At 45.2% G+C, this 523,310-nt stretch overlaps 6 protein-coding genes and 2 long non-coding RNA genes across 25 annotated transcripts in view; 6 read left to right on the forward strand and 2 right to left on the reverse strand.

Annotated features, from left to right (window-relative positions):
* LOC135981329 (myb/SANT-like DNA-binding domain-containing protein 2) overlaps nt 1–817 on the forward strand; it is a 2,494-nt gene extending 1,677 nt beyond the window's left edge. Inside the window, exon 2 of the mRNA XM_065583325.1 lies at nt 265–817. Within this exon, the coding sequence (XP_065439397.1) occupies nt 265–386 (122 nt within the window). The 3' untranslated portion in view covers nt 387–817. The remainder of the gene's footprint in view (nt 1–264) is intronic.
* Nucleotides 818–68,701: 67,884 nt separating this feature from the next.
* On the forward strand, nt 68,702–150,613 carry LOC112061488 (ATP-dependent translocase ABCB1-like). 10 transcript variants are annotated; one of them, XM_065583313.1, is made up of 29 exons: nt 68,702–68,836; nt 78,091–78,304; nt 79,797–79,884; nt 79,975–80,023; nt 80,898–81,051; nt 82,158–82,236; nt 82,431–82,622; nt 83,707–83,878; nt 84,600–84,724; nt 98,769–98,946; nt 100,825–100,938; nt 103,112–103,222; nt 105,611–105,736; nt 107,296–107,499; nt 107,976–108,146; nt 112,041–112,202; nt 113,089–113,310; nt 116,349–116,495; nt 117,445–117,549; nt 118,568–118,645; nt 120,020–120,103; nt 123,016–123,219; nt 134,155–134,255; nt 136,800–136,940; nt 142,153–142,309; nt 144,490–144,687; nt 145,564–145,770; nt 146,714–146,860; nt 148,281–150,613. In XM_065583313.1, exons 2-29 carry the CDS (start codon nt 78,256–78,258, stop codon nt 148,476–148,478), a joined length of 3,963 nt encoding a protein of 1,320 aa, XP_065439385.1. In that variant the 5' UTR covers nt 68,702–68,836; nt 78,091–78,255; the 3' UTR covers nt 148,479–150,613. The 10 variants fall into 10 exon arrangements, 8 of the variants coding, with proteins under 8 accessions (XP_065439385.1, XP_065439390.1, XP_065439391.1 ...); XM_065583315.1 differs by having other exon boundaries at nt 68,704–68,836; nt 78,198–78,304; XM_065583314.1 differs by lacking the exon at nt 68,702–68,836 and adding an exon at nt 68,963–69,295.
* On the forward strand, nt 68,721–301,192 carry LOC101949395 (ATP-dependent translocase ABCB1-like). 3 transcript variants are annotated; one of them, XM_065583292.1, is made up of 29 exons: nt 68,721–68,836; nt 243,968–244,074; nt 245,685–245,772; nt 245,863–245,911; nt 246,798–246,951; nt 247,898–247,976; nt 248,171–248,362; nt 249,450–249,621; nt 250,349–250,473; nt 256,546–256,723; nt 258,652–258,765; nt 261,091–261,201; nt 262,977–263,102; nt 263,596–263,799; nt 264,678–264,848; nt 266,189–266,347; nt 267,245–267,484; nt 269,614–269,760; nt 270,713–270,817; nt 272,028–272,105; nt 273,224–273,307; nt 276,250–276,453; nt 282,976–283,076; nt 285,049–285,189; nt 285,693–285,849; nt 289,123–289,320; nt 294,085–294,291; nt 295,273–295,419; nt 296,836–301,192. In XM_065583292.1, the coding sequence occupies exons 2-29, from the start codon at nt 244,026–244,028 to the stop codon at nt 297,031–297,033; spliced, it is 3,978 nt and encodes a 1,325-aa protein (XP_065439364.1). In that variant the 5' UTR covers nt 68,721–68,836; nt 243,968–244,025; the 3' UTR covers nt 297,034–301,192. The 3 variants fall into 3 exon arrangements, with proteins under 3 accessions (XP_065439364.1, XP_065439363.1, XP_065439367.1); XM_065583291.1 differs by lacking the exon at nt 68,721–68,836 and adding an exon at nt 229,927–230,063; XM_065583295.1 differs by lacking the exons at nt 68,721–68,836; nt 295,273–295,419; nt 296,836–301,192 and adding an exon at nt 229,927–230,063 and having other exon boundaries at nt 294,180–294,287.
* Nucleotides 218,194–229,975, reverse strand: LOC135981332 (uncharacterized). The gene is made up of 3 exons (XR_010598293.1): nt 229,841–229,975; nt 224,109–224,211; nt 218,194–218,923 (listed from the first exon to the last, which is right to left on the reverse strand). It is a non-coding gene; the product is annotated as an uncharacterized LOC135981332 (long non-coding RNA).
* A 3,789-nt stretch (nt 301,193–304,981) lies between the features above and the next one.
* On the forward strand, nt 304,982–323,244 carry LOC135981193 (ATP-binding cassette sub-family B member 5-like). The gene is made up of 9 exons (XM_065582444.1): nt 304,982–305,029; nt 315,750–315,863; nt 316,286–316,396; nt 317,037–317,158; nt 318,193–318,196; nt 319,010–319,213; nt 320,415–320,585; nt 322,970–323,054; nt 323,228–323,244. The coding sequence occupies exons 1-9, from the start codon at nt 304,982–304,984 to the stop codon at nt 323,242–323,244; spliced, it is 876 nt and encodes a 291-aa protein (XP_065438516.1).
* A 48,135-nt stretch (nt 323,245–371,379) lies between these two features.
* On the forward strand, nt 371,380–373,396 carry LOC135981333 (uncharacterized). Its single transcript, XR_010598294.1, has 2 exons — nt 371,380–372,018; nt 372,886–373,396. It is a non-coding gene; the product is annotated as an uncharacterized LOC135981333 (long non-coding RNA).
* Nucleotides 373,397–378,717: 5,321 nt separating this feature from the next.
* On the forward strand, nt 378,718–463,908 carry LOC135981324 (ATP-dependent translocase ABCB1-like). Of its 7 annotated transcripts, XM_065583296.1 has the most exons (29): nt 378,721–378,912; nt 391,128–391,234; nt 392,986–393,073; nt 393,164–393,212; nt 394,086–394,239; nt 395,177–395,255; nt 395,451–395,642; nt 396,728–396,899; nt 397,614–397,738; nt 401,226–401,403; nt 403,327–403,440; nt 405,628–405,738; nt 408,128–408,253; nt 410,124–410,327; nt 410,820–410,990; nt 416,515–416,676; nt 423,363–423,584; nt 426,683–426,829; nt 429,537–429,641; nt 430,290–430,367; nt 431,742–431,825; nt 440,648–440,851; nt 447,441–447,541; nt 450,105–450,245; nt 455,498–455,654; nt 457,848–458,045; nt 458,919–459,125; nt 460,078–460,224; nt 461,648–463,906. In XM_065583296.1, exons 2-29 carry the CDS (start codon nt 391,186–391,188, stop codon nt 461,843–461,845), a joined length of 3,963 nt encoding a protein of 1,320 aa, XP_065439368.1. In that variant the 5' UTR covers nt 378,721–378,912; nt 391,128–391,185; the 3' UTR covers nt 461,846–463,906. The 7 variants fall into 7 exon arrangements, with proteins under 7 accessions (XP_065439369.1, XP_065439368.1, XP_065439370.1 ...); XM_065583297.1 differs by lacking the exon at nt 403,327–403,440 and having other exon boundaries at nt 378,718–378,912; nt 461,648–463,908; XM_065583298.1 differs by lacking the exon at nt 450,105–450,245 and having other exon boundaries at nt 378,722–378,912.
* Nucleotides 463,909–480,780: 16,872 nt separating this feature from the next.
* LOC135981328 (uncharacterized) lies at nt 480,781–483,325 on the reverse strand. Its single transcript, XM_065583324.1, has 2 exons — nt 482,345–483,325; nt 480,781–481,350 (listed from the first exon to the last, which is right to left on the reverse strand). Exons 1-2 carry the CDS (start codon nt 482,919–482,921, stop codon nt 480,875–480,877), a joined length of 1,053 nt encoding a protein of 350 aa, XP_065439396.1. The 5' UTR covers nt 482,922–483,325; the 3' UTR covers nt 480,781–480,874.
* Nucleotides 483,326–523,310: the final 39,985 nt, after the last annotated feature.

The raw sequence follows: 523,310 nt of genomic DNA on the forward strand, positions 1-523,310 counted from the left end.
GCTACTATTAAAGTTTTAAGCTGCCACAAGTCTACGGCTTACCATGTCTGCCTGCTACAGAAATTCCGGTGTCCTGCCCCGCTTCTCAGATCTGCAGTGCAAGACCCCAGGCACTGAATGCGAAGGCCGAGAATTCGACCTTGTGCTGAGTGCGCATGTGATAGGTGCTGTGCATGGTCTTGTTCACAGAGAAAGACTATGTTCTTTGTTCACAACTACATTTATCTTTCTGAAGAATTCACTCCCTTTTTCCCATTCCCACAGCCACATCTGCGACTGTCTCACAACCTAGCCTGGCATCACACTCCCAGAGGCTAGCGCAGATTAGGCGTAGGAAGAAGAGGACACGGGAGGACATGTTCTCGGAACTTATGGGCTGCTCCTGAGCCCAGGCAGCACAGCAGACCCAGTGGCGGGAGAACTTGTCCCAAATGCACCAAGCACACATGGAACGGGAGGAGAGGTGGCGGCAGGAAGACCAGCAGGCGACTCAAACGCTTCTTGGACTAATGAGGGAGCAAACGGACACGCTCCGGCGCCTTGTGGATGTTCTGCAGGAACGGAGGCAGGAGGACAGAGCCCCGCTGCAGTCTATCTGTAACCGCCCTCCCCCGCCACCAAGTCCCATACCCCCCTCACCCAAAGTGCAAAGAAGGAGGGGCGGCAGAGTCCATGCAAACTCTCACTCCACCCCTGCAGACAGCTCTAGTAGTAGAAGGCTCTCATTCCCCAAAATTTGACAAGTTCTTTCCTTCCCGCCTCACACAAGCCCCCGTCCAAGTTTCACCTCCCAGTTTCATGTGTAGTTGCTAATAAAAAATACTTTTCTGTTAATTACTGTTTCCATCATGTTCTTTTGGAGGAGGGCGGGAAGGGGGTTGGTAATTGGACAGGACAGTCACCTTTAGCAGGGTACATAGGCGGGGGCAGGTCCAGCAGCAGGGCACATACACAGTGCAGTCACTAGTTACCCTGGTCAGTCTGGGAGGTGGTTTTCATGTTATGTGGTGGGGGGTGGGTTGCTCTGTGACTTTGTGGCGGGGGAGGGCAGTTACAGATCTTATGCGGCGGTCCTTATCCTGGATCTCAGAGCCACGCAGCAGGGGATCTGTAACCGTCCTCCCCCTGCCACAAAGTCACATAGCCCCCCCATACACACAGTCCCGATCAGGAGGGGTGACAGGCTCCGTTGAAACAACCAGTCCACCACAGCGGAGCCTGTCAATCCTGGAGTTTAGAAGCGTCATTTGCGTCACTACACTACACCCGCTCCCCACCACAGTCTGCGTCCCAGGTTTAAAACATTCCCGCGAAAACAGTAATAAAGAAAACGGTGTTCTTTAACAAAGTAGAAGTGATTTTATTTCTAAACGTGTGTTGGAAGGGGATGAAGGGGGTATGTAACTGGAGAGGATAGTCAACATTAACTGGGTAAAGAAACGGGGGCAGGTTCAGCTTCTCTGTACACAAACTTAAAAGTCACAGGTTACCCTGCTCACTCAGGAACCTAGCTTTCAAAGCCTCCCGGATGCACAGCGCGTCCCGCTGGGCTCTTCTAATCACCCGGCTGTCTGGCTGGGCGTAATCAGAAGCCAGGCTATTTGCCTCAACCTCCCACCCCGCCATAAAGGTCTCCCCCTTGCTCTCACAGAGATTGTGGAGCACACAGCAAGCTGCTATAACAATGGGGATATTGGTTTCGCTGAGATCACAGCGAGTCAAGCTTCTCCATCTCCCCTTGAGACGGCCAAAAGCACACTCCACCACCATTCTGCACTTGCTTAGCCAGTAGTTGAAGAGTTCTTTTTCACTGTCCAGGGCGCCAGTATAGGGCTTCATGAGCTGGGGCATTAGCGGGTAGGCTGGGTCCCCGAGGATGACTATAGGCATCTCCACATCCCCAACATTTATTTTGTGGTCCGGGAAGTAAGTACCTTCCTGCAGCCGTCTAAACAGACCAGAGTTCCTGAAAACACGAGCGTCATGAACCTTGCCCGGCCATCCGACGTAGATGTTCGTAAAACGTCCCCTGTGGTCCACCAGTGCTTGCAGCACCATGGAAAAGTAGCCCTTTCTGTTAATGTACTGGCTGGCCTGGTGGTCCGGTGCCAGGATAGGGATGTGAGTTCCATCTATGGCCCCACCGCAGTTTGGGAATCCCATCGCTGCGAAGCCATCTATGATCACCTCCACGTTTCCCAGGGTCACTACCTTTGACAGCAGTACATCAACGATTGCCTTGGCTACTTGCATCACAACAACCCCCACGGTAGATTTGCCCACGCCAAAGTGGTTCGTGACTGACCGGTAGCTGTCTGGCGTTGCAAGCTTCCAGAGGGCTATGGCCACTCGCTTCTGGACAGTCAGGGCTGCTCGCATCCGGGTGTCATTGCGCTTCAGGGCAGGGGACAGCAACTCACAAAGTTCAAGGAAAGTTCCCTTCCGCATGCGAAAGTTTCGCAGCCACTGGGATTCATCCCAGACCTGCAGCACTATGCGGTCCCACCAGTCAGTGCTTGTTTCCCGGGCCCAGAATCGCCGTTCCACAACATCCACATGACCCATTGCCACCGTGATGTCCTCGGCGCTGGGTCCCGTGCTTTCTGACAGGTCTGTGCTACTCTCAGACTTCAGGCCCTCACCGCAGTGCCGTAGCCTCCTCGCCTGACTTATCTGCATCTGCCTCTGGGAAAGGTGGATGATAAGCTGCGAGGCGTTGAGAACGGTCACAACTGCAGCGATGGTCGCAGCGGGCTCCATGCTCGCAGTGCTGTGGCGTCCGCGCTGTCACTGACTAGAAAAGTGCGCAAACTGATTTCCCGCCGGCGCTTTCAGGGAGGGAGGGCGCGAGTGATGGACGGATGACGACAGTTACCCAAAAGCACCCTCGACACATTTTTTTACCCAGAAGGCATTGGCGGCTCCACCCAGAATTCCAATGGGCAGCAGGGAGTGCGGGAACTGTGGGATAGCTGCCCACAGTGCACCGCTTCCAATGTCGACGCTTTCCCCGTTAGTGTGGACTCACAAAGTCGAATTACTGTCCTTAGTGTGAACACATACGTTCGAATTTGCAATATCGATTCCAAAAATTCGATTTAAGTAAAATCGAACTACTCTCGTAGTGTAGACATACCCTAATACTTTGCCATTTCTTTTACTGCTACGGAGTTCAGCTAGCACTGATTCATCTCCCCGTATGGCGAGCAGATCCGGTACCTCCCGTTCGGTCCATGCTGGAGCTCTTTTGCGATCCTGGGACTCCATCACAGTTACCTGTGCTGATGAGCTCTGCATGGTCACCTGTGCTCTCCACGCTGGGCAAACAGGAAATGAAATTCAAACGTTCGCGGGGCTTTTCCTGTCTACCTGGTCAGTGTATCTGAGTTGAGAGTGCTGTCCAGAGCGGTCACAATGAAGCACTGTGGGATACCTCCCAGAGGCCAATAACGTCGAATTCCGTCCACACTACCCTAATTCCGACCCGCAAAGGCCGATTTTATCGCTAATCCCCTGGACGGAGGTAGTGTAAAGAAACCGGTTTAAAGGGCCCTTTAAGTCGAAAGAAAGGGCTTCGTCGTGTGAACGTGTCCAGGCTTAATTCAATTTAATGCTGCTAAAGTCGACCTAAACTCATAGTGTAGACCAGGCCTAAGAAATTTATGGGTACCCTTCTCCTATAGGTTAGTGAATTATGACACTTACTTTTTAAATATATTAATGAGAATTATCTCATTCCAAACTGCCAACCTAGCTCTGTTGATGACCTCCAGTTGTGGTGTACCTGGCGGTTACCAACCAGTTGTAGAAGCCGGATAAACCTGTGATGTGATGTGGATAGTTCCTCCCTTTGGTTCCCTAAAATTTCAGGGACCATTTTTATCTGTGCCAAAGGTTGTCAGGTTTTATGCTGACATATTTATAACTAATTCTACTTTTTGCTATATATCTCACAGGCCAGAAGCTTCTTGCATTTTAGCATTTCAGCAAAACTTCTAATTAGGAAACACATACCTTAACATATCCTAAATTTCAAGAAATTAATACTAATAACATATGGAATAAAGTGGATTAATTTCAGAAAAAGAATCATATTAATTCATACTGCTGGCTGAATTAGCTAGCAGAATAATCCTATAGGCTACAGTTGCCTATGGAAATAAAGGCTTCTGCTCTACTTTATTCAGGTTGATGGTGCTCAGTAACTTAATGTTTATAATCATGGGGCTGGAACCTCTCTCCCCACTTCATTTGTGCAGGTAGAGGACAGTGAAAAAGGGCAGAGCTGGGATGGGGAGCATGGAAGCAGGGGGGAGGGGCATTTACTTCCCTCAGTGGATTCTATCACCCTCAAAGAGAAGGGCAGAGCTCATAGCCCATGGCAACAAGACTTCTAAGAGCTCTTTGCTACCAGGAAATCCAGACAAAGTGGGGAAAAGCCATCCCCGGAGAAGCTAGTGATCCGCTGGTTTGTGCTTTGTAAACTCAGTTAATTCTAGTAATAAACAATAGCCTCTTATTTTTATGGTACTCAAAACCAGAAGATCACCAGTGACATACAACAGCTTGAAAGGGAGTTTTCCCCTTCTTGTGCTCTCCTTTTAAAAAAAAAAAAGATGCAATTTTTTTCCTGTTTGCTGTGTTACTTTAGAAATTTGGGTTGTGTTTACCCCCGTAGCCTGGGGAGACTCTATGACGCCTAGAGAATTAGTGGGATTATTAAATTGGGAAGACCTGAGTAACTAAGGGGGGAGGAATTTTAATCCGATATAAACAAAAACACCTGTGTAACTCAAAGGTCTGAGAAACAGCTGGGAAAAGAAAAGGTCTCTCCATAGGAGATTCAACATGGGTGCCTCTTCACTTGAGGACTGAGAAATCCCCAACTTCAGCCCTCTGGCTATCTAATGTATGATCCAGTAGGACAGAGAAGACACGACTTGACATTTCTGATGTTTTGAAGATGTTTTTAGAGCTTAAGTTTTACCTTATAAACAACCACCATCTTAGTTTATGTAGGCAAAAGTGGATGTAAACTGGGGTAAATCTGGGCTAAAAAGTATTACCCTGCCTAGCATAAGTGTTTTTTAATGAATATCTTTGTGTGATTATTTTCAGCTGTTCAGTGTTGCTTGTGAGCATGGGGGGGAGCGGTCGGGCGGCAAAATCCACATGCAAGTGAAACACAGGCATATAATTCTAATGGTTATATGATAACGTAACAATTACTGAGTTTAACCTTTTTGCTGCTGATTAACACACCAGGCCTGTATGTCAGGCACAAAATAAATTAAATTGGCATAGCAGGTATGTTACAACTTTCAATTTCAGTGGAATGTTGTAATAAATGGAATGATACTGCATGTTGTCACAACACATACATGTTGTCACATTGTGTGGAGAGCCAGCAATGAAGAGTTAAAGGCGGATGGTGCAAATAATTAACAACTTACATTGTTGTATGTGGTGGTGGTGTAGCCGTGTTGGCAGTGCTTAATTTGTGCCAGGGCTGAGCCCTGGCATCTCTAGAGTTGGCATTTCATAGCCTCAGCACCTCTGGGTTTGCCACGTCAGTTGAATGTAAAAAAAAAATTGCTAGAGCCCCAGCACCTCTTTCATTACAAATTAAACAGTATGTGTTGGTATCAAGATATTAGAGACAAGGTGGGTGAGGTACTATCATGTGTCTCTCACCAAACTTGTCCAATACAAGCTTTTGAGCTTACCCAGAACTCTTCTTCAGGCCTGCTCTGCGTAAGCTTGAAAGCTTGTCGGTATCACCAATAGAAACTGGTCCAATAAAAACATTACCTCACCCACCTTGTCTCTCTAACAACTTACATAACTTTTAAACATCTTTTTTTTTTTCAGCAAGTTCATTGAGCTGCAGTCAGTCACAAGTGACCTTTGAAGAACAAATGACAGAGTAAGTTCAAAGTAATTATTAACTTTGGGTTGACTAGCAGCTGTGAAGTGTACAGCAGATACAGGCTCTAAGTAAACTGTCAGTGGAGATAGTTAATAGCATTAGATAGAAGTTCTTGTTCATCACCTTCGCCCTAGCTGAGAACCAGACTTATCTGCTGTATTGAATTGTATCCCCATGACTACTTTCCCTTCTGTCCCAACCATTTTACCTCATGAATAAAAGAAAATGAATGAACCTGATTCTCTGCTCACGTATGTTGCGGTAAATCAGGGATAACTCCAGCCGCATTGATTGGCGTGACTCTGGTATAAAGCTGAGGGAAGTGACAGAATGGGAAGAAATAGCTGGGTGCTGTGGAGAGCAAATGATGGGATTCCAGGAGCTTCATGTATAATTGTGAAGTAATGAATAGCCATTTAAACTCATTAGCCTCCAGAGATGTAGCATTTTATTGGCCTTTTTCATAATGATGATGAAAAGGTTTTAATCTTGAGTGCAGATAAGGAAAGGAACTCTGACCAAACAGTAATAGGCTCTTAGGGTATGTCTACACTACGAAATTAAATCGATTTTATAGAAGTTGATTTTTAAGAAATCAATTTTATACAGTCATTTGTGTATGTCCCCACTAAGTGCATTAAGTCAGCGGCGTGCGTCCTTACTACCGTGGCTAGCATCAACTTACGGAGTGGTGCACATTGGATAGCTATCCCACAGTTCCTGCAGTCTCCACCGCTCATTGGAATTCTGGGTTAAGCTCCCAATGCCTGATGGGGCAAAAACATTGTCGCAGGTGGTTTTGGAGACATGTCGTCAGTCGCTCCTCTCCCTGTGAAAGCAACGGCTGTCAATCATTTTGTGCCTTTTTTCCTGGGTTACCCATGCAGACGTCATACCACGGCAAGCATGGAGCCCACTCAGCTCACCGTCACGCACTTTAAAAGCTCACTGGCACTGTTTGCTGACTAGGTCAGACCTCAACGCAACCAACATTCCCATTGTTATTGCTGCTTGCTGTGTGCTCCGTAATATCTGTGAAAGTAAGGGGGAGACGTTTATGGCAGGGTGAGAGGTTGAGGCAAATCACTTGGCATCCAATTTTGAGCAGCCAGATTACAAGATTAGACGAGCACAGCAAGGTGCACTGCGCATCAGAGAGGCTTTGAAAACCAGTTTCATGACTGGCCAGGCTACGGTGTGACAGTTGTGTGTGTTTCTCCTTGATGCAAACCCACCCCCTTTGTTGATTTTAATTCCCTGTAAGCCAGCCACCCTCCCCTCTTCAAAATAAAGTAAGTATTGTTTTGAAACCAAGTATTGTTTATTAATTAAAAAAAATGAGATAATGGACAAGGTAGCCCGGTTGAGGTGGGGGAGGAGGGAAGGACATGGCCACATTGCTTATTGTAGCCACACTAAAAATCAAACTGTTTGAATGACAGCCTTTTGTTGCTTGGGCCATCCTCTGGAGTGCAGTGGCTGGGTGCCCTGAGCCTCCCCCGCACGTTCTTGGGCGTCTGGGTGAGGAGGCTATGGAATATGGGGAAAGGGTAGGCAGTTATACAGTGGATGCAGCGGGGTCTGTGCTCTTGCTGGCTTTCCTCAGCATCGTGTCCTGCCTCTGCTCTTTGCGCTGACTTAATTCTTTCCTGGCCTCTGCCACTGAATGCTTCCATGCATTAAGCTGTGCCCTATCAGTGAGGGAGGACTGCATGAGCTCGGAAAACATGTCATCGTGAGTGCGGTTTTTTTCGCCTTCTAATCTGCGATAACCTTAGGGACAGAGATGATAGGGGGAGTGTAGAAACATTCTACACTCTATGATTCTGGGGGGACTGCATGGTCCCCTGTGCTGCTGAGTGCTGCTGAGTTCGCCATGATGACCAAACAGAAAATTAAATTCAAAAGTTCCCAGAACTTTTCCTGTATACCTGGCTAGTGCATCGGAGTTCAAAGTGCTGTCCAGAGCGGTCACATTGGAGCACTCTGGGATAGCTCCCAGAGGCCAGTACCGTCGATTTGCGTCCACACTACCCCAAATTCGACCCAGCAAGGTCGATTTTAGCGCTAATCCCCTCGTCAGTGGAGGAGTACAGAAGTCGATTTTAAGAGCCCTTTAAGTCGACGAACGGGGTTGGTTGTGTGGACGCATTCATTTTAAAATCGACCTAACCCAGCTAACCCCGTTGTGTAGACCAGGCTTTAGAGTCACAATGTGTATTGTGCAGAATTAGCTGAGCAGTGAGAGGTTAGCAGAGGACAGAGTGGTGAATCTGATGAGGGTGAATCTACTGCTGCCCTTCTGGCTCCTGACTGGAGGGTGATATAGGACAGCCAAGAAAGGAAGGCGCCGTTTAACTGTGGGGGGCTGGTGAGGGAGGACCTGTAGGAACAGCAAAGGAAGCTGTTGTTTTTAGTGCAGGAGTCGGCAACCAGTGGCATGCGTGCCAAATGAGGCATGCAAACCGATTTGTACTGGCATTCTGCTGCCAGCCGGGGTCCCGGTTGCCGGCCCCGCTCAGCCCACTGTCAGCCTGGGTGAACAGAACCCCCGACTGGCAGCGGCAGAGCGGGGCTGGCGGCCAGGACCCCAGCTAGCAGGAGCTGGCGGACGGAACCCCAGACTGGCAGCGGGCTGAGCCACTCAGCCTGCCACTGGTCTAGGGTTCTGTCTGCCAGCCCCGCTCAGTCTGCTGATGAGCTGGAGTTCCGGCCACCGGCCTATTGCAAGCTGGGGTCTTGGCCACCGGACCTGCTCAGCCTGCTGCCGGCCTGGGATACCAGCCATCGACCCCACTCCCCTCGCTCCTGCCAGCCTGGGGTACCGGCAGCCAGCCCAGGGCTCTGCTCCTGGCCTGGTCCCAGCGCTCTGCAGCCCTTATCAAAAATTACACTACAATTAGCTTAAAAACTTGAAAACTTAAAAAACTTTGTATATTACAGTAATCACTAAAACATGTATAATGTTAATAAATACATAGGTTTGATGAAACAAAGTAGTTGTACTTATGTGCCTGTGTTTAACTTGTGTTTTCAATGATTTACCTTCTAAAAAAAATCTTGCAAGTCTCGCACCCCCAGAAAGGGCATCTCGCACCCCCAGGGGATGCGTGCACCCCAGCTTAAGAACCACTGCACTAAACTAATAAGATCTGCATTTTAATTTAATGTTAAATGAAGCTTCTTAAATATTTTAAAATCCTTTTTTTACTTTACATACAATAATAGTTTAGTTATATAATATAGACTTACAGAGAGAGACCTTCTAAAAACGTTAAAATGTATTACTGTTGCGCGAAACCTAGTGGCTAGGAGTGGATGTGGTGACTGAGCTGGGGTTTCCAGAGCTGGTTGTGACAGGTTGGGTCTGCCTCTGTATAAGAACCACAAATCTCACCTACGCATGTAGATAGCATCATGTTCATAGCGTAAATCAACAAATTACATCAGACCTGACTCCCAGACATCAACTTCTCTCCAACTACAGAAAGTGACCTGCTGCAAAGCCCTGAAATCAACCACCACGCAGCCAGGGGACAGCAATATTATCCACATGTCATCGGCCTGATTCTGCGCTCACTTGCACAGAGTTGAGTGGAGTTATACCACTGTGAAGGAATCAGGCCTCAGCTTTTGCTAGATAAATGTCTGTGGTTAACATCGCCCCAGGAATTTGGGATTTTGCAGTGAAACTCTTAGGCCATGTTTACACATACAGTGATGCAGCTGTGCCGGTACAGTTGCGCCACTGCAGCGTGTGTGGTGAAGATGCTCTATACCAGGGGTCGGCAACCTTTCAGAAGTGGTATGCCAAGTCTTCATTTATTCACTCTAATTTAAGGTTTCGTGTGCCAGTAATACATTTTAATGTTTTTAGAAGGTCTCTTTCTATAAGTCTATAATATATAACTAAACTATTGTTGTATGTAAAGTAAATAAGGTTTTTTAAATGTTTAAGAAGCTTCATTTAAAATTACATTAAAATGCAGAGCCCCCCCGGACCAGTGACCAGGACCCGGGCAGTGTGAGTGCCACTGAAAATCAACTCACGTGCCGCCTTCGGCACACGTGCCATAGGTTGCCTACCCCTGCTCTATACCGACAGGAGAGCTCTCTCCCATCGGCATAAAAAACCCACTCCTGCGACTGCATTAACTATGTCAGTGGGAGAAGTGCTGTGCACACTGGCACTTATGTCAGGATAACTATGTCGCTCGGGAGTGGAATATTCACACCCTAGAGTGACATAAGTTTTGCTGACATAGGCAGTAGTATAGACATAACCTTAAAAACTAAATTAAATAACCTTTTTATCTATAATAATAACCAAGTTCCCTTTCTTCCAAGTTGCCACAACTTTTTTTTTTTTTTTTAAAGTTCGCTTTATGTCAGTATTGGAGTGATTGCCTTACTGTTTGGCTACCTACAGACTTCTTTTTGGGTCTTGTCAGCAGCAAGGCAGACAAAGAAAATAAGAAAAACTTTCTTCCATGCAGTTCTGGGATAGGAACTCAGCTGGTTTGATAGCAGTAATAGTGGAGAGCTTAACACATGTCTGACTGAATAAGGCCTGGTCTACACTATGAGTTTAATTCGAATTTAGCTGCGTTAAATCGAGTTAACCCTGCACCCGTCCACACAATGAAGCCATTTACTTCAACATAAAGGGCTCTTAAAATCGATTTCTGTACTCCTCCCTGATGAGGGGAGTAGCGCCAAAATCGATATTGCCATTTTGAATTGGGGTTAGTGTGGCCGCAATTCGACGGTATTGGCCTCTGGGAGCTATCCCACAGTGCACTATTGTGACTGCTGTGGACAGCAATCTGAACTCGGATGCACTGGCCAGGTAGACAGGAAAAGCCCCGCGAACTTTTGAATTTCATTTCCAGTTTGCCCAGCCTGGAGAGCACAGGTGACCATGCAGAGCTCATCAGCACAGGTAACCATGCAGTCCGAGAATCGAAAAAGAGCACCAGCATGGACCGTACAGGACATACTGGATCTGATCGCTGTATGGGGAGAGGATTCAGTGCTAGCAGAACTACGTTCCAAAAGACAAAATGCCAAAACTTTTGAAAAAATCTCCAAGGGCATGATGGAGAGAGGCCACAATAGGGACTCATATCATGCCGTGTGAAAGTTAAGGAGCTCAGATAAGCCTATCACAAAACAAAGGAGGCAAACGGTTGCTCCGGGTCAGAGCCTCAGACATGCCGCTTCTACGCTGAGCTGCATGCAATTCTAGGGGGGGCCACCACCACTACCCCACCTCTGACCGTGGATTCCGAGGCGGGGGTAATCTCAGCCATGCCTGAGGATTCTGCGGACAGAGAAGATGAGGAGGAGGAGGAGGATGACAAGCTTGCGGAGAGCACACAGCACACCATTCTCCCCAACAGTCAGGATCTTTTTCTCAGTCTGACTGAAGTACCCTCCCAACCCCCAGATAATGAGGCCATGGAAGGGACCTCCGGTGAGTGTACCTTTGTAAATATAAAACATGATTTAAAAGCAAGAGTTTTTTTAATGATTAATTTGCCCTGAAGACTTGGGATGCATTCGCGGCCAGTACAGCTACTGGAAAAGTCTGTTAACATGTCTGGGGATGGAGCAGAAATCCTCCAGGGACATCTCCATGAAGCTCTCCTGGAGGTACTCCAAAAGCCTTTCCAGAAGATTTCTGGGCAGTGCAGCCTTATTCCATCCTCCATGGTAGGACACTTGACCACGCCATGCTAGTAGCAAGTAATCTGGTATCATTGCATGACAAAGCCTGGCAGCGTATGGTCCCGGTGTTTGCTGGCATTCAAGCAACATCCGTTTTTTATCTCGCTGTGTTATCCTCAGGAGAGTGATATTGCTTACCAGTGGTAACCTGATTGAAATATGGAAATTTAATTAAGGGGAAAGAGGTGGCCGTTCCTACTGGGCTGTTTGCCTGTGGCTGAAAAGAAATCCTTCCCTGCAGTTAGCCGGGGCGGGGGCGGAAATTGGTGCTGAGCTTTTCATGTTTGGCTAGCAGGGATCTTCCCTGATACCAGCCACGTGGTGTGGGGAGGGGTAAAGCGATCATCCCAGAGAATTGAATGGGGCGGGGGTTAGTTTGGTTTCTGCTGCTGCACGTTAACAGGAAAACCGCAGCATTCAACGAGCTTTGCTTGGTATGTGGGAAAGGAGCCGAAAGACAATGGCTTACCATGGCCGCATGCAAGCCGTATTCTGTTGCCTGGACCTGCATCTGTGCTCTCTAACACCAAAGCCACAGGCACTCAATATTAAGATGCAAAATGCGACCTTGTACCGAAATCACATGTGCTATGTAATGAGAATAGTGTTGTTCACTGTGAAAGAGTATAAGCATTGTTCTGTAAAATGTATCTTTTAAAATACTTCTCTACCTTTTTTCCCTCCCTCCCACAGCTGCTAATTTTTCAAGCCTCCCTCCTCCATCCCACAGGCTATCTCAGATAAGGCGGCGAAAAAAAAGGACGTGAGACTAAATGTTCTCTGAAATCATGGAATCCAACCGCAATGAAAGAGCTCATCTGAATGAGTGGGAGGACATGGTATCAAAGTACAGGAAAGATGCCAGTGAATGTGAGGTCATAAGGGATGCTCGAGATGAGAGGTGGCAGGCTGCAACGCAACGCTGAGGCTGCTGCGTGATCAAACAGACAAGCTCCAGCGACTGGTGGAGCTTCAGGAACAGCAGCAGGGTCACAGAGTGCCGCTGCAGCTGCTGTATAACCTCCTTCCCCCCTCACCATGTTCCATAGCCTCCTCACCCAGGTGTGTAAGAACGTAGGGGGGAGGCTCTCTGAACCCTCCCACTCCACCCCAGTGGACAGCCCAACCAAAAGGCTGTCATTATATTGAACTTTTTTAGTGGCCTTTTCCTTCCCTCCTATCCTCCTCCCAAACCCCACCCAGGCTACCTTGTCAGTTATCTCCCTATGTTTATAATCAATTAATAAAGAATACATGATTTTTAAACAATAGTGACTTTATTTTCTTGAAAGCAAGCTGTGATCGAAGCGGGGAGGGTGGTTTGCTTATAGGGAATGAGTCAATCAAAGGGGCGGGTTTTCAACAAACAGAACTTTCACACCGTAGCCTGGCCAGTCATGAAACTGGTTTTCAAAGCGTCTCTGATGCGCAGCGCTTCCTGGTATGCTCTTCTAATCGCCCTGGTGTCTGGCTGCATGTAATCAGCGGCCAGGCGATTTGCCTCAGCTTCCCACCCCGCCATGCCATAAAGGTCTCCCCCTTATTCTCACAGAGATTATGGAACACACAGAAAGCAGCAATAACAATGGGAATATTGGTTTGGCTGAGGTCTGAGCGAGTCAGTAATGTGCGCCAGCGACCCTTTAAATGTCCAAATGCACATTCTACCACCATTCTGCACTTGCTCAGCCTGTAGTTGAACAGCTCCTGACTACTGTCCAGGCTGTTTGTGTATGGCTTCATGAGCCATGGCAATAAGGGGTAGGCTGGATCCCCAAGGATAACTGTAGGCATTTCAACATCCCCAATGGTTATTTTCTGGTCTGGGAAGTAAATCCCTTGCTGCAGCCGTTTAAACAGAGTAGTATTCCTGAAGACGCAAGCGTCATGAACCCTTCCTGGCCATCCCACATTGATGTTGGTGAAACATCCCTTGTGATCCACCAGTGCTTGCAGCACCATTGAAAAGTACCCCTTGCGGTTTATGTACTGGCTGCCCTGGTGCTAAAATAGGGATATGTGTTCCATCTATTGCCCCACCACAGTTAGGGAATCCCATTGCAGCAAAGCCATCTACTATGACCTGCACATTTCCCAGAGTCACTACCTTTGGTAGCAGCAGCTCAGCGATTGCTTTGGCTACTTGCATCACAGTAGATTTGCCCACTCCAAATTGATTCCCGACTGACTGGTAGCTGTGTGGTTTCAGAGTAGCAGCCGTGTTAGTCTGTAGCTGCAAAAAGAAGAACAGGAGTACTTGTGGCACCTTAGAGACTAACAAATTTATTAGAGCATAAGCTTTCGTGGACTACAGCCCACTTCTTCGGTCAGTGGCCATTATTGAAATGATTTCAATAATTTCCATCCCACCATCAACCTCAGCCTAGATCAATCCACACAAGCGGTCCATTTCCTGGACACTACTGTGCTAATAAGCGATGGTCACATAAATACCACCCTATACCGGAAACCTACTGACCGCTACACTTACCTACATGCCTCCAGCTTCCATCCAAGACACACCACACGATCCATTGTCTACAGCCAAGCTCTAAGATATAACCGCATTTGCTCCAATCCCTCAGATAGAGACAAGCACCTACAAGATCTCTATCAAGCATTCTTAAAACTACAATACCCACCTGCTGAAGTGAAAAAACAGATTGACAGAGCCAGACGAGTACCCAGAAGTCACCTCCTACAAGACAGGCCCAACAAAGAAAATAACAGAACACCACTAGCTGTCACCTTCAGCCCCCAACTAAAACCTCTCCAGCACATCATCAGAGATCTACAACCTATCCTGAAAGATGATCCTTTACTCTCACATATCTTGGGAGACAGACCTGTCCTCGCTTACAGACAACCCCCCAACCTAAAGCAAATACTCACCAGCAACCACACATCACTGAACAAAACCACTAACCCAGGAACCTATCCTTGTAACAAACCCCGATGCCAACTCTGTCCACATATCTCTTCAAGTGACATAATCATAGGACCTAATCACATCAGCCATACCATCAGGGGCTCGTTCACCTGCACATCTACCAATGTGATATATGCCATCATGTGCCAGCAATGCCCCTCTGCCATGTACATTGGCCAAACCGGACAGTCTCTATGCAAAAGAATTAATGGACACAAATCTGACATCAGGAATCAAAATACTCAAAAACCAGTGGGAGAACACTTTAACCTGTCTGGTCATTCAGTGACAGACCTGCGGGTGGCTATATTACAACAGAAAAACTTCAAAAACAGACTCCAACGAGAGACTGCTGAGCTAGAATTGATATGCAAACTAGACACAATCAACTCCGGTTTGAATAAGGACTGGGAATGGCTGAGCCATTACAAACATTGATTCTATCTCCCCTTGTAAGTATGCTCACACTTCTTATCAAACTGTCTGTACTGGGCTATCTTGATTATCACTTCAAAAGTTTTTTTTCTCTTAATTAATTGGCCTCTCAGAGTTGGTAAGACAACTCCCACCTGTTTATGCTCTCTGTATGTGTGTATATATATCTCCTCAATATATGTTCCATTCTATATGCATCCGAAGAAGTGGGCTGTAGTCCACGAAAGCTTATGCTCTAATAAATTTGTTAGTCTCTAAGGTGCCACAAGTACTCCTGTTCTTCTTTTTGGTAGCTGTCTGGCATTGCAAACTTCCACAGGGCTATCGCCCCTCGCTTCTCAACTGTGAGGGCTGCTCTCATCTTGTTATTCTGGTGCTTCAGGGCAGGGGAAAGCAAGTCACAAAGTTCCATGAAAGTGCCCTTACGCATGCGAAAGTTTCGCAGCCACTGGGGATAGTCCCACACCTGCAACACTATGCTGTCCCACCAATCTGTGCTTGTTTCCCGTGCCCAGAATCGGCGTTCCATGGCTAGAACCTGCCCCATTAACAGCATGATCTCCAAAGCACCGGGGCCCGCGGTTTGAGAGAATTCTGTGTCCATGTCCATGTCCTCATCACTCTCGTCACCGCGCTGCTGTCGCTGCGCTGCCGTCGCCACCTCCTCCTCACCTGGTTTTGCAGGTTCTGGTTCAGCATAAACTGCACGATAATGCGCGAGGTGTTTACAATATTCATGACTGCTGTCTTGAACTGAGCGTGCTCCGTGCTTGCCGTGGTGTGGCGTCTGCACAGTTCACCCAGGAAAAAAGGCGAGAAACGGTTGTTTGCTGTTGCTTTCACGGAAGGAGGGGGAGGATGTACCCAGAACCACCCGCGATAATGTTTTTTCCCCGTCAGGCATTGGGATCTCAACCCAGAATTCCAATGTGTGGGGGAGACTGCGGGGACTATGGGATAGCTACCCACAGTGCAACACTCCGGAAGTCAACGCTAGCCTCAGTACATGGAAGTGCACCGCCGAATTAATGTGCTTAGTGTGGCTGCATGCACTTTATACTATCTGTTGCTAAAAATCGAATTCTGTAAAATCGGAGTAATGCCGTAGTTTAGACATCCCCTTAGTACCACTTACAGTAGTGTTAAACAAAGAGGCACTCAGATACAATGACAATTAAGGTGGTATAATTCCCTCAACAGACAAACAGAACATGAAGTGATATTTTAGAAAATTAATATAGTTTGTTTTAAAGTGAGCCGCTGATGGACAATTTAAACTGAAACTGGACTAATTTTAATTCCGTAGTTTGAAAAAAGTAAAGAATTCAGTGAATGACATATGTCAATGCAGTACAGTGGAGGACTCCTCAGTTTACTGTTTATTTCATAATGTATAATACTAACACTGGGTATGGTGAGATGGGAAAAGATTTTTAATTGTATTTAATTTCTCGGTGACTGTGTTTTACTTAGGGATTTATTTGTTCATTTGTTCATAAATCCATTTGACAAATAGGGAGAGGAAATTTTATGACAAAGGAAGAAGCTAGGAGTCCAAAATTAGTGCACAAGCTGAACGTATCCTGGAAATGTGTATTATTAGCCCGATTTGTATATTAAGTTGAACCTTCCTCTTCGTATTTTAAAATGAATTGGACCAAATTTCCAAAATTGCTCTTGCATGTACTCCTGGGTAGCTAGAGTAGGTGTGTGATCCCATGGACTGCATGTACACATGTGGGATTTGGGCAGGTGCCAAGTGTATTTCCTTTTCATGGCCACATTTTAAAGGGTGAGGCCCACACTCCATCTTTGGACATTTGATTCACTACAATAAGCCATCAGACCATGGCATTTGCTTTATTGAATTGCTTGATATGGGGACATGATAGAATTCAAGATCGCAGGTGAAATTTCTGGTCTTGTGATGAAACTTCTCAGAAATAGACTCCTTTTCACAAACTGATTGCTGAAAAAAGTGTTTCTCCTTTTAAAGCCCCAATCCTGTAATTGGGTGCAGAGGTGTGCCCAGTCCGTGCCATCAGTTGTTGGATCCAGGCCTAATTTTTGTTTTTGGGAACGCAACATTCTTTGTATTGATGAGGTGCATGTCCTAAAGTCATCTAACACTTTGTATTATAACTAAAGCTGGAGAGTGTTATCCCAGCTCCCATTAAAGTCAATGGCATATCTCTCATTGACTTGCAATGAACTCAGGATTTCATCCAAGATTTATAATGGGCTTAATTCAGCACAGGAGCCTGAATGGTGTAGCCATATTAGGGGGAAGCTCATATAAGGGGTAACTGTGGACACTAAGTTCATTTGCTGGATAATGAGAATGTTCACTTGCTGTACTGGCACATTGAGAGAGATGATAAGCCCCAAATATATTGCTGAATATTTGTGTTTTGTAAAATATGCCAGTAAGTTTATTTCTTAGACAGCAGTAGGAAAGACAAAATCCACAATTCATTTTCCCTGGCAATGTAGAGAGTGGAGTCATTGAAAATCCTTAACTCTTTGAATAGTTAATAATTGTAAATGTTTTAAAAGATAAACACTTAAAGATTAAAGTTAAAGAGCAGAATCATAACAGCATTGCTCCAGTAATGAATTCCATTGATAAATAGGGGTCTACTTAAATTTCAGAGAAATCCCACATTTTTCATGAGTTGGGGTCACAGCATAAATAGCAAATTTTGTGGCTGTGTAACACGTCCATGAAATTTGTTATTTATGCCGTGACCAAGCCACGAAAATGTGTGATTTCTCAGCTGCATTTCTCAAACTGGGGGCCCCGACCCAAAAGGGGGTCACAGGTCTACTAGAGGGTAGTGGTACTGCCACCCTTACTTCTATGCTGCTGCTGGCAGCAGTGCTCCCTTCAGAGCTAGGTGCCTGCCCATCAGCCACTGATCTCCACTTTGCTTTCAGAGCTGGCATCCAGTCCAGATTTCATGGGGGAGACTAAATTTCACAGTCTGTGACATGATTTTCACAGCTGCAAATTTGGTTGACCCCTATTTATAAAGCTAGAGTAATGCCATGGTTGAATCAGGCCCAAAATTATATGCATTGTAAAGAGCTGGCTGTAAGTAACCATGCGCTTTAATTCACGCTAAGGAATCGGTTGCAGATTGTGGCATCAGCAAAGCCCTGGGACTAAATTAGTATATTGATTCTGTATCAACTATTATCTTCTCAATTGTTGTACAAGTACTGTAAATCAACACATTGATTTATACAGTGACCCAGTGACACTGCAAAGTTGCAACATCGTCCTCTACAATACATTGGATCTATGCCACCTGAGGAGCCTCCTACTTTAGAGTAATCATCCACTAGCCAGCACTGCCAGCTTCAGGTTCCATTTGTGCCAGTGGAGCAGAGAAATTGCAAGAAATTAATTTTTTTTTGAGAGAGAGAGAAATGATTTTTTTTTTAAATTGATTCTATTCATTTAAAGATAAGCATTGTTTTATGAACTGAATATAGAATCTGATTCTAAATTGTAAACTCACAGCAAAATCTATAATGAAGTATGGCCAATACGCCTTTTATAACAGCATCAACTAGTGCAGCAATTGTTGTATTCTAATAATATCAGTATTTCTATTAAAAAGGACTGTTTTCATGATGACAAGCTATTACTTAACAGTGATGTCTTGGATCTCTGAAGGAGTATTTGGTAGTATTTAACACGGGCTTTTTCAGTTCTATCCAGTGGTTTCAAATCTCAAGGGAACACTCCTTTCCTCGTCAAAGAATCCCTCCTCCACACTTGAATTGGTCAGATATTCATACAACTACTGTTTATTCATCTGTTTCTGAATTATGCCTATTCAAAATCTGCTTTGTTACAGCTTGGGAGACTCTGGGATTCTAAACTGGCCATGTGCCACTGTTTCCACATGTAAACTCTGATTTATTCTCAATCTCCATAGTTGCTTTGTGTTTTTACAACTTCATGGTTATATTTATTTCTGTTCGTTTTTACAGGGCCTGTCTGGGATTCTAGGTGCCTTACAAATTTTAAAACCAATCAATTTAAAGTCATAAACACTTAGACTCCACTTCTGTGCCTTGTTTTCTGTGAGCAGACACCTGTTCTCATGCACCTTACTGAAATCAGCAATACACACATTAGATACAACTTCCAACAGCAGGGCCTAACGGCAAAATTCACCCTTGTGCAGAGGTTCAACGTAAGGACTGTGCCCCTCTTTAATTTACAAATTTAAGATCTCAGGTTTAAGTGTAATTTGTGGTGCATAGGCGTTGTTCTACACAAGGATTAATTGTCACCCCTATAGAATTTTCCATTCCCAATAACACAATAGCCCACCAGATTGTTGTAGCCTATAATCTAAACCCTCCATACCACTGCACATGTAAAATTGATTTCACATCTTTCGTACTTTTTTTAAAAAAGGAATCACAGCAAGGTGGGGCGCTGGAACAATTTGTACAGTGGGGATGCTGAAAGCCACTGAACCAAACTGTAATCCCTGTGTCTGATAGAAACTACTTCAAGCCAGGAGGCTGTGGTAGCACCCCCAGCACTCCTTGTTCCAGCACCTATGCAGCTAGATCAAATAGTTTGTGTTGTGTATTGCATAATAAATAATGTCCTGGAAACATGAGGAGCCAAATCGTAGTCCCAGTAAACTCAACTGTGAAATTCCCATTGACGTCAATGAGAGCAGAATTAGGTCCTATGAATTTAATTTTTTTTTATAATAAACAGGCCAAATTTCATTCTGTTAAACTTCTATATTGCCACTGAAGACTTACCTGCCTTTGTTCACTCCCTTGAAGTTAATGAAGTTGCACGGGTGTAAATGAAAGCAGAGTTCTGCCATTTGTCTATTGCTCAAATAATTGATTTTTTTATTTGTTAAAATTAGTAGTTTTTGCAGAATGTTATACATTTATGGATTCAAACATTGTGCTTCTTCCTTGCAGTACCTTGTTGGATTTGCACTTACATTTATTGCATTGTTTTTAAGAGAAGTAGTTCAAATTGAGACTGTTCATGTTATTTGTTCAAATTATTTATTCAGTAAAAGAAAAACTGGTTTAGCATTATTTAAGTAAAGCAATTGTGCCATCCAGTGGCTGGCTAGATGAACTCATAAGAACTGTTTTAGTGTGATCATTCAGGTAGTTTCTTATTTAAGGATAGATTTAATTAACATGGATTTTTTAAGGTGACTGACTACAATGTGACGAGAGTAACAGACTGGATGTTGTGGATGTGCAAGAATCCACTCAATGCATTTTTCTAAAAATAGATATTTGAGAAAGAAAAATGTGAATAAGATGAATATTCCTATGGACTGTGCTGGTGCTGTCACATGCTTGAGAAATTCCAGGCTTGAGAAATTCAATGTAATAGCCACCTTCTTCTGTATATAGACATTAATGACACGGTACACAATAAGAGGCACCAGTTTTGGACAAAGAGGCACAATGTTAGGGTTACCATATTTCAGCAAGAAAAAAAGAGGACGGGAGGAGCCCCGCCCTAGCCCCGCCCCTGCCCCTCCCACTTCCCGCCCCCCCAGAACCCCCAACCCTCCCCCCGTTCCTTGTCCCCTGACTGCCCCCTCCTGGGACCCCTGCCCCTAACTGCCCCCCAGGACTCCACTCCCTATCTAAGCCTCCCTGCCTCTTGTCCCCTGACTGCCCCAACCTTATCCACACCCCCACCCCCAGACAGACCCCTGGGACTCCCACGCCCCATCCAACCACTCCCCACCCCCTGACAGCCCCCCCCAGAACTCCCAACCCATCTAAACCCCTCTGCTCCCTGTCCCCTGACTGCTCCGATCCATCTCCCCACCCCTGCCACCTGACAGCCCCCCCCCAGAACTCCCAAACACTCCCCCCCTGCTCCTTGTCCCCTGACTGCCCCCTCCTGGGACCCCTGCTCCTAACTGCCCTCCAGAACCCCACCCCCTACCTAAGACTCCCTGTTCCTTGTCCCCTAACTGCCCCCTCCTAAGACCCCCCCCAACTGCCCCCCAGGACCCTACCCCCTACCTGTACCCTGACTGCCCAAAACTTTCTCCACTCCCCCCAAAAAGCCCCCCCCGTTTCTTGACCTCCACCTCCAGAACCTTCCTGCCCCCTGACCTCCTTACCCTGCTGCTCAGAACAGAGTGTTGGGCTCTGTGCAGCCGAGCCGGACACGTGGCTGAGCTCCCCAGCACAACAAAACCTGGTCCCTGGCCCTGCACAACAAAACCCGGTCTGGTCCTGCACAGTGCTGCTGGACTGGGCTGCAAGGGAGCTGCTGGCTCAGAATGCAGGGCGGATCCGGCTCCTCTACAGCTGCTCCTGAGTCCAGCCCGGGACTTCCCTGCAGCCCTCCCAGCCACTCGCTCTGCTAATCCCGGACATTGTGAGTGCTTTACAAATTCCCCCCGGACGCTATTTTTAGCACACAAAAGGAGGACATGTCCGGGTAAATCCGGACGAATGGTAACCCTACACAATGTTTGGACAAAGAGTGCACCATTACAAGGATGTTAGATTGCTAAATTGTGGATCATGTATTACTCAACACCAAAAGTGCCCAAACCAGCCCCGTTTCATAGTGCAATACACTGTGTATGGTAAGATCAGAAATATGCAAAGTTACAATACAAGTAAAGGGCTATATTGTTGCTGCTCCTGCAAGAGAGTTTGCAGGGTAAAGAAGGATGCAAGGAGCCTTTTCCCATCCCTCGGCACTTCTGCTTGGGCTTGTCACAGGCCTTGTGCTCCCCAGGTTCAAGTACAAAGACTACCTAAAGGGACTGGAAAGGAGTGGAAGCAAGGGAGAGCAGAGCTCCCATCGTAAGGCATATGTTGCACCCTGTTTTGCAGCTCCCACTCTGATGTGTGCCCCCCCAGAGGAATTCTGACTGAATCAGCCATATCAACTCTTAGAACCACCACTATCAGGGAGTCACGGTTCTCTTTCTCCACACAGCCCTAACATGGACCATGGCTTAATGAATCATGATATTGTCCGTAAAGAATTAAATTTTTCCCTGGGAACTGGGTATGTATTTTCTGTATGACAAGAGATAATAACTGCACAGCAGCAGCTGAGAGTTTCTATGAAATCTCCTGGTAACATTGTAGTGTGATAATGCCCCTAAAAGACTTGACTTGCTGTGGGTTCTCACCGTATTTTGTAATTTGCAGTTTGATAGGAAAGAATAGTTGACCAGTTGTAACTTTCTTCTTATGGAAACAGTATGTGTCTCTTGAGGGGAAGTGCTTTGAGCTACTCAAAATTATATCTTGGCCTAATTTTTTTTTAAATGGCTAGTTAGTTGGGGTTTTGGGGATTTATGTGTCCAATTTAAGACACCATAAAATGGCTTTGTTTTCAGATGGTGGGAGCTCAGCCCTTTTTCAAAATCAGGCCCCTCCAAGACATGTCACTTTGGACAAACAGAAAGTAAGGCCTCCAAAATCACTAGCCATTTATTAGAATGTAGTCTGAGATGCCCGGGTCCCCCTAAAAACATCTGCATCTGTAAAACAGCTTTGGTATGTGTCATTATATTGTAGCACTGAGGCTGAAAAAGGCACTTTTATTATTAACGTTTATTTTCAGACACTGCCAACTTTCATGAAAAACAATCCATTGCCCTGAAATCTCATATTTGGTCTCAAACTGAGGGTGGAATTTTTGGTAAATTTAGTAATTTTATATTGGTTTATTTTTGAGTTCTTCTTTCAAGGAAAGCCCATTTTTTCATGCTTAAAAAATCAGATACTTATTTGTCCTTAGATAACTCAAAAATTGCACAATTGTTTTTTTGTTTGTATTTCATTCAATTCAATTTTTTCTCAGTTCTTATTAGTTTCCTTATTGTTGAAGGCCAAGGCTTGTTAAAAACATGTATGCTTGGCGTGGACCTAGTTCCCACTGATAAAATGTAATGAGGAGAAGTTAAGGTTGACTGAAGCCACCTATTCTTGGTCCCCAAGGGAAATCAAGTCCTGGTTAGCTGACAAGAGCTTCTCAAACAAGGTTCCACTTAACTTTTCATTAATGCAATTCCATTTGGGAGAAGGGACGCTGACAACTTTAAGGTCAATGATAAAACTTTTTTTTGACTTCACAAGGAGTAGGACCCAGGGCCTCTGCGATATCGGGCAAGCTGTTTAGAACTGGATCTTGGATTAACCTTTGTGAGGTGCTTTGAAGAAGGAAAGTGCTAATAGGTATTCTTACACTGCACTCCAACCACATTATTATCTGCAGTGCAAGTCTCTGCTGGGTATCCTATAAGTGTACAACAGATAGAACCCACAAGTGAAATCAATGGGACTTCTGCAAGCAGATACAGATTCATACCAAAGATCTCATCTTTGCTATGTAAGGGCTATCTTTTCAAAGGCAGGCATCTAAGTTGTTCTAACACGTGTGTAAATGTGAAATATTGGGCCTGCCTCAATGCTTGCATAAATTTTGCATGGTGCAACTTACGTAATAATAAGCATACCTCACTCTTTCTTTATGTTGTGTACCCATATCTCCACCCACATATTTAATTTGTCATCCCATCATGAGTTTTTTGCCTTATTTAGACTGCATACTCCTCACAGAGCTTTGTACTTGGCAGCAAAACTTCACGTATAGCTATGGTATCTGTAACAGTGTGGACTCACCCCTGCGGCGCTTCCTGCTGGTGACTTCTGGGAATTAGCTAGTTCCAGCTCTGGAGCGCCCTCTGCAGGCCGGTGATCCACCTGTCCTCTGGCCCCTGTGTCCCTCCCAGGACTCCAGTGCCCTTGTACCTGGGGTGCTGCCCCCTAGCAGTAACTCCTCAGTCTTAGAGTCTCCCCCCAGAGGAACCCCCACCCACTACCCCCACTTCACCTCAGTCTTGGCTACTGCCTAGTCTCCATCTAGCCCCATTCACTAAGGCAGACTGCAGTATCAGCCACTCATCACAGGCAAAGGGGTTCGGACCTGCTGCCTCTGCCTACCCATGGGCTGCCCCCTGCAACCGTACACCTACTAGGCCTTGCCAGGCCTACAGCCTGGGGCTTTCTTAGGCCGGAGGTCCCAGCTCCTCTGGCTCTTCCACAGCCCTGCTCCCAATCTAGGTATCTGGTAAAACTCCCTGTAGCCAGGCCCTTCTCTCTCTGAACACAGAGCTCCTGGCTCAAGCCTTTATAGGGCCATCTGGGCCCTGATTGGGGCGTGGCCCCAGCAGAGCCTGCTTCCTCCCAATCAGCCCAGGCATCTTGCCCTTCCACAGCCCTCTTTGAGGGCTGTTTTAAATCCCTCAGGGCAGGAGTGGGTAACCACCCCACTACACACACCCCACGTCAAGATCCCCTCCAGCGGGTGGGGCGGGGGAAGGTGTGTTCTTATCTTCCCAGCTTCCCTCTCAGCTAGGCCCACAGGAAGTCCCTCTCCTGCCCGAGGGTTTCTATCAAGAGGAGCCACCTGCTTCCTACCTCTGCAGTCTGGGTCCCCACAGTAGCTGGTCGTGTTCCTACGTGGGTTCCCCTGACCGTCTGGGTCCCCACTATAGGTCATCCCATTCCCATGTGGGTTCCCCTTTTCATCTGGGGCCTTCCTGCCCCAGACAAATCCCCTTTCTCGGGCCCTGGTCTTTACCACCCCCTCCTTTGGAGCAGTCTCCTGGCCTAGTCCTCCGGCCTCCCCCTCCTTCTCTGGGGGCTAGGCTGCTTTCCCCAGCGCCCCTTGTGGCAGAGGAGGCACAGCCAGTGCCCACCCCTGACCACCTCAGGGCTAGTCTGGGCCCTGCAAGTTCCATGAGGGTACTCCCTCTTCCGGTGCCCCAGTTCCCCACAGGCCCAACAAGTTTGGAGCCCCCCTGTTAACTTCACAGGGGGCACTCTTGCAGTTCCATGGTGTCCCGGGTGGAGCCACCCCACTCCAGTCCGGTAGGGGCACTCTCTTTTCAAGTGTCCCTGTCGCCCACGGGTGAAACAGTCTTTAGGCCCCAGCACTGGCCTCCAGCCCAAGGTGCCTGGCCCCCGTTGAGGTCCATGTGCCCTCCCCTGCAGCAGCTGAAGCAGCCCTGCGTGCTGCTCGGCGAGCCGGGCCACACAGGCTCTCCAATAACACTGCTCTACAGCCAAAATGCTTCTGAAATAAATGTAGTCAAACTTTACTAATTCTGGGTCACTCAGAATGAAAATGATGCTTACATCACTCTGCTGAACAAATTTCCCTATATCAGCTCTAGAAATCATATAGTGTCATGCTCTCTTATTTGTCAGTGTTTGATTTTGCAAAGGGACACATTTCTGTTTAGCCAAAGTGAGCAGAGATGCCTCGTACTTGTGTGAACAGAAGCAGAAACTTCTGCTATGTTTGTGGTGAAGTGACTTTTGCATCACAAAAGCGCAGTATAACCACTATGGTTAAGAAAGCCTATCACCTTTATTTTGGCTGCAAAATTGGAGATCAGGACAAGAGGTGGGCCCCACACATATGCTGCAACACTTGTGCAACAAATCTTTGCCAGTGTTTGAACAGGAAAAGGAAAGGAAATCTATGCCTTTTGCAGTGCCAATGATTTGGAGAGAGCCAACAGATCATACCAGCAATTGTTACTTCTGCATGGTGCCTCCAGTTGGGAAAGGTGTGTCAAAGAAGAAAAAGTGTACTGTGTATTATCCAAACATTCCATCAGCTATAAGCCCAGTACCCCACGGAGAAGGACTGCCGGTTCCTGATGCACCAGAATCATTCTCACTTGAGTCAGATGAGGAAGAGGAAGAGGATGAAACTTCTGGTCCTGAACCATCAATGTCACAGGACCCACATTTTCTCCCATCCTCCTCCTCTGAACCACACCTCATAACACAAGGTGAACTGAATGACCTTGTCAGGGATTTGGAACTACCCAAGAGTAAGGCAGAACTGTTGGGCTCCAGACTACAGCAGTGGAATCTCCTGGCAGGTGATGTTAGGGTTTCCATGTTCCGTGACCGTCAAAAGGATCTTGTCCCATTCTTCTTCATGGAAGGTGATTTTGTAGACTGTAACAACATCGATGGAGTGATGGCAGCCCTCAACATCGTTCATGATCCAGATGAGTGGAGACTGTTCATTGATTCATCGAAGACGAGTCTTAAAGCTGTTTCACTGCATAATGGCAATGTTTTGCCATCAATTCCAGTTGGTCATGCAGTCCATATGAAGGAAACCTATGACAACATGAAACAACTTTTGAGGTGCATAAACTGTGACCAACATCAGTGGCAGCTTTGTGGCGATTTGAAGGTTGTTGCTCTCTTGCTTGGTCTGCAGACTGGATACACAAAGTACTGCTGTTTTCTCTGCGAATGGGATAGTCGTGCAAGAGATTCCCACTACATCAAGAAAGATTGGCTACTCCGACAGTCATTGGAGCCTGGGAGGAAAAGTGCTCAGCATCCACCACTTGTTGAATCAAGGAAGATTTTGTTACCACCCTTACACATCAAGCTGGGTCTGATGAAGAACTTTGTCAAGGCCATTGACAAAACACAAGCAGCTTTCAAGTACCTCCGTGGAAAATTTCCAAGGTTAAGTGAAGCTAAGATAAAGGAAGGTGTCTTTGTTGGTCCTCAGATTTGTGAACTTCTTCGAGATGATGCATTTGACCATGCACTGCGTGGCAAGGAAAAGACGGCATGGAAAGCCTTCCAGTTAGTGGCAATAAATTTTCTCGGAAACAACAAGGCAGACAACTACAGGTTGTTGGTGGAAAACCTCCTCAAGGCACACAAAAGCCTTGGTTGCAACATGTCACTAAAGATACATTTTTTGCACTCTCATCTAGATTTTTTTCCACCGAACTGCGGAGCAGTGAGCGACGAGCACAGCGAGTGATTTCACCAGGACATTGCAACAATGGAGAAACGCTATCAGGGCAAATGGAGCCCATCAATGCTTGCAGACTATTGCTGGACAGTGACAAGAGATGCTCCATTTAATGAATATAAGAGACAAGCCAAGAAGCGCCGAGTAGACACTGAATAGGACTAAACTATGTACAGAATAGTTTTTTGCCTTTTGTTTCATAATCAATTTTATTTATATAACCCTTTTGCTGATTTTTAAAGTGTTACATAAACAGGACAGGTGAAATATTATCATGTAAAGCAGTCATAAACACATGAAAAGACCTAGGTTTACAATTTATGATTAAAACTCTACTATCTACACAATATACATAGACATAAAATGTAAAAATTTAAATATCTTAGAAACAGTAGCCAATCAGTTGTTTTAATTGTCATATTTTAATTCAGCACATCAAAATACATAATAAATAGCACATTTTATCTCTGAAGCAGACAACTTTTCAAAAATTGTAGACCAGTGTAATAGTCCTTAATCAGGCTCTCAAGTCTCTGCTCCAGGCAATAGTCCACAGTCCTTGCCCTGGCCCTTGTATCAGGGGCAGGCCATATACCTGCATTCTCCACCATGTGTAGAGGAGCAGACTCACCCCTGCAGCGCCTCCTGCTGGTGACTTCCGGGAATTAGCTCCAGAGCGCCCTCTGTAGGCCGGTTATCTGCCTGTCCTCTGGCCACTGTGTCCCTCCCTGGACCCCAGTGCCCTTGTACCTGGGGTGCTACCCCCTGGCAGTAACCCCTCAGTCTTAGGGTCTCCCCTCCCAGGGGAACCCCCACCCACTACCCCCACTTCGCCTCAGTCTTGGCTACTGGCAAAGGGGTTCGGACCTGCTGCCTCTGCCTACCCAGGGACTGCCCCCTGCAACCGTACACCTACTAGGCCTTGCCAGGCCTGCAGCCTGGGGCTTTCCTAGACCAGAGCTCCCAGCTCCTCTGGCCCTTCCACAGCCCTGCCCCCAATCTAGGTATCTGGTAAAACTCCCTGCAGCCAGGCCCTTCTCTCTCTGAACACAGAGATAGACTGTCTGTTTGAGTTCCTGGCTCAAGCCTTTATAGGGTCATCTGGGCCCTGATTGGGGCGTGGCCCCAGCAGGGCCTGCTTCCTCCCAATCAGCCCAGGCATCTTGCTCTTCCACAGCCCTCTTGCAGGGCTGTTTTAAACCCCTCAGAGCAGGAGCGGGTAACTACCCCGTTACAGTGCCATATACATAATTTTAAAAATTAAGTTTGATCTTTTACACAAAATGGTGAAAATAAGGGACATTTAATCAAATCATTGAGCACCTTGTCGTTCATGGTATTTCCAGTTGAAACCTGGTTTTAGGCATAGGAAAACACACACAGGAAAAAAAGGTTGGTTGGCACCAGACACAGTTAGGATTCTCGGCAATGAGGGTGGCATCTGTTTTGTTTAGAGGGCTTTGAAATTATTAGCAAACTTTCTCCATTTGGTGCTGTATCTGACATAGGCTATGGGGCTGATTGGAACAGAAGTAGGAGATGTAGGTTGCATTCCAGGCTTCCTTCCAGAAGACATCCACATGAGGGATTGAAAAGTCTCTGCTCTAGTTCTGTAAATACATTTTTTACTTTTGCCTTATTTTAACATAGTGAAGATACCTGGGTTGGAGTGTAAAATCCAGGACTGCTGGCAGCTGTGCTCTTCTAATAATTCATTAGATTTTGACTAGAACTGGAAGGGGTGGGGGGAAGAGAGCATCACTTGGTCCTGTCATCTGCTCTTAAAAGGCTCTATGCGATCTCTAGAGCAAATACGCATCAATCCCCCACATTCCAAATTTCCTTCGGAGGATAAATTCATTAGCGTTTGGAAGGCAGTCAGGCCCAGATACTCAAAGGTATTTAGGTGCCTAATTCCCATTGAAATCAGCAGCAAAATATCTTTGAGAATCTGGGCTTCAGTAACAACACTAATGAGACCATATAAGTGCTAAACTAGCTAGCTGTCCCAGTAGCACTTTGTGAGATAGTAATAAAAATAAGATCCTTAAATAGTAAAGACTGAAAACCATGAACCAGGGTACATAGAAGTATACATGGCAGAGATGTGGTGTCACTCATTTTCAGGTAAGTAGAATATAATCGCCTTAGTATTTAGCTAAGAAAAGACATCACTCTTAGAAAAACCTATATGCTTGAAAGAAATATCGTGAATTTTAAAGGAAAGCAAGTTCTCCTTTATTTGGGTGAGTATAAAAAGTCCTAGTTTGTCTTAATTTCGTGCCCTGCCCAAGTACATTTTAATAAATATTTTGAGTATACTATAAAATATTAAACTTCACACTCTCACACCTGGGAAGTATTTGAAATAACTAATTGAATGTGAGGAACGTGTTGCTATTTAGACTAGTAAGCCTGGCTAATCCATATCCTACTTAAATGTCTCTAATTTATAATGTCCATTCTTACTTCTCCATAATTAATTTTCTTTGAACTGGTTTGCATGTAATTTGCACCCACATTCTCCCCATTTTTGTTTAATATTTAGTTAGCTATTTCTTTGTGCCACTGAAATTTGAAGACATGTTGTTAAACCTCGCAACAGAATTCTGTCACACCTACTGACAATACACCAGTTTTTCCTGAGATGTCATTTATTATGTTAGTGCCAATATACTATGTGCTGTACAACACAGAGAAAAATACATTGTCCCTTCTCTGAGGAGCATAAAATATAATATAAGAACAGACACCATGTATAGGATAACAAACAGTAGAAGGTGAAGGTGCAAGGAAAGATGAGGATTACGAAAGTAAGATCACACGGGTACTCCATTTAGTTATATGCACATCTTGGTGTTTGAATTCAAAGGTGGCTTTTAAAGACAATACTCAGTATTTGTTATAATTGACTCACGTATTGGGGGATCATTCTTTCATTGTTCACTTACAAAACCTTTTCAGTTCATGCTCAAAAGGCCCCGGGTGCTCCAACTGTGCTGACTGGGAAGGAAAGAGACATTGCCTAAAATTAAAATAAAATGCCTATGTTTGAAAAAGGGATGGTAGTGAAGTCATCACAATCTCATTCATCTCAAGTTGTCTAGAATCAACCCAAATCAAATGGGCAAAGTATGAGAAACTGTATTTAGTATTATGTGAAGCACGCTTTATCTTAGAGAAATAATGGTTTAGATTTTAAAATAATATATATTGTTCTATTAACACACATTGAATCCTATAGATTTAGTTAACAGTTAATTAAGGCCCCCGATTTAATTCCCCTTTAAGTCTGGACATCTTTCCATTGGTTTTGGTGGGAGTTGGATTGGGTCCCAAAAGAAGGTATGTTTTTAGAGTGAGCTTCAAATGAAGGAAACTGGATTGCTGATGCTATGACTTATGACTTTGTGCCTAATATGATCTGGAACAGTTTTAATTAGTTTTAAGGCCTAAAAGATTATTGGTTTATTATTCATTATTTTCCACTGTACATTTTTGTCCTTATATTTGGTATTAAATAATGAGGCAATATTAACATTTTTAATTTACAATATTTGGACATCTTAATACCATGTGCACATGACTAATAATGGCCCAAGGAAAGAGAGAGGACTTTGGAGGGAGGTTTTTTCCCCTCTTTCCCTGTCTAGTTGTTCAAGATGCTACTCCCCCAATTCCACCAGAGACAAGCCCACAGTTTCTCTGACTCATTGAGCTTCCCACAGCTTCATTGACTCAGTTCTGAGTAAAAAGGAGATAAGACAAAAATGTGTAAGTAGAAACAGCAAGCTCTTCTTTCTCCACTTACCATAATATTTCTCCAGTTAACACTCCTACTCAGTAAATACCATGAAATAGATTTTCACAAGCAGTTAAAGGATTTAGAAGCCCATGTGCTTTTTAATATCTCCTTCACAGTTTTTATTAACCAGGAGTAACTGTGTGGGACTTTGAATGGGACTTAGGCTCCTGCATTGCTTAGATGTGTTTGAAAATTTTACCAAGTCCCAGTGGAACTTGAGCTCCCAAATTTCCTAGTTTTTGAAAATCTCCCCATGTAGTTTAGTGAGCACCTGGGTGAGCAGGAACCCAGCAATCCTCTGGTTGCAGAGATGGGGCAAGGCTGGGACAACCAGAGAATACTCAGCATCAGGACATCTTCACTGCTACCTTGGACAGAGTCTGGGTGGCCTTCTAACATCATCCCCATGAGTAACAATGGCTCTGTTTCAGAGTAGCAGCCGTGTTAGTCTGTATCCGCAAAAAGAACAGGAGTACTTGTGGCACTTTAGAGACTAACAAATTTATTAGAGCATAAGCTTTCATGGGCTACTGCCCACTTCTTCGGATGATATAGAGTGGAACATATATTGAGGAGATATATATGCACACACACAGAGAGCATGAACAGGTGGGAGTTGTCTTACCAACTCTGAGAGGCCAATTAAGTAAGACAAAAAAAATTTTTTTTAAGTGATAATCAAGCTAGCCCAGTACAGACAGTTTGATAAGAAGTGTGAGAATACTTACAAGGGGAGATAGATTCAATGTTTGTAATGTCTCAGCCATTCCCAGTCCTTATTCAATCCTGAGTTGATTGTATCTAGTTTGCATATCAATTCCAGCTCAGCAGTCTCTCGAGGCTACCCAGGGAAGGGAATTAGCATCGAGAGTGGTGAAGCAGACCAGATCTAAGCTGGTAGTTAAGCTTAGAAGTTTTCATGCAGGCCCCACATCTGTACTCTAAAGTTCAGAGTGGGGAAGCAGCCTTGACATGGTGGCAAGGCTTACTAAACTTAGTTTCTAACCATTGCAGCCTGGCTGCCCCAGGAATAGAATGGGGCTTGGGGAAAAGATTAGACAGGTTGATGGAGTGATTTAGCTGAAAATCAGAGGCAAGTTTTATAGGGACTGAGGGTATGAAAGAAGGATGGAACACCAAATCATTAGAGTCAGCAATGACATCACAGATCTCACAGATTCTCTAAACTGATACGTTTATTAAGAATTATATATTCAGTGAGACATGGTGCAGGAAGTATGCTCTGTTCCCTGATAGGAAATATGGTCAAGCAGTTAGGGCATTAGCCTGGACCTCTACAGACAGGGATTCAATTCTCTGCTCCACCACAAACTTCCTGTCTCACCTTGGGCAAGTCACTTGGTCTCCCTGTGCTGCTGTTCCCCCTCTGTAAAATATAGATGACAGCACTTCCCTACCTCACAGGTGCATTGTGAGGATAAATGAATTAGACTCATAGACTTTAAGGCAAGAAGGACACATCATGATCATCTAGTATGACCTCCTGCACACTACAGGCCACAGAACCTCACCCACCCATTCCTGTAATAGACCCCGAACCTCTGCTCAGTTACTGAAATCATAATTTAAAGACTTTGAGTTACAAAGAATTCACCATTTACACTAGTTTAAACCTGCAAGTGACCCGTGCCCCAGGCTGCAGAGGAATGCAAAAAAACATAGGGTCTCTGCCAATCTGATTCAGGGGAAATTCCTTCCTGACCCCAAATATGGCCATCAGTTAGACCCTGAGCATGTGGGCAAGACCCAGCAGCCAGACACCTGGGAAAGAATTCTCCGTAGTAACTCAGAGCTCTCCCCATCTAGCGTCCCATCACTAGCCGTTGGAGATATTTGCTGCTAGCAGTCGCAAATCGGCTACATGCCATTGTAGGCAGTCTCATACTATCCCCATTAAAGACTATGAGTGATCAAATGTAATGGTACATTGTATGTACCTTAGATTGTGACAATGGCTCAGTAGTTCTGCGTATGAGTGAAACCAAAACAATGTTGCTGTCCCGCATTTCTAACTGGCTGTAGCCAAAAGCCTTTCAAAGCAAGTACAGGCTGGAGATGAAGAACAATAGCATTCATTGGAAACAGATTTTCAGTGCGGTCTATACACACCTCTCGAGCAAATCTCATTGGCTTTATGTAATGTACTGAGTCTACAGGTCTCACCCAATGAACTTTCTCCTTCTTTTTTTGCCTTTCTAGAGCCAGCTGTCCTTGCAGGCAAAACTCTCAGAGATGTAAATGCAAGAAAATTCCTATCAGATAGAGAGCTTGATTCACTCTTGTATTAGTCCAGTTTACACGGGTCTAACTCAGTAAAGCATATTGAGACCTCTGCTCCATGGTATTTTATGTGTATTTGCTATAAAACTGCACCGTGTGGAGGTAACCCCTACCCCCACACTCCCCACCCCTCACACACAGCGGAAGGCAGAACAGTTGAGTCTGACCCTTCAGGAGAATTATCTTTACCTGGCTGAAATGATTTAGCTTTTGGCCTGCCACACCAGAGTGCCTAGATAAAGTGCCATGTAAAACGTTGTCTATAGTGTTCTGTCTGTAGTGTCATGTTGCCAGTAGTGTTGTCTCTATTGTTTCCTGGCTCTGACTGCGATGCAGCATAGTGTTTGAAAAACACTATGAAACCAATTGCTCTTGGAAATGAATTGCTCTAACAGTCTGTGTGGTGAATGCCAATGGTACGATGCCTACCGTAGCTGTGTCTCCTTACGCACAAGTATTGACTGTGCACATGAATAGAGACCCTTAATCACAGAACTTTAAAAGCTGATGGTAAGGGCATGACTATTTGAAAATGACAGCACACTTACTCTTTGCTGGAGCTGGGCATATCTGATGTTACTTCATTTTTGTTCACAATTCGAGGGCACAGTAACATCATTTATCCTCCTTTGTTATTCCATTCCTCATTATGTTTTCCAAGTTAGTCGCTTAGGTCTAACAGTCCATTAGCTAATAGTCAGGATTTATAAGTCAGCTTTTTGAAACAAGGGGGTAGTTTAGCAAGTCTTCAGTATTATGTTTAATAAAAAATAATATGGTGGATGCAGCTAAAAGTCCCTTTCCAGTTCCAGTTAAGTTAAAGTGATTAGAAAAAAAAATTGGGAACTGGATTTTTTCCCCAAGTTCTTTTTAGTTTTTGTCTATCTAGAAATATTTCAGTCTCAATTACTGTACCTAATGCACTCCTCGTTTCTCATTACGATAACCAGGGAGGGAGGCAACGCTACTAGACAAACAAATTTACATTAAGGGTAGTCATGGAAAGTGTTTACATTATTCACAACTGACCTGACATAACTCAGCCATAATCTCATGCTCTATGACCTACTTCAGGAACTTTTATATAAGTATTTCTAAAACTGATTGATGGTCCTCCTCTTCCTGTGTTGATAGCATATAGTTTGACAGAAAAGAGGAAAGGCTAGGCAAACAAACTACAGAAAGTAAATAACCTTTCATACGCTATACTTTTGTTGGTTTGCTGGTATGATACAGAGACAATAAAAGTTCTTCTTCGAGTGATTGCTCATGTGTATTCCACAGTAGTTGTGCATGCTCGCCACGTGCACTGGTTCCGGAGGTTTTTCCCCTAGCATTACCTGTAATGGGGGAGTGCCCCCTGTGACCCCTGGAGTGGCACCTGCCTGGCGCGGTTTAAGGGGAGCTGCATGCTCCCCCCACCCTCAGTTCCTTCTTGCCGCCAGTGAAGGTGTGTCGGAACTGGTCATCTCCAGCCTTGCTACAGCTTGTCCCCAGAACTGTTAGTTCAGTAGTACCTGTAGTCAGTTTAGCTTTCAGTGAAGTTTAGTAAGTTAGTGAGCCCAACGTTTTACATGGCATGCCCCGTGCCCCAGGATTTAAGTCGTGCGGCTCCTCTAGACGTTCTACGTCAAGGAGTGACCCGCACACAGACTGTCTGAGCTGTTTGGGAGAAATGCATATCAGCGAAAGGTGTAAGATTTGCAAGTCGTTCAAGCCCCGGATTAAAAAAGAAAGGGACATTAGACTCCGGGCCATCCTGCTGAAGTCGGCACTGGACCCGACCCTGCACGCCACTCCGATCCGGTACCCAGCACCGCGGTGTCGGTGCACGGAGACCCTCCAGTACCTTCGACTAGTCAGCACCGCTCCCCTTCCACAGGGCATGCCAAGAGGACCAGAAAGACTCCCTCCTTGCAACGGCTCTGAGGGAAGTCTGGAACAGAGACTAGACCCATGTCGGGTAGTCCTCGGTCCCCATCGGGCCCTAGGCCTCCAACTCGCGCGGAGCGCGTAGCCCGGCCCCTTCAGAGCAGGCCTCTCCGGATGTCTGGATGCCATCTACGCCCGAAGCCCTCCAGGCGGCTAAGGACGTCATGTCCATGCCGGTGCCGGGAGTGCCACCGATGTCGGCACCACGCTCCAGAGGCAAGCCGCCACTGGGATCGCCGCAGTCACTGCCGACCCGGTGCCGGTCTCGGTTGAGGGAACGTTCCTGACACCGCTTGCTGCCCAGGGACCGTTCAGGCTCAGTCCTTGTGGATCGCCCTCGATGCCGGTCAGATTGTCTGGATGGGTGCCATCCGATCGGGACTCCCGGCACCACTCATCTTCATGGAGCGGGCACAGACAGGACCACGGCGGACATCACCAACGGTCCTCATCTCAAAGGCGGTACCACAGTCGGTCGCGGCATGACCATCGACGCCATTCCCACTTGGAATCCTGCTCAAAGTCTCCACCAAGGCACCGTAGTGCCGGACATCGATCGCTGGCTCCTTGCTGTCGTAGGTCCAGCCATTGAGATCACTCACAGAGCACTCACTACCGTCAGTCCCGTTCTCCTACCTCGAGGTCACCCCCACCACTCCTGGTCCAGAGGCAGCAGCGTGTCGTACGCCAGCCCGTCCTCCGCTCACAGTCGCCCGTCTACAGGCCAGGCTAGCCATCCTGATTGGCAGGCCCCGCCGGTGCCTCAGCAAGTGCAATGGCACCGTGCATCGTGGCCGGCCCAGTGGTACCAGTGGGTACCGTGGACTCCAGTGCAGCCCCCGGTGGGGGCTTGCTCGGTGGCCGGGGCGTCGAAAGTACCATCGGCCTCCATCCTTGGGCCGCCAAGAAAAGGGTCGATGGGCCCCGCTTCCTTGGTGCCATGCCCAGAGTCCAACGAGGTGGTGGACCCTCTGGTGCCGGCTGACACCCAAAGCACTGCACCAGGCTTTCTCGCCTTTTCCTGAGGAGCTGATTCCTGTCTCACTTGGTCTCCCTGTGCTGCTGTTCCCCCTCTGTAAAATATGGATGACAGCAGGCAAAATTCCCCTACCCCCACACTCCCCACCCCGCACACACAATTACTGTACCTAATGCACTCCTCATTTCTCATTATGATAATCAGGGAGGGAGGCAACGCTACTAGACAAACAAATTTACATTAAGGTAGTCATAGAAAGTGTTTACATCATTCACAACTGACCTGACATAACTCAGCCATAATGTCATGCTAGATCTATTTCAGGAATTTTATATAAGTATTTCTAAAACTGATTGATGATTCTCCTCCTCCTGTGTTGATAGCATATAGTTTGACAGAAAATAGGAAGGGCTAAGCAAACAAACTACAGAGCATTAAAAACATGTGTAATCTTATAGTAAATAACCTTTCATATGCTATACAAGGTGTAACCTTTTGTTGGTTTGCTGGTATGATAAAGAAACAGTAAAAGTTTTCAACAGGCATCCCTTCTCTGACAACAATATTAGACTCTTATGCTTTAGAAAGTGGATTGGAGGTCTGTTTTCATACAATGAAATATTGAGCGCACCAACTGTTCTGCCCTTGGTATTTCATGTTTGCTCTGCCCGGCACTGTTGGTATTTCATGTTAAGGATTTTATAATTAAAGGTATGCCCACCCTCAGTCGTTGCAGGGCTAAAAAACAAAAAGTGGTTTAGCATTCCTCTCTTCACCCTGGTCCACTCTGGGTGGTGGGGGACAGAGTTGCAGGTGGGTATACCCCCAGTTGTAAGAGGGTGGGGCAATTAAAAAAACAAAACATAAAAATCCCCGCTCCAAGCAAAAAAAATCCTTGGTGCATACGCTCTCAGCCGTAGCATAACTAAGCGTAAAAGAAGAACTTAAGGTTTCTCGCTCTGCCCGGGAAGGATTTTATATTTGGTGTACAAACCCTCGATGGTAGTAGGCTGAGTAATACAGGGGAAGGCTTAGCGTTTCTCCCTCTGGTGCAGGCTGGGTTAACATTGTAAGCCCCGGTGCCGGCATGGGCAGCGTAAAATCTCAAGTAACTAAAAAAACCTTAAAAGTTGCACTAACAAATTGTGACAACATGTTCACGAAACAGAAGGGTACAACTGCGGACTCAAAAGTCCTGCACTCGTGGGTGATGGCATCAACAATGGGTTCAAGGCTGGATTGATGGGCATTAGGAAGCTCGGATACGGGAGTCCCACTGCCAGTCCCACTGCCTGGCCCGCTGGTGTCACAGGAGGCTGGTGGACTTGATGCCCGTGCCATGGAAGGGGCAACAAGAAGGGATGTGACTCTGTTGCCTCTTTCAGAGGGGGGGGGGTAAGAACCTCACCAAGGTGGGATACAATCCCTGGGGTTCCGTGGCAAAGCTTCAAAAAAAGCGTCCATACTTGGCAAAATTAGTTAAACCTGTATACCAAGTATGAGAGACAGAAGGGTAAAAACTTAGGGGCAGCTATGGGATTGATGTAAATTGCAGTGGCTATGTGGTACCAAATATTGTCAAAATAAAATAAAAAGTTGGGGAAAAGGGCAGAAGTGTGTACCCGGCAACTAGTAAAAATTAAGCAACTAAAAGAGCAAATTACTAACCAGGCGGCAACCCAAGCCTGTGCTCATGAAAAGGGATGGTTCAACAACAACAACAACACAAACTTGGCCCCAAACAAGCAGGCAGGCAACAACAACAACAAAAAATTAAAAACAGGTTGAAAGCCCAGAGGGCATAGTGGCAGGAGTAAGGAAAGGAGTAAGTGCAGACATGGAAAATTCAAATCCCTAAAATAGTACTTAAAATGGTAAAATCTAAGTTAAGTAAGGTATCATTTTAAAAAATAAGCAAGTAATTATAAAAAAGGAATAAGTGAACTCTGCAAAGGCTAAAAAAAAAAGCAGTGAAACTTTGTAAAAATATTTTTAAAAAAGTGTTATAAAAAATTCTTGGTTTCTTTGCAGCCATTCTGAAGAAAAATGAGCCCTTTTTCCAAAAAAAAAAAAAGTCTGTAAATAATCCAGGCAAAAAAACTATCCAACTAAAATAATTTAACTATAAATAATTTAGTCAGATTTGCTAAAAAAATATAAGGGGGGTTCTATTAAAACTTAATTGCCCCAAATATATAAAAAAAATGTAATCTATATACAGATATATAAAAATAAAACAGTGTAAAAAAATTTGCATTTTCCCCAGAACCTGGGCCGTGTATATTGTAGAAGGGTTAAAAAAAATTGCAAACATGCCATGCTACATAATTAAAATCCTATTCGGGCTCCAAAGAAAGCCACAATAGCTTGTGTTTTCTTTTTCAAATTTTTGTAGGTTTTAAAAGCAAAAGTTAAAAGTAATCAAAACGCTGGTAAAAGTTAATGGTATCCCTTTTAAAACAAAGTCTCTAAGCTGCTAATGGCTTTGAATCCAAAAGCAAGCCAAAAAGCATCTGGGTTAATGCAAATTACCTAACTAATAAAGATAAAAACCATTAAAACCTGGCCTGCCTATAAAACAAACACAAAAAAATATGGGGGTAATTCCTCTGTTTTGCCTGCAATCAGCAAGGGTATTTATAAAAATATATATATTTTAAGCAATAATCTGCCACCCTCCAAGGGGTAAAAACATGTTCTTTTTGTCTTCAAAAAAGCGAATACCAGCAAAAAAGCAATCCAAAATACCATAAATCTACGGTCACAATAAAAATTGTGTTTTGTGTTCTATGTTTTGTCTTATGGTGTTAGTCTTGTTGCTAGCACTATTGTGTATTTAAAAAAAAAATACTGCAAAAAAACATCCTCAGGTAGTAAACACCATATTAGGGGAAATCGGTTTTAAAGGAAAAATTATAAATACTGTATACCTAAAGGTAATTAAAAATAAATTAAGCTCTCTGTCCCAGCTACAAAACAGCCTAATACAAAAACAAATCAAAATAAAAAAAAACATACTGCTATAGCTATAAAATGTACTAAAATGCAAATACTTGCTTTGTCCACCTTAAAACACAAAATGTTTTGGGTAATATCAAAAAATACTAAGGTTTTAATATACTTGCTGAAGCAAAAAAATAAATAAATAAATCACTGTCTAATACTTATCAATACAAATAAATGGAGTGTGTTTCTAGCATAGTAAGGCCAAACCTTTTAATTTAAAAAAAGTTATTAAAAATGCATAACCAACAAGCTCTAAAAGCAAAAATATTAAAAGTTAGCCCACTCCTTATATGGCACATAAAATCCTTCTGACTACCCCAGACCTCGAGCCAGTGGGCTGGGGAGGGAGGGAAGCTATTGAACACCAGAGGTTGTACCAAGTAAACTCCTCAAAAGTGGGTGTGCTTGTCCTTGCCTGTTGCTCTAAAGCCCTGTAGTAAAAACAATTTACTAAAATCCTGTATATAAAATAAATTAAATAATAAAACCAAATTACTGTATAATGGGCAATGTGTATGTGTTAATTCCTAAAAAAAAGTGTTAGTGTTAGCAACCCGCTAGTAAACAAATGTAAATACTGTGTTTACCAATAATCACATTTACTGTTTGCCACAACCAAAAAAGTCTCAGCTTTGCCCAGTTAAAAAAAAAAAAGCTATGTAAAACCCGCAAAGCCGTAAAGGCCGCTTTAAATTAAAAAAAGGCCAAGTGTAAAAAAATCGTCGTTAAAAACATCTAAAAATGGCATATTAAAAACAAAGTAATGTTGCAAAAGCTAGAAAAGGCAGCCCACACTCTGAACACTAAGAGAGTGGGTCCGTACTCCATTGTAAATCGCATCTCCCCAGTAGTGTACGAACTTCAGCTACCAGGTAAACTAAAATGGGCGCATGCCAATCAGCTCAAAACATATGCTTCTCCCTAGGTTTCCGGTCATGCCATCGTGGGCCTCGGTTGTGGACCTGCCATCTGCCTGGACTGTCCGGGTCTCCATCTGCTCATAGGATTATCTGGATAATTATAATTATGAGGAGGGAAAGTACCTCCAAAGCCTCTCCCTGGTTCAAGCAAGTGATGGGGCCCAAGCCACAGTGTGGCATAAGGCTGGAGGGGAGGAGCCATAAAAGCAATGCATAGTCCAAATAAACACAGCAGGGCCACAGCAAAATACCTGGTGGGTGGCCCTGTTCCTCATGTGGTGGTCTGAAGTGAAATAAAAGGCCCTTTGGCGGGCAATAGCAAGTATTAATCCCTAAATGCAATATCATTGTTGTAACCTCCCAAACCAGGCAAACAACATCCATAACGGAAGCCAGGGTGGGCTGTAACGGGACAACTAATGGCTTAAAAAGTTTTTGTATTTGTCTCAGTTTCCCCAATAGGTGCATTTACATTGTCCTTTTTCTTTCATTTGCTTTGTTAACAGAACAGGCAGTAATAGCGAAAGCCCAGGAACACCCCAAACAAAAGTGGTAAAACTGCTCCTGCTGCTTCAAGCCTTCAAAATCCTTCATTGTAATATAATGTATATATGGTGGCATATTTTTATAAAATTCCTTGGGTTTCCGATGTTTTTGTCCTCCTTTGTTAATTTTACCATTATCCAAAATTGTCCATGGTATAAAAGAAGGTCTATTGTCCATTGGCAAGGGGGCAATTGCAGCGCGTCATCCTGGAAGTGTGGCACCACATATTACCTGAGCAACACCTGGCAGCTATGGCCTATAAAGCCCCCTCAAATAATGTGTAAAAAAAAAAAAAAAGCAATGCCAGGCCGCTTTTATGAGGTGGGTCAACACATCTGCTGAAAAGGGGAGGCATCGGGATACGCCCCCACTAAGGCACATATGTTTACCAATACCTCTGCGTGTGTCTGAAGGACCACCTACCCCAGGGTGCCCCTTGATTTGCTGTTACACTCTCAGGTGCAACATTTTTCCATGAATTGGCCCACAATTATGCCAAGTAAGATTAATATTTCTAACTATATTGTGTTTAATTTTTCATGGATTACGCCCAATGTTTTTCTCCCATTGACGCACGTCTGGGAGCAACTCACCATATTCCAGATAAATGCTGCCTCCTTTACAGAGTTCCAGCACATCTTCAATGTGGAGAAAGCCGCCTTTGCCATCGCCATTCGGATGGGGCATCTATGTCAACAAGGGAATGTGTTATGCTATGTTACTAATAAAGCCAGAAGCCATTACTGGCTTGTGTATGCAATTGTTGCTGCCCTAATAATTTTGTTTGGGTTATATTGCTGCTTGTGTAGAAGGCCAACGGTAACACTGGCCATGGTTTCGAAGGGAGGGTGGAAACCTAAGTGGTGACCCCTCAAAACAGAATTGTTTGGTTGTGTGTGTGCGCGAGTATGAAAGTGGGTGAGGGGTTGGGCACTAATGCTTTCTTCCTTCCTTTCAGTGACTTGGGAAAAACCCAGCACTCACTGCTGTTATTTAATTAATAAAGCTTTAAAATTAGTCACTTGGTGTGCTCCTTCATCTCCTCCCCTAACAATCCTGCAGCCTCAGCCTAATCACTTGACGCCTCAGACAGATTGGTAACATAAATCTGTCACAATAAGGGGAACACTTTAGAGTTCTCTACAATTTACACTCCCATAGACCGGACTGTGGTGCCATGTAGACAAGCACTGAGATTTCTTCCCTCTCATTTTTATGTGTTGTGGATGCAGGGCGGTCCTTAGGATTTATGGAGCCCTATGCAGTATTATTAAACCAGTGCCCTTATGCCTGACGTCAGCCCGGGCTCATAGCCCGGTGCGGGGATGGACGAGGCATCAAAGGATAGCGAGACGCCCAGCCCACCTCAGGGTGTCAGGGAGTCACAATTCCGTGCAGAGACCTCCCGTACCCTCTCCCTCATGCAGAATGGACATGCAGAAGGTACCTAATTAAAAGCACTAAACTTGGGAATAAAAAATGTCAGTCACAGATTTTTTGATATGCCCTGAAATTTGTCAGACTTTGTAGTAAGGGCGAGTCATCTGTCTTCCTGAATACAACATTAAATATTATGACAGGTTTCAGAGTAGCAGCCGTGTTAGTCTGTATCCGCAAAAAGAACAGGAGTACTTGTGGCACCTTAGAGACTAACAAATTTATTAGAGCATAAGCTTTCCGAAGAAGTGGGCTGTAGTCCACGAAACATATGAATGTTCATTGCTTTTAGAAAAAGGGAACACTAATTTACTTTTTGTGATCTCCCTAACAATAGACATGTTTATGAAATTTCACCAACTTTAAAAAATAAGTTTCCAAAGATTTTAGCCATAACAAAGGATTTTATACCTTACTAATACTGATTTTGCTGGAGGGTTCTCTTAAAACTAGTTCATCAGATAGTCAGAAGGAAGGAAAGGGAAACTCTTTGTCCAGCTATCTGAAAGGAAAGGGGTGTTGTCCCTTTAAGGGCTCTCTTCAAGTGAAGGGGAAAAGGGATGGAAGGAGAGGAATTTGGAAGCAAGTTTTTTTTTACTATAGTAATTAAAATTAAAATGTGTATTTTAGATAAGGGTGGTTTTTGAAGGATTTATTTAAAAAACTATATGTCTGAAGATCCAAACATTTAAGGCTAAAGATGATTGTGCATCTAAAAATCTATGCAAGGATTTTTTAGAGATGTGATTTTATAATCTTCACCAACTCACTAATGAAATATTTTGAAAGCAAATTTTAAACTAAGGTCCTGTAGACTAACATGTACTGAGTAAATATTACAGTAATGCACAACTGTTTTTGTTAGTAAATTCAGAAACTGACAGTATATACCTGGGGGTTGGCAAATGCCTGTTAAATGGCTTCATTACCCCTTGAATGGCTCTTTAGCAGTTTCACTGTTGTGCTAATAGGTCTGGAGGGTTGGAGGCTTTTTCACTTTTAACTTACTAGATCCCCTCTGGAGTAAGAGTGACCAGGCTGCAGCAGCCAGCTGTGGGAGTCTGCAGGAAGGGTCAGAATAGGGATAGGAAAGCTGGAAGGGTGGACACTCAGACCCAGTGGTGCCCCAAATTTTCAGGTGCCCTACACAGCTACATATTTGGTGTATGCCTAAGGACGGCGCTGTGTGGATGCTTTGATGGTAGGTCTGAAGTGGGGCCTGTTCTGTATCTAAAATCAATTGGGAACATGAGTCTCTCTCTACCTGCATTTTTCTATTTTTTCCAGTCGTGTTCATAAACAGGGCTAGTGTTCATTCTGCATGTTCTTTTAACATCCCAGAAGCTCCCATTTTTTGATTAGTATAACACTGCAGTACTCAGTGATGCAGTAAGGTTTCCTTGAAGTCCTTGTGTTTAACATCAAGCAGACTCATTGTGCACCTCTGTATTAATTATTTTCACATTCCTGAGTCACCCAAAATTGAAAAGGAAATATTATACATTATTACATATTAGAAGCAAGAGGAAGAGCAAGGACCGGATAGGCCCATTACTCAATGAGGAGGGGAAAACAGTAACAAAAAATGTGGAAATGGCAGAAATGCTAAATGACTCTTTTTGTTTCTGTTTTCACCAAAAAGGTTAGTAATGATGGGACATCTAACATAGTGAATGCCAGTGAAAATGAGGTAGGATCAGAGGCTAAAATCGGGAGAGAACAAGTTAAAAATTACTGAGACAAGTTAGATGTCTCCAAGTCACAAGGGCCCTAGAATACTCAAGGAGCTGACTGAGGAGATATCAGAGATATTCGCGATTATCTTTGAAAAGTCATGGAAGACGGGAGAGATTCTAGAGGATGGGAAAAGGGCAAATATTGTGCAATCTATAAAAAAAAGAAATAAGGACAGCCTGGGGAATTACAGACCAGTCCACTTCAGTACCCAGAAAGATGATAGAGCAAATAATTAAGCAATCAATTTGCAAACACCTAGAAAATAAAGGGTGATATGTACCAATCAGCATGGAAATTGTGTCAAACCAACTAAAAAATTTCTTTGACAGGGTAACAAGTCGTGTGGCTAGGGGGTAAGAGGTAGATGTGGTATACCTTGACTTGAGTGTTTGATACTATCTTGCATGACCTAGATGGAGCTACTATAAGGTGGGTGCATAACTGGTTGCAAAATCATTCCCAGAGAGTAGTTATCAGTGGTTCACAGTGAAGCTGGAAGGGCATAACGAGTGGGGTCCTGCAGTGATCAGTTCTGAGTCCGGTTCTGTTCAATAGCTTCATCAGTGATTTAGATAATGGCATAGAGAGTACACTTATAAATTTTGCGGATGATACCAAGCTGGGAGGGGTTGCAAGTGCTTTGGAGGAGGGATTATAATTCAAAATGATCTGTACAAACTGGAGAAATGGTCTGAAATAAATAGGATGAAATTCAATAAGGACAAGTGCAAAGTACTCCACTTAGGAAGGAACAATTAGTTGCACACATACAAAATCGGAAATGACTGGCTTGGAAGGAGTACTGTGGAAAGAGATATGAGGGTCATAGTGAATTGCAAGCTAAATAGGAGCCAACATTGTAACACTTATGCAAAAAAAGCAAACATAATTCTGGGTTGTATTAGTAGGAGTGTTGTAAGCAAGACACGAGAAGTAACTCTTCCGCTCTACTCCATGCTGATTAGGAACTGGATTATTGTATCCAGGAAAGTATTCTTTTCAGGCAAGATGTGGACAAATTGGAGAAAGTCCAGAGAAGAGCAACAAAAATGATTAAAGGTCTAGAAAATATGACCTATGAGGGAAGATTGAAAAAACTGGGTTTGTTTAATCTGGAGAAGAAAAGAATGGTTGGGGGGGAGGGACATAACAGTTTTCAAGTAAATAAAAGGTTGTTACAAGAAGGGAGGAAAATTGTTCTCCTTAACCTCAGGATAGGACAAGAAGAAATGGGCTTAAATTGCACAAGGGCAATTTAGGTTGGACATTAGGAAAAACTTCCTGTCGGGTGGTTAAGCACTAGAATAAATTGTCTGGGGAGGTTGTGGAGTCTCCCTTGTGGAGATTTTTAAGAGCAGGTTAGACAAACACCTGTCAGGGATGGTCTAGATAATACTTAGTCCTGTCATGAGTGCAGGGGACTGGACTAAATGAGCTCTGGAGGTCCCTTCTATTCCTATGATTCTATGATTACTATGTACCAGGGGAATTGAGGTGTGTGTGGTGGCACTATGTTAGGGATGAAATTTATTGATAAGATATTGGATTGGATTGTAACTCCAGTGGATGAAGTGGAGTTCTTGAATTCAAGTCAGAAAACTTGTCGATTTTCTTTTTAGCCACGAAATATATACTTTTAAAAAAAATATTGAATCTTGGATGCCTGTGAAGAGAAAAATGTGTTGTCTGAAAAGGAACTGATGAAGTCTCTGTGCTTATCCAAAGTAATTTTTAAAAGGAAGGAAACTAAATGTATCAATCTTTGATCTTTCTGGTCTTGTTTAACTTAGCCAGCAGCACTTACTGTCTAGAAATCTCATCACTTCGGAGGTGTTTTGATAGTCAAGTGGTTAGACAGCTCTGCTAGAGTACACCCTGGAAACTACAAGAAACACAGACACAAGACACTTAGACATTTTGGGAAAGGAACTTAATGTCACTTGGAAAAGTCTCACTGAAATATCACATCAATGGGAAAAAATTCCAAGTGCTGTACTTCCAAAGCAGATGGAAACTTTGGCAGATAGATTGGAGTGACAATAGGAAACAGCAAATTAAAAGAGTGGGAGACAAAGGTTCAGTAGAGGTATCCTGGATCCAGCATTTCTGGGCATCAGTGCTTCAGGGAGAGGAGTAGAGACAGACTTTGATAAAGCAGATTTAAAAGTAATAAACCTTGTCCTTATAGCAACTAGATACTAAAGAAAGATATGAGGGTTCTTGTGTAAAATTTCATATTATTTTGTTCTAGGTCATTTTGTGAGACAGTAACTTAATTTTTTTCCACAAAAGAGAGATTTTCACAGGGAAATCTGAGAGGTTAGAAATGTTCCAATTTCCATGCCAACTGATTTTACAGTCTGAAATAAATTTTGAATGTCCAGAAATGTTCATGTTTAGCTTAGAAAATAGATTCTGGTTTTGATTAGGTGGAAAAGCCAGAATTCCAGTTATTTTGGAGGGTTTTTGTTTAAAAAATCAGACCATTTTCCAAAATTTGAAATAAAAAATCTTGGTTTCCCCACCCCACATTCCTCCACTGGAAATTGCCCAGATCAATTTCTCAGGCTAAATATCTAAAATGCCTAGCACATGGTGTTGGCCCTTATCATGAAATTATAGAAATTGTTTGGATGAAATTACATCAGTTAGTAAAAATGTTAGGATGCTGCCAGTGGGGAAGAGAAATATCCTGATTTGTAAACTAAGTAATAACAAGAAGTTCAAGATGGTGTAAGGAGGGCTCATGTTATATTTTCTATTAGTATATATCCACACACAAAAGATCTAATAGAATGTATAGATTCTGCAACTTTGTTACTTTACTCAGCAATGAGGATCAACCTCTACCTTATCCACCAGGTGTTAATGATCTTGTGCTCCTGGTTTGCTATATCACCTTCTGCATTATTATAAAGCTGTCCTCTTATCCATATGGCCAAACCTCTATTCTGTGGATGTTTATTCTGAGTACAGAGGCCAGCCACTTCCCCATGCAATCTCTGTTCTCCTGCGTTACCTCCAGGTATAGGTTCATCGAATCATAGAATATCCGGGTTGGAAGGGACCTCAGGAGATCATCTAGTCCAACCCCCTGCTCAAAGCAGGACCAATCCCCAGACAGATTTTTGCCCTAGATCCCTAAAGGGCCCCCTCAAGGATTGAGCCCACAATCCTGGGTTTAGCAGGCCAATGCTCAAACCACTGAGCTATCCCCCTTCCCATTGAACTTTGGAAGATATGAGCATACACAGAAACCATCTTTGGCATCCATCACTAGACACACAATGGAACTGAGCTCTTGCAAGCTAAGAAAGTGGGTCCTTCAACCCACCCATTCCCAGTGGATGGGTTTTTTATCTGCTGAAAATATTTAACATGAACCGATAAATACTCAAGGCAACATTTGGGAGAAATTCAGATAGTGCTTTTGATTTCTGGAATTCTGGAAGTGGTTGGTAAGATAAGATAGTTTTGATAAAGCCGAGGACAGTATATCTGAAAGGACTCTGAAAAACTGTGCTGCATGTCATATAAAGTCAATGTTAAGGAAACATTTAAAAAAATAAGCTGAGTGAAGGTGAGGAAGGGACTACTGCTATGTTGTGTAATGCTCACAAAATCCAAACGCTAAGAACAATAAGGAAGTTTCTCTTATCTTAGCATCTCCAATCGTCTCCATCTCAGTCTAGTAGGTCATTGAACTACTGGAGTCTATACATGGCATTTGATGGGGTGGAAAGCATGATGTGTCGCCTCCTTTCAGTTCCGTTCCACTGTGCCTGTGTTATGAACAGTTTCAACATCTGAATTTTAACGGTAGCTTTTTTTGGGAAGTGTAACACTGACCAGAGACCTTGTGAGATTTAATAGCAAAGCTCATATTATACAGTGGTCAAACTGTGCATCTTTATCATCCCAAATATGCATTCCCTGCATACCTCAAGTTGCCATTGACTTTAATAGGAACATGTACAGGGCAGGACCTTATAATGGGAGGAGCCTCACACCCCAATCTCTCACTGTCTATTCCAGGCATAATATATCAAATGCTTACTGATATGAATGGTAGGAAGGACAGATAGCATTGTGACTGCAGGACTGATAAACAGGAGATCTGCGTTCAATTTCATTTTCCGCCACTGACTTTCTTGGCAAGCCATTAATCTCTGTGCTTCAGTTTCCCCATTCAAAAAGTATTGCTACCTCACTGGAGAGCCGAGGCTAAATTAACCCCATTAAATGAGCCATGCATAGACTCCTGTAGTCCAATGACCTACTAGAAAAATTTTAATTGGCTCCTGTTATTATTTACTATTTCTATATGGTAAAGACTATGGACCTCCGAGAGAAATGAGGGCTCCATTGTACTAACAAATAACACAGAGTCCCTGCCCCAGAGAGCGCAGTCTGACAATATACACCAGAAGACTAAATAGACAAACAGGGAAGTACAAGGTAGCCGTAGAGGCAAGTTATTTTACATTATTAATCACAATAGTCTATCTAGTCTAAGATACTTACAGGACCCACATTACCACAGTACCTGATTGCTTCACAAACTTTAATGTATTTATCTTCACAACACCTCTGAGGTGGAATCTGGGGGTGCTATGCTGACCAGAGAGAGGTTGTCACCATGGGTCTACAACCCTGGGTACCTTACAATGCTTTGCTACTTAGATCCCATCTTGGGATGCTCACAATCAGCCTACAAGCGTGCAGGTCTGTGCGCTAGGCAATCCTAACTCTGCAGTTCTGACCCCAGCACCCTGTCTACTACACCACAGTCCCATTCAGACTCCCAGCAGCCTTGGTTACAACCAGAAAGATGACCGCAACACACTCCTGGTCCTGAATTTTCCCAAAACAGTGTGTTTTCTATTATCCAGACCTCTCCTGGAGAGTTCAGAGAAATAAAAAGGTCCATTTGTTCCTCTAAAGACCCAAAAGCATATCACAGCCTATTAACTTTAAAGGGAAGGGTGTACTTACTCCAGTTAACACACCATGGAGTTGGTTTATAATAAAAATAGAACACATTTTATTAACAATAGGACATAGGTTAAGTGATGCCAACTAAAAGGAATCAAGTTAGAAATGGTTACCAGCAAATCAAAGTGAAAACATGCTTTTAAAAGTCTAAACCTTAATCTAGCAAGTTACAGGCTTTGTTCAAGACGGTTTCTCATTCTTCTTCCCAGCCATGGCTGACATTCCTTCAGTCAGGACCTTCCACAAAAGTACAAGGTGCTGGCTTTCCTTGTCTTCTTAGGCTGAAAGATCTTTACCAAATCAGGTTTCACGTCTTTATTCAGTTCCAAAGACTTCACCCCCTCCCCACCCTTGGTTGAAGGACCCATCTTTCTTAGCTTGCAAGAGCTTGGTTCCCTTGTGTGTCTAGTGATGGATGCCAAAGAAGCCTTCTGTCTATGCTCATATCTTCCAAAGTTCAATGAATGTTATGTCAAGAGGCAGGATGACCTCATGTTGTTCTTTGCTTCCGATGGGCTTCCCAGCCCCCTGTATGTAACTGGAGTTTCCATTGTTTTGATTCCATCATGCTTAATTTACACAGGAGACAGGTAAATAGTTGCCTCCTCTCCTGTATGGGAGGGAACCTGTTTCTCCCTGTTTGCCTGCAGAATTTAAAATATAACATCATTAAGTATCCATATGTCCTCAGATAGTGGTAATACACACATTTCGTAATGATATTATCACTAGTGTGTCATTAGCTTTCAGAAAAGACCTTGGTCTATACACTCTTATAACACAGTGATATTTTTTACAATCCATTGATTCAATTGCTTATTACTTGAGGTTCAACTGCCTATGTTTATACACACGCAAACCTTTAAAATAGATTCTTCTGAAGGTTACCCCTCAAAGTGAAGTTTGTTCAAGTTGTGAGGAAGGCAACATGGAAGTACATGCTCTTTCTTCCCTCAATTGTGTTTGCTGAAATACAAATTGTTCTGTTTCCTGCCATCTCCTCCCTCTGCTGTCTTGTTGTAAACTCCCCTGACACACTTTAATAATAATTCCAGCATATATTCATAACTCTTAATACACATTGCATACATACATCACACAAGAATGTTAATGATCAGGATTAATTAGTTTTCAAATGATATCTCACAAGACATACTTTGTTCAAAGGTTATTACATCAGTGTGTAAATACTGCAGTGCTTAGCATCACAACCTCTGTGAGGTAGGGAAGTGTTATTTTATAAGTGAGGACCTGCAACACAGAGGCCAAGTGCCTTACCCAAGATCACACAGGAAGCCTGTAACAGAGCAGGGACTTGAACCCAGGTCTTCTAAGTTCCAGGTAGAGTTCCTAGTCACTAAACCATCCATAGTCTCTAGTAGTCACAGCCGATCATAGGCGCTGACTCCGTGGGTGCTCTGGGGCTGGAGCACCCATGGGGAAAAATTGGTGGTTGCTCTGCACCCACCGGCAGCTCCCAGGCCCGTCCCCCACACACCAGCTCACCTCCACCTCCTCCCTGAGCGCGCCGCCGCGTCCTGCTTCTCCCCCCCTCCCTCCCAGCACTTGCGCCGTGAAACAGCTGTTTCGCACGGCAAGCTTTGTGAGGGATGGGGGAGGAGGAGGAACACAGCACACTCAGGGAAGAGGTGGGGCCAGGGTGGATATTTGGGGAGTGGTCCATTAGGGTTAGGGAGGGGGCGGAGTCAGGGCGGGGCTGGGGGCGCAAGCACCCACCGGCGCCAAGGAAAGTTGGCGCCTGTGCAGCTGATCACCAACTGCTGCTTCCAGTTGTCACCTGAGATTTGAAACAGAGTAACAGGTCTATTGATATCTCCAAATCCCTGGAGCTATTGGTCCTCAATTGGAAATCAATAGAGACTAGTTGAAAGAGTCTTCTGGGGTATAGCATTATTTTTACTGAGGTGTAGAAATATACCTCTCTATAAGTGTACAATTTTAACCCTCTCTTCATTGCATTGTTTTGGAAATAATTAGTCTTTCAAATTAAAATAAATTCTGGTTGACTTCTAAGTTCCTGAAAGCCATACAGAGATCTTCCAATGGGCAAATGTGGACACAGCAAACACAAACAGACCATTTCTCTCTTTACCATTTAATCTCTCCAACAAATTATTTTTTGAAGGCAGACCAATATTACTTTAAAGATTCAGAGGCAAGCTCCAGTAGATGTAAATTCAAGCCTAGAGGCTACACAGATACAGTAGCAAATGACATACTTAAGGTTTCATATAGAGTTCCATTTTAACTTCCTGTTTACACTTTCCCATTGTGGGATTTGTGTCATATAGGATCATAAAATATAGGGCTGGAAAGGACCTTGAGAGGTCATCTAGGCTGATCTCCTGTGAAAAGACAGGACCAAGTATACCTAGACCAGGGGTCTCAAACTCAAATGACCATGAGGGCCACATGAGGACTAGTGCATTGAACCGAGGGCCGCATCACTGACACCCCCCTTCCCTGCCTCTGGCCCCGCCCTCACTCCACCCCTTCCATTAGGCCCTGTCCCTACCCCACCTCTTCCCACCCCTTCCCTGCCCCATTCCAACCCTTTCCCTGAAGTCCCCAACCCAACGCTGCGCCCAGGGGGTGCAGAAATGGTGCAGGGTGCAGCGGGGGCTCAGGGCAGGGAGTTGAGGTGCAGGTGGTGTGCAGGGAGCAGCAGGGGTCTCAGGGCAGGGTGTTGGTGGGTGGGATTCAAGAGGGTGAGGGGTGAGGCAAGTGGCTCAGGGCAGGGAGTGCAGGAGGGCTGTGGGATGTGGCTGGGGTGCAGGGCAGGGGGTTCGGGTGCAGGAGGGGTGTAGCATGTATCAGGGGGCTCAGGGCAGGGAGTTGGGGTGTGGGATGTGGCAGGTGGTTCAGGGCAGGGAGTTGGGGTGTGGGATGTGGCAGGGGGCTCAGGGCAGGGGTTGGGGTGCAGGAGGGTTGTGGGATGTGGCAGGGGGCTCAGGGCAGGGGTTGGGGTGCAGGAGGGGTGTGGATGTGGCAGGGGGCTCAGGGCAGGGAGTTGGGGTGCAGGAGGGGTGCAGGGTGCAAGCTCCAGCCCGGCGCTGCTTACCTAGAGCGGCTCCGGGGTGGCAGCGGCTCACACCAGGGCCAGGGCAGGTTCCCTGCCTGCCTGCCCTGGCCCCCGACCCCACGCCGCTCCATTCCAGGAAGCAGCTGGAACCATACCCCTGCAGCCCCTGTGGGAGGGTGGAGGCTCAGGGTTCCATGCGTGCACTGCTCTTGATCTAGGTACCTCCCAGAAAGCTCCCATTGGCTGCAGTTCCCTGTTCCCAGCCCATGGGAGCTGCGAGGGGCGGTGCCTGGACGGAAGCAATGCAGGAGCCCTCTGCCTCCTTCCCCCTCCTGCCTCAGCCCGAAGGGGCGTGCTGCCAGCTGCTTCAGAGAGCTGCGCGGGGCTCGCAGCGCCATAGGTGGCAATCCCATGGGTAGGCAGAGGGGCGGGTGGGGCACAGGGAGCTTGGTAGGCCACATGCAAGAGCCCCGCGGGCCGCGTGTTTGAGACCCCTGATCTAGACCATCCCTGACAGGTGTTAGTCCAACCTGTTCTTAAAAACCTCCAATGGCAGGGATTCGACAACCTCTTTTGGTAACCTATTCCAATATTTAACTATCCTTATAGTTAGAGAGTTTGTCCTAATATCTAACCTAAATCTCCCTTCCTGCAGATTAAGCCTGTTACTTCTTGTCCTACCTTCAGTGGACATGGAGAACAACTGATGACCGTCCTCTTTATAACAGTCTTTAATATATCTGAAAACTGTTACCAGGTCCCACCTCAGTCTTCTTTTCTCAAGAGTAAATAAACCTAATTTTTTAACATTTTCTCAGGGTCAGGTCTCCTAAACCTTTTATTATTTTTGTTGCCCTCCTCTGGCGACAAAACTCTCCAATTTGTGCACATATTTCGTACAGTGTAGCACTCATGCCTCGACACTATACTCCAGATGAGGCCTCACCAAAGCCACATAGAGTGGAAGTATGTCTTACATATGACACTCTTGTTAATACTCCCTAGAATGGGATTAGCCTTTTTCCTAACTGCAAGGCATTGTTGACTCATATTCAATTTGTGATCCACTATAACTCTCAGATCCTTTTCCGTAGTATGGCTGTCTTTACATTGTGGAGTTGTGTATTTGATTTTTCCTTCGTAAGTGACTTTCCACTTGTCTATTGAATTTCATCTTGTTGATTTCAGACCTGTTTTCCAATTTGTCAAGGTCGTTTTGAATTCTTATCTTGTCCTTCAAAGTGCTTGCAACCCTTCTCAGCTTGCTGTTATTCACAAGTGTTATAAGCATACTCTCCATTCCATTATCCATGTAATTATCTAAAATGTTATATTGTACTGACCACAGTACAGATAAATCCTCATGTGTTAGATAAATCCTCTCAGTTTGACTGTGAACCATTGATAATTACTTGTTGAGTTTGGTTTTTCAATCAATTCTGCACCTGCCTTATAGTAATGTCATATAGCCCACATTTCCCTAGTTTGCTTATGAAACTGTCATATGGGACAGTGTCAAAAGCCTTACTATAATAAAGATAAACTATATTTATTGCTTCATCCCCATTCAGTAGGCCAGTAATCTTGTCAAAAAAGAAAATTAGGTTGGCCTGATATAATTGTTCTCTTAGCAAATCCATGCAGACTATTACTTATCACCCTATTATCTTCCAGGTGCTTACAAAGTGATTGTTAAATACTTTGTTCCAGTATTTTTCTAGCTATCAAAGTTAGGGTCACTGATCTGTAATTCTCCAGGTCCTCTTTGTTCCCCTTTTAGAGATAGGCAAAGTATATCTTAGGGTGAATTTCATCAGGCCCTGCTGACTTGAATACATCTAACCTCTTTAAACATTCTTTAACCTTTTCTTTCACTATTCTGGCTTGCGTTCCTTCCCCAGGTTGTTAATATTAATTGTGCTAAGCCTCTGGTCACAGTTACCCTTTTTAGTGAAGACTGAAACAAAACAGGCATTAAACTCCTCAAGGCTTCTTGATGTCATCTCTTATTAACTCTCCTTCCCTGCTTAGCAGTGGACCTACACTTTCCTTTGTGTTCCTCTTACTCCTAATGTATTTATAGAATACTAAAGACATATTACATTAAACATTAACATTGTTCAAATTTGACTTGTCTCTCACATGAACAGTCCTGGTTTCTGTAGGGAGGACTCAGTTTAGTTTAGTTGAATGTATGGATACGTGTCTGGTTGATATTAATGTTATATCACCATGTAGTCTGTAAGACTGTGTTCTATTCAAATCTGTATTAAGGGGTTTAAATATTTCATGCTAGGAAGCTACTTTTATAACAAATATATTGCAATTTTTGGGGTAAATTTTGCAGTTAAAAAAAATAAGTTCTAATTATTATTGAATGAATTTGTGGATTATGCTGCATATTGGATTACACCTGGTTAAAATATTTTTGAAAATGTTATTGTACATTCGCTATGAAAAGGAGGTGTCATTTCAAATATAAAGAAACAATAATTTACCGACCAAAAAAACCCCACCACTATTAAATACATTTTGAAACTTCCCTGAAATCAATGTTCAAAGTAGAGTGATTTTCCCATTGAAATTAATGTTGAAGCAGAAAACAAGTTTGAACATTACTTTTTATATTTATGGCTTTCTTTATAAATATCTATATGGGATTTGATAGAAAAAAACTGGTGATTCCCTTTAATACTGTGATCCAAACCAAAAAAAAATCAGGGAAATTCAGAGTTAAGGCTCTCTCTTCTCCACCTATATCCTTTTGTGGTTAGTTATTACAGGACATCATAGGCACAATACATAAATACATGTGACGTTATTGACATAAACTGGGACCGTATAGATCATTGTTGCAACCAAGGTCCTGCAGTGGCACCCAAATCTTGTATAAAGGGGGTCAAATGGGGTGTCTAGGGCAAGGTTATGGTTTACTGGTTATGATTATGCTGTCTATATGTGTGTATCAGTTTTGTAGTTGAAGTTATGAATATTGGCTCTATACTGTCTGTATGGCAAACTTATGCTATGCTTCTGGGTGACATCCCAGACAAGCTAAGATTAGCTCTGCCTAGCCTGCTTGATGGCCCATTAAGGACCATCAGCTATACAATGGACCCATTGAGAGAAGGCAGATATGCCTTGTAACTCAGCAAAGTATGCAGGGACTGGCCCATGTGACTCCAGACTCCATTTTGCTGTAATTTTCCACAGTAAGAACAAAGAGGTGTTCTTACACCTGGAAAAGACTATATAAGGCTGATACCTCATCTCCATCTTGTCTTCAATCCTGCTTCTTACCTCTGGAGGAACTTTGCTACAAACTGAAGCTCTGAACAAAGGGACTGAATGACCCATCCCAGCTGGGGATGTATTCCAGAGACTTGATTTGAACCTGCAGTTTATTCCATCGCTGCTGCAAGCCTGAACCAAGAACTTTGCCATTACTGTATGTAATTGATTCCATTTAACCAATTCTAACTTTCATCTCTATCTTTTTCCTTTTATGAATAAACCTTTAGATTTTAGATTCTAAAGGATTGGCAGCAGCGTGATTTGTGGGTAAGATCTGACTTGTATATTGACCTGGGTCTGGGGCTTGGTCCTTTGGGATCAGGATAACTTTTTTCTTTTACTGGGGTATTGGTTTTCATAACCATTTGTCCCCATAACGTGTGGCACTGGTGGTAATACTGGGAAACTGGAGTGTCTAAGGAGATTTCTTCTGAGACTTGTGGTTAGCCAGTGGGGTGAGACCAAAGTCCTCCTAGTCTGGCTGGTTTGGTTTGCCTTAGAGGTGGAAAAACCCCAGCCTTGGGCTGTAACTGCCCTGTTTTAGCAATTTGTCCTGAGTTGGCACTCTCAGTTGGGTTCCGCCAGAACCGCATTGTCACAATACATCTGTTGTTTGTTGACTCCTGCAATAAATGGTCATAGCAGGGTAAGCTAAGCTTTACATAGGAAACTAAAGGCATGTCTACACTACAATCTTAAGCATATCTATGTTACGTTGACTTACAGCCACTGCAGTAATTACTGTGTTGGCTGATGTCCTCACTACCTTCCTTCTGTCAAAGGTGCATGTCCTCACCAAGAGTGCTTCCACCAACTGAAGAGGGGCATTGTGGAGGGCTGAGAGCCCGGGCTTCTCACCTCTGGCAGGGAGATCCACACCCAGAGTTTGCTTACCATGCTCCCAGCTGGGAACAAGCAGCCAGGACCTCATGGGGCAGCAGGGCTTCAGTGCGGAGCCTGGGCGGCAGCCCAATGCTGGGACCCTGGGTGGCAGCCTGACTTGGAGCAGAGACCAGCCACCCAGCTGGGGAGCCAGGAGCTGACTTTCTTGTTAATTTCATGGCTCCAGAGGAACTATGAAATTGACAAGACTGACAGCCAACAGTTGACATAAGGAGCAGTGTCTACACAGACACTGCCTTGCCCTAACTACAACAACATAAGCCCTATGTCTCTCCTGGAGGTGGAGTTATTATGTTGATGTAGTAAGGAACTTACATCAGCGGGAGCAAGGCTGTAGTGTAGACACTAACCTAGTTAGGTCGACATAAGTGGCTTTATAGACCAAGCCTAAAGGACTAATCTTTCAGCATCGGAGTTTGAACATAGATTTCAATGGGAGCTGAGTCAGGCCCCTTATAGTTAAATTCCTTGTTCTTAAAATTAAGTTTATAACAAACCAACAAAACAATAAAATTAACAAATGTTTAACAGGTTTGGGAATTTTTAATAATCTCTTTGAATGCATGGGAGCATTGACTGAATAAACCAAGTGACTTCTCCGAATGTCAATTCACCTTGCAAATTGTAGAGTGCAAATAGACAGTCACCACACTTTTAGAGCTGCTACTCTCTGCTGTACACCAGTGTCAGATTTTTAAAACATGTTTTGATATATGAAGAAAAATATCCAGATGCAAATAATAGGTTTTAAAAATATATTTTTAAAAACCTTCATCTTACCTTAGCATCTGCAAGGTGGATCCATTCTTTCGCAGCATTGGAAGTACAGGTATCTCTGATGTCTTTGAATGTTGAATTCTGGGGCACTGCAGTAGAAATGGGCCTGGATATGTAACAATAAAAGACATAAGTATTTTGTCCCAATTGTGCCTCCCTTATTGGGTGGAAGGTAGAATCCAAAAGAACTAAGAATAATACAGTCCTGAGCCATTTTTCAATGAGATTTTGTGAATGCTCCTCTTATTCTTTCTATTTTGGACTTTCATCATTATTTTGGGGCTGATTCATTCAAAGAAAAACCCAAACTTTCAAGAATGACTTCTAAGGTCTCTACCCACTTCTATTTTCTTTTTTAAATACCACAGTCAATGGTCTCATTCACCGTCATTTACAATAAAAATATTGATATTATATGAAACATACACCACAAAGGGAAGTGCAAGTGCATCATGTGTTACTATTTCAAGGATGATCATTAAGCACCTGGTTGTGCAACCCTTACTCAGTTTGCCTTAGGGCTTGTTTGTCAGTGTGGAGTAATTGATGGGAATAAGCTGTTCTGCGATCCGAAGAAGTGGGCTGTAGTCCACGAAAGCTTATGCTCTAATAAATTTGTTAGTCTCTAAGGTGCCACAAGTACTCCTGTTCTTTTTGCGGATACAGACTAACACGGCTGCTACTCTGAAACCTATTCCAGAACAGTTCCCTACGTGAACACTGCATTCCAGAATAAAAATCACCTTATTCTGGAATAGTTACTCCATTTTGGATGTGCAGTAATATTCTGGAATAAAAGTGATTTTATTCCAGAAAGATTACAAATTGAATTGACTGTAGTGGAAGTATAGTCTTTTTGTTCATATGTGGTTAACTGTTGTCAAATTAGTTCTTTTTCAGAACATGTATTTTATCAATATTCCGGATTTTAGACTAGAATACAGCTTTACAGACCGTGGCAGTGTCAGCATTATTAACTCCATTCTAAGCAATCTTTACTGAAGTGGCAATCTGCTGTAGGGGTGACATTTCAGATTTTGCGGGGGGTCGGGAGGGAGCCCAACTTTGAGCAAGGGCCCAGGAGCTACTTAGGCCCTTATAAACTCATGGATCTTTTTGAAGACTAAAATGTAAAAAAATCAGACAGCTAACTAGAGTTAGAGGTGAATCATCTGACAAGCTTAGCAAGAATTCATCCAGTACAGGATAGCAGAAACCGGTTTTTATATATTGTTGACTGCTCTTCAGAACATCATATGCAGACGACTGATCCTGTGTGCAAGAAACAAAGAGCTGTGCCAGCTTGGAGTATATTTTGTTTGTTCTTTGTGGCCTTGCTGGTTTGCAGTGCTGAGGTCAACTTTTGCTACTGCCTGAGGGGGAAAGGCAATTTCAGGTTCCTTGGCTATGTGTTCAGCTTCCTCACATAACTCCTTCCATTTGCTTTCAGATGATCTCATTTCTTCAGAAGCAGGAGTATTGCTTGCTACTAATTCCAAGGAACTAGATAAATTCCGGCTTTAATTTTGCAGTTCTTCTGAAGCACTGTTCAAAATGTGTAGATCTATTCCTTTTTGCTGAGGTTCTTAATTTTTCAAAAATTATTCAGTCTCTGCAGGAGGTCCTTGGCAGTGCAAATATAGCTGTTATTACATTTAAAAAGAATTTTCTGAAGTGGAAGTCTTGCACCTAAAACAAAAACAAAAACATATCACTTTCAACTGACCGACTGTAGTGAGGCGGATTGGCCGCCCACAGACCCGGAGGGGGAGGGGCCGCTCACTGAACCCTGGTGGGCAGAGCCACGCAACGCTCAACCCTCCAGCCAGAAGTCAGTGGGCGGGACAGGAAGTACAAAAGTCGGGCCGGAAAACTCAATTGGGGCCCACCTGCCGGAGGCGCCAGTGGCTTCCTGCAAGCTCCCGAGCTGGGAGGCTGCCACAGACCCTGAGGAATCTGAGGAGTGGCCAGGGCCATTTAGAGACTCAAACACGGAGGAGCTGCAAGCCCTGACAGAGGCCTTCTTCCCCGACAACATGGACAACCCTCTACAGAGCCAGGTACGCCCTGAGGGAGAGTTAAGAAGTGGCCCAGAGGTAGCCGACCCCTGTCTGGCTGCAACACTGTCAGCAAGTGAGTCAGTGTGGTGCGCTCAGGATCCCCGCTGACCCAGTGGCAGACCGCTCTGGCACTGCTAGGGCCCTGCTGGGACGCAGGGGAGTGGATGGGGCTTCGTCCCCCCTGCCACCCCAATCCGTGGTGGCAGTCTCCCGCTCTCTTAGGGAAGAAGCCTGCACTTGTTATCCCTCTGCTACAGTTAGGAGGCTCGACTGTTTTGCTGCACAGCCTGAGTGCAGGCCTGACCCAGAGACTCTTTGCTGCCCCGCCCTCACCAGGGACTGGGCTCTGTAACTTTGTTTGTCGTTCGGCCCTGATCACAGACCCGTGCTCTCATCTCCCGTCGCCCCGCAGATTCCCCACGCCAGGTGACTTCCCAGGCATTTGTCCTCCAAAGAGAATAACACAGCCAGTAAGTACCCATAAGGATTACCAAGATAGTGAACTTATTTTTACATTTCCTTTGGGTTTCTTAGGTATGTTTGAGTTAAATTTACCACTCCTGTATTTGAACAGTATGAGAGCTTCTGATGAAAGGTGTTCTGTAAATGCCAAGTACTATTATTTTTAGCCTCTTATTCTGCCATTCCACTATCTAGATTAAATATTAGACATTGACTGAAAGTCAATGCCCGTTTACATCGTCACAGAAAATAGAAATCCATTCCATTCTTGCCACTTTTAGCAAGGCAGCAATTTGATTCAGTGACATGATTGTGAGATTCATGATGCACATAAGGACATCTTAAACACGCTTGGATTTTATACTGGGATCCCCCTGGATGAAAGGGTCTTGAAGCTAGTGTAACCAGATAACAAGTGTGAAAAATTGGAACACTTTTTTCTCTGGGGTCGGGATATAGGTGCTGTGACGCACGGCTAGAAAGGGTTAAATATCCTGCAAAATAAATAACCCTCAAAAGACATGTGGGGAGATAATGTTTGTGGTTTTGTATGTTTACATATGTATGAGCAGGGTTGACAATGTAATCAACAGCCCCTGTCTATGCTGTATTCTGATAATTCAGAGGTCAAAAGAACATCCTATCATTTAAATGAATTGTAAACGTGGGATATCTTGGTATTCATCTCTCTTTGAAATGTACTGTGAATGGAGGAGGAAAAAGCAAATGGCCTTATGTTAATTCGTATAGCTAAGTACCAGTGATGGACCTCCTTCAAAGTCATCCTAATTACCTTTTGTTCCCTGAGGAACTCCAACTTGTCAAAAGACATGAAATTGTATAAAAGATCTTTGGGTCTTGATTCTGTCATTTCAGATCTACTTGGACTTCATCAGGAGAATTTTGAGTCACAAGACCAAGATCCCAGTTATGCTGGTACGCCCTGAATATGATATTTGGACATCGGACTATAACCTATGAACTATTTCTGAAAGAACTCTTTGAAACTACAAAGCTCACCATCTCTGCTATGAATCTGCACCTCAATTAATTGAATTCATGTCTGTATGTATATTGATCTTTTAACTATACTCTCTCTTTATTTTTTTAATAAATTTTAGTTTATTTAATAAGAATTGACTGTGTTGGGGCCTTGAGGTGCTACCTCCAGACTATAAATGTCATAATAAATGTTGTGTTTTATGTTTCACAATAATGCCCTAGAACTAGGGAAGGTGCGTGTGACAGTGGGGAATGTTGGGATTGTGGAGGTGACCTAGGAAACTTCAGAGTGTTGTGCCCTCAGTTTCCACCCCAGCTCCTGATTTTTAACAAATATTGGAGCAGAAGGATTTTTTGTTGGTTGTGGTGGTGATGGAGTACTAATTATGTCTCAATTTAAAATGTAGTAGTTTACACTATCAATTAGAATTAGTACAATGGGCTAAATTCTGCCCTCAGTTACACAACTCTAACCCCCAGGGCCGGCTCCAGGCACCAGCCGACCAAGCTTGTGCTTGGGGCTGCCCCTGGAGGTGGGCGGCGCAGTGCTCCGGCTCTGACCGCCGGGGAGAGAGGAGCCCTGGCCGGGACTCGCCGCCCTCCCCCGGGCGCTCTGGCCTCCGGGGAGAGCGGAGCCCCGACCGGGACTCGCCACTCTCCCCCCCGCGCTCTGGCCGCCGGGGACAGTGGAGCCGCGGCGGGCTCGCCGCCCTCTCCCCGGCGCTCTGGCCGCCGGGGAGAGAGGAGCCCCGACCGGGACTTGCCGCCCTTCCCCCGGGGCAGCCGGAGGCTTTTTTGCCTGGGTCGGAAAAAAAGCCAGAGCCGGCCCTGCTAACCCCACACGGGTTGCATGGTTGTAACTGAAGGAAGGATTTAGCCACCAAACTCTTAACTCTGTAACAGTTGTCCAACACCAACACAGGGTACTGCTGTGAGAGGCACCCAAGAAAGGAATTCTATCTTCCTGGTATTTGCCTACTATATCAGGGGTGGGGGTGTTAAGCTGAAAACGGTATCTATTATTTTACCATTGCCACATGCAGATATATTAATGTGAGAGTTGCCACACATTGGGGTATTTTCAGCTCAATCACTTCAGGAAAACAAAGTGTAGCTTGTTTGTTATGAATGCTATAGTGGGTATAGTCCAGCTGTAACCAGTATTTCCTTTAAGCAGATACCACTCTCCAGTCTAGCCAGTTAGGGCTGATGCTAGTAGTGATTAGGCTCTTCCCATTAGCAGCTGTCTCTCGGAAGGGCAATCAAATACAGTGAAGTTCTGGAACAGCCTCACAATAGGAGTTTCTGGGACAAGCAACTTAATTTTAAGAGAGAGCTGGACAAATTTATGAGTGGGATTGTATGATGTGGTTGGTTCGGGGAGCTGGCTTCACAGCCCTGAGCATCCCTTCTGGTTCATGTTTTATGTTCCTAAAATATCATGCTTAAGGGCTTCAGCTGGTCACCTGCAGGGATTTTCTCCAGCCCCGCATTGTATTCTGGTGTTTATCTCCTTCCTCTAAAGCATCAGAGATGGCCATGGCTGGAGATGGGACACTGGATCAGGTGGGCCCGGCTCTCAGGTGTTACTGAGAATTTTCTTATGTGCTTAGCCAGCTGGCTTCTTGCTCACGTGCTCAGGGTCTAACTGACCACCATATGTGGAGTTGGGAAGGCATCTTCCCCAGGTCAGATTGGCAGTGAGCTGGCGGCGGGAGGGGGTTGCCTTCCTCTGCAGCATGTGTTGCAGTTCTTGTGTTAGAATCATCAGGGTATATCTTATTAACTCAATTCCTTGCCATGCCTGGTGCACCTCCACGCCTCCTATTCTCTGCCTGTGACAGTTTAATCTCCTGAGGGATTTAATACTTTGGTCTAATTTCAGTTGTTGGGTTTAATGCCTGGGTGTTGGTGGCCTGTGATATACAGCAGGTCAGACTAGATGATCCGGTTGTCGCTTCTGGTCTCAAAGTCTGACATTTGGGCCTGAAGATTTTCTATTTCTAACCAAAGATGATTTTTAAAATTAATTGAGTGGTTTGATAAAATAGAACACCTACAAAGGGAAACGGCATTCTTCCTTCCAAAGCGCACACCTTCCTTAAATCATAAACAAAACAGTCTACGTATTCTACAGTAATGGCCCAAAATACTACAGAGACATGACTGTAAACTATAGTGTTAAGCAACAGAGGGTCCTGTGGCACCTTTGAGACTAACAGAAGTACTGGGAGCATAAGTCTTGCATCTGAAGAAGTAAGGTTCTGACCCACGAACGCTTATGCTCCTAGTACTTCTGTTAGTCTCAAAGGTGCCACAGGACACTCTGTTGCTTTTTACAGATTCAGACTAACACGGCTACCCCTCTGATACGGAACTATAGTGTTGTGGATCATGACAGTGTAAAAGCAAAAGAAAAAAAAAAAAAGTTTAAGTTGCCATTTAAGTATCAAAAACAAAGCATCTGTTACGCTAAGTCTTAGCCTAATATTGTGGATCCTGTAAAAGCAGGGCTCACATCAAAAGCAAATAAAAACAGCAAAATGGTCAGCGTGACCCAGCCTTAAAATAGCAATAATTAAAAACAAAAATTTAAAAAAAGCAAAACATAACATAAACAAACTGCAAATGTTTTAAATTAATACATGCCACTAAAATGTATAAATGCTTGTGTAATATTGCTTGTACTTTAAAAAAACTAAGGCAAAGATACTCTCTGTCAGCTGTGTTCTTCCCTTGCAATTGCATGTCCTAAATAAAGCTCTCTCTAATTTTATTGCTTCCAACCTAAAAGTAAAGTTTGTTTCTTCCACAATATTTGGTGCCGTGTGACTCAGATGGCTACGCCCGGCTGAGGCAGTGACCACTACTACAGACCGTTCTCCTTCGAACCCCAGGCGTCAAGAGACCTTTTGAAATCTCTGCTGGGGTGTCGGAGGAGGACTGACCTGTGGGGCCGTCTGTCCCTTTGGGCTCACGCCATGCGAACTTTTGCTTATGCAACAAGATCAGACGCAGAACAGTGTTGGGGAATTGGTTGCCCCATGTAAGGTCAATAATATGCGTATGCGGGACTGGGAAATGTGTTGTTGCCCCAGGGTAAGCCAATGTGTGGCTTAGGTCAGCCTATTGAGTTGAGGGGTTGTGGTAACGCCCTCAAAAAAGCACACAAGTGTGTTCAGTCCGGACTAAGGTGTTGTGATGATGCCCTCACGTTAAAAAAAAAAGGGGGGAGAGAACAAAACCCGATGTACTGTAGTAAAAATTTCCTATAAATTAAAAAAAGGCAACCCCCACAACAAACAAACAAACAGTTTCCCCCCCCAAAACCAACCAAACAAAAAAACAAAACAAAACCAAAAAGCCATAGCTAGCAAGCTTAGTCCAAAAATAAAATGCTGGCCCTATTCAAAGACGCTGCTCACAGCTAAAAATTGGCTAACAAAAAAAAAGGGGGGGACTTAAATATGCCCAAGCAGCTGTAAAATCTGCAAAACATTGCCAAGCATTAATAAAATGTGTTAGGTTTCTTTTCTCAAAAATAAAAAAAGCGCTACCCAAAAACCCTAGCAGCCCTGCCACTCCTTGAAACCAAAAAATTGAATCTATGTAAAGGTCCACCAACAAAAAACTGCTTTGGCTCCACGCTAAAAAGGCCCTTACCAAGTCCTGCTAACTACCAACACCACTGTAAAGTGCCAAAAACGAACTGCCTGGACCCATGTTTCTCACTGCAAAAAAAAACCCTCCGCCTCAAAATAATTCCACTCCTACTATTAATCAGCCTGTCTCTCCTCCTAGTATTTCTTTTCCTCCTAAACAGAAAAAGAGAAAAATAAGGTAATGTGCTAGTAACCTCTCCCTTGTCCACTGACAAAGCTAACCTGAATTCAGTATTTGCTACAAAAACCAAAGCACTATAGGGTAATGTGCTGGTGACCTCTCCCCTTTATAATGCTAAGCCACAACTGCTTTAAAAAAAAAAAAAAAAAACTCACTCCGCTAAAATTGCCAAAGTCCAAAAATTCCTAACTACAAAAAATATTATTAACTAACCCTAATAATAATAAAAAAAATTATACACTGGCAAAAAAAACCCTTGTAAAACCCGTGCTTAGGAATGTGGTATTAATTAAATTTTGGGGTTTATTCTATAGGCTGCGGCCTGTGTTTTTAAATAAGTACCTTCAGCATGTATTGCCCTCCCTAATTAAATTTTAAATAACAAATACCAAAGGCACCTTGTTGCCACTACTCCCGCCATCTCCTCCATTACACTATTACCCCTGTAATACATCCAAATACAAACAATGCCATATATCTAATAAAACCCAATGGCCAAAGCCTTCACACATTGATAATTTATTTAAATATTGTTTGTAAAAATTATTTTTAAAGTTCAAAATATCCCATATAAGCAAACAATTAAATAGAAAAAAACCTAATCAAAACAAATAAAAATATATAACATCACTACAAATAAACTTCAAAAGTTTAAAATTAAAGTTTTATAATGGGGTTAGTAGAATGGCCAAACAAATAGTGTATAGTATATATAAAAAAGTCCTTATTGTTTTGGTTACCCAAATAATAAATAATCAAACTCATACTCAAAGAGTATGTTCTGCTACTAAAAATTTTACATGTACTAAAATAATCCCAGTAACTAATAATTTAACCTGTACCATATTACAAAATACCCCTTCCTATGCTATTAATGTTAATGCCTCTCAAAAGTACCTAAAAATATTTAAACAATAAATATAATATAATGCTATCCCCCAAAAAATATACTAAAATATCAAATAACGATAATTAATGCCACATTAAAAACTGTCAAATTTACCCTGCCCCTACACAGCTTTCAAATGACTTTCATGTATCTAAATTGCTCAAAGGGGCTGCTATTTGGCTAGCACAGCAAAAAGCCAAGGTCTCCTCTAAAAAAAGAAAAAGGCTTAGCTAACCACGTATAAAATGGTGCAAATAGTGCAGCAGCAATTTGAAATATTCTTAAGGGCCGACAACATAATAAAAAATTAAAGCAACTAAAAAAAGCCACTGGTCTTATTACTAAAGGACAGCTAACCCAAGTGCAAGCTACAGTTGGTAAATTACATGTTATTTCTGCCCTTAGTTTAATAACCCAAAAGCTGCTAACAAAAATAATATTAAAAATCACTAAGGCAAAAAAAATTGCAATAAAATCTAGCATGTTCAAAAATTCAAAATTTCCTAAATGACCAACTAATGGCCATTCAAAATAATCTCAAGCAGCAAGCGTGGCCCACTGCCCTGACTAGTACTTCAAAAATGCCATCTAATTTGTGGCCATAAAAACATACTTAAAAATTTTCAAAATAAATATGCAAGTACTCGCAGTGCTCCTTCCAAGCATATGGGCCGATAGGAGAGGTGAAGGCTCCCACATACCAAATCCTGCCAAGCCCATAAAAAAAATGCATGTAAAATTAAATAATTCACCGTAATATCTAAAAAATTTCACCATAACCGCAAAAAATCACATTATTTATTGGCCTACAAACAAGTCCTAAAATCAAACCGTAGGTATCAAATTCTTTTAATTGAACTACTTTAATATCTAACCAATTACAAAATTTGCGCTTACTCTTACCAAAGGTTCAAAAAATTTCTAACTTGCAGGGTCAAATCCATGTGCTTCAAAATATATATTAAATAAAAAAACGCTTTTCATACAGCCTATAAAGTGTTTATTTTATGTACTAATTATAATGTAATGTGCTATATAACTAAGGCAGTAAAACAACCCCAGCATATTATTACAATAAAAACACTAATGGGTGTATTGCTTTTATTTAGTCTAAAAATATGTCATTGTTGTTGTAATAAATGTAATAACAAAAATGCCTTTCATGTTCATACTAATCATGCATTATTGTTATATCCAGTTAAAATTTATAAGGCTAATTCTAATCCTTCTAAGACAAAAAAAAAAAAACAAAGCTTAATGCAATTAAAATTTTAAAACTGTTAGTTATGCTAAAAAAAGCACAAAAGGGGGAATGTAAAAGCAAAAAAAAAAAAGGGGGGGGGGTTAAGTTACCATTTAAGTATCAAAAACAAAGCAAATATTAAGCTAAGTCTTAGCCTAATATCGCAGAACCTATAAAAGCAAAGCTCATGCCAAAAGAAAATAAAAACAGCAAAATAATCAATGTAACCCAGCCTTAAAATAGCAATATTTAAAAACAAAAATAAAAAATACAAAAATAAGCAAAACATAAGATTAGCAAACTACAAATGTTCTTAATTAATACATGCCACTAAAATATATAAATGCTTATGTAATATTGCTTGTACTTTAAAAAAACTAAAACAAAAATGCTCTCTGTCAGCTACGTTCTTCCTTTACAATTGCATGTCCTAAATAAAGCTGTCTCTAATTTTATTGCTTCCAACCTAAAAATAAAGTTTGTTTCTTCCACAACAGTTAAATACTGAAGCTGCATTTATAAGCTTATGTCCATTCTAGTTACCAATGCATTTATTTCAGTCCACTACTATCAGTTCTGTTCAACTTTTAAATAATTGTGGTCATCTTTTACTTATAAAGGAGGTTTAAAAAAATAATGCAATTTGCTTTGACTTTCCCTGGTCTTCTACCAAGTGATAAGTGTGGCCCTTATATCTCATCGGGTTACTGCAGGAATTATTTGCCAACTCTTCCCTTTCTCCTTCTCTCACTTTCCCTTTGCTTCCCTGTTCTTTATTTTTTAAAGTTGCTATTAACATAACAGCTGGTCAAAAATTTTCAGGTAGAACATTTTCCCATCATAAAATGCCATTTCATCAAAATCTAAACTTTCTGTGGGACTGTGTCAACCTTGACAACATTTTATTTTGGGGGGAAAAGCATTTTGATAATGCTGAACAACGTATATTTACAATGCTTAGCACAATGTGGCTCCAGTCCTGGCTGGGGCATCTACACACAAAAAGAGCAGAACCTCTGTTTGACAAACTAATTGGGGACTGAGGAGTTCATAACATTGAAAAGTTCATAAAATTGAATATCTCGAACTGACAGTAGGTACAGTGTGAGTTGCAGCATGGTGCACTGCATCACTTTCTTCTTGTCCTTCAAACCACAGCAAAACATTTTCCAACACACTGAAGAAGGCCTCAAAATGTGAAGGGATGTCAACTTGTTCTTCATCGGATCACATTCATGCTGTGATTTTCTACTTCCTCCCCTGAGTCGGGGGCGGGGGGGAGGAAATGATTCCTGTAACTGGTTGTTTGTCAGATTGGTGGTCATAAAATCAAGGTTCTACCATAATAGTAAAATGGCCTAATTTTCTGATGTCCTAAGCACCCAACAACTCCTCAAGATTTCAAATAAGAGTTGTGGGTGCTTAGCATCTTCAAACTTTTGGTCAAGACTTTCCTATTTAATTCTGCTTATATTATTATATGGCATTCATTGCTATGGTATCTGAGTTCAACCATGAGTACAACTAAACCTATGGCCAGGTCTACTCTTGAAAAATCTTTGCCAGTAAAGCTATACCAGTATACTACACCGGCAAAACGCTCCTAGTGTGGATGCAGGAGTTGTTCCTGTTCCCACTGAAATGACAAAAATTCCATTGACTCCATGGGATTAACACAGTTTGGGGCTTGGGACAATCATGTATTTGTGCTTCTCACCTTTCCCCCCTGCTAATCTACAGACACAGACATCTGAGCTATGCAAGCCAAGGAGTTAATAAACTCTTAGGAAGAATCAGTCCCTGTCACAATGTGTTTTGTACAATGCCAAGCTTAAAAAAATAATGTAATTGTAATGAGAGCGCAGGGCCCTAGAAATAAACAGACTTGAGGTGTAGGATTTTGAGCAATATTGAAGTCCAGCTGGAAAGTAAAAGGTAATGGTGGGGGGGGGGGGTGAAGAAAGCGATGGGAAAAGTTGCCTTTTCTTTCAAAGGGAATTGTACCATTTTATCCTGAACCTTGTGTGTGTGTGGGTGGGTGGTGGTGGGGGGGGGGGGGGGATGAAAAAAGGAATCATCACCCAGGGCCCATGGCTGAACACCTTAATCAGGCAAAACTACCACTGGTTTCCCTGACTTTCCAAAATCCTTGGGCACTCAGATTCCAGCATGATGAGGATGATATCAGCACCCAGATGGATGGGAAGATAATTATGGGATTTTGTTTTTGCACAGTGGAAAGGGGTGGGGAGCCATAGGGTACTGTAAGGTCTGCATAAGTTTTCCCCTAGTAACTGATAGACGTCCCTACAAGTGTGCTGAAGAATCTGAGCTTTGGGGTGTTTTTCTGAATCAACTCTCTGAACTTTTTAGGAGACATTTAAACTCATTTAAGCAGGAAAGAACCACAATTGGAAGTTTTAGTCCTTTTACTCATTTCTGGTTCCCACAGCGGCATGTCTTCACCAGAAATGGTTTTCTTCTTTTGGGCGGGGGGGTAACTGTGGGGAAGGAATCACTGATAGGAGATGTGGAAAGGGGACCCCAGATCATTACCTTGAAACCTGATCCTGCGGTACGTGGAGGAAGGGAAACAAGGTAGCTGAAAACTGGGCGGCGGGAAGCAGCCTGCTGTTTATAAGGGGCAGGGTAACGCGGGCACTGAGGTTTCGGAAGAGCAGCGTCTGGGACACACCACACCGGGGACTCTGCCTTGGTTAGGGAGTGAAGGCAGGTGTGGGCACTCCGCAGTCACAGCCGCTCTGGGAGCAGCGGGCAGGTGAGGCTCAGAATCGCTGGGACGGGGCCAGTCTCCTGCTGCGGAATCTCTCCCATCCCCCGAGACAGGCTTTACCGAGCTGCCTCCACAGTCACACCCCCCGCTCCGGGCAGGAGCCGCCTGGGGTCTGCCCAGGGCTGAGCGATGGGGAAGCTCCAGCCGCTCTGGCGCCAGCGGCGTGTCCGAGCAAACCCCTCGCCCAGCCCCTCCGCGCTCCTCGCTCTCCTCCCACGGGGGCTCAGCGGCGCTCCCCGGCCGCCGCACGCGGGCAGCGGGGCACCTTCCCCGGCAGGAGCGGGGCCGCGTCTCTGGGGGCTGCGCGCTCCATGGCCAATGGCAGCTCGGAGGGACACGCACCAAGGGAGCCCTGGCCGCTGGGACTGAAAGCAAAGGGATCGTGGCCACTGCGGGGGGCGGAGGTGAAAGTCACCGGGTCCGAGCCTATCCGGAACGAGACAGGTGTAGTGTATTAAACTGCTCTGGGTAGGACTGTGCTACTGGTAGCAGTTACCGATAGGTGATGGATAATAAGAAACTGCTATTGGCTTTTTGGCTGCCCCAAGCAAAAAAAAAAAAAAAACCTGCGGCGCGGCAGGAGCCAGGTGCAGGGAGACTCCCTGCGCTGCAGACGTGCCCGGCTAGCGGGGGAGGGGACGAGAGACGGGAGGGCGGCCAGGGCTTCAGCGGGGCGCTACCACGCGGCCCCGACCGGTGTGCTGCCTGCCGGGAGGCTCCGCGCCGCTCCGGTAGTCTGGGAGGGAAGGACGCGGACTGCCGGGCTTGCTGCAGGGCGCTCCCGTCCTCCCCGCCGCCGCCCCCTACAGGGCCACCAGAGGAGCACAACAAACATACAAACAAGAAGCGGCCGTGGTGCCCTAGGATTGGGCGGAATGCCGCCTCCAACAATCTGCCGCCCCAAGCACCAGCTTGCTCGGCTGGTGCCTGGAGCCGGACCTGGGTAATGGATTGTAAGAAACTGCTATTGTAGTAAACTGATACCTGATGTAGCAAATGCCTAGGGGTAGCAGTTTCTTGCACTAGAATGTATGTGAAATTGCTACATGTAGAAATGTGCTATCTGTAGCAGTTATTTATATGTATAGGTTGTAAGAAACAGCTTTTGTATAGGGTTACCATATTTCAGTAAGCAAAAAAGAGGACGGAGGAGCCCTGCCCCCATCCTGCCGTAGCCCCGCCTCTGCCCCTCCAACTTCCCCCCCTCAGAACCATTAACCCTCCCCCTGCTTCTTGTCCCCTGACTGCCCCCTCCTGAGACCCTCCCCCCATCCTAACTGGCCCCCTAGGACTCTACCCCCTACCTGTACCCTGACTGCCCCAACCCTTATTCACCCCCCCCACCCCCAGACAGACCCCTGGAACTTCCACGCCCCATCCAACCTCTCTCCACCCCCTGACAGCCCCCCCAGAACTCCCGACCCATCTAAACCCCTCTGCTCCCTGTCCCCTGACTGCTCCGATCCCTCTCCCCACTCCTGCCCCCTGACAGCCCCGCTCCCAGAACTCCCAACCCCCTCCCGCTCCTTGTCCCCTGACTGCCCCCTCCTAAGAGCCCCCCCCCCCCCAACTGCCCCAGGACCCTACCCCCTACCTGTACCCTGACTGCCCAAAACCTTATCCGAGCCCCCGGAACTCCCGACCCCGGTCTCTTGACTGCCCCATCCAAAACTTCCCTGCCCCTTCTCCGACCCCCTGGCCTCCTTATTGTTGGCCTTCGCCTAACGTCTCTGTGAGCTTGCTCAGGAAGGTCCTGGCAGGCTGGGCAGCAGTGGAGGAGGAGCGGGGGAGGCGTTCCAGACTGCCGGAGGCGATCTGTGAATGCAGGGAGGGAGGGAGTGCTCTCAGCTGCAGGGGAGAGGAGCGGGAAGTGGAGGAGGGGCTCTCTCTGGCTGTCGGAGCCCCATGTAAGTGGCACCATCCGGCGGCTGCCCTGTTAGCCCCGCGCGCTCTGCGGGGCGGGGGGCGGGGGGGGGGGGGGGAGTCCGGACATTTAGAGATTCCCCCTGGACACTATTTTTAGCTCAAAAAGCTGGACATGTCCGGGGGAATCCGGACGAATGGTAACCCTATTTTGTAAAAAGATGCTACTTCCCTCATTGGTCATGTTTTCTAGACCTTATTTTTTTCCCCCTTCTCTGGACTCTCTCCAATTTTTACTACAGTTGAGACCTAATCAGAGTAGAGTGGATATCCCAGAGTGATGTTCTGTTTTTTGGAATACATCCCTTTCCACAGTACTCCTAGCCAGCTTGTGGTCCACTATGACCCCCAGACCCCTTTCCGCAGTCGTCCTTCCTAGGAAGTCATTTCCCATTTAGTATGTGTGAGGCTTGTTATCATTCACGAACTTTATACTTGTACTCTCTATGCCATTATCTCAATCACTGATTCAGATTTTGAATAGAAACTTATCCAGAACTGATCCTTAGAGAGACCCATTTGTTATGCCCTTTCAGCCTGACTGAGCCCTTTCAGCCTGTGAATCACTGATAACTACTGTCGGAACTGTTTTCCAACTAGTTTTGCACCCATCTTATTTTAGCTCCATCTAGGTTGCATTTCCATCATTTGTTTATGAGACGGTCATGGGAGACCTGTAACACTGCAATCTGATGAAGCTAATTTCTACAGATAGCAGTTTCTCACACCGTAGTGACGTGAGACTGCTTTCTGTAGCAGTTAGCTACATCCGATGGCCTTTGTATAGCACTATCATTCAGAGGTTCCTATTGCACACAGTTCCTGGGGTAATCTTTATGTGTTTGTGCATTCCTTCAATAAGCCACTAACATTGTCTGGCCTCATCTAACAGAACATAAGAATGGCCATACTGGGTCAGACCAAAGGTCCATCCAGCCCAGTATCCTGTCTACTGACAGTGGCCAATGCCAGGTGCCCCAGAGGGAGTGAACCTAACAGGTAATGATCAAGTGATATCTCTCGTGACGTCCATCACCACCCTCTGACAAACAGAGGCTAGGGACACCATTCCTTACCCATCCTGGCTAATAGCCATTAATGGACTTAACCTCCATGAATTTATCCAGTTCTCTTTTAAACCCTGTTATAGTCGTAGCCTTCACAACCTCCTCAGGCAAGGAGTTCCACAAGTTGACTGTGCACTGTGTGAAGAAGAACTTCCTTTTATTTGTTTTAAACCTGCTGCCCATTAATTTCATTTGGTGGCCCCTAGTTCTTATATTATGGGAACAATTAAATTCCATTTGGAATAATTCCAAAAATTATTCACTTTCTCCACATCATTCATGATTTTATATACCTCTATCATATCCCCCCCCTTAGTCTCCTCTTTTCCAAGCTGAAAAGTCCTAGCCTCTTTAATCTCTCCTCATATGGGACCTGTTCCAAACCCCTAATCATTTTAGTTGCCCTTCTCTGAACCTTTTCTAATGCCAGTATATCTTTTTTGAGATGAGGAGACCACATCTGTACGCAGTATTCAAGATGTGGGCGTACCATGGATTTATACAAGGGCAATAAGATATTCTCCATCTTATTCTCTATCCCCTTTTGAATGATTCCTAACATCCTGTTTGCTTTTTTGACTGCTGCTGCACACTGCGTGGCCGTCTTCAGAGAACTATCCACAATGACTCCAAGACCTTTTCCTGATTAGTTGTAGCTAAATTAGCCCCCACCATATTGTATGTATAGTTGGGATTATTTTTGCCAGTGTGCATTACTTTACTTTTATCCACATTAAATTTCATTTGCCATTTTGTTGCCCAATCACTTAATTTTATGAGATCTTTTTGAAGTTCTTCAGTCTGTTTTGGTTTTAACTATCTTGAGCAGTTTAGTATCATCTGCAAACTTTGCCACCTCACTTTTTACCCCTTTCTCCAGATCATTTATGACTAAGTTTAATAGGATTGGTCCTAGGACTGAACCTTGGGGAACACCATTAGTTAACCCTCTCCATTCTGAAAATTTATCATTTATTCCTACCCTTTGTTCCCTGTCTTTTAACCAGTTCTCAATCCTTGAAAGGATCTTCCTTCTTATCCCATGACAACTTAATTTACGTAAGAGCCTTTGGTGAGGGACCTTGTCAAAGGCTTTCTGGAAATCTAAGTACACTATGTCCACTGGATCCCCCTTGTCCACATGTTTGCTGACCCTTTCAAAGAACTCTAATAGATTAGTAAGTCACAATTTCCCTTTACAGAAACCATGTTGACTTTTGCCCAACAATTTATGCTCTTCTATGTGTCTGATAATTTTATTCTTTACGATTGTTTCAACTAATTTGCCCGGTACTGATGTTAGACTTACCGGTCTGTAATTGCCAGGATCACCTCTTTTTAAATATTGGTGTTACATTAGCTATCTTCCAGTCATTGGGGACAGAAGCTGATTTCAAGGACAGGTTACAAACCATAGTTAGTAGTTCTGCAATTTCACATTTGAGTTCTTTCAGAACTCTTGGGTCAATGTCATCTGGTCCTAGTGACTTGTTATTGTTAAGTTTATCAATTAATTCCAAAACCTCCTCTAGTGACACGTCAATCTGTGACAATTCCTCAGATCTGTCACCTACAAAAGCCGGCTCAGGTTTGGGAATCTCTCTAACATCCTCAGCTGTGAAGACTGAAGCAAAGAATACGTTTAGTTTCTCTGCAATGACTTCATTGTCTTTAAGTGCTCCTTTTGTATCTCCATCGTCCAGGGGCCCCATTGATGGTTTAGCAGTCTTACTGCTTCTGATGTACTTAAAACATTTTATTACCTTTTTGAGTTTTTGGCTAGCTGTTCTTCAAACTCCTTTTTGGCTTTTCTTATTACATTTTTACACTTAATTTGGCAGTGTTTATGCTCCTTTCTATTTACCTCACTAGAACTGACTTCCACTTTTTAAAAGATGGTTTTTTATCTTACTGCTTCTTTTACATGGTTGTTAAGCCACGGTGGCTCTTTTTTAGTTCTTTTACCGTGTTTTTTAATTTGGGGTATACATTTCAGTTGGGCCTCTATTATGGTGTCTTTTGAAAAGTGTCCATGCAGCTTGCAGGGATTTCACTCTAGTCACTGTACCTTTTAATTTCTGTTTAACTAACCCCCTGATTTTTGCATAGTTCCCCTTTATGAAATTAAATGCCACAGTGGTGGGCTGTTGAGGTGTTCTTCCCACTACAGGAATGTTAAGTTATTATATTATGGTCACTATTTCCAAGCGGTCCTGTTATAGTTATGTCTTGGACCATATTCTACGCTCCACTCAGGACTAAATCGAGAATTGCCTCTTCCCTTGTGCGTTCCTGTACCACCTGCTCCAAGAAGCAGTCCTTTAAAGTATCGAGCAATGTTGTTTCTGCATTTCGTCCTGAGGTGACATGTTCCCAGTCAATATGGGAATAATTGAAACCCCCCCCCATTATTATTGAGTTCTTAATTTTGATCACCTCTCTAATCTCCCTCAGCATTTCATCGTCACTATCACTGTTCTGGTGAGGTGGTCGATAATAGATCCCTCATGTTATGTTCTTATTAGAGCATGAAATTACTATCCATAGAGATTCTATGGAACATGCTGATTCACTTAAGATTTTTACTTCATTTGAAATACAGAGACACATTTGAAATACAGAGGCATGGTCAATATTTCTAGCCTCAGATACAAATGTTACATGCATACAGGTTGGATAAACACAGTCAATAGGTCTTGAATTTTGCAATGATACCCTACATCAGCCATCTTGCATAAAGTATATATTAGCTATGTCATATCCATATCATAAGCATATTTTCATATAGAATGTAGAATATAATGTCACACCCCACATGTATGTTTGTTGATCTGCAAACAGTAAAGGAGCATGCACCTTTGGGTGCAAACGCTCATGACGATAGTGCAGAGCCATGCAAGTTCCATGATTCTCTGTGAGATGGCAGACAGTGAGGAGGGCCAGGCAGGTTGGTGGGTTTAGAAAAAAAGGTGTAAACATTATGTATACATTTATGTATGGGATACATATAAAACTAGTGGATGGTTAACAATGCATTATAAGAAATTGGATCCCCTGGCCACAACCACCCCGTCTCACCTGTTTGGTACCCAGCATACACTGCCAAAACAAAGCTTCCCAAAATACAGTGGGATATCTATTTCTGGTGCACCTCACTCTAACTTTATACAAGTGCTTCTGGTGAGTACCCTGACTGCTGAGACAAGGAGTCCAGGAGGCATGCACACAAGTGACGTAGTGACTCTATGCTGACATCAGTTGAGTTAACCCACACTTAAAGTGTAGATATGGCCTTAGGTATGTTAAATGTTTGGGAGAGGTAACAAGAACTGTATGAGGGTAGACTAAGATTCATTCAGGTGTTTAGGCTCAAGGCATTGGAACTGGCCTTACTGCACCCTACAGGCTCAAGAACAAAGAGGCACATAAAAAGATATCATTTATTTATTAAAATTTCTTGACTCGAGGGTGTATAACTCATGCTGGGCAGGAGCGCTGCCAGCTTTTCTGCCGCCCTAGGGGGCGGAAGGTCCCGCCCCGAAATGCCGCCCCCCACAGAGGTGGCGGAAGGTCCCGCTGCCAAAATACCGCCGCGGTCGCCGCCCCCCAAATTGTAGTGCCCTAGGCGACCGCCTAGGTCGCTTAATGGGTTGCTCTGGCCCTGATGCTGGGATGGACAATGGGATGGTTCAGTGAGTCATTGCCTGGACTGATCGTTCCCAAATTAGCACCTGGCATTGGCCACTGTCACAAGACAGGATACTTGATTAGATGGACTATTGGTCTGACCCATGATGGCAGTAATTACAATAGATTTTTTTCCAGGGAAAAGGACGTTATAGGAGATAATATACTGCCTTTATTGAATATTTGAGAATTAAGTTATACACAATGGCCTGCGGAAAAACACTAAGGGTTAGACTGAGAGGCAAAATAACAGTTGCAAAAATGCAATCCCCATTGGTGGATTGACTCAAAATAAAGTTTTGACACTAGGCCAGAAATTCAGTCAGCTCTAAAATGAGAAGAAAAAATTAAATTTAAAAATTCAGGGAATTCAGGGAATCCCAGCAACAGAGAAGACAACTGCTAGGAGACTCTATGCAATCAGATACTACGCAGGACGGGACAATCCGCCTGTTGCTGCCTGCCAGCAACCCGAGGAGACAGCCTGTCTCTCCTGCCATTCACTGCTTCCAGCCTGCCTGCCCTGCAGCCAGCCCACACCAGATCCGGGATTTTAGAACCCATGGGTTCCAAGCTTTAAAGACTGTCAGCACTGTCAGAAGGGAGTGGGCGGTTAATCCATATCCAGTGATCCCTAGGCAGGACCTGCTTTCCTGAATCAGTCTCCTCACCACTCAGCCAGAAATGGAACCGGAGGGGGTATCCTGTATTAGGTCATGGCTACACTTGCAAATGTAGAGCGCTTTGAGTTAAACCAGCCTTTGGAGAGCGCAGTAGGGAAAGCGCTGCAGTCTGTCCACACTGACCGCTTCAAGCACACTGGCGTGGCCACATTTGCAGCAGCATTGGGAGCGGTGCATTATGGGCAGCTATCCCAGCATTCAAGTGACTGCAATGTGCTTTTCAAATGGGGGCAGGGTGGAGTGTGACAGGAAGTATGTTGTATGGATGTGGGGGGAGAGAGAGTGGGTTTTTGGGGCATGCTGTCTTGTAAATTCAGACCGCAGCAGACACCATCCCTTCCCCCCGCCCCCAGCATTCCACAGTAATGGTTGCTTTGTCTCGGAACAGATAAGCATACCGGCTGTCAGAAACAGAGCTTTGAAAGGGCATATACGCATTTCTGTAGAGATTCCAAAACAATGAGAAGAGTGGCCACTTGACTTAAGGGGATTATGGGATGTTTCCGGAGGCCGATCAGAGCGCAGTAATGCAACATCCCATTCACACTGGCGCCGCAGCGCTCCAGTGGGGGTGCATCAAACTTTATTCCACTCACCGAGGTGGAGTACCAGGAGTGCTCTAACTGCGGAGTCAGAGCGCTCTACGTGCCTTGCCAGTGTGGACAGGTAGTGAGCGAGGGCACCCGTGGCTGCTTTCATGCGCTCTAATTTGCAAGTGTAGCCAACCCTTAGAGTTATATGGGCAGTTAGGTTGTAATTTTGCACCATGAAGGCACATTGCATCTGCGGAAGGATTTTCATCTACCTGGATCATCAAGACCTGCACTGCCAATTCCCAGTATAATAAGGTGTGTTTCTAACAGCATCTCCTTACCGGCCTGCAACATGTGTCCACATGCACCACCTGAGATGTAGGGGAGAGACAGAACTGGGTGTGGGAAGAGACACTTTTGTATAGGAACATTGAGAGAGTGTGTGGTCACATGTCCTACCATTCCTCTTGGCAGAGCCTATAGTCATTACAAAGCATTATTGATATCTAATCATTTTAATCATTCAATATTTTCACTGATTGTCTATTTCTATTTGGTCACGTCCTTACATAAAGTTTATAGTCATTGTTTTTAATGTGTTTGCTTGTGTGAGTTTGAATTATTTGTGAGTTCAAGTGCTGTAGCCACAGCGTTAGTGTGGTTATCCCTTGTCTCACTGGAAGCACTGCCAAGTAGCTAGATCCTTTAGCATATGAGTAGGGGGAGTCAGGAACCTACCAGCAGCACTGTAAAATGAGCCCAGGGTGACGGAAACTTTGGAACTGTCCAAAAACTGTGAGGTACCCAACTCCTGTTTGCACTGCATTCAGGTTCTAAACCAGCATTGAAAGGGGGAGTTACATCTCTACTTCGTTAAATAAACTTTTGCTCATTTTCACTATAAATGTATCTAAGTGTCGTGTGTTAAGCAAAGAGGTGATCTGAGCTGGAACTGGTAAGCTGGGGTGTTTTGTTCCTTTCCAAACAGCAAATCTGTAAATACTGTGAGTTTGCAGTGGAGCAGGGGCTTCACACTCCAGGGAGATAGTCGGAGAGCTCAGGGGTTGGAATGTGCCTATCGCTAACGTGTAAAGAGACAGCAGGGCCTGCCTAGGCCTAGAGGGGAGTGCTTGTATTGCCTGTGGCCACTGGAGTTGGGGAGCTGACCCCCATCAGGCACAGACAAGGCTTTCTGGTGCTAAGGGCAGGTGGCCACAGCCCTGAGTACCCCCAGGAAGCAGGCCGCATTGTTGTCCTAATTTTTAAAAATGAACATGGTTCTTTAGAAAAGTAATTTACCCTGATGTAAAAGTAGTATGTAATGATAAATATTTTTTCTTCCCTAGGAAAAGATGTTGAAAGGAAACAATAAAGAAACATAAACATATCTTAATGTGAACTCTTTGAATGGCTATTGTCTCAGAAAGGTTGTGCTGTTTCCTTGTGTATGCAGATTTTACCCAGAGTGATTTACTTCTGCAAGTCTAATAACCATACAACAGAATAACACAATGAAGGACGATTTCATAAATTACACAGAAAAGGAACCACTTGATCCTAGTAAGTTTTTCGGTTAGTTATTTCTTATTTTGAATGTTAGGCTAGTTGTTGGAAGGATGTACTCCATTGCCACGAAACTAAGCCACATTTTGAATCTTGTCTGGTAGCCATGAGGGATTTCTATGGAAAAATAGATCAGCCCTCCCATCGTTCTCCACAAATCATGCTACTCTGGCTATTAAGCTTTCTTCTGTGGTGTGTTTACCCAGCGAGTATGGATGCTTCTTGGGGAATCTATGTGGAGGAAACAGCATTCAGAAAATATTCTTAGCTAGCACTGAATACATGTATTCTGTTTTAACTTAGTCACAGAACAGACTGGGTGTAGCTCTGTGTGGCCTTTCTACCAACTTAAGTGACCTTGGTGTGCCTAGTGAGGCACTCTAACTTAAAAATAAGTAAGGCTCCCATCCTGCGAGCATTTATGCACATGAAAAGTCCCATTGAGTTTCAGTGTGGCTGCTCACATGCCTAAAGTTATTTACATGCATCAGAAATGGGGCCTAAGTATGCAAATACTCCACTATGTGAGTCAGGAACCAGTTAACTGCATTTGAATTGTTCTATAATCAAAACAAACATAATAGTGTCCTGTAAGTCTCTACAAAGGTGTTCTAAAAACTAGTGTTGGAAAACACAGTAGTTATAGTTCAGGTTGAGATAGGATAGACAGCTGGTGTGTTGTGACCATCTTTTATCCTATAGTTCACAGTCACCTCACTATTCTGTTCTGATTCCGCTGCCTGTTTCTTTCATCCACTTGTTATTTCTCATCTTATTCTTTGATTATAAACTCTTTTGGGCAAAGAGCCTCTTTTTTGCTTGTGTTTGTACAGTCATAGCACAGTAGGGTTGAGGGCTGTAGGTACTACTGAAATACCGACAAATAATAAGATGTCTATTCCACCATAAGTCCCCAATCCTGCAAAGACAAAGGCCTGGTCCACACCTAAAAGTTAGGTCCACCTAACTACGTTTCTCAGAGGTGTGAGAAGTTCATGCTCTTGCGAGACATAGATAAGCCGACCTAAGCCCCAGTGTAGACACCATTAGGTTGACAGAAGAACTCTTCCATCAATCTAGTAGGTGGATTCACTAATCCCTTCCATCATTGTAGTAAGTGTATGTGCTACAGAGAGCATAGCTGCAGCTGTGCCCCTGTAGCACTTCTAGTGTAAAGATACACTTAGGCATACCCTCAGTTTTTGCAAGACTGAGGCCCAAGTTAGTCTTTAATGACTTCCCTTAAAATTAGTTTTTTTGGGCTTAAAATGATGTTTGTTCTCAGCTTGGGTGTTATCTTTGGGGAGGAAAAAATTGAAAGTTACTGAGCTGTTTCAAGAGCATGAGAAAAAATGTAGTTTTCCTGCTTTTAAAAAATCAACTGTTTTGGTACTCCGATAATTCAGAAAGGGATTTAAGGTGCTTCATAAGAAGCTGATTTAAAAGACCTTACTATTTGTGAAAGCAAAACCTACTTTCCCCTCCACAGAATCTGCAAGGAATGGCTATGGCAATCCTACTTTCCAACATGATGAAAAACCTGAGCAAAATGACAAATTACAGAAGAACAAGAAAAAGTAGGGGTTCCTTGATCTTAATACGCTGTTAAATTTCTTGCCCTGCCTTTCAAGAAAGGGCCTGGATTAATTTTGCATTAATCTCTTTAGAAAGAAAAATGAGAAGTCAAAGGAAAAGATGGTTGGCATTTTGAAATTGGTTAGTGCATAGTTTATTGGTTTGATTTATATTTCTCATTGTTCCTTTTCTTTGCCTGTTGTACGTTATGGTGACAGACTAATGTGCAACCACAATACTGCATTTCGAAAGGGAGGAAAGAGGTCTGTGCAAAACTTAGTATTGCCGCACAGCCATTCTTGTGCGTTGATCTCAGGCTTCCCTCTTTAAAAATATGGCCTGTTGTGCAAAGTTCCCCCACAGCTAACTGCCAGTGCTTGACGATGTTTCAGCACTAGCACCATGACAGAGTGAAATTCACCCATGTTAAGGACTGAGGTGAAGCATATGCGGTAAGTAGGGCCTTGCCCTGGCCTCTCAACTGGAGATAATTTTATAATATCTCATGAATTATCCAGGGAAACAAGTGCTGTGTTTTCCTTAAATGTGATAACTGCTACATACCCATTTCTATTGGTAGGCAGCAGCCAAATGTTTGTCAACTACCTGTTCTTGTTTACATTTTAAATGCACTGAGTAAATATGTGATGTAGTAGAATGCACACAGAGAGGCAGTGAGTTGCACAGGTGATGTTATCACTTTGTGAAAAATATAAGATATATTCTTTTTTCTACAGATTAGGGGATTCATCCTGCCATTCTGCCAACATGTCCTAACTCCCTCAATAAAAACTGGCCTGAAACTGTGTGTAAGCTTTTTCAAAGTGCATCCGAAATGTTGTGTTTGCCTTCACATTATCTAATTCATTGCTTCATAATGTGTTTTGGGATACCCAAATCACGAATGGTGCTATGTAAAAACAAATCCTATTCTATGTGTCTTAGGAGGGTATTGTCACAATTATGTGAAATTTTTCAACCTTCAATTAATACCTTTTTCTTTATATTCGTGTAGTTTGGGTATGCCGATTGGCTGGATATCATTTTGATGATAATAGGTTTGATTGCAGCTGTTTCAAATGGAACAGCGCTGCCACTTTTATTCATTGTCTTTGGAGAGATGACAAACAGATTTGTGATGATTGGCCAAGCAGTAAATATGTCTTCAGGTAAACAAAGTTTGTTCAACTTCTGAAAATATTTGTTAGTCTCTTAATTACTGGATTGGCAGAGGTTCAGGATGGAGTGCTGCTGTGGTGTTAAAAGCCATGAAGAGCATAGTGAATTAAATAATATAATATATGGAGATATACCTATCTCATAGAACTGGAAGGGACCCTGAAAGGTTATAGAGTCCAGCCCCTGCCTTCACTAGCAGGACCAAGTACTGATTTTGCCCCAGATCCTTGTCCCCTCAAGGAGTGAATTTACCACCCTGGGTTTAACCACTGAGCTATCCCTCCCCCAAATTCTGAGCAGTCCTTCCTTTTTACCTTGCTGTATAGTACAGTAGCAATATAGACACTTGATAAATTATAGAGCAGTATATTTGGTAACTGTAAAACAATTTACTACTTTCTATAGCTTATAGTTAATCCATGGAATTCACTGTCCCAGGAGGTCACCAAATCAAGTTATGTGAAAATAAGACCATTAGTACTACTTTGCCTTTATAAGAGCTAAGCTTATGATAAGGGCAATCATAACTTACCCTAAAATATATGTGCTGACACCTGGAAGGGGTCTCCCATTTCTCTCTGGTCTGAACAGTTTTGCACCTTTGGTTAGGTATATTATTAGTGAAATTTACCTTTTTGCAGACAGCCAGCAAAAGGCTGAGCCACCACTTGGACCCAACTTGGGCACAGTTTTGAGTGGAACCTAAGTGGTGCATAAAAGTCAGACTTATGGTGTCTGTATGGATGAATTTTGCCTTGTGTCAGGTAGAAGGGGGAGTTATCAGCTTCTGAAAAATCAGATATTGGCCAGTGTTGGAATCAGACGGTCAGATCAGATGAAGCTATGATCTGAGCAGTGCCCTTTGACGTAGTGAGCTAAATCCGTGACATCACTCTACAGTGATCTGAGCTGACTCAGAAGTTTGCCCTGTTTGATCCTCCACTGGAAGGATGATGGCCACCATGAAAGTCATAAATCTATAGAGCGGTTGCAGGGAGTGTAGTGTCATGCAAAACACTGATAAGATTATGGCCTTAAACCACCATAATTTGTGTTATGCCTGTTCTAATAAAACTGAATATTTTTTTTGTTACAGTTAATCTTTCAGCTGTGATGAATTATAACTCTACTTGTTCAGCAATTCCAGGTTTGGATATAGAAGCTGAAATGACCAGGTAAGAACCTCTGCAATTATTTCCATAAGAATAGCACAGTGTAGTTTCTATATTTTTTTGTCCATTAGGCTGTAAGCCAAATTTGGCCCTCAATTACATCTCATTTACTTCAGCAGGGTTGAACGTGACCTGATGTGTCTAACTTGTCTTGCAAGATGCAATTGACCTTACGGACTTTTACTGTTTTACTACAGGTTTGCCTACTACTATGCGGGTATTGGCTTTGCTGTAATGATACTGAGCACCATCCAAGTCTGGACATTTTTGACCTCAGCTGCAAGACAGACCGCAAGAATCCGACAAAAGTTTTTTTTCGCAATACTTCACCAGGAGATGGCTTGGTTTGATACCAGCCAGATTGGAACGTTGAACACCCGACTGACGCAGTGAGAAGGCTCTATTTATCTATGCATCAGGAACATGAGCCAAAAAGAAGTCTGATGTTTACCTTTATAGAATTAGCTACAGGAATTTTCCAGGAAACCTTTTTAACTAAGACCCAAAATATTACTGCTGTCTGAGGGAGGAATTCATTATCATTTTTCACTTCATTTTCAGAGTTTCAGTGACATTTCCATTGCGAGGACTTATCCTGTGAAATGCAATATCTTACTCCTCTGACATTGGCTTTGTAGTATCTATGAGCTATTTTGCAAACTACTGTAGATAAACAGCTCTGCTGTCTCCAGCTAGTTTACAAACACTGAAACCCCTGACACTGTATGAAATGAAACTGCACTCATAGTTATGGGCACTATGTTATCATTTTGAACATGATCCAAAACCAATTAAAATCATTAGGAATCTTTGGATCAGGTCCCTTGTGCAGGGATTCAGAGGAAGGTCTGATCAGGGTATGAAGAGTTTCTCCAGATTTAATTTGTGCAGGGAGGGATATGCCCAGTTTTCGTAAGATGTGAATCCTGAAGGGAATGAGAGAGGCTTGAATTTCACCAATTCTAGCTCCCACATACGTAACTAGCAAGAGAAAATTAGTGTGACACACAATGGTTTTCCAAATAATAATTTACTAACACTGTGCTTGTCACTGTATAGAATGCAAAATGGAGATATTCCTTGCCTCAAAGGTCTTAAAATCTAATAACAAAATTGAAGAAGATAGGATACATAGGGGAACTTGGAGGAAAAAGTAATGTAAAGGTTTTGGGGGTGAATTTTTGTTTTTGTATGGATTATTCCTTTTGGATATTGCATAAATGAATTGGGTCACGTGTGAATGAGCAGGGGTAGCAATGGCAGAGTCTATCTAGAGGTTACATCACAGAAAATGAGTTGTGATCTGCTAGTTCCTAGCCCCACAAAGAGCTGTTCAGTACCCATGTCCAAAATTTCTACTGCCCAATGATTTGAACAGTTAAACTTCTGACAAGCTTTTCTCCAGCAAAACAGAAAAATTTGTGAGGAGGAGGCATTCATTAAAGTTAACAAATCTCTTTTTTTAATTAACAGTGACATTAACACCATCCATGAAGGCATCGGAGACAAGTTCTGTATATTTGTACAATTCTTTGCCACGTTTCTGACAGGGATTGTTATAGGATTCATCTACGGGTGGAAACTGACTTTGGTGATTTTGTCAGTTATCCCTCTCCTTGCTGCAGCAGCAGCAGTTGGATCAATCGTAAGTGCTGGGGGAAAACAAATAAGAATTCTACTTCTAAAATCAGATTGAGAGGGAGTGAACCCCAAAGCAACATGACCCCAAAGTTTGGAGAGCATGGAGAGCAGCCCTTCTCCTACTCCACTGGCTCCTGCCCCAAAATTTGCAGAGTTCTGTCTACACTGAGCATCAGCAGGCAGGCATTGGCATGCCATGGAGGCCTGGACGGCTTCCAGTCACCACCACTCACCACATGGGAAGAGGATGATCAGCATTCATCAACTGTGACCACATTAATAGATATTGCTTGTAATGCAAAGAAAAATTTACCAAGTGTTTCCATTTATAGGTTGTATTTTGTTTTCTTTCCTCCACCCAACCACTGAAAATGGTGGAGGAAGAAACAGGATTGTGACCTATAATTAAGATAGCTAAGTTATTTACATGGCCTCCATTACTATAGTTTCTGAGTGCCCCACAATCTTCATTGTATTTAGCCTCACAACACCATGCAAGATAGGGGATTCCCATGTTACACATGAAGAAGTGCAACACGGAAAGAAATTACTTATCCGAAGTTGCCCAGGAAAACTGTTGGAGTGGGGACTTGAATCCAGGTCTCCTACATTCTAGGCTCTTTCCCTAAGTGCTTGATCATCCTTTGTATCTGTACATAATTTACACCACTTAAATAGATTGCAATTAAATACTTTCCCCTCCCCCCATCCTCTGAATTTTCCAGTTCTTGGCATCCTTCACTACAAAAGAGCTGACTGCTTATGCTAGAGCAGGAGCTGTGGCGGAAGAAATTTTGACTGCTATCAGAACAGTTGTTCTTTTCAATGGACAGATGAAGGCATTAGCAAAGTGAGTTTTTTTTAACTAATTATTGATTGTACATAATATTTGGGAAAGTGATGTGGTTATTTTAAAAAAATCAAAGATGATCCATCAGTTTATCCCCCAGACAGCTGAGAAGTTCAGATGAAGATAAATATGAGCATATGGAAGGAGATGTTTTCTGTCACCCATGAATATTTGCAATCACTCAATTGACCTACATTATGGAGGGGCATTGTAAGGCCCAATTTCCCTCTGACACTAACCTGAAGTTGAATTTGGAGCTGAAGCTATAGAAAATAGAGTCTTCTCTAAGGCTCCAGTCCAACAAAGCACTTCTGCAAATACTTTAAGCACATGCACGCTCCCACTGAAATCTTTGATTAAAGTGTTTACAGTTAAGCTCATGCTTTACTGGATCATGACATTAGGTAAAATTGCCTATCACTTTCCTATGTCATCGACTTCAAGGCGGCTACCCACATGTTTAACGTTAAGTGCGTGCTTAGTGCTTTGCAAATAATCCTCTTCTTGATCTAATCTGAACAGCACCAATGATATCTGAGCGGTTTATGTGGAAGAAATTAATTGCACACTATTTTAGGATCCCTTCACTTCTGCGCAAACTGTGCCATTCATTTTGGGGCTTCCCACTTTTGGTCAGGGCATTTTTGTACATATGTGTCGAGAGGTTCCTACAAAGCTTCTGAGCATGCCATTGAACAATAAAATGATATGTACGTCCTCCTGAAATGTTCTGAGAACATTGCTGGGCTGAGCGGTGCTTTCTGTAATGCCCTTGAGAAGCTAAAGGGGATTAGATAGCTAATGAGTGAACAGAAGCTGTTATTGATTGATGGAAAACCATAAGCGTGTAAAGGAATGGCAAGGAAAAAGAGTGATTTTTTTCATTAACTAACTGTTAATCTTTGTCCTTGTCTCACAGGGCTTAACTAGCATAATATGGTGCTTAATTTGTATTTGATTGCTTGCTATTGTCATATATCTTGGTAACTTAGCTTATGAGAATAGTTCCTGGCTTCCAACAGTGTTCAGCAAGAGCGAACTACTGCCAGGTTGTGGAGTCAAAGGGGATTCTGGCTTCTGTTTACTTGTTTGGTTTTATCTAAAGCAGTTTTTCTTCAACAATTGAGTGAGCACTAATTCTTAAATTTGAGAGCTGATATTCATAGAATCCTAGAAATGTAGGGCTAGAAGGGACCTTGAGAGATCATCAGTTCCAGCCCCCTGCACTGAGGCAGGGTCAAGTATACCTAGGCCATCTCTGATAGGTGTTTGTCTAACCAGTTCTTAAAAACCGCCAATAATGGGAATTCCACAACCTTCCTTGGTAACACATTCCAGTACTTAACTATCCTAATATTTAGACAGCTTTTCCTAATATCTAACCTAAACCTCCCTTGCTGCAAATTACCCTGATTATTTCTTGTCCTGTCTTCTGTGGATATGGAGAACAACCGATCACCATCCTCTTTGTAACACTCCTTAGCATATTTGAAGACTGTTAGCCAGGTCCCCACTTAGTCTTCAATTTTCAAGACCAACATGCCCAGTTCTTTTAACCTTTCCTCAGGTTTTCTAAACTCTTTATCATTTTTGTTGCTCTCTTCTAGACTTTCTCTAGGTTGTTCACACCTTTCCTAAACCGATACACTCCTCTGGCAGAGGCCTCACCAGAGACAAGTAGAGTGGAACAGTTGCCTCTGTTAGGTCCAAGGAAAATGGAGTATAGAACAGGTTATTTGGCCAGCTTAGCCAAAGTTAGGCTAACTGTAGTTGCTGGGCCATTCCTGTCTCTCTGTGAAACATGAGGACATGCTTGCTTGGGCTTCAAAGAATGAAATAAAGGGAAGGCCGTATTCTTGTACCAAATGTACTAGGAACGGTTTGTTTGGACATATGGAGACTTGCAGTCTCCACTCCCTGTTTCTGTTCCTAACTCCCTCCTTTCTCCTAGTTTCTAGTGCATGATGAAAAAGCTAATAAGAAGCTGCTGAGGAATCATGAACTGTTTGTACTGTCAAAGAACATAGATATGCATGAATATTAGAAGCTTTTAACTAGTAAAAGAAGGGATTGGGTTGTTTTAACTATGACGCGACGAAACTGTCTATATAACCTGACTAGTTATTGTAATCGGGGCTGGTTCTCTCTGGAGACGGGCCGCTCTCTATTGTTGTGTGCACTCTTCAATAAAGAGCTTGTATTGGACCTTGCTGGTGTTGCCTGTCTCTCACTCTGCGGTCAGACAACGAACCTTGCCGTCTGGGTTAAAAAGTCCCCGACAAATTTGGTGACTCCGCCGGGACTCGTCTGACTCTCCGGTGCGGGATCAGAGTCCGAAGCAACGCAGCTCGCATCCTCTGGCTTCGAGGAGCCTTGCCCGGTAACCTGATCCCTGCATCGGCAATAAGGAGAGTTCTGTGAACCAGCTGAAGCCGGTGAAACCCAGCAACGTCCGCCTACCCGTTGAGTAGGATCCAGGTCTTCGGGGTTCGAGTCCCTGAATAAGGTAAGCGATCCCCTGAAGAGGGGTTAGAGTCTCCGGGATAGGGTTAGAGGCCCTACAGGCTAAATGGGACAAGTTGGCAGTAAATGCCCGGGGGACGCCCCGTTGTCTCTGGTATTTAAAGATTGGAAGGAAATCTCTTGAACAACCGGTTTGACTAAATCTAAATGAGAAACTTATGCCAAATTCAATGGCCTTCCTTTACTACTCATTTGTCCCCGACTAAAGACTGGCCAAGGTGTGGAACCTTTTCTGCTGACAGGATGGATTCCCTCAGGAATATCCTGGTTGATCTTAGACCGGGACAAATGGATTATTTATTTGTATGGTATAACTATAAAACAAAAAAAATTGCTTTCGGCCCCAGCTGGCTGTAAAAAATTATAGACCGAGGCAAACCAAAGGCAGTACAAGTTACAGTGCTGAGATTACATTTGCAAAGCTTAACTATCCAGTGAGATCCAACAGTCTGCCTTTGAGACCCTAGAGCTGCTGTGGTTTGGGGACGCTGAAAAAGCCCCAGGCAGCCGGCCTGAACTGGAATCTCTGAAAGAGACGCCGCAGGAGACCCCAGGGTGTAAAAGAACAGCCCTCCCAAAAGTAAGAAGTTAACTCTATAGTTGCTAGAGGGAATTAAGCAGTGAAACTTAGTAAGAATTTCTGTAAGTAATCCAAGCAAGAAGTTATTTAAGTGGAATTATTCGACTATGAATACGTTAGTCTAATTTGCTGAAGAACCTGCTGTGTACAATCTGTATTTTATAAGTTTAAGATAAATTGATATTGTTTAAAGTTGCAAAACCGAAAATACTTTTGCCAGGCACAGGAAACTAGTGTTGTTTAAGGTATTTAGCATTTAATCCTTAAAGTGACTTAATGCTACAAGATTTAAAATGTTTTAAATAAAGACCAAAGGTTGTGGCTGCAGCAGGGTAGTCAAAGCCAGAAGAATAAAAAATTTAAATTTTGTTTTTGAGTAACAAAATAGCAAATAAAAGATCTGGTAAAAAGAAAGAAGGACAGTGCCCCTGGCTCTGTGTGGTCGAGCTGTCACTTTGCTGTGAGTGCATGGAGATTTTGTAAGCATAAAAGAAACAGTTACACCTTGTGTAAAAATTAATGTGGCTAATGTTGTAAAAAATGAATTGTGGAGAGAATGTGCATTTTCCCCAGAACATGTGCAGTGTATATTGTAGTAAAAGTAAAAAAAATGCAAGCCTAGCAATATAGGTTGTGTTGTCTTTTTCAGATCACTGTGCATTTAAAAGCAAGAGTTAGAAGTAAAAGGCAATCAAAAGTCTGAGAAAGTTAATTGTGTCCTTTTTTTTAAAGTAAGAATCTTTAAGCTGTGGATAGCTTTGGATCTAAAAGCAAGCCAGAAAGCATCTGTATTAATGCAATTTTCTAACTAATAAGGTAGAAGCCACTGAAACCTGGGCTGCCTATAAAACAAATACAAAAAAATATGGGGTAATTCCTCTGTTTTGCCTAAAATCAACAAAAGTATGTGTATATAAAGAAAATATTTTAAGTAAATAATGTCTTTCAAATCATCAAAAAAAACCAGATGCCAGCTGAACAGCATTCAACGTACCATGCATTTACTGGCACAATAAGAATTATTTTTGTGTTCTATGTCCTGTCTTGTGGTGTTTGTCTTGTGGCCAGAATTGTTAAGTTTAATATTTTCATAAGACAGTCTAGTTCAAAATTAAATAAAAAAGTTAAATAAAAAAGCAAATACTTGTTTTATTCAACTTAGAATACAAAGTGTTTGGATAAATCAAAAAAAATGTAATATACTAAAGTCTAATACATTTGCTTAAGTAAAAAAAAACAAAAAACTTCATTGGTCAGATCTTTTAATTGGAAAAAAAAAATGTTGTTAAAATTTGCATATCAACAGTCTTTGAAAGCAAAGACATGGAAGGTTAACCCACTCCCCATATTGCCCATGGAATCCTTCTGGCTACTTCAGATTTCTAGCCAGAGAGCTAGGGAGAAAAGAAAGCTATTGGACACAAGAGGTTGTACCGAGTGGACTCCTCAAAGGTGGGTGTGCTTGTCCTAGTTTGTTGCTCCAAAGCTCTGTATAGAAGTTATTTTACTAAAAAGGTGTATATGGCATACATTAAATAATAAGACTAATGTACTGTATAATGGCAATATGTATGTGTTCATTGTTAAAAAAAAGTGTATAAGTAAAAAGTAAAAGTTTCCTTTGTAAGTTAAAAAAAGCCAAGAAAGAAAGGAAAAAAAAGGAACAAAACGAGTTAACTAAAAAAAAAAAATAGCTAGCAAGCTCAGTCCAAAGATAAGATGCTGGCCCATCCAAGGGCACTGCCCACAGCTAAGACTTGGCTGACAGCCAAAAAAAAGGGGGGCCTGAATGTGCCCAAGCAGCTGTAAAATCTGCAAAACACTGCCAGGCATTAATAAAATGTGTTAAGTTTTTTTCACAAGTAAAAAAGCACTACCTAAAGACCGTAGCAGTCCTGCCATTCATTGAAACCAAAAAACTGAGTCTACGTAAAGTCCATCAACGAAAGACTGCTTTGACTCCATGCTGGAAAGGCCCTTTCCAAGTCCTGTTAACCACCAATACTGCTGTGAAGTGCCAAGGACTGCCTACCTGGACTCATGCTTCTCACTGCAAAAAAAACCCTCCACCTCAAGAGGACTCTCCGACTGATAATCAGCCTATCGGGGGGGAGGGATAGCTCAGTGGTTTGAGCATTGGCCTGCTAAACCCAGGGTTGTGAGTTCAATCCTTGAGGGGGCCACTTGGGGATCTGGGGCAAAATCAGTACTTGGTCCTGCTAGTGAAGGCAGGGGGCTGGACTCGACTCGATGACCTTTCAAGGTCCCTTCCAGTTCTAGGAGATGGGATATCTCCATTATTCTAATTCTATTCTAATTCTAATTTCTATTCCTCCTTCTAACTCTGCTGTGCCTTCTGAACAGCAGGAAAAAAAAAAAGACAAGGTGAAGTGCTAGTAACCTCTCCCTTGTCCACTGACAGACCTACTGTGCCTCTGGATTTTTTTCTAAAAAAAGCAAAACCCATTACAGAGTGATGTGCTAGTAACCTCTCCCCTATATGATGCTGAACCACACTGTTTCAAAAAAAAAAAAAAAAAAAAAAAAAAGAAAGAACACTTGCTTCATTAGAACCACCAAAGTCCAAGAATTCCTGACTACAAAAAAACATTAAAAACTGACCCTAGTGAAAAAACAAAGAATTATACACTGGCAGGAAGAAACTTGTAGGACCCATGCTTGAGAATGTAGTTTTGATTGGATTTTGGGGTTTATTCTACAGGCTGCGCCCTGTGTTTTGGAGAAGTCCTTCAGCATGTATTGCCCTCCCTAATTAGATTTTAAATGCAAAAGGGGCTGTATTAAATTAGCACAACAGAGGGCTTAGGTTATTTCCTCTAGAAAGAAGAGAGACTTGACCGGATCCCTATGGGATAGGGCCAATAGTACAGCAGCAGTTTAAAATATTTTTAAGAACCAAAAACATAATAAAAAATTAGGGCAACTAAAGAAGGCCACAAGCCTTATTTGTGGAGCACAGCTAACCCAAGTACAGGCTAGAATTAGTGAGTTACATGTTATCTCCGCCCTGAGTTCTATGACCCAGAAGTTGCTGACAGAGATGGTATTGAATATCACTAAGGCCTTGTCTACACTACGAGAGTAGTTCGATTTTACTTGCATCGAATTTTTGGAATCGATATTGCAAAGTCGAATGTGTGTGTCCACACTAAGGACAGTAATTCGACTTTGTGCGTCCACACTAACGGTGAAAGCGTCGACATTCGAAGCGGTGCGCTGTGGTCAGCTATCCCACAGTTCCCGCAGTCCCCTCTGCCCATTGGAATTCTAGGTGTAGCCGGCAATGCCTTCTGGGTAACAAAATGAGTCGAGGGTGCTTTTGGGTAACTGTCGTCATCCGTCCATCACTCCCGCCCTCCCTCCCTGAAAGCGCCAGCGGGAAATCAGTTCGCGCACTTTTCCAGTCATTGACAGCGCGGACGCCACAGCACTGCGAGCATGGAGCACGCTGCGACCATCGCTGCAGTTGTGGCCGCTCTCAACGCCTCGCAGCTTATCATAAAGGTTTCCCTGAGGCAGATGCAGAAAAGTCAGGCGAGGAGGCTACGGCACCGCGGTGATGTCCTGAAGTCTGAGAGTAGCACAGACTTGTCAGAAAGCAGGGGACCCAGCGCCGAGGACATCACGGTGGCAATGGGTCATGTTGATGCCGTGGAACGGCGATTCTGGGCACGGGGAAAAAAGCACTGAGTGGTGGGACCGCATAGTGCTGCAGGTCTGGGATGAATCCCAGTGGCTGCGAAACTTTTGCATGCGGAAGGGAACTTTCCTGGAACTTTGTGAGTTGCTGTCCCCTGCCCTAAAGCGCAGTGACACCCGCTTGCGAGCTGCACTGAGTGTACAGAAGCGAGTGGCCATAGCCCTCTGGAAGCTTGCAACGCCAGACAGCTACCAGTCAGTCGCGAACCAGTTTGGGGTGGGCAAATCTACCGTGGGGGTTGTTATGATGCAAGTAGCGAAGGCAAACGTTGATGTACTGCTGCCAAAGGTAGTGACCCTGGGAAACGTGGAGGCGATCATAGATGGCTTCGCAGCGATGGGATTCCCAAACTGAGGTGGGGCCATAGATGGAACTCACATCCCTATCCTGGCACCGGACCACCAGGCCACCCAGTACATTAACCGAAAGGGATACTTTTCCATGGTGCTGCAAGCACTGGTGGACCACAGGGGACGTTTTACCAACATCTACGTGGGATGGCCGGGCAAGGTTCATGACGCTCGTGTTTTCAGGAACTCTGGTCTGTTTAGACGGCTGCAACAAGGTATTTACTTCCCGGACCACAAAATAACTGTTGGGGATGTGGAGATGCCTATAGTCATCCTCGGGGACCCAGCCTACCCGCTAATGCCCTGGCTCATGAAGCCCTATACTGGCGCCCTGGACACTGAAAAAGACCTCTTCAACTACCGGCTGAGCAAGTGCAGAATGGTGGTGGAGTGTGCTTTTGGCCGTCTCAAGGGGAGATGGAGAAGCTTACTGACTCGCTGTGATCTCAGCGAAACCAATATCCCCATTGTTATAGCAGCTTGCTGTGTGCTCCACAATCTCTGTGAGAGCAAGAGGGAGACCTTTATGGCGGGGTGGGAGGTTGAGGAAAATAGCCTGGCTGCTGATTACTCACAGCCAGACAGCCGGGCGATTAGAAGAGACCAGCGGGAAGCGCTGTGCATCCGGGAGGCTTTGAAAGCAAAGTTCCTGAGTGAGCAGGGTAACCTGTGACTTTAAAGTTTGTGTACTGAGAAGCTAAACCTGCCCCCGTTTCTTTACCCAGGTAATGTTGACTATCCTATCCAGTTACATACCCCCTTCACCCCCCTTCCAACACACGTTTCGAAATAAAAATAGTTCTACTTTGTTAAAGCACACCGTTTTCTTTAATACTGTTTTCGCGGGAATTTTTTAAAACTGGGACGCAGACTGTGGTGCGGAGCGGGTGTAGTGTAGTGACGCGAATGCAGCTTCTAAACTCAAGGATTGACAGGCTCCGCTGCGGTGGGATGGTTGTTTCAACGGAGCCTGTCACCCCTCCTGATCGGGACTGTGTGTATGGGGGGTCTATGTGACTTTGTGGCAGGGGGAGGACGGTTACAGATCCTGCTGTGTGGCTCTGTGATCCTGCCTAAGGACCGGCGCTTAAGATCTGTAACTGCCCTCCCCCGCCACAAAGTCACAGAGCAACCCACCCCCCCCCCAACATAACATGAAAACAACCTCCCAGACTAACCAGGGTAACTAGTCACTGCATCACTGCACTGTATATGTGCCCTGCTGCTGTGCCTGCCCCCGACTATGTACCCTGCCAAATGTGACTGTCCTGTCCAATTACCAACCCCCTTTCCCCTCCTCCTCCAAAAGAACATGATTGAAACAGTAGTTAACAGAAACGTATTTTTTATTATCAACTACACATGGCATTGGGAGGTGAAACTTGGACGGGGGCTTGTGTCAGGCGGGAAGGAAAGAACTTTTCAAATTTTGGGAAATGAGAGCCTTCTGCTACTAGAGCTCTCTGCAGGGGTGGAGTGAGAGTTAGCAGGGACTCTGCCGCCTCTCCTTCTTTGCACTTTGGGTGAGGTGGGTATGGGACTTGGTGGCGGGGGAGGGCGGTTAGAGATGGACTGCAGCAGGGCTCTGTCCTCCTGCCTCTGTTCCTGCAGAACATCCACAAGGCGCCGGAGCGTGTCCGTTTGCTCCCTCAGTAGTCCAAGCAGCGTTTGAGTCGCCTGCTGGTCTTCCTGCCGCCACCTCTCCTCCCGATCCATGTTGGCTTGGTGCATTTGGGTCAAGTTCTCCCGCCACTGGGTCTGCTGTGCTGCCTGGGCTTGGGAACAGCTCAGAGAACATGTCCTCCCGTGTCCTCTTCTTCCTACGCCTAATCCGCGCTAGCCTCTGGGAGTGTGATTCCAGGCTAGGTTGTGAGACAGTCACAGATGGGGCTGTGGAAATGGGAAAAAGGGAGTGAATTCCTCAGAAAGATAAACGTAGTTGTGAACAAAGAACATAGTCTTTCTCTGTGAACAAGACCATGCACAGCACCTATCACATGCGCACTCAGCACAAGGTCGAATTCTCGGCCTTCGCATTCAGTGCCTGGGGTCTTGCACAGCACATTTGAGAAGCGGGGCAGGACAACGGAATTTCTGTTGCAGGCAGACATGGTAAGCCGTACACTTGTGGCAGTTTAAAACTTTTATATTACCACTGGCCTCATTTCACATTTAAAGCTATGTCAGTTCCTGCAGCCAGCAATCCGGCAAGCAGGAACTCTGCCCCTGTCCCACCCCCTCGCGGCTGTCCCCGGGAACGATCCCTTTCGGCTGCCCCTCTCCCGCCTCCACCGCGTGGCTACAAACCAGAGGTTACAGTTCTGTAAAGGAACGGGAAAGCAGTCCCAACACTAACATTCCCCTACCTAATTCAAAGCAGGTCACCATGGGCGACATCACCCTGATGAGGATCTCTGAGAGCGACAGAGAGAGAATGCTCCGGGAAAGCCTCCAAAGACCAGGGCCGTATGCCGCCCTGCTGTGCAGAGCAATGATTCCCGAGTACTTGATAGTCTCGTGGCGCGGCAACGTGTCGTACTTCGGAGGACCCAATAAGGCCGCTCTCCCCAGGAACCTCATGCAACGGCTTTCAAATTACCTCCAGGAGAGCTTCATCGAGATGTCCCAGGAGGATTACTGCTCTATCCCCGGACATATAGACCGCATTTTACTGTAGCTGCAGTAGCAGGGAATAAACAGTAGAGCGGCTTGTGCAGGACAATCACTGAAAACCGGACATTGCTAGATTTTTTTTTCAAAACTTGCACTGCCCATGACTAAACCGTTAAGCGCCTAGGGCACACTAATCATGAACAACCCATTCTTTTAATTGTTAATATTCCTGTTTTGTTAAAAATAAATGTTTAGATGTTTACAACACTTACTGCCTGATCCTTCCCCAGATTCTGTGTCCGGGGTAACGGCTGGGGACGCTTCGTAGGGGATCTCTGTAAGGGTGATGAAGAGATCCTGGCTGTCGGGGAAATCAGCGTTGTGAGCGCTGCCGACTGCCTCGCCCTCCTCATCTCCTTCCTCATCTTCCCCGTCCCCTAACATGTCCGAGGAACCGGCCGTGGACACTATCCCATCCTCAGAGTCCACGGTCACTGGTGGGGTAGTGGTGGCGGCCGCACCGAGGATGGAATGCAGTGCCTCGTAGAAACGGGATGTCTGGGGATGGGATCCGGAGCGTCCGTTTGCCTCTTTGGTCTTCTGGTAGCCTTGTCTCAGCTCCTTGATTTTCACGCGGCACTGCGTTGCATCCCGGCTGTATCCTCTCTCTGCCATGGCTTTAGAGATCTTCTCGTAGATCTTTGCATTCCTTCTTTTGGATCGCAGCTCGGAAAGCACGGACTCATCGCCCCACACAGCGATGAGATCCAAGACTTCCCGATCAGTCCATGCTGGGGCCCTCTTTCTATTCACAGACTGCACGGCCATCACTGCTGGAGAGCTCTGCATCGTTGCCAGTGCTGCTGTGCTCGCCACGATGTCCAGACAGGAAATGAGATTCAAACTGGCCAGACAGGAAAAGGAATTCCAATTCAAATTTTCCCGGGGCTTTTCCTGTGTGGCTGGTCAGAGCATCTGAGCTCGCACTGCTGTCCAGAGCGTCAACAGAGTGGTGCACTGTGGGATAGCTCCCGGAGCTATTAGTGTCGATTTCCATCCACACCTAGCCTAATTCGACATGGCCATGTCGAATTTAGCGCTACTCCCCTCGTCGGGGAGGAGTACAGAAGTCGAATTAAAGAGACCTCTATGTCGAACTAAATAGCATCGCAGTGTGGACGGGTGCAGGGTTAATTCGATGTAACGGCGCTAACTTCGACATAAACGCCTAGTGTAGACCAGGCCTAAGGCTGGGAAGGCATTGCAGTGGGATCTAGCATGTTCAGGCTTGGCCCACTGCCCTTACAGACACATCAGAAGTACCATCTGATCTGTGGCCATAAAAAAATACTTGGAGACTTCCTAGTGGAAGTGCGGACATTCTCAATGCTCCTTCCAAGCATATGGACCGGTTAAGAAAGTGTGGGCTCCCACATACCGAATCCTGCCGAGTTCATGAGAAAAATGCATGTAGAATTGGGTAATTCACCAAGACATCTAGAAAATTAGACTATCGCCGATGCCCTGGTGGACTTGGCAACCGCACAGAGAAAACTAAGGCAGATGGTTCTCCAGAACCACTTGGCTCTAGATATTTTACTGGCCTCTCAAAAAGAAACATGTGCATTAATTAAACAAAAAAGCTAATTAAATCCTGTTAGAGTAACCTGTTCAATTGGATTCCAAACATAAGTGGTTGGCTCCATAATGTACTCCAAAGCGCCGTTGTAATTATATGTGGCCTGCTAGCTTTGTATGTTATAATAAAAGTTGGATGTTAGATGGGCACCAACGTGTGATCTGCTAAGTTTACCACTCACAGTAGTTAGTTGTCCCAGGAGTCCCTTCAAGGTACTCCAGGGACAAAGGGGGGACTGTTAGGTCCAAAGAAAATGGAGTATAGAACAGGTTATTTGGCCAGCTTAGCCAAAGTTAGGCTAACTGTAGTTGCTGGGCCATTCCTGTCTCCTCTGTGAAACATGAGGACATGCTTGCTTGGGCTTCAAAGAATGAAATAAAGGGAAGGCCGTATTCTTGTACCAAATGTACAAAGAACGGTTTGTTTGGACATATGGAGACTTGCAGTCTCCACTCCCTGTTTCTGTTCCTAACTCCCTCCTTTCTCCTAGTTTCTAGTGCATGATGGAAAAAGCTAATAAGCTGCTGAAGAATCATAAACTGTTTGTACTGTCAAAGAACATAAATATGCATGAATATTAGAAGCTTTTAACTAGTAAAAGAAAGGATTGAGTTGTTTTAACTATGACGTGACGAAACTGTCTATATAACCTGACTAGTTGTTGTAATCGGGGCTGGTTCTTTCTGGAGACGGGCCGCTCTCTATTGTTGTGTGCACTCTTCAATAAAGAGCTTGTATTGGACCTTGCTGGTGTTGCCTGTCTCTCACTCTGCGGTCAGACAACGAACCTTGCCGTCTGGGTTAAAAAGTCCCCGACACCTCCCATGTCTTAAATGGCACTCCCCTGAGTGCACCCCAGAATATTATCTTTTTTTCACAAATACATCACGTTGGTTCATATTCAATTTGTGATATACTTGAATTCCCAGATCTGCAGTACTACTACCTAGCCAGTTATTCTCCATTTTGTATTTGTGCATTTGACTTTTCCTTCCCAATTGTAGTACTTTGCACTTGTCTTTATTGAATTTCATGTTGTTGTTTTCGCGCCAATTTTTCCAATATTACATAAGAATGGCCACATTGGGTCAGACCAATGGTCCATCTAGTCCAGAATCCTGTCTTCTGACAGTGTCCAGTGCCAGATACTTCAGAATAAATGAACAGAACAGGACTATTTTTGAGTGATCCATCCTGTCATCCAGTCCCAGTTTCTGGCACTCAGACGTTTAGGGACATCCACAGCATAGGTTTCCACCCCTGACCATCTTGGCTAATAGCCATTGATGAACCTAGCCTCCATGACCTTATCTAATTCTTTTTTGAACCCAGTTATACTTTTGGCCTGGCAATGAGTTGTTGACTGCATTATGTCAAGAAGTACTTCATTTTGTAAGTTTTAAACTTACCACCTATTAATTTCATTGGGTGACCCCTGGTTCTTATGTTACATGAAGGGGTAAATAACAGTTTTCTATTCACTTTCTCTTCATTCATTTTCTAGACCTCTATCATATCCTCTCTTAGTCATCTCTTTTCCAAGATGAACAGTCCAATCTTTTTAATCTTTAATCTCTCCTCAGCTGGAAGTTGTTCCAAACCCCTAATAATTTTTGTTGCCCTTCTCTGTACCTTTTCTAATTCTAATATATCTGATTTGAGATGGGGCAACCAGAACTGAACACATTATATGAGGTATGGGCATACCATGGATTTACACAGTGGCATGATGATATTTTCTGTCTTATTAGCTATCCCTTTCTTAATGGTTCCTAACATTCGGTTAGCTTTTTTGACAGCTGCTGCACATTGAGCAAATGTTTTTGGAGAATTGTCCATGATGTCTACAAGATCTTTCTTAAGTGGTAGCAGTTAAATTAGACCCTGTCGTTTTTTATGTATAGTTGGGATTGTTTTCCAATGTGCATTACTTTGCATTTATCAACATGGAATTTCATCTACCATTTTGTTGCCCAGTCCCCCAGTTTTGTGAGATGCCTTTGTAGCTCTTTGCAGACAGCTCTGGACTTAACTATGTTGAATAATTTTGTATCATCTGCAATTTTTGCCACCTCATTGTTCACGCTCTTTTTCATATAATTTATGAATATATGAACAGCACAGGTCTCTGAGCAGGGTCCCCAAAGGATCTGTAATTTATCTCTCCCTGCTGCGAAAACTGACCATTTATTCCTACCCTTTTTTTTCGTATCACTCTTATCCCATGTCTTTGCTTAAGAGCCTTTGGTGTGGGACCTTGTCAAAGGTTTTCTGAAAGGCCAAGAGCACTATATCAACTGGATCACCCTTGTGCACACGCTTGCTGAAACTCGCAAAGAATTTTAATAGATCGGTGAGGCACAATTTCCATTTACAAAAACCGTGTTGACTGTTCCCCAACATATCATGTTTATCTGTGTGTCTGATAATTCACTCAGAACAGCCATGGGCCAGATCCTCTGTTGATGAAAATCAATGAAGCTGTGTTGATTCACATGATCTAAGAATCTAGATAATTTATTTTTATGGCAGAAAACCCTAGAAGCATGAAAGGAAGCTAGGGAAATGAATGTCATCTGGGTAAATACCAAATTTAACATTTTATCATCTGTTTTCAGATATGATGTTAACCTAGAGAATGCTAGGAAAGTTGGAGTCAAAAAATCCATTACCACCTACACATCTTTGGGTTTCACAGAGTTTATTTTATTTGGAGCCTATGCTCTTGCATTTTGGTACGGAACCAAACTCACAGTGGAGGAGAAAGAGAATTATGACCTCGGATGTGTGTTAATTGTAAGTACAGCACAGTATAGTCTGATTAGCTGAGGCAAACTTTTTAAAAATGGTCTATAAATTAGAGAAAATGCTTTGTTGTTTAAGTACCGCGTAAAAAGATCTATAATTTCTACTCAGGCACAAAGTACCCATCAGACTAAATGTTAAAATATGTTTAATATAAATATTTAAGACCTCAAAATTCCTAAACAAATATCTCATTTGGTCACTGTCATGCTGTCTGGAGTGGTTCACGACCATGAATGCCTATCTCAGGGCAGGCTGTCAGAAAACAGGGCAGACACCCCAAACTGGTGGTGTGTTCTATAATTAGATTTTACCAAGCCAGTAACAAATGTGAATTCCGGGATCACTATACCAGTCTTACCATGGAGTCACAGACAGACTCTCTAGTATATCTTGCCACCCAGACAAACTTGACTTCATGATAAAGGGTCATTTACACCAAAAATCACACCACATTCAGGTTGCTTCCAGTCCCAGAGTCTAATCACTTACCCCAGATCAATTAGTATCCTAGATTTTATACCAAAGACAACGCTGGTAGACAATTCTATAGTAAACTAACTAAAGGTTTATTAGCTAAGAAAAGGTAATGAGTTATTGAGAGATTAAAGAAGATAAAATATATGTACAGATGAGTCAGTCTATAATTCCAAATGGTAGCAGAGATGTAGTGATCTGCCGGTTTCCCAGGGTGACCCAGAATAACTCATGGAATCTCTATCTCCATGTTCATTTATTCTGCCCTGTTAGAATCCAAACAGTGTAGAGATGAAGGATTTTTCCCTGAATCCATACTCATAGTTTTCTTCCCACAGAAAACAAGCTGACAGGGTCAATACCCCTGTGGACTTTTCCTTTGATGGCAGAGAGTGAGGAATACATTTGGAGTCTTTGATCTTCGATCATCACACACAATGACCACTTGCTTTGAAATTAACACTTTTCTGTTAAAGTTCTTCATTTGCATTCCACAAGGCTTCTTTCTCATTTGATGGGTCATTTACTGACAGGGGCATACACTATGTGAATATTTGCTACAGCATTATAACGGGATCCAGATAAGTGAAAACAATGCATTAGTTAAAACAATGCATTAACATCCCATTAGTTTTCATGAAGTTTAAACAGCAAATACATTCTGATACATTTAACAATCACTTTGATCTATACTAATACACAAGTGAATTGGCCTGGCTTCCAGCTATGCATCTGTAAGCATTCAGTGAAGTCTGGGGCTTTGGCATGACCTGGCATCTGGTCTGCCAGTGTCACAGCCATGTGACCATCTTTCATTTTTTTAAAATCCCTGCAAGGGATTACCAATACTTTTAGATTATTTTTCCTTTGGAAAGGAATAAGGCCCTGATCCTGCAAAGACTTAGGTATGTGCTTTATGCACTGTGAGTAGCCCCATTGACTTCTGATCAGAACTTGACTTCAGTGGAAGTAGTCACAGTGCATAATATGCACTTTGAAGGATTGGGGCCTCAGGAAACTGGATTAACTCTCTTTGAGGACGCTGAGGTTTTTAATATTGCAAAGAGATGGAGAGATGTCTAATTTTACTATTTATTCTCTTAATGGGAGTTAGTGAAAGCAGCAGCAACAAAAAAAGCTAATCCAACTGTTAAAGGCCATGTGGCTTCACACAATAGCTACATTCACCACTTCCTGTGTCAAATCCAGTGAAAGAATAAAAACTGGGGGAGCTGGAAAAATGCAGCCTGAAATCTTAGTTTTGATTTTCTTTTTTTATATTTTTTCTGGAAAAGCTCTTACAGAACTACCAGGATTACCATGACATTTAGCACTAAGGAAACTGCAGGTCTGGAACTACTGTACTATAGCTCCTGTTTTTGTTCCCTGTAGGTATTATTCTCTTTGCTCCGTGGCACATTCTTTCTCGGCCAGGGCTACCCATACTTGGAAAGTGTTGCTAATGCTCGAGGTGCTGCCTATGAAGTGTACAAGGTTATCAATAAGGTACTTAAAGTCGCTTTTCTAGCAGTCTGAAATTTCTGATTTATTTCTCAAAAAATTCAAAAAGTCTATGAACTCCATAGACTCATACCACTGAAAACAAAAATAAGAAGACATTTCTATTCATATTAATGAGCCTTAACCAAAGTCCTAAATGTGTTTATTGCAAACTTGGGGAAATTCAGATCTATAATTCAATTTTACAGATTGGGGCCCTCTTTCCTGTTTTATTTATTTTTTAGAGGAAGTGGTGAAGAGCTAAGTGAAATGACATTGCTCTTTAAAACACAAGTATATGGAGTAGACATGATTTCAGTTCAACTGCTTTTGATTTGGAGATTAACAGTGCTGTTGAAAGCTATGGTAATACTGTTGCTGGGGAAGAGGGATGCCACACTTTCAGTAACTAACTCTTAGAATTTTGTACAGCAGTCTGTTATATAGCTGCAGTCTCAGGTTCATATTAGGTTAGAACAAAGGGCTGAGTTTTGTCTTCTGTTATGGCCGTAAATGTCTATTGGTTTCAGTGAGGTTGTGTGGATATAACAAAGTGTGGAATTTTGCCCAGAGAAACTAAATTAAGGGTGATCAAACTCTGTGTAACCACCTCTGGAGTTGGTTGTTCCTGACCTATTACAGTAAGCACGTCTTTAGGGGACTTGCCCCGGACTACAGCAACAATGGTTACAGAGGCTCAGGACTCTGTTTCCCAGATTGCCTAGAACATATTTAAGAATGGCCGTACTGGGTCAGACCAAATGTCCATCTAGCTCAGTATCCTGTCTACCGACAGTGGCCAATGCCAGGTGCCCCAGAGGGAATGAACCTAACAGGTAATGATCAAGTGATCTCTCTCCTGCCATCCATCTCCACCCTCTGACAAACAGTCTAGGGACACCATTCCTTACCCATCCTGGCTAATAGCCATTAATGGACTTAACCTCCATGAATTTATCCAGTTCTCTTTTAGACGCTTTTATAGTCCTAGCCTTCACAACCTCCTCAGGTAAGGAGTTCCACAAGTTGACTGTCCGCTGCATGAAGAAGAACTTCCTTTTATTTGTTTTAAACCTGCTGCCCATTAATTTCATTTGGTGACCCCTAGTTCTTGTATTATAGGAATAAGTAAATAACTTTTCCTTATCTACTTTGTCCACATCACAGAGGTATGATTTTATATACCTCTAATCATATGCCCCCTTAGTCTCCTCTTTTCCAAGCTGAAAAGTCCTAGCTTCTTTAATCTCTCCTCATATGGGACCTATTCCAAACCCCTAATCATTTTAGTTGCCCTTCTCTGAACCTTTTCTAATGCCAGTATATCTTTTTTGAGATGAGGAGACCACATCTGTACGCAGTATTCAAAATGTGGGCGTACCATCGATTTATATAAGGGCAGAGTCCTGCATGGTGATAGAACAAGCTGGAAGCTACTACCAGAACCAATCGGAAACCAGAACTCAGAGACAAAGGGTTTGGTTTTATTTTTGGTTGTGCTGGTCTTGGAGTGGAGCAGAGAGAGCCGAAGAGGTCCCCTTTAATCTTCCCATTCCTACTCAAAGAAGTTCTGAACTCTGCCGGTGGTTACTGGGTCATTGAAAAGTGTCAGTCCAACAGAGATCAGCAACCTGGGAAGTGGAGGAGCAATTCCAGGTCAGGCTATTTAGCGCCAGGCTAATTTTCCATTGGACTTCAGACCAGGGAGCCTCAGGATGATGATATCTTTTTAGGGGTGAAGACTTTGTAATAATTCCCCAGTTTGTTGATTTTGCTTGTGCATTTTAAGCCCACCAACAGTTACAGGCTGCATCACTCCTCCAAGAACTAATTCTCAACCCACATTCTGCCTAGGCAGATGTTGGGAGGGAGCTAAGGGATTTGGGCCCATTGTAAATGTTGGGAGATGGATGATTTAAGGTATAGTTGATGTTTTATTATTCTAGTTACTCCTGTTCTTCCCATGTCCCCTATCCCAAAATGCTTTGCAGAGTATACACAAGGATTGCATTTCACTGATATGTAGAATCCTCTGGGATGAAATTCAGCAACCACTGATCAGTTAAACTGCTATGTAGTGTTGCAATGTTTCTTTTACTGTCCTAAACAACTTATCCATAAAAAGCCACAACTGTAAAATCACAAAAATGTGTAATACCTTTTCAAAATCTCTCTCCAGCACCGTCTTCTAGATAGCAGTGCCAAGGAAGGATACAGACCAGACAAGCTCAAAGGAGACATTAAATTCAAAAACATCCATTTCTGTTACCCATCTAGACCTGATGTTAAAGTAAGTGATCTTATTAAATTAATCTTTGCAGTGAAAAGCTGCTGCCATTATCTGTGTGACCAAAAAGAAAACTGATATTTTATCAATTTAATGTGTTTAAAAAAATGAATTAAAATAAAATGTCCATCCTGTACTCTGGATGAAAGGTCTAGTTGAAAGAACATTGGATTCTATTCCCAGCTTTGCCATTGTCCTGCAAAGTAACACTTGGCAAGTCACTTCACCTCTCTCTTCCTCAGTTTCCCCATCTGTAATATGGGAATAGTAATACTGACCTCCTCTTTAAAGTCCTTTGAGATATATGGATGAAATGTACTATGTGAGAGTGAAATGTTATTATATTAGTTATAAAAATACAACAATAATGCAGGATGAATGTCCTTCCAAAACTAAAGCTCTGTCTTCACCACCATCATCCACCTTTTCTTCATTTTCACCTGCTGGAAAAAGCAAGGGAGAACAAATGGAGCTTACAGCATAACCTGAAGGTGAGTAAATTTGGCCTCTGGTGAATTGAATCAGAAGCAAATTCTTCTTTCAAGCTCCTCACCAAGAATGCCTCACCACCAGCCCTCATGTGGTTAAATCCAGAAAGCTGTTTGTGTCAGTGCTTCAGAAGATCTCAGCTGCTGTGACATCCCATGTGGGGAGAGGTCATCTTGGAGATAGCCAGGATTCAACCTATTTTAAGGTCTATTGGTTAAAGCCATTATTCTATATCACTCCTGACAATGAAATGGAAGCCAGTGTAGATCACAGAGCATGGAGGTAAGATTCTCCCTACAGATAATGCCCTCTAAGAAACAGACTGCCATACTCTCCACCAGCTGAAGTTTGTGAGGGGAGTCATCTTGTTGTACAGTCTCATGTATGGTACTTTGCAGTAATACTTCTTTCTGGATTGACATCTGTACCAGAATTGAAAGTTCAGAACCTTCTGGCCAAGTGTAAAAGACAAACAAAATGCTATTAGCCATTACTGCTTCCTGGGTGCAAAAGCAGCTGTGGATCCAACAGGTTACAAACTCACTTGAGTGTGCGGCTGTTAGCTCTGCCAGTTCTTCGGATGGGTTCCTCCAACCTACAAGCATAAACTCAGTCATCTCTGAGGTGAGTCATAGCTGACTTGCCTGCATCAAACCCACCCTGTAACTTGCTGGCTAAGCCAGTCAACTTCTCCCAGCTGGGTCTCATGAAACAGAGACCTAGAGCTATGTTATCTGAATACTGAAGACAGTGTAGTCTGTACTTTCTCACTGTCTTCCCCTAATGGTCTTGCATACAAATTTGAGCAGGAGGGTGACAAGGCAGAATCCCACATCACTCTACACAAGAGAAATCTGGGGCCGGATGAGCCACTCTTTGGGCCTGTGGCTGGAATGGGATGGAGCCATTCAAGAATGATTCCATCCATCCCTTCCAGAGTTCACCCTGTGTCAGCAGTGGGTCATTATCAATGGTATCAGAGGTAGCTGGCAAAGCTAAAAGAATCATCCTGGATACCTGGTTCTCATCAATCACCAGCCAAAGATGATCAACATACAAGATCAAGGCAATCTCCATTTCGTACCTAAATTTGGAATGAACCGGGTCACAGAGAGCTGAAGATTCTAGTTATTGTCAGCGTTACTTTGATGTGCCCTTTCCTGCCTTACCTAAAAAGGGAGGTTAGAGATGGGATGGTCGTGATGAGAAATGATGTTAAAGGGGTGGAGAATGATGCTCTTGTTTGGTCAAGCAAACACCAAAGCTTATCTGCTATTAGCTTACTGGAAAACTGGAGCTCTTCTGGTATAGTATAAGGAGCCGAGAACAATATTACTGTTGTTTTGATCTTCTATTGCAAAAAATGTGTAGTCATAAATCAGCCTAAATATCAATATACATAAGAGTTCCCATAGGAGACAAATATTTTGGCCACTAATAATATTAGACATTTATAAGATGGGATAAACGGACTGAGGTAAAATGTTCCTAAATGTGAACATTGCAACAAAAGTGTCATTACTCCATAACTAAAACTCTCTTAGTAAATTCTAGAGATTGCTGAACCCTGACTCTTCATTCCATTGGGGATATTAAAACACCCACTTTGTTTTCAGAGCCAAAGGTTTTTTCTTAGGACAGGCTTTATAGAATAAGAATAGAACAAAGCAAGATTTTTATTAGTAATAAAACCTTTTTCTTGTCATCTTCAAAGTGCTTTCCAACCAGGGTTGGAACAAAGGACTGAAAGCAGGCCTTTGAGGTCAATACACTGTTAGACCAGACCTCTTATTATTGGCTTGATCATGATGCCAAGCATCTTAATAGATATTTTTCTAAACAAACCATTTATTTAAGTAGCTCTATATTTACTGGACTAACATATAAAGATTATATTTCCAGATTCTCAAGGGCCTGAACCTGAAAGTTCAATCGGGGAAGACCATCGCTCTGGTTGGTTCCAGTGGCTGTGGCAAAAGTACTGCTATTCAGCTGCTACAGAGATTCTATGATCCAGTCCAAGGAGAGGTTAGTTTGCATGAACTGTCGATATTCCTGGCTACTAGGATGAAGATTAGGATGACTAGATTACACCTATACTTTAAAAGGACATTACACAAAATTGGATTCTTAAAAGAACAAAAGATATGTGGCATCCAACGAAATTCTGATACTGATTTTTCATTACTTGTATGCCATGATGATGAGAATATTGTAAAAACCTAGATAGGACTTTACTGATTATTAAGGGAAGTCAAAATTTGGATTTAAATATTTGAGGATATTCTTATGCTATACAAAGCACACGGGATCTTTTCAGGGAGAAAAGGCAAATATGCTGCATTTATTGAAAATACAACAGTTAGCATATGCTTTTTAGTCACACACACACACACACACACACACACACACACAGACACTCTCTCTCTCTCTCTCCCCTGCCACTTACGTTGATAGTTACCAGTTAGTTGTAGCTCGAGTCAATCTAATGGCCAGTTAGATAGAGCAGGAGTGTGGAGCTGGGCTTAGTCAATCACGATCCGATGCTCCGAGGCTTTTCAGGACTGAACCCAGAGTTCCATGACAAAACATCCCAGCTTTATAGCTGTAAATTCCCATTTGAGTCCATGAATTTTGCAATGTCATCCTGTCCTTAAGTGGTGTTAATCTTGGGGTTTTCTGCTGTTATCATTTGATGGTTATTGTCGTGCTTCCCGTCGTTATCTCCTATTTGTTGTCTCACCTTCAGTGGTGCCTACCTCACCTTTGAGGTCGTCAATACTATTAACATGTTTAGCATCAAATACAATGGATGTTTACTGATTGTCTCCTGGTCTTTCCAAGTCTCTCACTTTTTCTTGACCATCTGGACATTTGTGATAGCTTTCACACCTTATCTTTTCCTGATGCATGCATTCCTCATTCACACAAACAATCTCTTACAGAAACCTTCAAAGGTATAGAGACAGCAGTATTTTGTATTCAGCAGAATACATTGTAAATCAAGCCTTGCTAAATCTTATAACTAAAACAATTCACATTGGGGCTTTAGGCCCTCAACATTCCTCTAATCTCCTTAACATAGATACAATACAAGATCCTGTCTCTTTACATACTAAAACCTTAAAACAAAGAAATGTATATTTAACTAGAGTGCCTAATTTGTAATACATATAGGAAACCATAGTAGACATTATAACTTATCCTAAAACAAAAGGGTGACCATAATCAATCATAAGGATTGTTCTGGTCTGTCATTCCTTTCTGCTATTCAAAAAGGGTGGCTGGCAGGATGAAATCAAATCATACATTAATTCTCAAAGTACAATTATAAAACACTGCTCTGACAATATCCTTTTTGTTTATCCTGCTCCTTCCATTCTTCTAATCTGAGGTGATCGTGAAGATATATTTTTAATTTTTTCCTGGTCATTTTGTTTAAATGTTATTGCTTTATTCCATGGGAGAAGCTGCTAAACAAATACTTAAGTCAATTATTATATCATTATTATTTTACCATTATAACAACTAATTATTTTAAACAGAATACATTTCCTCAAACACTTCATTTATGCCTTTCCACTCAGATTACCTTAGATGGACGAGATATTCGGACACTTAATATAAAGTGGCTAAGAGAACATATTGGCCTTGTAAGCCAGGAGCCTATTTTGTTTGCTACAACCATAGCTGACAACATTCGCTGTGGCAGAGAGGGTATTACTGATTATGAAATTGAGAAAGCAGCTAAAAAAGCCAATGCTTTTGATTTTATATCCAGACTGCCTGAGGTGAGTTGATGTACTTTTGAGCACCTTATAACTATGACGGATTCTTTGGTCTCTCTCTCTCTCTCGGTTCTTCTGAATTTTTCTGGCCCAAATTCTCTGCTGGTGCAAATAGATGGTGCTTCACTAGCTTTTCACTAATGTTTTGTCACTTATTCCAGTTAATAATTTGGCCCACAATGTTCTTAATTTACAATACTAACTGTATGTCACGTGGCAACATTTTTCTAATAGGGTGGATAAGGAATTTCTATGGACAATGAGAGATTTTTTTTTTTTACCAAAAACACTGAATGTAATTGGCCAAGTCAGTTCTTTTAGAAGTAATTATTCATAAAGCGTTTATTGGAGCATCCATCATAAAACTTTTTAAAAGAGGGAATTTCTGTTTGTGATGGTAACAAGATGATGGGAGTGGGGGTGTAAAAGGATTTCAACTGACCCCTTCTGCAATCTCTATGCTCCTCTTGTTTTCTCAGAAATTTAACACCATGGTGGGGGAAAGGGGAGCTCAGCTGAGCGGAGGGCAGAAACAGCGAATTGCTATTGCCCGTGCACTGGCAAGGAATCCCAGGATTCTGCTGCTGGATGAAGCCACGTCTGCTCTGGACACTCAGAGTGAATCTATTGTGCAAGCAGCTCTTGATAAGGTAGGAATCCTATAGCTAGAGTTATCAATCAGTATTAAGAAGCACAACAACCATATGGCAAGCTTGACATTAAAGGCTATAGCATGTCATCCGTTTTTAAGCACAGCTCTCCACTGGTTTCAAGGAGGGCATTGAAATCAATAGGGATGCATGCTCAAATTTTGGTATCAGGATATGACCCTGTAATATTTAATCAAAACTCCATTAAGCAATCTCGGGTTGCCACCCCTGAAGCCCCTCCCCCTCTTCCACCTCTTTCCCAGAGGCCCTCCTTCCTTACTCGCTCCTCTCCCCACGCCCCCCTCCCCCATTGCTCGCTGTACCATCTGAAGGAGCTTGCCTGCAGGTAGGAGGTGGCCCGGCTGAGCAGAGGCTGGTACGCATTAATGACATGGCACTCTCCCTGCCCTGCGGTAACTGGGCTTTTGGTTCAGGTGCCATAGGGTCACCAAAAGCTGGGCACCTGGAAACCCTAAATCGCACCTGGACACGGAAGCCAAAAGCCAGACTGTCCGGATAAAACCCAGGTGGCAACCCTAAAGCAATCACAGGCTCTGTTTCTGTTAGCGTCATTCCTGATTGCCAGGATATTTGCATGTGGACAGAAGTCTTCTTCTTTAATGCTGGCCTCCACCACATCCTGCCTCACATCACAATTGCTTGCCTGGTGGTAAACTGTGAATGTGGCATCAGGAATTTAACTCCTACATTATCAAAGCAAGGTGCCAGCATTGTATGGATTTCTACAGGGCAATAATAAAAATACATTGTGCTTATCCAGCACTGTATCTTCTCCAATCACGAAACAGATGTTTTAATAATCTTCATAACACTGCTGGGACCTAGGAATTATTTTCTCCATTTTGCAAATGAGGAAACTGATGTGTATTTGTATATAACCAGTGGTGTATCCTAAAAATAAGCTCTATTAAAAAAGCCAGCCTCCCATTAGTACTCAGTAATAGTAAACACAGAATTGCATAAGTTCTATGCATGGCTCAAGGGCACTATATGGCCCCCAGCATTTATCAGCAATTAATTTTAAGTCTATGGGCTTAAATTCTGCCTTCACTTATACTCATGTGACCACACTGATATCCGTTAGGTTTGCAACCCTCCAGGATTGGCTTGGAGTCTCCCAGAATCGGCATCGATCTCCCAGTGACCATTGGAAGCAATCCAGGAGATTTTAATAGGATATTTTAAGAAAATGACATTGTCGTGTTGGGAAAAAAAATCTCCTGGAATAGCTTCAGTCAGAGTTGGCAACCCTAATATCAGCGATAGTGCACGGTGTAATTGAGGGTAGTATTTGGGTACTGAGCCCTTATATTCTGCATAGATAATATCATTATTTATACTGAATTACACACACACACTACATGAAAAGACCATTAAGATTCCAAAGTCAAGCACTCAAAATTTAGGGAATGACACAATTAAAGTTGCTTGGTGAGCATTAATAAACCCTTGTGTGTCTGCATTAGGGGACAGTCTTCGGTTACATGATCACTGGATCAGGGTGGACACCCGCTCCTTCCCTGAGGGGCTTAAAACAGCCCTAGGAAAGGGCTGTGGGAGGAGAAAGCAGCCACTGGGCTGATTGGGGGAAGCAGGCAGAGCTGCAGCCATGCCCCAAACAGAACCCAGCTGACCCCTATAAGAGGCTGCGAGCGAGGAGCCCAGGCAGTCTCTCTCTGCCTTCAGAGAGAGAAGGGCCTGGCTGCTGGGAAGCTCATGGTGCCTAGAGTGAAGCAGGGCTGGGGAAAGGCCAGAGGGGCTGGGGAGCTCAAAGCTGGCAACTCCCCAGGCTGCAGGGCGTTATCCAAGGCCCCAGAGAGGCACTGGGTTGCAGAGAGAGGCAGCAGGTCCAGACCCAACCTTGCCTATGAGGAGTGGCTTACACTGCAGTCTGCCCCAGGGCGCGGGGGCTAGTTGGTGACTGGCAGTAGCCTACAACTGAGGTGTAGTAGGGATAGGGGATGGGGGTTCCCCGGGGAGGGGAGACCCTGAGAGAGAGAGAGAGAGATGAAAGGGGCACTGGAGTCCAGGGAGGGACATGGAGCCAAACGGCAGCAGGACACCGGCCAGCAGAGGGTGCTCAAGAGGCTGGATGAGCTAATTGCCAGAAGAGACAGCAGGAGGCGCCGCAGGGGTGAGTCCCATTGCTACAATCACATACTATTTCTTCCACAGGCCCCCTGCTTCATTCAGTGCACAGGATGGTGCTATTCAACATTCAGTGCTAGTCAATATTTCTTTTTATCCTCAGCATTCAATGTATGCCCCCATGCCATTCAAACCCTGCTCTGAAAACAAAATTATTAACTTCCTCATGGGCTTTTCTATACCTCTCATCACTCTAGTATCTGAGTGCTTCATAAACACTAATGAATTTATCTTCACAACACCCCCGACAGGTAAGGTGGTAGTATTACTCCCATATTACAGAAGGGGAACTGAGATACAGAGATGTTAATGTTGAAAGTGCATACTACTTTTGGGTGCATGATCTGCGATGCCCAGGACTCAATATTTCAGAGAATTGTGCATTATACTGCGCTATATATGTTAAAAGCACATCTCCCATTGACTTCAGTTGCAGCCGTGACTGCTCAGCACTTCTGCAAATCAGACCCCACTGCCTCAAGTCAGGCATCCAGAAAATGAGAACTACACAATTAGTACCAGCATCACATAGTAATAGGGTGACTAGATGTCCCGATTTTATAGAGCCAGTCATGATTTTTGGGTCTTTTTCTTATATAACTCCTATTTACCCCCACCCTTTGTCCCGATTTTTCACACTTGCTCTCTGGTCACCCTACATAGTAACTCTGTGGCAGAGACAGGGCTCGAATCCAGTTCTCCAGGGCAGTATTCAACTGCTATAACAACGAGACCATCCTTTCTTTTCCTGCAATTCTCTGCCTCATTCACTAGATACCTTACAACTTCTGCAACAAATAAGGTGGGTTTCCTGCATAACTTTGATTCCTTCCATAATCACTGTTCATTCTGCTCTCCCTACTCTTGTTTCCTGTGTCTGGAGCCACAACTCCCCCTCACTATAGGGAGGAGAAATTGCAGGCAAAGTCCTGCTCAGGCCCCAAAGTCCTGGGCTGGAACATGCTTAGTCTCTCTGTGGGGATGGTGCATGTGCACTCCTGTCATACAATGCAGCGAGCTCAGACTGTCACTTCGGGGAATTTAGCTGTTGAGCTCTAAGAAGTCTCTACCGAACACATGCAAATTGAGATTTTCAGAGCCTCATAACTCGGCCACATTAGGGCAGTTTTTCATGGGAATGGTAAAAGGTGCATCCCTGATAACCAGTGAGACATGCCCATCTCCTCCAAATTTCAAGTCCCTGCTCTCGAGCATTTAGGTGATAAAGCTTCTCAATTAAACAGTTATAAGAATTTTTTTAATATGTGCAAAACAACATTATTTTTTCTCTAACCTCATTCTGAGACACCATTGAACCATTTTTGCTGAAATTAAAAAAAAAAAAAAAAAAAAAGACAGCCGAGGCATTTACCAGCATGGAAAGTTTCAGCCCAAATAATTAATCTTGGCAAAGTTACAAGCATCTGACAACAGGTCTTACAATTGGAAGTGTCAGGCAACCTTAGCTATAGGAATTGGTACTTGCATAGTAGCCTATAAAATTAATCCACTTTTCCCTGTCATTATTATAAATGTGAATTTTGTAACCAGAAGTGTCCTTTGCAAGTATGCATGGAAATAATGATCAGCTATAAAGGGTCAGAAGGGCTTTTACGCTTGTATTTTCCACACTATTGCTGTGCTGTTAGGTAGAGATTTTTTGGTTTGTTTTTTCCACCACATTTTAAAGTAAATCTCTCGGGTTTTTTTTTTTCCCCCGGTAAGGCTAGGGCTGGACGTACCACCATTGTGATAGCTCACCGGCTCTCCACAATCCGGACAGCTGACGTTATTGCTGGATTTCACAACGGTGTTGTTGTTGAACAGGGAACACACAATGAACTCATGACACAGAAGGGTGTCTACTCTTCTCTTGTGATGCAGCAGGTAATGAGATGTGATTGAGCACTCCTGACTAAATGTTTCAGATCTACTGGCCATCTCTCTACTCCCGAAAATTATCTGTATATCTCACTCACAGGTGCAGATTTTTGTATTCGCTGGTGGGTGCCCTTCCTGTGTGACCTGTGGGCAGGGACTCGGGGGGTGGGGGGAGAGGGGGAGGGGGAGGCTGAGCAGGGGTGGGACCTCTGGGTAGAGTGTGGGTGGAGCCTTAGGGAGGAAGAGGCCAATCAAGGGAGGGGTCCTGGGGTGGAGCGGTGGGCAGGGTCTTCAGGTGGAGCAGGGGCGGGGCCACAGCCCAGGGGCCCACAAAACATTATCCAGCCATGGGAGAGCTGAACACCCCCTATTTTTTTCGGTGGGTGCTTGAGCCACTGAGCACCCACAGTGTCGACGCCTGTGATCTCACTGATACTATTGCTGACACATGCAGGTTCTGCACTCAAACAGCTGGGCCATTTTCGCTTTGCAGTTTCTGCATGTTTTCTAGTTGAGTGAAAGTTGATCAGTCAATCTTGTTTGAGTTGGAAGTGGTTGTTTTTCACCGGTAGCAGTGCTTCACATTTACCCAAAGTAATGAGTCAAAAACATAACTGAGCAGAAGAGGTGGATGACCTCATAGAGCTGTTAGATCCCAGATTTGACTGGCCTATATAGATAGCAGGGGGGACATACAGAGCCAAATTCTCTGCTGGTGTAAGTTGCAACTGCACCAACTTATCCTGGCAGAGAACTTGGCCTATACAAATTACAATGTGAAAGTGACCAGGAAACCAGTGTTTTTGTTTGTTTCCATACCAAGTATACTGTTCCTTCCCCTTGCTGCAAAGTGTCTTGTGACTGTGTATCGCTGTTCTTTGCTTGTCACTAGGGTCATGGTGGAAACACTCAAAATGGGATGTCAGAAGATGAAGACTTTGAGGAAGAGGCTCTAGATGATCTCAAGATGGAGAACCTAACTGATGTTGGTGGTTTTGAACAACCAGGAGTCATTGAGATGGGAAGCATTCCTAAGGGATCCAGAAGGCATAAAAGCAGAAAGACCTCTTCTAAGAAAAAGTCGTCTGAAAAGAAGAAAACAAAGGAGAAAGAGGTTAATGTTAAAATGTAGTTAATCCTAAAGTTTAGCGATAGCTTGTGAGAATAGGAACAAAGGTGATTCTGTTTTCTTTTTTTAAAAGGCCTTAAGCCATGTCACCTTTGCTATGATCCTGTCATATGCATCATTGACCTGGGTGAATACTTGAATTGGGAATCTTCAGGGAGAACACAGGTCTAAATAAATCAGTCTGACCTCTTGAGACCAAATTAACTGATACACAATATAGTGTTAAGGAGCTTTATGCTTGTTATCTTTTTATTAAGATGTTCAAACAAGTTCTCAACCTCTTGTCAAACTTTATAAGATTACGGTGTTAAGGCCACTGTCCTGGCCAAGTTCCTACTCAAGTAATTAAATTATACCTACTTATACAGACATGGCATTTTACCAGTGGATGACACGATCCTTGTGATATGTATACCAGTTTTTAAAGCACTTTGGGATGAAAGGTGCTATATAAATGGAAATTATCAAAATTAATAATCGTGTTGGTCACATACTAAACAGAGAAAATGTTCAAAACTCTATTTTGAAATGCAGCCTAAATTAAAACTATAGAAAAGGTTTACCTTTTTCTCCAACCACCTCTCTCTCTGTTTCAATTGGGCCAGCTCCTGAGCTCCTTACTCTATTTTTATTCAGACAAAATTCCCCTTCGTGTTAAGGTATTTTGCCTGAGTTAGAACTGAATAAAAACCAGGTAAGGGCTTCAGGTTTTAGGCCCTGCTTCAATGGACTCATTGAAGTCAATTAAAAGAATTTCAGTGGTCCCTGGATTAGACCTTGGCCATGGGGCCAAGCAAGGACTTTATTGTAGAATATATATAGTTTGAACTGCACACAGTATAATTATTCACATCCTTGTATGAGGCTGGTTGTAGAAGACCTACAGAATACTTTTCAATGATCTGCCAGTGCAAAGACCTAGAATATAAATTTTGGGTGAAATCCTGCTGACATTGAAATCAATGGGAGTTTTGCTGGGATTTCTCCTATAATAAAATGTTTGATTAGTGAATACAATTTCAGAATCCATAACGTACCTAACCTTGCCAGATGTTTCTGTTTGTTTCTCAACCTTTCTCAGCTCAGACCCTATTTGTAATGGTCTGTTATGACCCAGAGACTTCCTGAGACACTCCTAGACTCAATGCTCCTCCCTCCACCCCCTTTGCAGGGATCCGTCAGGGGCTTGGTGGGCCTCAGAGCTAAGATTCCAGATGTTCTAGCCAGATGTAAATAGCTGGGGAACTCCCCCCACCAGCAACTGGGGGGAGGGGTGGTAAACCAAGACACCCCTTCCAAAAACACACAACCCTCCCACACACACAGCCCATGGGGGAGGGGGAGAGAATAAGGGGTGGAGAGGAATAAGGGCTGAAGGTGAAATGGAGAGACTGGGAGTCTGGGGATGTAATGAGGAAGAAGTTGGAAGGTCTGGGGAAGGAAATGGGGGAGGAGGGATGTGGAGGTGCAGTTGGGGCTGGGGGAAGGATATGGAGGCAGACAGGTCTAGGGGAGGGGTGGCAAACTGATAGCTCCCCAAAAACCACAGACACGTCATGCAGCCCCTGGAGAGAAGAGGGTAAAGGAGTGGGGGGATTTGGGGTACAAGGGTTACAGTGAGAGGTTGAGGGAAGGAGCTGAGGGGGCTGGGAGCCAGGATAGGTGGTATGACAGAGGGAGGATCACTTGGCTGTGGGGGAAGGCTACATCATGGGGTCCAAAATGGGGTGCAGGACAAGGGTTACGGAAGAGGGAGTGTTGCCCAGCTGTGAGGTGGGGGTTACATGAGGGAGCCAGTGTTTACCAGAGATTGGGATACCAGCTGCTCTCCCAGCTCCTGTCCCGCAGGGCTAGCTGGGCTTGGCTCCTTACTCCAGGTGTTGCAACCTCAGAAGTTGCAGCACTGCTCAGGTTTGGCCTGGCCCCCCTGATGAGGGGGCCAACCAGACCAAATTTGTGAGAGTGGCGTTGCGACCACGTGTACCTGGTCACAAAGCCAGAGAGGGGAGCTGAGCCCATCCAGCCCTGTGATCCTTAAATACGTTCAGACCAATTTTGGGTCGCAACCCACCAGTGAAGAAACCCTGCTCTAGGAGCTCTTTTATTATAGTACAGTCTACTGGTAGAACACGATGCAAACAATAAGCACTGGATGCAGACTTACAATGTATTGCCCAGAAGTCCAGAACACACTTTTTATCTATTCATAACTGTTGCATTTGGGCCTTGTCAGAGGAAATAGATGGCAAGATACATGGCTTCAGAATTCATACTATTTGCAGTGAAGTGAAGAAATGAGATGGGAAGACATGCAATTTTTGATGTCACAAAGTTCAGCAGGCTTGTATGGTTGAAGTGTGGGCAGGCTTTTCCAGTCTCTGAAACACAGGCAAAGATAACCAGGCGAGGCCATAACAACTGGCTGAAAACCTCATCTAATAATTTGTACCAGTTCCTATGTTTTCATTTCATTTTCCACAACTTCCTCAACAAATGTAAGGACATTTTGAATAGTTCAGTGAAGCTGAACTGAGCTGCCATGTATTTTTCAAGGGAGATGAAGCCTAAATCACTGTTTCATATGCCTTTTCCATGCATCTGGTAATGATAGTCTGTTTTGTCTTTTACAAAATACAGATTAACTGACATAAGTAGACCCAATTGTATTACTGCCAACCCACTAGCATTTATCAGAGGCTGAACTAGACTGATCTCTTTGTGCTCAGAACAGTGAGACTTTTAGGTCGTTATAATGATTCAGGTGTTAAAGTTGCAATCCATGGTCACTGACCCTATTTGATATTTCACTGAACTATATAGACCCCATCCCACCCACCCCCCAGTTAGCCTTTTGTTAAATTTATGCCTGCAGATTTTTTTGACTTGCAATTGCAGTTTTAAGACCTCAAATTACAGAGTGGCAAATCTTCAATATGTTTGCTCATTCAGTGTGTACGTTGGAGGCGTAAAATTGACATGTTCCACAACTTTCAGGGAACAGTTGAATTTTCTCTCTTATATAGGAGGAAAATCTCCCGGCTGTGCCTTATTCCAGAATTCTGGCTCTGAACAAACCTGAGTGGCTGCATATATTCTTTGGCGTGATTGCTGCTGCCTTCTCTGGTGGCGTCCACCCTGCATTTTCTGTTCTATATGGAAAAATCATTGGGGTAAGTTCAGAACTGTATGGTAAACTAACGAACCAGGCACAAATGCAGAACTTTAAATCCTGCTCGACCCTCCAGCTAGTACTCTCTAGTGATGCCTTAGAGCCTCCTTCTACTCCCACTGTCACTGGACTCTACAAGTCTTTCCATTGACTTTAGTAGGAACTTGATCAAGCCCTTGATCTCCTCTCTCCACTTGAGATTTCTTGCCTATTTTCCAGCCCCGTATTTGGAATGACTTCACCTTTCCAGTGATGCAAATCACGATCTCTTATCAAACTCAGTTTTCATTTACCACTCTCCACTGTTGTGCACATTCCCTGCCTTGTACCCGACCCTACTCTTTGCATTATACCCATTCTCTTCGGACAGTAAGCTCCTTCAAGATATGTTGCATTCCAACATGGTTGTAAGTACCAGGGACGTCTATGGGACCGTCTGAATAATTACCCCCTTAATTCCTGAATCATTGCAGGAAAGAAATGGAGTCTTCCTTTGGATTCCAGTATATGATTGTTGGAAGCTGCTGGGAGTTGGAGCAGCAGGCAGCGGGAATGGTTGGATCAAGATATTGAGGGAATCTTTTATCTTCAGGCAAGAGAAGAGGGGTGTTGTAGTCAGTTGGAGGGGAGGTGGATGGTCTGACGGAGTGACAGCATTCAGTGGAAGGCAGATAAGAGCTGGTGAAGTGGCAGCCTGGAGGCAGGGTTTAGTGGAACTGCAGCTCCCAGGCAAATGAGGAGAGGGTCTGGTGGAGGGTTGGAGAAGGAGCAGCTGATGAGAGGCAGGTCAGCTGGGAGAGGTGGAGTGACCTCCTGGCCAGCAGCAGAAAGCAGAGAGATGGCAGAGTTCAGGTGCCGGGGAAGAGCTGAGAGAAGGTGAAGTTCAATAGTTTGTACAGTGTTTCCAGAGCTATTGTAACTGGTGATCACTTTGTGCTTTTCTTACATAGGGTTTTCAAGAAACAGATGCTGAAAAAAGGAGCACAAACACCACATTGCTTTCTCTAATGTTTCTTGTACTGGCAGTGATCAGCTTAGTAACCCACATAATCCAGGTAAACGTCACTACATTGAAAAGTCAAAGCTGAGTATCTGGTCACATACATTATGGTCAAGATTTTCAGATCTCGTTGAGAGGTATGTTGGGGACATAATGCAACTTTGTATTCACTATGTTTCTTAAAATCTGTTCCAGAGCCAAGCCACTGAATGACTCAAGTGGCTGGTATGGAATACAGAGCCTTACTCTTCCCGATTGCCAGTTACAAAGCAGCCCAGGGCAGCAATGTCTGAAAGGTGCTGCTGACTGTTCTGTGTCCTAGGGGGAATGCGTTTGGGCACAGCCCAGTTCCACTACATTGGTGTGTACGTTACAAAAACCACCGGCCCAGTCGGCACTGTTAGATAGCAGAGTGAGTAGTGAGGCTGAGGAATGAGTAAGGAGGGAAGGTGACTCCACTGCTGACCTTCCGTAGCCAGCTGCAGAGCATCTCGGGGGGGCAGTACGAGGAAACTTCAGTTTCCAGGAATGTGTGTGTGGTACCTTTCACCAGCTTTAAACTAACATGTGAAACTATATCCCAAAACACTGTGTAAACTGTGTGGCTGAGTGGTTGAAATATCATCACCTTTTAGCGTGACCAGACGTCCCGATATTTAGGTATTTGTCCCGCGTCCCGATTGATCTTCGGTCGGGACGCTGCACTCCGCTTTTTTTCTCTGCCGGCAGCACTCAGCTGTGCTCTGTTGGTTTTTTTCCCCCGCTCCTAAAAACCAGAGGCTGAAGGTATGCATACCTAAGGAAGGGTGCATAATCTCCTCTGACTGCCCGCAGCCCTGGGTCACAGTAGGGAATTGGGAGAGGGAGCTGTTTGTGTCCTTACACCGGCAGCACTCGGTTTTTTTGTTTTTTTTGCTCCGCCAGTGACCCCCCCTCCCCCGCCCCCTTGTGTCCCGATATTTTCTTCCTGTCATCTGGTCACCCTATCACCTTTACAGCAGGTTGTTCTAAATATGACTGTACAGCCCAGCACATACAATTCAACTGTTTTATTTCACATTCTGCCTTCTCAGGGATTCATGTTTGGAAATTCTGGAGAAGTTCTGACCAAGAGATTGCGATCTTTGTCATTCAAAGCATTGCTTCAGCAGGTATGGGCCACGTTTCTGGGTCAGAGCGATAGACAGCAAATATGCAGCACTCCTGCCATGTGAGCCAGATGACTTTTGTGGGCTGATGTTTGTATAACACCATCAAAATTCCTGGTTCCCTGCAGCCTGTGTAGAGCCTCCCTCCAATACAACTTCGAGACAACCCATCCTTTTAGTGAAACTTTAACAATGCACAAGCGGCAAGTCTCTGAGCACATGTGCGAAACAAAATAAAGCAAAAGCATTTTCAGATTAACTCAGTGCTGCTAGGAGAGCTGTCTAATTTTGATGCCATCTCTTTCAATATCGACCATACTGAAGAATGTATAAAACATGCATGTATCTGAGTGCATTGGTATATTTGCAAAGATTAACAAAACAGAAGTTAAATCTCTATCTCACCCTGATGGTCATGATATAAATGTTTAGATAAATAGGTTTAGGTCTGTTTGCATCAAACTCCATAGCAAACGGACCATATCATAACAGGTATAGGATCTCAAAGCATTATCTTTGCTCACTAGAGTGGTTTCTCTTGTCAAGATGACCAGCTGGATCAGGAATGATTTACAATAATACTGTTGCAACATGACTGCCCTTGTATACTCCCTGCTGATGGATCCCTGGGAAAGGACACACCTCTATTTGTTCCTTGCAGAGGATTCTCTGTGGGTGAACGATTAGGCACCCTGCACACCCATTGGTAGCACTTGATATTACAGGGTTCTGCATATGCACAGGAGCATTCTAAGAGGATAGGGGAGGAGAGGGAAAATTACAAAAAAACCCAAACCTTTCCTTCTTTTCCACTACCTTTAAGGATAATAAAGCTGATTCTCCTCCCACATGCACCCATATAGATCAGGAATAGCTCTACAGAAGTCAGTGTAATATAAAAGGTGTAGGAGAGGAGCACTGTGCCTATCAGATGTTGGTATGGGCGTGGAAGGTACTCTCATTATGGTGCAAAAAGAACGAGGAGTACATGTGCCACAAGTACTCATTGTTCTTTTTGCTGATACAGATTCACAGGGCTACCACTCTGAAACCTCATTATGGTGCATGACACGTACTTGACTCTAAATTCTAAAATCTTTGCAGTTGTTAGCACCTGGATTGTTAACAGTTTAATGTTCTGAGGGTAAGAATTGTTTATGTTAAGATTGTTTTCAGTTTATCTGACAAATGTTACTCACTCTTCTTTTGTGATGAATATCTTAGTGTTTATGTTGGCTCTCTCTCTTCCCCACACACAAGTGCTAGTCAAGCTTTAAATGTCCATACATTGTACTCATGACCCTGACAAGTCTGAGTTACGATAAGAACATTTCATTTGCAAAAGCAAAAATAACTGAACCATCTATTCCCTTGCAGGAGATTGGGTGGTACGACGATCCTAAAAATGCCATAGGGGTTTTGTTAACCAGACTAGATACAGATGCTTCACAAGTCAAAGGGGTATGTTTGGTTTTGTTTCTATGTTTTGCTTACAAATGTGAATTGCAGTGTTGGCAAGGGACGATGAAGTTACTTTGGAAAACGAGTTGGTAAATCTACTCTAGAGACTGGCTGATACATTTAAATACCACACTATCAACATCTCGGAAACAGTTTCACTAGTTCCAATTTATGACGATTCAAAAGCTTCGGCAGATGTTCGTACACGTTCCATTTCCTTGTTGTAAGCGGCTAAGTAAACACCTTAGTAACTCTAAAAGTAAGCCATGTCCAAGGACCAGTGTAAGCACTTCTGCACCACTTAAACTGCATGATGGAGCAAAGTCTTCAGTGTATGAAGTGGCCCTAAAGCCCCACTTCAGTTGCTTGGAGGGGCTGTAGTGTGGGAGAATTGCATTGCAGCCAATGCCCTGGCCTCATGTTGACATGGGTACATTTCTTCTTCCCAGCTCTGTCCACTGTATTTCATACACAGAAAGACGGTTTATGTGGGCTTTATGGGGTGAAGTGAGTTGTCATTAATACAGAGTATCAGTGATGGCAGAAGCACGAGGGACTGTGTGAATTCAGGGAGTGGTGTAGGATAGGAGCCACTGAAAATCCTGCAGGTAAGTGGCAAATTCTGCAGAATTTGCAAATCTCCCCTTTCCTTCCCACCACGACTCCCTCAAAAAAATTCTGATGCATCAGCCATACTTTTTTAAAATAAATTTACTGATGAGCAAAGAGTAATAAGTTTCCTTATTTATTCAATAGTTTAAAATAAAATTAAATTTCTACTTCACTTGTTTTAACAAAATAAAAAAAATGCTTCCTCGACTCCTGGATTCACTAGACTCACTAGATCCTCAGACTCACTAGATTTCATACTCTCTCCCATCTCCTCTTTACTGGCCAGCACAGAGTGGGAATCAATCAAATATTTGACCAAACGTACAATTACTTGAATCTTTAAAAACTGCAACTTAATTCTTGAGGATAAGGTCCATCATCCCAGCTGTCAAGGTAAAACAGGTGCATGGGATCCAAACTATAAAAAAGCTTAATAGATCAAAATGAACATCAGAACATTGCATTCTCCGGAGCAGTGGTTCTCAACTGGCTGCGAGCAGGTTTCAGGGGGTCCGCAAAGCAGGGCCAGCATTAGAGTCGGTGGGGCCAAGGGCAGAAAGCCAAGGCCCCACCTCATGGGGCTGAAGCCCACGGCCCTGAGCCGCACCACATGGGGATGAAGCCAAAGCCTGAACAATGTAGCTTCGCGGGGGGGCCCTGTGACATGGAGCCCCAGGTAATTACCCTGCTTGCTACCCCATAATGCTGGCCCCGGCTTTTATATGCAGAAAACCAGTTATTGTGAGCAATGAAGTTTTTATAGCATGTTGCGGGGGAGGGGACCTCAGAAAGGAAAAGGGTGAGAACCCCTGCTCCGGAGAACAAAGAAATATCAGTGAGTGAGAGACAAGGTGGATGAAGTAATATCTTATATTGGACAAACTTCTCTTGGTGAGAGAGGCAAGCGTTCGAGCTTACACAGAGCTCTTTAGGTCTTCTTCACCAAGAGAAGATATTACCTCACCTACCTTGTCTCTCTAATCGCCTGGAACCAACACGGTTACTGCTAAGTAACTAAGTATGTTGTGCTAGCTGAAGTCTCAAAGTGATCTTTATGTATAAGCCCCTAGAGTACATGGCAATAATTCATCTTGGCATTGGTTTGGTTTTATAATTTTATTGAACACAAAAGTCTCTTGAGGGCAGGAAAGCCTTTGGCTAGCAAAGAGAGACTCATACTTCCCACCCAAGGTTTTCTTGGTTTGTCCACAGTGCGATATTTGAAGGATGGATTGTTTCCACAAAACTTTCCATTTCATCTGAGGCATGAGTAGAACTGACCAACATGTTTTCAGTGAATGGTATTTTTGCTGAAATATGTATTTTTAGGGACCCCAAATCTATTCATGAATTCAGGTAAAATATGACTAATAGTCAAAAGAGATAGGAAAGGAGATTTGATTTAAGTCTAAATGTTTCATTTTGACCATTTAAACATATGCCATTTCTACTTTTGTTTTGAAATGGCATTTCATTTTCAAATTTGACCAAATAAAAAAGAGAAGAAAAACACCGCAAAATGGCCAAATCAATACAAAAAAAAGTGTGTGTGTGGCGGGGGGAGTTTTTAGTCAATCAAAATGTTTTGGTCAATTTGAAATTACTATTTTTTTATTCGACCAAAATTTTTTTTTTATTGTTTCAGATCTAATTGAATCATTCCCCCCCCCCCCCCCCAATTTTCCACTTTGGTCCCCAGCTGGAAAAATCCACTATTTTCTCAGCAGAGCCATGAGTATTGTCACAGTTTACACAGATCCGGTGTGCCAATTATCACTTTTACATTTCTTGATGACCGGGATGTGCAGATCCTCAGGGAGAGAAGAGCTCTTTGGTGTGAACGCTCATTTCCTGCTGCTAACACTGCTGAAAACAAAGTGCCTAATTAAAGGAACCTGCAGCTTCCATTATCTCCAGCTGATGTACAGCACCTATGAAAATCAGGACCTCGGTGCCTTAAACTGGGCACCCAATAGCTGAAATGCCCCAAATTAGAGGCTGTTGGCTTTTCTTGATTTCTGTGCCTTGTTGTGGCACAAAAGGGCCCTGATATTTTTTGTTGAATTGAGCCCATGTGGTCACATTTTCATCAGGCTTCCTGAACCTCACCCACAGCTAGGGGTATTTGCATATGTAATTGTCCATATGGGTTTTTGCATATACAATTGTCCATTTTAAATGCACAACATTTACGATTCTTCTCCCTCTGAATATTTGATCCTTAGTGAACAATGATTTCATACATTTGATCTTTATTTTGTGTCTCAGGAATTAACTTTGGACACTTTTGCTTTTAATAGGCTACTGGAAGCCGACTTGGCTTGTTCACTAAGACTGCCTCTACCCTTCTGACTGCCATCATTATTGCTTTTGTATATGACTGGCGATTAACTTTGCTTATCGTGGCCTGCATTCCTTTCGTTATTGCTGCAAGTGCTATTCGACTGAGCTCTGTGGCTGGTCAGGAATCAAAAGATCAAAAAGCTTTGGAAGAGGCCGGCAGAGTAAGATCTCCAATATAAACCAAATGGGTATAATGTTATATCGTTCTAAGGACAAAATTGTCAGTGATGATTTTCTACAGAAATTACTCTGAAATACATTAAATAAAACAGTGATAAAGAGAGACACTCTATTATAGTAGGATGCTAGCTCCACTCTAGTTAAGGGTGAGGATGACTTTTCTTATTGCTTTAAAATCCACACAGTTACTCATATTGCCTTAACATCATTTTTTTGCCATTGAATTTTAACACAAAGTTAAGGTTGCTTGGTGGCATGTCGTCCCCTTGGAGAACCTTGAGTTGAGCAAAACTCAAACTTCTGAACATCAGGAATTGCAGAGTTAAGGTTGCTGATGCAACCTTAACTCTGCCCTCTTTCAGTAATTCCCCAGTGCTCCCTGTTAACACACGTACCTTTACTCTGCCAACCCCACAGTTGCCGAAATATTCAAGCTCTTCACTTTCTTCTCTAGTCCATTCAATGTCACCCCCAGGATTCCATCTAACACTATGAAAGGACAAAAACGGGTAGGGGAAGGTTGACCATGCTAGCTTCCCTCTAGCCTCTTTCAGCTATGCCTCACTGTGCATGTGTTCTCACTGGCTTGTGGCACTATAAAGATTCAGAAGGTTCCACTTCACTGTCACACTTCGCAAACTCCCCAGAAAGAATATCATACATGTACAATGTGAGAACCGCTTTACAGGTCTCGGGCCCTGATGGTACATCTCAGCTGGGAGGTGTGATTCCCAGGTCTCATAGACATACCCATGCTAGCTCTGTTTGAGCTAGTGCACTAAAAAGAGCAATGTAGCCAGGATGGTGGCTTGGGCGAGCCTCACAAGTAGTATGTGCCCAGGGGGTCTGGGTGGGTTTGTACTCATGCAGGTAGGTCAACCCACTGCTCGTGCCATCCTAGCTATGCACAGTGGGTACATCTATGCGAGCTGGGACTCGCACCTCCCAGCTTAAGTGTAGGGCTACTGTTACATACAGGATACCATCTCAACCTACACTTTCACTTAGCCATCCTGAAAGCATTAGAATCCTTTCAAATTCCACCTCACAGCTGACTATATCCTTTATAATTAAAGCCCCGTGCCCTGTTACTGACATAACCTACACAGTTCCACATAGAACTGAGACATACTTCATCCTGAAGGTACACATGCACCTCCTGCCTTTATATATATATATATATATATATATATATATATATACACACACACACACACACACACACACACACACACACAGATCTCCTCATATCTCAGTCACTGCTCTGTCACACATCTCCAAGTCATCCACAGATCTCGCTAACACACCTACCAAGCAGAGCTAATTACTTCCTCTGCTCTTCAGTTCAGCTCCATCTGCCACTGAGCACACTCACTTTGCCTGGAGTGTGCATAGATAATAAATGCTTAGATTGCTCATATGCCAGCTCGCTACTGAAAATACTCTTTCTAATACATCTCCTGTGTCCTGCTAATGATTCTGCACTGTACTGATGCACACAGGATCCTGAAGGTACATACCTAGCTCCTCCCTTTGTTCAGACATCGGAGGGTGGAAAACACAGAGTTCCTCCTGTCCTAAGCTGTGCTCTGCTCTCTCACATACCTCAGAGTGATCCACACGTCCTTACATCACCAACACACTTACCAAGCAGGCCCAACTACCGTCTCCACCATTTAGTGTAGGTACACTTAGCATCCTGATTGCAGCTGGAGTATATGCAAATAATTCCCATTGGCTACTGTCAGCTCCATGGAACAGATGGAACATGGGGTGCGCAGCATTTTTTTTTTTTTTTTTTTTTTTTCCTTTCTTGTCCTGTAATATTGTTAGATGGAATCCTGTGGGTGACAGTGAATGGGCTGTAAAAGGCCATGAAGAGCTTGTACATGTCAGCAGCTGCGGGGTTGGCAGAGCAAAGGTATGTATGTTAACTGGGCACTGCGGAAAGAGGGCAGAGGTAAGATTGCATGCACAACCTTACTTGTGCATCTCCTGGTTTTCAGTAGTTTGAGTTTTGTTCCACACAGCATTCTGCAGGGGTACAACATACCCTCAAGCAACCTTAACTCTGCATTTAACGGCATTCTTTGCCATGGAATTTCCCAGGCTTTTTGTTTGTTTTTAAACAGGAAAAGCTCTGGTGGCGTTAGGAGGTAGTGGCCATAGAGGCAGTTGTACATCTAGTGTTCCACAATTAGCATTCTGAGCCAGCTGCACCCCCTGACACACACATTCATCAGCTGTTCCTCACCAGCCCTGCTTCAGCACACCTCCCCCGCCATACCTCTGACCCAGTCACTGCATTCCCTGTCACCACTACCATACAGAGGTTCCCTATTGCAAGCAGGGAACACCTCTCCCTGAAGTTTTCACTCCCTGTGTACTAACTTGTCTATTACTGTCACTTCCTCCCTCCTCTAATCTGACTCACATGCAGTGCCTGGGGTGAAGGACAGCTGTGTTCCAGGGGCATAGTGTTCCTGGTCATGTTTCAGAATGGCTAGAGGGTGGAGTTTCTAGCAGGCTGGTAGGAGAAATCACAGATAGGGTTTGTGTTCCAAAACACTGACAATTTTATGTTTGAGAGAAAAATCCTCTGACCCCTTTCCGATAGATGTGCCCCATCTCCAAGAACAGTGCGATGTCAGAGCTTGTAATGGTTTCTGGTAGGCCATGAACTCTCCAATTAATGTGCGTCCAGTAGGTTTCCTGTAGTGTTGGGGTGCACTGACAGAGCTGGGAGGTGCAGCGGGTCAGGTGCACTGGTAGAGGTGGGGTATAGGAAGGTTGGGGTACACTGGAAGGGCTGGGGCTGCACGAAAGTTGGGGTGCATGAGGGGTTGGCGAGCAAAGACATCTGTGGGATGCAGGAGGTTAGGATGCCAAGACCAAGCTGGGGGTTGGGGTGCAGGAAGGTTGAGGTGCAGGATGGCTTGAGTTTATTGGCAAAGGGGGCACATGGGTTGCAGTGCACGGCTGGGGGATGCACTGGCAGAGCTCGGGGGTCACGTGCCTCCATCACCTGAACCGCTTATCTCCCCTACCACCTATTCCTAGTTACCCCAATCCACCCTCCCAGCAGGGTTGCCAATTCTGGTTGAACCTATTCCTGGAGGTTTCCTCACATTACACAATCTTTAAAGATTAATCTTTAATTCCTGAAAAACAACGAGGAGTCTGGTGGCTTTGTGGATACAGACTAACACGGCTACTCCTCTGATACTTTAATTCCGGGAAACTCCAAGACAATCCTGGAGGTTTGGCAACCCTCATTCCAAGAAAGTTTACACATCCAATTTTCCACCCAAATGCTTTCATTGCATTTCTCCCAAAAAGAAATTACCTCCTATGACTCTCACATTGTAGCACACTCCAGCCACTCAATTCAAAATTCCTTTTGTCTTAGGTGGGTGTTGTAATCAACTTATCTTTAGCAGTGTTAATTGAAGGGTGAGTTCACAGCCATCCAGTGGTCTATGATTCATCTTCCAGTCCTTAGTATCTACCTATGAATTCTAGATCTAGAGTTCTAGCTCTAAATTTTTGGGTTTTTTTAAACACCCACCACCTAGAAACTTTTTTTTTAAAATGGCTGTTTTTAGGGCTTTTATCTCCAGAACGTCTGGTTCAACAGATGTCAAGTTTGGGTCACTAACCCTACCCTGCCATCACCTCAGGTGCACCACTATAAATTGGTGAACCTTATGGAGGTGCAAGATACGTGTAGTGATCCAAATTTGGGGTCATTTGACCAAGGGGTTCACGAGATGTTGTTTCCCATCCAATAATCAGCTTTTCTAAAGGTTCGTTCTAGAAATGGTTTTTTGCCCACATCTAGAGATCAGACCACGGGTCTGATCCTGGCACAAGGGTCTCACTCACTTAAGGGTGACCCCAGAGAATGCATGGCATCCACTAGCCCTTTGGGGGAAGCAAGATTCAGAACATTATCAGCAAAAGCGTTTGGCCATCCACGTAGGCTCTTGAATAAAGGTCAAGCACTCCACAAGTTACACTGAGCACGTATGTAAAGCGAACCTCAAAGGATTTGCAGGTAGACTATGGTCAAAGCAGCTGGATAGACTGAAGAGATGCACAGTAAGTGTTTGTTCCCGAACTCCCGCAGCTAGTGACAGTTCACAGCCCCCCTTTGATGAAAATCTGGGAAAGCTTGGCTGACATGTTGCGCCTGACCCCCCCTCTGTTTGCCAGGCTCTGAAGCTGCCTTGCCCAGCCATGGGGATCTATCTTCCTTCCATGCCCCCTCTCATGCGAGCCAGGGTCTGCATTAGGCATTGCTTTCTGGAGACATCTAAGCCCCCCTCCCTACCTCCTCACATGAATTGGAATCTGGGGTGCTTTGTCCCTCTAAGGGAGTCTGGCCCCCTCTCTCTACCTCTCCCCATGTGAGCTTGGATCAGGGAAATCCGGGTGCTTTGAGTGGGAAGCTTAGAACAGGCATGCTCAGAGTATGCCTCAAGAACACACTGCTCAGAGAGGGGTGAGGAGCTGAGAATGGGCATGTCAGAAACTCTACAGTCTTGGGGAGGGGGAATGGAAAAATCCACTGGCATGAATGGAGCAGTTCATATGTCTCAGAGCTAGGTGACCAGGTGTCTCAATTTTAGAGGGACTGTCCTGATATTCGGGGCTTTGTCTTATATAGGTTCCTATTACTCCCCACCCCTGTCCCGATTTTTCACACTTGCTGTTTGGTCACCCTACTCAGAGCTAGATTCTGGCTGAATTCAGCCTGGGTGTTCACTTTCAGCTGAGAACATCTCATTGAAATGAATGGGCTACTTCACAGCTCTCTGAGACTATTATGATGCTGATGGATGTGCGGAGCACCTCTGCTCCACTGGCCTTCTAATTTTATACAGCATTACAACTGAGCACCAGCTCTGCTCTAGCTAAGGTGGGGAAGCCCTTCCTGTTTAAAGGATGACTACTAATGTCTACACTACGGGATTAATCCGAATTTATATAATTCGAATTTGGAAAACAGGTTGTATAAATTCGAATGTATGCAACTACACTAAGCACATTAATTCGGCCGTGTGCGTCCATGTACCGGGGCTAGCGTAGATTTCCAGAGCGTTGCACTGTGGGTAGCTATCCCATAGCTATGCCATAGTTCCTGCAGTCTCCTCCGCCCATTGGAATTCTGGATTGAGATCCCAATGCCTGATGGGGCCAAAAACATTGTTGCGGATGGTTCTCGGTATATCCTCCCCCCTCTCCAGGAACCAACGGCAGACAACCGTTTCACGCCTTTTTCCTGGGTGAACAGTGCAAACGCCATACCACGGCAAGCATGGAGCCCGCTCAGCTCAAGACAGCAGTCATGAACATTGTAAATACCTCGCGCCTTATCGTGCAGTTTATGCTGAACAAGAACCTTGAAAACCAGGCGGCTAGGAGCAGGCTACGGCAGCGCAGCGAGGAGAGTGATGAAGATATGGACATGGAATTCTATCGAACCGCGGGACCCGGTGCTTTGGAGATCATGCTGTTAATGGGGCAGGTTATAGCCGTGGAACGCCGATTCTGGGCCCGGGAAACAAGCACAGACTGGTGGGACCGCATAGTGTTGCAGGTGTGGGACGATTCCCAGTGGCTGCGAAACTTTCGCATGCGTAAGGGCACTTTCTTGGAACTTTGTGACTTGCTTTCCCCTGCCCTGAAGCGCCAGAATACCAAGATGAGAGCAGCCCTCACAGTTGAGAAGCGAGTGGCAATAGCCTGTGGAAGCTTGTAACGCCAGACAGCTACAAGGTCAGTCTGGAATCAGCTTGGAGTGGGCAAATCTACTGTGGGGGCTGCTGTGATGCAAGTAGCCAAAGCAATCACTGAGGTGCTGCTACGAAAGGTAGTGACTCTGGGAAATGTGCAGACCGTAGTGGATGGCTTTGCTGCAATGGGATTCCCTAACTGTGGTGGGGCGATAGATGGAACCCATATCCCTATCTTGGCACCGGAGCACCAGGGTACCCAGTACATAAACCGCAAGGGGTACTTTTCAATGGTGCTGCAAGCACTTGTGGATCACAAGGGACGTTTCACCAACATCAACGTGGGCTGGCCGGGAAGGGTTCATGATGCTCGCGTCTTCAGGAACACTACTCTGTTTAAAGGGCTGCAGCAAGGCACTTACTTTCCAGACCAGAAAATAACCGTTGGGGATGTTGAAATGCCAATAGTTATTCTTGGGGACCCAGCCTACCCCTTAATGCCATGGCTCATGAAGCCATACACAGGCAGCCTGGACAGGAGTCAGGAGCTGTTTAACTACAGGCTGAGCAAGTGCAGAATGGTGGTAGAATGTGCATTTGGCCGTTTAAAAGGTCGCTGGAGATCGCTACTGACTCACTCTGACCTCAGCCAAAGAAATCTCCCCATTGTTATTTCTGCTTGCTGTGTGCTCCACAATCTCTGTGAAAGTAAGGAGGAGACCTTTATGGCAGGGTGGGAGGCTGAGGCAAATCGCCTGGCTGCTGATTACGCGCAGCCAGACACCAGGGCGATTAGAAGAGCACACCAGGAAGCGCTGTGCATCAGAGAGGCTTTGAAAACCAGTTTCATGACTGGCCAGGCTACAGTGTGAAATTTCTGTTTGTTTCTCCTTCATGAAAACACGCCCCCTTTATTGACTCATTCATTCTCTGTAAGGAACCCACCCTCCCCATTCCCCCAGCTTTCTTTCAAAGGAAATAAAGTCACTATCGTTTAAAAATCATGTATTCTTTATTAACTGATTATAAACATAGGGAGAGAACCAACAAGGTAATCTGGGTGAGGTTTGGGAGGAGGATAGGAGGGAAGTAAAAGGCCACTGAACAAATTCAATGTAATGACAGCCTTTTGGTTGGGCTGTCCACTGGGGTGGAGTGGGAGGGTGCACGGAGCCCCCCCCCCCCCCCCGCGTTCTTACATGTCTGGGTGAGGAGGATATGAAACATGATGAGGGGGGAGGGAGGTTATACAGCGGCTGCAGTGGCACTCTGTCATTCTGTTGCCGTTCCTGAAGCTCCACCAGATGCCGGAGCATGTCCGTTTGCTCACGCAGCAGCCCCAGCGTTGCAGCCTGCCACCTCTCATCTCGAGCGTCCCTCATGACCTCACGTTCACTGGCATCTTTCCTAAATTTAGATACAGTGTCCTTCCACTCATTCAAATGAACTCTTTCATTGCGGGTGCATTCCATTATTTCCGTGAACATCTCATCTCGCATCCTCTTTCTTCACCGCCTTATCTGAGATAGCCTTCGGGACGGAGGAGGGAGGCTTGAAAAATTTGCAGCTGCTGGAGGGAGGGTTGAAAAAAAGGAGAGAAGTTTTTAAAATGATACATTTTATAGAACAATGCTTATACTCTTTCTTGGTGAAAAACACTATTCACATTACATAGCACATGTGATTTCAGTACAAGGTCGCAATTTCCATCTTAATATTGAGTGCCTGTGGCTTTGGTGTTAGAGATCACAGACGCAGGTCCGGGCAATAGAATTCAGCTTGCATGCAGCCATGGTAAGCCATTGTCTTTCGGCTTCTGAGCCCTCCTTTCCCACATACCAAGCAAAGCCCGTTGACTGCTGCGGTTTTCCTGTTAACCTTCAGCAGCAGAAAACAAACTAACCCCACCCCCATCCAATTCTCTGGGATGATCGCTTTATCCCTCCCCCCACCGCGTGGCAGGAATCAGGGAAGATGCCTGCAGAAACCAAACTACCCCCCCCCCCGCCCCCCCTCCCGCCATGAATTCTCTGGGATGATCGCTGTACCCCTCCCCCCACTGCGTGGCTGGTAACAGGGAAGATCCCTGCTAGCCAAACGCAAAAACTCAGGGCCAATTCCCCACACCTGCGCTTGGCTAACTGCAGGGAAGGATTTCTTTTCAGCCACAGGCAAAGAGCCCAGTAGGAACGGCCACCTCTGTCCCCTTAATTAAGTTCCCGTATTTCAACCAGGTTACCATGAGCGATATCACTCTCCTGAGGATTACACAGCAAGATAAAGAACGGATGTTGCTTGAATGCCAGCAAACACTGGGACCATACGCTGCCAGGCTTTGTCAGGCAATGATACCAGATTACTTGCTGCAAGCATGGCGTGGTCAAGTGTCCTACCATGGAGGACGGAATAAGGCTGCACTGCCCAGAAACCTTGTGGCAAGGCTTTTGGAGTACTTCCAGGAGAGCTTCATGGAGATGTCCCTGGAGGATTTCCGCTCCATCCTCAGACACGTTAACAGACTTTTCCAGTAGCTGTACTGGCCGCGAATGCATCCCAAGTCCTCAGGGCAAAGTAATCATTAAAAAACGCTTGCTTTTAAAACAAGTTTTATATTTTAAAAGGTAAACTCACCTGAGGTCCCTTCCATGGGGTCATGGTCTTGGATACTGGTTTGGGAGGGTTGGGAGGGTACTTCAGTCAGGCTGAGAAAAAGATCCTGGCTGTTGGGGAGAACGGAGTGCTGGGTGCTCTCTGCAAGCTCCTCCTCCTCCTCTTCCCCATCCTCAGAATCCTCAGGTGTAGCTGATGAGACTATCCCCGACCCGGAATCCACGGTCAGAGGTGGGGTAGTGGGGGCGGTCCCCCCTAGAATTGCATGCAGCTCGGCGTAGAAGCGGCATGTCCGCGGCTCTGACCCGGAGCGACCGTTTGCCTCCTTTGTTTTTTGATAGGCTTGTCTGAGCTCCTTGACTTTCACGCGACACTGATCTCCATCATGCCCTTGGAGATTTTTTCAAAAGTTTTGGCATTTCGTCTTTTAGAATGAAGTTCTGCTAGCACTGAATCCTCTCCCCATATAGCGATCAGATCCAGTACCTCCCGTACGGTCCATGCTGGTGCTCTTTTTCGATTATCGGCCTGCATGGTTACCTGTGCTGATGCGCTATCTGTGGTCACCTGTGCTCTCCACACTGGGCAAACAGGAAATGAAATTCAAATGTTCGCGGGGCTTTTCCTGTCTACCTGGCCAGTGCATCCGAGTTCAGATTGCTGTCCAGAGCGGTCACAATGGTGCACTGTGGGATAGCTCCCGGAGGCCAATACCATCGAATTGCGGCCACACTAACCCTAATTTGAAATGCTAAAATCGATTTTGGCGCTACTCCGCTCGTCGGGGTGGAGTACAGAAATTGATTTAAAGAGCCCTTTATTTCGAATTAAATGGTGTCATTGTGTGGACGGGTGCAGGGTTAATTCGAATTAACGCTGCTAAATCCGAATTAAAGTCGTAGTGTAGACCAGGCCTAAGTATGTTAAAATCTGTGTGTTTACACAGATTGTCTTGAAATTTGCTATGGGTCATGAAAGCATAGGGTAGGGTGAGTGATCCAAAGATGGGTCATTTGAGTGTGGGGTTCCCCACAGCCTCCAGGGGGAAAAAATTAAGTTCACATATTTTAGCAACTTTGAAGTTGTAAGCTCACCCTGAGCAGAAATCTGAAAATGAAATGTAAAGTTTTGTTTTAATTTGGAGAAATGGACTCTGAGCACAGCTGATAATTAAGAAGGCTCTCAAACTGTGTTGGAAAAAAAAATTAATTACAAGGGGTGATTGCCGTGTAAGAGTAAGTAGGAAGAAGGGGCTGTTTGGGGTCTAGCGCAAGGGATGGGGGCACAGGTGCTGACTCTGTGGGTGGAAAAAAATTGATGGATGCTTAGCACCTACTGGCAGCCAGTTCCATCCCTTCCCCCCCCAGCACCTCCCGCCCACTGGTGGCCCTGCCGATCAACTCCTTCCCTCTCCCTCCCAGCGCTTCCTGCCCACCACAATCTGCTGTTCGGCGGTGTGCTGGGGGGAAAGGGAAAGCAGTGGGGATAAGGTGCGCTTGGGGGAGGGGGAGGAACTGGGTGGGAATAAGCAGGGTGGGAAGAGGCGGGATGAGGGTGGGGCTTTGGGGGACTGGGTGGAGTGGGGGTGGGGCCTGGAGCTAAGCGGGGGTTTGAGCACCTCTGGGGAAAGGAGGAAGCCGGCACATGAGGAGGGGGATAAATGAGGATGGGTGGTGGGGGAGGGAAGAAGGGTTAGGGGCTCAAATAAGGGGGAGGGTGGGGATTGGGGGAGTGTGAGGGGAGAGGATGGGGAATGTGAGGGGTGGCAGAGGAAGTTGAGGATTTGGGGGTGGGCCGTCAGCCCTGAATTCTCCCCTTCTGTGTGTGCTTGGATCTAGGGGAGCCCTGCTCCTCTATGTGAGCTGGGATCTAGGGACCCTGCTCTTCTTGGAGTGTCTCAGCCTCTCACCTTGCCCCCCAATGAAGCCAGGATCAGGGGGGCTAAAGAACATGCAAATTTAAACATCTGAAATCCAGAAAATGAAAAGTGAAGATACACGTCACCCCTGTGGGAGTGCTGGCCAAAGTATGTGGGGGAAGGGCCTGGTTTGGAGGAGGGGTGGACTGGGTGGGCCTGGCACATGGCTGGGGAAGCCTGGCAGAAGCAGGAGCAGGAGTCCCCACTGGGGGTGGGTAGTAGGATTGTGGGGCTCACCCAGCTCAATGTGCCGCTCAGGCTGTATAACCAAGGTAGCATGCAGCCCTCCAGTGAGCTGCTGCCTGGGATATGTGTACTCAGAGCAAGGAGCAACTTCTTACCTTTTAATGGCTTCTTTAGTGCCAGCTAATGCTGCTGTGCAACAAAATGGACAGGTGGGGGGAGGAGTACTTAGGAATCCCATAGCAGCAACGTTGGCTTAGTAGAAAGACCACTGTGTGACCTTAGGTAAATAATTTAATGGTTGTGCCTCAGTTTTCCTGAGAATTATACTTAATCTCTTTTTTTTTTAAAGAAAAACACTTGGAGAGCGAAAGATGAAAAGTGCTACAGATGTGCTAACTACGTAGTGGTAGGAGGAGACTCAAACATAAGAGAATACTTCATATCTGTCTTGTCTCCTGATTTAGATTTCAATGGAAGCGGTTGAAAATATAAGAACTGTGGCTTCATTAACTAGTGAAGATGCATTCTATGAGAGATATAATGCAAGTTTGAATGGTCCATACAGGTAGGATTTGCTCTCAGACAATGATGTTTTTTAAAAGCAACGAATACATATTTTCTTAATTTAAAACGACTCAAGATTTATTCATATTACATTCATTTTCAGACTGAAAGTATTAAACATATAAATGATTTGAAAAGATTTTGGCAGGGTAAAATGTATTTACTCCGTTTCTTTAAAATACGTTCTTAGATGCTATTGTATGTGATGTAATATTTGTGTGAGAGAGAGAATGTAATGACCTGGTATAAAGTTTTTATTAACATGAATATGGGATATTTACTTGCTTCACAAGTACTGCAGCAGAATGAGCTTCATGGGTCAAGTGGCAAAGACTTTATACTACATAACGTCACCATATATTATGACTTTAACTACAAGTAAGGACTTGCAGGTCTTGAAATAAGATGCATTTCTTTTTCCCCTTTGGTCTTTTCATTCACTCTCTACAAGCTAACCACTGCAGGGGCTAACTTCTAATATCCAAATATGTCAGACATTTTCCTAGTCTCCATTTGATTTAAATGAAATGATCTACCATCCATTTTGTTTCTTTCCCCTTAAATATGCTTTAAGTAAAAGTAGGGATTGAAAATTATAGTCCTCTGCCAATGACAGTTTTATGATTCAATATTCTATAAACCATCAGTATGAGGGGAAAAAAATCTATATTTCATTGGAGAAATGGGATTCTCAGCTTTAGCACTTGTCTCTAGTCCTCTCAGATCATTGTATCACAATATTATGATTTTTAGAGAAACTATTTTGAAAAACATTTTAAAAATATATGAGCACTAGAGATGAGTGAAAATCTGAATTTCTATCCTGTGGGAAATTCTAATATTTCAACCTCTCTTTGGCTCTGAAGTGGGACAAAATGTGAAAATATATCACATTTTTTCACGGAAAGAAAAGTTTTTCAGAAAAATTTCAATTTAGAAATGGCAAATCATTCCATTTTTGCATTTTTTCTCCAAACAAAATATTTTTATATTCCGAAATAATTGAAATATTTAATTTTCTTTTGTTTAACTGACCTGAAACTTTTTCTTTCTATCTAGTTCAACATCAAACTGCATTTCCCTGTTTTGGAACATTGCCTCTCTTATGGGCCAGGCTCCCTGGTTGGAGTATATCTCTCATGATGCAGTGTGGTCTCCCCTCTGACTGAGTGGCATAATGCATTATCGGAGTCACATGGCTATGGGTGATAAGCAGAAATATTTCAATTCAGGGTCAAACCAACCCAGAATAAAATATTTTGTTACCTTTTTCCCAATGGAAATTTTCAAATATGCAGAAATTGCGTTTTCTGTTGAAAAATCATTTTGCCAGTTTCTTTGTCACAGCAAGGTCTGCTAGGGTTACCATACGTCCAGATTTTCCCGGACATGTCCGGCTTTTTGGGCCTCAAATCCCCGTCCGGGGGGAAATCCCAAAAAGCCGAACATGTCCGGGAAAATAGGGAGGGGCCGGGGGCCGGGCCGGGGCCGGTGGTGCTTGGCCGGGGGCTGGCGGTGCTGGGCTGGCGGTGCTGGGCTGGGGGCTGGCCCGGGGGTGCGGGGCCAGGGGCCGGGCCGGGGGCTGGCCCGGGGGTGCTGGGCTGCAGCCGGGCCGGGGGTGCTCAGCCAGGGGCTGGCCCGGAGCCGGCACCCCAGGAGCCGAGCCAGGCTGGAGATGCTGGGGCCGGGGCCGGCCGTCAGAGGGAGCCGCTCGGTTGCGGGGGCCAGACTGGGCCGCGCCCCCTCACCCCACCCCACCCCACCCCAGCTTACCTGCTGCCTGCTTCAGGCTTCCCGCGAATCAAATGTTCGCGGGAAGCAGGGGAGGGGGTGGAGGGGACTTTGGGGAAGGGGTGGAGTCGGGGTGGGGCATGGGTGGGGCTGGTGGCGGGGCCGGGGCCCCGTGGAGTGTCCTCTTTTTGGACACTCAAAATATGGTAACCCTAAGGTCTGCACATAATTAAGGTGCTTCGGTTTTACCATCCCACACAACAACATTGGTCACCATTTAAAAGTCACCACTGTACAGTGGGGTCTGAGTTGCTACTTTTTCCCCTCCTGTACTCAGAACAGGCAATATCTGCAGTGCTTCAGTTATGCTGTGTTGTACACATTCACTGTTCTATGGTGACCACTACATTTATCCAAATTCTCCAAAAATTCAAGCATTCAAAGATCATAAGAGACTTATCCAAATTATCAATTTGCTTTGTGTCAGATCCTTGGCCATCCATAAACATTTATTCTGGAAACCAGCATTCAAGTGTTAAAATGTTATGACTATTAAAGGGAATTTTATCATAAGGTCCTATCCAACAAACAGCTGGTTGGGAAGAAGGGGTTTCATTTGCCGTAAGTTCTCTCCAGGGGCACCTTCATGGAGCCCCTACCGTGCAGCTTTATTAATTATTATTTATTATTTGAGTGAGTGAGGTATAGGGTTTGCCACCCCTAAGACAAAGGTCTAACCTTCTCCCGGCCAGTCTCTGTTCTTGGCATTTCATGACAACTTTTTCCTTTAACATAAATCTTTTTTTTTTATCAGGGACTCTCTAACAAAAGCCCCCCTATATGGACTTACCTATGGAATAGCCCAATGTGCAAACTACTTTCTCGATGCAGCAATCTTCAGATTCGGGGCATGGCTCATTGCTAATTGTTATACAAACTTTGAAAATGTATTTATGTGAGTACACATCAGTCCAAAGACAGTGATTTCAACACATGGTAATAGTGTATAAGTCTAGTTACTGAGGCAATAGTGCAAGAGGTCCAACAGTTTAGAATCTGGTCAGGAGTTCAATTCAGGCAGAAGGGCTATTTCTGGGAGAGGAAGCTTGAACCAGTTGTATTGGCATGTATAGAGCCTGGCTCAGTTTATTTACTATGGAGAAACTTTTACTGTTGACACTTCATTGCAGACAACGGGTTTTCTGAAATGCTTTTGCGTGGAGAAATTACATACCATTAGGATATGTCTACACTACAAAATTAGGTCGAATTTATAGAAACCGGTTTTATAGAAATCTGTTTTATACAGTCGATTGTATGTGTCCCCACATAAAATGCTCTAAGTGCATTAAGTCGGCGGACCGCGTCCACAGTACTGAGGCTAGCGTCGATTTCCAGAGCATTGCACTGTGGGTAGCTATCACACAGTTCCTGCAGTCTCCGCTGCCCATTGGAATTCTGGGTTCAGATCCCAATGCCTGATGATGCAAAAACAGTGTCGCAGGTGGTTCTGGGTACATGTTGTCAGGCCCCTCCCCCTCCATCAGAGCAATGGCAGACAATCAATTCGCGCCTTTTTACCTGGGTTACCTGTGCAGACAACATACCACAGCAAGCATGGAGCCCGCTCAGCTCAGCGTCACCATATGTCGTCATCTGGGTTCTGGCAGACGTCGGGCTGCATTGCTACACAGCAGCAGCTCTTTGCCTTTTGGCAGTGGATGGTGTATTATGACGGATATCCGTCATCGTCGTATTCCTCAGTGAGTTCAATCAGAGCCACCTGGGCAGACATGTTTTGTCTCCTGGCCTATTGAACCGTCTTGATGATGATGGCTAGCAGTCATAATACATCGTTTTCTGCCAAGCATCCAGAAGATGCCGATGGCCATCAGTCATGCTGCAACGTCTGCTGCCAGCTTAAGATGTAAAAAATAGATGGAGCAGATTTGTTCTGTATTCATTTGCTTCCCCCTCCCTCCGTGAAATCAATGGCCTGCTAAACCCAGGGTTTTGAGTTCAATCTTTGGGGGGGGGCATTCTGTGTGACAGTTGTTTGTGTTTCTCCCTGATGCACAGCCACCTTTGTTGATTTTAATTCCCTGTACCTGTAAGCCATGTCGTCACTCGCCCCTCCCTTCCTCCCTCCGTCAGACAATAGTTTCGCGCCTTTTTTCAGCACAGACGCCATAACACTGGGATCATGGAACCCGCTCAGATTACTATGGCAATTATGAGCACTATGAACCCCACGCGCATTGTTCTGGAGTATATGCAGAGCCAGAACATGCCAAAGCAAAACCAGGCGAGGAGGCGATTGCAGTGATTGCAGCGCAGCGACAAGAGTGATGAGGAAATTGACATGGACATAGACCTCTCACAAAGTACAGGCCCCAGCAATGTGCAAATCATGGTGTTACTGGGGCAGGTTCATGGTGTGGAATGCCGATTCTGGGCCCAGGAAACAAGCACAGACTGGTGGGACCGCATCATGTTGCAGGTGTGGGATGATTCCCAGTGTCTGCGAAACTTTCGCATGCCTAAGAGCATTTTCATGGAATTTTGTGACTTGCTTTCCCCTGCCCTGAAGCGCCAGAATACCAGGATGAGAGCAGGCCTCACAGTTGAGAAGTGAGTGGCGATAACCCTGTGGAAGCTTGCAACGCCAGACAGCTACCAGTCAGTCAGGAATCAATTAGGACTGGGCAGATCTACTGTGGGGGCTGCTGTGATCCAAGTAGCCAACGCAATCAAAGACCTGCTGATATCAAGGGTAGTGACTCTGGGAAACGTGCAGGTCATAGTGGATGGCTTTGCTGCAATGGGATTCCCAAACTGTGGTGGGGCGATAGACTGAACCCATATCCCTATCTTGTCACTGGAGCACCAAGCCACCGAGTACATAAACCGCAAGGGGTACTTTTCAGTGCTGCTGCAAGCCCTGGTGGATCACAAGGGACGTTTCACTAACATCAACATGCGATAGCCGGGAAAGGTACATGATGCTCGCGTCTTCAGGAACTCTGGTCTGTTTCAGAAGCTGGAGGAAGGGACTTTCTTCCCGGACCAGAAAATAACCGTTGGGGATGTTGAAATGCCTATCGTTATTCTTGGGGACCCAGCCTACCCCTTAATGCCATGGCTCATGAAGCTGTACACAGGCAGCCTGGACAGGAGTCAGTACCTGTTCAACTATAGGATGAGCAAGTGCCGAATGGTGGTGGAATATGCATTTGGACGTTTAAAAGCGCATTGGTGCAGTTTACTGACTTGAATAGACCTCAGCGAAGCCAATATTCCAATTGTTATTGCTGCTTGCTGTGCGCTCCACAATATCTGTGAGAGTAAAGGGGAGACATTTATGGCGGGGTGGGAGGTTGAGGCAAATCGCCTGGCCACTGATTACGCGCAGCCAGACACCAGGGCGGTTAGAAGAGTACAGCAGGGCGCCGTGCGCATCCGAGAAGCTTTGAACGTGAGTTTTTTGACTGGCCAGGCTACAGTGTGAAACTTCTATTTCTTTCTCCTTGATGAAGCCTCCCACCCCCACCCCCGGTTCACTCTACTTTCCTGTAAGCTAACCACCCTCCCCTCCCCCCTTCGAGCACCGCTTGCAGAGAAAATAAAGTCATTGTTACTTCACATTCATTCATTCTTTATTAATTCATCACACAACTACGGGGATAACTGCCAAGTTCTTGGGCGTCTGGGTGAGGAGGCTATGGAACTTGGAGAGGAGGGCTGTTGGTTACACAGGGGCTGTAGTGGCGGTCTCTGCTCCTACTGCCTTTCCTGCAGCTCAACCATATGCTGGAGCATTTCAGTTTGATGCTCCAGCAGCCGGAGCATCGACTCTTGCCTTCTGTCAGCAAGCTGACGCCACCTATCCTCTTCAGCCCGCCACTTGCGCTCTTCAGCCCACGATTCAGCCCGCCACCTCTCTCGTTCATATTGTGCTTTTTTGCACTCTGACATTGACTGCCTCCATGCATTCTGCTGTGCTCTGTCAGCGTGGGAGGACATCTGGAGCTCCGAGAACATATCATCTCGAGTCCGCCATTTTCTCCTTCTAATCTTCACTAGCCTCTGCGAAGGGGAAACATTTGCAGCTGGTGGAGGAGAAGGGAGAGGTGGTTAAAAAAAAAAGACACATTTTAGAGAACAATGGGTATACTCTTTCACGTTAAATTTTGCTGTTCATATTACACAGCACATGTGCTTTCGTTACAAGGTCGCATTTTTCCTCTTATATTGGGGGCCTGCCGGTTTGGTGTGAGAGATCACTCACGCAGTGCCAGGCAACAGAATTTGGCTTGCAGGCAGCCATGGTAAGCCACAGTCTTTTGGCTTTTTTAACCTTCAAACAGCAGCGCCCTCATTTCCCATACCAAGGACCCGTTGGGTTGGCCATTTAAAATGGGTTTGCAATGTAAAAGGAGGGGCTGCGGTTTCAGAGTTAACATGCAGCACAAACCCAACTACCCCCCCACCCCCACCCCCAATTCTTTGGGATGATCACTTAACCACGTGGTGGGGGGGGAGGGGCGAACAGCAGGGAACATTTCTGTTCAGCCGAGCAGGAACGGGCTCCTCTTAATCTCCCCTTCATAAAGTCACCCCATTTCAACCAGGTGACAGTGAATGATATCACTCTCCTGAGGATAACAAAGAGCTAAGGAATGGATGTTGTCTGCATGCCAGCAAACACCAGGACCATACACTGCCATGCTTTGTTATGCAATGATTCCAGACTACGTGCTACTGGCCTGGCGTGGTAAAGTGTCCTACCATGGTGGACAGGATAAGGCAGCCCTCCCCAGAAACCTTTTGCAAAGGCTTTGGGAGTACATGAAGGAGAGCTTTCTGGAGATGTCCCTGGAGGATTTCTGCTCCATCCGCATACACGTTAACAGACTTTTCCAGTAGCTGTACTGGCTGCAATTGCCAGGGCAAATTAATCATTAAACATGCTTGCTTTTAAACCATGTGTAATCTTTACAAAGGTACACTCACCAGAGGTCCCTTGTGTGCCCTCAGAGTCTGGGAGCACGCCTTGGGTGAGTTCGGGGGTTACTGGTTCCAGGTCCAGGGTGATAAACATATCCTGGCTGTTGGGGAAACCGGTTTCTCCGCTTCCTTGCTGTAAGCTACCTTCATTGTCTTAATCATCATCATCTTCTGGGTACCCCGAACCCACTTCCCTGTTGCGTGATTCTCCATTGATGGAGTCAAAGCACACAGTTGGGGTAGTGGTGGCTGCACCCCCTAGAATGGCATGCAGCTCTGCGTAGAAGCGGCATGTTTGCAGCTCTGCCCCAGACTTTGTTTGCCTCTCTGGCTTTGTGGTAGGCTTGCCTTAGCTCCTTAATTTTCACGCGGCACTGCTGTTTGTCCCTGTTATGGCCTCTGTCCTTCATGGCCTTTGAGACTTTTTCTAATATTTGGCATTTTGTTTACTGCTACGGAGTTCAGCTACCACTGATTCGTCTCCCCATATGGCGAGCAGATCCCGTACCTCCCGTTCGGTCCATGCTGGTGTTCTTTTGCGATGCTGGGACTCCATCATGGTTACCTGTGCTGATGAGCTCTGTGTGGTCACCTGTGCTCTCCACTCTGGGAAAACAGGAAATGAAATTCAAAAGTTCGCAGGGCTTTTCCTGTCAACTCAAATGCACTGACCAGGTAGAGAGCGCTGACCAGAGCGGTCACAATGAAGCACTGTGGGATAGTTCCCGGAGGCCAATAACATCGAATTATGTCCACACTACCCCAAATCCGACCCGCAAAGGCCTATTTTAGCACTAATCCCCTCGTCGGAAGTGGAGTAAAGAAACCCGTTTAAAGGGCCCTTTAAGTCGAAAAAAGGGCTTAGTCGTGTGGACATGTCCAGGCTTAATTCGATTTAATGCTGCTAAAGTCGACCTAAACTCTTAGTGTGGACCAGGCCTAAGTCACCCTAAAAATGTTTGTAGCTGTAAACCTCTGTTTCTAATCGTTTGTGTGTAATTTTTCTAAACCATAAAGTTGTAAAAATGTCACAGTTCTCAGATTTATAGATAGTGTTAAGTCTGTTTGTTTTAAATAAGGAAAACAATATTTGTTATTTATGAATAATAAAAAAGTCTCTCTTTAGATGAACTGAAAGATGTTTTGTGTTTGGTTTTCAGAGCCTTTTCTTCAGTTCTATATGGTGTTATAGATGTTGGGCAGTCCACTTCTTTGGCACCAGATTTTGGCAAAGCTAAAGTTTCTTCCCAACGAATCTTTCAGCTTTTGGATCAGAAGCCCTTAATTGACAGCTATAGTGAAGAGGGTACAAAACTGGTAAGGCCATTCAGAAAGTACTTGAAACTAACAAACCTGGTGGTACTGTATTGTCCTTAATTGTATTCATCTTGTTAAATTGCCTTTTGCAATGTCACAGAAGACAGGACCAGACAGGTATGGTAAAATTTAACAGCAATAACTTAATTTTATATTTGCCCAGTGCCATTTAATACCTTTTTGCTTCAGAAATTAACAGAATACTTTAAGTGCGGTTCTGTTTTGAAAAATGACTGGAAGAATGACATTTCATTCACCTGTTCTGTCCATTGGATGTATTCTGAGGCCTTGTCTACACTACCGGGGTAAGTCGACCTAAGTTACGCTACTCCAACTATGTGAATAATCATTAATGTAATTGATGTAGCTGAGGTCGACTTACCGCAGTGTCTTCATTGTGCTGCATTGATGGGAGATGCTCTCGACTTACCTTACTCTTCTCGTTCCGGTGGAGTATCAGACTCGATCAGAGAGCACTCCGCTATCGACACCCGCTAAATCAATTGCAGCAGTGTCCATCTCCCTGGTAGTGAAGACAAGCCCAGAGTTATAACTGCTTTCTTTAGTAATACAAGTATGTTTTTGCTGCTTTTTAGACCTGTAAACTATGCAACTGTGGGGGAGAGTGAGCTAGAGTCTATTCCTTCTTGTGCATTATTAGCAGACTTATTTGCTAAGTTCCAGTCGGTTACATCTGTGTAAAGAGAGTCAAGGTGGGTGAGTTAATATCTTTCATTGAACCCAATTCTGTTGGTGAGAGAGACAAGCTGTCGAGCTTACACAGAGCTCTTCTTCAGTTCTGTATAAGCTCAAAAGCTTGTCTCTCTCTCACCAACAGAAGTTCGTCCAATAAAAGATATTACTTCACCCACGTTGACTCTCTAATATCCTGGGACTGACACGGCTATAACAACACTGCATACAACATTTGAGTAACCTCACTCAAGTCAGAGGGGTTGCACAAGTATTAATGAGGACGTAACTTGGCCTGCAGAACCTTTTGTTCCTTGTGATTATACGTGAGATGGAAGGAACCCAGCTTGTCTCTCAAAGTCCAGTGTTGACAGTTAGAAACTCATCTTTGTATTTGTAAACTGAACACATTTCATATTGTCTCAGTGCTTTTCATAAATGCTTTTACAAGCTGAACCAGCCTTTCAGAAACTTGAAATTGCTTTAGAATTCTAGCTTTTGGATAGTGGCCTCGATTCAGAAAAGGACTCAGGCACATACTGTAAGCATGCCAGTAATTCATGTGCACAACTTTAAGTCACACATGTGCTTGACCACTTTCCTGAATCAGCTCCACATGCCCAGACTATTAATGCTCCAGGGGAAATATCTTCTTGTGGATAAAGACGTTAATTGAAAGTGAAACCACTCTGGGCCAAATCCTGATGCCAGTGAAGCAGCTGCCTCTGACTTCAATGAAGCTAAGATTTGGCCCAAAGAGTTTGAACCTTGAAAGTCCAGTTCTCTAGGTGCTGTAAGAGCCCATTGTACTCACAGTGCTGGTATTGTGGTCCTAGAGCTATCCCATCCCCCAGGCATCAGAGGAGGCTTCCACAATCTCTCCTAACATCTCCTTCACTCACCCTTGTCTTCAAGTCTTCTTCCTTGCTACCTCTTATACTCTGAGCTCCCTTCCTACATAAGAGCCAATCAGCTACCCTTTTCTTATTCAAACCTACATTTAAAACATAGTTGCCCTTGAAAACTATGAATAATCCACCAAAGTAAAAATGTTTAACCCAATCTGAGATCTGATGTTCGCCTTGTACTATGTTCATCCTGCGTACTATGTTTAAATGACACTATTTAGAGAGTGAACTCCCAGGGGCAGGAACTATGTTTTCCACGCACAATGATAGTGTCTGGATTATATGCAATGATGACATAAAAGAGAGGTATTAGGGTTGTTTACTTACCTAAAGTAATGATAGTCCTTGCGGACCAGGCTGAAAAGGAATGATATAAATGAGAGAGAGATGCAGAAAAGAACCACTCAAGAAGGAGGTCCCGTACACAGAAGATACCAATCCAATCGCACTGCATATTTAAACAATAATAAACTGACTTGTCACGCCTTCATTTAAATGACCATAATGAGTTGTGTTTGATGCTTCAGTACAAGATAGACAGGTCTTCTGTCATACATATGTATTTTCTACCATTTCCAGAGTCAGTTTGATGGCAACATTGAATTCAGGGACATCCATTTTATATACCCTACAAGACCAGAAGCTCAAGTTTTGCAAGGACTCAGTGTGAAGGTTAATAAAGGACAGACGCTAGCCTTGGTGGGGAGCAGTGGTTGTGGCAAAAGCACATCCATTCAGCTGCTGGAGAGATTTTATGATCCTATGGCCGGACAAGTGGTAAGAAGAGATTTGTGAAGCTGTTAATGCTTAGAACTTATAGAACTGTTCTTCAAAGTATTTTACAAACATATAGTCATCCGCAAAACACCCCTTTGAGGTGGATAAGTGTTGTTACAGGTCTGGGTACTGCAGAGAAGACTTGGGACTTCCTTAAGGTAGATCCAGGAGTAGAACTTTGGATCTTCTGACTCCCCATCCTGGCTTTAGATCACTGGATTGCATCTCTTGGTTGATTTACTTGATATATTGGAGGGGGCATTAGAATATATTTCCCATAATGTAACTCTTGTCACTAGTCCTGTACTCATGTTAACATGACACAATTTGAGGTCTAATTCATCACTTGATGAGACTTTTGATGCAAGTCCTTTTAATGATGATGGGCGCTCCAAGAAGAATAGCCTAGAGATGGTGAGTCAAAGGACGTTTGAATAAATGCCCAAAGATGTGGATTCTTATTGGAGGTTATCAACCATCTAGGTCTAAGCTCATGAACAGACTCTCATGAGATCTCTGGTACCTGCCATCATCAGTAAAAATGGAAATTCTGTGGGCACATCTCACTATAGATTGGCAATTCCACATCTATTACAGAAGCTAGCAGAGCAGATGTGCACAAAAAAATTCTTCTGAGAAGAAAAGGTTATCTGAGCTTCTTTTGAATTTTCAGAGTTTTGGTTCAGTTCAATTTTGGATGAAAGAGCCGATCATCTATTCTTTGACCAGAAGTGGTTCACTAACCACTTTACTTTTCCTGTAACTCTTACACAGGTCAGAGGATTTGTACAGATTGGTGTTTCACATTTACATTGTACAGCTGAGGAGGAGTATTGCATTCTGCAGGGAATGATTTTTCCCTTTTTCTGTTTCTAGTTTGCAGACGGGTTCGATACCAAGTCTTTGCATTTGCAATGGTTAAGGTCCAAATTGGGTATTGTGTCACAGGAGCCTATTTTGTTTGACTGCAGCATTGCTGAAAATATCCAGTACGGAGACAACAGTAGGGTTGTCAGTCAGGAGGAAGTTGAAGAGGCAGCTAAAGCAGCAAATATTCACACCTTCATAGAAAATCTCCCAGAGGTAAATGAAAATGTCTTTCCATTCTCAGTGTGGGGTAAATACTCACTGTGACTTATCTAAGCAGCTCCCATTAACCAAAACAATATGCTTTTTTTTTAAGCTTATTTTCTTGTGTATACAATTCTCAAAGAGGAAAATAGGAAGCTGATGTTTAAAAATGTAACTTGCAATATGTATTAACACATAGGCAGTCATAATTAGCTAATTCAAATGCAAAATCTGCGCTCTTGTTTTCCTCTACCACAGTGATGTTATATAATAACTATAAAAGAGACATTCGATTCTAAACCTTTATTTTCATTTCCTCAAACTTTGCCAATTCTTTTTCCTTTTTTGGCAGATTTTAGTCTCTAATCTCTAATTTTAGTCTTATCTGAAAGGTAAAATGTTTCAAGTACATCTTAACCTTCATGTTTGCCATGGACTTAGTTCACAAAGTGGAGAAAGACCTTGGAAAAGCCCAGAGAAATCGGGCTTCCTTTAGAGTTGCATGGAATTGGAAATGACAATTGAAAAAAGTATTTTTTTCATTACCACCTAGTTTTTGAAAATGTACTTAGAAGAAAGTTTTGGATGTGTAAGAAATAAACCATCACCTCCTGAGTGTGGGTCTCTAGGGCCTTGAAATTATAAAAGTCTCTTGAGAGCTATATGTTTAAGTACAGGTGTCTTTGACTAGACAGTGTTGGCATCACTTGGGAGTTAGTCTTTTTCTAATGCTGAAATGAATTTTCATTACAGAGCAGTTATCAATACGTGTAGCTCTAGATATGCATTTTGATTCAAACACTTAAAAAATAAAATTTTATAAGATTTTATTACAAACCATTATATTATGCTTTTTTTTCTTTCACGGTGGAAATGCTTAATACAGTACATTATCTGCTATTAAAAAATATAACTTTTTCTAACTTTCCTTCACAATGAATATTTACTTATACAGAAGTATAACACCCGAGTGGGTGACAAAGGAGCACAACTTTCTGGAGGTCAGAAACAAAGAATAGCAATTGCTCGTGCTCTAGTTCGTAAGCCAGCAGTTCTGCTTCTGGATGAAGCCACATCTGCTCTTGACACGGAAAGTGAAAAGGTTAGTAATATGCATTCTACCATTTGTAATACACACAAAATTACGGGGTTCGAATGCTTCATTTCAAGCATACAGGCGCTCCATCTACAGTACAATTTTGAAAGTTCCACAGAACAATCCTTAGCTCACTCTCTGTCTACGGCCTGCTTTGCAAGGTGTAGAGTGCCTTCAACTCCTGGTGTCTAAATTGGGAGCTGATGGTAGTCAGCAACACTTGGGGCTGGAGACAAAGTGGGATTTTCAGAACTCTTCAGTTTGGGCCTGCCTCAGTTCCTTCAAACTCAGTTATGAAGTCAATGGGACTTTTCATGGGTTCACAGTTAGGCCAATGCTGAGCACTTTGGAAAATCCCATTGATAATTAGCAGCTTTGAGTTTGAGACAGGTGTCTTCAAACAGTAGCCTGTGATCTACTAGAGGAGGCCTTGTAAGGCAAGTCACCAGCTCCGTCCTCTTCCCTTCAACCAGCAGCACTAGCAGCAAAGTGGGTCTCTTTCTGCACTATTTCCTGCTCTGTCTGGGTGAGCAGGTGTTGCTACAGAGACAGAGAGGGATCCACTCTGCCAGTAGAACTGCTGGCTGTCAGGATAGAATGGAACAATGAAGAAGTTTAATGTTGTCCTGCCTCTGTCTGCTTCCCAGTCCTTTGATCCACCTGCGTTCAGAGGGTTAGAGGGGACAGGCAGGAGCAGCTGGCTTGGAAAAAAGGCTTCAGCAACACCTGCCACCTCTCCGGAGATGTTGTGCAGTGAAGAGAGAGTAATTAAGCTGTCCCCTGCTGCTCAGCTGGCTGAGCTTCCTCACCGCATCCCCCATCTCCAGGAGAGGGGGAGACTCCATAGGGACGAATAAACTGTTCATTTGGGTGGGGACGCAGAAGAAGTGAAAAATGCCACCGTGCAAACCGCCATCCAGTTGTGAGCCAGATGTCAGGATCCTGAATTTTGGATTTTTATGGACAACAAGAAGTGTCTGGCATTGCTGGCACTATCAATGAATGTGCAAGTGTTAGTTTCTCTAAATTTGGCATGTAGTTGGATACAGACAGGATGCAATGTCAAATATAACACACACATTTGGTAAGCAGCCAATATAACAGACAGTTCATTACACCTCTGCAGATTAGTTGTGTTGCATGTTAATCTAAGTTTTATATTGGTCCAACTAGATCCTTATGGAGCTCGTTCTGCTAGCCTGTGTTCATGAGAGTAGTCTCAATGACTTCAGTGGAATTACTCACACAAATAAAGGTTGTAATATCAGGCCCCTGTGTTTGAGGCCTCCTTCATGCATGGGAAGTACTGACTCTTAAACCCCAGTGAGGAACACCCAAGTGATAATGTGAACTATAAAGGCAAAGGTGTTACTTAGGAAAGGGAAGATTCTCCAACTAATAAGTTTTTCACTGCATCTGTCTGCAGATTGTCCAGAAAGCCTTGGACGATGCCAGGAAGGGTCGAACCTGCATTATTATTGCTCACCGCTTGACGACCGTCCAGAACGCTGATGTCATAGCAGTGATTCATAATGGAAAAGTAGTGGAACAAGGGACTCACAGCCAGCTGCTGGCAAAGGAAGGACATTACTATGCACTTGTAAATGCACAACTTTCTCATTAACATTAATGTTACAAACTAATCTATTTATATAAATACACACACAACCCACAGCTAAGTAATATTAAGGATGCACCTCATTCCTGAGATGTCTGCAGGTTCAATACACAGGCATGTAGTAAAAAACAGAGACAAGACATTTATTTTTTCCTTGTGTCACAGCTTTAGTGTTACTTAATCCTATTGGTAAAATCCTTTGGAGCGTGTTGGTTAATTTTAATCTGCCTTTATATTAATGATTACAAGCCTTTCATGGAAATATATACACTTCTACCCCGATATAATACGACCCGATATAACACGAATTCGAATATAATGGTGTAAAGCAGTGCTCTGTGGGGGCAGGGCTGCGCACTCCAGCTAATCAAAGCAAGTTCGATATAACACGGTTTCACCTATAATGCAGTAAGATTTTTTGGCTGCCGAGGACAGCGTTATATGAGGGTAGAGGTGTATTGACAAAATAGATCACAAACTGTTTGTTTATAAATTATTGTTAAAACCTGTATTATTGACCTCACAGAACTTACTGGTTCTTTTGAAACCATTAAGGCTATTTCAAAAAGACTTAAAAATAATTATTATTTGCCCAATGACCATGATGGCTCCTTTTGGAGCCAATTAATGTCAACCATGTAAATAGCTATTTAACAAAAAACTGTGTGGGGGGGGGGGGGGGAGGTTTACCTTATGAAGTTAGATTTAAACAGTTTTTTCAGCTTTTTAAATGGAGTTTTAGAAATGTTGATCGATCCATGTATAGTCATAGTGGTTTACACAGCTCTGTTTTAATATTTTATTTATGATCAGAGTGTTTTTCCTTAATATAGTCAACCATCATGCTTAAACAACAATTGAGGAACCTATGTCATCTACTTATTAGAGAGACAGATAGACAGACAGACTCAGGCAGCTCTGTTTTGGGTTTGCTTCTGGCAAACTCACCTTTTGGTTTGCCAAGGACAAAATCAAAACCACCTTTGATTTTTGTTTAGTATTTACACCCTACAGGAGCTTGGAATATTTCACACTTTCAGATGCCTCTGCTTACTTGTGACAGACAGAAATTAAAAATAATTATAATGTCTTTTGCCCCTTTTGTTTCCCTGCTTCTAGGTCTATGAGGGAAACAAAATATAAAAAACATATAAACTTTGCTCTCAACCTTGCCAAAATACTCTTCCCCATTCATCCTCATCCCCAATCAGCTTTTCTCAGCAGCTACCAGGAAGGGCTACTCCCACTATGGGCCACTGATCCTCTGTAGACACATTGGGAAGGGCTGGTCAGTTTCTGCTAGCAGCACCGTGACGTGTGCAGGAAAGTGAGTTTTCACTTCTGGTTATAGAGAAATCAATGGCTGTTCTCACAGTATTTCCCCATTATCCAAACTGGAATCAAATGTGTCCCTTTATCTGGTTTTGTTTTTACACTGGAACCAATTGTTAAGTCTGTTTACTGTAAAGGTGAAGCCTATAAGAAAGAATGTAGAAAATCATTCAAATATTACAGAGAGGATTGCCAAACTTAGTTTATTTTAAGGCCACGTAATGTATGAACTATAGAACATCTGTAGCTAGTTAATGGGATCTCATAGTCGCATCAACACAGATAATGTAGAGTAGAGGCCAAAAAGCTTCACTGCTCAATCTGTTTCCAATGTGATAACTTGGAACTTGTTTTAATAGAGTTGGGCAAAACATTTGAGGAGACGTGCACAATTAGACATTAAAGCTTTAGAAAAGGACTTTGCTTCGGTCAACCGACAGTACATATGAGCTGCCACATGCATTAGACATATGGTCTTATTTTGCCATCTTAGAGAAAGGTGTCAGCATTATATATGACGTACAGGAAGATGATTGTACCTACATCATTCTTGACATGTTGTCAACGTTGTTCATCAGTGCATTCTTCTGTAGCATTAGCCAGCCAAATTCAATCAAGTCTATATTGCTGGAAGAATCGTTTTGAAATAAAAGGCCTGGAGGTGTCAAGTATCAGATCATTCTTTAAAATATTGTGGGATTAGAAGTTGCTGGGGCCAGAACAACCAGCTCTTGCTAGTTAGTGTATTTTAGTCTATGCTTGGAGTGTGCCTTCAATGATGATGCTGATCTTCTGTGTGGAGAAAGGACATGGCTCTGTGGCTGCACCTCACTTCTTAAAAAATGAATCTGGAAAACCTCCCACTGTATATATCTGGAGTCAATCTGGCTTCTTCACTTGTATTTCGAAGAGGAAATTTAACAGAAAAATGGCAAATACGATGAAGGTAATATGGGTCGGTTCACTTCGTCTTCCATTATTGTACACCCCCACAACTTAAAAGAACCAATATTTATTTATTTTCAGTGTAAATATAATAAAGCACACCAATATCAGTCTCCCATTATAATCACAATTCAGAGCAATAAAACACAACACAACAAAAGCAAATCCCAGATGACATAAAACAGCCAGTGACCAAGAAAACAGAACAAACTCTTCACTTCTTCAGATTTCCAACAGAAACCCCATACAGTCAAATGCCTGTTCAAGTATGTGGACTGTGCTGCATCAATCTAACCAGATCTCTGTGGTGCAAGCTTTGGTAACAAATGATGGCCAAACACTCCCACTCATGTGAGGGGTCCCATAATCAGCCATATTCTCTGGTAGCTTCTCACAATCCACCATAATCACCCCCCACCAGCCTGCTCACATTTTTACCCCAGTCTTACCCCACCACTGAAGGATACCCACTTGCATTTTCCAGTCCAGATCAGCTGGAGAGACAGCCCCAGACAACCTGCAAACTGGTCGAGATACTGGCCAGCAGTGAAGAGGCAAATGTGGTATTGAGCCACCTTTGCAGCTGCCAAATTCTGGAACCGACAGGCAACAACCTGGTACAAGACATAGGAGCCACGCCAGAGGACCTGTAGGCTAAAATGGCATTTTAACCCCACCTGCTTCTGCCTGGCCACAGCTGCTACACTGGGCAGCATCTTTGCCACTCTGCAAAGATAGTATCTTGGCCAGTTTGCAGGCTGTCTAGGCTGCACGGCCAGAGGGTTCCCCTACTTAAGAGGATTCCTCCCGTGCCCAATGTGGCCAGTTTGCACCAGTGTGGCCATGAGCCTGGCCCACAATGCTGGTTGTCACCAGCATTCTGGAAAAAACATCAGCCCACATCTACTCACTGACTCTAATGGCATCTCAAACCCATTGAAGAAGCGGGAGGGGGCATAAAACATGTATGTCACAACGTATGTTACGTTAGTGCTAGGATGACCAGACAGCAAATGTGAAAAATCGGGATTGGGTGGGGGGGTAATAGGAGCCTATATAAGAAAAAGACCCTAAAATTGGGACTGTCCCTATAAAATCGGGACATCTGGTCACCCTGGTTAGTGCTTATCTAAGCATGCTAGGTCATTGCTAAAGTATCAAGTCCTGAAAGAGCAAACGTGCGCCAAGATTTTGGAGAGCAGCCAAAACATAATTAACCATTCAACTCACCTGTAAATTCAGCATAAATTGCTGTCAAATTTGATGAACGCTTTGGGGTCAGGAATCAAATTTACACTGATACATGTGAATTCAAACTGCAGCTATGGTGAGGCGCATAGTATAAATACTTAGACAAACTGACAGTAGGAGATGCCCATTCTGCTGGTGTTAAGGAGTTAAATGTCCTTGTATTCTTATTTGCATTAGTGTAGCACAGTCCCACTGGGTGCTGAAGTTCCCCATTCACACCAAACTCCTATTCACACCAATCTCAAAACTGCAGAGGATTGTATAACTCCATAAAGAAGCTACTTCATGACTGCCTTATGGGGATAAGGTAGAATTTCATTGGAATCACCATTTTCAACCCTCAGATCCTTAGAAACTTTCTCCCTGTTAAAAACAGATTTGCTATAATTTAGGGAAATGAAAAAATAATATGAGTTTATTCAATTCAGCTGAAATGCTAAATCAGTGTGTCTTTATTTTCCAGGGATTAGCTTTATGAGTCTAATTTAAATTCTGAGCAAGTTTATGAAATTCTGTGAGGGATTTCAGCCCTTTCCCCTCCCCCCAAAATTTACTTTGAGAAAGATCTTCTAGACATCTGCCCAGAACTGAAGCTAGGGGGCAGGATTCCCCATTTCCTGGAGGAATGGTTTTCATAGACCATAGACAAATAGGTCAGAGAGATAGTGAACCAGGGATGCTCCCTCAAAAGATAATGGAGCAAATAATAAAGCAATCAAACGTCTAGATGACAATATGGTGATGAGTAACAGTCAGCATGGATTTGTCAAGAACAAATTGTGTCAAATCAACCAACAAATCATGTCAAATCTAGCTTTCTTTGACAGGTAAAAAGACTTGTGGATGGGGGGGAAGCTGTAGACTTGGTATATCTTAACTTTAGTAAAGCTTTTGATATTGTCTCACGTGAATGTCTCATGAACAAACTAGGGAAATACAACCTAGATGGAGCTACTACAAGGTGGGTGCATAACTGGTTGGAAAACCATTCCTAGAGAGTAGTTATCAGTGGTTCATAGTCATGCTGGATGGGCATAAGAAGTGGGGTCCTGCAGGGAACAGTTCTGGGTCCGGTTCTATTCAATATTTTCATCAATGATTTAGATAATGGCAGAGAGTAGACTTATAAAGTTTGCGGACGATACCAAGCTAGGAGGGGTTGCAAGTGCTTTGGAGAAAGTGGAGAAATGGTCTGAAATAAATAGGATGGAATTCAATAAGGATAAATACAAAGTACTCCATTTAGGAAGGAACAATCAGTTGCAAACATGCAAAATGGGAAATTACTTCCTAGGAAGGAGTACTGCGGAAATGGATCTGGGGGTCATAGTGAACCACAAGCTAACTATGAGTCAACAGTGTAACACTGTTGCCAAAAAAGTGAAAATCATTCTGGGATGTATAAGCAGGAGTGTTGTAAGCAAGACACGAGAAGTAATTCTTCTCCTCTACTCCATGCTGATTAGGCCTCAGCTGGAGTATCCAGTTCTGGGCACCACATTTCAGGAATGATGTGGACAAATTGGAGAAAGTCCAGAGAAGAGCAACAAAAATGATTGAAGGTGTAGAAAACATGACCTATGAGGGAAGATTGAAAAAATTGGGTTTGTTTAGTCTGGAAAAGAGAAGACTGAGAGGGGACATAAGTTTTCAAGTACATAAAAGGTTGTTACAAGGAGGAGGAAGAAAAATTGTTCTTCTTAACCTCTGAGGATAAGACAAGAAGCAATGGCTTAAATTGCAGCAAGGGTGGTTTAGGTTGAACATTAGGAAAAAACTTCCTAACTGTCATGGTGATTAAGCACTGGAATAAATTGCCTACGGATGTGGTGTAATCTCCATCATTGGGGATTTTTAAGAACAGGTTAGACAAACACCTTTTCAGGGCTGGTCTAAATAATACTTAGTCCTGCCTTGAGTGCAGGGCACTGGACTAGATGACCTCTCGAGGTCCCTTTCAGTTCTATGATTCTATGATAGTAAAAATCTTAAATGAATCAAACTACCATAGAATCTCTATGGATAGAAATTTCATGCTTGAATAATAAGAGTATAGCAGTCGGAATATACTATTGAGCACCTGACCGTGATGGTGATTGTGAAATGCTTAGGGAGATTAGAGAGGCTACAGAACCAGAAAACTCAATAACTATAATGGGGGATTTCAACTATCCCCATATTGACTGGGTACATGTCACCTCAGGATGGGATGCAGAAATAAAATGTCTAGACACCATTAATGACAGCTTCTTGGAGCAGCTAGTCCTGGAACCCACAAGAGGAGAGACAATTCTTAGTTTAATCCTAAATAGAGTACAGAATCTGGTCCAAAAGGTGAATATAGCTGAACTGATCAATTAATAGCGACCATAATATAATTAAATTGAACATCCTCGTAGAGGGAGAAATACCAAAGAAACCGACCACAGTAGCATTTAAGTTAAAAAAGGGGACTATACAAATATGAGGAGGCTAGTTAAATGGAAATTAAAAGGAACAATCACAAGAATGAAATGCCTGCAAGCTTCATGAAAACTTTAAAACATCATAATAGAGACTCAAACTACATGTATACTCTGTGACAGGGTCAGGCCAGATGGCTACAAGAGAGTGGTCGAAGGTAGATACATTAGTTCCAAGTTAAGCAGGTCCCTTTTCCCTCAGTAAGATGACAGGGACTATTCCAGAACACTCAGGAACTTTCTAGAACTAATTAAGGCAGGCAGGCTAATTAGGACTCCTGTAGCCAATTGGGAATCTGCTAGAATTAATTAAGGCTAATCAGGACACCTCGTTTAAAAAGGCTCTCACTCCAATTAGTGAAGTGTGTGCGCGAGGAGCTGGGAGCAAGAGGCATGCAAGAAGCTGAGAGTGAGTAAGCATACTGCTGGAGGACTGAGAAGTACAAGCATTATCAGACATCAGAAGGAAGGTCTGGTGGTAAAGACAAAGAAGGTGTTGGGAGGAGGCCATGGGGAAGTAGCCCAGGGAGTTGTAGCTGTCACACAGCTGTTACAGGAGACACTAAAGACCTCTGCAATCCACAGGGCTGGACTGGAACCCGGAGTAGAGGGCGGGCCCGGGTTCCCCCCATCCCCCCAACTCCCTATTTGATATAAGAGGAGTTGATCTGGACTGTGGGTCCCACCAGAGGGGAAGGTCTCTGGCCTGTTCCCCGACCCATTAGGTGGGCCAGCAGAGACTATGTGGGAGATTGTTCTCCTCCTTTTCCCCATGCTGGCCAGTGATGAGGTTAGCTGAGTGAACAGCAGGTTTGTGCCACTAACAAAAGGAGCCAAACCAAGGACTGCCAAAAACCTCTGAGGCGAACAAATCCGCCAGAAATCGCAGAACCCACCAAGGTAGAGGAGGAACTTTATCACAACTCCCAAATAATAAAAAAAAAAGTAAGAGGACCAAAAACATGCCACCATGGTTAACCAACAGAGTAAAAGAGGCCATTAGAGACAAAAAGACATCTTTTAAAAAATGGAAGTCAACTCCTACTGAGGAAAATAGAACAGAGCATAAAATCTGGCAAGTTAAGTATAAAAGTGTAACTAGGAGGCCAAAAAAGAATTTGAAGCACCATTAGCAAAAGACATGAAAACTAACAGCAATTTTTTTTAAGTACTCCAGAAGGCGGAAGCCTGCCAGACAATCAGTGGGACCACTGGATGATTGGGGTGCTAAAGGAGCACTCACGGAAGACCAAGTCATTGCAAAGAAACTAAATGAATTTTTTGCATCGATCTTCTGTGCAGAGGATGTGCGGGAGATTCCCACATCTGAGCCGTTCTTTTTTAGGTGACAGATCTGAGGAACTGTCCCACCTTGCGGTATCAGTAGAGGAGGTTTTGGAAGAAATTGATAAATTAATAAATCACCTAAAAGTCCTGAAGGAACTCAAATATGATGTTGCAGACCTATTAACTGTGATATGTAACCTAGCATTTAAATCAGTCTCTGTACTCGGTGACGGGCAGACAACTAATGTAATGCTGATTTTATTTTTTTAAAGGCTCCAGAGATGATTCTGGCAATTACAGGCCAGTAAGCTTAACTTCAGTACCATGCAAATTAGTTGAAATTATAGTAAAGAACAGAAGTATCAGACACCTAGATTAACATGATTTGTTGGGGAAGAGTCAACACAGCATTTTAAAATGTAATCATGGCTCACCGATCTATTAGAATTCTTTGAGGGTGTCAAACATGTGGATAAGGTTGATCCAGTGGATATAGTGAACTTGGACTTTCAGAAAGTCTTTGACGAGGTCCCTCAGCAAAGGGTTTTAAGCAAAATAGGCAGTCGTGGGATAAGACAGACGGTCCTCTCGGTTCAAAGATAGGAAGCAAAGTTTAGGAAAAAATGGTCAATTTTCACATTGGAGAGAGGTAAATAGCAGGGTCCCCTAAAGATCTATACTGGTACTAGTGCAGTTCAACATATTCATAAATGATCTGGAAAAGAGGGTAGATAGTGAGGTGACCAAGTTTTGTACCTGTCTGTAATTATGGGAGGAAGCAGTACATTAAAAGGGGAGCAGGTGTTGAATGTCTGGTATGCCAGGAAGGGATTGCTGGGTCAGAATACCAGCCCCTAGAAATAGTCTTTAAGGTCCACTTTGGAACCAAAAAAAAATGGGACTCAGACCCCAAGCACAATAGGGAATAAATGGTTTCACACATTTTACAGGCATGCTGTTGGTGAGTATTTCTAGGACGAGGAGAAATCAGTTCCCTGGTTTTTGGAGGAGTAGATGCAGGAGCTCTGAAAAGCAGGGTTATTGTTATTGAGTACACCGCTACCTCGATATAACACGACCCGATAGAACACAGATTCGGATATAACGCGGTAAAGCAGTGCTCCGGGGGGGGGGGGGGAGGAGGCTGCGCACTCCGGTGGATCAAAGCAACTTCAATATAACACGGTTTCACCTATAACACGGTAAGATTTTTTGGCTCCCGAGGACAGCGTTATATCGAGGGAGAGGTGTATATAACATGGGAAAGTTATTTGTAGCTTACAGCAGCAGCCAGAACATTTTACAAGAATGACTGAGTGAATAACCAGAGTAAGATTGCTTGAGTGCCTTACCTGAGCATTTCCACACTTTTAACATGTTTTGATTTTTTTTTTAAAGGGAACTTTAACTATGACTTTCTTGAGTTTCTATTGCTTGTTTTGAGGATAATTACAACATCCCTGTAAAGTATTTTACCCTAAAGTACTGCTATGAACTCGGAACCTTAACCCCATCTTAATTTAGTTTGTCTCAGCATAATCTCCTATTATCATAGGTTTTGATACGCTGTTTAATCAGATCAGATTTAAATAAAGGAAACTACTCAATATAGTATGAGTAAAGACAAACATGAACTGGTTTCAGGGTGGTAGCCATGTTAGTCTATCAGCAAAAACAACGAGGAGTCCTTGTGGCACCTGAGAGACTAACAGATTTATTTGGGCGTAAACTTTCGTGGGCTAGAACCCACTTCATCACATGCATGGAGTGAAAAATACAGGAGCAGGTATAAATACATGAAAGGATGGGGGTTGCTTTACCAACTGTGAGGTCAATCTAACGAGATAATTCAATTAACAGCAGGATACCAAGGGAGGAAAAATAACTTTTGAAGTGGTAAGAGAGTGGCCCATTACAGACAAGAAGGTGTGAGTAACAGTAGAGAGAAATTAGTATTGGGGAAATTAAGTTTAGGTTTTGTAATGACCCAACCATTCCCAGTCTTTATTCAGGCCTAATCTGATGGTATCCAGTTTGCAAATCAATTCCAGTTCTGCAGCTTCATTTCAAAAACAGACTCCAATGTAAAACTGCAGAACTGGAATTAATCACAATTAATCACGCAATTAAAAAAATTAATCACGCTGTTAAACAACAATAGAATACCATTTATTTTAAATATTTTTGGATGTTCACTACATTTTAAAATATATTAATTTCAATTACAACACAGAATACAAAGTGTACAATGCTCACTTTATATTTAGACTACAAATATTTGCACTGTAAAAAACAAAACAAAAATGTATTTTTCAATTCACCTCATACAAGTACTGTAGTGCAATATCTTTATCATGAAAGTTGAACTTACAAATGTAGAATTATGTACAAAAATCCTTCATTTGAAAAAAAAATCAATGTAAAACTTTAGAGCCTCCAAGTCCACTCAGTCCTACTTCTTGGTCAGCCAATCACTCAGACAAACAAGGTTGGTTACAATTTGTCAGAGATGATAATGCTGCCTGCTTCTTGTTTACATCACCTGAAAGTGAGAACAGGCATTCGCATGGCACTGTTGTAGCTGGCGTTGCAAGATATTTACGTGTCAGATGCGCTAAAGATTCACGTCCCTTCATGCTTCAACCACCATTCCAGAGGACATGTGTCCATGCTGATGACGGGTTCTGCTCAATAACAATCCAAAGCAGTGTGGACTGATGCATGTTCATTTCCATCATCTGAGTCATATGCCATCAGCAGAAGGTTCATTTTCTTTTTTGGTGGTTTGGGTTCTATGGTTTCCGCATCAGAGTGTTGCTGTGAGTTGAAATCCTGTCCCCTTTCAAGCCAATGGGAGTTTTCATTGGTGCTACAGCTTCACCCCAGCTACCTAACTTTTTTTCCTGTTTGCAAACACATTAGTTTTAGATCTCAGCACAGTGAATGTGTCTATTTCACACTTACTACTACTGTTTTCAAAAAATAAAACTACTTTAAAGTGTCTCATTTAGCAAAGTAGTGAGAAAATAACTAATATAATGTGGGGATTATCTTCATGTTTAATGTGCTGCCTTTTGATTAAAAAAGTAGTATGTGGATATATAATAATTCTTTAGATTTAAAACGTTTGCTACATAGAAAATTTTAGAAAGGGAAGCAGGTTTTTTATATATGTGTAACTCTTATTGTTCATTTCCAGCTTGAAATGACATTTTTTAAAATGAATCACTACTTAAATTTGTCTGAAAATGTTCTGACTATTTTGTTTAAATTAGTATACTTTTGTAGCTGGTTATTCATTTCAGTTGACTACTAACTTCTATTTTGATTATATTTATTAATGAATTGACACTGTAGTGTACTGTGAGATGTTTATTTTTCTATCAGAGCTGTAACAGCTATGACATAGCATTAACTTAATGCTACGTTATTGTACTTGCTCTCTAAAAAAATAAAAAAGCAGTATTTCATCCCTGTGGAGTGTCATGTTTTATAATACACTCATTGTATTTTATCATTGACGCTTTAAAAAAAATGTTTGTTATCCTCACTATAACACTTCCTCTAGGAATATAAAGGTAGTTCATTAGTCTGTAGGACTATGTTAAGGAAAGAGGAGTTTGCTTAAAACTGATCTATGATGGAATAGGACTGTATAAGGAGTGCTGGACCAAAATCTCAAGAAGCATGATTATTAGGTTTAGGTAAACATATGAAAGCATATGATGGTCCAGAACTCTGTCTGACAGTGTAGCTAGGAATTTATCAGCAAACATATGGGCAGCATTGAGTATGTTGGAATAGTATCTGACTCCCCTTTGGGCATGTCTACGCTGCATCTGGAAGTGAGCCTTCCTGACTTGTGCTAGTAGCGCTCCTGCTAGTGCTCTAAAAATAGCTTTGTAGACAGTGCTTTGAGGTTGCAGAGCCTCAGCTCCAGCCTGAGCTGCGAGGTCTACATGTGTATTTTTAGAGCACTAGCATGAGACCCACTGGCACAAGTCTGTGGACCTGGGCTGGGAAGCTCACTAGCAGATGCAGTGTAGACATGCCCTTCGAAACATTGCTGAGACACTACTCAGTAAACTGTCTCTGAACCTCAGAGGAGTGTAACATAGCATAGCTAAGGGCGTGAAGGCATGATTTGAATATTAATACGTGGCTAAAAATATTCCTCCTCCCTCTTTCTACAGATTGTTCCTACTCTGGGTAAGAATTGGCTTGTTGGGGTTGGCTTGGAATAGGGTTGTACTTTTGAGCACACATCTGTTACCCGGGGTTCTTTCCACCCAAAGCTCTTGGTAACTTTTACTCTGTGCGAGGAGGTGTCAGGAAATAAATCAAGGGAGACACGGCCATCCGACCGATAGATGGCTGGCACAAACAGGACAACACAAGAGTGCTTTCACTGAAAGCTAAACTTTACTTAGACTCTCACTTACACACGTCCGCAACAAGATTAGTAAAACACCCCCAACCCTTGATAATTACCAAAGCTGAGTGTGGCTCTCGAGTGGCACAGTGGCAGCCCATCTGCCAGTGGGGAACGCCAGATGAATCCAGAGGGAGAGACGAGTCCCGAAGAGTCCCCAAACGAGTCCCCTTATTTATACATTAGTAATAGAATGACATGTCCCTTAAAGAAACCTTGTGAAGTAAGCAGTTTCAAGCAAGAAGTTCCTTCTGATTATTGATTAACCAGGTGTGGGTTTTTCCAGAACTTGCAGCCTTGAGACCTCAATAGACATTCCTGGGGCATATCCTACTCTTTTAAAATGCATGTATCAGCAACTTCAACACAATTCTTATCAGGAAGGACACGGGGTCAAGCTGCCCTTTCTGTGGCACCCAAAACCCCCTCCCCTCCTGCCTCGGTCAAGCTGCATGGCCATTTTACAGCCTGCTGACTAGGTTGCTCTTTAACAATAAGCCATAGTGGTTTCAAGAACTTTACTGGTTTGCCAAAGTCTCCCTGTACACATCTGTATCCTCATAAGACACAGTTATGCTGCTTTTCTAATACTGGCCAAAATGTAAATTGTGAAAGGGGCATGCACTTCATTCTTGTGTTGATTCTGGTCATAATAGTTTCCCTACAAAATTCTAGGCCAAACTGTTGACATGAAAAGGACTTCTATGCTTTAAGAACATAGCTGATCAACTACAGAGACTGACAGGGGGCCAAGAAAGTCTAAATGAGCAGAGCTGTTTTCAAAACTTGCCCATGATGTGACACCACCAAAATTACCCTTTTTAGCTCAGTTTTGTTTCACATAATCACTTCCTAGCCCTTAGTCATTCTTTCATCGTGACCATACATTGCTAATTCTAGCAAGAACTGTTTTTGTTTCATTGAAAATAGCACAACAGTGCCGGGACAAGAATTAGCATTCAAGTAAGGGCTGCTGTGTTCATGACAGTCTGTATGTCACTTATATGAGCCCTTGGACTCAGCAACGCAAGAGAGAAACCTTGGAAATGACATAGGGCAACATAAGAAGAGAATGTTCTAAATGTTAAGAAAAGGAAAAATGTATCATTTTACGTCTTTTTTTTTTCTTTCAAATGTTAGAACGATGACCACAATTTTCATAATTTCAGTGGAAGAGGACGAAGTTGAGGAACTGTTAGAGGTAAAGTATGAGCTATAGCAAATAAACTTATGCACCTACAAAGCCCTCTCCCCATTAACGACAGTGGTCCTGGTACCAAGCTACGTGGTGCATCTCCCAATGCTCACCCCTGTTGTGGAATGATGGTAAATGAGCTTTATGAAGCTCATCTCTTTCTCCACATAGGATGTGAAATGCAGCTATTAAACTGGACTATTTGTCCACATAGTGATAGTTTTTGGCACCATTATAGCATAATGTCTTATAATTATTCACGTCATTCACCTCTTCGCATAGTCAGTGACCCTAATAGGGATTAAGGTGGTTTGGCTCCAATCTAATGCTACTCATACTGTTTTGCAGATCCCCTTGACAAGAAAAAAGCTTGTAGTTCAAGCTCTCAGAAGAGAAGGGAAACCTACCTTACAGCTTCTAGAGCCTAGGGATGAAAGAGGCCCTGACTTCAACTACTTCTTTGACAACAGTGATGTAGGCGTACTCCCCTATTGTGTAATTTCAGTCTCTGCAGGATTCCTGTTGGGCTAAGGGCAAGATTTGACCCAACATACCTAAAGTAGTATAAGAGTCATCTGTGTCTGCGTGAGTGAGAGAGAGCTGACCAAAAAGATCTGTGTTAAAAAGCACAATGATGGTTTGAGTAAAGATCTGGAGTACATGGTGGCACTATAGCAACCGGAAAGGAATCAGTGAGAGGGGGGAGCGAGGAGAAGAAGTTGTTATCGAGCTGAGCATTACTAGCAGAAGAGCGGATTTTGAAGGGTGTTGGAGGGTTTTATTTTGTTGATCTACAATAAAGAAAAGACCCTTGGAAATATGTGCTTGCAACCCTGGGTTTATAACAAAACATTTAAAATGTACAAAATAAATAAAACTTTAATTGTACAGAAAACTTGCCTGGCCTGAAACTGTCTGAGAGGGCGATATCTCTTGTGTTCTAAGCATGAGCAAATAGCTTGTGGTACTGAAGCTGCTAGCTCCTGTTGATGCTGTTGGGAGAGTGCGTGTGTGCGCATGTCCAAAGAACTGACCCCTAAATGTTTAGCTAACCGAGTAAATAAGATCTGTTCCCCATGATGGGGAGTAATGGGTGCCCAGCACTCACCAACCTCTAATAGCTGGACCCAGGGCCTACCAAGGCTGCATGGCGAGAGTGTGGCATGCTCCGTGTCAGCTCCTGTGCTTTCCACTCAGCCCAGATCATCATCTGGCCTTTAATCATTTTCTTGCCTTCAAACCAAACAATGCCCCAAAATATGAATGATGTTGTTCTATAATGACATTTGTGAATGTAAATAGAGATGCAATAAAACTGTTACCAGCAAAACAAATCATTCAGGTATCAGTTACTGAAGGGAAGCTCTCCAATATATTTTTAAATTCAGTTAAATTTTAATTAGCAAACAAAAACCAACACATTTGGCCAGATTCATTACTGCTGTAAAAGAGTTTGCAGCTCCATTGAAATCAACGGAACTGTGCTTGAAACAGGTCTGAATTTGGCTGATGGAGAACGTGATTTCCACCACCGAGGACTCCTCACTGCAGATCTCACCCATTGACCCAAAGGGCCTTCTCAGTGATGTTGGTAATTATTTTTTTATTTTTTGGTGAGAAGGAAGTCTATTGTGCAGGGCACAGTGACTCTCAAATGGGTCAACTTGACCTGCTCTGCAGCCACAGCCTTCTGGGTCTCTTGCAGCATGGAAAAAAACACAGTTGTTTCTTTCGGGACTATCCAGCCTAAAATAAATGGGGATTCTCAAGCTAAGTGATAGTCTGGGGGGCCTATTGTTTCATGGCCTCTGAAATGGATATGCCACACAATGTGCACAGTACCCATCAAATACCTTAGTTGTGAGTGAGCATAAACATGCGTTTGTGTAACTATGACATTTCTCTGTGTATCTGTGCACATGGGAATACATGGAGTTTACTTACTTACATGTATATTTTCCATGGCTCAGTTATTGGACAGGACTTTGTCATATACAAGGTCACACTTCCAAACAATTAGGAGGTCAATGTTCTCTCATTCTTCTTCTTCTTCTTCAAGAATAGATATGAAGAAGAATGCTTATGCAGACTGTTCTGCAAACCAGCAGTTTCAAGTTAGTCCTCGTCGAAGGTCAATTGGTGTCTAGGACGGCACTACAAGCGTCCATGGACATGGCTGATCCAGCAGCCCACACCACTGCAGTGGTGATGCGCCATTCTTCCTGGCTCTCGGCATCCGGTATCCCCAAAGATTTGAAGTCGAAAGTAGAGGTTCTCCCCTTGGAAAAGAGTTTATCTTTGTCAAACAACAACAACAACAAAAGATGAAGTCCTTCACACTATGAAAGACTCTAGAGCCACTTTGCGCACATTGGGCATATACCCATTCATCCCCAGGAAACCACGGTATCAACCTTATCAGAGGCCCAGCGGACATCACCAACCCCAGTCCAGACACTGGGGAAAACCACAACAGACCTCATAGGTGCAGGCAAAATGAGGCGCAACAAACTACTTCCCACCATCAGGTAACAAAGAATTTTGAAGTGCTGGTTGGGGTCTGTGCGACCACCCCTTGACCCCATTGCCTATTTGCCCATTTGGCTACCGCCTCCAGGCTTTCCACCATATCTGGCAACAGATCACACAGGACTGCTTGGTCCTGGAAATAGCTCAGTCAGGTTACTCCATCCCTTTCCTATCTCCCCCACCCACCCTTTCCCCTTCCCCGTCCCTCTTAGGGACCCCTCTCACGAGCACCTTCTCTGCATGGAGGTGGCTCATCTTCTCCATTTAGTCAAACATGTACCAACACAACATCGGGGAAAAGGATTCTACTCCCACTACTTTCTAACCCAAAAGAAAGGCGGGGGCTGGAGACCTATATTGGACCTGAATGAACAACTTTGTATGTGTACAGAAAGTTTTGGTGCTTTAACCATGCTGATATGGTACAACCTCCCCCAGGGCCGCCCAGAGGATTCAGGGGGGCCTGGGGCAAAGCGGGGGAGCTGCAGCACTTTTACTCACCCGGCAGCAGTCTGGATCTTCAGTGGCATTTCGGCGGCGGGGGGCCCTTCAGTCGTGTGGAGGAGTCCTCAGTTTTCTGTTTATTTTATAATGTATAATACTAACACTGGGTATGGTGAGATGGGAAAAGATTTTTAATTGTATTTAATTTCTCGGTGACTGTGTTTTACTTAGGGATTTATTTGTTCATTTAAACTCCGTTTGACAAATAGGGCGAGGAAATTTTATGACAAAGGAAGAAGCTAGGAGTCCAAAATTAGTGCACAAGCTGAACATATCCTGGAAATGTGTATTAGCCCGAATTGTATATTAAGTTGAACCTTCCTCTTCGTATTTTAAAATGAATTGGACCAAATTTCCAAACATGGATGCAATGGCCACACCTGCCAAAAATTGCTCTTGCACGTACTCCTGGGTAGCTAGAGTAGATGTGTGATCCCATGGACTGCATGTACAAATGTGGGATTTGGGCAGGTGCCAAGTGTATTTCCTTTTCATTGGAACATTTTAAAGGGTGAGGCCCACACTCCATCTTTGGACATTTGATTCACTACAATAAGCCATCAGACCATGGCATTTGCTTTATTGAATTGCTTGATATGGGGACATGATAGAATTCAAGATGGCAGGTGAAATTTCTGGTCTTGTGATGAAACTTCTCAGAAATAGAATCCTTTTCACAAACTGATTGCTGAAAAAAAGTATATCTCCTTTTAAAGCCCCAATCCTGTAATTGGGTGCAGAGGTGTGCCCAGTCCATGCCATCAGTTGTTGGATCCAGGCCTAATTTTTGTTTTGGGGAATGCAACATTCTTTGTATTGATGAGGTGCATGTCCTAAAGTCATCTAACACTTTGTATTATAACTAAAGCTGGAGAGTGTTATCCCAGCTCCCATTAAAGTCAATGGCATATCTCTCATTGACTTGCAATGAACTCAGGATTTCACCCAAGATTTATAATGGGCTTAATTCAGCACAGGAGCCTGAATGGTGTAGCCATATTAGGGGGAAGCTCATATAAGGGGTAACTGTGGACACTAAGTTCATTTGCTGGATAATGAGAATGTTCACTTGCTGTACTGGCACATTGAGAGAGATGATAAGCCCCAAATATATTGCTCAGTATTTGTGTTTTGTAAAATATGCCAGTAAGTTTATTTCTTAGACAACAGTAGGAAAGACAAAATCCGCAATTCATTTTCCCTGGCAACGTACAGAGTGGAGTCAGTGAAAATCCTTAACTCTTTGAATAGTTAATAATTGTAAATGTTTTAAAAGATAAACACTTAAAAATTAAAGTTAAAGAGCAGAATCATAACAGCATTGCTCCAGTAATGAATTCCATTGATAAATAGGGGTCTACTTAAATTTCAGAGAAATCCCACATTTTTCATGGGTTGGGGTCACAGCATAAATAGCAAATTTTGTGGCTGTGTAACATGTCCATGAAATTTGTTATTTATGCCATGACCAAGTCACAAAAACGTGTGATTTCTCAGCTGCATTTCTCAAACTGGGGGCCCCGACCCAAAAGGGGGTCACAGGTCTACTAGGGGGTAGTGGTGCTGCCACCCTTACTTCTATCCTGCTGCTGGCAGCAGTGCTCCCTTCAGAGCTAGGTGCCTGCCCATCAGCCACTGATCTCCACTTTGCTTTCAGAGCTGGCATCCAGTCCAGATTTCATGGGGGAGACTAAATTTCACAGTCTGTGACATGATTTTCACAGCTGCAAATTTGGTTGACCCCTATTTATGAAGCTGGAGTAATGCCATGGTTGAATCAGGCCCAAAATTATATGCATTGTAAAGAGCTGGCTGTAAGTAACCATGCGCTTTAATTCACGCTAAGGAATTGGTTGCAGATTGTGGCATCAGCAAAGCCCTGAGACTAAATTAGTATATTGATTCTGTATCAACTATTATCTTCTCAATTGTTGTACAAGTACTGTAAATCAACACATTGATTTATACAGTGACCCAGTGACAATGCAAAGTTGCAACATCGTCCTCTACAATACATTGGATCTATGCCACCCGAGGAGCCTCCTACTTTAGAGTAATCATCCACTAGCCAGCACTGCCAGCTTCAGGTTTGATTTGTGCCAGTGGAGCAGGGAAATTGCAAGACATTGATGTTTTTGAGAGAGAGAGAGAGAAATGAATTTTTTTTTTTAAAAATTGATTCTATTCCTTTAAAGATGAGCATTGTTTTACGAACTGAATATAGAATCTGATTCTAAATTGTAAACTCACAGCAAAATCTAGAATGAAGTATGGCCAATACGCCTTTTATAGCAGCATCAACTAGTGCAGCAATTGTTGTATTCTAATAATATCAGTATTTCTATAAAAAGGACTGTTTTCATGATGACAAGCTATTACTTAACAGTGATGTCTTGGATCTGTGAAGGAGTATTTGGTAGTATTTAACACGGGCTTTTTCAGTTCTATCCAGTGGTTTCAAATCTCAAGGGAACACTCCTTTCCTCATCAAAGAATCCCTCCTCCACACTTGAATTGGTCAGATATTCATATAACTACTGTTTATTCATCTGTTTCTGAATTGTGCCTATTCAAAATCTGCTTTGTTACAGCTTGGGAGACTCTGGGATTCTAAACTGGCCATGTGCCATTGCTTCCACATGTAAACGCTGATTTATTCTCAATCTCCATAGTTGCTTTGTGTTTTTACAACTTCATGGTTATATTTATTTCTGTTCGTTTTTACAGGGCCTGTCTGGGATTCTAGGTGCCTTACAAATTTTAAAACCAATCAATTTAAAGTCATAAACACTTAGACTCCACTTCTGTGCCTTGTTTTCTGTGAGCAGACACCTGTTCTCATGCACCTTACTGAAGTCAGCAATACACCCATTAGATACAACTTCCAACAGCAGGGCCTGACGGCAAAATTCACCCTTGTGCAGAGGTTCAATGTAAGGACTGTGCCCCTCTTTAATTACACTTAAACCTGAGATCTTAAATTTGTGGTGCATAGGCGTTGTTCTACACAAGGATTAATTGTCACCCCTATAGAATTTTCCATTCCCAATAACACAATAGCCCACCAGATTGTTGTAGCCTATAACCTAAACCCTCCATACCACTGCATATGTAAAATTGATTTCACATCTTTCGTACTTTAAAAAAAAAAAAAAAAAAAAAGACCACAGCAAGGTGGGGCACCGGAACAATTTGTACAGTGGGGATTCTGAAAGCCACTGAACCAAACCATAATCCCTGTATATGATAGAAACTACTTCAAGCCAGGAGGCTGCGGTAGCACCCCCAGCACTTCTTGTTCCAGCACCTATGCAGCTAGATCAAATAGTTTGTGTTGTGTATTGCATAATAAATAATGTCCTGGAAACATGAGGAGCCAAATCGTAGTCCCAGTAAACTCCACTGTGAAATTCCCATTGACTTCAATGAGAGCAGAATTAGGTCCTATGAATTTAATTTTATTTATTTATTTTTTATAATAAACAGGCCAAATTTCATTCTGTTAAACTTCTATATTGCCACTGAAGACTTACCTGCCTTTGTTTACTCCCTTGAAGTTAATGAAGTTGCACGGGTGTAAATGAAAGCAGAGTTCTGCCATTTGTCTATTGCTCAAATAATTGATTTTTTTATTTGTTAAAATTAGTAGTTTTTGCAGAATGTTATACATTTATGGATTCAAACATTGTGCTTCTTCCTTGCAGTACCTTGTTGGATTTGCACTTACATTGATTGCATTGTTTTTAAGAGAAGTAGTTCAAATTGACACTGTTCATGTTATTTGTTCAAGTTATTTATTCAGTAAAAGAAAAACTGGTTTAGCATTATTTAAGTAAAGCAATTGTGCCATCCAGTGGCTGGCTAGATGAACTCATAAGAACTGTTTTAGTGTGATCATTCAGGTAGTTTCTTATTTAAGGATAGATTTAATTAACATGGATTTTTTAAGGTGACTGACTACAATGTGACGAGAGTAACAGACTGGATGTTGTGGATGTGCAAGAATCCACTCAATGCATTTTCTAAAAATAGATATTTGAGAAAGAAAAATGTGAATGAGATGAATATTCCTATGGACTGTGCTGGTGCTGTCACATGCTTGAGAAATTCCAGGCTTGAGAAATTCAATGTAATAGCCACCTTCTTCTGTATATAGACATTAATGACACGGTACACAATAAGAGGCACCGCTCCGTGAGTCAATGTTTGGACAAAGAGTGCACCATTACAAGGATGTTAGATTGCTAAATTGTGGATCATGTATTACTCAACACCAAAAGTGCCCAAACCAGCCCTGTTTCATAGTGCAATACACGGTGTATGGTAAGATCGGAAATATGCAAAGTTACAATACAAGTAAAGGGCTATATTGTTGCTGCTCCTGCAAGAGAGTTTGCAGGGTAAAGAAGGATGCAAGGAGCCTTTTCCCATCCCTCTGTACTTCTGCTTGGGCTTGTCACAGGCCTTGTGCTCCCCAGGTTCAAGTACAAAGACTACCTAAAGGGACTGGAAAGGAGTGGAAGCAAGGAAGAGTAGAGCTCCCATCGTAAGGCATATGTTGCACCCTGTTTTGCAGCTCCCACTCTGATGTGTGCCTCCCCAGAGGAATTCTGACTGAATCAGCCATATCAACTGTTAGAACCACCACCACTATCAGGGAGTCACGGTTCTCTTTCTCCACACAGCCCTAACATGGACCATGGCTTAATCAATCATGATATTGTCCGTAAAGAATTAAATTTTTCCCTGGGAACTGGGTATGTATTTTCTGTATGACAAGAGATAATAACTGCACAGGCAGCAGCTGAGAGTTTCTATGAAATCTCCTGGTAACATTGTAGTGTGATAATGCCCCTGAAAGACTTGACTTGCTGTGGGTTCTCACTGTATTTTGTAATTTGCAGTTTGATAGGAAAGAATAGTTGACCCAGGTGTAACATACTTCTTATGGAAACAGTATGTGTCTCTTGAGGGGAAGTGCTTTGAGCTACTCAAAATTATATCTTGGCCTAATTTTTTTTTAAAACTACTCAGACTCATAGACTTTAAGGTCAGAAGGGACCATTATGATCATCTGGTCTGACCCCCTGCATGCTGCAGGCCACAAAACCGTCCCTACCCCTTCCCTTGACTCTGCTGTTGAAGTCCCCAAATCCTGTGTTTTAGTGACTTCAATTGGCAGAGAACACTCCTGCTAGCGATCCCTGCCCCATGCTGCGGAGGAAGGCGAAAAACCTCCAGGGCCTCAGCCAATCTACCCTGGAGGAAAATTCCTTCCCAACCCCAAATATGGCGATCAGTAAGACCCCGAGCATGTAGGCAAGAGTCTCCAGCCTGTTAGCCATCTGGCTAATGGCAAATGGCTAGTTAGTTGGGGTGTTTGGGATTTGTGTGTCCAATTTAAGACACCTTAAAATGGCTTTGTTTTCAGATGGTGGGAGCTCAGCCCCTTTTTCAAAATCAGGCCCCTCCAAGACATGTCACTTTGGACAAACAAAAAGTAAGACCTCCAAAATCACTAGCCATTTATTAGAATGTAGTCTGAGATGCCCAGGTCCCCCTAAAAACATCCGCATCTGTAAAACAGCTTTGGTATGTGTCATTATATTGTAGCACTGAGGCTGAAAAAGGCACTTTTATTATTAACCTTTATTTTCAGACACTGCCAACTTTCATGAAAAAAAATCCATTGCTCTGAAATCTCATATTTGGTCTCAAACTGAGGGTGGAATTTTTGGTAAATTTAGTAACCTTATATTGGTTTATTTTTGAGTTCTTCTTTCAAGGAAAGCCCAATTTTTCATGCTTAAAAAAATCAGATACTTATTTGTCCTTAGATAACTCAAAAATTGCACAATTGTTTTTTTGTTTGTATTTCATTCAATTCAATTTTTTCTCAGTTCTTATTAGTTTCCTTATTGTTGAAGGCCAAGGCTTGTTAAAAACACGTAAGCTTGGCATGGACCTAGTTCCCACTGATAAAATGTAATGAGGAGAAGTTAAGGTTGACTGAAGCCACCTGTTCTTGGTCCCCAAGGGAAATCAAGTCCTGGTTAGCTGACAAGAGCTTCTCAAACAAGGTTCCACTGGGAAAAGGGACGCTGACAACTTTAAGGTCAATGATAAAACTTTTTTTTGACTTCACAAGGAGTAGGACCCAGGGCCTCTGCGATATCGGGCAAGCTGTTTAGAACTGGATCTTGGATTAACCTTTGTGAGGTCCTTTGAAGAAGGAAAGTGCTAATAGGTATTCTTACACTGCACTCCAACCACATTATTATCTGCAGTGCAAGTCTCTGCTGGGTATCCTATAAGTGTACAACAGAGAGAACCCACAAGTGAAATCAATGGGACTTCTGCAAGCAGATACAGATTCATACCAAAGATCTCATCTCTGCTATGTAAGGGCTATCTTTTCAAAGGCAGGCATCTAAGTTGTTCTAACACGTGTGTAAATGTGAAATATTGGGCCTGCCTCAATGCTTGCATAAATTTTGCATGGTGCAACTTAAGTAATAATAACATACCTCACTCTTTATGTTGTGCACCCATACCTCCACCCACATATTTAATTTGTCATCCCATCATGAGATTTTTGCCTTTTTTAGACTGCATACTCCTCACAGAGCTTTGTACTTGGCAGCAAAACTCCACGCATAGCTATGGTATCTGTAACAGTGTGGACTCACCCCTGCGGCGCTTCCTGCTGGTGTCTTCTGGGAATTAGCTAGTTCCAGCTCTGGAGCACCCTCTGCAGGCCAGTGATCCACCTGTCCTCTGGCCCCTGTATCCCTCCCTAGACTCCAGTGCCCTTGTACCTGGGGTGCTGCCCCCTAGCAGTAACTCCTCAGTCTTAGAGTCTCCCCCCCAGGGAAACCCCCACCCACTACCCCCACTTCACCTCAGTCTTGGCTACTGCCCAGTCTCCATCTAGCCCCAGTCACTAAGGCAGACTGCAGTATCAGCCACTCATCACAGGCAAAGGGGTTCGGACCTACTGCCTACCCATGGACTGCTCCCTGCAACCGTACACCTACTAGGCCTTGCCAGGCCTACAGCCTGGGGCTTTCCTAGGCCACAGGCCCCAGCTCCTCTGGCCCTTCCACAGCCCTGCTCCCAATCTAGGTATCTGGTAAAACTCCCTGTAGCCAGGCCCTTCTTTCTCTAAACACAGAGCTCCTGGCTCAAGCCTTTATAGGGCCATCTGGGCCCTGATTGGGGCGTGGCCCCAGCAGGGTCTGCTTCCTCCCAATCAGCCCAGGCATCTTGCCGTTCCACAGCCCTCTTCCAGGGCTGTTCCAAACCCCTTAGGCAGGAGTGGGGTAGCCACCCTGCTATAGAGCGTGCTCAGTGTCCTCTATGGCTACCCTGTTGTCTGGAGCTCTCCCTTCTCCTTTCCACCTGCCTTACTGGCTGGAGCTCTCCCTCCTCCTTCTCCTCTTCAGCTGCTCTGCTGGCTGGAGCTCTCCCTTACTCCCTGGGCTGCTGTTGCTGGCTAGAGCTTCTTCCCTGGACGACTGCTGCTGCTACAACTGCTGCTGAGTGAGGGGTCGGGGGGGCCTTGCCGGCCAGCCCCCCCTCCCCACCATCTCTGGAGGGAGAAGCCAGGACCCCACCTTCACCATCACCACTACCGCCTGTGGAGGGTCCTTTCTGCTTGGCTGCCAGGGTTGCCGGAGCTACTGCTGCTGCCGCTGCTGCGTGTGTCCTGGGGAGCTGCTGGAGCCTGGAGGTGGAGGAAGAGGACTACGTAGACCATCGGCTGCTGGGGGAGCGCACAAGGCTCTGGAGACCACTGTGGAGGGGGCCATTCTGGACTGAGTAATTTTCGACCTGTGCTCTAGTGGTGGGGGTCTAGACTGTGTTTGTGGGGACACAGGGGGTGTGGCATGGAGCCTGCCCCCTGGTCTATCTGTGCCCCCCCCAAACCACCACCACCACCGTTGCCCCCTCCACCACCCCCACAGCCCATTTACCATCTGCCTCCGCTCCTGCCTCTGGGACTCTGCTGCTCTCCTGGCCTGCCACGCCCTATTGACATCGTTTGGGCCTGCAGCGGCAGGCAGGTGGCCCAAACATTGACTTTCCGCAAGCGCTCGTGGGCGCACCTACCCCCCCTGGACTGACCCCTTCCCCTTTTGCAACAGGCCCCCCAGCTTTGCCCCTTGCTGCCTACCCCCTTTGCCCTCTGTAGCCTTTTGCCCCTCCCCAGCTTCAGTTTGTTTGCCTGCCCCGCCCTTTTCCTTCTGCAGTTTGATTCCGTTGTCCCACCCCAACCCTGCGGTTAACCCTTTGGTTCCTCTGCCCCATTCCCAGCCTGGTTGCTCCCTTGCGCCCCCCTTGCCCTGATTGACCTCTCCCTTCGTGTGCCCATGCCCCCTCCCGTGCGCTTGTGCCCCCCATCACATTTTGGTTAATCACTGCACCCCTTCTGTTATTGTGACCTTCCCTCCCTTAGTGTAACTAGAGGAGCCGGTGTCGGTGACTGTCCCCCCTCAGCCCTTGATATTCCCGCATCTCCCTGCGTTTCGGTGCCCTCCTCCCCTGCCTGCAGCCTAGCGAGGAGGAGTGGTTGACCTGCCTTTCCTTTATCCCCCCCCCCTCCTTTTTTTTTCCTCCAGTGTGTTTTTCCCTCCCTCCCTGTTCAATATGGAGGGGAACACGGCGGGTGAGCCCCCCCAAGTAGGCCCCGCCACCCCTCCCCCGCCTGTCCCCTTAGCCTCTACCTCGACCTCCGCTGCCGAGCCACCTGCCACCACTGCGGCATTGGCAGCGGCAGGCGACGGGGTGACCTCCGCTGCTGCCACGTCCCTAGCTCCCTCCAATTATGGGGGAGCTGCCCCAGCCGGCAGGAAAGGCCAGGGCAAGAAAAAGGGAAAGAGCCCCGCTAAAAAGACTGGGCCCTCCATGGCAGGGGCTGCCTCCACTGCTGCGGCCCTGCCACCGGCCGCAACAATCCTTCCCGCTGCTCCCTCCACCAGCTCTGCGGGTGCCCCTCCCCCAGGCCCTAGGGCGTATGCCCAGGTGGCAGCGGCCACCGGTATGCCATCTCGCCCATCCACCGCCTCCGCTTCCAACTATAGTGGCCTGGGCCCCTTCCCCACCTTGACTAGGAGGCATGGCATCCGTTGCCTCCAGGTATCCGCCTCGCCGCACGTGGAGACCTACGTGCGGGCGTTGGCAAGGGTGGTGGGGCCCGCGGCCATCGTGGCGGCCTCCAAAATGTATGGCAAGGTTGTCTTTTTCCTTGCCTCGGAGGCCGCCGCCCAAGAGGCGGTGGAGAAAGGCCTGGCGGTGGGGGGCGTATTCGTCCCCCTGGAGCCGCTAGAGGACCTGGGTGTCCGTGTGGTCCTTACCTCTGTTCCTCCTTACCTTCCCAATGTCGCCCTGCTGCCCGCCCTTTCCACCCTGGGGAAACCTATTTCCATCGTTCGCCCTCTCTCGCTAGGATGCAAGGACCCCGCCCTCCGTCACGTCCTCTCGTTCCGCCGGCACGTGCAGCTCCAACTGCCGCCGGCGGCACGTGCTGGAGAGGCGCTTGAGGGGTCTTTCTTGGTCCCCTATCGGGGGACCCATTGCCGGGTGTACTATTCTACGGGGGAGGCCCGGTGCTACCTCTGCCGGGCGATAGGGCACGTCCGGAGGGACTGCCCCTTGGCCCGGCACGGAGGAGCGTCCGGGACCCCCGAGCCCCGGCAGAGTGCCAGCCCCACCATTGCTGGCGCTCCTAGTTGCCCGGTACCCGGAGCCGCCCCTCCTCCTTCTCGGACCACCACTGCTCCCGCTCGGGCTCAAGGGGTATCTCCCCCACCATGCCCAGATGAGCGAGAGAGCCCCGTCTCTGCTCTGTGCACTGTGGCGGGGCCTGTAGAGGAGGGTGCGGTGGGGGTATTGCCGGGCGCGAGAGAGGGCCCTCCCCAGGGGGATTCTGCCCCCCCTCCTACTGCCCCATTGTTACCTCCTCAGGTCCTCAAGCCGTCATCTCTGCCCCCCGACCCAATCCCTGTCACCCAGCCCGCAGACGATGCCATGGAGGGCTGGACCCTAGTACAGGGAAAGCGGGGCAAGCGGAAGGCTCGAGCTCCACTCCTGCCATCCGGTGCGGAGGCCCCCCGGAAAACCAGGAAGGGGGGCTCCGCTGCTGAGCCTTCCGCTTTGCCCGCGGGTGCTTTACATCTACCGTTGCCGGTTGGGGAAGCTGTGGCAGCACCGGAGGATGCCGCCATCCATTCTCCGCGGTCCTTCCTCGCGGAGGCCCACGTTGCGGCCCCTCCTACCCCCTTACCACCTATACCCTCTGCGATGCTCGAGGCAAGCGTCGCCTCGGGTGTTAGCGGGGATGATCCCGGGGTGGTGGGAGGTGAGCTGCCCTCTATCTATGAGGAGATCGAGGCCCTGGGTCTGACCCCGGTCACCCAGGGGGAGGACGACCCTTTGCCAGCGGGCCTTGATCTAGCCGCTCTCACCTCAACCCTCCCTTCTGCGTCTCCTGTTCCCCTGACCGCTGCTCCTGCCTTCGGGGAACCCCTGGACTCCTTGCCCTGCCCGGCTGCGGGTGCCGCATCGCTGACGGCCGCCGAGCCTCTTCAAGCGACGGCCGGTGCCTCGCGGCCGGGACTCGAGTTACCAGGGGTATCCCTTGTTGGTGTGGGGCAACCGAGTTCCTTCCCGAGTGGGGGCCCCATTGCAGATTGTTCACCATCTGCTGCCGTGGTTGTTCCATCTGCCGTAGAGCCTGAGCCCGGCATCCCTGGGGACCCCCTCCCTAACCCTCAGACCCCTGGGCCCGACCGAGAGGAGCTACCTTCCAGCTGTCCAGCTCCTGGGGCCCAGGATCCCGCCTCTGTCCCTCTTCCCGACCCTACTCCTGCCCCCGGCCCTACCCCTACTCCTGACCCCAGCCCTGTCCCCTCCACCTCCCACGATGCCATTGCCGCCTCTGGGGATGTCTCTTTCTCTTTCCCAGAGGGTGACCCCCAGGGAGCGGCTTTTGTGTTCCCCAGTCCCGACCCACTAGGGGCTGCTCTTCTCCCTCCGCCGCCGCCCCCCATTAAGCCGGGGTCTGAGGCGGACCGTGTGGCGCCGGTCCATCGGGCGCCACGTCGAGGGTCCGCCCCTTGCCTGCCCGTCTCAGTGGGCCACGGGGCCGAGCCAGGGGCCCCAACGGGGGATGATCTGCAGCCAGTGACCCCACCCCCCCATATGCTGCGAGAAGAGCTGCGGGAGTTTTTAGAAGATGTGCGTGGCTCCCGCAATAAGGTGCCGCTCGCTCTCCAGCGATGGGGGGATTTCCACCAGATCCTCCGGGCCGCGAGGGCCCTCATGGGGGAGGGTAAAAGGACCGGGAAGCAGGGTGCTGCGGCTTACCAGCGGGTCCGCAGCTTCCGTGACTCCTTGCTTACCTTCGGGGTGGGTCACGGTTTGCTGCGCGGCCCAATGGGGGCCGCGAGCGTCCCTGCCAGCGAGGATCCCCCCCAGCCCTCCTCATGCCACCTATCTCTTTTGCAACATTGAACACCCGGGGCTGTAGGGTGGGTCTCCGCAGGTGCCAGGTGCTCTCCTTCCTTCGGGAAGGGGGGTACTCTGTGGTTTTCCTGCAGGAGACCCACACGGATCCGGCCGCCGAAGACAGCTGGCGGCTGGAGTGGGGGGACAAGGTCTATTTTAGCCATCTCACAGCTCGTACGGCTGGAGTGGCTACCCTGTTCTCTCCCGACCTACGGCCCGAGGTGCTGGGGGTTGCCGAGGTTGTGCCGGGCCGCCTGCTGCACCTCCGGGTCCGTATGGAGGGGCTTGTGGTTAATCTTGTCAACGTCTATGCCCCGACATCAGGCCCGGAGCGGCTGCCTTTCTATCAGCAGGCATCCGCCTTCCTCGGCTCCTTGGATCCTCGTGAGTGCCTGGTTCTGGGCGGGGACTTCAACGCTACCCTCGAGGAGCGGGACCGCTCGGGGACCGAGCAGTGCCCGGCCGCAGCGGACGTCCTCCGGGAGATTGTAGAACGTCATTCCCTGGTGGACGTCTGGCGCGACCACCACCCGGACGACGTCTCCACGTTCACCTACGTCCGGGTGGAAGTCCATCGGTCGTGCCACTCCCGGTTGGACCGCATTTACTTGTCACGTCTCCATCTCTCACGGGCCCACTCCTCCGATGTGCGGCCGGCCCCCTTTTCTGATCACCATTTAGTCACCGTGACGGCCTCTCTATGTGGGGAGAGGCCGGGGCCGGCCTATTGGCACTTTAACAATAGCTTGTTGGAGGATGTGGGCTTCGTGGCGTCCTTCCGGGAGTTCTGGCTGGTCTGGCGAGGGCAGCGGCGTGCCTTTCCCTCGGCGCGGCGATGGTGGGACCTAGGAAAGGTGCGCGCCCGGCTCTTCTGCCGTGATTACACCCGGGGCGCCAGCCGACGGAGGGATGTGGCGATAGAGCAGTTGGAACGGGAGGTCTTGGAGCTAGAGAGGCGTCTGGCCGCCAGCCCTGAGGATCCATCCCTTTGCGGAGCGTGCCGGGAGAAGCGGGAGGAGCTCCGGGCCCTCGACGATCATCGGGCCCGGGGTGCTTTTGTTCGATCCCGCATCCGCCTCCTTCGGGAGATGGATCGCGGCTCCCGCTTCTTCTACGCCCTGGAGAAAAGGAGGGGGGCCAAGAAGCATGTCACCTGCCTTCTAGCGGAGGACGGCACCCCCCTTACGGATCCGGTGGAGATGTGCCAGAGGGCCAAGGCCTTCTACGCACACCTTTTCTCCCCGGATCCGACTGACCCTACCGCTTGCAGAGTGCTCTGGGACGGACTCCCAACGGTCAGCGCGGGCGACCGGGACCGGCTGGAGTCGCCTCTCTCTCTGGCCGAGTTCTCGGAAGCCCTCCGCCGCATGCCCACCAATAAATCTCCGGGCATGGACGGGCTGACCGTGGAGTTCTACCGCGTGTTCTGGGACGTCCTCGGCCCGGACCTAGTCACCGTCTGGGCCGAGGCCTTGCGAAGCGGGGTCCTCCCTCTTTCGTGCAGGCGAGCCGTGCTCACCTTATTGCCGAAGAAGGGGGACCTCCGCGACTTACGGAATTGGCGTCCCGTCTCGCTCCTCAGCACGGACTACAAAATCGTAGCCAAGGCCATCTCGCTGCGGCTGGGGTCCGTGCTGGAGGACGTGATCCACCCAGACCAGACCTACACCGTCCCGGGCCGTAGCATTTTTGATAACCTCTATCTGGTCCGGGATCTTCTGGAACTTGGGTGTAGGGATGGTTTGTCGTTCGCCCTCCTGTCCCTGGATCAGGAGAAGGCGTTCGACAGGGTGGACCACGGGTATCTCCTGGGCACTCTGCAGGCGTTAGGCTTCGGACCCCAGTTTGTGGGTTTTCTCCAGGTGCTGTACGCCTCCGCAGAGTGTCTGGTCAAGCTCAACTGGACCCTGACCGAGCCGATCAGCTTCGGGCGGGGAGTGCGGCAGGGGTGCCCCCTCTCGGGCCAGCTGTACGCTCTGGCGATCGAGCCCTTCCTCTGTCTCCTCCGCAAGAGGTTGACGGGGTTGGTGCTTCGGGAACCGGAGCTGCGGCTGGTCCTGTCGGCGTATGCCGACGATGTGCTCCTCGTGGTCCAGGACCCGGGCGACTTGGTGCGGGTGGAGGCTTGCCAGACCGTGTACTCGGCGGCCTCCTCCGCCCGGGTCAACTGGGTCAAGAGCTCTGGCCTGGTGGTAGGGGCCGGGTGGCAGGCGAGCTCCCTCCCACCCGCGCTTCAGGCCATCCGGTGGAGCGCAGGTCCGCTGCTCTATCTCGGCGTTTACCTTTCTGCCACGCATCCGTCTCCGCCGGAGAACTGGCAAGGTTTACAGGGCAGGGTGACGGAGCGGCTCCGGAAATGGACAGGACTACTCCGGTGCCTCTCCCTTCGTGGGAGGGCACTGGTACTCAATCAACTAGTCCTGTCCATGCTCTGGCACCGTCTCAACACCCTGGTCCCGGCCCCGGGCTTCCTGGCCGACCTCCGGAGGGTGATTCTGGAGTTCTTTTGGCCAGGACTGCACTGGGTCTCTGCAGGGGTCCTCCATCTGCCCCTGGAGGAGGGAGGGCAGGGCCTGAAGTGCCTCCACACTCAGGTCCATGTCTTCCGCCTCCAGGCCCTGCAGAGGCTCCTTTATGGTGCAGGTAATCCGGCGTGCAGCGTATTGGCGCACGCCTTCCTGCGCCGCTTCCGAGGGCTCCGATACGACCGGCAGCTCTTTTATCTCGATCCGAGAGGGCTTCCGCGAGACCTCTCCGGGCTGCCGGTCTTCTACCAGGACCTCCTCCGGACCTGGAAACTGTTCTCAGCGACCAGGTCCGTGGCGGCCACCGAGGGGGCAGATCTCCTCGCGGAGCCCCTGCTACACAATCCCCAGCTCCGTGTGCAGGTGGCGGAGTCCCCCGCGGTGCGCCAGAGGTTGGTCCTGGCAGAAGTTACTAGAGTCGGAGACCTCCTGGACTACGACCGGGGAGACTGGCTGGATCCCCTGACGCTCGCTCGGCGCATGGGGCTCTCCAGGCCTTGTACTCCCCGGCGCGTACTTCAGGAGGTGAGGGCCGCTTTGCCGCCCGCTGCTCGGGTTTGCCTCGACCGGATCCTGCATGAGGGCACGCCCCGCCCACCCTCCACCCCTGGCCCTCCGGACCTTTTCATCGGGCCCCTGCCCCGTGGACCCAACCGGCCCCTCCGCCCCTTCTCCGTGAGCCGGCTGCACGACTTGCAGCCGGTTCGTTTCCTGACCGCGCCAAGGAAACATCTATACACGCTCGTGCTGCACACTCTTCACTTCCTCACCCTCGTGTCCCGCCCCGATACAAAGTGGCGGGACCTCCTGCCACCTGTCGAGGGTGAGAAGCCCCGGTGGGCCAGCCTCTATTCCACTCTGGTCCCGAGGCCCGCCGGGGATATCAGCTGGCGGCTCCTTCATGGGGCCGTGAGCACGGGCGTGTACTTGGCGCGGTTTACCCTAGTCCCGGACACTTGTCCTTTCTGCGGCGTGAGGGAGACCCTGGCTCACGTTTACTTAGAGTGTGCCAGGTTGCAGCCCCTACACCGGCTCCTCACCGATATTATGTTACGTTTTTGGTTACACTTTTCCCCTCACCTTCTCATTTATGCACTCCCTATCCGTGGCCCCACAAAGTCGCGGGACCTCCTGGTCAACTTCCTCTTGGCACTGGCTAAACAGGCCATCTATAAAACCAGGGAGAGGAGGTTGGCCGATGGAGGTGCCTGTGACTGCGGGGCCTGTTTCCGATCCTCTGTCCGTTCACGTATCCGGGCAGAGTTCCTCTGGGCGGCATCCACTGGCTCCCTTGAAGCCTTTGAGGAGCAGTGGGCGCTGTCCGGGGTTCTCTGCTCGGTGTCCCCGTCTGGTTCTCTTCTTTTGACCCTTTGACCACACTCCTGTCCCTGTTTTTACATTAGTTGTCCCCCGTAATTATTTGAGTTCCAGGCCCTGTGGATCCTCCCCTTAGGCTGGGGGGGGATCCTTTAGCAGTGGGCGGGCTTACGCCCGCCCACTTCCCGGAACCCAATAGGTATAGAGCGTGCTCAGTGTCCTCTATGGCTACCCTGTTGTCTGGAGCTCTCCCTTCTCCTTTCCACCTGCCTTACTGGCTGGAGCTCTCCCTCCTCCTTCTCCTCTTCAGCTGCTCTGCTGGCTGGAGCTCTCCCTTACTCCCTGGGCTGCTGTTGCTGGCTAGAGCTTCTTCCCTGGACGACTGCTGCTGCTACAACTGCTGCTGAGTGAGGGGTCGGGGGGGCCTTGCCGGCCAGCCCCCCCTCCCCACCATCTCTGGAGGGAGAAGCCAGGACCCCACCTTCACCATCACCACTACCGCCTGTGGAGGGTCCTTTCTGCTTGGCTGCCAGGGTTGCCGGAGCTACTGCTGCTGCCGCTGCTGCGTGTGTCCTGGGGAGCTGCTGGAGCCTGGAGGTGGAGGAAGAGGACTACGTAGACCATCGGCTGCTGGGGGAGCGCACAAGGCTCTGGAGACCACTGTGGAGGGGGCCATTCTGGACTGAGTAATTTTCGACCTGTGCTCTAGTGGTGGGGGTCTAGACTGTGTTTGTGGGGACACAGGGGGTGTGGCATGGAGCCTGCCCCCTGGTCTATCTGTGCCCCCCCCAAACCACCACCACCACCGTTGCCCCCTCCACCACCCCCACAGCCCATTTACCATCTGCCTCCGCTCCTGCCTCTGGGACTCTGCTGCTCTCCTGGCCTGCCACGCCCTATTGACATCGTTTGGGCCTGCAGCGGCAGGCAGGTGGCCCAAACATTGACTTTCCGCAAGCGCTCGTGGGCGCACCTACCCCCCCTGGACTGACCCCTTCCCCTTTTGCAACAGGCCCCCCAGCTTTGCCCCTTGCTGCCTACCCCCTTTGCCCTCTGTAGCCTTTTGCCCCTCCCCAGCTTCAGTTTGTTTGCCTGCCCCGCCCTTTTCCTTCTGCAGTTTGGTTCAGTTGTCCCACCCCAGCCCTGCGGTTAGTCCTTGGTTCCTCTGCCCCATTCCCAGCCTCGTTGCTCCCCTTCCTTTGTGCCCCCCTTGCCCTGATTGACCCCTCCCCTCGTGTGCCCATGCCCCCTCCCGTGCGCTTGTCCCCCCCCATCACATTTTGGTTAATCACTACACCCCCTTCTGTTATTGTGACCTTCCCTCCCCTAGTGTAGCTAGAGGAGCCGGTGTCGGTGACTGTCCCCCCCCCAAGCCCTTGATCTCCCCCCCCCATCTCCCCGCGTTTCAGCGCCCTCCTCCCCTGTCTACAGCCTAGCGGGGAGGAGTGGTTGACCTGCTTTCCCTTTAGCCATTCCCCCTTTTTTCTCCAGAGTGTTTTCCCCTCCCTCCCTGCTCAATATGGAGGGGAACACGGCGGGTGAGCCCCCCCACGTAGGCCCCATCGCCCCTCCCCCACCTGCCCCCTTACCACTGCCAAACCACCTGCCACCACTGTGGCATTGGCAGCGGCGGGCGACGGGGTGACCTCCGCTGCTGCCACGTCCCTCGCTCCCCCCCAATTATGGGGGAGCTGCCCCAGTCGGCAGGAAAGGCCAGGGCAAGAAAAAGGGAAAGAGCCCTGCTAAAAAGACTGGGCCCTCCATGGCAGGGGCTGCCCCCACTGCCGCGGCCCCGCCACCGGCCGCGGCATCCCTTCCCGCTGCTCCCTCCACCAGCTCTGTGGGTGCCCCTCCCCCGGTCCCCAGGGCGTATGCCCAGGTGGCGGCTGCTCCCCCGCCTGCCGGTATGCCATCTCGCCCATCCACCGCCTCCGCTTCCATCTACAGTGGCCTGGGCCCCTTCCCCACCTTGACTAGGAGGCATGGCATCCGTTGCCTCCAGGTGCCCGCCTCGCTGCACGTAGAGACCTACGTGCGGGCGTTGGCGAGGGTGGTGGGGCCCACGGCCATCATGGCGGCCTCCAAAATGTATGGCAAGGTTGTCTTTTTCCTTGCCTCGGAGGCCGCCGCCCAAGAGGCAATGGAGAAGGGCCTGGTGGTGGGGGGCATATTCGTCCCCCTGGAGCCGCTGGAGGACCTGGGTGTCCGTGTGGTCCTCACCTCCGTTCCTCCTTTCCTTCCCAATGTCGCCCTGCTGCCCGCCCTTTCTACCCTGGGGAAACCTATTTCCATCATTAGCCCTCTCTCACTGGGCTGCAAGGACCCCACCCTCCGTGACGTCCTCTCGTTCCGCTGGCAGGTGCAGCTCCAACTGCCGCCAGCGGCACGTGGCGGAGAGGTGCTCGAGGGGTCTTTCTTGGTCCCCTATCAGGGGGCCCATTACCGGGTGCACTATTCTACGGGGGAGGCCCGGTGCTACCTCTGCCGGGCGATAGGGCACGTCCGGAGGGACTGCCCCTTGGCCCGGCACGGAGGAGCGTCCGGGACCCCCGAGCCCCGGCAGAGTGCCAGCCCCACCATTGCTGGCGCCCCTAGTTGCCCGGTACCCGGAGCCGCCCCTCCTCCTTCTCGGACCACCACTGCTCCCGCTCGGGCTCAAGGGGTATCTCCCCCACCGTGCCCAGACGAGCGGGAGAGCCCCGTCTCTGCTACGTGCATTGTGGCGGGGCCTGTAGAGGAGAGTGCGGTGGGGGTATTGCCGGGCGCGGGAGAGGGCCCTCCCCAGGGGGAATCTGCCCCCCCTCCTGCTGCCCCATTGTTACCTCCTCAGGTCCTCGAGCCCTCATCTCTGCTCCCGACCCAACCCCTGTCACCCAGCCCGCAGATAATGCCATGGAGGGCTGGACCCTAGCACAGGGAAAGCGGGGCAAGCGGAAGACTCGAGCTCCGCTTCTGCCATCCAGTGCGGAGGCCCCCCGGAAAACCAGGAAGGGGGGCACCGCTGCCGAGCCTTCCACCATGCCCGCGGGTACATTGCATCTACCGTTGCCGGCTGGGGAAGCTGTGGCAGCACCGGAGGATGCCGCCATCCATTCTCCGCGGTCCCTCCTCGCGGAGGCCCCCGTTGAAGCCCCTCCTGTCCCCTTGCCATCTGTATCCGCTGTGCTGCCCAAGGAAAGTGTTGTCTCGGGTGCTAGCGGAGAAGACCCTGGGGTGGTGAGCTCCCTTCTATTTATGAGGAGATCGAGGCCCTGGGTCTGACCCCGGTAACCCAGGGGGAGGACGACCCTCTGCCTGCGGGCCTCGATCTGGCCGACCTCACCCCAGCCCCCCTTTCTCTGTCTTCCATGCCCCTAACCACTTCTCCTGCCTCAGAGGAGCCCCTGGACTCTTTGACCTGCCTGGCTGCGGGTGACACCCCGCTGACGGCCGCCGAGCCTGTTGAGGCGACGGCCGGTGCCTCGCGGCCGGGACCCGAGTTACCAGGGGTATCCCTTGTTGGCGTGGGGCAACCGAGTTCCTTCCCGGGTGGGGGCCTCGTTGCAGATTGTTCACCTCCTGCTGCCGTGGCTGTTTCATCTGCCGTAGGGCCTGAGCCCGGCATCACTGGGGACCTCCTCCCTAACCCTCAGACCCCTGGGCCTGACCGGGAGGAGCTACCTTCCGGCTGTCCAGCTCCTGGGGCCCAGGATCCCACCTCTGTCCCTCTTCCCGACCCTACTCCTGCCCCCGGCCCTACCCCTACTCCTGACCCCGGCCCTATCCCCTCCACCTCCCGTGATGCCATTGCCGCCTCTGGGGATGTCTCCTTCTCTTTCCCGGAGGGTGACCCCCAGGGAGCGGCCTTTGTGTTCCCCAGTCCTAACCCACTGGGGGCTGCTATACTCCCTCCGCCGCTGCCCCCCATTAAGCCGGAGTCTGAGGCGGACCATGTGGCACCAGTCCATCGGGCGCCACGTCAAGGGTCCGCCCCTTGCCTGCCCGTCTCAGTGGGCCATGGGGCCATGCCAGGGGCCCCAACGGGGGATGATCTGAAGCCAGTGACCCCACCCCCCCATATGCTACGAGAAGAGCTGCGGGAGTTTTTAGAAGATGTGCGTGGCTCCCGCAATAAGGTGCCGCTCGCTCTCCAGTGATGGGGGGATTTCCACCAGATCCTCCGGGCCGCGAGGGCCCTCATGGGGGAGGGTAAAAGGACCGGGAAGCAGGGTGCTGTGGCTTACCAGCGGGTCCGCAGCTTCCGTGACTCCTTGCTCGCCTTCGGGGTGGGTCACGGTTTGCTGCGTGGCCCAATGGGGGCCGTGAGCGTCCCTGCCAGCGAGGATCCCCCCCAGCCCTCCTCATGCCACCTATCACTTTCGCTACATTGAACACCCGGGGCTGTAGGGTGGGTCTCCGCAGGTGCCAGGTGCTCTCCTTCCTTCGGGAGGAGGGGTACTCTGTGGTTTTCCTGCAGGAGACCCACCCGGATCCGGCCGCCAAAGACAGCTGGCGGCTGGAGTGGGGGCACAGGGTCTATTTTAGCCATCTCACAGTTCGTACGGCTGGAGTGGCTACCCTGTTCTCCCCCGACCTACGGCCCGAGGTGCTGGGGGTTGCCGAGGTTGTGCCGGGCCGCCCGCTGCACCTCCGGGTCCGCATGGAGGGGCTCATGGTCAATCTTGTCAACGTCTATGCCCCGACATCAGGCCCAGAGCGGCTGCCTTTTTATCAGCAGGCGTCCACCTTCCTCGGCTCCTTGGATCCTCGTGAGTGCCTGGTCCTGGGCGGGGACTTCAACGCTACCCTCGAGGAGCGGGATCGCTCGGGGACCGAGCAGTGCCCGGCCGCCGCGGACGTCCTCCGGGAGATTGTGAAACGTTACTCCCTGGTGGACGTCTGGCGCGACCACCACCCGGACGATGTCTCCACGTTCACCTATGTCCGGGTGGAAGCCCATCGGTCGTGCCACTCCCGGTTGGACCGCAATTACTTGTCACGTCTCCATCTTTCACGGGCCTACTCCTCCGATGTGCGGCCGGCCCCCTTTTCAGATCACCATTTAGTCACTGTGACGGCCTTGTTATGTGCGGAGAGGCCGGGGCCGGCCTATTGGCACTTTAACAATAGCTTGCTGGAGGATGTGGGCTTCGTGTTGTCCTTCCGGGAGTTCTGGCTGGTCTGGCGAGGGCAGAGGCGTGCCTTTCCCTCGGCGTGGCGATGGTGGGACCTAGGAAAGGTGTGCACCCGGCTCTTCTGCCGCAACTACACCCAGGGCGCCAGCCGACGGCGGGATGTGGTGATAGAGCAGTTGGAACAGGAGGTCTTAGAGCTAGAGAGGCGTCTGGCCGCCAGCCCTGAGGATCCATCCCTTTGCGGAGCGTGCCGGGAGAAGCAGGAGGAGCCCCGGGCCCTCGACGATCATCGGGCCCGGGGTGCTTTTGTTCGATCCCGCATCCGCCTCCTTCGGGAGATGGATCGCGGCTCCCGCTTCTTCTATGCCCTGGAGGAAAGGAGGGGGGCCAAGAAGCATGTCATCTGCCTTCTGGCGGAGGATGGCACCCCCCTTACGGATCCGGTGGAGACGTGCAAGAGAGCCAGGGCCGTCTACGCACACGTTTTCTCCCCGGATCCGACCGACCCTACCGCTTGCAGAGTGCTCTGGGACGGACTCCCGACGGTCAGCGCGGGCGACCGGGACCGGCTAGAGTTGCCTCTCTTTCTGGCCGAGTTCTCGGAAGCCCTCCGCCGCATGCCCACCAATAAATCTCCGGGCATGGACGGGCTGACCGTGGAGTTCTACCGCGTGTTTTGGGACGTCCTTGGCCCGGACCTAGTCACCGTCTGGGCCGAGGCCTCTCGGGCCAGCTGTACGCTCTGGCGATTGAGCCCTTCCTGTGTCTCCTCCGCAAGAGGTTGACGGGGCTGGTGCTTCGGGAGCCAGAGCTGCGGCTGGTCCTGTCGGCGTACGCCGACGATGTGCTCCTCGTGGTCCAGGACCCAGGTGACTTGGCACGGGTGGAGGCTTGCCAGACCGTGTACTCGGCGGCCTCCTCCGTCCGGGTCAACTGGGTCAAGAGCTCTGGCCTGGTGGTAGGGGCCGGGTGACAGGCGAGCTCCCTCCCACCCGCGCTTCAGGCCATCCGGTGGAGCGCGGGTCCGCTGCTCTATCTCGGCGTTTACCTTTCTGCCACGCATCCATCTCCGCCGGAGAACTGGCAAGGTTTACAGGGCAGGGTAACGGACCGGCTCCGGAAATGGACAGGACTCCTCCGGTGCCTCTCCCTTCGCGGGAGGGCACTGGTACTCAATCAACTAGTCCTGTCCATGCTCTGGTACCGTCTCAACACCCTGGTCCTGGACCCGGGCTTCCTGGCCGACCTCCGGAGGGTGATTCTGGAGTTCTTTTGGCCAGGACTGCACTGGGTCTCTGCGGGGGTTCTCCATCTGCCCCTGGAGGAGGGAGGGCAGGGCATGAAGTGTCTGCACGCTCAGGTCCATGTCTTCTGCCTCCAGGCACTACAGAGGCTCCTTTATGGTGCAGGTAGTCCGGCGTGGAGCGTACTGGCGCACGCCTTCCTGCGCCGCTTCCGAGGGCTCTGATATGACCGGCAGCTCTTTTATCTCGATCCGAGAGGTCTTCCGCGAGACCTTTCCGGGCTGCCGGTCTTCTACCAGGACCTCCTCCAGACCTGGAAACTGTTCTCAGCGACCAGGTCCGTGGCGGCCACCGGGGGGGCAGATCTCCTTGCGGAGCCCCTGCTACACAACCCCCAGCGCCGTGTGCAGGTGGCGGAGTTCCCCGCGGTGCGCCAGAGGTTGGTCCTGGCAGAAGTCTCTAGAGTCGGAGACCTCCTGGACTACGACCGGGGAAACTGGCTGGATCCCCTGACGCTCGCTCGGTGCATGGGGCTCTCCAGGCCTTGTACTCCCCGGCGCGTACTTCAGGAGGTGAGGGCCGCTTTGCCGCCCGCTGCTCAGGTTTGCCTCATCTGGATCCTACACGAGGGCACGCCCCGCCCACCCTCCACCCCTGGCCCTCCGGACCTTTTCATCGGGCCCCTGCCCCGTGGCCCCAACCGCCCCCCCGCCACTTCTCTGTGAGCCGGCTGCACGACTTGCAGCCGGTTCGTTTCCTGACCGCGCCAAGGAAACATCTATACACGCTCGTGCTCCACACTCTTCACTTCCTCACCCTCGTGTCCCGCCCCGATACGAAGTGGCGGGACCTCCTGCCACCTGTCGAGGGTGAGAAGCCCCGGTGGGCCAGCCTCTATTCCACTCTGGTCCCGAGGCCCACCAGGGATATCAGCTGGCGGCTCCTTCATGGGGCCATGAGCAGGGGCGTGTACTTGGCGCGGTTTACCCCCGTCCCAGACACCTGTCCTTTCTGTGGCGTGAGGGAGACCCTGGCTCACGTTTACTTAGAGTGTGCCAGGTTGCAGCCCCTCCACCGGCTCCTCACCGACATTATGTTACGTTTTTGGTAACACTTTTCCCCTCACCTTCTCATTTATGCACTCCCTATCCGTGGCCCCACAAAGTCACGGGACCTCCTGGTCAACTTCCTCTTGGCCCTGGCTAAACAGGCCATCTATAAAACCAGGGAGAGGAGGTTGGCCGATGGAGGTTCCTGTGACTGTGGGGCCTGTTTCCGATCCTCTGTCCGTTCACGTATCCGGGCAGAGTTCCTCTGGGCGGTGTCCACTGGCTCCCTTGATGCCTTTGAGGAGCAGTGGGCACTGTCCGGGGTTCTCTGCTCGGTGTCCCCATCAGGTTCCCTTCTTTTGACCCTTTGACCGCACTCCTGTCCCTGTTTTTACATTAGTTGTCCCCCGTAATTATTTGCGTTCCAGGCCTTGTGGATTCTCCCCTTAGGCTGGGGGGGAGATCCTTTAGCAGTGGGCGGGCTTATGCCTGCCCACTTCCCGGAACTGAATATGTACAGTGCCATATACATAATTTTAAAAATTAAGTTTGATCTTTTACACAAAATGGTGAAAATAAGGGACATTTAATCAAATCATTGAGCAGCTTGTCATTCATGGTATTTCCAGTTGAAACCTGGTTTTAGGCATAGGAAAACACACACAGGAAAAAAAGGTTGGTTGGCACCAGACACAGTTAGGATTCTCAGCAATGCTGGTGGCATCTGTTCTGTTTAGAGGGCTTTGAAATTATTAGCAAACTTTCTCGATTTGGTGCTGTATCTGATATAGGATATGGGGCTGATTGGAACAGAAGTAGGAGATGTATGTTGCATTCCAGGCTTCCTTCCAGAAGACCTCCATATGAGGGATTGGAAAGTCTCTGCTCTAGTTCTGTAAATACATTTTTTACTTTTGCCTTATTTTAACATAGTGAAGATACATGGGTTGGAGTGTAAAATCCAGGACTGCTGGCAGCTGTGCTCTTCTAATAATTCATTAGATTCTGACTAGAACTGGAAGGGATGGGGGGAAGAGAGCATCACTTGGTCCTGTCATCTGCTCTTAAAAGGCTCTATGCGATCTCTAGAGCAAATACACATCAATCCCCCACATTCCAAATTTCCTTCGGAGGATAAATTCATTAGTATTTGGAAGGCAGTCCGGCCCAGATACTCAAAGGTATTTAGGTGCCTAATTCCCATTGAAATCAGCAGCAAAATATCTTTGAGAATCTGGGCTTCAGTAACAACACTAATGAGACCGTATAAGTACTAAACTAGCTAGCTGTCCCAGTAGCACTTTGTGAGATAGTAATAAAAATAAGATCCTTAAATAGTAAAGACTGAAAACCACGAACCAGGGTACATAGAAGTATACATGGCAGAAATGTGGTGTCACTCATTTTCAGGTAAGTAGACTATAATCGCCTTAGTATTTAGCTAAGAAAAGACATCACTCTTAGCAAAACCTCTATGCTTGAAAGAAATATCGTGAATTTTAAAGGAAAGCAAGTTCTCCTTTATTTGGGTGAGTATAAAAAGTCCTAGTTTGTCTTAATTTTGTGCCCTGCCCAAGTACATTTTAATAAATATTTTGGGTATACTATAAAATATTAAACTTCACACTCTCACACCTGGGAAGCATTTGAAATAACTAATTGAATGTGAGGAACGTGTTGCTATTTAGACTAGTAAGCCTGGCTAATCCATATTCTACTTAAATGTCTGTAATTTATAATGTCCATTCTTACTTCTCCATAAGTAATTTTCTTTGAACTGGTTTGCATGTAATTTGCACTTACATTCTCCCCATTTTTGTTTAATATTTAGTTAACTATTTCTTTGTGCCACTGAAATTTGAAGACATGTTGTGAAACCTCGCAACAGAATTCTGTCACACCTACTGACAATACACCAGTTTTTCCTGAGATGTCATTTATTATGTTACTGCCAATATACTATGTGCTGTACAACACAGAGAAAAAGACATTGTCCCTTCTCTGAGGAGCATAAAACATAATATAAGAACAGACACCATGTATAGGATAACAAACAGTAGAAGGTGAAGGGGCAAGGAAAGATGAGGATTACAAAAGTAAGATTACACGGGTACTCCATTTAGTTATATGCACATCTTGGTGTTTGAATTCAAAGGTGGCTTTTAAAGACAATACTCAGTATTTGTTATAATTGACTCATGTATTGGGGGATCATTCTTTCATTGTTCATTTACAAAACCTTTTCAGTTCATGCTCAAAAGGCCCCGGGTGCTCCAACTGTGCTGACTGGGAAGGAAAGAGACATTGCCTAAAATTAAAATAAAATGCCTACGTTTGAAAAAGGGATGGTAGTGAAGTCATCACAGTCTCATTCATCTCAAGTTGTCTAGAATCAACCCAAATCAAATGGGCAAAGTATGATAAACTGTATTTAGTATTATGTGAAGCACGCTTTATCTTAGAGAAATAATGGTTTAGATTTTAAAATAATATATATTGTTCTATTAACACACATTGAATCCTATAGATTTAGTTAACAGTTAATTAAGGCCCCCGATTTAATTCCCCTTTAAGTCTGGGCATCTTTCCATTGGTTTTAGTGGGAGTTGGATTGGGTCCCAAAAGAAGGTATGTTTTTAGAGTGAGCTTCAAATGAAGGAAACTGGATTGCTGATGCTATGACTTATGACTTTGTGCCTAATATGATCTGGAACAGTTTTAATTAGTTTTAAGGCCTAAGAGATTATTGGTTTATTATTCATTATTTTCCACTGTACATTTTTTGTCCTTATATTTGGTATTAAATAATGAGGCAATATTAACATTTTTAATTTACAATATTTGGACATGTTAATACCATGTGCACATGACTAATAATGGCCCAAGGAAAGAGAGAGGACTTTGGAGGGAGGTTTTTTTCCCCTCTTTCCCTGTCCAGTTGTTCAAGATGCTACTCCCCCAATTCCACCAGAGACAAGCCCACAGCTTCTCTGACTCATTGAGCTTCCCACAGCTTCATTGACTCAGTTCTGAGTAAAAAGGAGATAAGACAAAAATGTGTAAGTAGAAACAGCAAGCTCTTCTTTCTCCACTTAACACTCCTACTCAGTAAATACCATGAGATAGATTTTCACAAGCAGCTAAAGGATTTAGAAGCCCAGGTGCTTTTGAATATCTTCTTCACAGTTTCTATTAACCAGGAGTAACTGTGTGGGACTTTGAATGGGACTTAGGCTCCTGCATTGCTTAGATCTGTGTTTGAAAATTTTACCAAGTTCCAGTGGAACTTGAGCTCCCAAATTTCCTAGTTTTTGAAAATCTCCCCATGTAGTTTAGTGAGCACCTGGGTGAGCAGGAACCCAGCTATCCTCTGGTTGCAGAGATGGGGCAAGGCTGGGACAACCAGAGAATACTCAGCATCAGGACATCTTCACTGCTACCTTGGACAGTGTCTGGGTGGCCTTCTAACATCATCCCCATGAGTAACAATGGCTCTGTTTCAGAGTAGCAGCCGTGTTAGTCTGTATCCGCAAAAAGAACAGGAGTACTTGTGGCACCTTAGAGACTAACAAATTTATTAGAGCATAAGCTTTCATGGGCTACTGCCCACTTCTTCAGATGCATATAGAGTGGAACATATATTGAGGAGATATATATACACACACAGAGAGAGCATGAACAAGTGGGAGTTGTCTTACCAACTCTGAGAGGCCAATTAAGTAAGAGGGGGAAAAAAATTTTTTTTTAAGTGATAATCAAGCTAGCCCAGTACAGACAGTTTGATAAGAAGTGTGAGAATACTTACAAGGGGAGATGGATTCAATGTTTGTAATGGCTCAGCCATTCCCAGTCCTTATTCAATCCTGAGTTGATTGTATCTAGTTTCCATATCAATTCCAGCTCAGCAGTCTCTCGAGGCTATCCAGGGAGGGGAATTAGCATCGAGAGTGGTGGCAGCGGACCAGATCTAAGCTGGTAGTTAAACTTAGAAGTTTTCATGCAGACCTCCTGCACACTACAGGCCACAGAACCTCACCCACCCATTCCTGTAATAGACCCTGAACCTCTGCTCAGTTACTGAAATCATAATTTAAAGACTTTGAGTTACAAAGAATTCACCATTTACACTAGTTTAAACCTGCAAGTGACCCGTGCCCCAGACTGCAGAGGAAGGCAAAAAAAGTACGGTCTCTGCCAATCTGATTCAGGGGGAAATTCCTTCCTGACCCCAAATATGGCCATCAGTTAGACCCTGAGCATGTGGGCAAGACCCAGCAGCCAAACACCTGGGAAAGAATTCTCTGTAGTAACTCAGAGCTCTCCCCATCTAGTGTCCCATCACTAGCTGTTGGAGATACTTGCTGCTAGCACTCGCAAATCGGCTACATGCCATTGTAGGCAGTCTCATACTATCCCCATTAAAGACTATGAGGTGATCAGATGTAGAGGTACATTGTATGTACCTTAGATTGTGACAATGGCTCTGTAGTTCTGCGTATGAGTGAAACCAAAGCAATGTTGCTGTCCCGCATTTCTAACTGGCTGTAGCCAAAAGCCTTTCAAAGCAACTACAGGCTGGAGATGAAGAACAATAGCATTCATTGGAGGCAGATTTTCAGTGCGGTCTGTACACACCTCTCTAGCATATCTCATTGGCTTTATGTAATGTACTGAGTCTACAGGTCTCACCCAATGAAGTTTCTCCTTCTTTTTTTGCCTTTCTAGAGCAAGCTGTCCTTGCAGGCAAAACTCTCAGAGATGTAAATGCAAGAAAATTCCTATCAGTTAGAGAGCTTGATTCACTCTTGTATTAGTCCAGTTTACACGGGTCTAACCCAGTAAAGCATATTGAGACCTCTGCTCCATGGTATTTTATGTGTATTTGCTATAAAACTGCACCGTGTGGAGGTAACCACTACCCACATACTTCCCATCCCTCACACACAGCGGAAGGCAGAACAGTTGAGTCTGACCCTTCAGGAGGATTACCTTTTACCTGGCTGAAATGATTTATCTTTTGGCCTGCCACACCAGAGTGTCTAGATAAAGTGCCATGTAAAACGTTGTCTATAGTGTCATGTTGTCAGTAGTGTTGTCTCTATTGTTTCCTGGCTCTGACTGCGATGCAGCATAGTGTTTGCAAAACACTATGAAACCAATTGCTCTTGGAAATGAATTGCTCTAACAGTCTGTGTGGTGAATGCCAATGGTACGATGCCTACCGTAGCTGTGTCTCCTTAGGCACAAGTAATGACTGTGCACATGAATAGAGACCCTTATTCACAGAACTTTAAAAGCTGATGGTAAGGGCATGACTATTTGAAGATGACAGCACACTTACTCTTTGCTGGAGCTGGACCTATCTGATGTTACGTCATTTTTGCTCACCAGTCGAGGGCACAGTAACATCATTTTTCCTCCTTTGTTGTTCCATTCCTCATTATGTTTTCCAAGTTAGTCGCTTAGGTCTAACAGTCCTTTAGCTAATAGTCAGGATGTATAAGTCAGCTTTTTGAAACAAGGGGGCAGTTTAGCAAGTCTTCAGTATTATGTTTAATAAAAAATAATACGGTGGTTTCAGCTAAAAGTCCCTTTCCAGTTCCAGTTAAGTTAAAGTGATTAGAAAAAAAAATTGGGAACTGGATTTTTTCCCCAAGTTCTTTTTAGTTTTTGTCTATCTAGAAATATTTCAGTCTCAGTTACTGTACCTAATGCACTCCTCATTTCTCATTACGATAACCAGGGAGGGAGGCAACGCTACTAGACAAACAAATTTACATTAAGGGTAGTCATGGAAAGTGTTTACATTATTCACAACTGACCTGACATGACTCAGCCATAATCTCATGCTCTATGACCTACTTCAGGAACTTTTATATAAGTATTTCTAAAACTAATTGATGATTCTCCTCCTCCTGTGTTGATAGCATATAGTTTGACAGAAAAGAGGAAAGGCTAGGCAAACAAACTACAGAAAGTAAATAACCTTTCATACGCTATACTTTTGTTGGTTTGCTGGTATGATACAGAGACAATAAAAGTTCTTCTTCGAGTGATTGCTCATGTGTATTCCACAGTAGGTGTGCGTGCTCACCACGTGAACTGGTTCCGGAAGTTTTTCCCCTAGCAGTACCTGTAGTGGGGGAGCGCCCTCCATGACTCCTGGAGTGACACCTGCCTGCCGCGGTTTAAGGGGAGCTGCACGCTCCCCCCACCCTCAGTTCCTTCTTGCCGCCAGTGAAGGTGCGTCGGAACTGCTCATCTCCAGCCTTGCTACAGCTTGTCCCCAGAACTGTTAATTCAGTAGTACCTGTAGTCAGTTTAGCTTTCAGTGAAGTTTAGTAAGTTAGTGAGCCCGGGCTGGGGCATGCCCTGTGCCCCGGGATTTAAGTCATGCGGCTCCTCTAGACGTTCTATGCCAAGGAGTGACCCGCACACAGACTGTCTGCGCTGTTTGGGAGAAATGCATATCAGTGAAAGGTGTAAGATTTGCAAGTCGTTCAAGCCCCGGATTAAAAAAGAAAGGTACATTAGACTCCGGGCCATCCTGCTGAAGTCGGCGCTGGATCCAACCCTGCACGCCACTCCGATCCGGTACCCGGCACCGCGGTGTCAGTGCACAGAGACCCTCCAGTACCTTCGACTAGTCAGCACCGCTCCCCTTCCACGGGGCATGCCAAGAGGACCAGAAAGACTCCCTCCTTGCAACGGCTCTGAGGGAAGTCTGGAACAGAGACTAGACCCATGTCAGGTAGTCCTCGGTCCCCATCGGGCCCTAGGCCTCCAACTCACGCGGAGCACGTAGCCCGGCCCCTTCAAAGCAGGCCTCTCCGGATGTCTGGATGCCATCTACGCCTGAAGCCCTCCAGGCGGCTAAGGACGTCATGTCCATGCCGGTGCCGGGAGCGCCACCAATGTCGGCCCCACGCTCCAGATGCAAGCCGCCACTGGGATCGCTGCAGTCACCGCTGACCTGGTACCGGTCTCGGTTGAGGGAACGTTCCTGACACCGCTTGCTGCCCAGGGACCGTTCAGGGCTCAGTCCTTGTGGATCGCCCTCGACGCCGGCCAGACTGTCTGGATGGGTGCCATCCGATCGGGACTCCCGGCACCGCTCGTCTTCATGGAGCAGGCACAGACAGGACCACGGCGGACATCACCAACGGTTCTCGTCTCAAAGGCGGTACCACAGTCGGTCGCGGCATGACCATCGACGCCATTCCCACTTGGAATCCTGCTCAAAGTCTCCATCTCCAAGCTGAGGAAATGGAAGAGCCCTCAGGCTCCCTGTTCAATGTGCTGTTCCCCTCGGCACCGGGCAAGGTGACCTTGATGCTCCATGAAGGGATGGCGGAAATTTCAAATGCCCTGTGGCAAGCACCAGCCTCGTTGGTTCCCATCTCTAAAAAGGCAGCGCGCAAGTACTTCGTACCCACTAAGGTGCATGAGTATCTGTATACCCACCCGGAGCCCAACTTCTTCGTGGCTGAGTCGGTCAACCACAGGGAGCGACAGAGGCAGCCAGCCCCGACCCCAGAGAACAAAGACTCTCAGAGGCTGGATGCTTTAGGGAGAAAAATTTATTTGTCATCAAGCTTCTAGCTGAGAGTAGCAAACCATCAGGCTCTCCTGGGTTGCTACGAATTTAACCTCTGGGGATCCCTCCCCAAGTTCAAGTACTCCCTCCAGGAGTGCAATAGAAAGGAGTTTAAGGCACTCGTGGAGGAAGGGGCAGCCACTGCAAGGGCATCTCTGCAGGCCGCTTTGGATGCAGGGGACACGGCCGCATGGTCCATGGCCTCGGCACTGTCCATGAGACGGGCGTCCTGGCTTCTGCTTTGGGCTATCCAGCAAAGTGCAATCGTCTATGCAGGAGCTCCCTTTTGACGGGATGACGCTGTTTGCAGAGGAAACTGACACAAGGCTGCACAGCATGAAAGACTCTTGCATGACCCTCCAGACCCTGGGCCTCTATGTCCCTGCTCTGGCAAAACCCAAGTTTATAGCTACAGCAGGCTCCCGCCCAGGCTGCCCTCCCGAAATACGAGGGTGCCCACAAGAAGCAACGGGACTATAAGAAATGCCCGCAAAGACAATACCGGCCTGTCCCCGCAGCCTGGGTCCTCTAAGGGCAAGCAGGCAGGTAAAAGGCGCTTTTGACGGAACGGTCGGGGGTACCCCACGAGTTTTCAGCAGGAATCCACCCCCATAAAGCTCCCCTTTTCCAATCGATTGTGTGCGTTCCTCCCGGAGTGGTCATGGCTCACCTCGGACCATTGGGTCCTCAACACCATCTCCAGAGGTTACACCCTCCAGTTTACCTCCTACCCACCCAATCACCTCCCCCCATCCCTCTTGGGGGACCCATTGCATGAGGCTCTGCTTGAGCAGGAGGTCGGGAGGCTCCTGGAACTAGGAGCGATAGAGGCGGTGCCCAAGGTGTTCCTGGGCAAGGGGTATTACTCCCAGTATTTCCTTATCCCAAAGGCCAAAGAGGGGCTCAGACCCATACTGGACCTGTGAGGTCTGAACCGGTACTTGGTAAAACTCAAGTTTTGCATGGTTTTCCTGGCCTCCATCATCCCCTCCCTGGATCCTGGGGATTGGTACGCAACCCTTGATCTACAGGACGTGTTCTTCCACATCCACATATTCGAGGGGCACAGGCACTTCCTCCGTTTTGTGGTGGGACAGAATCACTACCAATTCACTGTCCTCCCATTTGGTCTGTCCACTGCCCCCAGGGTATTTCCAAAGTGCATGTCGGTAGTAGCGGCCTACCTCAGGTGCCGGGGGGTCCAGATATTCCCCTATCTGGACAACTGGCTGGTCAAGGGCACCTCCCAGTCGCAGGTGAGGGATTATGTGGCACTCCTCCTGTCCACATGCACTGCCCTGGGCCTGGTGGTAAACAACACCAAGTCCACGTTAGTCCCGGTCCAACGCATAGAGTTTATTGGGATGCTCCTGTACGCAATGTCGTTCAGGGCCTCTCTCCCCCCAGACAAGTTCGAGACCCTGAAAGGCTCATCGACTTGATCGTAAGGTTCCCGGTGATGACAGCCAGGTCCTGCCTGCAGCTGCTAGGTCACATGTTGGCATGCACGTATGTGGTCTGTCACGCGAGGCTCAGGATGAGGCCCCTACAACTCTGGCTGGCCTCACAGTTCTCCCAAGCCACAGACAGGTTGGACAAGGTCCTTACCGTGCCAAACTCGGTGGCTACCTCCCTACGGTGGTGGTCCACACCAAGCAACATGCTCCGAGGAGTCCCATTCAGGGACAGAGCCCCATCCGTGGAGCTGGTGTCCAATGCATTGGACCTGGGCTGGGGAGCCCATGTGGGGAATTTTCAGATCCAAGGCCTGTGGTCTCCGCAAGATCTGACCCTTCACATAAACTTCAAGGGACTCAGGGCGGTGCGGCTGGCGTGTACGGCCTTCCACTCACACCTGAAGGGCAAGGTAGTCAAGGTTCTCATGGACAATACGGCCTCGATGTTCTATATCAACACGCAAGGCGGGGCCTGATCCTCCGCCCTCTTCTACGAAGCCCTCAGCCTGTGGGACTTCTGTATAGCCCACGACATCCACCTAAAAGCCTTTCACCTACCGGGTGCCCGGAATGTGAGGGCGGATCACTTGAGCAGGGACTTTTCCTCTCAGCACGAGTGGTCCCTACACCTGGAAGTGGCCCTCCAGCTTTTCCAGAGGTGGGGAACTCCCCAGGTGGACCTATTCACGACCCCGACAGAATCGACGATGCCCCTGGTTCTGCTTCAGGGGGGCCTGGGGAAGGGCGCTATCTCCGATGACTTTATCCTGCCCATGTCAGGCCACCTCCTATACGCCTTCCCTCCGTTCCCGCTGATCAGCAGGGTCCTATAGAAAATAAAGACGGACAAGGTCAAGGTCCTCCTCATTGCCCCGGCGTGGCCCAGGCAGCCGGGGGGTCCCTGTTGGGCCTGGCGGTGGCTCCGCCGTGGCCGTTGCCACTCTGCCCGGATCTGCTCTCGCGGGACCACGGCCGTCTCCTCCACCCCAACCTGGCAGCTCCTCACCTCACGGCATGGCTGCTCAGTAGCTAGGTGGTGAGGAGAGGACATGTTCAGCTCCGGTTCAGCGCGTCCTCCTTGAGAGTAGATGGCTCTCCACTCGCCGCTCCTACATGGCGAAGTGGTCTCGTTTTGCTAGGTGGGCAACTGACCAAGGTGTATCCCCAACGGCCGCCCCGATCCAACTTATCCTTGATTACCTCCTCCACCTGAGGGCCCAGAGCCTGGCACCCTTGCCAGTCAGGGTGCATCTGGCAGCCATATCGGCTTTCCATCCCCCGGTGCAAGAACACACGGTGTTCTCCCATACTATGACCGGCCGGTTCCTTAAGGGCTTGGACTGCCTTTACCCATATTCTAAGCCCCTGGTCCCACAGTGGGACCTGAATCTGGTGCTGGCTCGGCTTACGGGGCCCCTGTCATAACTATAAAGGGAAGGGTAATAGCTGTCCTGTGTACAGTACTATAAAAATCCCTCCTGGCCAGAGACTCCAAAATCCTTTTCCCTGTAAAGGGTTAAGAAGCTCAGGTAACCTGGCTGGCATCTGACCTAAAGGACCAATAAGGGGACAAGATACTTTCAAATCTTGGGGGGGGGGAAGGCTTTTGTTTGTGTTCTTTGTTTGGGAGTGTGTTCGTTCTCGGGACTGAGAGGGACCAGACATCAATCCAGGTTCTCCACATCTTTCTAAACAAGTCTCTCCTATTTCAAACTTGTAAGTAAATAGCCAGGCAAGGTGTGTTAGTTTTCCTTTGTTTTTCTCAACTTGTAAATGTACCTTTTACCAGAGTGTTTATCTTTGTTTGCTGTACTTTGAACCTGAGACTAGAGGGGAGTCCTCTGAGCTCTTTAAGTTTGATTACCCTGTAAGGTTAATTTCCATACTGATTTTACAGAGATGATTTTTACCTTTTTCTTTAATTAAAAACCTTCTTTTTAAGAACCGGATTGATTTTTCCTTGTTTTAGATCCAAAGGGGTTTGGATCTTGATTCACCAGGAGTTGGTGGGAGGAAGGAGGGGGGATGGTTAATTTCTCCCTGTTGTAGATCCCAGGGGGGTTGGAACTGATTCACCAGGAGTTGGTGGGAGGAAGGAGGGGAATGGTTAATTTCCCCTTGTTTTAAGATCCAAGGGGTTTGGATTTGTTTTCACCAGGGATTTGGTGAAGGTTTTTCAAGGTTTCCCAGGAAGGGAATCCCTTGAAATGGTGGCAGCCGAACCAGAGCTAAGCTGGTAGTTAAGCTTAGAAGTTTTCATGCAGGCCCCTACATTTGTACCCTAAAGTTCAAAGTGGGGATCCAGCCTTGACACCCCCGTTTGAGCCGCTGTCCATGTTCTCCTGGTCTCACCTCTTATGGAAGGTGGCCTTCTTGGTTGCTATCAGGTCGGCCAGCCGGGTCTCGGATCTCAGGGCCCTGACCTCCGAGACGCTGTATACTGTGTTTCATAAGGACAAGGTCCAGGTCCGCCCACACCCTGCGTTCCTCCCAAAGGTGGTCTCTGCCTACCACATGGGTCAGGACGTTTTTCTACCAGTCCTTTGCCCCAAACCTCACGTGACTAATGAGGAACACCGCCTCCACACGCTCGATGTGAGGCGGGCTCTGGCTGTCTACCTAGAGCGAACCAAGCCATTCAGAAAGTCCTCAGAACTGTTTGTTGCCTTGGTTGAGTGTGCGAGAGGTCAGCCAATTTCCACTCAGTGACTGTCCAACTGGATCACTTCACTCCTGTTATGAGCTGGCGGGTATTTCCTCGCCACCTATTGTTAAGCCACACTCGATGCGGGTGCAGGCCTCGTTGGCTGCCTTTGTGGCCCACCTCCCCATTCAGGACATCTGTAGGGCCACCACGTGGTCTGCGATTCACATGTTCACCTCCCACTATGCGATAGTTTCCCAAACCCGGGATGATGCTGGGTTCAGCAGGGCGGTACTCCATCCCAAGAACTTGTGAACTCCTACCCACCTCCAGCAGATACAGCTTGGAATCATCTACTGTGGAATACACATGAGCAATCACTCGAAGAAGAAAAGACAGTTACCATTTCCGTAACTGGTGTTCTTCGAGATGTGTTGCTCATGTCTATTCCACATCCCGCCCTCCTTCCCCGCTGCCAGAGTTGTCTGGCAAGAAGGAACTGAGTGTGGTGGGGAGCACGCAGCTCCCCTTATACTGCGCCAGGCAGGTGCCACTCCAGAGGTTGGGGGGGGCACTCCACCACTACGGGTACTGCTAGGAGAAAAACTTCTGCCACAGGTGCACGTGGCGAGCATGCACACCTGCTGTGGAATAGACATGAGCAACACATCTCAAAGAACACTAGTTACGGAAAAGGTAACTGTCTTTTTCCAACAGGCATCCCTTCTCTGAGGAGCATAAAATATAATATAAGAAAAGACACTATGTATAGGATAACAAACAGTAGAAGGTGAAGGGGCAAGGAAAGATGAGGATTACAAAAGTAAGATCACACAGGTACTCCATTTAGTTATATGCACATCTTGGTGTTTGAATTCAAAGGTGGCTTTTAAAGACAATACTCAGTATTTGTTATAATTGACTCACATATTGGAGATCATTCATTCATTGTTCATTTACAAAACCTTTTCAGTTCACCCTTAAAAGGCCCCGTGTGCTCCAACTGTGCTGACTGGGATTGCCTAAAATTAAAATAAAATGCCTGTGTTTGAAAAAGGGATGGTAGTGAAGTCATCACAATCTCATTCATCTCAAGTTGTCTAGAATCAGCCCAAATCAAATGAGTAAAGTATGATAAACTGTATTTAGTATTATGTGAAGCATGCTTTATCTTAGAGAAATAATGGTTTAGATTTTAAAATAATATATATTGTTCTATTAACACACATTGAATCCTATGGATTTAGTTAACAGTTAATTAAGGCCCCCGATTTAATTCCCCTTTAAGTCTGGGTATCTCTTCATTGGTTTTGATGGGAGTTGAATTGGGTCCCAAAAGAAGGTATGTTTTCAGAGTGAACTTTAAATGAAGGAAACTGGATTGCTGATGCTATGATTTATAACTTTCTGCCTAACATAATATTTTTCCAGTTAACACTCCTGCTCAGTAAATTCCATGAGATAGATTTTCAAAAGCAGCTAAAGGATTTGGAAACCCAGGTGCTTTTGAATATCTCCTTCACAGTCCTTATTAACCAGGAGTAACTGTGTGGGACTTTGGCTCCTGCATTGCTTAGATGTTTTTGAAAATTTTACCAAGTCCCAGTGGAACTTGAGCTTCTACATTTCCTATTTTTTTGAAAATCTCCCTATGTAGTTTAGTGAGCACCTCGGTGAGCAGGAACCCAGCTATCCTCTGGTTGCAGAGATGGGGCAAGGCTGAGACAACCAGAGAATACTCAGCATCAGGACATCTTCACTGCTACCTTGGACAGTGTCTGGGTGGCCTTCTAACATCATCCCCATGAGCAACAATGTCTCTGTGTGATTTATGAGATGGCAAGGCCTACTAAACTTAGTTTCTAACCTTTGCAGCCTGGCTGCCCCAGGTATTGAATGGGGATTGGGGAAAAGATTAGGTAGGTTGATGGAGTGATTTAGGTGAAAATCAGAGGCAAGTTTTATAGGGACTGAGGGTATGAAAGAAGGATGGAACACCACATCGTGTGAGTCAGCAATGACATCACAGATCTCACAGATTCTCTAAACTGATACGTTTATTAAGAATTATGTATTCAGTGAGACATGGTACAGGAAGTATGCTCTGTTCCCTGGTAGGAAGTATGGTCAAGCAGTTAGGGCATTAGCCTGGACGTCTACAGACAGGGATTCAATTCTCTGCTCCACCAGAAACTTCCTGTCTCACCTTGGGCAAATCACTTGGTCTCCCTGTGCTGCTGTTCCCCCTCTGTAAAATATGGATGACAGCACTTCCCCACCTCACAGGTGCATTGTGCGGATAAATGAATTAGACTCATAGACTTTAAGGCTAGAAGGACACATCATGACCATCTAGTATGACCTCCTGCACACTACAGGCCACAGAACCTCACCCACCCATTCCTGTAATAGACTCCGAACCTCTGCTCAGTTACTGAAATCATAATTTAAAGACTTTGAGTTACAAAGAATTCACCATTTACACTAGTTTAAACCTGCAAGTGACCCGTGCCCCAGGCTGCAGAGGAATGCAAAAAAACGTAGGGTCTCTGCCAATCTGATTCAGGGGGAAATTCCTTCCTGACCCCAAATATGGCCATCAGTTAGACCCTGAGCATGTGGGTAAGACCCAGCAGCCAGACATCTGGGAAAGAATTCTCTGTAGTAATTCAGAACTCTCTCCATCTAGTGTCCCATCACTAGCCGTTGGAGATATTTGCTTCTAGCAGTCACAAATCGGCTACATGCCATTGTAGGCAGTCTCATACTATCCCCATTAAAGACTATGAGTGATCAGATGTAATGATACATTGTATGTACCTTAGATTGTGACAATGGCTCAGTAGTTCTGCATATGAGTGAAAGCAAAACAATGTTCCTGTCCCGCATTTCTAACTGGCTGTAGCCAAAAGCCTTTCAAAGCAACTACTGGCTGGAGTTGAAGAACAATGGCAATCATTAGTGTTATCTCTCCATAGTGTTTGCAAAACACTATGAAACCAAGGACAAAGAGTCCTGTGGCACCTTTGTCACTTTTTACAGATCCAGACTAACATGGCTACCCATCTGATACTTGACACTATGAAACCAATTGCTCTTGGAAATGAATTGCTCAAACAGTCTGTGTGGTAAATGCCAATGGTATGATGCCTATCGTAGCTATGTCTCCTTAGGCACAAGAAATGACTGTGCATATGACTAGAGACCTTTATTCCCAGAACTTTAAAAGCTGATGGTAAGGGCATGTGTAGCAGGGTGGCTATCCCACTCCTGCCAGGAAGGGCTTAACACAGCCCTGGCAGAGGGCTGCAGCTCTAAAAACCCTAGCTGATTGGGGAAGTGGCTGCAGTTGGGCCATGCCCCAATCAGGCTTCAGCTGGCCTGTATAAAGAGGCTGGGAGCCAGGAGCTCAGCAGTCTCTCTCTGCCTTCAGAGGGAGAAGGGCCTGGCTGTAGCAAGCTAGGGACAGAGTACATGAGTGGAGCAGGACTTGGTGACTGACAGTGGCTGTATTCTGAGCCATGGTAGGGATAGTGGGTGGGGGTTCCCCAGGGAGGGGAGATCCTAGTACTGAGGGGTGTACTGCCAGGGGGCAGCACCCTAGATACAAGGGCACTGGGGTCTGGGAGGGACATGGGGGCCAGAGGACAGGCGGACCACTGGCCTGCAGAGGGCGCTCCAGAGGATGGATTGAGCTAATTCCCAGAAGTCATCAGCAGGAGGTGCCGCAGGAGTGAGTCCGCTCCTCTACAGCATGACTATTTGAAGATGACCCTTACTCTTCGCTGGAATATTTCATTTTCATTTCCTCACTACAGCTGTGCCTATCTGATGTTACTTCATTTTTGCTCACCATTTGATGTCACAGTAACATAATTTTTTTGTCCTTTTTAGTATTGTAGTTCCATTTCTCATCATGTTTTCCATGTTAGTCACTTAGGTCTAACAGTCCATTAGCTAATAGTCAGGATTTATCAGTCAGCTTTTTGAAACAAGGGGGTAGTTCAGCAAGTCTTCAGTATTATGTTTAATAAAAAATAATACGGTGGATGCAGCTAAAAGTCCCTTTCCAGTTCCAATTAAGTTAAAGTGATTAGAAAAATGGGGGAAAAAATCCAGCTCTCCAAGTTCTTTTTAGTGTTTATCTAGAAATATTTCAGTCTCAATTACTGTACCTAATGTACTCCTCATTTCTCATTACGATAACCAGGGAGGGAGGCAATGCTACTAGACAAACAAATTTACATTAAGGTAGTCATAGAAAGTGTTTACATCATTCACAACTGACTTGACATAACTCAGCCATAATGTCATGCTTGATCTACTTCAGGAATCTTATATAAGTATTTCTAAAACTGATTGTTGATTCTCCTCCTCCTGTGTTGATAGCACATAGTTTGACAGAACATAGGAAGGGCTACGCAAACAAACTACAGAGCATTAAAAACATGTGTAATCTTATAGTAAATAACCTTTCATATGCTATACAAGGCGTAATCTTTTGTTGGTTTGCTGGTATGATAAAGAGACAGTAAATGTTTTCAACCAGCATCCCTTCTCTGACAACAATATTAGACTCTTATGCTTTAGAAAGTGGATTGGAGGTCTGTTTTCATACAATGAAATATTGAGCGCACCAACTGTTCTGCCCTTGGTATTTCATGTTTGCTCTGCCCGGCACGGTTGGTATTTCATGTTAAGGATTTTATAATTAAAGGTATGCCCACCCTCAGTCGTTGCAGGGCGAAAAAACAAAAAGTGGTTTAGCATTCCTGTCTTCACCCTGGTCCACTCAGGGTGGTGGAGGACAGAGTTGCAGGTGGGTATACCCCCAGTTGTAAGAGGGAGGGACAATTTTAAAAAAAAACATAAAAATCCCCGCTCCAAGCAAAAAAAATCCTTGGTGCATACACTCTCAGCCGTAGCATAACTAACCATAAAAGAAGAACTTAAGGTTTCTCGCTCTGCGCGGGAAGGGTTTTATATTTGGTGTACGGACCCTCAGTGGTAGTAGGCTGAGTAATACAGGGGAAGGCTTAGCGTTTCTCCCTCTGGTGCAGGCTGGGTTAACATTGTAAGCCCCGGTGCCGGCATGAGCAGCGTAAAATCTCAAGTAACTTAAAAAAACCCTTAAAAGTTGTACTAACAAATTGTGACAACATGTTCACGAAACAGAAGGGTACAACTGCGGACTCGAAAGTCCTGCAGTCGTGGGTGATGGCATCAACAATGGGTTCAAGGCTGGACGGATGGGCATTAGGGAGCTCGGACATGGGTGTCCCGCTGCCAGTCCCAGTGCCTGGCCCGCTGGTGTCACAGGAGGCTGGTGGACTTGATGCCCGTGCCATGGAAGGGGCGACAAGAAGGGACGTGACTCTGTGTTGCCTCTTTCAGAGGGGGGGTAAGAACCTCACCAAGGTGGGATACAATCCCTGGGGTTCCGTGGCAAAGCTTCAAAAAAAGCGTGCATAATTGGCAAAATTAGTTAAACCTGTATGCCAAGTATGAGAGACAGAAGGGTAAAAACTTAGGGGCAGCTATGGGATTGATGTAAATTGCAGTGGCTATGTGGTACCAAATATTGTCAAAATAAAAAAAAAGTTTGGGAAAAGGGCAGAAGTGTGTACCCGGCAGCTAGTAAAAATTAAGCAACTAAAAGAGCAAATTACTAACCAGGCGGCAACCCAAGCCTGTGCTCATGAAAAGGGATGGTTCAACAACACCACCACAAAATTGGCCCCAAACAAGCAGGCAGGCAACAACAACAACAAAAAATTAAAAACAGGTTGGAAGCCCAGAGGGCATAGTGGCAGGAGTAAGGAAAGGAGTAAGTGCAGACATGGAAAATTCAAATCCCTAAAATAGTACTTAAAATGGTAAAATCTAAGTTAAGTAAGGTATCATTTTACAAAATAAGCAAGTAATTATAAAAAAAGGAATAAGTGAACTCTGCAAAGGCTAAAAAAAAAGCAGTGAAACTTTGTAAAAATATTTTTAAAAAGTGTTATAAAAATTTTTTTGGTTTCTTTGCAGCCATTCTGAAGAAAAATGAGCCCTTTTTCAAAAAAAAAAAAAAAAGTCTGTAAATAATCTAGGCAACAAAAACTATCCAACTAAAATAATTTAACTATAAATAATTTAGTCAGATTTGCTAAAAAAAATATAAGGGGGGTTCTATTAAAACTTAATTGCCCCAAATATATAAAAAATGTAATCTATATACAAATATATAAAAACAAAACAGTGTAAAAAAATGTGCATTTTCCCCAGAACCTGGGCCGTGTATATTGTAGAAGGGTAAAAAAAATTGCAAACATATCATGCTACATAATTAAAATCCTATTCGGGCTCCAAAGAAAGCCACAATAGCTTGTGTTTTCTTTTTCAAATTTTTGTAGGTTTTAAAAGCAAAAGTTAAAAGTAATCAAAACTCTGGTAAAAGTTAATGGTATCCCTTTTATAACAAAGTCTCTAAGCTGCTAATGGCTTTGAATCCAAAAGCAAGCCAAAAAGCATCTGGGTTAATGCAAATTACCTAACTAATAAACGTAAAAACCATTAAAACCTGGCCTGCCTATAAAACAACCCCCAAAAAATATGGGGGTAATTCTGTTTTGCCTGCAATCAGCAAGGGTATTTATAAAAAATATATATTTTAAGCAATAATCTGCCACCCTCCAAGGGGTAAAAACATGTTCTTTTTGTCTTCAAAAAAAGCTAATACCAGCAAAAAAGCAACCCAAAATACCATAAATCTACGGTCACAATAAAAATTGTGTTTTGTGTTCTATGTTTTGTCTTATGGTGTTTGTCTTGTTGCTAGCACTATTGTGTATTTTAAAAAAAATACTGCAAAAAAACATCCTCAGGTAGTAAACACCATATTAGGGGAAATTGGTTTTAAAGGAAAAATTATAAATACTGTATACCTAAAGGTAATTAAAAATAAATTAAGCTCTCTGTCCCAGCTACAAAACAGCCTAATACAAAGCCAAATAAAAATTAAAAAAAACATACTGCTATAGCTATAAAATGTACTAAAATGCAAATACTTGCTTTGTGCACCTTAAAACACAAAATGTTTTGGGTAATATCAAAAAATACTAAGGTTTTAATATACTTGCTAAAGCAAAAAAAAAAATCGCTGTCTAATACTTATCAATACAAATAAATGCAGTGTGTTTCTAGCATAGTAAGGCCAAACCTTTTAATTTAAAAAAAGTTATTAAAAATGCATAACCAACAAGCTCTAAAAGCAAAAATATTAAAAGTTAGCCCACTCCTTATATGGCACATAAAATCCTTCTGACTACCCCAGATCTCGAGCCAGTGGGCTGGGGAGGGAGGGAAGCTATTGAACACCAGGTTGTACCAAGTAAACTCCTCAAAATTGGGTGTGCTTGTCCTTGCCTGTTGCTCTAAAGCCCTGTAGTAAAAACATTTTACTAAAATCCTGTATATAAAATAAATTAAATAATAAAACTAAATTACTGTATAATGGGCAATGTGTATTTGTTAATTCCTAAAAAAAAGTGTTAGTGTTAGTAACCCGCTAGTAAACAAATGTAAATACTGTGTTTACCAATAATCACATTTGCTGTTTGCCACAACCAAAAAAGTCTCAGCTTTGCCCAGTTAAAAAAAAAAAAGCTATGTAAAACCCGCAAAGCCGTAAAGGCCGCTTTAAATTAAAAAAAGGCCAAGTGTAAAAAAATCGTTGTTAAAAACATCTAAAAATGGCAAATTAAAAACAAAGTAATGTTGCAAAAGCTAAAAAAGGCAGCCCACACTCTGAACACTAAGAGGGTGGGTCCGTACTCCTTGTAAATCACATCTCCCCAGTAGTTTACGAACTTCAGCTACCAGGTAAACTAAAATGGGCGCATGCCAATCAGCTCAAAACATATGCTTCTCATGCCATCGTGGGCTCGTCTGTGGAGCTGCCATCTGCCTGGACTGTCCGGGTCTCCATCTGCTCATGGGATTATCTGGATAATTATAATTATGAGGAGGGAAAGTACCTCCAAAGCCTCTCCCTGGTTCAAGCAAGTGATGGGGCCCAAGCCACAGTGTGGCATTAGGCTGGAGGGGAGAAGCCATAAAAGCAATGCATAGTCCAAATAAACACAGCAGGGCCACAGCAAAATACCTGGTGGGTGGCCCTGGACTTCCCATGGACCCCCAAGGGGCAGACCCTGTTCCTCATGTGGTGGTCTGAAGCGAAATAAAAGGCCCTTTGGCGGGCAATAGCAAGTATTAATCCCTAAATGCAATATCATTGTTGTAACCTCCCAAACCAGGCAAACAACATCCATAACAAACCAGGGTGGGCTGTAACAGGACAACTAATGGCTTAAAAAGTTCTTGTATGTGTCTCAGTTTCCCCAATAGGTGCATTTACATTGTCCCTTTTCTTTCCCTTTTGCTTTGTTAACAGAACAGGCAGTAATAGCGAAAGCCCAGGAACACCACAAACAAAAGTGTTAAAACTGCTCCTGCTGCTTCAAGCCTTCAAAATCCTTCATTGTAATATAATGTATATATGGTGGCATATTTTTATAAAATTCCTTGGGTTTCTGATGATTTTGTCCTCCTTTGTTAATTTTACCATTATCCAAAATTGGCCATGGTATAAAAGAAGGTCTATTGTCCATTGGCAAGGGGGCAATTGCAGCGCGTCATCCTGGAAGTGTGGCACCACGTATTACCTGGGTGACACCTGGCAGCTATGGCCTATAAAGCCCCCTCAAATAATGTGCAAAAAAAAAAAAAAAAAAAGCTTTTATGAGGTGGGTCAACACATCTGCTGAAAAGGGGAGGCATCGGGATACGCCCCCACCAAGGCACATATGTTTACCAATACCTCTGCGTGTGTCTGAAGGACCACCTACCCCAGGGTACCCCTTGATTTGCTGTTACACTCTCAGGTGCAACATTTTTCCGTGCATTGGCCCACAATTATGCCAAGTAAGGTTAATATTTCTAACTATATTGTGTTTAATTTTTCATGGATTACGCCCAATGTTTTTCTCCCATTGACGCACGTCTGGGAGCAACTCACCATATTCCAAATAAATGCCTCCTCCTTTACAGAGTTGCAGCACATCTTCAATGTGGAGAAAGCCGCCTTTGCCATCGCCATTTGGATGGGGCATCTATGTCAACAAGGGAATGTGTTATGCTATGTTACTAATAAAGCCAGAAGCCATTACTGGCTTGTGTATGCAATTGTTGCTGCCCTAATAATTTTGTTTGGGTTATATTGCTGCTTGTGTAGAAGGCCAACGGTAACACTGGCCATGGTTTCAAAGGGAGGGTGGAAACCTAAGTGGTGACCCCTCAAAACAGAATGTTTATTCGGGGTCCAGGGGGGGGAATGTCACAATAAAACTGCCCCCCCCCCAGGGGGTCCCTTGGGTAAGCACCAGCATTGTATATTGCTAATGCTTTTACATGCATTGGAAAGGATTTGGGGAAGGTTTGGAGGTGTGAGTGTGGAATGAAAGATTCCTTTGCAGGTTGTGAGAGGCCGCAGGGGGAGGAAGGGAGTAAGGAACGGGTTAACTTGATGCTTCAGCTAGGCTCGAAGATAAGGAGTGAAATTGCTGCTCAAGGCCAATGCACACAAACAAGCTTCCTGCTGCCAAACAGCCAAAAACCTGTGGGAAAGAACTGAACAAAACAGACCTGTAAAACAAGAAAGATTGCAAAGGCCAGTGAGTTAAAAAAACAACAGTCTTGCGTCCCTGAAGCCAGTGTGTTTTGGGGAACCTAAGGGAGCCACAGAAGTCCGGTTTGGACTGGTACAGAAAGCACGGGAGACGAGGATCCCTTGATGAAAACACCCCCGGAAAAACCCAGGGCTTAATCTGAGAGCTGAAGCAAGTCGGAGATCAACAGCAGACCCTGGATGGCCAGTGCATAGGTCAGAACTCTCATCCACCCTTCCCCCTCTTCTTCTTATGTTACACCCGGGCTTGGCCAGCCTTTGGTTGTGTGTGTGCGAGTATGAAAGTGGGCGAGGGGTTGGGCACTAATGCTTTTTTCCTTCCTTTCAGTGACTTGGGAAAAACCCAGCACTCACTGCTGTTATTTAATTAATAAAGCTTTAAAATTTGTCACTTGGTGTGCTCCTTCATCTCCTCCCCTAACAATCCTGCAGCCTCAGCCTAATCACTTGACGCCTCAGACAGATTGGTAACATAAATCTGTCACAATAAGGGAAACACTTTAGAGTTCTCTACAATTTACACTCCCATAGACCGGACTGTGGTGCCATGTAGACAAGCACTGAGATTTCTTCCCTCTCATTTTTATGTACTGTGAATGCAGGGCCGTCCTTAGGATTTATGGAGCCCTATGCAGTATTATTAAACCAGTGCCCCTATGCCTGACGTCAGCCCGGGCTCATAGCCCGGTGCGGGGGTGGACGAGGCATCAAAGGATAGTGAGACGCCCAGCCCACCTCAGGATGTCGGGGAGTCACAATTCCCTGCAGAGACCCCCGTACCCTCTCTCTCATGCAGAATGGACATGCAGAAGGTACCTAATTAAAAGCACTAAACGTGGGAATAAAAAATGTCAGTCACAGGTTTTTTGATATGCCCTGAAATTTGTCAGACATTTATTTGCAAAAACTTTGTAGTAAGGGCGAGTCAGCTGTCTTCCTGAATACAACATTAAATATTATGGAATACATGATGCAGCTCTTCTCTGCTTTCCATTTTCTTAATCAGTATTTCTAAACTGATTTTATATTTTAAATGTACTCTTAAACCTTCATAAAGTAATCATTCCAGATCATTATATATTCAACTCCATAAAGACATTATTTTAAATTAATCAGTCACGGAGGTTTAGTGTGTTCATATGAATGTTCATTGCTTTTAGAAAAAGGGAACACTAATTTACTTTGTGTGATCTCCCTAACAATAGACATGTTTATGAAATTTCACCAACTTTAAAAAATAAGTTTCCAAAGATTTTAGCCATAACAAAAGATTTTGTATCTTACTAAGGTACTGATTTTGCTGGAGGGTTCTCTTAAAACTAGTTCATCAGATAGTCAGAAGGAAGGAAAGAGAAACTCTTTGTCCAGCTATCTGAAAGGAAAGGGGTGTTGTCCCTTTAAGGTCTCTCTTCAAGTGAAGGGAAAAAGGGATGGACAGAGAGGACTTTGGAAGCAAGTTTTTTTTTACTATAGTAATTAAAATTAAAATGTGTATTTTAGATAAGGGTGGTTTTTGAAGGATTTATTTAAAAAACTATATGTCTGAAGATCCAAACATTTAAGGCTAAAGATGATTGTGCATCTAAAAATCTATGCAAGGATTTTTTAGAGATGTGATTTTATAATCTTCACCAACTCACTAATGAAATATTTTGAAAACAAATTTTAAACTAAGGTCCTGTAGACTAACATGTTCTGAGTAAATATTACAGTAATGCACAACTGTTTTTGTTAGTAAATTCAGAAACTGACAGTATATACCTGGGGGTTGGCAAATGCCTGTTAAATGGCTTCATTACCCCTTGAATGGCTCTTTAGCAGTTTCAATGTTGTGCTAATAGGTCTGGCAGGCTGGAGGCTTTTTCACTTTTAACTTACTAGATCCCTTCTGGAGTAAGAGTCACCAGGCTGCAGCAGCCAGCTGTGGGAGCCTGCAGGAAGGGTCAGAATAGGGATAGGAAAGCTGGAAGGGTGGACACTAAGATACAGTAGTGCCCCAAATTTTCAGGTGCCCTACACAGCTGCGTATTTGGTGTATGCCTAAGGACGGCCCTGTGTGGATGCTTTGATGGTAGGTCTGAAGTGGGGCCTGTTCTGTATCTAAAATCAATTGGGAACATGAGTCTTTCTCTACCTGCATTTTTCTATTTTTTCCAGTCGTGTTCATAAACAGGGCTAGTGTTCATTCTGCATGTTCTTTTAACATCCCAGAAGCTCCCATTTTTTGATTAGTATAACACTGCAGTACTCAGTGATGCAGTAAGGTTTCCTTGAAGTCCTTGTGTTTAACATCAAGCAGACTCATTGTGCACCTCTGTGTCTTCAAAAGCCCCAAATGGTACATGTTGTCAGTATTTAAAGATTCTCTACATTATAAAACAAATAAGAAATACCTTTTTATAGACCCTATCCTGCAAATCTTCTACATAAGGAAGTACCATTGAGTACAATAGGAGTTGAATCCAAAGGGTTTGCAGAATCTGCATACATTTTAAAGATGGAGTTTACTTTGGTTTCCTTTTATGGTAAGAGGATAACTGAGAAAACTCTCTCACATTCCTAAGTCAATCATAATGTCTCTTCTCATCACATACTCCATCCATAGGTGCTGACTCCATGGGTGCTCTGTGTCTGGAGCACCCAAAGGGAAAAATTGGTGGGTGCTCTGCACCCACTGGCAGCTCCCCGCCCCGCCCATCCACCCCAGCTCACCTCCGCCTTTGCCTCTGCCTCCTCCCCTGAGCGCGCCTTCCCCGCTTCTCCCCATAGCTCTCAGCGCTTGCCGCCGCAAAACAGTTGTTTCGTGGCATCAAGCGCTGAGAGGGAGGTGGGAGGAGGAGGAATATGGTGAGCTCAGAGAAGAGGCGGGGCCAGGACAGGGATTTGGGGAAGGGGTCCAATAGGGGTAGGGAGGGGGCAGAGTTAGGGCGGGAACTTTGGGGAAGGGGTTGGAATGGGGGTGGGGCAGGGACGGGCGGAGGAAGGGCAGGGGTGGAGTCGGGGCGGGGCTGGGGGCAAGGAGAGGGGCCGAGCACCCACCAGCGCTGGGAAAAGTTGGCGCCTATGGGGGAGGGGAAAGTTGAAGCATAGTCACAAAATGCTGACTGCTAAATTCAGATGACAGCACTTAAGCAATGAGTATATCAGCTGTATAGCTCCCTTTGCTCCAAGAATGTCCCTGTGATGTTACTGACATAAACTGGGACCGTATAGATCATTGTTGCAACCAAGGTCCTGTAGTGGCACCCAAATCTTGTATAAAGGGGGTCAAATGGGGTGTCTAGGACAAGGTTATGGTTTACTGGTTATGATTATGCTGTCTATATGTGTGTATCAGTGTTGTAGTCGAAGTTATGAATATTGGCTCTAGACTGTCTGTATGGCAAACTTATGCTATGCTTCTGGGTGACATCCCAGACAAGCTGAGATTAGCTCTGCCTAGCCTGCTTGATGGCCCATTAAGGATCATCAGCTATACAATGGACCCATGGAGAGAAGGCAGATACGCCTTGTAACTCAGCAAAGTATGCAGGGACTGGCCCATGTGACTCCAGGCTCCATTTTGCTGTAATTTTCCACAGTAAGAACAAAGAGGTGTTCTTACACCTGGAAAAGACTATATAAGGCTGATGCCTCATCTCCATCTTGTCTTCAATCCTGCTTCTTACCTCTGGAGGAACTTTGCTGCAAACTGAAGCTCTGAACAAAGGACTGAGGACCCATCCCGGCTGGGGATGTATTCCAGAGACTTGATTGAACCTGCAGTTTATTCCATCGCTGCTGCAAGCCTGAACCAAGAACTTTGCCATTACTGTATGTAATTGATTCCATTTAACCAATTCTAACTCTCATCTCTATCTTTTTCCTTTCATGAATAAACCTTTAGATTTTAGATTCTAAAGAATTGGCAGCAGCGTGATTTGTGGGTAAGATCTGATTTGTATATTGACCTGAGTCTGGGGCTTGGTCCTTTGGGATCAGGAGAACCTTTTTCTTTTACTGGGGTATTGGTTTTCATAACCATTTGTCCCCATAACGAGTGGCACTGGTGGTAATACTGGGAAACTGGAGTGTCTAAGGAGATTGCTTGTGAGACTTGCGGTTAGCCAGTGGGATGAGACCGAAGTCTTAGTCTGGCTGGTTTGGTTTGCCTTAGAGGTGGAAAAACCCCAGCCTTGGGCTGTAACTGCCCTGTTTGAGCAATTTGTCCTGAGTTGGTGCTCTCAGTTGGGTTCCGCCAGAACCGCATTGTCACAGTCCCCTACCAATAATAATGGACCTAATATGGGCAATACCTTGTTGAGAATTGGCCTTTAATTAATCCATGCTGTGGGAATCTAAAATTGATTGCATGGGGTAGAAGGCCAATAGTTAATTATTTTCACATTCCTGAGTCACCCAAAATTGAAAAGGAAATATTATTATACATTATTACATATTAGAAGCAAGAGGAAGAGCAAGGACTGGATAGGCCCATTACTCAATGAGGAGGGGAAAACAGTAATAAAAAATGTGGAAATGGCAGGAGTGCTAAATGACTCTTTTTGTTTCGGTTTTCACTAAAAAGGTTAGTAACGATGGGACATCTAACATAGTGAATGTCAGTGAAAATGAGGTAGGATCAGAGGCTAAAATAGGGAGAGAACAAGTTAAAAATTACTGAGACAAGATAGATGTCTTCAAGTCACAAGGCCCCGATGAAATGCACCCTAGAATACTCAAGGAGCTGACTGAGGAGATATCAGAGATATTCGCGATTATCTTTGAAAAGTCATGGAAGACGGGAGAGATTCTAGAGGATGGGAAAAGGGCAAATATTGTGCAATCTATAAAAAAAGAAATAAAGACAGCCCAGGGAATTACAGACCAGTCCACTTCAGTACCCAGAAAGATGATAGAGCAAATAATTAAGCAATCAATTTGCAAACACCTAGAAAATAAAGGGTGATATGTACCAATCAGCATGGAAATTGTGTCAAACCAACTAAATAGATTTCTTTGACAGGGTAACGAGTCTTGTGTCTAGGGGGTAAGAGGTAGATGTGGTATATCTTGACTTGAGTGTTTGATACTGTCTTGCATGACCTAGATGGAGCTACTATAAGGTAGGTGCATAACTGGTTGCAAAATCGTTCCCAGAGAATAGTTATCAGTGGTTCACAGTGAAGCTGGAAAGGCATAATGAGTGGGGTCCTGCAGTGATCAGTTCTGAGTCCGGTTCTGATCAATAGCTTCATCAGTGATTTAGATAATGGCATAGAGAGTACACTTATAAATTTTGCGGATGATACCAAGCTGGGAGGGGTTGCAAGTGTTTTGGAGGAGAGGATTATAATTCAAAATGATCTGGACAAACTGGAGAAATGGTCTGAAATAAATAGGATGAAATTCAATAAGGACAAATGCAAAGTACTCCACTTAGGAAGGAACAATTAGTTGCACACATACAAAATCGGAAATGACTGGCTCGGAAGGAGTACTGTGGAAAGAGATATGAGGGTCATAGTGAATTGCAAGCTAAATAGGAGCCAACAGTGTAACACTGATGCAAAAAAAGCAAACATAATTCTGGGTTGTACTAGTAGGAGTGTTGTAAGCAAGACACGAGAAGTAACTCTTCCGCTCTACTCCATGCTGATTAGGAACTGGATTATTGTATCCAGGAAAGTATTCTTTTCAGGAAAGATGTGGACAAATTGGAGAAAGTCCAGAGAAGAGCAACAAAAATGATTAAAGGTCTAGAAAATATGACCTATGAGGGAAGATTGAAAAAACTGGGTTTGTTTAATCTGGAGAAGAAAAGAATGGGTGGGGGGAGGGACATAACAGTTTTCAAGTACATAAAAGGTTATTACAAGAAGGGAGGAAAATTGTTCTCCTTAACCTCAGGATAGGACAAGAAGAAATGGGCTTAAATTGCACAAGGGCAATTTAGGTTGGACATTAGGAAAAACTTCCTGTCGGATGGTTAAGCACTAGAATAAATTGCCTAGGGAGGTTGTGGAGTCTCCCTCAGTGGAGATTTTTAAGAGCAGGTTAGACATACACCTGTCAGGGATGGTCTAGATAATACTTAGTCCTGTCATGAGTGCAGGGGACTGGACTAAATGAGCTCTGGAGGTCCCTTCCATTCCTATGATTCTATGATTATTATGTACCGGGGGAATTGAGGTGTGTGTGGTGGCACTATGTTAGGGATGAAATTTATTGATAAGATATTGGATTGGATTGTAACTGCAGTGGATGAAGTGGAGTTCTTGAATTCAAGTCAGAAAACTTGTCGATTTTCTTTTTAGGCATGAAATATATACTTTTTTTAAAAATATTGACTCTTGGATGCCTGTGAAGAGAAAACTGTGTTGTCTGAAGAGGAACTGATGAAGTCTCTGTGCTTATCAAAAGTAATTTTTAAAATGAAGGAAACTAAGTGTATCAATCCTTGATCTTTCTGGTCTTGTTTAACTTAGCCAGCAGCACTTACTGTCTAGAAATCTCATCACTTCGGAGGTGTTTTGATAGTCAAGTGGTTAGACAGCTCTGCTAGAGTACACCCTGGAAACTACAAGAAACACAGACACAAGACACTTAGAGATTTTGGGAAAGGAACTTAATGTCACTTGGAAAAGTCTCACTGAAATATCACATCAATGGGAAAAAATTCCAAGTGCTGTACTTCCAAAGCAGATGGAAACTTTGGCAGATAGATTGGAGTGACAATAGGAAACAGCAAATTAAAAGAGTGGGAGACAAAGGTTCAGTGGAGGTATCCTGGATCCACCATTTCTGGGCATCAGTGCTTCAGGGAGAGGAGTAGAGAGAGACTTTGATAAAGCAGATTTAAAAATAATAAACCTTGTCCTTATAGCAACTAGATACTAAAGAAAGATATGAGGGTTCTTGTGTAAAATTTCATATTATTTTGTTCCAGGTCATTTTGTGAGACAGTAACTTAATTTTTTCCCACAAAAGAGATATTTTCACAGGGAAATCTGAGAGGTTAGAAATGTTCCAATTTCCATGCCAACTGATTTTACAGTCTGAAATAAATTTTGAATGTCCAGAAATGTTCATGTTTTGCTTAGAAAATAGATTCTGGTTTTGATTAGGTGGAAAAAGCCAGAATTCCGGTGATTTTGGAGGGTTTTTGTTTAAGAAATCCGACCATTTTCCAAAATTTGAAATAAAAAATCTTGGTTTCCCCACCCTTTAAGGTTTCCACATTCCTCCACTGGAAATTGCCCAGATCAATTTCTCAGGCTAAATTTCTAAAATGCCTAGCACATGGTGTTGGCCCTTATCATGAAATTATAGAAATTGTTTGGATGAAATTACATCAGTTAGTAAAAATGTTAGGATGCTGCCAGTGGGGAAGAGAAATATCCTGATTTGTAAACTAAGTAATAACAAGAAGTTCAAGATGGTGTAAGGAAGGCTCATGTTATATTTTCTATTAGTATATGTCCACACACAAAAGATCTAATAGAATGTATAGATTGTCCAACTTTGTTACTTTACTCAGCAATGAGGATCAACCTCTACCTTATTCACCAGGTGTTAATTATCTTGTGCTCCTGGTTTGCTATATCACCTTCTGCATTATTATAAAGCTGTCCTCTTATCCATATGGCCAAACCTCTATGCTGTGGATGTTTATTCTGAGTACAGAGGCCAGCCACTTCCCCATGCAATCTCTGTTCTCCTGCGTTACCTCCAGGTATAGGTTCATCGAATCATAGAATATCCGGGTTGGAAGGGACCTGAGGAGATCATCTAGTCCAACCCCCTGCTCAAAGCAGGACCAATCCCCAGGCAGATTTTTGCCCTAGATCCCTAAAGGGCCCCCTCAAGGATTGAGCCCACAATCCTGGGTTTAGCAGGCCAATGCTCAAACCACTGAGCTATCCCCCTTCCCATTGAACTTTGGAAGATATGAGCATACACAGAAACCATCTTTGGCATCCATCACTAGACACACAATGGAACTGAGCTCTTGCAAGCTAAGAAAGGTGGGTCCTTCAACCCACCCATTCCCAGTGGATGGGTTTTTTATCTGCTGAAAATATTTAACAGGAACCTATAAATATTCAAGGCAACATTTGAGAGAAATTCAGATAGTGCTTTTGATTTCTGGAAGTGGTTGGTAAGATAAGGTAGTTTTGATAAAGCCGAGGACAGTATATCTGACACACCAAAAGGACACTGAAAAACTGTGCTGCATTTCATATAAAGTCAATGTTAGGGAGACATTTAAAAAAATAAGCTGAGTGAAGATGAGGAAGGGACTACTGCTTTGTTGTGTAATGCTCACAAAATCCAAAAGCTAAGAACAATAAGGAAGTTTCTCTTATCTTAGCATCTCCAATCGTCTCTATCTCAGTCTAATAGGTCATTGAACTACTGGAGTCTATACTTGGCATTTGATGGGGTGGAAAGCATGATGTGTCGCCTCCTTTCAATTCAGTTCCACTGTGCCTGTGTTATGAACAGTTTCAACATCTGAATTTTAATGGTAACTTTTTTTGGGAAGTGTAACACTGACCAGAGACCTTGTGAGATTTAATAGCAAAGCTCATATTATACAGTGGTCAAACTGTGCATCTTTATCATCCCAAATATGCATTCCCTGCATACCTCAAATTGCCATTGACTTTAATAGGAACATGTACAGGGCAGGACCTTATAATGGGAGGAGCCTCACACCCCAATCTCTCACTGTCTATTCCAGGCATAATATATCAAATGCTTACTGATATGAATGGTAGGAAGGACAGATAGCATTGTGACTGCAGGACTGATAAACAGGAGATCTACGTTCAATTTCATTTTCCACCACTGACTTTCTTGGCAAGCCATTAATCTCTGTGCTTCAGTTTCCCCATCCAAAAAGTATTGCTACCTCACTGGAGAGCCGAGGCTAAATTAACCCCATTAAATGAGCCATGTATAGACTCCTGTAGTCCAATGACCTACTAGAAAAATTTTAATTGGTTCCTGTTATTATTTACTATTTCTATATGGTAAAGACTATGGACCTCCGAGAGGGATGAGGGCTCCATTGTACTAACAAATAACACAGAGGCCCTGCCCCAGAGAGCGCAGTCTGACAATATACACCAGATGACTAAATAGATAAACAGGGAAGTACAAGGTAGCCGTAGAGGCAAGTTATTTTACATTATTAATCACAATAGTCTATCTAGTCTAAGATACTTACAGGACCCACATTACCACAGTACCTGATTGCTTCACAAACTTTAATGTATTTATCTTCACAACACCTTTGAGATGGAATCTGGGGGTGCTATGCTGACCAGAGAGAGGTTGTCACCATGGGTCTACAACCCTGGGTACCTTACAATGCTTTGCTACTTAGATCCCATCTTGGGATGCTCACAACCAGCCTACAAGCATGCAGGTCTGTGCGCTAGGCAATCCTAACTCTGCAGTTCTGACCCCAGCACCCTGTCTACTACACCACAGCCCCATTCAGACTCCAAGCAGCCTTGGTTACAACCAGAAAGATGACCGCAACACACTCCTGGTCCTGAATTTTCCCCAAACAGTGTGTTCTCTATTATCCAGACCTCTCCTGGAGAGTTCAGAGAAATAAAAAGGTCCATTTGTTCCTCTAAAGACCCAAAAGCATATCACAGCCTATTAACTTTAAAGGGAAGGGTGTACTTACTCCAGTTAACACACCATGGAGTTGGTTTATAATAAAAATAGAACAAATTTTATTAACAATAGGACATAGGTTAAGTGATGCCAACTAAAAGGAATCAAGTTAGAAATGGTTACCAGCAAATCAAAGTGAAAACATGCTTTTAAAAGTCTAAACCTTAATCTAGCAAGTTACAGGCTTTGTTCAAGACGGTTTCTCATTCTTCTTCCCAGCCATGGCTGACATTCCTTCAGTCCGGACCTTCCACAAAAGTACAAGGTGCTGGCTTTCCTTGTCTTCTTAGGCTGAAAGATCTTTACCAAATCAGGTTTCACATCTTTATTCAGTTCCAAAGACTTCACCCCCTCCCCACCCTTGGTTGAAGGACCCATCTTTCTTAGCTTGCAAGAGATTGGTTCCCTTGTGTGTCTAGTGATGGATGCCAAAGAACCCTTCTGTCTATGCTCATATCTTCCAAAGTCCAATGAATTTTATTTCAAGAGGCAGGATGACCTCATGTTGTTCTTTGCTTCCTATGGGCTTCCCAGCCCCCTGTATGTAACTGGAGTTTCCATTGTTTTGATTCCATCATGCTTAATTTACACAGGAGACAGGTAAATAGTTGCCTCCTCTCCTGTATGGGAGGGAACCTGTTTCTCCCTGTTTGCCTGCAGAATTTAAAACATAACATCATTAAGTATCCATATGTCCTCAGATAGTGGTAATACACACATTTCGTAATGATATTATCACTAGTGTGTCATTAGCTTTCAGAAAAGACCTTGGTCTATACACACTTATAATACAGTAATATTTTTTACAATCCATTGATTCAATTGCTTATTACTTGAGGTTCAACCGCCTATGTTTATACACACGCAAACCTTTAAAATAGATTCTTCTGAAGGTTACCCCTCAAAGTGAAGTTTGTTCAAGTTGTGAGGAAGGCAACATGGAAGTACATGCTCTTTCTTCCCTCAATTGTGTTTGCTGAAATACAAATTGTTCTGTTTCCTGCCATCTCCTCCCTCTGCTGTCTTGTTGTAAACTCCCCTGACACACTTTAATAATAATTCCAGCATATATTCATAACTCTTAATACACATTGCATACATACATCACATAAGAATGTTAATGATCAGGATTAATTAGTTTTCAAATGATATCTCACAAGACATACTTTGTTCAAAGGTTATTACATCAGTGTGTAAATACTGCAGTGCTTAGCGTCACAACCTCTGTGAGGTAGGGAAGTGTTATTATCTGCATTTTATAAGTGAGGACCTGCAACACGGAGGCCAAGTGCCTTACCCAAGATCACACAGGAAGCCTGTAACAGAGCAGGGACTTGAACCCAGGTCTTCTAAGTTCCAGGTAGAGTTCCTAGTCACTAAACCATCCATAGTCTCTAGTAGTCACAGCCGATCATAGGCGCTGATTCCGTGGGTGCTGGAGCACCCATGGGGAAAAATTGGTGGTTGCTCTGCACCCACCGGCAGCTCCCAGGCCTGTCCCCCACACACCAGCTCACCTCCACCTCGTCTCCGCCTCCTCCCTGAGCGCGCCACCGCGTCCTGCTTCTCCCCCCTCCCTCCCAGCACTTGCGCCACGAAACAGCTGTTTCGCGCGGCAAGCTTTGGGAGGGAGGGGGGAGGAGGAGGAACACAGCACACTCAGGGAAGAGGCGGGGCCAGGGTGGGTATTTGGGGAGGGGTCCATTAGGGTTAGGGAGGGGGCGGAGTCAGGGCGGGGCTGGGGGCGCAAGCACCCACCGGCGCCAAGGAAAGTTGCCGCCTGTGCAGCTGATCACCAACTGCTGCTTCCAGTTGTCACCTGAGATTTGAAACAGAGTAACAGGTCTACTGATATCTCCAAATCCCTGGAGCTATTGGTCCTCAATTGGAAATCAATGGAGACGAGTTGAAAGAGTCTTCTGGGGTATAGCATTATTTTTACTGAGGTGTAGAAATATACCTCTCTATAAGTGTACAATTTTAACCCAATCTTCATTGCATTGGTTTGGAAATAATTAGTCTTTCAAATTAAAATAAATTCTGGTTGACTTCTGAGTTCCTGAAAGCCATACAGAGATCTTCCAATGGGCAAATGTGGACACAGCGAACACAAACAGACCATTTCTCTCTTTACCATTTAATCTCTCTAACAAATTATTTTTTGAAGGCAGACCAATATTACTTTAAAGATTCAGAGGCAAGGTCCAGTAGATGTAAATTCAAGCCTAGAGGCTACACAGATACAGTAGCAAATGACATACTTAAGGTTTCATATAGAGTTCCATTTTAACTTCCTGTTTACACTTTCCCATTGTGGGATTTGTGTCATATAGAATCATAAAACGTAGGGCTGGAAAGGACCTTGAGAGGCCATCTAGGCTGATCTCCTGTGAAAAGACAGGACCAAGTATACCTAGACCAGAGGTCTCAAACTCAAATGACCATGAGGGCCACATGAGGACTAGTGCATTGAACCGAGGGCCGCATCGCTGACACACGCCCCCCCTGCCTCTGGCCCCACCCTCACTCCACCCCTTCCATTAGGCCCTGTCCCTGCCCCACCTCTTCCCACCCCTTCCCTGCCCCATTCCAACCCTTTCCCTGAAGTCCGCAACCCAACGCTGCGCCCGGGAGGTGCAGAAAGGGTGCAGAGTGCAGCGGGGTCTCAGGGCAGAGTGTTGGTGGGTGGGGTGCAAGAGGGTGAGGGGTGAGGCAGGTGGCTCAGGACAGGGAGTGCAGGAGGGGTGCGGGATACAGCAGGGGGCTCAGGGCAGGGGGTTGGGGTGTGGGATGTGGTAGGGGGCTCAGGGCAGGGGGTTGGGGTGCAGGAGGGGTGTGGGATGTGGCAGGGGGCTCAGGGCAGGGGTTGGGGTGCAGGAGGGGTGTGGATGTGGCAGGGGGCTCAGGGCAGGGAGTTGGGGTGCAGGAGGGGTGCAGGGTGCAAGCTCCAGCCCGGCGCTGCTTACCTAGAGCGGCTCCGGGGTGGCAGCAGCGCACACCAGGGCCAGGGCAGGCTCCCTGCCTGCCTGCCTGTCCTGGCCCCCGGCCCCACGCCGCTCCATTCCAGGAAGCAGCTGGAAACATATCCCTGCAGCCCTGGGGGAGGGAGGAGGCTCAGGGTTCCGTGCGTGCACTGCTCTTGCTCTAGGTACCACCCACAAAGCTCCCATTGGCTGCGATTCCCTGTTCCCGGCCCATGGGAGCTGCGGGGGGCGGTGCCTGGAAGGAGGCAATGCAGGAGCCCTCTGCCTCCTTCCTCCTCCCGCCTCAGCCCGAAGGGGCATGCTGCCAGCTGCTTCAGAGAGCTGCGCGGCGCTCGCAGCGCCATAGGTGGCAATCCCATGGGTAGGCACAGGGGCGGGGGGGGGTTGGGGAACTTGGCAGGCCACATGCAAGAGCCCTGCGGGCCGCGTGTTTGAGACCCCTGATCTAGACCATCCCTGACAGGTGTTAGTCTAATCTGCTCTTAAAAACCTCCAATGGCAGGGATTCGACAACCTCTCTTGGTAACCTATTCCAATACTTAACTATCCTTATAGTTAGAAAGTTTGTCCTAATATCTAACCTAAATCTCCCTTGCTGCAGATTAAGCCCGTTACTTCTTGTCCTACCTTCAGTGGACATGGAGAACAACTGATCACCATCCTCTTTATAACAGTCTTTAATATATCTGAAAACTGTTACCAGGTCCCACCTCAGTCGTCTTTTCTCAAGAGTAAATAAACCTAATTTTTTTAACATTTTCTCAGGGTCAGGTCTCCTAAACCTTTTATTATTTTTGTTGCCCTCCTCTGGCGAGCAAACTCTCTCCGATTTGTGCACATATTTCGTACAGTGTAGCACTCAAGCCTGGACACTATACTCCAGCTGAGGTCTCACCAAAGCCACGTAGAGCGGAAGTATGTCTTACATATGACACTCTTGTTAATACACCTTAGAATGGGGTTAGCCTTTTTCCTAACTGCAAGGCATTGTTGACTCGTATTCAATTTGTGATCCACTATAACTCTCAGATCCTTTTCCGTAGTATGGCTGTCTTTACATTGTGGAGTTGTGTATTTGATTTTTCCTTCGTAAGTGACTTTCCACTTGTCTATTGAATTTCATCTTGTTGATTTCAGACCTGTTCTCCAATTTGTCAAGGTCATTTTGAATTCTTATCTTGTCCTTCAAAGTGCTTGCAACCCTTCTCAGCTTGGTGTTATTCACAAGTGTTATAAGCATACTCTCCATTCCATTATCCATGTAGTTATCTAAAATGTTGAATTGTACTGACCCCAGTACAGATAAATCCTCTCATGTGTTAGATAAATCCTCTCAGTCTGACTGTGAACCATTGATAATTACTTGTTGAGTTTGGTTTTTCAACCAATTCTGCACCTGCCTTATAGTAGTGTCATATAGCCCACATTTCCCTAGTTTGCTTATGAGACTGTCATATGGGACAGTGTCAAAAGCCTTACTATAATCAAGATAAATTATATTTATTGCTTCATCTCTATTCAGTAGGCCAGTAATCTTGTCAAAAAAGAAAATTAGGTTGGCCTGATATCATTGTTCTCTTAGCAAATCCATGCAGACTATTACTTATCACCCTATTATCTTCCAGGTGCTTACAAAGTGATTGTTAAATACTTTGTTCCAGTATTTTTCTAGCTATCAAAGTTAGGGTCACTGATCTGTAATTCTCTAGGTCCTCTTTGTTCCCATTTTAGAGATAGGCACTAGGTTTGCCCTCTCCAGCCCTCTGGGAACTCACCCATCGTCCATTAAAACATCTGTTGTTTGTTGACTCCCACAATAAATGGTCATAGCAGGATAAGTTAAGCTTTACCCATGAAACTAAAGGCCTGTCTACACTCCAATCTTAAGCATATCTATGTTACGTTGACTTACAGCCACTGCAGTAATTACTGTGTTGGCTGATGTCCACACTACCTTCCTTCTGTCAAAGGTGCGTGTCCTCACCAGGAGTGCTTCCACCAACTGAAGAGGGGCATTGTGGGGGGCTGAGCGCCAGGGCTTCTCACCTCTGCCAGGGAGATCCACACCCAGAGTCTGGTTACCATGCTCCCAGCTGGGAACAAGCAGCCAGGACCTCATGGGGCAGCAAGGCTCTAGTGGGGAGCCTGGGCGGCAGCCCAAGCTGGGACCCTGGGTGGCAGCCTGACTTGGAGCAGAGACCAGCCACCCAGCTGGGGAGCCAGGAGCTGACTTTCTTGTCAATTTCATGGCTCCAGAGGAACTGACAGCCAACAGTTGACATAAGGAGCAGTGTCTACACAGACACTGCCTTGCCCTAACTACAACAACATAAGCCCTATGCCTCTCCTGGAGGTGGAGTTATTATGTTGATGTAGTAGGGAACTTACATCAGCGGGAGCAAGGCTGTAGTGTAGACACTAACCAAGTTAGGTCGACATAAGTGGCTATATAGACAAAGCCTAAAGGACTGATCTTTCAGCATTGGAGTTTGAACATAGATTTCAATGGGAGCTGAGTCAGACCGCTTATAGTTAAATTCCTTGTTCTTAAAATTAAGTTTATAACAAACCAACAAAACAATAAAATTAACAAATGTTTAACAGGTTTGGGAATTTTTAATAATCTCTTTGAATGCGTGGGAGCATTGACTGAATAAACCAAGTGACTTCTCCAAATGTCAATTCACCTTGCAAATTGTAGAGTGCAAATAGACAGTCACCACACTTTTAGAGCTGCTACTCTCTGCTGTACACCAGTGTCAGATTTTTTTAAAACATGTTTTGACATATAAAGAAAAATATCCAGAAGCAAATAATAGGTTTTTAAAATATATTTTTAAAAACCTTCATCTTACCTTAGCATCGGCAAGGTGGATCCATTCTTTTGCAGCCTTGGAAGTACGGGTAGCTGTGATGTCTTTGAATGTTGAATTCTGGGGCACTGCAGTAGAAATGGACCTGGATATGTAACAATAAAAGACATAAGTATTTTGGTTCCAATTGTGCCTCCCTTATTGGGTGTAAGGTAGAATCCAAAATAACTAAGAATAATACAGTCCTGAGCCATTTTTCAATGAGATTTTGTGAATGCTCCTCTTATTCTTTCTGTTTTGGACTTTCAACATACTGTATTATTTTGGGGCTGATTATTTTGGGGCTGATCACAGACCCGTGCTCTCATTTCCCGTCGACCCGCAGATTCCCCACGCCAGGTGACATCCCAGGCATTTGTCCTCCAAAGAGAATAATACAGCCAGTAAGTACCCATAAGGATTACCAAGATAGTGAACTTATTTTTACATTTCCTTTGGGTTTCTTAGGTATGTTTGAAGTTAAATTTACCACTCCTGTATTTGAACAGTATGAGAGCCTCTGATGAAAGGTGTTCTGTAAATGCCAAGTACTATTATTTTTAGCCTCTTATTCTGCCATTCCACTATCTAGATTAAATATTAGACATTGACTGAAAGTCAATGCCCATATACATCTTCACAGAAAATAGAAATCCATTCCATTCTTGCCACTTTTGGCAAGGCAGCAATTTGATTCAGTGACATGATTGTGAGATTCATGATGCACATAAGGATATCTTAAACACGCTCGGATTTTATACTGGGATCCCCCTGGATGAAAGGGACTTGAAGCTAGTGTAACCAGATAACAAGTGTGAAAAATTGGAACACTTTTTTCTCTGGGGTGGGGATATACATGCTGTGACGCACGGCTAGAAAGGGTTAAATATCCTGCAAAATAAATACCCTCAAAAGACGTGGGGAGATAATGTTTGTGTTTTTGTGTGTTTACATATGTATGAGCAGGGTTGACAATGTAATCAACAGTCCCTGTCTATGCTGTATTCTGATAATTCAGAGGTCAAAAGAACATCCTATCATTTAAATGAGTTGTAAACATGGGATATCTTGGTATTCATCTCTCTTTGAAATGTACTGTGAATGGAGGAGGAACAAGCAAATGGCCTTATGTTAATTCGTATAGCTAAGTACCGGTGATGGACCTCCTTCAAAGTCATCCTAATTACCTTTTGTTCCCTGAGGAGCTCCAACTTGTCAAAAGACATGAAATTGTATAAAAGATCTTTGGGTCTTGATTCTGTCATTTCAGATCTACTTGGATTTCATCAGGAGAATTTTGAGTCGCAAGACCAAGATCCTAGTTATGCTGGTACGCCCTGAATATGATATTTGGACATCGGACTATAACCTATGAACTATTTCTTAAAGAACTCTTTGCAACTACAAAGCTCACCATCTCTGCTATGAATCTGCACCTCAATGAATTGAATTCATGCCTGTATGTATATTGATCTTTTAACCATACTCTCTCTGTAGTATTTTAATAAATTTTAGTTTAGTTAATAAGAATTGGCTGTGTTGGGGCCTTGAGGTGCTACCTCCAGACTATAACGCCCTCAAGAAAGCACACAAGTGTGTTCAGTCCGGACTAAGGGGTTGTGATGATGCCCTCAGGTTAAAAAAAAAAAAAGGGAGAGAAAAAAACCTGATGCACCGTAGTAAAAATTTCCTATAAATTAAAAAAAGCCAACCCCAGCAACAAACAAACAAATAGCTTCCCCCCCAAAAAACAAACAAACAAACAAAAAAACAAACAAACAAACAAAAAACCCAAAAAACCATAGCTAGCAAGCTTAGTCCAAAAATAAAATGCTGGCCCTATTCAAAGACGCTGCTCACAGCTAAAAATTGGCTAACAAAAAAAAAGGGGGGGACTTAAATATGCCCAAGCAGCTGTAAAATCTGCAAAACACTGCCAAGCATTAATAAAATGTGTTAGGTTTCTTTTCTCACAAATAAAAAAAGCGCTACCCAAAAACCCTAGCGGCCCTGCCACTCCTTGAAACCAAAAAATTGGATCTATGTAAAGGTCAACCAACAAAAAACTGCTTTGGCTCCACGCTAAAAAGGCCCTTACCAAGTCCTGCTAACTACCAACACCACTGTAAATTGCCAAAAACTAACTGCCTGGACCCATGTTTCTCACTGCAAAAAAAAACCCTCCGCCTCAAAATAATTCCACTCCTGCTATTAATCAGCCTGTCTCTGCTCCTAGTATTTCTTTTCCTCCTAAACAGCAAAAGAGAAAAACAAGGTAATGTGCTAGTAACCTCTCCCTTGTCCACTGACAAAGCTAACCTGAATTCAGTATTTGCTACAAAAAACAAAGCACTACAGGGTAATGTGCTGGTGACCTCTCCCCTTTATAATGCTAAGCCACAACTGCTTTAAAAAAAAAAAAAAAAACCTCACTCCGCTAAAATTGCCAAAGTCCAAAAATTCCTAACTACAAAAAATATTATTAACTAACCCTAAGAAAAAAAAACCAAAAAATTATACACTGGCAAAAAAAAAACCTTGTAAAACCCATGCTTAGGAATGTGATATTAATTACATTTTGGGGTTTATTCTACAGGCTGCGGCCTGTGTTTTTAAATAAGTACCTTCAGCATGTATTGCCCTCCCTAATTAAATTTTAAACAACAAATACCAAAGGCACCTTGTTGCCACTACTCCCGCCATCTCCTCCATTACACTATTACCCCTGTAATACATCCAAATACAAACAATGCCATATATCTAATAAAACCCAATGGCCAAAGCCTTCACACATTGATAATCTATTTAAATATTGTTTATAAAAATTATTTTTAAAGTTCAAAATATCCCATATAAGCAAACAATTAAATAGAAAAAAAACTAATCAAAACAAATAAAAATATATAACATCACTACAAATAAGCTTCAAAAATTTAAAATTAAAGTTTTATAATGCGGTTAATAGAATGGCCAAACAAAACGTCTATAGTATATAAAAAAAAGTCCTTATTGTTTTGGTTACCCAAATAATAAATAATCAAACTCATACTCAAAGAGTATGTTCTGCTACTAAAAATTTTACATGTACTAAAATAATCCCAGTAACTAATAATTTAACCTGTACCATATTACAAAATACCCCTTCCTATGCTATTAATGTTAATGCCTCTCAAAAGTACCTAAAAATATTTAAACAATAAATATAATATAATGCTATCCCCCCCAAAATATACTAAAATATCAAATAACAATAATTAATGTCACATTAAAAACTGTAAAATTTACCGTGGCCCTACACAGCTTTCAAATGACTTTCATGTATCTAAATTGCTCAAAGGGGCTGCTATTTGGCTAGCACAGCAAAAAGCCCAGGTCTCCTCTAAAAAAAAAAAAAAAAAGGCTTAGCTAACCACGTATAAAATGGTGCAAATAGTGCAGCAGCAATTTGAAATATTCTTAAGGGCCAACAACATAATAAAAAATTAAACCAACTAAAGAAAGCCACTGGTCTTATTACTAAAGGACAGCTAACCCAAGTGCAAGCTACAGTTGGTAAATTACATGTTATTTCTGCCCTTAGTTTAATAACCCAAAAGCTGTTAACAAAAATAATATTAAAAATCACTAAGGCAAAAAAAATTGCAATAAAATCTAGCATGTTCAAAAATTCAAAATTTCCTAAATGACCAACTAATGGCCATTCAAAATAATCTCAAGCAGCAAGCGTGGCCCACTGCCCTTACTAGTACTTCAAAAATGCCATCTAATTTGTGGCCATAAAAACATACTTAAAAATTTTCAAAATAAATGTGCAAGTACTCGCAGTGCTCCTTCCAAGCATATGGGCCGATAGGAGAGGCGTAGGCTCCCACATACCAAATCCTGCCAAGCCCTTAAATAACCGCGAAAAATCACATTATTTTTTGGCCTGCAAACAAGTCCTAAAATCAAACTGTAGGTATCGAATTCTTTTAATTGAACTACTTTAATATCTAACCAACTACAAAATTTGCGCTTACTCTTACCAAAGGTTCAAAAAATTTCTAACTTGCAGGGTAAATCCATGTGCTTCAAAATATATATTAATTAAAAAAACATGCTTTTCATACAGCCTATAAAGTGTTTACTTTATGTACTAATTATAATGTACATTATATATGTATAATGTGCTATATAACTAAGGCAGTAAAACAACCCCAGCATATTATTACAATAAAAACACTAATGGGTGTATTGCTTTTATTTAGTCTAAAAATATGTCGTTGTTGTAATAAATGTAATAACAAAAATGACTTTCATGTTCATACTAATCATGCATTATTGTTATATCCAGTTAAAACTTATAAGGCGAATTCTAATCCTCCTAAGCTAAAAACAAAAATACAAAGCTTAATGCAATTAAAATTTTAAAAATGTTAGTTATGCTAAAAAAAAAGCACAAAAGGGGGAGTGTAAAAGCAAAAAAAAAAAGGGGGGGGGTTAAGTTGCCATTTAAGTATCAAAAACAAAGCAAATATTAAGTTAAGTCTTAGCCTAATATCGCAGAACCTATAAAAGCAAAGCTCACGTCAAAAGAAAATAAAAACAGCAAAATAATCAATGTAACCCAGCCTTAAAATAGCAATATTTAAAAACAAAAATAAAAAATACAAAAATAAGCAAAACATAAGATTAGCAAACTACAAATGTTTTTAATTAATACATGCCACTAAAATATATAAATGCTTGTGTAATATTGCTTGTACTTTAAAAAAACTAAAACAAAAATGCTCTCTGTCAGCTACGTTCTTCCTTTACAATTGCATGTCCTAAATAAAGCTGTCTCTAATTTTATTGCTTCCAACCTAAAAATAAAGTTTGTTTCTTCCACAACAGTTAAAGACTGAAGCTGTATTTATAAGCTTATGTCCGTTCTAGTTACCAATGCATTTATTTCAGTCCACTACTATCAGTTATGTTCAACTTTTAAATAATTGTGGTCATCTTTTACTTATAAAGGAGGTTTAAAAAAATAATGCAATTTGCTTTAACTTTCCCTGGTCTTCTACCAAGTGATAAGTGGGGCCCTTATATCTCATCCGGTTACTGCAGGAATTATTTGCCAACTCTTCCCTTTCTCCTTCTCTCACTTTCCCTTTGCTTCCCTGTTCTTTATTTTTTAAAGTTGCTTATTAACATAACAGCTGGTCAAAAATTTTCAGGTAGAACATTTTCCCATCATAAAATGCCATTTCATCAAAATCTAAACTTTCTGTGGGACTGTGTCAACCTTGACAACATTTTATTTTGCAGGGAAAAGCATTTGGATAATGTTGAACAACATGTATTTACAATGCTTAGCACGATGTGGCTCCAGTCTTGGCTGGGGCGTCTACACACAAAAAAGAGCAGAACCTCTGTTTTACAAACTAATTGGGGACTGAGGAGTTCATAACATTGAAAAGTTCATAAAATTGAATATCTCGAACTGACAGTAGGTACAGTGCGAGTTGCAGCATGGTGCACTGCATCACTTTCTTCTTGTCCTTCAAACCACAGCAAAACATTTTCCAACACACTGAAGAAGGCCTCAAAATGTGAAGGGATGTCAACTTGTTCTTCATCGGATCACATTCATGCTGTGATTTTCTACTTCCTCCCCCGAGTCGGGGAGGTAACTCTTTTTTTGGGCGGGGGGTAACTGTGGGGAAGGAATCACTGATAGGAGATGTGGAAAGGGGGCCCCAGAGCATTACCTTGAAACCTGATCCTGCGGTACGTGGAGGAAGGGAAACAAGGTAGCTGAAAACTGGGCGGCGGGAAGCAGCCTGCTGTTTATAAGGGGCAGGGTAACGCGGGCACTGAGGTTTCGGAAGAGCAGCGTCTGGGACACACCACACCCGGGACTCTGCCTTGGTTAGGGAGTGAAGGCAGGTGTGGGCACTGCGCAGTCACACCCGCTCTGGGAGCAGCGGGCAGGTGAGGCTCAGAACCGCTGGGACGAGGCCAGTCTCCTGCTGCGGAATCTCTCCCATCCCCCGAGACAGGCTTTACCGAGCTGCCCCCACAGTCACACCCCCCGCTCCGGGCAGGAGCCGCCTGGGGTCGGCCCAGGGCTGAGCGATGGGGAAGCTCCAGCCGCTCTGGCGCTAGCGGCGTGTCCGAGCAAAGCCCCCGCCCAGCCGCTCCGCGCTCCTCGCTCTCCTCCCACGGGGGCTCAGCGGCGCTCCCCGGCCGCCGCACGCGGGCAGCGGGGCACCTTCCCCGGCAGGAGCGGGGCCGCGTCTCTGCGGGCTGCGCGCTCCATGGCCAATGGCAGCTCGGAGTGACACGCACCAAGGGAGCCCTGGCCGCTGGCATTGAAAGCAAAGGGATCGTGGCCACTGCGGGGGAATGGGGGTGGGTGAAAGTAAGAGGGTCCGATCCTGTCGGGACCAGACAGGTGTAGTGTATTAAGCTGCTCAGGGTAGGACTGTGCTACTGTCGTAAACTGCTGCCTGGTGTAGCAAATGCCTACAGGTAGCAGTTTCTTGCACTATAGTATATGTGAAACTGCTACCTGTAGAAATGTGCTATCTGTAGCAGTTATTTATAGTACAAATTGTAAGAAACAGCTTTTGTAAAAAGATGCTACTTCCCTCATAGGTCATGTTTTCTAGACCTTACATTTTTTCTTCTCTTCTCTGGACTCAGTACACAATAAGTAGCACATTACTACGGAGAGCACTTTAATACACTACATCTGCTGCCGCTACCGCAGCGGAGCCCCGGGCCGTTTAAATCTCTGCCAGAGCCCCGAGCCCCAGGGTAGCGGCAGCAGCCAAGAGACGCTGGGGCTCTGTCAGTGACGTAAAGGGCCCAGGGCTCCGCTGCGGCCTGGAGCCTCGGGCCCTTTAAATCACTGCTGGAGCCCTGGGCCACCGCCGTTACCCCCGGGGCTCCAGCAGCGGGGCTCAGGCGGAGATTTAAAGGGTCTGGGATGGTAGCGGGGGGTGACTGGGAGCCCCTGGCCCTTTAAATCACCCCTGGAGTCCTGGGAGCTCTGGGAAAGGAGGAGGAAGGCTATGAATAGCTCGGCTTTCCCGCCACGTGGGAGAGACCAATTGGGAAGCAGAGGGGAGAGCAGGTCTGCCTGCAGTCTGCCAGCACAGCACTTCCAGGCCCAGCAACTGGCCTAACTTGTAACCCCAGCCTGCAGAAAAGGCCTAGGAGCGGACAATACTCCTGTCACCGCCTGCCAGCAACGGGACTAGATACCCTGTCTCTCCTGCCATTCACTGCTTCCAGCCTGCCTGCCCTGCAGCCAGCTCACACCAAATCTGGGATTTTAGAACCCATGGGTTCCAAGCTTTAAAGACTATCAGCACTGTCAGAAGGGAGTGGGCGGTTAATCCATATCCAGTGATCCCTAGGCAGGAGCTGCTTGCCTGAATCAGTCTCCTGACCATTCAGCCAGAAATGGAACCGGAGGAGGTATCCTGTATTAGGACATGGCTACACTTGCAGATGTAGAGCGCTTTGAGTTAAACCAGCCTTCGGAGAGCGCAGTAGGGAAAGCACTGCAGTCTGTCCACACTGACCACTTCAAGCGCACTGGCGTGGCCACATTTGCGGCACTTGCAGCAGCATTGGGAGTGATGCATTATGGGCAGCTATCCCAGCATGCAAGTGACTGCAACATGCTTTTCAAATGGGGCTGGGGGTGGAGTGTGACAGGGAGAGTGTTGTATGTATGTGGGGGCAGAGAGAGAGTGGGTTTTGGGGGCATGCTGTCTTGTAAATTCAGACAGCACCAGACCTCCTTTCCCCCTTGTTAGGAGGCTTATTCCTTCACCCTCTCACTTCCCTGGTCCTTCTCGCATGAACAGATAGCAACAATACCCGAAGTCCAAAGGCGCAAACAATTCGATATTTATTGGCGTGAACTTCCAGCAAGCATGATTCCAGTTTCCTTCCTCAGTGTCCCCCTTCCCAGGTCTGACACCACAGAACCTTGCCTGTCTCCCTGTTTCCATTCCCTGTTCCCATTTCCCCCCCCCCTTAGCAAAACGTGATTCCAGTTTCCCCACCCCCAGTCCCTGTTCCCATCCCCCTCCCACTTCCTGATTAACTGCAGACTATATAGTAAAACTTGAGTTCTGCTTAGCTATACCGTAACCAATTATTTTACTGAAATTTAACTAACCAATCCTAACACATTGTAACATGGTTATTTAACCAATTATATCCCACCACCTTAATTGGTTTACACCCAACAAAATTAATTAATACAACAGACAGAAACAATCACAGAATCAGACAGAGATTATACAGACAAACAATAGGGAAAGTGGAGACTACAGTGATAGAACAATACAGAAATGAGGATTTCACATCCCAGCTATTGATAAGTGAGTAGGGTTACCATACGTCCTCTTTTTCCCGGACATGTCCGGCTTTTCGGCAGTCAAACCCCCGTCCGGGGGGAATTGCCAAAAAGCCGAACATGTCCGGGAAAATGGCGGCTCTGTTTAAGAGCCAGGCTGCCTGAACGCTACCGGCTTCGGGCAGCCCCGTGCCTCCAGACCCTGCGCCGCCGGAGCCCGGGAGGGGAAGTGCCCGGCTGGGGGCGCAGGGTCTGGAGGCAGGGGGGCTGCCCGAAGCCGGTAGCGCTCGGGCAGCCCGGCTCTTAAACAGAGCCTCCAGCGGCTGCGGCTCTGTGTAACTGACACTGTGTCAGTTACACACAGCCCCGGCGGCTGGAGGCTCCAGCCGCCCCCGCTCTGTTTAAGAGCCGGGCTGCCCAAGCGCTACTGGCTTCGGGCAGCCCCGTGCCTCCAGATCCTGCGCCCCCAGTCAGGCACTTCCCCTCCCGGGCTCCGGCGGCGCAGGGTCTGGAGGCACGGGGCTGCCCGAAGCTGGTAGCGCTCGGGCAGCCCGGCTCCTAAATAGAGCGGGGGCGGCTGGAGCCTCCAGCCGCTGGGGCTCTGTGTAACTGACACAGTGTCAGTTACACAGAGCCCCAGCCGCTGGAGGCTCTGTTTAAGAGCTGGGCTGCCCCAGAGCTACCGGCTTCGGGCAGCCCCGTGCCTGGAGACCCTGCGCCGCCGGAGCCCGGGACGGGAAGTGCCCGGCTGGGGGCGCAGGATCTGGAGGCACGGGGGCTGCCCGAAGCCGGTAGCGCTTGGGCAGCCCGGCTCTTAAACAGAGCGGGGGCGGCTGGAGCCTCCAGCCGCTGGGGCTCTGTGTAACTGACACAGTGTCAGTTACACAGAGCCGCAGCCGCTGGAGGCTCTGTTTAAGAACCGGGCTGCCCGAGAGCTACCGGCTTCGGGCAGCCCCCTTGCCTCCGGACCCTGCGCCCCCAGCCGGGCACTTCCCCTCCCGGGCTCCGGCGGCGCAGGGTCCGGAGGCACGGGGGCTGCCCGAAGCCGGTAGCGCTGGGGCAGCCCGGCTCTTAGAGCCTAAGAGGAGCAGAGCCTCCAGCTGCGGGGGCTCTGCTCCTCTTCGGCTCTGTGTAACTTATACAGTGTAAGTTACGCAGAGCCGCCGGAGCCCCGGAGGGGAAGTGCCCGGCTGGGGGCGCAGGGTCCGGAGGCATAGGGGCTGCCCAAAGCCCGAGCGCTACCGGCTTCACGGTTTGCTGGGCAGCCTCCAGACCCTGCGCCCCCGGCTGGGCGCTTCCCCTCCCAGGCTCCAGCTGCGCTGGGGAAGCGCCGGCTGGGGGCGCAGGGTCTGGGGGCTGCCCGGCAAACCGTGAAGCTGGTAGCACTGGGGCAGCCCTTTCCCCCTGGCTGGGAGTGGGAGGGAGGAGGGGGCGGAGTTAGGGTGGGGGGAAGGGGCGGAGTTGGGGCGGGGCTAGGGGTGGGGAAATGGGCGGGGCCATGGCCCGTGGAGGGTCCTCTTTTTTTATTTATGAGATATGGTAACCCTATAAGTGAGTTCTTGCCAGACAGGATGCTATCAAACTAAGTTTCCTTTTACATCTTCTAGGCTCTTCCCTTTCTCTGGAGGTGATAGGAATAGCAGGACAGGATTGTATTCCTAACAGCCCAATAGCACCTTCTTTCCATGTGACTATTTTGGAATGTGAAGATGTGACCGTTCACTTCTCAGCGTATGGCTGCCTCTGCTGCTTAGCCAAAGGCCTACTTAGCCTAAGAATAGAGCCTCAGACTGTCACAGTACGAGAAGGCCCTTACACAGACAGACAGTGATTTTGATTCTTTCTTTTATACCTCTATAACTAGTTAAGTGATAAGAATAGGGTTACCATTCGTCCGGATTCCCCCGGACATGTCCGGCTTTTTGAGCTAAAAATAGTGTCCGGGGGGAATTTGTAAATGTCCAGACTTCCCTTCCCCCCCCCCCCCCACATGCAGAGCACGCGTGGCTAATAGGGCAGCCGGCTGGATCGTGCCACTTACATGGGGCTCTGACAGCCAGAGAGAGCCCCTCCTCCGCTTCCCCTGCAGCAGAGATCATTCCCTCCCTCCCTCCCTCCTTCCCTCCCTGCATACACAGATCGCCTCCGGCAGTCTGGAGCTCCTCCCCCGCTCCTCCTCCCCTGCTGCCCAGCGTGCCGGGACGTGCGGCAGGTTAAGGGGCCCAGGGGCTTGGAGAAGGGGCAGGGAGGTTCTGGAGGGGGCAGTCAAAAGATGGGGGGGGGTTGGGAGTTCGGGGGGGGGCTTTCTGGGGGGTGTGTGGATAAGGTTTTGGGTAGTCAGGGTACAGGTAGGGGGTAGGGTCCTGGGGGGCAGTTAGGGTGGGAGGATCTTAGGAGGGGGCAGTTAGGGGACAAGGAACAGGGATGCTTAGGTAGGGGGTGGGATTCTGGAGGGCAGTTAGGAGCAGGGGTCCTAGGAGGGGGCAGTCAAGGGACAAGGAGCGGGGGGGGTGTTTGGGAGTTCTTGGGGGGGCTGTCAGGTGGCAGGGGTGGGGAGAGGGATCGGAGCAGTCAGGGAACAGGGAGCAGAGGGGTTTAGATGGGTCAGAGTTCTGGGGGGGGGCTGTCAGGGGGGTGGGAGTGGTTGGATGGGGCGTGGGAGTCCCAGGGGTCTGTCTGGGGGTGGGGGTGTGGTTAAGGGTTGGAGCAGTCAGGGTACAGGTAGGGGGTAGGGTCCTAGGGGGCCAGTTAGGATGGGGGGAGGGTCTCAGGAGGGGGAAGTCGGGGGACAAGAGACAAGAGGCTCTCTTAATGGCTCCCCATGCGTCTCTGGACCCTCTCAGCTGTCGGGCTTGGACGGAAACATTGCCTGAGGGTAGTGAGAGAATGGGTTATCGGTGAGGTGGGGGTGGGCGTGAGCCCGGTCAATAGGGGCAACCCCTACCAAGATCTGAGCCTTTTCTCACACGCCCGTTAGAGCTCGACATTATGCTGTTTGGGACCCCTCTTTGAGGAAAGCCTCTGGATTGCAAGTCCAACCGCTACCTCCTCGTGGTGAGAGTCGGTAACTGGCTTGGATAGCCAGGCGGATTGCGGAGGACGAACCCACATCCCACATTCAGTGGGGTGTGGGACGGGGTTGGGCAGCCCCATACGGTGCCACATGGATGCCCCCCTGGTAAGGGTAGCCTCCCCCAGGCACGGGTTAGTTTCCCCCTGGAAAGGGTAAGTTTCCCCCAGGTACGGGTTAGTTTCCCCCTGGAAAGGGTTAGTTTCCCCCTGAGAAGGGTAAATCTTTTAGCTATGGAAAAAAGTATTTTTATACCGGATTGGCGCTGGACCGGGTTAATAACGCCCCCGCTGTTGGCTTTGATGCCCCAGCCGACAGTGTTAAATATATTAGGGGTGTGATCAGGGTCGCTGGACCAATGGATAAAATGGTGTGGACTATAATGAAGTCTCATGAGAATGAGAGTGAGAATCAAGTCCTCCCAGTGGAGCATGGAGAGGAGGTAGAGGAGAATGTTTGTGATGATCGTGGTGAGGAGATTTTATCTATCTTACCGATGGTTTTTACAAGGGACACTTTTAATGATTTAACTATGGACAGTTTTAATCCAGATTTTAAGTATTTAAGTACATTTGATGATCCATATGTTAGGGAATCGGGATATCTTAATGCTCATTTAGTTAATGGGTCTAGTTTATTAAATAGTTTTAGACCAAGTACTGATTTTAATAGGGATCGTAATAAGGATCTTAACAGTACTGGTAGTAATATAAATATATTAGAAAGTAGTTCGTGGAAGGATGGGGTTTTTTATTTAGAGTATCCCGTTGATAGTTTTAATTGTCCAATATGTCCCCAGATATTACCAACATTTGGTAAATGGGCCAAACACATTAATGTGGTTCATAAAAGTAAAGCCATACGAGTTGTATGTAGTAAATGTGGAAAATCTTCTCAATATCATAATATAGCTTGCCACTACCCCAAGTGCATACCCAAGAAGGCGGATACCCCAATGAAGAGCCATACGTGCTCGGTCTGTGGGCTTGGTTTTCATACTAGATCTGGATTGAGCCAACACTGTAGACATAGACACCCTGCTGTGAGGAATGAGCAAAGAAAAGAAGATATGACTGCTAAAAGTAAGATCAAAGAGGGATCGACTAGATCTCGTATATGGACCAAAGATGAGGTTGCGCAGCTTATACAGTTGGAAAGGAAATATATTGGGAAAAGGAATATAAGTAAATGTATTGAGAGCGAGATGAGGACCAAAACGAATAAACAAATATCAGATAAAAGACGAGAATTAGCAAAGAAGAAGTTAGTGGTAACAGGAGATAGGGAGGAAGTGACTGAGGTAGAGGACATTAGAGTAAATATATTAGAAATTCCGCCCCCAAGAGAGAGGATTTTCCCACTAAAAGGACATCCAGAAGTGGATTTAGTGGAGAAAATATGTAAACGGGGAAAACAAAGTAGGGAGGGAAGAGAAATAATAAATAGTTTAGGGGAAATTGAAGGATTATTAAAGGAGGATTTAACAAAAGCTCTCGGATGGGCAATGTTGGAAAAATTATGTTATTCATTAGTAGAGGGAAAGGACCCTAGAAATGAAAGTCAAATAGAGTTGAGGAATAAAGGAAAAGGGAAGATGAGAAAGGAGGGGAGAAGGAAGCAATTTAATGCAAGTAGGAGATATGCTACAAAGAAAGCTAAGTATAAATTCTATCAACAATTATTTGATAAGGATAGAAGAAGATTGACTCGCATTATAATGGGAGAGCCAGATAAGGCTAAGTGTGCTATCCCTATGAAAGAAATTGAGGAATACTATGTAAATATTTTGGGAACAATTGGACATGGTAATATGATAGGGTGGCCATCATCCACAGAGAATGCGGATAATGATATATTAATGAGTCCGATCTCTGTGGATGAGATTAGAATAGCTTTAAGAGAAATAAGAAAAGATAGTGCTCCTGGCCCAGATAAAGTAAAAGTGAGCAATTTGTGGGATATTTTTAATTTAGACTCCTTAATACTTACAAAAATTTTTAATATATGGTTTCTAAATAGACAGGTACCAGATGAATTTAAGAAAAATAGAACAATTTTAATACCAAAGACACAAGATGAGGAGGAAATGAAGAAGTTAACATCTTGGAGACCATTGACAATTGGGTCAGTTTGGATTAGAATCTATACCAAAATATTAGCAAAAAGACTGGTGGAAACAGTTAAGATATGTAGTAGACAAAAAGGGTTTATATCCGCCCCTGGGTGTGAGGAAAATATTGCTATATTAGATAATTTGATTAAAGGGGCTAAACGAAATGGGAATGAAATTGCAATAGTGTTTGTAGATCTGGCTAAAGCATTTGATTCTGTGGGACACGGACATATAATAGCCGGGTTGAGAAGATTTGGTATAGATGAACATTTTATAGATATTATTAGGGATCTTTATGATAATTGCACAACTAGGGTATGGGTGGGTGATGAAGCTACTGAGTCTATTTTAATTAGGAGGGGGGTCAAGCAGGGTGACCCGTTGTCCCCAATTTTGTTTAATATTGCTATGGATCCCCTTTTAACTAGATTAGAAGTAGAAGGAAGTGGTTTTTATGTTAAGGGTAATAGTGTCACGTCATTGGCTTTTGCCGATGATGTGGCAATTTTAAGTAGCTCATATAAAGGAATGATCAAAAATTTGGGTATCTTAGAGGAGTTTTGTAAAAATACTAATCTCTCTGTTAATGTGAAGAAAACGAAAGGCTTTCATATTTTAACTAAACATAAAACCTATGTAGTTAATCCTAAGGATAATTGGCAGATAGGGTCAGAGAAGATTGAATATGTTCAACCAGGGGTTTTGAAAAATATTTAGGAGCTAGAATAGATCCCTGGATAGGTGTAGGGGGACCGGTAGTTAAAGAAAAATTGAAAGATTGGAGTGAGAATTTAATTAAGGCCCCATTAAAACCGGCCCAAAAATATTAATTTTACAGACATACATCTTACCGAAGCTATTTTATAATCTTCTTTTAATAGAACCCCCTTTTAATCTTTTAGACGATCTTGATGTGTTAGTTAGAAAAATAGTTAAAGAGATTTTACATTTACCTCAGTGTACCACAGATGGGATATTTTATTCTAGAGATAGGGATGGTGGTTTAGCTCTCACTAAGTTTAGTGTGCAAATCCCAAATATGTTAATTCGTAAATGGAGCAGACATATTGTCTCGAGAGATGATTGGATGGACCTATCTTATCTATATGCAGGAGAAAATCTTGTGGATAAAATATTGTTATTTAGTGCAGTAACATCTCATCCCAAGAAATGGAGGGAAGAGGAATTTTTAAGATGGTCGGAACTGAGATGTCAGGGAATAGGGATAAAATATTTTTAAAATGATTTAATTAGTAATTCGATTTTTAGAAACTCTAGTAAAGTTAAATCGTCAGCGTATATCGCAGCATTGCAGCTTAGGGCAAATATTTATCCTACTAGGGAGACATTAGCAAGAGGAAGAAGAGGTGTGAATGCTCTTTGTAGATGGTGCGGTAAAGTGCGGGAGACTGTTCCCCATATCTCAGGACAATGTTATAAGACTAAGAATGTTAGGATAAAAAGGCATAATAGAGTAGTGTCTGCAGTTGTAGATAAGGTTGGTAAATTAGGGTGGAAGGCAATAATAGAGCCCCATTTGAGAAATAGTAAGGGTGAGTTAAGAAAGCCGGATATTATATTTATAAAAGGAGATACAGCAGTGGTGGTTGATGTTACAGTGCGATGGGAGGATAATGCCGGAAGTTTGGAACAAGCCCACAGTGAGAAGGTGGCTTATTATCTTGAGTTAGAGGAAGAAATTAAAAACTTAACGGGAGGTAAAAATATCCACTTCTTTGGTTTTGTGCTTGGGGCGCGTGGCAAGTGGAGTGAAGGGAATAATGATTTGTTACAATTATTGGGAATGGACAGAAGTAAAAATTTTAAGGAGAGTATATGTAGACTTGTTTTATATTCCACTATTGGTATGATGGCTATATTCAGTGACAGGTAAAGATCCCGGAGTTTCCATTCCGTGTATCTTGCCAAAACTAAATTTTAGCTATTTTGGTTTCCATGCTCTAAATTTTCAAATTTTTAATATTGTTTTGAACATTAACATATTTAGTGTTATTTAATATCTGTCCTTCAATAGAATGGTTTTAACTATATAATAAATACTTATTAATGGATGAAATTCCAATTTAAATTATTAGTTTATTTTTTTTTTTAACTACTGGATGTGGATGCGGACTGGCCGCGTATAGTAACCAGGAAAGAGCAGGTAGTCACGCCTGTACATAAATAGAGGGTGGAGTCCTGGGGGGCAGTTAGGGGCAGGGGTCCCAGGAGGGGGCAGTCAGGGGACAAGGAGCGAGGGGAGGGTTGGGAGTTCTGAGGGGGGGAGGGAGTGGAAGGGGCAGGGGCGGGGCTAGGGCAAGACAGGGGCGGGGCTAGGGCGGGGCTCCTCCCATCCTCTTTTTTGCTTGCTGAAATATGGTAACCCTAGATAAGAATACACGTAAATTCTTAAAGTATAGGCCTTTACAGACAGGCTTGAATATCTATATCCTAACACTCCACCCCTTTTTTTTTTTCTTCTTTTTTCTTTTGGGATCCTTCTGCCCAGGTATCCCTGGAAAAGCATAGGACATATGGCGACACATTTCCTGATAGGGCCAGGCATCAAGGTGTCGATATTCCATTTGTCCCACTGCCCCTTGCGTAGTACAGTGCCCTGCACCTTCTCTCGTACGAGCATACCACACCTATTCCAATTAGTGTTCCAGACTTCCCATTAGAGTGGGCCCGAGAAGGTCGGGTCCGGGTTGTCTTGCCTATTGCGGGGTGGGGACGGCTCATTGCATTACTTATAGATTATCTCCATATGCAACGTAACAAAAGTACAGTTAACAATACACAATCCACAGCAACACTGAGTCCTGACCACTGCAGTATGGTCCAATATCCGAGCCACCACCAAAACACTGCCTCTCCTCCTTCGACAGGGTTAAGATCTTAATGTGTCCAGTTGCTGGCAGTTGCAACAAGCTGCAACAAGCTGCCCCTGCAGGTTTTGCATGCTTTTGTCCACATCATAAGTCCATTGAACGTCCACAGAGAAATGGGTTATTGTCCAAACCAACTTAACCACTTGGTATGGAATCAGGCAGTGTGCCCCGGTTTGATTATTCACAACAATAAGATTTACAGATCCATTTGTGCTCCAAAGTCCAGATAGCAGCGTGTAGATGTGTGTAGTTTGGTTAGGGGCTGGTGTAATTGTGCCCCTAATAATATGTACATTTTCAGCAAAACACCTTATACACAATACGCCCAATTGTCCACCCCTTGCCATAGGCCATTGATTCTGCTCCTCCATAGTCATAGGAGAGGGGCAGATCCAAATATTCTTTCGATTTACACCATTTTACACACCCCTCCATTGATTCCCAGTGAGCTCCTCCCCTTCTCATTATTCCCATAGGGCTTGTGGGGCCCACCTTAGTTGCTGTTCTATTTCCAGGCACCATGGTAGTTATTACACAGGTGCTGGCCTCCTAGTTGAGAATTTTGCATTCCCATACACATCTCCCCTCCAGGTCAGCCTTTTGAAGCCATCCCCCACCCACGTCATGCTAGAAACAAGACAAACACCACAGACAAACAACACAAAACATAGATCCATGGTATTTTAGGTTATTCTTCTGCTGGCGCCAGCATGCTTGTAGAGTGTCTGAAAAATAAAAGAAATAATTTCCACCCCCTCTGGTGGGGACAGATTATTGCTTAATAATAATACCAATTCCTTTTACAAATTTCCTTGCTAATTGCAGGAAAAACAGAAGAATTACCTCCAGGCTGTCCTTATTTTGTTCTATAGTCAGGCTAGTGAATTATCCCACTCACTGGTCATTTATGAAATTTATGAGGTGATGTGCCTCAGTTTCCCCTCTTGTACAACAGAGCAGGTTTGCAATAGTTTCTCTGCTGTACCAAGCTTTACGTTTATTCTCAGGTAATAGCTGAGAGACAGCTTCAGATTTCTGCTCTGTACACACACACACACACACACACACCTTAGGGTTAACTAGGGTTACCATACGTCCTCTTTTTCCCGGACATGTCCGGCTTTTCGGCAGTCAAACCCCTCTCCGGGGGGAAATTGCCAAAAAGCCGAAAATGTCCGGGAAAATGGCGGCTCTGCTCCTCCCTGACTCTTCGGCTCTATTTAAGAGCCGGGCTGCCCGAGCGCTACCGGCTTCGGGCAGCCCCCGTGCCTCCAGACCCTGCGCCCCCAGCTGGGCACTTCCCCTCCCGGGCTCCGGAGGCACGGGGGCTGCCCGAAGCCGGTAGCGCTCGGGCAGCCCGGCTCTTAAATAGAGCCGAAGAGTCGGGGAGGAGCAGAGCCCCCGCGGCTGGAGGCTCTGCTCCTCTTCGTCTCTGTTTAAGAGCCAGGCTGCCCGAGCGCCACCGGCTTCGGACAGCCCCCATGCCTCCGGACCCTGCGCCGCCGGAGCCCGGGAGGGGAAGTGCCCGGCTGGGGGCGCAGGGTCCGGAGGCATAGGGGCTGCCCAAAGCCCGAGCACTACCGGCTTCACGGTTTGCCGGGCAGCCTCCAGACCCTGTGCCCCCAGCTGGGCGCTTCCCCTCCCGGGCTCCAGCTGCGCTGGGGAAGCGCCGGCTGGGGACGCAGGGTCTGGGGGCTGCCCGGCAAACCCTGAAGCCGGTAGCGCTGGGGCAGCCCTTTCCCCCTGGCTGGGAGTGGGAGGGAGGAGGGGGCGGAGTTAGGGCGGGGAAGGGGCGGAGTTGGGGCGGGGCTAGGGTGGGGAAATGGGTGGGGCCAGGGCCCATGGAGGGTCCTCTTTTTTTATTTATTAGATATGGTAACCCTAGGTTAACTTGTCCCCCTTATTTTCAGGCTTGACTTGTTTTTTCACCTCCTTATTCTGGAGGGCCATAATCTGAGTCTTCTAGTAGCTTGTTTGCTGACCAGATGTATTCATTATTTGCAGGTTCTTTGTGCTGCTACTTATGGGCAGTTTCCTCCTTCCCCCATCAGCTAAGTAATTTGCATCCACACAGAGGCTTTCTTGGCTTGGCAAAGCTATCAGCAGCTCAGAGAGTGTCTTAAAAGGAACACATTTCACTTCCACCAGAGTTCTGATTACTTTTCACTTTCATCTCCTGCTCCAAAACATAAAGAGATCTGAAAAATAAAGCACAATCTCTTGTGGCTCCTTTTGGAGCCCTAATAGGATTTTAATTAAGTACCATGTTTTGTTTGCATTTCTTTTACCCCTTTTCCAATATACACTGCACATGTCCTGGGAAATAGTTTAACCTCCATAACATTATATTAGCCATATTAATTTTACACAAGGTGTAACTGCCTCCTCCGTGCCCACAGAGTTTTCATGCACCCTCAAAGTGACAGTCTGATCCCCCAGAGGCACCCCAAGGCTCAGTGTTCCCATCATTGGTCCCCTCTTCCTTTTCCTATGCACACACACAAAATTATCTTTTGCCTAACATCCCTTGCACTGTGACTACTTTTTTACACAACTGTACCCCGATTACACTTCCATCTTGTACAACCAGAGACAGCCAGTGGCAGTCAAGTTCAGTTCCAATAGAAACCCCTGACATTCCTTTAGTGATTTTGATTACATTACCCAATAGTCAAATAATTTTGATCAGATTATTCCTCCGCCTGCTGCCTGCAGCTGTCCTTTATAGACCATTTCTGTGGGAAAAGGGCCCATTTTCCCTCAGAATAGCTGTAAAGGCTTCTGGGGACAGAAGCATCGTGGTGGTAGTAGCCACTCTACCTGACCCCCTGATATAATTTAATTACCATCACGAGAGTTCGCTATACCCCCTCCAAGCAGCTGCGTGGACTGTTGGGGAGGGGGACTTACAGGCTGCTACTCACCTATCTGATGCGATGCATCAGAGTCAACGGCACCAAGATGTTAGGAGGCTTATTCCTTCACCCTCTCACTTCCCTGGTCCTTCTCGCATGAACAGAAAGCAACAATACCTGAAGCTCAGGGGTTTGGAATGTGCCTATCACTAACCTATAAAGAGAGAGCAGGGCCTGCCTAGGCCTAAAGGGGAGTGCTTGTATTGCCTATGGACACTGGAGTTGGGGAGCTGACCCCCATCAGGCACAGACAAGGCTTTCTCGTGCTAAGGGCAGGTGGCCACAGCCCTGAGTACCCCCAGGAAGCAGGCCGCATTATTGTCCTAATTTTAAAAAATGAACATGGTTCTTTAGAAAAGTAATTTACCCTGATGTAAAAGTAGTATGTAATGATAAATATTTTTTATTCCCTAGGAAAAGTTGTTGAAAGGAAACAAACAATTAATAAAGAAACATAAACATATCTTAATGTGAACTCTTTGAATGGCTATTGTCTCTGAAAGGTTGTGCTGTTTTCTTGTGTATGCAGATTTTACCAAAAGTGATTTACTTCTGCAAGTCTAATAACCATACAACAGAATAACACAATGAAGGATGATTTCATAAATTACACAGAAAAGGAACCACTTGATCCTAGTAAGTTTTTCGGTTCGTTGTTTCTTCTTTTGAATGTTAGGCTAGCTGTTGGAAGGATGTACTCCATTGCCACGAAACTAAGCCACATTTTGAATCTTGTCTGGTAGCCATGAGGGATTTCAATGGAAAAACAGATCAGCCCTCCCATCGTCCTCCACAAATAATGCTACTCTGGCTATTAAGCTTTCTTCTGTGGTGTCTTTACCCGGACCCTTCTTGGGGATCTCTGTGGAGGAAACGGCATTCGGAAAATACTCTTAGCTAGCACTGAATACATGTATTCTCTTTTAACTTAATCACAGCACTGGCTGGGCGTAGCTCTGTGTGGCCTTTCTATCAACTTAAGTGACCCTGGTGTGTCTAGTGAGGCACTCTAGCTTAAAAATAACTAAGGCTCCCATCCGGTGAGCATTTATGCACATGAGTAGTCCCATTGAGTTTCAATGTGGCCGCTCACATGCCTAAAGTTATTTACATGCATCAGCAATGGGGCCTAAGCGTGAAAATGCTCCACTATGCATCTGAAGAAATGAGGTTTTTTACCCACGAAAGCTTATGCCCAAATAAATCTGCTCGTCTTTAAGGTGCCACCGGGCTCCTTGTTGTTTTTGTGAATACAGACTAACATGCCTACTCCCTGATACATGCTCCACTATGTGAGTCAGAAACTAGTTAACTGAATTTGAATTGTTATATAATCAAAGCAAACATAATAGCGTCCTGTAAGTCTCTACAAAGGTGTTCTAAAAACTAGTGATGGAAAACACAGTAGTTATAGTTCAGGTTGAGATAGGATAGACAGCTGGTGTGTTGTGACCATCTTTTATCCTATAGTTCACAGTCACCTCACTATTCCGTTGTGATTCCTCTGTCTGTTTCTTTCATCCACTTGTTATTTCTCATCTTATTCCTTGATTATAAACTCTTTTGAGTGGAGATCCTCGTTTTTTGCTTGTCTTTGTATAGCCATAGCACAGTAGGGTTGAGGCCTTTAGGTACCAACAAATAATAAGTATGCCTGTTCCACTCTAAGGCCCCAATCCTGCAAAGACAAAGGCCTGGTCTACACCTAAAAGTTAGGTCCTCCTAGCTACGTTTCTCAGAGGTGTGAAAAATTCATGCCCTTGTGAGAGATAGGTAAGCCAACCTAAGCCCCAATGTAGACACCATTAGGTTGACAGAAGAACTCTTCCATCAACCTAGCAGGTGGATTCACTAATCCCTTCCATCATTGTAGTAAGTGTATATGCTACAGAGAGCATAGCTGCAGCTGTGCCACTGTAGCACTTCTAGTGTAAACATACACTTAGGGATACCCTCAGTTTTTGCAAGACTGAGGCCCAAGTTAGTCTTTAATGACTTCCCTTAAAATTAGTTTTTTGGGCTGAAAATGATGTTTGTTCTCAGCTTGGATGTGATTTTTGGGGAGGAAAAAATTGAAAGTGATTGAGTTGTTTCAAGCGCATGAGAAAAACGTGGTTTTCCTGCTTTAAAAAAATCAACTGTTTTGGTGCTCCGATAATTCAGAAAGGGATTTAGTGTGCTTCATAAGAAGCTGACTTAAAAGACCTTACTATTTGTGAAAGCAAAACCAACTTTCCCCTCCACAGGATCTGCAAAGAATGGCTATGGCAATCCTACTTTCCAACATGATGAAAAACCTGAGCAAAATGACGAGTTAAAAAAGAACAAGAAAAAGTAGGGTTTCCTTGATCTTAATATGCTGTTAAATTTCTTGCCCTGCCTTTCAAGAAAGGGCCTGGATTAATTTTGCATTGATCTCTTTAGAAAGAAAAATGAGAAGTCAAAGGAAAAGATGGTTGGCGTTTTGAAATTGGTTAGTGCATAGTTTATTGGTTTGATTTTTATTTCTCATTGTTCCTTTTCTTTGCCTGTTGTACGTTATGGTGACAGACTAATGTGCAACCACAATACTGCATTTCGAAAGAGAAGAAAGAGGTCAGTGCAAAACTTAGTATTGCCGCACAGCCATTTTTGTGCGTTGATCTCAGGCTTCCCTCTTTAAAAATATGGCCTGTTGTGCAAAGTTGCCCCCACAGCTAAGTGCCAGTGTTTGATGATGTTTCAGCACTAGCACCAGGACGGAGTGAAATTCACCCATGTTAAGGACTGAAGTGAAGCATGTGCGGTAAGTAGGGCCTTGCCCTGGCTCTCTCAACTGGAGATAATTTTACCATTAGTGCATAATATCTCATGAATTATCCAGGGAAACAAGTGCTGTGTTTTTCTTAAATGTGATAACTGCTACATACCCATTTCTATTGGTAGGCAGCAGCCAAATATTTGTCAACTACCTGTTCTTGTTTACATTTTAAATGCACTGAGTAAATATGGGATGTAGCAGAATGCACACAGGGAGGCAGTGAGTTGCACAGGCGATGTTATCACTTTGTGAAAAATGTAAGATAGATGCTTTTTCCTGCAGATTGGGGGATTCATCCTGCCATCCTGCCAACATGTCCTAAGTCCCTCAATAAAAAACGGCCTAAAACTGTGTGTAAGCTTTTTCAAAGTGTATTCCAAATGCTGTGTTTGCCTTCACAGTACCTAATTCATTGCTTCATAAAGTGTTTTGGGATACCCAAATGGCGAATGGTGCTATGTAAAATCAAATCCTATTCTATGTGTCTTAGTAGGATATTGTGACAATTATGTGAATTTGTCAACCTTCAATTAATACCTTTTTCTTCATATTCATGTAGTTTGGGTATGCCGATTGGCTGGATATCATTTTGATGATAATAGGCTTGATTGCAGCTGTTGCAAATGGAACAGGGCTGCCACTTATTATCATTGTCACTGGAGAGATGACAAACAGATTTGTGATGATTGGCCAAGCAGTAAATATGTCTTCAGGTAAAAAAAGTTTATTCAACTTCTGAAAATATTTGTTAGGGTCTCTTATTTACTAGATTGGTAGATGTTCAGGATGGAGTGCTGCTGTGGTGTTAAAGCCAGGAAGAGCATAGTGAATTCTGAGGAGTCCTTCCTTTTTACCCTGCTGTATAGTACAGTAGCAAACTAGACACTTGATAAATTACAGAGCAGTACATTTGGTAACTATAAAATGATTTACTACTTTCTATAGCTTATAGTTAATCCATGGAATTCACTGTCCCAGGAGGTCAGCAAATCAAGTTCTGTGATTGGATTTTTAAAACAACAAAATAGAACCATTAATACTATTTTGCCTCGATATGAGCTAAGCTTATGATAAGGGCAATCATAACTTACCCTAAAATATATGTGCTGACATCTGGAAAGGGTCTCCTATTTCTCCCAGTTCTGAACAGTTTTGCACATTTGGTTAGGTGCATTATTAGTGAAATTTACCTTTTTGCAGACAGCCAGCAAAAGGTTGAGCCACCACTTGGACCACATTTGGGTTTTGAGGCTTGGGTAGAACCTCAGTGGTGCATAAAAGTCGGAGTTATGGTGTTGGCCTGGATGAATTTTGCCTTATGTGAGGTAGAAGGGGGAGTTATCAACTTCTGAAAAATCAGATATTGGCCACTGTTGGAATCCGAAGGTCAGATCAGATGAAGCTATGATCTCACCAGTGCCCTTTGACGTAGTGAGCTAAATCCATGACATCACTGTACAGTAACTCTCTGAGCTGACTCAGAAGTTTCCCCTGTTTGATCCTCCACTGGAAGGATGATGGCCACCATGAAAGTTAAATCTACAGAGCTGTTGCAGGGAGTGTGGTGTCATACAAAACACCCATAAGATTATGGTCTTAAACAGCCATGATTTCTTTTATGCCTGTTCTAATAAAACTGAATATTTTTCTTTGTTACAGTTAATCTTTCAGCTGTGATGAATAGTAACTCTACTTGTCCAGCAATTCCAGGTTTGGATATAGAAGCTGAAATGAGCAGGTAAGAACCTCTGTAATTATTTCCATAAGAATAGCACAGTGTAGTTTCTGTATTTTTTTGTCCATTAGGCTGTAAGCCAAATTTGACCCTCAATTACATCCCACTGGCTTGAGCAGGGTTGAACGTGACCTGATGTGTCTAACTTGTCTTGCAAGATGCAATTGACCTTATGGACTTTTATTGTTTTACTACAGGTTTGCCTACTACTATGTGGGTATTTCCTTTGCTGTAATGATACTGAGCACCATCCAAGTCTGGACATTTTTGACCTCAGCTGCAAGACAGACAGCAAGAATCCGACAAAAGTTTTTTTTTGCAATACTTCACCAGGAGATGGCTTGGTTTGATACCAGCCAGATTGGAATGTTGAACACCCGACTGACGCAGTGAGAAGGCTCTATTTATCTGTGCATCAGGAACATGAACCAAAAAGAAGACTGATGTTTACCTTTATAGAATTAGCTACAGGGGATTTCCAGGAAACCTTTTTAACCCAAAATATTACTGCTGTCTGAGGGAGGAATTCGTTATCATTTTTCACTTCATTTTCAGGGTTTCAGTGACATTTCAATTGCGAGGGCCTATGCTGTGAAATGCAATATCTTACTCCTCTGACATTAGCTTTGCAGTGTCTATGAGCGGTTTTGCAAACTAGTGTAGATAAACAGCTCTGCTGTCTCCAGCTAGTTTACAAACACTGAAACCCCTGACACTGTATGAAATGAAACTGCACTCATAGTTATGGCCACTGTGTTATCATTTTGAACCTGATCCCAAACCAATTAAAATCATTAGGAATCTTTGGATCAGGTCCCTTGTGCAGGGATTCAGAGGAAGGTATGATCAGGGTATGAAGAGTTTCTCCAGATTTAATTTTTGCAGGGAGGGATATGCCCAGTTTTCGTAAGATGTGAATCCTGAAGGGAATGAGAGAGGCTTGAATTTCACCAATCCTAGCTCCCACGTATGTAAATAGCAAGAGAAAATTAGTGTGACACACAATGGTTTTCTAAATAATAATTTACTAACACAGTGCTTGTCACTGTATCGGACGCAAAATGGAGATATTCCTTGCCTAAAAGAACTTAAAATCTAATAACAAAATTGAAGAAGATAGAATACACAGGGGAAGTTGGAGGAAAAAGTAATGTAAAGATTTTGGCGGTGAATTTTTGTTTTTGTATGGATTATTCCTTTTGGGTATTGCATAAATGAATTGGGTCACGTGTGAATGAGCCGGGGTAGCAATGGCAGAAGTCTATCTAGAGGTTACATCACAGAAAATGAGTTGTGATCTGCTATTTCCTAGCCCCACAAAGAGTCATTACTGCTGTTCAGTACCCATGTCCAAAATTCCTACTGACCAATGATTTGAACAGTTAAACTTCTGACAAGCTTTTCTCCAGTAAAACAGAAAAATGTGCGAGGAGGAGGCATTCATCAAAGTTAACAAATCTCTTTTTTAATTAACAGGGACATTAACACCATCCATGAAGGCATCGGAGACAAGTTCTGTATATTTGTACAATTCTTTTTTACGTTTCTGACAGGGATTGTTATAGGATTCGTCTACGGGTGGAAACTGACTTTGGTGATTTTGTCAGTTAGCCCTCTCCTTTCTGCAGCAGCAACAGTTGGATCAATCGTAAGTGCTGGGGGAAAAGAAATAAGAATTCTACCTCTAAAAACAGATTGAGAGGGAGTGAACCCCAAAGCAACATGACCCCAAAGTTTGGAGAGCATGGAGAGCAGCCCTTCTCCTACTCCACTCTGCCCCAAAATTTGCAGAGCTCTGTCTACACTGAGCATCAGCAGGCAGGCATTGGCATGCCATGGAGGCCTGGACTGCTTCCAGTCACTACCACTCAGTATATGGGAAGAGAATGATCAGCATTCATCAGCTGTGACCACATTAATAGATATTGCTTGTAATGCACAGAAAAATTTACCAAGTGTTTCCATTTATAGGTTGTATTTTGTTTTCTCTTCCCCTTCCCCCCACCCAAGCAATGAAAATGGTGGAGGAAGAAACAGGATTGTGACCTATAATTAAGATAGTTAAGTTACTTACATGGCCTCCATTACTATAGTTTCTGAGTGCCTCGCAATCTTCATTGTATTTAGCCTCACAACACCATGCAAGATCAGGGATTCCCATTTTACACATGGAGAAATGAAACATGGAGAGAAGTTACTTACCCGAAGTTGCCCAGGAAAACTTTGTTGGAGTGGCGACTTGAACCCAGGTCTCCTAAATTCTAGGCTCTTTCCCTAACTGTTTGATCACCCTTTGTATCAGTACGTAATTTACACCAGTTAAACAGATTTCCATAAAATACTTTTCCCTTCCCCCGACCCTCTGAATTTTCCAGTTCCTGGCATCATTCACTACAAAAGAGCTGACTGCTTATGCTAGAGCAGGAGCTGTGGCGGAAGAAATTTTGACTGCTGTCAGAACAGTTGTTACTTTCAATGGACAGATGAAGGCATTAGCAAAGTGAGTTTTTTTTAACTAATTATTGATTGTATATAATATTGGGGAAAGTGATGTGGTTATTTAAAAAAAATCAAAGATGATCTGTCAGTTTATCCCCCAGACAGCTGAGAAGTTCAGATGAAGAAAAATATGAGCATATGGAGGGAGATGTTTTCTGTCACCCATTAACATTTGCAATCACTCAATTGACCTACATTATGGAGGGGCATTATAAGGCCCAGTTTCCCTCTGACACTAACCTGAAGTTGAATTTGGAGCTGAAGCTATAGAAAATGCCATCTTCTCTAAGGCTTCAGTCCAACAAAGCACTTCTGCAAATACTTTAAGCACATGACACTCCCACTGAAATCATTGATTAAAGTGTTTACAGTTAACCTTGTGCTTTACTGGATCATGACCTTAGGTAGGATTGCCTATCACTTTCCTATGTCATCGACTTCAAGGCGGCTACCCACATGCTTAAAGATAAGTGCGTGCTTAGTGCTTTGCAAATAATCCTCTTCTTGATCTAATCTGAACAGCACCATGATATCTGAGCTGTTTGTGGAAGAAATTAATTGCACATCATTTTTGGATCCCTTCACTACTGCGTAAACTGTGCCATTCATTTTGGGCCTTTCCACTTTTGGTCAGGGCATTTTTGTACATATGTGTCGAGAGGGTCCTACAAAGCTTCTGAGCATGCCATTGAACAATAAAATGATATGCACGTCCTCCTGAAACGTTCTGAGAACATTGCTGGGCTGAGCGGTGCTTTCTGTAATGCCCTTGAGAAGCTAAAGGGGATTAGATAGCTAATGAGTGAACAGAAGCTGTTATTGATTGATGGAAAACCATAAGCTTGTAAAGGAATTGCAAGCAAAAAGAGAATGACTTTTTTCATTAACCAACTGTTAACCTTTGTCCTTGTCTCACAGGGGTTAACTAGCATAATATCGTGTTAATTTGTATTTGATTGCTTGCTATTGCTTATATCTTGATAACTTAGCTTATGAGAATAGTTCCTGGCTTCCAACAGAGTTCATCAAGAGCAAACTACTGCCAGGTTGTGGAGTCAAAGGGGATTCTGACTTCTGTTTACTTGTTTGCATTTATCTAAAGCACTTTTTCTTCAAAAATTGAGTGAGCACTAATTCTTACCTTTGCGAGCTGATATTCATAGAATCCTAGAAATGTAGGGCTGGAAGGGACCTTGAGAGATCATCAATTCCAGCCCCCTGCACTGAGGTAGGGTCAAATATACCTAGGCCATCTCTGATAGGTTTTTGTCTAACCAGTTCTGAAAAACCTCTAATAACACTGCTCTACAGCCAAAATGCTTCTGAAATAAATGGAGTCAAACTTTACTAATTCTGGGTCACTGAGAACGAAAATTATGCTTAAAATTGTTGATTGGCTCTAGTTTTCAAGATATGCTATTGGGTCAGTATATACGACCCTTGACTTGGGAATGGCGGAGGATAAGTGAGTTATAAAGGGAAGGAATCTCAATTTAAACCAGAAATGACTAAAATACATCTTTGACTGGATCTATGAATAAATCTATGACTGGGTTTGGACAGTACTTGCTTTTTAGGCAAAACAATGAATGATGCAATCTGAAGCTGGTATTGCATCATACATGATATGAATTGCATCATGTTATTCCTAGAAGTCATGGATGATGCAATCATAACGAAGCTTACATCACTCTGCTGAACAAATTGCCCTATATCAGCTCTAGAAATCATACAGTGTCGTGCTCTCTTATTTGTCAGTGTTTGATTTTGCAAAGGGACATATTTCTGTTTAGCCAAAGTGAGCAGAGATGCCTCGTACTTGTGTGAACAGTGCAGATAACTTCTGCTATGTTTGTGGTGAAGTGACTTTTGCATCACAAAAGCGCAGTATAACCACTATGGTTAAGAAAGCCTATCACTTTATTTTGGTTGCAAAATTGGAGATCAGGACAAGAGGTGGGCCCCACACATATGCTGCAACACTTGTGCAACAAATCTTTGCCAGTGGTTGAACAGGAAAAGGAAATCTATGCCTTTTGCAGTGCCAATGATTTGGAGAGAGCCAGCAGATCATACCAGCAATTGTTACTTCTGCATGGTGCCTCCAGTTGGGAAAGGTGTGTCAAAGAAGAAAAAGTGGACTGTGCATTATCCAAACATTCCATCAGTTATATGCCCAGTACCCCACGGAGAAGGACTGCTGGTTCCTGATGCACCAGAATCCCTCTCACTTGAGTCAGACGAGGAAGAGGAAGAGGATGAAACTTCTGGTCCTGAACCATCAATGTCACAGGACTCACATTTTCTCCCATCCTCCTTCTGAACCACACCTCATAACACAAGGTGAACTGAATGACCTTGTCAGGGATTTGGAACTACCCAAGAGTAAGGCAGAGCTGTTGGGCTCCAGACTACAGCAGTGGAATCTCCTGGCAGATGATGTTAGGGTTTCCATGTTCTGTGACCGTCAAAAGGATCTTGTCCCATTCTTCTTCATGGAAGGTGATCTTGTAGCCTGCAACAACATCGATGGTGTGATGGCAGCCCTCAACATCGTTCACGATCCAGATGAGTGGAGACTGTTCATTGATTCATTGAAGACGAGTTTTAAAGCTGTTTTACTGCATAATGGCAATGTTTTGCCATCCATTCCAGTTGGTCATGCAGTCCATATGAAGGAAACCTATGACAACATGAAACAACTTTTGAGGTGCATAAACTATGACCAACATCAGTGGCAGCTTTGTGGTGATTTGAAGGTTGTTGCTCTCTTGCTTGGTATGCAGACTGGATACACAAAGTACTGCTGTTTTCTCTGCGAATGGGATAGTCGTGCAAGAGATTCCCACTACATCAAGAAAGATTGACCACTCCGACAGTCATTGGAGCCTAGGAGGAAAAGTGTTCAGCATCCACCACTTGTTGAATCAAGGAAGATTTTGTTACCACCCTTACACATCAAGCTGGGTCTGATGAAGAACTTTGTCAAGGCCATTGACAAAACACAAGCAGCTTTCAAGTACCTCCGTGGAAAATTTCCAAGGTTAAGTGAAACTAAGATAAAGGAAGGTATCTTCGTTGGTCCTCAGATTCGTGAACTTCTTCGAGATGATGCATTTGACCATGCACTGTGTGGCAAGGGAAAGACGGCATGGAAAGTCTTCCAGTTAGTGGCAATAAATTTTCTCAAAAACAACAAGGCAGACAACTACAGGTTGTTGGTGGAAAATCTCCTCAAGGCATACAAAAGCCTTGGTTGCAACATGTCAGTAAAGATACATTTTTTGCACTCTCATCTAGATTTTTTTTCCACCGAACTGCGGAGCAGTGAGTGAGGAGTACGGCGAGCGATTTCACCAGGACATTGCAACAATGGAGAAACGCTATCAGGGCAAATGCAGCCCATCAATGCTTGCAGACTATTGCTGGACAGTGACAAAAGATGCTCCATTTAATGAATACAAGAGAGAAGCCAAAAAGCGCCAAGTAGACACCGAATAGGACTAAACTATGTACATAATAGTTTTTTGCCTTTTGTTTCATAATACATTTGATTTATATAACCATTTTGCTGATTTTTAAAGTGTTACATAAACAGGACAGGTGAAATATTATCATGTAAAGCAACCATAAACACATGAAAAGACCTAGGTTTACAATTTATGATTAACACTCTACTATCTACACAATATACATAGACATAAAATGTAATAACTTAAATATATTAGAAACAGTAGCCAATCAGTTGTTTTAATTGTCATATTTGAATTCAGCACATCAAAATACATAATAAATAGCACATTTTATCTCTGAAGCAGACGACTTCTCAACAATTGTAGACCAGTGTAATGTGGATTCCACAACCTTCCTTGGTAACACATACCAGTACTTAACTATCCTAATATTTAGACAGTTTTTTCTAATATCTAACCTAAACCTCCCTTGCTGCAGATTACCCTGATTATTTCTTGTCCTGTCTTCTGTGGATATTGGGAACAACTGATCACCATCCTCTTTGTAATACTCCTTAGCATATTTGAAGACTGTTAGCCAGGTCTCTGCTTAGTCTTTAATTTTCAAGACCAACATGCCCAGTTCTTTTAACCTTTCCTCAGGTTTTCTAAACTTTTTATCATTTTTGTTGCTCTCATCTAGACTTTTTCTAGTTTGTCCACACCTTTCCTAAACCGATGCACTACTCTGGCAGAGGCCTCACCAGAGACAAGTAGAGTGGAACAATTGCCTCCCATGTCTTAAATATGATACTCCCCTGAGTGCACCCCAGAATATTATCTTTTTCCACAACTACATCACGTTGTTGGTTCATATTCAATTTGTGATATACTTGAATTCACAGATCCTTTTTGGCAATACTACTGCCTATCCAGTTATTCCCCATTTTGTATTTGTGCATTTGATTTTTCCTTCCTAAGTGTAATACTTTGCACTTGTCTTTATTGAATTTCATGTGGCTTATTTCAGGCCAATTTTTCCAATATTACATAAGAATGGCCATATTGGGTCAGACCAATGGTCCATCTAGTCCAGAATCTTGTCTTCTGACAGTGTCCAGTGCCAGATACTTCAGAGTAAATGAACAGAACAGGGCAATTTTTGAGTGATCCATCCCCAGATTCTGGCACTCAGACGTTTAGGGACATCCACAGCATAGGTTCCACCCCTGACCATCTTGGCTAATAGCCATTGATGGACCTAGCTGCCATAAGCTTCTCTAATTCTTTTTTGAACCCAGTTATACTTTTGGCCTGGCAATGAGTTGTTGACTGCATTATGTGAAGAAGTACTTCATTTTGTAAGTTTTAAAGCTCCCACCTATCAATTTCATTGGGTGACCCCCAGTTCTTATGTTACATGAAGGGGTAAATAACAGTTTCCTATTCATTTTCTCTTCATTCATTTTCTAGACCTCTATCATATCCTCTCTTAGTCATCTCTTTTCTAAGATAAACAGTCCAGTCTTTTTAATCTCTCCTCAGATGGAAGTTGTTCCAAACCCCTAATTATTTTTGTTGCCCTTTTGTGTAGCTTTCCTAATTTTAATATATCTTACTTGAGATGGGGCAACCAGAACTGCACACATTATATGAGGTGTGAGCATACCATGAATTTACATAGTGGCATTATATTTTCTGTCTTATTAGCTATCCCCTTCCTAATGGTTCCTAACATTCTCTTAGCTTTTTTGACAGCTGCTGCACATTGAGCAAATGTTTTTGGAGAATTGTCCATGATGTCTACAAAATCTTTCTTAAGTGGTAGCAGTTAAATTAGACCCTGTCGTTTTTTATGTATAGTTGGGATTGTTTTCCAATGTGCTTTACTTTGCATTTATCAACATTGAATTTCATCTGCCATTTTGTTGCCCTGTCACCCAGTTTTGTGAGATGCCTTTGTAGCTCTTTGCAGTCAGCTCTGGACTTAACTATGTTCAATAAATTGAGTCATCTGCAATTTTTGCCACCTCATTGTTCACCCTCTTTTTCATATAATTTATGAATATGTGAACAGCACAGGTCTCTGTATAGATCCTTGGGGGACCCTGCTATTTATCTCTCCCCGCTGTGAAAACTGACCATTTATTCCTACCCTTTGTTTCCTATCACTCTTATCCCATGTCTTTGCTTAAGAGCCTTTGGTGTGGGACCTTGTCAAAGACTTTCTGAAAGTCCAAGTACGCTATATCAACTGGATCACCCTTGTCCACACGCTTGCTGAAACTCTGAAAGAATTGTAATAGATCGGTGAGGCACAATTTCCATTTACAAAAGCCGTGTTGAGTGTTCCCTAACATATCATGTTTATCTGTGTGCCTGATAATTCACTCAGAGCAGCTACGTTCAATGAAATAACACCAGAAGGCAGACCTACTGTTGACAATTATGGGCCAGATCCTCTGTTGATGTAAAATCAATGAAACTGTGTTGATTCACACCATCTAAGAATCTAGGTAATTGTTTTTTATTGCAGAAAACCCTGGAAGCATGAAAGGAAGCTAGGGAACTGAATGTCATCTGGGTACATACCAGATTTAACATTTATCATCTGTTTTCAGATATGATGTTAACCTAGAGAATGCTAGGAAAGTTGGAGTCAAAAAATCCATTACCACCTACACATCTTTGGGTTTCACAGAGTTTATTTTATTTGGAGCCTGTGCTCTTGCATTTTGGTACGGAACCAAACTCACAGTGGAGGAGAAAGAGAATTATGACATCGGACGTGTGTTAATTGTAAGTACAGCACAGTATAGTCCGATTAGCTGAGGCAAACTTTTTAATAATGGTCTATAAATTAGAGAAAATGCTTTGTTGTTTAAGTACTGCATAAAAAGATCTATAATTTCTACTCGGGCACAAAGTACCCATCAGACTAAATGTTAAAATATGTTTAATATAAATCAACAGAGATGTTGAATCTACATATTTAAGACCTCAAAGTTCCATAATAAATATCTCATTTGGTCACTGTCATGCTGTCTGGAGTGGTTCACGACCCTGAGTGCCTACCTCAGGGCAGGCTGTCAGAAAACAGGGCAGAAACCCCAAAATGGTGGTGTGTTCTATAATTAGATTTCACCAATCCAGTAACAAATGTGAATTCCTGGGTCACTATACCAGTCTTACCATGGAGAGACAGACTCTCCAGTCTGTCTTGCCACCCAGACCAACTTGACTTCGTGATAAAAGGTCATTTACACCAAAAATCACACCACATTCAGGTTGCTTCCAGTCCCAGAGACTAATCACTTACCCCAGATCAATTAGTATCCTAGATTTTATACCAAAGACAACGCTGGTAGACAATTCTATAGTAAACTAACTAAAGGTTTATTAGCTAAGAAAAGGTAATAAGAGTTATTGAGAGATTAAAGCAAATAAAATGTATGTACAGATGAGTCAGCCTATAATTCCAAATGGTAGCAGAGATGTAGTGATCTGCTAGTTTCCCAAAAGTATCTCCTGGTTACTCAGAATAGCTAAGGGAATCTCCATCTCCATGTTCATTTATTCTGCCCTGTTAGTATCCAAACAGCACAGAGATGAAGGATTTTTCCCTGAATCCATACTCATAGTTTTCTTCCCACAGAAAACAAGCTGACAGGGTCAATACCCCTGTGGGCTTTTCCTTTGATGGCAGAGAGTGAGAAATACATTTGGAGTCTTTGACCTTCGATCATCACACACAATGACCACTTGCTTTGAAATTAACACTTTTCTGTTAAAGTTCTTCATTTGCATTCCACAAGACTTCTTTCTCATTTGATGGGTTATTTACCAACAGGGGCATACACTATGTGAACTTTTGCTACAGTATTATAACGGGATCCAGATAAGTGAAAACAATGCATTACTTAAAACAATGCATTAACATCCCATTAGTTTTCATGAAGTTTAAACACCAGATATATTCCTATACATTTAATAATCACTTTGCTCTATACTAATACACAAGTGAATTGACCTGGCTTCCAGCTATGTGATCTGTAAGCATTCACGGAGGTCTGGGGCTTTGGCATGAGCTGGCACTTGTTCTACCAGTGTCACATCCATGTGACCATATTTCATTTTTTTTAAATCCCTGCAAGGGATTATTGTACTTTACCAATACGTTTAGATTATTTTTCCTTTGGAAAGGAATAAGGCCCTGATCCTGCAAAGACTTAGGTACGTGCTTTATGCACTGTGAGTAGCCCCATTGACTTCTGATGAGAACTTGACTTCAATGGAACTAGTTACAGTGTATAATGCTAAGTGTGCGCTTTGAAGGATTGGGGCCTCAGGAAACTGGATTAACTCTCTTTGAGGACGCTGAGGTTTTAAATATTGCAAAGAGATGGAGAGATGTTTAATTTCACTATTTATTCTCTTAATGGGAGTTAATGAAAGCAGCAGCAACAAAAAAAGCTAATCCAACTGTTAAAGGCCATGTGGCTGCACCCAATAGCTACATTCACCACTTCCTGTGTCAAATCCAGTGAAAGAATAAAAACTGGGGGAACTGGAAAAATGCAGCCTGAAATCTTAGTTTTGATTTTCTTTTTTTATATTTTTTCTGGAAAAGCTCTTACAGAACCACCAGGATTACCGTGACATTTAGCACTAAGGAAACTGCAGGTCTGGAACCACTGTACGCTAGCTCCTGTTTTTGTTCCCTGTAGGTATTATTCTCTCTGCTCCTTGGCACATTCTATCTCGGCCAGGGCTACCCATACTTGGAAAGTGTTGCTAATGCTCGAGGTGCTGCCTATGAAGTGTACAAGGTTATCAATAAGGTACTTAAAGTCGCTTTTCTAGCAGTCTGAAATTTCTGATTTATTTCTCAAAAAAATTCAAAAAGTGGATGAACTCCATAGACTCATACCACTGAAAACAAAAAGAAGAAGACATTTCTATTCATATTAATGAGCATTAACCAAAGTCCTAAATGTGTTTATTGCAAACTTGGGGGAAATTCAGATCTATAGTTCAATTTTACAGATTGGGGCCCTGTCATAACTATAAAGGAAAGGGTAACAGCTCTCCTGTGTACAGTATTATAAAATCCCTCCTGGCCAGAGACTCCAAAATCCTTTTACCTGTAAAGGGTTAAGAAGCTCAGGTAACCTGGCTGACACCTGACCCAACGGACCAATAAAGGGACAAGATACTTTCAAATCTTCGGGAGGGGGGGAAGGCTTTTGTTTGTGCTCTTTGTTTGGGAAGTTGTTCGCTCTTGGAACTGAGAGGGACCAGACATCAATCCAGGTTCTCCACATCTTTCTAAACAAGACTCTCATATTTCAAACTTGTAAGTAAACAGCCAGGCAAGGCGTGTTAGTTTTACTTTGTTTTCTCAACTTGTAAATGTACCTTTTACTAGAGTGTTTATCTCTGTTTGCTGTACTTTGAACCTGAGGCTAGAGGGGGGTCCTCTGAGCTCTTTAAATTTGATTACCCTGTAAAGTTATTTTCCATCCTGATTTTACAGAGATGATTTTTACCTTTTTCTTTAATTAAAAGCCTTCTTTTTAAGAACCTGATTGATTTTTTCCTTGTTTTAGATCCAAGGGAATTGGATCTTGATCCACCAGGAGTTGGTGGGAGGAAGGAGGGGGATGGTTAATTTCTCCTTGTTTTAAGATCCAAGGGGTTTGGATCTGTATTCACCAGGGAATTGGTGAAGAGTTTCTCAAGGCTTCCCAGGGAAGGGAATCCACTTGGGAACAGTGGCAGCGGACCAGATCTAAGCTGGTAGTTAAGCTTAGAAGTTTTCATGCAGGCCCCCACATTTGTACCCTAAAGTTCAGAGTGGGGAAGCAGCCTTGACAGGCCCTCTTTCCTGTTTTATTTATTTTTTAGAGGAAGTGGTGAAGAGCTAAGTGAAATGACATTGCTCTTTAAAACACAAGTATATGGAGTAGACATGATTTCAGTTCAACTGCTTTTGATTTGGAGATTAACAGTGCTGTTGAAAGCTATGGTAATACTGTTGCTGGGGAAGAGGGATGCCACACTTTCTGTAACTAACTCTTAGAATTTTGTACAGCAGTTTGTTATATATCTGCAGTCTCAGGTTCATATTAAGTTAGAACAAAGGGCTGAGTTTTGTCCTCTGTTATGTCCATAAATGCCTATTGGTTTCAGTGAGGTTGTGTGGATATAACAAAGGGTGGAATTTTGCCTAGAGAAACTAAATTAAGGGTGATCAAACTCTGTGTAACCACCTCTGGAGTTGGTTGTTCCTGACCTATTACACTAAGCTCATCTTTAGGGGACTCGCCCCGGACTACAGCAACAATGGCTACAGAGGCTCAGGACTCCCTTTCCCATATTGCCTAGAGTCTTGGATGGAGATAGAACAAGCTGGAAGCTACTGCCAGAACCAATCGGAAACCAAAACTCAGAGACAAAGGGTTTGGTTTTATTTTTGGTTTTGCTGGTCTTGGAGTGAAGCATAGAGACCCTAGGAGGTCCCCATTAAATTTCCCATTCCTACTCAAAGAGAAGCTTTGAACTCTGCTGGTGGTTACTGGGTCATTGAAAAGTGTCAGTCCAACAGAGATCAGCAACCTGGGAAGTGGAGGAGCAATTCCAGGCCAGGCTATTTAGCGCTCGGCTAATTTTCCATTGGACTTCAGAGCAGGAAGCCTCAGGATGATGGTATCTTTTTAGGGGTGAAGACTTTGTAATAAATCCCCAGTTTGTTTATTTTGCTCATGCATTTTAAGCCTACCAACAATTACAGGCTGCATCATTCCTCCAAGAACTGATTCTCAACCCACATTCTGCCTAGGCAGATGCTGGGAGGGAGCTAAGGGATTTGGGCCCATTGTAAATGTTGGGAGATGGATGATTTAAGGTATAGTTAATGTTTTATTATTCTAGTTCCTCCTGTTCTTTCCTTGTCCCCTATCCCAAAATGCTTTGCAAGGTCTACACAAGGATTGCATTTCACTGATATGCAGAATCCTCTGGGGCGAAATACAGCAACCAGTGATCAGTTAAATTGCTATGTAGTGTTGCAGTGTTTCTTTTACCGTTCTAAAGAACTTATCCATCTAAAGCCACAACTGTAAAATCACAGAAATGTGTAATACCTTTTCAAAATCTCTCTTCAGCACCGTCTTCTAGATAGCAGTGCCAAGGAAGGATACAGACCAGACCAGCTCAAAGGAGAGATTGAATTCAAAAACATCCATTTCAGTTACCCATCTAGACCTGATGTTAAAGTAAGTGATCTTATTAAATTCATCTTTGCAGTGAAAAGCTGCTGCCATTATCTGTGTGACTAAAAAGAAAACTGATATTTTATCAATTTAATGTGTTTATTTTAATTCAGTTTTTTTAAAGTGTCCATCCTGTACTCTGGGTATTTATGCACCACATTGTGGTCTAGTTGAAAAAATATTGGGTGAAGATTCAGGAGACCAGGATTCTATTCCCAGTTCTGCCACGGCCTGCAAAGTAACACTTGGCAAGTTACTTCACCTCTCTCTTCCTCAGTTTCCCCATCTGTAAAATGGGGATAGTAATACTGACCTCGTCTTTAAAGTCCTTTGAGATATATGGATGAAATGTACTATGTAAGAGCTAAATGTAAAAGCTAAATGTTGTTATTATAACAGTTATAAAAATACAACAACAATGCAGGATGAATGTCCTTCCAAAACTAAATTTTTGTCTTCACCACCATCATCCACCTTTTCTTCATTTTCACCTGCTGGAGAAAGCAAGGGAGAACAAATGGTGCTTACAGCATAATCTGAAAGTGAGTAAATTTGGCCTCTGGTGAATTGAATCAGAAGCAAATTCTTCTTTCAAGCTCCTCACCAAGAATGCCTCACCTCCAGCCCTCATGTAGTTAAACCCAGAAAGCTGTTTGTGTCAGTGTTTCAGAAGATCTCAGCTGCTGTGATATCTCATGTGGGGAGAAGTAATCTTAGAGATAGCCAGGACTCAACCTATTTTAAGGTTAAAGCCATTATTCTAAATCACTCCTGACAATGAAATGGAAGCCAGTGTAGATCACAGAGCATGGAGGTAAGATTCTCCCTACAGATAATGCCCTCTAAGAAACAGACTGCCATATTCTCCACCTGTTGAAGTTTGTGAGGCGAGTCATCTTATTGTACAGTCCCATGTATGATACTTTGCAGTAATCCAATACTTCTCTCTGGATTGACATCTGTACCAGAATTGAAAGTTCAGAACCTTCTGGCCAAGGGTAAAAGACAAACAAAATGCTATTCGCCACTACTGCTTCCTGCGTGCAAAAGCAGCTGTGGATCCAACAGGTTACAATCTCAGTTGAGTGTGCTGCTGTTAGCGCTGCCATTTCTTCTGATGGGTTCCTCCAACCTACAAGCATAAACTCAATCATCTCTGAGGTGAGTCACAGCTGATTTGCCTGCATCTAACCCACCCTGTAACTTGCTGGCTAAGCCAGTCAACTTCTCCCAACTGGGTCTGATGAAACAGAGACCTAGAGCTATGTTATCTGAATATTGAAGACAATGTAGTCTGTACTGTCTCACTGTCTTCCCCTAATGACATTTATCAAATTGGATAAACAGACTGAGGTAAAATGTTCCTAAACGTGAACATAGCATCAAAAGTATCATTACTCCATGACTAGTACCTCCCTAGTAAATTCTAGAGATTGTCAAACCCTGACTCTTCATTCCATTGGGGATATTAAAACACCCACTTTGTTTTCAGAGCCAAAGGTTTTTTCTTAGGGCAGTCTTTATAGAATAAGAATAGAACAGAGCAAGATTGTTTTTATTACTAATAACATTTTCTTGTCATCTTCAAAGTGCTTTCCAACCAGGATTGGAACAAAGGACTAAAAGCAGGCCTGGGAGTTCAGTACACTGTTAGACCAGACCTCTCATTATTGGCTTGATCATGATGCCAAGCATCTTAATGGACCTTTTTCTAAACAAACCATTTATTTAAGTAGCTCTATATTTATTGGACTAACGTATAAAGATTCTATTTCCAGATTCTCAAGGGCCTGAACCTGAAAGTTCAATCGGGGAAGACCATCGCTCTGGTTGGCTCTAGTGGCTGTGGCAAAAGTACTGCTATTCAGCTGCTACAGAGATTCTATGATCCAGTCCAAGGAGAGGTTAGTTTGGGTGAACTGTCGATATTCCTGGCTACTAGGATGAAGATTAGTTTCCTGACTAGATTACACCTATACTTTAAAAGGACGTTACAAAAAATTGGATTCTTGAAAGAACAAAAGATACGTAGCATCCAACGAAATTCTGAAACTGATTTTTCATTACTTGTATGCCATGATGACGAGAATATTGTATAAACCTAGATAGGACTTTACTGATATTAAGGGAAGTCAAAATTTGGATTTAAATATTTGGGGATATTCTTTTTGTTTATCCTACTCCTTCCATTCTTCTAGTCTGAGGTGATTGTGAAGATATATTTTTAATTTTTCCTGGTCATTTTGTTTAAATGTTATTGCTTTATTCCATGTGAGAAGCTGCTAAACAAATACTTAAGTCAATAATTATTATCATTATTATTCTACCATTATAAGAACTAATTATTTTAAACATAATACATTTCCTCAAACTCTTCATTTATGCCTTTCCACTCAGGTTACCTTAGATGGACGAGATATTCGGACACTTAATATTAAGTGGCTAAGAGAACGTATTGGCCTTGTAAGCCAGGAGCCTATTTTGTTTGCTGCAACAATAGCTGAGAACATTCGCTGTGGCAGAGAGGGTATTACTGATTCTGAAATTGAGAAAGCAGCTAAAGAAGCCAATGCTTTTGACTTTATATCCAGACTGCCTGATGTGAGTTGATCTTTTGTGAGTTGTACTTTTGAGCACCTTATAATTATGACGAATTCTTCGGTTTCTCTCTCTCTCTCTCTCTCTCTCTCTCGGTTCTACTGAATTTCTGTGGCCCAAATTCTCTGCTAGTGCAAATAGATGGTGCTTCACTAGCTTTTCACTGATGTTTTGTAATTTATTTCAATTGACAATTTGGCCCACAATGTTCTTAATTTACAATACTAGCTGTATGTCATGTGTCAACATTTTTTAATAGGGTGGATAAGGAATTTCTATGGACAATGAGAGATTTTTCAATTTACCAGATTGTTTTTATTCTGTTTTCTTCTGCTAGGTATTATCTATCTTTTCCCACTTCCAATATTCCCATCTTTTGTATTTGTTTTTTAAACTGGGTTGAGATTGGCAAACAAAATTGCTTTGATGTGTCCTGAGTAGTCACTGGTTAGTGTTGTTAGCCAATCAAGGCTGGATTCCTTCAGCCAGTTCTAGTTTGTCTGTTTTTTCACTTCAATTGCTTCTATTTTATAATAATTGAAAAATCTAATTTTAGAGTACATTCTTTAAGCTAATAGAAAACCATCACACCACATACTAATGCCTGTCCAACTAGAAGGTGAGACAGAGCCAAAAATGTAAACCGATCGTTAGGAATTTTAAACTGTCCTCTGCCTCAAGGGGAAAAAATACTGAATGTAATTGGCCAAGACAGTTCTTTTAGAAGTAATTATTCTTAAAGTGTTTATTGGAGCATCCATCATAAAACTTTTAAAAGGGGGAATTTCTGTTTGTGATAGTAACAATAAAATGGGGGTGGGAATGTAAAAGGATTTCAACTGACCCCTTCTGCAATCTCTGTGCTCCTCTGGTTTTCTCAGAAATTTAACACCATGGTGGGGGAAAGGGGAGCTCAGCTGAGCGGAGGGCAGAAACAGCGAATTGCTATTGCCCGTGCCCTAGCAAGGAATCCCAGGATTCTGCTGCTGGATGAAGCCACGTCTGCTCTGGACACTCAGAGTGAATCTATTGTGCAAGCAGCTCTTGATAAGGTAGGAATCCTATAGCTAGAGTTATCAATCAGTATTAAGAAGCACAACAACCATATGGCAAGCATGACATTAAAGGCTATAGCCTTATTACGGAGACACGGAGATGTTAATGTTGAAAGTGCATACTGCTTTTGGGTGCATGATCTGCGATGCCCAGGACTCAATATTTCAGAGAATTGTGCATTATACAGCGCTATATATCTTAAAAGCACATCTCCCATTTATTTCAGTTGCAGCTGTGAATGCTCAGCAGAGACAGGGCTAGAATCCAGTTCTCTAGGGCAGTACTCAACTGCTATAACAATAATGAGACCATTCTTTCTTTTCCTGCAATCCCCTGCCTCATTCACTACACACCTTACTACTTCTGCAACAAATAAGGCAAGTTTCCTGCAGACAAGAGCATCCTTTACTGCATAACTTTGATTCCTTCCATAATCACTGTTCATTCTACTCTCCCTACTCTTGTTTCCTACGCCTGGGGCCACAACTCCCCCTGACTATAGGGAGGAGAAATTGCAGGCAAAGTCCTGCTCAGCTCCCACAATCGTGGGCTGGAACATGCTTAGTCACTCTGTGGGGATGGTGCATGTGCACTCCTGTCATACAATGCAGCGAGCTCAGGCTGTTTCTTTGGGGAATTTAGCTGCTGAACTCTAATAAGTCTCTACTGAGCACATGCAAATTGAGATTTTCAGAACCTCATAACTCGGCCAAATTTGGGCAGATTTTCATGGGCATGGTAAAAGGCACGTCCCTGATACCAGTGAGACATGCCATCTCCTCCAAATTTCAAGTCCCTGCTCTCAAGCGTTTAGGTAATAAAGCTTCTCAATTCAACAGTAATAAGAACTTTTTAATAGAGGCAAAACAACATTATTTTTCTCTAACCTCATTCTGAGAAATGATTGAACCATTTTTGCTGAAATTTAATAAAAACAAATCAAAATAAACAAACAAATAAAACAGTCTGAGGCAGATACCAGCATGGAAACTTTCAGCCCAAAGAATTAAATCTTGGCAAAGTTATAAGCATCTGACAACAGGTCTTACAAATGGAAGCGTCAGGCAACCTTAGCTATAGGCATTGGTACCTGCTCAGCCTATACAATTAATCCATGTTTCCCTGTCATTATTATAAACGTGGATTTTGTAATCAGAAGTGTCCTTTGGTTGTTAAATCAGACAGCATGCATGGAAATAATGATCAGCTATAAAGGGGCAGCAGGGCTTTTACACTTGTATTTTCCACACTATCACTGTGCCGTTAGGTAGGGATTTTCTGGGGTTTTTTCAACCACATTTTAAAGAAAATCTCTCATTTTTTTTTCCCCTGTAAGGTTAGGGCTGGATGTACCACCATTGTGATAGCTCACCGGCTCTCCACAATCCGGACAGCTGACATTATTGCTGGATTTCACAACGGTGTTGTTGAACAGGGAACACACAATGAACTCATGACACAGAAGGGTGTCTACTATTCTCTTGTGATGCAGCAGGTAATGAGATGTGATAGAGCACTCCTGACTAAATGCTTCAGATTTACTGGCCATCTCTCTACTGCAGAAAATTATCTGTATAACTCACTCACAGGTGCTGATTTTTGTATTTGCTGGTGGGTGCTCCTCCGTCCCCCTCCCCCTCGACCTGTGGACAGGGCCTCGGGGGTGGCAGGGAGGCTAAGCACGGGTGGGACCTCTGGGCAGAGCACAGGCGAGCCTCAGGGGGAAGAGGCTGAGTAAGAGCGGGGCCTCTGGGTTGAATGCGGGTGGGGCCTTGGGGAGGAAGAGGCCAATCGGGGGAGGGACATTGGGGTGGGGCCACAGTCCAGGTGCTGGGGCCCACAAAAGATTATCCAGCCCTGTGAGTGCTGAACACCCCTTATTTTTTTTTGGTGTCTGCTTGAGCCACAGAGCACCCACAGTGTCAGCGCCCATGATCTCACTGATACTGTTGCTGACACATGCAGGTTCTGCACTCAGACGGCTGGGCCATTTTCGCTTTGCAGTTTCTGCATGTTTTCCAGTTGAGTGAAAGTTGATCAGTCAATCTTGTTTATGAGTTGGAAGTCGTTGTTTTTCCATCGGTAGCAGTGCTTCACATTTACCCAATGTAATGAGTCAAAAACATAATTGAGCAAAAGAGGTGGATGACATCATCACAGAACTATATAGATGGGGTGGGGGATATACAGAGCCAAATTCTCTGCTGGAGTAAGTTGCAATTGCATCAACTTATACGGGCAGAGAACTTGGCCAATGCAAATTACAATGTGAAAGTGACCATGTAACCAAAGTGTTGTTATTTTTGTTTGTTTCCATACCAAGTATACTGTTCCTTCCCCTTGCTGCAAACTGTCTTGTGACTGTGTATCACTGTTCTTTGCTTGTCACTAGGGTCATGGTGGAAACACTCAAAATGAGAGGTCAGAAAGTGGTGAAGAGACAGAAGATGAAGACTATGAGGAAGAGAATCTAGATGATCTCAGGATGGAGAATCTGACTGATCTTGGTGGTTTTGAAGAACCAGGAATCATTGAGATGGGAAGCATTCCCAAGAGATCCAGAAGACATAAAAGCAGAAAGACCTCTTCTAAGAAAAAGTCATCTGAAAAGAAGAAAACAAAGGAGAAAGAGGTTAGTGTTAAAATTCAGTTTAATCCTAAAGTTTAGTGATAGCTAAAGAATAGGAACAAAGGTCATTGTATTTTCTTTTTTAAAAAGGTCTTAAGCCTTGTCACCTTTGCTATGATCCTGCCATATGCAGCATTGACCTGGGTGAATACTTGAATTGGGAATCTTCACGGAAAACAAAGATGTAAACAAATCAGTCTCACCTCTTGAGACAGACCCTAGCTCCTGTCCCGCAGGGCTAGCTGGGCTTGGCTCCCTACTCCGGGTGTTGCAACCTCAGAGGTTGCAGCGCTGCTCAGGTTTGGCCCGGCCCCTCTGATGAGGGGGGGTCAACCGGGCCAAATTTGTAAGAATGATGTTGCAACCATGTGCACCAGGTCACAAAGCCCGGAGGGGTGAGCTGAGCCCAACCCACCCAGTGATCCTTAAACTCATTCAGATGACCCAATTTTGGGTCGCAACCCACCAGTGAAGAAACCCTGTTTTAGGAGCTCTTTTTTATTATAGTACAGTCTACTGGTAGAACACGATGCAAACAATAAGCAGCAACTGGATGCATTCTTACAATGTATCACCCAGAAGTCCAGAACACACTTTTTATCTATTCATAACCGTTGCATTTGGGCCTTGTCAAAGGAAATAGATGGCAAGATACATGACTTCAGAATTCAAACTGTTTGCAGTAAAGTGAAGAAATCAGATGGGAAGACATGAAATTATTTATGTCACGAAGTTCAGCAGACTTGTATGGTTGAAGTGTGGGCAGGCTTTTCCAGTCTCTGAAACACAGGCAAAGATAACCAGGCGAGGTCATCGCAACTGGCTCAAAACCTCATCTAATAATTTGTACCAGTTCCTATGTTTTCATTTCATTTTCCACAACTTCCTCAACAAATGTATGGACATTTTGAATAGTTCAGTGAAGCTGAATTGAGCTGCCATGTATTTTTCAAGGGAGATGAAGCCTAAATCACTGTTTGATATGCCTTTTCCATGCATTTGGTAATGATTCATAATCTGTATTCTGTAAAAGACAAAACAGACTAACATACTAATTGCCAATTGTATTACTGCTAAATGCTAAACTAATTTTTTTGTGCTCAGAACAGTGAGACTTTTAGGTCATGTGACAAAGTTCCTCCTCTATACTGGCGGATCCTGTGCTTATTGGCGGATTTTCTTGCCTCAGAGATTCACCACATGGGTTGGGGAACAGCCCAGAGACCTTCCCCTCTGGAAGAGCCCACAGTCCAGGTCAATTGGGAGGTTTGGGGGGAACCCGGGCCCGCCCTCTACTCCGGGTTCCAGCCCAGGGCCCTGTGGACTGCAGCTGTCTATAGTGCCTCCTGTAACAGCTGCATGACAGCTACAACTCCCTGGGCTACTTCCCCATGGCCTCCTCCAAACACCTTCCTTATTCTCACCACAGGACCTTCCTCCTGGTGTCTGATAATGCTTGTGCTCCTTAGTCCTCCAGCAGCACACCCTCTCACTCTCAGCTCCTTGCGCCTCTTGCTCCCAGCTCCTCACACTCGCACCACAAATTGAAGTAAGCTCCTTTTTAAAGCCCAGGTGCCCTGATTAGCCTGCCTTAATGGATTCTAGCAGCTTCTTCTTAATTGGCTCCATGTGTCCTAATTATCCTGCCTGCCTTAACTGGTTCTAGCAGGTTCCTGATTACTCTAGTGCAGCCCCTGCTCTGGTCACTCAAGGATCAGAAAACTACTCATCCAGTGACCAGTATATTTGTCCTCTACCAGACTCCTGTACCCCACTGGTCTGGGTCTGTCACAGTCCTTATAATGATTCATGTGTTAAAGTTGCAATCCACGGTCACTGACCCTATTTGACATTTCACTGAACTATATAGACCCCATCCCATCCACCCCCCAGTTAGCCTTTTGTTAAATTTATGCCTGCAGATTTTTTTTGTCTTGCAATTGCAGTTTTAAGACCTTAAATTACAGAGCGGCAAATCTTCAATATGTTTGCTCATTCCGTGTGTACATTGGAGGCTGGGGCAAATTATCTGTGAACAGTTGCTAGGACAGTTTATTGGTTTACCCCCTAGCTGAGGGAATTGCCATGTTCCTTAACTTTCAGGGAACAGTTGAATTTGCTCTCTTACATAGGAGGAAAATCTCCCTGCTGTGCCTTATTCCAGAATTCTGGCTCTGAACAAACCTGAGTGGCTGCATATATTCTTTGGCGTGATTGCTGCTGCCTTCTCTGGTGGCGTCCACCCTGCATTTTCTGTTCTATATGGAAAAATCATTGGGGTAAGTTCAGAACTGTATGGTAAACTAACTTGAGCCAGGCACAAATGCAGAACTTTAAATCCTGCCTGACCCTCCATCTAGTCGTCTCTAGTGATGCCTTAGAGCCTCCTTCTACTTCCACTGTCACTGAACTCTACATGTTTTTCCTTTGACTTTAGTAGGAACTTGATCAAGCCCTTGATCTCATCTCCCCACTTGAGACTTCTTGCCTATTTTCCAGCCGTGTATTTGGAATGACTTCACCTTTCCAGTGAAGCAAATCACCTTCCCTTATCAAACTCACAGTTTTCATTTACCACTCTCCACTGTTGTGCAGACTCCCTGCCTTGTACCTGACCCTGCTCTTTGCATTGTACCCATTCTTTTCAGACAGTAAGCTCCTTCAAGGTACCTTGCATTCCAACATGGTTGTAAGTACCAGGGACATCCATGGGACGGTCTGAATAATTAACCCCTTAATTCCTGAATCATTACAGGAAAGAAATGGAGTCTTCCTTTGGATTCCAGTATATGATTGTTGGAAGCTACTAGGAGTTGGAGCAGCAGCCAGGGAGAATGGTTGGAGCAAGATGTTTAGGGAATCTTTTATCTTCAGGCAAGAGAAGAGGGGTGCTGTAGTCAGCTGGAGGGGAAGTCGATGGTCTGCCGGAGTGACAGCATTCAGTGAAAGGCAGATAAGAGCTGGTGAAGTGGCAGCCTGGAGGCAGGGTTTAATGGGACTGCAGCTCACAGGCAAATGAGGAGAGGGTCTGGTGGAGGGATGGAGAAGGAGCAGCTGATGAGAGGCAGGTCAGCCGGGAGAGGTGGAGTGACCTCCTGGCCAGCAGCAGAAAGCAGAGAGGTGGCAGAGTTCAGTGCTGGGGAAGAGCTGAGAGAAGGTGAAGTTCAATAGTGTCTACAGTGTTTCCTGAGCTATTGTAACTGGTGATCACTTTGTGCTTTTCTTACATAGGCTTTTCAAGAAACAGATGCTGAAAAAAGGAGCAAAAACACCACATTGATTTCTTTAATGTGTCTTGTACTGGCAGTGATCAGCTTAGTAACACACATAATCCAGGTAAATTTCACTACATTGAAAAGTCAAAGCTGAGTATCTGGTCACATACATTATGGTCAAGATTTTCAGATCTCGTTGAGAGGTATGTTGGGGACATAATGCAACTTTGTATTCACTGTGTTTCTTAGAAACTGTTCCAGAGCCAAGCCACTGAATGACTCAAGTGGCTGGTATGGAATACAGAGCTTACCTTTCCTGATTGCCAGCTACAAAGCAGCCCAGGGCCTCAATGCCTGAAAGGTGCTGCTGACTGTTCTGTGTCCTAGGGGGAATGCGTTTGGGCACAGCCCAGTTCCACTACATTGGTGTGTATGTTACAAAAAACACCGGCACAGTCGGCACTGTTAGATAGCAGAGTGAGTAGTGTTGTGGAAAAACAACCACACGTTGTGTTTGGATCAGAACACAGCCTGAGGCTTCCTTTATTAATTACAAGCGTGCAGGGGGTGACTGGTATTGGAACTGTCCTCCCGATTTGAGAAACACACAAGCTTTTAAAGCTTAAAACCACAAACAAATTACACATACTTTTCATGTTAATTACCTTATTTGGGCTAAATTGCAAAATTTATACAGGCCAAAAATCAAAAAGAACAATCATCTCCCTTATTTGGCCTTTTGTGTTGTTGTTATTCCCAATCTAGTTCTTCTGCGGTGTGACTTTTCTAATGCTTTCATTGCAGTTATATATTTCATAAACTTGGCTATTGCAAATGTATTGTGTTTGGGGACTTTCCATTTCGCCTTCTCATGCACCCTATACACAGAAAGCCATTGTTCTGTTTTGGGGACTTTCCATTCCGCTTTGCCTCCTTATGCCCCTTACACACAGAAACAAGCTCGGCTAATACTTCAGGCCAACTAGCTTGACCAAAGTTTTAAAGGCCCTCTTTAGATTTTCCTCTACAGTAGTGAGGCTAAGGAATGAGTAAGCAGGGAAGGTGATTCCACTGCTGACCTCTGCAACTTGCTGCAGAAGCATGTGGGTGGGGCAGAACGATGAAACTTCAGTTTCCAGGAATGTGTGTGGTACCTTTCACCAGCTTGAAATTAACATGTCAAACCATATCCCAAAACACTGTGTAGGTTCTGTAAACTGTGTGGCTGAATGGTTAAAATATCATCACATTTACAGCAGGTTGTTCTAAATATGACTGTACAGCCCAGCACATTCAATTCAACTGTTTTATTTCCCATTCTCCTTTTTCAGGGATTCACGTTTGCAAAGTCTGGGGAAGTTCTGACCAAGAGATTGCGATCTTTGTCATTCAAAGCATTGCTTCAGCAGGTATGGGCCACGTTTCTGGGTCAGAGCAATAGACAGCAAATATGCAGCACTCCTGCCATGTGAGCCAGATGGCTTTTGTGGGCTTATGTTTGTATAACACCATGAAAGTTTCTGGTTCCATGCAGCCTGTGTAGAGCCTCCCTCCAATACCCGATGGTCATGATATAAATGTTTAGATAAATAGGTTTAGGTCTGTTTCCATCAAACTCCATAGCAAACGGACCATATCATAACAGGTATAGGGTCTCAAAGCATTATCTTTGCTCACTAGAGTGGTTTCTCTAGTCAAGATGACCAGCTGGATCGGGAATGTTTTACAATAATACTGTTGCAACATGATTCTCCTTGGATACTCCCTGCTGATGGATCCCTGGGAAAGGACACACCTCTATTTGTTCCTTGCAGAGGATTCTCTGTGGGTAAACGATTAGGCACCCTGCACACCCATTGGTAGCACTTGGTATCGCAGGGTTGTGCATATGCACAGGAGCATTCTAAGGGGATAGGGGAGGAGAGGGAAATTACACAAAAACCCAAACCTCTCCTTCTTTTCCACTACCTTTAAGGATAATAAAGCTGATTCTCCTCCCACGTGCATATCGATCAGGAATAACTCTACAGAAGTCAGTGTAATATAAAAGGTGTAGGAGAGGAGCACTGTGCCTATCAGATGTTGGTATGGGCCTGGAAGACACTCTCATTATGGTGCAAAGAGAACGAGGAGTACATGTGCCACAAGTACTCCTCGTTCTTTTTCCTGATACAGACTCACACGGCTACCACTCTGAAACCTGTCATTATGGTGCATGACACGTACTTGACTCTAAATTCTATAATCTTTGCAGTTGTTAGCACCTGGATTGTTAACAGTTTAATGTTCTGAGGGTAAGAATAGTTTATGTTAAGATTGTTTTCAGTATATCTGACAAATGTTATTCATCACAAAAGAAGAGTAAGTAGCTTAGTGCTTATGTTGGTTCTCTCTCTTCCCCAAACATACATGCTAGTCAAGCTTTAAATGTTCATACATTGTACTAATGACCCTGACAAGTCTGAGTTACGATAAGAACATTTCATTTGCAAAAGCAAAAATAACTGAACCATCTATTCCCTTGCAGGAGATTGGGTGGTACGACGATCCTAAAAATGCCATAGGGGTTTTGTTAACAAGACTAGCAACAGATGCTTCACAAGTCAAAGGGGTATGTTTGTTTTTGTTTGTATGTTTTGCTTACAAATATGAATTACAGTGTTGGCAAGGGACAATGAAGTTATTTTGGAAAACGAGTTGGTAAATCTACTCTAGCGACCGGCTGACACATTTAAATAGCACACTATCAATGTCTTGGAAACAGTTTCACTAGTCCCAAATTATGACGATTAACAAAGCTTCGGCAGATGTTCGTACACCTTCCATTTCCTTGCTGTAAGCGGCTAAGTAAACAACTTGGTAACTTTAAAAATAAGTCACCTCCAAGGGACAGTGTAAGCACTTCTGCACCACTTAAACTGCATGATGGAGCAAAGTCTTCAGTGTATCAAGTTGCCACTTCAGTTGCTTGGAGGGGCTGTAGTGTGGGAGAATTGCATTGCAGCCAATGACCTGGCCTCATGTTGACGTGGCTAGATTTCTTCTTCCCAGCTCTGTCCACTGCATTTCACACAGAAAGTCGGTTTATATGGGCTTTATGGGGTGAAGTGAGTTGTCATTAATACAGAGTATCAGTGATGGCAGAAGCACGAGGGACTGTGTGATTTTGGGAAGTGGGGTAGCATAGGAGCCACTGAAAATCCTACAGGTAAGTGGCAAATTCTGCAGAATTTGCCAATCTCCCCTTTTCTCCCACCACATGACCCCATCAAAAAAAATCAGCCATACTTTTTAAAATAAATTCACTCATGAGCAAAGAGTAATAAGTTTCCTGATTTATTCAATAGTTTAAAATAAAATTAAATTTCTACTTCACTTGTCTGGAAAAAAAAATCCTTCCTCAACTCCTGGATTCACTAGATCCTCAGACTCACTAGATTTCATACTCCCTCCCATCTCCTCTTTACTGGCCAGTACAGAGTAGGAATCAATTAAATATTTGATGGAACGTACAATTACTTGAATCTTTAAAAACTGCAACTTAATTCTTGAGGGTAAGGTCCATCATCCCAGCTGTCAAGGTAAAACAGGAAGAAGGTGGTGCATGAGATCCAAACTATAAAAAAGCTTAATAGATCAAAATGAACATTCATTCTCCGGAGCAGTGGTTCTCAACCGGCTGCGAGCAGGTTTCAGGGGGTCCGCCAAGCAGGGCCAGCATTAGACTCGCTGGGACCAAGAGCAGAAAGCCAAAGCCCCACCTCATGGGGCTGAAGCTCAGGGCCCTGAGCCCCACCACATGGGGATGAAGCCAAAGCCTGAACAATGTAGCTTCACGGGGGGACCTGTGACATGGGACCTCAGGCAATTGCCCTGTTTGCTACCCCATAATGCCGGCCCAGGCTTTTATATGCAGAAAACCAGTTATTGTGGCACAGATGGGCCATGACGTTTTTATAGCATGTTGCGGGGGGGCGGGGGGGGGGGGGGGGGGAGGCTCAGAAAGGAAAAGGGTGAGAACCCCTGCTCTGGAGAACAAAGAAATATCAGTGAGTGAGAGACAAGGTGGGTGAGGTAATATCATGTATTGGACAAACTTCTGTTGGTGAGAGAGGCAAGCGTTCGAGCTTACACAGAGCTCTTCTTTAGGTTTTCTTCACCAACAGAAGTTGGTCCAATAAAAGATATTACCTGACCTACCTTGTCTCCCTAATAGCCTGGAAGCAACACAGCTACTGCTAAGTAAGTGGGTAGCCATATGTTGTGCTAGCTGAAGTCTCAAAGTGATCTTTATGTATAAACCCCTAGAGTCTATGGCAATAATTCATGTTGGCATTGATTTGGTTTTATAATTTTATTGAACACAAAAGTCTCTTGAGGGCAGGAAAGCCTCTGGCTAGCAAAGAAAGACTCATACTTCCCACCCAAGGTTTTCTTGATTTGTCCACAGTGCGATATTTGAAAGATGGATTGTTTCCACAAAACTTTCCATTTCATCTGCAGGCATGAGTAGAGCTGGCCAACGTGTTTTCAGTGAATGGTATTTTTGCTGAAATATGTATTTTTAGGGGCCCCAAATCTATTCATGAATTCAGGTAAAATTGACTAATAGTCAAAAGAGATAGGAAGGGAGATTTGATTTAAGTCTAAATGTTTCATTTTGACTATTTAAACATATGCCATTTCTACTTTTGTTTTGAAATGGCTTTTCATTTTCAAATTTGACCAAATCAAAAAGAGGAGAAAAACACCACAAAATGGCCAAATCAATAGAAAAAAATTGTGTGTGTGCGGGAGGAGGCGGGGGGGGGGGCGGAGTTTTTAGTCAACCAAAATGTTTTGGTAAACTTGAAATTATTATTTGTTATTCAACAAAAAAAAATTTCTTAAATTGTTTCAGATCTAATCAAATCAATTTTTTCCCCGATTTTCCAGTTAGGCCCCCAGCTGGAAAATCCAGTATTTGCTCAGCTGAGCCATGAGTATTGTCACAGTTTACACAGATCCGATGTGCCAATTATCACTTTTACATTTCTTGATGACAGGGATGTGCAGATCCTCATGGAGAGAAGAGCTCTTTGGTGTGAACGCTCATTTCCTGCTGCTAACACTGCTGGAAACAAAGTGCCTAATTAAAGGAACCTGCAGCTTCCATTATCTCCAGCTGATGTACAGCACCTATGAAAATCAGTCCCTAGGTGCCTTAAGCTGGGCACCCAAAAACGGACATTCCCCAAATTAGAGGCTCTTGGCTTTTCTTGATTTCTGTGCCTTGTTGAGGCACAGGAGGGCCCTGATATTTTTTGTTGAATTGAGCCCATGTGGCGACATCTTCATCAGGCTTCCTGAACCTAACCCACAGCTAGGGGTATTTGCATATGTAATTGTCCATGTGGGTTTTTGCATATACAATTGTCCATTTTAAAAGCACAACATTTATGATTGTTCTCCCTCTGAATATTTGATCCTGAGTGAACAATGATTTCATACAATTGATCTCTATTTTGTGTGTCAGGAATTAACTCTAACTTTGGACTCTTTTGCTTTTAATAGGCTACTGGAAGCCGACTTGGCTTGTTCGCTAAGACTGCCTCTACCCTTCTGGCCGCCATCATTATTGCTTTTGTACATGACTGGCGATTAACTTTGCTTATCCTGGCCTGCATTCCTTTCCTTATTGCTGCAAATGCTATTCGACTGAGCTCTGTGGCTGGTCAGGCATCAAAAGATCAAAAAGCTTTGGAAGAGGCCAGCAGAGTAAGATCTCCAATATAAACCAAATGGGTATAATGTTATATCGTTCTAAGGACAATATTGTCAGTGATGGTTTTCTACAGAAATTACTCTGAAAATATATTAAATAAAACAGTGATAAAGAGACAGATTCTATTATAGTGGGATGCTAGCTCCACTCTAGTTTAGGTTGAGGATGACTTTTCTTATTGCTTTAAAATCCATACAGTTACTCGTATTGCCTTGAAATTCAATGGCAAAAAAATTATGTTAACACAAAGTTAAAGTTGCTTGGTGGCATGTTTTCCCTTTGGAGAACCTTGAGTTGAGCAAAACTCCAACTTCTGAACATCAGGAATTGCAGAGTTAAGGTTGCCCATGCAACCTTAACTCTGCCCTCCTTCTGTAATTCCCCAATGCTCCCTGTTAACACAAGTAGTATGTGCCCAGGGGATCTCGGTGGGCTTGTACTCATGCGCCTAGCTCAAGCCACTGCTCGTGCCACCCTAGCTATGCACAGTGGGTACATCTATGCGAGCTGGGACTCCCACCTCCCAGCTAAAGTGTAGGACTACTGTTACATACAGGATACCATCTCAACCTACACTTTCACTTAGCCATCCTGAAAACATTGGAATCCTTTCAAATTCCACCTCACAGCTGGCAATATCCTTTGTAATTAAAGCCCCGTGCCCTGTTACTGACATAACCTACACAATTCCACATAGATCTGAGACATACTTCATCCTGAAGGTACACATGCACCTCCTGCCTTTCCACACACACACATAGATCTCCTCATATCTCAGCCACTGCTCTGTCACACATCTCCAAGTCATCCACAGGTCTCGCTAACACACCTACCAAGCAGTGCTAACTATTTCCTCTGCTCTTCAGTACAGCTCCATCTGCCACTGAGCAACTCACTTTGCCTGGAGTGTGCATAGATAATAAATGCTTAGATTGCTCATATGCCAGCTTGCTACTGAAAATACCTTTCTAATACAGCCCCTGTGCCCTTCTAATGATATAAGGTACACAATTCTGCACTGTACTGATGGACACAGGATCCTGAAGGTACATATCTAGCTCCTCCCTTTTTTTCAGACATCGGAGGGTGGCAAACACAGAGTTCGTCCTGTCCTAAGCTCTGATGTCTCACACACCTCAGAGTGATCCACATGTCCTCACATCACCAACTTACCAAGCAGGCCCAACTACTGTCTCCACTTTCTAGTGTAGGTACACGTAGCATCCTGATAGCATCTGGAGTATATGCAAACAATTCCCATTGGCTACTGCCAGCTGTAGGGAACAGATGGAACATGGGGTGGGCAGCCTTTTTTTTTTTTTTTTTGTCTTGTCCGGTAATATTGTTAGATGGAATCCTGTGGATGAGAGTGTCTGGGCTGTAAAAGGAGGTGAAGAGCTTGTACATGGCAGAGCAAAGGTATGTGTGTTAACTGGGCACTGTGGAAAGAAGGCAAAGGTAAGCTTGCATGGACAACCTTTACTTGTGTATCTCCTGGTTTTCAGTAGTTTGAGTTTTGTTCCACACAGCATTCTGCAGGGGTATGACATACCCTCAAGCAACCTTAACTCTGCATTTAACGTTGTTCTTTGCCATGGAATTTCCAAGTTTTTTTTTTTTTAAACAGGAAAAGCTCTGGTGGCGTTAGGAGGTAGTGGCCATATAGGCAGTTGTACATCTAGTGTTCCACAATTAGCATTCTGAGCCAGCTGCACCACCTGACACACACATTCATCAGCTGTGCCTCACCAGCCCTGCTTCAGCACACCTCCCCCGCCATACCTCTGACCCAGTCACTGCATTCCCCCATCCCCACTACCATACAGAGGCTCCCTATTGCAAGCAGGGAACACCTCTCCCTGAAGTTTTCACTCCGTGTGTACTAACTTTTCTATTACTGTCACTTCCTCCCTCCTCTAATCTGACTCACACGCAGTGCCTGGGGTGAAGGACAGCTGTGTTGCAGTGGCATAGTGTTCCTGGTCATGTTTCAGAATGGCTAGAGGGTGGAGTTTGTAGCAGGCTGGTGGGAGAAATCACAGATAGGGTTTGTGTTCCAAAACACCGACAATTTTATGTTTGAGAGAAAAATCCTCTGACCCCTTTCCAAGATGTACCCCCTCTCCAAGAACAGTGCGGTGTCAGAGCTTGTAATGGTTTCCGGTCAGCCATGAACCCTCCAATTTCTCCATTAATGTGCATTCAGTAGGTTTCCTGTAGTGTTGGGGTGCACTGACAGAGCTGGGAGGTGCAGCGGGTCAGGTGCACTGGTAGAGCTGGGGTATAGAAAGGTTGGGGTACACTGGAAGGGCTGGGGCTGCAGGAAAGTTGGGGTGCATGGAGGGTTGGGGTGCAAAGTCAGCTGTGGGATGCAGGGGGTTAGGATGCCAAGACCAAGCTGGGGGTTGGGGTGCAGGAAGGTTGAGGTGCAGGATGGCTTGAATTTGTTGGCAGAGGAGGCACAAGGGGTTGCAATGCATGGCTGGGGTGCACTGGCAGAGCTGGGGTGTCACGTGCCTCCATCACCTGAACCTCTTACCTCCCCTACCACCTATTCCTAGTTACCCCAATCCTCCCTCCCAGCAGGGTTACCAATTTTGGTTGAACCTATTCCTGGAGGTTTCATCACATGACACAATCTTTAAAGATTAATCTTTAATTCCTGAAAAACAACAAGGAGTCTGGTGGCTTTGTGGATACAGACTAACACGGCTACTCCTCTGATACTTTAATTCTTGGAAACTCCAGGACAATCCTGGAGGTTTGGCATGCCTTATTCCAAGAAAGTTTACACATCCAATTTTCCACCCAAACGCTTTGATTGCATTTCTCCCAAAATGAAATTACCACCTAAAACTCTCACCTTGTAGCAATCTCCAGCCACTCAGTTCAAAATTCCTTTTGTCTTAGGTGGGGGGTTCTAATTAACTTATCTTTAGCAGTGTTAATGGAAGGGTGAGTTCACAGCCATCCAGTGGTCTGTGATTCATCTTCCAGTTCTTAGTATCTACCTATGAATTCTAGATCTAGAGTTCTAGCTCTACGTTTTTGTTTTTTTTAAAACACCGACCACCTAGAACCTTTTTTTAAAAATCGCTGTTTTAGGGCTTATATCTCCAGAACATCTAGCTCAACAGATGTCAGCTTTGGGTCACTAACCCTACCCTGCCATCTCCTGAGGTGCACCACTATAAATTGGTGAACCTTATGGGGGCGCAAGATATGTGTAGTGATCCAAATTAGGGGTCATTTGACCAAGGGGTTCACGAGATGCCGTTTCCCACCCAATAATCAGCTTTTCTAAAGGTTCCTGCTAGTAATGGTTTTTTGCCCACATCTAGAGATCAGACCATGGGTCTGATCCTGGCACAAGGGTCTCACTCACTTGAGGGTGACCCCAGAGAATGCATGGCATCCACTAGCCCTTTGGGGGAAGCAAGATTCGGAACATTATTAGCAAAAGAGTTTGGCCATCCACGTAGGCTCTTTAGTAAAGGTCAAGCACTCCACAAGTTACACTGAGCACGTATGTAAAGCGAACCCCAAAGGATTTGCAGATATAATATGGTCAAAGCAGCTGGATAGACTGAAGAAATGCACAGTAAGTGTTTGTTCCTGAACTCCCCCAACTAGTGACAGTTCATGGTCCCCCTTTGCTGAAAACCTGGGAAAGCTTGGCTGGCATGTTGCTAAAATCTGTTACTATCAGGCTTCTATTTTGGAGGGGGGTGTAATGTCATTAAAGTATTTTTGTTTTAAAAAATAGGCGTGCAAATGCTTGCTTGCAAGAGAGGAGCATTTTAGGGGAGGAAGGAGTTAAGGGAATAGGGTGAGAGGGGTTTGGGCCTGCAAGGAGAAGAGGCGGGATTATGGGGAGGGAGATAAATGGGAACGGGTGGTAGAGGAGGTTGGGTTTGGGGAATGAATACTGGGAAGCAGACATGAGGGTTTTTTGCAGAGCGTCTGGGGGTAATAGGGGCAGCTCCACATTCTCCCTGTCTGTCCCTTTTGTGTGTGTGCCTGAATCTGGGGGACCCACTAGCTCTCTAGGGGAGTCTTAGCCCCTCTCCCCACCTCTGCATGTGAGGTGGAATTTGGCGGGGGGGCTTGCCTCTCTGGGGGGGTCTGAGCCCTGCTCCTGACCCACCTCTGTTTGCCAGGCTCTGAAGCTGCCTTGCCCAGCCTTGGGGATCTATCTGCCTTCCATGCCCCCTCTCATGTGAGCCAGGATCTGCAGTAGGCATTGCTTTCTAGAGATATCTAAGCCCCTCTCCCTACCTCCTCACGTGAATTGGAATCTGGGGTGCTTTGTCTGGCCCTTTCTCTCTACCTCTCCCGAGGTGAGCTTGGATCAAGGAAGTCCGGGTGCTCTGAGGGGGAAGCTTAGAACAGGCATGCTCAGAGCATGCCCCAAGAACACACTGCTGAGAGAAGGGTGAGGAGCTGAGAATGGGCATGTCAGAAACAGTCTTGGGGAGGGGGAATGGGAAAATCCACTGGCATGAATGGAGCTGTTCATATGTCTCAGAGCTAGGTGACCAGGTGTCTCAATTTTATAGGGACTGTCCTGATATTGGGGGCTTTGTCTTATATAGGTGCCTATTACTCCCCACCCCCATCCTGATTTTTCACACTTGCTGTCTGGTCACCCTACTCAGAGCTAGATTCTGGCTGAATTCAGGCTGGGTGTTCACTTTCAGGTGAGAACATCTCATTGAGATGAATGGGCCACTCCACAGCTCTCTGAGACTATTATGATGCTGATGGATGTGTGGAGCACCTCTGCCCCATTGGCCTTCTAATTTTATACAGCATTACAACTGAGCACCAGCTCTGGTCTAGCTAAGGTGGGGAAGTCCTTCCTGTTTAAAGGATGACTACTAAGTATGCTAAAATCTGTGTGTTTACACAGATTGTCTTGAAATTTGCTATGTGTCATGAAAGCGTCAGGTAGGGTGAGTGATCCAAAGATGGGGTCATTTGAGTGTGGGGTTCCCCACAGCCTTCAGGGGGAAAAAATTGAGTTCACAGATTTTAGCAGCTTTGAAGTTCTAACCCCACCCTGAGCAGAAATCTGAAAATAGTGTAAACTTTTGTTTTAATTTGGAGAAATGGACTCTGAGCACAGCCGATAATTAAGAAGGCTCTCAAACTGTGTTTGAAAAGAAAATTAATTACAAGAGGTGATTGCCGTGTAAGAGTAAGTGGGAAGAAGGGGCTGTTTGGAGTCTAGAGCAAGGGATGGGGACACAGGTGCTGACTCTGTGGGAGGAAAAAAATTGGTGGATGCTTAGCACCCACTGGCAGCTCCCTTCCCCCACAGCGCCTCCCACTGCTGATCAACTCCTTCCCCCTCCCTCCCAGCGCTTCCTGCCCACCACAATCTGCTGTTTCACGGTGTGCAGGAGGTGCTGGCTGGGGTGGGGGGGGGAAGCAGTGGGGATGAGGTGTGCTTGGGGAAGGGGGAGGAATTGAGCGGGAAAAAGCAGGGTGGGAAGAGGCGGGACAGGGATGGGGCTTTGGGGGAAGGGGTGGAGTTGGGGTGGGCCTGGAGCTGAGTGGGGTTTTGAGCACCCTGGAGAAAGGAGGAAGCTGCGCATGAGGAGGGGGATAAATGAGGATGGGTGGTAGGGGTGGAAAGAAGGGTTGGGCTCAAATAAGGGGGAGGGTGGGGATTGGGGAAATGTGAGGGGAGAGGATGGGGAATGTGAGGGGTGGCAGAGGAATTTGAGGATTTGGGGGTGGGCTGTCAGCCCTGAATTCTCCTCTTCTGTGAATGTGCTTGGATCTGGGGGAGCCCTGCTCCTCCATGTGAGCTGGGATCTAGGGACCCTGCTCTTCTTGGAGTGTCTGAGCCTCTCACCTTGCTCTCCAATGAACCCAGGATCAGGGGGGGCTAAAGATCATGCAAATTTAAACATCTGAAATCCAGAAAATGAAAAATTAAGATACACATCACTCTGTGGGAATACTGGCCAAAGTGTGTGGGGGAAGGGCCTGGTTTGGAGGAGGGGTGGACTGGGTGGGCTGGCACATGGCTGGGGAAGCCTGGCAGAAGCAGGAGCAGGAGTCCCCACTGGGGGTGGGTAGCAGGAGTGTGGGGCTCACCCAGCTCAGTGTGCCGCTCAGGCTGCATAACCAAGGTAGCATGCAGCCCTCCAGTGAGCTGCTGCCTCGGATGTGTGTACTCAGAGCAAGGAGCAACTTCTTACCTTTTAATGGCTTCTATAGTGCCAGCTAATGCTGCTGTGCAACAACATGTACGGGGGGGAGAAGTACTTAGGAATCACATAGCAGCCACATTGGCTTAGTAGAAAGACCACTGTGTGACCTTAGGCAAATAATATAATCGTTGTGCCTCAGTTTCCCTGAGAATGATATTTAATCTTTTTTTAAACAGAAAAACACTTGGAGAGCGAAAGATGAAAAGTGCTACAGATGTGCTAACTACGTAGTGGTAGGAGTAGACTCAAACATAAGTGAATACTTCATATGTGTCTTGTCTCCCGATTTAGATTTCAATGGCAGCGGTTGAAAATATAAGAACTGTGGCTTCATTAACTAGTGAAGATGCATTCTATGAGAGATATAATGCAAGTTTGAATGGTCCATACAGGTAGGATTTGCTCTCAAACAATTTTGTTTTTTAAAAGCAACGAATACATATTTTCTTAATTTAAAACTACTCAAGATTTATTCATATTACATTCATTTGCAGACTGAAAATATTAAACACATCAATAATTTGAAAAGATTTTGGCAGGGTAAAATGTTTTTACTCAGTTTCTTTAAAATGCGTTCTTAGATGCTATTGTGTGCGATGTAATTTTGTGTGTGAGAGAGAATGTAATGACCTGGTATAAAGTTTTTATTAACATGAATATGGGATGTTTACTTGCTTCACAAGTACTGCAGCAGAATGAGTTTCATAGGTCAAGTGGCAAAGACTTTATACTACATAACATCACCATGTATTATGACTTCTACTACAAGTAAGGACTTGCCGGTCTTGAAATAAGGTGCATTTCTTTTTCCCCTTTGGCCTTTTCAGTGACACTCCACAAGCTAATCACTCCAGGGGCTAATTTCTAATATCCAAATATGTCAGACATTTTCCTAGTCTCCATTTTATTTAAATGAGATGATCTACCATCCATTTTGTTTCTTTCCCCTTAAATATGTTTTAAGTAAAAGCAGGGATTGAAAACGATAGTCCTCTAGAAATGACAGTTTAATGATTCAATATTCTATAAACCGTCATCGGTATGAGAAAAAAAATCTATATTTCATTGGAGAAATGGGATTCTCAGCTTTAGCACTTGTCTCTAGTCCTCTCAGATCATTGTATCACAATATTATGATTTATAGAGAAACTATTTTGGGAAACATTTAAAACATATATGAGCACTAGAGATAAGTGAAAATCTGAATTTCCATCCTGTGGTAAATTGTAATATTTCAACCTCTCTTTTGCTCTGAAGTGGGACAAAATGTGAAAATATATCAATTTTTTTCACTGAAAGAAAAGGTTTTTTTTAGAAAAATTTCAATTTAGAAATGGCAAATCATTCCATTTTTGCTTTTTTTTTTTTTCTCCAAACAAAATATTTTTATATTCCTAAATAATTGAAATATTAAATTTTTCTTTTGTTTAACTGATCTGAAAGTTTTTGTTTCTATCTAGTTCAACATCAAACTGCATTTCCCTGTTTTGGAACATTGCCTCTCTTATGGGCCGGGCTCCCTGGTTGGACTACATCTCCCATGATGCAGTGTGGTCTCCCCTCTGAAATGAGTGGCATAATACATTATCGGAGTCACATGGCTATGGGTGCAAAGCAGAAATATTTCAATTCAGGTCAAACCAACCCAGAATAAAATATTTTGTTACTTTTTTCCCAATGGAAATTTTCAAATAGGCAGAAATTGCGTTTTCTGTTGAAAAATCATTTTGTCAGAACTAGAACCAGTTTCTTTGTCACAGCAAGATCTGCACATAATTAAGGTGATCCAGTTTTACCATCCCACACAACAACATTGGTCACCATTTAAAAGTCACCACTGTACAGTGGGGTCTGAGTTGCTAGTTTTTCCCCTCCTGTACTCAGAACAGGCAATATCTGCAGTGCTTCAGTTATGCTGTGTTGTAGACATTGACTTTTCTATGGTGACCACTACATTTATCCAAATTGTCCAAAAATTCAAGCATTCAAAGATCATAAGGGACTTATGGAAATTATCAATTTGCTTTGTGTCAGATTGCTTTGGCCATCCATAAACATTTATTCTAGAAACCAGCATTCCAGTGTTAAAATGTTATGACTATTAAAGGTAATTTTATCGTAAGGTCCAATACAGCAAACAGCTAGTTGGGATGAAGGGATCTCATTTGCCATAAGTTCTCTCCAGAGGCACCTTCATGGAGCCCCTAGTGTGCAGCTTTATTAATTATTATTATTATTTATTTGAGTGAGTGAGGTATAGGGTTTGCCACTCCAATCCAAAGGTCTGATCTTCTTCCAGCCAGTCTCTGCTCTTGGCATTTCATGACAATTTTTTCTTTTAACATAAATCTTTTCTTTTATCAGGGACTCTCTAACAAAAGCCCCACTATATGGACTTATCTATGGAATAGCCCAATGTGCAAACTTCTTTCTCAATGCAACAATCTTCAGATTCGGGGCATGGCTCATTGCTAATTGTTATACAAACTTTGAAAATGTATTTATGTGAGTATACATCAGTTCAAAGGGAGTGATTTCAACACATGGTAACTGTGTATCAGTCTAGTTACTGAGGCAATAGTGCAAGAGGTCCAACAGTTTAGAATCTGGTCAGGAGTTCAATTCAGGCAGAAGGGTTATTTCTGGGAGAGGAAGTTTGAAACAGTTGTGTTGGCATGTATAGTGTCTGGCTCAGTTTATTTACTATGGGAGAAACTTTTACTGCTGACACTTCATTGCAGACAACGGGCTTTGTGAAATGCTTCTGCGTGGAGAAATTACGTACCATTAGTCGCCCATAAAAATATTTGTAGCTGTAAACCTCTGTTTCTAATCCTTTGTGTGTAATTTTTCTAAGCCATAAAGTTCTAAAAATGTCACAATTCTCAGATTTATAGATAGTGTTAAGTCTGTTTATTTTAAAAAAGGAAAACAATATTTGTAATTTATGAACAATAATAAAAGTCTCTCTTTAGATGAATTGAAAGATGTTTTTGTTTGGTTTTCAGAGCCTTTTTTTCAGTTCTATATGGTGTTATAAGTGTTGGGCTGTCCACTTCTTTGGCACCAGATTTTGGCCAAGCTAAAGTTTCTGCCCAACGAATCTTTCAGCTTTTGGATCGGAAACCCTTAATTGACAGCTATAGTGAAGAGGGTACAAAACTGGTAAGGTCATTCAGAAAGTCCTTGAAACTAACAAACCTGGTGGTACTGTATTGTCCTTAATTGTATTAATCTTGTTAAATTGCCTTTTGCAATGTCACAGAAGACAGGACCAGACAGGTAGGGTAAAATTTAACAGCAGTAACTAAAAAAATTTATATTTGCCCAGTGCCATTTAATACTTTTTTGCTTGAGAAATTAATAGAATACTTTTAAGTGCGGTTCTGTTCTGAAAAATGACTGGAAGAATGACATTTCATTCACCTGTTCTGTCCATTGGATGTATTCTGAGGCCTTGTCTACACTATCGGGGTAAGTCGACCTAAGTTACGCTACTCCAGCTACGTGAATAATGTAATTGGGTTCAATGTAGCTTAGGTCGACTTACCGCGGTGTCTTCACTGTGCTGCGTGGACGGAAGATGCTCTCCCATCGACTTACCTTACTCTTCTCGTTCCGGTGGAGTGCCAGAGTCAATCAGAGAGCACTCTGCTATCGACACCTGCGAATTAATTGTGGTAGTATCGATCTCCCTGGAAGTGAAGAGAAGCCCAGAGTTATAACTCCTATCTTTAGCAATACAAGTATGTTTTCACTGCTTTTTACTCCTGTAAATTATGCAGCTGTGGGGGAGAGTGAGTTAGATTCTATTCCTTCTTGTGCATCAGCAGCAGACTTGTTTGCTAAGTTCCAGTCTGTTTAGGGTTACCATATTTTGAGCCTCCAAAAGGAGGACACTGCACCGGGCCCCGCCCCCAGCCCCGCCCCTGCCCCACGCCCCAACTCCGCCCCCTCCCCTGCTTCCCGCGAACATTTGATTCGCGGGAAGCCTGAAGCAGGTAAGGGGGGGTGTGGGGGGAGTAGGCGCGGCCCAGGCTGGCCCCCCCGGCGTTTCCAGCCCCCGGCCGAACACCCCTGGCCCGCCCAGCACTGCCGGTACCCGGCCCCCCGGCCGAGCACCCCCTGGCCCCGCCAGCCCCCGGGCCCCCGGCCGAACACCCCTGGCCCGCTCAGCACCCCCCAGCCCCGCCGGCCCGCTCAGCACCCCCCGCCCGGCCCCCGGACCTCCAGCTGAGCACCCCCCCGGCTCCGCCGGCGCTTGGCCCCGCCGGTCCCCGGCGCTCGGTGCCCCCGGTCCCTGGCACTACTGGCGCTCGGCCCCGCCGGCCCCCAGCGCTCGGCGCCCCCAGCCCCCCTGGTCCCCAGCCCTGCCGGCGCTCGGTGCCCCCAGTCCCCGGCACCCCCGGCGCTCGGCCCCGGCCCCCCTGGTCCCCGGCACCGCCGGCGCTCGGCCCCGGTGCTCGGTGCCCACGGCGCTCGGCGCCCCCGGCCCCGCCGCCCCCAGCCCAGCACCGCCACCCACATGTCCCGATTTTCCTGAACATGTCCGGCTTTTTGGGATTTCCCCCCGGACGGGGATTTGGAGCCCCAAAAGCTGGACATGTCCGGGAAAATCCGGACGTATGGTAACCCTAAGTCTGTTACATCTGTGTAACAGAGAGTCAAGGTGGGTGAGTTAATATCTTTCATTGGACCAAATTCTTTTGGTGAGAGAGACAAGCTGTCGAGCTTACACAGAGCTCTTCTTCAGTTCTGTATAAGCTTGAAAGCTTGTCTCTCTCACCAACAGAAGTTGGTCCAATAAAAGATATTACTTCACCCATGCTGACTCTCTAAGGCTTGGTCCCCACTAAGCCCCCACTTCGGACTAAGGTACGCAAATTCAGCTACGTTAATAACATAGCTGAATTCGAAGTACCTTAGTCCGAACTTACCGCGGGTCCAGACGCGGCAGGAAGGCTCCCCCGTCGATGCCGCATACTCCTCTCGGCGAGCTGGAGTACCGGCGTCGACGGCGAGCACTTCCGAGATCGATCCCAGAACATCGATTGCCTGCCGCCGGACCCTCCGGTAAGTGAAGACGTACCCTTATATCCTGGGACCGACACGGCTATAAGAACGCCGCATACAACATTTGAGTAACCTCATTCAAGTCAAAGGGGTTGCACAAGTATTAATGAGGACGTAACTTGGCCTGCAGAACCTTTTGTTCCTGGTGATTATACGTGAGATGGAAAGAACCCAGATTGTCTCTCAAAGTCCAGTGTTGACTATCAGAAACTCATCTTTGTATTTGTAAACTGAACACATTTCATATTGTCTCTCAGTGTTTTCCATAAATGCTTTTACAAGCAGAACCAGCCTTTCAGAAACTTGAAATTGCTTTAGAATTCTAGCTTTTGGATAGTGGCCTCGATTCAGAAAAGGACTCAGGCACATACTGTAAGCATGCCTGTAACTCATGTGCACAACTTTAAGTCACACATGTGCTTGACTACTTTTCTGAATCAGCTCCACATGCCCAGACTATTAATGCTCCAGGGGAAATATCTTCTTGCAGATAAAGACGTTAATTGAAAGTGAAACCTCTCTGGGCCAAATCCTGATGCCAGTGAAGCAGCTGCCTTTGACTTCAGTGAAGCTAAGATTTGACCCAAAGAGTTTGAACCTTGAAAGTCCAGTTCTCTAGGTGCTGTAAGAGCCCATTGTAGTCGCAGTGCTGGTATTGTGGTCCTGGAGCTGTCCCATCCACCAGGCATCAGAGGAGGCTCCCACAGTCTCTCCTAACATCTCCTTCACTCACCCTTGTCTTCAAGTCTTCTTCCTTGCTACCTCTTATACTCAGAGCTCCCTTCCTACATAAAAGAGCCAATCAGCTACCCTTTCCTTATTCAAACCTACACTTAAAACATAGTTGTCCTTGAAAACTATGAATAATCCACCAAAGTAAAAATGTTTAACCTAATCTGAGATCTGATGTTCACCTTGTACTATGTTCATCCTCTGTACTATGTGTTTAAATTACACTATTTAGAGAGTGAACTCCCAGGGGCAGGAACTATGTTTTCTTCACACAATGATAGTGTCTGGATTATATGTATTGATAACATAAAAGAGAGGTATTAGGGTTGTTTACTTACCTAAAGTAATGATAGTCCTTGCGAACCAGGCTGAAAAGGAATGATATAAATGAGAGAGATGAAGAAAAGAACAACTCAAGAAGGAGGTCCTGTACACAGAAGATATCAATCCAATCGCACTGCATATTTAAGCAATAATAAACTGACAGAAATGCTCTGGGTTTGACAATGCCATATCATTTCTAATTGACTTGTCAATGCTTTCATTTAAATGACCATACTGAGTTGTTTTTGATGCTTCAGTACAAGATAGACAGGTCTTCCGTCATACATTTATATTTTCTAATGTTTCTAGAGTCAATTTGATGGCAACATTGAATTCAGGGACATCCATTTTGTATACCCTACAAGACCAGAAGCTCAAGTTTTGCAAGGACTCAGCGTGAAGGTTAATAAAGGACAGACGCTAGCCTTGGTGGGGAGCAGTGGTTGTGGCAAAAGCACATCCATTCAGCTGCTGGAGAGATTTTATGACCCTATGGCTGGACAAGTGGTAAGAAGAGATTTGTGAAGCTGTTAATGCTTAGAGCTTATAGAACTGTTCTTCAAAGTGTTGGAGAAAAACAGAGTTCTCACTATTTGTTTAGGTATAGCAAGTCAGATGCTTTATTAACTCTCATAATTGCGCAGAGGGAGAGAGCTAAGCAGGTCTCTCAACAGGTAAACAATTACAGCAAGCATTTATACCTTTTGTTACAGACAATAATGAGCAACAGTTGCATTTTGTTTATACATAGGCCATCCTGATATCTCATTTCCTCACTTGTTTTGACCCAGGTTTCAGTGGCTTCTACCTTATTAGTTAGAAAATTGCATTAATACAGATGCTTTCTGGCTTGCTTCCAGATCCAAAGCTATCCACAGCTTAAAAATTCTTATGTAAAAAGGGACACAATTAACTTTCCCACACTTTTGATTGCCTTTTACTTCTAACTCCTGCTTTCAAACACCCAGTGATCTGAAAGAGACAACACAACCTATATTGGTAGGTTTGCATTTCTTTTACCTCTGCTACAATATACACTGCACATGTTCTGAGGAAAATGCACATCCTCTCCACAATTCAATTTCCACAACACTAGCCACATCAATTTCTACACAAGGTGTAACTGTTTCTTTTGTGCTTACAAAATCTCCATGCACCCCTAGTAAAGTGACAGCTTGACCACACAGAGCCAGGGGCACTGTCCTTCTCTCTCTTTTTACCAGATCTTTTATCTGCTATTTTGTTACCCAAAAACAAATTCAAATCTTTATTCTTTCCTGAACACTGGGTAAAAGCCATTTACTTAACATATAATTCAAAGGGCTATCCTTAGAGGGTTTTACCAGAGACCCACCCATCTGCCTGCTGATACTCTAACAGAGAATTACACAGAGAACAGAGGGAATTATGGCCTAATAGGATCCTATTACAGGAATTTCTACTAATACTGACCGCTACAGGGGACGGGACAGAAGGATCCCAATTCAACCTCAGAGCTTCATTGCACGCGATGGCTTCCACTCTGAGGAATTACAAATGAGAGGCTCAGTTCCGTCCACACACCTAACACCTAAATGTATAAGACAGAAATTCATTAACCGGAGTCGCCAGTAACTGTCACCAAAATATCGGGTCCACCTAGCTGAGAGCCAATAACAGTCAGACAGGGATAAGGAAGAGTTGCTTTATTCAGCAGAAGAAAGGAGAGCCTTGCACCTTGGTACAAAGACTCTGTCTTACACACATTTTACCATTTCAATTATTATCCTGGGGATTTGAAATCCCCATGCTTATAATTACTTACTCCTTTCCTTCCACTATGCCCTCAAAGTTTCCAACCTGTTCTCCAATCTCTCTATCTATTGCCTTCCCGCTTGGGCCCGATCCTGCTTTTCTCACTGAACCGTCCCTTCCATGGGCACCGGCTTTTTCACTACCAATTTAGATAGGAGGGTGGGCTTCTCAACTAGCCTCCACCCTTCCTGGTCTCTTCTCTTAAACATTCTTACTCACAAGGCTACCCGAGTCCTCCTTCGTGAGGCTTGCCACTTGGGCAAAACGCATGACCCATTGGCGTTTAACTATTCAATTTTCTCTTGTGGCAAACACACTGCTCTTACAGCATATGCAAACACAAATGGTTAAATTCTGACAAGTCCCTGAAGGACCGGTACTTGCTTAGCCAGTGCTTCCTTTTCTGCCTGGAAGTCCTGTCTCAAGGCTTGCAACTTGCCCTGGGCGTAGGTTTGAGTTGCTGCCTGGTTCATGATCTATGCTCTTAATTGCTCAATTCTAGTTATCAAGTACACAACTCTTCCCTTTTCTCCAACTTCTCTATTGCCCAGTCCTGCTACGACTGGGGTAGATCCACCTGACACCCTTCCCGGTCAGCCGGGGTGGAAAGAGGAATGCTAAATCTCTCTCCGGTTCTCAGACTTACTGCGGCTGAGAGTAGGCACACTTTCATACTCACACACGTACGTCCAGACTGGCCACATCTGTGTATAACGTTCAGAGAAGGTGCTGTGCAATCTCCAACTTGCTTCCTCTCTTGGGAGGGCAGTTCTTTTACACCCTGAGGTCTCCTGGGGCTTCTTTTCAGTGATTCCAGTCCAGGCCAGCTGCCTGTGGCTTCTTCAGCTTCCCCAAACCACGCCAGCTCCAGGGTCGCAAAGGCAGACTGTTGGATCTCACTGGACAGTTAAGCTTTGCAAATGTAATCTCAGCACTGTAACTTGTATTGCCTTTGGTTTGACTATGTCTATATTTTTTCACAGTCAGCTGGGGCCGAAAGCAGTTTTTCTTTGTACTTAGCCTGGTCTGCATTGATTCTTGACCTTGAACGCAGATTAATTTTCTCTTTATCTCTGGACCAAGCTGAATTTCAAATTAACCCGTTCCTTTCCTCAATAGACAAATTGCTCCCATTGTGTGTCAGAGGCTTTTTGGTGATTAAAAGCTCCTCTGAGATGTATGATCTTATCTAGATTGAAGGTACCTTCTAGTGGGCATTGTTTAGATGAATTTTCACACGTGTAATGATTTCAATTCTCTAAATACCTGCAGGTTTTAGTACCATAATGTACGTACATGAAATAAGCTGGGGTACCCTTAGTGGGTGAGAGGGAATCCTTAGACTGTCCCCCACCCATTTTCCAATCACACACACAGGGAGGAGGATGCCCTGTCCGCGCTAGCGGCACATAAACTAAGGATCTCTCCCTACAGGGTATTCACACAGGAGAGACTAACGAGGATGGCCACGACCCTCCTACAACTCCCTTCAGCAAAGAGCGTCGGCTAGTCTCAGAGAGATGGCGCCGCTTACTCTGTTGCATCCAGTGAGATGATCAGACTGTCAGTGGCTCACACGGAGAGGAAAAGGGGAGGGAAGATGGGTTCATACACTCCTAGACCCAGGTAGCCTCCTCGCCGGACGATGCCAGGCCGAGTTAGCCCACCGTGGGTCGGATCTCCTAAAAGATCCTCTAGTTACCAGGCTTGCGTTAGAGTAGTTCTGGTCACGAGCCAAAAGACTTCGCAGAGTACTCTGGGCGTCTTCCGGTAACACTCAATTCACACTGGTGTACACACACACACACACACACCAAGGCCTTATTCCAGGTACTATTCCCAAGTACCTCCAGGTACTATTCCCAAGTACCTCGATGCATCACTCGAGGCGGTAAAAACCCCTCCTGAGGCGGTAACAACCCCTCAACACCGGTGCATACCTATGCACCTCGCATATGCATACAGGGGGCGGCAACAATTCCCCTAAGCCGCTCAGCATCTGACCTTGCTGCACAGTCAATAAGTTCGGATGGCGTGAGCCCAACAGGGACAGATGGCCCCATGGACAGTCCTCCTCCGACACCCCAATAGAGATTTCAAAAGGTCTCCTACCTCTATTGTGGCGCCATGGAGTTCAAAGGGGAATGATCCGTAGCAGCTGCCGGTGCCTCTGCGGGCGTTGCCATCCCGGACGAGCCCCCAAATTGTCGGAGAAAAACAGAGTTCTCACTATTTGTTTAGGTATAGCAAGTCAGATGCTTTATTAACTCTCACAATTGCGCAGAGGGAGAGAGCTAAGCAGGTCTCTCAACAGGTAAACAATTACAGCAGGCATTTATACCTTTTGTTATAGACAATAATGAGCAACAGTTGCATTTTGTTTATACATAGGTCATTCTGATATCTCATTTCCTCACTTGTTTTGACTCTTGCCAACATACAATATTTTCTATACCTTATCTACACAAGGTCTTCTACACCTTATCTATACCAGGTCATAATGACTTCTTACACAGTTCTTTCTCACCCGCCTCACACAATCCTCGCTTCTACAAATCTCGCGTTATCAGGGTTACAGTTAGCCTGACTCTTGCTAACGAACTGTCATGTATTGCATCCCCTTCCTGTCAGTTCTTTCTCTGCTTCCACAAAAGTATTTTACAAACATTAAGTCATCCGCACAACACCCCTTTGAGGTGGATAAGTGTTTTTATGGGTCCGGGTAGGTAGAGAAGACTTGGGACTTGCTTAAGGTAGAGCCAGGAGTAGAACTTTGGATCTTCTGACTCCCCGTCCTGGCTTTAGATCACTGGATTGCATCTCTTTGTTGATTTACTTAATATATTGGAGGGGGCATAAGAATATACTTCCCATAATGTAACCCTTGTCCCTAGTCCTGTAGTCATGTTAACATGACACAATTTGAGGTCTAATTCATCACTTGATGGGACTTTTATGCAAGTCCTATTAATGATGATGAGAGCTCCAAGACGAGTAGCCTAGAGATGGTGAGTCAAAAGATGTTTGAATAAATGTCCAAATATGTGGATTCTTACTGGAGCTCTTCAACCGTCTAGGTCTAAGAAGCTCATGAACAGACTTTCTCATGAGATCTCTGGTACCTGTCATCATCAGTAAAGATGGAAATTCTGTAGGCAGATCTCGTTATAGATTGGCAATTCCACATCTACTACGGAGCTAGCAGAGCAGACGTGCACAAAAAAAAAATACTTCTGAGAGGAAAAGGTTATCTGAGCTTCTTTAGAATTTTCAGAGTTTTGGTTAAGTTCAATTTTGGATGAAAGAGCCGATCATCTATTATCTCCTCAGAAGTGGTTCACTGACCACTTTATTTTTACTGTATCTCTAACACAGGTCAGAGTTTTTTTACAGATTGGTGTTTTACATTTACATTGTACGCCTGAGGAGGAGTATTGCATTCTGCAGGGAATGATTTTTCCCTTTTTCTGTTTCTAGTTTGCAGACGGGTTCGATACCAAGTCTTTGCATTTGCAATGGTTAAGGTCCAAATTGGGTATTGTGTCACAGGAGCCTATTTTGTTTGACTGCAGCATTGCTGAAAATATCCAGTACGGAGACAACAGTAGGGTTGTCAGCCAGGAGGAAGTTGAAGAGGCAGCTAAAGCAGCAAATATTCACACCTTCATAGAAAATCTCCCAGAGGTAAATGAAAAAGTCTTTCCAGTCTCAGTGTGGGGTAAATACTCACTGTGACTTATCTAAGCAACTCCCATTAATGCAAAACAATATGCTTTTTTTTTTTTTTTTTTTTAAAAAAAGGTTATTTTCTTGTGTATACAATTCTCAAAGAGGAAAATAGGAAGCTGATGTTTAAAAATGTAACTTGCAATATGTATTAACACAGACGCAGTCATAATTAGCTAATTCAAATGCAAAATCTGTGCTCCAGTTTTCTTGTTCTCCTCTACCACAGTGATGTTATATAACAACTATAAAAGAGACATTTGATTCTAAACCTTTATTTTCATTTCCTCATAAACTTTGCCAATTCTTTTTCCTTTTTTGGCAGAAATTTTCTCTAGTTTTAGTCTTATCTGAAAGGTAAAATGTTTCAAGTACATCTTAACCTTCATGTTTGCCATGGACTTAGTTCTCAAAGTGGAGAAAGACGTTAGAAAAGCGCAAAGAAATCGGGCTTCCTGTAGAGTTGCATGGAATTGAAAATGACAATTTAAAGTTGAAAAAAACTTTTTCTTTTTCATTACCACCTAGATTATAAAAATGTACTTAGAAGAAAGTTTTGGATGTGTAAGAAATAAAGGATCACTTCCTGAGTGTGGGTCTCTAGGGCCTGGAAATTATAAAAGTCACTTGAGCTCTATATGCTTAAGTACAAGTGTCTTTGACTAGACACATCAGTGGTTGCACCACTTGGGAGTTAGTCTTTTTCTAATGCTGAAATGAATTTTCATTACAGAGCAGTTATCAATACGTGTAGCTGTAGATCAGCATTTTGATTCAAACAGTTAATAAAATCTTATAAAATTTTATTTTTTATTAAAAACCATTACATTATTCTTTTTTCTTTCATGGTGGAAATGCTTAATATAGTACATTATCTGCTATTAAAAATATAATTTTCTGTTTCTAACTTTCCTTCACAATGAATATTTACTTATACAGAAGTATAACACCCGAGTGGGTGACAAAGGAGCACAACTTTCTGGAGGTCAGAAACAAAGAATTGCAATTGCTCGTGCTCTAGTTCGTAAGCCAGCAGTTCTGCTTCTGGATGAAGCCACATCTGCTCTTGACACAGAAAGTGAAAAGGTTAGTAATATGCATTCTACCATTTGTAATACACACAAAATTACAGGGTTCAAACGCTTCACTGCAAGAGCACAGGCGCTCCATCTACAATACAATTTTGAAAGTTCCACAGAACAATCCTTAGCTCACTCTCTGTCTATGACCTGCTTTTGCAAGGTGTAGAGTGCCTTCAACTCCTGGTGTCTAAATTGGGAGCTGATGGTAGTCAGCAACACTTGGGGCTGGAGACAAAGTGGGATTTTCAGAACTCCTCAGTTTGGGCCTGCCTCAGTTCCTTCAAAGTCAGTTATGAAGTCAATGGGACTTTTAATGGGTTCACAGTTAGGCCAGTGCTGAGCACTTTGGAAAATCCCATTTATAATTAGCAGCTTTGAGTTTGAGACAGGTGTCTTCAAACAGTAGCCTGTGATCTACAAGAGGAGGCCTTGTAAGGCAAGTCAGCAGCTCCGTCCTCTTCCCTTCAGCCAGCAGCCCTAGCAGCAAAGTAGGTCTCTTTCTGCACTATTTCCTGCTCTGTCTGGGTGAGCAGGTGTTGCTACAGAGACCCAGAGGGATCCACTCTGCCAGTAGAACTGCTGGCTGTCAGGACAGAATGGAGCAATGAAGAAGTTTAATGTTGTCCTGAATCTGTCCGCTTCCCAGTCCTTTGGTCCACCTGCGTTCAGAGGGTTAGAGGGGACAGGCAGGAGCAGCTGGCTTGGAAAAAAGGCTTCAGCAACACCTGCCACCTCTCGGGAGATGTTGTGCAGTGAAGAGAGAGTAATTAAGCTGTCCCCTGCTGCTCAGCTGGCTGAGCTTCCTCACCGCATCCCCCATCTCCAGGAGAGGGGGAGACGCCATAGGGACGAATAAACTGTTCATTTGGGTGGGGACGCAGTAGAAGTGAAAAATGCCACCGTGCAAACCGCCATCCAGTTGTGAGCCAGATGTCAGGATCCTGAATTTTGGATTTTTATGGACAACAAGAAGTGTCTGGCATTGCTGGTACTATCAATGAATGTGCAACTTTTAGTTTCTCTAAATTTGGCATGTAGTTGGATACAGACAGGATGCAATGTCAAATATAACACACACATTTGGAAAGCAGCCAATATAACAGACAGTTCATTACACCTCTGCAGATTAGTTGTGTTGCATGTTAAGTTTTATGTTGGTCCAACTAGATCCTTATGGAGCTCGTTCTGCTAGCCTGTGTTCATGAGAGTAGTCTCAATGACTTCAGTGGAATTACTCACACAAATAAAGGTTGTAATATCAGGCCCCTGTGTTTGAGGCCTCCTTCATGCATGGGAAGTACTGACTCCTAAACCCCAGTGAGGAACACCCAAGTGATAATGTGAACTATAAAGGCAAAGGTGTTACCTATGAAAGGGAAGATTCTCCAACTAATAGGTTTTTCACTGCATCTGTCCACAGATTGTCCAGAAAGCCTTGGACGATGCCAGGAAGGGTCGAACCTGCATTATTATTGCTCACCGCTTGACGACCGTCCAGAACGCTGATGTCATAGCAGTGATTCATAATGGAAAAGTAGTGGAACAAGGGACTCACAGCCAGCTGCTGGCAAAGGAAGGACATTACTATGCACTTGTAAATGCACAAGTTTCTCATTAACATTAATGTTACAAACTAATCTATTTATATAAATACACACACAACCCACAGCTAAGTAATATTAAGGATGCACCTCATTCCTGAGATGTCTGCAGGTTCAATACACAGGCATGTAGTAAAAAACAGAGACAAGACATTTATTTTTAACTTGTGTCACAGCTTTAGTGTTACTTAATCCTATTGGTAAAATGCTTTGGGGCATGTTGGTTAATTTGAATCTGCTTTTATATTAATGATTACAAGCCTTTCGTGGAAATATATACACCTCTATCCCGATATAATGTGACCCAATATAACACGAATTCGAATATAACACGGTAAAGCAGTGCTCTGTGAGGGCGGGGCTGCGCACTCCAGCGAATCAAAGCAAGTTCAACATAATACGGTTTCACATAATGCAGTAAGATTTTTTGGCTGCCGAGGACAGCGTTATATGGGGGTAGAGGTGTATTGACAAAATAGATCACAAAATGTTTGTTTATAAATTATTGTTAAAACCTGTATTATTGACCTCACAGAACTTACTGGTTCTTTTGAAACCATTAAGGCTATTTCAAAAAGACTTACAAATAATTATTATTCACCCAATGACCATGATGGCTCCTTTTGGAGCTGATTAATGTCAACCATGTAAATAGCTATTTATCAAAAAACTGTGTGTGGGGGGGGGAGGTTTACCTTATGAAGTTAGATTTAAACAGTTTTTTCAGCTTTTTAAATGGAGTTTTAGAAATGTTTATTGATCCATGTATAGTCATAGTGGTTTACACAGTTCTGTTTTAATATTTTATTTATGATCAGAGTGTTTTTCCTTAATATAGTCAACCATCATGCTTAAACAACAATTGAGGAACCTATGTCATCTACTTATTAGAGAGACAGATAGACAGACAGACAGACAGACTCAGGCAGCTCTGTTTTGGGTTTGCTTCTGGCAAACTCACCTTTTGGTTTGCCAAGGACAAAATCAAAACCACCTTTGGTTTTTGTTTAGTATTTACACCCTACAGGAGCTTGGAATATTTCACACTTTCAGATGCCTCTGCTTACTTGTGACAGACAGAAATTAAAAATAATTATAATGTCTTTTGCCCCTTTTGTTTCCCTGCTTCTAGGTCTATGAGGGAAACAAAATATAAAAAAAACACATAAACTTTGCTCTCAACCTCGCCAAAATACATGTGGTCACTCTTCCCCATTCATCCTCATCCCCACTCAGCTTTTCTCAGCAGCTACCAGGAAGGGCTACTCCCACTATGGGCCATTGATCCTCTGTAGACACATTGGGAAGGGCTGGTCAGTTTCTGCTAGCACCACCATGATGTGTGCAGGAAAGTGAGTTTTCACTTCTGGTTATAGAGAAATCAATGGCTGTTCTCACAAGTATTTCCCCATTATCCAAACTGGGATCAAATGTGTCCCTTTGTCTGGTTTTGTTTTTACACTGGAACCAATTGTTAAGTGAAGGTGAAGGTGAAGCCTATAATAAAAAATGTAGAAAATCATTCAAATATTACACAGAGAGAATTGCCTAACCCTAACCCAAGTTTATTTTAAGGCCACGTAATGTATGAACTATAGAACATCTGTAGCTAGTTAATGGGATATCATAGTCATATCAACACAGATAATGTAGAGTAGAGGCCAAAATGCTTTACTGCTCAATCTGTTTCCAATGTGATAACTTTGAACTTGTTTTAATAGAGTTGGGCAAAACATTTGAGAAGACATGCACAATTAGACATTAAAGCTTTAGAAAAGGGCTCTGCTTCGGTCAACTGACAGTACATATGAGCTGCCACATCCATTAGACATATGGTCCTATCATTTTGCCATCTCAGAGAAAGGTATCAGCATTACATACGACGTACAGGAAGATGATTGTACCTACATCATTCTTGGCATGTTGTCAACGTTGTTCATCAGTGCAGTCTTCTGTAGCATTAGCCAGCCAAATTCAATCAAGTCTGTATTGCTGGAAGAATCGTTTTGAAATAAAAGGCCTGGAGGTGTCAAGTATCAGATCATTCTTTAAAATATTGTGGGATTAGAAGTTGCTGAGGCCAGAACAACCAGCTCTTGCTAGTTAGTGTATTTTAGTCTATGCTTGGAGTGTGCCTTCAATGATGATGCTGATCTTCTGTGTGGAGAAAGGACATGGCTCTGTGGCTGCACCTCACTTCTTAAAACATGAATCTGGAAAACCTCCCACTGTATACATCTGGCTTCTTCACTTGTATTTCAAAGGAGGAAATTTAACAGGAAAATGGCAAATACGATGAAGGTAATATGGGTCGGTTCACTTCGTCTTCCACAATTTTACACCCCACTACTTAAAAGAACCAATATTTGTTTATTTTCAGTGTAAATATAATAAAGCACACCAATATCAGTCTCCCATTATAATTACAATCCAGAGCAATAAAACACAACACAACAAAAGCAAATCCCAGACGACATAACAGCCAGTGACCAAGAAAACAGAACAAACTCTTCACTTCTTCAGATTTCCAACAGAAACCCCATACAGTCAAATGCCTGTTCAAGTATGGGGGCTGTGCTGCATCAATCTAACCAGATCTCTGTGGTGCAAGCTTTGGTAACAAATGATGGCCAAACACTCCCACTCATGTGAGGGGTCCCATAATCAGCCATATTCTCTGGTAGCTTCTCCCAATCCACCATAATCACCCCCCACCAGCCTGCTCTCACTTTTACCCCAGTCTTACCCCACCACTGAAGGATACCCACTTGTATTTTCCAGTCCAGATCAGCTGGAGAGACAGGCCCAGACAGCCTGCAAACTGGTCAAGAAACTGGCCATCAGCGAAGAGGCAAAGGTGGTATTGAGCCACCTTTGCAGCTGCCAAATTCTGGAACCGACAGGCAACAACCTGGTACAAGACATAGGAGCCACGGCGGAGGACCTGTAGGCCAAAATGGCATTTTAACCCCACCCGCTTCTGCCTGGCCACAGCTGCTACACTGGGCAGCATCTTTGCCACTCTGCAGCACTAGATCGTGTCTTGACCAGTTTGAAGGCTCTCTGGGCTGCACGGCCAGAGGGTTCCCCTACTTAAGAGGATTCCTCCCCTGCCCAATGTGGCCAGTTTGCACCAGTGTGGCCATGAGCCTGGCCCACAATGCTGGTTGTCACCAGCATTCAGGAAAAACATCAGCCCACATCTACTCACTGACTCTAATGGCATCTCAAACCCATTGAAGAAGGGGGAGGGGCATAAAACATGTATGTTGCAACGTCTGTTATGTTAGTGCTAGGATGACCAGACAGCAAATGTGAAAAATCGGGACGGGGGTGAGGGGTAATAGAAAAAGACCCAAAAATCGGGACTGTCCCTATAAAATAGGGACATCTGGTCACCCTAGTTAGTGCTTATCTAAGCATGCTAGGTTATTGCTAATGTATGAAGTCCTGAGAGAGAAAAAGTGCACCAAGATATTGGAGAGCAGCCAAAACATAATTAACCATTCAACTCACCTGTAAATTCAGCATAAATTGCTGTCAAATTTGATGAACTCTTTGGGGTCAGGAATCAAATTTACACTGATACATGCTAATTCAAACTGCAGCCATGGTGAGGTGCATAGTATAAATACTTAGACAAACTGACAGTAGGAGATGCCCATTCTGCTGGTGTTAAGGAGTTAAATGTCCTTGTATTCTTATTTGCATGAGTGTAGGACAATCCCAAAGGGTGCTGAAGTTCCCCATTCCCCTGATATCCATACTTTCGGATTACCTGTCACCAGGTTGTCAGCCAAACAATTTCCACAGTGGTAGCTGAGTTTAACATTTAGCATTGTTTCCTTCCCAAATGTTTCACCTCCTCTACAATCTATAAAACTCCCATTCACCAATCTCAAAGCTGCAGAGGATTGTATAACTGCATACAGAAGCTACTTCATGATGGCCTTATGGGGATAAGGAAGAATTTCATTGGAATCACCATTTGCAACCCTCAGAGCCTTAGAAACTTTCTCCCTTTTAAAAACAGATTTGCTATAATTTAAGGAAATGAAAAAATAAGAGTTTATTCAATTCAGCTGAAATGCTAAATCAGTGTGTCTTTATTTTCCAGGGATTAGCTTTATGAGTCTAATTTAAATTCTGAGCGAGTTTATGAAATTCTGTGTTTATTGCCTGTCATGGATTGTGTCAATCTGTCTATTCTTGGCTGTAATAGACATATATTGTACCAATGACTTTTTTACTTATGTGTTTATAATTGTGAATATGTCTGGCTAATGGAGAGCTTTTCGGTCTTATGTCATACCAGTAGTTAGGAAAATTCCTGTCACTCAAGAGCTGGTCTGGTTAAATGTTAATGGGATATGACTTTTCCCAATTAGGGGAACCATGAAAATACTCTGCAGAATCGTTAAAGTCTATTCACCTGACATTTCTGGAGGGTTTGAAGTGAAAGTGCTCTCAAAGACCTTGTACGCTGTGTTGTTGTAGCTATGCTGGTCCCAGGCTATTAGGATATGTCTACACAGCAACTAGTCACCCTCAGCTGGCCCATGTCAGCCGACTCAGGATCGCAGGGCTCAGGCTGCGGAGATGTTTCATTGCTGTGTAGACTTCTGGGCTTGGGCTGGAGCTCGGGCTCTAGGACCCTGTGAGATGGGCAGGTCCCAGAGCTCAGGCTTCAGCACAGTGCACACAGCAATGAAACAGCCCCGAAGCCCGTGTCCTGCAAGCCTGAGCTGGCTGGCGTTGGCCAGCCGAGGGTGTCTAGTTGCTGTGGAGACATAGCGTTAGAGATGCAAGGGGGACGAGAAAATCTCTCTTATTGGACCAACTTCTCTTGGTGAGAGAGAGACAAGCTTTCAAGCTTTGACAGGGCTCTTCTTCAGGAGGAAGAAGATCTCTGTGTAACCTCGAAAGCTTGTCCCTTTCACCACCAGAAAATGGTCCAATAAGAGCGATTATCTCCCTCATCTTGTCTCTCTCAAAGCCTTGTCTACACTAGGAAAATAGCTACCCTTGTGACAGAAAGGAGAAAGGGGTTCAAATGACACATACAGAGATCTGTCAGTGTCTTGCTTCATTCTCCTATACCTAGAGAAAAAAGGGACACAATGACAGAGCAAAAACTTTTCAAAAGGAAGAGTCTCCATTTGAAGACAGGCTTTGCTTACACTAGAGAAATTTGTCAGGCTGCTCGCTCTGTAGCCTTGCACGCCTGTAACATACTTCATGTCCACCCATATAAATACTCCCATGGGGCACAGGCACTACAGTTACCATTTCAATTAGACTTATTTCAAGCAAAGTTAATTGTTGCATGATTACCACTGTGCCAGCCCCTGCCACTTAAATGTCAGTGTATGTGGAACTCATTGCCATAGTAACCCTAATGGTAGAAATAGTCCTTTCACTACTAACACACACACTGTACAAGTCAGTGGTTAAGGGGCTCGTATCGAGTACTTTCTGCAGTCCAGTGTCTCCCACAGTTCTGGGCATCCAGGCTGCTCTCCTCTCTCTGCAGCTTCGTGGAGGCAGATCAGCTCCACATGCTCTGACCATACCTCCTCTGCTCCTGCTTCCTGCCAGAGTCTCTGCCTCCACTGAACCAGACTGGGGCAGTTTCTGTTGCTCCTGCCTGTACTTTGCAATTTGAGCTGTTTCTGCCCAGCTTTTGGGCAGTTGGGAGCAGCGTTCTCCCTCTCCAAGATTCCTCTCCTCCCTGGGTCAGTTAACTGCTAGGGGATTAACCATCTCTGAGCTCTGCTGCACTGCCGGCTCCTCTGCCCCTTGCAGGCATGGCAGAGTAGCCAAGAAAGCACAGGGTTTAATTCAAGAAGTGCTCTATGGGTGAGGCTGCCTGCTTCCAGCCTTTCCCACCCTCCCTGACTCTGTTAGGTCCTGAGGCTAGGAGTCAGACAGACAGGTCGGTTCCCTTCCCCACTGTGGTGGGGTGCCTGCCCCACACTGGGCTCTAAGGGGTTAATAGAGCCCAAGGAAGGCTGTGCAGGAGGCAACCAATCACAGAAGGGCTGAAGGAAGCAGCCAAGCAGGCCCATATAAAAAGGGAGCTGCAGGGCAGAGGAGGGCAGTTCTCTGCTACGAGCCCAGGGTGGAAAGACTTTGGCCTGGTCTACACTACAATTTTAGGTTGAATTTAACAGCGTTACCTCGATTTAACCCTGCACCCATCCACACGACGAAGCCCTTTTTTTTTACTCGATTTCTTTACTCTACCCCCAAGGAGGGGATTAGCACTAAAATCGGCCTTGCCGGGTCAAATTTGGGATAATGTGGATGCAATTCGACGGTAGTGACCTCCGGGAGCTATCCCAGAGTGCTCCATTGTGACCGCTGTGGACAGCGCTCTCAACTCAGATGCGCTGGCCAGGTAGACAAGAAACGTCCCACGAACTTTTGAATTTTATTTCCTGTTTGGCCAGCATTGTGAGCTGATCATCACAGGTGACCATGCAGAGCTCATCAGCAGAGGTGACTATGGAGTCCCAGAATCGCAAAAGAGCTCCAGCATGGACCGAATGGGAGGTACAGGATTTGATCGCGGTATGGGTAAACTAATCTGTGCTAGCTGGACTCCGTTCCAGTAAACAAAATGCCAAAACATTTGAAAAAAATCTCCAAGGGCATGAAGGACAGAGACTATAACAGGGACTCGCAGCACTGCCACGTGAAAATTAAGGAGCTCAGGCAAGCCTACCAAAAAACCAGAGAGGCAAACGCCCACTCCGGGTCAAGGCCCCAAACATGCCGCTTCTATGATGAGCTGCATGCCATTCTAGGGGGTGCAGCCACCACTACCCCAGCCTTGTGCTTTGACTCCGTCAATGGAGTAGAACGCAACATGGAAGCGGGTTTTGGGGACGAGGAAGATGATAGCTTACAGCAAGAAAGCTGAGAAACCAGTTTTCCCAACAGTTTCTCACTGTGAATCTGGAGTCAGTACCCTCCGAACCCACCCAAGGTGGGCTCCCAGACCCTGAAGGCGGAGAAGGGACCTCTGGTGAGTGTACCTTTGAAAATATTAGACATGGTTTAAAAGCAAGTGTGTTTAATGATTAATTTGCCCTGGCATTCTCGGCCAGGACAGCTACTGGAAAAGTCTCTTAACGTGTCTGGGGAGGGAGCGGAAATCCTCCAGGGACATCTCCATAAAGCTCTCCTGGATATACTCCCAAAGCCTTTGCAAATGATTTCTTGGGAGGGCAGCCTTATTACGTCCTCCATGGTAGGACACTTTACCACACCAGGCCAGTAGTGCATAGAACAAAGCATTGCAGAACAAAGCATTGCAGCGTATGGTCCCGGTGTTTGCTGGAATTCAAACAATATCCATTCTTTATGTGTTATCCTCAGGAGAGTGTTATCATTCATGGTCACCTGGTTGAAATAGGGTGGCTTTATTAAGCGGACATTCAGAGGTGCCCATTCCTGCTGGGCTGTTTGCCTGTGGCTGAACAGAAATGTTCCCCACTGTTAGCCACGTGGTGGGGGGTGGGGTAAAGCCATTCCCACATGTTATGAAGGTTAAAGAAGCCAAAAGATTGTGACTTTCCATGGCTGCCTGCAAGCCGAATTGTGTTGCCCAGTCCTGCATGAGTGATCTCTCACACCAAACTGGCATACCCTCAATAAGAGGCAAAATGCGACCTTATTACGAAAGCACATGTGCTATGTAATGTTAACAGCAAGGTTTACCATGAAAGAGTGTACCCATTATTCTATAAAATGTGTCTTTTTAACTACCACTCTCCCTTTTTTTTCCTCCACCAGCTGCATATATTTCTCCTTCGCAGAGGCTAGCGAAGATTAGAAGGTGAAAAAAACACACTTGGGATGAAATGTTCTCTGAGCTCATGCTGTCCTCCCACACTGACAGAGCACAGCAGAATGCGTGAAGGCAGACAATGTCAGAGTGCAGGAAAGCACAATATGAACATGAGGAGAGGTGGTGGGCTAAAGAAAGTAAGTGGCGGGCTGAAGAGAGTAAGTGGCGGACTGAAGATGATCGGTGGCGTCAGCTTGCTGACAGAAGGCAGTAGTCAATGCTCAGGCTGCTGGAGGATCAATCTCATATGCTGCAGCATATGGTTGAGCTGCAGGAAAGACAGCAGGAGCACAGACCGCCGCTACAGCTCCTGTGTAACCAACCGTCCTCCTCACCAAGTTCCATAGCCTCCTCACCCAGATGCTCAAGAATGTGGTGGGGGGGCCTCCGGCCACCCAGCCACTCCACCCCAGAGGATTGCAAAAGCAACAGAAGGCTGGCATTCAATATGTTTTAAAGTGCAGTGTGGCCTTGTCCTTCCCTCCTCCACCACCCCTCCCGGGCTACCTTGGCAGTTATCCCCCTATTTATGTGATGAATTAATAAAGAATGCATGAATGTGAAGCAACAATGACTTTATTGCCTCTGCAAGTGGTGATCGAAGTGGGAGGGGAGGGTGGTTAGCTTACAGGGCAGTAGAGTGAACCAAGGGGCGGGGAGTTCATCAAGGAGAAACAAACAGAACTGTCACACCGTAGCCTGGCGAGTCATGAAACTGGTTTTCAAAGCTTCTTTGATGCGGAGCGTGCCCTCCTGTACTCTTCTAACCACGCTGGTGTCTGGCTGCATGTAATCAGCGGCCAGACAATTTGCCTCGACCTCCCACCCTGCCATAAACGTTTCCCCCTTACTCTCAGATATTGTGCAGCGCACAGCAAGCAGTAATAACAATGGGAATATTGGTTTCGCTGAGGTCTATCTGAGTCAGTAAACTGCACCAGCACGCTTTTAAACATCCAAATGCACATTCTACCACCATTCTGCACTTGCTCAGCCTATAGTTGAACAGATCCTGACTACTGTCCAGACTGTCTGTATGGCTTCATGAGCCATGGCATTGGCTGTGTCCAAGGATAACTATAGGCATTTCAACATCCCTGGTCTGGGAAGAAAGTCCCTTCCTGCAACTTTTGAAACAGACCAGAGTTCCCGAAGATGCGAGCATCATGTACCTTTCCCAGCCATCCCACGTTGATGGTGAAACGTCCCTTGTGATCCACCAGTGCTTGCAGCACCTTGTACCCCTTGTGGTTTATGTACTCACTGGGTTGGTACTCCGGTGCCACGATAGGGATATGGGTTCCGTCTATTGCCCCACCACATTTAGGGCATCCCATTGCAGCAAAGCCATCCACTATGGCCTGCACTTTTCCCAGAGTCACTACCCTTGATATCAGCAGTTCTTTGATTGCATTGGCTACTTGGAGCACAGCAGCCCCCACAGTAGATTTGCCCACCCCAAATTGATCCCTGACTAACCGGTAGCTCTCTGGCGTTGCAAGCTTCCACAGGGTATCGCCACTCGCTTCTCAACTGTGAGGGCTGCTCTCATCTTGGTATCCTGGCGCTTCGAGGCAGGGGAAAGCAAATCACAAAGTTCCATAAAAGTGCCCATATGTATGCAAAAGTTTCACAGCCATTGGGAACCATTTTAGATCTGCAACACTATGCGGTCCCACCAGTCTGTGCTTGTTTCCCAGGCCCACAATCAGCATTCCATGCCATGAACCTGCCCAATTAACACCATGATGTGCACATTGCCGGGGCCCATACTTTGTGAGAAGTCTATGTCCATGTCCTCATAACTCTCGTCACCGCACTGCCATAGCCTCCTCGCCTGGTTTTGCTTTGGCATGTTCTGGTTCTGCATATCCTGCTGGATAATGTGTGTTTACAGTCCTCATAATTGCTGCGTTGATCTGAGTGGGCTCCATGTTCCCATCTGCACTGAAAAAAGGCGCAAAATGATTGCCGTTACTCTGATGGAGGGAGGGGCGACTGACGATGTGGCTTTCAGGGTTGGCTTACAGGGAATTAAAATCAACAAAGGGGGTGGCTTTGCATCAAGGAGAAACACAAACAACTGTCACACAGAATGGCCCCCTCAAGGATTGAACTCAAAACCCTAGGTTTAGCAGGCCGTTGATTTCACAGAGGGAGGGAGGGGGGAGCAAATGAATACCAAAAAAATCTGGTCTATTTCTTGTTTTGATCCACTCCATCTATCTTATTCATCTTAGGCTGGCAGCCAGGGCCGGCTTTAGGCCAATTCCACCAATTCCCCCCGAATCGGGCCCCGCGCTTAAGAGGGCCCCACGCCCAGTGGCAGGGTCGCCCAGAGTGGGGGGCAAGTGGCAGAGAATCCCTTCCCTGGCTAGAGGCACCTTTTAAATTTTTACTCACCCGGCGGCGCTCCAGGTCTTTGGCAGCGGGTCCTTCACTCGCTCTGGGTCTTTGGCAGCACTTTGGCGGCGGGTCCTTCAGTGCTGCCGAAGACCCGGAGTGAGTGAAGGACCCGCCGCCAAAGACTAGGAGCGCGGCCTGGTGAGTACAAGCCCCACGTGGTTTTTTTAACGTGGGGTTTTTTTTTTAAGTCATCCCTGTCGGGGCCCCATCGAAACTGTTCGAATCGGGCCCCACACTTCCTAAAGCCAGCCCTGCGTATATAAATCAGGAAGCAAAGCTCGTGTTCTAGCAAGAACCAGAGTTAGGGATGCTGGATTGCATCTCCTCCCAGAGGTTGTCTAAATCCCATTTTCGTCATTTAATAAAAGGCAGCAAGAGATTAGCAGCTAGTATTAAATAAAACTCCACTCTTACCCACCTCCTAAAGAAAACCCACAAACTTCTCACTGCCTTTTAATTCTTCAGTAGACAGTTGAAAATATTTTAAAGTTGCCATAAATCAAGGAGATGTTTTTAGTCTAAATAAATGAGAGTGGTGCTTTCTTGAGAACTCCCCAGGCATCCCCAATCCAGGAAATGTCCGAGATTCCTGAGGAAAGAGAAGAACTACAGTGGATGATATTCTGCAGTTTTGTAACTCCACATTTTGTTATTGTGAGGAAACCAATTATCAACTCAGAGTTCAATCTAAAAGTATTAATTCATTTAGGACACTTTAATGCCGGCTCCTCCAGCCTGAGACATTCTGACTTTTGAAATATATTTAACTATTCACTTGTTTATTGTTCTAATTAGTAACTGGCAAATGGATTAAAAAACATCTTAACCCTGAATCAAATCATTAATTTGTTACCAAAAAAAACCCCAGAAAACAAAACAACAACATCACAAATATTTTGACATTATTTTTACTCAATAATAAAATTGCAGGGGGAGTTACAAGACAGAATTAATCACCAGTTGTTCTTTTATGGCTAATTTAAATTGTGATTTCCTCAGGTCAGTGACCTCTCTACACAGATTTTCTTCTCCAGTCTTCAGAGAGAGAGAGACTCTTTAGGGACACAGAGGCTACTGCACCCTCCAAGTTTAGCATCTCCAGAGAAACTTCATCATCTGGTGAGAAAGAGTCCACCTCCCTCAAGCCCCATGGAAATACCCAGCACGCAAACCAGTATTTGGGTTGTGTAGAGAATGGGATGATTTAAGTTGAAATGATTTGGCAGGCATGATGAGGAATTTTTTAATGAGTCAATGTGATGGGAAGGAGTTATTAGTCATATCTATTACACCTGTGCCATCATTAATTAATAGAGAGACAAGGTGGGTGAGGTAATATCTTTTATTGGACCAACTTCTGTTGGTGAAAGAGACAAGCTTATGAGCTACACAGTGTTATTCTTCAATACTGCAAACAATAATTAGCTAATTGCTTCTCAGCCAGAAGAAAAGAACTAAGAGGCAGTAAGTGATGCTTAATGGACACCTGGCCCTCATAAAAGAGGGAGAAAGTTCACTGTGAAGGGAAGAACCACAGAGAAAAGAGGGACTCCTGTAAAGGAATTGGGTGTGTAGGAAAGCCACAAATCTCAGAAAGTCTCCTCTGGTATTGGAGGAAGGCGATTGAAGACAGAGTCCAGAAAAGGGTAGATTTGTTGAGAAACTTTGGATGCTGGTCTGAGTTTGTGTTGCCCTGAAAGGAATTGGACTTAGATGCTTCTCAGTTGGAGGCTGAATTGTGTACAGACAGAAGACCTGCAGGTGGCTCTAGAGGCTAATATTCCTGAAACATCCCACCCTGACAAAAGGGGGTACCCTAATGGTGTGCCATAAGTTTGCTTCTGACAGTCTTGGCTCCAGATTGTTACAGCTGTGGAATGGACAATAATCTAATGAGATGCAGGGAATTCAGGGACTTTTCTGAGCACAACCCTGCTGTAGTGTTCGCAAGAAATGTGTAAGCAAGTTGGCATTACATACACAACAGTGACCTCTAATGGTTCAAGAAGGTACCCTGCACTTGTTTTTTCTGTTTAAAATGTCTAGAGTAATAGTTAGGTGTATTATCAATAACATGAATGTGTTTAGCAGTCTGTCTTTAACTAGCAGTCTGTCAAATAATAGTATTTAACAACTTAAAGTAGAATACAGCCCTGGGAACTAATCCCTGCACACCAGCAAGATCCAGACATAAGTGCAAGCTGTCTGAAAACTTCTATAGGAAGGAGCTGAACTTATGGTCTTAAAGATGAAGGCTCTATTTTCACTATAGATTCACTGATTCCAAGGTCAGAGGGAACCAATGTGATCATTTATTGTGACATCCTGTATAAAACTAGGGTTACCATATTTCAACACTGAAAAAAGAGGACACTTCACAGGGGCCCTGGCCCTGCCCCAACTCCGCCCCTTCCCCACCCCTGGCCCCGCCCCTTCCCCAAAGTCCCTGCCCCAACTCTGCCCCCTCCTCTAAGCACCCTGCATTCCCCCTCCTCCCTTCCGCTCTGATCTTTGTTGGGGGTTGCTAAGTGCTTTCCTGCTCCCCACTTGCCCTGCAGCCCCCCCGCCCCTGCAGCCTCTGAGACCCCTGCTCCCCACTCGCCCTGCAGCCTCCGTTCCCCCCGCCTGCCCTGCCCCTGCCGCTTCTGAGACCCCTGCTCCTCACTCGCCCTGCAGCCCCTGCACCCCCACCCCTGCAACCTCTGTGACCCCTGCTCCCCACTCGCCCTGCAGCCTCTGCGCCCCCCGCCTGCTCTTCCCCTGCACCCCCCCGCCCTTGCAGCCTCTGTGACCCCTGCTCCCCACTCGCCCTGCAGCCTGTGACCCCTGCTCCCCACTCGCCCTGCAGCCTCTGCACCCCCCCGCCTGCTCTTCCCCTGCACCAGCCCCTGCAGCCTCTGTGACCCCTGCTCCCCACTCGCCCTGCAGCCCCTGCAGCCTCTGCGCCCCCCGCCTGCTCTGCCCCTGCACCTTCTGCCCCTGCAGCCTCTGTGACCCCTGCTCCCCACTCGCCCTGCAGCCTCTGCGCCCCCCCGCCTGCTCTTCCCCTGCACCCCCCCGCCCCTGCAGCCTCTGTGACCCCTGCTCCCCACTCGCCCTGCAGCTCCTGCAGCCTCTGCGCCCCCCGCCTGCTCTGCCCCTGCACCTTCTGCCCCTGCAGCCTCTGTGACCCCTGCTCCCCACTTGCCCTGCAGCCTCTGCGCCCCCCCGCCTGCTCTGCCCCTCCACCCCCCGCTCCTGCAGCCTCTGCTCCCCCTGCCTGCTTTGCCCCTCCACCCCCCGCTCCTGCAGCCTCTGTGACCCCTGCTCCTCACTCACCCTGTACCCCCTGCCCCTGAAGCCTCTATGCCCCCGCCTGCCCTGCTCCCCCGGCAGCCTCTGCCTGCTGGGGGCTTCAGACGCTCAGCAGCGCCGGTCCCTGCAGCCCCGGCCGCAGCTTCCTTCCTGCCACCGAGCACGTTCCCCGGCCTGTCAGTCCCCACTGGAAACAGCTCCTGTGGCGCTGGGTTCCGAGTTGTGCGGGGCAACGGGGCCACAGGAAGGGTCCCCCAGTGCCCGGGAGGTCCCCGCCTGCGAAGGAAGCCTGAGCCCCCCCCATTCCCCACCTGAGCAATGTAGCTGGGGAAGCTGGGCTGCGCTGCGGACCCGGTGAATCGTGCTGGGCAGACCCTGGCTTATGATTCCCAATTTCCCCGGACATGTCCGGCTCTTTGGAAATTCCCCCCAGACGGGGATTTGAGCACCAAAAAGCCGGATATGTCCCGGGAAATCCGGATGTATGGTAACCCTAATAAAACAGTCTATAGACCTCCCAAAAATTATTTCTGTTGAGCTAGAGTCTATCTTCTTAGGTGAACCTAATATACCACAAGCAGTTTATATTCTTGCAATTCATCTGTTTTGGAGAAAGTTGGCTAGAATCTCCTCTTCCCTCCCCCCATGTTTGTTGGTTGGTTTAAACATTTAATGAAAACAGCTAATCCAAGAAGAGGAGTAAGGACAGACCATTAAATCCTTTTTCCCTATCTCTTTGGGAATCTCTGGTATTCTAAGGCCATATAGAGTGAGAAGGCTAATGTGACAGGGTAGCCCATCCTCATAAGACTGATAGGACCTGGGGTCAGTCCATCTCTGTTCTAAGATTTTTGGAGGTCTTATGGATGCAAGGACTTAGGAAACAGGAGCTATTGGTGAAGGGATGCAGTTCCAGGAATAAGTTTTATTTTGGGATAAACTCAGGCTCTGCTCCTGGCCTGGTCCCAGCGCTCTGCAGCCATTATAAAAAATTACACTACAATTAGCTTTAAAACTTGAAAGCTTCCATGCTGATGATGGGTTCTGCTCAATAATGATCCAATGCAGTGCGGACCGACACATGTTCATTTTCATCATCTGAGTCAGATGCCACCAGCAGAAGGTTGATTTTCTTTTTTGATGGTTCAGGTTCTATAGTTTCCACATCAGAGTGTTGCTCTTTTAAGATTTCTGAAGGCACGGTCCACACCTCATCCCTCAGATTTTGGAAGGCACTTCAGATTCTTAAACATTTGGGTCGAGTGCTGGAGCTATTTTTAGAAATCTCACATTGGTACCACCTTTGTGTTTTGTCAAATCTGCAGTGAAAGTGTTCTTAAAATCAACAACATGTGTTGGGTCATCATCTGAGACTGCTATAACATGAAATATAGGCAGAATATGGGTAAAACAGAGCAGGGACATACAATTCCTCCCCAAGGAGTTCAGTCATAAATTTAATTAACACATTTTTTAACCTGTCGCCAGCATGGAAGGATGTCCTCTGGATCGGTGGCCGAAGCATGAAGGAACATATGAATGTTTAGAGTATCTGGCACATAAATACCTTGCAATGGTGGCTACAAAAGTGCCATGAAAATGCCTGTTCTCACTTTCAGGTGACATTGTAAACAAGAAGTAGGCAGCATTATCTCCTGCAAATGTAAACAGACTTGTTTGTGTGAGCGATTGGCTGAACAAGAAGTAGGACTGAGTGGACTTGGAGGCTCTAAAGTTTTACATTGTTTTGTTTTTGAATGAATTTATTTTTTGTACATAATTCTATTTTTATAAGGTCAACTTTCATGACAAAGAGATTGCACTACAGTACTTGTATAAGGTGAACTGAAAAATACCATTTATTTTGTTTTTTTACAGTGCAAATATTTGTCATCAAGAATATAAAGTGAGCACTGTACAATTGAAATGAATACATTTGAAAATGTAGAAAACATCCAAAAATATTTAAGTAAATAGTATTCTATTAACAGCACGATTAATGATGATTAATTTTTAATTGCTTGACAGCCCTAATAAAAATGAGAGAGAAATAGAGATAATATACATATTACTCTAAACTATCTTCATCTGAAAAAATTCTTTCCCCCCCGCCCCAGAGACATTAATGAATGAATGATGGCATTGGAGACAAATTCACTCAGCTATTTCAAAACATGTCAATGTTTGCAGTAGGCACAGTGATTGGCTTTGTGAAGGGATGGATATTTACACTTGTGATCCTATCCACAAGCCCCCTCGTAGTACTATCAGCAGCATTTTGTTCTAAGGTAGGCAAGATTTTAAAGATTAATATGTAACAAAAGGCAATTTCATGGAAACTGTTTTTGCTATATACTTGCCAAAATTACAGTTACCGAAAAGCTCAGATTTCCACTAGTGAAATCCTGTGTCTTATTCTTATGTGTGAATAAATGTACATTTTGATCTCTAAATTACCAAATTACATTTTAAGTATTAACTTTCCTTTAGTAGGAGTTTAAGAGCTGTTCACAATTGCTAAGAGCATGGTTCATGAAAAGAAAATAAACTAAAAGAAAAATGCCTGATTTAAAAAAAAATAGTTTCTTTGCACAGATAGACAGGTACATAGATATATTTAGGCCAATTCAAATTGTTTTATCTTTAAAAATGGAGAAACTTTCTAATATTAATTAATATTAGACAATCTCTTCATTTTAACAAGTAAATTATCCAGAAAAACATTGTGTTGTCTTTATTAATAATAAAAAAGCTGCCATTAGGCTCATCAGAAGATGATAGGAAAGAGAACTATTCTCCTAGCAAATCTAGTAGGTTTTATTCATATGTTAGAGTGGTAAATGAAAACTCTGATACAATAAGCAGCTAACACATGTTCAGTGCCATTTGTTTACTCTAAATACATGTCATACTTTGGATGGCTTTGAATCACATACAATATGGGTAACAATGTCAGATTTCAATGATTAACATGGCTACAGAAGTTTAGACAAGAGAGTCAAACACAGGATAGCTATTGATCACATGTACAGAGCACATCATGTATGACATGTAAATTCTGATAATGCTACAGCCAGTTTAATGTGCTTAAACCCAGTTAAATTTCAGAATAAAAAAAAGGAAGAGTCTCAAATCCATCCAATCGGGTCCTTATTGAAGGCAGTGCTGGAATCCAGATGCATAAAGACATAACAAAATGGCTTGAGATGATGGAATTGTTAGCAGTAGCACAGAAATAAATAAAGATGGGTCTTAAGACCACATAATTTATTGTTGAGTCAACCACTCAGACCTGATCTTGCATTAGGATATGAACCCATATCCTCTTTGAAGGATGTAACCTATGGCAGGATAGATCCCTAAAACAAGCTCAGGAAATCAATAGGGTGACTCTCAATAGTTAATGTCTTTTTTAATTTATGACTTTGTCTGCAGCCACAATGACTAACCTATATTTGTCTTTCTAACAGATATACAAGTAAACTAGGAGAAGCTTTTTTTGGTATAAAAAAGGCTATTGCTTCTAAGCTGTCTCTTGGTTTTTTGTACCTAATTATTAATGGATGCTACAGGCTTGGGTTTTAGTATGGAACTACCTTAATTCTTGATGAGAATACTGGCTATTCAGTGGGACTGTCCTGGCTGTAAGTGTCGTATTTTAACATCAGTGTCTTTCTACAAACTAACTTCATTGTGAAGGTGATGTTGAGTATATGACATGTTGGCTATAGGCAGGGACAAGAGATATCATATATATGGAGAATCCACAACTGCTCAGGCGCTGGGTTCTTTCTATAACTTCCTGCAGAGTTGGTTGTGTTCTGTAAAATATAAGTTAAAATTAAGTTCCTTGCTCTTTTGGTTGTGAAGTTGTGTTTGGATACCAGGGTAATGGGCACTAACATAAGAATTTAGATAGGCAGAAGAGAATCTTCACTACATAACTGGTTTGCTGTTGTCTTTTTAATGTAACAATAAAGCAGATGTAAAATTTTCATTCTTCTCAGTGAAGTGTTCACTCTGAGATCAAATAAAGATGACTTAAATCCACCTGTTTTTTCACTTCACAGTCATAGCTGTTTCAGCTAACGTGCTTATCTAATAGAGTGAGGCAAATAGTGATTTCTTTCATGATATTAATTTGAATTTATATAAAAATTTGTCTCCGCCATATTTGCGTCTCTTCTGTGTTTGTTTTCCACGAACATTAATGCAGTTTGTTTTATCAGCACAAATGTGCATAGAAGATGAATGTTAAATTTACTTTCCAAAAGCATTCACACCAGACACAAGGATTATAATAACTGCAGTCAGAGAACAGAAACAATACCATGCGACAATATGACCAATCACAACTAAATAGCAGTAAATGAAGTTAATTGAAAAGGTAATCAGATAATTTAAAATAACTAACAAATTAGAGAAAATCATAATCTGCTCATGGATTTTCCACAACTAGAAGAGGAGGTGAAATTTGCCTAATAGCTTCTTCCTCACAAATTACTGTTAGGTAGGGTGGCTGTTTGTACTCCTCACATCTTGTGTTTCTATTCATTTGAAGGATATTCTATAGAATAAAGTTAAAAGTTTGACGATGTGGAGTCTTTAATTGTTTGGAAAATTGGAACTCTATTTACTGTTTGCCTTAAAACTCAGAGTTATAGTGAGGTTTATGGTGTAGTCAGCTAAAGATATGTTGGACTTTCACAGTGTGGTTTGCAGGTTTTCTGAGTTTTCGGTAAAACTTTATCTAGCAGTGGTAAAGGCCATTCACTTTAATGAGTCAATAAATATTTTTGAATGACCTTTTTGTATTTTTTAACAATATTTGGTGTTAAAATATACTACAATAGAGGCAAGTAGAATAGAAAACAAAAATAGTCATTTTCTTTCTGTCTTATGTAGAAATTCCATAGAATTTTGCCAAAAATCCTTCTCAGTTTCTATTGTTCCAGACTATAAGGTATTGTGCTGGCATTCCAAGGTTTAAACTTTATTCTTTTGATACTTAGGAATGTCTTGTGAATGACACAGCAATGATGGGGCTGATCCTGCGGTCTTTTCTGAGGCATAGTTCCAATTGTCATAAATGGGAGTGTTGTTTAAATCAAGACTATAGGACCAGTCTTTAATTTTGGATTTGTTTTCAGTGTGGGTTTCATCTTCTTCCTCCTCTAGGTTTTCTTCTGCGTAACTTTTAGTAGTTATTGCCTGGGCACAGCAGCACCACACTTTGAAACTTTCTCTATTGCTAGAGGAGCTGCCTTTAAAGTTTTCAAGATAATTGATCAGGTATGGATCCTTCTACCCTGCCCTCATAACTGGGCTATTATCTTGTATGAGAGCACTAACGATGCCAATAGAACAATAAAGTAGTAATAAGCAAAAAGCCATGGTAATTTCCATTGAAAAATAAAGGAGGAAAAAATTAGTGTTTGCCAAATGGAAAAAGACCAAACTGGCTTAGAAAGAACCATTATGTTCAGGCTCTTAAAAGGAAATTACAAACAATAGAATGCAGTGACCAAAGCAAAGTAACTATGGCAGCTAGCCTTAGACTGCAAACTACCCAATGCTAAAATGGGTGTGGTGTGGAAGATGTTTTAAACTGTAGAATAAAAATATGAAATATTCAGGCTATAATGATATCTCCCTCTCTCAACTGCGCATTTGTAAATTATTTGCTTAAATTTTAATTTTTTTCCACTCCCCAGAAACTCACTATAGATAGTTTTTCTTCAGATGGACACAAACTCGATCACATAAAGGGAGCACTTGAATTTAATAATGTACAGTTCAGTTATCCTTCAAGACCAGATGTCCAGGTAGGAGAAACACCTATTCTGTGCTGTGTTGTAGTCACTGTGACTACAACTTGAAATATGGCATGTTACTTGTATATTATGCTAAAAGAATTGTGTGCTTTAGAGGACAGGATGGAAGCACGGCAGATTGGAGTCAGGAGGTTGATTTGAGTTCCATGCGTAGAGAGGAAACATAAAAGAAGGCATGGAGAAGAGTGTTGGAGAAGAATGTAAAAAGGGGTTGTCAGCCAATGGAATGTTTGAGCTGAGTGAGGCAAGAAAGGTGTGGCCTCTAAAAAGGACAAGAGAAGAGAGATTGGAAGAAGCAAAGTTATGCAGGGTCCTGAAGGTGAGCCCAAGGGCATGACTGTGATGCAGGAGGTGTGCAGGAGCCAATGGAAGGACTTCAAGAGGGACTGAGTGCGGTCAGAATCATGACAGTAGATGACTTTTTGCTGCAGAACACTGGACAAATTAGAGTATGTGAGGTGTCAGGAAGGGCAGGTTCCAGTGGTTGAGGTATGAGACAAGATCAGAGCCAGAATTTGCAATGGGAATGAGTGGGTTTTGAAAATGTAGCAGGGATAAATCTGGCAGGATTTAGTGACAGAATCTCATTAATTTGAGATTGTTCTACATTTTATTTTTTAACTACCACAAGGTTTTGAAAGGTCTCACTCTGAAAATTGACTGTGGACAAATGTTGGCATTGGTTGGAAGCAGTGGATGTGGTAAGAGCACAATGGTCCAGCTGCTTCACAGGTTTTATGATCCACAGAAGAAGTGGTGACTACAGTCATTCTAGAGCATAGGACTGTTTACATAGGTATTAAAATAGTAATATACAAAGAATTATAGCTATACAAGTCCTCAAGGAGAAAGGAGACAAGTGGAGCAAAAAGTTGGAGATATTGTACCCAACTATAATACACAAGATTTGGGGCCAATCAGCCGCTGTTCCTCCCATCTGATGCTGGGAGATGTAACAAAAGTCTAACTCTTACAAAGTGAGCCTTACAGCCCTCAGTGAGTGGATCACTTGGAAGTTACATAAATCACGGGCAAGCGTTTTAAATAGTGTAGGGTGTTTTCGGTTCTGAGCAGCCTCACCTTTTACATTAGGAATTTGTTGCAGATGCTGGGCATGGATTTAGAACACCCAAACACACACTTGGCTGGTGTCCTGCATATTGGGTAGCCTACTTGCTTAACAGTGTTGTTTATAGGGTTTCCTGTGGAGGGTAGATATTGTCTTGAATTGAAATAAATACAATGTTTAACTATTAAATATTATTTAGGAGGGACTATCTAAATGTAGATCTGTCCTTTGCTGGCAGATCTTTGCCAATGAGTCTGGCCCCAGAGCTCAGTTCGAATCACCTGCTACCTGCTATTCAGATCTACTGTAGATTTATTAGTAGATCAGATCCATGCTCCTCTGAGGGACCTGGAGGCTCATGGTATTTAATATAGTATGTGATGAGAGGAGAGAGAGGCTATTGTTTTTTAAGCTTAACTACTTTAGAGGTGTTCATATGCCACAGTGATGGGGCAATATATGTATCTAAATTGATTGAGGTAACATGACCATGTAGGAAGGTGAGGCCACTGATTATCCATACTTAAGTTACTCCATCCTTGCGGCTCGCTCCAGAATCTGAACTTCTTGTCCTGGCGCTGTGACTTGGCAAGCGAGTTTTGGAGAAGTGGGCCAGGGTCCTGATAGGACAGTCTCTGGGCTTGGCCTTCTCGCAACTCTGTCGTCCAGGCCACTACATAATGGTGATCCCCTTCATGTGTGAAATGGGAAAAAACAGTACTGTAACAAAATACAGCCAAGCACACCCCACCCCGGCTCCAGTGTCACACAGTCCTGTGAGAGTGCCCGTAGAAGACCGGTGTTCATCTCAAAGATTGCCTGATGCTTAAATCTGTCCTCTCCTATTTGCTATCCAGACAAAGAATTTTCATGGCCATTTCTGAGCACAGCTAAAGTGTAAAGTGCCAGACCTTGTGTTACCTCCTCCACCATATGGATTACCTGCATAGATCTGATCTCCCATTTAAGATACATGATGATTGTTCTTTTTCCCTTCTATCCTCCTTGCACCATGCTTCATGCAGGCTTTAGGGCGTGTGTCAATAAACCATAATACCATATGGTTGATAAGCAGAGGTGGCCTCTGCTAGTTTCAAATTTTCCTTTCCTGCAAAAATGAAAAACATCTCCAGCCAACACTATATAAGGGATGGTAGGATTCAGATTGAGGGCCCCTTCCTTTTTCCTTTACTTTGGCCTTACTGCAGGTGTGGTGCCCAGCAGAGGCAAATCTCCACTTGGTGTATGGAAACATCCGGCCAAGGACTATTTCTTCACTGAAACAAAAATAAATCCTCACTTTTCTCATGAATCCTAAATCTGCCCTAACAAACTGAATGGGAAGATTTTGCCCTAAACATTTGTAGGTTTAGAAAGATTCAAGAACATGACGGTCTTTTTGATCTGTTTGTACAGCACCTAGCACAATGGGGTCATGGTCCATGATTAGGGCTTCTAGATGCTACGATAATAGAAAATAATAAGAAAAATTATAATATACAACCTCAGGCTCTCATAGTCGTTTTTTTCTTTAGATCATAGTGGACGGACACGCCATAAAGTTCCTTAATCTGAGACATTACCGAGAATTCATTGGTGTGGTCAGTCAGGAAACTGTTCTGTTTGGGACAACAATTAGAAACCATATAAGATATGGTCGAGAGGATGTAACTGATGAAGGAATTGAGAATGCAGCAAAAGAAGCAAATGGTTATGATTTTATTATGGAGTTTCCTGATGTAAGTATGGTACTTAAAATAACCTGCATTCTTAGAAATAAAATGAGATATTGCGATATGACCATAAAAGAAACCATTTTTTTGTGTGTGTGGCAGAAGGAATTTACAGCAATTGCTTCTCTAAATTCTCTGAAACAGACATCTAAGGAAATGGAAATAAACCCTGGCTGGGTTGGGGGAGGGATAACTGTGAATCCAAAATCTGGAAGCATGAATAACTCTGATATAAATGCATCTTAAAAGTAAGAACTACGGTTGTCTTTCCTTCAATCTCAGCCCCAAGTTGAGGGACAGCTGCCCCGCTGCAAGATCACAGAATATGGGTAACCAAAACTCAGCAAGAGCTGATGAATGTAAGCAGGGAAACATTGATTTTTACAGCCACCTTGTGGCCAAGAGTAGAAATTGCAGTGTCATTCAAAATTTGTATTTTTAGGCATATAAGGTGGTGATCAAGGTAGTGCTTATGGCACAAAGGCCCCAGTTCAATAAGGCACTTGAGCATGCGCATGACTTCAGGCACATGAGTATCCTCCCTGTCAATAGAACTACTTACGTGCTTCATAGGGTGACCCGATGTCCCAATTTTATAGGGACAGTCCTCATTTTGGGGCTTTTTCTTATATAGGCAACTATTACCCCCTCACCCCCATCCTGATTTCTTACACTTGCTGTCTGGTCACCCTAGTGCTTCAAGTTATGCAGGTGCTTCAGTACTGGCTGAATCAGGGCAGCAGATCTGACATGTCTTTTTTTGAGGGATGCTGCGGCTGAGTGGATAAGATTTTGGTCTTTCACATCAGGAACCTGTGTTCCAGTACCAGATCGAGCAGAAACTCCCTCTATCGCCTTGGGATGCCCCTCTGGTCCTTAGTACCCATCTGAAAAAATTCCATGACCACCTGCTTGTGGGAACGTTTTTGCTACTGAAAGTGACTTTGTGTAGATTTCATTCCAAATGGGATTTGTGTCCTGCACTCTGGGGATCAGACAATATATAACCTTAGCTTTCATATCAGTAGGGTGCTCCCATAATACAGAATTATCTTGCTCTCACTGTGGGCCTGATCCAAAGTCCATTGAAATCAAGGTTGGGGGGTGGCGTATCTCTCCATAGACTTCAATGGACTGTGGATCAAGCTCTATTTAGTGGTTAATTGTTTAGACTGCAAAACTGATGGTGTCGCTGCTATTTTCTCAGAAATTCAATACCCTTGTAGGAGAAAGAGGAGCACAGATGAGTAGTGGCCAGAAGCAGAGAATAGCCATAGCTCGAGCTTTGGTGCGCTACCCTAAAATTCTCTTGTTAGATGAGGCCACATCCGCCCTGGATACGGAAAGTGAGTCAGTAGTCCAAGCTGCACTGGAAAAGGTAAATGCTGGGTTATTGACACAACCTCTAGCTCCATCTTCTTGAATCAAATATATTTTCTTTCAAAGCAAGGAATAGATGAACAAGATTATTATTGTACTGCAATGACAGGGATGATTTATTCAGTTACTGCCAAATGCTGCCCATTGTTCAGCAGTAACAATGCTGTAACCCCACTGGGAACAACAGTAACCACGTGGTAACTCTCACCGTGGCCCAATCCTGCAGTGAGGCTCTGTATGGGTGAGCCCTCATTGCAAGACTGGGGTCTAAATCACGTAGATATAATGAATGTATTGTTATGTGGTTATGGGGCCCAAAAGTTGCCCTGATGCACATGCAAACCCATTGGCTACCATCAGATTGTAAATAGGGTGCAAATCAGTGAGGGCAACATTTGCCCTTTGGCAAATAATTTGTCACCGTTAGAGCTTTTAGAATCAACATCTTGTCCGTTTCTTGAAAATCAATTTTAAATACACAAACATCTGAATTGGTACAATAGATATTTCTGTACTTTCAGATCATCAGACCAATGCTAACAAAAATGCAAATGGGGTATTAAGAAGCACTATAGTAATGTTAATCTTTTGAGTGTGTAAATATTGATACCTTCTAGTTCATGCTTTTCATAGAGATGTGCACTGCTGAAGAAGTGTGCATTGATTATTATTCCACTGCATGTCACTCATGGCTACTCCCTCCAGAAAACAGATCCTCAGCACCGATGAACGCTTTGTCTACACGGCACTGGCAAAGTGCACCAAAGGGGTGTGATTTGTGAAGCGTGGTACAGTGTTGTGCTCTAACTGCACTTTAAAAGGTACCTAGTTCATGTTAATATCGTCCTGTTTCAAATGGGACTACGTGAATGTGAACCAGGTACCTTTTAGGGTATGTCTACACGGCAATTAACCACCTGTGAGTGGGCCCGTGTCCGCAGACTTTTGCTCGTGAGGCTCATGATGTAAAACTGAGGGTAGACTTCTGGGCTTGAGCTGGATCCTGAACTCGGGGACCCTCCCCCCTCATGGGGTCCCAGAGCCTGGGTTCCAACCTGAATGTCTACACTGCAATTTTATAGACCCACAGACTGAGCCCCATGAGTCTGAGTCAGCTGACCTGGGCCAGCCTCAGGTGAGATATTGCAGAGTAGATGTGTCCTGGGTGTCTTTATGCCACTCTGGCAGCAAAGAAGACCCTTGTAACAACAGAAACAGCACACAGAGAATCCCACCCTTTGTAGTTTTTATCTCGCTTTGTTATGAATGTTATATGGCAGGAAGCTCAAGTAACTTTGTAACACCCCGAGAGTTGTTAAAGTCAGGAGAGACAGCAAAATAACAATTGTGACTAAAATAGAGATAGAGAATGGATGTGGATGGATGCTTGGTGCAGATAATAAATGAACGAGCAGGGAAGTTCCAGTCTAAGAGTTCAATATCCATTGGCCGAAGAATGCGCAGAGTGGAGACAACTGGATGGCCCCCGGAGGCCAAACCGGAATCCACCCAACCATCCCAAGGATGAGAGAACTGAAGAACAAAATAAACACCTGATAGTCGTCATGGAGCCATCATGACAATAGCATGATGAAGCAATTCCCATACACTAACAAAGGAATAAATTCCTATAAAAACAGACTCTAAGGGCTGAGGACTCTGAGTCTTGTTCTGCGACCACCCTCCAGGAGCATCAGATGCACATCTGACAAAGACTCGGCTCCACCCTCATGTCCAGGCTACCTGGCCAGTACTCTGTCATGAGCAATCTCTAGGCTGGTAACTATAACAACTCTGCAGAACTTGTATGAATGATTGTATAAATGGATATATAGATAAGTAAGGAATAGTAGTAATATAGAATTGTATATTCAGATCTTTTTATTGTATATAAAATAAATGTGGCATTTTGCCTTATCCCCCTTACAAGATCCTGTTGGTCGTTGTCTTCTTCTTATTATTATTATTATATAACGTTGGGGCAGGGCTAGAGCCCATGTTACTCCATCTGTTCCTCTGCAAGGAATCAGTCCCTATGAGACTGTTCCACATGGCATAACCTAAAGCAGCTCAGAGTTTAGCTTTTTAAATTTTAAATAGAATAATTAAAGAGAGAGAGTCAAGAAAATCAGGGGAAGCAAAACAAGCTTTCTGATTTTGTTTAGTGTGGATGCCGGCAAGCAGGTCTCCTGTAGCTCAGCAGAGACAGAACCAGGATACGAAATGTTTTAGTTGTCAGTTGTGGAAAAACTCACGGATTGTCAGGGTGTTTAGCAAATGAAATCAATGGGAGTAATGACTCAATATGACCAATTAGAGTAAATTACATTACATCTCCAAGCCACAGGGGACACAAATTACAATGTGGTTGTTTGTTTACAGGCCAGCAAAGGTCGAACCACTCTTGTAATAGTTCATCGGCTTTCCACCATTCGGACTGCCAGTGTAATAGTGGCCATAGCTGATGGTCCTGTGGCTAGGGTGACCAGATGTCCTGATATTATCGGGACAGTCCTGATTTTAGGGGACTTGTCCCGCGTCCCGACCTTACATTGGTCGGGACTTCTGGTCACCCTATATGAGGGGGACCGCGGCAAGCCGGCACTGCCGGCGCCACTCAACTTTCCTCTCTGGGCCCAGGGGCAGTGCGCAGCTGAGCTCCCGGCGTGGCGGCACCAGCCAACAGGGCCTGCCACCTGGCCTGCAGGAGCCTGCAGAGCGCAGCCCTGCCCCTGGCCCGGGCACACAGAGAGGCAGGGAGGAGGTCTCGCTCCCATGCGTGCTGCAGTGGGGCGGAGCTTATAGACTCCAGCAGCAGGCAGCGGTCACCGGGCAGAGAGCCCACCCGCCCCCCTCCCCTCAACCCGAACCTAGGAAGGGGCCAGAGGGACTGGGAGGGACCTGCCTGCTGGATGCTTCCTGGGAGCCGCTCCAGGTAAGCACTGCTGGGCTCACCTGGCCCCCTGGCAGGTCCCTCTGGGGGGGCTCCCCTCAGCCCCCACCCTGACCCTGTTCCCTCAGCCTTCCCCGCAGTCCCCCCTGTACCTCCCACCCCGAACCCACTGCCCTCAGTCCCTGACCCCATTCCAACAGCCTCCCCCACAGTCTCCCTGCTCCCCCCAACACACTGCCCTCAGCCTTGCCCTATCCCAAATCTCTTCTTCAGCCTCTCCCATCATCCCACCCCCATCGCTCCCCCTGCTGTCCCACCCCCTCAACTTCCCCCCATTCCAGTCCTGCTCCCCTCTGTCTCATCCCCTCCAGACCCTGTCCCTCTCCCCAACCCTCCCCAGCCCAGCCCCATTCTCTTCCCTGCCCCACTCTACACAGCTCTCTCTACCCTGTCCCATTCATGCTCCCCTCAGCCCCTACCCTACTCCACCCATCCCAGTCCTGTCCTATCCCCCTCAGCCCCCCCCCCCGACTCCCCCAGTCCCAGTCCTGTCCCCCTCAGTTCCTCCACCCTGCTTCCCCTGGTCCATCCCCACACACCCACGGACTTCCTTGACCTCCCTCCCCCCAATCCCACTGCCTGGACCCACCCCCGTGCCACTCAGGACATGCAGGAAAAAGAAGCAATGGGCTTAAATTGAAGCAAGGGAGATTTAGGTTAGACATTAGGAAAAACTTCCTAACTGTAAAGGTAATTAAGCACTGGACAAATTACCTAGAGAGGTTATGGAATAGCAGTCATTTGAGTTTTTTAAGAGGTTAGGCAAACACCTGTCAAGGATGGTCTAGTGTTGTTATTACTCAGTCCTGCCTCAGTGCAGAATTTGACTAGATGACCTGTTGATGTCCCTTCCAGTCCTACATTTCTGTGATTCACACTGAATTGCCTTCTGCCACTGTCTAGTAGTAGTGGCACACAGTTCTCTGACATGCAGGTTTATAAAATTGTAGTTAATATACAGTTTAGAGCACAGCAGTTTTAAAGCTCTGCATGTTCAGACCAACTGAGCTGAAAATTGTGATCTATAGTATTCAAAACTATTAAGATGTGGGCTGAAATAAAATCAGCATGAATTGCTCAACAATATCAATGGAATCAGCATTGCACAGCTATATATTGCAAAACATTACAGTGAAATCTTGCAAGTATTACATAGCACGCCACCTTGCCCAAGTGGTAACTACGCATAACATCTTCCTGTTTCAACATTCTTAACTTGTATCCCATAGCTCCTAGAAGTTGGTTTTTTTCAAACACTGAATACTGCTAAGTTATGAGTTTTAACAGGTTTTTTTTCTTTTAAACCACAGCACTGAATGTTATTCTAAAATTGTTTTCCAAATATTCTTAAACTCCCAGGTTATCCCCCGCTGATGTTCATTGTGGAAAGTATTGCAGGTCTAATAATAACATTTGGCACTTTTGTAATTCACTGTCCAACATGTGTTTTGTGCCCTCCTCTGGTGGATTTTTAGAGGATAATTGTATAGCTACCAGCTAAGGGAGTTATATCTTGAACTCAAGTAGTAGAAGCTCATGCTTTTAAGTCTGGATGGCTCGGGTTCAATCTTTGGTGACTAGCTATGATGGAGGTTGCTACACTTATAATCCCTTTAATCAGAGGTTCTGAATATGCTTTGTTGTAGGCAGAGCTAGCCTATAGTTAAGCAACCGAAAATTTAGAATGGGAAGTGTTGAAATGTTGGGAAGCCTTACATTTTTGCCAGTCTGGAACGAACCTCCCATCTGAGGGATGGGGGCGGGGAGAGAGGAGAGTGAGACAGGACCAGGAAACTGGGACAAGGAATCCAGAGCGGTAGTGGGGGGCAGTTCAAATCAGATGAGGAGCTGGGGAGGGTTAGACAACAATAGGATAGACATAGACTGGAGGGGACGGGGAAGAAGGGTCTTTGACTACTAGAGACCACTCTATTCAGGAGCCTGGAATAGACCCAGGATTCCTGAGTTTCACAGTTCCTCTTCTGTCAGCAGATATCTGTGAAACCCAGTGGCAAAAAAAGTGTCTCATCCACCTATAGAGCTGATCTATCACATATAGGATGACAACCTACTGCCTCTGCCATCACTTACTCCATTAGCTCAAGTGGCAGAAGTCTGTGCAGTGGATCTAAAGGTTCATCGGCAGGGTTGGAGCCATGTGAGTTTCACGATGATTCTACATGACAGAATTTCTGGGGCAGTTCAGTTTTGATTTTTACAAAAAAAAAATCCTGGGGAAATGCATTCAGAAATAGGGTGACCAGATGCCTAAATAGGGGAATCTCAAGCAGGAGTAGACAGGTTATTTAATCTCTGTATTTGGCACTGGTGCAACCACTGCTGGAATACTGTATCCAGTTCTGGTGTGCACGATTTAAGAAGGATATTGATAAATTGGAGAGTGTTCAGAGAAGAGTCACAAGACCGATTAAAGGATTATAAAACATGCCTTATAGTGATCGACTCAAGGACCTCAATCTATTTAGCTTAACAAAAAGAAGGTTAAGAAGTGACTTGGTTATAGACTGTAAGTATCTACATGGGGAACAAATAGTTAATAATGGGCACTTCAGTCTAGCAGAGAAAGGTAAAGCATGAGCCAACGGTTGGAAGGTGCAGCTAGAAAAATTCAGACTGGATAGAAGGCATACCTTTTCAATGGTGAGAGTAATTAACAATTAACAATATACTAAGGGTCATGGTGTTTTTCTAAAAGCTTTTTCTAAAAGCTATCCTCTAGGAATTATTTTGGGAAAGTTCTATGTCTGTGCTATACAGGCGGTGAGACCAGGTGATCACCGGATCCCTTCTGGCTTAATAATCTCAGAACTAGGTACATCAATTCACATGCAAAATTCTCATTGAATTCAATAGGTGTCCTTGCCCTGTGGCTTGTGGTGTGGGCTGCAGCAGGGTCCATAGCTCTCACAGCTTCCTAGGGCCCCCTCTCATGGCTCTGTGCACCTGTGTCTGTCATTGTCGTCCTCTCCCCTCCCCCCGCCCCGCTCGCCCAATGTGTCCTGATATTTCACTCTTGCGATCTGGTCACCCTACCTGTGGCTGAAGTAGGAACACATTCAGAGCTGATGGAGAAAAGGGGGTTATATTATTCACTTGCAGCAGCACAGGTACCTTACAAAGATACTAAAGTTTTGCTGTGAAAGTCCTTGTTTGTGACATATCAACTTCATTTATTTAAAAGCTAGAGTAATAAGCAGGTCACGCATACACTAGTACATGCGTTAAGTTCTTTACTCTGCCAAGAAGTGAGAGGCACAATGGTAACTAAAAGCCAAATCACTGCCTCCTGCACAAACAGAAGATGGTTCTGTTCGTACATGCCACTGGGGTTTGCTCCTCCCCACATGCCCCCCCAAGCCCACAGATACCCCAGGATGTGCTAAAATCAGGCCCCCTTCCCCACCCTCCAGCTTCCTTGTAGCACAGCTCCTTTGGCAACTGCTCTGTGTGGAATCCCAACTAACGGGGTGGATGGAAGCTTTCACAGCACAAAGGTGGTTCCAAAGAAAAGGTAACAGTCTAGTCTGTAATTCTATTGCCTAATTCTGATGTTGGATCCACACTACACACAGAATCTATCAGAATACAGATGCCCCCTAAATTTGCTAGACAACCAGGTGCTTGTACAATTACAGTTGTAGTGCAGGTGTGTATATACACCATTTTCAACATTTTCCCCCACTGTTGCTCTAGCACCCAGTGCAACTTCAATGGCAGAAATGGTGCTAGCGTACTGTAGGTAGAGCACAGGCATTTTTACTACCATGTTCTCTAACCAGGGTTAGAATAGAGGCTAATCTACCTGGTTCTGTCACCGTTGCTAGCCCAACTGTGAGAAATGTGCTAGTAGTTTTGTTTAATGGAGACAAGGCCTGGACTGGCACTAAGGCTGTGACAGTGGAACAATTTTAAAGCAGTGTTTTTCATACCATTTATGTTACCATGGTTTTAAAACCACTCCTGTTAACAACACAGTTTAAGAATGGCCAATAGATAAAACTAGGCTGTTTTTAAGCCATATTTTAGAAAACTCTTGAATATACTTTGAAAATTGTTTGTTTTTAAAAAACAGTTTCAAGATGAGTATGGCCTTCTCTGACCCTGGAAACAGTGTTTTAAACCATATTAGTAGGAAACTTACTTATATGCTATACTTTAGAACTGTTATACTGTCATGGATTCTTTCATCTGTGCAATTTAGAATCAACCCACTTTGAAACTGTGGGAAGATAAACTAGAAGGAAATTCAGAAGAAATTGTTTCAAAATACTAGGAACGAAATCCTCCTCCTATCAAAGCCGATAAGAGTTTTGCCACTGACTTCAATGGGGCCAGGATTTCGGCCTAAAATGGGAGAACACACCTCTATTCTCAGGACTTTTGCAAACCATTTAAAAAAGTAGAATTAAAACAATATGTCAAAGTATTTTTGAATGTATTGTTTGCTTACAACCTTTTGGGCTCACTTCTGAAAGAGGCAGAGCAACCTCATTTCTCATGGAAGTCAATGGAAGCTCACAGGAATAACTGCACAGGATTAGGCTCTTCGGAAGAAAGTGAGCATGGCTTCCTTAATGCTTGGCACAAAATGTTAGCTTTTTGTGTAAATATGTAGAGAACACCGAAGATGCCTGTAGCTGGATTTCAGGACGTGAGGAGTGAGAATCCAATAACTAGGAGAAATACTCTTATGTTTCTGCCAAATAAGGGCATGAGTAGCAAATTTAGTCAGAGGACTAAATCCAAAATAGCACTCAGGGTCTCACAGAACCTACATGACCCTGCAAATGGAAGTGGAGTCTACCTAGGGTGACCAGATAGCACGTGTAAAAAATTGGGACGGGGTGGAGGGTTATAGGTGCCTATATAAGAAAAAGTCCCCAAAATCAGGACTGTCCCTATAAAATCGGGACATCTGGTCACCCTAAGTCTACCTAATGGAACTACACTGACCTTTTGGATATATTTGTGACTGAATTTATGTTGTGTTAAAGTCTATTAAAACAGAAGACCATGAAGAATCAACAGAAACTATTACCTTAAAAGATCATGAAGAAGCGTTCCCCATCAATGGGTTGATTTCGAACAGAGCAAGCATAAAACATGTTCCACAAAAAGAGGCTGAAGAAGAAGCTGCACCTGAAGAGGTAATGGTTTACTGGTGCTTAGTCGAGATTTTTTTGGTTTGGTTGTTTGGTTTGTGGATCTTTGTTTTCATCCTAAAAAGATTCAGCCGTTCAGTGGTAAACCTGCATAATTCTTCCAGAGAGATCAGAACATTTCTGAAAGGGGGTGTATATCAAAGATTATTTCAGTGGGAGTCAAGAGGACTGTCCTCTTCCTAAAATTGTATCAACTTTCAGCAAATCACTTCACTTCTGAGTGTGCCGTTTCCTCATCTATAAAATATGGGTAATACATAACCTCCTTTGTAGAGCTTCTTTGAGTGAAAGGTTCTACTGAATGTAAGTACAAAGCATAATTATCCATGTAAAGTTTGCTGTTAAGAGGATTCCAGAGTGTTTTTAGAATGGATTTTGGCCACTACTGTCACCTGTAGTCATTCCATTTACCTGCCTTGTTCTCTACTAGTCCAGGGTTCTTAAACTCAACTTTTCCTGTAGGCACCATAATGTAGCTCAGCTCTCTTAAAAATGTAAAATTGAATTGTATTTGACAAAAATAAAAGATCTGATTTTAATCTGTTTTTCTTTTCCAGGAACACCTTCCCAAAGTTTCTTTCCTCAAGCTTTTTAAATTAAACAAGTCCGAGTGGCCTTTCATTACACTGGGGACACTAGCTGCTGTTATTAGTGGAGCATCTGATTTGCTAAAATTATAACAGTAAGTGGAGTACTGACTTTTCCGTAATGTAACTGTAGAAGGAGGCTAGTTAAGTTGACCCGATAGGTAGCATTGGCCCTATGTACACTTCTGTGAAACGAGGGTAGTTAGAATCATTTTTATACATAGTTCTTCACAAAAATATGCTAGCATAGTTTCATCACTGTTTCTTGGGTCACTGAGCGCCCAACATAAGCAGATTATAAACATGGTTTGTAAAACAATTCAGAATTTAGGAATACCATGTTTGCATCTTTCTATTTGAAAATGGTTCTGGCTAACATAGTTTCTCTGTAGTATAATAATCCTTAGTATTTTTATTGCATTTTTTTCCCATTCACAAAGCACTTTATGAACATTAATGAATGAGTCCTCACAATGAATGAGTATCTGTGAAGGAAGGAAGGATTATCCCCATTTTACACAAACTGAGGCAGAGAGATGTGAGTTGTACAAAGCCACAGAGGATATGATTGTTGGAGCATGTTGTAGAACCGAGAAGTTCCCATTCCTGTAGTTTAATCATAGAATCCTAGAATATTAGGGTTGGAAGAGACCTCAGGGGGTCATCTAGTCCAATCCCCTGCTCAAAGCAGGACCAACCCCAACGAAATCATCTCAGCCAGGGCTAATCGCTGGCTCACACCAGATTCTTTTCCTCTCTCTAATGCGGATGGGGGCGGGGTTCTTTCTGCACTGAATAGAGTGAAGTAGGGCCTCTTGTAGTGCTCCTGTTCCTGAAAGATTATTCCTATTGGAATATCATCAAGAAAAAAGGTTTCCTGATGGTATCAGAGGGCTAACTTCTATTAGGAAATTACTGACCAACCAGTTGCTAACAAGATTGCTTTTTTCATTCCTTCTCATTTTGACATCAGTACTGTGTCAGCGTTCCAAAGCCAGGGAATGGGCACAATCATTACTACCGTCTCTGACACCTGTGCCTAGAGGTCTGAACAAAGGTGATTCTCTGTAGCCAGGCAGCAGAGGTACAGCACCATGACTATCAGGAGGGAGCCAGTGTGAGGCAGAAAAGTCAGTGTGAGGCTTTTGAAAATTTAATCCTTAGTTCTTGTTAACTTTAACCTTGAAATATCCATTCATATAAACGCTCTCCTCTCTTCTTCCCCAAGTATGTAAGAAACTCCATTCTAGTCTCTATAGTCTTATACAGCATCTATTAATAGGCTGGCTAACAAAATATTTGGATGTTTTTCCTTCTATTTTTGCAGATCTTCTCAATAAAAGATGATCCGGAGCAGGGCCGGCTCCAGGGTTTTTGCCACCCCAAACGGCACAAAAAAAAAAAAAAAAAGCCGCGATCGCGATCTGTGGCGGCAATTCAGCGGGAAGTCCTTCGCTCCCAGCGAGAGTGAGGGACCGTCGACCGAATTGCCGCCGAACAGCTGGACCTGCCGCCCCTCTCCGGAGTGGCCGCCCCAAGCACCTGCTTGGCAAGCTGGTGCCTGGAGCCGGCCCTGATCTGGAGAGGATCCGGCATGAAGCTAACATTTTCTCCATCACATTTGCTGTTATAGGTGGTGTTTGCTTTATCACTTGGTTTTTGTAGGTAAATTCTCATAGTCAATAAACCAGTTGGTCGGAACAGCAGTTTGCATTCTAGTAACTACTTTAATCAGCTATGTGTAAGCGGGGCAATGGTCCCGCTATTGTGGGGAACTTTCCTGGCTTCTGCACTACCCCGGTGAAATGGGCTAGCAGAAGGATCTGCGTCCTTGCTCCCACTTCCTTTACCCAGAGGCCTCCCTGCCCTCGAGGACTCCCCTTCCACTCTCCTGTCTGGCAGAGTCCTCGTAACCCCAACAAGGCTGGGCCCAAGATTCCTGGGGGGCTCGACCCCCAACCTTGCTGTGGTCACCTAGGTCAGGGGCTAGGGTGTCCCCACTCCAGAGTACTCTCTCTGCACTGGATGCTTTCCTGACCCACTGAATATTACATAAGATTTAAAGCAATACAGTTTATTTAATTAACAATTAGTTTTAAAAGGAATAAGGAAAAATGGGAAAAGGTTAAAGGAAACACATCACCCCACTCTGTGGGAGGGAACATCACAAACAGTGTCTCTGGAATGTCAGGGCAGTTCACAATCTGTTTCTTGTAGGTCCCAGGCTCCTTCTCAGGCCCTGGCCATACTGCAGCGATGCTGTGGGTTGGACACTTGCTCTGGCGGTGGCCACACGCTCTCAGTGGCAGGACCCGTCTTCCCAGCATTGCCCCCGCCCTGTCAGGGTTACAATCCCCCTTCAAGTCTGGCCTGCAGAGCCTCTTGGCTGACGTGTCTCCCTGTGCTGGGCCCACTGCCCAGGGTCCCCCTCGCTCTCCTCAGCTGCTCACCATACCTGGCTCTGGACTGCTCCACTCTGCCTCAGCACGGCTGCTGCTGCTGTTCTGCCTCCAGCTCCCTGGGCTGTTTCTCCAGCCCCTCTGGCTCTGGTTGCTGCAGCTCTGCTCCCAGGGCAGGTCTGCTCTCTCTGGGCTGTGCTCTGGCTTTGGGGCTGCAGCTCTGCTCCCAGCAGCTTAACTTGGGCTCCTGCTCTCTCCTTAGCTCGGCCCCACTCTGTCTGACCCAGGCAATTCCAGCTCACACAGAGGATGGGACCCTCCTGACTCCTTGATTAGCCTGTCCGTTCTGTCAATCAGGCTGACCTAGAGCATTGGCCTCTCCCCATTGTCCCTGGGGACTGTCAGTCTCAGGGTCCTGATTTCCCATCGACCCTTCCCCTTTTGTTGCTGAGAGCTAACCAACCAAAACACCCCCACTGAATGTTAGTAGGGGGGCAACAGTCCCCTTACATTCCCCCTTGCTAAAATTCTGCCACGACCACAATATTCACACCAGTACATCCGGGCCCCCATATTAACAGCATATACCCATATCGTATCATATCATATCAAAAACCCATTAACAATTATGAAAAGAACATTTAACATATTAAACATTCCACATCTACTTCTTCATACCATACATGACAATATTCATTAAAATACTACATAGAACCAATAACATAATCATCTCTAAATTTAACAGGCAGTGCACCCTTGTTAGCCCTGTGGGACCTTCTTAAGACTGGTGGTTCATTACCCATATTGTCTATTTCTTGTCATCGGGTAATACTGGTCAGTATTGGAGGGGGAGAGCTAGTTCAGTGGTTTGAGCATTGGTCTGTTAAACCCACAATTGTGAGTTCAATCCTTGAGGGGGCCACTTCGGGATCTGGGGCAAAAATCTGTCTGGGGATGGGTCCTGCTTTGAGCAGGGGGTTGGACTAGATGACTTCCTGAGGTCACTTCCAACCCTGTGATATTCTATGAGTTTGAGGGATCTGGCCATTCTTGTTTGGGTTTATCCCCATTGGTTTCAGTCTCGACGGGAAATGCTACTCTATGCCTCCTATGAGCCCTGGTCAGACTAAAAGTCCAATGCTTTAGCTGGTCCCTATTCTTACCTGCTACGCATGTCCATCCGTCCTCCCCAGACAGACCACAACTGTGGTTGGCTTCTTCATCTGCAGCTCTGGAAACTCCATCTGATGGCGTGGTTCCTTCATGGTTTCAATCCCTTGGATTAGCCTGTTCAGAACAAGTCCAACACGTCCTCCTGCACAGTAGAAGGGACTCCACTTCTTACACTTACCTGCAAAAGTGGAAATGCTTCTCCATCTGGTGCTTCCACAGATGCCTAATACCCCAGACTGCAACCCTCACTGACTATGTTTTCAAACTAAAACAGGACAGGCTTTCACTCACATCTATCAGAGTACACCTCGCGGCCCTTATCATCTTCCATGACACTCTGGACAGCTATTCACTTTTGCCCACCCCACCATCAAACGCTTCTTCACGGGCCTGCAAAATCTCTACCCTGAGAATTATTCACCAATAGCCTCCTGAAGTCTCTACCTAGTTCTCCGCACTCTTATGAAACCCCCTTTCAAGCCCCTGGCCACCTCATCCCCGCTTCACATGTCCATGAAAGTGGCTTTCTTGGTTGCCATAATGTCAACAAGAAGGGTTGGTGAAATAAGTGCCCTGATGGTCTACCCTCCTATACCATTTTCTCTAAACACAAGCTTACTATACAAACCCGCTCCAAATTCCTCCCCAAGGTGGTGTCTACCTTCCACCTTAACCAGTCAATACACTTATCCGTATTCCATCAAAAGCCTCAGACGACTCCACAGGAGGCTGCATTACATACCCTCGATGTCTGAAGGGGTCTTGCATTCTATCTTGACAGAACTAAACCATGTCATGAATCCCCTAGGCTATTTGTTTCTACTACCAAGAGATCAAAGGGTGACGCTCTCTCTAAGCAAAGACTCTCCAAGTGGATCTCAGTCTCCCCCAGATCCTGCTATCAGACCCAGAATGTTCAACCACCAGCTGGTGTTAGGACTCATTTTACTAGAGCAATGTCAACATCCATTGCCTTCCTCCACAACGTACCTGTTACAGACATATGCAAGGCGGCCACATGGACATCTGACCACACATTTGCCAAACATTATACTATCACTGGATACCACAGAAGACACCATATGATACTGTCTACTGTTGTCCCTCACATAACTCCAAAATCCCACTAGCCATAGTGGGTTCTGCTTCACATTCACCTAGAGTGGAGCACCCACAGGGACAGCACTCGAAGAAGAAGAGAAAGTTACTCACCTTGCAGTAACTGAGATTCTTCGAGATGTGTGTCCCTGTGGGTGCTCCACTCCCCACCCTCCACCCCTCTACTTTGGAATACTAATATGATTTCTCCACAGTAGCGAAGGAACTGAGGAGAGTACAGGACTCACGTGCTCAGGAAGATTCCAATGAAACGGGAGATACTAACTGAGCGCGTGTGTCCCGAGCAGGCACTGCTACCGAAGATCTCCGATCAACGGCGCCGGGACGCACCATCACCTAGAGTGGAGCACCAAAAGGGACACACATCTCAAAGAACCTCAGTTGCTGCAAGGTGAGTAACTTTCTCTTTCTAACTTGAATTTGTCTGCACTTTTTAGTGGTGTAATGCCATCAGCACTAAATAGGGAGGTTGTACCATATCAGCATGGTTAAAGCACCAAAACTTTCTAGTGTAGACAAGGCCTAAAAAAGTCTATTTTCTCCTCTATCTGTGCTTAAATCTGCATATACCAATGGGAGAATTTAAAATGCAAACTTTACAATCAGAATGACATTATTTTAACTATTTTTATTTGACTTGTTTATGTCCTGCTCAATTTTTATGCAAGCAAAGTCATGTGGGTGTGTTACATTAAAAGAACATGTTTTAACATTTTGATGGGGGGAGGAATAGCTCAGTGGTTTGAGCATTGGCTTGCTAAACCCAGGATTTTGAGTTCAATCCTTGAGGGGGTCATTTAGATAACTGGGCCAATCTATCTGGGGATGGGTCCTGCTTTGAGCAGGGGGTTGGACTAGGCGACCTCCTGAGGTCCCTTCTAACCCTGGTATTCTATGGTTTTGTGTATATATATATATATATATATATATAACTCGCAACTTCTCAGCCCAAAGAAACCCAAAGCATTTTTACAAATTATAAGCCAAATTCTGCTCTCTGTGACACTGTTAATTTATAGCAGTGGTTTACAACCTTTTTTTCATTTGCAGATCTCTAAACAATTTCAAATGGAGGTGTAGACCCCTTTGGAAATTTTAGACATAGTCTTCGGACCCACAGGGGTCTGCAGACAACAGGTTGGAAACCACTGATCTATAGTAACACTGTTGTCTTCAGCTAAGTTATGCCTGGATATAACACCTGTGTCAGGGTTTTTTTGTTTGGGATTTTTTGTTTGTTTTCTTTTTTTCGTTTATTTTAACAGAAATTATTTCACCCCCTATTCAAATGCAGATGTTTATATATTGGACTGCAACAGCTGTTTATGCATAGTAACACTACACAATACTTCAGGACAGGATGATATGAAGAATGGCTTATCCAGTTGAAACTGCAGATGGAATTTAAGTAGCTAGAATGTAATTACACGTAGTGAAATGTAGGGAGTACACTGGGCTTAACAACTCTGATGTTGAGAAAACTGATATTGACTCTTTAATGAGCACAAGTGGTAAGGGCCATAGCTTTTCATCTCATCAGCACAGTGTCCCCTCCTGCTCTGCTAGTGGGGCATTTTGTGCAATAGTACTGACTCAAAGGGAAGAATGCCACCTACACTAACATCACTTTCTACGGAATGAGGGGTTTTCTTGGTGGCTTTTCATTGAGGTGTTAAACAGGACCCACCCCATTAAAATCTGGAGAGGTCACAATCCAGGATGCTATGGCTGCAGGCCATAACTAACATGGACTGAGCAGACTCGGAAAAAAACACTTTAGTTTTTCCATGTAGAAATCTTGGCCAGACACAATAGAAACCAGAACTGCGTATGTGTTGCCCAAGGTCCTAGAAAAGTGATTTTTTTCCCCCCAGGGCTTCTGCAACATTGCTTGAACTATTGTAGTGTAGAAGTAACATCTTGCTTATTGAAATGGAATTGTAAGGGGCAACCCCTTCTCTCATAAAATTCAGAGGTGAAAGCAACTGCACCTGTGTAATTGGGAGAAAGTGATGGGCCTTTAGTTGCTGACTGATGGTTTATTAAAAAAAAATCCATTCTGGCAGAGAAAAGTACAAGTACAAGAAAATTTAATCCATTGTACAACATTTTACTCTATTTAATCATCAAATTACAGGGTAAAATGTACCTTTACTATTAAACATAAGACTCCAACACAGGAGTTCTATAAAGTGTAAAACACAGCACCGCTTACAGTAGTGTTAACCAAAGAGGCACTCAGATATAACAGCAATGCCGGTGGTATAATTCCCTCAACAGACAAACAGAACATGAAGTGGATATATTTTACAAAATTAATATAGTTTGTTTTAAAGTGAGCGGCTGCTTGAATTGCTTGATATGGGGAAATGATAGAATTCAAGATCACAGGTGAAATTTCTGGTCTTGTGATGAAAGCAGGGCTGACGAGAGGGCGGGGGGAATCCGTTACAAATTACCGGGGCCCGGCGGTTCGGAATGGGTCCCGGGGCCTGCCTTCCCTGGCTTCCCCCCCCTCTCGTCGGCCCTGTTTAGCCGGTCTGTCCCTGCTGGGAGGCCCAAAAAAAAATTTTCACCGGGGCCCGAACCCACTCTTGGCGGCCCTGGATGAAAGTTCTCAGAAATAGTCTCCTTTTCACAAACTGATTGCTGAAAAAAGTGTTTCTCCTTTTAAAGCCCCAATCCTGCAATTGGGTGCAGAGGTGTGCCCAGTCCGTGCCATCAGTTGTTGGATCCAGGCCTAATTTTTGTTTTTGGGAACGCAACATTCTTTGTATTGATGAGGTGCATGTCCTAAAGTCATTTAACACTTTGTATTATCAATAAAGATGGAGAGTGTTATCCCAACTCCCATTAAAGTCAATGGCATATCTCTCATAGACTTCCAACGAATTTAGGATTTCTCCCAAGATTTATAATGGGCTTAATTCAGCACAGGAGCCTGAATGGTGTAGCCATATTAGGGGGAAGCTCATATAAAGGGTAACTGTGGACACTAAGTTCATTTGCTGGATAATGAGAATGTTCACTTGCTGTACTGGCACATTGAGAGAGATGATAAGCCCCAAATATATTGCTCAATATTTGTGTTTTTAAAATATGCCAGGAAGTTTATTTCTTAGCCAACTGTAGGAAAAAGAAAATCTGCAATTCATTTCCCCTGATCTTTAAACACTTAAAGATCAAAGTTAACGAGCAGAATCATAACAGCATTACTCCAGTGTTATATCAGTGTGAATTCCATTGATAAATAGGGGTCTACTTAAATTTCAGAGAAATCCCACATTTTTCATCGGTTGGGGTCACAGCATAAATAGCAAATTTTATGGCTGTGCAACACGTCCTGAAATTTGTTATTTATGCCAGGACCAAGCCACAAAAACGTGTGATTTCTCAGATGCATTTCTCAAACTGGGGGCCCCGACCCAAAAGGGGGTCACAAGCCTATTAGGGGGTATAAAATAAATAAATAAATGTAGATATACCTATCTCATAGATCTGGAAGGGACGCTGAAAAGTCATCAAGTCCAGCCCCTTGCCTTCACTAGCATGAGCAATTATTGATTTTTGCCCCAGATTCCTAATTGGTCCTCTCAAGAATTGAATTCACAAGCGTGGGTTTATCAGGCCAATGCTCAAACCACTGAGCTATCCCTCTCCCACATTGTGGTGGTACTGCCACCCTTATTTCTATGCTGCTGCTGGCAGCAGTGCTCCCTTCAGAGCTAGGTGCCTGCCCATCAGCCACTGATCTCCACTTTGCCTTCAGAGCTGGCAGCCAAAGGCCAGATTTCATGGGGGAGACCAAATTTCACAGTCTGTGACATGATTTTCAACAGCCGCAAATTTGGTTGACCCCTATTTATGAAGCTGGAGTAATGCCGTGGTGAATCAGGCCCAAATTATATGCATTGTAAAGAGCTGGCTGTAAGAAACCATTTGCTTTAATTCACGCTAAGAAATCAGTTGCAGATTGTGGCATCAGCAAAGCCCTGAGACTAAATTAATATATTGATTCTGTATCAACCATTATCTTCTCAATTGTTGTACAAGTACTGTAAATCAACACATTGATTTATACAGTGACCCAGTGACACTGCAAAGTTGCAACATCATCCTCTACAATGCATTGGATCTATGCCACCCGAGGAGCCTCCTACTTTAGAGTAATCATCCACTAGCCAGCACTGCCAGCTTCAGGTTCAATTTGTGCCAGTGGAGCAGGGAAATTGCAAGAAATTGATTTTTTTTTTGAGAGCGAGAGAGAGAAATGTATTTTTTAATTGATTCTATTCCTTTAAAGATGAGCATTGTTTTATGAACTGAATATAGAATCTGATTGTAAATTGTAAACTCGGAGGAAAAATCTATAATGAAGTATGGTCAATACGCTCTTTTTAACAGCATCAACTAGTGCAGCAATTGTTGTATTCTAATAATATCAGTATTTCTATTAAAAAGGACTGTTTTCATGATGACAAGCTATTACTTAACAGTGATGTCTTGGATCTGTGAAGGAGTATTTGGTAGTATTTAACATGGGCTTTTTCCCTTCTATCCAGTGGTTTCAAATCTCAAGGGAACACTCCTTTCCTCATCAAGGAATTCCCTCCTCCACACTTGAATTGGTCAGATATTCATATAACTACTGTTTATTCATCTTTTTCTGAATTATGCCTGTTAAAAATCTGCTTTGTTACAGTTTGGGAGACTCTAAGATTCTAAACTGGCCATGTGCCATTGTTTCCACATGTAAACTCTGAGTTATTCCCAATATCCATAGTTGCTTTGTGTTTTTACAACTTCAGGGTTATATTTATTTCTGTTCCTTTTTTCTGGGATTCTAGATGCCTTACAAATTTTAAAACCAATCAATTTAAAGTCATAAACACTTAGACTCCAATTCTGTGCCTTGTTTTGTGTGAGGAGACCCCTGTTCTCATGCACCTTACTGAAGTCAGCAATACACCCATTAGATACAGCTTCCAACAGCAGGCCACAAGGACTGTGCCCCTCTTTAGTTACACTTAAACCCGAGATCTTATGTGAGATTTGTGGTGCATAGGCATTGTGCTACACATGGATGAATTGTCACCCCTATAGAATTTTCCATTCCCAATAACAAAATAGCCCACCAGATTGTAGTAGCCTATAATCTAAAACCTCCATACCACTGCATATGTAAAATTGATTTCACATCTTTCTTACTTTTTTTAAAAAAAGGAACCACAGCAAGGCGGGGCGCTGGAACAATTTGTAGAGTGGGGATGCTGAAAGTCACTGAACCAAACTGTAATCCCTGTGTCTGATAGAAATTACTTCAAGCCAGGAGGCTGTGGTAGCACCCCCAGCACTCCTTGTTCCAGCACCTATGCAGCTAGATCAAATAGTTTGTGTTGTGTATTGCATAATAAATAATGTCCTGGAAACATGAGGAGCCAAATCATAGTCCCAGTAAACTCAACTGTGAAATTCCCATTGACTTCAATGAGAGCAGAATTAGGTCCTAGAATTTTAATATATTTTTTTAATAATAAACAGGCCAAATTTCATTCTGTTAAACTTCTGTATTGCCACTGAAGACTTACCTGCCTTTGTTTCTGCCTTTGTTCACTCCCTTGAAGTTAATGAAGTTACACAGGTGTAAGTGAAAGCAGAGTTCTGCCATTTGTCTATTGCTCAAATAATTGATTTTTTTTATTTGTTAAAATTAGTAGTTTTTGCAGAATGTTATATACTTATGGATTCAAACATTGTGCTTCTTCCTTGCTGTACCTTGTTGGATTTGCACTTACATTTATTACATTGTTTTTAAGAGAAGTAGTTCAAACTGAGACCAGGGCCGGCTCTAGGATTTTTGCCGCCCCAAGCAAAATCAATTTTGGCCGCCCCCCACCCCCATTTTTTTCTTGCCCCCGCCCTGCCTCAACTCCGCCCCTTCCTCAAATCCCCAGTCCTGCCTCCTCCCACCAGGCTCTCAAGCCTAGGAGGGAGGGGGAAAAGCAGCGCGCACGCCGCAGCCACTCGGAGTCTCCGCCTCCCTCCCAGGCTCTCAAGCCTGGGAGGGAGGGTAAGCAGCGGCGCGCGAATCAGCTGTTTCGAGTGCCGCAACCGCTCGGGATCTCCCCCTCCCTCCCAGGCTTGAGAGCCTGGGAGGGATGTAGGAATGCATAGCTCCCAAATTGCCAGCCCATGGTTACGGCACACTGTTTCCATGGCTACAAGGCAGGAGTGGCCTTCACCCCAGCGTCTGTGATTTGGGAAACTTCTTGGCTGGCCTGTTTGTCTCCCTCGCAGCTGGCTTTCACGTGCACAAGATATGGGTTTGCTATCTCATGTTGTTGTACACTGTATGCTTTCCCTATGCGCAAGAATGTAACCAGTTAGAAGTGTTGTAAGCAGAGAGGTAGAAAGAATAAAAACCCCAGGAAAGTTTTCCTGGGAGGTTTTTCGGCTTGAGGCTTTTAAGGCTTTCTGGCTACCACAGACCTGGCGTTCTGTTTCCTTTCCTCTGTCGTCACCACAGCTGGTGACCCCGACGTGATAACCCCCTGCTCACCGGCTGGATACGCCGAGTGCACCCCCGCGGCTGTTTGCCGCCCCTGATTCGTGAGTATGGGGGGGGGGGACTTTCCAGTGCCCAGAAGGAGCACGCAAGAGAGTTACAAAAGATTATACGGCAGCGATCATGTGTCGTTGTCCCGGTCGCTCATATTGAGGACCTTCTAAGGGAAATAGATCACCAGCGCCCCTGGTATCCGGACTGCGGGTCGCTACGGCTTCTTGATTGGATACGGATTGGGACCATCTTGTATAGTGAACCCCGTGCCCCGGTCCAGCACCTGCTGCTCTGGCAGCGTTGCAAGGAGGCGCTGGAGGGGGTCGGCCCCGACGGTCCCAAGCCAGTTTCCCTTTTGCCCCCAGGTGATGGGCCACCTCCCTCCTACCCGCAGCTGACCCTCCCTGCGCCGCCGCCCGTGGCGGCGCCCCCCTGCCCACCGGTCGGGCGTAAGGGCGCTGTCGCTGCGGCGGTGCGGCGAGCGCGCAAGGCCGGTCTCTTGACCGGCGAGGAATCCAGCTGTGGGTTCGAGGCGTTCCCCGTCTCTTGGCGGGATGATGGAAACGGGGGGCAGGTAGTGGATTGGGAGGCTCTCCCCTATTCGGTTCTGCGCGAGCTCCGCAAGGCAGTTCGTGAGACCGGGGTGCGGTCCACTTTCACCCTGGGGATCTTGGAAGGTGTGTCAAACAGTTATTTTTTGCTCCCCCAAGATTGGAAAGACATGTGTCGCATGGTGCTGTCTCCCGCGCAATATGTTGTGTGGGATAGCGAGTATCAGTGAGAGGCGCTTGCGGCGGCAGCACAAGGTGGGGGGGCTTATCTCGCTGAGCAGTTATATGGCACAGGGCAGTTTTCGGGCATCCCCGAGCAGGCGGTGGGCACGCCCCGGGTAGCTTATCCCATTATTGGCCAGTGTGTCCGTCGCGCGTTTCGCAGGGTCCCCGCTGCGGGCGAGTCCTCTAAGTCCTTCGCGGTTACCCGGCAGGGTGCCGCCGAACTGTTCCATCAGTTTATTGACCGCCTCCAAGAGGCAGTCCAGAGGCAGATTGATAACCCGCAAGCCCAGACTGAACTAATGATAAAATTGGCTTACGAAATGCCAATGCAGATTGCCGCCGTGCCATGCAGGCAGTGGTCGGGCGCCCCGGGTATACCCTGGCAGAATTGCTGCAGGCGTGTGCTGACGTGGGCACTCACACCCATCAGATGGCCCTGCTGGCAGCTGCCCTGCACAAGGGGCAGAAGCCTCGGGGGAACTGTTTTAACTACCAGAAGCCCGGGCATTTTCGGCAGGAGTGCCGGGCCCCTGGGGGGAAGGGGGGGGGCGTGTAAAAACAAACCCCGAACAGACCAGAGGCCCCGCACGCTGTGTCCAAAATGCAAAAGGGGCTACCATTGGGCTGCGCAGTGTCGCTCAGCCGGGGGTGACAACCGGGTCTTGGCTGCCAGCCAAGATAACCCCCCGGGAAACTAGTAGTTGGGCCTGCGACCAGCCCGAGGCCCAAGGCCACGCCCCTCTCCATGCACGACGTCCCCACCGCCACAAGGGGCAGTGCGGGGATTGACCTTGTTAATCAGGAAAATATGGATATCACTCTTCCCGGGGAGGTCCTCCTCATGCCGTCCCAGATCCAGGGCCCGCTGCCGGAGGGCATGGTGGGCCTTGTCCTACCCCGCTCGTCCGCCAGCAAGCAGGGCTTGTTTGTGGTGCCTGGGGTGGTGGATTCGGACTATGGTGGAGTTATCCATGTTCAACTGTGGAGTCATCTCCCGAAACAGCTGTTTCAGGGAGATGCCTGGGCGCAACTCATACTTGTGCCCTACTCCCTTCCGGCAGGGGGAAGAAACGTTCCCCGAACCGGAGGCTTCGGGTCCACCGGCCAGCGCACTGTTCACCCGCAAGTGGCAGTGGTTGTTAAAGATATTGGATCGCCCCAACCTAAACGCATTTATTGCCTCAATGATCAGCCGTTCGAGGGTGTTATCGACTCTGGGGCAGACGTCACCGTCATCGCCGCCGCGCAGTGGCCTGCCCATTGGCCCACGGAGCAGGCTCTGGCTGTCTGGGGTGTGGGCGGGGCGCAGGATTCGCAACGGAGTGCCCGATGGTTGGAGGCTAGGGCGCCCCAGGGCACCCGCCGCGCCCGTATCCGGCCTATCATTCTCCCCGTCCACCTCAACCTGTGGGGCCGTGATTTATTAACACAGTTCACTGCCACCATCCATATTGATGATTAGGCGTACGGCCCTCCCCCTCCGTTGGCTCACTGACGAGCCCGTATGGGTTGCGCAGTGGCCGCTTCCTCTGGAAAAGCTGGAGGCCCTCCAGCACTTGGTCAGTGACCAGCTACAGGCAGGGCATTTGGAGGAGTCCACTAGCCCCTTTAATACCCCCGTGTTTGTAATTAAAAAGAAATCTGGCAAGTGGCGCCTTTTGCAGGATCTTCGCGCCATTAACAAAATTATACAGCCTATGGGCCCCCTGCAGTGTGGTACCCCCAATCCCAATCTTATTCCCTGTGATTACCGGTTATTTGTAATAGATTTAAAAGATTGTTTTTTTACTATCCCCCTGCACCCTGAGGACCGGGTGCGTTTTGCCTTTACCGTTCCGGTCTTAAATTATTCCCAGCCCACTCCACGCTATCAGTGGAATGTGCTCCCTCAAGGCATGTTAAATAGCCCCACCTTGTGTCAGCATTTTGTTGCGCAGGCCTTACGGCCGTTTCGCACAGCACACCCGGATGCTTTAATTTATCACTATATGGACGACATCCTGGTGGCTCACCCCATCCTTCCTGATGACTGGCTGGACGAACTGCGCCACCAGCTTGCAACGTATGGTTTAGTTATTGCGCCGGACAAGGTCCAGCGTCAGCCACCCTTTTTGTATCTTGGTCACCGCATGCTCCAGTCATATGCCCGCCCAGTTTGTCCCGAGTTGGTGCTGCCCAACCCTCTTACGTTTGTACAGCTCCAACAGTTGTTAGGGTCCCTCAATTGGATTCGTCCTTTTTGCCCTCTGACTACCTCCATGCTGTCCCCTCTTTTTTCTGGCCTTCGGCAGGGCCGCCTCCCCGGGGATATCATTCCCGTTTCCCAGGAACAGCGCCAAGCGGTCGCCCTCATTAACCGGACCCTGGCCCAAGTGTGGGTCGACCGCCGAGAAAGGGAACAGCCCCTTTTTGCCATTTTGCTTCCCACACTTTCACAACCGACAGCTGTCCTCGCCCAGGAGGGGCCGGCAGCGCGTCTTCGTCTAATTGAATGGATTTATTTGACCCACTCCCCTCCGCATACTATCCAAACACTCCCTCAACAGGCCGCAGAGCTGACTTTTAAAGTGCGGGAATGGTCCCGCACCCTCTTGGGTTGCGACCCCGCTGCCATTATTGTCCCCATCCCGGCTAAAGACTGGGAACGCGCTGTCTCTTGCAGTGCCACCCTCCAGTTGTCTCTTGCCGACTATGTCGGGGAAATTAAATATCACATTCCCCCTGACCCCCGCCTTTCGCTCCTGCAACAACGTTACCTTCACCTTCGGCCGTCTTTGTCAACCGTCCCCATTGAGGATGCACTTACCCTCTTTACAGACGGCGGCCCAACGCGGGGTGCGGTCAGCTGGCAGGAGCAGGGCACTTGGCAAGTCCGCTTTACCCTACCGCAGTGTTCTCCCCAGCGCGCAGAATTGGCCGCTGTCATCCTGGCCTGCCGATGCTTCCAGGATGACCCTTTTAATCTTATTACTGATAGTCTTTATGTTACTAATGTTCTTAAGTCTCTTCCAGGTTCCTATGTGTCGCCCTCCTGTGATGACAATCTGTTGGCTCTTTTTCTTACCCTGCAACAGCTCCTTTCCTCCCGCTCTGGCCCACTGTTTGTGGCACATATTCGCAGTCACACCACACTACCGGGCCTATTGACAGAGGGTAACGCGGTGGCCGACCAGGCGGTCAAATCGGTGGCCTCGATTTTTTCCTCCCCAATCGAAAGCCACGCCTTTTTTCATCAGTCCGCCAAGGCCCTTGCCAAGCAGTTCACTCTCCCATTACATCAGGCGCAGGCCATTGTTCGCCAGTGTGACCTTTGCGCTTCTCTCTCCAATAGCCCGGAGGTGGGGGTTAACCCTCGCGGCACTTCGGCCAATCAGCTTTGGCAAATGGATGTTACACACTTTCCTCCTTTTGCCCCCTGGCAGTATCTTCACGTGTGTGTAGATACCTTTTCCCATTATGTGTGGGTCACCCCCCAGAAGGGTGAGGCCTCTCGTCATGCCATTAATCACATGATTCGCGCCATGGCAATCATGGGTCACCCGTCCCATCTTAAGACTGACAACGGCCCCGCCTACTGTAGCTCGGCCTTTGCCTCCTTCTGTACCACGTGGGATGTTGTCCACACGTTTGGTATCCCGTATAACCCCACAGGCCAGGCCATTGTGGAACAGGCCAACCGTGCGCTCAAACAGGCCCTGGCCCACCAAAAACAAAAAGGGGGGATTCCAGTAGGCCTTCCTCCCCGCCAGGAATGGCTGGCTACAGTGCTTTTTACCCTGAATCATTTGAATTTGACTGACAATTACTCTGCGGCAGAACGTCATTTTCGCAGCCACCAGGCTTTGCCCCGCCCCCTTGTTAAATATCTCAAGGCCCCGGATCCTCAGTGGCATGGCCCAGTACCCCTTATAACGTGGGGACGGGGGCATGCTGCCGTTTCTCTTCCTACAGGTCCGTTGTGGGTCCCGGCGCGTAACGTCCGCCCGTGGCACGGCGATGGCCTGGCACCAGGGACTGTCGAACCCCATTCCGCAGTTCAACCTACATCTACAGGATCCCGAGCGTCCTCGCCAGCGCCCCCCGTGGGAGCCCCCGCAGCGCATGACCTGGGGACAGGTTAAAGCCCTCTCATTGCAGGCCGAGCAGTGGCGAGTGCAGCAGCAGCTGGAACCTACCGCAGAAAATTACCTTGTGACATTGTTAGTTTGCCTTAATGCTAACTCACTTCTTATTTTGTGTGTATTGGGAGGCTTCCTGTTGGCCCCTGGTTGCCAAGGCGAACCCCAGATGGAGCAGCGGCTGCAGTTTAACATCTGGGTTTGCCTGGCACAAGTATTGAATCAGTCTGACTTCTGCCTGGCCGTGGCCCCGGATATGCAAGGTCTGTTAAGTACCTGCCTTGTTCCTGTCTGCAAACCACCCAGCAACATCTGGGGTGTGAGACAGTAAAAGAAATGTGTTGTTTTAAGCTTACTGATAATAGTAATTGCATGCAATAGCAAATTGATATGCTGAAATGTTATGCTCAAGCCATTTGCCAGGATGTTTTCCCTTTTTAGTGGAATTATATTTAGTCATGGCTACCCTTAGGGTGGATAAAAACCCTCTTATAGTATGGGGTTTTAGTCCTAGTTCTTGGTGTTTTATTTTGCTGCTTTGTTCAGTGTATACCCAATCTAGTGGCATTGTGCATGCTACCCTGCGAGGGTGCTCCGTTTAAACACCGCATCTAAAATAGAAAAGGGGGGGATGTAGGAATGCATAGCTCCCAAATTGCCAGCCCATGGTTACGGCACACTGTTTCCATGGCTACAAGGCAGGAGTGGCCTTCACCCCAGCGTCTGTGATTTGGGAAACTTCTTGACTGGCCTGTTTGTCTCCCTCGCAGCTGGCTTTCACGTGCACAAGATATGGGTTTGCTATCTCATGTTGTTGTACACTGTATGCTTTCCCTATGCGCAAGAATGTAACCAGTTAGAAGTGTTGTAAGCAGAGAGGTAGAAAGAATAAAAACCCCAGGAAAGTTTTCCTGGGAGGTTTTTCGGCTTGAGGCTTTTAAGGCTTTCTGGCTACCACAGACCTGGCGTTCTGTTTCCTTTCCTCTGTCGTCGCCACAGAGGGAGGGCGAGCAGCGGTGCGCAAGCGGCGGCAGCAGCGGACGTGAGCTAGGGCGGCCGGGACACATTTTTAGGGGCGGCATTCTGGCGCCGGCCATGACGCCCCTAAAAATGTGCCGCCCCAAGCACCAGCTTGTTTTGCTGGTGCCTAGAGCTGGCCCTGATTGAGGCTGTTCATGTTATTTGTTCAAGTTATTTATTTCAGTAAAAGAAAAACTGGTTTAGCATTATTTAAGTAGAGCAATTGTTCCATCCATTGGCTGGCTAGATGAACTCATATGGACTGTTTTAGTGTAGGTAGTTTTCTTATTTAAGGATAGATTTAATTAATATGGATTTTTTTAAAGTAAATGACTACAATGTGACAAGAGTAACAGACTGGATGCTGTGGATGTGCAAGAATCCACTCAATGCATTTTCTAAAAATAGATATTTGAGACAGAAAAATGTGAATAAGATGAATATTCCTATGGACTGTGCTGGTGCTATCACATGCTTGAGAAATTCCAGGCTTGAGAAATTCAATGTAATAGCCACCTTCTTCTGTATATAGACATTAATGACATGGTACACAGTAAGAGGCACCACTCCATGAGTCAATGTTTGGAGAAAGAGTGCACCATTACAAGGATGTTAGATTGCTAAGTTGTGGATCATGTATTACTCAACACCAAAAGTGCCCAAACCAGCCCCGTTTCATAGTGCAATACACGGTGTATGGTAAGATCGGAAATATGCAAAGTTACAATACAAGTAAAGGGCTATATTGTTGCTGGCCCTGCAAGAGAGTTTGCAGGGTAAAGAAGGATGCAAGGAGCCTTTTCCCATCCCTCTGCACTTCTGCTTGGGCTTGTCACAGGCCTTGTGCTCCCCAGGTTCAAGTACAAAGACTACCTAAAGGGACTGGAAAAGCATGGAAGCAAGGGAGAGCAGAGCTCCCATCGTAAGGCATATTTTGCACCCTGTATTGCAGCTCCCACTCTGATGTGTGCTCCCCCAGAGGAATTCTGACTGAATCAGCCATATCAACTCTTAGAATCACCACTATCAGGGAGTCACGGTTCTCTTTCTCCACACAGCCCTTACATGGACCATGGCTTAATGAATCATGATATTGTCTGTAAAGAATTAAATGTTTCCCTGGGAATAGAATATGTATTTTCTGTATGACAAGGGATAATAACTGCACAGTCAGTGGCTGGTAACATTTTAGAGTGATAATGCCCTTGAAAGGCTTGACCTTCTCTGGGTTTTTACTATGTGGGTTAATTTGCAGTTTGATAGGAAAGAATAGTTGACCCAGGTGTAACATACTTCTTATGGAAACAGTATATGTCTCTTGAGAGGGAAGTGCTTTGAGCTACTCAAAATTATATCTCGGCCTAAATTTTTTTAAATGGCTAGTTAGTTGGGGTGTTTGGGATTTTTGATGTTCAATTTAAGACACCTTAAAATGGCTTTGTTTTCAGATGCAGATGGTTGGAGCTCAGCCCTTTTTCAAAATCAGGGGCCTCCAAGACATGTCACTTTGGACACACAAAAAATAAGGCATCCAAAATCACTAGTCATTTTTTAGAATGTAGTCTGAGATGCCCGGGTCCCCCTAAAAATATCCACAACTGTAAAACAGCTTTGGTATGTGTCATTATATTGTAGCACTGAGGCTGAAAAAAGCACTTTTGTTATTAACCTTTGTTTTTGGACATTGCCAATTTTCATGAAAAAAAATCCATTGCCCTGAAATCTCATATTTGGTCTCAAGCTGAGGGTGAAATTTTTGGTAAATTTAGTAACCTTACATTGGTTTTGAGTTATTTTTGAGTTTTTCTTTCAAGGAAAGTCCAATTGTTCATGCTTAAAAAATCAGATACTTATTTGTCCTTAGATAACTCAAAAATTGCACAATTGTTTTTTTTCTGTTTGTATTTCATTCAATTCAAGGTTTTCTCAATTCTTATTGTTTTCCTTATTGTTGAAGACCCAAGCTAGTTAAAAACATGTAAGCTTGGCCTGGACCTAGTTCCCACTAATAAAATGTAATGAGGAGAAGTTAAGGTTGACTGAAGCCACCTGTTCTTGGTCCCCAAGGGAAATCAAGTCCTGGTTAGCTGACAAGAGCTTCTCAATCAAGGTTCCATTTAATTCCTAATTAATGCAATTCCGTTTGGGAAAAGGTACATTGACAACTTTAAGGTCAATGATAAAACTTTTATTTACTTCACTAGGAGTAGGACCCTCTGCGATATCGGGCAAGCTGTTTAGAACTGGATCTTGGATTAACCTTTGTGAGGTCCTTTGAAGCAGGAAAGTGCTAATAGGTATTCTTATACTGCACTCCAACCACATTATTATCTGCAGTGCAAGTCTCTGCTGGGTATCCTATAAGCGTACAACAGATAGAACCCACAAGTGAAGTCAATGAGACTTCTGCAAGCAGATACGTAACAGAGATGAGATCTTTGGTCTGAATCTGTAAGGGCTATCTTTTCAAAGGCAGGCATCTAAGCTGTTCTAACAAATGTGTGTAAATGTGAAATATTGGGCCTGCATCAATGCTTGCATAAATTTTTCATGGTGCAACTTAAGTAATAATAAGCATACCTCACTCTTTCTTTATGCTGTGTACCCATACTTCCATCCACATATTTAATTTGTCATCCCATCATGAGTTTTTTGCCTTATTTCGACTGCATACTCCGCACAGAGCTTTGTACTTGGCAGCAAAACTCCACACATAGCTATGGTGCTATACACATAATTTAAAAATATAAGTTTGATCTTCTACACAAAATGGGGAAAATGAGGGACATTTAATCAAATCAATGAGCAGCTTGTTGTTCATGGTATTTCCAGTTGAAACCTGGTTTTAGGCATAGGAAAACACACACAGAAGAAAAAGATTGGTTGGCACCAGACACAGTTAGGATTCTTGGCAATGAGGGTGGTATTCATTCTAATTAGAGGGCTTTGAAATTATTAGCAAACTTTCTCTGTTTGGCGCTGTATCTGACATAGGCTATGGGGCTGATTGGAACAGAGGTAGGAGATATAGGTGACATTCCAGGCTTCCTTCCAGAAGACCTCAACATGAGGGATTGGAAAGTCTCTGCTCTATATTTTTTTTTACTTTTGCCTTATTTTAACATAGTGAAGATACATGGGTTGGAGTGTAAAATCCAGGACTGCTGTCAGCTGTGCTCTTCTAATAATTCATTAGATTCTGACTACAACTGGAAGGTGTGGGGGGGGGGGCAAGAGAGCATCACTTGGTCCTTTCATCTGTTCTTAAAAGGCTCTATGCGATCTCTAGAGCAAATACACATCAATCCCCCACATTCCAAATTTCCTTCGGAGGATAAATTCATTAGTGTTTGGAAGGCAGTCAGGCCCAGATACACAAAGGTATTTAGGTGCCTAATTCCCATTGAAATCAGCAGCAAAATATATTTGAGAATCTGGGCTTCAGTAACAACACTAATGAGACCATATAAGTGCTAAACTAGCTAGCTGTCATAGTAGCACGTTGTTAGATAGTAATAAAAATTAAATCCTTAGATAGTAAAGATTGAAAACCACGTACCAGGGTACATAAAAGTATACATGACAGAGATGTGGTGTCACTCATTTTCAGGTAGGTAGAGTATAATCACCTTAGTATTCGGCAAGAAAAGACATCACTGTTAGTAAAACCTCTATGCTTGAAAGAAATATCGTGAATTTTAAAGGAAAGCAAGTTCTCCTTTATTTGCGTGAGTATAAAAAGTCCTAGTTTGTCTTAATTTTGTGCCCTGGCCAAGTAAATTTTAATACATATTTTGGGTATACTATAAAATATTAAACTTCACACTCTCACACCTGGGAAGTATCTGAAATAACTAATTGAATGTGAGGAACGTGTTGCTATTTAGACTAGTAAGCCTGGCTAATCCATATCCTACTTAAATGTCTCTAATTTATAATGTCCATTCTTACTTGTCCATAAATAATTTTCTTTGAACTGGTTTGCATGTAATTTGCACCCACATTCTCCCCATTTTTGTTTAATATTTATTTAATTATTTCTTTGTGCCCCTGAAATTTGAAGTTATTGTTAAACCTCGCAACAGAATTCTGTCACACCTACTGACAATACACCAGTCTTTCCTGAGATGTCATTTTTTATGTTAGTGCCAAATATACTATGTGCTGTACAACACAGAGAGAAAGACATTGTCCCTTCTCTGAGGAGCATAAAATATAATATAAGAAAAGACACCATGTTTAGGATAACAAACAGTAGAAGGTCAAGGGGCAAGGAAAGATGAGGATTACAACAATAAGATCACACAGGTACTCCATTTAGTTACATACACATCTTGGTGTTTGAATTCAAAGGTGGCTTTTAAAGACAATACTCAGTATTTGTTATAATTGACTCACGTATTGGGGGATCATTCTTTATTGTTCATTTACAAAACCTTTTCAGTTTGTGGTGATATTAAAGAAGGTACTAGCAGTGATTCCCCCAAGTGACAGTGACTCCCCCAATAATTTGTCTCCCACACTTTAAAATCCAACAGTTTCACCAAGTACAAAAATCTCTTGGGTCTTCTGTTAAAACTTGTAAGCTTCTGTCTGTAGAAACCATTGATTGTATCTGTCCTGTGAAAGATACTTTATTACTATGTAAAACTTACAAACACGTTAATTGACTTTGTTCTTGAAGTAATTGATACAATGTAAACAAACACTATAAGCCGTTAAGTGACTTTCACTTCATTGTAACAGCAACAGCTTCTAGGAACAGACCCCCACCCTCTGTGATTAAAGGGCCGGGAGTCTCAAATGAATTAGCACACACACCGAAAGTGGTGGAGACAGTAAATTAAAATATGGTTAAGATACGGAATGTATGTTGATGAATGCTTGATGTACATAAATGGTTAGGGAGGTGCCAGCCTAGAAAGGGAGTATCCATCGTCTGAAGAATGTGTCAAGTAGGACCACCCCCCTGAGGGTAAACTGGGATCCACCCCATCACCTGGAAGGATGAGAAACACAACTTTGAACAGTGTGGAGCCACCAGGAATGTGCCACTTTGGACATCTGCTGCTTGAGTCAGCAACAGCAGAATAAAACAGTTCCCATAGACTAATATAGGAATTAATTCCTATAAGAATGGACTCTAAAGACTGATGACTTTGAGTCTCTGGTTCTGCTGCCAACCTCCAGGAGCATCAGGTGCACCTGACACAGACTCGGCTCCATCCTCATGACCAAGATACCTGGCCAGTAACTTGGTATGAGCAACTTCTAGGCTGGTAACTATGACACCTATACAGAACTTGAATGAATGATTGTGTGAATGAATCTCTCTCTCTCTCTCTTTCTCTTTCTCTATATATGTGTGTGTGTGTGTGTGTATAAGAAATAAGTAGTCAAACAACGTTGTTTACTTTTATCTTTTGCTTTATCAGTATATTTACAATAAATGTGGCATCTTTGCCTTATCCCTCTTAATAAGATCCTGCTGGTTTTTATTCTATTGGTATAACAAGTTCACCCTTAAAAGGCCCCGGGTGCTCCAACTGTGCTGACTTGGAAGGAAAGAGACATTGCCTAAAATTAAAACAAAATGCCTGTGTTTGAAAAAGGGATGGCCGTGAAGTCATCAGAATTGCATTCATCTCCAGTTGTCTAGAATCAACCCAAATCAAAGGGGCAAAGTATGAGAAACTGTATTGAGTATTATGTGAAGCATGCTTTATCTTAGAGAAATAATGGTTTAGATTTTAAAATAATATATATTGTTCTATTAACACACATTGAATCCTATGGATTTAGTTAACAGTTAATTAAGGCCCCCGATTTAATTCCCCTTTAAGTCTACGAATCTTTCTATTGGTTTTGATGGGAGGTGGATTGGGTCCCAAAAGAAGGTATGTTTTCAGAGTGAGCTTTAAAAGAGGAAACTGGATTTCTGATGTTATGACTTATGACTTTCTGCCTAACATAATATTTCTCCAGTTAACACTCCTGCTCAGTAAATACCATGAGATAGATTTTTAAAAGCAGCTAAAGGGTTTAGAAGCCCAGGTGCTTTTGAATATCTTCTTCACTGCTTTATTAACCAGGAGTAACTGTGTGGGACTTTGAATAGGACTTAGGCTACTGCATTGCTTAGATTTGTTTGAAAATGTTACCAAGCTCCATGGAACTTGAGTTCCTAAATTTCCTAGTTTTTGAAAATCTCCCCATGTAGTTTAGTGAGCACCTGGGTGAACAGGAACCCAGCTATCTCCAAGAGGTGGTGGGACTGGTTGCAGAGAGGGGGCAAGGCTGGGACAACCAGAGAATACTCAGCATCAGGACATCTTCACTCATACCTTGGACAGTGTCTGGGTGGCCTTCTAACATCATCCCCATGAGTAACAATGGCCATGTGTGATCTATGAGATGGCAAGGCCTACTAAGCTTAGTTTCTAACCACTGCAGCCTGGCTGCCCCAGGTACTGAATGGGGCTGGGGGAAAAGATTAGGTAGCTTGATGGAGTGATTTAGGTGAAAATCAGAGGCAAGTTTTATAGGGACCCAGGGTATGAAAGAAGGATGGAACACCACATTGTGTGGTCAGCAATAACATCATAGATCTCGCAGATTCTCTAAAGTGATGTGTTTATTAAGAATTATGTATTCAGCGAGACATGGTGCAGGGAGTATGCTCTGTTCCCTGGTAGGAAGTATGGTATAGCAGTTAGGGCATTAGCCTGGACCTCTACAGACAGGGATTCAATTCTCTGCTCCACCACAAACTTCCTGTCTCACCTTGGGCAAATCACTTGGTCTCCCTGTACTGCTGTTCCCCCTCTGTAAAATATGAATGACAGCACTTCCCTACCTCACAGGTGCATTGTGAGGATAAATGAATTAGACTCATAAACTTTAAGGCTAGAAGGACACATCATGATCATCTAGTATGGCCTCCTGCACACTACAGGCCACAGAACCTCACCCACCCATTCCTGTAGTAGACCCCGGACCTCTGCTCAGTTACTGAAGTGTTCAAATCATAATTTAAAGACTTTGAGTTACAGAAAATTCACCATTTACACTAGTTTAAACCTGCAGACTTATGCGTAGTGCTGGGGAGGAGCCGGTGGTCGTGGTACATGTAGGTACCAATGACATAGGAAGGGGTAGGAGAGATGTCCTGGAGGCCAAATTTAAGCTGCTAGGGAAGAGCCTGAAATCCAGGACCTCTATTGTGGCATTCTCAGAAATTCTCCCAGTTCCACACGCAGGGCCAGGTAGGCAGGCAGAACTTCAGAGTCTCAATGCGTGGATGAGACGATGGTGTAGAGAGGAGGGGTTTACATTTATTAGGAACTGGGGAAACTTTTGGGATGGGGGGAGCCTATACAGGAGAGATGGGCTCCACCTAAACCAAAGTGGAACCAGACCGCTGGCACTAAATATTAAAAAGGTTGTAGAGCAGTTTTTAAACTAGGAGATGGGGGAAAGCCGACTGCTGCAGAGGAGCATGTGTGGATCGGACAGAGACGTCTCTTAGGGGAGAGTCAAATGATAGCGAATCTCCAGGTTATAGTCAGGAGCAGAGGATGGAAGAGGATAGTGTAAGGGCCAGATCAGATGATAAACATTCACATAAAAAAGAATGTGACACATCAGAAAAGGGCAGACAAATAAACAGACACACATTTTTAAAGTGCTTGTACACAAATGCTAGAAGTCTAAATAATAAGATGGGTGAACTAGAGTGCCTTGTAATAAAGGAGGATATTGATATAATAGGCATCACAGAAACCTGGTGGACTGAGAGCAATCAGTGGGACACAATCATTCCGGGGTACAAAATATATCGGAAGGACAGAACAGGTCGTGCGGGGCGGGGGAGGGGAGTGGCACTATATGTGAAAGAAAATGTAGAATCAAATGAAATAAAAATCTTAAGTGAATCCACATGTTCCATAGAATCTCTATGGATAGAAATTTCATGCTCTAATAAGAATATAACATTAGGAATCTATTATCGACCACCTGACAAGGACAGTGATAGTGATGATGAAATGCTAAGGGAAATTAGAGAGGCTATCAAAATTAAGAACTCAATAATAGTGGGGGATTTCAATTATTCCCATATTGACTGGGGACATTTCACTTCAGAACAAAATGCAAATATAAAATTTCTCGATACTTTAAATGACTGCTTCATGGAGCAGCTGGTGTGGGAACCCACAAGGGGAGAGGCAACTCTAGATTTAGTCCTGAGTGGAGCGCAGGAGCTGGTCCAAGAGGTAACTATAACAGGACCGCTTGGAAATAGTGACCATAATGCAATAACATTCAACATCCCTGTGGTGGGAAGAACATCTCAACAGCCCAACACTGTGGCATTTAATTTCAAAAAGGGGAACTATGCAAAAATGAGGGGGTTAGTTAAACTGAAGTTAAAAAGTACAGTGACTAAAGTGAAATCCCTGCAAGCTGCATGGGTGCTTTTTAAAGACACCATAATAGAGGCCCAACTTCAATGTATACCCCAAATTAAGAAACACAGTAAAAGAACTAAAACAGAGCCACCATGGCCTAACAACCATGTAAAAGAAGCAGTGAGAGATAAAAAAGACTTCCTTTAAAAAGTTGAAGTCAAATCCTAGTGAGGCAAATAGAAAGGAGCATAAACACTGCCAAATTAAGTGCAAGACTGTAATAAGAGAAGCCAAAGAGGCGTTTGAAGAACGGCTAGCAAAAAATTCCAAAGGTAATAACAAAATGTTTTTAAGTATATCAGAAGCAGGAAGCCTGCTAAAGAACCAGTGGATCCCCTTGATGATCGAGATACAAAAGGAGCGCTTAAAGACGATAAAGTTATTGCGGAGAAACTAAATGGATTCTTTGCTTCAGTCTTCACGGCTGAGGATGTTAAGGAGATTCCCAAACCTGAGCCGGCTTTTGTAGGTAACAAATCTGAGGAACTGTCACAGATTGAAGTGTCACTAGAGGAGGTTTTGGAATTAATTGATAAACTTAACATTAACAAGTCACCGGGACCAGATGGCATTGACCCAAGAGTTCTGAAAGAATTCAAATGTGAAGTTGCGGAACTATTAACTATGGTTTGTATCCTGTCCTTTAAATTGGCATCTGTACCCAATGACTGGAAGTTAGCTAATGTAACACCAATATTTAAAAAGGGCTCTAGAGGTGTCCCCGGCAATTACAGACCAGTAAGTCTAACGTCGGTACCGGGCAAATTAGTCGAAACAATAGTTAAGAATAAAATTGTCAGACACATAGAAAAACATAAACTGTTGAGCAATAGTCAACATGGTTTCTGTAAAGGGAAATAGTATCTTACTAATCTATTAGAGTTCTTTGAAGAGGTCAACAAACATGTGGACAAGGGGGATCCAGTGGACATAATGTACTTAGATTTCCAGAAAGCCTTTGACAAGGTCCCTCACCAAAGGCTCTTATGTAAATTAAGCTGTCATGGAATAAAAAGGAAGGTCCTTTCATGGATTGAGAACTGGTTAAAAGATAGGGAACAAAGGGTAGGAATTAATAGTAAATTCTCAGAAAGGAGAGGGATAATTAGTGGTGTTCCCTAAGGGTCAGTCCTCGGACCAATCCTATTCAACTTATTCATAAATGATCTGGAGAAAGGGGTAAACAGTGAGGTGGCAAAGTTTGCAGACGATACTAAACTGCTCAAGATAGTTAAGACCAAAGCAGACTGTGACGAACTTCAAAAAGATCTCACAAAATTAAGTGATTGTGCAACAAAATGGCAAATGAAATTTAATGTGGATAAAGGAAAGTAATGCACATTGGAAAAAATAACCCCAACTATACATACAATATGATGGGGGCTAATTGAACTACAACAAGTCAGGAAAAACATCTTGGAGTCATCGTGGATAGTTCTCTGAAGATGTCCACGCAGTGTGCAGAGGCGGTCAAAAAAGCAAACAGGATGTTAGGAATCATTAAAAAGGGGATAGAAAATAAGACTGAGAATATATTATTACCCTTATATAAATCGATGGTACGCCCACATCTCAAATACTGTGTACAGATGTGGTCTCTTCATCTCAAAAAAGATATACTGGCACTAGAAAAGGTTCAGAGAAGGGCAATTAAAATGATTAGGGGTTTGGAATGGGTCCCATATGAGGAGAGATTAAAGAGGCTAGGACTCTTCAGCTTAGAAAAGAAAAGACTTAGGGGGGATATAATAGAGGTATATAAAATCATGAGTGATGTGGAGAAAGTGGATAAGGAAAAGTTATTTACTTATCCCCATAATACAAGAACTAGGGGTCACCAAATGAAATTAATAGGCAGCAGGTTTAAAACAAATACAAGGAAATTCTTCTTCATGCAGTGCACAGTCAACTTGTGGAACTCCTTACCTGAGGAGATTGTGAAGGCTAGGACTATAACAGGGTTTAAAAGAGAATTGGATAAATTCATTGTGGTTAAGTCCATTCATGGCTATTAGCCAGGATGGGTAAGGAATGGTGTCCCTAGCCTCTGTTTGTCAGAGGATGGAGATGGATGGCAGGAGAGAGATCACTTGATCATTACCTGTTAGGTCCACTCCCTCTGGGGCACCTGGCATTGGCCACTGTCGGTAGACAGGATACTGGGCTAGATGGACCTTTGGTCTGACCCGGTACAGCCGTTCTTATGTTCTTATGTGCAAGTGACCCATGCCCCAGGCTGCAGGGGAAGGCAAAAAACACTAGGTTCTTTGCCAATCTGATCCAGGGGAGAATTCCTTCCTGACCCCAAATATGGCCATCAGTTAGACCCTGGGCAAGACCCAGCAGCCAGACACTTGGGAAAGAATTCTCTGTAGTAACTCAGAGCTCTCCCCATCCAGTGTCCCATCACTAGCCGTTGGAGATATTTGCTGCTAGCAATTGCAAATCAGCTACATGCCATTGTAGGCAGTCTCATACCATCCCCATTAAAGACTATGAGGTGATCAGATGTAATGGTACATTGTATGTACCTTAGATTGTGACAATGGCTCAGTAGTTCTGCGTATGAGTGAAAGGAAAGCAATGTTGCTGTCCCACATTTCTAACTGGCTGTAGCCAAAAGCCTTTCAAAGCAACTACAGCCTGGAGTTGAAGAACAATGGCAATCATTGGAGGTAGCATATCTCATTGGCTTTATGTAATGTATTGAGTCTACAGGTCTCACCCATTGAAGTTTCTCCTTCTTTTTTTGCCTTTCTAGAGCCAGCTGTCCTTGCAGGCAAAACTCTCAGAGATGTAAATGCAAGAAAATTCCTATCAGTTAGAGAGCTTGATTCACTCTTGTATCAGTCCAGTTTACATGGATCTAACCCAGTAAAGCATATTGAGACCTCTGCTCCATGGTATTTTATGTGTATTTGCTACAAAACTGCACCATGTGGAGGTATCCTCTGCACCTACACTCCCACCCCCCTCACACAGCGGAAGGCAGAACAGTTGAGTCTGACCCTTCAGGAGAATTATCTTTACCTGGCTGAAATGATTTATCTTTTGGCCTGCCACACCAGAGTGTCTAGATAAGGTGCCATGTAAAACGTTGTCTATAGTATTCTGTCTGTAGCGTCATGTTGTCTCCATTGTTTCCTGGCTCTGACTGCGATGCAGCATAGTGTTTGCAAAACACTATGAAACCAATTGCTTTTGGAAATGAATTGCTCTAACAGTCTGTGTGGTGAATGCCAATGGTATGATGCCTACGGTAGGTGTGTCTCATTAGGCACAAGTAATGACTGTGCACATGAATAGAGACCCTTATTCACAGAACTTTAAAAGCTGATGGTAAGGGCATGAATATTTGAAGATGACAGCACATTTACTCTTCACTGGAATAATTTATTTACATTTCCTCGCTGGAGGTGTGCCTATCTGATGTTACTTCATTTTTGCTCACCATTTGAGGGTACAGTAACATAATTTTTCCTCCTTCAGCAGTCAGTAGGTGGAGGGATAGCTCAGTGGGTTGAGCATTAGCCTGCTAACCCAAGGTTGTAAACTCAATCCTTGAGGGGGCCACTTAGGGATCTGGGGCAAAATCAGTACTTGGTCCTCCTAGTAAAGGCAAGGGGCTGGACTCAATGACCAGGCCCTTCCAGTTCTAGGAGACAGGCTATCTCCAGTAACTTATTTTTTATTTTATTTTATAGTAACTGCTTGCTTAACATTGTAGTTATGTTCCTGAATAATGCGACTTAAAGCGAAATGGTGTTTCCCCGAATCCAATTTCCCCATAAGAATTAATGTAAATAGGGGGGGTTAGGTTCCAGGGAAATTTTTTTCACCAGACAAAAAACTATATATTATATAGATATACACACAGTATACGTTTTAAACAAACAATTTAATACTCTTCACAGCTATAATGGTTGTGAAGCTTGGTTGAGGTGGTGAAGTTAGAGGGTGGAAGAGGGAGGGTTTTTTCCCAGGGAATGCCTTGCTGCTAAATGAAGAACTAGCACTCGGCAGATCCCTCAAGGGTTAACACATTGTTGTTAATGTAGCCTCTCACACAAGGCAACATAAACAGGAGGGAAGGGAGACAGCATAGCAGAAAAAGACAGACACACACCTTGTGTGTGGGAGAGAGAGAGAGAGAGATGCACACTGCCCCTTTAAGTAAGCTGATCCACTCTTAAGTGCATTGTCTTTTTAAGTGGATCAGGAAGTTGAGACAGCAGCTGCTGCCCCAAGCTCTCTCTGTCTCCCTCCATCTGTGTCCCCTCCCTGCTTTATATGGAGAAGGGGTAAGCAGGGTGCAGGAGCAGGAGGGAGAGGGACCCCCTGATATTAGCCCCCTCCCTTTCCTTCCTGAACAGCAAGCAGGAGTCTCTGGGAGCAGCTCCAAGGCAGAGGGCAGGAGCAGCACATGGCAGTGGGGGGCAGGGACAGCTGAACTGCCGATTGCTAGCCTGCTGGGCGGCTGCCGCACAGGGAACTTAAGGGAGCGGGGAGCTGATAGGGGGAGCTGATAGCGGGGCTGCTGGTCCACCCTGGTTACAAGCCCCCACCAAATAGCTGCAATGGGCTGCTCTTTCTGCAAGCAGTGGACAATGCAGACGGCTGCCAAACAACGTTAGAAGGGAGCATTGCACAACTTTAAATGAGCATGTTCCCTAATTGATCAGCAACATAACAACGAAACAACGTTAACCGGGACAACTTTAAGTGAGGAGTTACTGTATTGTAGTTCCATTTCTCATTATGTTTTCCAAGTTAGTCACTTAGGTCTAAGAGTCCATTAGCTAATTTTCAGCATTTATAAGTCAGCTTTTTGAAACAAGGGGGTAGATTAACAAGTCTTCAGTATTATGTTTAATAAAAAAAATAAGGTAGATGCAGCTAAAAGTCCCCTTCCAGTTCCAATTAAGTTAAAGTGATTAAAAAAAAAATTGGGAACTGGATTTTTTTCCCAAGTTCTTTTTAGTGTTTGTTTATCTAGAAATATTTCAGTCTCAATTACTGTACCTAATAGACTCCTCGTTTCTCGTTACGATAACCAGGGAGGGAGGCAACGCTACTAGACAAACAAATTTACATTAAGGGTAGTCATGGAAAGTATTCACATTATTCACAACTGACCTGACATAACTCAGCCATAATCTCATGCTCTATGACCTACTTCAGGAAGTTTTATAACAGTATTTCTATGTATTTCTAAAACTGATTGATGATTCTCCTCCTCCTGTGTTGATAGCATATAGTTTGACAGAAAAGAGGAAAGGCTAAGCAAACAAACTACAGAGCATTAAAAACATGTGTATCTTAAAGTAAATAACCTTTCAGACGCTATACAAAGTTTAACCTTTTGTTGGTTTGCTGGTATGATAAAGAGACAATAAAAATTGCCAACCGGCATCCCTTCTCTGATAACAATATTAGACCTCCTATGCTTTAGAAAGTGGATTGGAGGTCTTTACATACAATGAAATATTGAGCGCACCAACTGTTCTGCCCTTGGTATTTCATGTTTGCTCTGCCCGGCACTGTTGGTATTTCATGTTAAGGATTTTATAATTAAAGGCATGCCCACCCTCAGTCGTTGCAGGGCTAAAAAACAAAAAGTGGTTTAGCATTCCTCTCTCCACCCTCATCACTCCAGGTGGAGGGGAAAATAGTTGTTGGTGGGTATACCCCAGTCGTGAAAGTGCCGGGAAATAAAAAAAAAACTTAAAAATCCCCACTCCAAGCGAAAAAAAAAAAATCCTCGGTGCATACACCCTCAGCCATAGCATAACTAAGCATAAAAGAAGAACACGGGAGGCTGGTGGACTTGATGCCCATGCCATGGAAGGGGCGACAAGAAGGGACGGGATTCTGTTGTCTCTGTCAAAGGGGGTGTAAGAACCTCACAAAGGTGGGATACAATCCCTGGGGTTCCGTGGCAAAGCTTCAAAAAGGCGTGCATACTTGGCAAAATTTGTTAAACCAGTATGCCAAGTATGAAAGGCAGAAGGGTAAAAACTTAGGGGCAACAATGGGATTGATATAAACTGCAGTGGCTATGTGGTACCAAATGTTGTCCAAAAAAAAAAAAAGTTGGAGAAAAGGGCAGAAGTGCGTACCCGGCAGCTAGTAAAAATTAAGCCACTAAAAGTCAGGGCCGCCCAGAGGATTCAGAGGGCCTGAGGCAAAGCAATTTCGGGGGGCCCCTTCCATAAAAAAAGTTGAAATACTATAGAATACTATATTCTCGTGGGGGCCTCTGCGGGGCCAAGGGTCTGAGGCAAATTGCTCCACTTCCTCCCCCCGCGCCACCCCCCGGCAGCCCTGCTAAAAGTGGAAGTTACTAACAAGGCAGCAACCCAATGTGCCCATGAAAAGGGACAGTTCAACAACAACAAAATGGCCCCAAACAAGCAGGCAGGCAACAAATTTAAAAAAAAAAAAAAAAAAAAAGGTTGGAAGCCATGAGGGCATAGTGGCAGGAGTAAGGAAAGGAGTAAGTGCAGACATGGAAAATTCAGATCCATAAAATAGTACTTCAAATGGTAAAATCTAAGTTAAGTAAGGTATCATTTTAAAAAATAAGCAAGTAATTATAAAAAACGTAAAAAGTGAACTCTGCAAAGGCAAAAAAAATTAGCTGTTAAACTTAGTAAAAATATATTTTTTAAAGTGTTATAAAAAAAAATCTTGGTTTCTTTGCAGTCATTCTGAAGAAAAATGGGCCCTTTTTCCAAAAAAAAAAAAAAAAAAAAAAGTCTGTAAATAATCCAGGCAAAAAAACTTCCAACTAAAATCATTTAACTATAAACAATATAATCAAATTTGCTAAAAAAAATAATAAGAGGGTTCTATTAAAACTTAACTGCCCCAAATATATATGTATATAATGTAATCTATATACCGTATTTTCCGGCGTATAAGACGACCTTGTAACCCAGGAAAATCTTCTCAAAAATCGGGGGTCGTCTTATACGCCGGGTGCTGAAACTTCCGAGCCGGACTGGAGAATCTGCGGTCACCGCATATGGTGGGGGGAGCTCAAAAACGGATCGGCCCATTCAGAGGCTGCTGAGTGTGTGGAACCGACCTTGCTCCTTCCTTCCCACGAACCTGAGCGATGCCGCTCACCAAGTGCCAGCGAGCCAGGAGCTGCCTCTCGCCCTGCGGCCCTGACCCGTGTCTCCCGGGCTGCTGCGGCTGCCTCCGCTCCCTCCCGCCCTGACAGGAGCGTGGGAACCAGCTGCGGCTGCCGCGGAGTGCCCGGGCGGGGGGATCCCTACGGGGAAAGCGAGCCACGATCCGCACAGGAGCAGGCCAGGGGCGGATCGGGGCGAACAGCAGGGGGCGGGAGGGCATCTTGCCCCAAGGGGTGACAGCTCCCGGACAGAGAGAGCGGTGCTGTGCCCAGAAAAACACGCCTCTTTCACCCGTCTGGCCCGTCCTTGTATCCTATTACCTCCTTCTCTGCCTCTCAGATCTCGCTCCTGAGGACTGCAGTGAAGCGGCGCAGGCGCGCATGTGCGAGATCTGAGAGGCAGAGAAGGAGGTAATAGGATACAAGGGCGGGCCAGACGGGTGAAAGAGGCGTGTTTGCGCTACCGCTCTGATAGTCTTGGAGACAGGGAGGGCTGGGCAGGCAGGGAGAGCTGACCAATCCAAGCAGGCTTTGTATACAACAACCAGCCAATCGCCGGTAAGGTACATCGCTTGCCGTGATTGGCTGGTTGTTGTATACTGGGTACCACATACAGTACAGCACCAGTATCTGTACCTGTTCATACAGTACAGCACCAGTATCTGTACCTGTTCATACAGTATAGCACCAGTACATACAGTACAGTATACAAATGTCCAACAGTCAAAACCCCATCATGGCTCCACCAGCAAGAAGAAAGAAATATGAAGCCAGTTTCAAACTTAAAGTTGTAGACTTTGCCATGGAACATAATAACTGCGCTGCTGCAAGACAATATGGAGTAACAGAAAAGATGGTTCGGAACTGGAAAGCAAATGAAAAAGCATTAAAGAGTATGCCAAGGGGTAAGTGTGCATTAAGAAGAGGCACCCCACATTGGCCAGAACTCGAAAAACATGTAGCAGACATGGTGAATGAGCATCGCCAAAATGGTTATGTAGTGACACGAAATAAAATACGTTTGTTTGTACTTCAGTGGGCCAAATCTAACCCAGATCACAGCAACAGATTTAAGGCCACTGTATCCTGGTGTACTAGATTCATGGAAAGGCATAATATGGTACTGAGGCAAAAGACGAAAATTGCCCAAAAATTACCTGCAGATCTTGATAGCAAAGTAAATAGTTTCCATCGATACATAATAAAACAGCGCACTAAACATGGCTATGCGTTAAGTAGTATTGGAAATATGGATGAAACTCCAATGAATTTTGATATGGTTGGAAATAAAACTGTCCATCAAAAAGGTGAAAAAACAATTTTAATTAAAACAACAGGACATGAGAAGTCCAGTTTTACAGTGGTACTAGGATGCACAGCTGATGGCGCCAAACTGAGACCAATGATTATTTTTAAAAGAAAAACAATGCCGAAACTCAAGTTCCCTGTTGGTTGTTTTGTACATGTGAATGAAAAAGGCTGGATGGATGAAGAAGGGGTAAAGCTATGGCTTGATAACGTATGGAGCAGGCGACCAGGTGGACTTATTCAAAAATGTAGTCTACTGGTGTGGGATATGTTCAGGGCTCATTTAACTCCCAGCACCAAGCAAAGGCTTGCAAGACTAAACACACATGTGGCAGTTATTCCTGCAGGATTGACATCGTTGGTACAGCCACCGGATGTGTGCCTAAACAAGCCATTTAAAGATCGCAACCCAAAATACCATAAATCTACGGTCACAATAAAAATTGTGTTTTCTGTTTTATCTTGTGGTGTTTGTCTTGTTGCTAGCACTATTAAAAAAAAACTGCAAAAAAACACCCTCAGGTAGTAAACACCATATTAGGGGAAATTGGTTTTAAAGCAAAAATTATAAATACTGTATACCTAAAGGTAATTAAAAATAAAATAAGCTCTCTGTCCCAGCTACAAAACAGCCTAATACAAAAACAAATAAAAATAAAAAAACATACTGCTATAGCTATAAAATGTACTAAAATGCAAATACTTGCTTTGTCCACCTTAAAACACAAAATGTTTTGGGTAATATCAAAAAAATACTAAGGTTTTAATACACTTGCTAAAGCAAAAAAAAAAAAATCACTGTTTAATATCATCCCAAAAAGTTTGTTTCCACCTGGAAACAATGGCCCCTACCTTTAAAAAAAAAAATCTCTATCCATACTGCCAGCGCTTGTGGTTCCACTAAAATATATATATATATATATAAAAGCAATGGCTCAAGTAAACCACCGATGGGCGGGTACGTGGGGAGGTTTTCAATGTCACAAAAAAGTTCAGTATTAGCAGCTAGCATCAGGATGTGATTGCAGTGTTGGTCCCTGGATGGTGTAGGGTTCAACATAACCCCTGCAGTTCCAAATATCACCTATATCACCCAATCATCCACACACACATCCCGCCAGTGTAAAAAGGTAAATATTACATGCCCCAAACAATTTCCAGCATCCCTTTTAAATTGTAGCCTCCTCCTCTTAGCCCTCAGTCTTCAAAAAATAACTCTAAAAAAACATCTCCCCGTCAACCAGCAGTGGTGGCAAATGTTACCAGCCATCAAATAAAAAGTGGCCACTCAACACTAAATCCTCCTCACTGCCACTTTAAAAGCTGTAAACCTTCACCTGCCCCTGACACACTTCCAGGGCCCAGCCTTCCTCCCCAATTGTACCGGGGGCGCCACCCTCTAACTTGCCCTCCTTACACAGATGTTGTCCTTGCCCCCCTGAAAAAGGTGAACCTTAGTAAGCTCCTTGTGCGATGGGGCTAATTTGGTGGTTAGTATTTAAAATATTCAGCAAGGGGCCATAAAAAACAAACAGTTAAAAAAGGCCATGGGGCTGGTCACAAGTGCGGCTCTTACCTACCTTACAATGGCCACCTCCGCCCTCAAACATATTGTGAAATTGGCCCTCCACATGCGGGACACCTTGTGGGGACTGATTAAAACCACAATGGAGGCCGGGGACCAACTAGCGTGGGATTCGGTGTGCTCCCAGCTCCAACAATAGTTAACCCAAGAAGTCTGTAGCAGCCATAAGGATGTGCTCCATGGAGCCTAGCCTGGGAAAATCCATTCCCACTCAGGGATTCCCTGAAGTAATGGCCTTTTTGCTATTCCTGGAGGCTCACTAACTGGAAGTGCGCAGGTATAGCCTGCTCCTGCACGCCTTTGGCCCTATAAAAGGAATGTGGGCCCCCACTATAAAAATCCAACGGGGCCTTTGGGAAGACTGCATCTGGGACTGGGTGGTCCAGCACAACGTCCATAGGATTTATGGGGCCCTACACAGTATTATTAAATCAGGTTAGATAAATGTCTATCAGGGATGGTCTAGACAGTATTTGGTCCTGCCATGCGGGCAGGGGACTGGACTCGATGACCTCTCGAGGTCCCTTCCAGTCCTATAATCTATGAATCTATGAAATCAGTGCCCCTATGCCTGATGTCAGCCCTGGCTCATAGCCCGGTGTAGGGCTGAACAAGGCAGCAAAGGATAGCGAGACGCCCAGCCCACCTCACGGTGGTGGAGAGTCACAGTTCCCAGCAGAGACCTCCGTACCTTCTCCCTTGTGACATAAATCTATCACAATATGGGGAACACTTTAGAGTTCTCTACAATTTACACTCCCATAGACTGGACTGTGGTGCCATGTAGACAAGCGCTGAGATTTCTTCCCTCTCATTTTTATGTGTTGTGGATGCAGGGCCGTCCTTAGGATTTATGGAGCCCTATGCACTATTATTAAACCAGTGCCCCTATGCCTGATGGAAGCCTTGGCTCGCAGCCCCATGGGGGGGTGGACGAGGCAGCAAAGGATAGCGAGACGCCCAGCCCACCTCACAGTGGAGGGGAGTCACAGTTCCCCGCAGAGACCCCCTGTACCCTCTCCCTCATGCAGAATGGACATGCAGAAGGTACCTAATTAAAAGCACTAAACTTGGGAATAAAAAATGTCAGTCACAGGTTTTTTGATATGCCCTGAAATTTGTCAGACATTTATCTGCAAAAATTTTGTAGTAAGGGCGAGTCAGCTGTCTTCCTGAATACAACATTAAATATCATGGAATAGATGATGCAGCTCTTCTCTGCTTTAATTTTCTTAATCAGTATTTCTAAGCTGATTTTATGTTTTAAATGTAGTCTTAAGCCTTCATAAAGTAATCATTCCAGATCATTATATATCCAACTCACTGAAACAAAGACATTATTTTAAATTAATCAGTCACAGAGGTTTAGTGTGCTCATAACAATGTTCACTGCTTTTAGAAAAAGGGAACACTAATTTACTCTGTGTGATTTCCCTAACAATAGACATGTTTATGAAATTGCACCAACTTTAAAAAGTATGTTTCCAAAGATTTTAGGCATAACAAAGGATTTTATATCTTACTAAGGTACTGATTTTGCTGGAGGGTTCTCTTAAAACTAGTTCATCAGATAGTCAGAAGTAAAGAAAGGGAAACTCTTTGTCCAGCTATCTGAAAGGAAAGAGGTGTTGTTCCTTTAAGGGCTCTCTTCAACTGCGTGTGTGTGTGTGGGGGGGGGGAATAGATGAAGGGAAAAAGGGATGGACAGAGAGGACTTTGGAAGCAAGTTTTTTTTTACTATAGTAATTAAAATTAAAATGTGTATTTTAGATAAGGGTGGTCTTTTGAAGGATTTATTTGAAAAACTATATGTCTGAAGATCCAAACATTTAAGGCTAAAGATGACTGTGCATCTAAAAATCTATGCAAGGATTTTTTAGAGATGTGATTTTATAATTTTCACCAACTCACTAATGAAATATTTTTAAATCAAATTTTAAACTAAGGTCCTGTTGACTGACATGTTCTGGGTAAATATTACAGTAATGCACAACTGTTTTTGTCAGTAAATTCAGAACCTGCAGTATATACCTGGGGGTTGGCAAATGCCTGTTAAATGGCTTCATTACCCCTTGAATGGCTCTTTAACAGTTTCAATGTTGTGCTAATAGGTCTGGCAGGCTGGAGGCTTTTTCACTATTAATTTACTAGATCCCTCCAGAGTAAGAGTGACCAGACTGCAGCAGCCAGCTGTTGGAGCCTCCAGGAAGGGTCAGAATAGGTATAGGAAAGCTGGAGGAGGGGGAGGGGTGGACACTCAGACCCAGTGGTGCTGTGGGAATCTAAAATTGATTGCATGGGGTAGAAGGCCAATAGTTAATTATTTTCACATTCCTGAGTCACCCAAAATTGAAAAGGAAATATTATTATACATTATTACATATTAGAAGCAAGAGGAAGAGCAAGGACTGGATAGGCCCATTACTCAATGAGGAGGGGAAAACAGTAACAAAAAATGTGGAAATGGCAGGAGTGCTAAATGACTCTTTTTGTTTCGGTTTTCACCAAAAAGGTTAGTAACGATGGGACATCTAACATAGTGAATGTCAGTGAAAATGAGGTAGGATCAGAGGCTAAAATAGGGAGAGAACAAGTTAAAAATAACTGAGACAAGTTAGATGTCTTCAAGTCACAAGGCCCTGATGAAATACACCCTAGAATACTCAAGGAGCTGACTGAGGAGATATCAGAGATATTCGCGATTATCTTTGAAAAGTCATGGAAGACGGGAGAGATTCTAGATGGGAAAAGGGCAAATATTGTGCAATCTATAAAAAAAGAAATAAGGACAGCCCGGGGAATTACAGACCAGTCCACTTCAGTACCTAGAAAGATGATAGAGCAAATAATTAAGCAATCAATTTGCAAACACCTAGAAAATAAAGGGTGATATGTACCAATCAGCATGGAAATTGTGTCAAACCAACTAAATAGATTTCTTTGACAGGGTAACAAGTCTTGTGTCTAGGGGGTAAGAGGTAGATGTGGTATACCTTGACTTGAGTGTTTGATACTGTCTTGCATGACCTAGATGGAACTACTATAAGGTGGGTGCATAACTGGTTGCAAAATCGTTCCCAGAGAGTAGTTATCAGTGGTTCACAGTGAAGCTGGAAGGGCATAACGAGTGGGGTCCTGCAGTGATCAGTTCTGAGTCCGGTTCTGTTCAATAGCTTCATCAGTGTTTTAGATAATGGCATAGAGAGTACACTTATAAATTTTGTGGATGATACCAAGCTGGGAGGGGTTGCAAGTGCTTTGGGGGAGAGGATTATAATTCAAAATGATCTGGACAAACTGGAGAAATGGTCTGAAATAAATAGGATGAAATTCAATAAGGACAAATGCAAAGTACTCCACTTAGGAAGGAACAATTAGTTGCACACATACAAAATCGGAAATGACTGCCTTGGAAGGAGTACTGTGGAAAGAGATATGAGGGTCATAGTGAATTGCAAGCTAAATAGGCGCCAACAGTGTAACACTGATGCAAAAAAAGCAAACATAATTCTGGGTTGTACTAGTAGGAGTGTTGTAAGCAAGACACGAAAAGTAACTCTTCCGCTCTACTCCATGCTTATTAGGAACTGGATTATTGTATCCAGGAAAGTATTCTTTTCAGGAAAGATGTGGACAAATTGGAGAAAGTCCAGAGAAGAGCAACAAAAATGATTAAAGGTCTAGAAAATATGACCTATGATGGAAGATTGAAAAAACTGGGTTTGTTTAATCTGGAGAAGAAAAGAATGGGTGGGGGGAGGGACATAACAGTTTTCAAGTACATAAAAGGTTGTTACAAGAAGGGAGGAAAATTGTTCTCCTTAACCTCAGGATAGGACAAGAAGGGCAATTTAGGTTGGACATTAGGAAAAACTTCCTGTCGGGTGGTTAAGCACTAGAATAAATTGCCTAGGGAGGTTGTGGAGTCTCCCTCAGTGGAGATTTTTAAGAGCAGGTTAGACAAACACCTGTCAGGGATGGTCTAGATAATACTTAGTCCTGTCATGAGTGCAGGGGACTGGACTAAATGAGCTCTGGAGGTCCCTTCCATTCCTATGATTCTATGATTATTATGTACCAGGGGAATTGAGGTGTGTGTGATGGCACTATGTTAGCGATGAAATGTATTGATAAGATATTGGATTGGATTGTAACTGCAGTGGATGAAGTGGAGTTCTTGAATTCAAGTCAGAAAACTTGTCGATTTTCTTTTTAGCCACGAAATATATACTTTTAAAAAAATATTGAATCTTGGATGCCTGTGAAGAGAAAAATGTGTTGTCTGAAAAGGAACTGATGAAGTCTCTGTGCTTATCAAAAGTAATTTTTAAAAGGAAGGAAACTAAGTGTATCAATCCTTGATCTTTCTGGTCTTGTTTAACTTAGCCAGCAGCACTTACTGTCTAGAAATCTCATCACTTCGGAGGTGTTTTGATAGTCAAGTGGTTAGACAGCTCTGCTAGGGTAGATCCTGGAAACTACAAGAAACACAGACACAAGACACTTAGACATTTTGGGAAAGGAACTTAGCGTCACTTGGAAAAGTCTCACTGAAATATCACATCAATGGGAAAAAATTCCAAGTGCTGTACTTCCAAAGCAGATGGAAACTTTGGCAGATAGATTGGAGTGACAATAGGAAACAGCAAATTAAAAGAGTGGGAGACAAAGGTTCAGTGGAGGTATCCTGGATCCAGCATTTCTGGGCATCAGTGCTTCAGGGAGAGGAATAGAGAGAGACTTTGATAAAGCAGATTTAAAAATAATAAACCTTGTCCTTATAGCAACTAGATACTAAAGAAAGATATGAGGGTTCTTGTGTAAAATTTCATATTATTTTGTTCTAGGTCATTTTGTGAGACAGTAACTTAATTTTTTTCCACAAAAGAGATATTTTCATAGGAAAATCTCAGAGGTTAGAAATGTTCCAATTTCCATGCCAACTGATTTAACAATCTGAAATAAATTTTGAATGTCCAGAAATGTTCATGTTTTGCTTAGAAAATAGATTCTGGTTTTGATTAGGTGGAAAAGCCAGAATTCCGGTTATTTTGGAGGGTTTTTGTTTAAGAAATCAGACCATTTTCCAAAATTTGAAATAAAAAATCTTGGTTTCCCCACCCCTTAAGGTTTCCACATTCCTCCACTGGAAATTGCCCAGATCAATTTCTCAGGATAAATTTCTAAAATGCCTGGCACATGGTGTTGGCCCTTATCATGAAATTATAGAAATTGTTTGGATGAAATTACATCAGTTAGTAAAAATGTTAGGATGCTGCCAGTGGGGAAGAGAAATATCCTGATTTGTAAACTAAGTAATAACAAGAAGTTCAAGATGGTGTAAGGAGGGCTCATGTTATATTTTCTATTAGTATATGTCCACACAAAAGATCTAATAAAATGTATAGATTCTCCAACTTTGTTACTTTACTCAGCAATGAGGATCAACCTCTACCTTATTCACCAGGTGTTAATGATCTTGTGCTCCTGGTTTGCTATATCACCTTCTGCATTATTATAAAGCTGTCCTCTTATCCATATGGCTAAACCTCTATTCTGGATGTTTATTCTGAGTACAGAGGCCAGCCACTTCCCCATGCAATCTCTGTTCTCCTGCGTTACTTCCAGGCATAGGTTCATCAAATCATAGAATATCCGGGTTGGAAGGGACCTCAGGAGATCATCTAGTCCAACCCCCTGCTCAAAGCAGGACCAATCCCCAGACAGATTTTTGCCCTAGATCCCTAAAGGGCCCCCTCAAGGATTGAGCCCACAATGCTGGTTTAGCAGCCGCCGGAGCAGAGCAGCTGGAGCCGGGGAGAAGTGCCTGGCCGGCGGCTCGGGGTCCGGAGGCACGGGGGGCTGCCCGAAGCCGGTAGCGCTGGCTCGGGCAGCTCAGCTCTTAAAGTCTGAGAGGGGAGGAGCGGAGCAGCTCAGCTGGAGCCCGGGAAGGGAAGTGCCTGGCCCAAGGCTCGGGGTCCAGAGGCGGGGGGGGCTGCCCGAAGCCAGTAGTGCTGGCTCGGGCAGCTCGGCTCTTAAAGTCTGAGAGGGGAGGAGCGGAGCAGAGCAGCCGAGGGAGGGGAAGTGCCTGGCCGGCATTTTCCCGGACATGTTTGGCTTTTCGGCAATTCCCCCCGGACGGGGGTTTGATTGCCAAAAAGCAGGACATGTCCGGGAAAAACCGGACGTATGGTAACCCTACTTGCACCATTTATATCCTAAAACAAAAACAAAAACATATCACTTTCAACTGACCGACTGTCGTGAGGCCGATTGGCCGCCCACAGACCCGGAGGGGGAGGGGCCCCTCACTGAACCCTGGTGGGCAGAGCCACGCCATGCTCAACCCTCCAGCCGGAAGTCAGTGGGCAGGACAGGAAGTACAAAAGTCGGGCCGGAAAACTCAGCTGGGGTCCAGCTGCCGGAGGCGCCGGAGGCTTCCTGCAAGCTCCTGAGCTGGGAGGCTGCCACAGACCCTGAGGAATCTGAGGAGTGGCCAGGGCCATTTAGAGACTCAAACACGGAGGAGCTGCAAGCCCTGACAGAGGCCCTCTTCCTCGACAACATGGACGACCCTCTACAGACCCAGGGGAGTTAAAAAGTGGCCCAGAGGTAGCTGACCCCTGTCTGGCTGCAACACTGTCAGCAAGTGAGTCAGTGTGGTACGCTCAGGATCCCCGCTGACCCAGTGGCAGACCGCTCTGGCACTGCTAGGGCCCTGCTGGGACGCAGGGGAGTGGATGGGCCTGTGTCCCCCCTGCCACCCCAATCCGTGGTGGCAGTCTCCCTCCCTCTTAGGCAAGAAGCCTGCACTTGTTGGCCCTCCACTACAGTTAGGAGCCTCGACTGTTTTGCTGCACAGCCTGAGTACAGGCCTGAGCCAGAGACTCTTTGCTGCCCCGCCCTCACCAGGGGCTGAGCTCTGTAACTTTGTTTGTCGTTCGGCCCTGATCACAGACCCGTGCTCTCATCTCCCGTCGCCCCGCGATTCCCCACGCCAGGTGACCTCCCAGGCATTTGTCCTCCAAAGAGAATAACACAGCCAGTAAGTACCCATAAGGATTACCAAGATAGTGAACTTATTTTTACATTTCCTTTGGGTTTCTTAGGTATGTTTGAAGTTAAATTTACCACTCCTGTATTTGAACAGTATGAGAGCCTCTGATGAAAGGTGTTCTGTAAATGCCAAGTACTATTATTTTTAGCCTCTTATTCTGCCATTCCCCTATCTAGATTAAATATTAGACATTGACTGAAAGTCAATGCCCATATACATCTTCACAGAAAATAGAAATCCATTCCATTCTTGCCACTTTTGGCAAGGCAGCAATTTGATTCAATGACATGATTGTGACATTCATGATGCGCATAAGGACATCTTAAACACGCTTGGATTTTATACTGGGATCCCCCTGGATGAAAGGGACTTGAAGCTAGTGTAACCAGATAACAAGTGTGAAAAATTGGAACACTTTTTTCTCTGGGGTGGGGATATACGTGCTGTGACGCACAGCTAGAAAGGGTTAAATATCCTGCAAAATAAATAACCCTCAAAAGACGTGGGGAGATAATGTTTGTGTTTTTGTGGGTTTACATATGTATGAGTAGGGTTGACAATGTAATCAACAGCCCCTGTCTATGCTGTATTCTGATAATTCAGAGGTCAAAAGAACATCCTATCATTTAAATGAATTGTAAACATGGGATATCTTGGTATTCATCTCTCTTTGAAATGTACTGTGAATGGAGGAGGAACAAGCAAATGGCCTTATGTTAATTCATATAGCTAAGTACCAGTGATGGACCTCCTTCAAAGTCATCCTAATTACCTTTTGTTCCCTGAGGAACTCCAACTTGTCAAAAGACATGAAATTGTATAAAAGATCTTTGGGTCTTGATTCTGTCATTTCAGATCTACTTGGACTTCATCAGGAGAATTTTGAGTGGCAAGACCAAGATCCTAGTTATGCTGGTACGCCCTGAATATGATATTTGGACATCGGACTATAACCTATGAACTATTTCTGAAAGAACTCTTTGCAACTACAAAGCTCACCATCTCTGCTATGAATCTGCACCTCAATGAATTGAATTCATACCTGTATGTATATTGATCTTTTAACCATACTCTCTCTGTAGTTTTTTAATAAATTTTAGTTTAGTTAATAAGAATTGGCTGTGTTGGGGCCTTGAGGTGTACCTCCAGACTATAACGCCCTAAAAAAAAACACAAGTGTGTTCAGTCCGGACTAAGGGGTTGTGATGATGCCCTCAGGTTAAAAAAAAAAGGGGGGAGAGAAAAAAACCCAATGCACCGTAGTAAAAATTTCCTATAAATTAAAAAAAGCCAACCCCCAGAACAAACAAAAAGTTTCCCCCCCAAAACCAACCAAACAAAAAAAAAAAACAAAACCAAAAAACCATAGCTAGCAAGCTTAGTCCAAAAATAAAATGCTGGCCCTATTCAAAGACGCTGCTCACAGCTAAAAATTGGCTAATAAAAAAAAAGGGGGGGGGAATCAAATATGCCCAAGCAGCTGTAAAATCTGCAAAACACTGCCAAGCATTAATAAAATGTGTTAGGTTTCTTTTCTCAGAAATAAAAAAAATGCTACCCAAAAACCCTAGCAGCCCTGCCACTCCTTAAAACCAAAAAATTGGATCTATGTAAAGGTCCACCAACAAAAAACTGCTTTGGCTCCATGCTAAAAAGGCCCTTACCAAGTCCTGCTAACTACCAACACCACTGTAAATTGCCAAAAACTAACTGCCTGGACCCATGTTTCTCACTGCAAACCCCCCCCCCCCCCGCCTCAAAATAATTCCACTCCTACTATTAATCAGCCTGTCTCTCCTCCTAGTATTTCTTTTCCTCCTAAACAGCAAAAGAGAAAAATAAGGTAATGTGCTAGTAACCTCTCCCTTGTCCACTGACAAAGCTAACCTGAATTCAGTATTTGCTACAAAAACCAAAGCACTACAGGGTAATGTGCTGGTGACCTCTCCCCTTTATAATGCTAAGCCACAACTGCTTTAAAAAAAAAAAAAACCTCACTCTGCTAAAACTGCCAAAGTCCAAAAATTCCTAACTACAAAAAATATTATTAACTAACCCTAATAAAAAAAAACAAAAAATTATACACTGGCAAAAAAACCCCTTGTAAAACCCGTGCTTAGGAATGTGATATTAATTACATTTTGGGGTTTATTCTACAGGCTGCAGCCTGTGTTTTTAAATAAGTACCTTCAGCATGTATTGCCCTCCCTAACTAAATTTTAAATAACAAATACCAAAGGCACCTTGTTGCCACTACTCCCGCCATCTCCTCCATTACACTATTACCCCTGTAATACATCCAAATACAAACAATGCCATATATCTAATAAAACCCAATGGCCAAAGCCTTCACACATTGATAATCTATTTAAATATTGTTTATAAAAATTATTTTTAAAGTTCAAACTATCCCATATAAGCAAACAATTAAATAGAAAAAAACCTAATCAAAACAAATAAAAATATATAACATCACTACAAATAAGCTTCAAAAAATTAAAATTAAAGTTTTATAATGTGGTTAATAGAATGGCCAAACAAAAAGTCTATAGTATATAAAAAAAAGTCCTTATTGTTTTGGTTACCCAATTAATAAATAATCAAACTCATACTCAAAGAGTATGTTCTGCTACTAAAAATTTTACATGTACTAAAATAATCCCAGTAACTAATAATTTAACCTGTACCATATTACAAAATACCCCTTCCTATGCTATTAATGTTAATGCCTCTCAAAAGTACCTAAAAATATTTAAACAATAAATATAATATAATGCTATCCCCCCCAAAAATATACTAAAATATCAAATAACAATAATTAATGCAAGGTTTCATCCGAAGAAGTGGGCTGTAGTCCACGAAAGCTTATGCTCTAATAAATTTGTTAGTCTCTAAGGTGCCACAAGTCCTCCTGTTCTTCTTTTAATAATTAATGCCACATTAAAAATTGTAAAATTTACCCTGCCCCTACACAGCTTTCAAATGACTTTCATGTATCTAAATTGCTCAAAGGGGCTGCTATTTGGCTAGCACAGCAAAAAGCCCAGGTCTCCTCTAAAAAAATAAAAAGGCTTAGCTAACCACGTATAAAATGGTGCAAATAGTGCAGCAGCAATTTGAAATATTCTTAAGGGCCAACAACATAATAAAAAATTAAAGCAACTAAAAAAAGCCACTGGTCTTATTACTAAAGGACAGCTAACCCAAGTGCAAGCTACAGTTGGTAAATTACATGTTATTTCTGCCCTTAGTTTAATAACCCAAAAGCTGTTAACAAAAATAATATTAAAAATCACTAAGGCAAAAAAAATTGCAATAAAATCTAGCATGTTCAAAAATTCAAAATTTCCTAAATGACCAACTAATGGCCATTCAAAATAATCTCAAGCAGCAAGCGTGGCCCACGGCCCTTACTAGTACTTCAAAAATGCCATCTAATTTGTGGCCATAAAAACATACTTAAACATTTTCAAAATAAATGTGCAAGTACTCGCAGTGCTCCTTCCAAGCATATGGGCCGATAGGAGAGGTGTAGGCTCCCACATACCAAATCCTGCCAAGCTCTTAAAAAAAATTCATGTAAAATTAAATAATTCACCATAATATCCAAAAAAATTCACCATAACCGCAAAAAATCACATTATTTATTGGCCTGCAAACAAGTCCTAAAATCAAACCGTAGGTATCAAATTCTTTTCATTGAACTACTTTAATATCTAACCAATTACAAAATTTGCGCTTACTCTTACCAAAGGTTCAAAAAATTTCTAACTTTCAGGGTCAAATCCATGTGCTTCAAAATATATATTAAATAAAAAAACATGCTTTTCATACAGCCTATAAAGTGTTTACTTGATGTACTAATTATAATGTACATTATATATGTATAATGTGCTATATAACTAAGGCAGTAAAACAACCCCAGCATATTATTACAATAAAAACACTAATGGGTGTATTGCTTTTATTTAGTCTAAAAATATGTCATTGTTGTTGTAATAAATGTAATAACAAAAATGCCTTTCATGTTCATACTAATCATGCATTATTGTTATATCCAGTTAAAATTTATAAGGCTAATTCTAATCCTCCTAAGCTAAAAACAAAAATACAAAGCTTAATGCAATTAAAATTTTAAAAATGTTAGTTATGCTAAAAAAAGCACAAAAGGGGGAGTGTAAAACCAAAAAAAAGGGGGGGGGGGGTTAAGTTGCCATGTAAGTATCAAAACCAAAGCAAATATTAAGCTAAGTCTTAGCCTAATATCGCAGAACCTATAAAAGCAAAGCTCACGTCAAAAGAAAATAAAAACAGCAAAATAATCAATGTAACCCAGCCTTAAAATAGCAATATTTAAAAACAAAAATAAAAAATACAAAAATAAGCAAAACATAACATTAGCAAACTACAAATGTTTTTAATTAATACATGCCACTAAAATATATAAATGCTTGTGTAATATTGCTTGTACTTAAAAAAACTAAAACAAAAATGCTCTGTCAGCTACGTTCTTCCTTTACAATTGCATGTCCTAAATAAAGCTGTCTCTAATTTTATTGCTTCCAACCTAAAAATAAAGTTTGTTTCTTCCACAACAGTTAAAGACTGAAGCTGTATTTATAAGCTTATGTCCGTTCTAGTTACCAATGCATTTATTTCAGTCCACTACTATCAGTTCTGTTCAACTTTTAAATAATTGTGGTCATCTTTTACTTATAAAGGAGGTTTAAAAAAAATGCAATTTGCTTTGACTTTCCCTGGTCTTCTACCAAGTGATAAGTGTGGCCCTTATTCCTCATCGGGTTACTGCAGGAATTATTTGCCAACTCTTCCCTTTCTCTTTCTCTCACTTTCCCTTTGCTTCCCTGTTCTTTATTTTTTAAAGTTGCTTATTAACATAACAGCTGGTCAAAAATTTTCAGGTAGAACATTTTCCCATCATAAAATGCCATTTCATCAAAATCTAAAGTTTCTGTGGGACTGTGTCAGCCTTGACAACATTTTATTTTGCGGGGAAAAGCATTTGTATAATGTTGAACAACGTGTATTTACAATCCTTAGCACAATGTGGCTCCAGTCTTGGCTGGGGCGTCTACACACAAAAAGAGCAGAACCTCTGTTTTACAAACTAATTGGGGACTGAGGAGTTCATAACATTGAAAAGTTCATAAAATTGAATATCTCGAACTGACAGTAGGTACAGTGTGAGTTGCAGCATGGTGCACTGCATCACTTTCTTCTTGTCCTTCAAACCACAGCAAAACATTTTCCAACACACTGAAGAAGGCCTCAAAATGTGAAGGGATGTCAACTTGTTCTTCATCGGATCACATTCATGCTGTGATTTTCTACTTCATCCCCCCAGTCGGGGGGGTGGGGGGGGAGGAATGATTCCTGTAACTGGTTGTTCGTCAGATTGGTGGTCATAAAATCAAGGTTCTACTATAATAGTAAAATGGCCTAATTTTCTGATGTGCTAAGCACCCAACAACTCCTCAAGATTTCAAATAAGAGTTGTGGGTGCTTAGCATCTTCAAACTTTTGATCAAGACTTTCCTATTTAATTCTGCTTATATTATTATATGGCATTCATTGCTATGGTATCTGACTTCAACCATGAGCACAACTAAACCTATGGCCAGGTCTACTCTTGAAAAGTCTTTGCCAGTAAAGCTATACCAGTATACTACACCGGCAAAACGCTCCTAGTGCAGATGCAGGAGTTGTTCCTGTTCCCACTGAAATGACAAAAATTCCATTGACTCCATGGGATTAACACAGTTTGGGGCTTGGGACAATCATGTATTTATGCTTCTCACCTTCCCCCCCTGCTAATCTACAGACACAGACATCTGAGCTATGGAAGCCAAGGAGTTAATAAACTCTTAGGAAGAATCAGTCCCTGTCACAATGTGTTTTGTACAATGCCTAGCTTAAAAAAATAATGTAATTGTAATGAGAGCGTGGGGCCCTAGAAATAAAAAGACTTGAGGTGTAGGGTTTTGAGCAATATTGAAGTTCAGCTGGAAAGTAAAAGGTAATGGTGTGTGGGGGGGGGGGGTGTGTGAAGAAAGCGATGGGAAAAGTTGCCTTTTCTTTCAAAGGGAATTGTATCATTTTACCCTGAACCTTGTGCGTGTGGGGGAGTGGGGGGAGGGTGAGGAATGAAAAGAGGAATCATCACCCAGAGCCCATGCCTGAACACCTTAATCAGGCAAAACTACCACTGGTTTCCCTGACTTTCCAAAAACCTTGGGCACTCAGATTCCAGCATGATGAGGATGATATCAGCACCCAGATGGATGGGAAGATAATTATGGGATTTTGTTTTTGCACAGTGGAAAGGGGTGGGGAGCCACAGGGTACTGTAAGATCTGCATAAGTTTTCCCATAGTAACTGATAGACGTCCCTACAAGTGTGGTGAAGAATCTGAGCTTTGGGGTGTTTTTCTGAATCAACTCTCTGAACTTTTTAGGAGACATTTAAATTCATTTAAGCAGGAAAGAACCACAATTGGAGGCTTTAGTCCTTTTACCCATTTCTGGTCCACGCAGCGGCATGTCTTCACCAGAAATGGTTTTCTTCTTTTGGGCGGGGGGGTAACTGTGGGGAAGGAATCACTGATAGGAGATGTGGAAAGGGGGCCCCAGAGCATTACCTTGAAACCTGATCCTTCGGTATGTGGAGGAAGGGAAACAAGGTAGCTGAAAACTGGGCGGCGGGAAGCAGCCTGCTGTTTATAAGGGACAGGGTAACGCGAGCACTGAGGTTTCGGAAGAGCAGCGTCTGGGACACACCACACCGGGGACTCTGCCTTGGTTAGGGAGTGAAGGCAGGTGTGGGCACTCCGCAGTCACAGCCGCTCTGGGAGCAGCGGGCAGGTGAGGCTCAGAACCGCTGGGACGGGGACAGTCTCCTGCTGCGGAATCTCTCCCATCCCCCGAGACAGGCTTTACCGAGCTGCCTCCACAGTCACACCCCCCACTCCGGGCAGGAGCCGCCTGGGGTCGGCCCAGGGCTGAGCGATGGGGAAGCTCCAGCCTCTCTGGCGCCAGCGGCGTGTCCGAGCAAACCCCTTACCCAGTCGCTCCGCGCTCCTCGCTCTCCTCCCACGGGGGCTCAGCGGCGCTCCCCGGCCGCCGCACGCGGGCAGCGGGGCACCTTCCCCGGCAGGAGCGGGGCCGCGTCTCTGGGGGCTACGCGCTCCATGGCCAATGGCAGCTCGGAGGGACACGCACCAAGGGAGCCCCGGCCGCTGGGACTGAAAGCAAAGGGATCGTGGCCACTGCGGGGGGCGGAGGTGAAAGTCACCGGGTCCGAGCCTATCCGGGCCGAGACCGGTGTAGTGTATTAAACTGCTCTGGGTAGGACTGTGTTACTGGTAGCTAGGGTTACCATATCTAATACATAAAAAAGAGGACCCTCCACGGGCCCTGGTCCCGCCCATTTCCCCACCCCTAGCCCCGCCGCAACTCCGCCTCTTCCCCGCCCTAACTCCGCCCCCTCCTCCCTCCCACTCCCAGCCACGGGGAAAGGGCTGCCCGAGCGCTACTGGCTTCACGGTTTACCGGGCAGCCCCCAGACCCTGCGCCCCCCGGCGGCGCTTCCCCAGCGCAGCTGGAGCCCGGGAGGGGAAGCGCCCAGCCGGGGGCGCAGGGTCTGGAGGCTGCCCAGCAAACCGTGAAGCCAGTAGCGCTCGGGCTTTGGGCAGCCCCTATGCCTCCGGACCCTGCGCCCCCAGCCGGGCACTTCCCCTCCCGGGCTCCAGCGGCGCAGGGTCCGGAGGCATGGGGGCTGCCCGAAGCCGGTAGCGCTCGGGCAGCCCGGCTCTTAAACAGAGCCGAGCTGCCTGAGCGCTACCGGCTTCGGGCAGCCCCCCCTGCCTCCGGACCCCGAGCCGCCGGAGCAGAGCAGCTGGAGCCGGGGAGGAGAAGTGCCTGGCCGGCGGCTCGGGGTCCAGAGGCAGGGGGGGCTGCCCGAAGCCGGTAGCGCTGGCTCGGGCAGCTCGGCTCTTAAAGTCTGAGAGGGGAGGAGCGGAGCAGAGCAGCTGCGGGAGGGGAAGTGCCCGGCCGGCATTTTCCCGGACATGTTTGGCTTTTCGGCAATTCCCCCCGGACGGGGGTTTGATTGCCGAAAAGCAGGACATGTCCGGGAAAAAACGGACCTATGGTAACCCTATGGTAGCAGTTACCGATAGGTAATGGATTATAAGAAACTGCTATTGGCTTTTTGGCCGCCCCAAGCAAAAAAAAAAAAAAAAAAAAGCCAGAACGGCAAAGCAAAAAAAAAGACAAAAAAACCTGCGGCGCGGCAGGAGCCAGGTGCAGGGAGACTCCCTGCACTGCAGACGTGCCCCGGCTAGCGGGGGCGGGGACGAGAGAAGGGAGGGCGGCCAGGGCTTCAGCGGGGCGCTAACACGCGGCCCGACCAGTGTGCTGCCTGCCGGGAGACTCTGCGCCGCTCCGGTAGTCTGGGAGGGAAGGACGCAGACTGCCAGGCTTGCTGCAGGGCGCTCCCGTCCTCCCCGCCGCCGCCCCCTACAGGGCCGCCAGAGGAGCACAACAAACAAACATACAAACAAGAAGCGGCCGTGCTGCCCTAGGATTGGGCGGAATGCCGGCTCGAACAATCTGCCGCCCCAAGCACCAGCTTGCTCGGCTGGTGCCTGGAGCCGGACCTGGGTAATGGATTATAAGAAACTGCTATTGTAGTAAACTGATACCTGATGTAGCAAATGCCTACGGGTAGCAGTTTCTTGCACTATAATGTATGTGAAATTGCTACATGTAGAAATGTGCTATCTGTAGCAGTTATTTATATGTATAGGTTGTAAGAAACAGCTTTTGTATAGGGTTACCATATTTCAGCAAGCAAAAAGGGGACGGGAGGGGCCCCGCCCCCATCCTGCCCTAGCCCCGCCCCCATCCTGCCCTAGCCCCGCCCCTGCCCCTCCCACTTCCCCCCCTCAGAACCATTAGCCCTCCCCCTGCTCCTTGTCCCCTGACTGCCCCCTCCTGGGACCCCTGCCCCTAACTGGCCCCCTAGGACTCTACCCCCTACCTGTACCCTGACTGCCCCAACCCTTATCCACCCCCCCACCCCCAGACAGAGCCCTGGGACTCCCATGCCCCATCCAACCACTGTCCACCCCCTGACAGCCCCCCCCAGAACTCCTGACCCATCTAAACTCCTCTGCTCCCTCTCCCCTGACTGCTCCGATCCCTCTCCCCACTCCTGCCCCCTGACAGCCCCACTCCCAGAACTCCCAAACCCCCTCCCACTCCTTGTCCCCTGACTGCCCCCTCCTAAGACCCCCCCCAACTACCCCCCAGGACCCTACCCCCTACCTGTACACTGACTGCCCAAAACCGTATCCAAGCCCCCCCCCGAACTCCCGACCCCCAGTCTCTTGACTGCCCCATCCAAAACCTCCCTGCCCCTTCTATGACTCCCTGGCCTCCTTATTGTTGGCCTTCGTCTAACGTCTCTGTGAGCTTGCTCAGGAAGGTCCTGGCAGGCTGGGCAGCAGTGGAGGAGGAGCGGGGGAGGAGTTCCAGACTGCCGGAGGCGATCTGTGAATGCAGGGAGGGAGGGAGGGAGTGCTCTCAGCTGCAGGGGAGAGGAGGGGGAAGTGGAGGAGGGGCTCTCTCAGGCTGTCGGAGCCCCATGTAAGTGGCACCATCCAGCCGGCTGCCCTGTTAGCCCCGCGCGCTCTGCGGGGGTTGGGGCGAAGTCTGGACATTTACAGATTCCCCCCGGACACTATTTTTAGCTCAAAAAGCCGGACATGTCCGGGGGGATCCGGACGAATGGTAACCCTATTTTGTAAAAAGATGCTACTTCCCTCATAGGTCATGTTTTCTAGACCTTATTTTTTTTCCCCTTCTCTGGACTCTCCCCAATTTTTACTACAGTTGAGACCTAATCAGCGCAGAGTAGAGTGGATATCCCAGAGTGATGTTCTGGTTTTTGGAATACATCCCTTTCCAAGGTACTCATATCCAGCTTGTGGTCCACTATGACCCCCAGACCCCTTTCCGCAGTCGTCCTTCCTAGGAAGTCATTTCCCATTTAGTATGTGTGCAGCTTGTTATCATTCATGAACTTTATACTTGTACTCTCTATGCCATTATCTCAATCACAGATTCAGATTTTGAATAGAAACTTATCCAGAACTGATCCTTAGAGAGACCCATGTGTTATGCCCTTTCAGCCTGACTCAGCCCTTTCAGCCTGTGAATCACTGATAACTACTGTCGGAATTGTTTTCCAACTAGTTTTGCACCCATCTTATTTTAGCTCCATCTAGGTTGCATTTCCATCATTTGTTTATGAGACGGTCATGGGAGACCTGTAACACTGCAATCTGATGAAGCTAATTCCTACAGATAGCAGTTTCTCACACCGTAGGTACGTGAGACTGCTCTCTGTAGCAGTTAGCTACATCCGATGACCTTTGTATAGCACTATCATTCAGAGGTTCCTGTTGCACACAGTTCCTGGGGTAATCTTTATGTGTTTGTGCATTCCTTCAATAAGCCATTAACATTGTCTGGCCTCATCTAACAGAGCATAAGAACATAAGAATGGCCATACTGGGTCAGAACAAAGGTCCATCCAGCCCAGTATCCTGTCTACTGACAATGGCCAATGCCAGGTGCCCCAGAGGGAGTGAACCTAACAGGTAATTTATAGATTATAGGACTGGAAGGGACCTCGAGAGGTCATCGAGTCCAGTCCCCTGCCCGCATGGCAGGACCAAATACCATCTAGACCATCCCTGATAGACATTTATCTAACCTACTCTTAAATATCTCCAGAGACGGAGATTCCACAACCTCCCTAGGCAATTTGTTCCAGTGTTTAACCACCCTGACAGTTAGGAACTTTTTCCTAATGTCCAACCTAGACCTCCCTTGCTGCAGTTTAAACCCATTGTTTCTGGTTCTATCCTTAGAGGCTAAGGTGAACAAGTTCTCTCCCTCCTCCTTATGACACCCTTTTAGATACTTGAAAACTGCTATCATGTCCCCTCTCAGTCTTCTCTTTTCCAAACTAAACAAACCCAATTCCTTCAGCCTTCCTTCATAGGTCATGTTCTCAAGACCTCTAATCATTCTTGTTGCTCTTCTTTGGACCCTTTCCAATTTCTCCACATCTTTTTTAAAATGCGGCGCCCAGAACTGGACACAATACTCCAGCTGAGGCCTAACCAGAGCAGAGTAGAGCGGAAGAATGACTTCTCGTGTCTTGCTCACAACACACCTGTTAATACATCCCAGAATCATGTTTGTTTTTTTTGCAACAGCATCACACTGTTGACTCATATTTAGCTTGTGGTCCACTATAACCCCTAGATCCCTTTCTGCCGTACTCCTTCCTAGACAGTCTTTTCCCATTCTGTATGTGTGAAATTGATTTTTCCTTCCTAAGTGGAGCACTTTGCATTTGTCTTTGTTAAACTTCATCCTGTTTAACTCAGACCATTTCTCCAATTTGTCCAGATCATTTTGAATTATGACCCTGTCCTCCAAAGCAGTTGCAATCCCTCCCAGTTTGGTATCATCCGCAAACTTAATAAGCGTACTTTCTATGCCAATATCTAAGTCGTTGATGAAGATATTGAACAGAGCCGGTCCCAAAACAGACCCCTGCGGTACCCCACTCGTTACACCTTTCCAGCAGGATTGGGAACCATTAATAACAACTCTCTGAGTACGGTTATCCAGCCAGTTATGCACCCACCTTATAGTAGCCCCATCTAAATTGTATTTGCCTAGTTTATCGATAAGAATATCATGCGAGACCGTATCAAATGCCTTACTAAATGATCAAGTGATATCTCTCATGACGTCCATCACCACCCTCTGACAAACAGAGGCTAGGGACACCATTCCTTACCCATCCTGGCTAATAGCCATTAATGGACTTAACCTCCATGAATTTATCCAGTTCTCTTTTAAACCCTGTTATAATCCTAGCCTTCACAACGTCCTCAGGCAAGGAGTTCCACAAGTTGACTGTGCACTGTGTGAAGAAGAACTTCCTTTTATTTGTTTTAAACCTGCTGCCCATTAATTTCATTTGGTGGCCCCTAGTTCTTATATTATGGGAACAATTAAATAACTTTTCCTTATTCACTTTCTCCACCTCATTCATGATTTTATATACCTCTATCATATCCGCCCCTTAGTCTCCTCTTTTCCAAGCTGAAAAGTCCTAGCCTCTTTAATCTCTCCTCATATGGGACCCGTTCCAAACCCCTAATCATTTTAGTTGCCCTTCTCTGAACCTTTTCTAATGCCAGTATATCTTTTTTGAGATGAGGAGACCACATCTGCACGCAGTATTCAAGATGTGGGCATACCATGGATTTATACAAGGGCAATAAGATATTCTCCGTCTCATTCTCTATCCCCTTTTTAATGATTCCTAACATCCTGTTTGCTTTTTTGACTGCTGCTGCACACTGCATGGCCGTCTTCAGAGAACTATCCACAATGACTCCAAGACCTTTTCCTGATTAGTTGTAGCTAAATTAGCCCCATCCATATTGTATGTATAGTTGGGATTATTTTTGCCAGTGTGCATTACTTTACATTTATCCATATTAAATTTCATTTGCCATTTTGTTGCCCAATCACTTAATTTTGTGAGATCTTTTTGAAGTTCTTCAGTCTGTTTTGGTCTTAACTATCTTGAGCAGTTTAGTATCATCTGCAAACTTTGCCACCTCACTTTTTACCACTTTCTCCAGATCATTTATAACTAAGTTTAATAGGATTGGTCCTAGGACTGACCCTTGGGGAACACCATTAGTTAATCCTCTCCATTCTGAAAATTTATCATTTATTCCTACCCTTTGTTCCCTGTCTTTTAACCAGTTCTCAATCCTTGAAAGGATCTTCTCTCTTATCCCATGACAACTTAATTTACGTAAGAGCCTTTGGTGAGGGACCTTGTCAAAGGCTTTCTGGAAATCTAAGTACACTATGTCCACTGGATCCCCCTTGTCCACATGTTTGCTGACCCCTTCAAAGAACTTTAATAGATTAGTAAGTCACAATTTCCCTTTACAGAAACCATGTTGACTTTTGCCCAACAATTTATGTTCTTCTATGTGTCTGATAATTTTATTCTTTACGATTGTTTCAACTAATTTGCCCAGTACTGATGTTAGACTTACCGGTCTGTAATTGCCAGGATCACCTCTTTTTAAATATTGGTGTTACATTAGCTATCCTCCAGTCATTGGGGACAGAAGCTGATTTAAAGGACAGGTTACAAACCATAGTTAGTAGTTCTGCAATTTCACATTTGAGTTCTTTCAGAACTCTTGGGTCAATGTCATCTGATCCTAGTGACTTGTTATTGTGAAGTTTATCAATTAATTCCGAAACCTCCTCTAGTGACACGTCAATCTGTGACAATTCCTCAGATCTGTCACCTACAAAAGCCGGCTCAGGTTTGGGAATCTCTCTAACATCCTCAGCTGTGAAGACTGAAGCAAAGAATACGTTTAGTTTCTCTGCAATGACTTCATTGTCTTTAAGTGCTGCTTTTGTAACTCGATCCCCACTGATGGTTTAGCAGTCTTACTGCTTCTGATGTACTTAAAACATTTTGTTATTACCTTTTGAGTTTTTGGCTAGCTGTTCTTCAAACTCCTTTTTGGCTTTTCTTATTACATTTTTACACTTAATTTGGCAGTGTTTATGCTCCTTTCTATTTACCTCACTAGAACTGACTTCCACTTTTAAAAAGATGCTTTTTTATCTCACTGCTTCTTTTACGTGGTTGTTAAGCCACAGTGGCTCTTTTTTAGTTCTTTTACTGTGTTTTTTAATTTGGGGTATACATTTTAATTTGGGGTATACATTTCAGTTGGGCCTCTATTATGGTGTCTTTTGAAAAGTGTCCATGCAGCTTGCAGGGATTTCACTCTAGTCACTGTACCTTTTAATTTCTGTGTAACGAACCCCCTCATTTTTGCATAGTTCCCCTTTATGAAATTAAATGCCACAGTGGTGGGCTGTTGAGGTGTTCTTCCCACCACAGGAATGTTAAAAGTTATTATATTATGGTCACTATTTCCAAGCGGTCCTGTTATAGTTATGTCTTGGACCATATCCTACGCTCCACTCAGGACTAAATCGAGAATTGCCTCTTCCCTTGTGCGTTCCTGTACCACCTGCTCCAAGAAGCAGTATCGAGCAATGTTGTTTCTGCATTTCGTCCTGAGGTGACATGTTCCCAGTCAATATGGGAATAATTGAAACCCCCCCATTATTATTGAGTTCTTAATTTTGATCACCTCTCTAATCTCCCTCAGCATTTCATCGTCACTATCACTGTTCTGGTCCGGTGGTCGATAATAGATCCCTCATGTTATGTTCTTATTAGAGCATGAAATTACTATCCATAGAGATTCTATGGAACATGCTGATTCACTTAAGATTTTTACTTAATTTGAAATACAGAGACACATTTGAAATACAGAGGCATGGTCAATATTTCTAGCCTCAGATACAAATGTTACATGCATACAGGTTGGATAAACACAGTCAGTAGGTCTTGAATTTTGCAATGATACCCTACATCAGCCATCTTGCATAAAGTATATATTAGCTATGTCATATCCATATCATAAGCATATTTTCATAAAGAATGTAGAGTATAATGTCACACCCCACATGTATGTTTGTTGATCTGCAAACAGTAAAGGAGCATGCACCTTTGGGTGCAAACGCTCATGACAATAGTGCAGAGCCATGCAAGTTCCATGATTCTATGTGAGATGGCAGACAGTGAGGAGGGCCAGGCAGGTTAGTGGGTTTAGAAAAAAAGGTGTAAACATTATGTATACATTTATGTATGGGATACATATAAAACTAGCGGATGGTTAACAATGCATTATAAGAAGTTGGATCCCCTGGCCACAACCACCCCGTCTCACCTGTTTGGTACCCAGCATACACTGCCAAAACAAAGCTTCCCAAAATACAGTGGGATATCTATTTCTGGTGCACCTCACTCTAACTTTATACAAGTGCTTCTGGTGAGTACTCTGACTGCTGAGACAAGGAGTCCAGGAGGCATGCACACAAGTGACGTAGTGACTCTATGCTGACATCAGTTGAGTTAACCCACACTTAAAGTGTAGATATGGCCTTAGGTATATTAAATGTTTGGGAGAGGTAACAGGAACTGTATGAGGGTAGACTAAGATTCATTCAGGTGTTTAGGCTCAAGGCATTGGAACTCGCCTTACTGCACCCTACAGGCTCAAGAACAAAGAGGCACATAAAAAGATATCATTTACTTATTAAAATTTCTTGACTCGAGGGTGTATAACTCATGCTGGGCAGGAGCGCCGCCGGCTTTTCTGCCGCCCTAGGGGGCGGAAGGTCCCGCCCCGAAATGCCGTGCCCCCACAGAGGTGGCAGAAGGTCCCGCCGCCAAAATACCGCCACGGTCGCCGCCCCCCAAATTGTAGTGCCCTAGGCAACCACCTAGGTCGCTTAATGGGTTGCTCTGGCTCTGATGCTGGGAGTGGACAATGGGATGGTTCAGTGAGTCATTGCCTGGACTGATCTTTCCCAAATTAGCACCTGGCATTGGCCACTGTCACAAGACAGGATACTTGATTAGGTGGACTATTGGTCTGACCCATGATAGCAGTAATTACAATAGATTTTTTTCCAGGGAAAAAGACGTTATAGGAGATAATATACTGCCTTTATTGAATATTTGAGAATTAAGTTGTAAACAATGGCATGCAGAAAAACACTAAGGGCTAGACTGAGAGGCAAAATAACGGTTGCAAAAATGCAATCCCCATTGGTGGATTGACTCAAAACAAAGTTTTGACACTAGGCCAGAAATTCAGTCAGCTCTAAAATGAGAAGAAAAAATTAAATTTAAAAATTCAGGGAATTCAGGGAATCCCAGCAACAGATAAGACAACTGCTAGGAGACTCTATGCAATCAGATACTATGCTGGCAAGTTAAAGCGCTCTAACTTGCTGGCTCAGGGGTGTGAAAAATCACACACACAACCCCCCCCCACACACCAAGCGCAGCAAGTTTGAGCGCTTTAAAGCGCTAGTGTGGACAGGCTCGGCTCCCAGTGCTCAGAGCTAATCCCGTCATCGAGGTGGATTACCAGGAGCATTGGCACCCGCGGCAATGTAGTGTAGACATAGTCTCAGTAGGTTAGATCAGACAAAGAGGAGTTGCATTGATTAGGCATTGGGATGCCTGTGTCTTTAAGAACCCAGCCCTGGGAAGCCGATGCTGAGAGGTGCTGTCTGTGAGAGGGGAAATAAAAAAAGCCCCTTTACCCCCCACCATTTTTGCAAACACGGGTGTCACAATGCCACTGAGGTAACTGCTACCCCTCTGCCCCTGCCTGTGCCAGGTTTTGCCCTGTGACACCCTCTGCCAGAGCCTCACTCCTGTGCTTAACTCTGCCTCCCACCCCGATCCCTGATTTTCCCTTTAGCCCCTCTCCTAATGCTGCCTCCAGCTGCTTGACCCCCCCTGACCAGTACATTTCCACCCTCTGCTCACACCCTGGCCACCCCCCTCCTCCGATTCGCCCTCTTTGCCATTTTTTAACCCCTGTCAAAAGCAGACCGCAGAATCTTACAGCTAAAAAGGGCAGGATGAAGGGCAGTGGCTTCAGCAGATGTACCCCAGGGCTCCGGCAGCAGGGCTCTGGCGGTGATTTAAAGGGCCCAGGGCGGTAGCGGGGCGGCCGGGAGCTCCTGGCCCTTTAAATCCCCTGGGAGTCCTGGAGGCCTGGGAAAGCAGGAGGAAGGCTATGAATAGCTTGGATTTCCTGCCATGTGGGAGAGAGCAATTGGGAAGCAGAGGGGAGAGCAGGTCTGCCTGCAGTCTGCCAGCACAGCACTTCCAGGCCCAGCAACTGGTCTAACTTGTAACCCCAGCCTGCAGAAAAGGCCTAGGAGCGGACAATACTCCTGTCACCGCCTGCCAGCAACCGGAGGAGATACCCTGTCTCTCCTGCCATTCACTGCTTCCAGCCTGCCTGCCCTGCAGCCAGCCCACACCAGATCCGGGGTTTTAGAACCCATGGGTTCCAAGCTTTAAAGACTGTCAGCACTGTCAGAAGGGAGTGGGCGGTTAATCCATATCCAGTGATCCCTAGGCAGGACCTGCTTTCCTGAATCAGTCTCCTGACCACTCAGCCAGAAATGGAACTGGAGGGGGTATCCTGTATTAGGACATGGCTACACTTGTAAATGTAGAGCGCTTTGAGTTAAACCAGCCTTCGGAGAGCGCAGTAGGGAAAGCACTGCAGTCTGTCCACACTTCAAGCACACTGGCGTGGCCACATTTGCAGCAGCATTGGGAGCGGTGCATTATGGGCAGCTATCCCAGCATTCAAGTGACTGCAACGTGCTTTTCAAATGGGGGCGGGTGGAGTGTGACAGGGAGAGTGTTGTATGTATGTGGGGGGAGAGAGAGTGGGTTTTGGGGGTATGCTGTCTTGTAAATTCAGACAGCAACAGACACCATCCCTGTAGTGATTCCAAAACAATGAGAAGAGTGGCCACTTGACTTAAGGGGATTATGGGATGTTTCCGGAGGCTGATCAGAGCGCAGTAATGCAACATCCCGTTCACACTGGCGCCACAGCGCTCCAGCGGGGGCGCATCAAACGTTATTCCACTCACCGAGGTGGAGTACCAGGAGCGCTCTAGCTGCGGAGTCATAGCGCTCTACGTGCCTTGCCAGTATGGACAGGTAGTGAGCGAGGGCACCCGTGGCTGCTTTCATACGCTCTAATTCGCAAGTGTAGCCAAGCCCTTAGAGTTATATGGGCAGTTAGGTTCTAATTTTGCACCATGAAGGCACATTGCATCTGCGGAAGGATTTTCATCTACCTGGATCATGAAGACCTGCACTGCTAATTCCCAGTATAATAAGGTGTGTTTCTAACAGCATCTCCTTACCGGCCTGCAACATGTCTCCACATGCACCACCTGAGATGTGGGGGACAGACAGAACTGGGTGTGGGAAGAGACACTTTTGTTTAGGAACATTGAGAGAGTGTGTGGTCATATGACCTACCATGCCTCTTGGCAGAGCCTATAGTCATTACAAAGCATCATTGATCTCTAATCATTTTAATCATTTAATATTTTCACTGATTGTCTATTTCTATTTGGTCACGTCCTTACATAAAGTTTATAGTTATTGTTTTTAATGTGTTTGCTTGTGTGAGTTTGAATTATTTGTGAGTTCAAGTGCTGTAGCCACAGCCTTAGTGTGGTTATCCCTTGTCTCACTGGAAGCAAGGCCAAGTAGCTAGATCCTTTAGCATATGAGTAGGGGGAGTCAGGAACCTACCAGCAGCACAGTAAAATGAGCCCAGGGTGACCGAAACTTTGAAACTGTCCAAAAACTGTGAGGTACCCCTCTCCTGTTTGCACTGCATTCAGGTTCTAAACCAGCATTGAAGGGGGGGGGGTTACATCTCTATTTTGTTAAATAAACTTTTGCTTGTTTTCACTATAAATGTATCTAAGTGTCGTGTGTTAAGCAAAGAGGTGATCTGAGCTGGAACTGGTAAGCTGGGGTGTTTTGTTCCTTTCCAAACAGCAAATCTGTAAATACTGTGAGTTTGCAGTGGAGCAGGGGCTTCACACTCCAGGGAGAGGCTCGGAGAGCTCAGGGGTTGGAATGTGCCTATCGCTAACCTGTAAAGAGACAGCAGGGCCTGCCTAGGCCTAGAGGGGAGTGCTTGTATTGCCTGTGGCCACTGGAGTTGGGGAGCTGACCTCCATCAGGCACAGACAAGGCTTTCTCGTGCTAAGGGCAGGTGGCCACAGTCCTGAGTACCCCCAGGAAGCAGGCCGCATTGTTGTCCTAATTTTTAAAAATGAACATGGTTCTTTAGAAAAGTAATTTACCCTGATTGTAAAAGTAGTATGTAATGATAAATATTTTTTCTTCCCTAGGAAAAGTTGTTGAAAGGAAACAATAAAGAAACATAAACATATCTTAATGTGAACTCTTTGAATGGCTATTGTCTCTGAAAGGTTGTGCTGTTTCCTTGTGTATGCAGATTTTACCCAAAGTGATTTACTTCTGCAAGTCTAATAACCATACAACAGAATAACACAATGAAGGATGATTTCATAAATTACAAAGAAAAGGAACCACTTGATCCTAGTACGTTTTTCGGTTATTTGTTTCTTCTTTTGAATGTTAGGCTAGTTGTTGGAAGGATGTACTCCATTGCCACAAAACTAAGCCACATTTTGAATCTTGTCTGGTAGCCATGAGGGATTTCTATGGAAAAACAGATCAGCCCTACCATCGTCCTCCACAAATCATGCTACTCTGGCTATTAAGCTTTCTTCTGTGGTGTGTTTACCCAGCGAGTATGGACGCTTCTTGGGGAATCTATGTGGAGGAAACAGCATTCAGAAAATATTCTTAGCTAGCACTGAATACATGTATTCTCTTTTAACTTAGGCTTGGTCTACACTACCCCTCTAATTCGAACTAAGGTACGCAACTTCAGCTACGTGAATAACGTAGCTGAAGTCGAAGTACCTTAGTTCGAACTTACCTTGGTCCACACTCGGCAGGCAGGCTCCCCCGTCGACTCCGCGGTACTCCTCTCGCCGAGCTGGAGTACCGCAGTCGACGGCGAGCACTTCCGGGTTCGACTTATCGCATCCAGACTAGACGCGATAAGTCGAACCCAGAAGTTCGATTGCCAGCCGCCGAACTAGCGGGTAAGTGTAGCCAAGGCCTTAGTCACAGAACTGGCTGGGCGTAGCTCTGTGTGGCATTTCTACCAACTTAAGTGACCTTGGTGTGCCTAGTGAGGCACTCTAACTTAACAATAACTAAGGCTCCCATCCTGCGAGCATTTATGCACATGAAAAGTCTCATTGAGTTTCAGTGTGGCTGCTCACATGCCTAAAGTTATTTACATGCATCAGAAATGGGGCCTAAATGTGCAAATACTCCACTATGTGAGTCAGGAACCAGTTAACTGCATTTGAATTGTTCTATAATCAAAACAAACATAATAGTGTCCTGTAAGTCTCTACAAAGGTGTTCTAAAAACCAGTGTTGGAAAACACAGTAGTTATAGTTCAGGTTGAGATAGGATAGACAGCTGGTGTGTTGTGACCATCTTTTATCCTATAGTTCACATTCACCTCACTATTCTGTTCTGAATCCTCTGCCTGTTTCTTTCATCCACTTGTTATTTCTCATCTTATTCCTTGATTATAAACTCTTTTGGGCGGAGATCCTCTTTTTTTTTGCTTGTGTTTGTACAGTCCTAGCACAGTAGGGTTGAGGGCTGTACGTACTACTGAAATACTGACAAATAATAAGATGTCTGTTCCACCATAAGGCCCCCATCCTGCAAAGACAAAGGCCTGGTCCACACCTAAAAGTTAGGTCCACCTAACTACATTTCTCAGAGGTGTGAAAAGTTCATGCTCTTGAGAGACATAGATAAGCCGACCTAAGCCCCAGTGTTGACACCATTAGGTTGACAGAAGAACTCTTCCATCAACCGAGCAGGTGGATTCACTAATCCCTTCCATCATTGTAGTAAGTGTATGTGCTACAGAGAGCACTTCTAGTGTAGACATACACTTAGGCATACCCTCAGTTTTTGCAAGACTGAGGACCAAGTTAGTCTTTAATGACTTCCCTTAAAATTAGTTTTTTTGGGCTGAAAATGATGTTTGTTCTCAGCTTGGGTGTTATCTTTGGGGAGGAAAAAATTTAAAGTTACTGAGCTGTTTCAAGAGCATGAGAAAAAAATGTAGTTTTCCTGCTTTAAAAAAATCAACTGTTTTGATAATTCAGAAAGGGATTTAAGGTGCTTCATAAGAAGCTGATTTAAAAGACCTTACTATTTGTGAAAGCAAAACCTACTTTCCCCTCCACAGAATCTGCAAGGAATGGCTATGGCAATCCTACTTTCCAACATGATGAAAAACCTGAGCAAAATGACCAATTACAGAAGAACAAGAAAAAGTAGGGGTTCCTTGATCTTAATACACTGTTAAATTTCTTGTCCTGCCTTTCAAGAAAGGGCCTGGATTAATTTTGCATTCATCTCTTTAGAAAGAAAAATGAGAAGTCAAAGGAAAAGATGGTTGGCATTTTGAAATTGGTTAGTGCATAGTTTATTGGTTTGATTTATATTTCTCATTGTTCCTTTTCTTTGCCTGTTGTACGTTATGGTGACAGACTAATGTGCAACCACAATACTGCATTTCGAAAGGGAGGAAAGAGGTCTGTGCAAAACTTAGTATTGCCGCACAGCCATTTTTGTGCGTTGATCTCAGGCTTCCCTCTTTAAAAATATGGCCTGTTGTGCAAAGTTCCCCCACAGCTAACTGCCAGTGCTTGATGATGTTTCAGCACTAGCACCATGACAGAGTGAAATTCACCCATGTTAAGGACTGAAGTGAAGCATATGCGGTAAGTAGGGCCTTGCCCTGGCCTCTCAACTGGAGATAATTTTATAATATCTCATGAATTATCCAGGGAAACAAGTGCTGTGTTTTCCTTAAATGTGATAACTGCTACATACCCGTTTCTATTGGTAGGCAGCAGCCAAATGTTTGTCAACTACCTGTTCTTGTTTACATTTTAAATGCACTGAGTAAATATGTGATGTAGTAGAATGCACACAGAGAGGCAGTGAGTTGCACAGGTGATGTTATCACTTTGTGAAAAATATAAGATATACTCTTTTTTCTGCAGATTAGGGGATTCATCCTGCCATTCTGCCAACATGTCCTAACTCCCTCAATAAAAACTGGCCTAAAACTGTGTGTAAGCTTTTTCAAAGTGCATCCGAAATGTTGTGTTTGCCTTCACATTATCTAATTCATTGCTTCATAATGTGTTTTGGGATACCCAAATCACGAATGGTGCTATGTAAAAACAAATCCTATTCTATGTGTCTTAGGAGGGTATTGTCACAATTATGTGAATTTTTCAACCTTCAACTAATACCTTTTTCTTTATATTCGTGTAGTTTGGGTATGCCGATTGGCTGGATATCATTTTGATGATAATAGGTTTGATTGCTGCTGTTGCAAATGGAACAGGGCTGCCACTTTTATTCATTGTCATTGGAGAGATGACAAACAGATTTGTGATGATTGGCCAAGCAGTAAATATGTCTTCAGGTAAACAAACTTTGTTCAACTTCTGAAAATATTTGTTAGAGTCTCCTATTTACTGGATTGGCAGAGGTTCAGGATGGAGTGCTGCTGTGGTGTTAAAAGCCATGAAGAGCATAGTGAATTCTGAGGAGTCCTTCCTTTTTACCCTGCTGTATAGTACAGTAGCAAACTAGACACTTGATAAATTACAGAGCAGTACATTTGGTAACTATAAAATGATTTACTACTTTCTATAGCTTATAGTTAATCCATGGAATTCACTGTCCCATGAGGTCATCAAATCAAGTTCTGTGATTGGATTTTTAAAACAACAAAATAGGACCATTAATACTACTTTGCGTTTAAGCTAAGCTTATGATAAGGGAAATCATAACTTACCCTAAAATATATGTGCTGACACCTGGAAGGGGTATCCCATTTCTCTCTGGTCTGAACAGTTTTCACCTTTGGTTAGGTGCATTATTAGTGAAATTTACCTTTTTGCAGACAGCCAGCAGAAGGCTGAGCCACCACTTGGACCCAACTTGGGCCCAGTTTTGAGTGGAACCTAAGTGGTGCATAAAAGTCAGACTTATGGTGTCTGTATGGGTGAATTTTGCCTTGTGTCAGGTAGAAGGGGGAGTTATCAACTTCTGAAAAATCAGATATTGGCCACTGTTGGAATCAGACGGTCAGATCAGATGAAGCTATGATCTGACCAGTTCCCTTTGACGTAGTGAGCTAAATCCGTGACATCACTCTTCAGTGATCTGAGCTGACTCAGAAGTTTGCCCTGTTTGATCCTCCACTGGAAGGATGATGGCCACCATGAAAGTCATAAATCTATAGAGCGGTTGCAGGGAGTGTAGTGTCATGCAAAACACTGATAAGATTATGGCCTTAAACCGCCATAATTTGTGTTATGCCTGTTCTAATAAAACTGAATATTTTTTTGTTACAGTTAATCTTTCAGCTGTGATGAATTGTAGCTCTACTTGTCCAGCAATTCCAGGTTTGGATATAGAAGCTGAAATGACCAGGTAAGAACCTCTGCAATTATTTCCATAAGAATAGCACAGTGTAGTTTCTATATATTTTTTGTCCATTAGGCTGTAAGCCAAATTTGACCCTCAATTACATCCCATTGGCTTCAGCAGGGTTGAACATGACCTGATGTGTCTAACTTGTCTTGCAAGATGCAATTGACCACATGGACTTTTACTGTTTTACTACAGGTTTGCCTACTACTATGTGGGTATTTCCTTTGCTGTAATGATACTGAGCACCATCCAAGTCTGGACATTTTTGACCTCAGCTGCAAGACAGACAGCAAGAATCCGACAAAAGTTTTTTTTCGCAATACTTCACCAGGAGATGGCTTGGTTTGATACCAGCCAGATTGGAACGTTGAACACCCGACTGACGGAGTGAGAAGGCTCTATTTATCTATGCATCAGGAACATGAGCCAAAAAGAAGACTGATGTTTACCTTTATAGAATTAGCTACAGGGATTTTCCAGGAAACCTTTTTAACTAAGACCCAAAATATTACTGCTGTCTGAGGGAGGAATTCGTTATCATTTTTCACTTCATTTTCAGAGTTTCAGTGACATTTCCATTGCGAGGACTTATCCTGTGAAATGCAATATCTTACTCCTCTGACATTGGCTTTGTAGTATCTATGAGCTATTTTGCAAACTACTGTAGATAAACAGCTCTGCTGTCTCCAGCTAGTTTACAAACACTGAAACCCCTGACACTGTATGAAATGAAACTGCACTCATAGTTATGGGCACTATGTTATCATGTTGAACCTGATCCAAAACCAGTTAAAATCATTAGGAATCTTTGGATCAGGTCCCTTGTGCAGGGATTCAGAGGAAGGTATGATCAGGGTATGAAGAGTTTCTCCAGATTTAATTTTTGCAGGGAGGGATATGCCCAGTTTTTGGAAGATGTGAATCCTGAAGGGAATGAGAGAGGCTTGAATTTCACCAATTCTAGCTCCCACATATGTAACTAGCAAGAGAAAATTAGTGTGACACACAATGGTTTTCCAAATAATAATTTACTAACACTGTGCTTGTCACTGTATAGAATGCAAAATGGAGATATTCCTTGCCTCAAAGATCTTAAAATCTAATAACAAAATTGAAAAAGATAGGATACATAGGGGAACTTGGAGGAAAAAGTAATGTAAAGGTTTTGGGGGTGAATTTTTGTTTTTGTATGGATTATTCCTTTTGGATATTGCATAAATAAATTGGGTCACGTGTGAATGAGCAGGGGTAGCAATGGCAGAAGTCTATCTAGAGGTTACATCACAGAAAATGAGTTGTGATCTGCTAGTTCCGAGCCCCACAAAGAGCTGTTCGGTACCCATGTCCAAAATTCCTACTGCCCAATGATTTGAACAGTTAAACCTCTGACAAGCTTTTCTCCAGCAAAACAGAAAAATTTGTGAGGAGGAGGCATTCATCAAAGTTAACAAATCTCTTTTTTTAATTAACAGTGACATTAACACCATCCACGAAGGCATCGGAGACAAGTTCTGTATATTTGTACAATTCTTTGCCACGTTTCTGACAGGGATTGTTATAGGATTCGTCTACGGGTGGAAACTGACTTTGGTGATTTTGTCAGTTAGCCCTCTCCTTGCTGCAGCAGCAGCAGTTGGATCAATCGTAAGTGCTGGGGGAAAACAAATAAGAATTCTACTTCTAAAAACAGATTGAGAGGGAGTGAACCCCAAAGCAACATGACCCCAAAGTTTGGAGAGCAGCCCTTCTCCTACTCCACTGGCTCCTGCCCCAAAATTTGCAGAGCTCTGTCTACACTGAGCATCAGCAGGCAGGCATTGGCATGCCATCGAGGCCTGGACTGCTTCCAGTCATCACCACTCACCACATGGGAAGAGGATGATCAGCATTCATCAACTGTGACCACATTAGTAGATATTGCTTGTAATGCACAGAAAAATTGATAAAGTGTTTCCATTTATAGGTTGTATTTTGTTTTCTTTCCCCCACCCAAGCAATGAAAATGGTGGAGGAAGAAACAGGATTGTGACCTATAATTAAGATAGCTAAGTTATTTACATGGCCTCCATTACTATAGTTTCTGAGTGCCCCACAATCTTCATTGTATTTAGCCTCACAACACCATGCAAGATAGGGGATTCCCATGTTACACATGAAGAAGTGCAACACGGAAAGAAGTTACTTATCCGAAGTTGCCCAGGAAAACTGTGTTGGAGTGGGGACTTGAATCCAGGTCTCCTAAATTCTAGGCTCTTTCCTTAAGTGCTTGATCATCCTTTATATCTGTACATAATTTACACCACTTAAATAGATTGCAATAAAATACTTTCCCCTCCCCCCATCCTCTGAATTTTCCAGTTCCTGGCATCCTTCACTACAAAAGAGCTGACTGCTTATGCTAGAGCAGGAGCTGTGGCGGAAGAAATTTTGACTGCTATCAGAACAGTTGTTACTTTCAATGGACAGATGAAGGCATTAGCAAAGTGAGTTTTTTTTAACAAATATTGATTGTACATAATATTTGGGAAAGTGATGTGGTTATTTTAAAAAAATCAAAGATGATCCATCAGTTTATCCCCCAGACAGCTGAGAAGTTCAGATGAAGATAAATATGACAATATGGAAGGTGATGTTTTCTGTCACCCATGAATATTTGCAATCACTCAATTGACCTACATTATGGAGGGGCATTGTAAGGCCCAATTTCCCTCTGACGCTAACCTGAAGTTGAATTTGGAAGCTGAAGCTATAGAAAATGCCATCTTCTCTAAGGCTCCAGTCCAACAAAGCACTTCTGCAGATACTTTAAGCACATGCACACTCCCACTGAAATCATTGATTAAAGTGTTTACAGTTAACTGCGTGCTTTACTGGATCATGACCTTAGGTAAAATTGCCTATCACTTTCCTATGTCATCGACTTCAAGGGGGCTACCCACATGCTTAAAGTTAAGTGTATGCTTAGTGCTTTGGAAATATACCTCTACTTGATCTAATCTGAACAGCACCAATGATATATAGTGTATGTGGAAGAAATTAATTACACATCATTTTAGGATCCCTTCACTACTGCGCAAACTGTGCCATTCATTTTTGGGGCTTCCCACTTTTGGTCAGGGCATTTTTGTACATATGTGTCGAGAGGTTCCTACAAAGCTTCTGAGCATGCCATTGAACAATAAAATGATATGTACGTCCTCCTGAAACGTTCTGAGAACATTGCTGGGCTGAGCGGTTCTTTCTGTAATGCCCTTGAGAAGCTAAAGGGGATTAGATAGCTAATGAGTGAACAGAAGCTGTTACTGATTGATGGAAAACCATAAGCTTGTAAAGGAATGGCAAGGAAAAAGAGTGATTTTTTTTCATTAACTAACTGTTAATCTTTGTTCTTGTCTCACAGGGGTTAACTAGCATAATATCGTGCTTAATTTGTATTTGATTGCTTGCTATTGTCATATATCTTGGTAACTTAGCTTATGAGAATAGTTCCTGGCTTCCAACAGTGTTCAGCAAGAGCGAACTACTGCCAGGTTGTGGAGTCAAAGGGGATTCTGGCTTCTGTTTACTTGTTTGGTTTTATCTAAAGCAGTTTTTCTTCAACAATTGAGTGAGCACTAATTCTTACATTTGAGAGCTGATATTCATAGAATCCTAGAAATGTAGGGCTGGAAGGGACCTTGAGAGATCATCAGTTCCAGCCCCCTGCACTGAGGCAGGGTCAAGTATACGTAGGCCATCTCTGATAGGTGTTTGTCTAACCAGTTCTGAAAAACCTCCAATAATGGGAATTCCACAACCTTCCACGGTAACACATTCCAGTACTTAACTATCCTAATATTTAGACAGCTTTTCCTAATATCTAACCTAAACCTCCCTTGCTGCAAATTACCCTGATTATTTTTTGTCCTGTCTTCTGTGGATATGGAGAACAACCGATCACCATCCTCTTTGTAACACTCCTTAGCATATTTGAAGACTGTTAGCCAGGTCCCCGCTTAGTCTTCAATTTTCAAGACCAATATGCCCAGTTCTTTTAACCTTTCCTCAGGTTTTCTAAACTTTTTATCATTTTTGTTGCTCTCTTCTAGACTTTCTCTAGTTTGTTCACACCTTTCCTAAACTGATACACTACTCTGGCAGAGGCCTCACCAGAGACAAGTAGAGTGGAACAGTTGCCTCCCATGTCTTAAATGGCACTCCCCTGAGTGCACCCCAGAATATTATCTTTTTTTCACAAATACATCATGTTGTTGGTTCATATTCAATTTGTGATATACTTGAATTCCCAGATCTGCAGTACTACTATCTAGCCAGTTATTCTCCATTTTGTATTTGTGCATTTGACTTTTCCTTCCCAATTGTAGTACTTTGCACTTGTCTTTATTGAATTTCATGTTGTTGATTTCGTGCCAATTTTTCCAATATTACGTAAGAATGGCCACATTGGGTCAGACCAATGGTCCATCTAGTCCAGAATCCTGTCTTCTGACAGTGTCCAGTGCCAGATACTTCAGAGTAAATGAACAGAACAGGACAATTTTTGAGTGATCCATCCCGTCATCCAGTCCCAGTTTCTGGCACTCAGATATTTAGGGACATCCACAGCATAGGTTTCCACCCCTGACCATCTTGGCTAATAGCCATTGATGGACCTAGCCTCCATGACCTTATCTAATTCTTTTTTGAACCCAGTTATACTTTTGGCCTGGCAATGAGTTGTTGACTGCATTATGTGAAGAAGTACTTCATTTTGTAAGTTTTAAACCTACCACCTACTAATTTCATTGGGTGACCCCTGGTTCTTATGTTACATGAAGGGGTAAATAACAGTTTTCTATTCACTTTCTCTTCATTCATTTTCTAGACCTCTGTCATATCCTCTCTTAATCATCTCTTTTCCAAGATGAACAGTCCAGTCTTTTTAATTTCTCCTCAGCTGGAAGTTGTTCCAAGCCCCTAATAATTTTTGTTGCCCTTCTCTGTACCTTTTCTAATTCTAATATATCTGATTTGAGATGGGGCAACCAGAACTGAACACATTATATGAAGTGTGGGCATACCATGGATTTACACAGTGGCATGATGATATTTTCTGTCTTAATAGCTATCCCTTTCTTAATGGTTCCTAACAATTGGTTAGCTTTTTTGACAGCTGTTGCATATTGAGCAAATGTTTTTGGAGAATTGTCCATGATGTCTACAAGATCTTTCTTAAGTGGTAGCAGTTAAATTAGACCCTGTCGTTTTTTATGTATAGTTGGGATTGTTTTCCAATGTGCATTACTTTGCATTTATCAACATGGAATTTCATCTACCATTTTGTTGCCCAGTCACCCAGTTTTGTGAGATGCCTTTGTAGCTCTTTGCAGTCAGCTCTGGACTTAGATATGTTGAATAATTTTGCATCATCTGCAATTTTTGCCACCTCATTGTTCACCCTCTTTTTCATATAATTTATGAATATATGAACAGCACAGGTCTCTGAGCAGGGTCCCCAAAGGATCTGTAATTTATCTCTCCCTGCTGCGAAAACTGACCATTTATTCCTACCCTTTGTTTCCTATCACTCTTATCCCATGTCTTTGCTTAAGAGCCTTTGGTGTGGGACCTTGTCAAAGGTTTTCTGAAAGGCCAAGTGCACTATATCAACTGGATCACCCTTGTGCACACGCTTGCTGAAACTCTTAAAGAATTTTAGTAGATCGGTGAGACACAATTTCCATTTACAAAAGCCGTGTTGACTGTTACCCAACATATCATGTTTATCTGTGTGTCTGATAATTCACTCAGAACAGCCACGGGCCAGATCCTCTGTTGATGAAAATCAATGAAGCTGTGTTGATTCACACGATCTAAGAATCTAGAGAATTTATTTTTATGGCAGAAAACCCTAGAAGCATGAAAGGAAGCTAGGGAAATTAATGTCATCTGGGTAAATACCAAATTTAACATTTTATCATCTGTTTTCAGATATGATGTTAACCTAGAGAATGCTAGGAAAGTTGGAGTCAAAAAATCCATTACCACCTACACATCTTTGGGTTTCACAGAGTTTATTTTATTTGGAGCCTTTGCTCTTGCATTTTGGTACGGAACCAAACTCACCGTGGAGGAGAAAGAGAATTATGACCTCGGATGTGTGTTAATTGTAAGTACAGCACAGTATAGTCTGATTAGCTGAGGCAAACTTTTTAAAAATGGTCTATAAATTACAGAAAATGCTTTGTTGTTTAAGTACCACGTAAAAAGATCTATAATTTCTACTCAGGCAGAAAGTACCCATCTGACTAAATGTTAAAATATGTTTAATATAAATCAACAAAGATGTTGAATCTACATATTTAAGACCTCAAAATTCCTAAACAAATATCTCATTTGGTCACTGTCATGCTGTCTGGAGTGGTTCACGACCATGAATGCCTATCTCAGGGCAGGCTGTCAGAAAACAGGGCAGACACCCCAAACTGGTGGTGTGTTCTATAATTAGATTTTACCAAGCCAGTAACAAATGTGAATTCCGGGATCACTATACCAGTCTTACCATGGAGTCACAGACAGACTCTCTAGTATATCTTGCCACCCAGACAAACTTGACTTCATGATAAAGGGTCATTTACACCAAAAATCACACCACATTCAGGTTGCTTCCAGTCCCAGAGTCTAATCACTTACCCCAGATCAATTAGTATCCTAGATTTTATAGCAAAGACAACGCTGGTAGACAATTCTATAGTAAACTAACTAAAGGTTTATTAGCTAAGAAAAGGTAATAAGAGTTATTGAGAGATTAAAGAAGATAAAATATATGTACAGATGAGTCAGTCTATAATTCCAAATGGTAGCAGAGATGTAGTGATCTGCCGGTTTCCCAAAAGTCTCTCAGGGTGACCCAGAATAACTCATGGAATCTCTATCTCCATGTTCATTTATTCTGCCCTGTTAGAATCCAAACAGTGTAGAGATGAAGGAATTTTCCCTGAATCCATACTCATAGTTTTCTTCCCACAGAAAACAAGCTGACAGGGTCAATACCCCTGTGGGCTTTTCCTTTGATGGCAGAGAGTGAGGAATACATTTGGAGTCTTTGACCTTCGATCATCATACACAATGACCACTTGCTTTGAAATTAACACTTTTCTGTTAAAGTTCTTCATTTACATTCCACAAGGCTTCTTTCTCATTTGATGGGTTATTTACTGACAGGGGCATACACTATGTGAATATTTGCTACAGCATTATAATGGGATCCAGATAAGTGAAAACAATGCATTAGTTAAAACAATGCATTAACATCCCATTAGTTTTCATGAAGTTTAAACAGCAAATACATTCTGATACATTTAACAATCACTTTGATCTATACTAATACACAAGTGAATTGGCCTGGCTTCCAGCTATGCATCTGTAAGCATTCAGTGAAGTCTGGGGCTTTGGCATGAGCTGGCATCTGGTCTGCCCGTGTCACAGCCATGTGACCATCTTTCATTTTTTTAAAATCCCTGCAAGGTATTATTGTACTTTACCAATACTTTTAGATTATTTTTCCTTTGGAAAGGAATAAGGCCCTGATCCTGCAAAGACTTAGGTACGTGCTTTATGCACTGTGAGTAGCACCATTGACTTCTGATCAGAACTTGACTTCAGTGGAAGTAGTCACAGTGCATAATATGCACTTTGAAGGATTGGGGCCTCAGGAAACTGGATTAACTCTCTTTGAGGACGCTGAGGTTTATAATATTGCAAAGAGATGGAGAGATGTCTAATTTCACTATTTATTCTCTTCATGGGAGTTAGTGAAAGCAGCAGCAACAAAAAAGCTAATCCAACTGTTAAAGGGCCTGTGGCTGCACCCAATAGCTACATTCACCACTTCCTGTGTAAAATCCAGCGAAAGAATAAAAACTGGGGGAGCTGGAAAAATGCAGCCTGAAATCTTAGTTTTGATTTTCTTTTTTTATATTTTTTCTGGAAAAGCTCTTACAGAACCACCAGGATTACCATGACATTTAGCACTAAGAAAACTGCAGGTCTGGAACCACTGTACGCTAGCTCCTGTTTTTGTTCCCTGTAGGTATTATTCTCTCTGCTCCGTGGTACATTCTATCTCGGACAGAGCTACCCATACTTAGAAAGTGTTGCCAATGCTCGAGGTGCTGCCTATGAAGTGTACAAGGTTATCAGTAAGGTACTTAATGTTGCTTTTCTAGCAGTCTGAAATTTCTGATTTATTTCTCAAAAAATTCAAAAAGTGGATGAACTCCATAGACTCATGCCACTGAAAACAAAAATAAGATGACATTTCTATTCATATTAAGAAGACACAAGCCTTAACCAAAGCCCTAAATGTGCTTATTGCAAACTTGGGGGAAATTCAGATCTATAGCTCAACTTTACAGATTGGGGCCCTCTTTCCTGTTAGGTTTGTCATTCCCTTATGTATGTATGTATTTATTTATTTATTAGAGTAAGTGGTGAAGAGCTAAGTGAAATTACATTGCTCTTTAAAACACAAGTATATGGAGTAGACATGATTTCAGTTCAACTGCATTTGTTTTGGAGATTAACAGTGCTGTTGAAAGCTATGGTAATACTGTTGCTGGGGAAGAGGGATGCCACACTTTCAGTAACTAACGCTTAGAATTTTGTACAGCAGTTTGTTATATATCTGCAGTCTCACGTTCATATTAGGTTAGAACAAAGGGCTGAGTTTTGTCTTCTGTTATGGCCATAAATGTCTATTGTGTGGATATAACAAAGTGTGGAATTTTGCCCAGAGAAACTAAATTAAGGGTGATCAAACTCTGTGTAACCACCTCTGGAGTTGGTTGTTCCTGACCTATTACAGTAAGCAAGTCTTTAGGGGACTTGCTCCGGACTACAGCAACAATGGTTACAGAGGCTCAGGACTCTGTTTCCCAGATTGCCTAGGACACATTTAAGACTGGATCAGACCAAAGGTCCATCTAGCCCAGTATCCTGTCTACCGACAGTGGCCAATGCCAGGTGCCCCAGAGGGAATGAACCTAACAGGTAATGATCAAGTGATCTCTCTCCTGCCATCCATCTCCACCCTCTGACAAACAGTCTAGGGACACCATTCCTTATCCATCCTGGCTAATAGCCATTAATGGACTTAACCTCCATGAATTTATCCAGTTCTCTTTTAGACGCTTTTATAGTCCTAGCCTTCACAACCTCCTCAGGTAAGGAGTTCCACAAGTTGACTGTCCGCTGCATGAAGAAGAACTTCCTTTTATTTGTTTTAAACCTGCTGCCTATTAATTTCATTTGGTGACCCCTAGTTCTTGTATTATAGGAATAAGTAAATAACTTTTCCTTATCTACTTTCTCCACATCACTCATGATTTTATATATCTCTAATCATATGCCCCCTTAGTCTCCTCTTTTCCAAGCTGAAAAGTCCTAGCCTCTTTAATCTCTCCTCATATGGGACCTGTTCCAAACCCCTAATCATTTTAGTTGCCCTTCTCTGAACCTTTTCTAATGCCAGTATATCTTTTTTGAGATGAGGAGACCACATCTGTACGCAGTATTCAAAATGTGGGCGTACCATCGATTTATATAAGGGCAGAGTCCTGCATGGAGATAGAACAAGCTGGAAGCTACTACCAGAACCAATCGGAAACCAGAACTCAGAGACAAAGGGTTTGGTTTTATTTTTGGTTGTGCTGGTCTTGGAGTGGAGCAGAGAGAGCCGAAGAGGTCCTCTTTATTCTTCCCATTCCTACTCAAAGAGAAGTTCTGAACTCTGCCGGTGGTTACTGGGTCATTGAAAAGTGTCAGTCCAACAGAGATCAGCAACCTGGGAAGTGGAGGAGCAATTCCAGGTCAGGCTATTTAGCGCCAGGCTAATTTTCCATTGGACTTCAGACCAGGGAGCCTCAGGATGATGGTATCTTTTTAGGGGTGAAGACTTCGTAATAAATCCCCAGTTTGTTGATTTTGCTTGTGCATTTTAAGCCCACCAACAATTACAGGCTGCATCACTCCTCCAAGAACTAATTCTCAACCCACATTCTGCCTAGGCAGATGTTGGGAGGGAGCTAAGGGATTTGGGCCCATTGTAAATGTTGGGAGATGGATGATTTAAGGTATAGTTGATGTTTTATTATTCTAGTTACTCCTGTTCTTCCCATGTCCCGTATCCCAAAATGCTTTGCAGGGTATACACAAGGATTGCATTTCACTGATATGCAGAATCCTCTGGGGTGAAATTCAGCAACCACTGATCAGTTAAACTGCTATGTAGTGTTGCAGTGTTTCTTTTATTATCCTAAACAACTTATCCATCAAAAGCCACAACTGTAAAATCACAAAAAATGTGTAATACCTTTTCAAAATCTCTCTCCAGCACCGTCTTCTAGATAGCAGTGCCAAGGAAGGATACAGACCAGACAAGCTCAAAGGAGACATTAAATTCAAAAACATCCATTTCTGTTACCCATCTAGACCTGATGTTAAAGTAAGTGTTCTTATTAAATTAATCTTTGCAGTGAAAAGCTGCTGCCATTATCTGTGTGACCAAAAAGAAAACTGATATTTTATCAATTTAATGTGTTTAAAAAAAATGAATTAAAATAAAATGTCCATCCTGTATTCTAGATGTATGGTCTAGTTGAAAGAACATTGGATTCTATTCCCAGCTCTGCCATTGTCCTGCAAAGTAACACTTGGCAAGTCACTTCACCTCTCTCTTCCTCAGTTTCCCCATCTGTAAAATGGGAATAGTAATACTGACCTCCTCTTTAAAGTCCTTTGAGATATATGGATGAAATGTACTATGTGAGAGTGAAATGTTATTATACTAGTTATAAAAATACAACAATAATGCAGGATGAATGTCCTTCCAAAACTAAAGCTCTGTCTTCACCACCATCATCCACCTTTTCTTCATTTTCACCTGCTGGAAAAAGCAAGGGAGAACAAATGGAGCTTACAGCATAACCTGAAGGTGAGTAAATTTGGCCTCTGGTGAATTGAATCAGAAGCAAATTCTTCTTTCAAGCTCCTCACCAAGAATGCCTCACCTCCAGCCCTCATGTGGTTACACCCAGAAAGCTGTTTGTGTCAGTGCTTCAGAAGATCTCAGCTGCTGTGACATCCCATGTGGGGAGAGGTCATCTTGGAGATAGCCAGGATTCAACCTATTTTAAGGTCTATTGGTTAAAGCCATTATTCTATATCACTCCTGACAATGAAATGGAAGCCACTGCAGATCACAGAGCATGGAGGTAAGATTCTCCCTACAGAAAATGCCCTCTAAGAAACAGACTGCCATACTCTCCACCAGCTGAAGTTTGTGAGGGGAGTCATCTTGTTGTACAGTCTCATGTATGGTACTTTGCAGTCATACTTCTTTCTGGATTGACATCTGTACCAGAATTGAAAGTTCAGAACCTTCTGGCCAAGTGTAAAAGACAAACAAAATGCTATTAGCTATTACTGCTTCCTGCGTGCAAAAGCAGCTGTGGATCCAACAGGTTACAAACTCACTTGAGTGTGCTGCTGTTAGCTCTGCCAGTTCTTCGGATGGGTTCCTCCAACCTACAAGCATAAACTCAGTCATCTCTGAGGTGAGTCATAGCTGACTTGCCTGCATCAAACCCACCCTGTAACTTGCTGGCTAAGCCAGTCAACTTCTCCCAGCTGGGTCTCATGAAACAGAGACCTAGAGCTATGTTATCTGAATACTGAAGACAGTGTAGTCTGTACTTTCTCACTGTCTTCCCCTAATGGTCTTGCATACAGATTTGAGCAGGAGGGTGACAAGACAGAATCCCACATCACTCTACACAAGAGAAATACGGGGCCGGATGAGCCACTCTTTGGGCCTGTGGCTGGAATGGGATGGAGCCATTCAAGAATGATTCCATCCATCCCTTCCAGAGTTCACCCTGTGTCAGCAGTGGGTCATTATCAATGGTATCAGAGGTAGCTGGCAAAGCTAAAAGAATCATCCTGGATACCTGGTTCTCATCAATCACCAGCCAAAGATGATCAACATACAAGATCAAGGCAAACTCCATTTCGTACCTAAATTTGGAATGAACCGGGTCACAGAGAGCTGAAGATTCTAGTTATTGTCAGCGTTACCTTGATGTGCCCTTTCCTGCCTTACCTAAAAAGGGAGGTTAGAGATGGGATGGTCGTGATGAGAAATGATGTTAAAGGGGTGGAGAATGATGCTCTTGTTTGGTCAAGCAAACACCAAAGCTTATCTGCTATTAGCTTACTGGAAAACTGGAGCTCTTCTGGTATAGTATAAGGAGCCGAGAACAATATTACTGTTGTTTTGATCTTCTATTGCAAAAAATGTGTAGTCATAAATCAGCCTAAATATCAATATACATAAGAGTTCCCATAGGGGACAAATATTTTGGCCACTAATAATATTAGACATTTATAAGATGGGATAAACAGACTGAGGTAAAATGTTCCTAAATGTGAACATTGCAACAAAAGTGTCATTACTCCATAACTAATCCCTCCCTAGTAAATTCCAGAGATTGCCGAACCCTGACTCTTCATTCCATTGGGGATATTAAAACACCCACTTTGTTTTCAGAGCCAAAGGTTTTTTCTTAGGGCAGTCTTTATAGAATAAGAATAGAACAAAGCAAGATTGTTATTAGTAATAAAACCTTTTTCTTGTCATCTTCAAAGTGCTTTCCAACCAGGGTTGGAACAAAGGACAGAAAGCAGGCCTTTGAGTTCAATACACTGTTAGACCAGACATCTCATTATTGGCTTGATCATGATGCCAAGCATCTTAATAGATATTTTTCTAAACAAACCATTCATTTAAGTAGCTCTATATTTACTGGACTAACATATAAAGATTATATTTCCAGATTCTCAAGGGCCTGAACCTGAAAATTCAATCGGGGAAGACCATCGCTCTGGTTGGTTCCAGTGGCTGTGGCAAAAGTACTGCTATTCAGCTGCTACAGAGATTCTATGATCCAGTCCAAGGAGAGGTTCGTTTGCATGAACTGTCGATATTCCTGGCTACTAGGATGAAGATTAGGATGACTAGATTACACCTATACTTTAAAAGGACATTACACAAAATTGGATTCTTAAAAGAACAAAAGATACGTAGCATCCAACGAAATTCTGAAACTGATTTTTCATTACTTGTATGCCATGATGATGAGAATATTGTAAAAACCTAGATAGGACTTTACTGATATTAAGGGAAGTCAAAATTTGGATTTAAATATTTGAGGATATTGTTATGCTATACAAAGCACACGGGATCTTTTCAGGGAGAAAAGGCAAATATGCTGCATTTATTGAAAATATAACAGTTAGCATATGCTTTTTAGTCACACACACACACACACACACACACACACACACACACACACACACACACACACTCTCTCTCTCTCTCTCTCTCTCTCTCTCTCCTGCCACTTACATTGATAGTTACCAGTTAGTTGTAGCTCGAGTCAATCTAATGGCCAGTTAGATTGAGCACGAGTGTGGAGCTGGGCTTAGTCAATCACGATCCGATGCTCCGAGGCTTTTCAGGACTGAACCCAGAGTTCCATGACAAAACACCCCAGCTTTATAGCTGTAAATTCCCATTTGAGTCCATGAATTTTGCAATGTCATCCTGTCCTTAAGTGGTGTTAATCTTGGAGTTTTCTGCTGTTATCATTTGATGGTTATTGTCGGGCTTCCCATCGTTATCTCCTATTTGTTGTCTCACCTTCAGTGGTGCCTACTTCACCTTTGAGGTTGTCAATGCTATTAGCATGTTTAGCATCAGGCTTGGTCTACACTACCCCCCTAATTCGAACTAAGGTACGCAACTTCAGCTACGTGAATAACGTAGCTGAAGTCGAAGTACCTTAGTTCGAACTTACCTTGGTCCACACTCGGCAGGCAGGCTCCCCCGTCGACTCCGCGGTACTCCTCTCGCCGAGCTGGAGTACCGCAGTCGACGGCGAGCACTTCCGGGTTCGACTTATCGCGTCCAGACTAGACGCAATAAGTCGAACCCAGAAGTTCGATTGCCAGCCGCCGAACTAGCGGGTAAGTGTAGCCAAGGCCTCAGATACAATGGATGTTTACTGATTGCCTCCTGGTCTTTCCAAGTCTCTCACTTTTTCTTGACCATCTGGACATTTGTGATAGCTTTCACACCTTATCTTTTCCTGATGCATACATTCCTCATTCACACAAACAATCTCTTACAGAAACCTTCAAAGGTATAGAGACAGCAGTATTTTATATTCAGCAGAATACATTGTAAATCAAGCCTTGCTAAATCTTATAACTAAAACAATTCACATTGGGGCTTTAGGCCCTCAACATTCCTCTAATCTCCTTAACATAGATACAATACAAGATCCTGTCTCTTACATACTAAAACCTTAAAACAAAGAAATGTATATTTAACTAGAATGCCTAATTTGTAATACATATAGGAAACCATAGCAGACATTATAACTTATCCTAAAACAAAAGGGTGACCATAATCAAACATAAGGATTGTTCTGGACTGTCATTCCTTTCTGCTATTCAAAAAGGGTGGCTGGCAGGATGAAATCAAATCATACATTAATTCTCAAAGTACAATTATAAAACACTGCTCCGACAATATCCTTTTTGTTTATCCTGCTCCTTCCATTCTTCTAATCTGAGGTGATCGTGAAGATATATTTTTAATTTTTCCTGGTCATTTTGTTTAAATGTTATTGCTTTATTCCATGTGAGAAGCTGCTAAACAAATACTTAAGTCAATTATTATATCATTATTATTTTATCATTATAACAACTAATTATTTTAAACATAATACATTTCCTCAAACTCTTCATTTATGCCTTTCCACTCAGATTACCTTAGATGGACGAGATATTCGGACACTTAATATAAAGTGGCTAAGAGAACATATTGGCCTTGTAAGCCAGGAGCCTATTTTGTTTGCTACAACCATAGCTGACAACATTCGCTGTGGCAGAGAGGGTATTACTGATTATGAAATTGAGAAAGCAGCTAAAAAAGCCAATGCTTTTGATTTTATATCCAGACTGCCTGAGGTGAGTTCATGTACTTTTGAGCACCTTATAACTATGACGGATTCTTTGGTCTCTCTCTCTCTCTCTCTCTCTCTCTCTCTCTCTCGGTTCTTCTGAATTTTTGTGGCCCAAATTCTCTGCTGGTGCAAATAGATGGTGCTTCACTAGCTTTTCACTAATGTTTTGTCATTTATTCCAATTGACAATTTGGCCCACAATGTTCTTAATTTACAATACTAACTGTATGTCACGTGGCAACATTTTTTTAATAGGGTGGATAAGGAATTTCTATGGACAATGAGAGATTTTTTTTACCAAAAACACTGAATGTAATTGGCCAAGACAGTTCTTTTAGAAGTAATTATTCTTAAAGCGTTTATTGGAGCATCCATCATAAAACTTTTTAAAAGAGGGAATTTCTGTTTGTGATGGTAACAAGATGATGGGAGTGGGGGTGTAAAAGGATTTCAACTGACCCCTTCTGCAATCTCTGTGCTCCTCTTGTTTTCTCAGAAATTTAACACCATGGTGGGGGAAAGGGGAGCTCAGCTGAGCGGAGGGCAGAAACAGCGAATTGCTATTGCCCGTGCCCTGGCAAGGAATCCCAGGATTCTGCTGTTGGATGAAGCCACGTCTGCTCTGGACACTCAGAGTGAATCTATTGTGCAAGCAGCTCTTGATAAGGTAGGAATCCTATTGCTAGAGTTATCAATCAGTATTAAGAAGCACAACAACCGTATGCCAAGCATGACATTAAAGGCTATAGCATGCCATCCGTTTTTAAGCACAGCTCTCCACTGGTTTCAAGGAGGGCATTGCAATCAATAGGGATGCATGCTCAAATTTTGGTGTCAGGATATGACCCTGTAATATTTAATCAAAACTCCATTAAGCAATCTCGGATTGCCACCCCTGAGGCCCCTCCCCCTCTTCCACCTCTTTCCCAGAGGCCCTGCCTCCATTACTCGCTCCTCTCCCCATGCCCCCCTCCCCCATTGCTCGCTGTACCGTCTCAAGGAGCTTGCCTGCAGGTAGGAGGTGGCCTGGCTGAGCAGAGGCTGGTACACATTAATGACCTGGCACTCTCCCTGCCCTGCAGTAACTGAGCTTTTGGTTCAGGTGCCATAGGGTTGCCAGGTCACCGAAAGCTGGGCACCTGGAAACCCTAAATCGCACCTGGACACGGAAGCCAAAAGCCAGACTGTCCGGATAAAACCCAGACAGGTGGCAACCCTAAAGCAATCACAGGCTCTGTTTCTGTTAGCATCATTCCTGATTGCCAGGATATTTGCATGTGGACAGAAGTCTTCTTCTTTAATGCTGGTCTCCACCACATCCTGCCTCACATCACAATTGCTTGCCTGGTGGTAAACTGTGAATGTGGCATCAGGAATTTAACTCCTACATTATCAAAGCAAGGTGCCAGCATTGTATGGATTTCTACAGGGCAATAATAAAAATACATTGTGCTTATCCAGCACTGTATCTTCTCCAATCACTAAACAGATGTTTTAATAATCTTCATAACACTGCTGGGACCTAGGAATTATTTTCTCCATTTTGCAAATGAGGAAACTGATGTGTATTTGTATATAACCAGTGGTGTATCCTAAAAATAAACTCTATTAAAAAAGCCGGCCTCCCATTAGTACTCAGTGATAGTAAACACAGAATAGCATAAGTTCTATGCATGGCTCAAGGGCACTATATGGCCCCCAGCATTTATCTGCAATTAATTTTAAGTCTATGGGCTTAAATTCTGCCTTCACTTATACTCATCTGACCACAGTGATATCCGTTAGGTTTGCAACCCTCCAGGATTGGCTTGGAGTCTCCCAGAATCGGCATCGATCTCCCAGTGACCATTGGAAGCAATCCAGGAGATTTTAATAGGATATTTTAAGAAAATGACATTGTCGTGTTGGGGAAAAAAAATCTCCTGGAATAGCTTCAGTCAGAGTTGGCAACCCTAATATCAGCGGTAGTGCACGGTGTAATTGAGGGTAGTATTTGGGTACTGAGCCCTTATATTCTGCATAGATAATATCATTATTTATACTGAATTACACACACACACACTACATGAAAAGACCATTAAGATTCCAAAGTCAAGCACTCAAAATTTAGGGAATGACACAATTAAAGTTGCTTGGTGAGCATTAATAAACCCTTGTGTCTCTGCATTAGGGGACAGTCTTCGGTTACATGATCACTGTAGCAGGGTGGACACCCGCTCCTGCCCTGAGGGGCTTAAAACAGCCCTAGGAAAGGGCTGTGGGAGGAGAAAGCAGCCACTGAGCTGATTCGGGGAAGCAGGCAGAGCTGCAGCCACACCCCAAACAGAACCCAGCTGACCCCTATAAGAGGCTGCGAGCGAGGAGCCGAGGCAGTCTCTCTCTGCCTTCAGAGAGAGAAGGGCCTGGCTGCTGGGAAGCTCATGGTGCCTAGAGTGAGGCAGGGCTGGGGAAAGGCCAGAGGGGCTGGGGAGCTCAAAGCTGGCAACTCCCCAGGCTGCAGGGTGTTATCCAAGGCCCCAGAGAGGCACTGGGTTGCAGAGAGAGGCAGCAGGTCCAGACCCAATCTTGCTTATGAGGAGTGGCTTACACTGCAGTCTGCCCCAGGGCGCGGGGGCTAGTTGGTGACTGGCAGTAGCCTACAACTGAGGTGAAGTAGGGATAGGGGATGGGGGTTCCCCGGGGAGGGGAGACCCTGAGAGAGAGAGAGAGAGAGAGAGAGAGAGAGAGAGAGAGATGAAAGGGGCACTGGAGTCCAAGGAGGGACATGGAGCCAAATGGCAGCGGGACACCGGCCAGCAGAGGGTGCTCGAGAGGCTGGATGAGCTAGAAGAGACAGCAGGAGGCGCCGCAGGGGTGAGTCCCATTGCTACAATCACATACTATTTCTTCCACAGGCCCCCTGCTTCATTCAGTGCACAGGATGGTGCTATTCAACATTCAGTGCTAGTCAATATTTCTTTTTATCCTCAGCATTCAATGTATGCCCCCATGCCATTCAAACCCTGCTCTGAAAGCAAAATTATTAACTTCCTCAGGGGCTTTTTTATACCTCTCATCTCTCTAGTATCTGAGTGCTTCATAAACACTAATGAATTTATCTTCACAACACCCCCGACAGGTAAGGTGGTAGTATTACTCCCATATTACAGAAGGGGAACTGAGACACAGAGATGTTAATGTTGAAAGTGCATACTACTTTTGGGTGCATGATCTGCGATGCCCAGGACTCAATATTTCAGAGAATTGTGCATTATACAGCGCTATATATGTTAAAAGCACATCTCCCATTGACTTCAGTTGCAGCCATGAATGCTCAGCACTTCTGCAAATCAGACCCCACTGCCTCAAGTCAGGCATCCAGAAAATGAGGACTACACTAGGGTTACCATTTGTCCGGATTCCCCCGGACATGTCCGGCTTTTTAAGCTAAAAATAGCGTCCAGGGGGAATTTGTAAATGTCCGGACTTCCCCCCCATGCAGAGCACGCGCGGCTAACAGTGCAGCCGGCCGGATGGTGCCACTTACATGGGGCTCCGACACTCAGCCAGAGAGGGCTCCTCCTCCTCCCCCCTGCAGCAGAAATCACTCCCTCCCTCCCTGCATCGCAGATCGGCTGCGGCAGTCTGGAGCTCCTCCCCCACTGCTGCCCAGCGGCTCAGGCAGTTCCTGAGCAACTTCACCGAGACATTAGGCGAAGAAAGGCCAACAACAGGGGGGCCAGGGAGGTTTTGGAGGGGGCAGTCAAGAGACAGGGGGGTCGGGAATTTGGGGGGGGCTTTCTGGGGGTGTGGATAAGGTTTTGGGTAGTCAGGGTACAGGTAGGGGGTAGGTAGGGTGACCAGACGTCCCGATAAAATCGGGACCGTCCCGATATTTAGGTATTTGTCCCGCGTCCCGATTGATCTTCGGTCGGGACGCTGCACTCCGCTTTTTTTTTTTTTTTTTCCTCTGCCGGCAGCACTCAGCTGTTCTCGGCTTTTTTTTTTTTCTTCTCCTCTGACTGCCGGCAGCACTCAGCTGTTCTCTGTTGGTTTCCCCCCCCCCCCCCCCCCCCCCCCCCCGCTCCTAAAAACCAGAGGCTGAAGGTATGCATACCTAAGGAAGGGTAAGCATAATCTCCTCTGACTGCCCGCAGCCCTGGGCTGTTCTCAGCTCCCGCCCCCGACTGCCGGCAGCACTGGGTCACAGTAGGGAATTGGGAGAGGGAGCTGTTTGTGTCCTTACACCGGCAGCACTCGTTTTTTGGGTTTTTTTGCTCCGCCAGTGACCCCCCTCCCCCCCCCCTTGTGTCCCGATATTTTCTTCCTGTCATCTGGTCACCCTAGGGGTAGGGTCCTGGGGGGCATTTGGGGGAGGGCCTTAGGAGGGGGCAGTCAAGGGACAAGAGGCAGGGAGGCTTAGGTAGGGGGTGGGGTTCTGGAGGGCAGTTAGGAGCAGGGGTCCCAGGAGGGGGCAGTCAGGGGACAAGGAGCGGGAGGGGTGTTTGGGAGTTCTGGGGGGGCTGTCAGGGGGCAGGAGTGGGGAGAGGGATTGGAGCAATCGGGACAGGGAGCAGAAGGGTTTAGATGGGTCGGGAGTTCTGGGGGGGGGGCTGTCAGGGGGTGGAGAGTGGTTGGATGGGGCGTGGGAGTCCCAGGGGTCTGTCTGGGGGTGGGGGTGTGGATAAGGGTTGGGGCAGTCAGGGTACTGGTAGGGGGTAGAGTCCTAGGGGGCCAGTTAGGATGGGGGGAGGGTCTCAGGAGGGGGCAGTCAGGGAGGCTTAGATAGGGGGTGGAGTCCTGGGGGGCAGTTAGGGGCAGGGGTCCCAGGAGGGGGCAGTCAGGGGACAAAGAGCGGGGGGAGGGTTGGAGGTTCTGAGGGGGGGAAGTGGGAGGGGCAGGGGCGGGGCTAGGGCAGGATGGGGCGGGGCTAGGGCAGGACAGGGGCGGGGCTCCTCCCGTCCTCTTTTTTGCTTGCTGGATTATGGTAACCCTAGACTACACAATTAGTACCAGCATCACATAGTAATAGGGTGACCAGATGTCCCGATTTTATAGGGCTAGTCATGATTTTTGGGTCTTTTTCTTATATAACTCCTATTTACCCCCACCCCTTGTCCCAATTTTTCACACTTGCTGTCTGGTCACCATACATAGTAACTCTGTGGCAGAGACAGGGCTAGAATCCAGTTCTCCAGGGCAGTATTCAACTGCTATAACGAGACCATCCTTTCTTTTCCTGCAATCCTCTGCCTCATTCACTAGATACCTTACAACTTCTGCAACAAATAAGGTGGATTTCCTGCATAACTTTGATTCCTTCCATAATCACTGTTCATTCTGCTCTCCCTACTCTTGTTTCCTGTGCCTGGAGCCACAACTCCCCCTGACTATAGGGAGGAGAAATTGCAGGCAAAGTCCTGCTCAGGCCCCACAGTCCTGGGCTGGAACATGCTTAGTCTCTCTGTGGGGATGGTGCATGTGCACTCCTGTCATACAATGCAGCGAGCTCAGACTGTCACTTCGGGGAATTTAGCTGTTGAGCTCTAAGAAGTCTCTACTGAACACATGCAAATTGAGATTTTCAGAGCCTCATAACTCAGCCACATTTGGGCAGATTTTCATGGGAATGGTAAAAGGCGCATCCGTGATAACCAGTGAGACATGCCCATCTCCTCCAAATTTCAAGTCCCTGCTCTCGAGCATTTAGGTGATAAAGCTTCTACAGTTATAAGAATTTTTTTAATATGTGCAAAACAACATTATTTTTTTTCTAACCTCATTCTGAGACACCATTGAACCATTTTTGCTGAAATTAAAAAAAAAAAAAAAAAAAGAAAAACAAAAGACAGCCGAGGCATTTACCAGCATGGAAAGTTCCAGCCCAAATAATTAAATCTTGGCAAAGTTATAAGCATCTGAAAACAGGTCTTACAATTGGAAGTGTCAGGCAACCTTAGCTATAGGAATTGGTACTTGCATAGTAGCCTATAAAATTAATCCACTTTTCCCTGTCATTATTATAAATGTGAATTTTGTAATCAGAAGTGTCCTTTGCAAGTATGCATGGAAATAATGATCAGCTATAAAGGGTCAGAAGGGCTTTTACTCTTGTATTTTCCACACTATTGCTGTGGTGTTAGGTAGAGATTTTTGGGGGGTTTTTTCACCACATTTTAAAGTAAATCTCTCGTTTTTTTCCCCCCGGTAAGGCTAGGGCTGGACATACCACCATTGTGATAGCTCACCGGCTCTCCACAATCCGGACAGCTGACGTTATTGCTGGATTTCACAACGGTGTTGTTGTTGAACAGGGAACACACAATGAACTCATGACACAGAAGGGTTTCTACTCTTCTCTTGTGATGCAGCAGGTAATGAGATGTGATCGAGCACTCCTGACTAAATGCTTCAGATGTACTGGCCATCTCTCTACTCCAGAAAATTATCTGTATATCTCACTCACAGGTGCTGATTTTTGTATTCGCTGGTGGGTGCCTGTGATGTTATTGACATAAACTGGGACCATATAGATCATTGTTGCAACCAAGGTCCTGTAGTGGCACCCAAATCTTGTATAAAGGGGGTCAAATGGGGTGTCTAGGACAAGGTTATGGTTTACTGGTTATGATTATGCTGTCTATATGTGTGTATCAGTTTTGTAGTCGAAGTTATGAATAATGGCTCTATACTGTCTGTATGGCAAACTTATGCTATGCTTCTGGGTGACATCCCAGACAAGCTGAGATTAGCTCTGCCTAGCCTGCTTGATGGCCCATTAAGGACCATCAGCTATACAATGGACCCATTGAGAGAAGGCAGATACGCCTTGTACCTCAGCAAAGTATGCAGGGACTGGCCCATGTGACTCCAGACTCCATTTTGCTGTAATTTTCCACAGTAAGAACAAAGAGGTGTTCTTACACCTGGAAAAGACTATATAAGGCTAATGCCTGATCTCCATCTGGTCTTCAATCCTGCTTCTTACCTCTGGAGGAACTTGGCTACAAACTGAAGCTCTGAACAAAGGACTGAATGACCCATCCCAGCTGGGGATGTATTCCAGAGACTTGATTTGAACCTGCAGTTTATTCCATCGCTGCTGCAAGCCTGAACCAAGAACTTTGCCATTACTGTATGTAATTGATTCCATTTAACCAATTCTAACTCTCATTTCTATCTTTTTCCTTTTATGAATAAACCTTTAGATTTTAGATTCTAAAGGATTGGCAGTAGCGTGATTTGTGGGTAAGGTCTGACTTGTATATTGACCTGGGTCTGGGGCTTGGTCCTTTGGGATCAGGAGAACCTTTTTCTTTTACTGGGGTATTGGTTTTCATAACCATTTGTCCCCATAACGTGTGGCACTGGTGGTAATACTGGGAAACTGGAGTGTCTAAGGAGATTGCTTGTGAGACTTGCGGTTAGCCAGTGGGGTGAGACCGAAGTCTTAGTCTGGCTGGTTTGGTTTGCCTTAGAGGTGGAAAAACCCCAGCCTTGGGCTGTAACTGCCCTATTTTAGCAATTTGTCCTGAGTTGGCACTCTCAGTTGGGTTCCGCCAGAACCGCATTGTCACAGTGGCGTAGTCGGCAGGATCCACAGAACCAGGTCAATTAAGCTTTGGGTCAGAACCCCACGCTATCCAAATTTGAATTTTGGGATTGAGAGTCTTGTTGGTTAAAGAGCTGCTGCAATGGCTGAGCAAAGAGCATATGAGGGACTTGGCAAAAAAGCCCTGGAAAATTTGTGTTCAGAAAAGAGGATAAGCTTTAGAAAGAAAGCTACAAAGGAAGAACTGAGAAATCTGCTAATAGCCAGTGATCAGGGGGCAAGAGCACAGCCCTTACCTGAGGCTGCAGAAGATGCAGAAAAAATTAGGATGCAAAGGGTGACAAGTCAACTGCAATTTGAGCATGAACAGAAGCTAGCAGATCTTCGATTGCTGGAGAGGCAAAAAATAGCAGAGTTAGAAAGAGAGCGAGAGAAAGAGGCTGCTGAGAGAGAGAAAGAGGCTGCTGAGAGAGAGAAAGAAGCTGATCAAAGAAAGAAGGAGGCTGATGAGAGAGCTCGTAAGGGACGTCTAGAGCTGCTCGCTGCTGAGCAGGAGACTCACAGGATGGAACAGGAGACGGCCAGACTTCAGCTCCAAGTAATGGAAGAGCGGAGAAAGTCATCCCCACCTGGTACTCCACTTCCCCCCCGCCATGAGAAAAACTGGGAAAGGATGTGTCCCATTTACAATGATACTGAGGATATAGAGGAGTTTTTGTCTACCTTTGAACGCCTCTGCAATCTGTACCAGATCCCCAAGGGTCAGCGAATGCCTGTCCTGCTGACCAGACTGACTGGAAAAGCCAGGGAGGTATTAATGACTTGGGGAACAAGAAGCCTTAAATTATGAGCGGTTTAAGGATTCTGTGTTAAGGTGGTTCAAGGTTACTCCTGAATCTTACAGAGTTAAGTTTAGAGAGTTTAAAATGTCTAAGGATTGTACTTTTGTAGAATGTGCTCATAAGCTGATGGGTTTTGTTAAAAAGTGGGTTATGGGAGCCAAGGTTCATGGGAGTTTTGAAAAACTGCTGGATTTAATAACTTTGGAACAGTTCTTAGACATTGTGCCTGACAACGTGAGAGCAGCTGTGTGTGACAGGGACCCTGAGTCAGTCCTACGGGCAGCAGAGATTACAGATGCCCATACCCAAAACAGGGCTCGAGAAGGGTGTAAAAACCCCGGGGAAAACTGATCACCATTCTCCCCAGTTCAAGAGGAGGGAAGGATTTAAAAATAAGCCTGACTCTTCTAAAGGAGTTCAAGGGGGCCTGGAGGGTAGGAACTCACATCCCAGGACGGAACAGGTTACATGCTATCGCTGTGGTATGCTGGGCCACATGAGACCAGACTGCCCAACACTGAAGGGCAGCCCAAAACCAGCAACCCCAAATGCCACGGCCAATGCTAACCCTGTTGTTGTAAACTCACAGGCAAGCCACACAGAGCCCAGCATTGGTGCCCTGTGTGCAAATGCTGTTTCTGTGGTCTCGGAAGAATTTGACCTTAAAACTCACATTAAAGCTAAATATGGGGGAAATAATGCAGAGTTTATTAGCAGTGCAGAAGTGAATGGAGTGAGGTGTATGGCATGGAGGGACACCGCAGCAGATATTACTCTGGTTAAAGCAAGTCTTGTCAGGAAGGAAGATTATTTGCCAGGTGAAGATGTAACTGTTGTAGCCTTATCTAAGTATTTTGTCAGGGTACCTTTGGCTAAAATCCACCTGAAATGGAAGGGATTGGAGGGCACCATGGTTGTGGGAGTAAAAGACATAATCCCTAAGGATATTATGATTGGAAATGATATTAAAGCTATGGTCAGTCAAGTTAATACAAACCAGGCACAAGAGAGGATTGATCCTAAGGTTGTGCCTATGGAGGGTTTCTCCAAAAGTTTGTCTTTGGAAAGTAGCTGTTTGGCTGTGAATGAAGTTTCTGAATATCTATCTAATGTCTCAGAAGTAAATCTGGAATTAGATCAAGCGAAGGGAGAGGAGAACAAGGAGATTTTGGATAAGCCTAGGCAGTCATGTGAGCTGATGGCTTCATCTAGTCAGCAGTTTGGGAAGGCAAGGAGAGTGGAAGATGAGTGTCCCTATACCTTATCTGTTTCCTGTGCGAAGAATAGTGACAGTGAAGGAAATGTGCCTGTGTCTGTCAGGGGTATTGACTTGCCTATGGAGGAAGCTACCCCAGTCTCCAAGCAGTTGTCTGTGAATAGCCCGGTGTGCTGGGACAAGGGAAATGAAATCCCAAACCGTATGTCTAGTAAAGGAAAATGCGTCTCCAACTCTTTTTTGTCTGTGGAGCAGACAGAAGGTGCCTTTCGGCCTGTGATGGTTGAGAGTAATTTAGTTGTCTCAGAGTTGGTTCTGGATTCAACTAAAGCCCAGGAAGGGAATGGTCCTAAGTTTGCATCTGCTGGGGAAAATGGCACTGTAACTAGGTTGCATCCAGTTAGTGTCTTAGCAAAATCCCAGAGACCAGACAATTCTGGTGCTTTCTGAAACTTTTCTGTATTTTGCCTGTTGCTCATGTGTGGTTGGAGAAGGGTGTAACAACTCTGTCTGATCAGGGTGATACCCTAGCCAGGGCACAAGGAGAGCAGAAAGGCAATTTGGTTGTGTTACCTACAGACAGTTTAACAACTTGTAGCAAAAAGGAAAAAATTCCTAAGCTTGTGTGTGGCAAAGAGAAGGGAAGTATTTCTAACCTTTTATCTAGGAAGTCTATGGGTTCGCCTAAAAGGGGATTGTGTAGAGATCTGCCTGATGGGCCAAAGGTGATCCTGAATGTAAGTAAGACCCAGACAGAGTCTGTTGTTGCTCAGGAAAGTGTTCGAGCAAGCCCTAAGTGAAGAGGGTAAGGGCAGAATTTCTGTGAGGGGTGAATTGCTGCTTAGAAAAGCTCCTGGAGAAAGGAATCCTCATGGTACTCGGTGCAAGCAGTTCCCTGCAACTGAAGGGTGTGAGAGTGATTTAATCAAGGAAGTTTCAGTTCCTAGCAGCCAAAAAATTGTCTGTTGTGAATGGATCCACTGACTTTCCTTTTAAAAGATCCAGTGTGGGTAGCTTTGAGAAGGTCTCAGAGGAAGTAAAAGTTGTTAAGGAATTGAGGCATCCCTATAACCAAGTGGCTGTGTGGGGCCAACTTGTTGGGGAGACAATGGTGTTGAAACAGGAATGTCTCCTTTCTGATTCTTTAAAGGAGCAGTTTGTGCTTCAGGGTTTGAGGACAGATTTGGTTACTGATGTGTCAGAGCAGAGCAGTTTTATGGCTAAATGCCAAGATTCCTGGACTATGAAGAACATTAATATCTGCATTTATTCGATGTTAATTGGGTTCCAAACATTTGCCCAAGCTTGTATGGATAAAGTAGCAGTTTTCTTTAGCTCTTGGCAAGATCACATGGCACATACAGGAACCATGCTGCCAGAGCAGATCCAATCCACTATTGTTCTAATTAAGTGTTACCTTGAGTTTGTAAAGAGGTTCAATCATGTGGTTGAACATGATTTTGATAAACCATTTCTGTTATACACTGGTACGGCTTCTAACCCAATACTAGCTGTAGTGAGACAGAACCCAGGATGGGGAGCTCTTGGGATGCAGTCAGTGATGTTTGTGTCATCCCTTCCTGCATCAATTTTGCGTTGGGGGTGTGACGTTATTGACATAAACTGGGACCATATAGATCATTGTTGCAACCAAGGTCCTGTAGTGGCACCCAAATCTTGTATAAAGGGGGTCAAATGGGGTGTCTAGGACAAGGTTATGGTTTACTGGTTATGATTATGCTGTCTATCTGTGTGTATCAGTTTTGTAGTTGAAGTTATGAATAATGGCTCTATACTGTCTGTATGGCAAACTTATGCTATGCTTCTGGGTGACATCCCAGACAAGCTGAGATTAGCTCTGCCTAGCCTGCTTGATGGCCCATTAAGGACCATCAGCTATACAATGGACCCACTGAGAGAAGGCAGATACGCCTTGTACCTCAGCAAAGTATGCAGGGACTGGCCCATGTGACTCCAGACTCCATTTTGCTGTAATTTTCCACAGTAAGAACAAAGAGGTGTTCTTACACCTGGAAAAGACTATATAAGGCTAATGCCTGATCTCCATCTGGTCTTCAATCCTGCTTCTTACCTCTGGAGGAACTTGGCTACAAACTGAAGCTCTGAACAAAGGACTGAATGACCCATCCCAGCTGGGGATGTATTCCAGAGACTTGATTTGAACCTGCAGTTTATTCCATCGCTGCTGCAAGCCTGAACCAAGAACTTTGCCATTACTGTATGTAATTGATTCCATTTAACCAATTCTAACTCTCATTTCTATCTTTTTCCTTTTATGAATAAACCTTTAGATTTTAGATTCTAAAGGATTGGCAGTAGCGTGATTTGTGGGTAAGGTCTGACTTGTATATTGACCTGGGTCTGGGGCTTGGTCCTTTGGGATCAGGAGAACCTTTTTCTTTTACTGGGGTATTGGTTTTCATAACCATTTGTCCCCATAACGTGTGGCACTGGTGGTAATACTGGGAAACTGGAGTGTCTAAGGAGATTGCTTGTGAGACTTGCGGTTAGCCAGTGGGGTGAGACCGAAATCTTAGTCTGGCTGGTTTGGTTTGCCTTAGAGGTGGAAAAACCCCAGCCTTGGGCTGTAACTGCCCTATTTTAGCAATTTGTCCTGAGTTGGCACTCTCAGTTGGGTTCCGCCAGAACCGCATTGTCACAGTGCCCTTCCTTTGTGACCTATGGGGAGGGAATCGGGGGGCGGGGGGGGGAGGGAGAGGGGGAGGCTGAGCAGGGGTGGGACCTCTGGGTAGAGTGTGGGTGGGGCCTTAGGGAGGAAGAGGCCAATCAAGGGAGGGGTCCTGGGATGGAGTGGTGGGCAGGGCCTTCAGGTGGAGCAGGGGCGGGGCCACAGCCCAGGGGCCCACAAAACATTATCCAGCCATGGGAGAGCTGAACACCCCCTATTTTTTTCGGTGGGTGCTTGAGCCACTGAGCACCCACAGTGTCGGCGCCTGTGATCTCACTGATACTATTGCTGACACATGCAGGTTCTGCACTCAAACAGCTGGGCCATTTTCGCTTTGCAGTTTCTGCATGTTTTCTAGTTGAGTGAAAGTTGATCAGTCAATCTTGTTTGAGTTGGAAGTGGTTGTTTTTCACTGGTAGCAGTGCTTCACATTTACCCAAAGTAATGAGTCAAAAACATAACTGAGCAGAAGAGGTGGATGACCTCATAGAGCTGTTAGATCCCAGATTTGACTGACCTATATAGATAGCGGGGGGGAACATACAGAGCCAAATTCTCTGCTGGTGTAAGTTGCAACTGCACCAACTTATCCTGGCAGAGAACTTGGCCTATACAAATTACAATGTGAAAGTGACCAGGAAACCAGTGTCTTTGTTTGTTTCCATACCAAGTATACTGTTCCTTCCCCTTGCTGCAAAGTGTCTTGTGACTGTGTATCACTGTTCTTTGCTTGTCACTAGGGTCATGGTGGAAACACTCAAAATGGGATGTCAGAAGATGAAGACTGTGAGGAAGAGGATCTAGATGATCTCAAGATGGAGAACCTAACTGATGTTGGTGGTTTTGAAGAACCAGGAGTCATTGAGATGGGAAGCATTCCTAAGGGATCCAGAAGGCATAAAAGCAGAAAGACCTCTTCTAAGAAAAAGTCGTCTGAAAAGAAGAAAACAAAGGAGAAAGAGGTTAGTGTTAAAATGTAGTTTAAGCCTAAAGTTTAGTGATAGCTTGTGAGAATAGGAACAAAGGTGATTCTGTTTTCTTTTTTTAAAAGGCCTTAAGCCATGTCACCTTTGCTATGATCCTGTCATATGCATCATTGACCTGGGTGAATTCTTGAATTGGGAATCTTCAGGGAGAACACAGGTCTAAATAAATCCGTCTGATCTCTTGAGACCAAATTAACCTGATACACAATATGGTGTTAAGGAGCTTTATGCTTGTTATCTTTTTATTAAGATGTTCAAACAAGTTCTCAACCTCTTGTCAAACTTCATAAGATTACGGTGTTAAGGCCACTGTCCTGGCCAAGTTCCTACTGAAGTAATTAAATTATACCTACTTACACAGACATGGCATTTTACCAGTGGATGACACGATCCTTGTGATATGTATACCAGTTTTTAAAGCACTTTGGGATGAAAGGTGCTATATAAATGGAAATTATCAAAATTAATAATAGTGTTGGTCACATACTAAACAGAGAAAATGTTCAAAACTCTATTTTGAAATGCAGCCTAAATTAAAACGATAGAAAAGGTTTACCTTTTTCTCCAACCACCTCTCTCTCTGTTTCAATTGGGCCAGCTCCTGAGGTCCTTTCTCTATTTTTATTCAGACAAAATTCCCCTTCATGTTAAGGTATTTTGCCTGAGTTAGAACTGAATAAAAACCAGGTAAGGGCTTCAGGTTTTAGGCCCTGCTTCAATGGACTCATTGAAGTCAATTAAAAGAATTTCAGTGGTCCCTGGATTAGACCTTGGCCATGGGGCCAAGCAAGGACTTTATTGCAGAATATATATCGTTTGAACTGCACACAGTATAATTATTCACATCCTTGTATGAGGCTGGTTGTAGAAGACCTACAGAACATTTTTCAATGATCTGCCAGTGCAAAGAGCTAGAATATAAATTTAGGGTGAAATCCTGCTGACATTAAAATCAATGGGAGTTTTGCTGGGATTTCTCCTATAATAAAATGTTTGATTAGTGAATACAATTTCAGAATCCATAACGTACCCAACCTTGCCAGATGTTTGTTTGTTTCTCAACCTTTCTCAGCTCAAACCCTATTAGTAATGGTCTGTTATGACCCAGAGACTTCCTGAGACACTCCTAGACTCAATGCTCCTCCCTCCACCACCTTTGCAGGGATCCGTCAGGGGCTTGGTGGGCCTCAGAGCTAAGATTCCAGATGTTCTAGCCAGATGTAAATAGCTGGGGAACTCCCCCCCACCAGCAACTGGGGGGAGGGGTGGTAAACCAAGACACCCCTTCCAAAAACACACAACCCTCCCACACACACAGCCCATGGGGGAGGGGGAGAGAATAAGGGGTGGAGAGGAATAAGGGCTGAAGGTAAAATGGAGAGACTGGGAGTCTGGGGATGTAATGAGGAAGAAGTTGGAAGGTCTGGGGAAGGAAATGGGGGCAGAGGGGTGTGGAGGTGCAGTTGGGGCTGGGGAAGGATATGGAGGCAGACAGGTCTAGGGGAGGGGTGGCAAACTGATAGCTCCCCAAAAACCACAGACACGTCATGCAGCCCCTGGAGAGAAGAGGGTAAAGGAGTGGGGGGATTTGGGGTACAAGGGTTACAGTGAGAGGTTGAGGGAAGGAGCTGAGGGGGCTGGGAGCCAGGATAGGTGGTATGACAGAGGGAGGATCACTTGGCTGTGGGGGAAGGCTACATCATGGGGTCCAAAATGGGGTGCAGGACAAGGGTTACGGAAGAGGGAGTGTTGCCCAGCTGTGAGGTGGGGGTTACATCAGGGAGCCAGTGTTTACCAGAGATTGGGATACCAGCTGCTCTCCCAGCTCCTGTCCCGCAGGGCTAGCTGGGCTTGGCTCCTTACTCCAGGTGTTGCAACCTCAGAAGTTGCAGCACGGCTCAGGTTTGGCCTGGCCCCCATGGTGAGGGGGCCAACCAGGCCAAATTTGTGAGAGTGGCGTTGCGACCATGTGCACCTGGTCACAAAGCCAGAGAGGGGAGCTTGAGCCCATCCAGCCCTGTGATCCTTAGATACGTTCAGATGACCCAATTTTGGGTCGCAACCCACCAGTGAAGAAACACTGCTCTAGGAGCTCTTCTTTTATTATAGTACAGTCTACTGGTAGAACACGATGCAAACAATAAGCACTGGATGCAGACTTACAATGTATTGCCCAGAAGTCCAGAACACACTTTTTATCTATTCATAACTGTTGCATTTGGGCCTTGTCAGAGGAAATAGATGTCAAGATACATGGCTTCAGAATTCATACTGTTTGCAGTAAAGTGAAGAAATGAGATGGGAAGACATGCAATTTTTGATGTCACAAAGTTCAGCAGGCTTGTATTTTCGAAGTGTGGACAGGCTTTTCCAGTCTCTGAAACACAGGCAAAGATAACCAGGTGAGGCCATCGCAACTGGCTGAAAACCTCATCTAATAATTTGTACCAGTTCCTATGTTTTCATTTCATTTTCCACAACTTCCTCAACAAATGTATGGACATTTTGAATAGTTCAGTGAAGCTGAACTGAGCTGCCATGTATTTTTCAAGGGAGATGAAGCCTAAATCACTGTTACATATGCCTTTTCCATTCATCTGGTAATGATAGTCTGTATTTTGTAAAAGACAAAACAGACTAACTGACATAAGTAGACCCAATTGTATTACTGCCAACCCACTAGCATTTAGCAGAGGCTGAACTAGACTGATCTCTTTGTGCTCAGAACAGAGAGACTTTTAGGTCGTTATAATGATTCAGGTGTTAAAGTTGCAATCCATGGTCACTGACCCTATTTGATATTTCACTGAACTATATAGACCCCATCCCACCCACCCCCCAGTTAGCCTTTTGTTAAATTTATGCCTGCAGATTTTTTTGACTTGCAATTGCAGTTTTAAGACCTTAAATTACAGAGTGGCAAATCTTCAATATGTTTGCTCATTCAGTGTGTACGTTGGAGGCTGGGGCGAATTATCTGTGAACAGTTGCTAGGACAGTTTACTGATTTACCCCCTAGAAATTGTCATGTTCCACAACTTTCAGGGAACAGTTGAATTTTCTCTCTTATATAGGAGGAAAATCTCCCGGCTGTGCCTTATTCCAGAATTCTGGCTCTGAACAAACCTGAGTGGCTGCATATATTCTTTGGCGTGATTGCTGCTGCCTTCTCTGGTGGCATCCACCCTGCATTTTCTGTTCTATATGGAAAAATCATTGGGGTAAGTTCAGAACTGTATGGTAAACTAACGAACCAGGCACAAATGCAGAACTTTAAATCCTGCTCGACACTCCAGCTAGTCCTCTCTAGTGATGCCTTAAAGCTCCTTCTACTCCCACTGTCACTGAACTCTACAAGTCTTTCCATTGATTTTAGTAGGAACTTGATCAAGCCCTTGATCTCCTCTCTCCACTTGAGATTTCTTGCCTATTTTCCAGCCCCGTATTTGGAATGACTTCACCTTTCTAGTGACGCAAATCACGTTCCCTTATCAAACTCACAGTTTTCATTTACCACTCTCCACTGTTGTGCACATTCCCTGCCCTGTACCCGACCCTACTCTTTGCATTATACCCATTCTCTTTGGACAGTAAGCTCCTTCAAGATACTTTGCATTCCAACATGGTTGTAAGTACCAGGGACGTTCATGGGACCGTCTGAATAATTAACCCCTTAATTCCTGAATCATTGCAGGAAAGAAATGGAATCTTCCTTTGGATTCCAATATATGATTGTTGGAAGCTGCTAGGAGTTGGAGCAGCAGGCAGGGGGAATGGTTGGAGCAAGATGTTGAGGGAATCTTTTATCTTCAGGCAAGAGAAGAGGGGTGTTGTAGTCAGCTGGAGGGGAGGTGAATGGTCTGAGGGCAGGGGCGGCTCTAGGCACCAGCAAAGCAAGCATGTGCTTGGGGCAGCCCATTTGCAGGGGCAGCAGGGATCCAGCATGGGAGCTGAGAACCAACAGGGGGCCCTGGGAGCTGTAGTTCTGTGGTTAGCTCCCTGCCTATAGAGCCAGCCCTGGAGCAGGGAAAGAACTACATTTCCCAGCATTCCCTTGGCCACTACCAACAGGAAAGAGGGGGAGGGAGTGAGGAAGCTGAGACCTCATGCTGCAGCCTGCTGTGAATGGCGAGCTGCACTGTGGTAGGGATACCATATTTTAACATTCAAAAAATAGGACACTCCATGGGGAGGGAGGGTAGCCCCACCCTGCCACCATCCACTCCCTTCAACTGCCCCCCACAGAAACCCCAACCCATCCAACCCCCCCTTGCTCCCTGTCCCCTGATCACCCCCTCCTGGGACCCCTGTCCCAACTGCCCCCCAGGACCTCACCCTCTATCTAAGCCTCCCTTCTCTTTGTCCCCAACTGCCCCCTCCTGAGACACCCCCCCAACTTCCCCCCCTAAGACCCTACCCCCTAACTGTCCCTTGACAAACCCCTGGGACTCCCATGCCTATTCAACTGCTGCCCTGTCCCCTGACTGCCCCCCCCCAAACCCCTGACCCATCTAACTCCCCCTTCTCCCTGCCCCTGACTGCCCCCCGAACCTCTGCCCCATCCAACCCCCCTCCACCTCCCCCCCCCCCCGCTCCCTGTCCCTTGACTGCCGCCCCGGAACCTCCTACACCTTCTCCAACCCCCCAGCTCCCTTACTGTGCCACTCAGACAAGCGTGTCTGGCTTCGTGCAGTGCCAGACACACTGCCGCATACATGCTGCCGTGCTCCCCTGTGGAGCCACAGCCCCCTCCCTCTCCGCCCCAGCACCTGCCTTCCAGATTTGAACACCTCAAAACTCAGGAGTGCTCAAGCTCAGTTTGGGCAGCTGTTACTTCATTTCTCCCAAATCAAATATACTGATCCACTGTAACTTGCTGTAGAAAAAGTAGGATAAAATTGAGCAAGCAATGCTTCCCAGTGGTTATTAGGACTGGAATTGCTATTTTCAACAGCCATTGCCTTTTTTTGGTTTGTTTGTTTAAAAGGAAGACAGTGATATTGCCTTGGGAAATTCCCCATAGAAAGAGTGGAACAAAAGAATAATAAAGGCACCTCAACTTTTCCTCATTTATGTAGGACAGTCTTATAATATGCATCCAGATATCCTCCAATCACACAAGCTGAAAATTGTTCCACTTTACTGCAGTTCTGTAACCATATGGGAACCTATCATGTTTGTTTTCTGTGCACATCTAAAATTCCTGCTGAATGACCTGCCCTGGGAGCTAATTACCAGTGACCCAGGGCTGTGGTGGAAGGAGGGTGCAGGTGTGTGTGTGGGGGAGCGCCCATGGCTGGGGCAGCAGGAGGGGTGTGTGTGGGGCAATGGTGGGTAGGGGGGAGCCCAGAGCTGGGGCAGCAGGGTGTGTGTGTGTGGGGAGAGCCCAGGCTGGTGTGGGTGGGGGTCTGAGAGCCCACTGCTGGGGTAGCAGGGGGGTGCGGGTTGGGGGGAGAGGGGGAGAGCCCAGGGCTGGGGCGGCAGGGGGGTGTGGGTGGTGGGGGAGGGCCCAGGGCTGGGGTGGCAGGGGGGTGCGGCGAGGAGCCCAGGGCTGGGACAGGGGGCAGCTAAAAATTTTTTTTGCTTGGGGCGGCAAAAAACCTAGAGCCGACCCTGTCTGAGGGAGTGACAGCATTCAGTGGAAGGCAGATAAGAGCTGGTGAAGTGGCAGCCTGGAGGCAGGGTTTAATGGGACAGCAGCTCACAGGCAAATGAGGAGAGGGTCTGGTGGAGGGATGGAGAAGGAGCAGCTGATGAGAGGCAGGTCAGCTGGGAGAGGTGGAGTGACCTCCTGGCCAGCAGCAGAAAGCAGAGAGGTGGCAGAGTTCAGGTGCCGGGGAAGAGCTGAGAGAAGGTGAAGTTCAATAGTTTCTACAGTGTTTCCTGAGCTATTGTAACTGGTGATCGCTTTGTGCTTTTCTTACATAGGCTTTTCAAGAAACAGATCCTGAAAAAAGGAGCAAAAACACCACATTGCTTTCTCTAATGTTTCTTGTACTGGGAGTGATCAGCTTAGTAACACACATAATCCAGGTAAACGTCACGACATTGAAAAGTCAAAGCTGAGTATCTGGTCACATACATTATGGTCAAGATTTTCAGATCTCGTTGAGAGGTATGTTGGGGACATAATGCAACTTTGTATTCACTATGTTTCTTAAAAACTGTTCCAGAGCCAAGCCACTGAATGACTCAAGTGGCTGGTATGGAATACAGAGCCTTACCCTTCCCGATTGCCAGTTACAAAGCAGCCCAGGGCAGCAATGTCTGAAAGGTGCTGCTGACCGTTCTGTGTCCTAGGGGGAATGCGTTTGGGCACAGCCCAGTTCCACTACATTGGTGTGTACGTTACAAAAACCACCGGCCCAGTCGGCACTGTTAGATAGCAGAGTGAGTAGTGAGGCTGAGGAATGAGTAAGCAGGGAAGGTGACTCCACTGCTGACCTCTGCAGCTGGCTGCGGAAGCGTGTGGGGGGGCAGTACGAGGAGTTTCCAGGAATGTGTGTGTGGTACCTTTCACCAGCTTTAAACTAACATGTGAAACTATATCCCAAAACACTGTGTAAACTGTGTGGCTGAGTGGTTGAAATATCATCACCTTTACAGCAGGTTGTTCTAAATATGACTGTACAGCCCAGCACATACAATTCAACTGTTTTATTTCCCATTCTGCCTTCTCAGGGATTCATGTTTGGAAATTCTGGAGAAGTTCTGACCAAGAGATTGCGATCTTTGTCATTCAAGGCATTGCTTCAGCAGGTATGGGCCACGTTTCTGGGTCAGAGCGATAGACAGCAAATATGCAGCACTCCTGCCATATGAGCCAGATGGCTTTTGTGGGCTGATGTTTGTTTAACACCATCAAAATTCCTGGTTCCCTGCAGCCTGTGTAGAGCCTCCCTCCAATACAACTTCGAGACAACCCATCCTTTTAATGAAACTTTAACAATGCACAAGCGGCAAGTCTCTGAGCACATGTGCGAAACAAAATAAAGCAAAAGCATGTACAGATTAACTCAGTGGTGCTAGGAGAGCTGTCTAATTTTGATGCCATCTCTTTCAATATCGACCATACTGAAGCGTGCATAAAACATGCATGTATCTGAGTGCATTGGTATATTTGCAAAGATTAACAAAACAGAAGTTAAATCTCTATCTCACCCTGATGGTCATGATATAAATGTTTAGATAAATAGGTTTAGGTCTGTTTGCATCAAACTCCATAGCAAACGGACCATATCATAACAGATATAGGGTCTCAAAGCATTATCTTTGCTCACTAGAGTGGTTTCTCTTGTCAAGATGACCAGCTGGATCAGGAATGATTTACAATAATACTGTTGCAACATGACTGTCCTTGTATACTCCCTGCTGATGGATCCCTGGGAAAGAACACACCTCTATTTGTTCCTTGCAGAGGATTCTCTGTGGGTGAACGATTAGGCACCCTGCACACCCATTGGTGGCACTTGGTATCACAGGGTTCTGCATATGCACTGGAGCATTCTAAGAGGATAGAGGAGGAGAGGGAAAATTACAAAAAAACCCAAACCTCTCCTTCTTTTCCACTACCTTTAAGGATAATAAAGCTGATTCTCCTCCCACATGCACCCATATAGATCAGGAATAGCTCTACAGAAGTCAGTGTAATATAAAAGGTGTAGGAGAGGAGCACTGTGCCTATCAGATGTTGGTCTGGGCGTGGAAGGTACTCTCATTATGGTGCAAAAAGAACGAGGAGTACATGTGCCACAAGTACTCCTTGTTCTTTTTGCTGATACAGATTCACAGGGCTACCACTCTGAAACCTCATTATGGTGCATGACATGTACTTGACTCTAAATTCTAAAATCTTTGAAGTTGTTAGCACCTGGATTGTTAACAGTTTAATGTTCTGAGGGTAAGAATAGTTTATGTTAAGATTGTTTTCAGTTTATCTGACAAATGTTATTAATCACAAAAGAAGAGTAAGTATCTTAGTGTTTATGTTGGCGCTCTCTCTTCCCCACACACACGTGCTAGTCAAGCTTTAAATGTCCATACATTGTACTGATGATCCTGACAAGTCTGAGTTACGATAAGAACATTTCATTTGCAAAAGCAAAAATAACTGAACCATCTATTCCCTTGCAGGAGATTGGGTGGTACGACGATCCTAAAAACACCATAGGGGTTTTGTTAACCAGACTAGCTACAGATGCTTCACAAGTCAAAGGGGTATGTTTGTTTTTGTTTTTATGTTTTGCTTACAAATGTGAATTGCAGTGTTGGCCAGGGACGATGAAGTTACTTTGGAAAACGAGTTGGTAAATCTACTCTAGAGACTGGCTGACACATTTAAATAGCACACTATCAACGTCTCGGAAACAGTTTCACTAGTCCCAATTTATGACGATTCGAAAGCTTTGGCAGATGTTCGTACACCTTCCATTTCCTTGCTGTAAGCGGCTAAGTAAACACCTTAGTAACTCTAAAAGTAAGCCATGTCCAAGGACCAGTGTAAGCACTTCTGCACCACTTAAACTGCATGATGGCGCAAAGTCTTCAGTGTATGAAGTGGCCCTAAAGCCCCACTTCAGTTGCTTGGCGGGGCTGTAGTGTGGGAGAATTGCATTTCAGCCAATGCCCTGGCCTCATGTTGACATGGGTACATTTCTTCTTCCCAGCTCTGTCCACTGTATTTCATACACAGAAAGACGGTTTATGTGGGCTTTATGGGGTGAAGTGAGTTGTCATTAATACTGAGTATCAGTGATGGCAGAAGCACGAGGGACTGTGTGACTTGGGGGAGTGGTGTAGGATAGGAGCCACTGAAAATCCTGCAGGTAAATGGCAAATTCTGCAGAATTTGCAAATCTCCCCTTTCCTTCCCACCACGACTCCATCAAAAAAATTCTGATGCATCAGCCATACTTTTTAAAATAAATTCACTGATGAGCAAAGAGTAATAAGTTTCCTTATTTATTCAATAGTTTAAAATAAAATTAAATTTCCACTTCACTTGTTTTAACAAAATTAAAAAAAATGCTTCCTCGACTCCCGGATTCACTAGACTCACTAGATCCTCAGACTCACTAGATTTCATACTCCCTCCCATCTCCTCTTTACTGGCCAGCACAGAGTGGGAATCAATCAAAGATTTGACCAAACGTACAATTATTTGAATCTTTAAAAACTGCAACTTAATTCTTGAGGATAAGGTCCATCATCCCAGCTGTCAAGGTAAAAAAGGTGCATGGGATCCAAACTATAAAAAAGCTTAATAGATCAAAATGAACATCAGAACATTGCATTCTCCGGAGCAGTGGTTCTCAACCGGCTGCGAGCAGGTTTCAGGGGGTCCGCAAAGCAGGGCCAGCATTAGAGTCGGTGGGGCCAAGGGCAGAAAGCCAAGGCCCCACCTCATGGGGCTGAAGCCCACGGCCCTGAGCCGCACCACATGGGGATGAAGCCAAAGCCTGAACAATGTAGCTTCGCGGGGGGCCCTGTGACATGGAGCCCCAGGTAATTGCCCTGCTTGCTACCCCATAATGCTGGTCCTGGCTTTTATATGCAGAAAACCAGTTATTGTGGGCAATGAAGTTTTTATAGCATGTTGCGGGGGCAGGGACCTCAGAAAGGAAAAGGGTGAGAACCCCTGCTCCGGAGAACAAAGAAATAACAGTGAGTGAGAGACAAGGTGGATGAGGTAATATCTTATATTGGACAAACTTCTGTTGGTGAGAGAGGCAAGCGTTCGAGCTTACACAGAGCTCTTTAGTTCTTCTTCACCAAGGGTATGTCTACACTACGAAATTAGTTCGAATTTATAGAAGCCGGTTTTATAGAAATTGGTTGTATACAGCCGATTGTGTGTCCCCCCACATAGAATGCTCTAAGTGCTCTAGTCGGCGGACCGCGTCCACAGTACCGAGGCTAGCGTCGACTTCCGGAGCATTGCACTATGGGTAGCTATCCCACAGCTATCCCACAGTTCCCGCAGTCTCCGCCCCCCATTGGAATTCTGGGTTGAGATCCCAATGCCCGGATGATGCAAAACAGTGTCGCGGGAGGTTCTGGGTACATGTCGTCAGGCCCCTCCCCCTCCGTCACAGCAACAGCAGACAATAGATTCGCGCCTTTTTACCTGGGTTACCTGTGCAGACAACATACCACGGCAAGCATGGAGCCCACTCAGCTCAGCTGAGCTCACCGTCACCATATGTCCTCTGGGTGCCAGCAGACGTGGGACTGCATTGCTACACAGCAGCAGCTGCTAACTGCCTTTTGGCGGTAGATGGTGCAGTAGACTGGTAGCCTTCATCGGCGATCTGGGTGCTGGCAGCTGTGGGGCTGCATTGCACCAGCCCCTTGCCTTTTGGCAGTAGATGGTGTATTACGACTGGTAACCATCCTATTACAAGTTGGATCATCGCACATTAGCAGAATCTTCCCTGAGCAGCAGATTGTGCAATAGGCCTGAAGGCCATCGTAATACACTAACTGCCAAGCGCCCAGTATTTGCTGCCAAGCACCCAGAAAGATGCCGAGGGCTATCAGTCACGCTGCACCGTCGTCTTAAGATGTAAAAAATAGATTTGCTCTGTTATTATTTGCTTCCCCTCCCTCCATCAAATCAACGGCCTGCTAAGCCCAGGGTTTTCAGTTTAATCTTTGGGGGGACCATTCTGTGTGACAGTTCTTTGTGTTTCTCCCTGATGCACAGCCACCGTTCTTGATTTTAATTCCCTGTACTTGTACGCCATGTCGTCACTCGGCCCGCCCTCCCTCCTTCCCCTAGTCCATCAGATACTAGTTTCGCGCCTTTTTTTCAGACCAGGCGCCATAGCTAGCACTGGGATCATGGAGCTAGTGTCGACTTCCGGAGCATTGCACACAGTTCCCGCAGTCTCCGCCCCCCATTGGAATTCTGGGTTGAGATCCCAATGCCCGGATGATGCAAAACAGTGTCGCGGGAGGTTCTGGGTACATGTCGTCAGGCCCCTCCCCCTCCGTCACAGCAACGGCAGACAATAGATTCGCGCCTTTTTACCTGGGTTACCTGTGCAGATAACATACCACGGCAAGCATGGAGCCCACTCAGCTCAGCTGAGCTCACCGTCACCATATGTCCTCTGGGTGCCAGCAGACGTGGGACTGCATTGCTACACAGCAGCAGCTGCTAACTGCCTTTTGGCGGTAGACGGTGTAGCATGAGTGATAGCCATGGGGCTGGCAGCCGTAGGGCTGCATTGCACCAGCCCCTTGCCCTTTGGTAGAAGATGGTATATTACGACTGGTATCCGTCGTCGTCGTACTGCAGTGGCTGTCAATCATGGGCACCTGGGAAGACATGCTACTGTCTCGATGATGATGGCTATCAGTCGTAGTATACTATTTTCTGCCAATTGCCCAGTATTGTCTGCTAAGCACCCAGAAGAGGCCGAGGGCGATCTGGGTGCTGGCAGACGTGGGGCTGGCAGACGTGGGGCTGCATTGCTACACAGCAGCAGCCCCTTGCCTTTTGGTAGAAGATGGTATATTACGATTGGTATCCGTCGTCATCGTACTGCAGAGGCTATCAGTCATGCTGCACCGTCGGCTGCCAGCTTAAGATGTAAAAAATAGATTTGTTCTGTATTCATTTGCTTCCCCTTCTTCCGTGAAATCAACAGCCTGCTAAGCCCAGGGTTTTCAGTTTAATCTTTGGGGGGACCATTCTGTGTGACAGTTGTTTGTGTTTCTCCCTGATGCACAGCCACCTTTCTTGATTTTAATTCCCTGTACCTGTACCTGTACGCCATGTCGTCACTCGGCCCTCCCTCCCTCCCGCCCTCCCTCCTTCTCCTGGTCCATCAGATACTAGTTTCGCGCCTTTTTTCTGACCAGGCGCCATAGCTAGCACTGGGATCATGGAGCCCGCTCAGATCACCGTGGCAATTATGAGCACTATGAACACCATGCGCATTGTCCTGGAGTATATGCAGAGCCAGGACATGCCAAGGCGAAACCCGGACCAGCCGAGGAGGCGATTGCAGCGCGGCGAAGAGAGTGATGAGGAAATTGACATGGACATAGACCTCTCACAAGGCACTGGTCCCAGCAATGTGGAAATCATGGTGTCACTGGGGCAGGTTCATGCCGTGGAACGCCGATTCTGGGCCCGGGAAACAAGCACAGACTGGTGGGACCGCATTGTGCTGCAGGTGTGGGACGATTCCCAGTGGCTACGAAACTTTCGCATGCGTAAGGGCACTTTCATGGAACTTTGTGACTTGCTTTCCCCTGCCCTGAAACGCCAGGATACCAAGATGAGAGCAGCCCTCACAGTTGAGAAGCGAGTGGCGATAGCCCTGTGGAAGCTTGCAACGCCAGACAGCTACCGGTCAGTCGGGAATCAATTTGGAGTGGGCAAATTTACGGTGGGGGCTGCTGTGATCCAAGTTGCCAGGGCAATGAAAGACCTGGTGATATCAAGGGTAGTGACTCTGGGCAACGTGCAGGCAATAGTGGATGGTTTTGCTGAAATGGGATTCCCAAACTGTGGTGGGGCCATAGACGGAACCCATATCCCTATCTTGGCACCGGAGCACCAAGCCACCGAGTACATAAACCGCAAGGGGTACTTTTCAATGCTGCTGCAAGCCCTGGTGGATCACAAGGGACGTTTCACCAACATCAACGTGGGATGGCCGGGAAAGGTACATGATGCTTGCGTCTTCAGGAACTCTGGTCTGTTTCGAAAGCTGGAGGAAGGGACTTCCTTCCCGGACCAGAAAGTAACCGTTGGGGATGTTGAAATGCCTATCGTGATCCTTGGGGACCCAGCCTACCCCTTAATGCCATGGCTCATGAAGCCGTACACAGGCAGCCTGGACAGTAGTCAGGACCTGTTCAACTACAGGCTGAGCAAGTGCCGAATGGTGGTGGAATGTGCATTTGGACGTTTAAAAGTGCGCTGGCGCAGCTTACTGACTCGCTCAGACCTCAGCGAAAAGAATATCCCCATTGTTATTGCTGCTTGCTGTGCACTCCACAATATCTGTGAGAGTAAGGGGGAGACATTTATGGCGGGGTGGGAGGTTGAGGCAACTCGCCTGGCCGCTGATTACGCGCAGCCAGACACCAGGGCGGTTAGAGGAGCACAACAGGGCGCGGTGCGCATCAGAGAAGCTTTGAAAACGAGTTTTGTGACTGGCCAGGCTACTGTATGAAACTTCTGTTTGTTTCTCCTTGATGAACCCTCCAAACCCCGCCCCCCCGACCCGGTTCACTCTACTTCCCTGTAAACCAACCACCCCACCCCACCCTCCCCTCCCCAATTCGAGCACCGCTTGCAGAGGCAATAAAGTCATTGTTTTTTCACATTCATGCATTCTTTATTAATTCCTCACAGAAGTAGGGGGATAATTGCCAAGGTAGCCTGGGATGGGTGGGGGAGGAGGGATGGAAAAGGACACACTGCATTTTAAAACTTTAACTCTTATTGAAGGCCAGCCTTCTGATGCTTGGGCGATCATCTGGGGTGGAGTGACTAGGTGGCCGGAGGCCCCCCCACCGTGTTCTTGGGCGTCTGGGTGAGGAGGCTATGGAACTTGGGGAGGAGGGCTGTTGGTTAAACAGGGGCTGTAGCGGCGGTCTCTGCTCCTGCTGCCTTTCCTGCAGCTCAACCATACGCTAGAGTATATCAGTTTGATGCTCCAGCAGACGGAGCATTGACTCTTGCCGTCTGTCTGCAAGCTGACGCCACCTATCATCTTCAGCCCGCCACTTGCTCTTTTCATCCCGCCATTCAGCCCGCCACCTCTCCTCTCGTTCATATTGTGCTTTTCTCATGTCCGACATTGACTGCCTCCACGCATTCTGCTGTGCTCTATCAGCGTGGGAGGACATCTGCAGCTCCGTGAACATATCGTCCCGCGTCCTACGTTTTCTCTTTCTAATGTTCACTAGCCTCTGCGAAGGAGAAACATTTGCAGCTGGTGGAGGAGAAGGGAGAGGTGGTTAAAAAAGACACATTTTAGAGAACAATGGGTACACTCTTTCATTACAAGGTCGCATTTTTCCTCTGCCTGCCGGTTTGGTATGAGAGATCACTCACGCAGTGCCCCAGGCAACATATTTCGGCTTGCAGGCAGCCATGGTTGGCCACAGTCTTTTGGCTTTTTTAACCTTCTTAACATGCGGGAAAGGTTTCAAACAGCAGCGCATTTCCCATATCAAGTATGAATAGGGTTGGCCATTTAAAATGGGTTTTCAATGTAAAAGGAGGGGCTGCGGTTTCCCGGTTAACATGCGGCACAAACCCAAGTAAACCACCCCCCCCACACACACACACGATTCTCTGGGATGATCACTTCACCCCTCCCCCCACCGCGTGGTTAACAGCGGGGAACATTTCTGTTCAGAAGAGCAGGAACGGGCACCTCTGAATGTCCCCTTAATAAAATCACCCCATTTCAACCAGGTGACCGTGAATGATATCACTCTCCTGAGGATAACAAAGAGAGATAAGGAATGGATATTGTCTGCATGCCAGCAAACACCGGGACCATACGCTGCCATGCTTTGTTATGCAATGATTCCAGACTACGTGCTACTGGCCTGGAGTACATGAAGGAGGGCTTTCTGGAGATGTCCCTGGAGGATTTCCGCTCCATCCCCATACACGTTAACAGACTTTTCCAGTAGATGTACTGGCCGTGATTGCCAGGGCAAATTAATCATTAAACACGCTTGCTTTTAAACCATGTGTAATGTTTACAAATATTTACAAAGGTACACTCACCAGAGGTCTCCTGTGTGCCCTGAGGTTCTTGGGTGAATTCGGGGGTTACTGGTTCCAGGTCCAGGGTCACAAACATATCCTGGCTGTTGGGGAAACCGGTTTCTCCGCTTCCTTGCTGCTGTGAGCTACCTACAGTACCTCCATCCTCATCTTCCTCGTTCCCCGAACCGTCTTCCCTGTGTGTTTCTCCATTGACGGAGTCATAGCACACGGTTGGGGTAGTGGTGGCTGCACCCCCTAGAATGGCATGCAGCTCCGCGTAGAAGCGGCAAGTTTGCGGCTCTGCCCCGGACCTTCCGTTTGCTTCTCTGGCTTTGTGGTAAGCTTGCCGTAGCTCCTTAATTTTCACGCGGCACTGCTGTGTGTCCCTGTTATGGCCTCGGTCCTTCATGGCCTTGGAGACCTTTTCTAATACTTTGCCATTTCTTTTACTGCTACGGAGTTCAGCTAGCACTGATTCATCTCCCCATATGGCGAGCAGATCCCGTACCTCCCGTTCGGTCCATGCTGGAGCTCTTTTGCGATCCTGGGACTCCATCACGGTTACCTGTGCTGATGAGCTCTGCGTGGTCACCTGTGCTCTCCACGCTGAGCAAACAGGAAATGAAATTCAAACGTTCGCGGGTCTTTTCCTGTCTACCTGGTCAGTGCATCTGAGTTGAGAGTGCTGTCCAGAGCGGTCACAATGAAGCACTGTGGGATAGCTCCCGGAGGCCAATAACGTCGAATTCCGTCCACACTACCCCAATTCCGACCCGCAAAGGCCGATTTTATCGCTAATCCCCTCGTCGAAGGTGGTGTAAAGAAACCGGTTTAAAGGACCCTTTAAGTCGAAAGAAAGGGCTTCGTCGTGTGGACGTGTCCAGGCTTAATTCGATTTAACGCTGCTAAAGTCGACCTAAACCCGTAGTGTAGACCAGGCCCCAGAGAAGATATTACCTCACCTACCTTGTCTCTCTAATCTCCTGGAACCAACACGGTTACTGCTAAGTAACTAAGTATGTTGTGCTAGCTGAAGTCTCAAAGTGATCTTTATGTATAAGCCCCAGAGTACATGGCAATAATTCATCTTGGCATTGGTTTGGTTTTATAATTTTATTGAACACAAAAGTCTCTTGAGGGCAGGAAAGCCTTTGGCTAGCAAAGAAAGACTCATACTTCCCACCCAAGGTTTTCTTGGCTTGTCCACAGTGCGATATTTGAAAGATGGGTTGTTTCCACAAAACTTTCCATTTCATCTGCAGGCATGAGTAGAACTGACCAACATGTTTTCAGTGAATAGTATTTTTGCTGAAATATGTATTTTTAGGGACCCCAAATCTATTCATGAATTCAGGTAAAATATGACTAATAGTCAAAAGAGATAGGAAGGGAGATTTGATTTAAGTCTAAATGTTTCATTTTGACCATTTAAACATATGCCATTTCTACTTTTGTTTTGAAATGGCATTTCATTTTCAAATTTGACCAAATAAAAAAGAGAAGAAAAACATCGCAAAATGGCCAAATCAATACAAAAAAAAGTGTGTGTGTGGCGGGGGGAGTTTTTCGTCAACCAAAATGTTTTGGTCAATTTGAAATTACTATTTTTTATTCGACCAAAGAATTTTTTTATTGTTTCAGATCTAATTGAATCATTTCCCCCTCCTCCCCCAATTTTCCACTTTGGTCCCCAGCTGGAAAAATCCACTATTTTCTCAGCTGAGCCATCAGTATTGTCACAGTTTACACAGATCCGGTGTGCCAATTATCACTTTTACATTTCTTGATGACATGGATGTGCAGATCCTCAGGGAGAGAAGAGGTCTTTGGTGTGAACGCTCATTTCCTGTTGCTAACACAGCTGAAAACAAAGTGCCTAATTAAAGGAACCTGCAGCTTCCATTATCTTCAGCTGATGTACAGCACCTATGAAAATCAGGCCCTAGATACCTTAAGCTGGGCACCCAATAACTGACATGTCCCAAATTAGAGGCTGTTGGCTCTTCATGATTTCTGTGCCTTGTTGTGGCACAGGAAGACCCTGATATTTTTGTTGAATTGAGCCCATGTGGCCACATTTTCATTCGGCTTCCTGAACCTCACCCCAAGGGATATTTGAATATGTAATTGTCCATATGGGTTTTTGCATATACAATTGTCCATTTTAAATGCACAACATTTACGATTCTTCTCCCTCTGAACATTTGATCCTGAGTGAACAATGATTTCATACATTTGATCTATATTTTGTGTCTCAGGAATTAACTTTGGACTGTTTTGCTTTTAATAGGCTACTGGAAGCCGACTTGGCTTGTTCACTAAGACTGCCTCTACCCTTCTGACCGCCATCATTATTGCTTTTGTATATGACTGGCGATTAACTTTGCTTATCGTGGCCTGCATTCCTTTCGTTATTGCTGCAAGTGCTATTCGACTGAGCTCTGTGGCTCGTCAGGCATCAAAAGATCAAAAAGCTTTGGAAGAGGCCGGAAGAGTAAGATCTCCAATATAAATTAAATGGGTATAATTTATATCGTTTCAAGGACAACATTGTCAGTGATGATTTTCTAAAGAAATTACTCTGAAATATATTAAATAAAACAGTGATAAAGAGAGACACTCTATTATAGTGGGATGCTAGCTCCACTCTCGTTAAGGTTGAGGATGAGTTTTCTTATTGCTTTAAAATCCACACAGTTATTCCTATTGCCTTAACATCATTTTTTTGCCATTGAATTTTAACACAAAGTTAAGGTTGCTTGGTGGCATGTCGTCCCCTTGGAGAACCTTGAGTTGAGCAAAACTCAAACTTCTGAACATCAGGAATTGCACAGTTAAGGTTGCTGATGCAACCTTAACTCTGCCCTCTTTCAGTAATTCCCCAGTGCTCCCTGTTATGACACATTGTACATGTATGATATTCTTTCTGGGGAGTTCGTGAAGTGTGACAGTGAAGTGGAACCTTCTGAATCTTTATAGTGCCATGGGCCAGTGACAGTACATGCACAGTGAGGCATAGCTGAAAGAGGCTAGAGGGAAGCTAGCATGGTCAACCTTCCTCTCCCCGTTTTTGTCCTTTCATAGTGTTAGATGGAATCCTGGGGGTGACATTGAATGGACTAGAGAAGAAAGTGAAGAGCTTGTACATGTCAGCAGCTGCGGGGTTGGCAGAGCAAAGGTATGTGTGTTAACTGGGCACTGCGGAAAGAGGGCAGAGTTAAGATTGCATGGACAACCTTACTTGTGCATCGCCTGGTTTTCAGTAGTTTGAGATTTGTTCCACACAGCATTCTGCAGGGGTACGACATACCCACAAGCAACCTTAACTCTGCATTTAACGGCGTTCTTTGCCATGGAATTTCCAAGTTTTTTTGTGGGTTTTTTTGTTGTTTTTTAAACAGGAAAAGCTCTGGTGGCGTTAGGAGGTAGTGGCCATATAGGCAGTTGTACATCTAGTGTTCCACAATTAGCATTCTGAGACAGCTGCACCCCCTGACACACACATTCATCAGCTGTGCCTCACCAGCCCTGCTTCAGCACACCTCCCCCGCCATACCTCCGACCCAGTCACTGCATTCCCCCATCCCCACTACCATACAGAGGCCTCCCTATTGCAAGCAGGGACCACCTCTCCCTGAAGTTTTCACTCCGTGTGTACTAACTTGTCTATTACTGTCACTTCCTCCCTCCTCTAATCTGACTCACATGCAGTGCCTGGGGTGAAGGACAGCTGTGTTCCAGGGGCATAGTGTTCCTGGTCATGTTTCAGAATGGCTAGAGGGTGGAGTTTCTAGCAGGCTGGTAGGAGAAATCACAGATAGGGTTTGTGTTCCAAAACACTGACAATTTTATGTTTGAGAGAAAAATCCTCTGACCCCTTTCCGATAGATGTGCCCCATCTCCAAGAACAGTGCGGTGTTAGAGCTTGTAATGGTTTCTGGTAGGCCATGAACTCTCCAATTAATGTGCGTCCAGTAGGTTTCCTGTAATGTTGGGGTGCACTGACAGAGCTGGGAGGTGCAGCGGGTCAGGTGCACTGGTAGAGGTGGGGTATAGGAAGGTTGGGGTACACTGGAAGGGCTGGGGCTGCAGGAAAGTTGGGGTACATGAGGGGTTGGGGTGCAAAGACAGCTGTGGGATGCAGGGGGTTAGGATGCCAAGACCAAGCTGGGGGTTGGGGTGCAGGAAGGTTGAGGTGCAGGATGGCTTGAGTTTATTGGCAAAGGGGGCACATGGGTTGCAGTGCATGGCTGGGGGGTGCACTGGCAGAGCTGGGGGGTCACATGCCTCCATCACCTGAACCGCTTATCTCCCCTACCACCTATTCCTAGTTACCCCAATCCACCCTCCCAGCAGGGTTGCCAATTCTGGTTGAACCTATTCCTGGAGGTTTCCTCACATGACACAATCTTTAAAGATTAATCTTTAATTCCTGAAAAACAACGAGGAGTCTGGTGCCTTTGTGGATACAGACTAACACGGCTACTCCTCTAATACTTCAATTCCGGGAAACTCCAGGACAATCCTGGAGGTTTGGCAACCCTCATTCCAAGAAAGTTTACACATCCAATTTTCCACCCAAATGCTTTCATTGCATTTCTCCCAAAATGAAATTATCTCCTATGACTCTCTCACATTGTAGCAAACTCCAGCCACTCAGTTCAAAATTCCTTTTGTCTTAGGTGGGTGTTGTAATTAACTTATCTTTAGTAGTGTTAATTGAAGGGTGAGTTCACAGCCATCCAGTGGTCTATGATTCATCTTCCAGTCCTTAGTATCTACGTATGAATTCTAGATCTAGAGTTCTAGCTCTAAATTTTTGGTTTTTTTTAAACACCCACCACCTAGAAACATTTTTTTTAAAATGGCTGTTTTTAGGGCTTCTATCTCCAGAACGTCTGGCTCAACGGATGTCAAGTTTAGGTCACTAACCCTACCCTGCCATCACCTGAGGTGCACCACTATAAATTGGTGAACCTTATTGGGGTGCAAGATATGTGTAGTGATCCAAATTTGGGGTCATTTGACCAAGGGGTTCACGAGATGTTGTTTCCCGTCCAGTAATCAGCTTTTCTAAAGGTTCGTTCTAGAAATGTTTTTTTGCCCACATCTAGAGATCAGACCACGGGTCTGATCCTGGCACAAGGGTCTCACTCACTTGAGGGTGACCCCAGAGAATGCATGGCATCCACTAGCCTAGGGTTACCATATTTTGTGCCTCCAAATGGAGGACACTCCCAGGGGCCCCGGCCCCGCCCCCAGCCCCGCCCCCACCCCAACTCCGCCCCCTCCCAAAGTCTCCTCCCCCTCCCCTGCTTCCTGCGAACATTTGAGTCGCGGGAAGCCTGTAGCAGGTAAGGGGCGGTGTGGGGGGAGGCGCGGCCCAGGCTGGCCCCCCAGCGGCTCCAGCCTGGGTCGGCTCAGGCCCTGGGGTGCCGGCCCCGGCCGACCACCCCCGGCCCGCCCAGCACTGCCGGCCCCCGGCGGCCCGGCGCAGCCCCCGGCTCGCGGCCCCGCGGCCCCCCCGGCTCGCGGCCCCGCGGGCCTCCCGGCCCTGCGGCCCAGCGGACCTCCCGGGCCCCGCGGCCCCCCCGGCTCGCAGCCCAGCGGCCCCCCCGGTTCCCGGCCCAGCGGACCCAGCGGACCCCCCGGCCCCCCCGGCTCGCGGCCCCGCGGGCCCGGACTGCCTCTGGGCCCCGTGGACCCCCCGGCCCAGCGGACCCCGCGGCCCAGCAGCCCCCCCGGCTCCCGGCCCAGCGGACCCAGCGGACCCCCCGGCTCGCGGCCCCGCGGGCCCGGACTGCCTCGCGGCCCCGCGGACCCCCGCGGCCCAGCGGACCCCCCGGCTCCCGGACCGGCACCGCGCCCCCGGCTCCCCGCCCGGCCCCGCGCCCACCCCGGCCCGGCACTGCGACCCCGGCCCGGCACCACGCGCCCGGCCGGGCTCGGCACCATGCCCGCGGCCCCGGCCAAAGAGGCCCCGGCCGAGCCCTCCCGATTTTCCCGGACATGCCCGGCTTTTGGGGATTTCCCCCCGGACGGGGATTTGAGCCCCCAAAAGCCGGACATGTCCGGGAAAATCCGGACGTATGGTAACCCTACACTAGCCCTTTGGGGGAAGCAAGATTCAGAACATTATCAGCAAAAGAGTTTGGCCATCCACGTAGGCTCTTGAGTAAAGGTCAAGCACTCCACAAGTTACACTGAGCACGTATGTAAAACGAACCCCAAAGGATTTGCAGGTATACTATGGTCAAAGCAGCTGGATAGACTGAAGAGATGCACAGTAAGTGTTTGTTCCTGAACTCCCCCAACTAGTGACAGTTCACGGCCCCCCTTTGAAAATCTGGGAAAGCTTGGCTGACATGTTGCGCCTGACCCCCCTCTGTTTGCCAGGCTCTGAAGCTGCCTTGCCCAACCGTGGGGATCTATCTGCCTTCCATGCCCCCTCTCATGTGAGCCAGGGTCTGCAGTAGGCATTGCTTTCTGGAGACATCTAAGCCCCCCTCCCTACCTCCTCACATGAATTGGAATCTGGGGTGCTTTGTCCCTCTAAGGGAGTCTGGCCCCCTCTCTCTACCTCTCCCCATGTGAGCTTGGATCAGGGAAATCTGGGTGCTTTGAGTGGGAAGCTTAGAACAGGCATGCTCAGAGCATGCCCCAAGAACACACTGCTGAGAGGGGTGAGGAGCTGAGAATGGGCATGTCAGAAACTCTACAGGCTTGGGGAGGGGGAATGGAAAAATCCACTGGCATGAATGGAGCTGTTCATCTGTCTCAGAGCTAGGTGACCCGGTGTCTCAATCTTAGAGGGACTGTCCTGATATTCAGGGCTTTGTCTTATAGAGGTGCCTATTACTCCCTACCCCGTCCCGATTTTTCACCCTTGCTGTCTGATCACCCTACTCAGAGCTAGATTCTGGCTGAATTCAGGCTGGGTGTTCACTTTCAGCTGAGAACATCTCATTGACATGAATGGGCCATTTCACAGCTCTCTGAGACTATTATGATGCTGATGGATGTGTGGAGCACCTCTGCTCCACTGGCCTTCTAATTTTATACAGCATTACAACTGAGCACCAGCTGTGCTCTAGCTAAGGTGGGGAAGCCCTTCCTGTTTAAAGGATGAAAACTAAGTATGTTAAAATCTGTGTGTTTACACAGATTGTCTTGAAATTTGCTATGTGTCATGAAAGTGTAGGGTAGGGTGAGTGATCCAAAGATGGGGTCATTTGAGTATGGGGTTCCCCACAGCCTCCAGGGGGGAAAAATTAAGTTCACAGATTTTAGCAACTTTGAAGTTCTAAGCCCACCCTGAGCAGAAATCTGAAAATGAAATGTAAACTTTTGTTTTAATTTGGAGAAATGGACTCTGAGCACAGCCGATAATTAAGAAGGCTCTCAAACTGTGTTTGAAAAGAAAATTAATTACAAGGGGTGATTGCCGTGTAAGAGTAAGTGGGAAGAAGGGGCTGTTTGGGGTCTAGTGCAAGGGATGGGGGCACAGGTGCTGACTCTGTGGGTGGAAAAAAATTGATGGATGCTTAGCACCTACTGGCAGCCAGTTCCATCCCTTCCCCCCACAGTACCTCCCGCCCACCGGTGGCCCCGCTGATCAACTCTTTTTCCCCTCCCTCCCAGCGTTTCCTGCCCACCACAATCTGCTGTTCCTCGGTGTGCAGGAGGTGCTGGGGGGAAAGGGGAAGCAGTGGGGATGAGATGCGCTCGAGGGAAGGGGAGGAACTGGGTGGGAATAAGCAGGGTGGGAAGAGGTGGGATGGGGGTGGGGCTTTGGGGGACTGGGTGGAGTGGGGGTGGGGCCTGGAGCTGAGCGGGGGTTTGAGCACCCCTGGGGAAAGGAGGAAGCCGGCACATGAGGAGGGGGATAAATGAGGATAGGTGGTGGGGGAGGGAAGAAGGGTTAGGGGCTCAAATAATGGGGAGGGGAGGGATTGGGGGAGTGTGAGAGGAGAGGATGGGGAATGTGAGGGGTGGCAGAGGACGTTGAGGATTTGGGGGTGGGCTGTCAGCCCTGAATTCTCCCCTTCTGTGTGTGCTTGGATCTAGGGGAGCCCTGCTCCTCCCTGTGAGCTGGGATCTAGGGACCCTGCTCTTCTTGGAGTTTCTGAGCCTCTCACCTTGCTCTCCAATGAACCCAGGATCAGGGGGGGCTAAAGAATATGCAAATTTAAACATCTGAAATCCAGAAAATGAAAAGTGAAGATACACGTCACCCCTGTGGGAGTGCTGGCCAAAGTGTGTGGGGGAAGGGCCTGGTTTGGAGGAGGGGTGGACTGGGTGGGCTGGCACATGGCTGGGGAAGCCTGGCAGAAGCAGGAGCAGGAGTCCCCACTGGGGGTGGGTAGTAGGAGTGGGGGCTCACCCAGCTCAGTGTGCCGCTCAGGCTGCATAACCAAGGTAGCATGCAGCCCTCCAGTGAGCTGCTGCCTGGGATGTGTGTACTCAGAGCAAGGAGCAACTTCTTACCTTTTAATGACTTCTATAGTGCCAGCTAATGCTGCTGTGCAACAAAATGTACAGGTTGGGGGAGGAGTACTTAGGAATCACATAGCAGCCATGTTGGCTTAGTAGAAAGACCACTGTGTGACCTTAGGCAAATAATTTAATGGTTGTGCCTCAGTTTTCCTGAGAATGATACTTAATCTCCTTTTTTTAAAAGAAAAACACTTGGGGCTTGTCTATACTTACCGCGCTGGTTCAGCGGCAGGCAATCGAACTTCTGGGTTCGATTTATCGCGACTTGTCTGGATGCGATAAATCGAACTCAGAAGTGCTCCCCGTCGACTCCGGTAATCCTGCTCGCCGCGAGGAGTACGCGGAGTCGACGGGGCAGCCTGCCTGCCGGGTGTGGACCGCGGTAAGTTCGAACTAAGGTACGTCGACTTCAGCTACGTTATTCACGTAGCTGAAGTTGCGTACCTTACTTCGATTTGGGGGTTTAGTGTAGACCAAGCCTTGGAGAGCGAAAGATGAAAAGTGCTACAGATGTGCTAACTACGTAGTGGTAGGAGTAGACTCAAACATAAGAGAATACTTCATATCTGTCTTGTCTCCTGATTTAGATTTCAACGGAAGCGGTTGAAAATATAAGAACTGTGGCTTCATTAACTAGTGAAGATGCATTCTATGAGAGATATAATGCAAGTTTGAATGGTCCATACAGGTAGGATTTGCAAGCAACGAATACATATTTTCTTAATTTAAAACTACTCAAGATTTATTCATATTATATTCATTTTCAGACTGAAAATATTAAACATATAAATGATTTGAAAAGATTTTGGCAGGGTAAAATGTATTTACTCCGTTTCTTTAAAATACATTCTTAGATGCTATTGTATGTGATGTAATATTTGTGTGAGAGAGAGAATGTAATGACCTGGTATAAAGTTTTTATTAACATGAATATGGGATATTTACTTGCTTCACAAGTACTGCAGCAGAATGAGCTTCATGGGTCAAGTGGCAAAGACTTTATACTACATAATGTCACCATATATTATGACTTTAACTACAAGTAAGGACTTGCAGGTCTTGAAATAAGATGCATTTCTTTTTCCCCTTTGGCCTTTTCATTCACTCTCTACAAGCTAACCACTGCAGGGGCTAACTTCTAATATCCAAATATGTCAGACATTTTCCTAGTCTCCATTTGATTTAAATGAAATGATCTACCATCCATTTTGTTTCTTTCCCCTTAAATATGCTTTAAGTAAAAGTAGGGATTGAAAATTATAGTCCTCTGCCAATGACAGTTTTATGATTCAATATTCTATAAACCATCAGTATGAGGGAAAAAAATCTATATTTCATTGGAGAAATGGGATTCTCAGCTTTAGCACTTGTCTCTAGTCCTCTCAGATCATTGTATCACAATATTATGATTTTTAGAGAAACTATTTTGAAAAACATTTTTAAAATATATGAGCACTAGAGATGAGTGAAAATCTGAATTTCTATCCTGTGGGAAATTCTAATATTTCAACCTCTGTTTTGCTCTGAAGTGGAACAAAGTGTGAAAATATATCACATTTTTTCACGGAAAGAAAAGTTTTTCAGAAAAATTTCAATTTAGAAATGGCAAATCATTCAATTTTTGCATTTTTTCTCCAAACAAAATATTTTTATATTCCGAAATAATTGAAATATTTAATTTTCTTTTGTTTAACTGACCTGAAACTTTTTCTTTCTATCTAGTTCAACATCAAACTGCATTTCCCTGTTTTGGAACATTGCCTCTCTTATGGGCCAGGCTCCCTGGTTGGAGTATATCTCTCATGATGCAGTGTGGTCTCCCCTCTGACTGAGTGGCATAATGCATTATCGGAGTCACATGGCTATGGGTGATAAGCAGAAATATTTCAATTCAGGGTCAAACCAACCCAGAATAAAATATTTTGTTACCTTTTTCCCAATGGAAATTTTCAAATAGGCAGAAATTGCGTTTTCTGTTGAAAAATCATTTTGCCAGTTTCTTTGTCACAGCAAAGTCTGCTAGGGTTACCATACGTCCAGATTTTCCCGGACATGTCCGGCTTTTTGGGCCTCAAATCCCCGTCCGGGGGGAAATCCCAAAAAGCCGAACATGTCCGGGAAAATCGGGAGGGGCCGGCGCCGCTGGGTGCTGGGCCGGGGGCCGGGCCGGGGCCGGTGGTGCTCAGCCGGGGGCTGGCCCGGGGGCTGGCGGTGCTGGGCTGGCGGTGCTGGGCTGGGGGCTGGCCCGGGGGTGCGGGGCTAGGGGCCGGTCCGGGGGCTGGCCCGGGGGTGCTGGGCTGCGGCCGGGCCGGGGGTGCTCAGCCAGGGGCTGGCCCGGAGCCGGCACCCCAGGAGCCGAGCCAGGCTGTAGATGCTGGGGCCGGGGCCAGCCGTCAGAGGGAGCCGCTCGGTTGCGGGGGCCAGACTGGGCCACGCCCCCTCACCCCACCCCACCCCAGCTTACCTGCTGCCTGCTTCAGGCTTCCCGCGAATCAAATGTTCGCGGGAAGCAGGGGAGGGAGTGGAGTTGCGGTGGGGACTTTGGGGAAGGGGTGGAGTCGGGGCGGGGGGGCATGGGCGGGGCTGGGGGCGGGGGCGGGGCCCCGTGGAGTGTCCTCTTTTTGGACACTCAAAATATGGTAACCCTAAGGTCTGCACATAATTAAGGTGATTCAGTTTTAACATCCCACACAACAACATTGGTCACCATTTAAAAGTCACCACTGTACAGTGGGGTCTGAGTTGCTACTTTTTCCCCTCCTGTACTCAGAACAGGCAATATCTGCAGTGCTTCAGTTATGCTGTGTTGTACACATTGACTTTTCTATGGTGCCCACTACATTTATCCAAATTGTCCAAAAATTCAAGCATTCAAAGATCATAAGAGACTTATCGAAATTATCAATTTGCTTTGTGTCAGATCCTTGGCCATCCATAAACATTTATTCTGGAAACCAGCATTCAAGTGTTAAAATGTTATTACTATTAAAGGGAATTTTATCATAAGGTCCTATCCAACAAACAGCTGGTTGGGATGAAGGGGTCTCATTTGCCATAAGTTCTCTCCAGAGGCACCTTCATGGAGCCCCTACCGTGCAGCTTTATTAATTATTATTTATTATTTGAGTGAGTGAGGTATATGGTTTGCCACCCCTAATACAAAGGTCTAACCTTCTCCCGGCCAGTCTCTGTTCTTGGTATTTCATGACAACTTTTTCCTTTAACATAAATCTTTTTTTTTTTTAAATCAGGGACTCTCTAACAAAAGCCCCCCTATATGGACTTACCTATGGAATAGCCCAATGTGCAGACTACTTTCTCGATGCAGCAATCTTCAGATTCGGGGCATGGCTCATTGCTAATTGTTATACAAACTTTGAAAATGTATTTATGTGAGTACACATCAGTCCAAAGACAGTGATTTCAACACCTGGTAATTGTGTATAAGTCTAGTTACTGAGGCAATAGTGCAAGAGGTCCAACAGTTTAGAATCTGGTCAGGAGTTCAATTCAGGCAGGAGGGTTATTTCTGGGAGAGGAAGCTTGAAACAGGTGTGTTGGCATGTATAGAGCCTGGCTCAGTTTATTTACTATGGAGAAACTTTTACTGTTGACACTTCATTGCAGACAACGGGTTTTGTGAAATGCTTCTGCGTGGAGAAATTACATACCATTAGGGTATGTCTACACTACAAAATTAGGTCGAATTTATAGAAGCTGGTTTTATAGAAATCTGTTTTATACAGTCGATTGTATGTGTCCCCACATAAAATGCTCTAAGTGCATTAAGTCGGCGGACCACGTCCACAGTACTGAGGCTAGCGTCGACTTCCGGAGCATTGCACTGTGGGTAGCTATCCCACAGTTCCCGCAGTCTCCACTGCCCATTGGAATTCTGGGTTCAGATCCCAATGCCTGATGATGCCTAAAGAGTGTCGCAGGTGGTTCTGGGTACATGTTGTCAGGCCCCTCCCCCTCCGTCAGAGCAATGGCAGACAATCGATTCGCGCCTTTTTACCTGGGTTACCTGTGCAGACAACATACCACGGCAAGCATGGAGCCCGCTCAGCTCAGCTCACCGTCACCATATGTCATCTGGGTTCTGGCAGACATCGGGCTGCATTGCTACACAGCAGCAGCTCTTTGCCTTTTGGCAGTGGATGGTGTATTACGACTGGTATCCGTCATCGTCGTATTCCTCAGTGAGTTCAATCAGAGGCACCTGGGCAGACATGTTTTGTCTCCTGGCCTATTGAACCATCTTGACGATGATGGCTAGCAGTCGTAGTACATCATTTTCTGCCAAGCATCCAGAAGATGCCGATGGCCATCAGTCATGCTGCAACGTCTGCTGCCAGCTTAAGATGTAAAAAGTAGATGGACCAGATTTGTTCCGTATTCATTTGCTTCCCCCTCCCTCCGTGAAATCAATGGCCTGCTAAACCCAGGGTTTTGAGTTCAATCTTTGGGGGGGGCCATTCTGTGTGACAGTTATTTGTGTTTCTCCCTGATGCACAGCCACCTTTGTTGATTTTAATTCCCTGTACCTGTAAGCCATGTCGTCACTCGCCCCTCCCTCCCTGCCTCCCTCCCTCCCTCCCTCCCTCCCTCCCTCCATCAGACAATAGTTTAGTGCCTTTTTTCAGCACAGACGCCATAACACTGGGATCATGGAACCCGCTCAGATCACCGTGGCAATTATGAGCACTATGAACACCACGCGCATTGTTCTGGAGTATATGCAGAGCCAGAACATGCCAAAGCAAAACCAGGCGAGGAGGCGATTGCAGTGATTGCAGCGCGGCGACGAGAGTGATGAGGAAATTGACATGGACATAGACCTCTCACAAAGTACAGGCCCCAGCAATGTGCAAATCATGGTGTTACTGGGGCAGGTTCATGGTGTGAAACGCCGATTCTGGGCCCGGGAAACAAGCACAGACTGGTGGGACCGCATCGTGTTGCAGGTGTGGGATGATTCCCAGTGGCTGCGAAACTTTCGCATGCCTAAGGGCATTTTCATGGAATTTTGTGACTTGCTTGCCCCTGCCCTGAAGCGCCAGAATACCAGGATGAGAGCAGCTCTCACAATTGAGAAGCGAGTGGCGATAGCCCTGTGGAAGCTTGCAAGGCCAGACAGCTACCGGTCAGTCGGGAATCAATTAGGAGTGGGCAGATCTACTGTGGGGGCTGCTGTGATCCAAGTAGCCAACGCAATCAAAGACCTGCTGATATCAAGGGTAGTGACTCTGGGAAACATACAGGTCATAGTGGATGGCTTTGCTGCAATGAGATTCCCAAACTGTGGTGGGGCGATAGATGGAACCCATATCCCTATCTTGTCACTGGAGCACCAAGCCACCGAGTACATAAACCGCAAGGGGTACTTTTCAATGCTGCTGCAAGCCCTGGTGGATCACAAGGGACGTTTCACTAACATCAACGTGGGATAGCCGGAAAAGGTACATGATGCTCGCGTCTTCAGGAACTCTGGTCTGTTTCAAAAGCTGGAGGAAGGGACTTTCTTCCCGGACCAGAAAATAACCGTTGGGGATGTTAAAATGCCTATCGTTATCCTTGGGGACCCAGCCTATCCCTTAATGCCATGGCTCATGAAGCTGTACACAGGCAGCCTGGACAGTAGTCAGGACCTGTTCAACTATAGGCTGAGCAAGTGCCGAATGGTGGTGGAATGTGCATTTGGACGTTTAAAAGCGCTCTGGCGCAGTTTACTGACTCAGATAAACCTCAGCGAAGCCAATATTCCAATTGTTATTGCTGCTTGCTGTGCGCTCCACAATATCTGTGAGAGTAAAGGGGAGACATTTATGGCAGAATGGGAGGTTGAGGCAAATCGCCTGGCCGCTGATTACGCGCAGCCAGACACCAGGGTGGTTAGAAGAGTACAGCAGGGCGCCATGCGCATCAGAGAAGCTTTGAACATGAGTTTCGTGACTGGCCAGGCTACAGTGTGAAACGTCTGTTTGTTTCTCCTTGATGAAGCCTCCCACCCCCACCCCCGGTTCACTCTACTTTCCTGTAAGCTAACTACCCTCCCCTCCCCCCTTCGAGCACCGCTTGCAGAGACAATAAAGTCATTGTTACTTCACATTCATACATTCTTTATTAATTCATCACACAACTACGGGGATAACTGCCAAGGTCTTGGGCGTCTGGGTGAGGAGGCTATGGAACTTGGGGAGGAGGGCTGTTGGTTACACAGGGGCTGTAGTGACGGTCTCTGCTCCTACTGCCTTTCCTGCAGCTCAACCATACGCTGGAGCATTTCAGTTTGATGCTCCAGCAGCCGGAGCATAGACTCTTGCCTTCTGTCAGCAAGCTGACGCCTCCTATCCTCTTCAGCCCGCCACTTGCTCTCTTCAGCCTGCGATTCAGCCCGCCACCTCTCCTCTCGTTCATATTGTGCTTTTTTGCACTCTGACATTGACTGCCTTCATGCATTCTGCTGTGCTCTGTCAGCGTGGGAGGACTTCTGGAGCTCCAAGAACATATCATCTCGAGTCCGCCATTTTCTCCTTCTAATCTTCACTAGCCTCTGCGAAGGAGAAACATTTGCAGCTGGTAGAGGAGAAGGGAGAGGTGGTTAAAAAAGACACATTTGAGAGAACAATGGGTATACTCTTTCACGTTAAATTTTGCTGTTCACATTACACAGCACATGTGCTTTCGTTACAAGGTCGCATTTTTCCTCTTATATTAGGGGGCCTGCCGGTTTGGTGTGAGAGATCACTCACGCAGTGCCAGGCAACAGAATTCGGCTTGCAGGCAGCCATGGTAAGCCACAGTCTTTTGGCTTTTTTAACCTTCAAACAGCAGCGCCCTCATTTCCCATACCAAGGACCCAATGGGTTGGCCATTTAAAATGGGTTTGCAATGTAAAAGGAGGGGCTGCGGTTTCCGAGTTAACATGCAGCACAAACCCAACTACCCCCCCCCACACACACACCCAATTCTTTGGGATGATCACTTCACCCCTCCCCTCCACCGCGTGGCTAACAGCGGGGAACATTTCTGTTCAGCCGAGCAGGAACGGGCACCTCTGAATCTCCCCTTAATAAAATCACCCCATTTCAACCAGGGGACCGTGAATGATATCACTCTCCTGAGTATAACAAAGAGGGATAAGGAATGGATGTTGTCTGCATGCCAGCAAACACCAGGACCATACACTGCCATGCTTTGTTATGCAGTGATTCCAGACTACGTGCTACTGGCCTGGCGTGGTAAAGTGTCCTACCATGGTGGACAGGATAAGGCAGCCCTCCCCAGAAACCTTTTGCAAAGGCTTTGGGAGTACATGAAGGAGAGCTTTCTGGAGATGTCCCTGGAGGATTTCTGCTCCATCCCCATACACATTAACAGACTTTTCCAGTAGCTGTACTGGCTGCAATTGCCAGGGCAAATTAATCATTAAACATGCTTGCTTTTAAACCGTGTGTAATATTTACAAAGGTACACTCACCAGAGGTCCCTCGTGTGCCCTCAGGGTCTGGGAGCACGCCTTGGGTGAGTTCGGGGGTTACTGGTTCCAGGTCCAGGGTGATAAACGTATCCTGGCTGTTGGGGAAACCGGTTTCTCCGCTTCCTTGCTGTGAGCTATCTTCATTGTCTTAATCATCATCATCTTCCGCGTACCCCGAACCCGCTTCCCTGTTGCTTGATTCTCCATTGATGGAGTCAAAGCACACGGTTGGGGTAGTGGTGGCTGCACGCCCTAGAATGGCATGCAGCTCCGCGTAGAAGCGGCATGTTTGCGGCTCTGCCCCAGACTTTCTGTTTGCCTCTCTGGCTTTGTGGTAGGCTTGCCTTTGCTCCTTAATTTTCACGCGGCACTGCTGTGCATCCCTGTTATGGCCTCTGTCCTTCATGGCCTTTGAGACTTTTTCTAATATTTGGCATTTCGTTTACTGCTACAGAGTTCAGCTAGCACTGATTCGTCTCCCCATATGGCGAGCAGATCCCGTACCTCCCGTTCGGTCCATGCTGGAGTTCTTTTGCGATCCTGAGACTCCATCACGGTTACCTGTGCTGATGAGCTCTGCGTGGTCACCTGTGCTCTCCACGCTGGGCAAACAGGAAATGAAATCCAAAAGTTCGCGGGGCTTTTCCTGTCTACCTGGTCAGTGCATCTGAGTTGAGAGCGCTGACCAGAGCGGTTACAATGAAGCACTGTGGGATAGCTCCCGGAGGCCAATAACGTCCAATTCCGCCCACGCTACCCCAAATCCGACCCGCAAAGGCCGATTTTTAGCACTAATCCCCTCGTCGGAAGTGGAGTAAAGAAACCGGTTTAAAGGGCCCTTTAAGTCGAAAAAAGGGCTTTGTCGTGTGGACGTGTCCAGGCTTAATTCGATTTAATGCTGCTAAAGTCGACCTAAACTCTTAGTGTGGACCAGGCCTAAGTCACCCCTAAAAATGTTTGTAGCTGTAAACCTCTGTTTCTAATCCTTTGTGTGTAATTTTTCTAAACCATAAAGTTGTAAAAATGTCACAGTTCTCAGTTTTATAGATAGTGTTAAGTCTGTTTGTTTTAAATAAGGAAAACAATATTTGTAATTTATGAACAATAATAAAAAAGTCTCTCTTGAGATGAACTGAAAGATGTTTTGTGTTTGGTTTTCAGAGCCTTTTCTTCAGTTCTATACGGTGTTATAAGTGTTGGGCAGTCCACTTCTTTGGCACCAGATTTTGGCAAAGCTAAAGTTTCTTCCCAACGAATCTTTCAGCTTTTGGATCAGAAACCCTTAATTGACAGCTATAGTGAAGAGGGTACAAAACTGGTAAGGCCATTCAGAAAGTCCTTGAAACTAACAAACCTGGTGGTTCTGTATTGTCCTTAATTGTATTAATCTTGTTAAATTGCCTTTTGCAATGTCACAGAAGACAGGACCAGACAGGTAGGGTAAAATTTAACAGCAATAACTTAATAATTTTATATTTGCCCAGTGCCATTTAATACCTTTTTGCTTGAGAAATTAATAGAATACTTTTAAGTGCGGTTCTGTTTTGAAAAATGACTGGAAAAATGACATTTCATTCACCTGTTCTGTCCGTTGGATGTATTCTGAGGCCTTGTCTACACTACCGGGGTAAGTCGACCTAAGTTACGCTACTCCAGCTATGTGAATAATCATTAATGTAATTGATGTAGCTGAGGTCGACTTACCGCGGTGTCTTCATTGTGCTGCATTGATGGGAGATGCTCTCCCATCGACTTACCTTACTCTTCTCGTTCCGGTGGAGTATCAGACTCGATCAGAGAGCACTCTGCTATCGACACCCTCTAAATCAATTGCAGCAGTGTCCATCTCCCTGGTAGTGAAGACAAGCCCAGAGTTATAACTGCTTTCTTTAGTAATACAAGTATGTTTTTGCTGCTTTTTAGGCCTGTAAACTATGCAACTATAGGGGAGAGTGAGTTAGAGTCTATTCCTTCTTGTGCATTATCAGCAGACTTATTTGCTAAGTTCCAGTCGGTTACATCTGTGTAAAGAGAGTCAAGGTGGGTGAGTTAATATCTTTCATTGAACCCAATTCTGTTGGTGAGAGAGACAAGCTGTCGACCTTACACAGAGCTCTTCTTCAGTTCTGTATAAGCTCAAAAGCTTGTCTCTCTCTCACCAACAGAAGTTGGTCCAATAAAAGATATTACTTCACCCACGTTGACTCTCTAATATCCTGGGACTGACACGGCTATAACAACACTGCATACAACATTTGAGTAACCTCACTCAAGTCAAAGGGGTTGCACAAGTATTAATGAGAACGTAACTTGGCCTGCAGAACCTTTTGTTCCTGGTGATTATACGTGAGATGGAAAGAACCCAGCTTGTCTCTCAAAGTCCAGTGTTGACAGTTAGAAACTCATCTTTGTATTTGTAAACTGAACACATTTCATATTGTCTCTCAGTGCTTTCCATAAATGCTTTTACAAGCAGAACCAGCCTTTCAGAAACTTGAAATTGCTTTAGAATTCTAGCTTTTGGATAGTGGCCTCGATTCAGAAAAGGACTCAGGCACATACTGTAAGCATGCCAGTAATTCATGTGCACAATTTTAAGTCACACATGTGCTTGACCAATTTCCTGAATCAGCTCCACATGCCCAGACTATTAATGCTCCAGGGGAAATATCTTCTTGCGGATAAAGACGTTAATTGAAAGTGAAACCTCTCTGGGCCAAATCCTGATGCCAGTGAAGCAGCTGCCTCTGACTTCAGTGAAGCTAAGATTTGGCCCAAAGAGTTTAAACCTTGAAAGTCCAGTTATCTAGGTGCTGTAAGAGTCCATTGTACTCGCAGTGCTGGTATTGTGGTCCTAGAGCTGTCCCATCCCCCAGGCATCAGAGGAGGCTTCCACAGTCTCTCCTAACATCTCCTTCACTCACCCTTGTCTTCAGGTCTTCTTCCTTGCTACCTCTTATACTCAGAGCTCCCTTCCTACATAAAAGAGCCAATCAGCTACCCTTTTCTTATTCAAACCTACACTTAAAACATAGTTGCCCTTGAAAACTATGAATAATCCACCAAAGTAAAAATGTTTAACCCAATCTGAGATCTGATGTTCGCCTTGTACTATGTTCATCCTGTGTACTATGTGTTTAAATGACACTGTTTAGAGAGTGAACTCCCAGGGGCAGGAACTATGTTTTCCACACACAATGATAGTGTCTGGATTATATGCAATGATGACATAAGAGAGGTATTAGGGTTGTTTACTTACCTAAAGTAATGATAGTCCTTGTGAACCAGGCTGAAAAGGAATGATATAAATGAGAGAGAGATGCAGAAAAGAACCACTCAAGAAGGAGGTCCCGTACACAGAAGATACCAATCCAATCGCACTGCATATTTAAGCAATAATAAACTGACTTGTCACGCCTTCATTTAAATGACCATAATGAGTTGTGTTTGATGCTTCAGTACAAGATAGACAGGTCTTCTGTCATACATTTGTATTTTCTACTGTTTCCAGAGTCAGTTTGATGGCAACATTGAATTCAGGGACATCCATTTTATATACCCTACAAGACCAGAAGCTCAAGTTTTGCAAGGACTCAGCGTGAAGGTTAATAAAGGACAGACGCTAGCCTTGGTGGGGAGCAGTGGTTGTGGCAAAAGCACATCCATTCAGCTGCTGGAGAGATTTTATGACCCTATGGCAGGACAAGTGGTAAGAAAAGATTTGTGAAGCTGTTAGCGCTAAGAGCTTATAGAACTGTTCTTCAAAGTATTTTACAAACATATCATCATCCGCAAAACACCCCTTTTGAGGTGGATAAGTGTTGTTACAGGTCTGGGTACTGCAGAGAAGACTTTGGACTTGCTTAAGGTAGAACCGGGAGTAGAACTTCGGATCTTCTGACTCCCCATCCTGGCTTTAGATCACTGGATTGCATCTCTTTGTTGATTTACTTGATATATTGGAGGGGGCATTAGAATATACTTCCCATAATGTAACCCTTGTCACTAGTCCTGTAGTCATGTTAACATGACACAGTTTGAGGTCTAATTCATCACTTGATGAGACTTTTGATGCAAGTCCTATTAATGATGATGAGAGCTCCAAGAAGAATAGCCTAGAGATGGTGAGTCAAAGGACGTTTGAATAAATGCCCAAAGATGTGGATTCTTATTGGAGGTTATCAACCATCTAGGTCTAAGAAGCTCATGAACAGACTTTCTCATGAGACCTCTGGTACCTGCCATCATCAGTAGAGATGGAAATTCTGTGGGCACATCTCATTATAGATTGGCAATTCCACATCTATTACGGAAGCTAGCAGAGCAGACGTGCACAAAAAAATACTTCTGAGAAGAAAAAGTTATCTGATCTTCTTTTGAGTTTTGGTTCAGTTCAAGTTTGGATGAAAGATCTGATCATCTATTATTTCATCAGAAGTGGTTCACTAACCACTTTACTTTTACTGTAACTCTAACACAGGTCAGAGGATTTTTACAGATTGGTGTTTCACATTTACATTGTACGCCTGAGGAGGAGTATTGCATTCTGCAGGGAATGATTTTTCCCTTTTTCTGTTTCTAGTTTGCAGACGGGTTCGATACCAAGTCTTTGCATTTGCAATGGTTAAGGTCCAAATTGGGTATTGTGTCACAGGAGCCTATTTTGTTTGACTGCAGCATTGCTGAAAATATCCAGTACGGAGACAACAGTAGGGTTGTCAGTCAGGAGGAAGTTGAAGAGGCAGCTAAAGCAGCAAATATTCACACCTTCATAGAAAATCTCCCAGAGGTAAATCAAAATGTCTTTCCATTCTCAGTGTGGGGTAAATACTCACTGTGACCTATCTAAGCAACTCCCATTAATGCAAAACAATGTGCTTTTTTGTTTTTGTTTTTAAAAAAGCTTATTTTCTTGTGTATACAATTCTCAAAGAGGAAACTAGGAAGCTGATGTTTAAAAATGTAACTTGCAATATGTATTAACACATACAGTCATAATTAGCTAATTCAAATGCAAAATCCGAGCTCCAGTTTTCTTGTTTTCCTCTACTACAGTGATGTTATATAACAACTATAAAAGAGACATTCGATTCTAAACCTTTATTTCCATTTCCTCATAAACTTTGCCAATTCTTTTTTGGCAGAAACTTTCTCTAGTTTTAGTCTTATCTGAAAGGTAAAATGTTTCAAGTACATCTTAACCTTCATGTTTGCCATGGACTTAGTTCTCAGAGTGGAGAAAGACCTTGGAAAAGCCCAAAGAAATCGGGCTTCCTGTAGAGTTGCATGGAATTGAAAAAAAACAATATTTCTTTTTCATTACCACCTAGTTTTTCAAAATGTACTTAGAAGAAAGTTTTGTATGTGTAAGAAATAAACAGTCACCTCCTGAGTGTGGGTCTCTAGGGAGTTGAAATTATAAAAGTCTCTTGAGATCTATATGTTTAAGTACAGGTGTCTTTGACTAGACACATCAGTGGTTGCACCACTTGGGAGTTAGTCTTTTTCTAATGCTGAAATGAATTTTCATTACAGAGCAGTTATCAATACGTGTAGCTGTAGATATGCATTTTGATTCAAATAGTTAATAAGATCTTATAAAATTTTATTTTTTATTAAAAACCATTACATTATTCTTTTTTCTTTCACGGTGGAAATGCTTAAGACAGTACATTATCTGCTATTAAAAATATAATTTTCTGTTTCTAACTTTCCTTCACAATGAATATTTACTTATACAGAAGTATAATACCCGAGTGGGTGACAAAGGAGCACAACTTTCTGGAGGTCAGAAACAAAGAATAGCAATTGCTCGTGCTCTAGTTCGTAAGCCAGCAGTTCTGCTTCTGGATGAAGCCACATCTGCTCTTGACACGGAAAGTGAAAAGGTTAGTAATATGCATTCTACCATTTGTAATACACACAAAATTACGGGGTTCCAACGCTTCACTGCAAGAGCACAGGTGCTCCATCTACAATACAATTTTGAAAGTTCCACAGAACAATCCTTAGGTCACTCTCTGTCTATGGCCTGCTTTTGCAAGGTGTAGAGTGCCTTCAGCTCCTGGTGTCTAAATTGGGAGCTGATGGTAGTCAGCAACACTTGGGGCTGGAGACAAAGTGGGATTTTCAGAACTCCTCAGTTTGGGCCTGCCTCAGTTCCTTCAAAGTCAGTTATGAAATCAATGGGACTTCTAATGGGTTCACAGTTAGGCCAATGCTGAGCACTTTGGAAAATCCCATTGATAATTAGCAGCTTTGAGTTTGAGACAGGTGTCTTCAAACAGTAGCCTGTGATCTACTAGAGGAGGCCTTGTAAGGCAAGTCAGCAGCTCTGTCCTCTTCCCTTCAGCCAGCAGCACTAGCAGCAAAGTGGGTCTCTTTCTGCACTATTTCCTGCTCTGTCTGGGTGAGCAGGTGTTGCTACAGAGACCGAGAGGGATCCACTCTGCCAGTAGAACTGCTGGCTGTCAGGATAGAATGGAACAATGAAGAAGTTTAATATTGTCCTGCCTCTGTCCGCTTCCCAGTCCTTTGATCCACCTGCGTTCAGAGGGTTAGAGGCGACACGCAGGAGCAGCTGGCTTGGAAAAAAGGCTTCAGCAACACCTGCCACCTCTCCGGAGATGTTGTGCAGTGAAGAGAGAGTAATTAAGCTGTCCTCTGCTACTCAGCTGGCTGAGCTTCCTCACCGCATCCCCCATCTCCAGGAGAGGGGGAGACTCCATAGGGACCAATAAACTGTTCATTTGGGTGGGGACGCAGTAGAAGTGAAAAATGCCACTGTGCAAACCGCCATCCAGTTGTGAGCCGGATGTCAGGATCCTGAATTTTGGATTTTTATGGATAACAAGAAGTGTCTGGCATTGCTGGTACTATCAATGAATGTGCAAGTTTTAGTTTCTCTAAATTTGGCATGTAGTTGGAAACAGACAGGATGCAATGTCAAATATAACACACACATTTGGTAAGCAACTAATATCACAGACAATTCATTACACCTCTGCAAATTAGTTGTGTTGCATGGTAAATCTAAGTGTTATGTTGGTCCAAACTAGATCCTTATGGACCTCGTTCTGCTAGCCTGTGTTCATGAGAGTAGTCTCAATGACTTCAGTGGAATTACTCACACAAATAAAGGTTGTAATATCAGGCCCCTGTGTTTGAGGCCTCCTTCATGCATGGGAAGTATTGACTCCTAAACCCCAGTGAGGAACACCCACATGATAATGTGAACTGTATAGGCAAATGTGTTACCTAGGAATGGGAAGATTCTCCAAGTAATAAGTTTTTCACTGCATCTGTCTGCAGATTGTGCAGATAGCCTTGGACGATGCCAGGAAGGGTCGAACCTGCATTATTATTGCTCACCGCTTGACGACCGTCCAGAACGCTGATGTCATAGCAGTGATTCATAATGGAAAAGTAGTGGAACAAGGGACTCACAGCCAGCTGCTGGCAAAGGAAGGACATTACTATGCACTTGTAAATGCACAAGTTTCTCATTAACATTAATGTTACAAACTAATCTATTTGTATAAATACACACACAACCCACAGCTAAGTAATATTAAAGATGCACCTCATTCCTGAGATGTCTGCAGGTTCAATACACAGGCATGTAGTAAAAAACAGACGAGACATTTATTTTTTCCTTGTGTCACAGCTCTAGTGTTACTTAATCCTATTGGTAAAATCCTTTGGGGTGTGTTGGTTAATTTTAATCTGCTTTTATATTAATGATTACAAGCCTTTCATGGAAATATATACACCTCTACCCCGATATAATGTGACCCGATATAACACAAATTCGAATATAACACAGTAAAGCAGTGCTCTGGGGGGGGGGGGGGAAGCTGCGCACTCCAGCGAATCAAAGCAATTTCGAGATAACACGGTTTCACCTATAATGCGGTGAGATTTTTTGGCTGCCGAGGACAGCGTTATATGGGGGTAGAGGTGTATTGACAAAATAGATCACAAACTGTTTGTTTATAAATTATTGTTAAAACCTGTATTATTGACCTCACAGAACGTACTGGTTCTTTTGAAACCACTAAGGCTATTTCAAAAAGACTTAAAAATAATTATTATTCACCCAATGACCATGATGGCGCCTTTTGGAGCTGATTAATGTTATCCATGTAAATAGCTATTTAACAAAAAACTGTCTGTGTGGGTTTTACCATATGAAGTTAGATTTAAACATTTTTTTCAGATTTTTAAATGGCATTTTAGACATATTGATTGATCCATGTATAGTCACAGTGGTTTACACAACTCTGTTATAATATTTTATTATCAGAGTGTTTTTTCTTTAATATAGTCAACCATCATGCTTAAACAACAGTTGAGGAACCTATGTCATCTACTTATTAGAGAGAGAGACAGACAGACTGACAGACTCGGGCAGCCCTGTTTTGGGTTTGCTTCTGGCAAACTCACCTTTTGGTTTGCCAAAGACAAAATCAAAACCACCTTTGGTTTTTGTTTAGTATTTACACCCTACAGGAGCTTGGAATATTTCACACTTTCAGATGCCTCTGCTTACTTGTGACAGACAGACAGAAATTAAAAATAATTATGTCTTTTGCCCCTTTTGTTTCCCTGCTTCTAGGTCTATGAGGGAAACAAAATATAAAAAAAACACAAAAACTTTGCTCTCAACCTCGCCAAAATACATGTGGTCACTCTTCCCCATTCATCCTCATCCCCACTCAGCTTTTCTCAGCAGCTACCACGAAGGGCTACTCCCACTATGGGCCATTGAGCCTCTGTAGACACATTGGGAAGGGCTGGTCAGTTTCTGCTAGCACCACCGTGACGTGTGCAGGAAAGTGACTTTTCACTTCTGATTATAGAGAAATCAGTGGCTGTTCTCACAGTATTTCCCCATTATCCAAACTGGAATCAAATGTGTCCCTTTGTCTGGTTTTGTTTTTACACTGGAACCAATTGTTAAGTCTGTTTACTGTAAAGGTGAAACCTATAATAAAGAATGTAGAAAATCATTCAAATATTACACAGAGAGGATGGCCAAACTTTATTTTAAGGCCACGTAATGTGTGAACTATAGAACATCTGTAGCTAGTTAATGGGATCTCATAGTCACATCAACACAGATAATGTAGAGTAGAGGCCAAAAAGCTTCACTGCTCAATCTGTTTCCAATTTAATAACTTTGAACTTGTTTTAATAGAGTTGGGCAAAACATTTGAGGAGACATGCACAATTGGACATTAAAGGTTTAGAAAAGGGCTCTGCTTCGGTCAACCGACAGTACATATGAGCTGCCACATCCATTAGACATATGGTCCTATCATTTTGCCATCTCAGAGAAAGGTGTCAGCATTACATATGACGTACAGGAAGATGATTGTACCTACATCATTCTTGGCATGTTGTCAACGTTGTTCATCAGTGCATTCTTCTGTAGCAATAGCCAGCCAAATTCAATCAAGTCTATATTGCTGGAAAAATCGTTTTGAAATAAAAGGCCTGGAGGTGTCAAGTATCAGATCATTCTTTAAAATATTGTGGGATTAGAAGTTGCTGGGGCCAGAACAACCAGCTCTTGCTAGTTAGTGTATTTTAGTCTATGCTTGGAGTGTGCGTTCAATGATGCTAATCTTCTGTGTGGAGAAAGGACACGGCTCTGTGGCTGCACCTCACTTCTTAAAAAGTGAATCTGGAAAACCTACCACTGTATACATCTGGCTTCTTCACTTGTATTTCGAAGGAGGAAATTTAACAGGAAAATGGCAAATACGATGAAGGTAATATGGGTCGGTTCACTTCGTCTTCCACAATTCTACACCCCCACAACTTATAAGAACCAATATTTATTTATTTTCAGTGTAAATATAATAAAGCACACCAATATCAGTCTCCCATTATGATTACAATCCAGAGTAATAAAACACAACACAACAAAAGCAAATCCCAGACAACATAAAACAGCCAGTGACCAAGGAAACAGAACGAACTCTACACTTCTTCAGATTTCCAACGGAAACCCCATACAGTCAAATGCCTGTTCAAGTATGTGGACTGTGCTGCATCCAATCTAACCAGATCTCTGTGGTGCAAGCTTTGATAACAAATGATGGCCAAACACTCCCCCACATATGGGGGGGTCCCATAATCAGCCATATTCTCTGGTAGCTTCTCCCAATCCACCATAATCACCCCCACCAGCCTGGTCTCATTTTTACCCCAGTCTTACCCCACCACTGAAGGATACCCACTTGTATTTTCCAGTCCAGATCAGCTGGAGAAACAGGCCCAGACAGCCTGCAAACTGGTCTAGATACTGGCCAGCAGTGAAGAGGCAAATGTGGTATTAAGCCAGCTTTGCAGCTGCCAAATTCTGGAACCGACAGGCAACAACCAGGTACAAGACATAGGAGCCACGCCGGAGGACCTGTAGCCTAAAATGGCATTTTAACCCCACCCGCTTCTGCCTGGCCACAGCTGCTACACTGGGCAGCATCTTTGCCACTCTGCAGCACTAGATAGTATCTTGGCCAGTTTGAAGGCTGTCTGGACCTGCACGGCCAGAGGGTTCCCCTACTTAAGAGGATTCCTCCGCTGCCCAATGTGGCCAGTTTGCACCAGTGTGGCCATGAGCCTGGCCCACAATGCTGGTTGTCACCAGCATTCTGGAAAAAGCATCAGCCCACATCTACTCACTGACTCTAATGGCGTCTCAAACCCATTGAAGAAGGGGGAGGGGGCATAAAACATGTATGTCACAATCTATGTTATGTTAGTGCTAGGATGACCAGACAGCAAATGTGAAAAATCAGGACGGGGGTGAGAGGTAATAGAAAAAGACCCAAAAATCGGGACTGTCTCTATAAAATAGGGACATCTGGTCACCCTAGTTAGTGCTTATCTGAGCATGCTAGGTTATTGCTAATGTATGAAGTCCTGAGAGAGAAAAAGTGCACCAAGATTTTGGAGAGCAGCCAAAACATAATTAACCATTCAACTCACCTGTAAATTCAGCATAAATTGCTGTCAAATTTGATGAACTCTTTGGGGTCAGGAATCAAATTTACACTGATACATGTGAATTCAAACTGCAGCTATGGTGAGGAGCATAGTATAAATACTTAGACAAACTGATAGTAGGAGATGCCCATTCTGCTGATGTTAAGGAGTTAAATGTCCTTGTATTCTTATTTGCATTAGTGTAGGACAATCCCAAAGGGTGCTGAAGTTCCCCATTCCCCTGATATCCATACTTTCGGTTTACCTGTCACCAGGTTGTCAGCCAAACAATTTCCAGAGTGGTAGCTGAGTTTAACATTTAGCATTGTTTCCTTCCCAAATGTTTCACCTCCTCTACAATCTATAAAACTTCCATTCACCAATCTCAAAGCTGCAGAGGATTGTATAACTCCATAAAGAAGCTACTTCATGATGGCCTTATGGGGATAAGGAAGAATTTCATTGGAATCACCATTTGCAACCCTCAGATCCTTAGAAACTTTCTCCCTTTTAAAAACAGATTTGCTATAATTTAGGGAAATGAAAAAATAAGAGTTTATTCAATTCAGCTGAAATGCTAAATCAGTGTGTCTTTATTTTCCAGGGATGAGCATTATGAGTCTAATTTAAATTCTGAGCGAGTTGTAATCGACATATATTGTACCAATGACTTTACTTACGTGTTTATAATTGTGAATATGTCTGGCTAATGGAGAGCTTTTTGTTCTTATGTCATACCAGTAGTTAGGAAAATTCCTGTCACTCAAGAGCTGGCCTGTTTAAATGTTAATGGGATATGACTTTTCCCAATTAGGGGAACCATGAAAATACTCTGCAGAATCGTTAAGGTCTATTCACCTGACGTTGCTGGAGGGTGAAGTGAAAGTGCTCTCAAAGACCTTGTACGCTGTGTTGTTGTAACCCTGCTGGTCCCAGGATATTAGGATATGTCTACACAGCAACTAGACACCCTCAGCTGGCCCATGTCAGCCAACTCAGGATCGCAGGGCTCAGGCTGCGGAGATGTTTCATTGCTGTGTAGATTTCTGGGCTTGGGCTGGAGCTCGGGCTCTAGGACCCTGTGAGATGGGCAGGTCCCAGAGCTCAGGCTTCAGCACCGTCCACACCGCAATGAACCAGCCCCGAAGCCCATGTCCTGCAAGCCTGAGTTGGCTGGCGTGGGCCAGCCGAGGGTGTCTAGTTGCTGTGGAGACATAGCATTAGAGATGCAAGGGGGATGAGAAAATCTCTCTTATTGGACCAGCTTCTCTTGGTGAGAGAGAGACAAGCTTTCAAGCTTTGACAGGGCTCTTCTTCAGGAGGAAGAAGATCTCTGTGTAACCTCAAAAGCTTGTCCCTTTCACCACCAAAAAGTGGTGCAATAAAAGTGATTATCTCACTCATCTTATCTCTCTCAAAGACCTTGTCTACACTAGGAAAATAGCTACCCTTGTGACAGAAAAATGCCTGTTCTTGATCTATATTAGAATTTACGCCGTGGATAATAGATGCAATGGTGCTGAAAAACAGCTACAAAATACCCTAGTGTATCTACACTCAATACTTTAGTAAATGTGTTACAATAACAGTGCTGCTGCACCAGTGCTAAGCTGCTACTGTAGCCTGGGATTGGGAACCTTTTTTTACCACCTGTTCAGAGAAGGTTTTCATGGCACTGTGATAAAAATGCCCAAACGCATCTACACTAGCGCTTTCAACACTGATGCAACCACTAATGCCGCTGCATTGTTAGTGCCAGTTACTATCATACAAATACTAAGTTTTCTGGTCCTAAAGGAGAAAGGGGTTCAAATGACACATACAGAGATCTGTAAAAAGAAGAACAGGAGTACTTGTGGCACCTTAGAGACTAACAAATTTATTAGAGCATAAGCTTTCGTGGACTACAGCCCACTTCTTCGGATGCATATAGAATGGTATCATACAGATATCTGTCAGTGTCTTGCTTCATTCTCCTATACCTAGAGAAAAAAGGGACACAATGACAGAGCAGAAACTTTTCAAAAGGAAGAGTCTCCGTTTGAAGACAGGCTTTGCTTACACTAGAGAAATTTGTCAGGCTGCTTACCCTGTAGCCTCGCACACCTGTAACATACTTCATGTCCACCCATATAACTACTCCCACGGGGCACAGGCACTACAGTTACCATTTCAATTAGACTTATTTCAAGCTAAGTTAACTGTTGCATGATTACCACTGTGCCAGCCCCTGCCACTTAAATGTCAGTGTATGTGGAACTCATTGCCATAGTAACCCTAATGGTAGAAATAGTCCTTTCACTACTAACACACACACTGTACAAGTCAGTGGTTAAGGGGCTTGTATCGAGTACTTTCTGCAGCCCAGTGTCTCCCACAATTCTGAGCATCCAGGCTGCTCTCCTCTCTCTGCAGCTTCGTGGAGGCAGATCAGCTCCACACGCTCTGGCCATACCTCCTCTGCTCCTGCTTGCTGCCAGAGTCTCTGCCTCCACTGCACCAGACTGGGGTAGTTTCTGTTGCTCCTGCTTGTACTTTGCAATTTGAGCTGTTTCTGCCCAGCTTTTGGGCAGTGGAGAGCAGCGTTCTCCCTCTCCAAGATTCCTCTCCTCCCTGGGTCAGTTAACCACTTGGGGGATTAACCATCTCTGAGCTCTGCTGCACTGTCGGCTCCTCTGCCCCTTGCAGGCATGGCAGAGTAGCCAAGAAAGCACAGGATTTAATCCAAGAAGTGCTCTATAGGTGAGGCTGCCTGCTTCCAGCCTTTCCCTCCCTCCCTGACTCTGTTAGGTCCTGAGGCTAGGAGTCAGACAGGCAGGTCGGTTCCTTTCCCCACTGTGGTGGGGTGCTTGCCCCACAGTGGGCTCTAAGGGGTTAATAGAGCCCAGGGAAGGCTGTGCAGGAGGCAACCAATCACAGAAGGGCTGAAGGAAGCAGCCAAGCAGGCCCATATAAAAAGGGAGCTGCAGGGCAGAGGAGGGCAGTTCTCTGCTATGAGCCCAGGGTGGAAAGACTTTGGCCTGGTCTACACTACAATTTTAGGTTGAATTTAGCAGCTTTACCTCGATTTAACCCTGCACCCATCCACACGACAAAGCCCTTTTTTTTTTTTTTTACTTAAAGGGCTCTTAAAATCGATTTCTTTACTCCACCCCCAACGAGGGGATTAGCACTGAAATCAGCCTTGCCAGGTCAAATTTGGGGTAATGTGGATGCAATTCGATGGTATTGACCTCTGGGAGCTATCCCAGAGTGCTCCATTGTGACCGCTCTGGACAGCGCTCTCAACTCAGATGCACTGGCCAGGTAGACAGGAAATGTCCCGCGAAGTTTTGAATTTCATTTCCTGTTTGGCCAGCGTTGTGAGCTGATCAGCACAGGTGACCATGCAGAGCTCATCAGCAGAGGTGACGATGGAGTCCCAGAATCGCAAAAGAGCTCCAACATGGACCGAACGGGAGGTACGGGATCTGATCGCTGAATGGGGAGACTAATCTGTGCTAGCTGAACTCCGTTCCAGTAAATGAAATGCCAAAACATTTGAAAAAAATCTCCAAGGGCATGAAGGACAGAGGCTATAACAGGGACTCGCAGCAGTGCCACATGAAACTTAAGGAGCTCAGGCAAGCCTACCAAAAAACCAGAGAGGCAAACGCCCACTCCGGGTCAAGGCCCCAAACATGCCGCTTCTATGATGAGCTGCATGCCATTCTAAGGGGTGCAGCCTCCACTACCCCAACCTTGTGCTTTGACTCCATCAATGGAGTAGAACGCAACATGGAGGCAGGTTTTGGGGACGAGGAAGATGAGGAGGAGGAGGTTGAAGATAGCTTACAGCAAGGAAGCAGAGAAACCAGTTTTCCCAACAGCCAGGATCTGTTTCTCACCGTGGATCTGGAGCCAGTACCCCCCGAACCCACCCAAGGCGGGCTCCCGGACCCTGAAGGCGGAGAAGGGACCTCTGGTGAGTGTACCTTTGTAAATATTCGACATGGTTTAAAAGCAAGAATGTTTAATTATTAATTTGCCCTGGCATTCGTGGCCAGGACAGCTACTGGAAAAGTCTGTTAACGTGTCTGGGGATGGAGTGGAAATCCTCCAGAGACATCTCCATAAAGCTCTCCTGGATGTACTCCCAAAGCCTTTGCAAAAGGCTTCTTGGGAGGGCAGCCTTATTCCGTCCTCCATGGTAGGACACTTTACCACGCCAGGCCAGTAGCGCGTAGAACAAAGCATTGCAGAATAAAGCATTGCAGCGTATGGTCCCGGTGTTTCCTGGCATTCAAACAACATCTGTTCTTTGTGTGTTATCGTGAAGAAAGTGTTATCATTCATGGTCACCTGGTTGAAAAAGGGTGATTTTATTATGCGGACATTCAGAGGTGCCCGTTCCTGGTGGGCTGTTTGCCTGTGGCTGAACAGAAATGTTCCCCACTGTTAGCCACGCGGTGCGGGGAGGGGTAAAGCCATTCCCACATGTTATGAAGGTTAAAGAAGCCAAAAGACTGTGGCTTTCCATGGCTGCCTGCAAGCCGAATTCTGTTGCCCAGTCCTGCATGGGTGATCTCTCAAACCAAACCGGCATACCCTCAATAAGAGGCAAAATGCGACCTTGTTACGAAAGCACATGTGCTATGTAATGTTAACAGCAAAGTTTACCGTGAAAGAGTGTACCCATTGTTCTATAAAATGTGTCTTTTTAACTACCACTCTCCCGTTTTTTCCCTCCGCCAGCTGCATATGTTTCTCCTTCGCAGAGGCTAGCGAAGATTAGAAGGCAAAAAAAACCACACTCAGGATGAAATGTTCTCTGAGCTCATGCTGTCCTCCCACACTGACAGAGCACAGCAGAATGCGTGGAGGCAGACAATGTCAGAGTGCAGAAAAGCACAATAGGATCGCGAGGAGAGGTGGCGGGCTGAAGAGAGCAAGTGGCGGGCTGAAGATGATCGGTGGTGTCAGCTTGCTGACAGAAGGCAGGAGTCAATGCTCAGGCTGCTGGAGCATCAAACTCATATGCTGCAGCGTATGGTTGAGCTGCAGAAAAGGCAGCAGGAGCACAGACCGCCGCTACAGCCCCTGTGTAACCAACCGTCCTCCTCATCCAGTTCCATAGCCTCCTCACCCAGATGCCCAAGAATGTGGGGGGGGGGCCCTCCGGCCTCCCAGCCACTCCACCCCAGAGGATTGCCCAAGCAACAGAAGGCTGGCATTCAATACGTTTTAAAGTGCAGTGTGGCCTTGTCCTTCCCTCCTCCACCACCCCACCCGGTGCTTCCCTCCTCCACCACCCCTCCCGGGCTACCTTGGCAGTTATCCCCCTATTTGTGTGATGAATTAATAAAGAATGCATGAATGTGAAGCAACAATGACTTTATTGCCTCTGCAAGCGGTGATCAAAGGGAGAGGGGAGGGTGGTTAGCTTACAGGGAAGTAGAATGAACCAAGGGGGGGGTGTTCATCAAGGAGAACCAAACAGAACTGTCACACTGTAGCCTGGCCAGTCATGAAACTGGTTTTCAAAGCTTCTTTGATGTGCAGCGTGCCCTCCTGTACTCTTCTAACCGCCCTGGTGTCTGGCTGCATGTAATCAGCGGCCAGACGATTTGCCTCAACCTCCCACCCTGCCATAAACATCTCCCCCTTACTCTCACAGGTATTGTGGAGTGCACAGCAAGCAGTAATAACAATGGGAATATTGGTTTTGCTGAGGTTTATCTGAGTCAGTAAACCACGCCAGCGTGCTTTTAAATGTCCAAATGCACATTCTACCACCATTCTGCACTTGCTCAGCCTATAGTTGAGCAGATCCTGACTACTGTCCAGGCTGCCTGTGTATGGCTTCATGAGCCATGGCATTAAGGGGTAGGCTGGGTCCCCAAGGATAACTATAGGCATTTTAACATCCCCAACGGGTATTTTCTGGTCTGGGAAGAAAGTCCCTTCCTGAAGCTTTTGAAACAGACCAGAGTTCCTGAAGATGCGAGCGTCATGTTCCTTTCCCGGTCATCCCACGTTGATGATGGTGAAACATCCCTTGTGATCCACCAGTGCTTGCAGCACCATTGGAAAGTACCCCTTGCAGTTTATGTACTCGCTGGGTTGGTGCTCCGGTGCCAAGATAGGAATATGGGTTCCTTCTATTGCCCCACCACATTTAGGGAATCCCATTGCAGCAAAGCCATCCACTATGGCCTGCACTTTTCCCAGAGTCACTACCCTTGATATCAGCAGTTCTTTGATTGTGTTGGCTACTTGGATCACAGCAGCCCCCACAGTAGATTTGATCACTCCAAATTGATGCCCGACTGACCCGTAGCCATCTGGCATTGCAAGCTTCCACAGGGCTATCGCCACTCCCTTCTCAACTGTGAGGGCTGCTCTCATCTTGGTATCCTGGTGCTTCAAGGCAGGGGAAAGCAAGTCACAAAGTTCCATGAAAGTGCCCTTAGGCATGCGAAAGTTTCACAGCCACTGTGAATCATCGCAGACCTGCAACACTATGCAGTCCCACCAGTCTGTTTTTGTTTCCCGGGCCCAGAACCATGCTATGAACCTGCCCAATTAACACCATGATGTGCACATTGCCAGGGTCCGTACTTTGTGAGAAGTCTATGTCCATGTCCTCATCACTCTCATCACCGCGCTGCCATCGCCTCCTCGCCTGGTTTTGCTTTTGCAGGTTCTGGTTCTGCATATCCTGCTGAATAATGTGTGTGGTGTTTACAGTGCTCATAATTGCCACGGTGATCTGAGTGGGCTCCATGTTCCCAGTGCTATGGTGTCTGAACTGAAGAAAGGCGCGAAACGATTGTCTGCCATTGCTCTGACAGAGGGAGGGCCGACTGACGGCGTGGCTTACAGGGAATTAAAATCAACAAAGGGGGTGGCTTTGCATCAAAGAGAAACACAAACAACTGTCACACAGAATGGCCCCCTCAAGGATTGAACTCAAAACCCTAAGTTTAGCAGGCCGTTGATTTCACAGAGGGAGGGAGGGGGCAGCAAATGAATACAAAAAAAAAATCTGGTCTATTTCTTGTTTTGATCCACTCCATCTATCTTATACATCTTAGGGTACGTCTATACCCAGCCGCTAGTTCGGCGGCTGGCAATCGAACTTCTGGGTTCGACTTATCGCGTCTTGTCTGGACGCGATAAGTCAAACCCGGAAGTGCTCGCCGTCGACTGCAGTACTCCAGCTAGACGAGAGGAGTACCACGGAGTCGACGGGGGAGCCTGCCTGCCGCGTGTGGACCGAGGTAAGATCGAACTAAGGTACTTTGAACTTCAGCTATGTTATTCACGTAGCTGAAGTTGCGTACCTGAGTTTGATTTGGGGGGTTAGTGTAGACCAAGCCTTAGACTGGCAGCAGACGGTGCAGTACGACTGCTAGCCATCGTCATCTCCTGGCTGCTCGCCAGAAGACGGTGCAGTACGACTGCCAGCAGGACTGAGTCTCCATGAGACGAAACTTGAAAAGGGAATGACCTGGCTGAGTCACTCCCATGTCTGCCCAGGCGCCCCTGACCCACCTCACCGAGTTCGGCTAAAAGAGCACCCAGGAGTATGACGACGATGGCTACCAATCGTAATGCACCATCTGCTGCCAAAAGGCAATAAGCTGCTGCTGTGTAGCAATGCAGTACCATGTCTGTCAGCATCCAGCAGATGTACGGTGATGGTGAGCTGAGCTGGCTCCATGCTTGCCGTGGTATGGCATCTGCACAGGTAACCCAGGAAAAAAGGAGTGAAATGATTGTCTGCCGTTGCTTTCAGGGACGGAGGGAGGGAGAGGGGGCCTGACGACATGTACCCAGAACCACCTGTTTTTGCCCCATCAGGCATTGGGATCTCAACCCAGAATTCCAATAGCCTTGGTAGTGTGGATGCAGTCCGCTGACTTAATACACTTAGAGCATTTTGATGGGACACACACAATCGACTGTATAAAAATGATTTCTAAAAAAAAGACTTCCATAAATTTGACCTAATTTCATAGTGTAGACATACCCTTTGTCTCTGGAGGGTTGAGAGAACTGCCACCACCCTGGACAGAGCAGAGCTGCAAGCAGGGATCAGGGGAGCAAGAGACAGCTCCTGGCAGGCTACTGGGGTTTACAGGCTGAGGCCCTGAGGCAAGGGTAAAGAGGATGCTGGGGCCACGAGGAAGTGGCCAGACAATTTGCAGTTGCCACTAAGAGAAGTGGCTGAGCAGAGGACTGCAGGGGGACACCCAATGTGTGGCATGGCCGGAGGGCTGTGCCATTGAAGAGGATGCCGTGGTCCTTGGAGAGATGTGGGTCCTAGAGCAGGAGTGATGGCAGTGAGGCACCACCTGAAGAGGGCACACTACCATGCAGAGCTAATTCCAAATACATCCAGCAGGAGGCACCAGAGTGGTGAGTGGACCCCATTACACGTGGTGGAGAATGTGGGCACAAGGTCACCCCTAAGATAAGGGGAGGAGAGAGGACTGTGGGGACAATTGCCCAGGTACACGTGTGTTTGAGAGAGTAAAGGCGAGATATTGAAGGTGGGGACAATGGATCCAGAGTATGCAGAGGTCTTCTTTGCAGAGGGTTATTGTGCCATCCCAGGCTGGACTCTGGGGTCAGTACCCTGGCAGAAAGGGACTGACGGACAGCACAGAAGGTTCGAGACCCTGCTGCATGAAATCCAGGAGAACCAACAGAAGGAATGGGAGACACAGTGGTACCTCCAGACTTATTTGGGGAAGCTGGTTAAACAACAGCAGGCCCTGGCAAAGCTCCTATGGAGAAAGTTTAATAGAAGCCACAGAGACCATGAGGAGAAGCCAGGTACCAGGACCAGGAGACCTGTGGCTGGGCTGACTGATTGTTATGCCTGTTGGTGGCAAGGACACTGGAAAAGACATTGCCCCTACTGGGATGGGGGACTGAAGCCTCAATCAGAGAGTGGAAAGGATCGAGAGCCCAAAAGAATCCCCCCGTCAGGAGAACAAAGAGAGGATGGGCATGTTGGACCTGTGGGCAACAGGGGCACCTACAGAGGGAGTGCCCTTTCATAAGTTGCAGGGTCATGGCTAGCCCAGAGGATGGGGCTGAACAAGGGAATGACTATGGGAGACCCATGGCCAAGAAGAGACAAGGAGCTTGCTTTTGGTATGATAAGGGGGTAGGAATATAAATAAAAAGGCATTGCCCCCTTAAGAGAAGGCAGGATAGGAAAGGCGTGCCCAGGAACCAGGTTGGATCAGAGACTGTCAGGGTGGATGCAGCGATGATGGCTGTAGACCTGCTAGGGAGTCATCTCCCATACTCAGTAGGAGGTAGTAAGGAGGTCGCGGACAAAATGACTGGGACAGAGGGGGTCCAGGGAGAGGTAGGAACAAACACAGTGGTGGAACAGGCTACTGTGGGTACCCAATCTCTGAGAGAAAAGGGAATAGGGGAGTCCCAAATACAAGCCCAATTAGCAGTGGCAGCCTAAGGGCAGAAGGAGACCTGGCAAGCCTGAGGGAAGAATTTAGGGATGCTGTAAAGGAGAAGGAAGATGTGTGTCTCTGGCTGAGGGAAACCAAGAAACAGCAGGATAACCTAAAGGGGCATCTCAGCGTAGTGAAGAGCATGAGATCTTCCTACCGCCAAGAGTTGTAGGCTTGAGGGTGTGAAAGTGAAATGAATTATATTAAAGAAATAGAATGAATTAAAGAATGCTGTATGTACCTTTAAGTAGAAATGAGAAATGCTGCAAGCCAGGGGGCAGGAAAGCAGACATTAACTGCTTAATGAATTGCCCCACTTAAGGGCAATTGGTGAAGCATTAGCCTTAGATCGATAAGAGTTAATAAGGAAGCAGGATATGCATATTGTGCCCTATGCAAATTTTACAATTTTGCTCTCTCTGTCCCTTTGTTTAGTTCGCACCCTTTTATCTGTATAAATAAGACTGTTTGAATCTTGCATGGGGGCTCACATTATCTGAATGTATTAGCAGAGCACTGTGCTAATAAAACAGAGTGGTCTAACAAACTATGAGTCCTGAGTCTAACTTTGACAATTTGGAGGTTCCACCGAGATGGCAACCGTCTTCACTGGGGCCGTGTGATTCTTGACCATTTTTGTAGGATGACCGTGGCAGCCGGCACCTGGGCATTTGGCCCAAGCGGTCCTCCTCCTGAACGGAAGGGCGCATGACCACAGTGAGGTCTACGCCATCGAACCTGTTGGTTCCCACTCTGTTCTGGTAGGGATCCCGGGATCTGACATCAGGAATCTGGTCAGGTAATTATTTCTGTGTTTTGTCCGGACTGAGGACTGTCCTGTCTCTGTGTCTATCTGTCCTCCTGTGGAGTGTTTGAGTCTGGGTGCCATCTCCGTCCGGGGATCGGCCAACCAAGGGGTTCCTGTCCCCACGGTCTGAGTGAAATCTGCACAATCGCAGTCGCACCGCACCTTGGGTAAAATCCTTGGTGTGAAAGCAAGGGCGATTGAGGCAGTAGCCTGTGGGCTCCTTTTGTGTGTTGCACCGGGCATCGCTCTGACGAACCTGAATTTCCTTCTTGTGTGATTGGTGTGTGTAAAGTCCTCCTGTATTGGTAACCAGACGTCTAAGTCGGGACAGTTCCCTAAAGGAACGCCAGCTCAGTTTTAGGAAGGGTCCGGACTCCTGTAAATTTCTGGAAAAATGGTCTAGGCTAACTCAGGGAGATCCCAAAACTCCGTGGCCACTGTTAAAATCTTGAAACAAAGACTGAGTGGACGTCTTAAAAGACAAACTCGGCTAACCTAAAACTAAATTGGCTAAAGGAGAGGTTAATTGTTTCTGCAGTGGTGGGAAGAGGCAAATCGTAGGTGGACAAAATCAAAACTCACCTCTCTCAAATATATTCAAATAATAAGTTAAATGCTTTATTACAAGCCTCCTCTCCCACCACCAGACTGAGCGCTCCCATTTACCATGTTCTCTGGGGAAAAAAAAAAAAAAACACCCTGGATCGATTCCAACCCCCTCCTTACTCCCATCTCATTGTAAAAAGGATAAAAAGCCCCTTGTTTTGTTCCCCTTCATTGTCTGCCTCAGAAACTGATTCTTTAAGGAGGGTGGGCTCCTCAACTAGCCCCCACCCTTAATGGTCCCTTTCCTTAAACTTTTCTTTCAAAATTGTGAAATGACCACAATATCACTCACAAAAATGGTTCATTGGAAAAAGCAGGATCGGGCCCAGGCAAGCAGGCAAGCAACAGATAAAGAAACTGAAAAAACAGGTTGGAAGCCCTAAGGGCATAGTGTCAGGAGTAAGTGCAAGTAAGAACCACTGGAACAATAGGTAGGTAAAATCTGAGTTGATAAAGATGTCATTTTGAGAGATAAACAAGTGATTTAAGGAAAGAGTGAAAAGTTAACTCTACAGAGGCTGGAGAGAATTAAGCAGTTAAACCTTGTAAAAAAATGTTAAGAACCTTGTTAAAATAATTCTTAGTTTCTTTGCAGCCATTCTAAAGGAAAAATGGGCCCTTTTCCAAAAGAATGTCTGTAAATAATCCAGGTAAAGAGACTATCTAATTCAAATCATTTGACTATAAACAATTTAGTCAGATTTGCTAAAAGAACATAGGGGGTTTTCTATTGGAATTTAACTGCCCCAAATGTATAAAGGTAATGTAATCTATGTACAGCTATGTAAAAACAAAGCAGAGTAAAAGGGATGTTAAGGAAAAGAAAATGTGTATGTATCCGTCTGTCTGTGGAAATATGTGAGGTTTGTAAAACTCCTGCTTTGTAGGTTTAAGATAAATTGGTTTTGTTTTGTTTATAATGCCACTAAAATCCATTTGACTCTTTAATTCAAAGTTGCAAAACTGACAGACCTTTTTGCCAGCACAGGTAATCAGTGTTGGTTGGCTTTGGGATTTGGTAGTTAACCCTTAAGGGGTAACTTGATTCTTTACAAAATTTAATTTTTTTCAAATAAAGACCAAGTCATGACTGCAGCAGGGCAGTCAAAACCAAAAGAATAGGGAGGAATTCTGGATTCTTTTTGTTTGTTTGTTTTTGTAACAAAATAGCAGATGAAAGCTGTAGTAAAAGAATAAAGACAGTGCCCCTCTGAAGCAACAGCAGGGGTGAGGTGTACAAAACAAAAAGAAGCAATGTTAGAAACACCGAGCCTTGGGATGGCTCTGTGTAATCAGACTGTCACTGTGATAAGAGTACATAAAACTCTGTAAGAACAAAAGAAACAGTTACACCGACCCATTCATATTATACACGCAAATGGGAACATGTTAAGAATTGCCATTGCAGAAAGACATAACAGCTTACCATTGGTATAACATATTTTCTGAATGGTCTTCCACAACTACTGGCATACTAATGTTACTAACCCTAATTGTTTTTGGTTTAAAATTGTATGTGTTTAATTTAATCAAATTTAATGTTTGAAATGTGCTGTTGGATAAAACAAATGTATGCAAAGCTAGAGCCACAGGCCCAAATCACCTCCCAGTATTTTCTATTACGTGGACTAAATAAGAAGTGACGCTGGCGATTAATAATCTTAGTGTCAAAAGTGGGATATGTAGGAGCAGGATAAGAATTAATGTATGATTTGATTTCATCCTGTCAGCCACCCTTTTTGAATAGCAGAAAGGAATGACAGACCAGAACAATCCTTATGACTGATTATGGTCACCCTTTTGTTTTAGAATGAGTTATAATGTCTACTATGGTTTCCTATATGTACTACAAAGTAGGCACTCTAGTTAAATATACATTTCTTTGTTTAAGGCTTAGTAAGTAAGAGACAGGATTCTCTATTGTGTCTATGTTAAGTAGATTAGAGGAACATTAAAGGCCTGGGTCTCAATGTAAATTGTCTTGGTTATTGATTGTAAAACTTAGCAAGGTTTTAATTTGCAATGCCTTTTTGCGTGATATAAAATACTACTGTTTGTATTCTCAATCTGTTCGTGTGAATGAGGAATGTATGCATCAGAAAAAGATAAGGTGTGAAGGCCATTGTTATAGCCAGAGTCAAAGAAAAAGAAGTAAAGAGACTTAAAGAATTATCAGGTACTGCTTACTATCCAGATGGCTTTTAAACTGTCTAGCATCACAGCGTGGATACATGTTTTGCAGTGTAAGGCCTTGTCTACACTACGAGAGTAGTTCGATTTTACTTACATCGAATTTTTGTAATCGATATTGCAAATTCGAACGTGTGTGTCCACACTAAGGACAGTAATTCGACTTTGTGCGTCCACACTAATGGTGAAAGCGTCGACATTCGAAGCGGTGCACTGTGGTCAGCTATCCCACAGTTCCCGCAGTCCCCTCTGCCCATTGGAATTCTGGGTGTAGCCGGCAATGCCTTCTGGGTAACAAAATGTGTCGAGGGTGCTTTTGGGTAACTGTCGTCATCCGTCCATCACTCCTGCCCTCCCTCCCTGAAAGCGCCGGCGGGAAATCATTTCGCGCACTTTTCCAGTCATTGACAGCGCGGACGCCACAGCACTGCGAGCATGGAGCACGCTGCGACCATCGCTGCAGTTGTGGCCGCTCTCAACGCCTCGCAGCTTATCATACAGGTTTCCCTGAGGCAGATGCAGAAAAGTCAGGCAAGGAGGCTACGGCACCGCGGTGATGTCCTGAAGTCTGAGAGTAGCACGGACCTGTCAGAAAGCAGGGGACCCAGCGCCGAGGACATCGCGGTGGCAATGGGTCATGTTGATGCCGTGGAACGGCGATTCTGGGCACGGGAAACAAGCACTGAGTGGTGGGACCGCATAGTGCTGCAGGTCTGGGATGAATCCCAGTGGCTGCGAAACTTTCGCATGCGGAAGGGAACTTTCCTTGAACTTTGTGAGTTGCTGTCCCCTGCCCTGAAGCGCAGTGACACCCGGTTGCGAGCTGCACTGAGTGTACAGAAGCGAGTGGCCATAGCCCTCTGGAAGCTTGCAACGCCAGACAGCTACCGGTCAGTCGCGAACCAGTTTGGGGTGGGCAAATCTACCGTGGGGGTTGTTGTGATGCAAGTAGCCAAGGCAATCGTTGATGTACTGCTGCCAAAGGTAGTGACCCTGGGAAACGTGGAGGCGATCATAGATGGCTTCGCAGCGATGGGATTCCCAAACTGCGGTGGGGCCATAGATGGAACTCACATCCCTATCCTGGCACCGGACCACCAGGCCACCCAGTACATTAACCGAAAGGGCTACTTTTCCATGGTGCTGCAAGCACTGGTGGACCACAGGGGACGTTTTACCAACATCTACGTGGGATGGCCGGGCAAGGCTCATGACGCTCGTGTTTTCAGGAACTCTGGTCTGTTTAGACGGCTGCAACAAGGTATTTACTTCCCGGACCACAAAATAACTGTTGGGGATGTGGAGATGCCTATAGTCATCCTCGGGGACCCAGCCTACCCGCTAATGCCCTGGCTCATGAAGCCCTATACTGGCGGCCTGGACACTGAAAAAGAACTCTTCAACTACCGGCTGAGCAAGTGCAGAATGGTGGTGGAGTGTGCTTTTGGCCGTCTCAAGGGGAGATGGAGAAGCTTACTGACTCGCTGTGATCTCAGCGAAACCAATATCCTCATTGTTATAGCAGCTTGCTGTGTGCTCCACAATCTCTGTGAGAGCAAGGGGGAGACCTTTATGGCGGGGTGGGAGGTTGAGGAAAATAGCCTGGCTGCTGATTACTCACAGCCAGACAGCCGGGCGATTAGAAGAGACCAGCGGGACGCGCTGTGCATCCGGGAGGCTTTGAAAGCAAAGTTCCTCAGTGAGCAGGGTAACCTGTGACTTTAAAGTTTGTGTACTGAGAAGCTAAACCTGCCCCCGTTTCTTTACCCAGGTAATGTTGACTATCCTATCCAGTTACATACCCCCTTCACCCCCCTTCCAACACACGTTGCGAAATAAAAATAGTTCAACTTTGTTAAAGCACACCGTTTTCTTTAATACTGTTTTCGCGGGAATTTTTTAAAACTGGGACGCAGACTGTGGTGCGGAGCGGGTGTAGTGTAGTGACGCGAATGCAGCTTCTAAACTCAAGGATTGACAGGCTCCGCTGCAGTGGGATGGTTGTTTCAACGGAGCCTGTCACCCCTCCTGATCGGGACTGTGTGTATGGGGGGGTCTATGTGACTTTGTGGCAGGGGGAGGACGGTTACAGATCCCCTGCTGTGTGGCTCTGTGATCCTGCCTAAGGACCGCCGCTTAAGATCTGTAACTGCCCTCCCCTGCCACAAAGTCACAGAGCAACCCACCCCCCACCACATAACATGAAAACAACCTCCCAGACTAACCAGGGTAACTAGTCACTGCATCACTGCACTGTGTATGTGCCCTGCTGCTGTGCCTGCCCCCGACTATGTACCCTGCCAAAGGTGACTGTCCTGTCCAATTACCAACCCCCTTTCCCATCCTCCTCCAAAAGAACATGATTGAAACAGTAGTTTACAGAAACATATTTTTTATTATCAACTACACATGGCATTGGGAGGTGAAACTTGGACGGGGGCTTGTGTCAGGCGGGAAGGAAAGAACTGTTCAAATTTTGGGAAATGAGAGCCTTCTGCTACTAGAGCTCTCTGCAGGGGTGGAGTGAGAGTTAGCAGGGACTCTGCCGCCTCTCCTTCTTTGCACTTTGGGTGAGGTGGGTATGGGACTTGGTGGCAGGGGAGGGCGGTTATAGATGGACTGCAGCGGGGCTCTGTCCTCCTGCCTCCGTTCCTGCAGAACATCCACAAGGCGCCGGAGCGTGTCCGTTTGCTCCCTCAGTAGTCCAAGCAGCGTTTGAGTCGCCTGCTGGTCTTCCTGCCGCCACCTCTCCTCCCGATCCATGTTGGCTTGGTGCATTCGGGTCAAGTTCTCCCGCCACTGGGTCTGCTGTGCTGCCTGGGCTTGGGAACAGGCCATAAGCTCAGAGAACATGTCCTCCCGTGTCCTCCTCTTCCTACGCCTAATCCGCGCTAGCCTCTGGGAGTGTGATTCCAGGCTAGGTTGTGAGACAGTCACAGATGGGGCTGTGGAAATGGGAAAAAGGGAGTGAATTCCTCAGAAAGAAAAATGTAGTTGTGAACAAAGAACATAGTCTTTCTCTGTGAACAAGACCATGCACAGCACCTATCACATGCGCACTCAGCACAAGGTCGAATTTTCGGCCTTCGCATTCAGTGCCTGGGGTCTTGCACAGCACATTTGAGAAGCGGGGCAGCACAACGGAATTTCTGTTGCAGGCAGACATGGTAAGCCGTACACTTGTGGCAGTTTAAAACTTTTAGATTACCACTGGCCTCATTTCACATTTAAAGCTATGTCAGTTCCTGCAGCCAGCAATCCGGCAAGCGGGAACTCTGCCCCTGTCCCACCCCCTCGCGGCTGTCCCCGGGAACGATCCCTTTCGGCTGCCCCTCTCCCGCCTCCACCGCGTGGCTAAAAACCAGCGGTTACAGTTCTGTCAAGGAACGGGAAAGCAGTCCCAACACTAACATTCCCCTACCTAATTAAAAGCAGGTCACCATGGGCGACATCACCCTGATGAGGATCTCTGAGAGCGACAGACAGAGAATGCTCCGGGAAAGCCTCCAAAGACCAGGGCCGTATGCCGCCCTGCTATGCAGAGCAATGATTCCCGAGTACGTGATAGTCTCGTGGCGCGGCAACGTCTCGTACTTCGGAGGACCCAATAAGGCCGCTCTCCCCAGGAACCTCATGGAACAGCTTTCAAGTTACCTCCAGGAGAGCTTCGTGGAGATATCCCAGGAGGACTACTGCTCTATCCCCGGACATATAGACCGCATTTTACTGTAGCTGCAGTAGCAGGGAATAAACAGTAGAGCGGCTTGTGCAGGACAATCACTGAAAACCGGACATTGCTAGATTTTTTTTCAAAACTTGCACTGCCCATGACTAAACCGTTAAGCGCATAGGGCACACTAATCATGAACAACCCATTCTTTAAATTGTTAATATTCCTGTTTTGTTAAAAATAAATGTTTAGATGTTTACAACACTTACTGGCTGATCCTTCACCAGATTCTGTGTCCGGGGTAACGGCTGGGGACGCTTCGTAGGGGATCTCTGTAAGGGTGATGAAGAGATCCTGGCTGTCGGGGAAATCAGCGTTGTGAGCGCTGCCGACTGCCTCGCCCTCCTCATCTCCTTCCTCATCTTCCACGTCCCCTAACATGTCCGAGGAACCGGCCGTGGACACTACCCCATCCTCAGAGTCCACGGTCACTGGTGGGGTAGTGGTGGCGGCCGCACCGAGGATGGAATGCAGTGCCTCATAGAAACGGGATGTCTGGGGATGGGATCCGGAGCGTCCGTTTGCCTCTTTGGTCTTCTGGTAGCCTTGTCTCAGCTCCTTGATTTTCACGCGGCACTGCGTTGCATCCCGGCTGTATCCTCTCTCTGCCATGTCTTTAGAGATCTTCTCGTAGATCTTTGCATTCCGTCTTTTGGATCGCAGCTCGGAAAGCACGGACTCATCGCCCCACACAGCGATGAGATCCAAGACTTCCCGATCAGTCCATGCTGGGGCCCTCTTTCTATTCACAGACTGCACGGCCATCACTGCTGGAGAGCTCTGCATCGTTGCCAGTGCTGCTGTGCTCGCCACGATGTCCAGACAGGAAATGAGATTCAAACTGGCCAGACAGGAAAAGGAATTCCAATTCAAATTTTCCCGGGGCTTTTCCTGTGTGGCTGGTCAGAGCATACGAGCTCGCACTGCTGTCCAGAGCGTCAACAGAGTGGTGCACTGTGGGATAGCTCCCGGAGCTATTAGCGTCGATTTCCATCCACACCTAGCCTAATTCGACATGGCCATGTCGAATTTGGCGCTACTCCCCTCGTCGGGGAGGAGTACAGAAGTCGAATAAAAGAGACCTCTATGTCGAACTAAATAGCATCGCAGTGTGGACGGGTGCAGGGTTAATTCGATGTAACGGCGCTAACTTCGACATAAACGCCTAGTGTAGACCAGGCCTAAGAAGGCACCACCTCCAGCAAACCAACCACCACCTCAGGACTATGCAGAGTCAATTTTGACTCCGGAAGAAGACGTAGAGGAACAGCCTGCAATACCTTACCATCTACGCGCTCGTAAGGGTTGCCAGAAGCAGACGAGGACCTAAAGCAAGGCTCAAAAAGAAGCAGTAGTGAGCCTAGCGCCTGCTGCCTGGTGGATGTAAAACCGTGACTGCGGTTCCCTCAGTTGAGGTTGTCAGAACCAGAAGGGCCTTGCCTCCAACATGCGCCTCTGGTGGCGCCTGTTCCTCAGCTGCTGGTGTCTTAAGGTCTGGGGAGTCCACAATGACAATTCTTTTATCCAGCAGTAAGTGTGGATAGCTCAGACCCTTAATATTTCTAATTGCTGGGTCTGCAGCCACATCCCAGCCCACTCTCAAGCTGGTGTTCCTGTCCTGGCAATCCCACTCAATTCCCCAGACCTCACTGGAGGACCTTGTTCATTTAACAAAACATGGAACAATAATGACACTTGGGAAACAGTGGGAATAAATGTATCTAAATGGATAAGTGTGGTGGAGGGAAAAGGTCATTGGTGTTGAGTGTGTAATGAACAGGGCTGGATCTGGGAAAAAGCCGTTGCCTTCAGCATATTGTGGCCAATGGTGTATGGGATTATTCGAATAAAACTAAAAAGTGGCGGGCTGGGTATGGGGATATGAATTTTTTCTTGACCTGAGGATCAAACAGAAAAAAATCAATTTCATGTTCCCCCTACAGTAACCTTAGTGAAAACAATACAATCTTTCAACACCATGCAAAAAGGCTCCTGAGGTTACAAGCAGTAGTTGAAATAATGGCAAATGAAATCGGAGAGAGTTTAAAAATCCCTGGCCAAAGAAACGGGCGATCTGACAGATGGCCCTCCAAAACCGTCAGGCATTGGACATTGTGCTGGCGGCCAAAGGAGGGACCTGTGCTCTCACTGGAAAAGAATTGTTGTGTGTTCATACCTGATGACACCAATGAGGTAATAGATCGCGCTAGTCACTTAGAACAAATCGCATATCTTCCCCATGAAGAGCCGAGTTCTTTATGGAAGTAGCTAAGTAACCCGTTCAATTTCTCTGGCATAGGAAACTGGTTGTTTCAGGGAGCCCTGACTATCCTGTTTGAAATCTTAATGATTTTTGTATGTTTTCAGCAAATCTCCTGTTGTATCCAGAATTGTGTAAGGTATGCCACCCAAGTGACTGCCCCAAAACAGAGTGCTAATATGATGATTTCGAAATATCACTGATGAACGAAGAGATAAAGAACGATTAATATGTGGAACCCAGTAATGGTTGGTCTTTGCGTGAGCTTGACCAAAAGGAGGGATTGTGAAAGTGAAATGAATTATATTAAAGAAATAGAATGAATTAAAGAATGCTGTATGTACCTTTAAGTAGAAATGAGAAATGCTGCAAGCCAGGGGGCAGGAAAGCAGTCATTAACTGCTTAATGAATTGCCCCACTTAAGGGCAATTGGTGAAGCATTAGCCTTAGATCCATAAGGAAGCAGGATATGCATATTGTGCCCTATGCAAATTTTACAATTTTGCTCTCTCTGTCCCTTTGTTTAGTTCGCACCCTTTTATCTGTATAAATAAGACTGTTTGAATCTTGCATGGGGGCTCACGTTATCTGAATGTATTAGCAGAGCGCTGTGCTAATAAAACAGAGTGGTCTAACAAACTATGAGTCCTGAGTCTAACTTTGACAATTGGGAGAATGTGTGATGGGGCGCCTGCCCCACACTGGCCTCTATGAGGTTACTAGAGCCCAGGGTGGCTGCCTCCTGCGCAGCCTATCAGAAAAGGGCTGAAGGGAGCAGCCAATCATGGCCAAGAAGGCCCATATAAAAAGGGAGCTGCAGGGCAGAGGAGGGCAGTTCTCTGCTGGGAGCCCAGGGAGGAAAGACTGTGTTTCTAGAGAGCTGAGAGAACTGCCAGCACCCTGTAAAGAGCAGTGCTGCGAGCAGGGACTGGGGGAGCAAGAGACAGCTCCTGGCTGGCTTACCGGGGTTTACAGGCTGAGGCCCTGAAGCAAGGGCAAAGAGGATGCTGGGGCCACGAGCAAGTGGCCAGACAATTCGCTGCAGTTGCCACTAAGGGAAGTGGCTGAACAGAGGACTGCAGGTCCCCCAGAAGGGGGAAACCCAGTGTGTGGCAAGGCTGGAGGGCTGTGTCACTGAAGAGTTTGCTGTGGTCCTTGGAGAGATGTGGGTGCTAGAGCAGGAGTGACGGTGGCGAGGCACCACCCAAAGAGGGCGCACTACCATACAGAGCTAATTCCAAAGACCTCCAGCAGGAGGTGCCAGAGTGGTGAACAAACTCCATTACACCCACCAGGGCAGCTACAACCCCAGCAGGGATAAAATGGACCAGGAACCTGGATGCAGAGCAGAGAGCGGCTCCATAAGCGAGGAGGATCCTCCCTGACCACTCTACTCAGGGGGTAAGTCCCAGAGGCCCCAACAGAACAAAGAGGGGAAACTTGGAGGGCCACAATTCCCCCCCCCACCCAATGTCTAAAAGTGGGTCCTCAGAGCCCTGGGGAAAGAAGCAGGGCTTCTAATCAGCTCCCACTCCCTCCCAAGCTGACCAGCAGGACTCAGACAACTCCCAGGAGGAATGGGTCCCAGCGGGAGAGGATTCTGAGACAGACTTCTCAAGAGTGCTGCAGAACCGATGGAAGGCAAGCAGCAAAAGCCCTCACCAAAGCTGCAGCAGAGAGTCTAAGCTCCCAAAGCACCCAAAAAGGTTCCAAAAAGGGAAAGAAAAGGCACACAAAAAATCCAGGAGACAGAGTCCTCTGACTCTCCTCCTCCACTGAGGAAGGTGAGCTGTCTGGTTCGGAATCCAAACAGCAAGGGTGGGAATGCAGAATATTTTTCCACCTTTGAAATTTCAAGCTGTGCGCAACACTGTTTCCACGATTCACATCCAGCATGAGCGGGCTACTGAGATTAAGCCTCAGAGTAAATTCCTCCCCTCAAATTCCTCCCCTGAGGCTGTGAGACCCCTTCACTCCTCCTTTGATTAGAGATGAATGGAACAAGAAGGATCAGGGCACGCACATTAACAAGAGTGACTTCAGGTTCTCTAAACATTCAGAAACCAAAGGGGGTCTATTGCTGAGATGCCGAAGGTTGGTGCCACTGTAGCATCCCTCGCCAGGGATATGGTTATTCTCTCAGAAGGGAGTTCTACCCTAAGGATCCCAAGGATAGAAAGATGGAGGCCACCCTCTGAGTGTCCCTGGCAGCTACCTGCTTTGCAAGAGCAGTTCCTTTCCTGGCTGGAAGGGCTCCAAGCCTAAAGGACAGGCTCCACTTTAACAAAAGTGTCCTTAGCAACAGCATTTGTACCTAATGCTTCAATGGATGCAATAAGTTTCTCTACCCAAGCCATGTAGCCAGCTGCCAGCTATGGCTCTGACCCTAGAAGATGGACTCTAACTCTAAACAGATGCTATGCTTGGCTAAGTTTACAGGCTTCCTCCTTTTTGGAGAAAAGCTGGAGAAGCTGCTGGCTGACAATGTGGCAAAACCAAACAGTCTCTTCCTGCCCCACTAAGTGCCCACTGGAGAGCGTGTAGACCAGCCTTCAGACAGAGATGCTTCTTTCACACCTCATCCTCACAGAGGTACCAGCAAAGGTATGACAGATTCCCCAAAGGAAAACAGTGGAATAGAGGTCCAGGGGATAGTCTGGAGGGACCTCAGCCCTTTCCCCTCTCCCAAAATTTACTTGGAGAAAGATCTTGAAGACATCTGCCCAAAACTGAAACTAGGGGGCAGGATTCCCCATTTCCTGGAGGAATGGTTTTCATCAACCATAGACAAATGGGTCAGAGAGATAGTGAGCCAGGGATACTCCCTCAAAAGATAATGGAGCAAATAATAAAGCAATCAATTTGCAAACGTCTAGATGACAATAAGGTGATAAGCAACAGTCAGCATGGATTTGTCAAGAACAAATGGTGTCAAATCAACCTGATAGTTTTCTTTGACAGGGTAACAAGCCTTGTGGGTGGGGGGGGAATTGTAGACGTGGTATGTCTTGGCTTTAGTAAAGCTTTTGATACTGTCTCACATGAACTTCTCATAAACAAACTAGAGAAATACAACTTAGATGGAGCTACTACAAGGTGGGTGCATAACTGGTAGGAAAACCGTTCCCAGAGAGTAGTTATCAGTGGTTCATAGTCATGCTGGATGGGCATAAGAAGTGGGGTCCTGCAGGGATCAGTTCTGGGTCCGGTTCTTTTCAATTTCTTCATCAATGATTTAGATAATGGCATAGAGAGTACGCTTATAAAGTTTGCGGACAATACCAAGCAGGGAGGGGTTGCAAGTTTTTTGGAGGATAGGATTCAAAATGATCTGGACAACCTGGAGAAATGGTCTGAAATAAATAGGATGAAATTTAATAAGGACAAATGCAAAGTACTCCATTTAGGAAGGAACAATCAGTTGCACACATGCAAAATGGGAAATAACTTCCTAGGAAGGAGTACTGCAGAAAGGGATCTGGGGGTCAGAGTGGACCATAAGCTAAATATGAGTCAGTGTAAAACTGTTGCCAAAAAAGCAAATATCATTCTGGGATGTATTAGCAGGAGTGTTGTAAGCAAGACACGAGAAGTAATTCTTCTGCTCTACTCCATGCTGATTAGACCTCAACTGGAGTATTGTGTCCAGTTCTGGGTGCCACATTTCAGGAAGGATGTGGACAAATTGGAGAAAGTCCAGAGAAGAGCAACAAAAATGATTAAAGGTCTAGAAAACATGACCTATAAAGGAAGATTGAAAAAATTGGGTTTGTTTTGTCTGGAAAAGAGAAGACTGAGAGGGGACATAACAGTTTTCAAGTACATAAAAGGTTGTTACAAGGAGGAGGGAGAAAAATTGTTCTTCTTAACCTCTGAGGATAGGACAAGAAGCAATGGGCTTAAATTGCAGCAAGGGTGGTTTAGGTTGGACATTAGGAAAAAATTCCTAACTGTCATGGTGGTTAAGCACTGGAATAAACTGCCTAGGGATGTGGTGGAATCTCCATCATTGGGGCTTTTTAAAAGCAGGTTAGACAAATACCTGTCAGGGATGGTCTAGATCAGGGGCCGGCTCACCCGCGCCTCTTTCCGCCACCTCCATTGGCCCGGGACGGCGAACCGCGGCCAGTGGGGGCCGCGATCGGCTGAACCTGCCGCATCAGCAGGTAAATAAACTGGCCTGGCGCACCAGGGTGCTTACCCTGGCGAGCCGTGTGCCAAACGTTGCCAACCCCTGGTCTAGATAATACTTAGTTCTGACTTGATTGCTGGGGACTGGACTAGATGACCTCTCGAGGTCCCTTTCAGTTCTATGATAGTAAAAATCTTAAATAAATCAAACTACCATAGAATCTCTATGGATAGAAATTTCATGCTTGAATAATAAGAGTATAGCAGTCGAAATATACTATCGAGCACCTGACTGTGATGGTGATTGTGAAATGCTTAGGGAGATTAGAGAGGCTACAGAAACAGAAAACTCAATAACAATAATGGGGGATTTCAACTATCCCCATATTGACTGGGTACATGTCACCTCAGGATGGGATGCAGAAATAAAATGTCTAGACACCATTAATGACAGCTTCTTGGAGCAGCTAGTCCTGGAACTCACAAGAGGAGAGGCAATTCTTGGTTTAATCCTAAATAGAGTACAGAATCTGGTCCAAAAGGTGATATAGCAGAATTGCTCAATTAATAGCAACAATAATATCATTAAATTTAACATCCTCGTAGAGGGAGAAATACCAAAAAAACCCACCACAGTAGCATTTAAGTTAAAAAGGGGGTGTAGCGTGGTGGTTACCCGCTCCAGCCCTGACAGGGTTAAAATCAGCCCTGGGAGAGGGCTGTGGCTGGGGCAAGAAGCCTGGGCTGATTGGGGAAAGTAGGCTCAGCTGCAGCCATGCCCCAATCAGGCCCAGCTGGCCTCTATAAGAGGCTGTGAGCCAGGGCCCAGTCAGTCTTCCTCTGCCTGTAGAGGGAGAAGGGCCTGGCTGCAAGATGCCAAGCAAGGAACCTAGATTGGAGCAGGGCTGGGGAAGGGCCAGAGAAGCTGGGAGCTCTGGCCTGGAAAGCCCCAGGCTGCAGGCCTGACGACAGGCCAAATAGGTGCAGGGGGCAATCTATGGGTAGGCAGAGGCAGCAGGTCCGAACCCCTTTGCCTATGATGAGTGGCTTACATTGCAGTCCGCCCCAGTGAGCAAGGGGCTAGACAGGGACTGGCAGTAGCCTAACACTGAGGCGAAGTGGGGATAGTGGGTGGGGGTTCCTCTGGGAGGGGGAGAACCTGAGGCTGTGAGGGGTTACTGTCAGGGGACAACACCCCAGAAAACGGGCACCGGAGTCCATGGAGGGACACGGGGGGCCAAGTGGCAGCGGGACACCAGCCTGCAGAGGGTGCTCCGGAGGCTGGCGAGCTAATTCCTGAGATGACCAGCAGGAGGCGCCGCAGGGGTGAGTCCTGCAACACTAAAAGGGGACTATACAAATACGAGGAGGCAAGTTAAATGGAAATTAAACGGAACAATCACAAGAATGCAATGCCTGCAAGCTTCATGAAAACTTTAAAACATCATAATAGAGGCTCAAACTACATGTATACACCCAAATAATAATAAAGAAACAGTAAGAGGACCAAAGATATGCCACCATGGCTAACCAACAGAGCAAAAGAGACAGTTAGAGACAAAAAGACATCTTTTAAAAAATGGAAGTCAACTCCTACTGAGGAAAATAGAACGGAGCATAAAATCTGGCAAGTCAAGTATGAAAGTGTAACTAGGAGGCCAAAAAATAATTTGAAGCACAATTAGCAAAAGACACAAAAACTAACAGCAATTTTTTTAAGTACTCCAGAAGGAGGAAGCCTACCAGACAATCAGTGGAGCCACAGGATGATTGAGGAGCTAAAGGAGCACTTACGGAAGACCAGGTCATTGCAAAGAAACTAAATGAATTCTTTGCACCGATCTTCTGTGCAGAGGATGTGCAGGAAATTCCCACACATGAGCTGTTCTTTTTTGGTGACAGATCTGAGGAACTGTCCCACATTGATGTATCAGTAGAGGAAGTTTTGGAAGAAATTGATAAAATAATAAGTCACCAGGGCCAGATGGTATTCACCTAAAAGTCCTGAAGGAACTCAGACATGATGTTGCAGACCTACTAACTGTGGTATGTAACCTATCACTTAAATCAGTCTCTGTACTAGGTGACTGGCAGACAGCTAATGTAACACTGATTTTTTTTTAAAAAGGTTCCAGAGATGATCCTGGCAATTACAGGCTAGTAAGCTTAACTTCAGTACCATGCAAATTAGTTGAAATTATAGTAAAGAACAGAAGTATCAGACACCTAGATGAACCTGATTTGTTGGGGAAGAGTCAACACAGCACTTTAAGGGGAAATCATATCTCACCGATCTATTAGAATTCTTTGAGGGGGTCAACAAACATGTGGATAAGGTTGATCCAGTGCATATAGTGTATTTGGACTTTCAGCAAAGGGTTTTAAGCAAAATAGGCAATGGTGGGATAAGAAAGACGGTCCTCTCATGGATCAGTTCAAAGATAGGAAGTAAAGTTTAGGAAAAAATGGTCAGTTTTCACAATGGAGAAAGGTGAATAGCAGGGTACCCCAAAGATCTATACTGGTACCAGTGCAGTTCAACATACACCTCTACCCCACTATAACGCTGTCCTTGGGAGCCAAAAAAATCTTACTACATTATAGGTGAAACCACTGTGACAAAGTTCCTCCTCTATCTTGGTGGGTCCTGCGCTTATTGGCAGATTTTCTTGCCTCAGAGATTCACCATGTGGGTTGGGAAACAGCCCAGAGACCTTCCCCTCTGGAAGAAACCACAGTCCAGGTCAATTGGGAGGTTTGGGGGGAACCCAGGCCCGCCCTCTACTCCGGGTTTCAGCCCAGGGCCCTGTGGACTGCAGCTGTCTATAGTGCCTCCTGTAACAGCTGCATGACAGCTACAATTCCCTAAGCTACTTCCTCATGGCCTCCTCCAAACACCTTCCTTATTCTCACCACAGGACCTTCCTCCTGGTGTCTGATAATGCTTGTGCTCCTCAGTCATCCAGCAGCACACCCTCTCACTCTAAGCTCCTTGCGCCTCTTGCTCCCAGCTCCTCACACTCATATCACAACCTGAAGTGAGCTCCTTTTTAAAGCCCAGGTGCCCTGATTAGCCTGCCTTAATTGATTCTATCAGTTTCTTCTTAATTGGCTCCAGGTGTCCTAATTAGCCTGCCTGCCTTAACTGGTTCTAGCAGGTTCCTGATTACTCTAGTGCAGCCCCTTCTCTGGTCACTCAGGGAACAGAAAACTACTCATCCAGTGACCAGTGTGTTTGCCTTCAAACAGACTCCTGTACCTCACTGGCCTGGAGGGAGGAAGGTAGAGAGCTGCTCCTCCTGCTTCTAGGCCCTGGGTTTTCCCTACAACTGCTGTCTGCTGCTGCTCCAGCTACTCCCCTGCATCTCTGCTACCTGCTGGCTGGCTGGCTGCTAGACCCCTCCACCTTGGTTGTTGCTGCTCAGTCACAGCCCCTTGCGGGGGGGGGGGCGGGGCTGCTGGCCCACTCCCCGGAGGAGAGGAGGGAGGGAGCCAGCCATTGCTCCTGCTGCTGAGGACACCACCACCATCGACCACCACCTGAGAGGAATCCTTCCTGCTGGCCACCAAACTGCCGCCTAAAGCTGCTGTGTTTGCTGCTGGGAGCTGCTGGAGCCCCGAGGAGGAGGAGAAGGAGAAGAGGACCATCCGCCAGTAGAGGAGCGCGTAAGAACATACCACCGTGGAAGGGGTTCTCACGGACTGAGTAACTTTTGAACTGTGATCTTGTGGTGGGGGTCTAGACTGTGTTTGTGGGACACGGGGTGTGGCGTGGAGCCTGCCCCCTGGTCCGTCTGTGTCCCCACGACTCCCACCACCACCATCGTCGTTGCCCCCTCCACCATCCCCACTGGCTACTTACCATCTTCCTCAAGCTCCTGCCTCTGGGATTTCAGCTGCTCACCTAGGCTTGCTACGCCCTGTTGCCACCATTGGGCCTGATACAGCAGCCAGCTTCCAAGGACTTTCTTTTTGTTGCAAGCGCACGTGGGTGCACGTACCCCCCCCTTTTGACTGACCCCCTCCCCCCTGCAACAAGCCCCCAGCTTTGCCCCTGCTGCCTACCCATTTGCCCCTTGCTGCCTTTTGCCCCTCCCCCTTGCCCCAGCCCCTCGCTAGCTCCAGTTTGTTTGCCTGCCCCGCCCTTTCCCTCTGCAGCCTTTGTTTGACCCGCCCCAGCCTCCGAAGCTAGCCCCGTGGTTCCTCTGCCCCATTTCCCGCCTGGTTACTCCCTTCCCCCTGCGGTCCCCTTGCCCTGATTAGCCCCTCCCCTCGTGCGCCCATGTCCCCTCCTATGCGCTTGTGCCACTCCCCATTTTAGTTTAATTCTATCTCACTGCACCACCCCCCCCCAATGCTGTTATTTCCTCCCTTCCTTGGTGCAACAAGAGGAGCCGGAAACCTTCCCTGAGTCAGTGACTGACCCCTAGCCCTTGATAGCCCCCCCCATCCACCTCCCCCCTTTTTGGCGCCCTCCTCCCCTGCCTACAGCCTAGCGGGGAGGAGTGGTCGACCTGCTTCCCCTTTCCCTACCCCCCCTCCAGTGTTTGCTCTCCCCCCATCCTCATTATGGCAGGGGATGAGGAGAGTGAGACCCCTCGGGCAGACTTTGCTGCCCCTCCTCCACCCGCCCCACCATCATCCCCCCCTAGCCTCTACCTCAACCGCCGCTGCCGAGCCACCTACTACCATCCCTGCTGGAGCGCCGGCAGCGGTGGGTAACGAGGTGACCTCCGCTGCTGCCACGTCCCTCGCCCCCTCTGACTCTGGGGGAGTCCCCCTAGCCGGCAGGAAGGGCCAGGGCACGAAGAAGGGTAAAGGCCCGGCTAAAAAAGCCAGGCCCTCCATGGCAGGGGGTGCCCCCACTGCCACGGCCCCGCAACAAGCCGCGGCATCCCTCCCTGCTGTTCCCTCCACCAGCTCTATGGGTGTCCCACCCCCAGCTCCCAGGGCATACGCCCAGGTGGCGGTGGCCCCCCCGCCTGCCGCTACGTCATCTCCCCCATCCACCGCCTCTGCTACCATCTATAGTGGCCGGGGCCCCTTCCCCACCTTGACCAGGAAGCATGGTGTCCGTTGCCTCCTGGTACCCACCTCGCCCCACGTGGAGACCTACGTGCGGGCGTTGGCGAGGGTGGTGGGGCCCACAGCCATTGTGGCGGCCTCCAAGATGTACGGAAAGGTCATCTTCTTCCTAGCATTGGAGGCCGCTGCCTAGGAGGCAGTGGAGAAGGGCCTGGCGGTGGGGGGGGTGTATGTCCCCCTGGAGCCGCTAGAAGACCTGGGCGCCCGACTGGTCCTGACTTCTGTCCCTCCCTTCCTTCCAAATGCCACCCTGTTACCCGCCCTCTCTACCCTGGGGAGGCCGATCTCTGTGGTCAGCCCTCTCCCATTGGGCTGCAAAGACCCTGCCCTCCGTCACGTCCTCTCGTTCCGCCGGCAGGTACAGTTACAACTGCCGCCGGCGGCACGTGACGGTGAGGCGCTCGAGGGGTCCTTCTTGGTCCCCTACCAGGGGGCCCGCTACCGGGTACATTATTCAATGGGGGAGGCCCGGTGCTACCTCTGCCGGGCGATGGGACACGTCCGGAGGGACTGCCCTTTGGCCCGGCACGGAGGGACATCCGGGACCCCCGAGCCCCGGCAGGGCGCCGGCCCCGTCATCGCTGGCGCCCCTAGCTGCCCGGCGCCCGAAGCCGCCCCTCCTCCTTTCCGGCCCACCAACGCTCCCGCTCGGGCCCAAGGGGTATCTCCCCCAGTGCGCCTAGACGAGCAAATGGGCCCTGCCTCTGCCGCCTGCGATCTGGCGGGGCCTGTGGAGGAGGGTGAGGTAGGGATATCGCCGGGCATAGAAGAGGGCATGCCCCAGAGAGAATCCTCCCTCCTACATGCCCCACCATTGCCTCCCCGAGTCCCTAAGCCTTCGCTCTTGCTCCCTGACCCAACTCCTGTTAGCCAGCCCCCGGATGATGCCATGGAGGGCTGGTCCTTAGTACAGGGGAAGCGGGGAAGCGGAAGGCTCGAGCTCCGCTCCTTCCATCTGATGCGGTAGCCCCCCGGAAGACCAGAAAGGGGGGAACCGATGCTGAGCCTTCCGCTTTGCCCCCAGGTGGGTTTTGTCCACCATTGCCGGCTAGGGAAGACGTGGCAGCATCGGAGGAAATCACTACCCCTCCTCCGGTGTCCCTTCCTATGGAAGCCCCTGATGGAGCCCCTCTCGCCCCCTTACAATCTGAAGCCCCTGCACGCACCAAGGCGAGCGTCACTTCGGGTGCAGGCGGGGAGAGCCCTGGGGTGATGGACGGCGATCTTCCCTCCATTTATGAGGAGATTGAGGCCCTGGGTCTGACCCCGGTTACCCAGGGGGAGGACGACCCTCTGCCAGCGGGCCTCGATCTGAGTGACCTCGCCTCGGCCCCCTTTCCCCATCTTCCGTCCCCTTACCCACTGCTTCCGCTCCCGCCTCCGAGGAGCCCCTGGACTCCTCCACCAACCCGGCTGCAGATTGTACCCCGCTAGCGGCTGCCGAGCCTCTTGAGGCGACGGCCAGTGCCACGCAACCGGGACCCGAGTCGCCAGGGGACTCCCTCATGGCTGAGGGACAGCCGACCTCCTTTCTGGGTGGGGGCCCCATCGTTGATTCTCCACCTACGGATGCCGTGGCCTTACCATCTGCCTTGGAGCACGAGTCCGGCATCGCCGAGGGCCCACCTCCCTCTCTGCAAATCCCTGAGCCCCTTTGTGGGGTGCCACCCTCCCCACCCAGTGGCCTGGCTCCTGGGACCCCTGATCCTAATATTACCCCTTCCCCTGTCCCTATTCCTGATTCCAGTCCTACCCCTGACACCGACCCCGTCCCTGTCCCCTCCACTTCCCGTGATGCTTTTGCCACCCCTGGGGCTGTCTCCTTCTATATCCCAGAGGATGACCCCCGAGGAGCGGCCTTTGTTTTTCCCTGTCCCGACCCACCAGGGGCTGCTATTTTCCCTCCACCGCCCCCCATTGAGCCAGGATCTGAGGCAGGCCACGTGGTGTCGGCCCATCGGACGCCACGTCGAGGGTCTGCCCCCTGCTTGCCCGTCTCGGTGGGCCATGGGGCTGTGACAGGGGCCCCACTGGGGGAAAGCCATAGATCAGTGACCCCACCCACCCCCCATACACTGAGAGAGGAGCTACGGGATTTCCTTGAGGACGTCCGTGGCTCCCGCCAGAAGGTACAGCTTGCACTCAGCGATGGGGGGATTTCCATCAGATCCTCCGGGCCGCGAGGGGGAGGGTAAGAGGACCGGGAGGCAGGCCGCCGCGGCCTACCAACGGGTCCACCTCTTCCGTGACTCCTTAATCGCTTATGGGGTAGGTCACGGATTGTTGCGCGGCCCGACGGAGGCCGTGGGTGTCTCTGCTAGCGAGGATCCCCCCCAGCCCTCCTCATGGCACCGATCATCTTCGCAACATTAAACACCCGGGGCTGTAGGATGGGTCTCCGCAGGAGCCAGGTGCTCTCCTTCCTTCGAGGCTGTGCCGGGCCGCCTGCTGCACCTCCGGGTCCGCATGGAGGGGCTTGTGGTTAATCTCGTCAATGTTTACGCCCTGACATTGGGCCCGGAGAGGTTGTGTTTTTATCAGCAGGTGTCCGCCTTCCTCGGCACCTTGGATCCTCACGAGTGCCTGGTCCTGGGCGGGGACTTTAATGCCACCCTTGAGGAACGGGACCGCTTGGGGACCGAGCAGCACCCAGCCGCCGCGGATGTCATCCGGGAGATCGTCGAACATCACTCCCTGGTGGATGTCTGGCGCGACCACCACCCGGATGATGTTTCGACATTCACTTTTGTCCGGGTGGAGGTCCATTGGTCGTACCACTCCCGGTTGGACCTCATCTATATGTCACGCTTCCATCTTTCCCGGGCCCACTCCTCCAGCGTCCGGCCGGCCCCTTTTTCAGATCACCATCTAGCCACCGTGACAGCCTCTCTCTGCGCGGAGAGGCCGGGGCCGGCCTATTGGCACTTTAATAATAGCTTGTTGGAGGATGTGGGCTTCGTGGCATCCTTCCGGGAGTTCTGGCTGGCCTGGCGAGGGCAGCGGTGTGCCTTTCCCTCGGCGCGGCGGTGGTGGGACCTGGGGAAGGTGCGCGCCCGGCTCTTCTGCCGTGACTACACCCGGGGTGCCAGCCGACGGAGGGATGCGGCGATAGGGCAGTTGGAACGGGAGGTCTTAGAGCTGGAGAGGCATCTGGCCGCCAGCCCCGGTGATCCATCCCTCTGCGGAGCGTGCCGGGAGAAGCGGGAAGAGCTGCGGACCCTCGAGGACCATCGGGCCCAAGGTGCCTTTGTTCGATCCCGCATCCGCCTCCTTCGGGAGATGGATCGCGGCTCCCGCTTCTTCTACGCCCTGGAGAAAAAGAGGGAGGCCAAGAAGCACGTCACCTGCCTTCTAGGAGAGGACGGCACCCCCCTCACGGATCCGGCGGAAATGTGCGGGAGGGCCAGGGCCTTCTACGCAGGCCTTTTCTCCCCGGATCCGACCGATCCTAACGCTTGCAGAATGCTCTGGGATGAACTCCCGATGGTCAGCGCGGGCGACCGAGACCGGCTGGAGCTGCCTCTCACTCTGGCCGAGTTCTCGGAATCCCTCCGCTGCATGCCCACCAATAAATCTCCGGGCATGGACGGGCTGACCGTGGAGTTCTACCACGTGTTTTGTGACGTCCTTGGCCCAGACCTTGTCACCGTCTGGGCCGAGTCCTTGCAGGGCGGGGTCCTCCCTCTTTCGTGCAGGTGAGCCGTGCTGACATTATTGCCGAAGAAGGGGGACCTCCGCGATTTACAGAATTGGCGTCCTACCTCGCTCCTCAGCACGGACTATAAAATCGTAGCGAAGGCCATCTCGCTGCGGCTAGGGTCCGTGCTGGTGGACGTGATCCACCCAGACCAGACCTACACCATCCCGGGCCGCACCATCTTCAACAACTTGTATCTGGTCTGGGACCTCTTGGAACTCGGGTGTAGGGATGGTCTGTCGTTCGCCCTCCTGTCCCTGGATCAGGAGAAGGCGTTCGACAGGGTGGACCACGGGTATCTCCTGGGCACTCTGCGAGCATTTGGCTTCGGGCCCCAGTTTGTGGGTTTTCTCCAGGTGCTGTACACCTCCGCAGAGTGTTTGGTCAGGCTCAACTGGACCCTGACCGAACCGGTCAGCTTCAGGCGAGGAGTACGTCAAGGGTGCCCCCTCTCGGGCCAGCTGTATGCTCTGGCGATCGAGCCCTTCCTCTGTCTCCTCCGTAGGAGGTTGGCAGGGTTGGTGCTGTGGGAGCCGGAGCTGCGGCTGGTCCTGTCGGTGTACGCCGGTGATGTGCTCCTCGTGGTCCAGGACCCGGGCGACTTGGTGCGGGTGGAGGCTTGCCAGACCATCTATTCGGCGGCCTCCTCCGCCCGGGTCAACTGGGTCAAGAGCTCTGGCCTGGTGGTAGGGGACGGGTGGCAGGCGAGCTCCCTCCCACCCGCGCTTCAGGCCGTCCGGTGGAGCGCGGGTCCGCTGCTCTATCCCGGCGTTTACCTTTCTGCCATGCATCCGTCTCCGCCGGAGAACTGGCTAGGTTTACAGGGCAGAGTGTCGGAGCGGCTCCGGAAATGTACAGGACTGCTCCGGGGTCTCTCCCTTCGAGGGAGAGCACTGGTGCTCAATCAACTAGTCCTGTCCATGCTCTGGAACCGGCTCAACACCCTGGTCCCGGCCCCGGGCTTCCTGACCACCCTCCGGACGTTGATTCTGGAGTTCTTTTGGTCAGGACTGCACTGGGTCTCTGCGGGGGTTTTCCATCTACCCCTGGAGGAGGGAGGGCAGGGCCTGAAGTGTCTGCACGCTCAGGTCCACGTCTTCCGCCTCCAGGTCCTGCAGAGGCTCCTTTATGGTGCAGGTAGTCCGGCGTGGAGCGTATTGGCGCAAGCCTTCCTGCGCCGCTTCCGAGGGCTCTGATATGACTGGCAGCTCCTTTGTCTCCATCCGAGAGGTCTTCCGCGAGGCCTCTCCGAGCTGCCGGTCTTCTACCAGGACCTCCTCCGGACCTGGAAACTGTTTTCAGTGACCAGGTCCGTGGCGGCCACCGTGGGGGCAGATCTCCTCGCGGAGCCCCTGCTACACAACCCCCAGCTTCATGTGCAGGTGGCGGAGTCCCCCATGGTGCGCCAGAGGTTGGTCCTGGCAGAAGTCACCAAAGTCGGAGACCTCCTGGACTACGACCGGGGAGACTGGCTGGATCCCCTGACGCTCGCTCAGTGCATGGGGCTCTCCAGACCTCGTACTCCCCGGCGTGTACGTCAGGAGGTGAGGGCCGCTTTGCCGCCCGCTGCTCAGGACTATCTCGACCGGGTCCTGCGAGAGGGCACGCCCCGCCCACTCTCCACTCCGAGCCCTCCAGACTTTTTCATCGGGCAACTGCCCCGTGGACCCAACCGGCCCCCTCCCCGTCCATTCGCCATGAGCCGGCTGCACCATCTGCAGCCGGTTCTGTTCTGGACCGCACCAAGGAAACATCTATACACGCTCGTGCTCCATGTTCTTCATGTCCTCACCCTCGTGTCCCGCCCTGATACGAAGTGGCGGGACCTTCTGCCACCTCTGGAGGGTGAGGAGCCCCGGTGGGCCAGCCTTTATTCTGCTCTGATCCCGAAGCCCACCGGGGACATCAGTTGGCGGCTCCTTCACGGAGCCGTGAGCACGGGCGTGTACTTGGCGCGGTTTACCCCTATCCCAGACACCTGCCCCTTTTGCGGCGTGAGGGAGACCCTGGCGCATGTTTACCTGGAGTGCGCCAGGCTGCAGCCCCTATTCCGGCTCCTCACGGATATTTTGTTAAGATTTTGGTTGCACTTTTCTCCTCACCTTTTTATTTATGCACTCCCTATCCGTTGCCCCACAAAGTCGCGGGACCTCCTGGTCAACCTCCTTCTGGCCCTAGCGAAACTGGCCATCTATAAAACCAGAGTGAGGAGGTTGGCCGATGGAGTTTCCTGTGACTGTGGGGCGTATTTCAGGTCCTCCGTTCTTTCACGTATCCGGGCAGAGTTCCTCTGGGCGGCGTCCACTGGCTTCCTTGATGCCCTCGAGGAGCAGTGGGCGCTGTCCGGGGTTCTCTGCTCGGTGTCCCCGTCTGGTTCGCTTCGTTTGACCCTTTGACCTCACTCCTGTCCCTGTTCTTTTATTAGTTGTCCCCAGTAATTTTTTGGTCTCCAGGTCCTGTGGACCCCCCCTTAGGCTGGGGGGGATCCTTTAGCAGTGCGCGGGCTTTGCCCACCCACTTCCTGGATCCCAATAAGTCTGGTCACTCAGGGAACAGAAAACTACTCATCCAGTGACCAGTATATTTGCCCTCTACCAGCCTTCTGTACCCCACTGGTCTGGGTCTGTCACACCATGTTATATTGAACTTGCTTTGATCCGCCGGAGCACACAGCCCCGCCCCCCCAGAGCGCTACTTTACCGCGTTATATCCAAATTCATGTTATATTGGGCCGCGTTATATCGGGGTAGAGGTGTATTCATAAATGATCTGGAAAAGCGGGTAGATAGCGAGGTGGCAAAGTTTTGTACCTGTCTGTAATTATGGGAGGAAGCAGTACATTAAAAGGGGAGCAGGTGTTGAATGTCTGGTATGCCAGGAAGGGATTGCTGAGTCAGAATACCAGCCTCTAGAAATAGTCTTTGGGGTCCACCTTGGAACAAAAAAACAACAACAACAAAAAATGGGATTCAGACCTCAAAGGCAATAGGGAATAAATGGTTTCACACATTTTACAGGCATGCTGTTGGTGAGTATTTCTAGGATGAGGAAAAATCAGTTCCCTGGCTTTTGGAGGGGTAGATGCAGGAGTAAGGCTCTGAAAAGCAGAGTTATTGTTATTGAGTATATAAAATGGGAAAGTTATTGTAGATTACAGCAGCAGTAGCGCCCAGAACATTTTACAAGAATGACTGAGTGAATAACCAGAGAGCCCGGGATACAGATTTTTTTTTCTCTTGGGTGTGCTGGTGGGACATTATTTTGATCTTTGAACAATTTTAAGTAAAACTTCTGTTTAAAACAAACCACTTCTGTGACAATTCTTACCCACAACTTGCCCATTCTTATGAACCTTCCCCTCAGGTGATAAGTAGAATTCTCATTTTCATTTCTGCTATTCATATGAACACACCTGGCAATTTAGTTTTTGTTGCTTCAGAGGAAACTGGATCAAACCACTATCAATTTATGCAGCATTAATGGGCTTAGTGTTTTATTTACTATAAATGAAGTGCATAACACATCGGCAACAGTGAGCATGAAAACAAAAATTTAATGGGTCACTTTTATGATGCAAGAGTGAAGTGAAGAGACCTCTGTAATGTGATTTACTTTTAATACTTGGTAATGTAGTCTTAGTTGGAATAAACAAGGTTCCCTATTAAGACTCACATTCCTATTTTTTTTTCCACTTTATTATTTCACACACACTTTGAGACCTGAAGCAACTTTTTCCATACCTGTGTGCCAATTCTTTTAGGGGTTTTCCAATGTTATGTTTTTCATTCCTCCCCACCACCTTTTAAATAACATTTGCAATTGTTTTTCATTCATGCATTCAATTTCATGACATGGCAGTGATACTTGACACTAATAAAATCTTTCTGCATCCATAGTAATTAATCACATTTTAGTAATCATTTTAAATGTTCCTACTATATAAATGTATCCATGAGCTTGCTTGTTACAAGTAAATGTCTGATACATCCTTGTGAAGCAGACATAATCACTTTTGGAGAGGTATACACATTGAAAAAGTTTTGTAAGTGTAACCCTTCTGCCCATCTAAGTTGGCAGCAACAAGGGCCGGGTTCTGTATCTAGGGGTTCCATTTCAATAACGCAATGCAAAACCGGCTCGAGCCCCCACCCAGTGACCTGGGACAATTACATACCACCCCCTGGGCGCCTCTAAGAGGCAATACTTCCCCTCTCGCAAGCACAGAGTCTGAGTGTAACCGAAAATGTTTAATAACATGAGGTAAACGACATCAGCGTTAAATTGGAAAAACACCACAAACAGGCTTCATGAGCAAAAAACGCACCCCAGCAAATTGGGCTGTGTCCTTTCCCTTTGGTTCCTGAAACCAGCAACCCAAGGATCACCAAAGTCCCCAAAGTCCAACAACCCCCCAAAGTCTCTGTCCCTGGTCAGTGCAGCCCCAGAGTTCAAGCGGGGGGGGGGGGGAGGCACGCAGGGTGTTAAGGGGCACCTTACGTGATCCAAGGCCGACCGGCTGCCTCTCCGTGGGGTTCCGCCACAGCCTTCTCCACAAGCCGCTCCACTCCACCAGCTGTCCCATGAGCCGCTCCCGCCGTCCACGAACTGCTCTGGCAGCTGCTCCGCTCTGCTCACCGACCTGTGAGCCACTCAGCTCTGCTCCACTTCAGCCGTTCCTTGGGCTGCTCCCACAAGGCTCCGCTCTGATCTGCTCGCTGCTTCTCCAGCCGCTCCACCCTGCTCACCGACCTGTGAGTCGCTCAGCTCCGCTCCGCTCCAACCGTCCCCTGAGGCTCCACTCTGCTAGCTGCTTCGCCAGCCGCTTAGCAATATAGTTTCAGGCTCCCCCACTAGTTAACACAGCCTCAGTGATCTCAGCTCTTTTGTGATTTCAGCTCATAGTAGGGGAGCCCCAGTGCTAGTGCACCATTGGCCCAAAGTAAATTCAGCTCAGCAGTCTGTAATTAGACTTCTAATGGAATCAAAGTCAGCTCTGACATTCAACAGTGGAGAGAGGAGGTAGTGCAATTGGTGTTTCAACCCCTCGGGGAGGGGGCCATACCATCAGGTACAAATACCTGTCCCCATCCTCTCTCTATTCACTGGGTTTTGTAACCCATGCCCCTTGTCAAGCAAGTGCTACTTAGGTAATGGTGATGGACTCACTCAGTCCTTCTGTCATACAACAGGTCCACTGCCCTTGATTCACAGAATCAGGGTAACAAAATTTTATTCTTCCTGCCCCAATAACAAAGAAACTGGGGATCCCACACCAGCCAAAGTAACCACTTTGAGTTGCTGTTGTTTCATGCCAGGCGAGTGGGTGTGCCTATGCAAACAAGATCAGCCCCTGGAGTTCTTTTCCACACTCACCATAATTCACCACCAGATGTCAGGGTAGAGCTCATCCTGACTCTGCTTACATCCTCCCCCCAGCCAAAAATTTTCGTCCCGACAAATCACACTCCCTATTATAACAACTCACAGGTTCCCTCCAAAGGGCCTTAGATAGCCCACTTTAGCTTCCACAAGCCTGTGTGCTAAACATATTGGTTCCTCACTAGTCACCCCAGGTGCATCATAAGTCAACCGTTTTACTGGCCTTATTACCCTGTCTCGTCTATTGAGAATCTCTGTTGTCGTGGTAGAGGGGACAGCCTCTTGAACGACAGATGGGGAGGTTTCCTTTGAGGGCCCCTCGGCTACTGGCATAGGCCCCTGCAGTTCTAGTTCTAACAATGGAGGGTCCAAGGTGCCCAGGACATCCTCCACCTGTATGTCTTCACTGTCCAGTAACCTGTGTGTGTCATCACATGGGGGTCCCACCAGTGGCCCAGGGGTGTCAGGAATGGGCCTAAATACTTCTGCCATGGGGTTTAGGGCGGAAGAAGAGGAGCTCTCTTTTGATGCTGATCGAGACTGAAATCTTGTCTCCATCCCAGGATACACCATGGCTGTGTCTTCCTCCTCAGACTCACTCTCGCATGTGCTGTATAGGGGTAGGTTAGCTGCAGGGGGCTGGCTGTCCACGTTGGAGGGCAGCTTTGGTCCAGCACCTTCGTTCCGCCCGGTTGCCCTGTTGTGGCCCATCTCATACGGGGTGTCTACCAGTTCTCCCACAGGGAGCAAAAGGTTTCTATGCACTGTCTTTATCTGCCCTGGACCCTCTTCAGGTTTAATCTTGTAGACTGGCAGGTCTCCTAGCTTTTCCATCACCAAATACGGTATTGCCTTCCACCTGTCAGCTATCTTGTGTTTGCCAGCAATACCCAAATTTCGCAGCAGGACTCTGTCCCCCGGCTGGAGCTCTTGTAAACGTACCCTAGCATCATATCGCTGTTTGTTGCAGTCTGCGTTCTTCCGAGCAGCAGATGTAGCTAAGTGATAAGCATCCCGCAGCTTTTCTCTGAGTCGGGATACATATTGCTGATGAGTTTCATAGCTATCTCCATCCTCTGATACACCAAAGCACAGGTCTATGGGTAATCTTGGTTCTCGTCCAAACATTAAGAAATATGGGGTGACTCCTGTAGCATCATTCCTTGTGGCATTGTAGGCGTGCACCAGAAATGCGACATGTTGGCTCCAGGTTGCCTTCTGCTCTGGCCGCAAAGTCCCCAACATATCTAATAGGGTTCGGTTGAACCTCTCTGGCTGAGGATCACCTTGTGGGTGATAAGGCGTTGTCCTAGACTTTTTAATTCCCGCTATCCTCAGCACCTCCTTCAGAAGATGACTCTCAAAGTCCCGCCCCTGATCCGAGTGTATCCGGGCTGGAAATCCATAAACTGAGAAATATTTCTCCCACAGTACTCGAGCAACAGTGGTGGCCCTCTGATCACGTGTGGGATATGCCTGCGCATATCGTGTATAATGGTCAGTCACTACTAGAATGTTCCCAATATTCCTCTTGTCTACTTCTAAAGACAAGAAATCAATGCATACCAGCTCCAGAGGTTTGTTGCTGGTGATGTTCTTCAGATATGCAGCCCTCATGGGCAGAGTTTTCCTTTGAACACATCGAGCGCAGGTCTCACATTTCCTGCGAACATCTTCAGCCATCCGAGGCCAATAGAACCTACTACGAATAAGTTCCAGGGTCCTCTCCATCCCTAAATGTCCAAAGTCATCATGCAGGGCCCTCATGGCCAGGGCTCTGTACTCTTTTGGCAGCACTAGCTGTGCTCGTTGCTTTTGTAACGGGTCTGTGGTCACTCGGTGTAGCACTCCCTGAATCAGTTTTAGTTTGGTCCATTCTCTCAATAGTAGTTTACCCTCCGGGTTAGGTGGGACAACCACAGCTGGGCTTCGCCCCTCCCTTTTTGCAAGTAGTGTATCACGAATGTCAATATCTTGCAGCTGGGCTTCCTGCCAGTCAGCCGCATTGAGCATGGGCAAAGGAGATTGGTCCAACGCAATATAGTTCACTGAAGCAGAAGGCACGCATTCAGGGGGCAGGCCCAAAGCTTCTGCAGCACATCCATGAAGACTCTCCTGGGACTCTGGTTCCCGGCGACTCACACTGCAAATAGCCCTCACTCCATCTGTGGGTATCACAGCAACTCCTGGTGCCTGTGGACGCCTGGACAATGCATCTGCATCTACATTGCTTCTCCCTGATCGGTATTGAATGCTGAAGTCATAGCTAGCCAAAGCGGCCACCCATCTTTGCCCTGTAGCATCCAGCTTAGCACTTGTTAACACATAGGTCAGTGGGTTGTTGTCCGTCCACACCTGGAACTGAGCACCATACAAGTAGTCTCGAAATTTCTCAGTGATGGCCCATTTCAAGGCCAAGAACTCCAGCTTGTGGGTGGGATAGCGAGTTTCACTATCAGACAGTCCTCGGCTGGCAAAGGCTACAGGTTTACGTCTTCCTTCCACTTCCTGGTACAGTACTGCTCCCAGACCCTCCAAACTGGCATCAGTATGCAGGATAAATGGCTTGCTTGGGTCAGCAAAGACTAGGACCGGAGCATGAGTTAGGCATGTAATGATTTCTCGAAAAGCCCTTTCACATCTCTCATCCCACCGTGGCCCAAATGGTTCGAAGGGGCCATAGTGTCTCTGCACAGGAGGCTTTGGGGACCTCCCCTTATTCTTGGTCTTAGATTTGTTCCTGCTGGACTGGTATCCCCTGGTAAGATCATTCAGAGGTTTTACAATCGTAGCATAGTTCTTCACAAATCTGCGGTAGTAGCCACTAAACCCAAGAAAGGTCTTGAGTTCTCTGTAGTTACTTGGACATGGCCATGTAGTGAGGGCTTCTATTTTATCAGGATCAGTACTCACACCCTCTTGGGACACGATGTGACCCACATACTTCACTGAGGTCCTGCAGAACTGGCATTTGTCAATTGAAAGCTTCAAACCATAATCCTCTAACCTATCAAGCACTTTAAGAAGTCTTTCTTCATGCTCCTCCAAGGTTCTTCCAAACACAATCAGGTCATCCAAATAAACTAGCACTTGCAGTAAATTCATGTCTCCTACAACTTTCTCCATAAGACGTTGAAATGTGGCAGGTGCTCCAGAAATCCCTTGGGGCATGCGTTCAAACTGATAAAACCCTAATGGGCAGATGAACGCTGTCTTCTCCTTATCTTCTTCACCCAGAGGGATCTGGTAGTATCCACTCCGAAGATCCAACACAGAGAACCACTGGCTTCCCAGCAAACAGTCTAAGGCATCTTGGACGCAGGGCATTGTGTACTGGTCAACCACAGTACGGCGGTTTAGGGTGCGGTAGTCAATACACATCCGGATTTTCCCATTCTTTTTACGGACCACCACAATGGGTGAGGCGTATGGACTGCGGGACTCTGTAATGATGCCATTCGCAGCCAGGTCCTGAAGATGTTGTCGCACATCTTCCATCTCGGAGAGGGCAATCCTCCTAGATCTCTCCCTGAAAGGTCGAGAGTCATGTAGTCTGATGTTGTGCTCTACTCCTTTTGCACATCCCACATCCCACTCATGCAATGAGAACACCTTGGATCTTTCACAAAGTTTCCTCCTCAGGCGATCTTTCCACTCCTCGGACAATGGTGAATCTCCAAAGTCAAACTTTGCAGGGTCTATTGTCGGAACTTGAGTCTCACACTGGGGTTTTACAATTGATTCAGGCTCGAAGAGATCTGCTATCTTTTGTCCTTGCTTCACAACAACATCTCGACTTGTTTCATTAGCAATCAGTATAGTCACCTTTTCTTGGGCTTCAGCAGGTAGGGTTATGACTCCACTGGGGACCAGCACTCCTTCCGGGAGCTCTCCTTCAGCTGGCTGCTCTACCATTGCTAATGCCCCTTTACTGCCTTTCAGCCGAGTACTCATGACAAGCACCTCTTGCTCCGTCCTTGCAGGCACTACTAAGGGGGTTGTGCCCATGTACTTCAGTGCCCCAATCGGTAGCTCAGATGTCTCCTTTTTAGCACCCTCAATCTTCCTATAGGCTTCAGCACAAAGCGTATGGATCATCAGGGTATTCAGGTACTGGTCCCCAGCCCGTCGTCTGCAGTAATCCGCGAGCACCTTGAAGAGACTGGAGTTGGTCCCTATCAGCACAGACACATCAGAGGTCCCTTTAGGGTCAGGGCATATTAATGCAGCTGTGTCCACCTCTTCTCTTACCCCAGCAACCTCCTCTGGGAATTCCAGGTGCACTATGACATACCCTTGGTAGGGGTATTCATCCATGCTGAGGCCACACAGACCAACGCCAGTCAGTGGCTGTATAGGCAGGTGCCTAAGCATTTGTTGGTAGAATGACTGAAATATAATAGTCACTTGAGATCCAGTGTCAAGCACGGCTTTACACTCCTCCCCTTCAATCTTCACCATGACCTCTGCTCGAGGCCCTATCAGTCCTGCGGGGATCCCAGCTGGACGGTCTTTTCTGGGGGAATCTTCAAATCCTGCAGGCCTGGGTGGTCCCCGTCCCCGGACTCTCTGGCAGCTACCGGATCTCTCCCAACTGATCCTCAGCTTTCCATACACTAAGGAGGGGTTTTCTTCATTATGGCACTTGGCAGCACTGTGTCCATCCTGACCACATCGGTAGCAGAAGAATTGTCCTTTCCCCCTTCGCCCAGATGGGATGGTGGCTCTAAATGCTGACTTCTCCATCGCCAGGGTCAGAGGCTCCTTATTCCCGGAAGTCTTAGCTCGGTCAATGGTGCTTTGCAGTTCAGCTATCCGTTCTGTCAGGACCTGCACTTGTTGGGCAAGTTCCTCTGTGGTGCTCACCATCAGTACACTGGCCGTTTGCAGTGGTGTTGTGCCGGCTGGCTCCAATGTTTGGGCTTCCCAAAACTCACTGGCAGCCTGCCTTTCTTCCTCTTCTCTGATCTCCTTTATCAGCTGGGAATAACTTGGGGGATGTTCCCGTCGTTCTCTTAGCCGGAGATGGAGTAGAATCGGGTTCTGATACTGAGCCCCTCTTACAATTTGAGCCAGTCTGGTCCGATCCATCTGTTCAGCAGTCACTGCACCCCTCATGACAGCTCTCTGAAGCAGTCTCTCCAGCCTCTGTATATAGGCTGAAATCTTCTCACCAATTTGCTGTTGGGAATTAAGGAACTTACAGTAACTGTCTTCAGGGTCCTCTACACTCCCAAAGGTATGATCAAGGGCCTCCAGGCAGTCCTTCACACTGACCCCAGGGTCAACGAGTTTCAGGGTGCGAATCACATCTAATGCTGGGCCACTAAGGCTCTCTATTAGACATCTTCGCTTTTCTGTATCAGGTACGGCCCACTCCTGCAGCATTTCAGTGGTATGCTCCAACCAGGGTTCGAACTCCTCTGCCCCAGCAAATAACCTTAACTCACGACAAGAGTTTGACCTAGCATGGGACAACACAACCTTTTCCAATATTTGCCCCAGTGCTTTTGCCCAATCATTAGCTGAGGCTGCGGCCCCTGAGCTAGAGGCTGCAGGGCCGGGGCCCAACAAACCTGACATATTAGCCATTATACAAACAGTAATTTCCTCAAAATATAAACACAATTGTTTCCCAGTGCAGTGGGACACTCAACAGGTGCTTGCGAGGGGTACTGACCCAGGGCATCCCGGACGAGCCCCCAAAAATGTAACCCTTCTGCCCATCTAAGTTGGCAGCAACAAGGGCCGGGTTCTGTATCTAGGGGTTCCGTTTCAATAACGCAATGCAAAACCGGCTCGAGCCCCCACCCAGTGACCTGGGACAATTACATACCACCCCCTGGGCGCCTCTAAGAGGCAATACTTCCCCTCTCGCAAGCACAGAGTCTGAGTGTAACCGAAAATGTTTAATAACATGAGGTAAACGACATCAGCGTTAAATTGGAAAAACACCACAAACAGGCTTCATGAGCAAAAAACGCACCCCAGCAAATTGGGCTGTGTCCTTTCCCTTTGGTTCCTGAAACCAGCAACCCAAGGATCACCAAAGTCCCAAAAGTCCAACAACCCCCCAAAGTCTCTTGGGTCCAGCAACCCAAGGATCACCAAAGTCCCCAAAGTCCAACAACCCCCCAAAGTCTCTGTCCCTGGTCAGTGCAGCCCCAGAGTTCAAGCGGGGGGGGGGGAGGCACGCAGGGTGTTAAGGGGCACCTTACGTGATCCAAGGCCGACCGGCTGCCTCTCCGTGGGGTTCCGCCACAGCCTTCTCCACAAGCCGCTCCACTCCACCAGCTGTCCCATGAGCCGCTCCCGCCGTCCACGAACTGCTCTGGCAGCTGCTCCGCTCTGCTCACCGACCTGTGAGCCACTCAGCTCTGCTCCACTTCAGCCGTTCCTTGGGCTGCTCCCACAAGGCTCCGCTCTGCTCTGCTCGCTGCTTCTCCAGCCGCTCCACCCTGCTCACCGACCTGTGAGTCGCTCAGCTCCGCTCCGCTCCGCTCCAACCGTCCCCTGAGGCTCCACTCTGCTAGCTGCTTCGCCAGCCGCTTAGCAATATAGTTTCAGGCTCCCCCACTAGTTAACACAGCCTCAGTGATCTCAGCTCTTTTGTGATTTCAGCTCATAGTAGGGGAGCCCCAGTGCTAGTGCACCATTGGCCCAAAGTAAATTCAGCTCAGCAGTCTGTAATTAGACTTCTAATGGAATCAAAGTCAGCTCTGACATTCAACAGTGGAGAGAGGAGGTAGTGCAATTGGTGTTTCAACCCCTCGGGGAGGGGGCCATACCATCAGGTACAAATACCTGTCCCCATCCTCTCTCTATTCACTGGGTTTTGTAACCCATGCCCCTTGTCAAGCAAGTGCTACTTAGGTAATGGTGATGGACTCACTCAGTCCTTCTGTCATACAACAGGTTCACTGCCCTTGATTCACAGAATCAGGGTAACAAAATTTTATTCTTCCTGCCCCAATAACAAAGAAACTGGGGATCCCACACCAGCCAAAGTAACCACTTTGAGTTGCTGTTGTTTCATGCCAGGCGAGTGGGTGTGCCTATGCAAACAAGATCAGCCCCTGGAGTTCTTTTCCACACTCACCATAATTCACCACCAGATGTCAGGGTAGAGCTCATCCTGACTCTGCTTACATAAGTAAACAAAAGTTGGCTAGTGATGAGCAGGTGGGAAGGGAGCAAACGGTTTGATGAATCATAGGAAATTCCTACATTTTTTTTCAGTGGATTCTTTTAATCATGCATAGGATCTTAAGAAAGAAATTAACCTTTGTTATTACAAGTTGTCTATTCAGTCTGGTCAGTTGCGTAAACCATCACACACAGATGTCATGTGAACACGTGCCAACGTGATGTTAGTTACCCATACAGAGCGCATTTATGCGAGGGGTGATTCCCAGCTTGGGTAGATGTACACATGCTAGCTGTGCTTGAGCTAGCTCCTAAAATTAACAGTATGGTCAGGGCAGCTGCCGGAGTATGTACCCAGGGGGTTGGATGGGATTGTACAATTAGTTAAACCAATGCTACCTCTTGTATGTAAGCCCTGATGACCAGCCCTCCTGGGAAAAGGTCCTATTCCCTGCACTTAAATAGCCAAGCTAGTTCATTTCATGATGAGGATGGAGGAAATGTAAGGCGCCCAGAATTTGTCCCTTGGCTTTAATGGGAAATTGCATAATAAAAGGCTGCAGAATTCAACCCTAAATCTTCAGAAAGCATTTCCAGCCACAAAATCAGAGCCTCTCGTGTGGTCTCATTTCTTTGCCCACAGACTTTCCTTCTTCCAAAAAAAAAAATACAGCTTTGCCTAGAAAGTCGCATATTTTCATTCTCCACTCAGCCATCCCACAAACACATAGCACCTATAAAGTACTCAACAAAAACATGAAGCCCAATTCCGATCCCAGCTCCTGTACGCCACTCTAGTGGCATATAGGGGACATAAAGGAACCACAACTGGCTATGGGAGGATTCTCTCTCTACAGGAGCTGCTTAGGACCACCATATCCCATGAGTTCAAAATAAAGAAAAATCTAATGTCTTTAATAATCAGTTTAATCAGGACAAAGTGAGATTGCTTGAGTGCCTTAACTGAGGATTTCCACATTTTGAACAGGTTTTGATTTTTTTTAAATGGAACTTTAACTATGACTTTCTTGAGTTTCTATTGCTTGTTTTGAGGACAATTACAACATCCCTGTAAAGTATTTTACCCTAAATTACTGCTATGAACACTCAACCTTAACCCCATCTTAATGTCGTTTTTGTCTCAGCGTAATCTTATTGTCATAGTTTCTGATACGCTGTTTAATCAGATCAGATTTAAATAAAGTCCTTACTACTCCATATAGTATGAGTAAAGACAAATATGAACTGGTTTTAGGGTCGTAGCCATGTTAGTCCGTATTAGCAAAAACAACAAGGAGTTCTTGTGGCACCTTAGAGACTAACAGATTTATTTGGGCATAAGCTTTCCTGGGCTAGAATTCACATCATCAGATGCATGGAGTGAAAAATACAGGAGCAGGTATAAATACATGGAAGGATGGGGGTTGCTTTACCAAGTGTGAGGTCAATCTAACGAGATAATTCAATTAACAGCAGGATACCAAGGGAGGAAAAATAACTTTTGAAGTGGTAAGAGAGTGGCCCATTACAGACAGTTGACAAGAAGGTGTGAATAACAATAGGGAGAAATTAGTATTGGGGAAATTAAGTTTAGATTAGTATTCTGGAAATTAAGTTCACTTTGGATTCAGGCCTAATCTGATGGTATCGAGTTTGCAAATCAATTCCAGTTCTGCAGCTTCACTTAGAAAATGGACTCCAACGTGAAACTGCAGAACTGGAATTAATTTGCAAACTGGATACCATCAGATTAGGCCTGAATAAAGACTGGGAGTGGTTGGGTCATTACAAAACCTAAACTTAAATGTTTTGTTATGTTTCATTTTGGACCATATCATGCCTGTTAGCCATAGTCCACAGTTATGGGAAGTGTCCAGCTGCATGAAACCAGAGCAATCACCATGAGGCATTCTGCCTTAGGATGGGAGAATTCCCTCGTGAGCTCCTCTGAAAGCAAGGGAAGTACACCCAGTTCTACATCTCTTAACAGGGTGCAGTCTGCTCACAACCCTCTCCCCAACACTGGTCCTCTTCGGAATTTCTTAGCGGAGAACAGCTGGATTTCTTCTGGTCACAAAGGGAGTTCCACACTTTGTTGAAATGTTATCTCAGCCTTTTGAAGCCAATTGTAGTTCTGCAAAAATGCAAAATTAGGCCTGTCGCCTGTTTTCCCCATTTCTAGAGAAGTCATTTTGTTTTGTTCACCTTGCCTAGAAAAATTAACTCCTCATGGGAAAAGATAAATATAAATACTAAGTTGACTAAATTGGATAGTTCTGAAAATTTCACCATCTGAAGAGACACAGTGTATAGGACCTTAGCCTTGATGGCAGGTCAAACACACTCCTGGTTATTATTATTATTATTATTAATAATAATTATTATTATTATTAGGGCTGTCACAATTTAAAACATTAATCACAATTAATCATGCAATTAAAAAAATTAATAGCAGTTAATCACTCTGTTAAACAAAAATAGAATACCATTTTATTTTAAATATTTTTGGATGTTTACTACATTTTCAAATATATTAATTTCAATTACAACACAGAATACAAAGTGTACAGTGCTCACTTTATATTTATTTTTTATTACAAATATTTGCACTATAAAAACAAAAAAAATGAATTTTTCAATTCATCTCATACAAGTACTATAGTGCAATCTCTTTATCAAGAAAGTTGAACTTACAAATGTAGAATTATGTACAAAAAAACCCTGCATTCGAAAATAAATCAGTATAAAACTTTAGAGCCTACAAATCCACTCAATCCTATTTCTTGGTCAGCCAATCACTCAGACAAACAAGGTTGGTTACAATTTGCAGGAGATAATAATGCTGCCTGCTTCTTGTTCACAATGTCACCTGAAAGTGAGAACAGGCATTTGCATGGCACTGTTGTAGCTGTCATTGCAAGATATTTACATGCCAGATGCGTTAAAGACTCATATATCTCTTCATGCTTCAACCACCATTTCAGAGGACACGCGTCCATGCTGATGACAGGTTCTGCTCAATAACAATCCAAAGCAGTGTGGACTGATGCATGTTCATTTTCATCATCTCAGTCATATGCCAACAGCAGAAGGTTCATTTTCTTTTTTGGGTTCTATAGTTTCCACATCAGAGTGTTGCTCTTTTAAGACTTCTAAAACCATGCTCCACACCTCGTCCCTCTCAAATTTTGGAGGGCACTTCAGATTCTTAAACCTTGGGTCAAGTGCTGTAGCTATTTTTAGAAATCTAACATCGGTACCCTCTTTGCGTTTTGTCAAATCTGCTGTGAAAGTGTTCTTAAAACGAACATGTGCTGGGTCATCATCTGAAACTGCTATAATATGAAATATATGCAGAATGCCGGTAAAACGGAGCAGGAGACATACAATTCTCCCCCCAAGGAATACAGTCACAAATTTAATTGATGCATTATTATTTTAACGAGCATCATCAGCATGGAAGCATGTCCTCTGGAATGCTGGCCGAAGCATGAAGGGGCATAAGAATGTTTAGAATATCTGGCATGTAAATATCTTGCACCAACAGCTCCAAAAGTGCCACGTGAATGCCTGTTCTCACTTTCAGGTGACATTGTAAATAAGAAGTAGGCAGTAGTATCTCCCGTCAATATAAACAAACTTATTTGTCTTAGCAATTGGCAGAATAAGAAGTAGGACTGAGTGGACTTGTAGACTCTAAAGTTTTACACTGTTTTGCTTTTGAGTGCAGTTATGTAACCAAAAAAAATCTGCATTTATAAGTTACACTTTCATGATAAAGAGATTGCACTTCAAGACTTGTATGAGGTAAATTGAAAAATACTATTTCTTTTGTTTATCATTTTTAGAGTGCATATATTTGTAATCAAAAATAATAATATAAAGTGAGCACTGTGCACTTTGTAGTCTATTGTAATTGAAACCAATATTGAAAATGTAGAAAAGGGTTCACAAATATTTAATAAATTTCAATTGGTACTCTATTGTTATAAGTGTGATTAATTACAACTAATTTTTTGGAGTTAATCGTATGAGTTAACTGCAATTAATTGACAGACCTAATTATTATTATTATTTAGATTATGGTTGAATCCAAAATATGCTAGTGTCTTTCCAAAAACAGAGTTTTGGCCCAAAGAATAATCAATCTAAAAAGACAGACACATGAGAAACATAATAAAATGAACATACACAATTGGAAAAGTTTCCAAATATTTTCTCAAAATTCACTTCTGCTGCAAATCTTTAAAAAAAATTATACAACCATTGATGACTTAGTTGAATGACAGTCAGGTACTGGTGATTTTCACATGTTCAACAGGGGAACAAAACTACTTGAGATGATTTGGAAGTTGTGTAGGACACTAATGGTCTAACCATGTATTCTCTATGCCCGCTTCCCTCCTCTTGTCTGTCAACCCACTTTCCACATCTTGGCTGTTTGGGATAGGAATGGTCTTCCTACGTGTTTGTACAGTACCTAGCACAATGCAGTTTCAATCCTGACTGGAGCCTTTAGACAGTTGCACAACACAAACTATTATTAATTATTATTATTATTAATGATAAAGCATCTAGGTTAACCAAGTCCTGCAGCTAAAAGCGATAGACAAAGTTCTACCCGGCATTTCCACATGCAGTGAATAATGACCTTTGGGAAAAGCTTTATGGGGAAAGATTGAAAAAAAGAGAGAAAATCTCTGATGGGAATTGTTGGTCACCCAATGACTAGGAAGAGAGATGTCAGAGGCTGCATATTAGTAAGAAGCCTTGTTCTCTTTGGATCGCGCGGCTGGGAGTTTCTCCATTCAGTGACAGCAGAAGTGAGCAATGGGTTAATTTGGTTTCAGCTTTTAGAAGCATAAGTGTGTGTCAGCCTTTGTCATAAAGCTCCCCTTGACCTTCATGTTGTCTCTACAGGAAATTGTACAAATGCCATTAACAAGTGAGTCATAGGGGAACAACAGGGAGATTAACATAGGCTGAAGAACTGTTAGATCTTGCAGGATCAGTAGTAGACTATGTGTCAGAAGCTGCAGACCCACTGGTGACAGGCTGCACCTGGGGTGGGAAGGACCCCTCACTGGGAGGCAGTGAGAAAGAGTGTTCTGCTCCTGCTCCTCATTTCCCCCCCTGTACTGCATGCAAAGGGACAGTGTGAGCAAGCTGAGCTGAACCTCTCCCTGTATCTCGAAGACTCAAAACCTTCTGGCTAGATTTTGCCACTCCCCAGCACTGGGGCTCCAGCCCAGCCACACGCACACAACTGGTGGGATATAAATGAAAAGGAAGATTTAAGAGGGAAAAAAGGGGATCAAGGAGAAAGGAAGAGGCTGTGGCTCCTGCTTCCCAGGTGCCTTGCCTGATGCTCCTATTGTAGCCCGTAGCTGAGGAGTTTTTCCACCCCCTCCTGGTGGCTGTTCCTGCCTAATCAGAGCCTTTTACCAGACCCTTTCTGACAGGGGTCTGCAGCCTCTGGCTGGGCTCGATCTAGGGCCCCTCCTCCCTTGAGGATACTGCTCTGCTCCTTCACAGCAGGTTATTCCCCTGAGCTGGTCTCATCTTTTTCATGGAGCTGCTTTCCTGTCCCCAAATGGGGCTTCCTCTGGCCCCTTTGCAAGGCTGATCCACTACCGCTGACCAGGGCTTCCTTTGCACTTCCCCCCCACCTGCTACTCACCTCCTGCCTTCACTGGGGTTTTCTGTGACCCACATCTCCTCCTCCTCAACCTTCCTGCCACCTGCTGACCTCAAGAACTTCGTGATTTGAGCCAACCTCTGCCCATGTGGCTCCTGCTGCTCAGGTGAGAAGATTCCTTCTGGGTCCCCTGTCACTTTTGCTGTCTCCGCCTGATGGCAACTGTTGCCTTATTGTGGTAGTTCCCCTCCCTCAATTCTGGCACTGCCCTGCCACTTAGAGCTGCCTGCTGCTTTGTGCTCCTGCTGCTTCCTCCCTTCTCTCCACAACGTATCTCTGCACCTTCAACCCCACAGCTTGCTCAATGCTGCGCTTTTGTACGTTTCCCTCGGCTGTCCTTCTCTCAGCCTCCCCGCCAGCCCATTTCTGCACCCCAATAGTAGCTTTTTATTTCAGCCAACATTCAGTTTTAATTATAATCCCAGAGGTAGGAAGAAAAACTTATTACATTGGAAGGAGGGGATAAACCTGAGGTGATTCTCAGGGGGCCATGGATGTGCTTGAATTAGCCCTGCACTAACGGATATAAATCAGGAAGCAAAGCTGGTGTTCGGCAAGAACCAGAGTTAGTGATGGTGGATTGCATCCCCTCCCAGAGGTTGTCTAAATCCCATTTTCTTCATTTAACAGAAGGCAGCAAGAGATTAGCAGCTAGTATTAAATAAAATTCCATTCTTACCAACCTCCTAAAGAAAACCCACAAACCTCTCCCTGCCTTTTAATTCTTCAGCAGACAATGGAAAATATTTTAAAATTGCCATAAATCAAGGAGATGTTTTTAGTCTAAATAAATGAGTAGTGCTTTCTTGAGAACTCCCCAGGCATCCCCAATCCAGGAAATGTCCGAGATTCCTGAGGAAAGAGAAGAACTACAGTGGATTATATTCTGCAGTTTTGTAACCCCACATTTTGTTATTGCGAGAAACCAATTATCAACTAAGAGTTTAGTCTAAAAGTATTAATTCATTTCGGACACTTTAATGCCAGATCCTCCAGCCTGAGACATTCTGACTTTTGAAATATAATTAACTATTCACTTGTTTAAAGCTACCAGCTTTGCAATAGGTTACTACAAGTTTGTTCTAATTAGTAACTAGCAAATGGATTAAAAAACATCTTAACCCTGAATCAAATCATTAATTTTGTTACCAAACCCCCACCCCCACACAAAACAAAATAACAACATCACAAATATTTTGACATTATTTTTACTCAATAATATGATTGCAGGGGGAGTTACAAGACAGAATTAATCACCAGTTGTTCTATCATGGCTAATTTAAATTGTGATTTCCTCAGGTCAGTGACCTCTCTACACAGATTTTCCTCTCCAGTCTTCAGAGAAAGAAAGACTCTTTAGGGACACAGAGGCTACTGCACCCTCCAAGCTTAGCATCTCCAGAGAAACTTCATCATCTGCTGAGTCCACCTCCCTCAAGCCCCATGGAAATACCCAGCACACAAACCAGTATTTGGGTTGTGTAGAGAATGGGAGGTTTTAAGATGAAATGATTTGGCAGGTATGATGAGGAGTTTTTTAATGAGTCAATGTGATGGGAAGGAGTTATTAGTCATATCTATTACACCTGTGCCATAATTAATTAATAGAGAGACAAGGTGGGTGAGGTAATATCTTTTATTGGACCAACTTCTGTTGGTGAAAGAGACAAGCTTATGAGCTACACAGGGTTATTTTTCAATACTGCAAACAATAATGAGCTAATTGCGTCTCAGACAGAAGAAAAGAACTAAGAGGCAGTAAGTGATGCTTAATGAACACCTGGTCCTCATAAAGGGGGGCGGGGGGAAAGTTCACTGTGAAGGGAAGAACCACATAGAAAAGAGGGACTCCTGTAAAGGGGTTGGGTGTGTAGGACAACCACAAATCTCAGAAAGTCTCCTCTGGTATTGGAGAAAGGCGACTGAAGACAGAGTCCAGAAAAGGGTAGATTTGTTGAGAAACTTTGGATGCTGGTCTGAGTTTGTGTTGCCCTGAAAGGAATTGGACTTAGATGCTTCTCAGTTGGAGGCTGAATTGTGTACAGACGGAAGACCTGCAGATGGCTCTAGAGGCTAAGATTCCTGAAACATCCCACCCTGACACAAGGGGGAAGGGATAGCTCAGTGGTTTGAGCATTGGCCTGCTAAACCCAGGGTTGTGAATTCAATCCTTGAGGGAGCCATTTAGGAATCTGGGGCAAAAAATCTGTCTGGGGATTAGCCCTGCTTTGAGCAGGGGGTTGAACTAGATGACCACCTGAGGTTCCTTCCTACCCTGGTATTCTATGGTTCTAAGGGTGTGCCATAAGTTTGCTTCTGACTTGGATCCAGATTATTACAGCTGTGGAATGGACAATAATCTAATGAGATGAAGGGAATTCAGGAACCCCCCAAAAATCTCTGGGATCTTATGAATAGCATCCTGTGATGGAAATATTGGGTGCACTGGTGGGATCAAAATCTGCCTTGTGTTATACCGAACTGCCTTACTGGGAGCATGTTTGGCATAAAGAAAAAGATTGGAACAAAAGTATTAAAGCATTTTCATTCCAGGAATAAAAAGTGGATGATTCATTAGAAAAGAATGAGAGAACAAGGAGGATAGGACTAGTAGCAAGAAGTTAATGGTAGTAGCATATTCTATTTCTGCAAGTCCCCTGCCCTGTAACCAGGGCCAGAGGAAAGTGTGCATTTTGAAATGAGCTGGTCAGAGCAATTCAGTCAGAAATTAAAGTAGCTATCAATCTTTTGTTAGGAATACAAGCTCCCTCTATTGAAGGATATGCTGTTTCTCCACACAGTGAACTGAGTTTCCCATCGGATTACTGAGACAGCTGTGACAGAGGGTATTGCTGATAGCTTTGTTTGGTGGCCTTGCCAAATGCTCTGTGCTAAATATGGTTCTCAGTTTCATACATGCAACCCTATTGGCCTCAGTGAGTGCAAGTAGAAATCTGCTCAGTGAAGGCTACCTTGGCTCATTTATAATTGAGGTATTGGAGTGTGCCCATACTATGATAAGTGACTCTAACATTAACATTGTGGGGGCTATTGTTTTTCAGTAATTTCAAATCACCAGTTTGCAATTAAGGTGTTTTTTCTAGCTACCAGCTTCACAAATTAAAACTGAGATCAAGGGTCCAGCTGTTTTATTTTTTTGCATCATCTGAAATATGGGACTCAGTTAACAATTCTGTAGAATGTGCATAAGCCTGAAGACAGTCCAGCTCACATTCCTAATGTTGTATTGGGTAGCTCTGTTGCAGTAAGAGTAGCTAGATCTACAGGGGCCAGATCTGTAGAGTAAAAATGGGGCCCTTTATACAGTCACTTTTCTGAGCACAACCATGCTGTAGTGCAGTGGTTCCCAAAGTGGGGTTCGCGAACCCCTGGGGGTTCGCAGAACGTTTCAGGGGGTTCGCAAGAAAAATTTCATTAATGGCGGCCAGAGGACTCTGCTGGGACCCAGTTGCAGGGCAGACAGCCTGAGCCCCAGGGAGAGCGGGGCTGGGCAGTTTGAGCGGGCAGCCCGAGCCCTCCCCTGTCAGCCAGGGTGCCAGCAGCCCGAGCCTCGTGGAGAGCAGACAGTTTGAGCTGGCAGCCTGAGCCCTGCCCGTCAGCGGTGGAGCCAGCAGCCCGAGCCCCAGGGAGAGCGGGGCCGGGCAGTTTGATCCAGCAGCCCGAGCCTTGGGGAGAGCGGGCAGTTTGATCCAGCAGCCTGAGCCCTCCCCATCACCGGTGGAGCCGGCAGCCCGAGCCTCGGGGAGAGCGGGGCCGGGCAGTTTGAGCCAGCAGCCCCAGCCCTCCCCTGTCAGTGGGGGAACCAGCGGCCCCGAACCCCAGCACTCCATGCGGGGTGCAGGTGGCAGCTCGGATCCCTGTCCTTGTCAGGCAGGGGAAGTTTGCATCCAGGGCAGTCAGCAGGGGGCCATGCTGAACATGGGGGGTGGTCCAAGCTAATTTGTCCCTCCCAGGGCATCTTCCTCGGTGGAAGAAAAGCTGTTTGCGAGCCAAACCAGCCAGAAGCACATTGTAGCCAGTGTAGGAGCATTAAGGTGTCTCAGTAATTGTCCTTCTCTCTGGAGTGCTGATTTGCTTCAGTGAGTGAATCTTCTCAGTTTGTTGGTTGTTAGCAGTCTCTCTCTGTTATTTTTATTAGAACTTTTGTACACAAGTTCAATGGATAAGTGGCTGAAAAAGGAAAGTGTAAAGACGCTGGAATCAGCTAGTGTTTCCTCAAGTCCACACTGTGGAAAAGCTAAGTCTAGTGATCATGATGGTCCTGGAAAGACACTTACAAAGAAAAGAAAATATGACGATGATTATATAAAATATGGCTTTACATGCATTGGTGATCAAGCACATCCAAAACCACTGTGTGTGATTTGTGGTGATGATCTAGCAAACAGCAGCCTCAAACCTTCTCTACTTTGGCGCCATTTAGAAACTAGGCATCCTGCACAACTCGACAAGCCTGTTGATTTTTTCAAGCGAAAATTAGCTGAGAAGAAAATTGACATTACCAGTTCTATATCCAAAGCAAGAACTGATAACGAAAATGCACTTAAAGCATCATACCGCGTGAGCTACCAAGTAGCAAAAGCATCAGAAGCCCATACCACAGCAGAGAGCTTGATTGGTCCATGTATAAAAGATGTAGTTCATTGCATGCTCGGAGAAAAGGCTGCAAAAAGGATTGACATGGTATCTTTGTCCAATAATACGTTGTCACGAAGAATTAATGACATGTCAAATAATGTAGAGACCACAATTGTACATAGAGTGAAAAATAGTCCATATTATGCTATACAGTTGGATGCATCAACTGATGTAGCTAATCTAGCTATTTTGCTACTTTTTGTACATTATCTGAATAAAGGTATGGTTGAAGAAGATTTGTTGTTTTGCCGACCATTGGAAGAACATACAACTGGAGAAGATATCTTCAATCTGACTAATGCATATTTTCAAGAAAAGGAAATAGATTGGTCTCATTGCCTAGGCATTTGCACTGATGGGGCCACATCAATGACGGGGAAGAATACTGGATTTGTAGCTCGAACAAAAAAGGTTGCATCAGAAGTCTCTTGGATTCATTGCAGCATCCATAAACAAGCCCTTGCAACAAAACACATGTCAGAGGGACTGAAGGAAATGCTGGACAATGCAGTGAAAATGGTGAATTTCATAAAATCATGGCCAACAAATTCTAGAATATTTCACATACTTTGTGAAGAAATGGATAGTATACATGACTGTGTGTTGACCCATACTGAAGTTAGATGGCTCTCAAGGGGTAAAATCCTTGTGCGCTTGTTTGAGGTTAGAACGGAAATCCTAGGTTTTTTTTTCAACAGCCACCCTTTCCACCTGGCCAGCTGTATGGAAAATAATGTCTGGGTCCAGAGCCTAGCTTAGTTAGCAGATATTTTCTCAAGAATTAATGACCTAAATTTATCTCTTCAAGGCCTCAATATAACAGTTTTCAATGTGCAAGAGCGAGTTGAATCCCTGATAAAGAAGTTGCAGTTCTGGGGAAGTTGTTTGGAAAACAATCAAACTGAGTGTTTCAGTAATCTTCATGACTTCCTGGCAGAACATAAACTTCAGTTGGATCAGTGCACTAAAACCAATATAACTGCACACCTAAAAGGACTTTGCACAACTTTCAGGGAATACTTTCCAGCTATGTCAGGCGATAATACTGAATTCGCAACCCTTTTAATGATACCACTTTCTCAACACAGATATTAAACACCAGGAAAAAGAGAAATTGATTGAGATCTCCTGTGATTATGAACTGAAAAGGAGTTTCAGAAATTTATCATTGATTAACTTTTGGCTGAGTTTAAGAAACGAGTACCCCTTTCTGGCAGAAAAAGCTGCTGCAGTTTTGTTACCATTTTCAACAACATACTTATACGAGAGAGCATTTTCCTCGTATGCACATCTGAAAACCAAATACAGAAACAGACTTGATGCCGAACCAGACCTGAGACTTTATCTCCAGTAGTTACAGACTTCCAAGAGCTATGCAGAACAAAGCAAGTGAATCCATCACACTGAGGAAATTTAAGCTTAAATCCCTGGAAATATTCATTTTTTAGGCGGGGGTTCACGAGATGTCACAATTTAGTGAAAGGGGTTCGCGGGCTGTTAAAGTTTGGGAACCACTGCTGTAGTGTTTGCAAGAAATGTGTAAGCAAGTTGGCATTACATACACAACAGTGACCTCTAATGGTTCAAGAAGGTACCCTGCGCTTGTTTTTTCTGTTTAAAATGTCTCGAGTAATTTTAAGGTGTATTATCAATAACATGAATGTGTTTAGCAGTCTGTCTTTAACTAGCAGTCTGTCAAATAATAGTATTTAACAACTTAAAGTAGAATATAGCCCTGGGAGCTAATCCCTGCAGAGTAGCAAGACATAAGTGCAAGCTGTCTGAAAACTTCTATAGGAAGGAGCTGAACTTACGGTCTTAAATATGCAGGCTCTATTTTTCACTATAGATTCACTGATTCCAAGGTCGGAGGGGACCACTGTGATCATTTATTGTGACATCCTGTATAAAACAGTCTATAGACCTCCCAAAAATTATTTCTGTTGAGCTAGAGTCTATCTTTTTAGGTGAAACTAATATATCACAAGCAGTTTATGTTCTTGCAATTCCTCTGTTTTGGAGAAAGTTGGCTAGAATCTCCCCTTCTTCCCCTTCCCTCCCCCCATGTTTGTTGGTTGGTTTAAACACTTAATGAAATCAGCTAATCCAAGATGAGGAGTAAGGACAAACCATTAAATCCGTTTTTCCTATCTCTTTGGGAATCTCTGGTATTCCAAGGCCATATAGAGTGCGAAGGCTAATGTGACAGGGTAGCCCATCCTCTTAAGATTGATAGGACCTGGGGTCAGTCCACCCCTGTTCTAAGATTTTTGGAGGTCTTATGGATGCAAAGACCTAGGAAACAGGAGCTATTGGTGAAGGGATGCAGTTCCAGGAATAAGTTTTATTTTAGGGATAAACTCATTACTACTACTTTAAGGGCCTAGGGCCAGAAGAGCCTTGCAAAGTAGGTAGGGAAAGGCTCCCTTCACTTCCAGCCAATTGGGATGAGCTTTTGAAAGAGGACCAGCATATATTCTGCCCCCTTCATCCTAGCAAGGGAGACACCAGCAGGAAAATTTCTGACTGCTGAACCTTCCAAGTCTCAAGGTAAAGAAACTCACTTGGGCTGGAGAAGCTGGCTGAGTCCCTGCAGATGGCTTGAAATACAACCCAGCTCCACAAGAAGGGCTGAGGGACTTTTGTTCTTGTGGGGGGAGAATAGCTGACTGTTCAGAGTTTAACCCAGCTCCAGGAGGAGTTCATAAACAAGACCCCAAGAAGGGGACATTTTGTTTGAAGTAATCAGTCTCTGGGTCACTAACTGGAAGAACCTGAGCAGGTGCTGAGTGTACCAACAGGTCTACCAGAAAGGGGATGCCCTAGGGCAGCCCCACTGTCACTGGTTCCAGAAGTGGGATCTGAAACCCTCTACAGTCAGTAAGGGGTGACCGAGCAGCCAGGCACAAACCCGTTCCTTGACCGTGAGGTGTCCACCCTCCCAAATCAACATGTGGGGGACTTACAGTGACTTCAGGGGTGCCAGTTCCCATTTTTGGAAGTGCCCAGGCAGCCACAGCAGAAGCTATAGCAACAAGAAAGAATTGGTTGCTGCAGCTGTAGAAAGGGAAGAAGAGGGTCCCTACACCTAATTGTGTGCACTGAATGCAGGCAAGAGG

Source organism: Chrysemys picta, chromosome 2 (assembly GCF_011386835.1).
Source record: "Chrysemys picta bellii isolate R12L10 chromosome 2, ASM1138683v2, whole genome shotgun sequence".
NCBI classification, from domain to species: Eukaryota; Metazoa; Chordata; order Testudines; family Emydidae; genus Chrysemys; species Chrysemys picta.

What these genes read in the sequence shown, in the direction of transcription:
- LOC101949395 (XM_065583292.1), top strand. Translation starts at nt 244,026, where the DNA reads ATGAAGGATGATTTCATAAATTACACAGAAAAGGAACCACTTGATCCT. An exon ending in AGTTTGAATGGTCCATACAG is followed by an intron (nt 283,077 to 285,048) that starts GTAGGATTTGCT and finishes TTCTTTTATCAG; the next exon opens with GGACTCTCTAACAAAAGCCC. An exon ending in GTGAAGAGGGTACAAAACTG is followed by an intron (nt 285,850 to 289,122) that starts GTAAGGTCATTC and finishes TAATGTTTCTAG; the next exon opens with AGTCAATTTGATGGCAACAT.
- LOC135981193 (XM_065582444.1), top strand. Translation starts at nt 304,982, where the DNA reads ATGAGGAGAGGTGGTGGGCTAAAGAAAGTAAGTGGCGGGCTGAAGAGA. An exon ending in TAAGTGGCGGGCTGAAGAGA is followed by an intron (nt 305,030 to 315,749) that starts GTAAGTGGCGGA and finishes TTCCTCCTCTAG; the next exon opens with GTTTTCTTCTGCGTAACTTT. An exon ending in TTATTATGGAGTTTCCTGAT is followed by an intron (nt 319,214 to 320,414) that starts GTAAGTATGGTA and finishes CTATTTTCTCAG; the next exon opens with AAATTCAATACCCTTGTAGG.
- LOC135981328 (XM_065583324.1), bottom strand. Translation starts at nt 482,921, where the DNA reads ATGCAGAGCTCTCCAGCAGTGATGGCCGTGCAGTCTGTGAATAGAAAG. An exon ending in ATCTGGTGAAGGATCAGCCA is followed by an intron (nt 481,351 to 482,344) that starts GTAAGTGTTGTA and finishes CCATTTCCACAG; the next exon opens with CCCCATCTGTGACTGTCTCA.
- LOC112061488 (XM_065583313.1), top strand. Translation starts at nt 78,256, where the DNA reads ATGAAGGACGATTTCATAAATTACACAGAAAAGGAACCACTTGATCCT. An exon ending in AAAGGAACCACTTGATCCTA is followed by an intron (nt 78,305 to 79,796) that starts GTAAGTTTTTCG and finishes TCCCCTCCACAG; the next exon opens with AATCTGCAAGGAATGGCTAT. An exon ending in TGGTTGGCATTTTGAAATTG is followed by an intron (nt 80,024 to 80,897) that starts GTTAGTGCATAG and finishes ATATTCGTGTAG; the next exon opens with TTTGGGTATGCCGATTGGCT.
- LOC135981324 (XM_065583296.1), top strand. Translation starts at nt 391,186, where the DNA reads ATGAAGGATGATTTCATAAATTACAAAGAAAAGGAACCACTTGATCCT. An exon ending in CAGATGAAGGCATTAGCAAA is followed by an intron (nt 397,739 to 401,225) that starts GTGAGTTTTTTT and finishes ATCTGTTTTCAG; the next exon opens with ATATGATGTTAACCTAGAGA. An exon ending in TCAAGGCATTGCTTCAGCAG is followed by an intron (nt 430,368 to 431,741) that starts GTATGGGCCACG and finishes ATTCCCTTGCAG; the next exon opens with GAGATTGGGTGGTACGACGA.